Here is a 548,308-nt window from a genome sequence, read left to right on the forward strand (position 1 = left end):
CAGTGTCCCAAACTGTGGGGTTAACAGGGTGCGTTAAGATGGGTAAGGACTCCTTTGGAGGGGTGGGATTAGTAGGATCTTGGGCTTGAACTAGCGCTAGGAGGAAGGAAACGGGGGAAGAGGAAGAGGACGGGGCAAAGTAATGGAGACTTGAAGCCATGATCCTAGTCTTTTTTCTAATTCTGTAAGGTCAGCTAGGGAAAAGGGAACATGGACCCTAACTACTCCTTCAGCCCCAGCTACCTCATGTAGTGGGGCGATTGTTAAAGGGGCAGGGGGGTCCTCGGGAACGGGTGAAAGGGGGGCTTAGTGGGTCAGGAGTAGGGAAGGGTAAAGACGGAGGAGTGGATGGTGCAGGAGGTGCAGAAGGTGAGGCGGATGACGGGGGAGGAGGAGCGGGCACCAGAGGCACTGGGGGAGGTGGAGGTCAGTAGGGTGGGGGTTCATCAGCAGGGTCAAAATCGAGGGGTGACTGTGAAGATGGTTTACAGGCTAAAAGGACTTGAGAGGGAGCACAGGAGGAGCAGAGGGTGGGGTTCTGAGCCAAGAGGCGATAAGCCTTGATGTAGGGGATCTCCTTCCATTTTTTTAGGTGCTGACAGTAGTTAAAGAGGTCTCATAGAATGTTAGGATCTAGTGTGCCCTCCGGGGGCCATATGTTTTGATTATCTAAAAGATAATAAGGCTAATCTTGTGTGCAGAATTTGGTGAGGAGTTTGGGCTTAATATCCGGCCTGATGGAAAGGTTGGTGAGGTTTTTCAGAAGGCATTGAAGTGGAGAGTCCCCTAGGGAGGAGGAGGAAGCACCCATTCTGGTCTCTTAATGGGAATTTAGACAGAAATCGGACAGAGATTAATGATAAGACAGATCCTTCGGCCGGTTGGGAAAGGCGGGATCCTAGAGGGCGTCCCCAGTAGGTCACGTCAGTCCCGGCAGGTTCAGGTACGAACCAGGAGGAGAGAAGGGAGGTGTGGGTTGTCACTCAGACCTTCACTTCTCTAGGGCAAAAGCCCAGTGCCTGAAGGAAACTAGCGCTAGGAATTTCTGGTCGGGTCCCGGACCCGGGAAGTGGAGAGAAGAGAGTGGTGGACAGGAGGGTGAAAGAGAGAAGGAGAGAACAGAATGGGGCTTTTAACCTCCAAAAATGAAAGTAAAAAGTTTACTGGGGCTTTGGAACCTGTTATAGTTTGGGAATTTATGGTGGTCGTGAAGACCGTGGTGGGGTGGGGTATGGGCATTAGGGGCTACCGGACAATCACAGCTAGACTCCCTGTGGTAGCCCGAAAAAGGGCTGGTGCCCTTTAGGAAAGGGGGCTTACCTAATGATGAGCCGGTGGTAAGCAGAAGGAGCCAGCGCCGAAAAGAATGGACGAGGGTGGACCGTCAGTGGTGAGCGGTGGAAGGGAGGCCGGTCCTGGCGGGACGGAGTTCCCGAGGGGCGACTCGAAAAGTGTTGCCGCTGTGATCCGAAAAGTGTTGCCGCTCGAGGGAGCCCCGAGGGGCGACCCAGAAAGTGTTGCCGCTGTGATCCGAAAAGTGTCGCCACTTGAGGGGAACTCTGTCGCGCGTTTCAGCACCAATGAAAGGACGAGTCGACACGAGTTGACGATCCACCGGAGAGAGCTCGTTTATTAGGCAGCACACACACACATATATATAGGGCTTTAAGGGAAAGCTGATTGGTTTAAAATACAATCCCTATTGAATGGAAATCATCAAGTCGAAGGTATACCTGTTCCCCAGTGTTCATCGCAGCACTCTTTACAATAGCCAAGAGTTGGAACCAGCCCAAATGTCCATCATCAGATGAGTGGATACGGAAAATGTGGTACATCTACACAATGGAATACTACTCAGCTATAAAAACAAATGAAATACTGCCATTTGCAACAACATGGATGGACCTTGAGAGAATTATATTAAGTGAAACAAGTCAGGCACAGAAAGAGAAATACCACATGTTCTCACTTATTGGTGGGAGCTAAAAATTAATATATAAATTCACACACACACACACACACACACACACACACACAAAACCGGGGGGGGGGGGGGAAGAAGATATAACAACCACAACTACTTGAAGTTGATACGACAAGCAAACAGAAAGGACATTGTTGGGGGGGGGAGGGAGATGGGAGGGAGGTTTTGGTGATGGGGAGCAATAATCAGCCACAATGTATATCGACAAAATAAAATTTAAAAAAAAAAAATCATTGTATATTTGAAATTCTAAAAATAAAAAAAAGTTTTTAAAAATTAAAAAAAATTTAAAAAAAAATACAATCCCTATTTAGCATACCGCATGGGGCTTGAGGGGGAGCTGACTGGCGTGCGATTCACACCAGCAGGAAGGAGAATGCGGAAGAGAAGGGCAACCAGCGCCATGATGGGGTGCAGCCGAGAAGGGCTTATGTGATCAGGGTGTGATCCCTTGGGGCATTTGGGTTCTTACACAAAGAGGCTATTATTGTCAGAGACAAGTCCCTGATTCAGAAAAAAGAGAGATAAGAAAAGTTTAGATGCTTATTGCATAAAGATAATATTTGGTGCTCTCAGGATGGCCAGCTGGTAGTACCAAATAGTTTAAAATGAAATTTAGCAAAAATACTTCATGATATTACCCATTATAACAGAAATAAATTGGCAACAATATTAAATCATCATTGGTAAGGCAGTTTGGAGGTGTTTCTGAGGATGTCCCAAAATATGCCCTACCTGCCAACAACACAATCTTGGTAAAACTGGAAGGGTAGGATGTGGACAGAAATCAACACATCAAAGGCCCTTTAAACACCTTCAAATGGACTTATACAAATGTTTCCTGTAATGGGCTGAGTATGTTCTGGTTATTGTTTGTATATCCTCAGGGTAAATTAAAGCGTTTTTTTTTTTTTTTTACACTGAAGAGCTGCTATGACTTCCCTTCCCACCTCTACCTCCAGACTATTTGATTTCCTTTTTCCAACCTGGGGAACTCCTATTTAGCCCTGTAATGACAGAGATCCTCATTTTTCTGGTACTATTATTAAAGAACTCTGTAAATTTTTGCCTTTTACCCAGAAAATTTACTGACATTTTTATCCACAGTCCTTGGAAGAAATAAACAGAACTAATAGAATTCTAAAACTAAAATTAAAAATACTCAAAAACCCTTGAACTTTCATGTCCTAAAGTATTATCATTAATTAGCTTTAATATATAGAAGATCAACCACCTCTGGGATTCACAGGTTATGTCCTTATAAAATAACAATAGGCCACTTCATGTATTTGGTATTACAAGCAGATATGATTAATTACTGCAAAAGAGTCATATGATACCTCTAGCTTTATCATCAACAAGTACAAGCTGCATTTCCAAAACATTCACCTAAACAGCCTCTACATGATCTGCAACCTTGAGATTTAATCTTTTGGAAATGACACCAAAAACACAAAACAAAAACAAAACAAAACAAAATAAAAGCTGCCCTTGAGCCTTGATGAAAAGGATCTTATCAGGTACTGCTAACAACTGACAGCAATAAAATTCTAAGGTGTAGATCCTCAGATTCATGCTTCTCAGCTCAAAATATCTATATCCTTTCCTCCTGACTACTGAACATCCATTCCATCCAGAAATCATAAACTGAGGATTCTTAGGAATCCACTGACTTTAGAAATGAACAGCTTCTGCCCAAGAGAGTGGAACAAGATTAATTTTCTGATTCTTCAACACTCTTTCCTGTCCCTTCACTCTACTACTAATGTGGCCTATTATTCCACTTTGGTACCCTCTAAAACACTAATATGATCTCCCTTATCTTTATCCTATTATTTCTGACCCCTTTGGGGAGGTTAAGTAACTTATCCATGGTGGTCTCCAACCACTTAAGAGAAAACAAAACTTTCTTACATGTATTTTTCCAGACCACAGCTGCTGCTCTGAATCTAACACATTGCTTGACCTGTTCATCCCTCATCTGACTCTCCAAACAAAAATTTAATAGCTGTTCTTTTAAATTTTTCAAAAGCCAAATTCCCTTTAACAATCCCCTTCTGCCACTTAAGTTTCCCTCTCATCATTAATCCCAAACTTCAGTCTCATAGAAATTAAATCCTGACCTCACATTGAAAAAATGCTGAAGTCATTACAATTCTATCAGCAAGGCCTAGTCAATCAGAAATAAGCACACATATTGTCTATCCTGGCTGTGACCGTCAGTTTGCTCTCCTCAGAGACACTTAAGCTTGTTTTATAGAAACTGTTTGATTCCACTGAAGGAATCTGTGTATGTTGACGGACACAAAATTCATTTACTCCTATTATAATAAATGATACTTTTGCTCTCAATGCAAACAGTGCTTCACTAGGATATTATTTCTTACATGGACATCAGGCTTATACCTGTCTACTGCACACTAACTTATTCTATGTATTAGGAGTAATTGTTAGAGATTCCCATATTTCTAAAACTACCACCCCTCTAGTAAACGATGTTTCCTTAAAAATAGCCAGAAGTCTCCAAAATAAAACAATTACAGATTATTCTAGAAAACTTCCAAGGGGGATAACTTACTTCCTTCTCATGTGAACTATGATTTTCACAATGGGAATAATACAATTAGAAAAGGTAGTTCAAAACCTGTCTCTGACTCTAGCAGAAGCCATTAGATGATAGTATTTCTGCTCTGCAAGCCCAAAAAATGAATGTAAATTTATTGAGTAGAATTATCATGGACAACTGTACAGCCTTTGATTTTCTCTTAGCCAGGCAAGACAGAGTTTGCATTATGGCAAATACTTTTTGTTGCATCTATATAAATACATACAGGTATAAAATACATACAAGTAGAATAGTCTGTGACTAGGCTAAAAGACAAAGCCAACTAGCTCTCTAAAACAGACCCTGCTGAATTCTGGGATGTGTTTTCATTGCGTGGGCTTCATTATCTAGGCCTCTGGCTCCAAGACCTACACAAGGACTAACAGTCATTTTGTTTCTGACTGCTGTCTGTGTTATGGTTGTCTGATATGTCCTGTCCAAAGTCTTGAATGCTACTAATCGGCCATACTCATGTCTGATGGTTCAAAAACTCATCCTACAACAGAAGGAGAAGAAAGGATTGATGCTGGTTCAACTATAGATGACATTTAATGGACACTCTTCTGGTCTTAATCAACAAAATATTAACAATTGTGAAAATCTGGATATCATGGATTAATATCTTGTAGCCTGACTTCATGTGTCTTCAGTTATAAGGGGGGACTGAAAAAGAAGATAATCAGCTCCTAACATCCAGAACTGATCTGACATTCACAGCTAGACCTCATAATTATTAAAAACTGGTCTGACATCATAATCAGGCCATTTGTCCTCCTGCTGGGCATAAATAATGTTAAAGAATACAACCTCAGACAAGGTTACTCTGAGGCCAAAATAAACAAAACAAGGGCACTTCATAATTTTGTCTAAGCACAGACTAAAACAAAGTCATAAAATTGCCTCAATTTTCTGACTGCATCCAGTGTAGAACAAGCCCCCACTTCCTTCAGCCCTACCCCAAATTACCCAAGAATCCTATAATAGGTTCTTTCTAGCACTCTCTTACTGAGACACTCTCTGGCTGCCATTGGTGTGCATCCTCCCTAACTACAAGGAGTAATAAACACAACTTGTTTAACTACAGAAGTGTCTCTGGTGGCCTTTTGCTAAAGGTTATTAACATCACATAACAGGTTTTTAATGAATATTTTCTGAAAGAATAACTCATACAATCTGCTTTCTTTTCCCACTTGCTCTACTCAAGATGATCCTGGAATTGTCAAATCCAGTGACTTTTTTCAGACTAAATCCTCTTCAACCCATTGTAGCCTTTACCATTCATGATTCCACTCTCTTTTGATTCTTCTCTTATTTTCTGATTCCTTCATTGCCTTCTTTTCTCAGCCCATTCTTAAATGTTGGAGATCCATAAGATTCTACACACTCTCCTACGGGGATTTCATTCATTCCTAGGGCTTTAACTACTTTGATTCCAAAATTTCTGTTTCCTACCATGATATTTTTTCTGCCTGCCCATTAACTCCACCTGCAGCTACCAAATCAACAACTACCAAGCCATTACCTTTTCCTTGTTTCTTTAGAATCCTTGCTTGGAAATCTTTGCTTAGGAATCACATGCCTTCATGCTAGCACATCCCTGCCTTTTACAAACCACATCAGTGAGATATCATTAGCTAATAAAGGCCACCATCTAAAATATGGTATGCTACTGTTTGAAAATTATTTTGGCTCAAGATAATCTTTCCTATGATCTTAATTCTAAAAAAGTGGAATGCTGAAAAGCAAACATTACCTGTAGTGGTAACTGTCTAACTTCTAACTTTTTATGTAATGTAAGGACAATAGAACTTGATATTTAATAAAGAAATGCCCTCAAACCTTTATGAACTCCCAAATTATAAATACTAATAGAGAATATAAGATGCAAAATAATAAATATCCATTGATCACTTGCTATGTGTCTGGTGTAGTGTTAAACTCTTCTATATAAATCATCTCCTTTAATCTTCATAACAACCCTATGAGGCAATTTTCTAATTAAAAAATCTGAAGGTTAGGGAGGTTAAGTAACTTATCCATGGTTATATAGATAGAAAGTGGTGGAGTCAGTGTTCAAACCCAGGAAGTCTTGGAGGAGACAATGATTTTTTAAACAGGATACAAAAAGTGTTAACCATTTTTAAAAAAAGATAAATTGGAGCATATTAAGATTAAAGATTTCTGTTCATTAAAAGGGATCAACAAGAAAGTAAAAAAAAAACCCTCAAATGCATGTATTTGATAAAGGACTTGTATCCAGAATATATAAAGAATCCCTATAAGCTAATGACAAAAGATAGACATACAAGAGACATACAAAAGAAGATATACAAATGGCCAAAAAACATATTTAAAAGGTTCTCAACTTCATTAGTTATCAAATAAATGCAAAAGGAAACAATAATGAGATGCCACTATACAATCACTAGAATGGTTAAAATAAAAACCACAAAAATGCCAAGTGTTGGTGAGAATTTAGAGAGACTATAACTCTCGTACACTGCTGGTAGAAATGCAAAATGGTACAACCACTTTGTAAAAATGTTTGCAACATCTACTAAATCTGAATGTATGTACACACAATGACCCAGTAGCTCTATTCCTAGGTACATACCTGACAGAAATGCACACATGTTCACTACAAGGAATGTAAAGAAATGTCCACAGCAGCACTATTCATAATTGCCAATAATTGTAAACTATGTAATGTCCATCAATAGTAGAATGAATTGGATATATAAATTGTGGTTTATTCACACAGTAGGATACTATACAGCAATGAGAGTGAACCAGCTACAACTACTGGAACAATATGGATGAATATCACAAACAGACTTCCGATCAAGATGGCAGAATAGACTGTCCCCAGCATCACCTTCTCCCACAATCAACCAATTTACGACTATTAAAAAGCAATGACTGCGAAGCTGGAGACGCTAGAGCTCAGGGGAAGAATAGGAGAGACCTACAGAGTTCATGAATGCAGGAAAAGCCACAGTGAGAGAAAGAAAGGATTGCTCCAACTGTTTCGAGCCCCGACCACTTCAAGCCCCACCCCAGTGAGCACACAGAGCAAGAGCTAGCAAAAGCCACATCTGTGCCATTCATATGAAGTTGCTTGGAGGCTGCAGAGGAGAAAAGGGCCTTGGTGGTCTCCAGGCCAGCAACACCACTGACAGGGTTCCTATGGACCCCATAGGAACAAAAGGCCGCAGACAACTGAAAAAAGGAGCCACTCAGAGGCCGGTGAATCATCACAAGGGACTAGCACATGGTCTGTCCCAAGGGAAGTGTTTGGAGTGTGAAGGGTGGGGGACATGGGCCCAGTGGGGGAACACTGGGGCACAGCACGGACAGCTGACCTGCCCTCCAATCAGCACAGGCCCACTCAGTGGAGACTGTTCAGGAATATAGAACTGCAGGGTTGCAGTTTGCTGAAAAGATTCATGCCCATATCAGAATTTTCCACACAACTCAGGTGTACTGGATCTCACAAGACCCAGAAGTGCTTATAAAGTCAACAATTAAAGCCTGACCTACACAAAAAGCCTTCCCCAGGGAATCGACAGCCAAGCAGCAATCTAGCTCAACCACAAGGCTGAAGTGCTGGTTCCCACAGGAAGTTCCCCCAATTTAGAAGTAACCAGAGGATAACAGATTAGTTCTGGTGCAGAGTTTAAGTGGTGGGAATAGTGAATAATCCTACAGAACTGAAAGAAAAAACAAACCCCAAGATCAGAGACAAAGTTCTGATACTAACCAATAAAGGTCTAACACCACCAAAGAACACCTATAGAACCTAGAAGGACTGGAAGCCTCCTGGGCTCCCCTGCCAGAATGAGGGGGGTGCTATGGGCCTCAACGATACCCCAGTTCCTTCCACCTCCTCCCACCCTACCCCCTTCCATTTCCTCTCTCTCTCCCCCTGCAACTGCTCTGCAACATCTTAGAATGTAAAATAGTAATAATAAGTGAATAAATTTTAAAAATATATATCACAAACATAATATTGAGCAAAAGAAGCAGGAAACAAGTAGATATGGTGTGATTTCATTTGCATAAATTACAAAACAAGCAAAAGTAATCTATGATGTTAGAAGTGAGGATAATCGTTCCTACTGGAGGGGCTATAGTTACTGGAAGGGAGCATGGGGGTGGTCTTTCTGGGGTGCTGTTAATGTTCTGTCTCGTGAGCTGAGTATTGTTGCATGGGTGTGTTTATTCTGTGAAATTCAGTGAGCTGTTTACATGTGATTTGTACTTTTCTGCACGTATGTCATATTTCAATAAAAATAAAACAAAAACAACCCCCCACCCTCAACAAAACCCAGGCAGTCTGCCTCCAGATACCACACGCTTAACCACAATACCATCCTGCCAATGAGTAGAGAACTACAGCGCCAAACTGAGATGCAAATGCTGGGCCTACTCATTAGTAAGTAACTCATGCCAACACATCACATTTGATTTAATTCCTTTCTTGACAATCACAAATGACTGCATGTCATTGGTTTTTGGGGTGATATGCAAGTAGTTGAAGCTCTGATTATCCAGTTTTCAAAGTCCAAGAGTTCTGCCCCAGCCATCTGGTAACTGAGGCAGGGGAGCTGGCATTTCTGAAACCCAAAGTAATTGCAAATGTTCTGTTTCAATGGAGAATTGCTTGGCAGGGTCAGGAGGGGAGAGATAGTCTGAGCTATACATGGCTCTCTATATGAAGAGAAAGTAAAGATTGTGGAGATTCTGGAGATTCTGTAATAAGCAGATTGACTTAAAGGAGGGCCTAGAGAAACTTCCCTGAGGGTCATCTTTTTTGATAGGTGGAGCTCTCTTCACAGCACTTGGGGGAGATAGATGTTAAACAAATAATCACAAAAATAAAAGCATAATAATAGATGAAAAGTGCTATTAAGTAAAAGATGGGATGATAGGTAGATCATAAGGAGGAAATTGCCTATTTTCATTTGGGGCCTCAAGGCATGATTCTCTAAGGAATTAGCACTTAATCAGAGAGGTGAAAGATAAGAAGTGGTCCATGCAAACAAATGGATGGAAAATGTTCTTGTCATAAAGATGTGTGCTAAAGCCCTGAGAGAGGAGAATAGCATTTTTGAAAAAAAGGAGGAAGGCCAATGTAGCTGGAGGTGTGGGAGTGTGGGGGAAGGAATGCTATGAGATGAGGAGATAGTGCAGAGCTTTATATGCATATTAAGGACTGTGGATTTCAAGTGCAATGGGAAATGATTTAAAGATTTAAGCAAGAGTATGGCATGATCTGATTTACATTTTAAAAATATCACCCTGGTTGCCATGTGGTGAATTTATTATAGGATGAGATGAGAGGAAATGAGGAGGCCAGTTAGTACTTCAGGCGAGAGTAGGAGTGGCTTAAGTGACGGCCATGGAGAATAACAGAGTGCACTGATTTGGTATACATTTTGCATACAGAATTGACAGGCTTACTGATGCACAGGAGTGGTGAATGAGAGAGAGGGAGGCATCCACATGATGTCCAGGGCTCTTGGCATGAGTCACTAGGTGAATGGAGCTACCACTTACTGAGATAAGGAAGATAAAAGCAAAGCAGGTTTGGATTGAGAAAGAGAGGAATACATTAAGAGCTCAGTTTTGAATGTTAAGTTTGAGATGCCAGGGAGACGATGAGATGGAGATGTCAAGTGTGTAGTTGGATTAGTAAACCTGGAACTCAGAAGATACGTATGGGCTGGAGAGAGAAATTTGAGTTGTCGGCAATAAGATGCTGTTTACAGTCATGAGTATGTACAAAGCCCCTGGGAAGACTGTTTATAGAAGAGGTGGAAGGGGGCCAGGACTGACTTCTGGGGTTAGAAAGAAGAGAAGGAACTAACAGAGGAGACTAAGAAAAAGTAGTGAAGAGGCAAGAGATAACTAAGATATTGTCATGGGAAGAATTTCAAGTAGGAAGTAGTCGTCACTGGGGTCAAATGTAGCAGAGAGAAGAAACAGAATCAGCACTGAAGGTGTTGATTTAATATCATTGAGGTGCTTGGTGACCTTGGTCAGAGCAATTTTTGTCAAGTGGTGAGAGTAGAAGCCAGATTGTAGCGGGTCGAAGTGTGTGATGCAGGTGAGGAATTTAAGACATTGGGTATAACCAACTCTCTCAAAAGGTTTGTCTATGTACAAAAGGAGAACAATAAGATAGGAACTAGAGGGGGGCAGAGGTAGAGAAGAGCTAGAAGGAGATATTGGTGGAGGGAGAATTTATTAAGGATGAAATAGATGTGAAATAGACGTGAGCATGTTTACAGGCTTTCAGAGAAGTGGTCAGTTTAGAGGGAGTCACTGAAAATACAACAAAAGGACCTGCCTTGGATTGAGTGTCCCCCCAAAACTTGACCCCCACTGTGACAGTGTTAAGATGGTGGGAAATCCTAATTTGGTAATTCAAAGGTGGGGCCTTGAAGAGGTGATTAGATTGTAGGCTCATGCCATAGTGAATGGATTAAAAGTGGTGGTCATGGGCATGGTTTGGAGAGCTTTAAAAGGAGAATGAATGAGGAGGTTAGTTTTCTCTCTGCCATTTCGCAATGTGATACTCTGGGTCACTGTTGCCACCACCAAGACCCTCACCAGATGTGTTCACTGCACTTTGGACTTCCCAGCCTCAGAAACTATAAGCAATGAATTTTGTTTCTTTATAAATCACTCAGTTCCAGGTATTTGGTTATAAGCAACAGAAATGGGCCAAAGTCCCATTGCTTGATTTTTTTATTTTATTGCATCAGTACCTATTACCCTAGCCACATTGGGATTGCTTTAGTTCACATACTCATTATTTCTCACCTGTATTATCTATAATTATCTCTTAATCAGTCTTCCTGTCTCCAATCATCCTTCCCTTTAAAACATCTCTACACTAGCAGTTCTCAAAGAGCGGTCTGTGGTCTCCTGGGAATCCCTGAGATCCTTTCAGGGTGTCATAAGATCAAAACTATTTTCATAATAATACTAAGATGTATTTGCCTTTGTCACTGTTGATGTTTTCATTGATGGTACAAAAGCGATGACGAGTAAAACTGCTGGCACTTCAGCGCAAATCAAGGCAATGAAACCAAATTGCACTAGTAGTGCCTGGATTCTTCACCATCACTAACTCTCAAAAATATTTGCCAGTTTCACTGGCACTACATTTATTAATTTTGTTAAATATCAACTCTTGAGTACACACCTAATATTCTGTGTGACAAAATGGAAAGTACTCATAAAACACCTCTACTGCAGAACAAAGTATGATGCTTGTCTGAGGAAAAAATTGTGGGCTGAACTAGGTGCTATTTTCATGGAGCACCATTTTTAACTGACAGAGCAAATGGCAGATAAACTATGGTTATTCAAACTTGGATATTTGGCAGGCATTTTCTTGAAAATAAACAATGTGAGCCGGTCACTTCAAGGAAAACAACTGACAATATTTGTTGTCAATGATAAAACTTGAGTTTTCAAGTGAAAATGAGACTTTAAGAAAATCTGTATCTGCCACCATGAGCTTGACAGTTTCTCATAAGTTTTTTTGATGAGATCAATGGTGATATTAATATGCAATTTAAAAAATATTGCACAATGAAATTTACCTGTGAGATCTGCATTACTCAGTGGACAAATATTTTCCAAATGACCAATGCATGAGGCTACAAAATCACACATGCGTAAATTACACATGAATAAATGCATGAATTAGTTATGCAAGATTCATTTAAAGTGCAAGATAGACCAATGGATTTTAATGTAACAGAATATGCAAAGTTCATTGATACGGTTTCCTGTTCCACATTGCAACTAAACCTTTAAGAAACTACAGTTGCTGAGTTTTGGTATAGCCTCAAAGAAGAATATTCACATACTTACCTGTGTGAGGACAGATTTTCTTCATTTTCTTCAAACAATACCAGCTATCAAAACAGATTGAATGCAGAAGCAGCTGCAAGAATCCAGCTATCTTCTATTAAGCAAGACAATAAAGAATTTTGAAAAATTTAAAATGATACCATTCCTCTTAGTACCTGTTTTATTTTGGAAAATATATTTTCCATAAAATATGTTATTTATGTTAACATGTAATTGAATTATTATTAATATTTTTAAATGAAATAATCAATTTTTTATAATTCTGTTTTAATTTGTGATATGGTAAATACGAATAGATATAAACAAAAAAACAGCGGTTCTTTGAGGTCCTCAATAATTTTTAAGAGTGTAATATGGTCCTCAGACCAAACATTTGACAACAGTTCCTCAACATTAACCATGTCATCTCCCTGGTTTTCAAATTTCAAAAACCTGCAAGCACTCAAGACCCTTCTCAGACAGGCCTAAAGCTTCCTTTCAAGTCTCATCTCCTGCCATTCTCCTCTGTGCACTCTACATGTTAGCTGCATCTGCATCAGATGTGTGTGTGTCCGTGTATGTGCATGTGTATATAAAATCTCCTATTGGTTCTGTTTCTTTGGAGAACCCTGACTAATACAGAAGGGGAAAAGGACAACTTTTGGTATTATACACACTGGGGTAAAAGCCCAACATCACCAATTAATCTGTGTGACCTGAAGTAAGTTAGTTAACCTTGCAGAGCTCAGTTTCCTCATATCTAAAACTGGGATAACATTATCTCTCCCAGAGCTTGTGTGAGGATTAAATGAGAAATTCAGTGTAAAAGTGCCTTGCAGAGGGCCCTTTCCTCTTCCACTGCCTAATTCTTTCTCTCAACTACCAATCAGCTTCCAGGGATTTGAAAATGTAAGTTAATACATTTCTAATTTGAATTAGAAATTCAAAGCCCTTCTGTATTAGTCTGTTTCTATTACTTATAACAAAAATACCTGGAACTGGGTGATTTATAAAGAAAAACAAAATTTATTGTTTACAGTTTTAGTCTGAGAAGTCCAAAGTCCATCTGGTGGTGGTGACAGTGACCCAGGGGTCTCACACTGCAAGATGGTGGAAGCAGAGAGACAAGAGAGAGAGAGACAGACTCTCTCTTCTTTTAAAGCCCTCAGAACCATGCCCCTGACCACCATTTTTAATCTGTTCACTATGGCATGGTCCTACAATCCAATCACCTCTTCAAGGCTCCACCTTTCAATGTACCATAATAGGACTTTCCACCCTCTTAACAGTCACAGTGGGGGCCAAGTTTCTGATACATAAAACTTGCAGGACACAATTAAAGCTTCAGTGAGTTTTGGGGGGACATAATTCACTACACCCTCCTTCCCACTAAGCCTCCATAACTCCTTCTCCCTGACTCACACAGGCTTTGATTGTAGAATGACCTTCTAGGCCTTAGATGGATTTGAGGCAGACTCATTAATGCCTCAGTTAGTCCCATGATTTTACCTTCTTTGCACTTATGGGCATCTTTTCAGTACCAATAAGTACAGTCGTGATGGCCACATCTAGGGGTGCCTTGCACATTTTTATCAGAGATGTGTATATTTGTCACAATTTTCTAGAATATGGCCATAAAGTGTCTTGAGCAAGAGTGCCTTTTCCACACCACACAAAGCCTCTATATAGGCTACAGTTGGTCCTGTACCTTCCTCATCCTCAACTTGCTTCAGGCACTGGCCACACACTTATTTACCCACCTTGCTCCACGTTCAACAGCACAAAACACACAATGAAATGTTTCTTTCTCAAACAGCAGTTAACACTGGGTTTTGGGGTCTTTGCATATTAGAGAAGTTTTCAATAATGAAAATATGCCATTTTTGTATAGGCTCAGGAGTCCCACGGGTTTCCATTCCTGTCTTCGCTTTACCATTTACTCACTATGTTACTTTGGGTAAGTAATAGTCTTTCTGGATCTCAGTCTCTTTATTTGTAAAATAGGACTAAAACGAGGTGGTTGAGCTCAATGAGACAATGTATATAAAATGTATGTAATGTGTATTGCAGGTGGTAGTACTTTTTTCTCAATTACCACCCTAACTCATAGGCCAGATCCATCGGGAAGCTCAAGAATTCAGGCTTCCCACTTCGTGCTGGGCACACGATACCTTCTTTTGGTCCCAGAGGACCCCCAACTCCCTTGTGGGGCCTGTTTCAACCCCCAGAACCCTGAATTCTAAAAGCACAAATCATGCAGAGGCTCTGGATCTGATTCTCACACCCTATCCATTTGTAGTCAGGGCTGAGTCCACTTTCCCCCTTTGTCACAGTGCCCTACTGACTTGCATGCCTATGATTCTTTCCCAGTACTCTCTAAATCCATTTAAAGGACCTTTAGAACTATTTCCTAAGTGATGTCTTCTTCACTTCAGGAAAAATATGATTTCTTGCTGGATATAAATATACCCTGGACAGCAGCAAGTGCAGAGTTAATTTCTAATTAAGTGTGAAATCAGCCAGTAGCAGAATACTGCTTCTCTCCTCATTCCTCTCTAGGACCTATCAGCCCCTTGCTGAGTGCATTGGAAGGAACGCCACAGCACAATTGTAATGACAGCAGGAGTGCAAAATGTAGGAGGAAAGGAGGGTAAGGGAGTGTGGGAGAGACAGCTGCTTCCCAGAATAGCAGGAGTGGTGCTCAGGAGGGTGAAGGCACCCAAGCCATACCATCAGGATCTGAGCTATCATAAGAGGAAGGAGCCCTTGTCAGACTTCAAGGCACAGGAATCCTTCAGGCCTTACTATTGGCAAATGCACAGGGTAGAGGAGCTGGGCCTAGGTTATTGACATGAAACTCCTGCATGAAAAAACAAGGATAGAGGGAACTGACCCAGGTATAGGGATAGCTTAGAGTGGTAGGGGTCAGGGTGGCTAGGCATAGGGCCAAGGAACACAACATTTTTCAGTCAGGCAGGTCACACCTCATTGAGAAATTCAAGAATCAGGTGATGGATAACATTTGGGAAGATCATTTTGTGTGTAAGAGCTCAATCCACCAGCCCTGAGTGGATGTAGAGATTCCATTCCTGGATAGCAACTGTTATTACCATTACCACTGCTACTACTACTATACTTCTGGTTAATATTAATTGAGCACTTATGAAGAGCCAACCACGGCTATTTGTGTGAAGTAACTTACCCACAGTGATACAGCTCTCAAGTGGCAGAGTTGAAATAAATTTACACCATCTGTCTCTAGGTCCCTTGCTCTTAACCATGGAAATCCAGAGGAACATGAAAATGAGGGTGGAAGTTATGACCTATGGACTGAGGCACAAATGTACATAATAATGGTGTTCAAATTCTTTCCAGGGGGGTTAGAGGCCAGGGTCTGATTGGCATTGGCTAGAGAGGAAGACAGAAGGAGCAACACAGGAACTGACTCTACTAAGTCTCTCTAGATCTCACGTTTAGAAGGCAGACAGAATTATGAATCCCACAGGATGGTAGTAGAGGTGGGGAAGAGGTGAGGGGCAGTCAGGACTGAGGTTGTCCGTACCCTACCTGCTTCACATCCTGATGGCTCGGGGAACTACAGCAGGATGGTACCTACCAGCATCATGGGATCTAAATAGAAGTAGCTGAGGAAGCAGAAGCCAGAGGAACAAATCCAAGGCTGACAATACTAGTGAAAAGTTGCTTGCCACAGGCTTGCCAGGGACTGGGAAAAGGCAGGCATAGAGAAGGCACTATGCAGCTTTGCTCTCCAGGACCAGGAAAGCCATCTTTTGCAGTCTTGCTTCCAGATGCCTTTTTTGGGCATTCTAAGGGCCTGGGTATTCAGGCTTTATGGAGGTTCAGAGAAAGTGATAGAACTTGAATGAACACCAAAATAGGAAGATCCCGTATTTCACAGGAGGCCCCCATGTGGCAATACTGCTCTGGAGAGGGCATTCCTGGAGTCGCCCCATCTTGACCCCATCCACTTGGACTGACAGTCTCCTTTTCTTCCAGCCTCTAAGAAAAGGTCTGGCACCTTCACTTTGCACTCCATTGGCCCCATAAAACACAACAAGTCTCTAAATTTAACAGAATCCTTCATGAAGCTCAATTGTGCTGACTTGTGCTGTCAGAATGCCAGAACCACGAGGGCAAGCTTAGAGGGTCAAAGGCATGAGGGACTTTGAAAGCAACTTGGCCTCAATCTCTCCTCCAAGAGAATCTTCCCAAGTTGGTGGATTAGAATTTTCCCAGGGAATCAGGTAAGGTAATAATCTGGATTTGAATCCTGAATTCACCATTTCCTGGCTGTGGGAACTTGGAAAAATGATGTAACATTCTGTGTCTCAGTTTTCTCACCTGTGAAATGGGGCTAATATCAGTACTTACCTCATAGGAATGTCATTAGAACAAATTCCGTAAACCCATGAAAAGCACTTAAAAACACGTAGTAGACACCATAGAAGGGTTAGCTCCTATGGCCAAGTGATACAGCAATGGGAAGTACACTTTTCATCTTGCACCTTTGGGGAAACTGCTTCTGTCCCTCTCCCAGGACCTGGATAGAATGACTAGTTACAGAACTGGTCACCAGCATCAAGGTGCCATCTGGGAATACCATCAGCTGCAAAAGAGCCCCCTTGCACTCCTGTTACCACTTCCTTTGGTTGTGTTACCCAGTTGTCTATGTGTACTTGAGAGATGGGAGAGGTTGAAGAACCCTGAGGTTTCTAACTGCTCATGTAGGTGGCATGTGAATGGTCCTTTTATTCTTCCCCAAGATTAAGGTGTGGACAACCATGTTTCTTCATACTGAGAGGCAGGGCTTCTGTAGGCAGCTTCTTTATACCTGTCGTAGGCAGCCATTATGGCTCTCAAGAAGATTCCAAGTCTTTTACCGGACAGTGATTACATGGCAAAAAGGATGTGGAAGTTGTGATTACAATTACTATTCACTTTAGGATAGGCAGAGTACCCTGGATTATTTGGGTGAACCTTAACAGCAGAGACAGAAGAGGAAGTCAGAGAAATGTAGAAGGGGAAGCAAAGGATTTGATGTGTTGTTGGCTTGAAGATGGAGGAGGCCATATGTCTAAAAAATGGAGACCTCAGTCCCACAACAGTGAGGAACTGAATTCTGTCAACAACCAGTGAGCTTGGAAGAAAACCCCAAGTCCCAGATGACAAACACAAGTCTGGCTGATACCTTGGTTTTAGCTCAGTGAGACCCTAAGCAGAGAATCCAGCCATGCTATCCCAAACTTCTGACCTACAGAAACTGTTGAGATAGTAATACAGGGTGGCTGTTTCATGCGGCTAAGTTTATAATAATTTGTTACAGCAGCAAAACACAATGCCTCTGGGCTACAACTTGTATATCTGTGAAATGGGGGCAAAATATCTTGTCCTGCCTACCTTATGGGTCTGTTATGAAGACAAAATGATATAAGGGACATAAGAGTACTCTGCCAAGTTTTAAGACATAGAGCTGTTATATGCTCCAACAGGAGGAAAAAAAATCAATGTTTTGAAGCATCTGGATTGAATTAAGAATTTAGAGCTCATAACATTTTCCAGGAGAAAAACTGAGGGTTTGAAGGGCTACTTCTCCCCTAGAGAAGCAGGGCCACATAAGAGAGATCAGTCAACCTAGGGCCCAGTCTATTTCCTACCTGTGTGACCTTGGGCAAGTTAAGTCACCTCTCTGAGTCTCAATAAAAAGGGAATAATCATTCCTACTTTGACTAGATGATATGGCTGTGTAAGCTCAAATGAACCAATGTGTGAACAAGTGATGGAAACAAAGCACTCAGATGAAAAGTCTATCAGTCTTCCCCAGTGTGCGCCCTGCTGCTGGAAGCAGGCATCTTGATTTTAGTAAAATGATCAACCAAAGGAAGCAGGCTTGAAAGACCCTTGTGCTGGTACCTGTCTTCTGCCCTTGGCTCTTGTGTGTGGCTTTAGGCAAGTCCCTTCCCCTCTCTGAGTCTGTTTCTCCATGTGTAAGAGGTTAAGTTATAGCCAATGGTCTTCAACTAATGGACATCAGAATTATCTGGAGAAGTGAGTGGCTGATGGGGATATACTATCCCCCAAAAGCCCAAGTCAGAAGAGTTTATTTTATTAAATCATGCAGAGTAAGCCCTATTCAAGATAAATGACAAGTATGTGGTTTGAAGCAGCTGCTTCTCAAAGCAGTCTGGAAGCCTTGTTATACCTTAATTAAAATACTGGCCAATTTCAAGCTGGTTAACTAGTCATGCCCCTCCCAGTTTCTTGCAGTTTACATTTATGTTGCTTTGTTATGACTGTGAAATTTCCTCCCAGAATACCCCTTCCCATGTAAACTGAAGATGCTCAACTATGGCCAAAGGCCAGTGGAGTTGTCCATGTTTTCATTACAATGTAGGTTGTGGTACACAAACCCAAGAATAGAATGTCAAAGCTGAAAAGGCCCTTTGAGACTACCTGATTTAAAGTCTGTCAATTTGAGGTCTACAGAGGGACTTGCTCAGCCTTACAGAGGAGCAGTGACAGAGCTGAGTCTTAACCCCCGCTCCTAAAAGGAGCTCTTTTCCCCTGGCCCATGTTGCCTTTCTATTGCTCAGAGGTTTAAAAGCCAAGTAACTTTCAGTCTTCTTGTTCCCTAGGCTGGTTGTACTATTCTTTTAGGTGAAGAAACTTTATTCACTTGTCATCAAAGCACAAGGCCCTGTGCAAAGCATTGCAAGAAACAGGCAGCTATGAACTCAATCTTTGCAACCATTCCTAACACCAGATCGGCCTTATCCACCATTTTTGGTCTTTGTTTCTCCAAAAGGGCTCCTTCCACAACCTGCTTTGCTGTCTCAAATGCCTTATATTAGAGATTCTTAAACTTTTATATGTATGGGAATCTCTTGGGGGATCTGGTTAAAAAACAGATTCTGATTCCAGATGTCTTGGGTGGGTTCCAAGAACTTGCACTTCTAACAAGCTCCCAGGTAATGCTGTTGCTGGCCTGCAGATGTTTTCATCAGTCCTATTTCTAAGCATCTTCTCCATTTACCTTTGGGACTCCTTTTACTACTGTGGGCAGTGTGGTATATTAGAAATGGAAAGGCCTCATATCTCACAGTCCTGAATTTTAAAAGTCAAATCCTAGCTGTGTAATATTGAGCAAATCATTTCTCATCTCTCTGAGCCTCAAGTTTCCTTACCTGTAAGATGGGGCTGTCACCTATCACAGTGATGTTGTAAAAGCCTGAGGGAATGATAAGGCCATGGTGCTAAGACTGTAGACTGAGATTCCTAAGTCCTAAAGAATTCTGTGCCTAAGTTTCCTTAGATTTGTAGAGGACGACACGAGCAACAGGTAGTGGCTGCACCATCATGCCTGAGATGCTCAAAGATTTCCATGACAAAATTGCAGATGGAGGCCATTTATACTAGGCAGTTTGCATACTTTATTGAAAGTCACATGAATGGGTCCCAATATCTCATTTTTTGTCTGATGTCACATATGTATTTCACATAGGCAATCTTTCCAGCCCTTTATTAATGTCCTTTGTATCAAGTGCTTCATTTCCCCATGAAAGTGAAGGCTTGTCTTCATCAAAAACATCTCTTCAGGGTATCTTGCTTCTCTCTGTACTTTTTAAAATGGTTTCTGAAGTTTTTTCAGGGCTTGTAATGTGTCAAGGCCACTTGTCTGCAGCTACTTTAAAAGTATCATTCATCTACACTCTCAAAAGCAATTTTTTTTTAATCACAAAACTACTTCTTCCTCTACTTTATTTTTTGTCATTATTACAGAATCAAGGAACATCTTGAAAAAAGGAAAGGAAAACTTCCCCATGATAGGCAATTATTTTAGAAATACTCTACATGACACTATATTATTGAAATTGAATGCTGAGTTTTGCCCCTTAGTGGCTGGATACCACGCCCCTCCCCCCTACCTCTCTTTAAAACAAAAACTTCAAAAATAAAAATTCAATAATATTTCATTTTCTAAACCATTTCTTGACTTTTGCTATCACCACAGAAAAACTTTGTAAGAATTTGACCCCAAGGCATCAAGTACCTCAGAGGCACTGAGACCTTTACTGCTTCTCAAACTGCATGTGTGGATGTTGCCAATCTCTTGGACTGAAATGGCACATGCTACCACCTTGGCCAAGTACAGACACACACAAGGACCTTTTTTCTCTATAAAAAGTGGCTAAGCCGAGGACTTAACAACTACCCACTAAAAAACAAATCCTGGGGCTTTAGGGAGCGCTGTGCTTCCTGCAGCCAGTCCTGCTGTCTCGCTGTCTTCGCCAGCCTGCACAATTGAGCCCAGCGTTCGTACACGTGCACATTTGGGCAGCGTAGAGGTTGCTGCTGCTGCCATGAAGCCAGCGAGGTCTAAGACACCCAGGAAGCCTCTAGTGAAAAAAGGATCCCAAATGTATCTTAAAGACCCAGTTGGGGTATGTTGTAGGGTACGCCCACTGAGCTTTCCTGATCAAGAGTGTTGCATAGAAGTGATCAATAATACAACCATTCAGCTTCATATTCCTGAGGGTTATAGACTCAACTGAAATGGGGACTATAAGGAGATTCAGTATTCATTTAAACAAGTATTTGGCACTCACACTACCCAGAAGGACCTCTTTGATGTTATGACTAGTCCCTTGGAAGATGACCTCATTTATAGCAAAAATGGTCTTCTTTTTACATATGGAGTGACAGGAAGTGGAAAAACTCACACAATGACTGGTTCTCCAGGGGAAGGAGGGCTGCTTCCTCATTGTTTGGACATGATCTTTAACAGCATTGGGTCATTTCAAGCTAACGATATGTTTTTAAATCTAATGATAGGATAGTACAGACATACAGTGTGAGGTTAATGCTTTATTAGAATGTCAGAAAGGAGAAGCCATGCCCACTCTAAAGACCCCCTCTAGCAAGTGACAAGTAGGTCCAGAGTTTGCAGATAAGATAAATGTTCAAGAATTCTGCAAAGCAGAAGAGGTTGATGAAGATAGTGCCTATGCTGTATTCATTTTTTATATTGAAATATATAATAATTACATATATGATCTGCTGGAAGAGGTGCTATTTGATCCCATAAAACCCAAACCTCCACAATAAATTGCTTTGTGAAGACAAGAACCATAAAATGTATGTTATAGGATATACAGATGTAGAAGTGAAATCTACTGAGGAGGCTTTTGAAGTTTTCTGGAGAGGCCAGAAAAAGAGACGTATTGCTTACACCCATTTGAATCGTGAGTCCAGCCGTTAGTGTATTCAACATATAATTAGTTCAGGCTCCCTTGGATGCAGATGGAGACACTGTCTTACAGGAAAACGAACAAATAACTATAAGCCAGTTGTCCTTGGTAGAGCTTGCTGGAAGTGAAAGAACTAACCAGACCAGAGCAGAAGGGAACAGATTATGTGAAGCCTGTAATGTTAACAAGTAACTAATGACACTAAGAACATGTATGGACATCCTGAGAGAGAAGCAAATGTATGGAACTAACAAGATGGTTCCATATCGAGATTCAAAGTTAACCCATCTGTTCAAGAACTACTTCGACGGGGAAAGAAAAGTGTGTATGATTGTGTGTGTGAATCCAAAGGCTGAAGATTATGAAGAAAGCGTGCAAGTCATGAGATTTGCAGAAGTGACTCAAGAAGTTGAAGTAGCAATACCAGGAGACAAGTCAATATGTGGTTTAATGCCCAGGAGGTGATACAGAAACCAGGCCAGAGGAGGTCCAGCTGAAGATAAACCACTGGTTACCGAGGTGGTTTTATAGAGTTTTCCACCTTTGCCATTGTGTGAACATTTGGATATCAGTGATGAGCAGACACTTCCAAAACTGATTGAAGCTTTAGAAAAATGACATCACCTGTGACGAGTGATGATGGATGAGTTCAACAAACAATCTAATATCTTTAAAGCTTTGTTACAAGAATATGAATATGCTGTTCTAAATAAAGAAAAATACATTCAAGGAAAACTAAATGAAAAAGAAACGATGATCTCAGGACAGAAATTGGAAATAGAATGACTGGAAAAGAAAAACAAGACTTTAGAAAGCACACTTCTCAACTGAAACGTTACAGGACAAAAGAAAATGGGATGATATATTCAAAAGACTAAAAGAAAAAAATTGCCAGCTGAGAATCCTATACCCAGTATGCTTATCCTTCAGAAATGAGGGAGAAATGGTGCATTTCCCTGACAAACAAAAATTATGGGAGTTCACTACCACACGACCAGCCCTGCAAGAAATACTCAAAGGAGTCCTGCATCCAGAATCTGAAAAACAATTATCAATATCACAGATTCACAGGAAGAGCAAAACCCGCCATTAAAACCAAAATGCAAATGAGAAAGAGGAAGAAGCTAAATCATGTCGCGTCAAAAATCTGATGAACATTCAAGATAAAAATAATAAGGGGAAGAAAGGGACAAATGATGTTTAAAACATCTAAACAAAAAGAAATATAATGACAGGAGTAAAGCAAATTTGTCAATAACAACCCTTAAACTACCCATTCAAAAGACACAGACTGATGGATTGAATTAAAAAGCCAGACCAAACTATATGCTGTCTTCAAGAGATCCACTTCACCTATAAAGACAAACACAGACTAAAAGTGAAGGGATGGAAAAAGACATACCAGACAAATGGAGACCAAAAATGAGCAGGGATAGCTATTCTTACACTGGATAAAATAGACTTCAAACCAAAAACCATAAAAAGAGATAAAGATGGCCATTATATAATTATAAAGGGATCTATCCAGTTAGAGGGACATAATCATAAATACATATGCACCCGACAGTGGAGCACCTAGATATGTAAAGCAAACACTCTTAGACCTAAAAAAATAGATAGACCCAAATACAGTAATAGTGGGTGACCTCAACACCAACCTCTCAGTGTTAGACAGATCTTTCAGGCAACAAATAAACAAAGAGGCACATGATTTAAACTACACCTTAGACCAACTGGACCTGGCAGATATCTACAGAACATTTCATCCAACAACTAGAGAATATACATTCTTCTCATCAGCACATGGAACATTCTCCAGGATAGACCACATACTAGGTCATAAATCAAGTCTTAGCAAATTTTTAAAAAACTGAAATCATCCCAAGTATCTTTTCAGACCACAATGGATTAAAACTGGAAATCAGTAACAAGCAAGATTCTGGAAACTACTCAAGTGCACGGAAACTGAACAAGAGTCCTGAACGACCTATGGGTCCAAGAAGAAATTAAACAAGAAATCAGAAAATTACTTGAAACTAATGAAAATAAAGATACATCATACCAAAACCTATGGGATACTGCAAAAGCAGTACTAAGAGAGAAGTTTATTGAAATAAACACTTATATCAAAAGAATGGAAAGTTTTCAAATAAATGACCTAACACTATGCCTCAAAGAACTAGAAAAACAACAATAATCCAACCCCAAAAGTAGTAGATGGAAAGAAATAATCAAGATCGGGGCAGAACTAAATGAAATAGAAACCTCCTCAAACAGTATAAAAGATCAATGAAACAAAAAGTTGGATTTTTGAGAAGATAGACAAACCATTAGCTAGGTTAACAAAAAATAAAAGAAGAGAAAGGTCCAAATAACAGAAATCATAGGCTGGCAGATTAGCTCACTTGGAAGTCACAGGTTCAGATCCCCATACCAGCCAGCCACCAAAAAAACAAACAAATAACAAAAATCAGAAATGAAAAGGGAGACATTACAACTGATACCAGAGAAATATGAAGAAACGTTAGAGATTATTATAAACAACTGTACACCAACAAATATGAAAACCTGGATGAAATGGATAAATTTCTGGACACATACAAACTAACAAGACTGAACCAAGAAGAAATAGAGAACCTGAACAGACCAATAACAAGCAATGAGATTGAAGCAATAATCAGAAATCTACCAACAAAGAAAAGCCCAGGACCAGAAGGCTTTACAGCTGAATTCTATCAAATCTTTAAAGAAAAATTAATACCACTTCTCTTCAAACTTTCACAAAAAATTGAAACAGAAATCCTCCCAAACTCATTCTATAATGCCAGCATCACTCTGATACCAAAACCAGATAAAGATACAACAACAACAAAAAAAAAATTAAGGTACAGGACAATATTGTTGATGAACATAGGTGCAAAAATCCTCAACAAAATATTAGCAATGCAACACATCAAAAAAATTACACACCATGATCAAGTGGGATTCATCCCAGGGATGCAAGGATAGTTCAACATACACAAGTCAGTAAATGTGAAACAATACATCAATAAAATCAAGGACAAAAACCATATGATTATCTCAATATATGCAGAAAAAGCATTCGACAAAATTCAACATGACTTCTTGATAAAGACTCTCAACAAATTAGGTGTAGAAGGAAATCATCTCAACTCAATAAAATCCATTTATGACAAACCAATCTCCAATATCATCCTAAATGGGAATAAGAACAGGAACAAAACAAGGATGTCCACTCTTACCACTCTCATTTTACATAGCATTGGAACTACAAGCCAGAGAAATCAAGCAAGAGAAAGAAATAGAGGGCACCCAGATTGGAAAGGACAAAGTCAAACTGTCCATTTGCAGATGACATGATCTTATATACAGAAAAACCTAAAGACTATCAAAAAACTCTTAAAGATGATTAACAATTTCAGTAATGTTGCAGGATACAAAATCAACACCTCAAATCAGTGGCATATTTATACTACAGTAATGAACTAGCAGAAAAAGAAATCAAGAAAGCAAGCCTATTTACAATAGTCACCAAAAAAAATAATAAATAAATAAAATATGTAGGAATCAATTTAACTATGAAGGTGAAAGATCTCTACAATGAGAACTACAAAATATTACTGAAAGAAGTTAAAGAAGACACCAAAAGGTGGAAAGACATACCATGCTCTTGGATGGGAAGAATTAACATCATGAAACTGTCCATTCTACCCAAAGCAATCTACTGATTCAATGCAATCCCCATCAAAATACCAATGACATTCTTCACAGAAATAGAAAAAGCAATTCAAACTTTCATATGGAACGACAAAAGACTCCAAATAGCCAAAGCAAAAAAAAAAAAAAAAAAAACTGGAGGCATAACACCACCTAACTTAAATTATATTACAAAGCTACTGTAGCCAAAACAGCATGGTACTGGCATAAAAACAGACACTTGGATCAATGGAAGAGAATAGAAAACCTGGAAATCAACCCACATACTTATAGCCAACTGATCTTTGACAAAGGCAGTAAGAACATACATTGGGGAAAAGACAGCCTCTTCAATAAATGGTGCTGGGAAAATTGGACATCCATATGTAGAAAAATGAAACTGGACCTGTACCTCTCACCATATACCAAAATCAACTCAAAATGGATTAAAGACTTAAATATAAGACCTGAAACCATAAAATTACTAAAGGAAAATATAGGGGAAACACTTCAGGGTGTAGGACTGGTCAAAAACTTTATGAATAAGACCCCAAAAGCACAGGCAAGAAAGGAAAAAAAATAAACAAATGGGATTATATCAAACTAAAAAGCTTCTGCAAAGCAAAGGAAACAATCAACAGAGCAGAAAGACAACCTACAGAATGGGAGAAAATATTTGCAAACTATACATTCAACAAGGGATTAATATCCAAAATATACAAAGAGCTCAAACAACTATACAGTAAAAAAAACAAATAATCAAATTTAAAAATGGGCAAAAGAGATGAATAGACATTTTTCAAAGGAAGACATACAGGTACATGAAAAAAATGCTCAGCATCACTAGTCATTAGAGAAATGCAAATAAAAACCATACTGAGATATCATCTCACCCCAGTTAGACTGGTCATTATTAAAAAGACCAAGAATAACAAATGCTGGTGATGATGCGGGGAAACGGCAACTCTTCTACACTGTTGGTGGGACTGTAAATTAGCACAGCCATTATGGAAAACAGTATGGAGTTTTCTCAAACAACTACAGATAGAGCTACCTTATTATCCATCAATCCCACTACTGGGTATATATCCCAAGGACTGGAAATCATCATGTCAAAGGGATACCAGTACTCCCATGTTCATTGCAGCTCTAGTTACAATAGCCAAAGTATGGAACCAACCTAAGTGCCCATCAATGGACAACTGGATAAAGAAAATGTGGTATATATACACAATGGAATACTACTCAGACATAGAAAAGAATAAAATTTTCCATCTGCAGCAACATGGATGCTTCTAGAGAAAATTATGTTAAGTGAAATAAGCCAAAGAAACAGAAATACCACATGTTCTCATTCATAACTTGCTGTTAGGAAGGGAGGAAAGGAGGGAGGGAGTGGGGGGGGAGGGAAGGAGGGAAGAAAGAAGGAGTGAAGGAAAGAAAGAAGAGACCACAACAATACATTGAACTTTCAGAAGGAGAGAACAAACCTAAGGATGCTAGAGATGGGGGGAGGGACGGAGGGGGTTTGGGAAGCAACAGGTCGGGCAAAGGATATAAAGAAATATAGTGATTTGTAAGAATGAATATGTTAATAATAAATTAAAAAATAAAAGAAAAAAAATCCTTCACTTCACAAGGTAAAATCCGATGATCCCTTTAAAAACATTACCAAATGGGTAAACTGAAGGTGAAGAGAAAGCCCAACTCAGAAATATCTTTCAGCCCAGTTTTCATTCCCCTATAAACTGGAACTGCATACCCTCCCTCCTTCAAACGCTCACCTTTTAATATTTTGTTAGGCAGGCAAGAGTCAACAGTCATGCCAGCTCCAGTAATGTGGACTCTGTCCAAATACCTACCTCAGTGTAGCAAAGGGAAAACCGCATGGGGTACAGAGTCAAAGAGGCCTGGATTCAAATCAAACTTCTACTAACTTTACTTTCTGTGTGCCCTTGAGCTGATTGCTTTAGCCCCTTGTGCCATAATTCCTTTATCTGTAAAAATGAGAATACTTGCATGATTGTTATAAGGATGAAATGAGATAATGTATGTAAAGCACGTAATAGGTGCTTAATAAATTTTAGCTCCTTTATTATCACTGCCAGTTCGAGACTTAGTTCATCTGTTGCCAGTTCTTTAACCTGGTGACCAAGGTATGCTGATAATTTCCAATAGTTGCCACTCTTCAATTATTATCTCCCTCTTCCCATAGCTTCTTATGAATGCCTAGGCCGAGCCAGTCTCATTACATGACAGTGTGCCTCACCATAGCAGCTTTGGCTCTCTAAATCAGAGTGTCAAAGGGAGGCGCTGAGGTTCTTTCTTTGGCATTCTTTGGGAATAGCTCAGCACAAGGGCAGAGCTATCCAGCCACTGCTCCCTGGCATCCAGCCAGACTGGTTGTCCCAACTTTCCAGGCTAGGTTCTTGGTCTGTATTCTAGGCAACACAGCAATCTCATGGCCACATTTCTGAGACACTTCTTCTACTGGGATCACAGTGGCTTTTTCTGGCTCTCAATAATATTCCAACATTTGTAGTGATGATTGTGATATTTTCCCCCAAGAAAACCAGAGTCAAAACATCTTCAAATGTACTCATGCCCCACTGGCCACCACTTCTGTGGCCAAAATCTGCATACCTGCCTGTAGGCATATAATGGGACAGAGCAGGGAGGCCACAGTTCTGAGACCAGGGCTCAACAAACACTTCCTGGGAGAGGCCAGCAGGCCTCATAGAGACTCTCTTTGGGAGTGGGCAGCAGGTGGAATGATGGCCACTTGGCTCTCTTGCTCCTGGCTTCTTAGCAACTTGGCTTCTGAGACTGGGTAGAGTGGATAGAGTTTAATGTGGCCACCTGGGCATGTCTTGATTTAGAAAGGCATTAAGTTTCCACTCAATTAATTTCACAAAGGCTCTCAGTGTGTTTGGCCTTACATGTTCCTAATTCACCAATAAACCATGTTGGGAATTCAGTCTTGAAAGTGACTACCACCTTTCAGCAACATTGTTCCAATTGCATCTCAAAGTTGATTTGGGCATATGTATGTGTACACTCTCTCTTCTCACCATATCTATGTTTCTCTCGCAGTACTACAATCAGTGCACTAGCAGGGCCTTGCTAGAGGAGTGAATGTAGGAAAGTTCTTTCTCTCATGCTATGCCATATTATATTTACACAGACCCTAAAGACAGGCTACGGCCCAGGCATCTGCATGAGAGCACAAGCTCTGACTCTCTCCAGCAACTTCCCTTCAACAAACATGAATCAGAAATGTCTATGCCTCAGATTTATGGCCCACTATACTGATTTTGTTTTAGTTCCTTTCTAGTGATTGAGATGGTAAATGAAGGGGACCAGGGGCTTATACCTTGAAGTTTCCCACTTGGTGGCAAATATGTGGGGCTCAAGAGAGAAGGCAAAAGCCAAACCCAGAAAATGATAGCCACTAAAGCCACCAACCATAAGTCCCCTTGAAAGATAAGTATGGTGTGATGGAAAGAACTTTGCACCGGATCCCAGGAACCTGGGATCTTGACCTGGTGTGGCTGTTAACTTTCTCTGCCTCAGTTTCCCCAACTCTAAACTAGGCAGTTAGGCTAAATAATTTGGAAAGGCCCTTTACATCAAATACTTTATGGGTTGTAAAAAGAGTCTTTTATCTCAAGGGCTGTGGTTCTTAATCTTTATTGGCTCACAGGCCCATTTGAAATTCAGTAAAATGTTATAGACTATCTCCCCAGAAAAGGCATATTGTCATGGAATTCTGCATACCATCTCAGGGGCATCAGGGAGTTTCTGAATCCATGGACAGTGGGTTAAGAACTACCTCTTTCAGGAGATAAAAGAGCTTATCTGCAGAAGGCAAACATGAAGCAACAGTGATAGCTGCCTGGCTTCAATCCATCTTAACAATTTTTCCCAGCATTTGACCCAAAAATGGAACTCCTACAGGACAAATACAGTCCGTCTTTTTTAAAGAAATATTTTGAGCTTTTGTTTTTTTCTTGATTGCTTTTAAAGGAAGCTGTCGAGAGAAAACAGGAGGAAGAATAATCCAAATAGATCTAGGATTTGACATACAAAATGTGCTTTGTAGATTTGTCCTAAGTAGCTGTATGCAAAAACCATCTTCTAAAGTCCACATGGAGGGCTTATGGGGCATCACCATGCTGTCTGGCCCCCCGGGAGCAGACAGACTCTTGGCAATATATTGCAGCATCAGAGTGCCAGTCTGGCACCAGTGTCCATATCCTCAGTAAGAGACATGTTAAGATTCTCCAATGTTTGGCAAACATTCCTACTCCTCTTCAACCAGGCAAGCAATGGCCCCAACTCAAGTGGCATTTACTTCAGGGTAAACCCCTGAGATTGGTCTTCTGCCCCAAATCTTTCAGAGTTTGATGGCCTTTTAAGGAAGCAGGAAGTTCACAGAAGAGCTGAAAACTGGCTTTCCCTCTTCAACTCAGGTCAGTGAATATCTTGGTCTCAGCAGAGTCTCAATTGAGGGAGTCCAGCCATTCACAGTGTTACAGGAGCTCAAGATAGACCTTCTGAGGGGATGAAGACAGAATATAAAGGAGAAATAGACATGTGTCTAGAACACGTGCCTCTTATTTTATGGCCTCCCAGAGCCTGAAGGTGCAGGGCCAGAAAGGAGCTGCTCTTCAGCACAAAATGACTCTGCACACCCCTCTGGAAAGGGTCCCCCAAGGCCAAGGCTTTTAGAACCTGAAAGGGAAAGAAGACAGTAGGGAATTAGCTAGGACTGGCCAAGCACTTAACAGTCACTGAGTGGTGGGGCCTCTCTTGGTAGGTAGCTAAGCCTATAGTTGGTAACTAATCTTCTGAACATTAGAGGCTGGCTAAAATAAGGCCTTGACAACTCATGAAAAAGGCCTACGAAAGTGCTATAATCAGGGCTAGAGATTATGTGCCTTCAACCTTAACTCTAATTACCAAAAAGTCTACCTGGGAAAGCAGAAGTCTGATACTAGAACCTCTGAGATTACCTCCCTGCATCATGCCCATTGTCTTTTTGACCCTACAATAACTGCAAACTTCCTTTTACTGGGGCTTCACCTCCATGGAGGCTGATAAGAAGCTTATCTACCCAAGGACCTCTGAGGACTGGCAGTGATAGGAAGAAAAGAAAGGCTAGGGAGAACATGGAAGGCCAAGTTCCAGATACTTGGATCTCATTAATGTGTATACGGGTTCATGTCATGCCAGTAATCTAATGGTCAAGCAATCAGAACTCCTAGGAGAGAAAGGAATTTCCCTGACTTCTGAGTCTCCTGTCAGTGATAAGGAAGTCACTTATTTTCTCTGAACTTCAGTTACTTATTTGTTGTGTTAGAACACATATTATCCTCCCTACTTCTGGAATGTGATATGGATCTAATGAGATAATGGATGTGAAAGTGCTTTGCATTAGACAAATAGAAAGAACTAAGGATGAAGGTTCAGGTGGGTAAGACTGAAATAGTGATTCGATCTAAAGGAATGAAGTCTCTCTACAGATACTAAAGTGGCCTTTGGGTACCTGCTATAAGATCAAAAGGGAAGTTACTAGTTTCCTTTATAGACCCAAAAGATGTCAGAGTTAGAAGGTTCCAACCTTCTCATTTTACAGACTGAGAAACTGAGGCTCAGAGAAGGAAATGTATTTGCCCAAAGCGTCACAGCCTAGGATTCCTAATGAATTTGATTCAAATGCAATCTATAAAACTACACTGCAGTTTGGCTAGGGGAGAAAGAAAGGAAAGAGGAAGGTGAGTTATAATCAAACAAAGCCTCTGAATTCAAAGGCACTAAGTTTAAAGGTCATGCAATTATAGGGTAATGAACTGAGGCATGGAGGTGAGTCCTCACCTTCTGGACCTACATGACATTCCAGTTCTCAAAAACTGATATCCCATAAAGAAGTCTTACATGGAACAAGGTTCTGTAATTGGGGGTGGAGACTACATACCTGTGGCCTCAACTCTCATCTCCAGGAAGTCTGCCTTGAGAACTGTAGGTAAAAAGGAAGAAAGACATTTCACTAAGACTCTAGAAATCAGGACTGGAAAGGCAAAGCAAGAGGATGGGGGACCCTTCCAGGTCAGTGCCAAAGAGGCCATTTGAAAAATGGAGCAGTGATTCTATCCAGATGTTTTAAAGGATCTAGCTTCATGTGTATAGGTTGGGCTACTTCTTTGGCAGGTTTAGAGAGCCCAGTATCCCAGACACAAAGACACCTCTCAGGTGCCAGAATAATCCTTTGAATACCAGACTATGAGGGGCTAGGAAAGCCCAGAGAAGTTGGCCCAAGACCACAGACTACATTCTGTGACTATCTCTAATAGGGAGAAGGGCGAGAAGGTGAGGCAAGTACCAGGTGAAAGATGCATCTTTCTTTGCCTTGAAAACCATATCAGCCTTGCCCAGCCTCTTGATGTACTTAGATTAGTCCTAAATTAGCATTGTTTGAGAACAGCTGGGGGGAAGAAGCAATCCTAGAGAATAAACATGGCCCCTACAGTGAAGCCAGAGCATCCACATAACAGCTGGCTCTCAGGGCTACATCCTCAGCCTTCTGTTTTTCTCTCCTCTCATAAGTCTGTTTATACCTATTCCCATTTATGGTTTCAATAACCATCAAATACTGGAGACCTCTCCCCAAAGGGCTACTCTTCACACTGTAGTATATGTGAATGCCCTCCTCTGTAGTTATACAGTGGCTGTACTCGACAGTTCTACCCCTAAATCTAAGTTGCAGTTACCCACTGGACATCTCTACCTCCATGTCCCACAGTGTCTACTAAATCACTGTGTCCAAAATTTTGCATAACGACTTTCCCACAAAACCTGTTCCTCCACATTTAATTACTGTACCATCTACTTAACTGCCCAAGTTAGACTTTTCTCTCTCTCGGTCCTTCTCCAACATCCCACGTTTGAAAAGTCAGTAAAGTCTTATTGAGCCTATCTCAAATCTGTCCCTTCTATTCCATTCCCACTGGCAATACCATAGGCCAGGACTTGGTCAACTCTTACCAGGGCAGCGAGTCTCCTAACAGGTCTCCCTGCCTCCAGTCTTTACTCTCCCATCTACCTTCCCCACTACCACCAGAGTGATCTTTTTATAACTCAGTCAGCTCAGAATATGCAGTCATGCTTAAAAGTCTTCCATGACATCCCTTCCCCCAATGGACCACAGTATAAAGACCAAATATCTTAGTATGTCATATGAGGTCTTCACGATCTGGCTCCAATCTATCTTCCTGGTCTGACCTTCAAGTTAGGCTTCCCTCTTCTCACTCTCGTATTTTAGCCAACGTGGAACACTAATCATTTATTTTATTTGATTTGGATATTTACAGGATGTCCAAATTTTATTTGGGGGGGTTCTTCATTTTTTTTATTATGAATATTCATGAGACACAAAGCTAATTGTCACCCCTCGTGCCCATGATGTGAGGGCCAGATTCATACTGGCAGCATACCCATTACCAGAAATTGCATTTGTACCCCATGTCCCCCACCCAATTATCCCCAACCTCCCTCCTCCTCCCCCTTTCCCCCAGTCCACTTTGTAGCCCTAGGAATATTCCCTCCCTCTGCAAGACCAATGCACAACTCTGGTCTTTCTTTCCTTCCTTCCTTTCCCTCTTAGCTCCCACATATGAGTGAGCACATGTGATATTTATCCCTCTGTGCTTTGCTTACTTCACTCAATATGTTTCTCCAGGCTCATCCATGTTGTTGCAAATGGGAGTATTTCATTCTTTTTTATGGCAGAGTAGTATTACATGCTGTATATATACCACATTTTCCTTATGCAATCATCCATCGATGGACATTTAAGTTGGTTCCATGTCTTGGCTATTGTAAACAGAGCTGCGATGAAAATGGGAGTGCAGGTATCCCTTCGACATAATGATTGCCATTCCTCTGTGTATATACCCAGAAGTGGGATTGCTGGATCATATTAAAGGTCTATCTGTAACTGTTTGAGAAACCTAATCATCTCTGAATCTGTCTTACATAAGCTATTCTGCCTCCTTAAAATACCCTCCCCTCCCTTCTCTTCTGATGAACCACTACTCATTTTTTTCTGAGTTAATTTTTTAAAAAAATATTGTGGAAGGGAAGTGAATGAGAGAGTGATGTCATTCAAATGTCAGAATACAGTCAGGTATACAAATGGGAAGCAAAAAGGGGCAGGACAAAGGCTAAACAGATAGTCATTTTTATTCGAGATGAGAGATGAGCTTGGCAACAATGACCACAGATGAGACTGACTGACTAGTCTGAGGATCTTGATCAGTGAAAAGCATGTGGACACACTGATGCAAGTGGGGCTTACAAGGCGGAGGCCTAGATGAAAGGGATGCTTTCCCTATGTGGCTGCTCTGTGGGAGGAACCTGTGGATACCAGGATGGTGGCTCATGACATACAGGAGGGCAGGTGTACCCACTTTGGTCTTACCTACACTCCTGCTAAGACGAAATCTAGGATAAAGAAAAGGATTAAATCTAGGTTCTAGCAACCTGGACACAGGGTAGGTAGAATGGTACTCCAGTCTGGAGTGCCTGCTTTGGCCATAGCCTCCTTAGGTTGTGGTTGGTCTAAGGCTTCCCTGACCACTAGCTGACAAAGCCCAGCCCATTGGCAGTGGTGACCAATCTTTCCATGCTCTCAGTACCAGTTTGGCTATAGCTTCCCTACTGGAAGTCTACCTGCCTTAAAGATTCTACTGACCTTTGTTCAGCCTCTTACATATTCCCTTCCCAAAGCCTTGGTTCCCTGTCCAAGGCTATAGATCAATCCCCCATGTTTTTCTATGTATTTCCACTCATCTTTCAAGCCCCAGCTGAGATATCACCTCTTCTAAAAAGCTTTCCTTATTTAGACATGCCCAGTTGTTTCTGTTCATTCCATTTCACTTCCTTCCATTTCCTTGTTATTTATTTCTCAATTGGCTTATCCTAGGGAGGATAAAAGGAGCACCAGAAAGTAGCCATGCTCATAGGCAGGTACCTTATTAAGAATATTAGGATCTCTCTGTCTCTGTTTATTCCCCCACCCCCCATCCTTTTCACCCTCTTTTTTTTTTTTTCTTCTTTCTCAAGGTAGACATTTGGTTAAATCTACTTTAGAAACTTCCTAGGTGAAAACTTTTATCTTCATGCTATCGGTAAGAAAAATCTGGGACCTTGACCTCACTTTCACCTGCTGTGGTAAAATAAATGATAAATTATTGTCTAAGGAATATTTGGCCCAGTGTAGGGCTCCTTGTGGATCACCGCCAAGCAGAGCCAGGGTGACGTGCTGTGCAGAATCATGTCCTGGGGAGTTAGGTCCCACAGGTTTGACTAGAGGATATCAAACATACCTCAGCTCCACTGCTGTGCTTTTAACTGACCACCTAGAAGAGTTACACTCCTGTCACCTGTCAAGGAGCACAATTTCAAGCTGTCTCATAAAAAGCATGGAACAAACTCACAGAGAGTCCCTGAAGGGTAAGCAACCATTTCTCTAGGTGTTCTAGTCCAAAGGATTCCAAACGCCAGGCCTTGGGCAGTCTGTACCAGCACTTGAGGAGTTTCAAAATAAACTAGTAGGAAGAAAGGAAGGAAGGAAGGAAGGGAGGGAAGGAAGGGAGGGAAGGAGGGAGGGAGGGAAGGAAGGAGGGAAGGAGGGAAGGAAGGAAGGAAGGAAAGAAGGAAGGAAGGAAGGAAATAAACCAAAAAACAAGATTCCCAGGCCCTACTCCTGGAGATCTATTTTAATGGGTCAGAGCAGAAGCCAGGAATCTGTAGGGTTTTTTCCCTTCAAGTTTTCCAGGTGATTTAGATGTACAGCCAGTTTGAGAATCTTTGCCTAAGTCTAACGTTTATTTTTGAAATGGCAGCCATGCTATCTCTAAGCCTATTTATGTTAGAGTGTTGTATTCTACATTTCCTTGTCATGTCCTTGTAGAATATAATGGGATATATATAAGCAAACTAACAAAAAAATAAGACCTCTTTGGTGTAAAGTTTTTGTAGTACTACTTGGGTATGTGTGTGTGTGTCTGTGAGACAGAAAGAAGAGAGAGGAGCAGAGAGAGAAATGGAGAAATAGAGAGGCAAACAGACAAGACAACAGATACAGAGACAGACACAGGGAGAGAAAAACAGAGACATACAGAAAGAGTGACACAGAGAGACAGAAAGACAGAGACATAAACAGAGACACAGGCAGAGAAATACAAAGAGAGAAAGAAAGAATGAGAATGACAGAGATACAGAGTGATGGAGAGTGTCAGAAAGACAAAGAGATAAAGACAGAGACATAAGTGAGAGACAGAAAGAGATGGAGAGAAAGCAACAAACACTGAAAGACAAAAACAGAGCTGCAGAAAAACAAACAAAAAAAGAAAATATAAGAGGGAGAGCAAATGGGATACTCATGATGCATTTATTACAAAATGATTGGGTTTCTCTTCTGTAGCATCTATCTCTTACCTTCCTGTTTTCCGGGAAGCCGTTTCAAAAAACCTGGTCCTGGAAGCCACCCTGCAAACAGAAGCCAACCAGGTCCCATGAGTTGTTCTGGAATACACATGAGAACCAATGGCCAATGGAAAGGACAGGAAACTCTGAACCAGATGGGCCATCAATGCCAGGCCCTGCCTTTGCTAGCAAAGGGTCTGGGTCTCAGGAGAAACACAAATACCAGAATGTGAGATGGCCCAGAGTCCATACACACCCCCACAGCCAGACCTGACATCATTTGCTCCCTGTTGGTTCAGAAATGGTCTAAGCATGTTGACCATTCAGGCTTTTCTTGGGGGAAATAAGTGAAACTGGTCCTTAACTACAAAGTATAATTTGGGGCATTTTGTAAATGTACTTAGCTAATTAGTCAAACTTGTGAAGGCTTTGTTCTTCTTCTTTCCCCCATCTTACAATTATGGAAAACAAGAGACACAAGAAAAAGAAAGACCAGGAAGCAGCATACTGAGAGGGGCCCGAGTCACTTCTTGAAGAGAGGTCAGCCAGGCAGGCTGCAGTCAAGCAAAGGCTGCTCCCTCAGAGCAGCTGTACTTCCATCCTGACCACTCCTTCCCTGGTTCCTTGGCTTGCAGCCCACCCTCTGGAAGATCTGCTGGATGTCAGCTCTGCTCCTACCCTGCGAGAGTCTGTCTGGAGATCCTGAGTCATTCTGGGAGATTTTAAAAAATCATACCCCTTGTTTACAAAGAAAAAGCCTCAAGCATAAGTATAATGAACAAATCTGTTCATTAAATTACTTTCAAAACCAGTGTCATAACAAGAAAATAAGAAAAAAATTTCTAGAGTCAAGGGAGGCAAAAACAGAAGGTAATTTTATCACCCTACAGAGATCAGGGCAGCTAAGAATAATGGGTCTCCTAGCAGGTACTAAGGTTCATAGTCTTCATTTTTAGGGAAATCTCTCAGCCTTAGATGTTGAGAACACTCCGAACAGGGCTGGCCTATGATATTACCCTAGACTATGAAGTGAACGATGCCCCAGGGTGTGCACTGTACACTCTTCATAGCCCTATATAGTGATCTCAAAAGCACTCCTGGTGGCCTAAGACTGACCTTAGGTCAAGGCTGAGGAATAGCTCTACTTACATGGATGATGGGATTTCCCCTGCACTGCCAGCCACAATATCTGCCTTTGGTTCTGGCTTCTGGGGAGTAGCCGCCCGGCAGGGAGGGTCTGGGGGCCTCACTGGGGGACGGATGATGGTTGGCTTTTCTCCTGGAGGCCGCACTTTGCTGAAACTGTCAGCATCCCCTGTAAGAGAGAATGACACCAGGAATTTGGATGGTTAGCCAAACGGAACACTACTCATGAGCAGGCACCCAATATCAAAGTTATCCGAGCCACCTTCCTTGGCCCCCATTTCTTCTTGGTCACTATGACTCTGGCTTTTTCTTTTGTAATTATTTTGGCAGCTGTTCCTTCAGAAAGTCTATGTTTGAAACCCAGCTCTGGAACTCTGTGTACCTTAGGTGTGTCACATCAATTTCCTAAGTCACAGTTTCCTCAGCTATATAATCAAGATCAATAATATATTATCTCAGAGATACTTACGGGATTAAATTAGGTACTAATATGTTTAGTGCAGTGCCAGGTACATAGTAGGTGCTTAGTAAATGTTTGCTGCTGAATTTGAATTTGTTAAATTCATCGTCACCGAAATCCAGGTCCTTTTCACTTAAGCCTTGACTATCACAGCAGTCTCCTAACTTGCCTTCCTGCCTCCATGTCTCTAGTTTCTACGTCAGTCAATACAAAACAAATATAATTTTTTATAAGATGGTTCTGGCAGGACTATTATGAAACAGGTGCACTCATACATTGCTGTTGGCACTGTAAACTGGGCTTATCTATCTAGATAGCCATCAAGCATTCTGGAACAATGTGGATGAAATGCAAAATTGCACATGAGATAGTTTATACTTGTTCATCCAGTAATTCCACTTTGGGGAACAGGCATAAAGGAATTAATTCGAGAGAAAAAAAAATAAGAAAAAGCAACTGGCACAAAAACATTTATCTTAACAGCAAAAAGTCAGACCCAACCACAAAGGCTAAGCAACAATTCAATTCTTACAAGCATGTAACCAATAAATACTGTGCATGAACTGACAAGTATTTGAACCAGGTCAAAACAAAAATATGCATATGAAATAATATCAAGTAAAAAAAAAGCTCACAAAAAGTGCTCAGGGCCTGATAAAGACCATATTAAAATAGACATATATGTAATGATACAAGTGTGTTTGTAGATCTTAATATTCATTTAATTTTTATTAGTAGATCTTGATATTCATTCCATTTTTTTCTACAAAAATGTTTAAGGTAAATGTAAAACCATGTTAAATCGAACCCACAGAATACTGTTGTAAGGTTCACTTTAAGTATTTTTACACTTTTCCCTCTCCGTAAAGACCTATCCAGCAGCTCTAAAATGCACAGGATAAAATTTAAACTCCTTAACAGAAATTCAAGGTCCTCCATGAGCTGGCCCCAAATCATTGTTGCAGGCACAAACCTTGAACTTTAACCACCTGCTCTATTGTAGACAAACTGGTCTCCTCACTAACCCATTGAAACAAGTTCTTGACTCTTACTTCTAGGTGAGACAGTATGGTATAGTGGAAAGGACAGTCTGGAGTTGTGCAGTCCTGGCTTTGGGGCTTTGTTCTGCTACTTCCAAGCTGTGGGACCCTGGACAGTTACTTCGCCTCTTTGACCATCAATTTCCTCATCTGGGAAATGAGTATAACAACCCTTCCTCCTAAGGTGATTATAAGGGCTACATTAGATGGCCTGTTGACAATGCCTAGCACATGGCAGGCGTAAGGAAGTATCAGTTTCTGTCATGCTTCTTGCACTATATGTGCTCCTGTTTTCATGTCTCATCTGTGTTGTAACGAGTCCTCAAGACCCAGCTCAAATATCACTACTCTGAACACTCCAGCAGGCATATGTAATTTTCATCCATGTAAATGTTCTTCAAATGTTTATATATTGCTGTGTTTTTCTGAAATTCAACCATTTAGCCATTCTGGTGATGGAGACAGATATGAAAAGATATAGTAACACTACAGTGTGATTAGTGTTCTAATGAAGGAATGAGCAAAACACTGTTCATATGCACACATATAAATTCTGTCTCCCCCTTTAGTCTGTATCTTACATTACTGAACATGCCATTCCCCTTAGCACTAGGCTGTGTATACATAATTGCAGTAGAAACAATAACCAAAATGATAACAATAATCCATTTTTTTAAACACACTTTATACTGTTCAAAGCACTTTCCCAGATGATAATTATTTGATGTTCACAATAAGCTTGGGAAGACAGAATAGATAGGTCTTATCATTCCCATTTTACAGAGAAGAAAATGGGCTCAGAAAGGTGAATTGACTCACCCAAAACCATATGGTTAGATAAGTGGTAGAGTGTGGATTGAAACCTACATCTCCTGTTTCCATATCTGCTGCTTTCCCCAGTGTCTGCTGTTTTGTTGTTTACTAGTAATATAAAAATTATAAATAATAATGGTAATGGTAGGAAAATAATACTGGCAAAAAATCATAGCTACCTTTTTATTAACCATCTGCTCTGTTCACGTACTGTGATACTGTATTCAGTGCTGTATGTACATTTTCTCATTTAACATCGGCCATAATCCTGCAAGGTGGAAAGTACTATCCCTGTTCTACAGTTGAAGAAACAGACCTAGAGATGAAAAGTAACCTCATAGTTGATCAGTAATAAATCCGGGTCCATCTGATTTCTGAAATCCATGTAGTCCCAACTACCAGCGGTTTTCAACCCTGGTGACACATTAGAAATGTACAAAGATCTTTAAAATTGTACAGTACCTGGCCCTCATCTTCAGAGATCCTAATTTAATTGGTTGGGGTAGGACCTGGGCATGGGTGTTTTAAAAGCCCCCAGGTGATGCTATGTGCAGCCAGGATTGAGAACCACTAGGCCCATGACCCTGATTCCTCACTGTAGCTCATGGGTTACCAGACCTGACAGTGCTGTCTCATTTCTTCTGGTTACTGGAGGGGGAATCAGACAGGAAGGATATGCTGCACTGTCAGAGCCAGAAAACATTTCTACCTGAAGCTGTGTCCATCTTAGGGCTATCACTTCCTGTGATGAGTGAAGCAGATGACATCCCTGAAATACAAACCCCACTTGTTTCTAAGTTACAACCACATCCAAATGGACATCAACCTAGGGCCCTGAAAAACAAATGTCATTAACCTTGTGTCCTCTTAGGCCCTTTATTGGGAGCTCCAACTGGTTGATTCACTACAAGTCAAGCTTTGAAGTAGCAGCAAAGGGTTTTCTTGGCTGGAAGACCCCAGTGTTGTTCTCTCTTGCCTCTAATTTGTCTCAGTTACAGTTAAGCCACAATGTCAAACTGGCAAAGCAGAGTGGGAAGGGTAATACCTAGGGGTCAAGAAACCTGGATTCAAATCTTAATACTAAAACTAACTTGCTGTGTGACCTTTGGCAGATCTCTTCACTACTAGTACAATATGGAGACTGGACTGCTTTCCAGATGAATGAGTCTATAAGTCTGTAGACCTCTCTCTCCCTGCTGACTTTTACATGCTGCTTTTGGAGAACTCTAGAAGCCAATTCTGATCATGTACTTACCCAGCTTTAAAAAATCAATCTTTTTCTTTCTTTCTCCTCTCTCTCTCTCTTTCTCTCTGAAATCTAAATTGAAAGGTAGTCAATATACTGGGTGTTTTGTGAGGGCTTATGTGCCCTGCCTTATTCTCTCACAGGAATGTACACAAACGATCTGACACAGACCCTGCCCTGCACAGGCTTAAAATTGAGTTGGGAAGAGAAGTCATATTCACGGGAAGTAAGTGTGAATACTATAACTCAGCATCCACATTAGAGGCCCAAACTTGGGTGCCAAAAGAAGTGAGGGGAAGTTCCCTAGGGTAGGACTGTCAGAAGGCTTTGTGGACAGAATGAGACTTGAGCTGGACCTTGAGGGATGGCCCAGAATCCTTCCTTGCCCCTTCGCCTCAACAATGGCTTGCATTTTTGGGGGTGTTTGGCACAGTCAGAGACAGGTTGAGGGTGGAATGTAGCTCTGAGCTTTTTTATGCCATCTACATTTTAGGTTGGAAGCTTCTCATAAGCTCTAGAATACAGAAGGGTAGACATCCCTATCTTCCATGCCTGCCATTTCCTAAGAAGTTGTTAACTAGCAGCCCTATCACTTCTTAAACCTCAATTATATTACCAGTTGCTTTGTTTACCTACTATAACTCAATCCCCACAAAAATCTTGCCTGCAGTGGAGGTACTGTCCTCACTTACAGTTGAGATACTGGCCCAAAGAAGTAGAGCTGACCTAACTAAGATCATGTAGGTAGTAAAAACCTCCTATGAAACAAAACGACTGCTAGCATTTACTGAGTAGACACAGATATCTCACTTCATTGCTATGGCAATCTTATGAGCACAATTATTATCCTCATTATACAAATGAGAAAAATAAGGCTCAGAGAGGTTGTGACTTGCCCAAGATTCCACAGCTAGAAAGAAGTAGAACCAGGATTCAAACTCAAATCTGGGAAACTATGGAGCCTGGGCTTTTAACCTCTAAGCCTCTTGAGCCTATATAAAGTATTCCTACCAAACTGTGCTTCCTTTTAATTTCTTTTTAACTGTGGTCTACAACCTGGCTTTTACTATAAATTTGATCTCCCTCTCCAGTCCAACCTGTTCCCTTCCTCCCTATTCTCTGTCAATGAGCATAACTAAAACATTTGCAAATTTCTTGGGACCTGATGTCATCAGTCTTCAACCTTAAGCAACTTTCTTCTACGTTTCCTTTATATCCAACCTGAGCACGCAGAGTAGAGGAAGGTTGTTTCCTCTTGCAGGTTTCCCAAGTCTTCTAGAATTATCTTTCTTTCTATGATACTTCTCCATGCTCACCTTAAAGCCTTCCCCCTCCCTTAACCATTAATTATCCTTGTGGAACAATTTGGAGTTAGGCTCAAAGAAAGGAAGAAAATAAAAACCAAAAGGTAGATTATTAAAGCATAATGAGTTCCAAATAAGAAAATGTGGATAATGGCCAGCAGCACCCATTACTGCAAGAGCAAGTCTGTTCCTAATACTTCTAGAGCAGATGCAAATACCATTCACAGCATTAGTCACCCCAGTGGAGAACTGATGGCCCTGTGTCTGAGCAAGGCTTACAAGCATCCTTTCTCCAAGTTGAGGAGGATGCCACCAAGTACAGTATTTTATCTCTAGTCAAGACAGAGGAAAGGTACTAAGAAGGGCTCCTAAACCCGTATGTCACAGGGTTCCAGTCTGTGGTGTGGTCTCTACTTTAATCTCAATATCTCAGGCAGAATGAAGGGCTCCCTGCCCCATGCTCCTACTGAAATTTATTCTCACTCCTACTAGAATATGTATCACACTGAGCTGGCACTGGTTGCTTACATGCCAGCCTCACCATGACCCTTTGGAAGGCAGGAACCATGGCCTTTAATTTTTGTCTCTCCCATTGCATAGCACTATACCTGAATAAATGAACAAATACATGTAAACAGATAGGATATAGACTTACTCCCTCTTCAGTTCCCAAAGGAAAGTCCTAAGGCCCTCTGTAGAAGCTACACTCTTCTCCTCTGCAAAGCCAGGACTGATAGAGTCAGCAACACCAAATGAAGGCAGAAAAATGGGCTTGTATAATTTTGCACCCCCCAGACGTGAGTGATTCTTAGACAATGGAAAGGGGAAAGTGCCTAAAGCAGCTGAAGAAATAAGAATGTGGATCACTTTGGGTAGTATGGACATTTTCACAATGTTAATTCTTCCAATCCAAGAGCATGGGATATCTTTCCATCTTCTTGTGTCCTCTTTAATTTCTCTCAGCAGTGGTTGGTAGTTCTCATCGTAGAGATTTTTCACATCCTTGGTTAACTTTATTCCTAAGTATTTTATTTTTTTGGTGGCTATTGTAAATGGGCTAGCTTTCTTGATTTCTTTTTCTGCATGTTCACTGTTGGCGTATAGAAATGCTACTGATTTTTGTGTACTGACTTTGTATCCTGTAACTTTGCTGAAATCATTTATCATCTCTAAGAATTTTTTGTAGAGGCTTTAGGCTAGGATCATATCATCTGCAAAAAGGGACAATTTGACTTCATCTTTTCCAATCTGGATGCCCTTTATTTCCTTCTCTTCTATGATTGCTCTGGCTAGTACATCCAATACTATGTTGAATAGGAGTGGTGAGAATGGACATCCTTGTCTAGTTCCTGTTCTTAAGGAAAAAGCTAGACATTCAGGATGATATGGCAGTGGGCTTATCATTATATGGCTTTAATTATGTTGAGATACTTTCCACCTATACCTAACTTGTAGAGAGTCTTTATCACAAATGAATGATCATATGGTCTTTGTCTTTGAGTTTATTGACGTGGTGTATCACATTTAATTATTTGCATATGTTGAAACAACCTTGCATCCCTGGGATGAATCCCACTTCATCATGTTGTATAATTTTGTGTATGTGTTGCTATATTCTGTTAGCTACTATGTTATTGAGGATTTTTGCATCTATATTCATCATCAAAATTCCAATGACATTTTTCTCTGAAATGGAAAATACTATCCTAACATACATATGGAATAACAGAAGACCATGAACAGCCAAAGCAATCCTGAGCAAAAAAAAAAAATAAAGCTGGAGGCATAACACTACCTGACCTTAAACCATACTACAAAGCTATAATAACCAAAACAGCATGGTACTGGCATAAAAACAGACACATGGATCAAGGGACTAGAATAGAGGATCCAGAAATCAAGCCCTACACCTACAGCCATCTGATCTTTGACAAAGGCACCAAGTCTACACACTGAGGAAGAGACTGCCTTTTCAGCAAATGGTGCTGGGAAAACTGGATACTCATATGCAGGAGAATGAAACTAGACCTGTACCTCACCATATACCAAAATCAACTCAAAATGGATTAAAGAATTAAATATACACCCCAAAATAATAAAACTCCTTAAAGAAAACATAGGGGAAACACTCCAGGAAGTGGGATTGGGTACAGATTTCATGAATACAACCCCAAAAGCACAGGCAACCAAAGGAAAAGTAAACAAATGGGATTATATCAAACAAAAAGCTTCTGCACAGCAAAAGAAACAATTAACAGAGTTAAAAGACAACCAACAGAGTGGGAGAAAATATTTGCAAAATATACATCTGACAAAGGATTAATATCCAGAATACACAAGGAACTCAAGCAACTTTACAACAAAAAAACAACACAATTAAAAAATGGGCAAAGGAGCTGAATAGGCATTTCTCAAAGGAAGATATACGAATGGCCAACAGACACATGAAAAAATGCTCAGCATCACTCAGCATTCGGGAAATGCAAATCAAAACCACTTTGAGATACCATATCACTCCAGTTAGGATGGCTAATATCCAAAAGACTGAGAATGACAAATGCTGACGAGGTTGCAGAGAAAAAGGAACCTTCATACACTGTTGGTGGGACTGCAAAATGGTGCAGCCTTTATGGAAAATGGTATGGAGGTTCCTCAAACAATGACAGATAGTTCTACCATATGACCCAGCTATTCCACTGCTGGGAATATACCCAGAGGAATGGAAATCATCATGTCGAAAGGATACCTGTACTCCCATGTTTATTGCAACACTATTTACAATAGCCAAAGGTTGAAAACAGCCCAAATGTCCATCATCAGATGAGTGGATACAGAAAATGTGTTATATCTACACAATGGAATACTACTCTGCTATAAAAAAGAATGAAATACTACCATTTGCAGCAACATGGATAGATTTAGAAAAAATTTTATTATGTGAAATAAGTCAGGCACAGAAAGAGAAATACCACATGTTCTCACTTATTTGTGGAAGCAAAAAATAAACAAATAGATAAATTTACAAACAAATAGTGGGGGGGAGGGCGGGGAAGAAGATACAAGAATCACAACAATTTCTTGAACTTGTTAAGAGAAGTGAACAGATATGATGTAGATGGGGGGAGGGGGTAGAGGGAGGGGGAAAAAGGAATTGGTAAAGGGACATGAAAATCAACTATATTGTGTATTGATAAAATAAAATAAAAAAAGAGAAGAAATGAAATAAGAATGTGGTATAAAGTAGAGTCCTGATCTTGGACCCAACAAGCTTATGTTCAAGCCCTGTCTCTGCACCTTAAAACCTGGGTAACTTTGGGCAAGTTGTTTCATGTCTCCGAGCCTCAGTTTCTCCATCTTGAGATGGGGAGAGTATAATCTACCTCACAGGCCTATCACAGTGATTAGATGTAACAGAAGAAGAGAAATTATCCAGCGCCTTGACTAGAACAGAAAAAGGGCCCTTGACAAAATTCCATCAGCAAATAATATCAATTTTATTGTTAAGTTGACTGTCACAGAAGAAAGCAATTGAACATGCACCATGCTTTTGCTATTTTTTAATTGTTGAGAAAAATGTGGAAAATATCAAGTCTATTCAAATGTTGGGTCAATGCAAGAGGTTAAGATGGAAGGCAGGACTGTGACACAGCTGAATCACGAAAGCAATGAAGTCTGTGCACTGCCCCTCAGGATGGCAGGCTGAATGCCCCCCTGAATGACAGAGCTGAAAAGTAGGGTCAGTGCAAGGGGCAGAGTGGGTCAGCTGAGGTAATAGCTCTCTCCCTCTGATACTGCCATTCAGGCTGCTGGCCAGCACCAGGGGCTAACAGCTATCAGATATAGCTTAGAGTCAGAGATGTTTGCAGCTTTGCTTAATTTATAATTGTTTTGATAATAGGGAATTTACCACAGCGGAAGCCAAAATGGGGAGGGAGCAAGGAAGAGGTGAGAAGGTGGAGTAGGTAAGTCTCAAAGAGGCAACTACACCAGAAATCTGGCTAATTCTCCACCAAGGCCAAAACCACCTTAGTTCCGCTTTCAGCAGCCAAGACTGAAGCCATGGGGTTTTGAAAAAAAGCTGTGTTATTCCAGCATGTTGCTAACTGATTGAAGGCAGAAGGCAAAGCCAGGCAATGCTGCAGCCTAGATTTAGATACTCTGGCTGATACTACACAAGTCAGATCAGTACTAACATTAACTGAGATCATTAGATCAGAGCAGCTGCCTCCAGCAGCGCAGGGCAGGACTGTGGAAGAAGGGGAAGAGGAAAATGCCACTGGGATTTAACTTTGCAGTAGAAGAGAGTGAAGGCAGAATTGACAGGGAGGGCAAAGTTACTGTGTGTGCTAAGGTGATAGATCTGGCCAATCTCAAGTCTTGGCAAAAGGCAAGATAAATTTTACTGTGATGAGTGCAGTTGAGTTACCCAACTTTCCACCAGATTGATATGAAGGTCAATAACTTATAAACTGAAGCAGATGTCTACATAGAAGTCTGGTCTTTCTTGGCTACTTCCCAGAAGAGGCAAGTCTTAGGGAGGAGAGGGACAGGGGGAGGGAATTAATACCATATTTTGAGTGCTAATTATGTGACAGATATTTTATTTGTTATTCCTTCTAATCCTAGTAATAATTCTGCGAGGTGAGCTGTTTCTCCCATTTGACAGAAATGGAAACCAAGGTGCAAAGTGGTTAAACAACTTAACTGTGATCACACAGATGTATTAGTGGACAATGCCAGAGAATTCATAGAGTCAATCGCTCAGTGGAAACTGTACTGGACCCTTCACAGGATAGCTTTAACTAAATTGTGCTCTGAAATAATGCCATCAGCCAGTACTGAGGTTGTTAGATGCAACAAACCATGGGAGAAGTTGATCCCTGGACTTAAAAACAGAAGAGTTGTGCACACTGCTTGTTTTTACCTTAAGAACATGGAATTATATAACCACTGAGGTTTCTCTTTTTTTGCTTGCTCTAGAAAGTTTGGAGCCAACTCTGTGACACTACTCCAGCAAGTGTGCAAGACTTCATGGCAAACATTCTGTATACTAACTACATTCCTGCTATTTCCCTACTAGCCTACCTACCCCCACCCCGCCAAAACCCTAGGCCTTTCTTTTTCTTACTTGTACTCTAGAACCTAGGGCAAAGGTCAGCAAACTTTTTCTGTAAAGGGTCAAATAGTTAACATTTTAGGCTTCGCAGGCCATAAGGTCTCTGTTGCTACTACTCAATTTTGTTGTTGTAGCCTGAAAGCAGCCCTAGAAAATATATCAATGAGGGGGCATGTCTATGGACACAAATTTGAATTGCATATAATTTTCATGTATTATGAAATATATATATTTTTTAATTTTTTCAAACATTTAAAACATTCTTAGCTTGCAGGCCACAGAAAAAGGCAGTGGGCTTGATCTGGCCCACAGGCCATAGTTTGCCAAGCTCTGATCTAAGCCTCAAGAGGACAGGGACCTTGTGTATCTTATTCATTCCTATGTCCTCAACACTTAGAATGAGGCCAGGTACAGAGTCAGTACTCAATAAATACTTGTTGAATAAATTATTCTTACTACTTTTAAGTTTTCATATTTTGCTATATTGTGAAATGCCTTAAATCTTTTTTAGAACAGGACAAGATATAAACACAAAAGGCATACTTTTAGAAGGTCATTTAGGTACAAAGTAAAAAAGCCAGGATTTGGATCCAAGCCTTTCTGATACCAAAGTCCATATTGTTTCAATTATACCATACTGTCTTTACAGAATTATATCCTTCGAATCTCCCCTCTGGATTGGCCCCAACCTCTCAATATGAGTCTCCATGTGTAGCAGCCAATTAAATTTGGAGAAGTAAGCCACATCTTGAATTTGTAATAATTTCATAAGTCCAGACTTCTGCAGAAGTTGTACCCCTCTGTCCCTACTTCTCCCAAACTGGAAAGTGAGAATAAGAAAACAATGTTTCACAGATTCCAAGTTTCTTACAGGAAGATAAAGTGATGGTTTTACCTTAATGTAAAGAACCCAGACTTTGGCACCTGCTAGACATAGTAAGATTTAGACCCTAACTCTGACAACTGCTAGCTGTTAATCTTTGGCAAGTCACTTATCTTTAGGAGCCTCAGTTTCCTAATATAAAAAAATAAGAATAATACATTCTTCACAGTAACGTCATGAGGATAAGAATTAGTATATCAGTACTTAGTACAGCGCCAAGCACATAGCAGATACTTAACAAATGACAACAGCAGCACACAAAAAAAATTAATAAATATCATTATTATTCATTTATCCCACTAATTACAAGTACCTGCTATGTGCCAGCCAGGCATTGTTCTAGGCATCTGGGATACAAAGGTAAACAAAACAGGCAAAAAATCCCTGACCTCGCGGACCTTGCATTCTTAGTCATTATTTTAAATGGTTTTTATGGTCTTGAGCAACATTGCAATAGAAATGGTAGTAAACTGAAACATATTTCCCCTTAAATATATCTCCAACCTCGGAAGGATACCAAGGTGAAAAATATTTGGGTTCAATTCTAGTTTCCATGGGATTCCAAAACACTTACCCTCCTTGTGGGGAGCCAGGGGCCGTGGAGCTGGTCTCTTTATGTGGAAAGAGGTGGTTTTGGTAGGCCCAGAGCCTGGAACGGGTCCATTGGTGGCCTTTGGGGTGGCCTTGCTCCCTCCATCCTGTAGCCTAGACACAAACTTTCCCACATCCACCTCAGGGCAGGGCTCCAACTTGCCATCTGAAACAGGCCTGCTTGGGGACTTCCTCCCAGAATCAGCTTCTCCACTTCTCTGAATGGGTAGTTTGGGATGTTGTGATGGCTTGGGCGGTTCTACGGTGCTGGTAATAGTACCATTTGGTGTTTGATGTTGGATTTCATCTGGAAAAAGTTGGTGCAAAAAGAGAAAATTAATGATAACATTTAAAACCCTTTCATTTTTGATACATTCATATATACTAAATTTTGAAAAGTTGTATGCATTTTAAAAGGAGGTATCATTGTGGAACAAATCAACTGTATCCTACAAAATCAGTCTCCATTATTCCCAGTTCATATGAAGTCACAGGTCCCATCCAAATAAGGAATATAATTCAAGATCCAAGTATGATTTTCACAATTCAGTAAACCACAATAAATCAAGATGTTTTATTCAAAAGAATATGCAATTCAAAAAGGACTTAAGAGTCCTCAATCAATTGCATATGCTATTCTTTTTAAATAAAAACATTAGTTCTTAACTATTTCTTTCAAAAGTAATTTGTTAAGGTCTCTTAAATTTCAGGTTAATAAGCATAACTGAATTTAACTTCTTTTTCCACCCTATAAAGAAACCCCCAACTATCCACTTTATGTTCTTCCCCCAACTTTTGTGGTCTAAAATTTTCTTTGATATTGGTACATGCTTTTCAGTGGCTCTGAGCCATACATAAAGCTTTTGATACCCTGGTAAGAGCCAGGGAAGCTTTCCCTAGAGAAATTAACATACACGAAATACAGTCAAAATTTTGAAAACTAATTTTAAGTGATTCATGGAGCACCCTAAAACCATCAGTGAACCCCAGATTGAGAACTCCTGCTGTAAGAAAACCGTCACCTTCCTTTGTAATAGGAAACCTAGATCAGAGTGTAGTAGTTAAGAATAGAGGTTCCAGTTGGCAAAGTAAGATCTGAGAGAGTCTCAACCAATTTCATTGCACAGATCTTATTTGGATCCTGATTTTTTTTTTTTTTTTAATGAGATAATAGGAGAATTTGGACACTGACTAAATGGTTGCTCTTAAACAATTACTGTTTTTATATTTTTTATTTTTTTCTCTTTAAAAAGAGTCCTTATCTTTTAGAGATACATACTGAAACATTCACAGATGAAATGACATGATGTCTGGGTTGAGGGAGATGGTAGAGGTATAGATGAAACCAAATTGGGCATGTGCTGATAAATGTTGAAACATGGGATGTTCATTATACTTTTTCAACTTTTGTTTATGTTTAAAATTGTCCATAATAAAATGTTAAAGGAAATGCAGGCTCTGGAGCCAGGTGGCTAGGTATGAACCACAGTTATGTTTCTTACCAACTGTGGGACCTTGGACAAGTTCCCTATTCTCTCTGTACCTCATATTTTGTCCTCAGTATAATGGGAATAATAAGAGTACCTGTCTCATAAGGTTGTGGTGAAGATTACAGGAGATGATATAATTATTTCAGTGCCTGGTACATAAAACTCTCAATAATTGATAGTTATTATTTATACTATTATGCTCCAAGTGGGCAGTGAGGCAAGAGTTTCCATGTGAGAAGTCTTGCTGCAAAACTTTTCCCCCAGAGAGTTTTATTCTACTTGGGAATATGTCACTAATTACTGCTGCCCCTACCAAAGGGACCGAGGCCAAGGGGAGTTCCCCTACTCTTGTTCCAGAGTAGATTCATGGCCCTTCTTCTATTAACCCTAGTACAATTACAATCAGACTAGAGCAAACAAAAATTATCTTAGGCTCACAAATAATGGGAGGGACATAAGCACAAAAGTGCCATGTAACTAGGGCCGGCCCCATGGCTCACTCGGGAGAGTGCAGCGTGGATCCTATATAGAGATGGCCAATGCGCTCACTGGCTGCGTGTGGTGCAGACAACACCATGCCGAGGGTTGCGATCCCCTTACCGATCCAAAAAAAAAAAAAAAAGTGCCATGTAACTGATCATGTGGCTGCCAGGACATGCCTTGTGGCAGGGGCCATCTTTAAACATCCAGCACTCAGGAGTAACCTCAGGCACATCTACCCTCTCAAAACAATGAAGTATACAGTGACATGAAATCTTCCTCCCAAATACTTTAGGCCCAACATTTCAGTTGCATGTTCCTATCTGAATACTTTCTTCTTTTGGTGGAGAGAGCCTAGGAAATTCCATCCCTGTGCTTCTTTAGACAACAGGGGTTGCCTGTGCCCTAAGGCTAACGACAGTATCATTACCATCTCAATACAGTGTAAGAGATCCAATCTTCATAAAGATGATCCACATACACAGTCTCAGAGTGGCCACCACCTTCCACATGGAAAAGGATCTTCTCCTGGCTTGGGGAAATAGGAGATGGAATGATAGGAAAAATTGTGAACTAGGCCCTTCTGCCAGGGAAACCATTTCCAGGTTCTGGGGTGTGCTGAATAAAAATAATGATAATAGTGGTAATGATGATAATAATGACAATGGTATAATGATAATGATAACAGATACCATTATTTGAGCACTTACTCTGTGCCAGCACCTGTTCTAAGTGCTTTATTTGGATTATCTCATGTAATCCTTAAAACAACTCTATAAAGTAGTAAACTCCTATTAGCCTCATTTTACAGATAAGGAATCTAAGGCACAGAGAGACTCAATGTCACAAAACTCATAAGTGGCAGAGCCAGGTTTCAAGTCTTGAAGTCTGTTTCCACAGTCCATACTCTTTCTGAAGAGAGAGTTCGTTTTTCCTGGCAGGTAATAAGAGTTCAGTGTCATCCCCTTTCCCTAACCAGCCATCCACTTCCATAGGAAAACACACAAACCAGCCCCAGAAACTGTGGAGAACTAGGAATCAGGATCAGACAGGGAGGCCACACAAACAGGCACGTGGCCTCTCTTCTATGTGTGGGTAAATGGTAGGGAAAAGCTTTAAAAGATTATATACTAGTCCAGCAGGAGAACTAGATCAACTGTTATAATACAAGTAGAATCATGCTAATAAGTGCTAAGAGGAAGACAATACTAATTCTGTCTAGAAGGGTTGAAGAAGGTCTTATAAAAGAGGTAACTTTTGAGCTGGATTTTGAAGGATTGCAATAGGTGGAGAAAAAGTTGGGCATTTCAGACAAAGAATAACTTGGAAGATCATGACTTGTCTAAGAAAATGTAAATAAAATAAAATAAAATAAAATGTTTAGTTTGTCTTGAGCATAGGAACCAATTTGAGATGAAAGGTATGGGTAGCTACAGATGAGGTTATTAAGATAGGTTGGGGCTTTATCATGATGGCCCTGAATGCCATGCTTAGGAATATGAACATTGTTTGGGGGCCACAAAAAAACAACAACCTTTGGGGGGGGAGGCACAGAGAAGTGGCATTATCAAGTATGTGCTTTTACAATATCCCTTTGGGTTCATTATGAAAAGTAGATTGGACCAAAGAGACTGGAGGTAGGCAGACTAGCTAAGGGACTGCTGATGAGAAGGATCTACACTGGAGCAGCATCAGCAAAGAGAGGCAGATTCAAGAGATGTCAAAGAGGTGGCATGGACAGGGATTAGATATGGTAGTGTGAGGGAGGCCATGATGATGGTAGAAAAATTCACTGGAATACTATATACAAGTTTGGCGGTCAGATAGTGAGATGCTACTGCTAAAGAACAATGGTAAGTAGAAGGATTGGCTCCTTCTCAGAACAGTATTCAGACAGGTTATAGGAAGTACAGTATTATAGTAGACAAATGAGATTTGGGATAAGATAGATGGGTGCAAATCGCTGTTCTGTCATTTAGTAGCTGTGTTAATTGGGCAAATTACTCACCCTCTTTGAGCCTCCAATGCCTTCACTATAAAATGGAGCTCAACATACCTACTTGACACAGGAATGCTGAAGATTAAATGAGATTATGAATTCATACCCCTTAGGATGGCTAAAATAAAAAAGATGGACTGTAACAAATATTGTCAAGGATGTAGAGAAATTAGAACCCTTATCCATTGCCAGTAGAAAATTAAAATGGTACAGCTGCTTTGGAAAACAGTCTGGTTATTCTTCAAAAGTTTAAATATAGAGTGACTATATGACCCAGAAATTCCAGTTCAAAGTATAATATACCCAAGATAATGGAAAACAGACATCCACACAAAAACCTGTGCATGAATGTTCCTGGCAGTATTAGTCATACAGCCAAAAAGTAAACAGAACTCAAGCATTGATTAGCTAATAAATGGACATACAAAATGTTATATATCCATACAATAGAATATTATTCAGCAATAAAAAGGAATGAAGTACTGATACATGGTACAACATGGATGAACCTTGAAAACATTATGCTAAGTGAAAGAAACCAGACACAAAAGATCACATATTGTGTGATTTCATTTACATGAAATGTCCAGACTAGGCAAATCTATAGAGACAGAAGGTAAATTAGTAATCATCAGGGGTTGGTGGGAGGTGGGGAGAATTGGAAGATATGGGGTTTCTTTTTACGGTGATGAAAGTGTTCTGAAATAAGATGGTTGCACAAATATACTAAAACCAGTGAACTTTAAAAAGGTGAATTTTATGGCATGTGAATTATATCTCAGTTTATTGAAAATTAAAAATAAAAAATAAATTTCAAGACTGGGTGATCTTATTGTAGATCTACTGGCACAAAGCCCTCATCACACAGAGGGGCAAGAGGAAGTGACTAGCTTAAGTAACTCAGTAGGCTAGTGGCCAAGATGAAATTAGACCTTAGGTCTACTGATACCCAGTTCATTCATTTATTGCATTCATTTGTTAAGGACTTATTATGAGCCAGGTACTGTGTTGGTGCTGGGGATACAGTGTGGAAAAAAAAAAGTTCCTGCTGGCATAGAGTTTATATTTAGGGAGATCGTAAGTAAAAAAATAAATTAACAAATTTATTTCATAAAAATTAGATTATGGAACAACGGAGTAGGCATTCAATGTTCCCTTCCACTTTCTCCTGAATGCCAGCTCACCTCCTCTATAAAAGAGGTGATCCCTTAAACAAGAAGATCCCTTTCTCTTTGTTATTCCTTATACATCCATTTATTCACTCTATAAATATTTACTGACCACATTCAATACATACCATAAGTTGTTCTAGGGGCTGGTGATAAAATGATGTGATCTCATTTACACTGTTAAAAGGATGTACATTTTACAGGCTGCTGTAGAGAACAGATTATAGGCAGGCAAGAAAGAAAGCAAGGATACCAGGTAAGAGATGATGGTGGCTGAACCAGGATGGCAGCAGTGGGAAGTGGTAGGATTTAGCATATGGTGTGCACGTAGAGCTGACAAAAACTGCTGATGGCTTAGATGTGAGGGAAAGGGAAAAAAATAATGATTTCAAAGTTCTTGACCTTAGCAATTGGGTGACTGGTGCTGCCAATTACTTAGATGGGAGAGACCAGATTAGGAGATTAAGGAGTAGTAGGAGATCAAGAGTTGTGTTTTGTACATTTTAAATTTGAGATACCTTTGAGCCATCCACAGAGAACTGTTGAACAGGGAGTTTGAGACAGCAATAGAGGGGAGATATCAATTTTGGAGATATAAATTTGGAAATCATCCGCAGCATTTAAATGATACTTAAAACCATGAGACTTAATGAGATTACACAAGAAAAGAACATAGAGAAGAGGGCTGACAAAAAAAGCTCTGGGACCTTCCAACATGTAGAAGTTGGGAAGAGGAGGAAAACCAGCAGAGGACTGAGATGGAATGTCCAGTGAGGTAGAAGGAGAGTTTAGTGTCCTGAAAGCCAAGGTAATAAAGTGTTTCAAAAAGGAGGAGTTAGTTAACTATGTCAAATGCTGCTCACAAGCTGAATATCATGAGACCAGTAGAGTGGCTATTTGGCTTGGCCATGTGTAAACTGTTGGTAACCTTGACAGAAGTGGTCTCACTGGAGTAGTGGGGGCAGAGGCCCATTAAGAATGGGTGCAGTCTCTGTACTAGCATGTATTCCACTGAATGGCATTTATTTGTTCACATATCCATGTGTCCCTTTATCACGTAAGCTCCTTGAGGCCAGGGAATGTATCTTAATTTCACCTAGCACCTAGCAGAATACCTGGCACACAATAGCTGTTCAATCCATGTTAGCCAAATTTGAATTTAAAATCTCAGAAAATTCAGAAAGTACCTTGCTCACCCATTTCAGTGTAGTGGGGGCAGAGATCTGTGAACATCATGGATTCTCTACTGGCCTTGTAAGGAATCACGATAGCTTCCTTTACAAGTGAGTCCTTGTCCTGCACACTACCAAAGGACTAACTCCTTCTCTGGTCACAAACTATAAACCTTGATTCTCCTGGCTGCTTTTAAGCCCAGGAGCCAGGAAAGATCTACGTTTGCATGAAGAAAAATGGCCATGCCTCCACTCCTGCCCTTCAATATCCTCTTTGTGTCTAATCACCATTCAGAAGCTAAGGGTGAACCTCAGTACTGACCTTCACTTTCATCCATCGAAGGAGTATAGAAAACAGTCCTTTCCCGCAGCAAGCGCTTCGAAATCGTGATTGGTTTGTGCCTTCTTGCTGTCACCCGAGGCGGAGGCACTGGGGGTGCAGCACTTTCCTCAGGTGGACCTAAATAGATCTGTGGAGGGAGAAGAAAGATATCCGGGAAACAATTAGGTCAAGTTTCTGTCTCTCTAATGCTACACACCAGCTGATGCCTGCCAGTATTACATCTAGAGTCTGCTATGACTAAAGAAATTGTGAGGATTTTCTTAATCACTCTAGCTTCCAGCAAATGTTTAGACGTCTCCTACCATGCTCAAGGCACAGGACCTGGCACTTCTCAGTGTGGAGGAAAGAATGCAGACAAAAAGGCTGCAACATCTGTCCTGGATTTTCTACTTACTGGCTGGAAAATTTTACGTAAGTCACCTCCTTTCTCTGACTCTCAGCTTTCTCACCTGTCACATGAAGACAGCACCATCTACCTCATAGGATGTGGTAAGAATCAAGTGAATAGGGTTGTCAAGGAGGGAGTCGGGTATGGAGGGGCACTAAACACATCTACATGCACACATACACTCAATATTTCTGAAAGGATACCAATGAACCTGGTTACCTTACCTCAAGACAGTAATAATGATTGGCTAGGGAAAAGAGGGAGAGGAACTTATTTTTCCCTCCAAGATAATTTTGTTCTTTTAAAATTTCATACCATGGTGCATTATCTATTCAAAAAAATAAAAGTAAAATAAAATTAAAAAATAAAAACAAAGTGATTTGGATGCTATGAAGAGTGCTAAAGGTGTGCGGGAGGAGCTGTGATTAGAATTTTTACATAGTATCTCATGTATACTTAAGGATCTTCCTTTCTCTGGGAAGACTGATCTTTTGGCCAGAGTGCATACACTTGAGGATGATACATATATGTAATAAAGGAGGAAGGAGACCATTGTCCAGCCAGTGAAAGTAACAAAATCAACCCCAATGATTGGTGTCAATGAAGCTCTATTTACAATAGCTAGGTGATGGAACCAACCTAAATGTCCATTGATGGATGACTAGATAAGGAAATTGTGATATATATACACAATGCAATACTACTCAGCCATAAAAAAGAATGAAATTCTACCATTTGCAACAAAATGGATGAGCCTGGAGAAAATCATCCTAAGTGAAACAACCCCGGTACAGAAGGAGAAATACCACGTGTTCTCACTCATAACTGGGAGCTGAATCCATAAATAAACAAATGAACAACAAAGAGAGAGAGAGAGAGAGAGAGAGAGAGAGAGAGAGAGAGAGAGAGAGAGAGAGAGAGAGAGAGAGAGAGAGAGAGAAAGAAAGAAAGAAAGAAAGAAAGAAAGAAAGAAAGAAAGAAAGAAAGAAAGAAAGAAAGAAACAACAATCACAGTAATACACTGAACTTTTAGAAAAGGGGAGGGGTGGGGGAGGGAGGGGGGGCTAATGAATTGGTCGATGAACACAAAGAATGATTGTGTATTGTAATGATGAATAAGCTAACTATACTTATCTAACCACCACACATTCTACACAATTATTGAAAATCAACGTTGTACCCCACATGTACGCACAATAAAAAATAAATTAAGAAATAAAAAAAAGAGAGAGAGAAAGAGGATAGCCCAACATCCTATCAGGCAAGGGTCAACACAGGCTTCACAATCATGGAAATTACATGACTGGGAACACAAGGCAAGCCTGTGTAAAAGCTGGACAATGATAAGGAACAATGCATGAACAATCAGAAGCCAGTATGTTACATGGTTGTAAGGGAGAAAGAATATGAGCTTTGAGGCCGCACAATTGTAGGTCATATTCCTGGTTCCACCACCACTGGTAATAATATTCTATAGCTTGCTCTCTCAATTCTTCCAGGATTCTAATCAAATATACCCCTCTCAGTAAGGCCTTCCAGGATAATGTATCTAAAACATTAACACTACTCTCTCCACCCAACGCTTCCTATCTCTCTTCCCTGTTTAATTTTTATCTTTTCAGCATTTCTTATCACTTTCTAGCACAGAATATATTTTACTTATTTACTTTGTTGTCTGTCTCCCCACTATATTTAAGTTATATGGAAGCATGTCTGTCATGTTCACTGCTCTTTCTCTAGCACCTAGAGGATTGCCTAGAATTGCTAGGTCAGAAGACAAACACATTTAAAACTTTAACTAAAAAAAGGCCAAATTGTCCCCTGAAAAGACCGTAATGGCTACTTGTTCCTCAGGCCAAAAATGCATGCAACAATGGTTTGCAAGGCGCTGGAAATCCAGTAATGAAGGACAGTGATTCCTGAGAGACAGGAAAAACAAACGAGGCGAACCCTACAACTGTCCCAGTTGACAACCTGTAGAAAGATTTTCAGGCCATAGCACAGGGAGAGGAACCGAGGTGGAGCCCAGCAGTCTCCCTAAGTTGAGGAGATTGAGTTGTGAGTACGGGGAAGGCAAGGAAGCAAGAGTTTGCAAAGCAAGGCATCACAGAGGAGACGGCTGCACGTGTACATTAAAAATTTCAGAAGTGTCAAGATGGCGGCGGCTGCGGCGGCTGGCGCGGAGTAGCTGAGGTGGAAAAGGTGGCCACTGGGCCTCAGGCAGCCGGGAAACTTGTGGACCTTCCTCTGGCCATCTCTTAAGGGAGGACTGCTGCTGCTGGCCGGTCGTGGGGGCTCAACGCCACTTTGCCCCCGGCAGGAGAGGCTGCCTCATTTACCGGCAACAGCTTTGAAGTGTGGAGCAGGAAAAGAACTGATTCTTAGCTGCAAAAGCGAGTCTTGAAACAGGGAACACGGCGCCAGGGCTGCTGTGGATGCAGCCAGGATCCCGGAGGCTGGGGCCGCACTGAAGGCGGCCAGCTGCCCTATTCAGGATTTGAGGTTTCAGGCCGGCATTAAAGAAGATTCCTGGGAGCGCCCGAGCGGCGCCGGGACTGAACAGCCCGAGGCGGCAGCGCCGAGAACACGGAAGGCAACAAACCAGAGACAGAGCGAGCGCCCGACCTGGCACAGCACTGTGAGTGATCCCTGGCACAGCTCTGTTCGGGGGGTGGTTGCCCACCCGGCTCCCGCCTGCACCACCAGGCCACTCACTGCCCCAGTGCTGCCTCCATTTTCCCAGGTGCGGGCAGCTCCGCCCTGATCGGCCATCACTGAGCCCATTTGCTTGGCCTGGCGCGGGGCTTTCCGGACCCTGCGGGCCAGCCTCCTCTCCCACTCCCTCCACGGTTCTCTGGCGGGGCTGGGGGTGTGGGGCGTCCCAACCAGTGTTGGGAGGGCTAGGAAATACGGGCGGGCCGACTGTCACTCCACCACACCCTGGACTCCGGCCCGGTAAACTTCCTGTTACTGGGAGGCAGATACCATCTCTGCGACCACCAGTTTGGAAAAAAGCCTAACGAATTTCTGGTTGGGAATAGTGTGGTAGGAGAGTTCCCAGGTCCGCTAGAACCTGCCGGAGAGCAGGCTGCAGGCGGGCACTAGACTCGGTTTATACCGGGGGGATACAAAGGTGAACAAGACCCAAGAAAGATCTACACAGTGCTACAAAGGCACCCAGAGAGACCGGTCGTCTGTGCCTAGCAGAAACCTGGTAGACTTCCTGGGCGAGGCGGTGCTGAGCAGGGTCTTGAAGGCCCAGCTGATAGACGAGGGGTGCAGAAGACACACCCCAGCCCAGCACAGTGTGCACAGAGGGGGGAGACGTGCGGCCAGGGAGGCGGAGACTCGACAGAAACCACACACCCGGTGGGGTCGCCACTGCACGATCTAACAGCCTGGGCCAGAGCACACGGAACGGGGAGAAGTCCTGTACAGAAAGTGAAAGCTCAACAGAGATCACACACCCTGTGGTGCGTGATCCACCAGCCCAGCAGAGTACAAGCTGACCAGAAAGGTGGATCCCCGGAGAAGCCCAAGACCCGAGGAAACCACACACACAAGACACTAGAGGCCAACTGAGCAGTCACGGCGGGAGCCATACCAAATTGGCAACCACAGCAACATCCTAGTTAGTCATTAGTCTCAAACCGGTGGACTGTGAAACCCCCTGCCACAATGAATAAACACCAAAAAAAAGACACCAGAAATACAAAAAATCAAGAAAGTACACCACCAAAAGTTAATAAATCTCATACTCTAGATCCTATAGAACAAGAAGCCCTTGAAATAACTGACAAGGAATTTCGAGTGATAATTCTAAGGAAACTGAATGAGATACAAGAAAACTCAGCTAGACATCATGATGAAATGAGGAAAAGTATACAGGATCTGAAAGAGGAAATATACAAGGAAATCAATGTCCTGAAAAAAAATGTAGCAGAACTTGCTGAACTGAAGAAGTTATTCAGCGAAATAAAAAACACAACGGAGAGTTTAACCAGCAGGCTTGTCGAAGTTGAAGAGAGAACCTCTGAACTTGAAGATGGGCTGTTTGAAATAACACAAGCAGACAAAAAGAAAGAAAAAAGAATCAAGGACATGGAAGAAAATCTGAGAGAGATATCAGACAACCTCAAGCGCTCAAATATCCGAGTCATGGGTATTCCAGAAGGGGAGGAAAATGGAGATTCCATTGAAAACATATTCAAGAAAATAGTGGCAGAAAACTTCCCAGGTATAGGAAAAATCACAGATCTTCAGATCCAGGAAGCTCAACGATCTCCAAATGTATTCAACCCAAAAAGGCCTTCTCCAAGACATGTCATAGTCAAATTGGCAAAACTCAGAGACAAAGAGAGAATCTTAAAAGCTGCAAGAGAGAAGCGTCAAATCACCTATAAGGGAGCCCCAATCAGGTTAACATCAGACTTTTCATCACAAACCCTAAAAGCTAGAAAGGAATGGGATGATATTTTCAAAATACTAAAAGACAAAGATTGCCAGCCAAGAATACTCTACCCTGCAAGGCTATCCTTCCGAAATGAGGGGCAAATAGTATATTTCTCAGACAAACAAAAACTGCGGGAGTTCACTACCACAAGACCACCCTTACAAGAAATCCTCAAGGGAGTACTGGGTTTGGTTCCTGAAAAATAACTACCACTGCCATAAAAACCTAAGAAAAATCTAAACCCGCTAGTACAATAAAAATGGCATTCATGAAGAGAAAACAAGCTAACAAAAACACTATCTACAACCTAAGGAACCAACAAACAAAGAAACCAAACAGTAAATCAGAAAGCAAGGAACAAAAGACACCTAAGACAACCAAACAACCAATAAAATGCTAGGAATAAATCAACACCTTTCAATAACAACTCTTAATGTTAAAGGCTTAAATTCCCCAATTAAAAGACACAGACTGGCTGACTGGATCAAAAAGCAGGACCCAACTATATGCTGCCTACAAGAGACCCACCTCACCCATAAAGATTCACACAGACTAAGAGTGAAAGGATGGAAAAAGATTTACCATGCAAACAGAAAAGAAAAACGAGCTGGAGTGGCTATTCTTATATCTGACAAAATACACTTTAAACGAAAAACCATAAAAAGAGACAATGAGGGACACTACTTAATGATAAAAGGACTGATCCATCAAGAAGACATAACAATCATAAATATGTACGCACCCAATGTTGGAGCAGCCAGATTTATAAAACAAACTCTATTAGACCTAAAGAAGGAAATAGACACTAATACCATAATAGCAGGGGACCTGAACACTCCACTGTCAATATTAGACAGATCATCTAGGCAAAGAATCAGTAGAGAAACACAAGATCTAAACAAGACTCTAGACCAATTGGAATTGGCAGATATCTACAGAACATTCCACCCAACAACCTCAGAATATTCATTCTTCTCATCAGCACATGGATCATTCTCCAGGATAGATCACATATTAGGTCACAAATCAAGTCTCAATAAATTCAAAAAAATTGGAATTATCCCATGTATCTTCTCAGACCACAATGGATTAAAACTAGAAATTAATAACAAACAAAACTTTGGAAACTATACAAACACATGGAAATTAAACAGCATTCTACTTAATGACATATGGGTCCAAGAAGAAATCAAGCAGGAAATCAAAAAGTTTATTGAAACTAATGAAAACAATGATACATCATACCAAAACCTGTGGGATACTGCAAAAGCAGTATTGAGGGGAAAATTTATTGCATTAAATGCTCACTTCAGAAGAATGGAAAGATGGCAAGTGAACAACCTAACACTTCACCTTAAAGAACTAGAAAAACAAGAACAATCCAATCCTAAAGTTAGCAGACGGAAAGAAATCATTAAGATCAGAGCAGAACTGAATGAAATTGAAAACCAAAAAACAATTCAAAAGATCAACGAATCAAAAAGTTGGTTTTTTGAAAAGATAAATAAAATTGACAAACCATTAGCATGGCTAACAAAAAAAAGAAGAGAGAAGACTCAAATAACAAAAATTAGAAATGAAAAAGGCGATATTACAACTGATTCATCTGAAATACAAGGAATCATTCGAGACTACTATAAACAACTATACGCCAACAAATTTGAAAATCTGGAGGAAATGGATAAATTTCTGGACACACACAAGCTCCCAAAACTGAACCGTGAAGACGTAGAAAATTTGAACAGACCAATAACAATAAAGGAGATTGAAGCTGTTATCAGAAGGCTCCCGACAAAGAAAAGCCCAGGACCAGATGGATTCACAGCAGAATTTTACCAAACATTCAAAGAGGAATTGACACCGATTCTTAACAAACTATTCCAAAAGATTGAAACGGACGCAAATCTCCCAAACTCATTCTATGAAGCAAACATCATCCTGATACCAAAACCAGGTAAAGATATAACCAAAAAAGAAAACTACAGGCCGATATCCTTGATGAATATAGATGCAAAAATCCTCACTAAAATACTAGCAAACAGAATACAGCAACACATACGAAAAATTATTCATCACGATCAAGTGGGATTCATCCCAGGGATGCAAGGTTGGTTCAACATACACAAATCAATAAATGTGATACACCATATTAATAAACTCAAACACAAGGACCATATGATCATCTCTATAGATGCTGAAAAAGCATTTGATAAAGTTCAGCACTCATTCATGACAAAGACCCTCTATAAGTTAGGTATAGAGGGAAAGTATCTCAACATAATTAAAGCCATATATGACAAACCCACTGCCAATATCATCCTGAATGGGGAAAAGCTGAAAGCTTTTCCTTTAAGAACAGGCACTAGACAAGGATGCCCACTCTCACCACTTCTATTCAACATAGTGTTGGAAGTACTAGCCAGAGCAATCAGAGAAGAGAAGGAAATAAAGGGCATCCAGATTGGAAAAGATGAAGTCAAACTGTCCCTGTTTGCAGATGACATGATCCTATATATCGGACAGCCTAAAACCTCTACAAAAAAACTGTTGGAATTGATAAATGATTTCAGCACAGTAGCAGGATACAAAATCAACACACAAAAATCAGTAGCATTTCTTTTCTCCAATAGTGAACATGCAGAAGGAGAAATCAAGAAAGCCTGCCCATTTACAATAGCCACCAAAAAAATAAAATACTTAGGAATTGAGTTAACCAAGGAGGTGAAAAATCTCTATAATGAGAACTACAAACCACTGCTGAGAGAAATTAGAGAGGATACAAGAAGATGGAAAGATATTCCATGCTCTTGGATTGGAAGAATCAACATAGTGAAAATGTCCATACTACCCAAAGTGATATACAAATTCAATGCAATCCCCATCAAAATTCCAAAGACATTTTTCTCAGAAATGGAAAGAACTATCCAGACATTTATATGGAACAATAAAAGACCACGCATAGCCAAAGCAATGCTTAGCAAAAAGAATAAAGCTGGAGGCATAACACTACCTGACTTTAAGCTATACTACAAAGCTATAATAACCAAAACAGTATGGTACTGGCATAAAAACAGACACACTGACCAATGGAATAGAATAGAGAATCCAGAAATCAACCCACACACTTACTGCCATCTGATCTTTGACAAAGGCACCAAGCCTATTCAGTGGCGAAGGGACTGCCTCTTCAGCAAGTGGTGCTGGGATAACTGGATATCCATATGCAGGAGAATGAAACTAGATCCATACCTCTCACCGTATACTAAAATCAACTCAAAATGGATTAAGGATTTAAATATACACCCTGAAACAATAAAACTTCTTAAAGGAAACATAGGAGAAACACTTCAGGAAATAGGACTGGGCACAGACTTCATGAATACGACCCCAAAAGCACGGGCAACCAAAGGAAAAATAAACAAATGGGATTATATCAAACTAAAAAGCTTCTGCACAGCAAAAGAAACAATTAAAAGAGTTAAAAGACAACCAACAGAGTGGGAGAAAATATTTGCAAAATATACATCTGACAAAGGATTAATATCCAGAATATATAAGGAACTCAAACAACTTTACAAGAAGAAAACAAGCAACCCAATTAAAAAATGGGCAAAAGAGCTAAGTAGGCATTTCTCTAAGGAAGATATACAAATGGCCAACAGACATATGAAAAAATGCTCAACATCACTCAGCATCAGGGAAATGCAAATCAAAACCACATTGAGATACCATCTAACCCCAGTTAGGATGGCTAAAATCCAAAAGACTCTGAACGATAAATGCTGGTGAGGTTGTGGAGAAAAAGGAACTCTCATACATTGTTGGTGGGACTGCAAAATGGTGCAGCCTCTATGGAAAATGGTATGGAGGTTCCTTAAACAATTGCAAATAGATCTACCATACGACCCAGCCATCCCACTGTTGGGAATATACCCAGAGGAATGGAAATCATCAAGTCGAAGGTATACCTGTTCCCCAATGTTCATCGCAGCACTCTTTACAATAGCCAAGAGTTGGAACCAGCCCAAATGCCCATCATCAGATGAGTGGATACGGAAAATGTGGTACATCTACACAATGGAATACTACTCAGCTATAAAAACGAATGAAATACTGCCATTTGCAACAACATGGATGGACCTTGAGAGAATTATATTAAGTGAAACAAGTCAGGCACAGAAAGAGAAATACCACATGTTCTCACTTATTGGAGGGAGCTAAAAATTAATATATAAATTCACACACACACATACACACACACACACAAACGGGGGGGGGGGGAAGAAGATATAACAACCACAATTATTTGAAGTTGATACAACAAGCAAACAGAAAGGACATTCTTGGGGGGGAGGGGGGGAGGGAGAAGGGAGGGAGGTTTTGGTGATGGGGAGCATTAATCAGCTACAATGTATATCGACAAAATAAAATTAAAAAAATAAATAAATAAAAATTTAAAAAAAAAAAAAAAAAAAGAGTTACAGCAAAGATATGTCCCCAGAATAACAACATAAAATTAAACCAAATAAAAGCAAAAGAGCTTGTTTCCTCTTATAAAAAAAAAAAAAAAAAAAAAAAAAAATTTCAAAATATGGCTGAGAAAAATTAAGAAAACCTAAATAAACAGAGAGATATAGTTTGTTCACAAGTAGGGAGAATCACTGTTGTTGAGATGTAAATTCTCCCAAAATTGATCTGCAGATTGAACACAATCCAAATACCAGTAAGCTTTTATACAGAAATTGACAAGCTGATTCACAAATTTATAGCGAAATGCAAAGGACCAAGAATAGCCAAAACAATCTTGAAAAAGAAAAACAAAGTTAGAGGGCTGATACTACCTGATTTCAAGTCTTATTATAAAGGTACAATAATTAGGACAGAGTGGCATTAGTGTCAAGATAGGTGAATAGATCAATGGAACAGAAACACTAATAATCTCACAAATATGTAGATTAATTTTTTTTTTTTTAAAGGCAATTCAGTGGAGAAAGGACAGCAAATGGTACTGGAACAATGGAATACCCATATGCAAAAAAATGAACTTCAGTCCATATCTGACACCACTTATAAAACCTATCTCAAAATGGATCTATACCCAAATTTAAAAGCTGAAACTATAAAACTTCTAGGAGAAAACTTTTTGTGACTTTGAGTTATTTGGACAGACACTTTACCCAAGACACAATAACGGCAAACATAAAAAGATGTTCAACATCCAAAGGGCAGTTTTCAATCGTTATTTTGACTTTGCTCCAACATTTGACACAACCATTCCCTGTCTAAAAATGCCTTTCTTTTTACCTTTATGAATGATCACATTTCCTTCTCTGAACACTGCCCAATCTCTTTCACTGGTTCCCTCCAAATGTTGATCTTCTGCAGGATTGTGTTCTCAGGCCTGTAATGATCTCACTAATCTAGACTCATTCACTTTCTCAACAGTTTCACCCACTCTCACAGCTCGCACTACCAGATTTCTCTACTGGCTTCCATACCATATCCAACTGCCTGCTCAATACTGTCATCTGGATAACCCAGAAGTATCTCAGACTCAACATTTTTAGAATTAAACACATTTAATTCTTCCAATATAAATTTTTATTACCTATAACAATGCTAATGTTCAAGCCAAAAATCTGGACATTATTATCATAACATCCTCCCTCTCTCTCACATCCCACATTCATTAGTCAACAAGTTCTATCAATTATACTTCCTTAGTGCCTCTCTAATCTATTCCCTCTGCTTATTATTCCTGCTTTAGTTGTCTTATCTTGCCTATGATTACTGCAATAGTCTCCTAACTGTTCCTTCTGCCATCAGTCACTCCTTCCTTTAATCTGTCTACCCAATTGCAGATAGAGTGATCTTCCTAAACTCAAATCTAATTGTGTCACTCCCCTGTTTAAAATATTTCAGTGACTCCTCACTGTCTTCAGGACAAAGTCCAAACTCCTTAGTTAACATATGAGGTGCTCCCTAATGTGGCCACTGCCTGTAATCTCCAGTCCCATTTCCCAGTATTCTGCATTCACCTACACTACAGTCATACTGAATTATTATAGTTCTTCAGTTTCTTAAAGTAGTGCTTTAGTTCTTTGATCTCTAATTTCTGTATGTATCCAGAGTTCTCTATGCCTAAAACACTTTTACCTCTTATGGCAGAGGCTGCTAATTGCTTTCTAGTATCCATCCTCCTCCCCTTCTTTTAGTTTTACTTTTTAAAAAATTTATTATTATTATTACTTTTTTATATTCTAAGATATTGTTGTGGAGCAGTTGGCAGGAGGGGAAGGGGGTGGCAATAGGAGGAAGGGGTTGTGTGGCCAAAGCCCATGGCACCCCACTCATTCTGGCAGGTGAGACCAGGGGACTTCTGGCAGCAGCTCAATCATGGCTGGGCTGGATGTGGACTTTGGGGGGACATGGCTGAGGCACTCAGCAACCCGCACCCCAGGAACCTGGGGCACTTCCAGCAGTGGCTTGGTGGTCATTGCACGGCTGGACACAGACATCGGAAGGGCATTGCTGAGGCTCTCGGTCCCCCACCACCCCTGCTCAGGAGACCAGGGTACTCCCGGCAGCAGCTTAGTGGTCATTGCTGGGCTGAATGTGGATGTCGGGGGGCATGGCGGCTCGGTGGTCGTCACTGGGCTGGATGCAGACATCAGGGAGACATGACTGGGGATCTCGGCCTACCCCCCGACCTGGCTTGGGAGCCCGGTGGCTTCCAGTCTTTCTAGGTTTTATAGGTGTTCTTTGGTGGTATTAGACCTTCACTGGTTAATATCAGAACTTTGATCTGTGGGTGTTTTGTTTTTTCTCTCAGTTCTGTGTTGGATTATTTGCTGTTCCCACCACTCAAACTCTGTACTGGAACTAATTTCTTGTCCTTTGGTTACTTCTAAAATGGGGGAATTTCCTATGGGAACCTGTACTTGAGCCTTCTGGTTGAGCTAAAATGCTGCTTTGCTGCTGATTCCCTGCGGAAGGTTTTTGTGCAGCTCAGGTTTTAATTGTTAACCTTGTAAGCTCTTCCAGGTCTTGTGAGTTCTGATACACCTGGGTTTTGTGGAAACTCTGGTCTGGGCTTGAGTTTTTTCAGCAAACTGCACCCTCTGAAGTTCTATATTCCTGACCAGTCTCCACTGAGTGGCCCTGTGGTGATTGGAGGGCAGATCAGCTATCTATCCTGTGCCCCAATGTTACCCCAGTGGGTCTGTCTCTACCACCCCCTGCACTCCAAACACTTCCCATGGGATGGACTGTGTGCTAGTCCCTTGTGATGACTGACTGGCTTCTGAGTGGCTCCTTTTTTCTGTTGTCTGTGACCCCTCGCTCCTATGTGGGTCCACGGGAACCATGTTAGTGGTCTTGCTGGCCTGGGGGCCACCAAGGCCCTATTCTCCCCTGCTGCCTCCAAGCAACTTCATCCAAAGGGCACAGCAGTGGCTTTTGCCCGCCTTGCTCCATATGTTCACCAGGGCCAGTCTTGAAATGGCCAGGGCTCAAAATGGTCAGAGCAATCCTTTCTTTCTCTTATTGTGGCTTCTCCTCCCTTCATGAACTCTGTAGGTCTCTCCTCCTCTTCCCCTGAGCTCTAACAGCCCCAACTTGGCAGTAATTGCTTTTCAATAGTTGTAAATTGGTTGACTGTGGGAGAGGGTGACGCTGAGTACTGTCTATTCTGCCATCTTCCAATATCTACCCTCCCCTTCTTTTTACTGATAGAAGTCACTAAGTTCTAACTGGGCATCCATGCACTACCAGATTTCTCTACCAGTTTTAGCTGGGCATTTCCTAGCCTCCCTTGCAGCTAGCTAAGGCCATATAATTAAATTTTAGACAATAGAATACAAGAGGAAATGATGTATGCAAACTTCTGGATCATTTTTATAAAGAAGCTATATGTTTTCCATTCTGTCTCTTGTCCCTTTCTTTCTGCATGGTAAATGGAGACAAATGGAACAGCTATCTAGGACCCATAGATTAAAGGTAAGTTGTGAGGATGGCAGAGCTGTCCCACCAATCTTGGACTGTTCACCTCTATACTTTTATGTGAGAGAAAAATGAACTTCTCTCTTTCTTATTTAAGCCACTGAATTTGCAGTCCTGTGTTATAGAAGGGCCTTTGTTAGGGGTGGTAAGCCCGTACCTTAACTAATTCACTCTTCTGTCAGGACTCACCTCATACATTACCCATTGTATGAAACCTTCTCTGATTCCCAAGACAGGTACACATTCCTTTCCATGTGCTTCCATAGCATCCTATGCACATCTTCATCACAGTATTTCTCACACTGCATCCTGAGTGTTAGTTGGTCTAAATTCCCTGCCAGTCTCATGACTTTTGTGACAGTGGAGATTTTTGTCTCATTTATCTCTAGAAGCTAGAGAAGGCACCAGCCCAGAGATAGTAGCTCAATGATAGTTTTTAGAATGAATGGATGAATCTGGCGGCCAGGCCCTTTAAAGCATATTAAATAAAAGAGCTTTTTTCCCACTTATTCCTTCTACAACTATAATTGGGAAGAAAGAGTACAATATATAGGTTAAAGAATCAGGTTAGAGGCAGAGTCATTTGTGTTGAGGCTTTGCCATTACTAGCTATGTATTTAAGGACCTTGGGAAATTATATGCGTCTCAAACTTGAGGCTCAGATTACACTTTGGAAAACTTCAGTTGCAAAATGAGGATAATAATACCGTCTCCCTCACTGGGTTGTTGTGATGACTGAATGAGATAATATATGTAAACCAGCCTAGCCTGGAAAATATTAAGCATTCGATTAATGGTAATTAATATAATTATTACTAACCCTAAAAAGAACTTAAACCTATGTTTCCTTAGAAAGAGACAGACTGAAACATACACACACAGAGGGAGATATAAAGAAAGGAACAGAGGAAGGGAGAAAAAGGAGAGTAGGAGGGAAGAAAGAGAAAGATTGAAATTGAAGCAAGAGGGAGTGAAGTGGTGACATGCTATGCAAATCAGGGGATATGGACTCAATGGCCCCAGATTAAAGGTCTCTGCCTGATTAAATGATCTTATTTCCCTCTTCTAGTTACAAAAATTATTTACTTCTCACTGACAAAACCCCTTCCTCACAGCCTGCTCTTCTTCAAGGAGCTACACAGTCCTTACGGTAGATATGGGTTCACTGACTTCTAGGGTTTTTAATGAGAGCTGTTGATTCCACCTGGACAGGGTGCTGTCTACAGGCCCTATCTCTTCCAAGCACACTGAGACATTGGTCAGAAACCTTTGAGACCAGTTCTGCCAATGTGTCAGTAAGGAGAGCTGGGAAAGTGCTTGGTATGTTTAAAACCATACTCTTTTTAAGTGAGAGACGTCTAGAAAAGAGGAGGGAATGCTTCCTGTTGTGTGCCCTCTCTAAAATTAAAGTGTGGCCTGTATAACCCTACAGTCATTATGGATTGCAACATCATTCCTAAAGCTGGCCTACACATGTAAACCTTGGAGCCAAGCTTTAATGTGGAAATACTTGCAATGACTATGGTAGGAAGAAACCACTTACCTCTCTTTCTGTTCTGTGAGCTTTCCAAAGGCCTCACTGCACATCTCTCTTTTTTAATGATGAGCTTTAACCTATGTGTTACTGCTACTCCTTTTGGGAAGAGAAATGGAGCAAATGGTCCTCCTTGCTCATTCAACTTCAGCCACTCTTGTCCCTATGCTGTTCAACATGCCAAGCATGCTTCTGCCTCAGGGCCTTTGCACTTGGCTTTCACTGTTCATGGAACTGCTCTTCCCCAATATATCTACAAATGGCTTGTATCATTACTTTATTCAGTTCTTTGCCTAAATATCACATTAATAGAGGCCTTCTCCGACTACCTTTTATAAAACAACAACCTCTTACCTTCCTTTATTTTTCTTCAGAGCACTTATCACCACGTGATAAATATATTGAATTGTTTATCATCTGTCTCTCCCCAGTAGAATGTAAGATCCATGAAAGAAGGGCCTTTGTTTTGTTTAAAGGTATACCCCCAGTGCCTAGAACTTTGCCTGGTACATAAGAAGAACTTCGTAAGTATTTATTGAATGAATGTATATCATTAGTGCATTGAAAACAGGGCTATAAAGTACAGATATAACTAGTGGAATTAGGAAGAAAAACTTGGGAAAAGCTTCACAGTTTCTCTTAAGAGAGGAGGAAGGGAAGAGAGAATGGGCCCAAGATCTCTTGACTTACTGTTGGCAGCCCAATTTTAATAAGAAAACTTTTAGAGATGAAAGAGAGTTAGGAGAAGCCCAAGAAAAGAAACCCAGCTTGCTCTACTTAATTCCCCACTGACTTCTTGCGGATCCATGAAAGGATTTACAAGCAGGTTCTGAGAAAGGAAGAACAAACTACCATTTGAAAATAACAGAAACGAACCCTAAAGGAATGGGAAAGTCATAGTGTACAGGGCTTTTCCAGGTGGCATAGGATATAAAACTAGCTCCCCTGCATCTCATGTAACCACTGTAAAGGGGAGGTGATAACAATAGTAGGAAGAGGTGTAAATGGTGGTACTAACTGCTGACCCAGAAAACTGACTAAAATATCGCTTTGATGGAACAAATTTTTTCCAAATGCAAGCCATGGGTCAGAGTTGATTTTAATGGTCAACTCCTATTCAGTGTTAACACAGTTCTAAGTGCTTCACAGACATTAACTCATTTATTGATTATTCACAAGTTCCTTTCACTGTACACAAATGCTTTTCTCTCCAAAGAGAACTTGTACTTGAAGGACAGGGTTCATCAACTAGAACATAAGGGTCACCATAAAATAAATTCCTCTATCTACCCCTTTCCACAGGATTAAAGGAAGAGAGGATAACTGAAAACATAAATGGAAAGTTGAAGAAATTATTACTAGAACTTGACAGGGTATAAGCCCTCATTTTCCTCCTCTAGACACTGAAGTGGTTCTTCTATAGCTGAAAAATTAAGTAGGAATTCGTAACTCATAGACAGACTAGATTGACTCACTGAGGAGAAGACTAGAGAGCATTTGAAGCCAAAGGCTTGGTGGGAAAAAAGTATGCATTGTTCAAAGTCACCTAATAGTAAGTGGCAAGGCTATGCTATCAACTCAGATGTGTCTGACTTTAAGGCTAACACTCTTTCCAATAAAATAAAGAAAACAACATTTTAAGTTTAAAAAGTAACTCCTTGGATGGAAACAGGATCAGGCAGAACTTTTATTCCTACCCTTCAAAACTCCAGAAAGACTGATTTGGCTTTCTGAAGACTGGTTAACTTCAGGAAAAGGCCCAAAGAACGGCCAGAGAAGAGTCTGGGTCAAACCAGTGCTTATTTATTTTCTGTGCACATGGTTGGCACTGAATGAGTGTTTGCTGAGGTGAATTCTAAAGGCCTGGTCTAAGAGAACTCAGTATCCAGTGAATACTATTTCATTCTGATGGGCCTTGGCCATTGCCCGCGGTTGTAGTCAGGAGTCCAACTACTGGGAATCCCTCTTCCAAAGGCTTCTGAGGAGTAAATCTGGATGATAACATTTGTTGGGCTTTGAGGCACAGCCAGGAGAGGGATCACCTCCACTAGGAAGGGGTTCATAAACTGCTTGCCTGAGTTTGGTCACATTGCAACCCTCTTCCAGATTCTTCTCTGTCATGTTCTCAGGTGTGAAAGAGAGAAGACATTTGACATAAGATGGTCATTTCCAATTGCCAAAAGTCAAGAGATCCAGACTCATTCTAACTCTTGGAAATCTTAGCAGAACTGAGCAACTATCCAGATTCTTTCCAGATACCGCTTCAGGGCTGCAAATATCAGAATGTACAAAAAACATCTTGCCTTTCTATAAATCAAAGCTACAAGACTTGGCCCTGATGAATCCCAGCTTTCCACTGAGTCTCTATTTACACCCTGGCTGAGACTATGTTGAGCTTTCTGGGGTCTGGTTATATTAGCAAAAATCATACTCTGAACTACATTAGAAACAAAGGTGGCAATGGGGTCAAAAATAATGAGTTCTTAGCATTTGGCACAGGCCACTTTAAACATCAAGTGTGTCACCAAATTTGCTTAAAGTATGTACAGAACTTTGAAAATGTCACGTCTGTTGTTACCAAGAGCCAACTTTTTAAAAGAGGATGTCACTAAGGCTGTCTTTGGTCTCAGCAACACATAGTCTTTAAGGCCTTTTTAGCTATAACGTTCTAGAATCCTATCTAACCCTACCCAAACGTTATACTTATAGGAAAACTGATGCCTGAAGAGGGGAAGTGACTTGCCCAAGGCCCCAAAGGTAGTAGATAGTAGAACTGAGACTAGAACCAAGAGTTCTAATGCCTAATGTAATGTCCCTTTTCCTTAAAACACAGTACTTCCTGTATGAAACAGTTTGCTTTGACTTGAAGCAAACCAAGTTTCCTAGGTCTGGTGATAGTGCCAGTAGGAATTTCAGAGACCAGGAATCAGTGGAGGAACACTGAGAGATTGGGTGGACTTCTTGCTCTGACATTTTGGGTTTGATGGCTAGGTCTCTGCTACTTTCTTGGATTAAGTCTTCTTACAAAGAACCCTGAAACTGTCTAGGCCACCTCTATAGGCTTTCCAAATATCTCTAGAGGTAAGAATGTAGTGGAAAAAATGGAAAAATACCTTTGGAACTAGACAGCCCTGAGGTTTAATCCCAGCTCCATCCTTTACTAGCCGGGTGCGCTTGAACAAGCCAGTTTGCCTCCCTGAGCCTTGTTTTCCTCAGTTTTAAAATTAGAGTAATAATTAGACCTTCCCCCTGGACAGTTGGGAGAATTCAATGAGATAAATGTCCTAAGTACTTTGTGCATAGTATATTGCCCAACAAATTTTAGTACTTTCTCATGTCCTGTACCACCACCCCTTTACTGTATTGACAGGAGATGAACTCTATCCTAGTGATAGCATTCTCCCATAATCTTTTTACCTTGGTATCTATTAAGTCTTTGTAGTCAAAAGTAGCTTTTCTTAGAGGTCCTTACAGCATTGTTTGTTTATAGTTGTAAGTCTTTATTTTCCCAGCCTAAAAGCATCCTAAGTTGGTCTACAAGAGCAACTCTTCTGCCATCCCATTCTCAGTAGAAAACATACAATCCATGCTGAGTAGATAGAGGTATCCTCAACAGGATCTCAATTCGTTCTCTCTCTCCCTTGATATTCTCTTCCTAAGGCAATTAGCCAGGGGAATGGGCTCTATGATTTTGGAGATGTTTTCAAATTCTCAAAAATTTCTGATTCTGTATTTTCTCTGTCTCTGTCTCTCTCCCTCACATACACACACAAAGCAGAAGCCTCCAAAATGAAAATAAAAACAGATATTTGATTTTGATAATGCATAACAAAGTTAACCCCTCTAGGCCTCAAGTTTACCTGTATGTAAAATGGAGGAATACCTCATAAAGTTGTTGTGAGAATGGGATGAGATGCTGAATGTCAAATATTTAGCACAGTGCCTGACACATAGCTAGCCCTCAAAAAAATGCTAACTATTGTTTTTACTATTGTAATTATTATTAGAATGCTAGCTGGAGAGGGAAAAAAGGGAAGGAGAGGGTATTCTCCCCCTTCTGCTGAATCTTAAGCATAATTCTTAGGATGACCAGAACCAAAAGGGTTACTTGGGAACGTTCTAGTTCTCTGAATGTTGGGGGTAAACCCCAGCTCACAGCTGCATCCCACACTTAACCCCTATGTTATTAGGCTTGGACATGCTTATTTACCTTAAACAGGTCCTGAACGCTCTTCAAAGCTTGAGAGAACTGGGCTTTTGGAGAATGTGTGAAGGAATTCTTGACTTAGCAAATGTTGAAAACTTGAAGCTATATTTTCAAAGATTCACTATGATTAATGAACACATATGAAATTTCTCAATCTTAATAATTTTCCTCTCGAAGATATTTTCCTTCAGGTTACAAATTGATCTTAATATTAATATTTAAGGATATTTTTTTCTGAAGATTCATTTGAGAATGTTTGCCAAATTCCCAGCTAACTATATATTAGATTCTGAAAATGTCCTCACATGTACAAACTAATAAAAATGTTATTTTTAATAACTTTTAGCTTAACCTTATCATTTCAGAAATTAAAGGCAATAAAGTGGAGACCTGGCTTAATTAGATTCCCTCTATTTATACATACCCAGACACATACGCACACACATATACAGTGTGTACACACACACACACACACACACGCACACTAGGATATTTCCAAAAGTTCATGGAAAGATTTATATTATCATTTAATTCTATTTTTCCATGAACTTTTTGAAGTACCCTCATAGATATACAATATATATGAATATGTAGATGTAGATAAAGGATACATTTAAAATTTATATACACATATATAAAATATAAATCTATACAGTAAATCTATAGTGTAACTATACATTTACTCATATTTTACAGTATCTATGTATGTATATAAGCCTGTATGTACATATGAACGTATGTATGTATCTATTATTCTAGAAAGCAGAAGTAGAGGGACACGTTCATTTGTTCTCTTGCTGCCCTCTGGTGGTAGACAAAATTCACAGAAGCCACATTTCAGAGACAAAGGAGGAACAGACCAGACTGGAGCGCTCTGTTTGATCTAGGTTGCTAGATGGGGTGTCTGAAAGATACGTAAATCAGTGTTGTTTCTTAAAAGGGGCTCTTGTTTGCCTCCTCAAATCCGTTACATTGCTCTGACATTGCTTTTTTTTTCCTGGACAAGGTCCTATTTGGCCATTTGGGAAGATAGGCAGCATTCGAGTTCCCACTAACTTCTCACTGAGAACAACCCAGCTTTCTCTGGCCAGTTTACAGGAAGAACTGTGCTCAACCATCTACTTCTGCAGCAAAGACTGTACCATTCAGTTTTCCAGTTCCGTCAACCATGACTTCTAATGATACATCTTTGGAAATAAGAATAAAATCCATTTAGACATACACTGGTAATAGACTTTTTAATTATCTCAAAAATAATTTATATTCTCCAAGAAAACCATACTTAAGGCAGGGAAGCAAGAGCCTATATGATTATAAAGCAGCTACCCACCCAGTAAAAGAGAAAGATTGGCAATGAGGAGTGAACTCAAGGGAAGCTAGAACAGCCAAGTCAACATCAGTGATGTAAAGACAAGCGCAATTCACTGCTGTCTTTAACATCTCACATAAAACAGGTCCCCATTCTCTGAGAGCAGCCTTAACAGACAGACCTAGATTTAAGCCTTAGCTTTGCCCCTTACCACACTTAGTACCTGTGTTTCCTAATCTAAGAAATGGATATAATAATATCCATCATTCAGAGAGTTAGAATAAAGACTAAATGAGCTAAAAGTACATTGTCCCATGCTGGGCATATAGCCTGATTCCATGTTCACTGAATACAAATTTAATTCTAAGGAGGCAGACCTGCTGGTTTCTAGCTCCAATACCGTGGTCTCAGGAACAATAAAGGAGGAAAATGGCCGGTGCCAGGTTGTGTAGCTGAGAAGATGAGAATGCAAAGCACAAGTGAGACAACTGGTAAGAGTTGGGGCTGGTATCTGAGTTCTTTTATAAACTAATTGGGAAGAACTGTGGGGTGGGATGAGGTTCCAAAGCATAGACAAGTGGGCATGGAGTTGGAGAAATACAAGTCTGTTACCACTACTGTGGCATGCAAAAAGAGGCTTTGTGTAAAATGAAGAACCTGGACCAGAAGGTATTTAAGGTCTCTTTCAAGTTCTAATATTCAAATGAATCTACCCCATATTTTGTCTCCTTAAGTGAAATAACTATTTGACCTCAAAACTAAATTGCTAAGAACTGCCTTCAGAGCTGACCTCTCTCTTCTCCTGTAATTCCTGCAGCTCCTCAATACAAAATGTTCAGAAAACAGAAGCAGCCTCCCTCATTGGTCCACATTAACTCTGTGTCTCAAGCTAGCAACATCAGGTTCAGGCACCCTGATACACACTCCTCAGTGAGATGGGAAGACAGAGAACTTCAGAATAATTGACAACGTGGTTCTAGGGAATCAGTGTAGAAGTAGATCTTCTTCCCCTACAAATTACTTACTTTCCAATTAGAAAAGAAGCAATTTAGTAAAGATGATTCAAACTGTTAAAAAAAAAATTCTTTGAGCAAGACTTAGGAATAAACTCCTTTAAGTATCAATTCCTCCGATGCATTTAAATTTTATTTACAGACCCTGAAGGAAGGGAATTACAGAGAAATTTGAAACCAATGTGTTTAAGTCCTTCTCTATTAAAGAGCAAATGTAAATGGAAAAAAATGCATTACTGAAATTATAACATATCAACTGAAAAATCATATCCCATTAACTGAACAACTTGGCAGGAACATATAATCCCTGATACTTGTAGAGTGGCATCAGTTCCCACATATATTATCTCTTTTAATCCCCACAATTATCCTATAACATTACACCTACGCAAGGTCCAGAATTTCTGGAAGATTCTCACCCACGCATCATCATTTTTCTCTTTTTCAAAAAGGTAATTTGATAAATATGTAATAAATGGGGATTTCATATCTCCATGTAAGATGTTTCATATGAAATAAATTCATAAATCAGAAAAGATCTTTGGTTACCATGTCTTTGTTTGGAAAACATGATCAGGGTACCTCTCTGGTATCACACAAAGGTCAGAACTTCAATTACTTAACCCATACTTACAGGTTACAAGGGTGTGATAACTTCACTCAACAGCTAACCACTAGTTAGTAGAAACAGCCTCCTATTAGATCTTGAGAATAACAGATAACCAGTACTTTAGTTGCTCTTCAAGTCATGCCAGAAAATATGCTTTTGGCATCCTGGTCAAAAGCATTGAAAAAATCACACCTTCAGAAACTGGATACTGATTAAGGTCATTTGTCAAAGAACAGATTTTCTGGTAAAACTGAAGTTGGCATTTTCCCCTAGAAATTATACAGGATAAAAACAAAACAAAACCCTATTTTTTTAAACTAATGTGAGACTAAATATTCTGGTGTCACTCCTTTTACCCACTTGTAAATGAATTAGAACATTTAAAATGCAATGAATCATGATATACTGAAGAGCTTCTATGGCTCACTACTGCCTTCAGGATAAAGAACAAACTCCTAGCCAAGCATACAAGACCCATGATCTGACCACGAAATGTTAGGATTAAAAAAATCTTCTAATCAAAATCTTCACTATGTGGATGACCCTTTAGCAGCTCTTGCCTCAAAATTCTCTGGCCACCTTATCTCTAATGACCTTCACCTCCACTTACTTCAGGTACCCATTTTCAAAAACATCACAAATATCTTGAGGTGGTATAGTGTAGATTGGAACTTCCTGGTTTCAAATCTCAGCTCGAACGCTTACTCACTCTGGAACCCTAGAAAGTCACTCAACTTTTCTGTGCCTTGGTTTCTCCTTAAGTGAAATGAGGTGTAAATGTGCTAATACGTGTACAATGCTTCAAACAATGTTTGGCACATAGTAAGGGCTTTACGGATTAATTAAGTAAAATCCCTGTGGAGTTTGTGTGGACATAAGTTTTCATTTCTCTGGGATAAATGCCCAGGGGTGTAAATGATGGGTCCTATAGGAAGTGTATGCTTAGTTTTTTTAAAGAAACTGAAAAACCGTTTCCCAGAGAGGCTGCCCCATCTTATATTCACACCAGAAGTGTATGAGAGATTCGGTTTCTGTGCACCCTTGTCAGCATTTGGTAGTGTCACTTTTTTAAATTTTAGCTGTTCTAATAGGTACGTAGTAGTGATATTTCATCATTGTCTTAATTTCAATTTCCCTAATGGCTAGTGATCTTGAACATCCTTTCATGTGGTTATTTGCCATCAGTACATCCTGTTCATGTCTTTTGTTCACTTTCTAATTACATTGTTTGATTTTTTGCTGTTGGTTTTTTTTTTAAAGTGGTAAGGTGGCTGGGAGAAAGAGTCACATGTTTGGAGGAGTGGCAGTGAGAATGGGAAATACATACCTTGCCAAAGTGCTCAATTAGGATTTCCACTACAATGTTCTGGAACTTGATGTTCATCATGGCGGCCACAGTATCCTCCTGAGCTCTCATCAGGGTGGGCCCAAAGATCACCCCCATGTTGGAGGGGGTCATAAGATTCTCTTTGCTGTGCTCACACACACTGCCAGAAGAGAAAGAAAATGATATTACCAAGATTTGCTCCAATACCCCCTTGTTTACAAAGAAAACCACTAGCAAACAATACAAGAAAATTAGGAGCCAAAGTGAGACACGGACTTAGCTAGCAGCACTGAAGGAGTTAAGAGACAGGGTGTGGGGAACTGCCTTCAAGTATTTAGATAGGCAGGAGGGAAGTAAAAGGTCCTTTAAGGCAAGAGGAAAAGCATGTATAAAGAACAAAGCGGATGAAGAGAGTGCCTATCAGTCTCTCCCGTCAGGAACCTACCTCCTTCCCCACCCACAGCTAGAGAAGCAAAAACCTGAAAGAGCTGAAAGAGATCCTTAAGATCAGCCCTTTATCACCTTCCTCATTTTACAGATGAAAAAAGGAAATGAATTTGCCCGAAGTCTCAATCAGTTAGCTACAGAGAAGGGCCTGTAATCCCAGATTTTCTGATCTCTCGTCACTCTCCTTGCTTAAATTCCCTTTAGTGGCTTTCTGTCACTTACAGGACAGGGTCAACTCTCTCTAAAGTGGCAATTAAGGCCACCCATAACTTGACCCCTGTTTCTAATGCTTATTCACAGTTTAGGCCCTGAAGCTGACCAGGTTTGAATCCCAACACTGCCACTCACCAGTTGTACAACAGGGAGTGTTAACTCACTCTAACCTCTCTGGGCTTCAGTTTTTACACTTATGAAAACAGTACCCACTTCGAAGGGTTGAATAGAGGTAAATTGCTTTAGCATGGTACCTGGCACCCTGTAAAGTATCTGTTGTTATTATTATCTCTCCAGGAGCCTCCATTCTAGGCACTGCTGACCTTTGACACTGTTATTATACTAAACTGCTTAGGGTTTTCTGGATACACCATGTTGTTTTAGACCTCCATATCTTTGCTCATGCCATTCTCTTTCCCTAGAATGTCCTCCTTCACCTACATCTAAAAAATGTCTATTCATCCTCTGAATTGCACATTAGGTAACATCTCCTTTCAGGACAATAACAGTCCACTGTCTTCATCTTGGCAAGCAGAGTATGTTGCAATTTTCTGTTTACTTATTTGCCTCTACCACCAGGTGGTAAACAACTTCCAAGTGTGTGTGCCTGGCACACAGCAGGTACTATTTTATTATTGTTAAAGGAACTGAGCTCCTCTAGTACTCGTTCAAACAGTACTGGAGGCAGCCACGTGAAAGGGGTGCAGCCCTCTGGTCAGTTTGGCTGTGGGGTTGGGCAGGTGAAAAGATGAAACAGCCCAGCTGCCCACCTGAAACAATAATTTTCCAAACTTCCCCAGTACAAGGTTTCTAAGAGGCTGATCCATCAACAGACAGATTCTTGACACTAAGTAGGTAATTGAGGGGGACAGAATCCTTAGACAAATCTTAATGAAGTCTGTTAAGCCCTAGACAAAGGCTGAGTACCATTCAGATGGTAATGAACAGCAACCATTCAAGGCCTTTGATATTACTAAGCTGGTGATGGGTTCTTTTCAACAGTTTAAATACCTCTACAATTAACCTTTATTCTTTAGTGAAAGAATTTTTTCAGATATTAAAATGGAAAATTATCTCCATGCAGCCACTAAGTGATCTAAAATGGCCAAACTACTACGGACAAGGCAAGGACACATGCTTATTTCTTTTTGTGAGCTTTGAAGGGAACTGATGTTTGTTCAATTTCCCAGCAGCTCAGTAAATCATCACAACTCCACAAGGCAGAATATTTTAGTTTTGAAGCCTAGATTCACTGAGGGTAAAGCACTCATCAAGGTTACACAGTTTGTGAATACCTGGCAATGCAGGGATTCAAACCCCTATTTACTGGTCTCAATTGCATCCCACTGCCTGCTTGTCTAGTTCCTCTTAAAAAATCAAAATTCCTATGGGAGCCCCTTTTAACCTAAAGCCACCTTCTATTTCTCTGAGGGAGGTTCTTGGTATCCCATTTAGAATACTCTTCCTTCTTGGCCTTCTTATGAGATTTGGAGGGTCACCTACTCATTGGGGAAATTTCTTTGCATTTGGGATCTCTCCTTTTATTATACATGTTGAAAAGCATTAAGAGGCATAAGTCACACCCCAAATTGTAGATTGCAAGATGAATGAAACCAAAAACAAGAGCATCATGAATAGTGAATTAGGTAGGAGTTTGTGATATGGTCTAACAGCGAAGGAATCTCTTCAGCAAAGGAATCTTTAGACCACATAGACTAGAGAAAATGCATACAACTTTTTCAACATCAAAATTTAAAAGAAAGGAATGGGTATCTGAGGGAGTTTGTAGAAAGACCCATTGCAGGAGAAAATAATTCTGATTGGTTTAGATTAGATATCATAAATTAAAATGCCTAGAGGGGCAAGGTAGACACCTTAAATGAGGGAAACAGCCTGGTGAGAAGTAGCTGCCCCATTTAGACAAGCAGACATTCTCCAGATCTCTATTTTCTCACAACTGTAGAGACACACAATCAAGAGAGTTACTTCTAGTTTTAAGAAAGGGGAATTCCTGGGTCATCTATAATCTAACCCTAATATAATATTTGTTAAAACACTTGAGAGTGGTGGGGACTGTGGCAAATTAAAAGCTTGTGCCCATTCCAAAGGGAGCAACCACTAGTCAACTCCAGCTGATTATTGCCACGTGGGCATGAAGGTCCAGTGTGGCCAAATAATCTCATTTCCTGAAGTCTATACTTTGATGTGAACTACTTGAATTTTTTAAATGCTGAAGCCAAATCATTCTTTTTTTCAAAATAGTGCAGGACAAATAAAACACATTTGGATCTGGATCTGGTCCACAGGCTGCCAGTTTGGTTTAGAGGGCACCTGGCAGAATGATGGGAGGCTGTCTATATAAACTGTAAGGTCTCTTCCAGCTTTAGTGTTCAATGGCCCTGAGAACTCTATGCACTCTGACTCCTACATAAGGAGATGCCTCCAATCATATTCCTAGTTCTATTAACAACATAGTGTGTAGCTTTGGGCTTATCTTTTTCCATCCTTAGGTATCTGTTCCTTTGTCTGTAAAATGAGAAAGTTATTAGATAACCTAAAGGGCCTTCCAGCTCTTCCATTCAATGAATCTAAGAAAGTCCTGGTCTTGAAAATATGTGTCTCCTGTTAGTAGAACACAGAACCGTCTATTAAGTATGCTTGGCCTCCCCACTCACACATACACATACACACACATACCCCCCAAAACCCCCCAAAAACAACAACAACAAAAAACTGGAATCAGAGCAAGCCTGTAGACCCAACTGTGGGAAACTTTAAAGGACAAATGACCTGTTTTCTTAAATAAACTAAAAGAAACAAGAAAGAGGTGAAAGGGAAACCTACAGATCAGGGACATGGTAAAAATATAGAGGCCTTATCCTACACTTCATCAGACCTGGGCCTCTGTGATCTTTATTAGCCCTACAGATGATTGTGATATATATCAAAGTTTGAGAACTACTGTTACAGATCAGGGCTTACCAAACTATGGCCCTTGGACCAAATCCAGCCTACCATCTGCTTTTATAAATAAAGGTTTATTGGAACATAATAGCTTTGCAATTCAATTCCATATCATCCTTGGGTGCTTTCATGCTACACTGATAAAACTGAGTAATTGTGATAGAAGCCATAGAGCCCACAGAGCCTAAAAATATGTACTACCTGACTACAGAAATATTTGCCAACCTCTGCTAGAAATTAAAAGAGACTTAAAACAAAACAAAACAAAAAATATTTCAACAGATTGCTATGTATAGACATAATTTGGATCCTGATTCAAAGAAAAAAAACATATTTGAGACCACTGGAAATTTGAAAGCAGAATATTTGATAATATTAAGTAATTATTATTAATTCCTTTTTAGATGTGACAATTTTATTGTATTTATGTTTACAAAGACTTCTCATCTTTTCAAGATACAAACTGAAATATTTATGGATGAAATATTTTGATGTCTTGGATTTGCCACAAAATAATATGGGACAAGAGGAAAGGGGTGAAGATATAGATGAGACAAAATTGGTATTGTGCTGATAATTGCTGAAGCTGGATAATGGGCCCACAAGAATTCCTTATATTGTTTTCTCTATATTTGTATATATTTGGAAATCTTGTGTAATAAAAAATTCTTCAAAAGGAAAAGACAATAATGGAGAAAGTGAGTCAGTGCTACCAGTAAGCAGTCCCCCTCCCTGAGGATGGTGTCCTTTTTAAAGGGCAGACAGCTTTGGCTTCCTCCACTGGTGTTATATTATCTGTAATTTACTTTAAATACTTCAACATAGAGCAATGTCCTGAATTTCCTCACTGCCATCAATTGCAACCACAACATTACTTTACATACTACTAAGAAAAAAAAATAATTTCATTGTCAAATCATCATGTAATATTTTTGAAGACATTTTAAATAGAAAATAAACACAATGAACGTAATTTAACTGAAGTGACTATAATATGAGCAGCTATTACCAAGTTCATGCATGCAGAGGCTAGGATAATTACATCACAACGGCTGCCTGACAACAGTGATTTTAAAAAACTATTGATTTTAAGATGCATCTAGAACTCAGATTACAATTTGAAAAAGAAAAGTAACCCTCAGAACTGATGAAATTTGATATATGTGTTTGTTAGTATTCATGTATACTCTAGGACAGGTTAGTTATAAGTATTCTCATCATGAATATATACTTACATACTTGAGGGGTGATTAGCATTTAAAAGACTAATTAGAAGCCAGAGGGACTACAAGCCTCAGCTAACTTCATTTCCAATCAACACCAAAGGCCTTGTTAATTAGCATGATATATGGTAAAAATGATTTCGCATTGCCTAGATGTGTATAAGATATATGAATTGACTGGAAATGTTGTATAGATACCCTCAACCTTGCATGAAGAGGGTAGAAGAATATAGCAATGGTCAATCTTAACATCAGTAAGGTGCATCGACCAATCTTATACATCTTCAGATGTGAAACAGCATAAGGTACCCATGCTGCATCAAACAAATCACCTATGATGTCTTCTAACCAAAAACTAGTTCAGTTGAATCCATCTAGCCTTTAGATATAACGTCTACTTTACGAGAAAATACAGGAAATAGAGGAACAAACTGAAAAATATGACAAGAAAGGAAGCAGACAAAACTAGTAAGTAACATTCTGCAGGACGACTGGTCTTGTCAATAAGCCAGTGACATAAAAAAAGAAACTGTGCTAGATAAAAGAGATGAAAAGGACATAAGAAGCAGATATAATGTGTGGTCCTACATTGGGTATTATTTTGAACAAACACCTATAAAGGGCATTTTTTTGGGTAAACTGGGAAAATGTTAACATGATCTGAGAAGGCAGAAATTGTTCAACTGAAAAAAGTAGGTTGAAGAACACCATAATCTCACTTGGGTAAAAAATGCAAATGTCTGTGTGTATACATAAACACACACACACAGAGAAAGATCCAGAAGAATGTGCTACATTAACAGCAGTGATAATTGAATCAAAACCACACTGAGATACCATCTAACCCCAGTTAGGATGGCTAAAATCCAAAAGACTCTGAACGATAAATGCTGGCGAGGTTGCGGAGAAAAAGGAACTCTCATACATTGTTGGTGGGACTGCAAAATGGTGCAGCCTCTATGGAAAATGGTATGGAGGTTCCTCAAACAATTGCAGATGGATCTACCATACGACCCAGCTATCACACTGCTGGGACTATACCCAGAGGAATGGAAATCATCAAGTCGAAGGTATACCTGTTCCCCAATGTTCATCGCAGCACTCTTTACAATAGCCAAGAGTTGGAACCAGCCCAAATGTCCATCATCGGATGAGTGGATACGGAAAATGTGGTACATCTACACAATGGAATACTACTCAGCTATAAAAACGAATGAAATACTGCCATTTGCAACAACATGGATGGACCTTGAGAGAATTATATTAAGTGAAACAAGTCAGGCACAGAAAGAGAAATACCACATGTTCTCACTTATTGGTGGGAGCTAAAAATTAATATATAAATTCACACACATACACACACACACACACAAAAAACAGCAGTGATAATTGAATGCTGGGAATAGAAAGCTTTTACTTTCTTTTTTTTTTTTTTTGCTTTTCTGTATTTTCTAATTTGCACAGTATTGCTTCTGAAATAACAGAAGTATTATTACAAAAATAAGAAGAATCCAGCAAGCCTAATAGCCCACATCCTTTGGAATGGTAGCCCAGGCTTAGGCCTGATTATGAAGGGATCTTGCATTTGGACTACTAGATCACAGGATTTTATTGCCTGACTTCAATTATGTTGCTAATCTGTCTCAAAGAACCTTTCACACAAGATGCTGTCAGAGCATCTGAAAGGACAGAGAGCTGGGACTTCACAGTTTATGGAACACATTGTACAACTCTTTTTGTGTCTGCTTGCTGATAAATAACTGTATGAATGGCAGAATTAGACCTGAGGCTTGGTTCCGCTGTAATATTCCACTAGTAGTGAGATTGTTGGGGAGGTGACCCTTAGTGTTCTATCTCTGGCTAATGGAATCTACAGGTACCAACCGAAAAGAACTGGGTAATTGGGATCCCCAAATTGGCTGAGGTCAGTTTGACTCTGCCCGTTATTAGCCTAGAAAACAGACTGGCCGTGGGAACACATTACAAAGGCATAGATATAATCATCATACAGGTTGTGAAAGCAGCAGTTGTCAGGCCGAATAATTATGTGTATTTTAAAAGCACATGAATTTTCATCTCCTGTGTAAATTTTCCAGTCGAACTAAGCTTATTTTTTTTAAAAAAATTATTATTTATTATTGGCATACTTATTCTTATAAATCATGATATTTCTTTACGCCCTTTACTCAACCTATCACTTCCCAAACCCCCTCCCTCCCTCCCTTCCCATCTCTAGTACCCTTATGTTTGTTCTCTCCTTCTGAAAGTTCAATGTATTGTTGTGGTCTTTTCTTTCTTTCTTCCTTCATTCCTTCCTCCCTCCCTCCCTTTCTAGCAGCCAGTTATGAGTGAGAACATGCAGTATTTCTGTTTCTTTGTCTGGCTTATTTCACTTAACATAATTTTCTCCCAAATCAATGTCAGAATTTCATTCTTTTTTTATGGCTGAGTAGTATTCCATGGTGTATATATACCACATTTTCCTTATCCAGGCATCCATCGATGGACACTTAGGTTGGTTCCATATTTTGGCTATTGTAAATAGAGCTGCAATGAACATGGGAGTGCAGGTGTCCCTTCGCCTATTTTTAATTCACATTTTCCCTACAACCTCTGGTTATAAAGGCTTTCAAACATACAATAAAGTTGAGAAGGGTAAAACTCATACTGTCTTTTCCTAGATTTCCCATGACACTGACTTTTTGGAAAAGTCCAAGCCTTTTCAAAAGTCTTACAGAATGCATTCTGTCTTTTTCTATACCCACTATTTCCGGTAAACTGGAAAGGCTTAACCTGATTCAGGTTAAACATTTTTGGCAAAAATATTTCACAGTTTTTGTTTTGTACTGCTTACTATATTTAATTATGAGGCACATAAGGTCACTTTGTACCATTATTAGTGATGCTAACTTTGATCAATTACTTAAGGTGGTGTCTGCCAGATAGCTTCACTGTAAATATACATTTTTTTCCATTTGTAATTAGTAAGCAACCTGTGGGTAGTACACTGAAATCAGGTGAATATCCTGTTCTTTAACAATCTTTTGCCCAATTATTTTGATCTATGACTAAAACAGGGCACTGAGGTTGCAAACTAGTGATTTTTCTAATTCTATCATTCCTCCTACGTTTATGAGCTGGCATTCCATCTGTAATAAAGAGTTTTTTTCCTCTACCCATCCCCATGAGTTTTGGTTTATTCAATGTGTTATAATCAAATACATTATTTATTGTTTTTGATGTTCAGATTGCCCCAATTGTCATCAGTGTCAGCCCTTTCAAGCAGATTCCTATGTCCTTTGGACATAACCCTTTTAGTGTTTCAGGTCTTCCTCGCTTTGTGGAACAATTTATTCAAGGCTCACCTTGTATTTTCTTTGCCCCAGACCTGGAGTTAGCTATTTCTCTAAACAATCCTGGTTCCTTTGAAAAGGAAATGCTATTTAGAAACAAAGAACTGGGCACTAGTAGTATTCATTGCTTTTTGAGTAGAATCACTTCAAGACGGGTTTAGTGAATAGAGGTTTTTGTGCTTGTTGTTTTGTTTTGTTTTGAAATCATGAGTTCATATTGACATTTTCAATTTAACTTTAACATCACAGAATTTTTTTTCTTTACATCTTAAATTTTGTACCTGTATCTCCTTTTCTTACATCATAAATTTCAGACTCTGATAACATTAATGTATTTACTTTTTTGATTTATACTTGTGAGGTTTGTGCATTTGTGTTTCAAATTATAATTATATTACTACTACTAATATACCTACTGGGTGATGATTAAAACTTTGCTCTTTTTGTTTCCAGAGTATATCTCATAAAGGATGAGTCAGAAGACTCTGTTGACAAGCTAGCTGAAATAACTGCTTGCTCTGTGTGATTATGTTATCAAGTTAATAAACATTTAGACTCATTTGCTTTTCTGGTGCTCAATTTTAGGGTTTATAATGTTTCACTTTGGATTTGACTATATTTTTTGGATATGTAAAACATTAATATGGTTTAAAAGTCAAAACTATTACTAATCATCAAGGAAATGCAAATCAAAACCATAATGAGATATCATCTCACTCTAGTTAGAATGGCTACTATTAAAAAGACAAATAGCAAATGCTGGCGAGGATGCGGAGAAAAGGGAACGCTCACACACTATTGGTGGGACTGTAAATTAGTACAGCCATTATGAAAAACAGTACGGAGGTTTCTCAAAAAAGTACAAATAGAACTACCATATGATCCAGCAACCCCACTATGGGGTATATACCCAAAGGAAAGGAAATTGGTACACCGAAGGGATACTTCCACTCATGTTTATTGTAGCACCATTCACCATAGCCATGATACGCAATCAACCTAAGCTTCCATCAATAGATGACTGGATAAAGAAAATGTTATATATACACACAATGGAATAATACTCAGCCATAAAAAAGAATAAAATCTTGTCATTTGCAGCAACATGGATGAGCCTGGAAGACATTATGTTAAGCAAAATAAGCAAGATACAGAAAGATAAATGTCTCGTGTTCTCACTCATATGTGTAAGCTTAAAAAGTTGAGCTTATAAAAGTAGAGTAGAATTGTTGTTACCTAGGATGGGTGGGGGAGGGGATATAGGGAGACAAAATTACAGGTAGACAAAAGAAATAAGTTCTAGAGTTCTACAGCACTGTAGGGTGACTATAATTAACGACAATTGGCTGTATAATTTCCCATTGCTAGAAAAGAGGATATGGAATGTTCCCAACACAAAGAAATGATAAATGTTTGAGGTGATGAAGATCCTAATTACCCTGATTTGATCATTACACATGGTATACACATATTGAAATATTACCCTGTACCCCATAAACATGTGCAACTACTATGTGTCAATTAAAAATAACAATAAAATAAATAAAACAATTAAAATTAAAATTAAATTTAAAAATATTATGTAGGAACGTGGACTTAGAGGAATCTATGCTTATTCTTATCCCCTCCACCGTATTCGCCATCTATCCCATGTAGTAAACATTTTCATTAGTTTATTTTTCTAACAAATTTATTGAAATATATTTCACATACCATAAAACTCACCCTTTTATAGGGTACAATTCAATGGTTTTTAGTGTTATGCAGTGCTATGCAACTGTCACCACTAACGAATTCCAGAAATTTTCATAACTCTAAGAAGAAACAGCATATCCATTATCAGTCACTCTCACTCTTTCTCATACCCCCACAATCCTCTGATCTTTCTATCTCTACAGATTTGTTTATTCTGAACATCTCATATAAATGGAGTCATATAATATGTGGTCTCTTGTATCTGCCTTCTTTTACTTAGCATAATGTTTCCAAGGTTCTCCATGTTGTGGCATGTGTCAGTATTTCATTTCTTTTTATGGCTGAATAATATTTCACTGTACAGGTATACCACGGACATTTGTGTTGTTTCTACCTTTGGACAACTATGAAAAGGCTGCTATGACCATCTGTATACAAACTTTTGTGGGGGCATATGTTTTCATTTATCTTAGGAAATATCTAGGAGTGGAATCTCGGGGTCCTGTTGCAACTCTACATTTAACACTCGGAGTCATTCTTTTTTTTATCTTAGTCTGCTTCATTTAACAACAGTAATAAAATATGTGTGTATATTCTTATTTCTCTCTTTTTTCTTACAAAGAAAGCTTGTATATTATATACGCTGCTTTACATCTTGGGGTTTTTTTGTTTTTTATGTTGTTTGTTTTCATCCTATAAATTTGCAATGTATTTTGGGAAAAAACTATAAAAACAAAGTGTATAGAAATCTTCCTCATTCTTTTTTTTTTCTGACTGCATAATACTACATTGTTGAATATACCCTTATTTACTCAACTAGTTCCCTATTGTTGGATATCTGTGTTTTTTCCAATCTATTGTTATTAAAAATTATGCTGCAATGACAAACCTTGTGCATATGTTGCTTTGTATTTGTGAAGGTGTACCTTTTAGAGTAGATGCCTACAGGTGGAATTGCTGTGTTAAAGTGAAATCGAATATGCAGATTTCTTAGATATTGCTAAATCCCCCTCCTCTGAGACTGTACTGCACTAACACCAGCAATGTTTAAGAGTGCCTGTTTCCCAATAGTCTCATCAACAGAAAATGTGGTCAAGCATTAGAATTTGCCAATAAATGGTTGCTCAGTATTGGTTTAATTTTCATTTTATTTTACTATAAGTGAGCTGAGCATTTTTTTCATATATTTAAGGGTATTTGCCTTTCTATTTCTGTGATCTGTCTGTTCATGTTTCCTTTTGTGTGGTAACTGTGAAAATATATGGTCTTGTCCCTATCTCCTGGCATGACAATTCCTAAAATCCTTAGAATCTCCAAGTTGATATGTCTTTTTGTATGCTAATGATTGATGGCTGGCAGCCCTCGGGTAGCTTCAGGAATGGGGGCTAGTCACTGGAAAGACCAAGGCAGGATTAGAGAAGAGGGGAGGGGCTGCAGGTTAAATTGATCACCCATGGCCAATGATTTAATCAATCATGCCTATGTAATAAAGTCTCCTTAAAAACCCAGAGGGACAGGGTTTGGAGAGCTTCCAGACAGCTGAACACGTGGAGGTTCCTAGAGGGTGGTGCACCCAGGGAAGGCATGGAAGCTCTGTGCCCCTTCTCCCATAACTCCCCCCTATGCGTCTCTTCATCTGGCTATTTATTTGTATTCTTTAAAATATCCTTTGTAATAAACAGGTAAATGTAAGTGGTTCCCTGAGTTCTGTGAGCCACTCAGCAAATCAATTAAACAGGAGGAGGGGGTCCTGGGAACCCCAATTTATATCCAGCTGGTAAGAAGCCCAGGTAAAACAATCCAGGTAGCTTGCAATTGGCATCAGAAGTTTATGGGGACTGAGCTTTCAGCAAGGAGACAGTGTGGGAATTGAACTGGAGGGCACCCAGCTGGTGTCTGCTGTGGAATTGTTTACTCGCTTGCTGGTGGGGAGAAATCCCCACACATTGGTCACAGAAGTAAGTCTTCTGTGTTTTTGCTGAGTAAGAATAGAGGAAAACACTTTGATGTGTGTTTTTTCCCACACTCATTTTGTTTCAGGGATTTTGAGAACCAAAATTCTTGAAGTAAGCCAGGCAGTGGCCAGCCTTTGGGTGGATGGAGGCAAGCACCCTTTCACTCACTGCTAGCAGAGGCATTCTCAATTATGTCTTTGGCTCCTGTCATATACTGAAACTATTAGAAAGTCAGGGTTGAAAGAGCCCTTCAAAATTAGCTGGTCCAGTCCCCTCATGTCATAGATAAGCAAAATGAGCCTCAGAGAATGGGAGGGACTTTAGGTCACACAGCAGATTAGTGACAGACTTGGAATTTGAACCCAAAGTCTCTTTCCCCCAGGACAACTTTAAGTTAACATGCAAATGGCTTCTTTGCCGATTTTTGTACTCTTACTGAGATTATCACAAATTATTTTGTGGAGAGAAAATCCTCTTAACGTTCTCTATTAGTCCAAATTGCAAACACTGGCAATAAATATAAAAGCCATCCTCTTTTTAATTGTGCATGTTATCTGTATCAGTGTCTGTAATACTCACTTGCTATAGAAGTGTAAAAAAAAATCTTAGAAAGTCAGAGCCGGATCTGATCTTGGTGATATCTCATATCATAGGGAAATCTGAGGTCCATATAGGCAGAGCACTCAGGATCTATCACGGGGAGGCCGTGCGGGCTATTAGCCTGGAGACTTACCTCCTCTAAGGGATTCAATTTTAGGTATTTGAGATCCTCTCCAAATGAGGTTAAATATATTATTACAGCATTTTTTTGAGTGTGCTGATAGCTTTGTTTGCTAAATATATATACCTAAGATGCATTACAATTTTTCTAAGTGGATTTTTGCATTTTTTTTACCGTTTAATATACCAGGAGAGCCTTGAGAGTGACCTGCCCATGATAACCAAGTGAACTAGTAGTACGACTGAAACTAGAACCCAGGTTTGCTGACTCCTGGACAGAGTGCTTTCTGCCTTTTTTGAGCCAAGTCAACTCATCTTTATTTACAACATTGAATCCTCTGTCCAGGAAGCACCAACATGGGGCACATGTACCTCTTCACCCACCTATCTTGGAGCCCATAACCAGGCCTACTCTCTGGAATGCTGCTGTGTGTTAATGCATGCCCCAATAGGGCAAGAAGTTGACCAGAATCTTTACAAGTATCAATTTCTTGAAAGCCTCCTATGTGCCAAGCACTTTACCTGTCTTCATTGTAATACACACAACAACTCTGCATGGTAGGCATTACTGTTCTCATTGAACAGATGACCAAACAGAGGCTCAGGGAGGTTTACTTAAGATTATACAGCTAAATAAGTTGTAGGTCTTGGATTCAAAACCAGGGTTATTTGACAGCAAAGCCTGTATTCAGCCCACTCTATCTTGGTGTTACCCTTCAACTGAGACAACTCAAATGCATGATGACTTGGAGAAGATATATTCAAGGGTCAAGGCAAAATCACCTACCTTTCAGAGTACTCAGCCTGCCCAGAAAGCAGCTGGGACTCAGAGTTAATGAGCTAAGAGGCAGTTTCTGTGCAGTCCTCCCATGTGGACCAGTCCTCTAATAGGAATTTTTTTTTGAAAACCCAGCAGTTACTTACTTGACCAAGTGTCTTATCAGAAGTTCCAGCATCTCTCGGTTCTTTTCTGGTAGCTTATATACCAGGGAGTGAATAGCTCCCAGTCGGTAATCCAGGTTGTCAGATTCTGAGAAAGAACAGTCAGAGAGGTGGTTTGGCTTTCTGGGCAACTGGATTGAGCAAACTTTCATTCATAACACCTGCCCCATGCCCTTCCAGACTCAGAAAAAGACAACTAGAGACACAGAGCGTCAAAGAGATGAAAAGAGACAGAGAGATGGATAGGTACAGAGACACAATGACAGACACCAAGAAAAAGACTGAGAGAAAGAAAGAGAACAAAGGCAAAGAGAGGAACAAAGAGAAACACAGAACGAAATAGGCCAAAATGATGAATAAAATAGAAAATAGAAGAAAAGACAAGACTATCTCAAATGACATAGTCCCACATGTACACTTCCAGCTGAAAATCCTTTCCCACCCACGTTCCTATGGTATTGAGAGATATGCTGCTGCCTCAGCAGTCCTGTGAAAATCACTGAGAGAGCCCAGAAGTAAAGACCAAATCTCCCTTACCTCCACAAAGACCCATTATGAGGTCACGTCCCCTGAATCACTGTCCTACACACCACACAGGACATGATGCAGGATACAGTAGGAAGGGACATTCGTACAGTGGCCTCAGCCAAATCTTTTAATGCTTCTTCAGCTGCCAACTTTTGGGGTGATCCTATATGCCTTATTTCCCATATACCCTTCCGTCCTCACCCTCAGTTTTCTCATCTAGGAAATGTGATGCCAGTGTTAACAGATTAGGAGCAATGATTCACAACACAACTGAAAAGCATTTGAAAAGGCAAAGTGCTGAAGGAAGCTGAAACAGCAACTGTAATGTAACCATTTTGTTGTCCCCTGGTAATGTGAGCCAATGCTCTTGTTCTAGTGGAAGAGGCAATATATAAATAAATCAATAAAATCTTTACACCTGTCACATCCCTCAAGTTAGCAAATTTTCTCCAACCCACTCAACTAACATCGATTTATAAAAAATACAGCAAGCAAGACCTTACTAAGAAACCAGGATAACACAATTAACGAGTAACGTAAATACTTACTAGCAGCAGAGACCAGCTCTTTGTGGAGTCTATAGGTCATGACAGGTTCAGAGAGATTCCTGAAATTAATGGAGACTGTAAGTTTTGGGGGGAGGGAGTAGCCAGGCCTTCGATTCTCAGTTCCGCGGGCAGAGAGGCTGAAGCTTGTGGGCCCCACAGCTTAGTGAGATTATACACATTTTTCTTTTCATGTAAAGCTTTCTCAGAGGAATCCAAGTTGCTAGTAATTCAACAGAAGACCTGAAAAAGTATGGTCTGAGACCTTCGGCAAGGTCTCCAATTAGCTCCCAAAAGTAAAAGGAAGCACAAATCAACCCTGCAAAATTCCCGAGTGGACCCACACTTAATGCTACCAAGAATCTCTTACAATTTGGTAGATCCTTAGAATTCCCAAAGTGCTTTTGCATCTGTCCTCCCATTTGATCTTTCCAATGATCCTGTGAGGTGGATCAGTTATTCAAATCCCCATTTACTGGAAGAGAAAACTAAAGCTCAAATAGATATCTTCATTTAGTCAAAAAACATTGGCTGGGCACCTACTTGTGTCTAGCACTGTGCCAGGTATTGGGGATCCAGAGATGAATGAAACATAGTCCACACCTCCAGGAAGCTAATAGTCTAGTCGAGGAGAGTGCCATATACAAAATTTGCAATGCAGTGGGACAAATACAATAATAAAATAAAGGTATGTGGTGGGTGGCTCAGAGGAAGAAAGTAATCAACTACTACTACTACTACCATGCTCTTAATAACTATGTTATACTGCCTGTCACTGTTATTACTGACATAATCTAAGCAAAGGACAACAAAGACCTAAACAGAAATAGTAGCAATAAAGATAGAAAGAAAAGGTGATGAGAGTGTTTTCAAAGACATTAAAGAAAGAATTCCTCTAGTGATTAGGTATGATGGTGAGGGAGAGAGTAATCTAGTTTTGGTGACTGGATAGAATAGGAATTACCATTGACACTTGAACAATGCAGGAGTCAGGGGCACTGAACCCAACAGAGTCAAAAATCTATGGATAACTTTTGACTCCCCCAAAATTTAACTATCAATAGCCTACCATTGAGCAGAAGCCTTAACACAAACAGTAGATTATATGTTATTTTATATGATATATATACGTGTTATATCTTATATATGTTTTATATACTGTATTCTTACAATAAAGTAAGCTGGAAAAAAGAAAATGTTATTGAGAAATCATAAGAAAGAGAAAATATACTTACAGTTCTGTACAGTACATTTATTGGAAAAAAAAAGTGTATAAGTGGACCCACACAGTTTAAATCCATGTTGTTCAAGGGTCAGCTATAATTAAGAGGGAAGTGGAGATGCTAAGTAAGAGGACTGCTGGGTCAGCTAACAGGAGACCTCTATTAAGAAGCTAGATGCAGGGCCCTTCTAGGTCTGTGAAACAGATGTGGAAATCATTAAACTAGGAGGGGGATTAAACCCATGTCAACAGATGCCACTGCTCCAGGAGAGAGGGCAAACTGGTAGCCAAATGGCTACATGAGGCATTTTGGCATTTCTTGACTGTCTAGCACACTGTATAAAAATTAAATGTTCTTGAATCAATGATCAAAATATGAAAAATTTTGATATTTCATATAAAATGCATATATTCTGCCTCTGTTGAAAAAACTGAAAGATCTCGCTTCATTGGGCCCACTTGGTTATCTGTGGAAGTAAAGAATGCTGCTGCTTATATGTAAATAAAGGGATTGCCATGCAAATAAAGGTTCAATATGCAACGTGTTCAGTATTAGTCTACTTCACTCATTTTCAATTCCTAGCCCTTGTAGATATTCAAGTTTTCCATCCCTCTACTGTAGTAAAAAGAGAAGAGAGCCCTGGGAAATACCAGATAGAAAGCCCATAAAGGAGACTACCAAAAATGGCCAAAGAGGTAAGAGAAGAACCAAAAACAAGAGATACAGCAGAATCCAAAAGAGAAAGTTTCAAGTAGGGCTTGTTAATAGCTTCGACTACTACAAAGAGGTCAAGTAAGGTAAAGACTGACAATTGACCTTTGTGTGCAGCATTTGCGGGAGCCAGTGGTGACTTTGGCAGGAGCAGCTTCAGGGGAGCAGAGGGGGCCAGAGTCAGATTACAATGGATTGACAAGTAAACCAGCAGGTTAAGAAGTAGAGACAGGAAGTGTCTATTACTTGCTACAGAAGCTTGGCTGGGAAAGGGTAGAGTATCTCATTAGGCAATCTTGTCTAAGTTCCTGGCTCGGTCCCCAATTTTTAGCTCAAGCCCAGAACTCATTCCTGAGTTTCAGACTTATATATTCAATCGCCTGCTTAACGTTGTGCCCTAAAGGCACCCAAAATTTGACACATCCATACTCCAACTTATTATTTCCCTCAAATCCGGTCTTCGTATGTTTCCCAAATCAGTAAGTGCATGAGCATCAATTGGTTATATGGGCCAGAAACATGAAAGTCATCCTTTTATCTCCATCTCCCCAACCCTCATATCCAATTTGTCAATTTTACTTTCTAAATCTCTTGAATATGCTTATTTCTACCAACATCCACTGCTATTCTCTGGTCCAAGCAGGTGCATTATCTCTTGCTTGGACCACAGCAATAGCCTGTTATTTGATTTCCAACTCCACCCATTTTATCTCCTTCTGCTATGGGTTAAATGTATTCCCCGAAAGTTCACATAATGGAAACTTGACCCCCACTGTAAGAGTGTTAAGAGGGTGGAAAATCCGATTATGCTATTTGAAAGGTGGGGCTTTTAAGAGGTGATCGGACTGTGAGGACTCTGCCCTTGTGCATGGATTGATCCATTCATAGAGTAATGGGTGTGGTTCTAATGGCTTTAAAAGGAGAACAAGTAAGAAGGTTAAAACTCTTGCTTAGCCATTTCTCGCCATGTGATACCCTGTGTGGCTATGGAGAGCCACCACCAAGAAGAAGGCCCTCACCGGATATGTTCCCTGGACTATAGACTTCCAAGAATCCAAAACTGTAAGAAATAAATTCATTTTTTTATATGTCACCCAGGTTCAGGTATTCTATTATAAGCAACAGAAATGGACTAATACATCCTCTAATCTAATCTCCATAGTATTTTTCCAAACACATATCTCATTATGTAACTCCTGCTTAAAATCTTTCAATATATTCCCATTACTTGTAAGATAAATCTAGACCCTTATTCTTAAAATGTCCTATAAGGCCCTGAATGATCTAGCCCCTACATACCTCCACCTCTCTCTTTACATTAAATACTCCACCTATACTGGTTCATGTAGTTTCTTAAAGAGGCCTTCATCCCTCCTGCTTGAAGGCCTTTACATGTGCAGTTCCCTCTATCTAGAATCCCCCCACCCCACCCCAATTGATTCCAACTTATACTTCACATCTCAGCTTAAACAACAAGGTCAGGTCTTCCTACTACGTATCTTCATAGCATATTATACCTTTGCTTCAGAGCACTTATTACTGTTTGTTATATTTGTATGATGCCTTCTGCTTGTCCCTTTCACTGGACTATAAACTTTTTAAGGTCAGAGACCATATCTATTCACAACTGTACGCCTAGTGCCTAGCATCATGCTTGGCATAGAGTAAGCACTCATGAGATTTTTATTGAATGATTGAGTAATTTAGAGATGTGTATTGCTGGAGCATGTTATATGCTGAGAGAAAAGAGCCAGTTGAATGAAAGAGGTTAAAGATACAGGAGAGAGAAAGGATGACATCTAGAGTACTTTTCTAGAAATGGTGAAGATAAGAGGTAATTTAGGTACCTAGAACACAGTTGGAGATGCACTCTGAGAACAGATACCTTCAAAAAATCTAAAGGTATTGACTGGCTGATATATATTAAAGGCCTTCAGATGAGAGTCTCAAGAACAAACATCTCTTAGTGGGGGTGCCACCCACTCACACTTTCAGGTTCGATGTTCCCATCTTTCAAAAGTGACACACTGTTTATTACGGGATGAGATGTTAATGATGTAATGTGGGGAGAGCATTAACCTATATAAATCCTTGAAAATTCTGACTCTTTTCAAGGACGCTATAGACACAAAATTACTTATTCCTACTATTCTCATTATCACTAGTCTTCTGAAAGTATTCATGGCAGATTTGTCTTTATTAAATTACCCAAGAGATCCCAAGAAGGCCACAGCCCCTGGGAGTAGAGGGTAGGAAAGAAGATGCCCCAGTACCAGTGGCCTTATAAGTCAGAGACATTTAGGTTCAAATAATACTGGCTGTGACATTAATATTACTTAATGGAGGAAAGGGTGTACCTCAGTTTCCTCATCAGTAAAATGATTATAGTACCACCTACCTTACAGTTATTAGGAGAATAAAACAATTATACTCAATGTAAGCAACTAGCACACTGCCTAGCATAGAATGAAACCTCCAATGACAGGTCCTTTCTTCTCTGGCAGATGCAGAAGAAATACTCATGGAAAGAGCATTCCCATTTACGTAAAGCCCTAAGATCATCATCAGCAGAAGAACATTTAACAGCAATATCTGGAACGCCATCTACTTTGGATTAATGATATTTTCTGTAGATTGTCTATCTTAATGCCTAAAGAGCACAATAGTTGAAAAGAAGATGTTTTACAATGTAAACTATGGTGCTTACTATGGAACAGAAAAATGGTAAGAAATGAATGGGATTAAAAAAATATATGTCTCAAACACCTTTTGCATAATATAAATGTATGACAATATAAATGTATGACACTAAACTGAACAATATGTTCATCATCATTGTGCATCCCTAAGTTTTGCTGGTACCTTAACTTTTTTTTCACACTGCTGCCACTTCATTTAGCTCCAACATTTTTATGGTTGTATTTTCTTGGTTTTTATTTACATTACATGGATTAAAGCATAATATATAACACATCTCTCTCTCTCTCTCTCTTTCTCTCTCTCTCTCTCTCTCTCTCTCTCTCACACACACACACACACACACACACACACACACACACACACACACACAGTTTTTGCCAAAATGCAATTTGAAGTTTCAAAATGGTTGGTTGTTATCCACTAAAAAATGTTAACAACCCTGAATTGTCACAACTCATGATTTTACTAGTGAACCCATCATGACATAACTCTATTTGTGAACAATGCCAAAACTTCTTTACTTACTTCAAGGGCATAATTTTTATAAGTAACATTTTTTTTAAAAAGCCTTTTGGCGGGGGCTGGCCAGTTAGTTCAGTTGGTTACAGTGTGATGCTGATAATGCCAAGGTCTGGGGTTCACTCCTTGTACCAGCCAGTTGCCCTCACCAAACAAACAAAAAAAAGTCTTTTTTTAAAATAACAATTTTATTATTTATATGCTTCCCTTGTTTACATTTTCAGAAAAAAAAAAAGTCTTCTAATGCACATTCTTCTTTGACAGAAATCCTCTTCACTCTGTTTTTCATCCCCAATCCTATCCAACCTCTTGAAACTGAAACCACATTAACTCCAGACAAATTTCAAATATAAAAAGCAAAGCAACAATTCAAATAAGGCATACCTGAGGTAGAACTTCAAGGAGCTGGTGATTGTCTTAATGTCCCAGTCACTATTATGAAAATCAACATCTCCTGGGCATTTGGGATCTATTTGAGAAAAGTAAACAAGAAAAAAGAGTTAATTTTCCCAAAGATCATACTTTTTAACCTTTTTAATAGAAAAATGAAGTGCATTAATTAAAAGATAGTTACTCTAACCGGTTTCAATAGATCTAAACTTTACAAGAAAATAAGTTTTTCATATTTCAAAAATTCCCTTGCAGTCTGGCATATAAGGAGCTTGGAAGTCTTTTCTCCAATCCACTCAACAAGAAAAAAGCTGAACAAATTGAAAATAAACTCTTCTTAGATCCATCAGAGAACTGAAGTCATAGGGCAAACTGCTGTCCCAAAACCTGAAGGGACAGACAGGTGGATTACAGAGAATCAAAATGTACTGGAGCAAGTAGAAAACTCGTTGTGAACCAGAATGGGCATAGGAAAACAAAATCCATAATTGACAATTGCTGGTAAATGCTCCCGGGGGGGATCTTGTCACAGGCTAAACTCACTTGTTTGTGAGTTTTACCTTCAGGAGCCCTGTCAGGTTCTCACAATGAAGATCTGAGAAAAATTCCCTCATGCTTCCATGCTTCCAGCAGGGGGAGAAGAAAAGTAACCATTTTTAAATATGCTCAAAGCCCGCTGTTCTTCTTAATAAGGCCTGTCCTCAAAAGAAACTATTTTGCCAGAGCCTAACCTACTGCAGTTTTACCAGAACCTAACTGACCTGAGTGAAGGGAAATATCCAACTTAAGATCTAGCTTGCCTTCCTGTCTCTCCTAAGGGGGAAAAACCAGAGCAAAACTGAGAAGCACTTGAGAAGGTCACAGGCCAGGGGCACAGCTCACTAAAAGACAAAGACCTAATCACAGGACCACAGAATGCTTCCCCTCCCTGGACACCTTATCACCACATCAATACCCTAAGTAATACCAGGAAAACACAACTAAAAGAAATATGCTTCTCGGAGAAGATTTAAGAAGTCTCTAAGGAAAATGAAAGATAACAGGGAGGGGCCGAGCCCGTGGCGCACTTGGTAGAGTGCTGCGCTGGCAGCGCGGTGACGCTCCCGCCGCGGGTTCGGATCCTATATAGGACTGACCGGTGCACTCACTGGCTGAGTGCCGGTCACGAAAAAACGACAAAAAAAAAAAAAAAGAAAAAAAAAAAAAAAAAGATAACAGGGAGGAAAAAAACAAAAAACACAAGAGAAGTGATGTCACCAAGATGGTAGAATAGATGATCCTGGCATTGCTCCCCACCACAACAAATTAAATTACAACTATTAAAACACAAATATTCCACCCTGTAATCACTGGAAGTGGAGGAAGAGGAGAAGAGATCTGCTGAGTCTGTGAAGGCATGAAAGCCATGGCAAGCGGTAGGAGGGACTACCCTGACCAGACCCAGACCCAGCCATTCACAGGGCAGCTACCAGCACAAAAAGCAGCTACCTAAAGACGGCAAAGAGACAGAAGCGCCCTTTGCAGCAAGCTACTTGGAGTCTGCAGAGGAGAAGGGTGCCATGACCACTAGCAAAAAAAAAAAAAAAAAAAAAATCACTTTGGAGTGCACTATCCCATTTTCCAGGCCAGCAAAGCTCCTTGCAAGCTTCCCCTACACCCACACAGGAGGAAAGGGCCACAACTGATGAGAGGAAGAAATCCCCCAGAAGTGGGTTAGTCTTTGCAGGACTTATGCAGGGTCTGTCCCACAGGAAACATCTACAGTGCCAAACGATGGTGCCGATCCACCAGGGGTGCATTGGGTATCAGTGTAGGCAGCTGATTTGCCTTCTGATCTGCATGGGTGCCACACAGTGGAGATCTATCAGTGCAGTAGAACTTCAGGGAGCACAGTATGTGGGAAAGACTCAGTCCTGGGCCAGAATTTCCATACAGTCTGGTTGTGTTTGTGCTGACCCCACATGACCTAGAAGTGAAAAAAAGGCTGATATTTAAAATCTGGTTTGTATAAGAAAATCTTCCCAGACTGAGAAATGATAGTAAGGCAGCAATTTAGCTCAGGCACAGAGTTCAAGTTCTGGTCATAGCAGGAAGATTCTCCCCATCCAGGAATTAACTGTGAGACAGCAAATTAGTTCCAGAGCAGTTTTAAGTAGTGGTGGTTGCTATTAAACCACCACAGAACGGAAAAAACTACAGACCACAGACAACATTCTGACACTGAGCAAGAAAGGTCTACCACCAAAAAACACCTATAACACCAGGGAAAGGCAGCTGACTCCTCCAATGCCCAGGAAGCAATGTAAAGACAAAAACATTGAGGAAAAAACAGAGAAATATGACACTACCAAAGGAAACCAACAAAGCACCAGAAATGGAACCAGAAGAATACCAGATTCACAAAATGTCTCACACAAAATTCAGAATAATCCTGTTAAAGATGTTCAGGGAGTAACAAGAAAATACACAAAGAAAATTAAATAAAATTTAGAATACAATCCAGGAACATAACAACAAACTTGACAAAGAAATAGAACCAATTTAAAAAAAACCAAATAGAAACTGTAGAAATAAAAAATATATCATTTGAACTGAAAAACTCAATAGAAAGCTCCAATAGCAGACTTCATCAAACAGAAGAAGGAATTAGTAAACTTGAAGATAAAACACACGAAATTATCCAATCAGAGGAGCAAAAAGAAAAACAGAATAAGAAAAAGTGAAATGGAGTTGCAGCAATTATGGGACTCCTTCAAGCAAAACAACTTCAGCATAATTGGCATACCTGAAGGAGAAAGAAAAGGAAGAGATGTAGAAAATATATTCACGGAAATAATGACTGAAATTTTCCCAAGTATGGAGAAAGATGAGAACATCTGTGTACAGGAAGCTCAGAGGTCACCAATCAAATTCAATCCAAAGAGGAATATCCCAAGGCACATCATAATCAAATTATCAAAAAACAAAGACAAAGAAAGAATACCAAAAGCAACAAAAGAAAAAACATAAAATTCAACAGAGCCACAATACAGCTCCTGGTACATTTCTCAGTAGAAACCCTACAGGCCAGGAGAGAGTAGGATGACATATTTAAAGGCCTGAAGGAAAAAAAAACTCTCAACCAAGAATTCTGTATCCAGGAAAACTAACCTTCAAATATAAAGGAGAAATAAAGTCTTTCCCAGACAAACAAAAGCTAACGGAATTCATCAACTCTAGACTTGCCTTACAAGAAATGCCAAAGGAAATTCTTCGAGCTAAAAAATTACAACACTATAGTGGAACAAGAAAACATTTGAAGATACAAGGCTCACTAGTAAAGTTAGTACACAGACAATCTCAGAATATTCCAATGTAGTCAGGGTGGTGGATAAGCCATTTATATCCTTACTGTGAAGACTGAAGAACAAATCCAACAAGATAATGACAAACTCAAAAACTGTATAAGGGATAGCCAATATTAAAAAATGTAATGTGAAACAACAAAATGTCAAAAAGTGGAGGGAGAATGACATTAAAGCATAGTTGGCGTTGTTTTTTTCTTTTTTGTTAGTAATCAAAGTTAAGTTGTTATCAGTTTAAATAATTTGTTATAACTATAACATGTTTTTGTAAGCCTCATGGTAACCATAACACAAACGCCTATAATAGATATGCTAAAACTAAATGGTGAAAAATCAAAATATACTACTAGAGAAAGCCACTCAATCACAAAGGAAGACAGTAACACTGGAAAAAAGGAAAAAAGGATCTACAAATCAACCAGAAAAAAGTAACAAAATGGCAGAAACAAGACCCTTTATATCAATAATAACTCTACATGTTAATGGATTAAATTCTCCAATTGAAAGACAGAGTGGCTGAATGAATTATAAAACAAGAACCAACAATATGCTGCCTACAAAAACTCACGTCATCTATAAAGATACACACCATGTGAAAGTGAAGGGATGGAAAAAGACATTTCATGCAAATGGAAACCAAAAATGAGCAGGATTAGCTATAAATATAATTAAATCTGTTAAAATAGACTTCAAGGCAAGGAAAGCAAAGAAAGGTAAGGAAGGTCATTATATAATAATAAACAGATCATTTCAACAAGAAGATATAAAAATTCTAAATATATCTGCACCCAATACTGCAGTACCTAGATTTATAAAGCAATTACTTCTAGACCTAATGGGATAAATAGATTCCAAAACAATAATAGCTGGGGACTTTAACATCCCACTTTCAGCAAATGACAGATCATCCAGACAGAAATTAACCAGGAAACATCAGAATTAATCTCTAACCAACTGAACCTAGGCCAAGTAATCTCTAGGCCAACTGGTTCTAACAGACATATATAGAACATTCAACAGCTGCAGCATACACATTCTTCTCAGCAGCACATGGAACATTCTCTAGAACAGACCATAATTTAGGTCACAAACAAGTCTCAACAAATTTTTTAAAACTGAAATCATATCAACTACCTTGTCTGACCACAATGGAATGAAATTAAAAATCAACAACAAAATTAAACAAAATGCCACTAAACAATGAATGGGTCAAAGAAGAAATCAAAAAGGAAATTAAAAAATTCCTAGAGACAAATGAAAATGAAAACACAACGTACCAGAACTTACGGGAAATAGGAAAAGCAGTTCTAAGATGGAGATTTATAGCAACCTTACATCAAAAAAAGAAGAAAGACTTCAAATAAACAACTGAACATTAAACCTCAAGAAGATGGAAAAAGAGAAAAAAAACCAAACTCCAAATCAGTACGAGAGAAACAGCAAAAATCACAGCAGAAATAAATGAAAGAGATTAAATACACACACATACACACATACACACACACACACACACACACACACAAATACAAAAGATCAATGAAACAAAGAGTTGGTTTTTCAAAAAGATAAAACTGATAAACCTTTAGTTAGACTAACAAAAAAAAAAGAAGACTCAAACAAAATCAGAAATGAAAAAGGAGACATTACACCTGAATCCATAGAAATGCAAAGGATCATAAGAAACTACTATAAACAACTATATGCAAACAAACTTGAAAAGAACTTACCAAGGTTGAATCATGAAGAATCAGAAAACATAGACTAATAACAAGCAATGAGACTAAAGCAGTAATAAAGTCTCCCAATAAAGAAAACCGCAGGACCAGATGGTTTCACGGCCAAATTCTGCCAAACATTTAAACAAATAATACCAAGTCTTCTCAAACTCTCCCAAAATATTGAAAAGCAGGGAATACTTCCAAACTCATTCTATAGAGCCAAAATTAACCTCATACCCAAACTAGAAAAAGGCACAAGAAAAGAATACTACAGACTAATATCCCTAATGAACACAGATGTGAAGATCCTCAACAAAATACTAGCAAACAGAATCCAACAACATATTAAAAAGATCATTCAGCATGATCAGGTGGGATTTATACCTGGGATGCAAGAATGGTTCGACTTACACAAATCAATAAGCATGATAAGGGCCGAGCCCATGGCGCACTCGGGAGAGTGTGGCGCTGGGAGTGCAGCGACGCTCCCGCCGCAGGTTCGGATCCTATGTAGGAATGGCCGGTGCACTCATTGGCTGAGTGCCAGTCACGAAAAAGACGAAAAAAAAAAAAAAAAGAAAGAAAGAAAGAAAAAAAAAGCATGATAAAACACATCAACAGAACAAAGGGGGGGAAAGGTATGATCATTTCAACAGATGCAAAAAAGACAACTGATAAAATCCAACAGGCCTTTGTGATAAAAACACTCAACAAATCAGGTATAGAAGGAACATACCTCAACACAATAAAGGCCATATACAATAAACCCATAGCTAATATCATACTGAATGGACAAAATTTGGAGGCTTTTCCTCTAAAATCTGGAATAAGACAAGGATGCCTACTTTCCCAACTCTTATTCAGTATAGTACTAGAAGTTCTAGCCAGAGCAATAAGACAAGAGAGAGCAATGAAGGGCATCCAAATTGGAAAGGAAAAAGTCAAACTATCCCTATTTGCAGATGACATGAACCTATACATAGAAAACCCTAAAGACTCCACCAAAAAAATACTAAAACTAATAAATGAATTCAGCACCATGGCAGGATACTAAATCAACACATAAAAATCAATAGCCTTCCTATACACCAATAATGAAATACCTGAAGAAGAAATCAAGAAGTAATCCCATTCACAATAGATAACAAAAATTGAAATACCCAAGTGTAAATTTAGCCAAAGAGGTGAAAGACCTCTACAATGAAACCTATAAAACACAGGTGAAAATAACTGAAGAGGACACAAACAAATGAAAAGATATCCCATGTTCTTGGGTTGGAAGAATTAATATAAAAACATCCACATTACCCAAAGCAATCTAAACATTCAACACAATTCCTATCAAAAAACCAATGACATTCTTCACAAAAACAGAAGAATAACAATCTTAAAATTTGTATGGAATCACAAAAGACCCCATACAGCTAAAACAATCTTGCACAAAAAGAACAAAGTTGGAGGCATCACCCTTCAAAATATACTATAAAGCTATAGTAACCAAAACAGCATGATACTGGCATAAAATAGACAAATAGACCAATGGAACAAAATAGAGAGACCTGAAATAGACCCACACACTTACAGCCAATTGATTTTTGACAAAAGTGTCAGGAGTACACAGTGGGAATAGGACAGCCTCTTCAATAAATGGTGCTGGGAAAATTGGATATACACATGAGGAAGATTGAAACTAGACCCCTATCTCTCACCATATACAAAAATCAACTCAAAATGTTTTAAAGACCTAAATTTAAAACCTGAAACTATGAAACTACTGGAAGGAAGCATAGGGGAAATGCTACATGAAATTGGAGTGAGAAGTGCTTTTTTGAGTGAGACTACAATGGCACGAGCAACTAAAGCAAAATACACAAATGGGACTAAATAAAACTGAAAAGCTTCTGCACAGCAAGGGACATTATCAACAAAATAAAGAGACAACCTACAGAATGGTAGAAAGTGTTTTGAAACTAAACATCAGATAAGAGGCTAATATCCGGAATATATAAGGAACCCAAACAACTTAATAGCCAAAAACCAAATAACCTAATTTAAAGATGGGCAAAGGACCTAAATATATATTTCTCAAAAGAAGACACACAAATGACCAACAAGCCCATAAAACAATGGTAAAAATCACTAATCATCAGGGAAATGCAAATTAAAACCACAATGAGATATCATCTCACCCCAGTTAGAATGGCTATTATCAACAAGGCAAAAAATATCAAATGCTGCTGAGGATGCAGAGAAAAGGGAACCCTCCTACATCATTGGTAGGAATGTAAATTGGTACAGCCACAGTAGAAAACAGTATGGAGGTCCTTCAGAGAAATAAAACTAGATCTACCTTAGGACTCATTATCACACTACTAAATATATACACAAAGGAAATAAAATCAATAAATCAAAAAGACAACTGCACTCCCATGTTCATTGCAACAATATTCCCAATAGCCAAGAGATGGAATCAACCTAAGTGTTCATCAATGAATGAATAGATAAAAAAACAAAACAAAAACAAAAAACGGTGGCATACATACACAATGAAATATTATTCAGCTATAAAAAGAAATGATATCCTATCATTTGCAGCAATGTGGATGGAACTGGAAACCATCATATTAAGTGAAACAAGTCAGGCAGTCAGGCATAGAAAGACAAACACCACATGATCTCATCCATATGGGGAATATAAAAAAACAAACAAAGAAAAAAAGTGGTCCTCATAGAAGTAGAGAGTAGAATAATGATTACCAGATGCAGGGAGGGGAGAGGAAAGGGGGAAGGAGAAGTGGTGGACAAATGGGTATAAAACTATGCTGTCTACACTAAGTGAATTATTGTGCAGTATGTGCATGTACTGAAACAACACACTGTACCCCATAAATATGTACAACAAAATGTTAAAATAAAAAGGGGAAAAAACTGAACGAATAATATAGCCCCTACTTCCTCTACTGTTTCACCTCTTCCCCCTCCAGCTACTCTTCACTTCAATCTTTGTGCTGTAAAAATGCAGAAGTCATTGAAGCTCCTCCCAGCCATGCTTTGATACCTTAGACCAAGTAATTTACCCCTCCTCAAATGCCTTTCTCCACTTCCTTTTGCCTGGCTACCTCCTTATCAGTCAAGACTTACTTTAGGTGTCAGCTCTGCCAGGAAGCCTTTGTTAAGTTAAGAGGCCCTCTCTGGTGCACACCCTATTCAGGAACTGCGTCTCCTCAGAATCTAACATAGTGTTTGGCATGCATAAAAGGTACTCAAGAAATGCTTGTCCACTTTATACCCCGTTGATGGTAGTGAAAATTAGTACACATCCATATAGGTCATTTTGGCAATCTCTGACTAAACTAAAAATGTCTGTACTTTAAGCCAAGTAGTCTACTTCTAAGAAATTATTTTTATAGATACAATGGTTTGTGGCAAAATGACTTTTGTATAAGGTTATCCATTGCAGCAATGTTTATAAAAGCAAATGTTTGGAAACAACATTGGTATCCATAAAATAAGGAATGGAGAATTATATGATGACACATAAAAAGATTGATTAACCACTTTACATACTAATATGAGAGTGTTTAGTTATCTATCATGTGTAGCAAATTCCTTGAAAGGTTAGTGGCCTGAAACATTTATTATTGCAAGGTTTGTGTAGGTCAAGAATCTGGGTGTGGCTTAGCTGGTCAGGGTCTCTCAAAGGCTAAAAACTGGCTTGAGTTACAGTCATTTCATGGCTCAACTGGAGGAATATCCACCTCCTAGCTCAGTCATGTGATTGTTAGTAAGCTTCAGTTCTTTGTAAGTTCTTGAACTAAAGGGCCTCTGCTCTTCACAGCTGGTGACCAAAGGCCACCTTCAGTTCCTTGGGCCTCTCAAACATAGAAACTTGCTTCATCAAAGCTAGCAAGCTGAGAAGGCAAAAGAGAGAGTGCCAGCAAGATGGAATTCAGAGAGCATGCAGGGGTCCTAAGGCAGGAGCTAAGGACAGCCCCCTTTACCCAGAAACAGGCCAGAAACAGAGCATGCCAAGGGCCCTTGGTGGGAGCCAAGGGCAGTGCACTCCACCAGGAAGCAGGCAAGAGAGCATGCCTGGGATCCTAAGATGAGAGCTCAGGACAGCATCCTCCATGCAGAAGCAGGCGAGGAAGCATGTCGAAAACACCACTTATGCATGGGTAGCCCACCACAGCAACCACCACTGCCACGTCTGCTGCAAAAGCAGCTTGATACCACAGTAGAAGCCACAGCTCTGAGAACTGGAGGAGTGCACACAGGCCTGCCTACCCACCCACCTCAGGGAGGCACAGGTGAGTGCACAGGACATGCTCTGTACTCAGGGATCAATGCAGCCACAGGCCCACCCACACATGAGCACAAGACAGGAGCACACAGGCCAGTCCACCCACTGCATGAAGGCCGAGGTGAGTGTGCAGGACTTGTACACTAACCGACCAGGAGCCAAAGCAGTCCACCACAAACTCAAACTCAGATACAAGAAGAGGCAACAGCAGAACTGACAAATAGAGGAGGAAGTCTTCCCTCTCATAACTCACTCCAGTGTGATAGAAGAAATAAGTGTTCTAAGAGATGACCAAACATCAGCATAAAAATACTAGAAGTACAAATAAACAAGAAGAAGACCACCAAAGGAATATGGTAATTCTCAAGTACCAAACCCCATAGTGCAAGAAACCCTTGAGATGACTGAAGAATAATTCTGAGCACTGATTTTAAGAAAACTCCAAGAAATAAGAGAATAATCAACTAGAGAACAGAAAGAAACAAGAAAAAATATCCAGGATATGAAGGAGGAAATTTACAAAGAGATTAATAACTTAAAAAAGAATTTAACAAGAATTAGAAATAAAGGATTCTCTCAATGAAATAAAAAACAGAACAGAAAGCTTCAGGAGCAGGCTAGAGCAAGCAGAAGAAAGAATCTCAGAACTCAAAGACAGTCTTTTTGAAATAACCAAGGCAGACAAGAAAAAGGGAAAAAGAATTTTTAAAATGAAGAAAATTTAAGAGAGCTAGCAGAAAACCTCAAGTGCACAACCATCTGAATCATGGGTATTCCAGAAAGGGAGGAGAAAGGAAAAGGCATTGAAACCTTATTCAAGGAAGTAATAAGATAAAACTTCCCAGGCGTAAGAAGGGATGCAGACCTTCAGATCTAGGAAGCCCAAAGATCCCCAAACAGATTCGATCCAAAAAGATCCTCCCCAACACATGTGACAGTCAAACTGGCAAAACCCAAAGACAGAAAGAATTCTAAAAGCACCAAGAGAAAAGTGCCAAGTCACCTATAAGGGAGCAGCCATCAGACTAACAGCAGACTACTGAAGTGAAACTTTACAGACACAAAGAAAATGGCATGATATACTCAAAAGAAAAAAAGAAAAACATTACCACCCAAGAATCCTATACTAAGGACAGTTATTCTTCAGGAAAGAAGGAGAAATAGTGTATTTCGCTAACAAACAAAAATTATGGGAGTTCACTACTGCATGACCAGCCTTGCAAGAAATACTCAAAGAAGTCTTACATCCAGAATCCGAAAAAATAATAATCAAGACAACAGATTCACAAGAGAGAAAAAAACCCGCCATTAAAACCAAAATGCAAACAAAAAGGGACAGAAGCTAAATCATGTCACCTCAAAAACCCAATGAACTTTCAAGATAAAAAACAATAAGGGGAGCCCACGGGTCCCGACCAACCGAGGTGAGCCCAGCAGAACTGCAAGGCAGAGGCGACTCTTCCACCCTCCTTGGACCCAGAGGGGAGAACCAGCCCGCATGCCCCGACCCAAGGAGCTGACCGAGTCCAGGAGAACCACATAGCAGTGGTAAACCCTCACCTCCCCTTGGACAGGGAGGGGAGTGCAGGCCAGTGCCGTCTGACCCACAGAGGTAAGCCCAGCAGAACTGTATGGCACCAGGTGCCCATTCTACGACCACAGATTCTACAACAGGACGCAAGGTGGTTTAACATAACTACCACCACACCTAATGTCAAACAAAGACACTTCACCACCACAGTAGCAACCAGGGCCACTCCACAGCCAAACTAAGTGTAATAGAAGAAGCAAACCCTCTACCAAATTACCATGCATCAGTGAAAAACTACTAGAAGTACAAACAATCCATGATAAATGACAATACCAAAAGAATACAGTAATGGTCCAAAGTCAGACTCCATGGAACAGGGAATCCTTGAACTGTCTCAAAAAGAATTCCAAGCAAAGGTATTAAGGAAACTTGAAGAAATAAAGGAAGAATCAATTAGAGAACACAATGAAACAAGAAAAAATATACAGAATATGAAAGAGGAAATCTAAAAAGAGATTAATACCTTAAAAAAGTATAGCAGAACTTCTAGAAATGACAGATTCACTCAATGAAATAAAAAACACAACTGAGAGCTTGAGCAGCAGGGTGGAGCAAGCAGAAGAAAGAATTTCAGAGTTTGAAGACGGTCTTTTTGAAATAATTTAGGCAGACAAAAAATAGGAAAAAAGAATTTAAAATAATGAGGAAAATCTAACGCAGATAGCAGACAACCTCAAGCAGTCTAACATCTGTATTGTGAAAAATCTAACACAGATAGCAGACAACCTCAAGCGGTCTAACATCTGTACTGTGAGTATTCCACAAGGTGAGGAAAAGGAAAAGGTATTGAGAACCTATTCAAAGAAATAGTAACAAAAACTTCCCGGATGTAGGGTGAGATACAGACCTTCAGATCCAGGAAACTAAAAGGTCCCCAAACAGACTCAATCCAAAAAGATCCTCCCCGAGACACATACTTAAATTTGCAAAGCTCAAAGACAAGGAGAGAATTCTACAAGCAGCAAGAGAAAAGTGACAGATCACTTATATGGGAATCCCCATCAAACTAACAGCAGACTTCTCAACTGAAAACGTACAGGCCAGAAGAAAGGGCAATGAGATATTCAACATACTAAAAGAAAAAAATAGCCAGCCAAGAATTCTTTACTCAGCAAGGCTCTCCTTCAGAAATGTGGGAGATATAGTGTATTTCCCATACAAACAAAAGTCGTGGGAATTCACCAACACAATACCAGCCCTGGAAAAAACTCTCAAGGGAGTCATTTATCTGGAATCTGAATAATGGTGATCACTATCACAAATACACAAGAAAGGGCAAAACCCACCATTAAAACAAAAATGCCAGCAAGAAAGGCAAAGAAGCTAAATCATCCCACCTTAAATTTCCAACTAATATTGAGGAAGAGAAATAAAACAGGAAATAATGATCAAAAGATACTTAAACCACATAAACGAGATGCAATTAAATGACAGGAATTAAGTAACAAGTGTCAATAACTACCCTAAATGTAAATGGACTAAACTCTGCATTGAAAAGAAACAGACTAACTGATTGGATTAAAAAGCTACACCCAAGTATATGCTGTCTTCAAGAGACCCACCTCACTTGTAGAGACACACACAGACTAAAAGTGAAGGGATGGAAGAAGATATATCATGCAAACGGAAACCAAAAATGAGCAGGAGTAGCTATTCTCATATCAGACAAAATAGACTTTAAACCAAAAAACATAAAAAGATACAAAAAAGGCCACTAAATAATGATAAAGGGATCTACCCAACTAGAAGACATATCATAAACATGTATGCACCCAATACTGGAGCACCCAGATATATAAAGCAAACACTCTTAAACCTACAGAAAAAAATAGGCCCTAATATGTTAATAGTGGGTGACCTGAACACCCCTCTCTCAGTATTGGGCAGATCTTCCAGGCAACAAGTCAACAAAGAGACACAGGATATAATCTACACCTTAGACCAAATGGACTTGGCAGATATATACAGAACATTTCACCAACAGCTAAAGAATACACTTTCTTCTCATGAGATCACAGTACATTCTCCAGGATAGACCTCATATATGGTCACAAATCTAGTCTTAGCAAATTTTTAAAAACTGAAATCATTCCAAGTATTTTTCCAGAAAACAAAGGACTAAAATTAAAAATAAATAATAAGCAAAACTCTGGAAACTATACAAATACACAGAAACAAAATAATAGACTCCTGAATGATGTCTGGGTCTAAGAAGAAATTAAGCAGGAAATCAAAAAATTACTAAAAACTAATGAAAATAAAGATACATCATACCAAAACCTTTGTAATACTGCAAAAGTAGTACTAAGAAGCAAAATTTTTGCAATAAATGCTTACACCAAAAAAATGGAAGGACTTCAAATAAATGACCTAACACTATGCCATAAAAAACTTGAAAAACAACAACAATCCAAACCTAATGGTAGTAGATGGAAAAAAATAATTAAGATCAGAGCAGAACTAAATGAAATAGAGACCCAAAAAACAATAGAAAAGATCAACACAACAAAAAGTTGGTTTTTCGAGAACATAAACAAAACAGACAAACCATTAGGTAGGTTAACAAAAAAAAAAGCAAACAAAAAAAGAAGAGAGAAGACCCAAATAACAAAAATCAGAAATGAAAAGGGAGACACTATAACTGATAACACAGAAATATGAACAATCATTAGAGACTATTATAAACAAGTATATGACAGCAAATACGAAAATCTGGAAGATACAGATAACTTTCTAGACACATAAAAACTACCAAGACTGAACCAAGAAGAAATAGAAAACCTGAACAGACCAACAACAAGCAAGGATATTGAAGTGGTAATTACCAATCTCCCAACAAAAAAACCTCCAGGTCCGGATGGTTTTACAGCTGTATTCTGTCAAACATTTAAGAGGAGTTAATACCAATTCTCCTCAAACTATTCCAAATAATTGAAACAGAAACTACTCTCTGAAGCTCATTCTATGAGGTCAACATGACTCTGATACCAAAACCAGATACACAACAAAAATTGAAAATTACAGGCCAATATCCTTCATGAACCTAGATGCAAAAATTCACAACAAAATATTAGCAATCAGAATACAGCAACATATTTAAAAAATTATGCACTATGATTAAGTGGGATTCATCCAAATTATGAAGCAAGGATGTTTCAAGATATAAAAGTCAATAAATGTGATACATTACATCACATCAACAAACTCAAGGACAAAGACCATATGTTTATCTCAAAAGATGCTAAATAAGCATTTGACAAAATTGAACATCTCTTCATGATAAAGACTCTCAACAAATTAGGTATAGAAGGAAAATATCTCAGGACAATAAAAGCCATTTACGACAAGCCCACCACCAGTATCATTCTCAATGGGGAAAAACTGAGGGCCTTTACCTTAACAATAGGAAAAAGACAAGGATGCCACTCTCACCACTTCAATTTAACATTGTAGTGGAGGTACTACTCACAGCAACCAGGCAAGAGAAAGAAATAAAGGGAATCTGGATTGGAAGAGATGAAGTCAAACTTTCTCTATGTGCAGATGACATGATACTATATATACAAAAACCTAAAGACTATCAAAAAACTCCTAGAACTGGTTAATAACTTCAGTAACATTGCAGGATATAAAATAAATGTCCCCAAATCAGTCACATTTATATACTCAAATAATGAATTAACAGAAAGAGAAAAAAAGAAAGTAAGCCCATTTAGAATTGTCATGAAAAAAATAAGATACCTGGGGATCAATTTAACCAAGGAGGTGAAAGACATCTACAATGACAACTACAATCCACTTCTGAAAGAAATTAAAGAAGACACAAAAAGATGGGAAGATAGTCCATGCTCTTGGACATGAAGACTCAACACTGAAAATATCTATACTACTCAGAGCAATCTACAGATCCAATGCAATCCCCAGCAAAATAACAATAATATACTTGACAGAAATGGAAAAAACAACCTTAACTTTCAAATAGAACAATGAAAGATGCCGAATAGCCGAAGCAATCCTGAGGAAAAATAAATACAGCCAGAGGAATAACACTACCCAACTTCAAATTATACTACAAAGGTATTATAACCACGACAGCATGGTACTGGTATAAAAATAGACATACAGACCACTGGAGTAGAATTGACAACTCAGAAATCAACCCTCAAACTTACATCCATCGGATATTGGACAAAGGCAACAAAAATCTACATTGGGGAAAAGACTGCCTCTTTAACAAGTGTGCAGGGAAAACTGGATATCCATATGAAGAAGAATGAAACTAGATACGCACCTCTCACCATACACTAAAATCAACTCAAAATGGATTAAGGATTTAATTATATGTCTTTGAACTGTAAAATTACTAAGGACAAATATCGGTGATACACTTCAGCAACTAGGTCTGGGCACAGGCTTTATGAACATGAGCCTAAAAGCACAAACAACAAAAGAAAAGTAAACAAATGGGACTAGATCAAACTAAAAATCTTCTGCACAACAAAGGAAACAACAGAGTGAAATGACATCCTACAGAGTGGGAGAAAATTTTGCTAACTATGCATCCAACAGGAGATTAATATCCAGAATATACATAGAATTTGGGCAATTATGCAGTAAAAAGAAAACAAATAACCCAATTAAAAAATGGGCAAAGGAGCTGAATAGACATTTTTCAAAGGAAGACATACAAATGGCCGACAGGTACATGAAAAAATGCTCAACATCACTAGTCATCAGGGAAATGCAAATTAAAACTACATTGAGATACCACCTCACCCCAGCTAGACTGGCTATAATCAAAAAGACAGTGAACAACAAATGGTGGTGAGGGTGTGGAGAGAAGGGAACACTCCTACACTGTTGGTGGGGCTGTAAATTAGTATAACTACTACGGAAAATAGTATGGAGGCTTCTCAAACAATCTCAAATAAATCTTCCATACGATCCAGTAATCCCTCTTCTGGGTACATACCCAGAGGAATGGAAATCATCATGTCAAAGGAATACCTGCACTTCCATGTTCATTACAGCTCTGTTTACAATACCCAAGACATGGAACCAACCTAAATACCCATCAATGGATGATTGGATAAGGAAACTGTGGTATATATACACGGTGGAATACTACTCTGCCAAAAAAAAAGGATGAAATACTCCCAGTTGCAAGAAAATGAATGGGCCTGGAGAAACTTATGTTGAGTGAAATAAGCAAAGCACAAAGGGATAAATACCACATGTACTCACTCATATGTGGGAGCTGAGAGAGAAAGAGGGAAGGAAAGAAAGACCATAGTAGTGCATTGGACTAGCAGAGGGAGAGAATATTCCTTGGCCTACAAAGTGGAGTGGGGGGGGGGGAGGGGGAAGGAGAGAGGTTGGGGATAATATAGTGGGGGACATAGGGTACAAATGCAATATGTGGTAATGGGTATGCTGCCAGCATGAATGTGGACCTCACATCAGGGGCACAAGGGGTGAATATCAGCTTTTTATCTCATGAATATTCATAAGAAAAGAAAAAACTAATAAGGGGAAGAAAGGGACAAATGATGTTTTAAACACCTAAACAAAAAGCAAAATAATTAAAGGAGTAAAGCAACACTTATGAATGAGAGCCCTAAATGTAAATGCATTAAACTCCCCATTCAAAAGATGGAAATTGACTGATTGGATTAAAAAGCTAGACCCAACTATACGCTGCATTCAAGAGACCTGCCTCACCTATAAAGACAGAGTAAAAGTGAAAGGATTAAAAAAGATATACCATGCAAACAGAAATGAAAAACAAGCAAGGGTAGCTATTCTTATGTTGGATAAAACAGACTTCAAATCAAAAAACATAAAAATAGATAAAGAAGGCCACTATATTATGATAAAAGGATCTATCCAGTTAGAGGACATAATCATAAATACATACACACCCAACAGTGGAGCATCTAGTTATGTAAAGCAAAAAATCTTAAACATAAAAAGTAGAGAGACAAAAATACAATAATAGTGGGTGACCTGAACAACACTCTCAGCATTAGACATTCTTTCAGGCAAAAAAATCAACAAAGAAACACAGGATTTATTTCTTTATTTATTTGTCTATTTATTTTTCTTTTGGTGTTTGTGTCAGCATTTATTGTGTAATATAAGTTGTAGTAACAGTATTTCAGTGTATTAGAATATGGAAACACAGGATTTAAACTTTACCTTAGACCAACTGGACCTGGCAGACATCTACAGAACATTTCAGCCAACAACTAGAGAATATACATTCTTCTCATCAGCACATGGAACATTCTCCAGGATAGATCATATACTGGGTCATAAATCAAGTCGTAGCAAATTTGAAAAAACTGAAATCATCCCAAGTATCTTTTCAGAACACAATGGATTTAAATGGGAAATCAATAACAAGCATAATTCTGGATACTCCTCAACTGCATGGAAACTGAACAACAGACTACTGAATGACCTATGGGACCACAAAGAAATAAAACAGGAAATCAAAAAATTTCTTGAAACCAGTGAAAATAAAGATACATCATACCAAAACCAATGGGATACTGCAAAAGCAGTACTAACTAGGAAGTTTACTGCAATGAACACTTACATGAAGAGAATAGAAAGTTTTCAAATAAATGACCTAACACTATGCCTAAAAGAACTAGAAAAACAACAATCCAATCCCAAAAGTAGTAAATGGAAAGAAGTAATCAAGATCAGGGCAGAACTAAATGAAATAGAGACCCCAAAAACAGAGCAAAGTATCAAGGAAACAAAGAGTTGTTTTTTTGAAAAGATAAATAAAATAGATAAACCATTAGCTAGTTTCTCAAAAAAGAAGAGTATCCAAAAAACAAAAATTAGAATTGAAAAAGGAGACATTACAGCTATTAACACAGAAATATCAAGAATAAGTAGAGATTATGATAAACAATTGCTCACCAACAAATATGAAAACCTGGAGGAAATGGATAAATTTCTGAACACATACAAACTAACAAGAGTGAACAAAGAAGAAATAGAGAACCTGAACAGAACAATAACAAGCAAAGAGATTGAGGCAGTAATCAGAAATTTTCCAACAAAGAAAAGGCCAGGAGGACCAGATGGCTTTACAGCTGAGTTCTACCAAACCTTTAAAGAAGTACTATTACCACTTCCTCTAAAACTTTTCCACACATTTGAAACAGAAGCCAGTCTCCCAAAATCATTCTATGAGGCCTGTATTACCCTGATACCAAAACCAGATAAAGGTACAACAAAAAAAGAAAACTACAGGCCAATATCCTTTGTGAACATAGATGCAAAAATCCTCAACAAAATATTAGCAATCAGATTGCAGCAACACATCAAAAACATTATACACCATGATCAAGTGGGATTCATCCCAGGGATGCAAAGATAGTTCAACATACACAAGTCAGTACATGTGAAACAATACATTAATAAAATCAAGGACAAAAACCATATGATAATTTCAAGAGATGCAGGAAAATCATTTGACAAAATTCAACATCCCTTCATGACTAAGACTCTCAGCAAATTAGGTATAGAAGGAAATTCTCTCAATACAATAAAAGCCATTTAGGACAAACCAATCATCAATATCATCCTGAACGGGAACAGGAACAGGAACAGGAACAAGACAAGGATCCCCACTCTCACCAATCCTGTTTAACATAATATTAGAAGTACTAGCCAGAGAAATCAGGCAAGAGAAATAAATAAAAGGCATCCAGATTGGACAGGACAAAATCAAACTCTCCTTGTATGAAGACAACATGATCTTATATAGTGCAAAACTATAGACTCTACCAAAAAACTCTTACAACTGATTAGTAATCTCAGTAATGATGTTCGGTACAAACTCAACCCCCAAAACTCAATAGCATTTTCATTCTCCAATAACAAACTAGCAGAAAATGAAATCAAGAAAGCAAGCGCATTTACAACAGTCACCAAAAACATTAAATACCTAGGTATCAGTTTAACCAAGGAGGTGAACGATCTCTACAAAGAGAACTACAAAACATTACTGAAAGAAATTAAACAGGACACCAAAAGGTGGAAACACATACCAAGATCTTGGATGGGAAGAATTAACATTGTGAAAATGTCCATTCTACCCAAAGCAATCCACAGATTCAATGCAATTCCCATCAACATGCCAAAGACATTCTTCACAGAAATAGAAAAAGCAATCCAAACATGCATATGGAACAACAAAATACTCCAAACAGCCAAAGCAATCCCGAGTAACAATAAATAAATAAATAAAACCAAGGCATAGCACTACTTGACTTCAAATTATATTACAAAGCTATTGTACCCCAAACAGCATGGTACTGGCATAAAAAAATCAGATCAATGGAACAGAACAGAAAACCTGGGAATCAACCCCACTTACTTACAGCCAACTGATATTTGACAAAGGCAGCAAGAACATACACAGGGGAAAAGACTGCCTCTTCAATAAATGGTGCTGAGAAAAATGGACATCCACATGCAGAAACTTGAAACTGGACTTGTAGCTCTCACCACACCAAAATCAATGCAAAATATATTAAAGACTTAAATATAATGCCTGAACCCACGAAATTACTAAAAGAAAATATAGGAGAAACACTCCAGATAATAGGAGTGGGCAAAGACTTTATGAATAAGATCCCAAAAGCACAGGCAACAAAAGAAAAAATAAATAAATGGGATTATATTGAACTAAAAAGCTTCTGTACAGCAAAGAAAACAATCAACAGCACAGAAAGACAACCTACGGAATGTGAGAAAATATTGGCAAACTATACATCTGACAAGGGATTAATATCCAGAATATACAATTAATTAAACAAACTATAAAGTAAAAAAAAAAAAAAAAAAAAATCCAAACAAAAAATGGGCAAAGGAGATGAACAGACATTTTTCAAAGGAAGACATACAAATGGCCAAAAAGTACATTAAAAAATGTTCATTATCACTAGTCAACAGAGAAATGCAAATAAAAACCACACTGAGATATCATCTTAACCTAGTTAGACAAGTCATAATTAAAAAGACCAAGAATAACAAATCCTGGTGAAGATGCGTAGAAAGGGAAACTCTTCTACAGTGTTGGTGGCACTCTAAATTAGCACAGCCATAATGGAAAACAGTATGGAGGTTTCTCAAACAACTACAGATAGAGCTACTATGTGAAGTATGCATAAAACAAATGTACTTCATAGTGCCTAGTTTTCCATAGCCTTGCAGTTTCAAATACTGACCTTGCTGTGTTACAATTCTTTATCTTACAACAGAGACTGTATAGCCTGGGGAAAATTTCCTGTCCTTTTCAAGCTGCAAGGCTTTGTCAAACCAGGCCCTGTGAATTACATTTGTTTTATGCATACTTCACACCAAATGAAAGAACAAGATAAAGTTCTAGAAACCAACTCTCACAAAATGTAGATATGTGATTCACCTTACAGTTTATTCAAAGGGACAGTCATAAAGATGCTCACTGAGGTACGGAAAGAAATGCATGAACAAACTGAGAATTTCAACAAAGAGAAAATATTAAAAAGTACCACACAGAAATCATTGAGCTGAAGAATAATATAACTAAATTCAGAAAATCAGTAGTGGGTTCAAACAGCAGACTAGATCAGGCAGAAGAAAGAATTAGCAAACTTAAAGACAGGCCACTGGAAATCATCAAATCTAAGCATTAAAAAGAAAAAAAAAATTGAAAAGGAGTGAAGATAGCCTAGGGGATTTAAAAAACATCATCAAACAGAAAAAATTACCTATTATTAGAGTACCAAAAGGCAAGGAGAGAGAGAGAAAGTCACAGAAAACATATTCAAAGAAATAATGATAGAAAACCTTCCAAGTCTAGGGAAGAAAATAGAAATTCAGATCCAGGAAGCTCAGTGGATACTTAACTGGATAAATCCAAAGAGACCCAGAATAAGATACATTATAATCAAATTGTCTACAGTTAAAGACAAAGACAGAATACTGAAAGCTGGAAGGGAAAAAAACTCATTACAAACAAGGAGATCTCCATAAGACTATCAGGGGATTTTTTTTTTTTTTTTCAAGAGAAACCCTACAGGCCAAAATGGAATGGGATACTATATTGAAAAAGCTGAAAGGCAAACTTTCAACCAAGAATACACCTAGCAATTTTGCCCTTCAAAAATGGAGGGGAGTTGAGAAGTTTCACAGACAAACAAAATCTGAGGTAATTATCACCATTCGATCTTCCTTACAAGAAATACTAAAAGGAATCCTTCAAGCTGAAGGAAAAGTTTGCTAAGTAGCAACATGAAAATATAAAACTCACCTGTAAAAGTAATTATATAGTCAAACTCAGAACACTCTTATACTGTAATGGTGGTGTGAAAATCAATTATATCTCTAGCATAAAGGTTAGAAGACAAATCTATTAAAAGAACTATAGCTCCACCAATTTATTAAAGAACACAAACTATAAAAGTTACAAAACATATCAAGAACAAATTGTGGGGGGAGCGAGTAAAGGTGTAGTTTCTGCAAGTGATGAATGTTAAGTTGTTATCACCTTAAAATGGACTCTTATTAGTATAAAATTTTTTATGTAAGCATCACAATAACCACAAACTAAAAACCTTTAGTAGATACACAAAAGATAAAAAAGAAAGGACTCTAAGCACACCGCTACCGAAAATCATCAAACCACAAGACAGCAAGTGAGGAAGAATGGCACAAATGATCTACAAATTAACCAGAAAACAATTAACAAAATGGCAATAGTAAGTAACCCATCAATAATGACTTCAAATGTAAATGGATTTAATTTTCCAATCAAAAGACAGTGAGTGGCTGAATGGACTAAGAAAGCAAAACTCAACTATATGCTGCCTATAAGAGACTCACTTCACCTCTAAGGACATGAATAGTCTGAAAGTGAAAGAATGAAAAGAGATATTCCACACTAACGGAAAACAAAATAGAATTGAGGTAGCTGTACTTATATCAGACATGTAAAAAGAGACAAGTGTCATTTTATAATGATAAAGGGGTCAATTCATCAAGAAGATATAATAATTGTAAACATAAACGCACCCAACAGCAATGCACCTAGATATATAAAGCAAATAATAATAGATTTGAAGGCAGATATAGACTGCAAGGCAATAATAGTAGGAGACTTCAAAATCCACTTTCAACATTGGACAGATCATCTAGAGAGAAAATCAATAAGGAAACATTGGACATGAACTACACTTTAGACTCAATGGACCTAACAGGACAGTCCATCCAACAGCAACAGAATACACATTCTTCTCAAGTGCACCCAGAAATTTCTCCAGGATAGATCACATATTAGGTCATAAAACAAGTTCTAACAAATTTAAGAAGATTGAAATCATACTGGACATCTTTTCTGACCACATGAAACTGGAAATTAATAACAGGAGGAATCTTGGAAATTCATATGGAATCAGAAAAGACCTGAAATAGCCAAAGCAATCTTGAGCAAAGAAAACAAAGCTGGAGGCATCACATTCCCTGATTTCTAATTATGTTATAAAGCTACTATAATCAAAATAATATGATATTGGCATAAAAAGACACATTGACCAATGGAACAGGATAGAAATCCCAAGTATTTACAGTCAGTTGATTTTTTTCAAAAATGCCAAGAACACTCAATGGGGAAAGGACAGCCTTCAATAAAAGGTGCTGGGAAAAATAGATATCCATATGCAGAGGAATGAAATTGGACCCTTATCTCAAACCATATAGAAAAACTCACAATGAATAACAGACTTATAAATAAGACCTGAAATTGTAAAACTACTAGAAGAAAACATGGGAGAAAAGCTCTAAGACTATGATCTTACAATTACTTCTGGGATGATATCCCAAAAGTACAGGAAACAGAATAAAAAATAGCCAAATGGGATTGCATCATAATAAAACACTTGTGGCTTCTGGTCAAGATGGCGGAAGAGATGGTCCCCAGTGTCACTCTCTCCCACAAATCAACCAATTTACAACTATTAAAAAGTAATGACAGCCAAGCTGGGGCCACTAGAGCTCAAGGAAAAGGAAGAGAGACCTACGGAGTTCATGAAGGCAAAAGAAGCCACAATAAAGGAAAGAAAGGATCACTCCCACCATTTCAAATCCCAGCCACTTCAAGGCTGGCCCTGGTTTGCTCATAAAGCAAGAGCTGACAAAAGTCACAGCTGTGCCCCTTCTGTGAAGCTGCTTGGAGGCAGCAAGGGAGAAGAGGGCCTTGGTGGCTCTCAGGCCAGCAGGACCACTAACAGGGTTCCCGTGGACCCACACAGGAATGAGGAGCCACAACAACTGAAAACAGGAGCCATTTGGAGGCTGGTGAGTCATTGCAAGCAACCAGCACACAGCCCATCCCATGAGAACTGTTTGGAGTATGAGTGGTGGGGGAGATGGGCCCACTGGGGGAGCACTGAGACACAGCATGGACAGCTGATCTGCCCTCCAACCAGCACAAGACCACTCAGTGGAGATTGGTCAGTAATACATATCTGCAGGGGGTGCGGTTTGCTAAAAAGTCTCAGGCCCAGACCAGACTTTCCACACAACCCAGGTATACTAGAACTCACAAGACCCGGTAGTAACAACAAGGTGAACCATTAAAACCCGAGCTACACAAAAAGCCTTCCCCAGGGAATCAGCAGCAAAGCACCAATTTAGTTCAACTACAGGGTTCAAGTGCTGGTCCCTACAGGAAGTTCCTCCATTTTAGAAGTAAGCAAAGGACAACAAATTAGTCCCATTGCAGAGTTTAAGTGGTGGGAACAGCAAATAATCCAACACAGAACTGAAAGAAAAAACAAAATACCCACAGACCAGACACAAAGTTTGACATTAACTAGTAAAGGTCTAAAATCACCAAAGAATGCCTATAAAACCTAGAAGGGGGTAGGGCTGGATGCCTGAGCCATGACCCCAAGCATCTGCAACCGGCCCAGGGATGACCACCAACCCACTGCAGGAAGTGCACCGGGCTGCTGAACTAGGGCAGTGGGGGTCTTGGCCCTTGGCCATACCCCCCCAACACTACTCACAATGAAACCAGTGACAACCACTGAGCTGCCACAAGAAGTACCCCAGGCTGCTGAGAGCCAGGGCAGTAGGGGGCTGAGGGCCTTGTTGTAGCCTTGTGACAGCTGCAACCAGTCCAGTGATTACCACGGAGCTGCTGAGGAAGTGTCCCAGGCTCCTGAGCCGGGGTGGTGAGGGGCCGAGGGCCTTGGACATGCTCCCCTGCCACCTGCAATCAGCTCAGCAACAACCACCAAGCCACTGCTGGAAAAGCCCTGGGTTCCTGAGCCAGGGTGGCTGGGGGCTAAGGGCTTCAGCCACACCCCTGACATTTGCAACCAGCCCAGTGTCAACCACTGGGCTACTGCTGGAAGTGTCCTGGTCTCCTAAGCCAGAGCAGTAGAGGGCTGAAGTCTTCAGCCACATATCCCTGACATGTGCATCCAGCCCAGCAACAACTGAGCCACCACTGGAAGCCCCTAGTCTCCCCTGCAGGAATGAGGGGGGAGCCACGGGCCTCAACCACACCCCCGCTTCTTCCTCCTCGCACCTTATTTCCTTACCCCTTCCCTTCTCTCCCCCCCCAACTGCTTTGCAACAACATCTTGGAAGGTAAAAAAGTAATATTAATAAATAAACTTTAAAAATTAAAAAATAAATAATTTCTGCAAAGCAAAGGAAACTGTTAACAGAGTAATAAGTCAGCCCACGGCCTGGGAGAAAATATTTGCAAACCATACATATAATAAAGGGCCCATATCCAAAATATATAAGAAACTCAAACAATTCAATAGCAAGAAAACAATAAACCTGATTAAGAAATGGGCAAAGGACCTGAAAAATTATTTCTCAAAAGAAGAAATACAAATGACCAACAGATACATGAAAAAATGCTCAACATCTCTAATTGCCAGGGAAATACAAAATAAAAGCACAATGAGATATCACCTAACATCTGTTAGAATGGATATTATAAAAAAGATGAATGATAACAAGTGTTAGCAAGAATGTAACAAAAAGAGAACCCTGTACATTGCTTGTAGGAATGTAAATTAATACAGGCATTTTGGAAAATAGTATGGAGGTTCATCAAAAAACTAAAATAGAATTATCATATAATCCAGCAATTCCACTTCTGGATATATATTCAAAGAAATAAATTGGTTTGCAGAAGAGATATACGCATGCCCACATTCATTTTAGCATTACTTACCATAGCCAAGATATGGAAGTAACCTAAGTGTTCATCAACAGATGAATGGATGTTGAAAATGTGGTATTATACACACAACAGAATACTATACACTCGCAAAAAAGAAGGAAATTCTGCCATTCATGACAACGTGGATAAACTTGGAGGACATTATGCTAAGTAAAATAATCTCAGCATATAAAGACAAATATGGTAGGATTTCATTTATATGTGGAATCTAAAAAAGTTGATCTCATAGAAACAAAGAGTAGAAAGGTGATTACCAGAGGCTGGGGGGAAGGTGGAGAGATGGGAAAAAAGATGTTGATAAAAGGGTACAAAGTTAGTTGGGAGGAATAAGTTTTGGTGATCGATTGCACTGCACAGTGAACACAGTTTCAAAATTGCTAAAAGAATAGATTTTCATTGCTCTCACCACAAAAAATAAGTTGGTGAGGTGATATGTTTTAATTAGGTTGACTGCATCTTTCTACAATGTAAACATAGATTAAAACTTCACATTGTACCCCATAAATACACACAATTATTATTTGTCAATTATAAATGAATGAATAAATGAATGAAGGACAAAACGACCAACGTAGGATTCTGTACCCAGTGAAATTATCCTTCAAAAATGGAGGAGAAATAAAGACTTTCTCAGATAAATAAAAATTGAGGAAATCTGTCACCAGTAGACATGCCTTGCAAGAAACATTCAAAGAAGTTCTTCAGAGAGAAGGAAAACGATATAAGCCAATAACTTGGACCCACATAAAGAAAGAAAGAGCATCGGAAAAGGAATAAATTATTTTAAATAAAACCTTTTATTTAACTTATTCTTAATTGATCTAACAAGTAATAGTTCAAAATAATAATACCAACAGTGTATTCAGTGATTATAGCTATGGATACATAAAATGAATGGCAGCATAAATCATATAAGGGATGGCTGGGAATGACTGAAGGCCAAATAACAAAAGTTCTTATAGATCAGTGTTTCCCAGAGTGTAGCACATGGATGAACAATTTTTTATAATTTTAATAATTATGCATTTATTTTTAAATGCATTCATAAACAATAATTAGTATTTGAAATTGTTTCAAGAACATCATTGCTTAGGTGAAGTAAAGGGAAACAACACATTTATTTAACAAAAAATACTCAGTAAATAATAGTACAGGTGGTATACGGACACAACAAAATTTATTAATATGGTTCAAGAATGACTGAAGCTTTGGCAAAATTAGATTTGAAGGCAGAGAGAGCAGTTAGGAGATCGTTGCAATAGTCTGGGTGAGAGACAATGAAAGCCTGAACTAAGGTGGTAGCAATGAGAATGAAGCAGGGAGTAGATTTTTTGAATATTTAGGAGATGAAATTGATCAGACTTGGGAGCTGATTAAATGTGAGGGTCGTGGGTGAGAAAAGACAAGGATAACTTCCACATTTCTGTGTAAGAGATTGACAGTGGTATTACCACCCAAGATACAGGAAGAGAAGCAACTCTCTTTTTGTTGGCTGTTTCATTTTCGGGGTGTTATGGACTGGGTGGCCAGAAGATGAATGAGCTTAGTCTTAGATTTGTGACGTTTGAGAGGTCAACAAGGTTTCTAGATAGAGGTGACAAGTCTGGACTTATGTTAAGAGGACTGGGTTGGAGACAGAAATTTGGGAGCCATTGGCATAGTTAAAATTATAAGTATGAAGAGAATTCCAGACAGAATCCTGGGGAACATCATGGTTAAGGTATAAGTAGAAGAGAAACCTGAAAAGGAGGCTGAGAAGGAAGAGTGAGAGAAACAGAAGAAAGTGTGTTAGAGAAAGCCATTGAGAAGAGTGTCAGGGGCATATTCAGTATCAAATATAGTGGAGTTTATATTAAGTGAAACAAGTCATGCACAGAAAGAGAAATATCACATGTTCTTATTTGTGGAAGCTAAAAATAAATAAACAAACACACAAATAAACTGGGGGGGGGGCGGGAGAAGAAGACACAACAATTACAATTCCTTGAAGTTGATACGACAAGCGACAAGCGAACAGATATGAGGTTGTTGGAAGGGAGCGGGGAGAGGGAGGAGGGAGGGAGGTTTCGGTAATGGGCCACAATAATCAGCCACATTGTAAACTGACAAAATAAAATTAAATTAAATTAAAAAATAAAAAATAAAACATGAAAAAAATCCCAAATATAGCAGAGTTCAAGCAAGTGAAAGACTGAGAAATGCTTACAGAAGCAAAATAAATATCATACCCAATAAAAAGTGGGTGAGGTAGTAGGAAAAAAGGAAGACTGAAGTACATTGAGGAGTGAAAATGTGAAGGAAAGAGTCAGTGTAGATTAGTTCTTCTCATGTTTTACTGTGCATGTGAGTCACCTGGGGATCTTGTTAAAATGCAGATTCTAATTTAATACATATAGGGTGGGGCTGTAGAATCCATATTTCTACCAAACTCATTGGCGATGCTGATGCAGCTGGTTTCCAGACACACGTTGGATGACTAGGAGTGAATACTATATATACTTTGTATAGGTTTGCCTGGAATGGGAGGACAAAAAATAGAGCAGAATAGCTAAAGGGGCATGCAAGGCCAAAGACAAAATTTTTTTACACTCAGACTTGAGCACTCTCATAGGCTGTGCAAAGAGCCACCAGAGAGGAGGCAGTTAAAATACAGCTAACAGGATAACTGATGGCGTGAGATTCCTGAGAAACAGTGAAAGGATGGAAAGAAACAGCACAGTTGTAAGAATTAGCCCAGAGCAGGAGGAGGGATGCTTTCCATTTTGAGGCCGCAGGGAGGAAGAAAGGATGACTGTGTATACAGGTAAGGGATGTCAATCCCAATGACCGATATTATTTGGTCTGAGGTTGGAAAAGGGTTGGTGATATTAACACTTCCAAAGTACTTGCTAACAAAATGGGTGTGGTATGCCCCCCCAAAATAACAAAAAATTAATATCTGAGATACCATATTTGTAAGTGTGCATTCATTATTACACACAGAGGCCAACAGATGTTGGTTCTAAAGAACAGAACAGTGAGATTGCTAGAAACACATTATCTGTTGCACAGTGGGTATTTCATGAGACCTTTCTCTTCTACTACCCTTGATCCCAACCTATATTTCCCAAACAACTTCTAGATTACCAGGCACCCTGCCTTGTATCGCTGCTGTACATATGTGCTTGTCATTCACTGTACTAAACGTCTCCCAGCTTCATCCTTTTGAAATGGGAAACGGCAAAGAAATCAAGGCTACATGAACCAGCATTTTAACTGCTGGAATGAGAAAGATATCTTCCTATATGAATTGGTAATTGGTATATTCTGAAGCATACTGCAGTCTTAGTTGAGTACAATCTTGGCCCTGCCCAAGGTCTGTTCCATTCTCGGTGAAAGTAGAGTAACCATTAATTTAACCATGTGTCTTGCTTAGGATCCTTAATTTTCATAAAGGGATGTTAACTCCAATTTCAGCTCAGTTGATTATAAAGCACATGGGTCTCAATTTAACTAAGATTATGATTTCTGCACCCTAATTACTTTTCAGGGAATGACAATTCCAGCTTTATAATGTCGAATTCTTATACACATCTTCGTAACAAGATAGTAGTCATAAAGGATTGTCTGTAGATCATGCAGTCCATCTATTCCTCTAAGTTGGTGACTGTGAACCATACTTTTCCACCCAAGCACGATGCCACCTGAATCTGTGGTTCACCACAGCAGTGATTACTGGAGTAATTTTTTAAATCTATTTTACTCATTTGGACCTGGAAGTTTTGAGCAAGAACTCACATCAATATCTTACAAACTCAAATTTGACTCTCGCTTGTCTAAAATCCAATAGAAAGACCGAAAAATTATTAGGTCTAGGAAAAGCCAACGTAGTCCAATAGAAAGGAAACACACTGAAGAATCAGAATCTAGGCATGCCCCTGGAGAAAAAATTACTGTGAGAAATACAAGGTTTTAAAGCTTTGCTGATGATAGTTGCCAATGTGATTAAAAGATGGGTGCAATGAAATATAAATAGTAATGAAGGAGAAAAACTATTTTTTAAGGAAGGATACTTCCTTAACCTCATAAAGATCTACAGTGACATGCTAGAAAATGACTAAGGACCACGTCAGCAGGGGAAGGAGGGGAGCCTTGATTTGTAGCATTTCTCAATTTCTGTAGTGTGAATACTCCCACAATGGCCAATTTCAAGCTATCAACACAATGTCAATGAACATGAAGTTGGGAGAAGATGGGCACAATCAGGTCTTGTGAGCCAGTATGAGCTGAATTGTTAAAGTCAACAAGAGAGCTTGTTATAATCCCTGGCCAGAGAATAAAGATAAGCATCCTGACTTGTCTCCCAGATGGATGCTTACACACTAGGACTCTCTTCCATTATCACTCAAGGCAACTCTCTAAACATGACTCGATCAACAAATTGAGGGTCTGTCACACCAAATTCACAGAAGATCAATTGAAAATTCTCACAATGCCTTCAACCAAAAACGTTATTTGAGTTATGCTGCCAAACAAAAACCTGCTTTAGAAATCAACACTGACAAGTGAAAAATCCACATTTGGTTTCAGAATCAAAGAGCTAGTCACCAACTCAGAAAAGACCAGACCTTAGGGAGACTTTAGAATCAAGCCAAGACCATGAGCAAGATCACTTTGAAGAACAGACTCAAAGTAAAGAATCCAGACCATGTCATTCCAACTACAGTCCCTCTCAATTACAAATCCTCATCAAGGTATTTTTCAACAACAGTTACCCTGGGTTTGAATTCAGAGAACAACTTGCTTAAGAAATTGGAGTTCCAGAGTCAAGAATCCAAATTTGGTTTCAAAATCAAAGACCTAAATTATGTGCCCAGAGAAAAAGAAAAACTGAGTCCTAGGAACAAGATCAGAGGCAGGATATCTGAAATAGAGTTCAAAGTATAGAAGTTACACAAAATGGCACCAACGTTGTTAGCAACTCTTATTTCTCTAGAGCCAGAACATGGTGGACACAGAGTAAGTCAAATTCAGTGTATTTGATATCATCAACCTGGGCCCCAATTCTCTCTCACAATTCTCTTCCTGGGAATCTACCCTTCTGCTGAGATTGCAAGCTAAGTCTTGAGATGGCAAACAGGACTTCAGGAGGCAGAGACCACTACAAGAGGTACCACAAAGCCCCACTTTCGCAGCCTGGCTCCAGAGTTCAGTAGACCTTGAGACAATAAAAATAAACTTAGTAATAATAATTTTAGTCATCACAATAATGATTATTCAGGCAAAAATCATCAATTGGTATCAAAACCTTAAAGTAAAAGTCTGATGAAGAAGATATATATACATCATCTCAAAGAATCTCCTCACAAATACTTACTAATTATAAAAGGAAAACTGGTCACTTTGCAGTGTAGAAACCTGTACTGTACTTTAACAAAGTGGCTGAAATTCATTTCCCCAGTAATGGCACAAACCAACAGTGAGGTACTTCCTGATATGATACACTAAGAAGGATACAATGTCTCTTTTGTAGTATTACTGAAAAAAAGTAAGTAATCTGAAACTAATCATGAGAAAGCAAACCCAAATTGAGTGACAGTCAACAAAGTACCATCCCTGTACTCTTCAACAATGAATTGAATAATAACGATAGGAATGGAGAAAAGGTAGGCTGACTCAAAATACTCAGAAAAGTCTCCTGAAGAGTTCTTTTTTATATATAGCATGTGTTACTATTTATGTAGGAAAAAAAAAAAAGCAACACATTCAGAGACCTGTTTGTGCCTAAGACTGTATCTATTTTCCTTAGAGAAAATAGGAGTTTTTAATTGTGGTAAAATACACATAACATAAAATTTTTCATCATTTTAAGTGCACAGTTAAATACATTTACACTGTTGTGAAACCATCACCACCATCCATCTCCAGAACCCTTTCATTTTGCAAAAGTGAAACTCTGTACTTTTTAAACAATTAACTCCCCATTCCCCATTTCCCCCAACCACTGGCAATCACCATTCTACTTTCTGTCTTGGAAAATCTGACTGTTCTAGGTACTTCATATAAGTGGGCTCATACAATATTTGTCCTTTTGTGTCTGCCTTATTTCACTTAGCATAATATCAAGGTTTATCCATATTATATAGCATGTGACAGAATTTCCTTCCTTTTAAAGGCTAAATAGTATTCCATTGTATGGGCATACAATATATACAGTAAGTTTATATGTATTACACAACATATGGGTTATTTCCACCTTTTGGCTATTGTGAATAATGCTGCCATGAATACTGGTGCACAAATACTTGTTTGACTCCTTTTAATTCTTTTGGTTATATCCCAGAAGTGGTATTGCTGGACTGCACATTAAGAAATTTTTAAATAAATAGGTGTTATGAAGCAGTATGTGGCCAAATAGAGTTTCTCCAAGTAACATGTAATTTTAAATATTTAATAACTTATCAGGTGACCAAGGAAGAAAAACACCCTTGAAACAAAACAAAAAAAACACAAAAAAAACCAAAACCACAGTATCATCTTTAACCTAACTTTTTATACGATCTCTTGATTCCCTACAACTTTGCACACAAGCTTCTGTGTTCAGCTGAATTGTAACTGCTTTTTGTACATGGAGAGTTGAAAACTTTCATTCTGGGCATCTTGGTAGTTTCCCGTGGAATTAGGTGGATAAAAGGAAAGAACAGGGAGTGGGGAGTGGCTCCTTCCCTTCAGAATATGAAGTTTCTCCCACTGCCTCCTCTCAATGGTCTCCCAGGTGCCAGACTTTAAAACCTTTCCTACGGTGATCCTCTTTCATTATTTTTCACTTCTTCTTGACCCATATATTTTAACAGGATTTTAACAAGCTGCACTTACTAAGAAATGTGTTTTCCCTGTTTTGTTCTGTTTCGTTTTGTATTTTTCTTTCATTAAACGACATGGAACCTCTTAGCAGGAAGAAAGCAGGGTCAAAACCCTGAAAAAAAAATTAATAATTTAACATTTCCTACCCAGTTAAAAAAAGTGGTATATTTACACAGTGGAATACTATTCAGCTATAAAAAATGAAACCAACAGGTACAAAGTTACAGTTACATAGGAGGAATAAATTCTAGTGATCTATTGGACAGTAGGGTGACTACAGTTAACAATAATATAGTATATATGTTAAAATAGCAAGAAGTGAGGATTTTGAATGTTCTCACCATTAAGAAATAATAAATATCTGGGGTTGGCCCCATGGGTCACTCGGGAGAGTGTGGCACTGGTAGCACCGAGGCCACGGGTTCGGATCCTATCTGGGGATGGCCAGTGCGCTCACTGGCTGAGCGTGGTGCAAACCACACTGTGCCGAGGGTTGTGATCCCCTTACTAGTCAAAAACTAAAACAAAAACAACAAAAAAAAGAATAAATATCTGAAGTGATGAAAATGTCAATTACCCTAATTTGACACTGTATACATGTACTGAAACATCACACTGTACCTTATAAATATGTACAATTATTGTATAAATTAAAAATGAATTAAAAAGTTACATTCTATAAAGATTAAAATTTTTAAAATTTGTATTATAAAAAAATCACAGGTATCCTACAATGCATACTAGCAATAGACAATTCAAAACTGTACTAGGAAAAACAAAGGCACTGCATGTGTGTGTGTGAGAGAGATATTTATATAATCAAATTGGGAATAAATGTTCAGGACTTATCTAATGAAAAAGTATAAAACACAAAAAGAAGACTTGTGTAAATGGAAAAAAATTATGATCCTGGACAGAAATACTAAAATATTGCAAAGTTGCCAACTTGATTCCAATTAATTTATAGATTGAATACAATTCCAATCAAAATGCAAACAAGTTTTTTTTTCTAGAACATGATAAAATATTCTAAAGTTTGCATAGAACAATAAACTGCCAAAATGACTGAAACAATTTTTAGAAAGAAGAGTAACTATGGAGAATTTGTGCTACTTTATAGGAAAATGATTAATGATGCTGCAAAAGTAGCAAAGATACACTAATACAGGAATAGTCAGGCCAGTTGAAAAAAAATGGAAAGCTCAGGAAAAGATCATTGTGTCAATATAAGAACTTTATATATATTAAAAGCATCATTTTAAATTAGTGAAAAATAAACAATTGTTCAATAAATGGAGCTTAGAAAATTAACTATTTGGGGAAAAATAAGCTAGATCCCTGTTTCACAACCAAGCAAGATATTCAACTTCAAATGCATGGAAGAGTTCAAATGTAAAAAAAAAAATAACCATTAAACGATCCAAAGAAAACACAAGTGAATTTCTATAGGCTCTTGGGTTAGGGAATCACTTTCTAAGAATACCAGAAAATAAAGCTTTGAATGCATCCTGGAGCATGCCATAGATACATTGCAAGGGTGACAAGTTATAAAAACTGACACAGAGAAAACCATTTGAGAGCTTCACTGGGGCCATGACTTGATGCACAGCATATACTAAAACTCTGCATCTCAAAAATTAGTCTACAGTCAGGTACCAAATTACATCAGAGTCACGTAGTGAGCTTTGTAAAATGCAGATTCCTGGATCTCAAGATAAGAGATTAATTCATTGAGTCCAGATGAGGCCTGGTAGTTTGTATTTTTTTAAATAGTAACATCTCAAAGATGATTCTAGGGAGAGGCTGGGTTGGGGAACTACTGTCTGAAGATTGCTAAGCTAAAAACATAAATGATATTAGGTTATAAATGACAAACTAGAAGAAAATGTTTGCAACATACATAGGAGGATAAAGGGCTAACATCCCTAATATACGCATATGGATAACTCTCAAACACTGAGAGGCAGAAAAATCAAAAAACTGATGGATAAATGATCAAAAGACATGAACAGACAATTCACATACATCTGTGTGTGTGTGAATGCACACCATTCAGCATACAAAAAGATCAACTTCTCTCATAGGAAGATAAATGCAAATTAAAACTGCACTGAGATATCATTTCTTTCTTAGCAGATTGGTTAAAAAAAATCTTTTTAAAGTATAACAACATATTCTGTTGGCAAGGCTGTGGGGAAATGGGCACTCTCATATAATGCTGGTGGAAATGCGAAGTGGTACAACTCATCTGGAGAGGAATTTGTGAATATCTAGTTAAACTACATATGCCCTTACCTTTTTCCCTAGAAATACCATTTTTAAGAACTTATCTTGCAGATATACCTTCAACAATATGAAAATACATGTGCACAATATCATTCATTACTGCACTGTCTGTAAGTACAAAATATTAGGAACAACCTAAATGCTTATAAACTGTGGTATGTACTTTGTCAAATGATTATTCTGCATCTATTGAGATCATCATGGGGTTTTTATCTTTCCTTCTATTAATGTGGTGCATCACACAGAATTGTATGTTTTAAATCCACCTTGCATCCCAGGAAAAAATCCCACTTGGTCATGGTGTATAATCTTTTTGATGTGTTGTTAAGTTCAGTTTTGCTAGCATTTTATTGAGGATTTTTGCCTTTATGTTCATCAGAGATACTGGCCTACAGTTTTCTTTTCTTGTGGTGTCTTTGTCTGCTAGTCTCATAAAATGAGTTTGGAAGTATTTCCCTCTACTTCTATTTTTTTGAAGAGTTTAAGAAGGATTGGTGTTAATTCTTTTTATGTTTGGTAGAACTCAGCTGTGAAACCATCTATCTGGTCCTGGGGTTTTCTTTGTTGGGAGGTTTTTAATTACTTCTTTAATCTCCTTATTTGTTATTGGTCTGATCAGGCTTTCTATTTCTTCTTGATTCAGTCTTGGAACGTTGTATGTTTCTAGGAATTTATCCATTTCTTCCAGGTTATCTAATTTGTTGGCATATAATTGTTCATAATAGTCCCTCATGAACCTTTTTATTTCTGAGGCATTGGTTACAATGTCTCCTCTTTCATTTCTGATTTTATTTGTTTGAGTCTTTTTTTTTTTTTTTGTAATCTAGCTAAGGATTTATCAATTTTGTTTCTTTAAAAAGATTTTTTCAACAGTTTTTTGGAAAACTTAATATTATAAGATGGCAACACTCCCCCAATTGCTCTAAAGAGTCAATGTGGTCCCCTTTAAAATCTCCAGCAGGCTTTATTTATTTATTTATTTTTGGTATAAAATGACAAGGTGATCCTAAATTTCATATGGACTTGCAAGGGACTCCAAAGAGCCAAAACAACTATGAAAAACAAGAAGAAAATTGAAGAAATCACAGTTCCCAATTTCAAAAATTTCCAGTTATAATAATCATGACAATATGATACCAGCATGAGGATAGACAGAGAGATCAATGGAATAGAATTGAGAATTCAGAAATATATCTATACATTATGGTCAACAGATTTTCAATAGGGTGCTAAGAAAATTCAACGAGGAAAGAAAAGTCTCTTCAACAAATTGTGTAGGGTCAACTCGAGAGCTACCTACAACAGAATGAAGTTGTACTCCTATCTCACAATATATACAAAAAGTAACTGAAAATTCATCAAAGACTTAACTCTAAGAGCTAAAACTTTTAAAATTCGTTCAAGAAAACATAGAGGTTTTTTTCCATGACCTTGGATTAAGCAATGGTTTCTTAGATGACACAAAAACACAAAAGACAAAAGAAAAATAGATAAGCCAAATTTCATCAAAATGAAAAACTTGTGCTTCAAAGGATGCTATCAAGAAAATGCAAAGACAACAGACAAAATTTGAGAATATATTTGAAAATCATATCTGATGAGGGACGCAGCAAGAATACACAAAGAATTCTTACAACTCAACAATAAAAAGACAATGCAATTTTTAAAAAGACAAATAATTTGAATAGACATTTCTCCAAAGAAGATATATAAATGGGCAATAAAAATATGAAAGGATGTGCAACATTATTGGTTATTAGTGTACTGCAATTCAAAACCACAATGACACCGCCAGCCTCGGAGATGCAGCGGAGGAGCCCGGGCTCGCCTTCAGCGAGAATGTGCTGAGCATGTTCAGCGGGAATAGGAACCTGTGGGCGGCGCAGCTCAGGCGCCTGCTGAAGCAGCTGGGAGCCGCCATCCAAGAGGGTGCCTTCACTTCAACCAGTGCTTATCTGTTGTCTTTTCCTTGCGTGGTTTTTCAAATGCTACCCAAATAACCAGCTCCAACTTCTCTGTGATCTATCCAGCAGTCTTACATCAATCCTTGCAAGGATCAGCCCAAGGCCCAAACAAAACCAATTCTTTCATAAGTTTGGGGATATGGATTCCTGTCAGTGACATTTATTAATCTGGCATCTCTCTTTTGATTGATTTTGACTCCATCGATAAAGAAATCTTACTTCCCAAAGATGTTGACCTATTTTGTGGGACTGGCTATTGGGACTCTTTTTTTCAAATGCAATTTTCCAACTTATTCCAGGGGCATTTGGATTTAATCCCGAAGTTGACAACTATGTTGAGAAGGCAGTTGCTGTGTCTGGTGGATTTTACATATTTTTCTTTTTGAAAGAATGCTTAAGATGTTATTAAAGACATATGGTCAGAATGATCATACCCACTTTAGAAACAGTGACTTTGGTCCTCAAGAAAAAACTCATGAACCTAAAGCATTACCTGCCATCAATGGTGTCAATTACTATGCCAATCCTGCTGTCACAGAGTCTAACGGACACATCCATTTCAATAATGTTAATGTAGTATCTCTACAGGATGGAAAAAGGAAGTCAAGTTCCTGTAGCTGTCTGAAGGGGCCCAAACTGTCAGAAATAGGGACAACTGCCTGGATGATAACCCTCAGTGAAGCCCTCCATGATTTCATAGATGGCTTGCCAACTGGCACTTCCTCCACCTGGTCTCTTCTTCAGAGACTCAGGACTTCTATAGGAATCCTGTGTGAGGAGTTTCCTCATGAATTAGAATACTTTGTGATCCTACTTAACGCAGGGACGAGCACTTGACTAGCCTTGCTATTCAACTTCCTTTCTGAGTGTTCCCGCTATGTTGGGCTAGCTTTTAGCAGTTTGGTGGGCAACAATGTTGCTCCAAATACTATATTTGCACTTGCTGGAGGCATGTTTCTCTATATTTTTCTGGCAGGTATGTTTCCAGAGATGAATGATATGCTGGGAGAAAAGGTAACTGGAAGAAAAATTGATTTTATCTTCTTCCTGATTCAGAACGCTGGAATGTTAACTGGGTTCAAAGCCACTCTGCTCATAACCTTGTATTCAGGAGACATCAAATTAGAGTAACAGGAAACTGAAGATAGTGTTGTTAATGAGGGCATTTAATAAATAAAAACATCTCCAAAGGGATTTTAAAGCTGATCTTATTTAGTTAAAAGATAATTTTGTTTTCAACTGTTGGTCAAGAAAACTAATTATTGATTTCAGATCTGTGAAAGAGGCCATTATTTGTTGTGGAAAATGCTTCAAAAGGTTTTTGGTTTCAGTCTGAAATGCCTGGAATATGGAGTCTTTGGTAAATACCCATTTTTCAATGTTTCATGCATAATAGAAAATCATTGCAAAGCAAGAGATATGCATTCTATAATCATGTAGATACCTAGATCCAGACGAAATACAAGATAGGTTGTGTGAGCCTTTAAAACTATGGTAGGATCAAAGGTTCAAGTGGTTTCAGAATGGTTTTCTTTCGATTAGTTTGTTCTAGCACTTTCAAGAGCAAGTACATCAAAATGTAGAAGAGAATCAAAACGTATACAACACCAATATAAATGATTCCAAGGCCTTAATGAACCCAAGAAAGTTTGCTCACAACTTTTATTCTGTTTTATATTTCAATTAGGAACTTGTAGGATTGTTTTGAAAACTATTCCAAAATAATATGAATTAGGATATCAATAAAGTTTTGTTGGCCCTTTTAAGTTCAGGCTTAGAGGTTTATTTCTAAGTGTAAAGTCTACCAGATTTTATAAAAAGCCAGAATTGCTTTTTTATGACTTATGTTGTGGTTGCATCCCTTACAAATGATGGAACAGTATGTAAAGCTGGTGACAACTCAGTTTCAGTACACCATATGTTTGCTTTGTGAAGGTCAAGAATACATTGGTTTAGAGAAAGAAACTGAATGTAATTTTAAGCAATTTACTTTTAAAGAAAAACATAATTATTTAGCAGAGAATATTTTAATAAATGCAAAGCAACACCTGGACTGCAGTACTCACATGTCAAGGACTGATTAACCGGAAAACATACATTCCTGTGCGTGACTGAGAGTCATTCAGAAAAAACTTATCTTGTGTTCAGTCTACATTTTTCCATAGGTATACCTTGGGGAAAAAAAATTCAGCACACCATGGCTATTTTTCTACCTTTTTTGGAAGATAGAGCCTATTTACTCATTTAGCAGATATAGAAAATTGGTCTAAAATTGAACATCATAACCCCAACCTACATTCCAAAGTCACTTAAGGAAAGATGATTTGACACTGATGAAAATGATTGGTAAAAGTCAACAATAATCTCAGGAATTACACTTTCCCACAGACCATAAAATGTTTTCAGAAAGCAGTAATGCAGATTTGATTAACATTTAACGTGTATGTTAATGGATATATCCTTTGGATATATACCCAGTAGTGGGATTGATGGATAATATGGTAGCTCTATCTGTAGTTGTTTGAGAAAACTCCATACTGTTTTCCATAATGGCTGTGCTAATTTACAGTCCCACCAACAGTGTAGAAGAGTTCCCCTTTCCCCGCATCATCACCAGCATTTATTATTCTCGGTCTTTTTAATAATGACCAGTCTAACTGGGGTGAGATGATATCTCACTGGCTTTTATTTGCATTTCTCTGTTGACTAGTGATGCTGAGCATTTTTTCATGTACCTGTTTGCCATTTGTATGTCTTCCTTTGAAAAGTGTCTATTCATCTCCTTTGCCCATTTTTAATTGGATTATATGAGTAAGACCCCAAAAGCACAAGCAACAAAATAAAAGATTAATAAATGGGATTATATCAAATTAAAAAGCTTCTGCACAACAAAGGAAACAATCAACAGAGCAGAAAGACAACCTACAGAATGGGAGAAAATATTTGCAAACTATACAAAGTAGATTAGTGGTTGTCAGAGGCTGGAGGGAGGGGAGAATGGGGAGTGATTGCTATCAACTGTAGGGTTTCTTTTTTGGGTGATGAAAATGTTCTGGAATTAGATAGTGGTGATAGTTGTACAGCCTTGTGAATATACTAAAAACCATTAAATTGCATATTATAAAAGGGTGAATTTTATGGTGAGAATTACAGTCAATTCTCATCATTCATGGTAGTTAGGTTCTATAAATTTGCTGTGAACATTCAATTAGCAAATACTGAACACTTCTCCTAGCAGAAATACAGAGTTAGGTTCCTGCAAACCTCTGATCACATCATTTTTATCATCAGATGAATATATAATCTTGTTTTGTGTGTGTTTTTAGATGCCTTATTTTGTCTGTCTATCTTATTTACTTATTTTATTTTATCATGACACAATGTAAACCTTTTTGTGGCCCTTTACCAATTTCACTCTAACCCTGCCTCCCCCTCCCCCTTTCCCACTTCTGGTGGGCTCAGTTCCATTCTTTCCTTTTGAAAGTTCAAGCCCTCTACCCAGAAGCAGGCAAGAGAGCAGCACCTGGGGTCTTAGGCAAAAGCAAAGGGCAGCCAGCCTCCTCCACCTGGAAGCAGGCAAGCGAGCAATACTTGGGGTCCTAGGCAGAAGCGGAGGGCAGCTCCCTCTGCCCAGAAGCAGGCAAGAGAGAAATTCCCAGGGTCCTAGGCCAGAGTGAAGGGCAGGTGCCTCTGCTCAGAAGCAGGCAAGAGAGCAACACCAGGGGTTCTAGGCAGGAGCCAAGTACAGCACCCCCCACCCAGAAGCAGGCAAGAGATCAATGCACCGGTCCTAGGCAGGAGCCAAGAGCAGCCAGCCCCCTATACCTGGAAGCATGCAAGAGAGCAATGGCCTGGGGTCCTAGGCAGGAGCTCAGGGTAGCCAGCCCCATCTGCCCAAAGCAGGCAAGAGAGCGATGCCCAGGGTCCTAGGCGGGAGCCGAGGGAAGCACACCCCTCCCAGAAGCAGGGAAGAGAGCACACCAAAAACACCACTTCTGTGCAGGTGGCCCACCATAGCCACTGCCACAACCACAGCTGCCACAAAAGTGGCTTAATGCCACAGCGGTAGCCACAGCCACTGTGCAGGTGGCCTGCCAGAGACTCAACTGCACTGACATAAGGAGAGTCACCAGTGAAGACTGGAAAAGAAGACATCTCTCTCCTCAAAGACCACTCCAGAGTAACAGAAGAAGCAACTGCTCTACCAGGTGACCAGACATCAACATAGAGATACTAGAAATACAAAAAAAAAAAAAAAAAAACCCAAAACAATAAAAATATGATACCACCAAAAGAATACAGTAATTCTCAAATATCAGACACTATAGAGCAGGAAACCCTTGGAATGACGGAAAAGGAATTCCGAGCAACAATCTTAAGGAAACTAACTGAGAGACAAGAAGACTCAGACAACATAATGAAAGACGGAGACAGAAATAAAGAAGCAGTATGATATATGAGTGTGCTAACAAGAAATCCAGATGAAGGCTAGATACTGTTTATAAAATCTTGGTGCTACTGAAAAGCACAGCTGAATGATGTGAAGATGCACCCAGGGTTGCCACCCATGGCCACAAAGATTACGCACTATACACCACCAGGACAAGCATCATTCAAAAAGCCTATGATGTAAACAGTGACCCCTGGAGTTGGGCAATATGGCAGCCCTGGCTAGAACATACCAGATAGTACAGAAATAAAAATATAATAACATAATAACATAATAGTGCACTGAATACCTACTCTGTGACACACACTGTTCTAAATGCTTTACACATATTTAACTTCGTTATTCCTCACAGTAATACTATGAATTAGATGCTATTATTATCCATAACCTACAAATGAAGAGAAAGGCACCAAGAGGGAAACAACTTGCCCAAGATCATATAGCTACTAAGTTGTGGAGTTGGGATACAAACCTAGGCAGTCTGAGTACAGAGCCCATGTATTTAACCACTATGAGGTAAGCAAAATGAAACAAACAAAAAACAGGGAACTTACCTGATTTATCTATAAAATTAAAACTGGATGTATATACACAGTATCGCCTATAAAATATTTTTGCCAAAAAATAGATCAAGCCTCTAGATGAAAATACCAGTTTATAGGAAAGATAGTATACAGACTACATTTGGTGATAGAATGAGCAGAATATGGAAAATTCTACAGGACAAACAACCCAGTTATCTCCAAAAATAAATGGAAAGAAAAAAAATAGAAGGGGGAAGTTATAGATGAAAAGAAACTCAAGACTTTACCAAATGCAATGTGTGGACCTTGTTGGAATCCTGATTCAAACAATCAAACTGTAAAACAACAACAAAAAAAAAAAAACGAAAAAACACTGGAACTGGGAAATTTAAAAATGTGATAATATTAAGGAATTACTTCTGCTTTTTAGGTATGAAAATATCATGGCTGTTTCAAAAAGGAGTCCTTCATCTTTTAGATATGACATCTAAAATCTGCTTCAAAATAATCCAGTGGGTAGAGGAGAAAGTAGGTGGGGATATAGCTGAAACAAGAGCACAGTGATGGGTACAGGGAGATTCATTATACTGTTCTCTTTATTTCCATATACATTTTAAATTCTCCATAATAAAAAGTTGTTTTAAAAAAAACTGGAGTTAGAGAAACTGGTAATTGTTGATGCTTTCCGGGATGGAAACTGGGTAGCTGGGGATCGGGCGTGAAAAGTAGACCTTGTCACTGTTTACCTTTTTTACTTTTTAAATTTTATACCATGTAAATTTATAACCTATACAAAATTAAATTAAATTAAAAAAACAGAACAAAAAATAAACCTCAGTGTGGGCAATGCCCTACCAAGAGAGTGCATGTTGGCTTCTTCTGTTTCTAGGGGCGCTGGTTATAGATCCAAGCAGAGAACACTAAGAAAACAGGGAGGATGCTAAGAAATGTCTATCCCGACACCAGCCTCTTCAGAAAAACAACTATAAGGAATGAAATAACAGCTTCCCTGGAGGCTTGAGCAAGTGGCAGCTCGCACATTCTCAGTGGGATCTTCCCTAGACCTGTATCAAATAATCACTGAGCGTAAAGAGAAAAACTAAACCCTGAGGCAACTCTATGTGGATTTAGTATAGTTCTTTTGGAAGTTTGACAAAAACAGATACAATGTATTGGATTCACACATTAGGAAGTAAACCTCAGAGAGGTAAATGATGAGGCTATAAAGGAGGCAAAGCAGCTTCAAGCAGTCAACCCACACTTTCTACCATATCCTTACAGGATCATTGGACACAGTCGTAAAGGATCACCCATAATGGTTCTTTCCTTATGAAAGATTGAAATATCTAGACAGCATAGGAACAACTAAATGATCTGGCCTATGATTGGGCCAATCTATAATGCTAATGAATAACACAATCTTAAAAGAGTCTATGAAGATACTTTAAAAAGTTTGTGGAAAGATAGACTTGAAAGATAATATGAATCTTTCCATGAACTTTTAAAGTACTCTCGTATAAGGGAAAAAAGCAAAGACTGAGACTGGCCGGTTAGCTCAGTTGGTTAGAGTACAGCCTTATAACACCAGGGTCACGGGTACATATCCCTGTACCTGCCAGCTGCCAAAAACAAAAAACAGAAAAAAACAAAAAAAGCAGAAAACAACAAAAAAAAGAACATGTCTGGTTTTGCTCATCTTTCTATTCCTAGCACTTACCACCATGCTTGGTACATACAGGTAGCAGATATCCAACGAACATTTAACTGAAAGACTCAAGAGAGGCCAGGGTAATAGGAACCACTCACAGGCCAGCACTGAGGACCTTTGTCTTACTGATTTAACAGGCCAGGATGAGGAGAGGGAAGAAAAGAAGAACTACATGCAAACATAATTTCTGTATGTGAAAGCTACCTGCCTGACTTTGTAAACTTTCTTAAACCATTGCTACTTCAAATCTAAGATTCTTTTATTGTAAGTTCCACCATTATTTTTGTACTATTTAAAAAAAAACTGCCAATTATACTGTGACATACTATCAATTATAAGATGAATCCCAATTTAAGAGATGTTAAAATGCAGAAAAGTGTGAGTCCCAGAATCAATGAAATATGATGTTTATGTTTATATGGACAGGCTCTTTTTTTGCTAGGTCTAGAGTACCTTGGCTATAAAATGTAATAATTCCATTTTAAGTTGTTTTAAAAAGTTTCATAAATCACCAGACATTTATGATATAGTCCAAGTGTTTTTGAAGCAGACATCACCTGAAGTTTGATAAAGAACAAGAAAGTCATTTGAAGTCATTAAATACAATTTTCAGTATTGCAAGGTTGTTTGATTTTAATAAAGTGTAAGTTCAATTTAAACAGAGAGAGAGAGAGAGAGTCAGAGGATGAGATTTATATAGAAGAGGTGACCCAAAAGAACCCAGAAGTGCACTCTACCCAGGAAAGTAAGAGCCAAAAAAAGAAAAGAAGATAAAAACGGTGACAAATTAATAGCAAGAAAAAAACAGCATTGCTGAGAGTAAAGGAAATAGAGAGGCAATGGCCAAGGTGGGAAGAATCACAAACGACAGAGAATTAATTGTCCCTGGGTCTGGACAGTCCTGGAAATGATGCACACAACTGGGACCCCTGAAAAACAGCCCCCAAGTTTCACCATTATCCCATGCCCCTAATTCTCCTACACAATCTCTCAAATGTTGATTAAACATCTATCTATTCAGCTGACTGAAGCCTAAAATTGCCTAGTCCATGTTTTATATGGTACTGACACAGGACATGGGACACAAATAGCACCATTCCAGGTCACTAATACTCTGGAAAATTCTTGTAAGAGCATGCTTACATAGGTGTTATACAAATGTAAATGAGAAAGATTATTCAAAGTCTTAAAGAACATAAAGTGTAGTGTAGGAGACAGATATGAACATAATATATTATAATACAGTGGGATAGGAACAAGTATGCAATTAGTAGTTAAAAGGAATTAATTTTTTCCCAGATGGCTTTAATTTGAGAAAGGATTGGTATTTTACTGGTAAACAGCATCATTATTGTGGAAGTTTGAGAATAAAATCATGAAATAAATTATTCATTTTCTGATAATTTGTGACAAAAAAAGATAAAACTTATTGAGAACAGTTATGGAACAGTGAAATTATTAAAAAATCTGGATCTGGCAACCACTCTCAATAGGACTCATCAAATAAAATTTTTATACATTTCTCTAATCTCTGGTTTGTGTTTGACTTTAACCTTTGTGATGCTGACAAAGGTGAGCAGGAATTATCTGTAACAATACTGAGAATATATGTGTGTGACAGTTATACTTGGATAGGGTGTAGTGCTTAAATTGTGGCTATGCTTTAATTTCTTTAATAAAAATCTATGATCAAATCACTAAATAAAGAATAAGTGGTTAAACTGGAAATTACACAGCTTAAAAAATCCTGGATGAGTTAGGCACTGTTCTTGATATATATTCTCCTGTAAGGATCTCTTTATCATGTCTGATTTAAATTGCTTAGTTTCTCCAAATTTGTAGATGGACATGATATGTGGCCTCTTATCTTCTACCTTAAGACTACTACAGAACGAGCTTTCTGTGTGAGTTCCTGCATCCTGGATTCAGACTTAAAAAATCTCATTTGCTAAGGCAACCTGCTCTTTATTAGTATTCTGGAATCCCCAAGGGTACTTCAGATAACAAGAAGATATGTTAACACTCTTCAGAGTCATGCCCTATCTCTGACATATAACCCAACTGTAGGGAGAAACTGCCCAATGCTGCCCCTCAGTAGAAACCTTTTTAAAAACATGATATATATGTAAGAATTTACTAAATAGAAAACCAATAACCTCCATGGTGGGATAGGTAGGAAAAGGAATCTTCACATCAGTTAAAGAGAGAAGCTCGTTAGAGGAAGTTTGAAGCTATGCTTAGCGGTAAAGGTGTTAGAGCTGAAGATGTCCAGGAGATGGAAAAAAGATACGAAGTGATAACAAAATGAAATCAGATTTCTTCATCTTTGGGAAACTGGTTCCTTGGTGATGACAAAGGCCCATCCACAGCTGGGACAGTGAGGCTAAGTGAGGAGATAGTGACTACTAGAAAACTCAGCAGATAAACCATTGCTGGGATTATACTGAGAGCATCTAAAAGAGAAAATCAAGGTAGTCCAAATGAAAGTATCACCTATATCTTCAGCCACTGGAAACTAATCAGTAATCTCCAGATCTTTAATTTGACAACATGGAAAAAAGGCCCATGGATATATTCATAAGATAACAAAAGACTTAGTGTTGTAAATACTTATTTACCTTATGAAAAAAATAGTGTGGTTACAAGTTTCTATCTTCTACCTGTCACTGACAGACCCAAAAGCACTCAGACAGGCAATATGCCAACACAGCCTTATTCCACAAAGCTAATCACCTAGGGCAACACATGAAGAACTCTATTCATTTGGTGGGCAGAAAGAAGGTAACATAGCAGGCCTGAGAATGTTATTCTTAGAAAGAACTGCTTGCGAGGTGGGCTGCTGGTTGGTATCTGGGAACTTGGATTTTGGGAAAGTCCCCAACATTCCTAGAAATTATAAAGTGGCTCACTTTGCCTAGACTACCAGTATAAACAATGTGGTTTATGGTGAACACCTGCTTTCCTTCTTTGGGTCTGGAATTTTGGTATGTGGTAAACGGAAGTTGACTTCATGACCAGCCACCAATAAAAAACTTGGATACTAAGTCTCTAATGAACTCCCCTGGTAGACAATACTTCATACATGCTGTCACAATCAATACTGGAGAAATTAAGTGCATCCTGTATGACTTCGTTTGGAGAGGACTCCTGGAAGCATGTGCCTGGTTTCCTCTGGACTTCACCCCATGTGCCTTTTCCCTTTGTTAATTTTGCTTTGTATCCTTTGACTATAATAAATCATAGCCATGAGTACAACTATATACTGAGTCCAGTGAGTCCTGCTAGTGAATTATCAGACCGGGGGTGATCTTGGAGACCCTCGACACATATCAGAAACACAATTTCAGGACTTGTTCAGGAAGAGATACAATTTTCTTAGTTGTTTGGTAACTCAACTGACTAGGCACGTTGTACCATAAAGTACGGCAATGACAGTGAGTTATGTACTAAAATGACAACAGCACAGATAAAAGAATTAAGTATAAAGAAAGGTCATGTAGAATCACACAAACAAGTTTCAGTTAAGAAAAGAAACCACAAATTGGCATTTAAATGTTAAGGTTTATGAAAAAAGTAAAAAGTTAGGGAACCCAGGGTAAAACTCCAAGTTAATCAACCATAAACTCAGAATCACAAACTCAGAATTTTAAAAGTTTCCCTCTGCTACTGTGGTTTTACAGCTGCCTTTGGAATAACCCCACGTCCCACCAGAAATCATGGAAAACTATGTCGTCTGAAAGGAATAACATTGTTCATTTATTTATTCAATACATATTTGCTGAGTAGCTATTCTGTGCCAAGAACTGTTTCAAGGATATAGCAAAAAATAAAACAAAATCTCTGCCTTCAATGAGTATTATTATTATTCAATATATGAATCATTTTATGACTCTTAACTAAATGAGTTCAAGATCAACAGAGAAGTATGCCAGCCTTGATACTGAGACAGGAATAACAATGATTATGGAACATCTTATTATTAGAAAAGCACAATGCTTTCCAGGTTTTCTAGGATAGTGTTGGGATGGCCAGAGGCAAGTCTAAGAAAAGGCTTCCATGATGAGTACAAGTCGTCAATTGGATTATGAAATAATTAGACCTAATCAGAACAAGCTGACTCTGTATTAAGAGTTCATGAAGCCACAGAGGAAATAGAAAGCTATTATGAAGTATGCTAGATAACAAGGTGATGGAGTTTGGATGTGTTGTCCCTGCCAAAACTCATTTGGAAATTTGATCCCCAATGTGGCAGTGTTGGAAAATGATTGAGTCATGGGGGTGGATCCCTCATGAGTGGATTCATGCTCTCCCTGGGGGAGGGGGGATTACTGAGTGAGTTCTCGCTCTATTAGTTCCCATGAGAGCTTGTTTATAGGACCCTGGCACCTCCTCTCTCTCTCTCTCTTGCTTCCTCTCGCCATGTGATCTGCTCATACCCACTGGCTGCCTGCCACTTTCTGCCATGAGTAGAAGCAGCCTGAGGCCCGTGCCAGATGCAACCATCCCAGAATCGTAAGCCAAATAAACTTCTTTTCTTTATAAATTACCCAATCTCAGGTAATTCTGTTATAGCAACACAAAATGGACTAAAACACAAGATCAAAAAAAAGTAATGGTAATGTGTATATATTGTCAAGAACTTATGCAATGATTCTGTAAAGAGAAATAAAGAAATGCTATAGACTGATGAAAACCAGCTTACATCTTGGTTAACATCCAGATCACCTACCACCAACTGTTATTGCATTAAAAGCCTCCAGACATATATGGAGTAGATTCCAACCTGTTGACATAAAGACTCATCATTTTCTACCATGCTGATATTCTTAGAATGCTTGCATGAATAAACAGCAGAGGTGGCAGAGTGATGGCATCTGAGTATAATTCAGTCTGAAATGTTATAATTGGCTTGTGTGGTGATTTTTTTTTTTGTAAAATATTCCAAACATAAAAACAAAAAAAAGAGAAAAAAATAGCAACCCCCCCATGTACTAATCATATCTTAAGATTATGACATATTTCCATCAGATCATTTTTATAAAGAAATTAAACATTGCAATGAAATTGACCCTTGCTGGGTACCCATCTCTCCTTCTCCAGAGATAACCACTATCACGAATTCAGTGTTTATCATTCCCATGAATGCACACATGTGCGCGCACACACACGCACATACATCCATAAACATTATAAACATCCTCATACTCTAATAAGTCATTTATCTATCAGTAGGAAAATATCCATTTTTTAAATTTGCTTTACCAGTTCTTTAAATTTTATCCAAATGGTAATAAAATGTATGAATCTTTCTACAACTTACTTTGATTAGTCAAATTATGTTTCTGATATTTATACACGTTTTGATATATCCTACTTTATTCAGGGGTTGGCAAATTACCACTCTCGGGCCAAAATAGGCCTGTACCTGTTTTTGCAAGTTAAGTTTTATTGGAACATAACCACTCATTAGTTTAAGTATTGTCTATGGCTACTTTTACACTACAACAGCAGAACTGAGTAATTGAAACAGAAGACCATATGGCCCTCAAGGCCTAAACAATTTACTATCTGGCCATTTACAGAAAAAGTTTGTCAACTCCTGTAATAGTTCATTTTAATTGCTATGTAGTAGATCATTGAATGAATTTACAACATCTTTATACACATTTATATTTCTTCCATTTTTCACTATCTAAAATCTCCCTTCTATGAACATTCAAGTTACTATGTTACACGATATTTTTAAAATCAAAATTAACTGCCAATATTTAATAATTATATTTTTCACAAATATTTAGATTCCTAAAGTTTCTCGAAAAATCAGAAGTTCTTGCAGCACTGGGCCCACATTCTAGCAAGGCTACAGCCTATGGGGACTGAGGTGTGGCTGCCCTCTTTAGGCAGAGTATATGCTTTACACATCACCATAGTCCCACCCATTCTTTTTTTTTTTTTTATATTTACATTTTTTTCAGCATTGTTATTGTTACCATTGAGAATTCTTCTGTACATTTAAGTTCTTTTCCTTTGTAGACAATCTCTCTCTCTCTTTTTTTTTTCCTTGCTTTCTTTTTGGTAATTTTAAAAGTCATTTCATTTTAATGATATTCTGAAAATTTATTAAGATGTGTCTAGGAGGAGATTTCTATTTACTTCTCTTGCTGAATGTTTTTTTGTGTATCCCTTTTCTGATTATACAATTATAAATTCTCAAGATTTCTCATCTCTGATTCCTCTCTTTCATTCATTCTATTCTTTTCTGGAATTCCAATTGGATGTATGTTAGTTTTTTATTCTTTCTTCCATGTCTCTTTATCTTTCCTTCACATATTTCATCTCTCCGCTTTTCTTTATTGTATTCTGCATATTTTCTTTAGATGTATCTTTTATCTCAGTGTTTCTTCAGCTGTACCAAAGTTTTATTTAAGATGTGTATTAAGGTTTTAACTACAGTGTTGACATTTTTAAATTTCAGAAAAGGTAATTTAAAAAAAAATCTGTCTAGTAATATTTTTATAGACTCTTGTTTCTTATTCATACTTTCAATTTCATCTGTGATCTCTTTATTTATTTATTTATTTTATTATTTTTTTTTTTTAATTTTATTTTGTCGATATACATTGTGGCTGATTATTGCTCCCCATCACCAAAACCTCCCTCCCTTCTCCCTCCCCCCCTCCCCCCCAACAATGTCCTTTCTGTTTGCTTGTCGTATCAACTTCAAATAATTGTGGTTGTTATATCTTCTTCCCCCCCCCGTTTGTGTGTGTGTGTGAATTTATATATTAATTTTTAGCTCCCACCAATAAGTGAAAACATGTGGTATTTCTCTTTCTGTGCCAAGTCGAAGGTATACCTGTTTCCCAATGTTTATCGCAGCACTCTTTACAATAGCCAAGAGTTGGAACCAGCCCAAATGCCCATCATCAGATGAGTGGATACAGAAAATGTGGTACATCTACACAATGGAATACTACTCAGCTATAAAAACGAATGAAATACTGCCATTTGCAACAACATGGATGGACCTTGAGAGAATTATATTAAGTGAAACAAGTCCCACCCATTCTAAGTGATATTCACCTGCCTGCCCTGTGTAGGCATTTGATATCCATAATGGTTTTACTTTTGTTATGTTAATTATATAAATGTTGGTTTATCAATGAGATAACTAGATTCCAAAAACTGAATCTTTATCAGAGAATGGGATAAAAAGAAAGACTAAACAATATACTCACATTGTCTGAGAACCTGACTTTGTATTTTAATCTTATATAAACCTGGAGAAAGTTAAGAGTTAAGCCCCACTCCCAATCCATCAAACATACTCTGGAACATATTCTGGGATATAGATTGATAAATCTGACCCTTATCCCGAGCTTAAAAAAATACTGGCTCCACCTGACAGTGATAAAATAGATTACCCAGAACAAGATAATTAGGTCAGCAGAAAGGCCTAGAAAAGCATCTTAAAGCTCTGTATAAAAGGGCCTTGAAACTGAGGCTTCTTGGGATTAATTAATCTACTTGCCAGGCCATAAATGGAAATCACATTCCTCTTCACGAAGACCTCAGCTGCTTACCACAGAAAGATTATGATGACCACAAACTATCTGTTCAGGTGTGTGTGTGTACACAAAGGCACATATGTGTACACACAGGTATGCATGTGCACACACAAGTTTGTGTGGATATGTAACTGAAACACTGTAATTAATAAGCATGTTCAAAAACAGGAATACCATGTTCATTAGTAGTTCTCCTAAGATCTCCATAAGGCCTCATTTTTGTACAAACTGTATTTAACAAAATGACTGGAAAAGCATGAGTAACGTGTTAGAACTTCAAGAACCCTTCACTCTCCAAGCTCAGGTCTACCCAATTCAGGATAAGGAGACTAGAACTGTTTCAAGGGTATTGTGGGAGAGGTGTTTCTTGGTAAATGGCCACCTCACCAGAATCCACTCTAACAGTGAGAAATAGAAAGATATTGCTCGAGGAGATGCCCAAGATAAAAAGTTCCAGACCACACCATATCAATCCCAGAAATAGCCTCAGGAAGGAAATGGAATATGAAATCATATAATTCAATGTAATTAGGAGAGTTATATATATAAAAGCAACTCCCAGTATGTTTGCCCTGATCACATTTCATACAAAGAAGACAGTTCTTGATTTTTATGTCTCTATTGAATAATTATTTCTGATGGGTATTTCTGGTTAGGCTAATAATATGGAATAGCTTTCATAGAAGAAAACTTAGATGCCTTCACTTGTTGAAATATAAAATAGTTTACAAGGAGTACAGAAGAAGATGACAATCTGGGTTTAAATCCTGGCTTACTTGCTATGGGACCTTGGGCAAGTGACTTGACTTCAATAAAATAAGGGTAAAAACAGTACCTAGTTTATTAAAGTTATATGAATTAAATATTTTAATACATACAAAAAGCTCAGAATCTGGTACAAACTAAGCACTATGTAAGAATTGGCTACTAACGATGATGACAACAATGTTGCTACTACTACTATTATAAAATGTAAAGGGAGTTAAGTAACTCCCTTTGAAATAGAGTATAAGATTCAATTAGTGGATAGTCAATACTTTAAAAGAATCTTTCTGACATCAATTTGATTAAGCTTGATGGCTAGCTTCAAAATCAATGGTTAAACACAAGCTGTGCCCTAATTTCCTGTAACCAAAGATCTTTAAGGAAAATGCTATGTGGGCTCCTATGCTTTTGACTTGAGCATCATCTCTCAGTAAGGGAAATTAAGGTTTCCTGAGAGATTCATTATCTCTGGTCCTGGCAAAGGAAGAAAGCAGGCTTAGTGCTATGTACTGTAGCTTGAAAAGGGAAAGGGATTTTCAACAAGATCGCTAGAAGACACTATACCACAGGCCTGTGGAAAAGGAAAGAGGTGACTCATTAATCAAAAATGCCAGCAGTGGAAGGAAGATGGGGAAGGACAGGCAATGAGATTAGGAAAAGCAAACATGGAACAAGAAGAAACACAGCACACTGCCGAGGTGAGCCCAGCAGCAGCAGCAGCAGCAGTGGAAACACGTGGCCAGAGGCGGCCCCTCCCCCCTCCTTGGACCTTTGGGGAAGCACCAGCCTGCCGGGTCTGACTCACTGAGGGGGGCCCAGCAGAACCGCACGGCACTAAGGGCTCATTTTATGACCACAAAGTCTGGAACAGGAATCAAGGTGGTTTAACATAACCACCACCACACCGACTGTCAAACAAAGACAATTCACCTCCACAGTAGCAACAAGGGCCACTCCACAGCCAACCTCAGTGTAATAGAAGAAGCAACCCCAAACCAAATTACCAAGCGTCAGTGAAAAACTACTAGTAGTATAAACAATCAGGAAGAAATGACACCACCAAAAGAATACAGTAATGCTCCAAAGTCAGACACCATTGAACAGAAAATATTTGAAAAGTCTAAAAAACAATTTCGAGGAATGATCTTAAGGAAACTTGAGGAAGTAAAGGAAGACTTAATTAGAGAACACAATGAAACAAGAAAAAATTGCCATAATATGAAGGAGGAAATGTACAAAGAGATTTATACTTTAAAAAAGAGTGTAGCAGAACTTCTAGAAATGAAAGATACACTGAATGAAATAAAAAACACGACTAAGCTTCAGCAACAGGGAAGAGCAAGCAGAAGAAAGAACGTAAGCTTGAAGATGGTCTTTTTGAAATAACTCAGGCAGACAAAAAAAAGGAAAAAAGAATTTAAAATAAAGAGGAAAATCTAAGACAGAGAGCAGACAATCTCAAGCGCTCTAACATCCAAATTGTGGGTATTCCTGAAGGGCAGGAGAATGGAAAAGGTATTGAAAACCTACTCAAGGAAATAGTAACAGAAAACTTCCCAGGTGTAGGGTGGGATACAGACCTTCAGATCCAGGAAACTCAAAGGTCCCCAAACAGATTCAACCCAAAAATATCCTCCACAAGACACATTATAGTTAAATTTGCAAAGCTCAAAGACAGAGAGAATTCGACAAGCAGCAAGAGAAAAGTGTCAGGTGATGTATAGGGGAACCCACAACAAACTAACAGCAGACTTCTCAACCAAAACCTACAGTCTGGAAGGAAATGGAATGATATATTCAAAATACTAAAAGAAAAAAAAAATTGCCAGCCAAGAATTCTTTACCTAGCAAGGCTCTCCTTCAGAAATGAGGGAGAAATAGTGTATTTCCCAGACAACAAGAGTTGTGGGAGTTCTACACATGACCAGACCTACAAGAAATTCTCAAGGGACTCATTCATCTGGAATCTGAATAATAGTGACCACTATCACAAACACACAAGAAAGAGCAAAACCCACAGTTAAAACAAAAATGCCAGCAAGAGAGAGAAAGAAGCTAAATCATTCCACCTTAAATTCCCAACTAACATTGAAGAAGAGAAACAAAAGGGGAAATAATGATCAAAAGATATTTAAACTATCTACACAAGAAGCAATTAAATGGCAGGAATTAAGCAACACTTGTCAACTACTCTAAATGTAAATGACTAAACTCCCCATTTAAAAGACACATACTAACTGACTGGATTAAAAAGCTACACCCAAGTATATGCTCTTCAAGAGACCCACCTCACCTGTAGAGACACACATAGACTAAAAATGAAGGGATGGAAAACGACATACCATGCAAATGGAAACCAAAAAGGAGCAGGAGTAGCTATTCTTATATCAGACAAAATAGACTTTAAACCAAAAAACATAAAAAGAGACAAAGAAGGCCACTATATAATGATAAAGGGATCTATCCAGCTAAAAGACATAACAATCATAAACATGTATGCACCCAATACCGGAGCACCCAGATATATAAAGCAAATACTCTTAGACCTAAAGAAAGAAAAAGGCCTAATACATTAATAGTGGGTGATCTGAACATCCCTCTCTCAGTATGGGACAGGACTTCCAGGAAACAAGTCAAGAAAGAGACACAGGATTTAACCTACCCTAGACCAACTGGACTTGGCGGACATATACAGAACATTTGACCCAAAAGCTAAAGAATACAATTTCTTGTCATCAACTCATGGCACAATTTCTAGGAGAGACCACATATTAGGTCACAAATCTGCTCTCAGCAAATTTAAAATAAATGAAATCATTCCAACTATCTTTTCAGTCCACAATGGAATAAAATTGGAAATAAACAATAAGCAAAACACTGGAAGCTATACAAAAACATGAAAACTAAATAATAGGCTCTTGAATGACCTATGGGTCCAAGAAGAAATTAAACAGGAAATCAAAAAAAGTCTAGAAATTAATGAAAATAAAGATACATCATACCAAAACCTGTGGGATACTGCAAAAGCAGTACTAAGAGGAAAAGTTATTACAGTAAATGCTTATACCAAAAGAATGCAAAGATTTCAAATAAACGACCTAACACTATGCCGCAAAGAACTTGAAAAACAACAATCCAAACCTAAGGGTAGCAGACGGAAAGAAATTAAGATCAGAGCAGAACTAAATGAAATAGAGACCCAAAAAACAATAGAAAAGAGCAATAAAACAAAAAGTTGGTTTTTTGAGAAGATAAAAAAAATAGACAAACCATTAGCTAGGTTAACAAAAAAAAGGAAGAGAGGACATGCAAATAACAAAAATCAGAAATGAAAAGGGAGACATTACAACTGATACCACAGAAATACAAAGAACCATTAGAGACCATTATAAACAACTGTGTGACAACAAATATGAAAATCTGGAAGATATGGATTAGCTCCTAGACACATATAAACTACCAAGACAGAACCAAAAAGAGATAGAAAACCTGACCAGACCAATAACTAGCAAGGAGACTGAAGTGGTAATTACCAATCTTCCAACAAAAAAAAGTCTGGATCCGGATGGTTTTACAGCTGAATTATATCAAACATTTAAAGAGGAGTTAATACCAATTCTCCTCAATCTATTCCAAACAATTGAAACAGATGCTACTCTCCCAAACTCATTCTATTAGGCCAACATAACTCTGATACCAAAACCAGAAAAAGACATAAAAAAGAAAATTACAGGCCAATATCCTTGATGAACCAAGATGCTAAAATCCTCAACAAGATATTAGCAATCAGAATACAGCAACATATTAAAAAAATTATACACTATGATCAAATGGGATTCATCTCAGGGATGCAAGGATGGTTTAACATACAAAAGTCAATAAATGTGATGTGTCGCATCAACAAACTCAAAGACAAAGACCATATGATTATCTCAGTAGATGCTGAAAAAGCATTTGACAAATTACAACATCCCTTCATGATAAAGACGTTCAACAAATTAGGAATAGAAGGAAAATATCTCAACACAATAAAAGCCATTTATGACAGGCCCAACACTAGTATTGTTCTGAATGGGGAAAAATTGAAGGCCTTTCCCTTAAGGACAGGAACAAAACAAGGATGCCCACTCTCACCACTTCTATTTAACATAGTACTAGAGGTACTAGCCAGAGCAATCAGGCAAGAGAAAGAAATAAAGGGAATCTAGATTGGAAAAGATGAAGCCAAACTTTCTCAATTTGCAGATGACATGATATTATATATACAAAAACCTAAAGACTATCAAAAGACTCCTAGAGTTAGTTAATAATTTCAGTAATGTTGCAAGATACAAAATAAATGCCCCCAAATCAGTAGCATTTATATACTCAAATGATGAATTAACAGAAAGAGAAAAAAAGAAAGTAAGCCCATTTACAATTGTCATGAAAAAAATAAGATACCTAGGAATCAATTTGAGAAAGGAAGACACAAAAAGATGGAAAGATATTCCATGCTCTTGGATTGGAAGAATTAACATTGTGAAAATGTCTATACTACCCAAAGCAATCTACAGATTCAATGCAATCCCCATTAAAATACCAATAACATTCTTCAAAGAAATGGAAAAAACAATCTTAACTTTCATATGGAAAAACAAAAGACCCCAAATAGCCAAAGCAATGGTAAGGTAAAAAAATAAAGCTAGAGGCATAACGCTACCTGACTTCCAATTATACTACAAAGCTATTGTGATCAAAACAGCATGGTACTGGCATAAAAATAGATATTCAGACCAGTGGAGTAGAATTGAGAACCTAGAAATCACTCCTCAGGCTTACAGCTATCTGACACTGGACAAAGGCAACAAAAATCTACATTGGGGAAAAGACTGACTCTTCAACAAGTGGTGATGGGAAAACTGGATATCCAGAAGCAGAAGAATGAAACCTCTCACCATACACTAAAATCAGCTCATAATGGATTAGAGACTTAAGCATAAGACCCGAAACTGTAAAATTACTAAGGGAAAATATAGGTGAAACACTTCAGCAATTAGGTCTTAGCACAGGCTGTATGAACATGAGCCCGAAATCACAAGGAGCAAAAGAAAAAATAAGCAAATGAGACTATATTAAACCAAAAAGCTTCTGCACAGCAAAGGAAACAATCAAAAGAGTAAAAAGACAACCTACAGAGTGGGAGAAAATTTTTGCTAACTATGCATCTAACAAGGGATTAATACCCAGAATATACATCAAACTCAAGCATTTATACTGTAAAAAAGCAAATATTCCAATTAAAAAATGGGCAAAGGAGCTGAATACACATTTTTCAAAGGAAGACATACAAATGGCAAATAGGTACATGAAAAAATGCTCCAACATCACTAGTCATCAGGGAAATGCAAATTAAAACCACATTGAGATACCACCTTGTGGAGGATACTAACATTTATAAAACAAATGTATTTCACAGGGCCTATCTTCCAAAGCTGTGTAGTTTCAGGTATAACCTAACTTTTTAGAATTACATATAGAAATGTTAAGCTTGCAAAAGACAGGAAACTTTCCCCAGGGGGAAGTCTGTTGTAGATAAAGAATTGTATCACAGCAAAATTGCTGGCTCAAAGGGCAGATGTCCTTGGTACAGGTTAATCTACTGATTGATATGTTGAGAAAGTTGCTTGATTGTTATGCAAATATACTGAGCAAAGTGCTGTAGGAAAAGATAGTGTTTGCTAAGAAGAAGCTTTTGTTGGTAGATCAACTTAACCTTTTACAAATTGCATTATGGAATGTCACTTTGTTTATTTCACTGATGTTACTAGCTTCCATTTGTTAAAACTATACTTAGCCATAATTCTGCCCATATCCTTGTGTTCTTTGTAATGATTAAATCAACTGAATTTTCTTGTGAAACTTCCTTGTCTTTACAATAAAAGGGACAGGATAACTTTGAATTGGGGCTATCACATTCAGCTTTCTCCTCCTAATGGGGAAATTACTGAAGTGCAGTCCTTCCGGGCCTCTCAATGCATACATACTGCTTTGAGTAATTGAATAATTCTTTTTTTTTGTCTCCGTTACACAGAGGGAAGTGTAACACCACCTCACTACAGTTAGACTGGCCATAATCAAAAAGATGGTGAATGACAAATGGTGGCAAGCATATGGAATGAAGGGAACACTCCTGCACTGTTGGTGGGATTGTAAATTAGTACAACCACTACGGAAAACAGCATGGAGGTTTCTCAAACAACTACAGACAGATCTTCCATATGATCCAGCAATCTCTCTTCTTGATATATAACCAGAGGAATGGAAATCATCATGTCTAAGAGATACCTGAACTCCCATATTCACTGCAGCTCTGTTTACAATAGCCAAGATATGGAACCAACTTAAATGTCCATCAACGGATGATTGGATAAGGAAACTGTGGTATATATACACTATGGAATACTACTCTGCCATAAAAAAGAATGGAGTACTCCCATTTGCAACAACGTGGATGAACGTGGAGAACCTTATGTTGAGTGAAATAAGCAAAGCACAGAGGGATAAATACCACATGTGCTCAGTCATATGTGGGAGCTAAGAGAGAAAGGAAGGAAGAAAGATGACAGTAGTGCAGTGGTCTTACAGAGGGAAGGAATATTCCTAGGGCTTCAAAGTGGAGTGGGGAAAATGGGGAGGAGGACGGAGGTTGGGGGATAATTGGGTGGCGTGGTGCACGCCATGGCAGGATCCTAAAGGAGTCAGCTTGGGCTGCCCTCTCCCAGTTGGCAAGGCCGCTGCATGGAGAGCTGCTGGCAAGGCCGCAGCTACGAGCACTTGCTACAACCATAAGGGTTCCTGCCTCGGCTTTGTGGCTTTTGCTTTCTCTTTCGATATTTTGGTTAGCATGGCAGTTCTCTGAATTCCCAAAAGATTATAAAAATAACACAAATAATTATACGGTCATTGAACTAAACATTCTCACAGAGGATCCGAGTAAATTGGACAATTCAAAATTATCCCCTTATGATAAATTGACCACACCAACATATGTTCCAAAAGCACCACTCATGACTAAATATGAGCTGCAGCCTAATGTAAGTTGGCAAACATCATTTACTGGAGGTTATATTAATGGCAAGAGAATGGTTAGCATTAATGAGAAATTATATGATTGGGACAAATTAAGTATATGGGAACGAAACTGTAGAACCCCTTTTACTTGGTGGTATCCAGTTTTAAATAAATCATTAAGAATTAGGTATTGGGATAAAAATAGATGCTGTAAAATTATTAAACCTGCAAAATTAGACCTAAGAGGCAAATGTAACTGGTATTGTGAGGGATGGTGCTGTGCACAAGGACACTTTAACATTTAGATCAAGATTATAGGGCCACAGCGAATGCATAACCTCAAGATGTGCATGATAATGCTGCTCAAATATCCACTGTTCTTTTCCCATATCAACAGTAGGTTCATTCCATTAGAACATAAGATCATTACACCCCCATTAGAATTTAAATGTTAGCATTGTTCCTTTTAGCAAATTTGTACTTAACATTTAGCAACAGACATAGGTCATATGATAGTACTGTCTATCACTTTGTAACTGCAATAGTCCCACCCGTTAATAGGGTAGATATTAACCACAGCTTGCCAACTGGAAAAGGTCACAGGTTAACTTCAGGACAATGTGAACATGGTCCCAATCTGATAGATAACCTGATTCCAGGAAAAAGCACGAGTTGATCACCTAAGACGTGCTGACCTCTAAAAAAGTTTCCTCCCTGCTTTTTGGACTATTGATTTAAGCTTGCTGATACAATAAAAATAATACCCAAAAACCCCCTGCAGAGAAAAATCTAAATAAAAGGCATTGTCTCATGCTCTACTGTGCTCCAGCTGCAACATGCTGACAGCCCGCAGAGAGAGAACGTGCATACTGACGCATTGAGGTCTCTGTCTGTGGTTTTTATTTTCGCCGGCTTCCTCATCCCTCTTTCAAGGACCCGCAAACTCGACTGGAGCTGGTCTCTGGCAATTGGGTGGGGGACACGGGGTGCAAAAGTAATTTCTGATAATGGGTATGCTGCCAGTATGAATCTGGCCCTCACATTATGGGCAGGAAGGGTGATAATTAGCTTTGTATCTCATGAATACTCTTAATAAATAAATAAATAAGAAAAGAAATAAAATCACTATTTTACAGGAAAATGTTTTTTTTAAAAAAAAGAAACACAGAGAGGGTATAGAGATACAATACACCATAAAAAAAGAGTTAGCAATCAACTTGTACACCATCCCAAAGCTAGTCTGTCCTTGCTAGTATCAGAGTTGCTTATGCCAACACTGTACAGAACTCTCTTTATGCAACTGGTTACTTGAAACTGTTAGGTGCCTTCCTGTTTCAAAGAGGAAGGATACTGATCTTTTTTCCCCAGTCTACCTGTGTTGTCATGTCTCCTCAGCACCGCCAGTGGAGATCAAATGGACACTAAACTTAACCTTCTGAAACCCGTTTAGCCAAAAACTCCTATGCCAAGCTAAAGACCTGTTCTGAAAAGGGCTTTCCAGCAGCTTGAACTCAGATACTAAGCAGAGTATGAATAGGAAAATAAAAATGAAAGTGAACAAGCTGTGACAGTATAAGAATGTTGAGTCCATGGCGAAACTGAGGGAAAAGGGCAAGTTCATTATGAACTGTGTTATATAAAACAGACATTTCAAAGTAGTTGTAAAGAGCACATTATTATTAGGAAGTGAACACTAACGGTTAGGAATTCATATGTCAATGATAATAAAAATTACAAAGGGCTATACAATATCGTGATGGATAGGTCCAGATATCCATGACTGACAGCCACTACACACAGCAGGCACAAAGCCTAGGGACCATGATACTTTTAGAGCCTTATGCAATGTTTTAATTTCTCTCAAAATCAGAAGAACATATAAATATAATACATACTGTATAGTATTCATTTCTATACCGAGGCAGTCATAAAATAAAATTTTTTAATATCTTTCTGAAAGAAATTTTTAATATTTTTGGAAAATATTCTAATATTTTTATGGAGGAATATTTTTAAGGCCCATAAAAGCAAAAGTGCCTAGAGCCCATGAAAGCCATAATGTGGCCCTGCAGATACCCTGTCAAAATTTCTAAAATCAGGAATGTTATTATGAAGAATACCAAAGTCATAGCTGAGATTTGTATGCTTAAGACTCTGCCTGACTCACTCCTCTAAATGAGTCCCTGCCCCCATAACTTCAGCCTGGAAAGCCATACAACTGAAAGAATCGATTCAGCCAAATGAAAAATCATCACATACACTGACCTTTCCAAATCCCTTGCAAATAGTCCAAATAACTATTATTTCATCTATGAGTGCCAGGCTCTGATGAATATGGAGCAGACCAATTTATGTGAAATTATACCAAAGTTTTCGTCAATGTGCATTAAATTAACCTCCAGGCATATTGTTCATGGCAGATGTGAAGCTGCTACCCTGAAGGCTCAGGTTTTCTATGAGTATGATTTTTCTTAAAATCACTGTTATTTACATGTGGCCTTTCTCCTTCAGTTGTGATAGAAAAGTAGAAAGATGTACAAGAATGCATCCACAAAGAAGACATACAAAAAATGGCCAACTAGCACATGAAAAAATGCTCAACATCATTATCATTAGGTAAATGCAAACCAAAACCACAATGAGATACCATTTCACACACACGAGGATAACTACAATCAAAAAATCAGAAAATTACAAATGTTGGTGAGGATGGAGAAAAACTAGGAGCCTTGTACATTACTGGTGGGAATGTAAAATAGTTAGGCTGCTGTGAAAAATACAAGGGTACTTGAAAAAGATCGTGGAAAAATAGAACTAAAATATAACATGAATCTTCCCATGAACTTTTTTTTTTTTTTTTGGTCTTTTTCGTGACCGGCACTCAGCCAGTGAGTGCACCGGCCATTCCTATATAGGATCCGAACCCGCGGCGGGAGCGTCACTGCGCTCCCAGCGCTGCACTCTCCCAAGTGCGCCACGGGCTCAGCCCTTCCCAGGAACTTTTTAAAGTACCCTCATAGTTTGGCAGTTCCTCAAAAAGTTAAATATAGAATTACCATAAGACCCTTCAATTCTAATCCTAGTTATTCACTGAAAGAATTGAAAGCAAGGGCTCAAACAAGTACATGTGCACACATGGTCATAACAGCACTACTCACAAGAACTAAAAGGTGGAAACAACCCAAATGTTCATCAGTAGATAAACAAAACATGTTATATCCATACAATGGAATATTATTAGTCAAAAAACATGAAAAACTGAACATTCTACAACATGGATGAAACTTAAAAACATTATGCTAAGCAAAAGAAAAGTGACATAAAAAATCACATGTTGCACAATTCCATCTACACAAAATCATCTGGATATGGAATATCCAAAATAAGCAAATCCACAGAGACAAAACTAAGAATGGTGGTTACCAGGGCAGGAGAAAGGGGGTAACAGGGAGTGACTGCTTAATGGGTACAAAGTTTCCTTTTGGGGTAACGAAAAAGTTTTAGAACTAGACAGAAGGAGCAGTTACACAACATTTTAAGGGAACTAAATGCCACTAAACTCTTTAAAATGGTTACTATATGAATTTTACCTTAACAAAAAAAGAATGAATTAAGTCATTTTGAAATATACAAGACTCATTCTTTACAGTCATCTTGACTAGAGGGTGCATAATGAAGGGCTGAGTGGGCTAAAATGGACCATAACAGTAATAAATTATGAGCACAAATCTAACCTATCACTATTTTAACAGTAAAGTTCAATAGCAAAGGTTTAGTCAATAAAGAGGACATTAACAATTGAACCTATATCAGGGAGATTTAAAGGGAGTAATAAAAAACTTACAAGAGTATCAGAGAACTTGAATTGGCATTTGTTTACTTAAGATTAGAGTAGATGAAAAGGTAATAGACTAATGAGTTCACTTGGACTTGCCAGGTATTGACTGATGAAATGGATTAGCAAATATAACTAAACCAGTAGAGTTAGCTAAGTAAAAAGATTCTAGGATTTTGAAGGAATGGCTGTGAAACTAGAGATTTTGAAAGCCATTTCACCTAAATCACCCTCCAAAGATGAGACCAGAAGTTGACACACTAAAGAAATTAAAGTAATGAAATTACAGTAAAGAAATTAAAAGTCTATCCAGAAAAGTAGCTATATATTCATCTGTGAATAAAATTTTGTGATAAAAAATCAGTTTGAAATCAGAATTCTATGCCCATTACTATTCTAACACTTCCCATTTATGACTTCCTATTGGTAGAACTTATACTGAAATATGTCTTTGTGTGTATAGAGGGCACTTCAAAAAGTTCATGGAAAAGTGGAAATAAAAGATAATATGAATCTTTCCATGAACTTTTTGAAGACCCTTCATATATATATATATATATATATCATTAGCATGTCAACTTCTGGTCTCATCTTTCGGGGATGATATATTAAATATAAAATCATATTTAAATTGCACTTTAGACCAAATGGACTTGACAGACATTTACAGAACATTTCATCCAACAACTACTTAGTATACATTCTTCTCATCAACACACGGATCATTCTCCAGTACACACCACACGTTAGGACACAAATCAAGTCTCAACAAATTTATAAAGACTGAAATCATATCAAGTATTTTTTCAGAACACAATGGAATAAAACTAGAAATCAATAACAAATGAAACTTTGGAAACCATACAAATACATGGAAATTTAACAACATGCTCCTGAATGACTAATGGGTCAAAGAAGAAATAAAGCAGGAAATCAATACATTCCTTGAAGCAAATGAAAACACAAGAACAATATACCAAAATCTACAGGATACTGCAAAAGTAGTACTAAGGAAGATTATTGCAGTAAGTGCTTCCATCAAAAAAGATGAAAGATCCCAAATAAACAACCTAACTTTAAAACCTAAGGAACCAGAAAAGCAAGAAGAATGTAAACCCAAAATCAGTAGATGGGAAGAAATAACAAAGATCAGAGCAGAAATAAAGGAAATATAGACCAAAAAATAAAATGAAATATCAATGAAATAAACAGTTGTGGTTTTTTTTGAAAAACAAACAAAACTGACAAACTATTAGCTAACATCATCCTAAACTGGGAAAAGATGAAAGCTTTTCCTCTAAGAAAAAGAAAGAGACAAGGATGCCCTAGCTACAGCAATTAGGCAAGAGAAAGGAATAAAGGACATGCAAATTGGAAAAGAAGAAGTCAAATCGTCCCTGTTTGCAGATGACATGATCTTATATATAGAAAAACCTAAAGACTCCACCTAAAATCTCTTAGAGCTAATAAAAAATTCAGTAAAGTTGCAGTATATAAAATCAATATATAAAATGCAGTAGTGTTTCTATATAACAACAATGAACTGGCAGAAAAAGAAATCAAGAAAGCAATCCCATTTATAACAGCCACCTAAAAAATACAATACCTAGGAATAAATACAACCAAGGAGTTGAAAAATCTCTACAATGAAAACTACAAAACACTGTTGAAAGAAATTAAAGAGGACACAAAAAAACGGAAAGACATCCCATGCTCATGGATTGGTGGAATTAATATTGTGAAAATGTCCATACTACCCAAATGATCTACAGATTCAACATAATCCCCATCAAAATACCTACGACATTCTTCACAGAAATAGAAAAGCAATCCTAACATTCACATAGAACAACAAAAGACCTCAAATAGCCAAAGCAATCATGAGCAAAAGAGTAAAGCAGGAGGCATTACACTACCTGACTTCAAATTATACCACAAAGCAATAGTAACCAAAACAGCATGGTGCTGGCATAAAAGCAGACACTTGGACTAACGGAACAGAATAGAAAACACAGAAATAAACCCATGTACTTATAGCCAACTGATCTTTGACAAAGGTGCTAAAAACATACATTGGGGAAATGATTCCCTCTTCAATAAATGATACTGGCAAAACTGAATATCCACATGTAGAAGAATGAAAGTAGACCATATGTGAAAATCTACTCAAAATGGATTTAGCACTTAAATGTAAGACCTGAGGGCCGACCCCGTGGCGCACTCGGGAGAGTGCGGCGTTGGGAGCGCGGCAGTGCTCCCGCCATGGGTTCAGATCCCATATAGGGATGGCCGGTTCGCTTGCTGGCTGAGCGTGGTGTGGCCGGTCACAAAAAGACAAAAAAAAAAAAAAAAAAATGTAAGACCTGAAACTATAAAACTTCTAGAAGAAAACAGTGCTCCAGGATATGGGACTAGGCAAAGATGTTATGAGTAAGACCTCAAAAGCACAGGAAACAAAAGCAACATAAACAAATGGGATTTTATCAAACTAAAAAGCTTCTGAACAACAAAGGAAACAAACAACAGAGCAAAGAGACAACCTACAGAATGGGAGAAAATATTTGCAAACTATAAATCCAAAAAGGGGCTAATATATAGAATTTACAAGGAACTCAAACAACTCAATAATAATAATAACAAATAACCCAACTAAAATATGAGCAAATGAGGTAAATAGACATTCTCAAAAGAAGACATACGAATGGCCAACAGGTATTTAAAAAAATGCTCAATATAACTAATTATCAGGAAATGCAAATCAAAACCATATGAGATATCCCAGTTCAACTGGCTATTATCAAAAAGACACAAAATAACAATTGCTGGCGAGGATATAGAGAAAGGGGAACCCTTATACATTGTGCTTATACATTATACATTGTGCTTATACATTATACAACCTTGTACATTATACTATAGATAGAACTACCATATGACCCAGTAATCCCTCTACTAGGCATATACCCAAAGTAATGGAAATCATCATGTCAAAGGGATGCTTAAACCCCTATGTTTATTGCAGCTCTCTTCACAATAGCCAAAACATGGAACCAACCTAAAAGTCCATTGACAGATGATTGGGTAAAGAAAATGTGGCATATATATATATATATACAATGGAATACTACTCAGCCATAAAAAAAAACAGCATAATTCTGCCATTTGCAGCAACATGGATGAGCATGGAGAAAATTATGTTAAGTGAAATAAGCCAGGACAGAAAGAGAAATATTCTCACTCATGTTCTTACTCATATGTGGGAGCTAAAAAAGAGAACAAAAAATAAAGAAAGAAAGAAAGAATAATAAGTTGAACTGTTAAAAGGAGAGAGAAAAACTATGGTTACTAGTGGTGGGAAAGGGAGGAGGGGAGTGGCGATAGTGAGAGGCTGGTAATGGACACAAAATTACAACTAGATAGGAAAAATAAGCCTTATTGGAGTACAGTTGACCCAGGAATCTATAATTAACAATGTTTTACTGAATGTCACCAAACAAGAAGAGAGGAAAAGAAATGATTAAATTTTGCAATGATGAATATGCTAATTACCCTGAATAGATTAGCACACAATGTATACACATATTGAAATATAACTCTGTACCCCATAAACATGTATGATCAATGTTTTGATAAAAAATAAAAATAAAATTTATTTAACAGAGGAACAGAAAGTAAATGAATTACATCTAAGTAAGAAACTGAATAATAAACCAGAAATGCAGAACCAACATGGCCATACAGTTTTGTTTTGTTTTTTTTGTCTTTTTCATGACCGGCACTCAGCCAGTGAGTGCACCGGCCATTCCTCTATAGGATCCGAACCCGCGGCGGGAGCATCGCTGCGCTCCCAGCGCCGCACTCTCCTGAGTGCGCCATGGGCTCGGCCCGCCATACAGTTTTTATTGCAACTATTCAACTCTGCAATTTTAGGGCAAAGGCAGCCATAGACAATAAATAAAAGAATGGATGTGGCTTTGTTTCAATAAAACTCTATTTACAAAAACAGGCAGCAGACAATAATTTGTCAACACCTGCTCAAGAGAACAGCTGGCTAGAGAACATGCTTTTCTACTCTTTTAATAGGTATGAGTCAACTAAGGCTGAAAGACATATTGAAACCCATCCTCCATCAAATTTTCATAAAAATGAAATGATTCTGGGCAAGGAGAGACCCTAAACTCCTTAGGCAGTGACATTCACACCTTTTAATGATTTTATCAACAATTATTAGGACACCCCAAGGGAAAGCCTAATAGTAATGGCTTCTTGGATGAGATGAACCCATCAAACTGGTGTCACCATATGTTCACAATCACCAGTCTTCCCTGCGTGCTCAATACCTTCTAGCAAGTCTGTGTTCTCTGGTCAGCTCACTCTTCCACTCTCTGAACCAGCTATTTCCAATTTCCTCCACTCTCTTCAAACCTCAAATACCTGATCTGTTCCTTCCCTCTTAGCAGGAAATCTTACCTTACACTTCACAGAGAAGATAGAAGCTACCATACAAAAAAGTCCTTATATTTTTCCTCCCAAACTAATAAAGCTACTTGTGTCTACCATAAGCCTCTCCTATTTTTATTTATTTATCTATTTATTTGGACTCTCCTTCTAACCTCCCGTTACAATGAAAGAAGTGTCCATCCTCCTACCAAAGGCTCATTTCTCTCTGTATTCTCCACATCTCAGGCCCTTTGGTCTCCACAGGACCTGACCCTATTGACTGATCCTTCCTTCTAATATCTTCATCCACTTCCACTCTACTAACTTCTACCAGTCAGCATGTAAACATGCTCATGTTGAATTCTGATTAAACTTGGAGGAATGTACACTACTTCCTCCTGAAACCCCAGGAAAATGGCAGTATAGGAATGCCAAAATGTATAAATACAAAAAGTCAAAGAGAGCAGGGGAGGATATAACTGCAGACGATACAGATCAACAAAATGATGGAAATTAGAAAGCAAATGGAAAAATGATGAATGACTTAACCTCAGCAGAAAAAGCTCACACCAACTATAAGAAGAACACTAATAAATAAGTAAGCTGATTTGTGGCACCAAACCTCAAATTAGGATTACTTATATAAGTAGGGGTGTTTGGTAGAGCTGAAATTCTGTATAAGAAGCAGGTAGACCGCCAGATACCCTCTCAAACCCTCCAAACAATATGAGTTTAACACACACAAAATTTTCCAGAAATAAATCTACTGTGTAAATTGAGGGGATATACTGCATTTTTTAGTACTTTATCAAGATTTGTCACTTCTGAAAATTGCACCACCAAGGGCAACATCACTTTTGGTATTCGAGTTGTCCATATAGCACACCTATATCAGTCCACATTTGTATCAAACACAGTAGTATTATGTGTTGACACAAGAATCTGACTCTCACTGTGTCTTCTAGCGTAGTCATGGCAAGCATTTATATATATTTATATTTACCTATTTATATATTGAAATTCATAATTATCATAAATTACTTTGGAGCTGTCATGTTGCACAACTCTAAAGAGTGTCATTCACACTGCCTGTTTGTGTGATGCACCCTGGGTTTCTGCAGTGTGGCTGTGCAGAGTAAATGTAGCAGGCCTGTGGCTTTTATCCTCAGAAAGGCCTGCTTACAAAGGTTGATACTTGACTTGAGAACTTGGCTCCCTGAGTGTTTACAGTCAACAGTTAACTGATAAGGGTGGCTCACTGTCCTTGTGCAATGTGGTTTATGCTGAACACCCTTTTTTGGGGAATCTGTAATTTTTATCACTAGGCAAAAGGTGCCTACATGACCAGCCCCCAATAAAAACCCTGGGCATTGAATGTCTAATGGGCTTCCATAGGCAGAAACATTGTGTATGTGTGGCTGCATTTTTGGTGCTGGGGAAAGAATGTGCTTTGTGTGACCCCAATGGAAGAGAAAGAGAATAAGGATTCCTGCAAAGATTCCTCCAGACTCTAGCTGTGTCTTTTTCCCTTATAATTTGACTGTGTGTTCTTATTATGCTACTATAATAACTCTTAGCCATTAATACAAGAATTTGCTGAGTCCCATGAGTCTTTCTAGTGAATCTATGAGTACGAGGGTGGTCTTGAGGACCCCTGATATAGTGGCCATACATTCTAGCCCTGGACTATTTTGTTAATATGATCATTACAGAATTTTTTTTTTTTTCAAATTTATATGTGCATAGACTATAGATCTTTGATTTTCATTTTGTAATTTTAAAGGAGTTACCCAAATATTTGTTATAAAAGGAGGACTTTAGGTCTAAAAGGGTTGAGAAACACTGCTATAGACAAAGATAACATTGACAACAATTATAAAAATAATAATGAGAATAACAGCAGATAACATTTACTGAGTGCTTACTACATACCAGGGATTGGGTTAAGTGCTTTTTATGGATTATCTCATATATCCTTCACTATAACTCTGTGATATGGGCACTATTATCCCTTTTACCTATGGAGTAACAGAGGCTCAGACAGGTTAGGCAACTAACCTAGCAGCATGACTAGCAAATGGCAGAGACAAGATTTAAAGGCAGGCATTCTGATCCCCGAGCCTGACCTGTACTGCCCACTTTCATCAATTCATACATGGGGTTGATATAAAAACAACATGGCATCATAAAGGTAAATGTATCAACTAAAGGACAGTATATTATTTGTTAGAACCAATAAACAAATATTTCAGTTAACTCTACCAGTTAAAATCATATCAATTCTTTCTCATTTCTTTGGAATAATTCCCTCATACTTGACATTAAATATAGAATGCAAATAGTGTAATACAAAGTCTAGCTCTTTAGACTGCACATTTTTAATTGGTCTAGTAGCATTCTTATTTTGAAATCCTAGTTTATAATCATTCCTTTACGAATGCAAATGCAATATAAAGTCATGCAACTTTCAGATTGCTGGGAAAGGTCACAAGGCATAGCAATTTAAATATTTTCAGATCAGTATTTCTATAGTTTTCACATTTTCTATGAAAGGTCAGAGGCTAAAGAGGCTCAAAATTCTAATATTGTTATCCCTATAGTTTTATAGATGTCCAGGAAGTAGAACCCTAGCAGCAACAATAGTATATACACACACACACACAAAAAAATACAGACATTTTGTATATGGAACAAGATACATTCCATGCTGACCAAGTTCAATGGTGTAGAAATCAGGGGGGGAAACAACCAAAAGCACAGCTAGAGGGCACAAAAGTCCAGTCTATTGGAACAGCAAGATTAAGAAGACAAAGAAAAAACAATAGAGTTTCAAGTGAGAAGGCAAAATTTTATCCTTCCCAGGAAAAGGAAATATAATGAACAAGTTAAAGAAGAATTAGAAGGAATTTAAAAACTGTTCTGAAGTTGTATATTAGAAAATTCAAAGGCAAAGATCACTACATACATCACTGGTTTATGTCACCCAGATGCTCAGGCTTTACCTTCAGAGATCTTGATTCTCTGGTCTCAAGGATAATTAACAAACATTCCAGATGATTTGGACACAGGTTGCCCACCACCACACATAAACATGCACTGCTCTGCTTAGGGTGTGCTTCTGATATCTTACTAGAGAACTCAGCATGGTAAGCCTAACACAAAATATGATGACTGGGATAACTTTGAAGAAGAGTTTTTACCATTATTTTGAAACCTACTGCAGAGGTTACATACTGGGGCAAACATCAATTCTATTTTTTGTATTTACAAAGAATAAGACAAGATTTTAACTGAGGAGATAAAGTCATCTCGGTACCATACAGCAATTCAGTGTCATTTTCTGCCTAAAACGCCAGTGGCATGTCACATACAGGGAAAATGTGTCAGCATCAGCAAGATTGGAAAATCTTAGTTCAAAATATAACCACAGTATCAAGGAGGCCAGGATACTGGTATACAATTAGGGGGAAAATATGTATTCCGCCACTTAATCACAAATGTTTTAAAGAAAGTAAAATAAGGAATATGGCATCCTTGCTCAGGGCATTGTTTCTCAAAGAATCCTTTGGCCACCTACATCGGAATCATCTGGGTTGCTTGTTTAAAATGCAGACACCCATCTTAGTTCTACTGAATCAGAATTTTCTGAGGGAAGAGGTCAAGAAAAAATACACACAAATATATTTAACTATACAATTGAGAGTCTTTTAGCATATTCACAAAGTTGTACAACTATAACCACAATCAATTATAGAACATTTTCATCACTCCAAAATGAAACCATCGTGCCCTTTAGCAGTCACTCCCTGTTTCTCCTATCCCCCACCACCCTAAGCAACCACTAATTTATTTCTTTGTCTATAGATTGGCCTATTATGGAAATTTCATAAAAATGCACTCGAACATTTGATTTTCTATAACTGCCTTCTTCCAATTAGTATGTTCTCAAGGTTCATCCATGTTCCATGTATTACTACTTTCATCTCATTTTATTGCAGAAAAATATTGCAGTGAATGAATATACAAAATGTACATTTTAAACAGTACCTCATATGAAAGAAGCAGTGAAGAAACAACTAGATACCTGTTCCCCCAAATCAAACAGAATTCAGGATGTAATCTCATTTTTAGGCAATACCCCAGAATGCCACCCTTGCTTACTAACAGCAATTATAACTGAAGGGAATTTCTGTAAAGACCTAAAAAGCTTAGAGCACACACAGTATGTAGAAAAAATTATGACAATGTTAGGAATGCTGTAATGAACTCTATGAATATAAGTATAAGGTAAAAAAATAAGCTTTGAAAAGACCCCATGGCAAGGCAGATGACTCTCTAGAGCTGTGCTGTCAAGTAGCCATACCTACATTTGGGGTTTTTAAATCTAAATTTAAATTAACTAAAATTAAAAATGCAATTCCTCAGTTTGTACCAGCTACCTTTCAAGTCCTCAATGGTCACATGCAGCTAGCAGCTACCATATTGGACAGTGCAGATAGAGAACATTTCTATCATCATAGAAATTTCTATTGGACAGTGCTGCTCTAGAGATAGATAAAATATTCATATGATAATCCATTTACTCATTCCAAAAATATTTATTAAAAGACTACTATATGCAAGGCACTGTTCTAGGCACTAGGCATACTGCAATACACAAATCCCTACTCCTATGGAGCCTAAGTGCTAATGATGGGAAAGACAGGATAAATAAATAAGTAAAATATTTGATAGACTACATTTAGTGGTGATAACATGAAAAAATGTAAGGGATCAAGAAAGATGAGGAGGTGCTATTTTCTGTACAGTGGTCTGGGAACGTCTCTGTGATAAAGTGAAGTTTATGTAGATATCTGAAGAAAACAGGGAATGGGTCTTGTGGATATATGAGATAAAAGCACTGCAGAGAGAGAAAATAGCTAGTGCAAAGGCCCGAGGTGGGTATAGGCTGGACATGCTTCCAGAACATGCTACTGTGGCTGGAGGGTAGGGGCACATAAAAAGAGTAAAACCAAAATATAAACAATTGTGCAGGAAACACAGATTTGGGGGAAAAAAATCTTACTGTTGTTTAAAAAGTCTAGTTAGGTTGTTATTACTGCAGTACATTTTTCATATGCCAAATGATTCTCTAAGTGAGAAAAGCTACATCTGAAATGGCAGCATGAGCAGCTCCATGAATCCTCTCCCTCAGCAAAACAACCATACTAGAGAAAATTATTTTTTAAAAAACACAACCACATAGAGTCTCTAGAAACTGTCCTGATGAGATACAGCAAATGGATAAACATTTTCAGTAATATCTATGAAATCTGAATAAGAACAGCAAGAGTCTGTGGCATTTAAGCCTCAACCTGCTTCCTCCCACCCTCACACTGCCTGCTTAGCAGGATAGAAGTTCTACTTCTGCCAGATAGAGTCAAAAAAACACAGGGCTTGCCCTCTCTAGCAGACCTTTGAAATTTTTCATCCTATCCTCGGCTCTAGATTGCAAAAGCTCTATTCAGGCAAGCATGTCAAGAAGTCTGGAGCTCCCTTTTTTAACACCCCCCCCCCCCCCCCACACACACACACACTCATAATGCAGAAGCTCTACCCTGGGAAAAGCAACTTGAGAAAACTGAGCCCTAATCATCCCTGCTCCAGTTCATTCACAGGGCAGAGGTTCCATGTAGGAAGGGGGAAGCCAAGAAGACCAAGGGGCCCTGTTCTTAGAGCATGGGTGTCATTCTGAGGGAAACATGCCACAGTCTCCTCCCCTGCCCCCCAGCTCCCAGAGCATTGGTACAGAAGTTCTGCCCATGGGGAGAGGCAGGTCCTAAAAACACAGAGTTCCAATGCTCTCCACAAAGGAACTGATTTTATTTGAAACAAGTGGGAGGAAGTTTGAACCTAAGAGAGCTCTGGAAAAAAATGAATATTTTTATGGTAAGCAATTAAGAGGACATTGGTAGCCTCTCCAGCTCTCTAAATCATAGACCAGCCAGTTTACCAGAGAGTACGAAGAAAAGAGATATCAAGTTCTAAACAAAAAATTACAAGACATGCAAAGACACAGAAAAGTGTAACATTCACAAGGGGAAAAGGCAGGCAAGAAACTTCTTTTGGGAAGGCCCAGATGTTGGACTTTGCAGAAAAATATTTCAAATCAGCCACTTAAAATATGTTCAAAGGGCAAAAGGAAACCATACTTAAAGAAGTAAAGGATGGTGTGATGACAATGTCTCATCAAATAGAGAATATTAATAAAGCAATAATATTATAGAAAAATAAGCAGACATTCTGGAGGTAAAAAGAACAATAAATGAAATAGAAGTCCACTAGAGGGACTTGTGAGCATATGTGCAATAAGTTCTATAGCAGCATTATTTATAAAAGTCAAAAGACTCAAAATGTCAAAAACCTAAAAGCAACAATAAATGTCCATTAACAAGATAATGGATGAAGTAATTGCAGAATATTCACATAATAGAACACTATACAGCACTAAAAATGAATTAAATAGGGCTTTGCACAGTAATGAGGATAAATCTCTAGATGATAAAAGTTCGGTGAAAAGAGAAAATGGTAGGAGAATACTACACTATAACAATCATTTGCACAATGTTTAAAAACAGGCCAGTGTGCATGTGAGCATGCATATGTGTGTATTCAGTTGAACCCCATGAAACTGCCATAATTGTAGGTCAAAATGATTTAATAGTGGCCATTTCATTTAGTACAAACTAAAACATATAATAAACATATAAAAAGAAAAGAAAGCAAGCAATACAAAATTCCAGACACTGGCTATCAATTGAGGAGAAGAAAAGGAATATGATCCAGAAGGGATATGTAAGGGGCTTTCAAACTATTGGTAATCGCTTCTCGGCCTTTTGGCTAAGATCAAGTGTAGTATCAAACTATTGGTAATGTTCGATTTTTTAAGCTGAGTTCTTGTATTCTCATTATATTATTCACTATACCTTCTCCTTTAAGGTCCTTTATATAAACTAAATTTCATTATAAATTATTAGTAATAAAGTGATCAAATAAAATTAAGTGAAAAGACTATATTAAAAAAGAGTATGATTGAGCAATGTACATGATATCTTTAAAGGCAAACAGCCTAAGCCTCTGGATGGTATAAAAAATGTAGGTAGCACTTTTGAGACAGGAGAAAAAAACAGTACAATTTTAGAATGTAGACTCAACAGGATAGAAGAATTGTCTCTCTATGGAAATTATTTTATTTAAATTACCAAGAAATTTATAGATATAAAGTTATATAATTAAAATTATTCTTTCCAAAGTGTAAATTCAAGTGTCATTATACGGGAAATAGTGGCTTTCAATATTTCAAAGGGGGGGAACAGTTTTAAGAATATGATTTATGTTGTGAATGAGATAATTAAGCTACTTAATTAAGTGAAGAACTGGGCTCATCTGAGTTGTAAACCATTATTTTAGAATACGGAGGAGTTGATCACATAATTGAGTGTATTTATCAGGCATGTGGCTTGAAGAAACAACTTTTCTGGTTATTAAACAATAAAATATATTTTTTAACTAAAAGACTTTTATTTTTTTATTTAAAAACATCTAACTACAAAAGACAATAAGTTATGTATTCTTTAAAACCTGCTAGCACTTTAATCTAAATCTTTCTAAAAGATAGTTTGCAGTGAACTATGGATATTTCTGATAACAGGTAAATAAACCTGAGAGACACATACCTCTCTCATAAAAAGAATAAAAATTGTTATAAACTTTATTTTAACATCTAAAAATTCTGATTCCAAACTGAAGGAAAAAAAATGGTTTTTAAATACATAGAAATATGCTGCTAATTTAAAGTTCTATACCTGGGAACTTCTATCGTACTGATTTAATCAAAAAGCATTAATTTTTTCTTTTTCTTTTTTTTTTTTTTTTTTTTTTTTTAGATTCCACACATAAGTGAGATCATGCAGTATTTTTCTTTCTTTTTCTGGCTTAATTCACTTAGCATAATTTTCTCCAGGTTCATTCATGTTGTCACAAATGGCAGATGGCCTTCATTTTAAAGGCTGAATAATATTCCCGTGTGTGTGTGTGTGTGTGTGTGCGCGCGCGCGCGCGTGCATGGGTGTGTGTGTGTGTGTGTGTACCACAAGTTCTTTATCTACTCATCCATCAATGGAAACAGGTTATTTCCAAGTCTTGGCTACTGTGAATAATACTGCAATGAACATGAGTGTGCAGGTATCTTTATGATGTGGTGATTTCATTTTATTTGGGTATATACCCAGAAGAGGAAGTGCTGGGTCATATGGTAGTTCTATTTTAATTGCTTTAAGAACCTCCATACTGTTTTCTACACTGGCTACACAAGTCTACATTTCCAAACAATACAGTAGGTCTTCCTTCTCTCCACACCCTCACCAACACTTGCTATCTCTTATCTTTTTGATAATAGCCATCCAAACAGGTGTTGGTGATATCACATTGTTATTTTGATTTGCATTTCCCTGATGATGTTGAGCACCTTTCTATACACCTGTTAGCCATTTTAATGTTTTCTTTGGAGAAATGGCTATTCAAGTCATTTGCCCATTTTTTAATTGGGTTATTTGGTTTTGGCCTATTGAGCTGTGTGAGGTTTTTATATATTTTGGACATTGATCCCTCATCTGATATATAATTTGCAAATATTTTCTCCCACTCCGTTGCTTTCTTTGCATTCTGTTGATTGTTTCCTTTGTTGTGCAGAAGCTTTTTAGTTTGATATTGAAAAAAAAGAAAAAGTAAATACATAGAAACAAAGAGTAGAAAGGTGGACCAGTGTGGTGTAAGATGGGGAAAATGGGGAAAAACAGGTTAAAGAGTACAAACATGCAGTTATCTTGGATAATAAGTCTAAATGTCTACTTTAGTATTCAATACAATATTACTAACTAGTACTAACTTTAGTACTAAGTAAAATTTGCTAAGAGAGTAGATTTTAGGTACTCTTACTACAAAAATGAAACAAAAACAAAAAAGAAAAGTAACTACGTGAGATAATGAATATGTTAAATGACTTGACTGTAGTAATCACTTCACTATGTACACGTATATCAAAACACGTTGCACACCTTAAATATATACAATAAAAAATAATTTAAAAAAACATTGAATTTAGGTACCAGATCACAGAACTTCAGTTACAATTGTTAATCCATCAATTAAGCTTTGAACACTACATATAATTAGAGTTCACAATATTCCTATAATGAATGAAGTCTTGACTGGCTCATAGTACTGCTTCCTGAAAGCCTACTGGTAAAATAGAAGTTAATGGGTATAATTCAAAGTTTTTGACAACTTATTTGGAAGAAGCAACTTTTTTGATCACCTTGTATATCACAGAGGAACTCTAAGAGCATTAACCAATACTAAAAACAGAGAAAAACTGAAATGTAAACTAACTATGCTTTTGAATGTGACTATTACTGAGTACTTTAAGTTATAAATTCTCACTGAATTACCTAACTTAAATCAGGACCAGATGAAAATGATTAAAAATCAGTACAACCTTCATAGGATAATAGATAATAAATATAACATATTTAGAAACTTTTAATAAGCAATGGCATAGGCATTGAGAAAAAATGGGGCTAAATCCTATAAAGGGTGACCAAATCTGGCACTTATTTCTGTAGTTCTGAAATAAAAATCACAGTGTAAAATTGGAAAATGAAATGAAACATGCAATCATAAGGATGATAATGGTGGTGATATCAACAACTTTTAAAAAATAAAAAAAGGTTTCCATTTATTGCAGATGTTTTCCATGTAAAATGTCATTTAATCCTCATAACAGCTCTATGAGATGGGCACTACTGTGATTTCCATATTATGAATGGAGATAAGGCTTGGAGATATTAAATAGTGTGTCCAAGGTCAGACAGCTAGATAACCTAGCCAAAAGCACTCACGGTGTAACAGAATTCATTGAGAAATGTTATGTTAAACATTTGACAGACACTAAGATCTGGCATTACCTTTACTTGGAAGAAAATGGTAGACATACAATCTACCTTGTCAGTAATTAAATTAAATGTAAATGCATTAAATACAAAAGGTGGAGACTGGCAGAACAGGTTAAAAAAGCTAAGATCCAACTATGTGCTGTATACAGCAGACACATTTTAGATGCAAAGGAACAAATAGGTTTAAAGTCAAAGCATAGGTAAAGATATACCATGCAAACAGCAAACACAGAGAGCTGGGGTGGTTATGCTAATATCAAACAACACAGCCTTTAAGACAAAAATTGATACTGGAGACAAAATGGGACATTTCATAATGATAAAAGGGTCAATTCACCAGGAACAGATAACAATTATAAACATATATGCAGCTAACCACAAAGCCTCAGTATACAAGAAACTAAAACTGAGTTACAGTGAGAAATAGACAATCCAATTATAACAGCTGGTGAATTCAGTACTTCATTCTTGGCAATTGATGAAATAACTAGACAGAAAATCAACAAGGATATAAAAAACTGGAACAACACTATCAACCAACTTGACCTCACAGACATCCATAGAACAATACACCCAGTAATAGCAGACCACATATTCTTTTCAAGCACACACATGGAATATTTTCCAAGATAAGCCATAAAATCAGTATTAATAAATTTAATAAAATTTAAATCATACACAGTGTATTCTATGACTACAGTGGAATAAAATTCCAAGAAAGAACAGTAGGAAATTTGGGAAACCCACAAATACTTGGAAATTAAATAACATATTTCTAAGTAACTCATGGGTCAAAAAGAAATCATAAGGAAAATTAGAAAATATTTTGATCTGAAAGAAGATTAAAATACAACATATAAACATTTATGGGAAGCTGCTAAATTTGTGCTTAGAGGAATGTGCATAGCTTTAAATACTTCTTTAGAAAAGAAGAAAAATCTGAAATCAACAATCTAGAAATTCACCTTAAAAATCCAGAAAAAGAAGAGCAAATCAAACTGAATCAGGCTGAATGAAGAAAATAATAAATATTGGAACAGATATTAATAACATAGAAAAAAAGAAAAAAATAAGAGAAAATCCATGAAATCAAAAGTTAGTTCTCTGAGGCTGGCCAGTTAGCTCAGTTGGTTATAGCATGGCCTTGTAAACACCAGAGTCTAGGGTTGGGATCTCCTTACTGGCCAACTGGCAACTAGATAAATGAAGGGATAGGGCTGGCTGGTTAGCTCAGTTGATTAGAGTGTGGTGCTGATAACACCAAGGTCCAAAGTTCTATCCCTATACCAGCCAGCCACCAAAATAAATAAACAGATAGATTAAAAATAAATAAATAAATAAAAATAGTTCTTTGAAAAGATCAACAAAATCAACAGATCCTTACCTAGAATACATAAGAAAAAAGAGAGAAGATACAGAAGATACTTGTGGCAAGGGACTCAGGCTGCTCCCACTGAAGCAGAGCTGGCATGTACAAAGAGATCACATGGTGAGAGAAGAAGCAAGAGGCTGGGGAGGTGCCAGGTTGTTTGTAACAACCGACTCTCATGAGAACTAACAGAGTGAAAACTCACTCACACCAAAGGGAAGGCATTAATCTTCATACGGGATCTTCCCCCTGACCCAAACACCTCCCCCAGTAGTACCCACCTCCCAACACTGTCACCTTGGGGATCAAATTTCAACATGAGTTTTGGAGGGAACAGACATTTAAATGATAGCATTCCACCTCTGGCCCCACAAAACTCACGTCCTTTGCACATATAAATGCAATCACCATTTCCCAATAGTCCCAAAAGTCTTAGCTTGTTCCAGCACCAAATTAAAAGTCCAAAGCCTCATCAGAGACTCAAGGAAAGCTCCTTCCAGTTGGTGAGCCTGTAAAGTCAAAAACAAGTTATCTATCTCTAAGATAAAAAGGTGGAAGAGACATTGCGTAGACATTCCCATTCCAAAAGAAAGAAATGGACTAAAAGAAAGGAGTGACCAGCCCAAAGTAAGTCTGAAATGCAGCAGGGTACACATTAAACCTTAAAGCTCCAGAATAATTTTTCATTACAAGTACCACTTCCTGGACACACTGGTCAAGGATGGGCCCCTATGGCCCATGGCAGCCCTACCCCCATGGCTTTGCTGGGTGAAGCCCACATGGCTACTCTGATTCCTGAGGCTTTTCTAGGCAGGTATTTCATGGTGCCAATGACTCTGCATTGTGGAAACCCAGAGTTGGCCGAGCTCCCACAGGTCTATCAGGCATTGACTCAGTGGGGATGCTCTGTGGAGGTTCCACCTTTGTGGCAGGTTTTTGCCTGGGCTCCCAGCCTTTTTTATACATCTTCTGAAATCTACGTGGAAGCCCCTATGCCCCACCACTCTTGCATTATGCACACCTGCAGAATTATCCCCACGTGTATGTAGATGCTGCTAAAGCTCACAGCTTGCACCCTTCAGAGCAGTGACCCTAGCTGTACCTGGAGATACTTGAGCCATGGCTACTCCAATTGGAACAACCAGGATGTGGTGAGCAGCATTCAAGGAACACAAGGCAGTGGCACCCAGGCCTTTTCCCTGAAACAATTCTGTTCTCCTAAGCCTCTGGGCCTGCAATTGCAGGGGCAGCCATGTAAAAAGAGATCATATGGCAAGGGAAGAATCAAGAGAGTGGGAGGAGAGGTGCCAGGCTATTTGTAACAACCAGCTCTCATGGGAACTAATACAGTGAAAACTCACCCTGAAAGGAAGGCATTAATCTTTTCTTAAGGGATCTGCTCCCATGACCCAAACAACTCCCAACACTGCCACCTTGGAGATAGAATTTCAACATTAAGTTTTGGAGGGGACAAACATCCAAACCATAGCAAGGGGGGATTGCTGTAAACCACATTCACAGAATAAAGGGCAAAACCACAATGTCATCTCTGCATTTGACATAAGCGAACATCCATTTATGGTAAAAACTACTAACAAACTTAGATTAGAAGGAAACTTTCTCAACCTAATATAGGACATAATGGTAAAACAATAAATACTTTCCTCTTAAGAATGGAAACAAGGCAGGGACGTCCACTCTTTTCTCTCCTATAGTATGAGAGGTACTAGCCAGTGCAATCAGGCAAAAAAATAAATAAATAAAAGACATCAGATTGAAAAGGAAGAAGTAAAACCATTTTATTCTCAAATAACATGGTCCTGTACAAAGACAACTCTGTACATAGACAATCGTAAACAATCCTAAGAAATCAATTAGGTTTCTGTTAAAACTAATAAATGAGTTCAGCAAGGTCACAGGAAACAAGATCAACATATAAAAATTAATTGTATCTCTCTATATGAGTGATAAACAATACAGAAATGAAATTAATAATACAACTTCATAGTAGAATAAAAAATAATGAAATATTTAGTAGTAAATATAACAAAAAGAGTGCAAGACTTGTACACTGAAAATTACAAAACTCTGCAGAAGGAAATTAAAGCTGTTCTAAATAAATGGAGAAAGGTTCCATTTTAAAGAACTGGAAGACTCAATATTAAGATGGCAATTCTCCCTAAAATTAATTTACACATTCAGTGCAATCCTCATCAAAATTCTAACAAGCCTTTTTTTTTTTTTTTTTTGCAGTAATTGACAAGAAGAACCTTAAATTTAAATGGAAATGCAAAACACCTAGAATAGCCAAAACAATTTTGAAAAAGCAGAAAAAATATGGAGGACATTCACTTCTAGATTTCAAAACCTATTATAAAGTTACGGTTATGAAGATAGTGTAATACTGGCACACAGATAGACATATAAATCAGTAGAACAGAATTAGAGTCCAGAACTAAATCCTTATATTCAGAATTAATTAAGTTTTGGCAAAGTTGCCAAAGCAATTCAGTGGGAAAAGGAAATTTGTTCAATGAATGGTGCTGGGCCAATTGGATATCCAACTGCAAAAAGATGAACTTAGATCCTTAACTCATGACATGCACAAAAATTAACTCAAGATGGATCAAAGACCTAAATAAATGGGTTAAATGATGAAACTTTTTTTATATGAAACATAGGAAAAAATCTTTGAGACCTTAGGTTAAGCAAAGATTCCTTTGATATGACACCAAGAACATAGTTCATAAGAGAAAAAAATGATAAGTTAGACCTCATTAAAATTCCAAACTTTTGCACTTCAGAAGGGACCATTATTAAGAAAATGAAAATACCAGCAATAGAACATGAGAAAATATTTGGATAATACCTATCCAATAAAGGACTTCTAACCAGAATTTAGAAAGAAACTTTCAAACTCTATAACAAGAATATAAACATCCCAATCAAAAATGGGCAAAAGATATAAGCAGATATTTCAACAAAAAAGATATACAAATGGCTAATAAAAACAGTCATATGCCACATAAGTACACTTTGGTCAATGACAGACCACACATAAAACAGTGGTCTCATAAGATTATAATGGCTATACCATATAGCCTAGGTGTGTAGTAGGCTGTACCATCTAGGTGTCTGTAAGTACACTCTATGATGTTCCCACAATGAAAAAATCACTTAACAACACATTTCTCAGAGCATATCCCCATTGTTACATGATGCATAGCTATACTTGAAAAAATATTCAACACCATTAGTCTTTAGAGAAATGCAAATTTAAACCACAAGGAAATGCCATTTCAGATCTACTTTAATGGCTATAATAAATATAAGACAGACAATAAATGTTAATGAGGATGTAAAGAAACAAGAACTCTCGTGCATTAATGGTGGGAATGTTAAACAGTGCAGCCACTCTGAAACACAGTTTTGCAGTTTCTCAATAAGTTAAACATAAAATTACTAACAACCCAGCAATTTTACTCATAGGTACCTATTGAAAAGAAATGAAAATATATGTCCATACAAAGACTTAGACACAAATATTCATAACACCGTTATTCAAACTAATAATCCAAAAAACTAGAAACAATCCAAATATTCATCAATTCATAAAAGGAAAGACAAGATGTGGTATAACCGTCTTTGATACTATTGTTGAGAATACTATTCAGCAATTAAAAAAATGAACTACTGATGAAAACATCACACTAAGTGAAAGAACCCAGACACAAGAGACCACATATCATATGATTCCACTTTTATGAAATATCCAGAAAAGACAAATTTACAGAGATAGTAGATTACTGGTGGCCGGGTGCTGGAGGTAGGAACAGGAATTAACTGTAAATGCACTTGAGAGATCTTATTCGGGTTATGAAAATGTTCTACAAAAAATTTACAGCATGGGTACACCATTTGGTAAAGTTAGTAAGAATTATTGAATTGTACACTTGAGATCAGCAATTTTATGATATGTAAAAATATGTAAAAAATTGCAATAAAGTTTTTTTAAAAGCTGAATTTATGCATATCTTGTGACCCAGCAAATCCGCTCCTAAATATATCTACAATATGGTATGTTAATGCCTTAGAATATTATACAGCACTGAAAATGAGCTAACTGCAACCTGGATGACAAGGACGAATCTCACAAGCTTACTGTTGAATGAAAGAAGCCAAGCGCAAAAGAGTGCATGATTCTATTTACATAAAAAAATAAGGAAAACTAATCTATACTGTTTGAAGTCATAACAATGGTTAACCTTTGGTGGGGTTGTGACCGGAAGGGTCATAAGGAGACTTCTGGGATACAGATAATGTTCTGGATCTTAATCTAAGTGCTGGTTACACAGGTTTGTTTACCTTATGAAAATTCATTGAAATTTGTGCATGAATAGACAACTTTTTTTAAAGTTCCCACTAAAACGGACATTTAAGATCTGTGTATTTCTCTATATTAATTGCACCTCATGAAAAAAACGGGGGGAAAAGCCCAAAAGACACACGCTGTTGACTTTGCTGTGAAGAATGAGAGAAGAACTGACTGAGAGAAGCCCAAAAGTAATCCTAAAAATACAAGGCAAAATTCAAGAACAATTTAAATGAGACAGCTGTAAGAAAAGAGTATGATTCCATAGTGTTAGTAAGTATGTCTTTAATAAGAAAATACAGCAGCCCACTCCTGATAGTAAGACAGTTGTTTCAATGATTCTAGAGTAGAAAAAAATAGAACTTTAATATTGAGGATGAGAAGAATTTGAGGCCAGTCTTTTTAGGAATGGTTTGTTTAAAACCCCAAGAAACTGTTAAATATACAGAACTATGTGAAAGAATTATAAATTTTGTCCTGCAGAGAGTAGATATAAGCATCATTATGTGTGAAATTTTTTAATTATAAATATGGAGAGTTTTAGTAAAAATTTTATACTGCAAACCTACTGCTCCCTAAACACATTTAAAATACTGTCTCCTGAGTCTCAGACTATTATTTTGAAAGGCACAGAGTAATTTGAGTACACCATTAATTATATTTTTAATGCATTTGGTTGGAAAAAAAATGTAGAGATACTGAAAAAAAAAGTACTTAAACAAAAGCAGTTTTTTTTTTCTTAAACATCTAAATAGGAAAATAAAAAATCAATCATTTTCTGTTCAGGCAAAGAAAAGGAGTTTACTTAACCATAGTGACAATGTTGAACTTTACCTGAACCCTATGGTCCAACGAAAGAGTAATGACTAAGAGGTTCCCCCATCATTTTGTGTCCTGAGAAACAACAAATAACTTCCAAGAACCACACTGCCCTTGCATACAGGACACATCTCCATCCTTCCTCATGACTTATGTAAACCTCACGATGACTCCCTTGTTTACCTGCTTCTATAAAAGCTCAAATTTCCTTCTTCTTTGAAATGTTCCTCAGTAAAGAAGGCTCTCCCAATTGCAATAACCTAATAAAATTATCCCCTTAATTAACCAGTTCATTTTGTCTTAGACAAAGCTATAGTAATCAAAACAGTGTGGTACTGGCATAAAGACAGACATACACTCCAGAACCAGGCACACCGCCAGCACCACAGGGCCCACCTGGGGTCCTGAGGCATGCAGCTCGGGACCGGACCCTTCTCCTACAACCAGGCACACCACCAGAGCTACAGGGCCTGCCTGGGGTCCTAAGGCATGGATCTGGAGACCAGACCCTCTGCCCCACAACCAGGCACACCACCAGTGCCACGGGGTTTGCCTGAGGTCCTGATGTATGGAGCCAGGGGATTGGACCCCCTCCCACAACCAGGCACACTGACAACACCACCAGCAACTAGGTAAGGAGCATGCCAAAAACATCACCTCCATGTGGGTGGCCCACCACAGCCACCACAATAACCACGGCTGATGCAAAAGCAGCTAGATGCCACAACCACTACTCAGATGGTCTGCAAGCCACTGGAGTGCATTGACACAAGGAGAGTCACCAGTGGAGACCAAGGAAAAGAAGATGTCTCTCTCTACAAAGCCCATTCCAGAGTGACAGAAGAAGCATCTGCTCTACGATAACATTGGGGGGCCTGAACACACCTCTCAGCATTGAATAGATCACCTAGGCAACAAATCAATAGAATAACCATTACCCTTTCAGGGGAGAAGAAATCTGGGGTAATTAGGAGTGGGAAGGGGAGGGAGAGGGGGATGCGGAGAGATTAGACAAGGGGCATAAAGAATAATTACAGTTTGTAACAATATAGGTGCTAATAATATTGATTTGATCAACATATGACAACATTGACCCCAAAAAGTATGTATAATCAATTATGACTCAATAAAAACTTTTTTAAAAAAGCAGACATACAGACCGATAGAATAGAGAGCCCAGAAATAAACCCTCACATATATGGTGAAATGATTTTCAGCAATGGTACTAAGATCATTCTTTTTAACAAATGATGCTGGGAAATCTGGATATCCACATACAAAAGAATGATATTGGACCCTTACCTTACATCATATACAAAAATTAACTCAAAATGGATCAAAGAACTAAATGAAAGAGCTAAATCTATAAATCTATAAGTGAAACAAGTCAGGCACAGAAAGAGAAATACCACATGTTCTCACTTATTGGTGGGAGCTAAAAATAAATAAATAAATTTACACACACACACAAAAACTGGGGGGGGGGGGAGAAGATATAAGAACTACAATTCCTTGAAGTTGATACGACAAGCAAACAGAAAGGACATTGTTGGGTGGTAGGGAGGAGAGGGAGGAGGGAGGGAGGTTTCGGTAATGGGCCACAATAATCAACCACATTGTATATCGACAAAATAAAATTGTAAAAAAATTAATTAATTAAAAATTAAAAATTAAAAAAATAAAAATTAAAAAAAAATAATAAAAAAATAAATCTATAAAACCCTTAAAAAAAGAATTTGGAAAAAAATCTTTTTGACATCGTATTTGGCAATGATCTCTTGGATATGACACTAAAAGTACAGTAAAAAAAATTTTTTAAATTGGACTAAATCAAAATTAAAAATCTCTGTGTATAAAAGAACACAATCTCAGAGTGAAAAGGCATCCTATGAAATGAGAGAAAATATTTATAAATCGTGTATGTATGTATATATATATATATATATATATATATATATATATATATATATATATATATATATATATATATATATATATATATATATATATATATATATATATATATATATGATGTGGAGTTAATATCCAAAACATACAAAAAACACTTAAAACTCAATGGCAAAAAAACAGACGACCTGATTAAAAAACAGACTTGATCAGACATTTCTCAAAAGATGATATATAAATGGCCAATAAGCATATGAAAAGATGCTCAGCATCACTAATCACTAGGGAATGCATATCAAAATCACATTGAGATACCATTCAACACTCATTAGGGTGGCTACTTATCAAAATAACAAAACAAAAAACCGTAAATGGAAAACAACAAGTGTTGATGAGGATGTGGAGAAATTGGTATCCTGTATACTGTTGGTGGCAATGTATGGAAAAGACATTGCTATGGAAAATAGCATAATGGTTCCTCAATAAACTAAAAATAGAATGACCATATGATCCAGCAATTCCACTTCTGGATAAATACCTAAAAGAAGTGAAAGCAGCATCTCAAAGAGATATTTGTACATTCATTTTTACAGCAGCATTATTCACAATAGCCAAAAGGTGAAAGCAACCTAGTGTCCACTCACAGGTGAATGGATAAACACAATGTGGTAGATACATACAATGTAATATTATTCAACCAAAAAAAGGAAGGAAATTCTGACACATGCTACAACATGGATGAACCTTGAGGACATTATGCTAAGTAAAAAAAGACTGTCACAAGAGGCAAATACTAGATGATTCCATTTATATGAGGCACCTGCAGTAGTCAAGTTCACAGAGACAGAAAATAGAATGGCGGTTGCTATCTAGGGGGAAGATGGAAAATATAACCAAAAAAATGATTAGGAATAAATTTCAGGTTATGTATATTTTGGCATAATTAGAAATAAAAGATAAAATTTAAAAAGCTAAATACTTCCTAAATAGAGGCTTGATTAACCTTGTAAGAAATTTTAAGAATATATGGGCACAGCTAGATAATTTGGTCAGTTGCCATAGAATAGACATAAATTTTATTCAGGAAGGTCATGCTAATTGACTGGCAATCCATATATTATTTTGCATTATTTAAATTGGAAAAGACTGGAAATTTAATCATTAATATTTGTATTTGGGAGAATTTTATTGAAGTCTTATATACTCATGTCAAAACACTGCATAGGTAGGGTTTTTTTGTTGTTTTTTTTGTTTGTTTTTTCAATAACAGTATTTTTGTTCCTTTGCCTGGTCTTCCAGCACTATGTTGAATAAGAGTGAGAAGGTGGCCATCCTTGTCTTGTTCCACATCCTTGAAGAAAAGCCTCCAATTTTTGTCCATTCAGTATGTTATTAGCTGTGGGTTTGTTATAGACGGCCTTTACTGTGTTGAGGTACCTTCATTCTATACCGAATTTGCTGAGTATTTTTATCATGAAGGGGTGTTGGATTTTATCAAATGCTTTTTCTGTGTCTGCTAAAATGATTGTGTGGGGTTTTTTTCCAACATCATCCTGTTGCTATGACGTATAACGTTTATAGACTTGCGTATGTTGAACCATCCTTGCATCCTTGGGATGGATCCCACTTGATCATGGTGTGTGATCTTTTTGATGTGTTGCTGGATTCTGTTTGCTAGTGTTTTGTTGAGGATCCTCCCATCTGTGTTCATTAGGGATACTGGTCTGTAGTTTTCTTTTTTTTGGTTGTCTTTTTCTAATGTGAGCCTATACAATGAATTTGGGAGTATTGCCTCCTCCTCAATTTTTTGGAAGAATTTGAGAAGAACTGGTGTTAGTTCTTCTTTAAATGTTTGGTTGAATTAGGCAGTGAAGCCATCCAGTCTTGGGGTTTTCTTTGTTGGAAGACTTTTTATTACTGCTCCAATCTAATTACTCATTATCTGTGTTTAGGTTTTCTAGTTCTTCATGATTCAACTTTGGCACACTGTATGTGTCCAGGAATTTATCCGTTTCTTCTAGGTTTTCTAGTTTGTCTGTATATAGTTATGCGTAGTGGTCTCTTATGCATTTCCAGTGGTTCCAGGTTGGCAGTCTTAGCTTTTTAATAGTTTTAAATTGCTTATTTGTGGGTGAGACACTGGGAATCATCTATTCCACCCTCTTGATGACATCACTACCCATAATTCTCTTTAAAATATTAATGTTTCTAAAGCATATTCAGCAAAAAAAAGTTGTGGTATCCTTTAATGATAAAATAAAAATATTTTTAATAAAAATAATATGGATACTAACTTGTATGGGCATGCATACTTATTGAGTTGGTTGGACTTAATTACTTAATAAATGGAGATGCTAGGTACGTCTTATGGACCAGAGACACCATGGAAAATTACTGAGATTGAAACTAAGAATGCCATGAATAAAGAAAATTTGGGAAGCTCATCTGAGGCTGAAGAATCATCACCAGAAGGCAAGGAGAACTCAAACCAAAGGCAGCCACACAATTTACTGTCTAAATTAATATGACTTTACTATTTGATACTCCACACTAACTTGAATTAGTAATCCAAAAAATTCCTGCCAGTAAGAGGAAGTTGCAAATAGCTTTGTTTCAGAAATTTCCTGGAAATCCATTTATCTGAATAATGACTATCGAGTAGCCATCATCTGGATAAACAGTCACTTCTCGGAACTTGTTCAAATGGGCTTATCAAATAACTTTTTACCCTTCAAAGTTATACTTCAAAACCCTTGAAAAAATATATCATAAACTTTGATATAATTTTGATACAAAAATTACATCATGAACTTTATCCAATCATAATCTGCAGACCCCAGCAATGAAAGACCTGCCTCATCAACACCACACTCTCCCCTTGCTTTAAACTATATTCCAAAAACTTTACAAATACACACAGCCCCACTTTGATCTTCCCCTTCTGAGAGGTTACTGAGACAATGCTGTCATCGTAGTGGCTATCCTCAGTGCTATAAGTTACAAAACTGAATTTGCTTGATCAGCAGACTACTTTGGTGGCCCCTTGAAGATGAAAACCTGATTCATAAAACTCCTTATTTAAAACCTCTCTGTGGTTTCTCATTGCTATTATACTAAAAAATAAATCCTTAACATACCTGGTAAGATCCTTGGTGTGGACTGAATGTACCCTAAAAACTCAATGAAGTTTTACTCCCATTGTAACAGTGCTAAGAGGGTGGGAAATTCAATTATGCTATTTGAAAGGTGAGGCCTTTAAGAAATGATAGATTGTGAAGACTGTGGCCTTGTGAATGATGGGTGTGGTTCTGCTGGCTTCATAAGGAGAGTGAGTGAGAAAGTTAGTTCTCTCTTCCTCAGCACATTCTCACCATGTGACACCCTGCATTGCTGTAGAGTCATCACTAAGAAAAAGGCTCCCACCAGATGTGCTCCCTAGACCTTACACTTCCCAGCCTCCAAACTGTAAAAAAATAAATTTCATTTCTTTGTAAGTTACTCAGTTTCAGGTATTCTCTTATAATCAATAGAAACAGACTAATACAGTCCTACAGGACCTGCCACCAGATTAAGGTTGCCAGATAAAATACACGATGTCCAGATAAATATGAATTTCATAGAAATATAGGTTAACTTATTTTTAGTATAACTATGTCCCAAATCTGTTTACCTAAAATTGAAATTTAACTGGGCATCCTGTGTTTTTACCTGCTAAATTTGGCAACCCTCTTCTATCTTTCTCTTAGGGTCAGTTTCTACTTATATCTCAATTCTGAGTGTAAATCCATGGGATTCACAGATCTCATGTCTAGAACCCTGGCCAGAGGCTGGATGGGTAGAGCTATTAAAGTGGGTAATTTGTCTATGCAGGGGGTAATTCGTCTATGCAGGAGGCAATTCAACTATCAAAGTGCACAGTTGGGCTCCAGAGTGGGAGGATCTCCCAAATGATTGATGAGTACAAACAGACATAGGGTAGTGGCTGCATCTTGGGCACCAGAGTAAAGAACAGATTTGGAGTGTGCAAATAATTACAGTTTGATAAAATCTTAGGACTGACTTAGCTTTGTGGTTTATTTTCTTAGGATGGCAGTTTCTCCACTAGGAGAAGGCTCCACAGTTGAAACAACTAGTATACACTGAGTGGGCCCTATTCTGAGGACTTCCAGAAAAAGGAGGGTCATTAGACAATGGACTTTTGGGGAATGGAGACTTCTTAGGACAGAGGGACTCTGCATAGCAAAAGGATAAAAGAAGGTTGGGAAAAGGGACACAAGGAACAGAGACGAGAAACTGTAGGATCTTCCTTGGCCTTTTCAGAAATATAGGAGGTGTGAGTAGATGATGTCCAAAAGGTACCCAAAGATACAAGTACCCAGCTGGGACCTCACAAGAGATAATGGACTGGGTAGAGGGATCCTTGGAAGGACTAAAGTTAATGCTGAAAACAAAGGCCCTGCACAAAAAGCTTCACCACACCTTCTTATTTCTAAATAATATTCAGCTGCTTGGGTGGTAACAGTATCTGTCCCAAATTTCAGACATTCCCAGGAGTTTCAGAGGGAGGGGGACGTTATAAAGGCCCACAGTCATATCCCTGAAATTAAGATTGTGGAAATTCTGGATATGCATGTATACACAATTCTCAACTAAGATTAAGAAATAGTCCCTCTGCTCAAGGGAGGGGAGATAAGAAGAGAATGGCCAAAGGATACAAAATTGTAGCTATCAAGGAAGAACAAGATCTAGTGTTCTATAGCACTATAGGGAGACTACAGTTAACAACGAATTACTCCATAACTTAAAGTAGCTAGTAGTAGTAGGATTTTCAATAATCCGAACATGAAGATGTGACAAATGTTTGAGGTGATGAACATGCTAATTACCCTGTTATAATCATTGCACACTGTATAAATGCACCCAAATATCACACTGTACTCCATAAATACATACACTTATCATGGGTCAATTAAGAAAAAATAAAATTAAAAAAAAAAAAAAACATTTCAGATACAGAAGTAGATCAGAGGTTACCAGAAACTGGGGAAAAGAAAAAGAGGGAAGTTATTGCTTAATGACTACAGATTTTATGTTTAGGATGACGAAAATGTTTTCAACATAGACAGAGGCAATGGTCACACAGCACTGTGAATGTAATTAATTCCATGGAATTATATGTTTAACAATGGCTGAAATAGTAAATCTTCTATTATATATGTTTACAACAATCCTAAAAAAAAAAAAAAAAAGAAAAGAAATAGTCCCTCTACTCAAGAAGCTCAAGGTGAAGCATGACAGACAAGCCCAGAAGTAATTACATTACAACAGGAAATTCACAATAATGAAAATAGTGCAAAGTACAGAACTGGTGGAGAAGGGGAGGTGATTAGCTGCTTTGGGTAAGATGAGGTTTGGTTTCAGAAGATACAGCACTGTGGGAGACCAAAATAAGCCATCCCAAAATATAAAGGATTATTGAGTTGAAGGCAGACAATGATACCCACTCTCAGTACTCCTATTTAACACAGTACTGGAAGTTCTAGTCAGAACAATTAGGCAAGAGAAAGGAATAAAGGGCATCCAAATTTGAAAAAGAGGAAGTCAAATTGTCCCTGTTTGCGTACGATATGATCTTATATATGGAAAAATCTAAAGACTCCACCAAAAAAATCTTAGAGATGATAAACAAATACAGCAAAATTGCAAGACATAAAATCATTATACAAAAGTCAGTGGTGTTTCTATACTCCAACAAAAACTAGCACAAAAAGAAATCAAGAAACCACGTCCATTTACAATAGCTACCAAAAAAATAAAATACCTAGGAATAAATCTAACCAAAGAGGTCAAAGATCACTACAATGAAAACTACAAAACACTGATGAAAGAAATTAAAGAGGACACAAAAAAATGGAAAGACATCCCATCCTCACAAATCAGTAGAATTAATGTTCTGAAAATGTCCATACTACCCAAAGGGATCTACAGATTCAACACAATCCCCATCAAAATACCAACAACATTCTTCACACAAACAGAAAAATCATTCCTCCTAACATTCATATGGAGCAACTAAAAACCTCGAATAGTCAAAGCAATTCTGAGCAAACAAAATGAAGCGGGAGGCATTACACTACCTGACTTCAAATTACACTACAAAGCTATAGCAGCCAAAAAAGCATGGGACTGGCATAAATACAGACACTTGGACCAAAGGAACAGAATAGAAAAAACAGAAATAATCCCACACACTTACAGCCAAATGATCGTTACTAAAGGCACTAGAAACATACATGGTGAAAAGACTCTCTCTTCAATAAATGGAGCTGGGAAAACTGGATATCCATATGTAGATGAGTAAAACTAGACCTGTACCTCTCACCATATATCAAAATCAACTCAATATAAATTAAATATTTTAATATAAGACATAAACTATAAAACTCCTAGAAGAAAACGTACGGGAAACACTTCAGGAAGTAGGACTGGGCAAAGACGCTATGAATAAGACCCCAAAAGCACAAGCAACAAAAGAAAAAATATAAACAAATGGGATTATATCAAACTACAAAGCTTCTGCACAGCAAAGGAAACAATCAACAGAGTGAAAAGACAACCCACACAATGGGAGAAAATATCTGGAAACTATGCATCCTACAAGAGATTAATATCCAGAACATACAAGGAACTCAAACAACTCAATAGTAAAAAAAATAAGTAACCTGATTAAAAAAATAGGCAAACGAGCTGAATAGACATTTCTCAAAGGAAGACATACAAATAGCCATCAGATAAATGAAAAAATTCTCAACATCACTAAACAACAAATCAAAACCATGTTGAGATATCATCTCACCCCAGCTAGACTGGCTATTATCAAAAAGACTGAGAATAAAAAATGCTGGTGAAGATGGGAAGAAAGGGGAACCCTTACACATAGTTGGTGGGACTGTAAATTAGCACAGCCATTATGGAAAACACTATAGCAGTTTCTAAAACAACTACACATAGAACTACCATATGAACCAGCAATCCCGCTACTAGGTATATACCCAAAGGAATGAAAAGCATCATATTGAAGGGATATCTTCACTCCCATGGTTAATGCAACTCTGTTCTCAATAGCCAAGATATGGAACCAACCTAAATGTCCATGAACAGATGACTTGCTAAGGACAATGTAGCATATATATGCAATGGAATACTACTCAGCCATAAAGAAAAACGAAATTCCGCCATTTGCAGCAAAAAGAATGAACTTGGAAAAAATTATGTTTAGTGAAATAAGCCAGGCACAGACAGGCAAATACCACATGCTCTCACTCATAAGTGGGAGCTAAAAAAAAAGAGAACAAAACAAAATAAGCAATCAAATAAATAAAAACAAACAGATAATAATAATAATTGAACTGCTAAAAGGAGAAAAGAACTATGGTTACTGGAATCAGGAAAGGGGAAGGGGGACAAGGGATAGTGAAAAGTTAATTAATGGAGACAAAAAGTACAGCAATATAGGAAAAATAAGCCCGACTGGTGTACAGTTGACCCAGAAATCTTTAATCAACAATGTTTTACTTCATGTAACAAATGAGTAGAAAAGAAGAAATTAAATGTGCACATCACAAAGAAAGGATAAATTTTTACAGTGATTAATAGGTTTCTTATCCTGAATAGATCAGCACACTGTATGTGTGCTACTGAAATATAACTCTGTACTCCATGAATATGTACAATCAATATGTTTCAATAACAAAATTTTAAACAACAGAAGAAGCAGGTGCTGGAAAGCTCTCTGCCATCCCTCTATTTGCCTAAGAGCAGGACATAGATTTACAAAGATAGAAGATATCCTGCCTCCTATTTCTACCAGGTAGAACAAAGGTTAACCACTGAAGACAACTTTACACCTTTATAGGCCTGGAGATGGCACCAGAGGAATTTGCATTAACGAGCTTCACTAACTAGCCTTTATCTGCCATTTATTTGCCTTCCCACAAGTTGCCATCCCTAGAAACTCAAAGTCCTTTACTCTGTCTTGTCACTTCTCTAAAAATTTACTGTTCTTTGGTGAAGACACTATATAAACTAGAATTCAAAGCCATGTCTTTGAGAACTCTTTGGTGTTTCCTATGTATGTATGAAATATACACATTCATACTACCCAAAGTGATATACAGATTCCATGTAATCCCATCAAAATACCAATGACATTCTTCACAGAAATAGAAAAAAACAATCCTAAATTTCATATGGAACTACAAAAGACCCCAAATAGCTAAAGCAATGCTGAGCAAAAAACAAACAAAAAACCAAAAAAATACAGAAGCATTATGCTACCTGACTTCAAACTGTACTACAAAGCTGTAGTAATCAAAGCAGCACGGTACTGGCATCAAAACAGACACTCAGACCAATGGAACAGAATAGGGAACCCAGAAATCAACCCAGATACCTACAGACAATAGATTTTCAACAGAAGCACCAAGAACATACACTGGGGAAAGGACAGCCTCTTCAATAAATGGTGCTGGGGAAACTGAATATCCATATGTAGATGAATGAAATTAAACCTGTACCTCTCACTATATACCAAAACCAACTCAAAATGGATTAAAGACTTAAGTATAAGACCTGAAATTATAAAACTCCTTGAAGAAAACATAGGAGAAACACTTCAGGAAGTAGGACTGGGCAAAAACTTTATGAATAAGACCCAAAAACATAAGCAACAAAAGAAAAAAATAAACAAATGGGACTACATCAAACTAAAAAGCTTCTTCACAGCAAAGGAAACAATCAACAGAGTGAAATACAACCGACATAATGGGAGAAAATATTTGCAAACTATGCATCCTGCAGGGGATTAATATCCAGAATATACAAGGAACTCAGACAACTCAATAGTAAAAGAACAAATAATCCAATTAAAAAATGGGCAAAGGAGCTAAACAGACATTTTTCCTGAGAAGACAAATAAATGGCCAATAGAAACACTAAAAAATTCTCAACATCAGTAATCATCAGGGAAATGCAAATCAAAACCACATTGAGATATCATCTCACCCCAGCTAGACTGGCTATTATTAAAAAGACTGAGAAAAACAAATCCTGGCAAGGATGTGGAGAAAAGGGAACCCTTACACATTGCAGGTGGGATTGTAAGTTAGTACAGCCATTATGGAAAACAGTATGGTGGTTTCTCAAACAACTACAGTTTGAACTACTATACAACCCAGCAATCCCACTTCTGGGTATATACCCAAAGGAATGGAGATCATCATGCTGAAGGAATACCTACACTCCAATGTTCATCACAGCTTTATTTACAATAGCAAAGATATGGAACCAACCTAAATGTCCATCAGTGGATGACTGGATAAGGAAAATGTAATATATATACACACAATGGAATACTACTCTGCCACAAAAAAGAATGAAATTCTGCCTTTCACAGCAACATGGATGAACTTAGAGAAAATTATGTTAAGTGAAATAAGGCAGGAACAGAAAGAGAAATACCACATGTCCTCACTCACAAGTGGGAGGTTGAGAGGTAGGGAGGGAGGAAGGAAGGAAGGAAAGACCACAATAAAATGTTGGACTTTCAGAAGGAGAAAAGAAATCCACAGCTTCCAGAGGTGGGAAAGGGGGAGGGGGAAGGAGGTTAGAGAGTACTTAGGTAAGGGACACAAAGAATAATTACGATTTGAAAAGAAGAACATGCTAATAATACTGATTTGATCATCACATACTGTACACAAATACTGATAGTCTACTCTGTACCCCATAAATATGTATAAACAATTACGTTCCAATTCAAGAAATAAATTTTTTAAAAATAGGAAAAAAAGAAACATACATGTTAATAAATTTCTGTTTTTTTCTTGTTAATCTGTCTTTTGTTATATGGGTCCATTCCAACTAAGAATTTATGATTGTTGAAGAAAAAATTATTTTTCTTTCCCTATGCTATGGGTTGAATGTGTCCCCCAAAAGTTCATGTATTGGAAACTTGATCCCCATTATAACAGTGTTAAGAGGGTAGGAAATCAGACTATGACCGTGTTGAAAAGAGGAGCCTTCAACAGGTGACTGGATAATGATGACTATGACCACATGAATGGACTAATCCATTCGTGGAGTGATGGCTTAATGGTTTACTGGGTTATCAGGCAGTGGTTCTGATGGCTTCATAAGAAAGGCAAGAGAGCATGTTAACTCTCTTCCTCATGCCATTCTCACCATGTGATACCCTGCATTGCCACGGGACTCCGTACAGTCACCACCTAGAAGAAGGTCCACAGCAGATGTGTTCCCTGGACTTTGGTCTTCCCAGTTTCCAAAACTGTAAGAAATAAATTTGATTTCATTATAAATTACCCGGTTTCATGTAAATGGTGATAAACAACAGAAAATGGATTAATACACCCTGCAATACCTGTAGAGAAATTTGACTGATGAACAGGAATTCACAAGGTGGACAAATATGGAGGCATGACAGAGCATAACCTGACTTTAGACTGTGCACTGTTTTTTTCTCTTTCTGAGATGACAGTTTCTCCACTAGAGGGAAATCACAGCATATTCTAAAAGCGAATAAGTCCCAAAACTAAATGGGGTAGGAAGAAGCATCAACACTGAACTAACCAAGTAAGAACAGCTTACAGGAAAGCTGGATGCGATCATCTAGCAAGCAAAGGAATAGCACTGAGGGAAAGATGAAGGCAATGGAAAGAACAAATAAAAGATGCCCTCCAACAGAGAAAAGGAGCTGCAATTTCCCTTTACCCATTTTCATCTACATAGGTTAAATGAAGAATCACTGTGATGGAGATTTAGGCATCTTTGAGAACTCTGGCTTCTCATGTAAAAATAGTACTGATTTGCTGCTTGTTACCTGTTATTCATCTGCAAATATTAATTACATGTCAGTTCAAATAATTTGGTGGTATTAATGATGTTTGTAGAGATGCACAACAGCTATATTTTGTGAAGCTATATATGGCAGGAACTTTGTGCTGTAACATGCAGTATAGCCATGTACGAGATGGTTTCAGTTTTGAGAAAAAACATCCTCCTGGGAGAGACATGCATCAAAAAATAATTTCAATACAATGTGATAGGTACACAAGCAAAAACTGTGTTCAGGATTGAAAGTTAGCACAGACGTGTGAAACAATTATTGCTTTACTTTAATTCTGAGATATCGAAATCCTTACTGTTAAATTTGTTCATTATTTGGGGGGTTCATGCTTTCAGTCATGATTTATTTGCTCTCTTCTTGGTACTCTATAGCATTTTGTAGATATACCTACCATGGAATATGAAATTGTGAGTGCAGCTGTAGACTGACCGACCCATGAAATCAATTTAGAATGTGTACTCACACTACAGTAGGACTCACTGAGAATTCTTACTCTATAAATTTTGGTGGTTTATAATTTTTGCTTTGTTTTCATTTGAAAAAGTATGTGGAACTTTGCAGAAGGTTACTGCCTATTAACTATTTGTACCATTACTGGGGATAACTGGGAAATATATGAATACAGAATTAAGCTGAATTGTACCATGGTAGCACTATGTCATAAGATTTGTGACTTTCAGGACATCATTAATTAATTAAAGCATTCATTTATTTCACAAATACTTCCTATGTGTCAGCCAGTGTGCTGAATCTAGATTCCTAGAGGTCCAGGAATATAATGAAGAACATGGACAGAGAAATGCTGTAGCACGTACTAACTACCTGGGAATTCTGTAAATGCAGTTTTCCCAGATGACAGCTAGGTTTGATCGAGGGAAGAGTGGTCTTTTATTTCCGACCACCTTGACTGACTACTTGTATCTGGAAGGGTTCCAATCTATAAGTGAATTGCTAGTCACAGTACATGTATGTCAGAATAGGAGGCAAGGAGATGCATGAAGGATGAGAGAAAAGAAAAAGTAAAAGGAAGCAAGGTAAACTGTAGCCATCAACACTACTCTCTAGCATATAGTAGGCACTCAATAGACACTGTGTGAATCAGTGAGTGAGATGGAGAGAGTTGTAAGACAAGGCTAAGGAAAAGAGAAAAGGGGTTCATAAGTCAAAGCAGAAGATAAACAATACGACCTGGAAGAAAATGAGAACCAATGGAGTTCAGACAGAGGAAATAGGTATACACTTGTATTAGTCCATTTCTGTTGCTTATAAGAAAATACTTGGAATTGGGTACTTTGTAAGAAAATAAAATATATTGCTTACAGTTTCAGAGACTGGGAAGTCCAAAGTCCAAGAAACACACCTGATGAGAGCTTTCTTTGATGCAGGGTATCACATTGCGAAAATGGCAGACCAGAGAGAGAGAGACTCTCATGTGCTCTCCTTTTAAAGCCCTCAGAACCATGCTCATTACTACCATTATTAATCCATTCACTACAGCACGGTCCTACAATCCAATCACCTCTTCAAGGCCCCACCTTTCAACTACCATAATAGGATTTCCCACCCTCAACAGTTACAAGAGGACTAAGTTTTAATGACTTTGGTGGGCCATTTCAATCTACTGCAATACTACACATCAGGAAAAGGAAGACTTCTACATTATCCCAAAGTTAATAAATTCTTCTTCTGTGCTTCATATTAATACCATGAGAGACCTTGGTTCAAGAAACAGGCTGTTTTGTTTTCTCCAAGGTGAAGACTGTGGTTTCTTTTTGCCAGATGCCTATTTTGTTTTATGTCCTGATGCTGCCAGTGGAAATCAACAGGACCCTGGACCTGGGATATCCCAGAATTTATTCTGGGAGGAAAATACAAATATATGACAGTATCCATGAATTGTACCTGCTGCTAGACTCGAAGCTACTTGAGGACAGGGATTTTTGTCTGCCTTGCTCACTGCTATATCCCTACCACCTGATACAGTGCCTGGCACATAGGAGGCACTCAATAATACTTTGTTGAATAAATGAAAAAATGTATGCTAAAAAGCATAAGACATGCTCAGGCATAGTTCATCTGCCTCAGGTGGCTCAAAATGGGGATTAGGGGGACCCTAGGACTACCAACAGAAATCAAGGGGGTACATTAGTTGCTCCAAAATCAGACAGATTTCAGGCAGATTACCTGATTATATAAAAAACTGGTTCTGGCTAGAGCATTTTTCAATAACACTACAGTAAAAAATAATAAAGGCTAACGGTGGTAAGAGAGGCCATAGGAATGAAGTCAACAGACTGGTGGAAAGCAAGTTTCTCCAGAGAACAATGTAACTGATATTCTGGCTGCACAGAACTGAGACAACTTGGAAATGATGATGCCTTAATAAGTTCGGGCTACTATAACAAATTACCATTGACTGGGTGGCTTAGGAACAACAGAAATGTATTTCTTACATTTCTGGATTTCTCGTAGTTCTGAGATCAGGGTGGCAGTATGGTCTGATTCTAGTGAGGGGCCTCTTCCAAGGTGCAGATTGCTAACTCCTCCTTTTATCTTCAGATGGAAAGATCAAGCTAGCTCTCATGTCTCATCTTATAAGGGCTCTAATCCCATTTATGAGGGCTCCAAATTTATGACCTCATCTAATCCCAAATACTTACCAAAGGCCCCATTCCCTAACACCATCACATTGTGGGGCAGGTTTTAACATGAATTTGGGGCAGAAAAAATAGTCAGTCCATAACAGATGGTGGAAAAAAATTGTCATCTACCAATGAAAGGAAATTATTTCTACTCCTCTTGAGGAAATCAGTGAGAACATAACAACAATGAGCCATGTAAGATACACAAAGGTGGATATAGTGGGACTGAATTATGTTCCCCGAAAACTCTCTGAGGCTTGAAATGTGTCCCCCAAGTTTTATGTATTAGAAACCTAGCCCCCACTGACTGTTAAGAAGGTGGGAGATCGTATTATGGTAATTGAAAGGTAGAGCCTTAAAGACGTGACTGGATTGTAGGACTGTGCAGTAGTGAACGGATTAAAAATCGTGGTCAGGAGTGTGGTTCTGAGGAATTTAAAAGAAGAGGAAAGTCTGTCTTTCTCTGCTCTGCTGCTCTCTCTGCTTCCACCATCTTGCAATGTGAGACCCCTGGGTCACCGTCACCACCACCAGATGGACTTTGGACTTCCCAGCCTTAGAAACTGTGAGCAATAAATGTCATTTTTCTTTATAAAATACCCAGTTCCATGTATTTTGTTATAAGCAACACAAACGGACTAAAACAGTGGGTCAACAAGTAATTAAGATTAAGATATCTAGTGCCTAAAGATCTAACAATGGACCCCAAAAGGGTGGTACCAAGGATCACTTCAGGATCCATATAAGAGCATCAGAGGGAAAGTGTCCTAAAACTCTGAATGAAATAATGTATGTGGTTGGCAGATTTTTGGTCTCCCAAAGACATCTACATCCTAATCCCTAGAATCTGTGAATGTTTGGTCACACAGCAAAGGAGAATTACGGGTGCAGATGAAATTAAGGTTGCAGATCAGATAACCTTAAGATAGGAAGATTATTCAAGTGGGCTCAACATAATCACAAGGGTCCTTTAAAGTGGGAGTGGAAAGCAGAACAAGGAGAAACAGAGATGGCAGCATAAGTACTCAGCCTAATGTTGCTGTAAGGGGATCATGACCCAAGGAAAGTGGACAACCTCCAAAAGCTGCAAAAGGCAGGGGAACAGCTTCTCCTCTCCAGAAGTAATCCTGCTGACAACATGTTTTTAGTTCCATATAACCGATTTTAGACTTCTAACCTCCAGAACTGTAACATAATAAAATTGTGTTGTTTTAAGCCACTAAATTTGTGGTAATTTATTACAGCAGCAATAGGAGATGAATAGAAACAATTCCCTGGATCCTTATTCATGGTGAAAGACCTGACAGACTGTCCCCAGATCAGAAACCCCGTAGCAGGAAGCAGGTGAGGTAATGGCATTGCCAGATTCATATGTCAACAACTGAATTTATTCTTTTTAAGTGAAAATACCTCTTGAAAAAAATTCCTATCCTACCTTTTACATATTGACAAGAATGCTTGGAAAGGGCAATATCTCAATTAAGAACTAAAGATGAATTTAGTATCAGTTATTCTGATTCTGAGAAAACAATAGAAAAGGAATAAATGTTCATATCACAAACTTTATTTCTGAAAGTTTTTTAAGTCAGTTTCAAAATCACAGGCAAATAAGAAATAATGTTAAAAGGGTGTATTAGTCTGTTTTGTGTTGCTATAACAGAAATAACTGAGACTGGGTAATTTATAAAGAACAGAGGTTTATTTGGCTTACGATTCTGGGACAGCTGCATCTGGCACAGGCCTCAGGCTGCTTCTACTCATGGCAGAAAGCAGCTGGCAGGTACAAGCAGATCACATGGCAAGAGGAAGCAAGAGAGAGAGGGGGGAAGTGCCAGGGTCTTTTAAACAACCAGCTCTCCCAGGAACTAATAGAGCAGAAACTCACTCATTAATCCCCCCATCTGGCGAGAGCATTAATCCATTCATGAGGGATCCGCCCGCACGACTCAATCAGTTTCCAACACTGCCACATTGGAGATCAAATTTCCACATGAGTTCTGGGAGGACAATACATCCAAACTTCATCAAAGGGTAACATTAAATATCCATCGATAAATTACTTTGACTTCTAGTATACCAGTTCAAAGCAAGCATCATCTGAGAATAACCAATTTATCTAGGGTAGTAAGTATAGCTGTGATTAATGTATTGAACCTATATGAAATTTATTTATAAAATATATGTTTATATACATACATATACACACATAAGGATCTGGCTTTAGAAGTAAAAGTATTTTAGGGCCGAGCCCGTGGCGCACTGGGGAGAGTGCAGCGCTGGGAGCGCAGCGACGCTCCCGCCGCAGGTTCAGATCCTATATAGGAATGGCCGGTGCGCTCACTGGCTGAGTGCCGGTCGCGAAAAAGATAAAAAAAGACAAAGAAAAAAAAAAAAAGAAGTAAAAGTATTTTGATACATATTGAAAGTTAAAGATCTCACTTTAATAGAATATAATAAAGATTATTAACATATAGAGTCACTTTAATGAATAGAGTTAAAGTTCTGCAGCTCCTGAAGTGGAAAATGATAGATTTTTGTTTTATTTGTTAGGGGACTCTGTATTTCTCCTTCAAACAAAGAATTCATATAATTTGAAGATGTTTCTGTTTAATAGATTACCTATTTGTCCAGATATATGTGAGTTTAATGCTAAAGTTAAGTCTTCAGATGCTGAATAATTCATATTAAGTATGGAAATAAAAAATGTCTATCATCTCTACGTGCACATTCCTACTCCATTAGCTGTCTATATATGATCATATTCCACTTGTTTTCTGAAAAGTAAACGTATTTTCTGATAATAGTGAGATAGGAGGTACCCAGTTTCCACGAGTTCAGGTTTCAGGACACACCTCTGGGATTCAAACCACTCCCCAAGGTCTCAAGCCCCTCCTCTAAGCCCTGACCTTGTTGCTTATTGGACCTGTTTTTGGTAGCAGCATAGGGAGATTGACACCACAAGGGGCAGGCTTATCCAAATCCAGTAGCTGAGCATGCTCAGTGAAAGGAATTTATACAGGCTTATACAATGCCAGTGACTGAGCATGCTCAGTGGAAGGGAGTTTATCCTTTGAATGACCTTCCACTGGAGGTGCTAAAGAACACATAATATTCTTGAATATGTCTGGTGCATGTGATAGGATTTGACCAATGAACATACCCTGAACAGAGACCAACTGAGCATGTGTAAGACTGAGTTACATAACTAGGAACCAACCCTTTAGTGAATATTTATAAGACAGCATGAATATGCATTAGATAGCAAAACTATAAAAGTGGAATCCCAGCAGAGGGTAGGGTTGTTGCTCACTCTCCTGGGGCCAACTCCCACTTCACTGCCTGAGGTGTGTATGCTTTCTTTTTGTGTTAAACACTTTCAGCAAGCAGCTGCTCACTCCCTTAAGCCAGCCTGCACTCTTTACTAAATTTTAAGTGTGTTTAAATGTTTAATACTTTTGTATTAAACTTCGTGTGGGCCCTGCTCAGTCTCTGGAGCTAGGCCACACTTTCTCTGTGAAATCTGTATTTCTTATCTGTTACATTAAATCACTTTTCACTTTCCACTATGACTCTGCTCTTGAATTCCTTCCCATGGCAGAGTCAAGAACTGGTAAGAAAATGGAATGGGTTGAGGCTGGCTATTCAGCCTCCCCAGATCTTCTCCTCTGACATCAGTAGCATAATGGTTAAATGAGAAATTTAAATACCTAAATAGGAAATGAAAATAACACAAGTAACATCTTAGCAGTGATTTGTTATTTCACTTGCTATGAAAAGTCCTCTTCTACTGAAATCAGTAGACTCTGGCACGGAAAGGGCATTGGGGAACAACACTTTTCAGTGTATAGACTCCCAGCCAGGCTCAACTTCATCAAAAGCCCCTGCTGATACAACCAGTCTAATTGCTCTCCCTCACACTCTGTTCCAGCCATTGTAAAATACTTAGAGTTTCTGGAGCACAACTTGATTATGAAGATTATAAGGATAATGGTAGGCATTCTCATTAATAAGATGGTTATGTTTTCATAAAAGATGGAGAAGCAGAACTCTTAGTTGAGGTACCAAGCTGTCCCTGAGATATCAGATTAGCTTCTTTGTGACCAAGATGGCTTACAATGGATCCAGCATGAGTGAAGACTCTATCCCTCAAGGTCTGTAGAACCTATTAACACAGGGCATCATGCAAAAAGCTGGAATAGGCAAGAAATGACTAATCAACCAACAGACTGATTGAAAATAATTATTGATTGTTACTGTGTCCCCTTTGTAGTCAGTGTTATACAAGACAAATATTTTAGTTGCAAAAAAGATGAATTTTCAGGTAGGGGAATAAGAAAAGGCTTTAATAAACAACAGAAGAAAGCCCACAATTATACGTTATAGGAAATGTCATAGGGAAAAAAGTCTACAAGATGTAGCGTTAAAAAGAAAATAGCTGGAAGTGTCCTTTTGACTAGAATAAAACATGGGACATAAAGAAACAAGAGAGAAAAAGATGATGTGTAAGCAAAAGGAAATGAGTGCTCTTCCTCTTGGATAAATCATGGTGGGTCCACAAGCAGCCAAGGCAGCAAGCCCCTAGTAGTGTAAGAATAGACTGGGAAAAGGTAAAAAGAAGCAAGACAACTTTGAGGATCCCAATGAGAATCCCCAGAAAACATAAGAGAAACTTAGAGGGATGGTCTCCGCACGTATTAGACATTGTAAGCTAGCTGAAAGACAGTCTTACCGCAGAATATAAATCCCACAAAGGTGGGAAATTCAGGTGGTGTGTTCACTGTTTAATCCACAGCACTGGGTGTAAAGCCTGACCTTTGGTAGGAATGCAAATATTTGCTGAATGAATGAATAAATCAATGAGGATCATCACCAGATCTGGATTTCTAAGATTTGGGGCATGAATCAGGGGTTGCATTGCATACATAAATAAGTAGATAAACACTTTTATACTATATCTATAAATATTTATACCCAGAACTTCCTGTTTTTCCGATTCTCTTCCTTCTATATTTCAGATGCTCTTATGAGTGTTCATTTATGGAGAACGGTGTTGAATAGATGAGATATGCCAACCATGCCACTTTCCTTGATATCTGAATCAAACTGCAATGTGCAATTAGGGGGAACCATTTCAGTCCTATTGAAGCCCATAAAAGAATCAGTAGGATACCTGGCATGGCATTTTTTCAGCTTATTATAAATCAGGTAGAAGCACGTAGTGACACTAGAAACAGAATTCCAAACAGTTGATCTGTGTATTAGTCTGTTTTGTGTTGCTACAACAGAATACCTGAGACTGGGTAATTTATAAAGAACAGAGGTTTATTTGGCTTATGATTCTGGGACAGCTGCATCTGGTGGGGGCCTCAGGCTGCTTCTAATCACGGCAGAAAGCAGCAGGCAGCCAGTGGTACAAGAAGATCACATGGCGAGAGAAAGCAAAAGGGAGAGAGGGGAGGTGCCAGGGTCTTTTAAACAACCAGCACTCATGGGAACTAATAGAGCAAGAACTCACTCAGGCTTCTCTCCCCCAGGGAGAGCATTAATCCATTCAGGAGGGATCCACCACCATGACTCAAACAGCTCCCAACACTGCCACATTGGGGATCAGATTTCCATATGAGTTTTGCAGGGACAACACATCCAAACTCTATCAATCTGCATTTAATAATTTTCCACAGACTAAATATCCCAGGGCCAAACTTCAGCTGTTGTACATATGAAAAAGTGTCCTTTAGCTAATAAGATGGATTGGAAATTGGCCAGGAATAAGACAACTCGAATTTTTAAAAGTCAAAAATATAAACCGATCAATGGAACTAATTCAGAAACTAATGATGTAATCAGTAATGCAAAAACACCACACCTGCTATTATTGGGTGCTGTAGCATCCTCAAAAGGATTGGTTGTCAGGCCTGTGGGGTTGTGGGGAACAAGCTATGAATCACAGAAAAGACCAAAAAATACGTGCTTTATGTACACTGCAGCTTTTGACACTTAATTTGTTCTCTGATGCTTTGTGAAAACAGCTTACCGGATATATCACCACCACTCATAAAAGGAAGAAGAACAGGTTTGCAGGGAGAGAAAAACAATGAGTTTAGTTGTGGACATCTCAAATGTAAGTACCTGTGGAACATCTATGCAGAGAGCTTGTGCAGATATTTCAACACGTTCTTTTGGCCTTTAAGTTTTACTGCTTCAGTCATGTCCATTAACCCCAGTGTGTTATATAGATATGATCATTCTGACGTGTGCCATTACCAAAATATGGTTGAGAAGTGCAAGTGTGTCCAGTCAAGATGGCAGAATAGACAATCCCCAGAGTCACTCTCTCCCACAATCAACCAATTTACAACTATTAAAAAGCAATGACAGCCAAGATGGGGCCACTAGAGCTCAAGGGGAAGAGGAACAGGGAGCTATGGAGTTCATGAAGACAGGAGAAGCCACAATGAGAGAAAGAAAGGATTGCTCCCACTATTTCGAACCCTGGCTGCTTTAAGGCTGGAACTGGCAAGCACATGGAGCAAGAGCTGGCAAAAGCCACAGCTCTGCCCTTCATATGAAGTTATTTAGAGGCTGCAGGGGAGAAGAGAGCCTAGGTGGCCCCCAGGCCAGCAAGACCAGTAATAGGGTTCCCAGGGATCCACACAGGAGGGGCCACAGACAACTGAAAAAAGGAGCCAGTCAGAGGCTGGTGAGTCACTGCAAGGGACCGGCACATGGCCCATCCCAAGGACGTGTTTGGAGTGCAGGTGGCGGGGAGAGACAGGCCACCAGGAGAGTATTGGGGCACAGCATGGACAGGTGATCTGCCTCCCAGTCAGCACAGAACCACTCGGTGGGGACTGATCAGGAATATAGAACTGCATGGGGTATAGCTTGCTGAAGAAACTCAAGTCCAGACCAGAGTTTTCACACAACCCAGGTGTATCAGACCTCACCAGACCCAGAAGTGCTTACAAGGTCAACAATTAAAACCTGAGATGCACAAAAAGCCTTCCCCAGAGAACTGGCAGTAAAGCAGCAATTTAGCTCAACTACTGGGCTCAAGTGCTGGTTCAAGTTCCCCCAATTTTGAAGTAATCAAAGGACAACAAATTTGTTCCAGTGCTGAGTTTAAGTGGTGGGAACAGCAAATAAACCAACACAGAACTGAAAGAGAAAACAAAATACCCACAGATCAGAGACAAAGTTTGATATTAACCAGTAAAGGTCTAACACCACCAAAGAATATCTATAAAACCTAGAAGGACCAGAAGCCCCTTGAGCTCCCAAGCTGGGGAGGGGGGAGGGCTGTGGGCGTCAGCCATGCCCTCCCAATGACCACACCCAGCCCATTGATGACCACCAGGCTGCCGGCAGAAGCGCTCTGGGCTCCTGAGCTGGGCCAGTGGGGGGCCAACAGCCTCAGCCACACACACCCAACATCTGCAACCAACCCGGCAGTGACCACTGAGCCACCACTGGAAGCGCCCTGGGCTCCTGAGCCAGGGCAGTGGGAGGCCAAGGGCCTCAGCTGAGCTCCCCCAACATCTGCATCCAGCCCAGCAATGACCAAGCTGCAACTGGAAATCCCCTGGCCTCCCCCTCAGGAATTAGGGGGGTGCCATGAGCCTCAACCATGCCCTCCCTCCTTCCTCCTCCTCCCACCCTATTTTTCGCCCCCTTTCTTTCTCCCCCTCCCCCCAACTGCTCCACAACATCTTAGAATGTAAAAAATAATAATAATAAGTAAATTTTTTTTTAATAAGAGAGAGAGAAGTGCAGGTGCAGTGGGCAACTGGATACATGAGTTTCCAGTTCATGAGATGATGTCTGGGATAGAGACTTTTGGGGAGCTGTCAGCACACAGGTACTAGTAAAACCCATACAGAGGGACTTCCACTCTAGCCATGGTAGAGTAACTGGTATCAGACTTGAGACTTGTCCTCCTGCTGCAACAATTAGAAAACTGAATATATATGAAATAACTGTTTGTAGTTATTGAACAAAAGACAACACAGGACTATGACTGAAAAAGGGGAGAAAAAAACCAAAATAAGTCCTACCATCACCACAGCTTACTACCTGAAAGCACTTTCCAGATGGTAGCATATGGAGTGGGAGCTCAAGTTGATCACGGAAGTCTTGCTCAGTTGAAAAGACAAAGATCAAAGTCCAGGGAGGCTAAAGCAGCTAGAATTTACAGGGTAGAGTACCAGAGAAGAGGGAACTATATAGAGAAAGAACTCAAAAAAATCTAACTATCCCCTTAATCTGTCACTGATTACTAAGCTACAAGTGAATAATAAGTCTAGAGGAAAACTCCACAGGCTGGGCAAAAAAACACCAGGGAACGTTAAGCTGAACAATTCCCAGAACTCACATAGAGTTGGGAGTCGTCTGTGTTCCAATCAGTAAGAACAAAGAGACAAGAGAAGTCAGACCTTAGTAGTAGGGCTAACTAGCCAGTAAAGTATACTTTATATCTGGCCTAACAAAGCTTAAAAATAAGCCTCAAAAGCATCAAAGCTGATCCACAAGTAACTGCCTACAAAACAAAATTCAATGCTCTTTAAAAGAAGTCAATAAAATCAAGACATTCAGTAAGTCACAATGTCTAGCATCCAATAAAGATTACTAGACAGATTTAAAAAAAAAAAAGAAAAATGTGACCCTTAATCAGGGCAAAAATCAATCAGTAAACAAACAAACAGACAAAAAAACACGTACAGGAAGAAGTGAAGGGGAACAAAGGTAAAATTCTGAGAAATACCCAGACAAAATTTAAAGATAAAAAAATCTAGCAAGAGTCGCTGAAAAGAAATAGTACATGATGTGAGAAGAATCAAGAGAGTGTTTTGTCATGGAAGTGAAGTAAAGAGAAAGTTTCAAAAAGGAGAGAGTGAACAAACAACAAGAAGTAAGACAGAGACCGAAAAGTGTTCACTGGATTTGACAAGAAGTTACCTGTAATGCCTGGCCACAGCAGTTCCAGTGGAGAGGTGGCAGTTGAAGCCAGATTGCAAAGTGAATTGTGAAGTGCATGGGATGTGAGAAAGGACAACCATTTCTTCAAGGCAAGATTGTCTCTGACCAAGGGCAGGCAAATATGTGTATGTTTTACCTTTGAAAATATTTTTTAAAAATAGAAGGAATAAGTTCTAGTGTTCCATTGCACAGTAGGGTGACTATAGTTAACAATAACAGTGTATATTTCAAAATAGAAAGAAGAGAGGATCTGGAATGTTCTCACCACAAAAAAATGATATATGTCTGAGGTGATAGATATGCTAATTGGCCTAATTTGATTATCACACATTGTATACATGTATTGAAACATTACACTGTACCTCATAATATGTACAATAATTATGTATCAATTTAAGATAAATAAATTAAAAATATATATTCTACAACCTTTCTTAGCAATGTTTCCTTTCTTTCCCAGTCACATTTCTTTCTAACACATAAACTACTCCCAGTAAGAATTATGAAAGTAAAATTGCTACCAAAAAATGCATTCAGCAGCTTCTGAACCTGAATATTGCTGCCCACAGTGCGGTACAAGCCCTCCGTCTTGATCCCTAGGGAAAGAAAATCAGGTCAGTTTTGTTTATATAGCTAGAGCTTTCATCTTCTCCAGCATAGAAAAATTAGGTACTTGTGCACTGGAGTCATTTCAGACAGGAAGGGGTCTCCCTACTCTGTCCAAGTTTTCCAGCCCTCCCCTATAACAGAAACAGTCCTGAAGTATCTCTCCAAATTATCCATACTTTCATTTGAATTGTACCAGGACTTCATTAATCTGAATATAAGAGATCACACTCTATAGTAAATAGAAGCATATGCTTAGGCGGGTGGCAGCAAATAGCTGACAACTGTTTTGCCATGTTGGAAACAAGCTAGGGTTTAGTTAAAAAAGGAGGAAATATTAACCCTCAAGTTGCTCCTCAGCAGTGATATAAAGGAAAAGAGGACTGGAGTATGGCAGATGTAAAGCAAAAGGCCACATTTCCTGCACTGAGAAAGACTGAAGCAAAATTTCAAAGAAAAAAGAGGCTTGGCTCATACACCACACCTGCCATATTCTAAATATTCTGAGGGAAACCAGGGAGTATGATAAACCAGGAAGAATCCTGATTCCACTTTTGCCTAAGTTTAGCTTTGCCCCCATCAATTTGTAAACCAATATGTATTGTGGCAGAAATTGAACACTTATTTATTTAGGATGAAACCATCATAACACTGCTTGAAGAGCACCAGGTACTATTTCAGAATACATTACAAACCATTTGAAGTTCTTTTTCTTTAAAAGCAGGAAACCACAAATTCTCCAAATATGCTTGGATACCACTGGTTTGGAATTTGCTGAAATTTTACAAATTGTGTCTAGTGCACAAGGTTTATAAACAGTGTGCATTTCTAAAATGAGCCCTGACCTACAGATGATATCATTGTTACTTTAGAGAAACTGTCCCAGGATAAAATCAGAGTGACCAGACTCAAACAATGGCACAGCTATGGTTTGGAACTTACCTTTGGTCTCAATGATATTGATGCACTTCCTAACAAACTTGAACCCCACCTCATTCAGCTCCACTGTTTCAAGCAAAGGAAAGTAGTTAGATCCTGTTGTAATAAGCGTCACCTACCAAATATTTAATGATCATGCTAAGGGACTTCGGTGACAGAACTAGAGGTTTGGTTGCTCATCTCCAATCACCCTTAAATAGAATGATCCTTTTATTGAGGGAATGTTAGAACTTTAATTCTTATAACACAAAATGCTTTTATTTAGCCCTTTGCATTATGTCTGCTTTAGGCAAGAACAACAAAAAATGTGAAACGTTAGTCTGGAGATGCACACAACTTCTATCATGTGCCCACAACAGGAAGGCTATAATGTGTTTCTCTATATTACCATTACTATCCCTACTATCCCCACAATAAGCTAAGATGAAGTGACTTCGTTAGTTCAATCAACAGACACATTTTAAAAAATAGGGTTGAGTTCCTATTCACACAGAAGTGTCCATATAAAGACTTGCATCGATAGTACATATCATTAATGATAATGTTTACTATGATCAGGACAGTTGTTAGTTTATAATGTCAGTAAACTGAAAATTTGAGTGACTCACTTTCTTCCTGTTTCGTTATGGGGCTGTGGTAGATCTACAAAAGAAGAAAAACAGAAAGAGCCATTGCTATTGTGAATCACTACAGGTAAGCAGGGCAAATAATATTAAATCTCTTTCTCCAGATAGGCCATCAACATCATTAAAGACTCTAGGGGATTTAACAAGAAGGGAAAGAGGGCTAAAGAGAAATCATCTTCGCCTAGGTCCTAAAAAGCGATTTAACAACCCGTGAAAACTGTACTGGATTTCATACAGCTAACTGTAGTTGAAGTTATAGCCAATACATCTTAGACATTTACTTAGGCAAATCTTGGAGCATTTCTATGATAGAGCAAGAAAGCATGAGAGAAAGGAAGTGGTTTTCTCATGGACACCTGGGTAATGGGCATTGATGGTAAAATTTAAATGTTCCCAACTTCAATCCCCCACCCCAAAGACTATTAATGGATGTTCCTCTGTGGAAAGGCAAGTGTCCACCTGAAAAAATCCATGTATTTTACCAAGATGTCTCTGAGTCATCCTGAAGCATGCATTGTGATAGCCAGGCAAGAGACCAGCAAGGACATTCTTGACTAGACTTCCAGTCTAGTCCTGGCTCCCCCCTCGTTAGGAAATCTTAGGCATGCCCTTTCCATTTTCTAGATTTTAAAATTTCTTTCTTTTTTTTTTTTTTTTTTTTGTCTTTTTCGTGACCGGCACTCAGCCAGTGAGCGCACCGGCCATTCCTATATAGGATCCGAACCCGCGGCGGAGTGTCGCTGTGCTCCCAGTGCCGCACTCTCCCGAGTGCACCACGGGCTTGGCCCTAGATTTTAAAATTTCTACTGGTAAAGTGATCAGGTTTGAGTAGGTGTTCCTTCAAGCCCTGATGTTCTTTGATACTTTAAGCAAAGGCATGCATATGATATGTAAAATTAGTGGACTGGGGTATTTAGTAAAGCTGCAACATTAGTGATGATAGGTGGAAGGAAATGAGTTGCCATCTGTTAGAGTCTGCTTTAACAGCCTCTTCTTTTAAAAGAAAATTTTGTGCATATGCGTGCATGCCCATGAATACTTCAGTGAGAGAGATTTCTGTGTCGGCCAGCCTTTGCCACCACTTTTATAAGCAAGAGATTTGTAAAAAGTCTGCCATAATCAAATCGGTGAGGAATCACATTCAGTGGGCCCATGTTCTAACGTCATTCTCCACAAAAAGCCATCTGTATCCTTCTTTCTTTAAAAACCTAATGACAGAGCAAGTGCAGGAAAGGGAATCGAGAAATAAATGCCTTGCTAAAACCTCCTAGCATCTTCCTAGAGAAACATCACAACAAGCATGTAAAAGTTAAGCGCCAGTTTTCTGGGAGGTGACAGAAGGAAGACAAGTCCTGGCCTACTTTCTGCATGGCAGTCCTCACAACACCACGTCCCTCCTGCTACCTTCCTGGTTGCTATAAATGCAATCTGGGATCTGGTGACTCCTCTTTAATCTTCAGGACACTGAAGAAAGAAAAACTTGGAATGCTTTTCCCCTCTTAGCCAGTTTTTGACTTGAACAAAGCAAGGAGATAAGACTGTATACAAATACTCTTGAATCTCAGTAGTTTTGCACCCATTCTTCAGATCAGTTAGGGGCAACTAAAAATAATATACCACATTATGGTTTACAGAACAGCTTTCATTTGATTTTTCAAAGCAACCTTGTGAGGTAGGTAAAGCAGAAATTATTAAAGCAATTGTACTGAGAAGAAGAAAACTGAAACTCAGAGGTGAAGTGACTCACTCAAGGTCACACAACCACTTAATGGCAGAACCAGGATCCAAATTGAGGCTTCTGAAATTCCAACATCAGGAAGTTGATATTATTTCATATGCCACTAGAAGTAACCTACTAGGAAGATACTGAATGATTTCTGCCTGCTCAAATTGGTCTCTCTATGATAATCACTAACCCTTTTAAGGGATTGCTTGTCCTTCTGTGTAACAGTGATCTAAATGGAGTGGTACATCTTGGGATACAGGACAGCAATGCCATTTCCTCCACCAGTTGTACCTTAAAGAAAATTAGCTGAGTTGGGAGTATAAAGGGAAGGGAGGGGGGCAGACAAATCATTTTGAATAAAAGCTTAATAAATTCTTATTCACAGCCATGGCAATTATTTCCCATTCTTCTATATGAGCACATATTCATTTTATAATCTGAAAAAAGGCTTAATTCTCTTTTTCAAGAAGATTGTGGGCATAGCTACATAGTCTAATACTGGAGCGGGGAGCTGAGAGCCCTGCATCCTAAGCCCGGCTTTGTCACCTTCTCTGAAGATGCTCCTAGACAAGTCCCTCACCCTCTCTGAAACTGAAGTTGCCTTACCTGTTAAATAAGAAATGTGGAATCAAAAATGCCTTTCAGCTCTTAAACTGTACATCTGAAGAACCATTTACTGTCTTAGGCCAACTGATACCACTCATACACTGGCCTATGCTGCTGAGCTCTCCCCAGTGTCTGAGGTAACTTACAGGTTCTTTCCCATCCATGGCTTCCATCCACAGCCTTCTGTTAGCTTCTGAAAGGGCCTGCAGAGTGATGGTTCCTGGCCTGAGGAAAAAATGATAAGTTTTTAAGTAGAAAATTCACCTGAGTCTTGTGATCTAGTATCCCTCTCTGCCCCGGGAGGTGTCCCACTGAGCAGTCACAGGACTATAGAATTGTAATTTTTCAAAATCTCTTTTACTCAGAATAGTAATGGGCAATTAGAGAACAGCAACTTTGGGAACCCTGAGGGAGGTGATATCTCGGTGGCCGGTGGCCGCATGCCAGGGCCAGGCAAGGAAATAGGAAGGCGAATGTCAAAAAACCCCACCATAATGCACATCTAAATTGGTCCCATTGTGCTTCAGTCAAAATGAGGAAGGCTCTCCCTGGCTCTCTCTCTTGGAAGCCAGCCATTTGGCCCGGGCTCTAGGGGTGAGCATTTTACATGACAGGCACATTCATCTGTCAGGAAATGGCTGTGCTCCTTCTACCATCTAGGATATCCAGAAAGCAATTCTAGTTGGGAGGTATTCAACAACATGGAGACTGACTAAGCCACAGGAAGGAGGCCTTTTGGCTGACAAGCAATCTCATGACGAATAACAACTAATATTTACTGAATGCTTACTAGGTGACAGGTTTTGTTCTAAGTACTTTACATGTATTAACTCATTTAATCTACCCAACAAGCCTGCAAAGCAGTTACTATGGTAATCATCCCTATTTCACAGAGGAAGAAACTGAGGCAAAGGGAGGATACCCAAGGTCACATAGCAGGTAAGTGGTAGAGACAGGATTTAAATCCAGAAAGTCTGGCCCCGTAGCCACATTTTTAAACATTATACAAGGCCTCTTCTACATGGCAGATGGCTTTGCACCCAATTTTATTCTATTTACATGCAGACTATCTGCCATAGTCTGAATATCACCCAAAATTCATGCATTGAAACTTAATCACCAATGTGATAGTATTAAGAAGTGAGGCCTTTAGTAGGTGGTGAAGGCATGAGGGCAGAGCCCTCATGGATGGGATTAGGACCCTTATAAAAGGGCTTGAGGGAGTGGGGTCATTCCCTTTCATGCCTTCTGCCATGTGAGGACACAGCATTTGTCCTCTCAGGAGGATACAGCACCAAGGTGTCATCTTGGATGGAGAGATCAGACCCTGACCAGACAGAGAACCTATCACACCTTGGTCTTGGACTTCCAGTCTCCAGAACTGTGAGAAATAAATTTCCATTGTTTATATATTACCCAGTCTCAGAAATATTGTTATAGCAGCACAAACGGACTAAGATACTATCTACATCAAGAGATACCCCAAGTTGGTGCATTGCTTATGGTCCTGTTAGACCTTCACAACCGTAGTGGATTGAATTATGTTCCCCCAAAATTCCCTGAAGCTTGAATTATGTCCCCCAAGTATTACGTATTAGAAACTTGGCCCCCACTGTGATTGTGAAGAGGGTGGGAAATCCTATCATGGTAATTGAAAGGTGGGGCCTTGAAGAGGTGATTGGATTGTAGGACCATGCTGTAGTGAATGGATTAAAAATGCTGATCATGGGCATGGTTCTGAGGGCTTTCAAAGAAGAGGAGAGTCTGTCTCTCTTGCTCTCTCTGCTGCTCTCTCTGCTTCCACCATCTTGCAATGTGAGACCCCTGGGTCACTGTTGCCACCACCAGATGGACTTTGGACTTCCCAGCCTCAGAAACTGTAAGCAATAAATTTCATTTCTCTATATAAATCACCGAGTTTCAGGTATTCTGTTATAAGCAACAAAAATGGACTAATATAACAACCAAATAGGAAATCTGGAATTCACTATTCTACTGCAGGCATAAAGTCTCCTTGCATTCTCTGGCTAGCAGCACCATTATGAGAACCTTGTTTCTCTCATTCCTTCTATGATAAGATGAGAGCACTCTCAGAGTCACAGAATGATAATGGCAGTGACAAAAGAGTTCAGAGACCCTGGGTAACTCATCAGGCCTCTCTGGACCTCCGTTTACACACGACGTAGGAGGTTTATTCCAGTACTGATATTCTGAGATTCCTGTTCTACCTGCCCTTCCATCTCTTACTTCATCAAAGCACCCCTTAAATGGAAATCCCCCAAATGATCTTTAAGCCAGAATCAACTGAAAACCAGGAATTGTCTCTGGGCACAGGATTCTTTCAAGTTCACCTTTATCTAAGAAACACCCATCCTTTTGGATATATCTTATAGGGCAAGAAATTCTAGTAATATTTGCAAAGACAGCAACCCAGCTGAAACTGGCAGCCAGAAGGAAGGACAGCAAACAAAAGGACAACAGACATAAAAGCAAACAATGCAGACGAGATATGCTATTAAATCCCTTCTGGAACTCAGCTTCTCTATCTGGGAAGAGCTTGTATATGTCCTCTTGACCTTACAGAGATCTGAAATAATAAATAAATGACTACTCAGGAAACATTTGGGGATTCTTGGGTGCTACAGAAAGTCAAATTTAAAGAACAATATTGCTAAGAACAGGGTGAAAAAGTGAAAAAATAATAACTTCTAGTCCAGGCTCCTCCACTAATTACCTTTCTGACCTTAGACAAATCCTTTGCCCTCCCTGAGGTCTCAGTCACCCACCTGGAACAAAAAGGCATGTATATAATACTTGTATAGTATATCAGTAGATCGCACTGGTTAAAAGTGTGGGCTTTGAGATCAGAATGACTGGACTTGGACCCTGGCTCTACCATTTACTAGCTATGTAACCTAAGTTGCTTATCACTCCTCTGCATCCTTGTCTTCCTTTGTGAAATGGGAATAATAACAGCCTGTTCCTCATGTAACTGTAATATGAACTAAAGGCAATTATACACTTAAAGGATTGAGAACTGTGCCTCGTACACAGGAGGTACTCAGCAAATGTTACCAGTCATTGCCATTATTATTACTACTATAATTAAGACCCTTCAAGCTCTGATGTGCTATCATCCTGTGGTTTCAAATACTGGTAGAAATGAAAATTTTTTTAAAATGCTATCCTCCAATCATAAATATATATGCATTCAACATTGGGGCACCCAGATTTATAAAGCAAACACTATTAGACCTCAAGAGTAAGATAGACCCCAATACAATAATAACTGGGGGCCTTAACACTCCTCTCTCAACACTGGATAGGTCATCTAGGCAACAAATCAACAAACAAACACAGGACTTAAACTACACTCTAGACCAATTAGACATGGCAGACATTTACAGAACATTTCACCCAACAACCACAGAATATACATTCTTCTCATCAGCACATGGAACATTTACCAAGGTAGACCACATGTTAGGCCACAAATCAAGTCTCAACAAGTTTTAAAAAACCGAAATCATTTCAGATCACAATGGATTAATACTAGAAATCAATAACAAGCAAAACTTTGGAAACTATACAAATACATGGAAATTAAACAACATGCTCCTGAATGACCTATGGGTCAAAGAAGAAATTAAATAGAAAAACAAAAAATTTCTTGAAACTAATGAAAATAAAGAAACATCATACCCAAACCTATGGGATACTGCAAAAGCAGCACTAAGAGGGAAGTTTATTGCAATAAATGCTTACATCAAAAGAACAGAAAGACTCCAAATAAACAATCTAATGTTACATCTCAAAGAACTAGAGAAAGATGAACAATCCATTCCCAAAATTAATAGACAGAAAGAAATAATTAAGATCAGAGCAGAACTAAATGAAATAGAGGCAAAAAAAAAAAAAAAAAAGACAGAAAAGACCTATAAAACAAAAAGTTGGTTTTTTGGAAGATAATCAAAAGAGACAAACCGTTAGTCTAACTAAAAAAGAAGACCCAAATAACAAAAAACAGAAATGAAAAAGGAGACATTACAACTGATACCACAGAAATACAAAGAATTATTAGAGACTATTATGAACAACTATACACCAACAAATTTGAAAACCTGGAGGAAACGGGTAAATTTCTGGATGCATAGAAACTACCAAGACTAAAGCAAGAAGAAACAGAAAACCTCAATAGATCAATAATGAGCAAAGAGATGGAAGTAATATTCAGCTGTCTCCAAACAAAGAAAAGCCCAGGACTGGATGGCTTTACTGCTGAATTATACCAAACCTTCAAAGAAGAATTAATATCAATCCTTTGCAACCTATTCCAAATAACTGAAACAGAGGCCATTTTCCCAAACTAATTCTATGAGGCCAGGATCACCCTGATACCAAAACCAGACAAAGATGCAACAAAGAAAGAAAACTACAGGCCAATACTCTTGGTGAACATAGATGCAAAATTCCTCAGCAAAATATTAGCAAACAGAATACAACAGCACATCAAAAAGATGACACATCATGATCAAGTGGGATTCATCCCAGGGATGCAAGGATGGTTTTATGCCAATCAATAAATGTAAAATACCACATAAACAAAATCATGGACAAAAACCATATGATCACCTCAATAGATGCAAAAAAAAGCATTTGACAAAATTCAACACTCCTTCAGATTAGGTATAGAAGGAAAGTATCTCAAAACAATAAAATCCACATATGACAAATCAACTGCCAATCTCATCCTGAATGGGAACAAGACAACAGGAACAGGACAAGGATGCCCAGTCTCATCACTTCTATTTAACAAAGTATTGGAAGTACCAGCCAGAGCAATCAGGCAAGAGAAAGACATAAATGGCACCCAAAGTGGAAAAGACGAAGTCAAACTGTCCTTGTTTGCAGATGACGTGATCCTACATATAGAAAAACCTAAAGACTGTACAAAAAACTCCTAGAGCTAATAAATAAATTCAGTAAAGTTGCAGGATACAAAATCAATATATAAAAATCAGTTGGTTTTTATACTCCAACAAGGAAGTAGCAGAAAAAGAAATCAAGAAAGCAAGCCTATTTCCAATAGCTACTAAAAAAAAAAAAAAATCAAATTTAACCAAAGAGGTGAAAGATCTCTACAATAAGAACTACAAAACACTGATGAAAGAAATTAAAGAGGACACAAAAAGATTGAAAGACATGCTATGCTCTTGGATTGGATGAATTAACATTGTGGAAAGGTCCATACTACCCAAAGCAATCTACAGATTCAGTGCAATCCCCATCAAAATACCAATGACATTCTTCACAAAAATAGAAAAATTACTAACATTCATATGGAACAACAAAAGATCTCAAATAGCCAAGGCAATCCTGCACAAAAAATAATAAAGCCAGAGGCATAACACTTCCTGACTCCAAACTATACTACAAAGCTATAGTACCCAAAACAGCATGGTACTGGCACAGAAACAGACACTCAGACCAATGAAACAGAATAGGGAACCCAGAAATCAATCCACGTACTTAGAGCTAACTGACCTTGACAAAGGCAACAAGAACATACACTGGGGAAAGGACAGCCTCTTCAATAAATGGTGCTGGGAAAACTGTATATCTATATGCACATGAATGAAATTAGACCCATACCTCTCACTATATATCAAAATCAACTCAAAATTAATTAACAGCTTATATATTAAGACCTAAAACTATAAAACTCCTAGAAGAAAACATAGGGGAAACACTCCAGGAAGTAGGACTGGGCAAAGACTTTATGAATAAGACCCCAAAAGCACAGGCAACAAAAGAAAAAAAAAATAAACATATGGGAGTGCATCAAACTAAAAAGGTTCTGCACAGCAAAGGAAACAATTAACAGAGTGAAAAGACAACCTACAGAATGGTAGAAAATAGTTGGGAGAAAATATTTGCAAACTATGAATCCTACAAGGGATTAATATCCAGAACATACAAAGAACTCAAACATCTCAATAGTAAAAAGATAACAAGTAACCCAATTAAAAAATAGGCAAACGAGCTGAATAGACATTTTTCAAAGGAAGACATACAAATAGCCATCAGATACATGAAAAAATGTCCAACATCACTAATCATCAAGGAAATGCAAATCAGAACCACACTGAGATATCATCTTACACAAGTTAGACTGGCTATTATCAAAAAGACAAAGAATGACAAATGCTGGTGAGAGAGTAGAGAAAGGAGAACCCTTCTACACTGTTGGTGGGACTGTAGATTAGTACAACCTTTATGGGAAACAGTATAGAGGTTTCTCAAACAACTACAGATAGAACTACCATACAATCCAACAATTCCAAAGGAATGAAAATTATCACATTGAAGGGAAACCTGCACTATATGTACTATTTATTATCAAAGATCTATTTACAATAGCCAAGATATGGAACCAACCTAAATGTCCATTGACAGACATCTGGATAAAGAAAATGTGGCATATATAAACAATGGAATACTACTCAGCCATAAAAAAGAATGAAATTCTGCCATTCACAGTAACATGGATGAACTTGGAGAAAATTATGTTAAGTGAAATAAGCCAGGCACAGAAAGAGAAATACCACATGTCCTCACTCATAAGTGGGAGCTAAAAAAATAAACAAACAAACAACAAACACAATAACACATCGAACTTTCAGAAGAAGAGAACAGAATTGTTGTTATTAGAGTGGGGAAAAGGGGGAGGGAAGGGGTTTAGGGCAAAATTGGTTAATGGATACAAAGAATGAGTAAATTTTGTAATGACAGATATGCCAACTATCCTGATTTGATCATCACATAATATATACAAATACTGAGAGTCAACTCTGTACCCTACACATATGTATAATCAGCTATGTTTCAATTAAAAAAAAAAAAGGTTGTCCTTTCTTCATGAAATAGAAAAAGGGACTCAAAGAGCCCTTTGCTCTGTGCTCCAGGAAACATGAGTACAAGTGTTTGATGCTTGCTGGGTATCCTAACTCTATTCCTTATATCACACTGACTAACCAGAAAAGCAGATATCACATCCCTCAGAAAGCTGCAGTCACAGAGAGGTGCCTCAGCCCCTGTTCATTATTATATTTAATGCTCTATTTCACAGTATGTGTATTCTGCTTATAACAGACAATGGGAAAAAAAGAGCACAGGCTTTGGAGACCGAGAGACCCGAGTTTGAGCTCAGCCTTGCCACTTACTCTGTGACTCTTTTTGGGCAAGGCAGTTAAATGTATTTGGGTCCCAGTATGTACACCTGTAAAATGGAGTGGGGGGGGTGATTAAATGAGAGAATGTTTTTTTAAATTGCACAATACGTTAACTAAAAACATAGGCACATTGAAACATTAATTCCTGAATTCTAGTCTCAGAATTCTTCAGCATTCTGGGGCAAGAAAAAAAAAACACTTTTAAAAATAAACACCAAATTTAGTAACTATCATGCAACATGCATAGCACCAGATGCAAGAAGTTCAAATATAAATTGGTCCCAGGCCCAAAACTCGGGCAAAATTGTTTGCAACTGCTTTGAGCTGGGGATATTATTTGCAAGTAACTTGCAAATTTAAACTAAAAAAGGAATCAGAATGGAACTAGGCACAGAAAATTTTATTTTATTAAGCACCTTGATGCTGCAGAACCAGAAACACTACATGTTCATAAAAAGGAAAACACAGGCAACAGTCATTTTCCCCTGTTGGGCCCGATTCTCTCAGGGAAATGAGTGACAGTCTCATGGTTACTGGTGACAATGTTTACTATCACAGCTCATAAAGCTTGATTAAGACCATCCATTTTTAACAAAGAAATCATATAGATTCACAAACAGAAATTTTGAGGGTCAAATAATAATTTCCCAATTTCTAAAATGGGGAAGCAGACACTAGTAGCTACTTATTTCCAGATTCAAAACAATGCCTTAATCTTTTAGACTATTCTTTAAGATCCCAGTTACTAATTGCTTTGTTCATATAATATTATAATTTACCTTTAAGTTCCTTTCTAGCAACCTGGTCATTTTGCTAAATTCCGTTCTATTATTCATTGTCCAACATATAGAAATAATAGATTGAAATAAAATCTAAAAACACATTTATTCACTGAATTTTGGATCAACCTCCCAACTACAAAGCATGTCTTTCTCCCAAATACCACCAAATGCTCTCATTTTAAAATCTAAACATTAGATTCTCCTCTTACAAAACTGTTCATGTTTAGGAAAAAAAAAAAAAAAAGAGGGCACTGGAGAGAAACAAATGCAACTAAATTCGAAATTAGCAAGGCATAACTCTAATACCTCAATGTTAATAATCAAACTATTTCCAGTTCACATAAATATCCGCAAAGTAGGGAAAGTCTGCATCATTTTTTCACTGAGTAGGGAAAAAAGAATCCCCAGTAGCACCACCAACACTCCATCTTGTCTGCTTTCCCTCAAAAATATGTGCCAATTCACTTGCTCTTTTATGTTATACTAGGAGATTTTTTTTAAAAAATGATCTTTATATCCTGTCCTTTTTGCAGCATCACCAAATGCTGACCTTTTGCATATTTGATAGCAAATTAAATCCTAAGAGAGACTTTTTCTGCCCAAAGCAGGTGAGGCAAAGCCGACTGAGCTTGCTTAGAGAAAACCGGCTCTGGGCCAGGTCTAATAGGGATCCCTGTGAAGGGCAGCCAGAAGAGCCAAGACAACGATGTCTTAAATAGGCTTGCTCATTTTCATCAACAAGAGATGATATAGGAAACTACAAGACCTACCCAGGCTCAGCATCTGGCACGTGGGGACACTGCCAATTCATACCAGTACATCTTACCTTTCATTAGTTTCTATATCAAAACAGAACCTCTTGTCAATAGACTCCGTCTTCCTTCTCACGCAGTACTTCAGGGTTAAGTCCAAGGGCCCCTGATATGAGAGAAGGATTAAGAGGCAATTTGAAAAAAATGCACAGAAGCTTCTTCAGCCTCCTACAGTGTCCTCAGTGTCATTTGGAAGGCATCTGTCAAGGCAGCAGGATCAATGTGTAGACTCAGTGAGAACCTTGTCCTTCAAACGGTACTTGCAGCAAGATGGCAGATGGTTTCTCCCTGCTCTAAGAATCAATGGCTGAGACCAGGAGAAAATGCTCGGGGTAGTCCAGCGCTCTTTCTCAATCATGGTAGGTTAAATAGGAAGCTCGGTACATATCATCTAAGGGGAGTGTAGGATAAACGGACTGACCAAATGGCATTAAGTGTACAGAATAAAATTTTCATGAGGCCTCTAGGTAGGGAGGCTGCAACAGAGTAAGTGGCTTTATGAAACCTTCTTTAGAAAGTCAGAGGGAAGTTGAAAAAAGAAGCTTCCATTAATGTGGCAGGAGGAGGAAGGGAGACAAACATTTCTGTTCCTGGCCTCCAGACTCTTGATGACAAGAATCATAAAAGCAATCTCTCCAGAGGTAAGGCAACAGTAGTGGAAATGAGCAAATTTGTGTTGTCAGGTGGCATTTGATATTACATATGTGCAGGACAGTGTGGCTCACCTTACTCTTACGTACCCACTGTGTCCACAGACTAAAATTTTCCACTCCCACATTGTTCAGCTTCCCTCTACTACCTGAAAAGAGACTACGTGGTACAGGAAAGAGAAATAACATTTACTTATCACCTACAATGTGCCACATATTATGCTAGGTTTTTTTAAATCAACTTGCTTCACAACAACCCTTAGAGGGAAGTGAAGCTCAGTGAGGTAAAATGGCTTACTCAAAGTAACCCTAGTTGGTACAGTGGAAAGAGCAATAAACTAGGAAGCTTAAGACTTGGGGTTTTGTCTCAGTTATGCCATTTACTAACGATGTGACCCTGAGCAAATCATTTTCCCTCTCTGAGTCTTAACTTTACAATCTATTAAGTGGGAATAATATCAACCACCTTGCTTCCTTAAATTCAGAAATTGCCCAAGCATCAGGTCTGTGCCTAGGCACTATGCGATCCAAACCAACCCATATGGCTAATCACCCAATACTTCTCTCTCATCAGCACACTCAACTGCTTCCAGGGCCATCCTTTTGCTGCTCCTGCACTGTAAAAACTCAACCCTAAATTAACCCTTCAATATGTCTTTCCTTTCCCACCACTTGGGACATGACGTGTTAGTCTTTCAAGATGAGAGCAATAAACAGAGTCATGCACTCACCCTCTCTCTTTAAACTCTCGACTCCCTCAGCTTCAGTGGCATTGCAGCTGAGGCGCTTACGCCCTTCCAACCATTCCAGCCACCCTCTCCCACCTGTTTTGTGCCCCACTGATGCAAAACTACTCTTATTTCACACACATATGATGCTCTTTCATGACTCCATGACTTTACATAAACTGTTTCCTCCACCCCAAATAACTTTGCCTATGTTCTTTGCCTGGCTAAACTCTTATTTGTTCTACAACTGCAATTCAGCTTTCATTTCCTCCAAAATCCTTCCCCAAACCCATTCATTGCCCACTGTGTTCTTTGCAAATTACATTAAAATTTCCTGTTTTCGTGTCTGATTTCCCCACTTGACTGAGAACTCAAGGACATGGACAGTGTCTTATTCATCTTTATATTTCTAGTACCTAGCAAATAGTTAGTGCTCAATAAATGCTTATGAACTACATTACCATCCTTACCATTTTTCTGATGGGGAAACAGACTGGGCAACATTAAGTAATTTACTCAAGGTCAAAATGCTACTAGAACAAAGAGGTAGGATTTAAACCCAGTTCTTAAGACTCAAAATACTCTTGCTTCTTACCACAGCTTCCTAACAGGGAAGGGATAAGGATCTAATAAAATAGTTTTGGGGAAGGTGATCAATAAAGTGAGCAGTACAATACAAATTAGGGTTGATGGGATGAACTAGGAAGAAAGACTGGAGTGCCACAGTCAGAAAGAGGGCCAATTCCTCCATCTTCAAATTGTTCTCAGGACACTTACCCCACAGTGCTGCTGGGACAGTAAATAAGGCACATGACAGAATGTGTTTAGCTCAATGCCTGGCACACTGCAGGCATTCAAGTGGTGTGCTTTTTGGGGGGGGGGGGGGCGCTAGCCATCCGAACCCTTGACCTTGGTGTTATCAACACCTAGCTCTAACAAAGTGAGCTAACTGGCCAGCCCTCAAGTACTTTTATAGTGCTATTATTATTAGAATATCATTTATTTGTAGTATTTGCATTTCTAAAACACAAACTAACACAAGGAACTGAGTCAGAGAACTGACAAGAAGAAATCATTTCCAACTTCAGTTTGGGGAAATTCAAGTAACTACTTCCACCTCCCCCACCTTCTAAATAGAGAATTAAGTTCCTCTTTCCATTCCTTAAGGAATCCCACATTAAAACTGCTTAGGCTGACACCACTACAAGCAGCCATTCAACCAAAAGGGAAGACGGAAAGAAAAACTAAAAGGAGGACTTGCTCTCACATCTGCTAGAAGGATATGAAAGTGGTTTCTGCTGAGTTTGTCTTGGGCTTTGCAACAAGCACCTCTGAGCAGAAGAGAAGGGGCCTAAAAAGTATGACTGTCTATGAGAAGAGCTTTAACATCTGGGATTTGGAAAGTAATGTGTGTAGAAATATAAAAGGAAGAGACTGCAGGCCAGTGTTGCTTATAAGCATTTACCAGTCACATACATCCGCTAAATTCTGACAGACTTGGAACAAATTCTGTGCCACAGCACAAGACGAATTTATTGAAACCACTCTGAAAAGTGCCTGGCAGTTGGCAGACTGGAAACTGAGAAGGGTTTTGAAGTCATGAATGAATAACTAACTGGCCAATGATAGAAACATGGATGAGTATTCTGGAAACCCCATCAGGTATGTTATGCTAGAGGTCCATCCGGTCTCCAACCCACATTCAAGGAAGAATAACAAATTTTGTGGTTAAAGACAATTAAAAAAAAAACAGTTTTGAACAGTCCAAGACCAAATCTCAGTCCTCTTTAAATTCACATGAACAAGCCACACAAAAGAGATTTTCCATGGAAAGTACCAGCAATGAAGAGAAATTGTCCCAAGTTTTCTCCAAATTCTTGCCTACCTAACTTGGGTCTTCATGTTCTACAATACTTTGAGTGCTAACAAGTAAACTTTGAAGTGCTTCCAAACAATCTGTAAAGAGTGAAAATACTTAAAAATTATGTACCAAGACCTTGTCTTAGAGTCAGTTAAAGGAGAAAGAGACACATTGAACTACTTTTAGAACATGAACAATTTGTCTGACCATCAGCTTTTATCTTAAAAAAACACCCGTGTGTGTGTAGAAGATCAGGTTCTTTCAGATGAGTAAACTGTCTTCTCGGTGTGTTAAACTTGTCTTGCCATTTTGGGGAGTGGGGGAAGGTTTGGAGGACAGAAGAAGAGATATTAACTGCTTAAAGATATTTGAATATTGCATAGAATGGGGGTATAGGTTATTCCAACTTTAGGCAACCGATGTACTCCTTTAAAAAAGAAATTTTGGAAACTGATATTTTTAAAACTTGCTACTTAAAAGAATCCTATAGTAGAGCCTTCTTAAAACAATTCATCCATATTTTTGCATATTCTCTTTATACAATGTGACAGGCACCTGTAATAATAAATGGTCTGAAACAGAACAGGCAATTCGAGAAGGCCTGATGTAATAATTAACAGAAATTTTTCACTCAGCTGAATGGTATCTGACCCAATGCAAACTTAGGCCAAGGAGAACCTGTAAAGTCATGGTTTCACATGACACTAAGTCAACATATATTCTTTTCTGAGATGCAGTCACAGATGCATCTCAAAAAATGTGGCACAAACAAGAACTGACCTGCTTAGCACCCGGCTTCTGCTCCATAGGTGTCATGGTGAGTGTTTTGGTCTCTTTCTCATACCGGCAATAGTATTTCACCCAGGATATTCCCAAAGCCCCTGTAAAGACAAGCAAAAGTGAGCGACAGAATAAATGTTTTAGCTGTACAGTCAATCCACTCCTAAGACGGAAGTTGTTTACAGCATACCCTTCACAGTCAAACTACAGATCAAGCCCTGGCCTTCCCCTGAGCTCCAGCCTTACATAGTCACCTGCCTACTGCACACATGGAGATCCTAACCTTCTCCACCTGCTTTCCACATCTGCTCCTGACTTGCTCCAAACCTATTCTCCCTGCCCTGTTCCCCATGAATGGTACCACCATACATCCCAGAAGCTGGAAATTTATGTCATCTGCTCCTCCTTCCCATTTGATTGGTTGTTGGCTTCTGCCCCTTCTATACCCTACATGTCTCTCCTTCAGCTCTCTCCTCCTCTCCATTCCTTTTAGCACTAAATTAATCAAGGACCCTACCGCTGTCTTATTTTTTAATGTTTTATGAGATATTTCAACAAAACAAAAATTCACTACGAATATTTTTCCAGTTAATTATTTCAGTGGCCTCTCTGGTTCCACCATCTCTGATCACTCCTTTCCAGTCCGTCCTCTACTTTTTTGCTAGAGGAATCTTATATATTTGTTTGTTTGTTTGTTTGTCTGTTTGTTTATTTACTTACTTACTTATTTATCTTCAAACTCCTTAGCCTGCCCACAAAGCCCTTCATAATGTGATCGAAACTTACTATTCCAGCTTTGTCTTTTGGCATCCTCACCTATACATTCCTGTCTCATTGAATTATTTTCAGTTCCCACATAAATAGGTGGCTATATTTGTAGTTCAAATCCAAGACATATTTAAAAGTGAATGGGGCAGTATTAATAATTACTTTGGACAAGAGGAGTAAACCAGGACTGTTTTTGGCAAACCAGTACTCTACAAATAAACTACGTCCTCCCTCAACCCTACCTTTTACTCATACACCTGGAATTTTCCTCTCCCTTTTCTTTATCTGTCAAACTCCCACTCATCATTCAAGTTCTAGTTCAAACATCACTTCTTCGTGCTTGCTTCGGCAGCACATATACAAACATCACTTCTTCAGCGAAGCCCTTAGGTATATGCCCCAAATAGAGTGCTCAACACATTTAATTATAATGATTGATACACTTATCCGTCTCCCCCATCAGACTGTGAATGTCTTCAGGACAAAAACCAAGCATTGCATAGTGTCTAGCAGAAACAATGCTCAGTGAGCACACATTCTACCGAGTAACAATATCATACCCATTTGGCAAATTAGAAAAAAGGGATACAAAAGGATCACACAACATATAGCAGTGGTTCTCAACAAGAGGCAATTTTGCCTCCCAGGGGACATTTGGCAATGCCTGGAGATGTTTTAGGTCATCACAGCTAGGGAGTACTATTAGCATAAAGCTAATAAGAGAAGAGGCCAGGGATGCTACTAAATATACTCTAATGCACAGGATCACGTCGCAAGATAAAGAATTATCCAGACTGAAATGTCAATAGCACTGAGATTAAGACACTCTGCAATGCAGAGTTGAAGAGATAAACATGGCAGGTAATAGAGCATATCTTTAAAAACTACCAGAAGTTGATTGCTCTGGGGCGAGAAAAGCATAACATTACTGCTGGAGTACCATGTTTTGTGAAGTACCATGCAGTGGTTTCTACCACTGGTAACTTCTGAGTGTGTTCTTTCTGCCTACTCCCCAGGTAGAATAACTGGGCAGGGACTGAAATCACAGGCTTTGGGAACATTGGGTCACAGTTCAAAAGTAAAACCAAATAGCACATACATGTTTGCATAATGTTATTTAGGAGGTAGGAAAACTTGAATCCTATGCATCATTCAGTGACTGGATGAGTTATCCCACTTTCCTTGTTTAGCAATGAACAATAAATACTGTTGTGCCCACCGAAATCATGACAGCCATTACATGATTTAAGAGCAACCACTGGATCCTAAAGCAGTGGACAGTATAGGGTATAGTGGTAGGAGCATAGGTTTTGGCATCTGACAGACCTGAATTTAATGTTAGGCCTGCTACTTTTTAGTTGGGCAACTTTCAAAAGGTGACCTCTCTGAGCCTCAGTGGCCTCATGTGTAAAATGTGTATAAGACAGTTTCAAAGATTAACGCAGTATTTTTAAAGCACGTAGCACTGTGCCTGACACACAGCAGATATAATAAATATCATTTTTCTGCCTCCTTTCCCCTACTTCTCTTTTTGCCCCAAAGAGTCATCAGAGGAATTAAACAATTAACAATCCCCATTTTGAATCTAAGAGCAAACCTTAGGTCTTATCACCCCAGAGACTTTGTAAGAAAAATCCTTAACTTCCCCTCAATTTCTCTTTCCTTTTTAATTTCACTATTCCATGTCTACACTCCAAGGAGTTGTAGCTATCAGGGGTCTGTGAACAATATGAGTGCCCAGAGTTCAGAGCAGTCAAGTGGCGGTAGGTGTCAGCCTACAGAAACCCAGTGGATAGCTCTGTTTCAACATACATTTCTCTTGCGTATAGAGATAGCCTTCAATGGTCGGCTGTCCTGGAAGTTTGCACGTCTGTGGAGCTTCTTTCATCCTTTTCTTAAGTTCTTCCATCTCTTGCCGGGTACTGGAGAAATGATTTCTTGTCTGTCAAGACATCATCATCATAATCATTATCATCATCACCATTATCATGAATAAGTATTTATTGGTCAGAGACCCAGACTGGAGTTTTCTCTTTGTACATCATGTGCTACAACAAAGCAAAAACAAACGTTGAATGGCATAGTGACTAGAAAATAATTTCATAGAGTTTAATGGTACTAAAGACTAGATGTGAAACAGAAATATAAATAGGAATATATTCATAAAACCACAACTGGAAGATTTTTCTTTTCCAATGGGAATCATCTGAGGCTCCAATAAATAAGGACTCTTAGAATTCCGAGCACCAGACTGACTCCTGCTTTAGAACAAGGGACATTGTAGAGAAGGTAATAAATATTATCACAGCAACTTCTATGTTCTGCCTCAAATATAGCTACTGCCTACTTGACCCTGAATCAAATTCTGGTGATGAAGATAAAATATATGAAAGGGTACTCACTTTGAAGAAAAGCCAACAGAAGTTATGTTTTCATACTCGCGAATAACAAAGGCTAATGGTGAGAAGGAATCTATTTAAAACTACACAAGTAAAACATAATGGCAAGACACAGTTTAAAACATGGGTAGGAAAATCACTAGAAATAGGTACTTAGTACTCAATCTCAAGTACTCACATTATGTCAGTGAAAAGGGTGATCTGTGCTCCCTTATCTGGTAAGACCACTCTACCAATTATCCTGTAAACGAGTCAGCCATATGTATACGTGCAAAGGTTTATTGTTAAACTCATACTTGTCAAGTTATATACGTGGAAGATTCAAATGATTAACTTGGTTGTAGGAATATTTTGTAAATCAGCTGAGAATAGAGGCTCTCACATTGTGGTGAAGGAGATTACCCAGAAAGAAGGGGAGTACGCAGAAAAATAAAATAAAATAAAAACAACTGAAAGTCACTAGAAGTCAAAATCAAGTGAGGCTTATTTCGACTATAACTTAACAGCATTTTCCATCTAAAAATACATCTATAAGTTTCACACAATGTAAAGCCCCAGTCCAAAGTCACTACCTCATTGATGCCTTATCTGACTTCACCAGGCAGCCAATTGTTCCATTCTCTGTGCTTCTTTAAAAACTTTGGTCTTGACTCTAGTGTAGTACTTATCAAAAGAGATTATGATTGATCTGTGTTTATGTCTCTCTTCTCCTAGAAGCTGTATGTTCCTTCAAGAGAGAAAAACTTACATGCTTCATTATGGTATGTCCAGTGCTTTTCACAATGCCTTGCATAGAATATATGTTCGTTGTATCCATAAACATTTTAAATGGGCGTTAAATAAATGAATAAGTAAAAGAATATATGTGACAAAGATGGGAAGGCTATGCTTATGCCCATGTATAAGAACCAGCATGGGAAAGAAATTAGACAAAACCTTTAAAAGGAATTTATTTAACTCTAGTAATAAGTAAGAAAAAGAAGAGAGGGTAAAATGGTGTTTGGGTAATATAACCCACAGTGAGGGTGTCTTAATTGACAGGGAAGTAGCTAAAGACCTGTTCTTAAAAAAGCCTATAGCTGGGTTCTGATCTGGGAGAAATGTAGTAAATTAGCAACACTTAATATATATTGGATAGATGGATACGTTGAGGGGTAGAAAGGTGGACTTAAACAGCAGTCAGCCTCAAAGACAGGAAAGAGTTGAAACTGGAACAGCAAGAATGGTACAGTATAGTAAAATATTTGTGATCCACACCATGTGTCCTTACAAATTAGCTAGGATGCAATAACTTAGAATTCCAAGGTCAAAGTCACTGGAGCTGAAATTCAATCAGAACGGAGAGACAGGTGAAGAAATCCACATGAAAACTCACATTCTGCAAACTGAGCTGGAGCTGCTGTTTGTATGGGAGGAAATCCTGTGTGAGCTCCACAGTCAAGCTGTTAGAAATGAAGAGGCTATGAAGAAAGGCCAAGACCTAGGGAAAACATGCAAAAATAACTTTATCACCAGCACCTTCTAGTTAATCAAATGAAGGAAGCATGAACGCAGAAAAGAAACTGTACAGTGTTTACCCATTATAACGTTAAACAAAAACGGGTCTACATATAACTATTTCCATATTAGGTTAAACATTTACTCTGGACTTGGTTTCAGAAAATAAGAACTATTAAGAAATTTATTCATGCAGATCCTGTTCAGATAGCATACAAAGCCATTCATAATTTGGATAGTATGGGAATGGACTGTGTCCTTTCTCTATATATCCTTAGGACTGGCACAGAGTAGGTGCTCAATAAATATTTGTTGTATAAATGAATAAAGAGATAAATTAATAAAGTAATTCTGTACTTTAATGAAGACTGTCATAATGCTAAAATAACAAAGGAGTCTGAACTAATTTTCAAATTAGAAGTGTTTCAGGAGGTTGCAGAAGACATGCAAATGATCAGTAATATATATTTTAAATGTTCAAAATATTCAACCCCAGTAAAAATCATATATACATAAATAAAAACAAAAGAAAATATGATTTTCATCAATTAAATCATAAATATTTTTTACATAATGCTCAATGCTGGAGATGTGTAATCACAGCAAAAACTGCTCTAATCTTTTTAGTAAACAAATAGGTGAACACATATAAACATGCATACACTATATATGTGTATATATACAAACTATATATACACACATATAAAATTATATAATACACACACACATACATATATGAGATGCACATGTGGGTGTATAGGTGTGTATACTACATCCACATTCATACAATCTTTCCTGTTTCTCTCCCAAGCTTCCCCACCTCAGGAAATGACATCATTACCCATTCAGTCATTCAAGGAAGAAACTGCAGATCATCCCCAATTTCTCTTGCACTCACATTTCAGTTCAATCCATAAGCAATTCCTGTTAGCACTGCCTCTAAAATTTATCTCTAGTCAAGTCATTCCTTACGATTTCTGCTACCACCACCCTAACCCAAGCCAACATCTCCTCTTGCCTAGACCACTGTAGTAGCTTCCTAACTGGTTCCCTCACTTCCACTCTTGACCCCTTTCACACCATTCTCTACACAGCAAAATTGGCCCACATACCACCCTCCTTAATACCCTTCAATGGTTTTCTACTGCACTTAGACTAAAATCAAACCCCTTACCATGCTTATGGGCCCTATGCCTTTCTATCAGACATTACCTCCTGTAATTCTCCTTTTCTCTCACCAGCATGGAAAACAAAGACACTAATGTTTTCATTCCTTGAGTATACCAGTGTTTCCTAACTTAAGGGCTGAGCACATGTGTTTGTGTGTGCCTGGAATGCTCTTTCCCCACCATCTCCATGGCTGCAAATTCTCTTCCTTTAGATTTCATCTTAAATGGCACTTTCAGAGATCCTCCTTGACCATTTGATCTAAAGTAGCTGCCCGTTTTTGTTTTTTATTTTAGCCCTTTTGGGTTTCCTCCATAGCTCTCATTGCAACTTGCAATTATTTTAATTATATTCATCCTTCTTTCCCTTCTTTCTACCATATGAGAGTGTAGTCTTCATAAAGAAAAAAACTTCAGTCTTTCTTGTTTACTATAAGATAACCAGTGTCTAGCACAGTGCCTGGCACAAAACAGAAACTTAATAAATGTTTGTTGAATAAATAGTCGTTTGCATATACACATATACAGATATTTACAAATGCAAGAACAGGTACACAAATACATGTGCTCATGTGCAATATATATGCGTGTGCACACATATGTATACACACCAACACCTACAAATACACATGCATACATAGATAGAGAATGATACGTAATAGATTCATAGAGGATTTAGAAGCAAAAATGCCACAATATTATTGTTTTTCATTTGTTTTTCATAAGTTTTTCTAACTTTTCTGTGATGAGTATAATATTTTTATAATAAAAAAGAAAAGCTATTAAAATTCAACATTCTTGTCAAATCAAAGCACATCATCTTTTGTAATAAATTAAGGAGATTAAAGTGGAAAAAATTACACATGAAAGAAATAAAAATAATAGAATGGGAAGTCCCTGAATGCAAGGAACATGAGTTCCTAGCATAGTACCTGGTATATGATGGGTACTTTCAGAGGCTTTCTGAAAGCATGAGAGGAAGGAAGGAAGGTAAATGAGGTAATAGGAAGAATGGCAGAGAGATTAAGGGAGGGAGAAAAGAAGAGAGTGAGAAAAAGAAAGAGGAAGATAGTCATAGAGTGAAAATGTGGAAGGGAGGGGAGAGAGATAGAATGATTATTATTAAAAGAGCAAAAACAACCAGAAGCCATTATGACTATGTTCTTGACATTCATCATTAAGCATTGACTAGCCCTCACATCTTTGATATTTTAATTTTATGACCAAAGTTCTCCACATTTACGTGGCATTTGATAAATATTTTTAGACCATTCATCAATATAGAGAACTTACTGGCTCCACGATATTGAACTTCTTGGACTCTTGAACTTCCTGGATTTGATAAACATAATCAAGGGAGGACTCGAAGAAATTTTGCCTCTCTTTGTCCACCTGAAGGTCTGCCTGTAGAGGAAGGGCAATAAATAGACATACAAATGGGCATAGTCATTCCTGAAAGTCAGTGCTTATGAACTCAACAGAATGCTAGAGCTAGAGGAACATTTAGCCACCAACTAGTGATCCTACCCCTTTATTTTACAGATAAGGAACATAAATCCAAGAGATAAAAAGTGATTGACCAAGGCTTCCAGTTTCTGCTCTGATATGGAAGGAGTTTGGAAGTCATCTCACCTGTCCTTGCAACAGGAAAAAAGCTGAACAAGTGGGAAAATCAACAACTCTTCTTAGATCCAACAGAGAATTGAGGTCCAAGGGAAAACTGCTGCTTCAAAAACTGGATAGTTATAACTATAGAGAATCAGAGCTTACCAGTACAGAAGCCAAGCAGCAGAAAACTGCCACTATGACTACTACTGGGGAAATTAGAACTGAAAGAACTTCAAATCTCAGACCTAGTTTAAGAAGAAATCTGTAAGGAAATACAAAAACAAAATCAAGGATATCTGAGGAAATTTTACCCTCTGACGGCTACAGCTATAGCAAAATAAGCGCAGCCTAACTGCTAGCCAGATAAACACAAAACCTCACACTAAAGGCCTATTTACCTCAGTTCCTTTTACCCCAACATCATCTCCGACTTTCAGCAAGAAATTACAAAGCATACTAAAAGACTACAAATAAATAAAAATAAAAATAAAAAAGGAAAGAAAGAAAAAGCAAAAGAAAAAAAAAGTCTGAAGAGAAAGAACAAGTATCAAAACCAAAGAAAGATAAGGCAGAGATTGTGGAATTATAAGACTGTGAATTTAAAGTAACTATAATTAATATGACAAAGGCTCTAATGAAAAAAGAGGATATGCAAGAACAGATAAGTAATACAGCACACAGATAAAAATTCAAAGAAAAATTCAAAGAAAATGCTAGAAATCAAAAACACTATAGCAGAAATAAAGAATGCCTTTAATGGGCTCATCAGTAGACTGGCCAGGGCTGCGGAAAGAATCAGAGAACTTGAAGATATGTCAATAGAAACTTTAAAAATGGAAATGCAAAGAGAAAAAAGAATATAAAGCATGAAGCAGAATATCTAAGAACTGTTGGAGGACAATTACAAAAGGTGTAAATATGTACACTCAAAATACCAGGAAGAGAAGAAATAGAGAAAGGAACAGAAGAAATATTTGAAATAATAATGACTGCGAATTTTCTACAATAAAAGATAGATACCAAACCACAGATCCAGGAAGCTCAGAGAATACCAATCAACATAAATACCAAAAAAACCTACATGTAGGCATATCATGTTCAAACTGCAGAAAATCAAAGACAAAGAGAAAAACGTGAAAGAAGCTAAAGAAAAAAAAACATATATAGGAGCAAGGATAAGAATTACATCAGACTTCTCTGAAGAAATCATGCAAAAAGAAGAATGGAATAAAATATTTAGGGTGTTGAAAGAAAAAAAAATATCAATAGAGAATTCTGTACACAGTAAAGTTATCCTTCAAAAGATGTGAAAATAAAGGCTTTCTCAAACAAAAACTGAAGGAATTTGTCACCAGTAGACTTGTCTTGCAAGAAATGTTAGAGAAAATTCTCCAAACAGAAGGAAAATGTTAAAAGTCAGAAATGTGAATATACATAAAGAAAACAAAAACACTAGAGAAGCAATGAATGAAGATAAAATAAAATCTTTTATATCACTTATTCCTAAATTGATCTAACAGATAAGAGTTTGTCTGAAATAATAATTGCAACAATGTATTCAGTGATTATAGCTCACAAACAAGTGAAATGAATAACGGCAATATTATAAGGGACTTAAGGGAGAAACTGGAAATACTCTGTTATAAGGTTCTTGAACTACCCATAAAGCAGCATAGTGTTATTTGAAAGTGGACATGGATTAACTGTAAATGCATAGCTCTAGGGCAAACACACAAAAAAGTAGAAAAATAAGTATAATTGATATGTTAAGAGAGGACAGGAAATGAAATAATATAAAGTTTTCAATTAAAACAAGAGAAGGCAGAGAAAAACTGAAAGACAAAAAAAAAAAAAAGAAACAAATAAGGACAACAAATGGAAAATAGTAACAAACATGGTAGATACTACTCCAACAATATCAATGATCACTTTAAACATCAATTGTCTAAATAAACCAATTAAAATATACACACTGTCAGAGTGCACAAAATAAGAGCCAACTATATGTTATAGACAAGACATCATTTTTCAAATATAAACACAAAGATAGGTTAAAAATAAAGATGCAGAGAATAATAAACCACACTAACATTAATCAAAAGAAAACTGGAATAGCTATATAAATTTCAGAAGAAGAACACTCCAGAACATAGAAAACTATCAAGGAAAATGACGGGTATAACATAAGAATAAAGATGTCAATTCTCCAAGAAGACATAAGAATCCTTAACATGAATGCACCAAACAATATAGCATCAAAATACATAAGGTAAAAACCGGTAGAACTGCAAGGAGAAATATACACATTCACACTTAGAGTTGGAGACTTCAGCACTCTATTAGTAACTGACAGATCCAGAAGGCAGAAGGTCAGTAAGGACCTGGTTGAATGGAACAGTACCATCAATCAGCTGGATCTAAGTGACATATTTATAACACTTCGTCCAACAACATCAGAATACAGTCTTCTCAAGTTCATTCAGAACAATCACCAAGATAGATCATACTATGGGACCTAAAATATACCTGAACAAATTTAGAAGAATACAAATCATACAAAGTATTCTCCCAAACCACAATTAAATTACACTAGAAATTAACAACAACAATGACAAAATATCTGGAGACCCCCAAAATAATCAGAGATAAAACAGTCCATTTCTAAGTAACATATTGGTCAAAGACAAAGTCTTATAAAATATTTTGAATTAAATAAAAACAAAAACACAAATGAATATTTTTGGAATGCAGCAAAAGTAGTCCTTAGAGGAATATTTATAGTATTAAACACACATATTAGAACAGAAGAAAGATCTATTATCAATAATGTGAGCCATAGCCTTAGGGAACTAGAAAAAGAACAGCAAATTACACCCAAAGTAAGCAGAATAAAAGAAATAAGAAAAATTAGAAAATAAATCAATGAAATTAACTACAGGAAATCAATAGAGAAAATCATCAAAACGAAAAGCTGCTTCTTTAAAAAGATGAAGAAAATGGGTAAGACTCTAGCCAGGTTAACTAAGAAAGAGTGAAGACACAAATAAATAACATCAGAAATGGAAGAGGTACCATCACTACTGATTGCATGTACATTAAAAGGACAATAAAGGAATATTATAAATAACTTTATGTCTACAAATTTGATACCCTAGATGAAATGGAACAATTTCCTGAAAGACATAATCTGCTGAAACTCAAAGTGAAATAGACAATCTAAATAGACTAATATCTACGAAGGAATTGAATTAGTAACTAATAGCCCTCCAAAACAGCATGCACCAGGCCCAGATGGTTTCAATGGTAAATTGTGCCAGACATTTAAAGAAGAAATAACAAATCTTTACAATCTCATCCAGAACATAAAAGCAGAGGGAATATTTCCTAACTCATTTTCTGAGACCACAATTACCCTGATACTAAAAGCAGGCAATGACATTACAATAAAGGAAAAGTACAAACCAATATCTTTCATAAACATAGGTGCAAAATTTCTCAACAAAATATCAGCAAAACTAATTCAACAATGTATAAAAAAATTATATGTCATGACCAAATGGGATTTATTCCAGGTATGCAGGGCTGATTCAACATTCAAAAACCCATTACTGTAATTCATGACATCAACAGGCTTAAAAAAAAAAAAAACTCTCAGCAAATGAGGAATAGAGGAGAACGCCCTCAACTTGATAAAGAACACCTGCACAAAACCTACAGCTAACATCATACTTAATGGTGAAAAACTATATCCTTTTCTACTAAGATCAGGAACAAGGCAAGGGGTCAGTTCTCACCACTCCTATTCAAATCATACTGAAAGTCAAAGTTAATGCAATAAGACAATAAAGAAAATGAAACGTATATAGATTGGGAAGGAAGAAATAAAACTCTTTGTTCACAGATGACATGATCATCTGCAGAAAATCCCAAAGAATCAACAAATATCTCGGGAACTAATAAGCAAATATAGCACAATTGTAGGATACAAACTTAATATAAAGTCAATTATTGTCTTATATGCCAACAGTGAACAACCGCAATTTGAAATTAAATACTCTATACCATTTATTGTAGCAGCAAAGTTGAAATATTTAGGTATAAATCAAATAAAACATGCATAAGATCTTTATGAGGAAAACTATAAAACCATGATAAAAGAAATAAAAGATCTAAATAAACGGAGAGATATTCCATATACATGGATAGAAGACTCAATATTATCAATATATCAATATTATCTTTTTGATTATAGCCAGTCTACCTGGGGTGAGGTGGTATCTCAATGTAGGTTTAATTTGCATTTCCTGGATGACTAGTGACATTGAGCATTTTTTCATGTACCTGTTGGCCATTTGTATGTCTTCCTTTGAAAAATGTCTATTCAGCACCTTTGCCCATTTTTTAATTTGGTTATTTGTTTTTTTACAGTATAATTGCTTGTGTTCCTTGTATATTATGGATATTAATCCCTTGTTGGATGCACAGTTAGCAAAAATTTTCTCCCACTCTGTAGGCTGTCAATTCACTCTGTTGACTGTTTCTTTTGCTGTGCAGAAGCTTTTTAGTTTGATATAGTCCAATTTGTTTGTTTTTTCTTTTGCTGCTTGTGCTTTTGGGCTCATGTTCACAAAGTCTGTGCCAGACCTAGTTGCTGAAGTGTTTCTCCTATTTTTTCTCTTAGTAATGTTACAGTTTCAGGTCTTATACTTAAGTCTTTAATCCATTTTGAGTTGATATTAGTACATGGTGAGAGATGCATATCTAGTTTCATTCTTCTGCATTTGGACATCCAGTTTTCCTAGCACCACTTGTTGAAGAGGCAGTCTTTTCCCCAATGTAGATTTTTGTTGCCTTTGTCCAATATCAGATGGCTGTAAGCCTGAAGGGTGATTTCTCAATTCTATGCCACTCGTCTGAACATCTATTTTTATACCAGTACCATGCTGTTTTGTTTACAATAGCTTTGTAGTATAACCTGAAGTCAGGTAGTGTTATATCTCCGGCTTTATTTTATTTTATTTTTTTTTGCTCAGGATTGCTTTGGCTATTCGAGGTCTTTTGTTTTTCTGTATGAAAGGTAAGATGTTTTTTTCCATTTCTTTGCAGAATGTCATTGGTATTTTGATGGGGATTGCATTGAATCTGTAGATCGTTTGGGTAGTATAGACATTTTCACAATCTTAATTCTTCCAATCCAAGAGCATGGAATCTTTCCATCTTTTTGTGTCTTCTTTAATTTCTTTCAGAAGTGGTTTGTAGTTCTCATTGTAGAGGTTAGAAGACAGTTTGGCAATTTCTTTCAAAACTAAATATACTCTTACCATACAATCTAGCAGTTGTACTCTTTTCTATTTACCCAAATGACTTCAAAAGTTATATGCATAAAAACCTGCACACAAATATTTGTCACAGCTTTATTAATAATTGCCAAAATTCAGAAGTCAAAATGTCCTTCAATAGGCTAATAGATAAACAAACTGATATATCCAAGACAACAGAATATTATTTAGCCCTAAAATGAAATGAGACATGAAGTCATGAAAAGGCATGGAGAAAACTTAAATGCATATTGCTATGTGAAAGAAGCCAATATGAAAGGGCAACATACTGTATGATTCCAACTATATGACATTCTGGAAAAGGCAAAAATATGGAGTCCATAAAAAGATCAGTGGTTGCCAGGGGTTTGACGGGAGAGAGAGAAGAATGAATACATAAATCCCAAAGAATTTTAGGGCAATGAAACTATCCTGTATGATACTATAATGGTTGATACATGTCATCATACAAGGGTACTTCACAAAATTCATAGAAAGATTCATATTACCTTCCAGTTCTATTTTTCCACCAACTTTTTAAGTCTTTTCATACATTTACCAAAACTCATAGAAAGCACAATATAGTGGCTCATCAATTGTAACAGATGAACCACATGAATGCGAGATATTAATAATGGGAAATCGTGGAGAGTGATATTAGGGGTAGGTGGGTTATTTTCTGTACTTTCCATTCAATTTTTCTGTAAACCTAAAACTGTTCTAAAAGTAAAATAATTTTTTAGAAAAGTAACTGACCCAACATTTGATCAAACAAGTATAAAGAGTGCTCATCAGGGAAGTAAACAAGAATGTCTACATATAGCACCAAACTGCTAGAACACCGCAGAATTTTCTTAACAGAAGCCTCCAAAAGTTTGGACTATGTCTTGGGTTCCCAAGACCACATTTGGATTTGGTAATTCTCTAGGAGGACTTACAGGACTCAACATATAGTTGTACTCACAACTAATATTTATTTCAGTGAAAGCATACAAAGCAAAGTCAGCAAAGTGAAAAAGGTGCATGTGTGAAGTCCAGAGGAAACTAGCCTCCAAGAGATCTCTCTTACTGGTGTCACACAGGGCACATTTAATTCCTCCTTTAACAAGTTATAACACACAGGTAAAATGTTGTCTACCAGGGAAGCTCATTAGAAACTGAGTACCCTAGGTTTTATTGGAGGCTGGTTACACGAGCACTCCCTGTCCAGAATGTATTAAATTCTAGTCCCCCAAAAGAAAGGAAGACATTTAGCATAAGCCACATTATTCATACAGGCAGTGTAGGCAAAGTGGGCCGCTCTTACCATTTAGAGAAACTTTTTATATCAATGTAGGGAACTATTTATCAGTCAAGTTCCCAGATGCCAGCGAAGGGCTGATCATGTGAACCAAGGCCTTTCTAAGAATAGCACTCTCAGGCCTTTTATGTTAACTCTTTCTTCACAGGAACACGAGCACAGAATAAATGAAAAAGAAAAAAACACAAAAGTGGGCCAAAGGAAAATGGTAGAAGACCCCAGACTTAACTCTAGTTCATGGAAGGGAAGTAGTACTTCTCTTTTTCAATACTAACTCCATCGACCACTGAGGCTCTTGACCCATCACCTTGAAGCACCTCAGGTGATGTGATGGATACCTACTAAACCAGGTACCAGCTCTGCCACAATCTGTGTGACCTTGAACAAGATTTCTAAGAACCTTAACAGCTCATGTCTATGATCTTATTCCATCAGGTATCTCTTTTCATACTTGACTCTTGAATATCCTCATCTTTTACTGGATCTTTTATCAAAAACACAGATCCCTTATTCTATTTTTAAAAATTCATAATCAGTTAATTCCTTCCTTCCCTTTGCCAGTGCCACTCTTCTGGCTCAGACCCTCTCCTCTAGATCACTGCAATAGTTTCCTAAATTGATTTTCCTGCTTATAGTCTCTCCCTGATCTAATTCATCCTACAACCGCAGCCAGTTTAAGATTCATAAAACAAAATTGTACTCATGTTGCTTGCATGACCAAAAACCTTCAACAGTCCTCCAGGGCAAATAGAATTCAATACAAACTCCTGAGCCTAGTACACCAAAATATGGCCTCAACTGGCCTGATCCTATATTGACTTTTACTACCCTTTGAAGTAATGCAAATTCTGGCCAAACCGTATCCCAAACATTCTCCTTGCTTTCTACCCTTGGGGCCACTGACCTCCATTTGAAAGGTCCATTTCTCCATTTCTATCTGCCAAACACTTTGCCTATTTTTGAATGACTATCTCAAACTGGAAGGGCAACATTCTTCCATGAAGGCAATTCCCACACATAAACATTACAGTATGTAAAAAATTCTACTTGTATAAGAGTATTGTGTATTCTTATCTTAGCATCCCAATTGTAAGCTGCAAAAAGGCAGAAAGCATGTCTTATTGTCTCTGTAGTCCTGTTGCACACAGCATAGTGCCTGGCATATAGTAGGCACTCACCGAATAGTGGCTTATTTGAACTGAAGCCACTGCAAGTCCCATGTCAGCAGGAGTCCCAGTGAAGGACACCCCCCCCCCCCGCAAAAACATAAGGTAATGGAATATCTCAAGGGAAAAAAAGTAAATCTGATCCTGATCTACCAAAGTAACTCTGATCCTGATCTACCAAGTACAACAGTAGTTTAATGCTATCCTAGTGTGAAATCTGGAATCAGAAACTTGGAATTGAAAGGGACTCTGGCAATCACTCAGTAGTACTTCTACACACAGGGGAACTGAGGCCAAGAAAGATGTATCTTTTTCTTTTTTAGGAATATACATTTAGTCTGGCAGTACTACAAGGATACTCATTTGAATATGCCATGTTTTTTTCCCACAACTCTGCCTTTGCAATAATAAAGAATATTTATTACATGATCTCATTGAAGTATTCAAGGAAGAATACAGAACATTAGAAAAACACACTGTGACTTTTTCTTAAACAAAGAAAAAGATTAACAAATGTCTTGATACACAGTCAGAAATTATCCTCCTGGTAATTTCAAATTACATGACATAAACATGCAAAATAAACCATAAACCACATGGGAAAATAATCATATTATGATCATTTTGATTAAAATGTTTATATGTGCATGTAAGAATATAGTATCCAATTCTGGATTTGGGGGTTGATTTGATCTGGTTTCCTCTGTTTGGTAATCCATGTTTTCTATTTTTCTTTCAGTAATATTTGCTTATATTACAACTTCAGGAAAAGTGCTAAGATTATCCAAGAGTGAGCTACAGTTTTAGATGATGGTAAAACATTAACAAGTTGGCTTGTCTGCCTTTAATAAATGATGGATTAGAAATGTTTCATTAGGGGTAAAATAATTCATTAACAGTCTGTTTGAGAAATGAGAAGAAAAAATCTGAGTATAACCTATTTGGGTAGATAAAGAAAGAATAAAGATACATACCTTCTAATAATATTTTTTTTTCTCTTTTTTATAATTACTATATTTATCCTTATACAATGTAATCATTTTTTATGGCCCTTTACTAGTTTCTCACTACTCCCCCTCCCCCCACTTTTCTCTCCTCTGGTGGCCTCAGTTCTGTTCTCTCCTTTTGAAAGTTCAACGGATTACTGTGATTGTTGTATCTTTCTTTTTTCTTTTTATTTGTTTATTTTTTTGATCCCACCTATGAGTGAGGACATGCAGTATTTCTCTTTCTGTGCCTGGCTTATTTCACTTAACATAATTTTCTCTAAGTTCATCATCATTACTGCTAATGGCAAAATTTCAATCTTTTTATGGAAAAATAGGAATCCATTGTGTGTATATATTACATTTTCCTATCCAGTCATCCATCAGTGGGCATTTAGCTTGGTTCCAACTCTTGGCTACTGTAAATAGAGCTGCAATAAACATGGGAGTACAGCTATACCTTTGACATGATTATTTTCATTCCTTTGGGTATATACTCAGCAGTGGGATTGCTGGATAATATGGCAGTTCTATCTGTAGTTGTCTGAGGAACTTCCATATTGTTTTCCATAAATGGCTGCACTAATTTACAGTACCACCCACAGTGTAGGAAGTTTCCCCCTTCTCCACATCTTCTGTCTTTTTTATTATGGCCAGTCTAAATGGTGTGAGATGATATCTCAATGTGTTTTGATTTGCATTTCCCTAATCCTTAGTGATTTTGAGCATTTTTCAAGTGTCTGTTGGCCATTTGTATATCTTCCTTTGAGAAATACCTACTTAGCTCCTTTGCCCATTTTTTAATCGGGTTACTTGGTTTTTTACTGTTAAGTTGTTTGAGTTCCTTGTGTATTCTGGATATTAATCCCTTGTAGAATGCATAGCTTACAAATATTTTCTCCCATTCGGTAGGTTGTCTTTTTGCCAGTTAATTCTTTCCTTTGCTGTGCAGAAGCTTTTTAGTTTGATATACTCCCATTCGTTTATTTTTTCTCTTGCTGCCTGTGCTTTTGGGGTCTTATTCATAAAGTCTTTGCCCAGTTCTACTTCCTGGAATGTTTCCCTTATGTTTTCTATTAGCAGTTTTACAGTTTTGGGTCTTATATTTAAGTCTTTAATCCATTTTGAATTGATTTTGGTATATGGCGAGAGATATAGGTCTAGTTTCATTCTTCTACATATAGATATCCAGTTTTCCCAGCACCATTTATTGAAGAGGCAGTCTTCTATCCAATGTATGTTCTTGGTGTTTTTGTCAAAGATCAGTTGGCTATAAATATGTGGATTGATTTCTGGGTTCTCTATTCTGTTCCATTGGTCTGAGTATCTGTTCTGATACCAGTACCATGCTACTTTGATTACTATAGCTTTGTATTATAATTTGAAGTCAGGCAGTGTGACACCTCTGGCTTTATTCTTTTTGCTCAGGACTGCTTTAGCTATTTGGGATCTTTTGTTGTTCCATATGAATGTTAGGAGTGTTTTTTCTATTTCTGTAAAGAATGTCATTGGTATTTTGATGGTGACTGTACTTTACCTGCAGATAACTGTGGATAGTACAGACATTTTCACAATGTTTATTCTTTCAGTTCAAGAACATAGAATGTCTTTCTATCTTTTTGTGTCCTCTTTAATTTCTCACAGCAGTGATAACAAGCAACAAGATTGAAGCAGTAATCAGCAGTTTCTCAACAATGAAAAGCCCAGGACTGGGTGGCAGATGACCTTACTGCTGAATTCTTCCAAACTTTTTAAAGGAATTAATACCAAATCTCTTCAAACTATTCCAACAAATTCAAACAGGCGCCATTCTCCCAAACTCATTCTATCACCCTGATACCAAAACCAGATAAAGATACAACAAAAAAAAGAAGACTACAGGCTAATATCTCTGATGAACACAGATACAGAAATCCTCAACAAAATATTAGCAAACAGAATACAGCAACACATCAAAAAAATTATACACCATGATCAAGTGGGATTCATTCCAGGGATGCAAGGATGGTTCCATATACACAAGTTAATAAATGTGATACACCACATCAACAAAACCAAGGACAAAATCCATATGATTATCTCAATAGATACAGCAAAAGCATTTGACAAAATTCAACATTCCTTCTTGATAAAGACTTTCAGCAAATTAGGTATAGACGGAAAGTATCTCAAAACAATGAAAGCCATATTTGAAAAACCCTCTGCCAATATCATCCTGAATGGTTTATTCTTTCAATCCAAGCTTTCAGCCTTTTCCTTAAGAACAGGAACAAGACAAAGATGCCTACTACCAACACTCCTATTTAACACAGAATTGGAAGTACTAGCCAGAGTAATCAAGCAAGAGAAGGAAATAAAGGGCATTGTGGTTGGAAAAGACTAAGTCAAACTGTCCCTGCTTGCAGATGACATGATCCTATATATAGAAAAACCTAAAGACTCTACCAAAAAATTCATAGAACTGATAATTTTGGTAAAGTTGCAGGATACAAAATCAACACAAAAAATCAGTAGCATTTTAATACTCCAATAACAAACTAGGAGAAAAAGAAATCAAGAAAGCAAGTCTGTTTATAATAGTCACCACAAAAGTAAAATACCTAGGAATCAACTTAACCAAGGAGGTGAAAGAAAGAAGTGTATTATCCAAGGTCACACCATGAATTAGTGAAGGAGCTGGCTTGAGAACTCAGGGCTCCTGAATTCCAGCTCACAGTTTTAACTGCAAGTGCTACTATCACACCTGCTGAGACAAGGTATGGGGAAAGCCTTGCAATAGGAAACTGCCACAGTTTCCAAGGCATAGCTGGCAATGGGAAGCAAGGACAAGCTTTCTGAACATACCTCTTGTAACTGGGACTCTTTCTTTTTGGAAGACAGATGTAAGTGCCGGTCCAGCAAAGAATAAAACCTCTCACCATCCTTTTCAAATTTCTTTTTCCGCTCCTAGACATGGGAGAGAAGGCATAGATTAAATGTCCGTAGTTTTAGTTCTGTCTTTTTAGAGATAAGGATGAAAGGAGACAGTGTCAAGTTTCATATGGTCAATCCTGCTATGTCCTGGGAAGGGCAAAAAAAAAAGCAACAGAGAATTTGCTTTTGTATTGGTCTCAGCGGTTTCAAATTCCTCAAATATAAACTCAAACCATTCCGCCTAAAGAAAGAGCAGTTCCTACTGGTACAGCTGAAGGCTCTGGGAGCTGCTGCTCAGAGAATGACACTTAGGGCCTACAAAATAGTTACCTTTTCTTCGCTTCAATAATTTTCCCATGAATTGACTGCTCATTCAAATTTTTTTACAAAGGGAGAAGGAACACAAAAGTGAATTAAATATATGTCTTAAACAGGCTAATCTACAATGCATGTAGATAGTGTAATAATAAGTAAAACATTTCTAAGGCAATAGGAACCTGGGATTGCCTCTTTGAGTGAATTATTTGATATTATTTAAGCATTTCACTGCTGCATATTATACGCTGATGTAAACTATGAGAGGAAAATCCTGGAAGGTTTAGCCGGAAAGCAAGAGCTTTAAGGGGGATAGAAGAATCAGACTTCACTCTCTTTGAGTACAAAATTTAATTAACTTCTCTGATGCTCAGCACAACTGGAAATCACACAGCCTCCAAAGTAGTACTTAACAATGCTCGTTTGTCACAGACTAATGCTGACACTCTGCAATCCCCTCAGCACCATGCTGGGAAATCCATGTAACAACCGCTTGTATTGTCTCATAGGAAATCCAAACTCACTGAGCATCTACAATGTACCAGATACCAGGAGAGGCACAGCAAGGGACATATAGGTAACAAGAAAAAAGAAAATCTCACCCATGGTTTATTGGTAGAGGCAATCTGTTCCTGGGTAGAAGCTAGGACAGAGCTGAGCGATCTCTTTACCAGAATAATTTTGTTTTGCTTTGTTTTGTTTTTAATGGACAGAAGGAAGTATGGAAGAAGCTAACATTAGCTGAGACCTACAGCAGGCCAGGCACTGTGATAGGCTTAAAACCCATTGTCTCATTTAGTCTTCATAGCCCTGAGAAGCATTAATTGTAAAGGATATTAAGGTTCAAATGAGGTATACCAACTTGTCCAAGGTCAAATAATATACACGTCTATCTGACTCTTTCTACAAGGTCAAATATAACCCAGATGATCATGGGAGAAATAACAGCCAGGGGGCTTATAAATAATTGGGGAGTCTTGTGAATAAAGCTCAAATAGACATAGAGTCCTAGCCCTAACTCAGTTACCAAAATACAGAACTTGGAGATTTTCACACAAAACAGAGGCAGGACAAACTGTTCCTCCAGATGCTAAATCTATTTAAAGTGACAATTATTTGAGGAAAGAGTGGGAGCCAGAAAACCTTACTTAGTGCTTTCTCCAGGAACAGATAAAGTTCTGTGGGCCACTTTCCCCTCCACTTCCACTGTTTAAATAAAAACTGTGAGATACAATTCACATATCATAAAATTCACCCTTCTAAAGTGTATAATTCAGTGGTTTTTAGTATATTCTCAAAGCTGTGCAAGCATCACTGCTATCTAATTTCAAAATACTTCCATCACCCTATGAAGAAATCCCGTATATATCGGCAGTCACTCCTCACTCCTCCCTCCGCCCACCCTCAACAAGTCACAATCTAGGGCCAGCCAGTTAGCTCAGTTGGTTAGAGCACCACCTTGTAACACCAAAGTCAAGGGTTCAGATTCCTGTACCAGCCAGCTGCCAAAAACAAACAAAACAAAAAATCCAAAGCAGTCACAATCTACTTCCTGTCTCTATGGACTTTCCCATTCTAGACGATTCATATAACTGGAATCATGGAAAATCGCCTTTTGTGACTGGCTTCTTACACTTAGAATAATGTTTTCAAGTTTATGACTGAATAATATTTGATTGTATGGACATATTACATTTTCTTTATGAATTCATCAATTGATGAACATTTGGGTTACATCTATTTTTTTGGCTATTATGAATTATTGTTGCTAGAAACATTCATGTGCAGGATTTTCTGTAGTTAAGTTTTCATTTCTCTTGGGCATATATCTAGGAGTGGAAGTCCTGGATCATGTGTAACTCTATGTTTAACCTTTTGAGGAAGTGCCAAACTTTTCCAAAATGGATTCCCAATAGCAATATTCCCAATAGCAGTGAGTAAGAGTTCCAGTTTCTCCACATCCTTACCAATACTTATTATCTATTGTTTTTATTACAACCAACCTAGTGAAAGTGAATTGGTACCTCACTGATGTTTGATTTTCATTGTCCTAATGACTAATGATATTGAATGTCTTTTCCTGTGCTTAAGGACTTTTTGCATATATCCTTTGGGGAAATGTTTACTGAATTCTTTTTCCATTTTTAAACTGGGTTTACTTATCTTTTTATTACTGACTTATAAGAATTAATTATATATTCAGAATACCAAATTTACAAGTATTTTCTCCACTTTTTTGGGTTGTCTTGGCACTTTCTTCATAGTATCCTTTGAAGCGTAAAGGTTTTTAATTTTGTAAAGTCCAATTGTCTTAAGTTTTCTTTGGTTGCTTGTGCTTTTGGTGTCATATCTAGGAAACTTTGCCTAATCTAATGTCATAAAGATTTACACCTATATTTTCTTCTCAGAGTTTTATATTTTACAGCTTTAGCTTATACATTTATACTGAGTTAATTTTTGAACACGGTAATGAAGTACTGCTCCAATTTCATTCTTTTGCATGTGGATGTCCAGTAATCTCAGCACCATTTATTCAAAAGACTATTCTTCCCACTTGTTTTGACATCTTTGCAAAATATCAATAAATACATTTATTTCTGGACTCTCAGTTCTATTCTATTGATCTATATGTCTATCCTTTTATCAGCACCATACTGTTTTAATCACTATAGCATTCTAGTAAGTTTTGAAATTTAAAAATTTGTCTTTGTCAAGATTTTTTTTCTTTTTTGCTGTTCTGGTACACTCCATATCTATATGGATTTTAGGATCACCTTATTAATTTGTGCAAAATGGCCAGCTGGAATTTTGATAAGGATTATACTGAAACTGTAAATCAATTTGATGAGTACTACCATCTTCACAATATTAAGTCTTCCAATTCATGAACATGGGTTTTGTTTCTATTTATTTAGTCCTTTTAAAATTACTTTCAATAATATTTTGTAGTTATTAGTGTACAATACAAGTCTTGCACTTCTTTTGTTAAATTTATACCTAAGTATTTTAATCTTTTTGATGCTATTGTAAATGGAATTGTTTTAATTTAATTTTTAGATTGTTCATTGATGGTGGATAGAAATACCATTTATTTTTGTATATGATGAAGTTATCTGCAAATTAAGGATAATTTTACTTCTTCCTTTCCAATTGTGGCTAATTATCCTGACTAGAACCTCCAGTACAATAATGAATAGGAGTGAAGAGAGTAGATATCTTTGTCTTGTTCTTGGTCTTAGAGGGAATTATTTTAGTCTTTTACTATTAAGTATGATATTAGCTGTGGGTTTTCATAGCTGCCATTAATCAAGTTGAAGAAGTTCCCTTCTATTCCTAGTTTGTTCAGTGTTTTTAACATGAAATGGTGTTGGAGTCTGTCAAATGCTGTTTCTATGTCTATTGAGATGTGCATGTGTTTTTTGTCCCTTAATCTATTGATATAGTGTACTGACTGCATTGATTGATATTTCTGATGCTAAATCAACCATGAATTCCTAGGATAAATCTCACTTGGTTATGGTATGCAACTCTTTTTATATATTGTTGGATTTGGTTTGCTTGCATTTTGTTGAAGATTTCTGCATCTATATTCATAAGGGATATTGGTCTATAGTGTGGATCTCTTGTTATATCTTTGGTTTTGCTATCAGGATATTTGTGTCATAGAATGAGTTGGGAAGTGTTTCCTTTTTTATTTTTGGAACATTTTGTGAAGGGTTGTGTTAATTTACTAAACATTTGGTAGAATTCAACAGTGAAGTCATCTGGTCCTGGGCTTTTCTTTCTGGCAAGCTTTTTGATTAATAAGTCAATGGCTTACTTTTTATAGGTCTATTCAGATTTTCTATTTCTTCATGAGTCCACTTACATTTAATTCCATCACATTCAGCAAGCAGGGACCTCAGCCTACTACTTCTGAGCCATCCCAACATTGGTTAAAAAGAATTTTCGTTCCAGGGTCAATTTGACTGCAAGTGTCAAATGTAGCAGAGGTTCTAATCAAGAGTCACTTTGCTTCCTCAGCTCAAAATGCTACACCAAGACAGTTGTCAGACTGGTGAAGAAAAGGAAGGAACTTTCATTTCTTGAGAACACACATTTGCCAAGCAGAGTATGAGATTCTTTATTATACATTACTTAATTCAAATCTCCACATTAACTCTGAATGCTAGGTTTAACTTCAAAAATTTTTTTATGTCATAGAATTTTATACAGTTCTATAAAGAATCAGACACTGAAAAGAAGAAATAGAGCCTGGGAACTCGATTGCAGCATCACACTCATGATGCTCAAATGATCACTTAAGTAGCATTTCAAGTTTAAGAAACTTTATTATAAAGTTTTTCTTTAATCGAATAAGCATCTAGTTCTACGCAGTTGGTTAAGACAAGCAGCAATTCCCAGCCCTTTTTCTCCTATTTTGCCTTCCCCAGAAGCAACCACTTTCATTTCTTTAAGTCAATTCTTCTAGCATTTATGTCAATATCTCTAACATCTCAGAATAAAATTTTTAAATTGTTATTTCTTAATTTTTATGCATTATCTATTATTTTCCCAATATGGAAGATAAGGATTTAGATACTCTTTCCTCTTCCTGTACCATTATTACCATCAGCACCAGTACCACTTCTCCCCTACACACACTTCCCTTCTTTCCATACTCCTAATATACATTTATTGTAATTTTGGTTTGACCTGTATTCAGTATTTACATTATTACTATCTAAACACTATTAATAGCTGATCCATACAGTAGAATATAATTAATCTGACTTCCCTGTACAACTTTTCATATTCCCTAATGTTAATAATTGCCTTTTTGTTTTGCTTTGGTTGATTGTTTAGTTTTCAATGTGTGTAGCACTGATTTAATCTCTAACTCTCTTTCAGTTCTCTAAATTTCGTCTCGATATGTTCATTCATATCACTTCATCCTAAACTAATATCAACCAGAAACTTCTGGCAGTTCTAATCTGGATTTGTTGCATTCTATGCATATGTGCCCAGTTGTCATTTTGGGATCTCCTATCACCATCACCCTGGGGATTCTCTTTTATGTTGGTACTCTTTTTTGTTCTTTTTTTCAATATTCCTTGTTTTCATTTTTCTTGCTTTGTAATGATGAAGCCCATTCACCTGTAGCTTCCTGAAAAAGAGTATATATGAGTTTTTGAGACCTTGCACATTTAAAATTTCTTTATTTATGCTCATATTTAATTAATAGTTTGGCTAGATACAGAATGCTAGGTTTGTGGGCTCCTGTCTTAGTTCCAGAGATTCTGAAATTTCCTGATGCTGTCCTTAGGTAAAAAATCTACCTCCATCCAATGTGGTGGATCCCTAGGTAGACCCTTTCAGTGTTTTAAGCTCAAACCTTATAGTTCTGGGAAAATCCTTTCAATTGTTTCATGTATAAACTTCTTCACACTATTTTATCTTTATGAAATTCCTTTATTTGGAACTACTTTACTTTTCTATTTTCTCTCTAATTTTCTACTTCTTTCTCTTTTTGACCTACTTTCAAAAATTTTTTAAACTTTATCTTCCACACTTTCTACTGAGTTTTTCATTTCTATTATCATATTTTTAATTTCCAAAAGTTCATCTTTGTTCTCTTCTAAGAGCATTCTATTATTTCACAGATGCAGTCTCCTCTCACCTATCTGAAAATATAAAAGTTATATATTTTAAGTATTCATCTCTCTCTATTTCCTTCTACTTGTTTTTGATCTGTTTGTTTCAGTCTCTATCTTTCATGTTCAAGTACTTGCGTGACTGTGGGGAATTTCCTATGACTACTGAAGAGCAGGGGCTAAAAAGCTGACTCAAACCTCCAATTATATTTTGTAATTGTCAAATTTGTCACTTTGGGTTTCATTTGTTTTTCATTTGGCTTCATTTGGCTGATCCATTTTGGGGGAGAAATTGATACATTTAAATCTTTCTTTTTCTTAGTCCTACCTCTGCTCCCATTTCCAGAGGTTTCTGTTGCTGCCAATTTTTGAGTCTTGAGGATTCCCCACTATAATCAGGATTGTTCTTGGCTTTCCCCACTGCCATCTTAGGATCTGGCTTTCCTGGATCTGGTAACTAATATGTCACTCGTCCACATTTGTACTCCAGTTTGCAAAATTCTGTTGTTATTGCTTCTATTCATTCTGTTCTTGTGGGTCTTTACGTTTCATTTTTAAAGTCTATTTACAATAGTTTCAGTCAGGTTTCCTGATAAAGTATTGATCTATCATTTTCACCTGGATATTGGTTATTATCTTTTCTTACCTTTTATTTTTATTTTAAAAATTAAGAAAATAATACATTTTTGAAATAAAATAAGTTCAAACAATTCAGAACTGTACAAGGTATAAAAAGTGGAAGTCTTTCCATCCTCTCAAGCTCAATGCATAGAAGTAACCACTGTTAAACATTTTGGAGGATTTACTTTCTGGGTGTGAGATAGGTTTTTAACTCCACTTTGCAAATGAGACAACTGAGGTTCAAACAGGTTAACAAATTTCCTGTAAGTGACACCACAAGTGACCCTGAGCATTCAAATCATTTTAGACTAGGGTCTTGGGCCAAGGTAACCAGAGGCTAGAAAGAGAAATCTAGGCCTAAGACCCAAATCCGAACTCATGAAGAAAGAAGAATACCAGGTTTTTAAATGTCAGATTTTTAGCTATTCTCATGTGTCATGATATCACAAGCCAGTCTTTAAGTCTAAAAAAAATTGAATTTGTGGTTTTCCCACTATTCCTTTCCGCAACTGACAATTAATGGGAATTATGAATCTGAGAATGAAATATACTTTACCTGGGTCTGGAGACGCAGTGCTCATGTTTCCAACTTGGTTTCCTTGCCCTTAGCCTGTTCTCTCTTATTAAACAGTCTAATCCTTTGCAGCCTTGTAGTGTTGTGCTACTTGGCAATAAGTATTCTATGTGATCCAAACCAATGAGAATTCGGATATCATGGAAACTATCTTTTCCTCTTTAGAAATTAGTCAGAGAGGGGTCCCCACCTAACATTTACTATCTAATGCCAAAACATGTCCTGGAAATAAGGTCACTAGCTTTATGACAGATCACAGATCCACTTGGTAGACCAGCCACAGGCTACCCTTTCACAAAGAGCCTAAGGGAAAGATGAATGGATTCTCTCGTGTCTGGCAAATACAAACTACTATTCAAATTTTCTCTGGCAATAGCACCTTATTTCTGTTGCTCAATTTAAAAGTTTCCTAGAATTTGAACATCATGCAAAACTAGTCAATATGTCTTCTGGATGGTTAACACTCCATATCCCCCATGAAAAAATGATAATAATGACTAAATGATCCTTAGCACCAATTCTTAAATCCCACAGGACAGAAATGTTCAAGGAAAACAGAGTTACAATATATACTGCAGCACCCTCTTCCCCAATCAGGAAGCATTTCCCCCGAGGCTGAAAATGAAAAAATAAAGAGAGATTTCCATTTCTAGAAGTATCATTTGATAAGATACACTGACTCTGAACTAAAAATATAAAATACTGGATAAAATATTCTTTAATCTTTTAGAAGTCATTACTTAGTGGCATAAAAGCAAGACCTGTGCAGAGCCCCCAAAACAAAGTGAAACAAGACCAGGGAAGGGACTGTTTCTAAGGGTTTTTTCAGAACCCTGGAGACCTTGAACTTCCACTTAGATGATCACGTGGGGAGGAGATGACAGGACATAAAACAACCTTTGAGTTTTAACTTTCACTTTTAGGCCTTTAGTCTATCTGAAGTCCACCTCTGTTTGTGGTGATAGGTAGGAATCTGATTTCATATTTCTCTATACAGTGATTCAGTTTTCCCAAAATCACCTAACAACTTTTCCAGTTCCCAATAATTGGAGTGCTATTTTTATTTTACATTAAATTACTATACAGGTTTGTCTATGAGCTCTCTATTCTGTTCTACTAGTCTTGTGTTTGGGGGCCAATACCAGACTGTTTTTCACTCTGCTGACTTTGTAATATGTTATAGAACCTGGTAAGGAAAATCTCCCTTCTTTAATCTTCTTTGTTAAGGTTGACTCAGCTATTTGTGAACTTTAAGACTTCCAAATGAATATTAGGATAAAAACACAACTAAGTTTTAATTTATAGATTAGTTTGAGGAGAATTAACATCTGTACAATATTAAGACAACACATTTGAGAGCATAAAATGTCTCAAATTTATTTAGATTTTATTCACATTTCCTTTCATGCCCTTTACTAGACTTTAAATTTTTTTCCCATAGAGGTCTCATGTATACCTGTTAAAAATAACTTCTGCATATTTTATAGGTTTTATTGCTAATGTGAATGGTATTATTATTTATCACATTTACTGGTGAGTTATTGCAAGTGTTGAAAATAATATTAAGTTTTGTAGATGACTCTTATAATTGCCAATCTGGCTGAATTTTTTATTAAGCCTAATAAGTTTATTGAATCTGCTGATTTTCTAGTTAGATGATCATATCATCTGCAAATAATGGCAATTTTATATCTTTCCTTCCCATCTTTAAGCATTTAGTTAATTTTAATTCTTATAGCACTGGTCAGGCCCCTGGTATTGGGTTAAACAGTAGTAGACGAATGGGCATCCTTGCCTTTTTCCCTATCTTAAGATGAATGTTTTTAAAGTTTCTCCATATACCAGCTACCTGCAAAACAAACAAATAAAGCTCCTCCCTTAAGTATAATGTTTGCTATAGATTTTTGTCATATAACCATGATCAAGTTAAGAAATTTCCCTTCAAGTCTAGATTTTTTAAGATATGCACATGATTTTTCTCCTTTACACTAATAATAAAGTGAATTGCATTAACTGATTTCCACAGCTGATTCTTTTGGTGGGGGCGGGGGGATCTGAGATAAACTCTAATTGATCAAGTTACATTTTTTTATTACTGTTGGGTTCAGTTAGCTAATATTTTATTTAGGACTTTTTGCATATATGTTCATAAGTAAAATGGGCCTTCTGGTTTTTATTCCTACATTATCCTTATCCTATTTTGTTATCGACATTACAATAGCATTATAAAATGTCCCGGATAGCTTTCACTCTTTTCCTATTTCCTGGAACAATTTGTATACCAGTAAAAGTTAATTATTCCCTTAAAGGTCTGGTAGAATTCACCAGTAAAGCCAACTACTATCACTTTTTGTGGGGGAGTGAAGGGGAGGAGAAGCCTTTGACTTCCATTTCAATTTTTTAAATATGTATCAGTCTACTTAAAGTCTTATGCCAACATTTTTTTAATATTTTTGTAGGAATTAATTTTTTTTTTTTTGTCGTTTTTCCGTGACCGGCACTCAGCCCGTGAGTGCACTGGTCATCCCTATATAGGATCCGAACCCGCGGCGGGAGCGTCGCCGCGCTCCCAGCGCAGCACTCTACAGAGTGCGCCACAGGCTCGGCCCAGGAATTAATTTCAACTCCTTTTTAAAAATGTATTATTAGCATATAGCTGTTTATAATTCTTTTGTTTCTTTAAAAAATCTTTGTTGTGTCTGTAATATTTTACTTATTTTATTCTATATTCTCTGTTGTACTTATTTATTTGCATTTTCTATTTCCTTGATCAGTTCTGCCAGTGTATCAGGTAATGTTTTCAGTCATATGTTAATTTTTGGTTTTGCTAATAATCTCTACTTTTTTTATTGTTGTTATATTTATCATATGTGGTTATAGTCATCACTTAATTTCTTTAATTTCTGCCCTTAACTCTTACATGTCTGTCTGTCTTGTTACTTTGCGTAGGCTCTGTTGTTTCCAATTTCTTGACTTAAACGCTCATCACATTTGTTTTTAATCCTTCTTGTTTGTTGATCAACATATTTAAAGCAATAAACTTTCCCTGTACTTACTGCTGAAATGTGTTCATGTTTCACACATGTTGATATATAATGACTTCGTTATCTTCCATTCTGAATGTATTTCATTTTTAAACCAAAAAGTATTTAACATTATGTTAGTTCCCAAACATCGAATTTTAAAGTATTTTATTATTAATTTGTAATTTCACTGTCTTATGGTTTTAGAACATAGTTTGTATGATATTCATTCTTAGAAATTTTTGAGGCTTCCTTTACAGCCTAATGTAGACTCTATTTTTTGTAAATGTTCCCTATGTACCCCCCAAAAAACATATATTCTCTGTCTCATGGATACATAGCTCTGTATATTCTATGTATATTTACTAGCTCAAGCTTATTGTATTGTTAAGATTTTGATATTGCCATTTTTTTCTAAGCTATTTCTATCATTTTCTGAAAGGCATGTGATAAAAAGTTCCAATACAATTGCTCTTTTAACTATTTAATCCATTTCATGTGACATGAGGATATTTGTTATAGCATTATTAATAATAGCAAAATTGAATTAAAAAAACTGAAGACAGCCTAATTTATGATTCATTTCTGCAACGGAACATCATGAGTTTTTACAAATTGTAACAGAAAATTATATTTACTAACCTAGATGAATATCCATTAGATTGGTAAGTAGAAAAAAGTTACAAAGCAGCATGGTATATGTTCCTATTTATTGTATACAATTATGCACATATCTGATGACAGTCTAGCATCCAGAATATCAAAAGAACTCTTACAATTCAACAGCAATAAGGCAAAAAAAAAAAAAAAGGCAAAAGTTGAATAGAAATTTCTCCATATCTCCAGATATACAAATGGCCAATAAACACGTGAAAACATCCTCAACATCATTAGTCACTGGAAATGCAAATCAAAAGCACAATGAGATGCCACTTAATGTCTACTAGGATGGCTGTAATAAAAATATGGAAAATAACAAGCATAAAGAAAGTGGAGAAATTTGAACCCTTTTGCACTGCTGATGGGAATGTAAAACTCTGATATGCTACAACACCTTGGTAAACATTTTGTCATTTCCTCAAAATTTTAAGCATAGATTTACCACGTGACCCAGAAATTACCCTCCTAGGTATTCACCCAAAAGAACTGATAACAGGGACTCAGGTGGTCGCCAGTATTCATTGCAGCATTCATAGTACCCAAAAGGTGGAAAGAACCCAAATGTCCATCGATGGATGAATGGGCAAACAAAATGTGGTATAAACATAAAATGGGATATTCTTTCAGCCACAAAAAGGAAGGAAACTCTGATATGTGCTACAACACAGATAAACCCAGAAAACATTATGCCAAGAGAAATAAGTCAGACACAAAAGTTTAAATATTGTATGATTCTACTTGTATGAAATATCTAGAATAGAAAAATTCATAGAGACTGAAAGTAGATTAGTTTACCAGGGGCTGGGAGGAGTGAAGAATGGAGAGTTATTGCTTAATGGGTACAGAGTTTCTGCTTGGGGTGATAAGAGGGTTTTGAAAATATGTAGTGAAAATGGTTCTACATTATTTTGAATATAATCAATATTACTGAATTATAAAACTTAAAAAAATTAAAATGGCAAACTTTATATATATATTAGTACAATAAAATAATTGCAGGCTCAGCAATTCGATCAGATAGACTCAAACTTAATTCTGATTCTTACAATTACTAATTTTGTGAGATTTGAAATATTAACCTCACAAAGCTTTAGATTTCTTAATCTCTAAAACAGTCATAAAAATAACACAATATCTTCCTGTACTGCATATGGATTAAATGAGGTAAGTGAATGTAATATGCTTATCATTGTATGTATCTGTCCAATAAATGAAAACTATTATTATTATCAAAAAAATAAATAAATCACATCACTCCCCCATCTTAAAACCTTCCGGGGTTCCCTGCCACATTTAGGATCAAAATCACACTTCTTTTTTTTTTTAACTGATTTTTTTAAATTTTTTTTATTATTAGCATATTCATTCTTACAAATCGTGATATATCTTTATGTCTTTTACCCGACCTATCACTTCCCAAACACCTTCCCTTCCTCCCACCCATCTCTAGTATCCTTACGTTTGTTCTCTCCTTCTCAAAGTTCAACATATTATTAGGGTCTTTTTTTTCTTTCTTTCCTTCACTCCTTCCTTCTTCCTTCCTTCCCACCCCCCCTTCCTCTCTTTCTTCCTCCTTCACATCCTTCCTTCCTAGCAGCCAGTTATGAGTAAGAACATGTGGTATTTCTGTTTGTCTGGATTATTTCACTTACCTAATTTTCTCCAGACTCATCCATGTTGTTGCAAATGGCAGAATTTCATTCTTTTTTGTGGCTGACTATATTCTATTGTGTATATATACTACATTTTCCTTATCTAATCATCTGCTGATGGACATTTAGGTTGGTTCCATACCTTGGCTGTTGAGAGCAGAGCTGCAATAACCATAGGAGTGAAGGTACCCGTTCGACATGATGCTTTCCATTCCTCTTTATATATACCCAGAAGTAGGATTGTAGGATCATAAGGTAGTTCTATCGCAAGTTGTTTGAGAAACCTCCGTACTGTTTTCCATAATGGCTGTGCTAATTTACAGTCCCACCAACAGTGTAGAAAAGTTCCCCTTTCCCCACATCCTTGCCAACATCTGTTATTCTCAGTCTTTTTAATAATGGCCAGTCTAACTGGGGTGAGATGATATCTCAGTGTGGTTTTGATTTGCATTTCTCTGATGACTAGTGATGCTGAGCATTTTTCATGTACCTGTTGGCCATTTGTAAGTCTTCCTTTGAAAAGTGTTTATTCATCTCCTCTTCACATTTTTCAATTGGATTATTTGGTTTTTTTACTGTGTAGTAGTTTGAATTCTTCGTATATTCTGGATATTAATTCCTTGTCAGATATATAGTTTACAAAAATTTTCTCCCATTCTGTAGATTGTCTTTCCACTCTGTTAATTGTTTCCTTTGCTGAGCAGAAGCTTTTCACTTCTAGGCCAATATCCTTGATGAACATAGATGCAACAATCCTCAACAAAATACAAGCAAACAGATTAAAGCAACACATCAAAAAAATTATACACAAGGATCAAGTGGGATTCATCCCAGGGATGCAAGGTTGGTTCAACATATACAAGTCAATAAATGTGATACACCACATCAACAAAACCAAGGACAAAAACCAGATGATTATATCAATTGATACAGACAAGGCCTTCAACAAAATCCAACATCCCTTCATGATTAAGACTCTCAGCAAATTAGGTATAGAAAGACATTCTCTCAATACAATAAAAGACATTTATGGCAAACCAATTGCCGATATTATCTTATTTTTTTGTATTTGATTGCAATTAAGTAAATGCCCCATCTTTATTTTTTTTATATTTTATTGTATTGTATTTTATTTTGTCAAAATACAATGTGGTTGATTATTGTGGCCAATTACCGAAACCTCCCTCCCTCCTCCCTCTCCCCCTTACCTCCCAACAATGTCCTTTCTGTTTGCTTGTTGCATCAACTTCAAGGAATTGTAATTGTTATGTCTTCTTCCCTCCAGCCTGGATTTTTTTGTGGATTTATTTATTTATTTTTAGCTCCCACAAATAAGTGAACATGTGATACTTCTCTTTCTGTGTCTGACGTGTTTCGCTTAATATAATTCTCTCTAGGTCCATCCATGTTGTTGCAAATGGCAGTATTTCATTCTTTTCTATAGCAGAGTAGTATTCCATTGTGTAGATATACCACATTTTCTGTATCCACTTATCAGATGATGGGCATTTGGGCTAGTTCCAACTCTTAGCTATTGTAAAGAGTGCTGCGATGAACACTGGGGAACAGATATACCTTCGACTTGATAATTTCCATTCCTCTGGGTATATTCCCAGCAGTCGGATAGCTGGGTAATAAGGTAGATCTATCTCCAGTTGTTTGAGGAACCTCCATACCATTTTCCATAGAAGCTGCACCATTTTACAGTCCCACTAACAATGTATGAGAGTTCCTTTTTCTCCACAACCTTCCCAGCATTTATCATTCACAGTCTTTTGGATATTAGCAATCCTAACTGGGGTGAGATGGTATCTCAGTGTGGTTTTGATTTGCATTTCCTGAATGCTGAGTTATGTTGAGCATTTTTTCATATGTCTGTTGGCCATTCATATATCTTCTTTTGAGAAATGCCTATTTAGCTCTTTTGCCCACTTTTTAATTGGGTTGCTTGTTTTTTTCTTGTAAAGTTGTTTGAGTTCCTTATATTTTCTGGATATTAAACCTTTGTCAGATGTATGTTTTGAAAATATTTTCTCCCACTCTGTTGGTTGTCTTTTAACTCTGTTAATTGTTTCTTTTGCTGGGCAGGAGCTTTTCAGTTTGATATAATCCCATCTGTTTATTTTTCCTTTAGTTGCCCATGCTTTTGGGGTCATATTCATGAAGTCTGTGTCTAGTCCTACTTCCTGAAGTGTTTCTCCTATGTTTTCTTTAAGAAGTTTTATTGTTTCAGGGTGTATATTTAATTCTTTAATCCATTTTGACTTGACTTTAGTGTATGGTGAAAGGCATGGGTCTAGTTTCGTTCTCCTGCATATTGATATCCAGTTATCCCAGCACCATTTGCTGAAGAGGCAGTCTCTTCCCCAGTGTATAAGCTTGGTGCCTTTGTCAAAGATCAGATGGCTGTAGGTGTGTGGGTTGATTTCTAGATTCTCTATTCTATTCCATTGATCAATGTGTCCGTTTTTGTGCCAGTACTATACTGTTTTGGTTATTATAGCTTTGTAGTATAGTTTAAAGTCAGGTAGTTTTATGCCTCCAGCTTTACTTTTTTTGCTCAGCATTGCTTTGGCTATGCGTGATTTTTTGTTATTCCATATAAACGTCCGGATAGTTTTTTTCCATTTCTGATAAAAATGTCATTGGAATTTTGATGGGGATTGCATTGAACTTGTGTATCACTTTGGGTAGTATGGACATTTTCACAATGTTGATTCTTCCACTCCAAGAGCATGGAATATCTTTCCATCTTCTTGTATCCTCTCTAATTTCTCTCAGAGTGGTTTGCAGTTCTCATTAGAGAGATTTTTCACATCCTTGGTTAATTCAATTCCTAAGTATTTTATTTTTTTGGTGGCTATTGTAAATGGGCAGGCTTTCTTGATTTCTTTTTCTGCATGTTCACTAGTGGAGAATAGAAATGCTACTGATTTTTGTGTGTTGATTTTGTATCCTGCTACTTTGCTGAAATCCTTTATCAACTCCAAGAGTTTTTTTGTAGAGGCTTTAGGCTGTTCGATATATAGGATCATGTCATCTGCAAACAGGGACAGTTTGACTTCATCCTTTACAATCCGGATGCCCTTTATTTCCTTCTCTTCTCTGATTGCTCTGGCTAGTACTTCCAACACTATGTTGAATAGGAGTGGTGAGAGTGGGCATCCTTGTCTAGTTCCTGTTCTTAAAGGAAAAGCTTTCAGCTTTTCCCCATTCAGGATGATATTGGCAGTGGTTTTATAATATATGGCTTTAATTATGTTGAGATACTTTCCATATATACCTAACTTATAGAGGGTCTTTGTCATGAATGAATGTTGAATTTTATCAAATGCTTTGATATTATCTTGAATGGGGAAAAATTGAAATCTTTTCCCTTAAGAACAGGAACAAGACAAGGATATTCACTCTCACCACTCCTATTTAACATAGTATTGGAAGTACTATCCAGAGCAGTCAGGCAAGAGAAAGAAATAAAGGGCATCAAGATTGAAAAGGACAAGGTTAAACTGTTGTTGATTGCTGGTGACATGATCTTATGTATAGAAAAACCTACAGACTCTATCAAAAAACTCTTACAGCTGATTAACAATTTCAGTAATGTTGCAGGATACAAAATCAACACCCAAAAATCAATGGCATTTTTATATTCCAATAACTAGCAGAAAATGAAATGAAGAAAGCAAGCCAATTTACAATAGTTGCCAAAAAAGAAAAAAAAAAAAAAAAAAAAAAAACACCTAGGTATCAATTTAACCCAGAAGGTAAAAGATCTCTACAATGAGAACTACAAAACACTACTGAAATAAATTAAACAGGATACAAAAAGGCGGAAAGATATACCATGCTCTTGAATAGGAAGAATTAACATCATGAAAATAACCAGTCTACCCAAAGCAATCTACAGATTCAATGCAAACCCCACCAAAATACCAATGATTTTCTTCACAGAAATAGAAAGAGCCATCCAAACATTCATAAGGAACTACAAAAGACCCTGAATAGCCAAAGCAATCCTAAGCAAAAATAAATAAATAAATAAATAAATAAATAAATAAATAAATAAATAAATAAATAAATAAATAAAGCCAGAGGAATAATACTACCTTACTTCAAATTATATTACAAAGCTATTGTAACCAAAACAGCATGGTACTGGCATAAAAACAGACACTCAGATCAATGGAACAGAACAGAAAACCTGGGAATCAACCCACATACTTACAACCAACTGATCTTTGACAAAGGCAGATGAACATACACTGGGGTAAAGACAGCCTCTTCAATAAATGGTGCTGGGAAAATTGGACATCCATATGGAAAAAAATGAAACTGGACCTGTGCCTCTCACCTTATACCAAAATCAACTCAAAATGAATTAAAGACTTAAATATAAGACCTGACACCATAAAATTACTAAAGAAAACTATAGGGGAAACATTCCAGGTAATAGGACTAGGCAAACACTTTATAAGGAAGACCCCAAAAGTATAAGCAACAAAGAAAAAATAAATAAATGGGATTATATCAAATCCACACTTCTTACTCTGACCTACAAAACCTTCAATGATTTGGCCCCCACATACTTCATCTTATACCAGTCTTGCCACAGTGTTCACTGCAGATACAATGGTCTTCTTTTAGTACCTTCAACATACCACCAATCTTGTTCCCACCTCAGCACCTTTGCACATACTGTTCTCCATGACTAGAATACTCTCCAATTTTTCTCATGGCTGGCTTCCTTTCAACATTCAGGTCACAACTAAAATGTCACCTCTTCAGAAGCTTTCTAGTATGACACCTTCTAAAGTTTCCCAGCACCAACTACATCGCCATCAGTCAACTCTTATCAAGTTACCCATTTTATTATCTTCACAGCATTTACCACTATCCAAAGTTATTTATCTACTTATTTGCTTACCATCTGCCTCCCATCTCCTGGCACACCACTAGAATGTAAGCTCCACACAAGCAGAGAGTTTGTTTGTCTTTTTCACTGTATGGGGAATAGTCTCTGGTATATAGTGTAGCCGAATAAATATCTGTTGAATGAACTGATGAATGAATATATGAAGCACCTTGCAACCTCAGGTGCAGAACAAACATTAAATTCCTGTCCAAATATGACCACACCATTGAACTGCTGGATTTCAAATACTAACATGAACTACCTACCAATAAGTGTATTACACAACTCCTTTTATTCTACTATTCTGGGCAACTTTTGCAAGTAAAATCATATTTTTCACCTAGCTTACATGTAATACTACTAATAGTTACCACTTATTCAGTATATTTGCCAGTTATGTTAAGCATTTTACATGCATTACCTCTTTGAATACTCATACAAGCCTCTGAATGTTACTATTCTTGTCCCCATTTTACAGATGAGGAATGAGCATTTCCTTATTGATACTGCTAGGCCTTAGCAGGCTGGTTCCTTCTCCTCCCAAGAGTGGAGGCTACTTGATATGCCCATACAGGTCTAGCCTGGCTCCAGTGGCTGAGAACAAGCCTACCATGAGGCAGGGTGGATTGAGAACTCTGGCCCTATACACTGGACTCAGTGTAACGTCAATGCGGCTACTAGCCTAACTTTGACTTTGTGTCCCAGTTGAGACATCAGGATTTCTACCTGGTTCATAATACCCAGTCTCCATCTTGCATCTCAATTGATTCCCAGACAAATTTCCTGTTCCTCACTCCCTCTACTGGTAATCAGATCCTCTAGACTGAATCTCATTTGGTTCTGGACAATCTTGATCCTTCCAATCATCTCCTCCCTCCTACTACTGAACTGGGTACCCTGCTCCCTGCTAATAGACTATCCTGAGGCCACCTACTTCTATTTCTAAAAAATGTCAACTCCTGAGTTCCTGTTGCTACAATATTTTGACTACCATCGCTTGGGCCATCACTGTTATGCTATGGTCTCTCCAGGCCTTATGGGTAAAGATGGGGCTCTATTTTTAATACAGAAGAGATTAAGTATGTTCAAATATGGAGGGAGAAAGAATGAGAAAAAGACAAGTGGGGCTTGGGGGATGGGATACAAAGTCCAGGTGAAAATATCATCCATGGATAGGAGAAGGGCCAGGATGTTGTCTGAAACAGGAGGGAAGAAAGCAAAGATAGGTAGGGATAGAGAGGAGTTTTGCAGAAGGCTAGAAAATGAATGGGTCAATTATTGCCTAATGGTGTGGAGGAGACAAGAAGCCATGGTTCTGTGATTAGTGTAGTTGGTTACATACATCCGAGCTCCTTGAAGCCAAGGACAGCATCTTACTCAACTCTCTATCCGTAAGGCCTAGCACTGGAAGAGGCATATAATAGGTACTCAAGATACACTTGTTAAATTAAACTACCATGTAATGCAGGAAATCAAAGATGAGTACAAAGGAAAGAGAATCTAATATTTTCTGAGTAACTGTAATATAGTCTGGACATTTGAAACCCATGTATTCATCAGAGTTGCCTTACAATAAGCATGAGTACTATTACTTTACAAATAAAGAAACTAAACCTTAGAGAGGTTAAATGGCTTACCCAAGGCCACACAACTAGTTAACAGATAGAGCAAACTATCTAAAATCTACTCCAGTCCTCAGTATGAACTGCGGGACCAAGTTTACCCACCTTGAGAGGATATACACGATCCTTTGCAAGATGGTGATGTGTACTGTGACAGCCTTCTATCCTGCATAAGTTGTGTCCTCCACTGAACATACTTTTCCCTCACACTCCACTCCACTAAATCTAATTCATTCTTCAAGACTCTATTCATGTATCATGTTCTCAATGGAGTCTTTTCTAAAACTTCCTCAGTGTTCCTATATCCTAGGCTGGGTTGGGGTCCCTCCTGTGCTCCCTCAGCATTGTGTACATAATGATATCATAGCACTGACCCCACTGTACTATAATTGTGAATTTGTTTGTCTGCACTGTGAGTTCTCTGAGAGCAGGAACTGTGTCTCAATCATCTCTGTACCTGTAGATATAAATAAGTAACAGAGGGCATGCTATAGATCAAGTACTCAGTAAATGTTAAGAGGAGAGAGAGAAAAAGAGAAAGAGAGAGAGAGAGAGAGAGAAATTGAGAGTGAAAGAATGTAAGAATGTAAAGAAGAAAAGGAGATGGATGTATGAAAGGGAGGGAGGGAAGGAAGGAGGGAGGAAAGAAGGAGTACTTGTTGTAAACAGGATTATATGTATTATATTAATATTTTAGCCATACCAGAACATTCAATAACTAAAAACAAAGACACCGCATCATTTTTAATATAAGAAGGCTATAATACCATTTATGTGCACTAGAATTGTTACAGAAGAACATTATTAGAAGAACAAATTGTCATAGGCATTAAGGCCATAGGCAAACCACAGTTTTGTTTTTACTCCCTAGTTTTGCTTCTTAAGCATAAATTCAGCATTCAAGTCATACAGATTCTTTTAGTCTATGCTAGGTATAAATATAATAACCAAGCTTATGTCAGTCCTGGGCTCAGCTCTGAGGGGAATACAGAGATGGAAAGGCCACTGGAACTAGCCTTCAAGACCTTCATAGTCTAGCAAGGACAAGAGATGTACCCCAAAAGCTCAATATGTCTTTCAATTGTAAAAAGAAATGCTGAGGTTAACTAATATGATAATGTCCTTCACAGAGTTTGAGTAAATCAACAAATTGCCTATGGAGATTGCTGTTTCTTATATCTGCCTTTTGAGGATATTTTTTCATTATTTTTCTTTTCTTTTTTTTAAGTTTAATGTTTTGAAATAGATACTGAGGCAAGAGCAACTGTCCAATCAAAAGTTGGAGTGTAAGGAGCTTTGCACAATTCCCCTATGAGAACCTCCTATAGATGAGCACTTGAATTCAGCATTCAAGTCATACAGATTCTTTTAGTCTATGCTAGGTATAAATATAATAACCAAGCTTATGTCAGTCCTGGGCTCAGCTCTGAGGGGAATACAGAGATGGAAAGGCCACTGGAACTAGCCTTCAAGACCTTCATAGTCTAGCAAGGACAAGAGATGTACCCCAAAAGCTCAATATGTCTTTCAATTGTAAAAAGAAATGCTGAGGTTAACTAATATGATAATGTCCTTCACAGAGTTTGAGTAAATCAACAAATTGCCTATGGAGATTGCTGTTTCTTATATCTGCCTTTTGAGGATATTTTTTCATTATTTTTCTTTTCTTTTTTTTAAGTTTAATGTTTTGAAATAGATACTGAGGCAAGAGCAACTGTCCAATCAAAAGTTGGAGTGTAAGGAGCTTTGCACAATTCCCCTATGAGAACCTCCTATAGATGAGCACTTGGGGATAGTGACCACTTGAGGATCATACAAAATGCCTAGAAAACACCACATCCAGGCAGCCAGAGCCAACAAACTTTTGTCCTAGCTAGAGGAAGTTAACATCGATTGCCAAAGGTTTAAGACATTGGTTCTGGTTCAGCAAATCTCCCTTTTAGTACTGATGAGGCTCCTTCTCTGGCCAAATGAAGCTGGGATCACTTGGGCAGCTGTGGAGCTGACAGCTGTTGTCCCTCTACTCTTCCCACTTGGAAGGGGATGTGAACTTATATAACCTCCTCCACCCATTTGCACCAGTCCCTGGGTATTCCAGCATGTAGCGCAGGCAGGGCTGTGACCTCTGAGTGGATAGTGTGTCACTCTTTGCATATAGGAGGATGACGCTTTTGTCAGCAGGATATGGGACTTTGGCATATAACAACACAGTAAGGCCATTCTTCACGAGGGCACTCCAGCAAAGATTTACTAATTTCTTGCTGGGGGTGCCCAGAGAAAAAATAATGAACATAAAATATTAGAAAACTCAAAGCTATAATGTAAGATTCACCTTCAACACTATGTACAAAATTCAGATTCAATACTATTTTTAAGGTAAGGATAAATTTAGGAAAAAGGAGATGGCACAGCTCAGCAACTTCCCAGATAGCCAAGACACGTGGGGTCACTGGCTGTCAATCTCTGCCCAGAGGGAAACTGCCTCATTGTTCTTTCTCTTGGGTCAGGCAGTGATGGCAAAACCAAATGGTCTTACAGACTGCTAAAGAATATTCACACAGATATATAAATCAAACTAATGTTTATAAACCCTATAAAATTTCACTTCCAACCTACATATTAAAGGGAATACTTATAAAGATATATTTTTAAATTTATAGAATTTTTTTTTCTTTTTCGGCAGCTGGCTGGTGCAGGGATCTGAACCCTTGACATTGGCGTAAAAATGTATAGAAGTAATTCACAGAAACATAACTAATGTTTCAGTGCCAAGCATGTTTTATATACTATCTCTTTTTTTTTTTTTTTTTTTTTTTAAAAAAGATGACCAGTAAGGGGATCTCAGCCCTTGGCTTGGTGCTGTCAGCACCACGCTCAGCCAGTTAGCAAACCAGCCACCCCTATATAGGATCCGAACCCGTGGCCCTGGTGTTATCAGCACCGCACTCTACCGAGTGAGCCACGGGCCGGCCCTCTATACTATCTCATTTAATCCTCACAACCACCCTGTGAGGTAGATATAATTATTATCAACATTTTACAGTTAAAAATGAGGCTCAGAGAGGTGAAACAATTCACTCCATGTCACTGAACTAGTAAGTAGCAGAGTTGCTCTGCTCAGGTTTGTTACCTATGTGCCATGATACCTCCTGTGTGACTGCATAGTACAATGGTTAAGGGCATAGACTCTGGAAGCAGACTACCTGGGTTAAAGTACCAGTTCTGCTCCTTTCTAGTGCATGACTGTATGGAAGGTATTTAGCCTCCCTTGGCCTTAGGTTTTTGTTGTTGCTGTTCTCTATTCCTGCTTGGTTTTTTTTGTTTGTTTATTTTAATCTTCAAGGTTTTTTTTATTATCTCATAAGAGTGGTTGTATCTGGAGAATGAAATTGTTAAACTTGATGTCTTGGACAGAATGCTAACTGCTGACTGAGTGGCAGTGGGATGGGGGAGGAAGAAGTGTATGGAGAGAAGGGTTCTGTGCCCGTGAGTTAGATTCGTTCAGATTGTTTAACCATTGTTCTATATGTCTTAAAAGTAGTTAACATTGCTGTATAATAAAGGATAAACAAGTCCTAATGACCAAAGTATGTTAAAAGTAGAGGTAGCAAAATAATCCCTTTATAAATGTCCTTTTGTTGATTTTTAGGAAGGACTGTCTTCTGTAAGTGAGTGACCTTTGTTAATCCACCTCTTGGAGCTAGATGTGGTCCTGTACTAAGTCTCTGGAGTGGTGGAAGAGAGAGAAGAGGAAGGGTGAAGGAAGGGCTCTTTGCTAGTATCTCCATATCTAGAAGACAGTTTTAGGTTATAACCATAGGTCTATATGTGCATTTTTGGTAAGACAAAAATGCTTTTTGTGGACAAAGTTCATTCTTTATTTTGTCACATCTAAGCTTTATAGATATCCTGACATCACAATGTATAATAAAAAGTAGAGCTAGTGAATTGGCCAATTTGCAAATATCTTTTTGTTATAATTGATAGAAAAGATGCAATTTGGTCATGGAATTGTTAAACCACCTCTGAGCAATATCTATTAGGACTTATTCACTAGGTTGGCAGCAGAGGGGTGAAGGAAGTATAAAGGGAGGGATGTATGCAGATGTGTTCATATTTACATTTTGATGACAGCCATTGATGTATGTGCATCTCTTTTAGCTCTCACCTTCTGACTCCTCATCACCAGTATCAGCCAGGGCATGACAGATTGAATTATTGTTCCTAAATCTCCCCTCTCCCTGTATCCATGACTTTGCCATGTGACACTGCAGTTCCTCCCACTACAGGCAGAATTTACTTCACTTCCTTTCTGATGTTAGGCTTGGCCATACGACTTGTTTTGGCCAATTGAATTTGTGAAGAAGTGATGGTGTGCCAAGTTTGAGCCTACCTTTTAAAGACCTCACATGTCTCCTCTCACCCACCATGCACTTTTGTCAGCATCAGGAGAAAAATATGTCTCAGATAGCCCCTTGATCCCTGAAAAATGGAGACAACATGGAGGAGACCTAAATGGAACTTGTGGCCTGAGTCAAGCTCCATCAAACATTTTGAGAACAACAGAATCACCTCAGCAAATCCATACATGTGTGAGCTAGAAATAAATGCTTATTGCTGTATACCATTGAGTTTTGGGCTGCTTCATCATGTTATTCATCTTCTGATAGCTAACCAATATGCAAGGTTTTTTAGGGCTCCCAGAAAAGTATTTTGTGACCATGACAAATTTCTTAAAGGACTAAAAATTGCAGCCCAAATTAAATTGTCATATATATCAGCAACATCATCTATGAACAATTTCCCAATGTGAGAGTTTAGCCTTGAACTGAACACCAGCTTACTTAAAGTTCTCATTCCCCTGCCTCAGTTTCCTCACATGCAAAATGAAGATAACAGTAGTACCTGCATCATAAGGTTACTGCAAGGCTCAAAAGAGATGATGTATGGAAAATACTTGAAACATATTGAGTGTCTGATAAGGATAGCAATGATGATGATGATGGTGATGATGAACTGGTACCTTCCTTGACAAAGCCAATAAGAGAAAAGTAAACGCTTTGAAAATATTATACTGAAAAGTTTCCTTGGGGCTTAAGGCTTTTTTCCCCTTACTGCCTAATAAGGCCAACTCCTTCCTAGATATCAAAGGATGTAAGAAGCAGCTAAATACATTTTATCTCATACAAACAAAGGCTACACTGATAAGCAAAAAAAAAAAAAAAAAAATCTCTGAACATATTACCCCAGGGAGTGTATACTCTACTATGAGCAGGATCTAGTTTCCTGGGGAGTTTTTTTCCAGAGGAATAAACTCTGACTTTGGAAGATGCACCCCCTTGAGGACTGTTTTGCCTGGTGGGACTGACACCACAGTGCCAGTTAGAAGACAGAATTCTTAAATATCTGCTTTGGTTAAATCACAGGCAAGTAAATAAAAAGTTCTATTAACTGAGTTGTCTGAATAGATGTTGGCTTAGAAATATATTAACTTAGAAATATACCCCTTGACTTTCAGAATGGCAATCTAGAGACCTAGCTAGGCTCTAGACTTGGCTTGCATTATTCATAGAACTTTAGAAGTAAAATCAACTATGTAGCTCATCCCCCTCATTTCTTTGAGATGAAGAAACTGTGATGCAGAGAAGTGCATCTGATTCTGTCTGAAGGGAAATGGCTAAGGCAGGAAAGGATTAAACAAGGGTCCTGACTTTGGGTATACATGGTTATCTCAGCAGTATCCCCCTGCTTAAAGTGTTAAGACTACTCATAAGATTATAAGTGATTTGGGTATAAATAGAATTCATAATGTTCTGTCTAAAATATCATAGGGGGCTGGCTAGTTAACTCGCTTGGGAGAGCATGGTGCTAGTAACACCAAGGTCAAGCATTCTGATCTCCCTACTGGCCAGCCCTAAAAATTAAATTAAATTAAATTAAATATCATAAGTACAGAACATCTTTGAAAGAAAGTATGGTTATATCTCACTAGGAGTCAGGTGACCTGAGTTCTGGTCCTATTTCCCCCACTAACAAACTGTGCCCCTGGGTGAGTCATTTAACATTTTAAGCCTCAGTTTCCTCATCTGTAAAGTGAGGTTGGACTAATAACCTTGAAGGTCCCTTCTGCTACTAAATATAAACTACAATATAAATGAATAGTAATAAGTCAAATTCAGTTAAACTTTTTAAAAAATATTAAAAACCACAATAGGCCTATGTTATACAGGCAGGAATTAGTTCCATGTAAATTCTTAAAGTGCTTAAGACCTACTGGATCACCACATGTAATCCAAAGAACATGAAGGTCAGAATCAGAAGAATACAGGTACTATTTCTAGCTCTGTCACTAGCTTGCTGTGGGATCAAGGAGGGGTCACTTTCCCTCTCTGGGTCTTTGATATAGTCTCTCTTTGGAAGATAAGATATGGTAAAAGCTCCTCTGTGATTATTATGTTAAGGTACTATAGACAGATAACCAGAATTTTTCTCTTTCCTGCCCTTTTAGTATATTCCAGAGGTTCCTGGTTAAGGCCCAACATCTCTATTCTCAAAAGGCCATTATGACAGTCACTGCTGATTGACAACTAAACAGCCATCTTTCTTCTTCTTTACTATTTCTTCAGATACCAGGCAGGCAAGCAAATTTCTCAGGGAAAGTGAGCCTCTCTCCCAGGCCAAGGAGGAATTTAGTACTCCAATTTCTCTTTGTCATTTATTGACCTAAGAGTTGGCCCACAACTCAGCTGTTGCCAAGGGAAAGTCTGCTGACAACTTTGGGAACACTATTTTCTCTCTGGATAAAAGACAAAAAAATGTTATATGAGAAGTGCCCTTTCCTTTCATTCCTGCTAGGGACGCTGATATGTGAGGATATGATTTGTTGAGCTGGGACAACTACCTTATGACCTTGAGATAAAGTCTAAGAGAATCACTGAGAAAAGATCTAGAGATCACTGACTGAAACTGCCTACTCCAGAGTTTTTAAATCAACAACAAATATCCTCATAGTGTTTGATGGTTAATTTTATGTGTGACCTTGGCTAGGCCACAGTACCCAAATATTTGGTCAAACGCTAGTCCAGATGTTGCCGTGAAGGTCATTTTTAGATGAGATTAATTAACATTTAAATCAGAAGACTTTGGGGAAAGCAGATTATCCTTCAGAATGAGTGTGGGCCTCACCCAGTCAGTCAAAGGCCATAGGAAAAAAAAAGGCTGAGGTCATCCAAGGAAGAGGGAATGCCTTCGGACTTGAACTGCAATATCTTTTCCCCGGGTCTCTAGCCCACTGGCCTGCCCGATATATTTTGGACTCACCAGCCCCCACAATCATGTGAGCCAATTCCTTAAAATTAATCTCTCTCTCTCTCTCTCTCTCTCTCTCTACATATATATACATACATACACATCCTGTTGGTTCTGTTTCTTTGGAGAACGCTGACTAATACACGGTGTAATCCAATGTTAGGAATGATTTTTGGCTACAAGTTAAGAAAAAGCCCAACTGACTCACTCAGTGACTTTGTTCCTAGCCACGTATTCCTTCTGACTATCCTACTAGAGAAAATCATTAACAAAGCCTCTGCAATCTTAATATACTGGAGCTTCCACAAATCCAGTTTTAGTACAAATTAGCAGTTAAGAATTTGGAATTACCCGAGTTAAAAGGCATTCAATTTTGAGCTTTTGGGTTTATAGCTGGAGCCAAGTAACCAGAACAAAATTATACCACACCATTCAGAATAAAGAGAATGGACTGTGGAACTGAAGAGACCAGGCAGACCTGGATTTAAATCCTGGCTCTACCATTGTGTAGCCTGTGTGCCCCTAGACAAGTTCGTATCTTTTCTGAGCCTTGGTTACCCCATCTGTAAAATAGGCGATAATATCTTCTTTGTGGGCTACTGTGAGAATGAAATGCCAGTATAGGCCTTGAAGCATAATAGGTACTGAACTCTACCTTTCTCTACCTCCAAAATATTTTTAAATATTGAATAGACCTGCATGGTAACTATGAGCCACAGGTGACTATTTTAACTTGAATTAATTATAATTAAATAAAATTTAAAATTCAGTTCCTCAGTCACACTAGAAACTTTTGAATTTGTTGCAGTAGCCACATGTGGCTAGAAGCTAGTCTAGCGGACAACTCAGACATAGAACATTTGACGTTTCCTTAAGAAACAGAGAATCCCCAAATTATAATCCAACTCAAGGGGTTATATGCTTTTGATTTCCCCCATTTCCAATCAACTCCATAGGTGACTTTGAAGCTAGCTGATAATAGCAACAGAGTTATTAGCTCACATAGGCCCCCCTCATTTGAGCGAAGTCACTCTCGTAATTACAAAAATATACTCAAACAGTTCAAGTGGAAAGGGCCATTGGGTAAGGAGAAAGGGCAGATAATAGTCTCATTTTGGTTGTAGAAGGGAGGAAAAACTTTTGGCGTTTCTCTGTTCTATGATGCAATTTCCTTCTGCTCTAATGGAAGATGGCGAGGGAGATGTAAAACAGATGTGACCTCCTCCTGGGTCACAGTCCATTCTGTATCACTGAAAATTAGGATGATGTTCCCTTTTAACTCTCTACTCTTCGGGCTAAACATGGCCACTTTTCCAGTTTTCAGGGATAGATTACCTTATAAAATGAACTTATTAATAACATTACCACATCAGCCTGTGTGGGTACACTCCTAGATTGCTTGAGCAAAGGGGTCTACTGTGTGCCAGATACTTTACATATGTGATCTCACTTGGTATTAGGTAGAGTTGCTTTGTGTTTGCTAGAGAGCAGATTTGTCTTCCATGAGTGACTGCTTTCTTCTGTATACAGAGTAGAGTACAAAAAACATTTGCAGAACTAAATTCTCTTGCATTTTTCTGAATTAGCTTATGTTTTCTTGGATACGGAGCAAAGAAAACTCTTTTATGCTGCTGGTGATGAGTGATGACATAAATTGGTACTACCACTTTGGAGATCAATTTGGCAATATATCTAGTAAAGATGCATATATCCTACAATGTAGAAATTCAAATGTGCACAAGAAAACGTTCAAAACACTTTTATAGAAGTATAGTTTGCACTTGCATTAAAAAAATGGAAGCGACTGACTCATCAAGCAACAAGATAATGGTTAAAGAAATGATAGTAGAATCTCACAATGGAATGCTATCTCACAGTAAAAATGGAAGAACTTGAGTTAAATATATGAACACAGATGAATCTCACAATTATAATGTTGAATGAAAAAAGCAACATACAAAAGAATACATATAGAATCATTCCTTTTTTATAAATATTAAAAGAAATAGTAGCAAACACTTATATAATGCTCACTATGTGTCTGATACAATTCTAAGCATTTTACACATATTAACAATTTTTAATACACACAACAACTCTATGAGGTAGGTACTATGACTTATCCCACATTATAGGTAAGGAAACTACAGCCTAGAGAAGTTAACTGGACTTGCTTAAGCTCAACAACTAGTAAGTTCAAGAGCCAACATGCAAACTCAAGTAGTCTTGCTCCAGAGTCCACAGTCTTAACCATTATACTATGTGAAACAATACTATATACTGCTTAGAGAAATCCAAATCTGAGGTAAAAGGGAGGGATGGTCATAATAGAGAGGAAGGTCCATATATGAAGACAATCAGGTAGATAAAATCACAAAGCTTCTCTCAGCCACTACCTCTTTTTATGTATATACACATCAGATTTTGGGGGGAAGACATGATATAAGGAAATATTAATGTTTTTTAATGTTCTTTGAAATTTTTTGAAATTATAACATAGACTCTGAAAAATACCATGTACAGATGACAACAAATTTTCACAAATTGAACACATTCATATAATCAACACCCAGATCAAAAAATAAAAGATTATCAGTGCTCATGAAGGCCTCCTTGTGCCCCATTTTTTTCACTAACACCTTACTCTGGGGTAACCACTATCCTGGCCTCTAATACCATCACTTAGCTTTGCCTGTTTTTGAATTTTATAGACAATGGACTTGTGCAACAGGTAATCTTTTGTGACATGTTTTTGTTTTTCGTTTTTTACTCGACCTTATATTTGTCAGATTCATCCGTGTTATGGTGTGTGACAGCTCTAGTTTGTTTGTTCTCACTATTTAAAGTAATGAAAATTCACCATGATGTATTTACCCATTCAATTGCTGATAGGCATAATTAATCTTTTTCTAAAAACCCTTCCACGTCAGCCCCACAAAGCTAAGTTCAGAGCACAGTGTAGTAGGAAGAGCACAGTCTCTGTAATAACAAAAATATCTGGTTTAAGCTTGCTTCTGTTGATAACTACATATCCTTGAACAAGTTATTTGGCCACTAAAGTTCTTTACTTCCTAATCTGTAGGATGTGGCTAATAATACTTAACTGAGATAACATATAGCAAGTACGTAGTAGATGGTGATTATTATTATCCTTGTAAAATATTTGTTGTTGACATGAAAATTACTTATGGATTACTGTCACATAGCTAAGCTCTTGGGCACCCTGACTACTTGACTCTCCCTGCAGATGCACTCTGGTGGCTACCGAGACCCAAACTTATAGGAAAATCAAACGTGAAATTCAAATTCTTCAAAGCTGTTGATGGAGGATTTGCTGCTTCTTCCTTCCCCTCTCAAGACAGGCCTTTGCAATGCAGGCCAAGACTAACACCTTTAGCTCCATTTACCCTGGCTGTCAGGTTTATGCCTTGTTCCACCTTCTGCATTTTTCAGTCTCATCTACCTTCAGGACAGGCCCTTTCCTAAAGTTTTTTCTGTGATCTCTGCTCATGGAGAAGAAACAACAACAAGACAGGCAACTCCATGTCCCACTGTCAATGCCCTCTTGCCTGCCATCTATTGGTTGAGAACACACTACATTACAGCTTCTACACCAGCTCCAACTCTCTAAGAAGTGGGTTAAATGTAGACTCAGATGTCTTAGTTAGACAATTTGGCCCTGGTCCCACCAGAAACCACACAAAGGCTCAATTCAGTGGTTGTTCCTCTCTGGCAAGGGCATCCTTAAAAAAAAACTGAAAACATCACACTGTGGGCAACTCTGACAAGACTCAAAACATATGAATCAAAGGGTACAAATACTCTCCCTGTCACATGTCTACAGGGGATAACTGAGTCTTTATTCTGTCATCTCTCATGGACAGTCCAGCATTCTCCACTGCAGGATGAAAGATCCCTTACAAACAGAGTTTGATTAAGCCTTGTTTTGCCTTCCTTGATCTTGGGTCAGGGGGTGAAGAGAAGTTTCATGGTGGTAGAAAGGGGGATAGGGGCAAGAAGGGTTCTCCTAATCCAACGATAGCTAAAGTGTACACATGGGGAAGGACTCACAAACTTTGCATGTGTTGGGACTTTTGAGAGGTAGGAGGGATGGAAGGAGTTAACCAAATAGGAGTACAGAGTAAGCGCACAATGGAAAAGAAATTAGGAGAAAAGGGTAATGAAATAGCCACCAGAAATTAACATTCATATTAACCCAATATAAGATATGTCAAAGTTCTCATGGTCTCATAGCCAACAAACTTGGGTTCAAATCCAGAATTTGCCACTGGCTTTTGCCAGTGTAAAATAAGCCTAATAATAACCACCAAGAAGATTTCTTTAAGATTCCAGACCAGAACAGTAATATTACCAAACCTAACAGTGAAAAGTGAAGGTGTGGCTGACAGAAGTAGAGGGCTTAAAGAGGGTAAGGGAAGACAGACATGCTAATATCATCATCTTACAAAGCTACAGTCAAAACTTGATGGAGTAAGAGATAAGGGGTTAAATATATTATTTAATGTAACAGAGGTGACCAATAGAACTAAAATGGTGTTATAATTACCAAAATTTGGAAGAGGAGGGAAAGTAAGGGAAAAGTACAAGCAATAATACCCTATATTCGTAGTATGAAGAAATAATTTCTAAAGTTAAATTTTAAAATAGCCATATAAACATATTTTTTAAAAATATTGAAGAAGCCTCAGAATAAAATATAAATGGTTAAAAGCAGATGCCTCTAGGTAGTAGTGGGGAAACAGTGGAAGACTGCTGATTTTCTTTATAGACCCCGTAGTACTATGTACTTTTAACTATCTGTATATGTTTCAGTGTGTTATATAATTCAACTTTTAGAATGGAAAAACTAAATCTGAATTATTTTTTTCAAAAATGAAGGATTGTGAAATGAGATTAGTCTGATGAAACTGTAGATCACATGCTGAAATTTGAAAACAACAAATGTCCATCTCATTGCATAAATATCCCATCTGCCCCACAGAGGTTGACATTTCCTTTTTCATTAGAAAAGAAATATCTACCAGGTTGTAGAACAAATATCCACAAATACGTTTAGCCAACAGAGTTCTGTTTTAAAAGAAATATTGCCCTAAAAGTCCACTATATAAAACAGATCCAAGGGAAGGTGCTCTGACTAAAGTAGGGAGTTCGACGCCCCACCCAGTTTCTCCCTAAACAACAAACCTCTGATGGAGATGATAATACCTGCTAGAGGCTTGGGAAGCCAACCATCTGACAGCCATTTAGAAGTTACTGTATAACAGAACTGGTGCCCAAAGCATCATAAAATGGCAAATCAGATGGGAACTGCTGTCTTTGTGAAACGACCCAGTTACAAAAGAGCCTTCTGAGATTCTGCTTATTGAGAGAGTCCATCCACTGGGACTCAAGTCACTCAAGTTAAAATGACAACAGAGTCCACTCTCCTAGAAATAGACTCTGCAAACAGAGTGACTTGCATTAGCCAGCAAAGCCATCCCTAACCAACAGCTCAAATCTGTCCATACAGAACACACTGAAGAATATTCTTTTGAGTATCACAGGCCATCCCCTTCCATTTTTGTCCTATTACATTTTCACAGATTTCACATGACACATTTATTATTTTAAGTGGTAGTAGCATCAGTGCTACTTGACGAGGCTAATCCTGCTTAAACAACAGGATGACTTTCCTCAGAATGTGTTCCCTATTAGTTCCCAGAATTCACTGTATCATTTTGCGCCTGCCTGCCTTCCCCCCTTCTCTCCCTCCCCTCTTTCTCTCTCTCCCTCCCTCCCTCCCTCCCTTCCTGCCTTCCTTCCTATGAATAAGAGACATCTCCCACATCCTGCAGAGCCAGAGACACAGACCTGGCGACTTAATAACATAAAACCTCTTCATATACTAATAGTCACTTGGAAAACATTCAATGCCCTTACCCCTCTCTTCCTGCCTTATTCATTAACTACTTGATTCTTTTGTTTTTTAATCAGAATAAGTCCCTCATCAATTGTACAGTTTCCTGGAGAGTATTCTATCCTCCCTATTATACTGCTAATAATAATAACAATATAAGGGATCCCCTTAATGGCCAGCCACCAAAATAAAAGTTATAAAAAAACAATAATTAACAGTAATGATAATGATAATTATAATGATAATGACAGAAAACACTTATTTAGCACTTATTATTTGCCAGGTACTGTTCTAAAAATTTTATATAATTTAACTAATTTAATTAATTCAATAACTATATGTATATGAATTTTCTTTAGATACTTCCTCCTGTTGATTCTGCATACTCAGAGAGCCTACAGCAATGCAGGAGCTCTCTACCAAAGGTAATTACTTTGCCTAGTTTTGTGCTATCCAGTAGAAATATAATACAAGACACATGTAATTTTAAGCTTTTTAGTAGTCATGTTAAAAAAAGGGAAAAAAAATAGGTGAAATGAATTTCAAGAATATACTTTATTTAACATAATATATCTGAAATCTTATCATACCAACATGCGATAAATATAAAATGGTAATGAGATATTTTATATTTTTTCATACTGTCTTCAAAATCCAGGGTATATTTTACACTTATGACACACTGAATTCTTATTAGCCAGTTTCTAGTGCTCAGTAGACACACATTAGTTAATTACCCTTTTTTTTTTTTTTTTTTTGTCGTTTTTTCGTGACCAGCACTCAGCCAGTGAGTGCACCGGTCAGTCCTATATAGGATCCGAACCCGCGGCGGGAGCGTCGCCGCGCTGCCAGCGCAGCACTCTACCAAGTGCGCCACGGGCTCGGCCCTAATTACCCTTACAATCTCAAACTAACAGAAGATGAGATTAGGGATTATTTGTCCATTGTTCTTGTTGTACACATGAGAAAAATGAGGCCCAGAAAGCAGCGGTGTCTCTATAAAATGAAATAAGCCCTAGATTCACAACCAAGGGTACTGAATTCAAATCCAAGTTCTGCCACTCTCTAGCTGAGTGATCTTAGACACCACACCTCACTGAAACTTAGTGTCCTCATCTGCTAATGCAGGATAATAACGTCCACTTTGTACAGTTGTTCTGAGGTTCAAATAAGAACATGCATCTATACAGGTTGAGTATCCCTAATCCAAAAATCTGAAACATTTTTGGTACCAAGCATTTCGGATAAGGGATACTTAACCTGTATATGCAAGGGCCTGGCATAGCACCTACCATGACCAGTGAAGTCACAAAGCCAGCTAGCAGCAGTGCTGGATGTATCAGTCTGGGTCCAATCAGGAGATAGAAAGCACTATAAAAAATGTTACAATAACAAAGTAACTATCAGATATAAGGAAACTCTATATGGTACTCTAAAGTTGTACCATACAGAGTACAACTATAAAAAAAAGTGTTCAAGGAAGGACAAATTCCAGTGGGGTTCAGACCTCATTAAAAAAGGTGATTTAACTCACTGGATAGCAGAGAAGTTTGCTGGTTGGGCCTGGTGGTCTGCAGTCACTAGGTAAATAGGAGGCAACTCTCCAGAGTACAGGTAGGGGGCAGACAACCAGCAGCCAGTGGAGTAGGTCTACAGAGAGGGTGGGCTTCACAGGGCTAGCCCGGTTCAATGGGAATCCCCTAGGGCACAAGCAGACTATATGAAGGCCCTGCAGAGGAAGGAGCAGCTCCATTATAACCATCCAGCCAGGACGTGGGCTATGTGGGGTGCCTACAAAGAAAAGTTGTGGAACAGCATGGCATGGGGCCTTCGAGGAGCTTGTTTCCATGTTGAGAGGCCTGCAGGTTATTGCCATGTCAGGAGAAGGCTTCGAGGTCATTGAGGCACCATGTGTTCTGGGTTAGTGGCTGGGTTAGAGCTCTATCATCTGTCCTCATTCCAACTCCACTGGCCAACCATGCAGCAGCTAGAAATTTCAGGAGAGCCCCCTCCTCCTGCATTGCCTCGCCAGTGCCCTCTACTGAGAAAGCCTAACATGGTGCTCGCCGTAAAGGAGAGCTTATAGGAATTTTGTCTATTATCACAGAGCAGGTATTGAGATGGGAATTTGGAACTGAGAGGCAATAAATTGATAACACACTGGGGTAAGCTGGAAATTACATTTTCTGGTACTTAGTTCAGTGCTCTTTCTTCCCCGCTAAATGTTACTACTGGAATAATTCTAGATAGTTTATTGGAGACAAGATTTTCACACTGAGTTGGTCTTTTTTGTAGGTGTGTAGGTTAGCACCACTGGTAAAGAAGTAGGAAAAGAGACTGATGATAGGGATTTAACCTTTCTGAGTCTCAGTTTCTTCAACTGGGACAATGGATATTAAAAATCTTATGCACAGGTCTGCTGTGAGAATTAAGGAAGATAGCATATATATACACAGCAAGTATATAACAGAAATTTGTTTCTTTTCACTCAGATGACATGAGGTCAACCACTGCAATGTATCCATACTTTCTTTTTGCTACTCTCATCCAGGAATGAAAGTGAATCAGGTATGAGGGTTTTCACATCATATGCCCTTCTTCATCCTCTTTATTCAGTGTTATGTAACAATTGTCATGTTATTTAATAAGTGGTTAAGTATTTTCATACATTCTTGTAATTTTTAAAAGTTCTTCTGTTCTTCAATTATATCCTTTATCAATTAAGTATTAATATTAATGAGACTCCAAATGAAATGAGTGGAATCCAGTATCGCTGGGCTACCTAGAAAACTCACTTTGCTTGAATGCCAGTCATTCCAAATAATGCCCATGTCAACCTAATGACATTAGGCAGTGGCAGCACATCCACTAGTTTGCTCTTTCTTCTAAGAACTTGCCACTTTCATATTCTTGATGCAAACTGATTGTCATGATATTCTAAATAATACTCACTGGGTGGTGTGTTCTTAGTCCTAAAAGTACTAGATGCTTGCTCGGGATGCTAGATTTTAGTCCCGGTATAACAGACTAATTTGGCTACATGTTGGATGCACATTGGAGCTCACAAAATAGGTCTACACCTAGCTGAGAAGACAAAAATTGAAAATTGTTTGGGCTGGCCAGTTAGCTCATTCGGTTAGAGTGTGGTGCTGATAACACCAAGGTTGAGGGTTCGGATTCCCTAACTGGTCAGCGACCTTTAAAAAAAAAAAGAAAGAAAAGAACATTGCTCATATCCCTTTATGAGGCAATAAAAGAGATATATGGAATGGTAAAGCTGAAATGGATCTGAGATGAACTGGCACAGCACTGTCCAACAGAACTTTCTACAATGATGCAAATGTTCTCTGCTGTCCAATATAGTAACTACTAGCCACATGTGACTATTGAGCACTTGAAATGTGGCTAGCAAGACTGAGAGAAACTGAGTTGTTAATTTTACTTTACTTAAATAGCTAGTGGTTACCATAACAAACAGCACAGATCTAGACAACATACCTTAATGGAAATAACACTGTATTTGAAGCTAAAAAGACCCTCAGGTATAAATCCAGGCTACTGTCACTAACTATATACCTTTGATAATATTATTTACGTTGTCCAGGCCTCAGTTAGCTCATTTGTGAAATGGGGATAATACCAGAAGCTTACAGGGTTGTTGTGATTAGGGAATGAAAGTAAAGCACTTAACTAAGTGCTCAGCACATAGTAGGCAGTCAATAAATAACAGCTATTATTATGAAGCTCCTCATTTTCCAGATGGAACAACTGAAACTAAAAATGGAGAAGTGACTTATCTATCATTACAGAGCTAGTCACACAGCAAAGAGTCAATTCCAGATTATCTCACTTTGTTCGATGATTATTTTTCTTACAGAGTCCAGCCCCTTCACCCTTTGTCTTAGTCAGTTTGGGCTACTATAACAGAATACCATACACTGGGTGGTGTAAATAAAACACTTATTTCTCATAGTTTTGCAGGCTGGGTAGTTCAAGATCAAAGCACCAGAAGACTGGTGTCTGGCGAGGGCCATAATCCTGGTTTGTACATGGCCATCTTCTCATTGTGTCCTCACATGGCCTAGAGAGAAATCATCTCTTTCATGCTCCTAAGGGTACTAACACACCATTCATGACGGCTCCACCATCATGACTCCCAAAGGCCCCACCTCCCAATACCATCACATTAGGGGTTGAAATTTTAACATGAATTTTGGAGAGGACATGCACATTTAGTCCTTAAAATTCCCCCTCTGATCCTCCTCCCCCAATTCATTTCTTTCTCACATGCAAAATACATTCATCCATCCCAACAACCCCAAAAGTCTTAATTTATTCCAGTATCAATTCTAAAGTCCAAAGTCTCATCTAAATAGCATCTAAATCAATTATGGGTGAGACCTGAGGTACATTTATCCTGAGGCAAAATTCCTGTCCAGCTTTGAACCTGTGAAACCAAACAACTGATGTGCTTCCAAAAAAAAAAAAAATGGTGGGACAGGTATAGGACAGACATTCCCATTCCAAAAGAGAGAAAAAGGAAAGAAAGAAAGGGTGACAGGCCTTAAGTAAGTCCAAAATATAGCAAGCCAAACTTCATGAGATCTTATGGCTTAAGAATAATCCTCTTTGGCTAAGTGCTCTGGTTTCCAAGGTGGCAATGTCATCCCCAGGGCTGAGCAGGTTGGCCCTGCCCCTTTAGTTGCATGGGGTGCTGCCTATGCTGCTGAACTCTGAGGGTAGTGAAGGGGTTGGCCACACTGATTTTTCAGTGGCCCATCCTTTGAGGCACTGTGTGGAGCTATCCTAGCCCTCCACAATTGGAGAGGCAACCTAACCCATTGAAACTGAAGAAAAACTAACCCTGTGCCAAGGGCCTGTGATGGGAGTGGAAGCCCTGATGATCTCTGAATCACCTTTGGGTTCCTTCTTCCTTTTTTTTGAAGGAAAGCTTATGTTCACAGACTTCCTTCATCCATCCCATTTTCTTGTTCTCTTTAATCTCAGCTGTGGTGTTTCTGCTGGCCTCTACTGAGATGGATGACCCATACTAATTTATCAACTGGTTGCTCTGCCAAACCCTTAGTGCCCTCTTCAGAAACTGCTTTCTCATTCTTTGCAATATAGACAGGCTGAGGATTTTCTAAATCTGTAAGTTCTGGTTCATTTTTGCTTAAGATTTCCTTCTTCAATTTATTTTTTTTTTCTTTTTGCATTTTGCTATAAGCAGAGAAGAGGAACCAATCTGCTCCTTCTACACTTTGCTTAGAAATCCCCTCGGCTAAATATTTCATTTCATTGCACGCAAGTTCTACCTTCTATGAACACAAGAAAATAAATACAATTTAGCCAAGTTCTTTGCCACTTTATAACAAGAATTGCCTTTTCTTCATTGTCCAATAACATGTACCTCATTTCAATCTGAGATCTCATCAGAATTGCCTTTAATGTCCACATTTATATCAACATTCTCTACATGATAATTTATGTATTCTCTAAGAAGAAGAAAGCTTTCTCTACAGCGCTCCTCATTTCTTTTTGAGCCCTTACCAGAATTGCTTTCAATAGTTTCTTCACAACAGTGTCAGCTTTTTCTAGGATATACCTCAAAATCCTTTTAGCCCCCACCAATTACCCAGTTCCAAAGGTGCTTTCACATTTTTAGGTATTTGTACCAGCAGCACCCACTTCTTGGTACCAGTTTCTGTATTAGTCTGTGTTTACCAATAGGATATGGACACGGACACACACAAAAACAAACACATACACACACATAAGGGTACTTCAGAAAGTTAGTGGAAAAACATAATTAAGATAATACTAGTCATTCAATGAACTTTCTAAAGTATCCTTGTGTGTGTGTGTGTGTGTGTGTGTGTGTGTGTGTGTGTGTGTGTGTGTGTGTGTGTGTGTGTGTGTGTACACATATATATAATGTTTAAACAGCTATCTGGGCATCCTATAACACAGTCAAGTTGATATATAAAAATAACCATCATAGGGCTTCCTGTCAAGATGGTAGAATAGACAGTCCCCAGTGTCACTTTCCCACAAATCAACCAATTTACAGCTATTAAAAAGCAACGACAGTCAAGCTGGGGCTGCTAGAACTCAAGGGAAGAGGAGGAGAGACCTACGGAGTTCACAAAGGCAGGAGAAGTCACAATGAGAGAAAGAAAGGATCACTCCCACCACTGTGAGCCCGGGCCACTTCAAGGCTGAAGCTGGTGAGCACTCTGAGCAAGAGCTGGCAAAAGCCGCAGCTGTGCCCTTCGTATGAAGTTGCTTGGAGGTGGCAGGGGAGAAGAGGGCCTTGGTGGCCCCCAGGCCAGCAAGACCACTAACAGGGTTCCTATGGACCCACAAAGGAGCAAGGAGCCACAGACAACAGAAAAAAGGAGCCACTCAGAGGCTGGTGAGTCATTGCAAGGGACCAGCGCATCGCCCTTCCTATGGGAAGTGATTAGAGTGTGGGTGGTGGGGGAGACAGGCCTACCAGGGGAACACTGCGGCACAGCATAGACAGCTGATCTGCCCTCCACTCAGCATAGGCCCACTCAGTGGAGACTAGTCAGAAATAGAGAACTGTAGGGGGTGCAGTTTGCTGAAAAAACTCAGGCCCAGACCAGAGTTTCCACACAACCCAGGTGTACCAGACCTCACATGACCCAGAAGTATATACAAGGTCAACAATTAAAACCTGAGCTGCACAAAAAGCCTTCTCCAGGGAATCAGCAGCAATGAAGCAATTTAGCCTCAACTAAAGGGCTCAAGTGCTGCTCCCCACAGGAAGTTCCCCCATTTTAGAAGTAAGCAAAGGACAACAAATTAGTTCCAGTGCAGAATTTAAGTGGTGGGAATAGTGAATAATCCAACACAGAACTGAAAGAAAAAACAAAATACCCACAGATCACACACAAAGTTTGATACTAACTAGTAAATGTCTAACACCACCAAAGAACACCTATAAAACCTAGAAGGACCAGAAGCCACCTTGGCTCCCAAGCTAGTAAGTGGGGCAGGGCAAAGGGCCTCAGCCATACCGCACTGACATCCCCAACCAGCCTAGCAACCACCACTGAGCCACTGCAGGAAGCACCCTGGGCCCCTGAGTGGTGGGGGATGGAGGTCCTCAGCCACACGCCCCGGACATCCACAAATAGCCCAGTGACAAAGACCAAGCCACTGCAGGAAGAGCCCTGAGTTTCCAAGCCAGGGTGGTGGGGGGCCTACAGCCTCAGCCACGCCCCCCTGACATCCACAACCAGCCCAGCAATGACTACCAAGCTGCTGCAGGAAGCACCCCAAGCTTCCAAGCCAGGAAGGTGAGGAGCCAAGAACCTCAGCCACAACCCCCCTGACATCTGCTACCAAGCCCGATGACCACTGAGCCATAGAAGAAAGCACCCCAGGCCCCCAAGATGAGGCAGTGGGGAACTGGGGGCCTCAGCCACACCTCCCCAACATCTGTAACAAGCCCAGCAACAACCACTGAGCTGTGGCCAGAAGAGCCCTGGGCTCCCAAGCCAGGGCAGTGGAGGGCTGATGGGCTCAGACATGCCATTCCTGATATCAGCTACCAGCCCAGAGATGACCACTGAGCTGCCACAAAAAGTGCCCAAGGTCCCAAGCCAGGGTGGTGGGAGGAAAAGGGCTTCAGCCATGCCTCCCCAACATCCACAACTAGCCCAGTGACAACCACCATGCCACCACAGGAAGTGGTCCAGCTCCCAACCTGGGGCAGTGGGGGTCCAAGGGCTTCAGCCACACCCCTTGACATCTGCATCCAGACTAGCAATGACCCAGCCACCTCTGGAAGTCCCCTGTTCTCCCCTGCCAGAATAGGGGTGGGGGCCACAGGCCTTGATCATGCTCCCTCCCCTTCCCCCTCTTTCCACCCTAATTCCCCTCCCCCTTCCCTTCTCCTTCTCCCCTCCAGCTGCTCCATAACAACACCTTAGAATGAGGCATGGAGCCAGGGGAAGCTAAACCCAGCTGCAACTAAGCAAGCTGCTGCCACCATGCTGAGGCCCCACCAGGGCCCTGAGGCATGGAGTTGGGGGAAGTCAAACCCAGCCACAAGTAGGCAAGGTACCGCCACCACCTCAAGCCCCACCAGAGTCCCAAGGCATGGAGCCAGGGTAAGCCAAACCCAGCTGAAACCAGGTAAAGAGGACACCATAAACACCATTTTCACACAGACAGTCCTCCATAGCCACCCCAATTGCCACAGCTGCCGCAAAAGCAGCTAGTCTCCATAGCAGCAGTCACAGCCACTGTGCAGATAGCATGCCAGACTCTCAACCTCATTGACACAAGGAGAGGCACCAGAGGAGACCAAAATAAAAAAGAGGAAGGGGTCCTCTCTCTGCACAAACCTCATTCCAGAGTAATAGAAGAAGCATTTGATTTATGATAATAGGGGAGGACCTGATCACACCTGTCTCAATACTGGACAGATATCTAGGCAACAAACCAACAAAGGAACAGTTAATCTATCAGATGGAGAGAACAAATCTATGGTTATTAGACGGGGGAGGAGGAAAGGGAGAGGGGGAGGGGGAGAGATTGGATAAGGGGCATAAAGAATAAGTATGATTTGTAACAATGAATATGCTAATAAAATATTTATAAATAAATAAATAAAACACATCATACCCTTGCAGAGTGAAGGGTGATAGCCCAAACAACTACTCAATTGCTATTTTAAAAATTTCTTATGCACATAGAGAAACTGTACCTTGGTAAAGCCTATTTGGTCCTTCCGGAAATTTTCCAGGGGTTTTATCAGCAAATCACTAGCATTGTGCACCTAGAGAAAAATTAAAAAACACAAAAAACAACTTTTAAGTTAACAAGGTTCAGAAACAAAATTTCTTGTTACTATGGAATTTTCTTATAATACACCGTCCTGCAAAATAACTGGTTTGCTGGTTTATCGGTTTTTGTTACAGTTGTTTTGTTTTGTTTTGTTTTCCTACATTGTCCCTGAAAATTAAATGCTTTGAAAGGAAATAAGAGAAAAAAAAAAAAATAGGGGTATTTTTCTTAACTTTAATGGTAGTCTGACATGAATTTTTTTTTTCTTTTTTAAATTTTATTATGTCGATATACATTGTGGCTGATTATTGTTCCCCCTTACCAAAACCTCCCTCCCTCCTCCCTCCCCCTATCCCCCCCAACAATGTCCTTTCTGTTTGCTTGTCGTATCAACTTCAAGTAATTGTGGTTGTTATATCTTCTCCCCGCCCCGATTTTTTTTTTTTTCTGTGTGTGTGTGTGTGTGTGTGTGTGTGTGTGTGAATTATATATTAATTTTTAGCTCCCACCAATAAGTGAGAACACTGACATGAATTTTTAATCAATAAATATCTACAGACATATACAGCAGCAGACCCAGGGGGCCTGAAGTACATGTGGAAAAGTGAAGAGAATGGGAATGGCAAATACATGAAAAGGCCAAATGTACCAGTGCAAACCATTTCATGAGAGGCAAATGAGCTAGCATTAATAACATCAGGATGAATCATTTACAGTCCTGCTCTGTTGTGTCATAGAACCAGAACATTTCCTTCAGAACTTACACTGTATTCTAGCATCACACAGAACACTAGACCAGGCCTTCAAATCGTATCACTATAGATGCTCAGAAGCTGATAGGAACAGCCTGTCCAAGAACTACATATATTGGCACTGAAAGGTTCTGGAGATATGAAAATATCAGATCCAAAGTGGACTCCTTGTTCCATAGGCAGGTAAAAATATACAAAACTTTTTCTTCATATAAACCTTTTGTGAGATTGCATCTGTTCAAGGCAGCAGGTGGGGCTTGTTTCCCCAGTGGTGAGAGTTGCATTCCCTATAATGGAAGACCTCAGAGAAAATATCTAAAGGGCTAGCTTTTAGGACCCATTTTGTAGTAATTTTGATCTATTACAAAAAAGGGAAATAAGGGATTGGTTTCCTTGTCAGATGAGATACAATGTGTCAATACAACAAAATATATCTTCATAACAAAAATAGAAGACAGAATGGAAAGCCAGTTCAGAATTCTCCAGACTAAGAAGTAATTTTCAACCCACCACTAAAAAGCATGGAAAGTTGGGGCATTAGTATATATTTTACCCATGTCCTGCAGGTTCTTTGGGCCTCCTGTATTGTGTCCAGGTATAGCTCAGGGTTCAACTAAATGGGCAAACTCCTGACAAGGTGATGGAGTTTGGATGTGTCGTCCCCTCCAAAACTCATGTGGAAATTTGATCTCTAACATGTCAGTGTTGGAAACTGATTGAGTGATGGGGGTGGATCCTTCATGAATGGATTAATACTCTCCCTGGGGGAGGAGGGGTAGTTAGTGAGTTCTCACTCTATTAGTTCCCGCGAGAGCTTGTTGTTTATAGGACTCTGGCACCTCTCTCGCTTCCTCTCACCATGTGATCTGCTTGTACCCGCTGGCTCCCTGCCACTTTCCACCATGAGTAGAAGCAGCCTGAGGCCCGTGCCAGATGCAGCTGTCCCAGAATTCTAAGCCAAATAAACCTCCTGCCTTTATAAATTACCCACTCTCAGGTATTTCTGTTATAGCAACACAAAACAGACTAAAACACAAGGCACTGCCAACCTTTATATGAGAAAAGTCTGGTGATCCCTAACATTCTGATATACTGCAGCTCCTAATGCTACCATCCAGGACTGCCAACAACAAGCAGAGAATATAAAACTAGGCAAAAAGAAATAATGTTTGCCTTAGGGGCTGAGTCATTCTCTATATGTATCCTGATCACCAGTGTTTCTATGGCTGATTTTCTAAACCCTACTTGCTACAAGCCTAGACTTACAAAATCATGTAACCTTTCCCTATCCTTGCTGATTCCTGTAAAAACAGACCTCTTGCCTGCCAAGACTTCCAGACCCTGTCTGATTCTCATATCTCTTCTCATCTATTAGATATATGAAATCCTGTTCCATACTTCATTTAATCATGATTATACTATAACCTACCTACTGGTATGACACTTAATCCCTGAGTATGTTCATTAGCCAAAGACAGGAAAGCCCATGAATTCCTACCTGCCAGATCCCCTATTAGAGGCTTTTCTACAGAGGTTCTACAAAGATTCACTTTGATCTTTCATCCAATCAACACTCCACTAGCAACTCTGGTGTCAGAAATGAAGACACCAGTAACTCTGCCTGATTGGAAACAGGAATTTTTCTGTTAAAAGTCCTAGCCCACATCTCTTGTCCAACATGTTTTACACTTGTCTTAGACTGTGGATTATGTACAATCAACTTTGTGTACTCACCTGGAGATAAAGTCATTGGTGTCATAAATCCAGTACAGAAAGTCATTCTTCTTCTTTTGTATTGTAGAATTCTTAAAACATGGCCAAAAATTCTTCGACACACCTCACAGTAAGGGGTGAGATCTGTGTCCCCCTGCCCCTTGAATGTGAGTGGGCGTGTTATTGTTTTTAACCAATAGAGTAGCAGAAATGATATTCTGTGACTTCTGAGGCTAGGTCATAAAAGGCCAGCACCTTCCACCTAGTTCTCTTTGAACACTCTGTCTGAGAGCTCCAAAACAGTATGTAAGAAGTTGGACTACCCTAAGATTACCAAGCTGTAGAGGCCAAATGCAGACATTCTGGTCAATGTCTCACACTGATTGAACCCAGCCTTCCAGCCATCCCTGCTGAGGTGCCAAACGTGTGAGGAAAGTTATTTTGGACCATCCATATCAACTCATCTGCCAGATGAATACCACCATGTGGATCGGAAGAATCACCGAACGGGGTCCTGCCTGAAACCCTGAGCCACAAAACAATGAGATATAATTAAATAGTTTTAGTTTAAGCCACTTACTTTCGGAATATGTTGCTATGCACCAGTAGATACTTAGAAACATTATTTCTAGTTTCACAAAGTAGCATAACATTCTACCATAACATTGAGCTGGGGATATAGGAAAAGGTCACATTGAAGCCTGGCTTTTTTTTTTTTTCTTTTTCTTTTTCATTCTGTTTTCCTTAAACCCCTTGAGTATCTAGCAACTACTCAAATAAACCCTTAAAAGTTTACTTAAAAGTAAACTTGGCCTTTAATCCTTTTTCTGATCAGTGCCTCCATTTTGTGAGTTCTCTGGGAGAAAAAAACTCCTACCTTCTATTTCAGGGTAGAATCCCCACCATGAGAAGTGACATCCTAAACACATTAGTGAGTTTATTGAATCAGATTCCTATTGAATAAAGCCCAAATTAATACTGGATAAGTTATTTAGAAGAAAGGAGATGGTAATGAGTCTAGTACAGCAGGATTGCTCTGGAATCACTGATGGTGAACAAATTACCAAAAGAGGGCACTGAGGATACACCATTTGAAATTCTATGGGCCTCTTTAGTTCATTTTTGGCAGTCCTCAAAGAGAGACCTAGCACATTGTCAACAGAGCCCCCTTCAGAGTCAGAAAGGCATCTAATCAAGCTTCCTAATCATATAGGAAGTCTGCAATCCAGACTGTTAAAGGCCACCTTCTGAGATACTACAACCTCGCCCAGGGTACTTTTAAGAATATCACAGCTAGGATGCTTCCCCATCTCTTCCCTCCATAGTTCCTGCCACAATTTATATTTATTCATGGGGATGACCAGACACTGGCAATTGCCACATTCTAGGGCTATGAATTTCCTTCCTGTTAATGCAAAGCTTATTTTAGATTCTTCTTTTAGAAAGGATGAAAAGCTGTTTAACACTTCCCAGACTATCCAGATTAGGGTAGAGGAGTCCTTTTGCCACAACCCCAGGAAATGGGAGAGGTACAAACAAGAAATGAATTCCTGGTATGGTGTTAAAGGCTCTCATTAAGCCTAACATTTATAGCATTCCTGGAATTAAGTGGGAAATGGGGAGCAAGCACTCAATACAGGACTGAAAAGCTGTGGGGACAAAACAGCACAACATAATTAAAGACAGAAGAAGATGAGTCATTCACGTGGCATAGCCAGCAGGAAGAGTAAGAAAAAACATCTAAAAAAAATAAATCCTACTTCAATATTTCAAAGCTTTGTTACTGGAAAAATAAAAGAGATCAAGAAACAACTAGGGCTGAACAGAAGCACAGCTGAGCTTTCTAGTGGTATCTGAGTGAAAAGGGGGTGAATGCCTTTGAAAACAACGTGAGCAGCAGTCTGAACTCTTTGGACAGAGGAAAACATTTAGCAGTGTAGATTAGCTAGTGGGCCATCTAAGAGGTTCCAGGGAAGCCACCCATATTGGTCTCTCCTTATTATCTTTATTTATTTATTTTGCCATTTCTATCTGTTAGTTTTTTTTTTATTGAAACATAATTGATTGTACATATATGTGGGGTACTGCATTGAATGTCAATACCTGTGTGTAATAGGTGATGCAAAAATCAGGATAATTGGTATATTCATCATTACACAATGTAATCATTAAACTAAGACAATTCCCAAGTCACATTTCCACAGGCAGAATCCTGTGAGTAACCAAAGGTAACTAAAAACATTTATATAATCAATGTGTTTTATTCCCTTTATCAAACAGCTCCATAATCATTATATCATTTGGAGTACTTATAACAACTATAAGAGGTAGGGATTATTTTCTTCACTTCACAAATAAGAAAAGGAAGGCCCAGAAAAATAAAGTGATTAGTCTGAAGTCAACAAGTAAGCTGGTGGTAGAGACAGAATTACAGCCTCAGTCTTTAATTCCTCTACCTCCAAGGCCAGCCTTCAATCCTTCTAGATTATTGAAAAGGAAAAGACATTACAGATAAAAGAACTCTTGCTATTGAAATAAATGGATTTAACAAAAATGAGATGCCATTAGGAAGTCATCCTATGAGAAAAGGGAAAAGTAACCCACTTTGCTATACTCTAAAGAGTTGCAACTTTACCCTCATGTCCTAAATAAAAATGAATATTGATCAACATAGGTACTTCCACATTCAAGTTCCCAGTACATTTACGGTGGAGCCAAGGACCTGCATTTCTAACAATTTCCCAGTTGACTCCGGTGCTGTTGGTATAGGGACCACATAAAAAGTTTATTTTTTAAACTGTTAAAATAATTAGACTTTGCAATAAAATGAAATACTTGGGTACAAATCCAACAAAATGTGTAAAAGATCTGTATGAAGAAACTATAAAACTCTAATGAAAGAAATCAAAGAAGATCTAAATAAATGGGAATTTAATCTATGCTCATGAATAGGAAGAGTCAATATTTTTAAAATGTCTTCCCAACTTGATTTATGAATTCAATGCAATCCCATCAAAATCCCAGCCAGTTATTTTGTGGATACTGACAAAATGATTCTAAAGTTTAGTCCTGACTTCAAAACTTAACGACAAAGCTATAGTAACCAAGACAATGTGTATTGGTGAAAGAATAGACAAATATATCAATGGAACAGAGAACCCAAATATAAATTCACACAAATATAGTCAAGTGATTTTTGATAAAGGAGAAAAGGTAATTCAATGTAGAAAGGATAGTATTTTCAACAAATGGTGCTGGAATAACAGGATATCAATATGCAAAAAATGAATCTAGACACAGATCTTACACCCTTCACAAGATTTTTAGACCTAAATGTAAAACACAAAACTATAAAACTCTTAGAAGATAACATAGGAGAAAATCTAAGTGATCTTGCATTTGTCAATAACTTTTTAGATACAACACCAAAAGTATGATCCGTGAAAGAAAGAAATGATAAATTGAACCTCATTAAAATTAAAAACTTCTGCTCTGCCAAAGACACTATTAAGAAAATGAAAAGACAAGCCATAGACTAGGAGAAAATCTTTGCAAAATAAAAATCCGATAAACGACTGGCATCCAAAATATACAAAAAACTCTTAAAACTCAACAATAAGAAACAAACAACCAACTTTAAAATAGGCAAAAGACCTGAACTGACACGTCACCTGAGGATACACAGATGGCAAATAAGCATATGAAAATACACATGTGAAATATGTCATTAGGGAATTGCAAATTAAAACAAGGATATACCACTGCACACCTCTTAGAATGACCAAAATCTGACAACAGCAAATGTTGATGAGGATGCAGAGCAAATGAAACTCTCATTTCATTGCTGGTGGAAATGCAAAATGGTACAGTCACTTTGGAAGACAGTTTGGTAGTTTCTTTTTTTTTTTTTTTTTTTAAAAGATGACCGGTAAGGGGATCTTAACCCTTGGCTTGGTGTTGTCAGCACCACGCTCACCCAGTGAGCAAACCGGCCATCCCTATATGGGATCCGAACCCGTGGCCTTGGTGTTATCAGCACCACACTCTCCCGAGTGAGCCACAGGCCAGCCCCAAGTTTGGTAGTTTCTTACACAACTATACATACTCCTACCATATGATCCAGCAATCGTGTTCCTTAGTATCTACCCAAATCAGTTGTAAACTTATGTCCATACAAAAACCTACACACAAATGTTAATATCAGCTTTATTCATAGTTGCCAAAATTTGTAAGCACCCAAGATACCCTTCAGTAGGTGAATGTATAAATAAACTGTGGTACATCATACAATGAAATAATACTCAACAATAAAAAGAAATGAGCGATCAAGACATGAAAAGATATGGAGAAACCTTAAATGCATATTGCTAAGTCAAAGAAGCTAATCTGAAATGGCTATATACTGTATGATTCCTACTATACGACATTCTGGAAAAGTCAAAACAGTAAGAAGAAAGGTCAGTGGTTATCAGGATTTCAGGGATGGAGGAGGTAGGGAGGGTTTAGAACGGGATATTTAGGGCTATGAAACTACTCTGTACAGTGATACTGTGATGGTGAATACATGTCATTATACAATTGTCAAACCCATATAATGTGTAACACAGAGTGAACCCTAACGTAAACTATGGACTTTAGTTAATAATACTGTATCAATATTAGATCATGAATTATAACATATGCACCATATAAAAATGCACCATATTTGCAAGATGTAAATAATAGGGAAAAACTGTTGGGGGAGGGGAGGATAAGGTATATGAGATCTCTCTATACTTTCCACTCAGTATTTCTATAAAACTAAAACTGCTCTAAAAGTTAAAGTCTATTTAGTTTTAAGTCTATGTAAAGTTTTAAAAATTAGACTTTAAATGTAAGAAAAAAATTTTTGCATGAATTTCAATAAAATAATCATTTGTCAAATACATTTAAAGTCCATATTATTTCTGGTATTAGAGAAACAGATTTAAAAATGGATAACATGGTTAAAAACACTAAAGACCACAATTTTTGTCAGCATGTTGAAAGCCCGGTTCAATGTCCTCTGAAATCCTTTCCCACTGGAATGAATAGAGATGGAATTTCCACATTAATTTCCCGTGACCTAATGCCAAACTGCTCAGGGTGAGAGCTTGAGAAATAAGGAGATTTATTATCTAACTATTCTTACAGCACCAGGAAGCTATGGGACAGAAACTGAAACAGCAGAGGATCAATCCAATCAATAAGAACAGGAAAAATCCCCAATCTCAGCCATGATCTCAGCTCCAAGCCCAGTGTTAATGACCTACCATCATCATCCGCTCATTTTCTACTTCATTGAGCAATTCCGCAAATTCCTTGAAGGATTCAGCTGGAAGAAGAGAATAAAAGATAAAGCAAATTAATCACGGTGCTTGACAGACAAGTAGTTATCTGTGCAACAGAAAGTAGAGACCAGTGCCCTAAGCCCACATGACCACTAAAAGAAGCTATCACATCTAAGGCCAGCAGGGAAAAGTGTCCATTGCCTATTGAATGTTTCTTCTTTTCTTTCCTTTTGTTGTCAGTACCTCTACTCAAAAGTTTATTCATAGTTAATGTTTTATTTAATCCTCACAGTCACCCGAGGAGTAGCTAAGAATTCTCTCACTTCATAGACAAGCAAAAAGATTAGAGGAGGGGCAATGAGTTTGCTGTGCAATGAATGGCAGCTCTAGAATTTCAAAACTTGAGTTTGAGTCCTTGCTCTACACTTACCAACCTAGACAAATTTGTCTCAATTTAGCCTTTGCATGCCTAATTTCCTCATATGTAAAACTAGAATATTAATAATTGTTACTTCAGGGTGGTAATGGAGATAGAATAAAATAATGTGTTGTCAACAGGTTCTGTAAAATGTTAAGTATCATTCTTCTTGTTTTTAAAAGCACTGTGGTCAAGTGAAAACATATTTGGCTTACTAGCTGTGTGACCTTAGGCAAGTTACTCGATCTCTCTGAGACCCATTTTCCTTACCTCGATATAATTCCTATCTCACAGGGTTGCTATGATGGTTAAACAAGATAATACATGTACAGCTCCCAACACACATAGTAAGCATCCAGTAAACGTTGCTTCTGTTCCTTGTTGGGTCTAAGGCAGTGATCCTCAACACTAGCTGCATATTAGAGGAACTTAAAACAACACCAATGCCACACCCCTCCCCAGACTAATTAAACCCAGATTCAACTATAAAATGAAAACACTCAACTGTTTTTCTACACACACACAACACTTCTGACCCCAAATGTGTGGGGTTTTCCCTCAAATTAAGCAATTCTCTAACTCTCCAAAAACCAACTGGGTGTTCAACTTTGACACTACCCAGAGTCAGTGCAGACCCCACAAGTCAAGGGCTCAGTCCCACAAGACTGACTCCCACTTCAGACACCAGTTGCAAGTCCCAAGTTGAGACCTGTACTTCTGACCAATTGTCTGTATATTGGTGGTTTCCATGAACCCCTCCTCAGTTTGATAATTTCCTAGAATGGCTCACAAAACTCAGGAAAACACTTTACATACTATTACCAGTTTATTGTAATGTATACAATTGAGGAACAGCTTAATGGGAGAGATGCATTAGGGCAAGGTATGTGGGAAGAGGTGAGAGCTTCCATGCCCTCTCTAGACATGCCACCTCCCAGTACCTCCATGTGTTCACCAACCTGGAAGATCTCTAAAGCACATTGTTTAGCGTCTCTATGGAGGTCTTATTATGTAGGCATGACTGACTAAATCCCTGGACATTGGTGATTAAGTCAATTTCAAGCCCCTCTCTCCTCCCTGAATGTCAGAGGGTGGAGCTGAAAGTTCCTAATCTCTAGTCATGTGGTTGATTCCTCTGGCAACCAGACTCCATTCTCCAAGAGTCACCTCATTAACATAAATTCAGGCATGTCTGAAAGGAGCTTATTATGAATAACAAAAGACATTCCTCTAATCTCTATCACTCAGAAAATTCCAAGGCTCTGTGTCAGGAACCAGGGAAAAAGACCAAATACAGTCATATGTTGCTTAACAAGGGGTATACATTCTGAGAAATGCATTGTTAGGCAGTTTTGTTGTGTGAACATTATAGAGTATACTTAAACAGACCTAGATAATGTAGCCTACTACACACTTAGGCTATATGGTATAGCCAATTTTTGAAACCACCTTCATATATACAGTATGTCGTTGACTGAAACATTGCTATACAGCACATGACTGTATATATTTCATATTATATCACAACATAACAACCTGCTAGGTGTCAGAAAGCTTCATTGGCCAGATATGACAAAATTGCAGGGGGAACACCCAGGTGTTGAGTCAGGAAATAAAGCTTTACCACCTGAGAGTATGTTCTTACAGTGAAACAAAACAAAAATGAACAAATCAAAATGACAGTGACAACAAAACTATGTTTAAGTAGTACAGAGAGTAATAAGTCACTCTTTGCTTTATTCTTGTTATATTTACCTGCCATGTCTCTGGCCCATGATTTGGACATTAGGTCTAAAAACACAAACAATGAGGTAAACACCTTGTTCTACACTAACAGAGGTGACTCATATAGTCTTATTCAGTCTTTCACATAACACTTCAAACCCTGAGCAACCTTATCCATTAGCCATCCAGCCCTGCTCACACACCTCTAATGACAGTACTGGTAATCAACTTTTTATGATGTGCCCAGGACTATCCCAGTTTTAAAACTGAAAGCCCCACATTCCAGGAAACCCTGAAGTCTCAGTTTGTCCGGGACTGTTAGTTATGCTAAATGACAGAGCACATACTTTCTCTTGAGGCAGGCCATTCCCTGCTTTCAGGATGTCTCTACTAAAAACTCCTTCCTTAATATTAAGCTTAAATCAATCTCCATGCATTCGAGTTTTATTTCTCCTCAAAGAAGGAGATTACGCAGGATTGTAGGTAAGAAAAGCATGTGGTATGTTAGAAAGAATATTAGCTAGGGTATTAGATGACAAGGATTCTAGCTTATGAGACATCATAGAGAAATAGATGGAGCATGCATTTTAGAAAGATATAGACCTAGATTGGCAACTTCATTCTACCATCTTCTCGCTATGTGACTTTAGATAAATGACTTATCCCCTATGAGCTTCAGTTGCCTCACTTGTCAAAAACTACCTGACAGTGTTGCTGTAAAGACTAAATTAGAGTATGGTATGGTTTGAATGCTTGTCCCTTCTAAAACACATTGAGATTTAATTGATGCAGGGCCTTTAAGAGGTGATTAGGTCATGAGAGCTCCTGAATGAATTAATGCCTTTACTGCAGGAGTGGGTTAGTTATCACAAGACTGGGTTTGTTATAAAAGTGAGTTCAGCTGATTGATTTCTTCTCTCTATCCCACATGCTCACTTCAGCCTTCCATCCTTTCACCATGGGATGACCCTTGCCAGATGACAGCACCATGCTCTCAGACTTCCCAGCCTCTAGAATCAAGAGCCAAACAAATTTCCATTCTTCCTAAATTACCCAGTCTGTGGTATTCTGCTATAGCAGCTGAAAACAGACTGAGACAGATGATAAATGTAGAGTGCCAACACATGGCAGAAATAAACATTACCCCTTCTCCCCCCTCTCAAACTTCTCCCCTCCTAGGCGCCAATTATGTCACTTACTGGCAGGGAGACTGGGCATGTCACTTCTCCTCTCTAGGCTTCAATTTCTTCATATACAAAAAAAATAATAATAATAATACATAAATCAAGCTAGCCTTTAGTATCCCTCCAAATGCCCCAACTTCTCACCAGAAGCAAGTATATTCTCAAATGGTATCTGAATTAAAGAGAACATATTAAAAGCCTAGAAAAACAAATGTGTCCATATTAATATTTTTAAGTCAAAAATAAATGTATTTTCCTAAAAGAACTGAACAACTACTCCAGCATACCTAGTATCAAAGAAATTAAGCTCAGGGTCAATACAGGACAAAAGACAATGGCATTTCTTTCTTCTGAGGATTAAGCTGTTACACATACCCAGGAAGGTCACCTTTGCAAACACCGTAAATTCATTTGAAGCTCAACCTTAGCATAGAAAACATAAATACCCTTACTCAGAAAGAGTAAATAGGAAAAAATGGAAACGTTCATTGATCTCCTGTCCCCAAATACTTTATTCTACAAAAAGATTCAAAGATATTAGTTTGTTGTTATTCTGTCATTTTTCCAGGCAAGATCAATTTCCCTCTAAAGGAAATGCGACAAGTATCATATTATAACATTTAAAGGAAAAGATTAATTTCCTGAACTGTAAATGTGCCAAGTTTTCTGTCTGAAAGCTTAATCCTCACAAAAACTTTACTAGGTACATCAGTATCCTGAATTTAAAGGGGAGAAAACTAAAGCTCTCAGAGATTAAGCAACTTTTTCAAGATTACACAGGAAGTAAATGATAGAGCTAGGTTTCAAATACAGACCTGTCTTGCTGTCAGAGCTAAGGTCTTGCCACTGTCACACTGCCTACACCTCTCTACATAGGGCTAACTAATAATTAGATTACTTAACACTATCTGAATAGATTATTATATACCATCTGAATAGATTACCATCAATAATAGATAAGTAGAAGCCACTATTGCCAGCAGCTGGGCTTATAAAATAAATCTGGCATCACCATTCACAAGGAAAGAAATTCCAAATTCCATGATAGTAAGGATGTCTCAGAATGAGCTTTGGCTAAAAGGTCACACTGTTTTCTAAATTTGATTTGTTACGTACATACCATAAAACACACCACTTTAAAGTGTGCGACTCAATGGTTTTTAATATATTCACAAAGTTATGCACCCATCATGCTGTGATTTGAATGTCCTCTCCAAAACTCATGTTGACATTGAATTGCCATTGTGAAGGTACTGAGAGGTGAGACCCAGAAGAGGTAAATCAGTTATGAGGGCTTTGCCTTCATGAATGAATTGATGCATTTATTGAGAGGGTGGATTAGTTATCATGGGAATTCAGCCCCCTTTCTCTCTTCCTCACAGTATCTTGACCTCTCTCACCATGTGAATGCCCTTCTAACATGTTATGACACAGCAAGAAGGCCGTCACCAGATGTGACCCCTTGATCTTGAACTTCCCAGCCTTCAGAACCATGAGGAAAATAAACGTTTTTTCTTTATAAATTATCCAGTTTGTGGTATTCTGTTACAGCTACAGAAAACAAAGACACATCACCATAATTCCAGAACATATTCATCAACCCCAAAAGAAACCTTAAACCCAATAGCATCACTCCCCATTCCCACTTTCTCCCCAAACACAGACAACCTCTAATCTACTTCCTGTCTTTATGGATTTGCCTACTATAGATATAGCATATAAATTGAAACATATAATATGTTCATCTGGCTTCGTTCACTTAGAATGTTTTTAAGGTCCACCCATGTTGTACCAAGTACCAATCTCTCATGCCTTTGTATAGCCCAGGAACATTCCAATGCATAGATATATCACATTTCTTTAATGAAAATCAATTGACGGACACTTGTGATATTTCTATTTGTTGGCTACTAAGAACAGGCAACTGTAAACATTTGTGTACAAGTTCTTGTGTGAATATGTTTTCAGTTCTCTTAGGTATATACCTAGGTATGGAACTGCTGAATCATATGGTAAATCTATGTTTAGCTTGTTGAAGAAATGACAAAACTATTTTTCAAATCACCTGTACCATTTTATATTATGGTATGAAGGTTCCAATTTCTCTACATACTCACTAAGGTTCGTTACTGTTCATCTTTTTGACACGCACAATTCTAGTGAGTTTAAAGTGGTATCTCATTGTCACTTTGTTTAGCATTACCCTAATGACTAATGATATTGAGCATCTTTTCATTTTTTCATGTGCTTATTGGCCATTTGTATATCTTCTCTAGGTAAATGTCTATTCAATTAATTTGTCTATTTTAACTGGCTTATTTGTCTTTATTGTTGAGTTGTAAGAGCACTTTATATATTCTAGCCACAGGTCCCTTATCAGATAGATGATCTGTAAAAATTTTCTCCTATCCTGTGGGTTGCATTTTCACTTACATTATTCTTTATAGAATAAATATTTAAAGTTTTGTTGAAGGCCCATTTATATCTTTTTCTTTTGTTGCTTATGCTTTTGGTGTCATACGTAAGAAACCACTGTCTAGTCAAGGTCATGAGGACTTATATCTATATATTTCTTTTTTTTTTTTTTTTTGGCAGCTGGACAGGGATCAAACCCTGGACCTTGGTGTTATCAGCACCATGCTCTAACCAACTGAGCTAACTGGCCAGCACTCCTATACATTGTCTTCTAAGAGATTTATAGCTTTAACTCTTACTTTTAGCTCCTTGATCCACGTTGCTAATGTTTGTATATGGTGTGAGATAGAGGTCCAACTTTATTTTTTCACATGTGTATATTCAGTTGTTCCAGTACCATTTGCTGGTGATCCTTTCTCCAATTAAATTGTCTTTTCACCCTTGTCAAAAATCAGTTGACCAGGGCTGGCCAGTTAGCTCAGTTAGTTAGAGCATGGTGCTGGTAACACCAAGGTCCAGGGTTCAATCCCTGTACTGGCCATCTGCCAAAGGAAAAAAGAATCACTTGACCATAAATTAAGTTTAGGTCCGGACTTCTAATTCTATTCCATTAATCTCTATGTGTGTCCTTATACAGTCATGATAACAGTACCTTTGTAATCAGTTCTGAGGAAGGAAGTGTGAGTCCTCCAACTTTGTTCTTCTTATTCAAGATTGCTGGGCTATTCTGGGTCCCTTGAATTTCCATATGAACTTTAGCATCACCTTGACAATTTCTGAAAAGGGGGCAGCTGAGATTTCGATAGCTATTGTGTTGAATTTTTAGATCAATATGGGGATTATTGCCAATTTAATATTAAGTCTTCTGACCCATGAAATAGAGTGTCTTTGGTTTGGGTACCAGGGTAATATTGCCCTCAGAATGAGCTGGAAAATGTTCTGTCCTCTTCAGTTTTATGGAAGAGTTTATGAAGGAATAGCATTAAGTCTTTAACTATCTGATAGAATTCACTAGTGAAGTCATTCAGGCCAGGCATTTCTTTCTGGGATTCTTTTTCAATTACAAATTTAATCTCTCTGTCTGTTATAGGTTCATGTACATTTCCTATTTCTTCTTGAGTCAATTTCAGTAGTTTCTGCCTTTCTGGGAATTTGTCCATTTCATCTAGGTTATATAACGTGTTGGCATAAAACTGTATAGAGTATTTCCTCATAATCAGTTTTATTTCTGTAAAGTTAGTAGTAATGACTCTGATTTTAATAATTTGAATATTCTCATAGTCAGTCTAGCTAAGGGTTTGCCAATTTAGTTTAACACTATGAAGAACAAATGTTTGGTTGCGTTGATTATCTTATAATTTTTAAAAGGGTACCTTATTATTAATTGTTTTTCTATTCCCCATTTCCTTAATTTTCTCTCTAATCTTTATTATTTACTCCCCTCTTTGTATTAGGCTTCGTTTGCTCTTCTTTCTCCAGTGTCTTAAGGGGGAAGGTTTAGTTATTTATTTCAGATTTTTGTTCCTTTTTAATGTATCAATTTATAGCTACGAAATACTTTCCAATCACTGTTTGGCTGGCATCCCACAAGCTTCGGTATGTTGTGATTTTGTTTTCATTCATCTCAAAGTATTTTTTCATTGCTCTTGTGATTTTCCCTTTAATCCACTGATTATTTAGAAGTCACTTTTTAATTTCTACACATTTGTAAATTTCACAACTTTCTGATTTCTAATTTCATTCCATTGTGGTCAGAAAATATATTTTGTATGGTAGTATTGAAATACTACCATTTGCAACAACATGGATGGACTTAGAGAAAATTATATTAAGTGAAACAAGTCAGGCACAGAAAGAGAAACACCACATGTTCTCACTTACTTGTGGGAGCTAAAAATAAATAAATAAATACACAAATAAATGGTGGGGGGAGAAGACACAACAATCACAATTCCTTGAAGTTGTTAAGACAAACAGATATGAGGTTGTTGAGAGGGGGAGAAGGAGGGGGGTGGGAGGATTCGGTAATGGGCCACAAAAATCAACCACGTTGTATATTGATAAAATAAAATAAATTTTTTTTTTTAATTTTACAAATTTTTTAAAAAGACTCAGACTTTTACAGATCTTCCATCTTAGGGTAACTACCTCATTTTATTCATAAGGAAACTGAGGCTCAGAGGTTGAGACTGACTCATTCAAGGTCACACAGCTAGCTACATAATCAGAAGGGGACCCCATTTCAATGCTCTTTCTACAACTTTAAGATAACAAGGTGTTCCAGTCACAGCCAAAGCACCTCTCTCCATCCAACTGCCCCCCAAATGGTGTTCTCTTTCCCCAGAAGTTCTCACGCTCACTCTTCCATGCTCATGTGTACAGGGAGTTGAGAAATGTTTCAAGGACAAAAATGTTTCAAGGACAAAATCAGAAGGTTGATGATGGTTATTTCTGACTTAGAGTCATGAGGCCTTTTACTGATATATTTTTAACCAAATGTCATGGATAAATCACAGTACCTTCTAAGAGCTAATCCTATAAATGGCTCTCTAGAGTTAATGGAAATAAAATAAAAACTTTAGCAAGGAGATCAGACCATCCATTAGAATGCTGTGAGAAAGAATAGCCACTAAAGAGCAGGAAGAACAAGTTCAGCTATTGCCCTCTCTTCAGATAAGAAGAATGGTGACTAAGAAAATTGGCTAAAAAAAAGAAAACATGCCTGCATAACCACCACCATCAACAACAATATTCCCTGTCCCACCACCATCACAAAGCATGGGTTAGAAAAATGACTGCAATATTCTTTAATAATTTCTAGCAGTACCAGAACATTAAAAGGAGACCCCAGCAAGAGTTAACTATCCCCCCAAAATTTCCAAGGACAAAGAAAAAAAGTTATAATAATAATAGTAATAGAAAATATGTAATAAAAATATGTAATATATATGAGTGTATATAAATTATATGTAAAAATGTATAAAATAAAAAATAAAAATAGAAAATAGAGAAAGTGAGAAGGGAAAGGCACTATGGCAGATGCTTCTCAGGTCTTATACCATTCATTATTACAAACTTAGTGATGAGAAAACTTGAGGTTCCGCAAGGTCAAGTAAATTTCCTAACACTGTTTTACACCATCTTCCAAAAGCATTGTAAATTTCCAGTGAAAATTGACAGTATGGTTCAAAAGGCTTAAAATTGTTTAAACCCTTTTACCTATTAGATTCACTTGTGGGAAACGATGACTAAAAAATAATCTTGAATACAGGGGGATAAACCTTTTTGTCAAAAGGTAGGCATTCAACATTATTAATGCATAATTGAAAACAAATAAAATGACGAATAATTGGAAAACGATTAAGTACTTCCACTTACTGAACTATTACTATGGCTATAAAAAATTTCATTAAAACTTTTCATTAAAATTTTATGAACATGGCAAAATGCCTATGGTGTCACTATAAAAAAAGGAAAATAGAATAATTTGTACATAAAAATTGAACATATAATGTGATTAAAACTATGTATAGAAAATTATGCTTAAGCAAAAAAAGGACAGGAAGGAAATACATCAAAATAATTGTGGTTCTTTGTGGAAAGCATATTTGCATAAACCTTAGAGTTGAGATGAACTGATTTAAAATCCCACTTGAGTTACTTACTAGCTATGTGATCCTGGACAAGTTTCTCAACCTCACTTAGCCTCAATCTACCTCCTTAGAATTGCTCTGAGAATTAGATAATGTATGCAAAACATTTTGCACATAGTAGGTGCTCAGCAAATGACAGCTATTAATATTCTTTTTTCCCTATTTTCATATTATTAAAATAAAGTACATTTACATTATAATGCAAAGATACCAATAAACTCAATTTTTAATTTTTAAAAGAAAATTTCCTCAGATCATGTAGCTAATAAATGGACAAGCCGGAGTCTGAATCCAGGTCCAGACAAATACAGGACCATGCACCTAACTCTTGCCACATAAGATGGTGGCAAAGACAGGATAGAGAGGAGACCTCAGAGTGAAAGATTACTAGAGTCAGCGAGACCTTGATGATGGGGAAGGAGCGATGGGTAGACTGGCCTCAAGCTTGGGCCTGCTGAAGGATGCTCCTGGGAAACTGACACTCCACCCAATGTCACAGTCAGCACTTAGGAATGCCTTGGGATTGTTTTGTATTTGACTTGACCCTGCCTGGCACCTAACCAGCAGTCTCCAGATCAGTCAGATGGGAAGCATGACAGGAGGATATAAAAAGTCAATGAGAATAGGAGAGCGTGAGGCTCATGACTAGCAGTCTCCTCACTCTGCATAAACACCATCTTCTTCAGTCAAATACCTCTGTGGGATCTCAGAGGGCCTAGGAGCTACCATTTCCCTTTGAAAGTACTCTGGGTTATGCCGTGCTTTGTGAATCCTAGAACACTGTTGAACTGAGCCCTGGGCTCCAGGAAAGCAAAGACCATTAAGAAATCTCTCACTCTTGTGTTCTGAAAATTGGCTAAACTGCAAAGGACCACTCTTCCCTCATATGTAAGACCCATCTCCATCCTTTGTCATGACTTCCATGAGACTAGCAGATGACTCCCTTATTTATCTGACTCTATAACAACCCAAGTTTCCTTCTTTTTCTTTGAGATATATCTCATTAATGAAGGTTTTCCCTATAGCAATAGTCTGAATACAATCACTTCCTTAATTGTCCAGTGCATAGTTTTTGTGCTTTTGGTCTTATCATCTGAGTTGCATAGGAAGCATTGTCAAATCAGAAGAGATGTTTAGCCTGCCCTAGGATAAAAAACTTATGCTGTACAGGAAGTTCTTAGAGAATCATTAGTGCCCTTGCTGCCCATGATATGTTTCTATTTATCAGAGTCCTGGTGCTGCCTTGCCTGATATTAGACAGCAACAGTATAGTGTTTCTAGTCTTAATTTCAGTTATTTTTCAAATGTTAACTTGATGCAACTTTACTTCTTTAATTTGATAAGCATCTTCAAAACCAGTAGTTTCAATTGGGGATTCACATTACTTACGGATGGAATTTTATTAATATATAGATATTTGGGGCCTACTCCAGATTACTGAATCTCTTTACTTTATATTATCGATATATTCTTGGTATATTCTAACTACATGCTTGGTATATTCATGTATACTATGGCAGAATTATTATGTTATCATCTCAAGATTTCTTTCTTTAATAAAGATTATGTTCATCCATTTTTATAAATTAGATATAATATCCTCTCTTTGAAAACAAGGTTAATTATGATGTTTATAGATATTTTTATAGAAACTTATTGGGTTGACTTTTATCTTATTTTGCATGCATGCCAAAGAAACAACCACATGTCTTTTTGAGTTCCACTGTTATTCTTGTAATTAAATTCCATCAGATCTTCCACTTTTGAAAATGATCAGGAATAAGTTAGCCACAGCCATTATAAGTCTTTTCTTATCTATAGATAGTTTTTATGTTTTAATCTGATTTTGCAATCAGTTAAGGCTAAAGTACCTCAAAGAAGATTTTCTCAGAACCCCATTAAAAAGGACTATGACAGGTACTTTTGCGTACAGGCTTCTGAGGGCACCCTTAAAATAACTTTTAGACCATACCAGTATAATGAGTAAGGATTTTGAGAACTCTAATCAAGAATCAGCCGGTTTCATGAGCCTGCTAAAGCAAGATCAAGAAGAACAAAAATTAATTACATAAGACTGAACAAACTGACAAAGGATGACTGTGGGTTTTGTTTGGAATATTGCTAATGTTTTAATGTTCTATATTTTGGATATATAAAGAACCCATTTCTCTTATTTTGTAAGCTATCTAGAACTCAACACAATTTAATAGATCATGCTTTGTAAACTGAAATAGAACTTTCATAAATGATGTTTTATTCTCTCTTCCAAATTCCCTCTAGGATTTAGAAACTCTTATTAAATATTTGTACTTTCATGGCAACATAATTATTCGAATAGGCTTAATAAGAATCTGTCCTCTTTGTTACCAGGATATGGTTGGAATCACTGGACATACAACCAAGCCCTTGCCTGGAATGATATATCTTAAAATGCTGTTCATTGAATCAGATATGACCAGAGACTTTTAAGGAACTAAGGTTGACTTTATGGAGCCAATGCATATAAAGCCCTCTTGGGAAAACTGGCCTGGTACCTGGCTTACAGGTTTTCTGGTCTTATAATATAAGTAAGGAAAGTATCTTCCTGGCAGGTCCAGAAAACGTATGATAGTTTGGGGACCCTAAAAAGAGCAAAATTCAACCAAATTTACAGTTACTGCAGACGCAATGTGGTGGGAAATCTTTGACTTGTCCTCCCAGCCTCAAGAGGTTTGTAAAAAGTCCAGTGTGAGATTCCTTATGAAAACATCCAGCAAAGCAACCTTAAGAAGACCCATATGATAAATTACCGTCCTTACTACAACTATGTAAAAAATAAGGCCAAGTGTAATGAGACCAGCCTTATTTTAATTTTTGATCAAGAATAATTTTTCTTTGAGATTAACTTTAATCAAAAGAGAGAAATTTTGAGTTTCACTGGAAAACAATGCATTGTCTGTAGCACACCCGTTTGGGTAATCAGAGTTTTCCTCTATTCTTTGTCTTTCAGCAATTTTTCATCTCTTGTTGATTGTAAGTAACTGATGAGCATGCCAACTCTTTCTTGTCCGGTGGAGATTTAATTGACTTTCTCTGCTTCCCTGTCAAAAACTCAGTTTGGGTAACTACCTGTAAATCAGACTAGATCCTGTTACCTTGCCCAAATTGTAAACTTACAAATTTTCAATTCTCTCCATTTTCTTCAATACCTGCTGTAATCCTCCAAACTAATACCTCCAATTTTCCCCTTCCCATCTGACTTAAGAGTCATGGAGAACTAAAGCCTGATTGCCCAGATCCCTTATAGGGACTCTATATTTCCTTGTATAGACTCTTCCTCAAGATCTGAAAAAGCCTTGTAAATAGAATCTCAATGACTAGATATAAACCTCCAAGGGCTTGTCATCACAGTAGAACATGCCTTCAGCCAGAATTCTCCCCAGAAAAGTCATTGCCTGGACTAAGAAAGTCTAGCAAAATGCTTAGTTTATGTATGCCCTTATATGAGATATAGCAAAGACTGTGGACAATGTGCCCAACAGCACTGGCATCCCAGTGTAAGAGCTTCAAGAAACTCCTTAAGTGGTGCTGCATAACCTAAAAATTTTCCCCCACCGACCTCATGGAAACCACCAGACCTTCAGGATTCAACCCCTAGCTCTTTACTTTGATACAACTTTTTTATATTAATATTCCTCTTTTTCATTTTAGCCATCCCTCTTTTAAGATGCCTGATCTCTCCAGGACCCTAAAACAACTGAACTTTGCTACCACCTCTCAACAGATGGTTCAACTAGTTTTACAGGAACAATATCAACAAAAGTCCTCAAGAGACGATTTCTTAGACCCTGCCTCATCCCAATCAAGAGGTTTATGATCTGCTATGAGTTGTTCAGCAATTAATAATATTCACATTGAACAAAAGTCAGGATGCTGGGGACTGGCAATGTTGAACTTTTTCTGAGCCATCATCTCACAGAAGCAGTAATAGCTGGCTGATGGAACTTTCTATCTGCAAATCTGACATTAAATCAATCTGTTTGGTCCACCAAGGAGTTTCTTCAAATATATTAGGATGACTGGAGTGGAAATGTGATTTACTGTCTGAGATTTAAAAACAATGTTTTTTTCCCCCAGGCATAATAAACAAACAACCTGCTAAAATCCAATGGGTGCCACCTTCTGGGAAAGATGCAGCAAGCCAGATGAACAGAAGAGAAGGACTATGCCATCAGGGTTTACCTGATAGACACCCTGTTCTCATGATGACAAGACTGCAGCTCTGAGTTGCTAAAATATACCCCAACGGACAGACAAAATGGGCTCCCCTGTGACTAAAAAGAGACGTGCTTAAACTACCAAACAGAACCAAATGGCCATAGCAGAATGTGGGGTTAGCCATGTATTCCCACACTTATACTATATGTATGCTACTGTCATGAGGCTTTTCTTTCCTGTAATTAAGCAGAAACAAGTTTCTGGAAAATAATGTCAAAACAGCTAGAGCCTGAAATTTCTCAGCTGACCTTCAACAAGCTACCTGGCGCAATCCGACTGACCCCTTATTGTGTGGCTCCCCTACAGCTCCAGTTGGACAGAGAATAGGCTTCACAAACACTCTTTCTAATAAGCAGCCACAACCTCTAAACCAGCTTTGGCCAGTTTACAGAGACTTCACATAAAGTGTGTTTTGTGCCCTATTGTTACCTTTTGATGTCAGGAGCCAAATTCCACCTCATTTTAATATTAAATCTAAAATGAGCATGGGGCTTATGTTACATGTATGTTTACCCGCTGCACACGCACGACTTCCCTCATAAACATTCACAGAAGGCCCCCAAACCTGCTAACTATGTATGTAAAGATGACCCTGCAAGACATAAATATCATTTTCTCCCTCCTGAGGAGAGAGCACCTTTGGATTTCTCCAAAAGCTACATTCATAATCTGCACATTGTTTTTTCTCTGGAAATAAAGTTTCTCCATTTCATATCTCATGATCTTTTGTTAACAGGGTTAAAATATGAGGCTCTCCAATGAAACCCACCAAATAATTCCTAGGGTTTTTGAGGTTAAGGGAATCTGCCTGGGTTTTCCTTCCTGATCTCTTGCCATCTCTGTATTGCTCCCTTTTAGCGTCAGGACACAACACACTTTTTCATTAATTATTACAAGCCCTTCACTATCTAATCCAGCTGTCATAATCCACTGGCTATGTCACGCCAACATGTATGTTTTCTTTGGTCCGCACATTGTTTGAATTTGACTTAATTTCTAACACTTAAAAAGAGATATTATACATAAAATACCTGGATATTTCCTTCTGGTGAAAAATCAGATACTCTGGCAACATTGGCTCATATATTTTCAAATGACAACACTCAGTGGAGCCCATTACAAGATGCTGCTTTTAGATGGAGCATACCTTTTGCCATTTGCCATGAGCCCTACCCTCTCACTAAGTCATTGAGACAGACTATCAATTGCCATCCTATATCCAGCTTAGTTTGCTTATTTTCATCAGCTAGTAAGACTCTATGTAGCCCTAAAACATGTCTGCTCTTATCTCTGAATCCTCTCTAGTCTTTCCAGTCAGCTTCAATTAATTCCACTTTCAGGAAAGATAATCTTACTCCCCTCACCTGTGCCTTTGTATATGTGTTTTCTCTGTCTGCCTTTTCTGAAATTTCACCCATTCTTTAGAAATTCAACTCAGATCAGGACCAGGACAGGGCACCTAGGCTGCAGAATTTAAGGAGCTACATTCACTCTCAAATGCCAACTTGCACTTGCACAAAGCTAAGAGTAAGTGCCTCCTTAAATCTGAGCCCTAGCTGCCTGACTTGTCTCACCCTAGCCATGGAACTGACTCAGATACCACTTCTCTGAGAAGCCTTCCTTGTTTATTCTCCCCCTGCTCCCAACACACACCCAATCTAGATTAAGGGATACTGTGTGCTTATGTTGCAACTGTGTTACTCATCTACCTCCTTCAAGACTATGAGCTACCTGAGGGCAGGGAGACAGCAAATTTTTTCTTAAACACCCAGAAGGTAAATATTTTAGGTTTTGAGGGCCATTTAGTCTCTGTCACTACTACTCAATGCTGCTGTTGTAGCACAAAAACACCCATAGATAATAATTTAATGAATAAGTGCGGCTGTGTTCCAATAAAACTTTATTTACAAAAACAGGTGGTGTGCTGGATTTGGCCCAAGGACCATAGTATATTGACTTCTGCTTTAACTTCATAACAATACGAGGATAAAGTTCTTTTTACTTCCACCGTTCAATATCCTCTTTGTAACACCCCTGAGAGAGAGATATTGACCCCATTTTACAGAGGAGAAGACCAAGACTCAAAGAGGGGAAATATCTTGTCCAAGATCACACAGCTAATAGACCAAATTGTTAAATCCAGTTCCCAAGGGAGAGGCCAAACCTTCAATTTCCTGAAAAGGCTCACATATTGAAATGCTAGGGAAATTTGTTCCTTAGAAGAATCTTAATCCAAATCATTTTGGAAAATAAACAAATCTCTTTTTAATTTATCCTTTATGAAAATGTCTATTTTTGTGTATTAGATGCTATAAAGAAAAGTTCCCCTGAAGACTGAGTCAAAGGCCTCAGTGGAGGTTTAAGGAATATCTTACTATTGCTTTTGTGTGAAGGGAAAATGGGACTAGCAGGGAATATTTGCTTATCCTTCCTAAGCAGGCTCCCAGGGGCATGGCACTGAAACACAGGAATGAAGATGTCCAGGTGCTTTGGTTTGTATCCACAAACCAAGGAAGCCGCATGGTCTCGGGCCTTCCTCCAGAGGCACATGGTCACATGTAGATTAAGACTTACCGATGTTAATCTCATCATCAGTCAGAGTGTCTCCAATGAAATCAAACTGAAATGTCTGTAGTGTCTGAGAAAATTTCTGAACAGCAGAAGAGTAATCTGCAAAGGAAGAGGAACAGGAGAAATGGTCAACACTGTTATCCTTTAAACAATTTCCTCATCTCTCTTAGAGCAGACAGAAGAAAAGCAAAAGGAAGTGCTCCCAGCAGACTTCTAAAGCACAGGCAACAAAGTGAAAATAGACAAATGGGATTACATCAAACTAAAAATCATCTGCACAGCAAAGGAAACAACCAACAGAGTGAAGTGACAACCTGCAGAATGGGAGAAAATATTTGCAAACTATTCATCTGACAAGGCATAAATATCCAGAATATGGAAGGAACTCAAGCAACTCAAGAGCAAAAAAACCAAATAATCCAATTAAAAAATGGGCAAAGGACCTGAACAGACATTTCTCAAAAGAAGACATACAAAACCACACTGAGATATTATCTCACACAAGTTAGAATGGCTATAATCAAAAATACAGAAAATAACAAATGCTGGAGAGGATGCAGAGAAAAGGGAACCCTTCTACACTGTAGATGAGAATGTAAATTAGTACGGACATTATGGAAAACAGTATGGAGGTTTCTCAGAAAACTAAATGTAGAACTACCATATGATCCAGCAATCCCACTACCAGGTATTTATCCAAAGGAAAGGAAATCAGTATACAGAAGAGATACCTATGCCCCATGTTTATTGCAGCACTATTCGCAAAAGCCAAGATATGGACTCAGCCTAAGTATCCATCAACATATGAATGGATAAAGAAAATGTGGTATATATACACAATGCAATACTACTCAGTCATAAAGAAGAATGAAATCATGTCATCTGCGGCAACATGGATGAGTCTGAAGGACATTATGTTAAGTGAAGTAAGTCAGGCACAGAAAGATACATATTACATGTTCTCACTCATATGTGGGAGCTGAAAAAAAAGTAACCTCATATAAGTGGAGAGTAGAATTGTGGTTACCAGAAGGGAACGGTAGAGGGTGGGGGGATAGAGAGAAATTGGTTAACAGATATAGAATTACAGCTAGATAGGAAGAACGATTTCTAATATTCTATAGTAATGCTAAGCATCTATAATAATAATTTACTGAATATTTTCAAATGGCTAGAAGAGGTCAAATGTTTTCATCACAAAGAAATGATAAATGTTTGCAACAATAATATGCTAATTAGCCTGATTTGATCATCACACAGTATACATGTATCAAAATATTACTCTGTACCCCATAAATATATATGATTATTACAGGTCAATTAAAAACGAAATTTTTTAAAAAATGAAATTACACAAAAGATCAGAGCTTCAGTAAAAGAAAGTTTGAGCAACTTAAATCACAAGTTAAATAAGGTGGAGGACAGCTTAGTAAAAGTCCTTCTTAAAGTTATGGGACAGGTTTTTACCCTCAATCCTTCTTTTCTCCGAGTTGGTCTACCCAAAGCCTGGAAGACCTTAAACTCCTTAGTTGTACTCTCTTCAGAAGGTCACCTGAAGCATTTATTGAGCCCCCATTATGGGCAATGGACTAGATGCTTTCTCACCTCTCATGATACAAATTTCCACAATTATTCTACAAAAAAAAAAAAAAAAAAAAAAAATTAGCTAACTTGATAGATGTGAAGCTCAGGGTCCCAAAGCTAGTTGGCAGAACTGGAACTAGAAGCCAGGTGGTCTGTCTGCCTCTCCAGAGCCCTTTCCGTGACAACACAGGTACCACCTGGACATTTTACATGTTAACCGGATGGCAGCCTGGGTTAGGATACTGGCAGGAAAACAGATTTAACTTATTCAGAGAGTATTTACCAAGGGACCTAAGCTAAGGAATCAATGAATGAAAAAAATCAGGGTGACATGGCCAGAAAAATGCTTTTATTTTTGGTCAATGATATTGAATTTTAGTATATAAAAATTTAATAATGGCATAAAATTACATCACATTTAGCTATACTCTTCAGAGGTTATCTTTATAGATATTTTTAAAATATGACCTTCACCAAGAGGTCCACCCAAACTCTGAACCCTTGCTAATTCAAGAGTGGTTATCCGGCCAACAACAGCATAATCACCTGAGAGCTTGAAGTAAATGAACGACGCCAAGCCCACCCCTAGACCCATCATCAAGTCGTAAGGATACCTGTACTCCCATGTTTATTGCAGCACTATTTACAATGGCTAAGAGTTGGAATGAGCCCCAAAGTCCATCATCAGATGAGTGGATACGGAAAATGTGGTACATCTACACAATGGAATACTACTCTGCTATAAAAAAAAAAAAAAAAGAATGAAATACTGCCATTTGCAACAACATGGATGGACCTAGAGAGAATTATATTAAATGAAACGAGTCAGGCACAGAAAAAGAAATATCACATGTTCTCACTTATTTGTGGGAGCTAAAAATACCCTAGACCTACTAAATCAGAAATTGTATTTTTATACAAACCCTAGGGGTTTTATATGCTCTTTAAGGTTTTAGGAGCACTGTTCTCACCAACTAAGCTCATTCATTAGACCATATTCTAATAACTTTTAAGCTTGTTGGTTATTTTTGGTTCCCTTTTATTTCTTCTCCCTAGTTCCATCACCTTCCTCATCTTCCACCTTCACATGTATCAGATACATGGGTTTATGGAGCCTGGTTATTTGCTTTCGGGTTAAGATAAATGAAGACAAAGCAAGCAACAGCACCTATTCCTTTCAACAAAAAAACTATCACAGTTAAGGACAAACACAAAATGTGTTCAAGCATTTGACTGGAACAGATTACATGCTAAGAATTTTACTATTATTTTGTCTATGTCCCACTTCCAGAAATACTTATTTTCAGAATATAGAGTCTTGACTCTTTGAACATATCACTGAAAATAATAACAACAACAACAACAATAAAGGTTTTACAGAGCTTGGCGACTGCGTACCAGGTTACCATGGCTTCTCGCAATTTCTACACTCTAGATTCACATTTTCCACTTCAAATCTGGGGTACATAAATGTGAGAAAAGCATGCACCCCCTTCAAATCCTTCCATATTTCAATAGCAAAGAGAACACAAATCTGGCTCCATGTCTGGAAAACAATAGTTTTTCTCTGGCCTCTTTGACCAACAGCAAAAAAAGGCAGTCCCAGAATTCCTCATCTCCTCTCTGTTACACGCAGGTAAAGTAAATAAAAAATAATTATTACATTGCTCTTCCACACACACCAGTCATTACTAAATTTTACTTGAGCCAAACAAGGTAAAGTTATTAATCTCTTCTAGAATTGTCTGAACATTTCAGAAACCACAAATACTATGATTTTCAACACCGATATTATTTTGTAAGTAAAGGCATGGAGTAAGGAAAGAGTTGCATTCATTCCCCTTTTCATTATTTGTACCAACCTCTTCTCTTCCCCAGACTTCTGGCCTTCAAAACACTACCTTACATCCCCACAGGGCTTCAAAGTTTCTGAAGAACTTTCCACAAATATTTTCATTTTCTCCTCCCTACTACCCAAAAGTAGATATTACAACCTTCACTGTGTAAACCAACAACACAAAATGAAACAATGCAGATAAATCACATTCAAAAATATGAACAAGCAACAAGAACATACATTGGGGAAAATACTGCCTCTTCAGTAAATGGCGCTGGGAAATTTGGACATCTGTATGTAGAAGAACGAAACTGGACCTGTATCTCTTACCATGTTCCAAAATCGACTCAAAATGGATTAAAGACTTAATATAAGAACTGAAACCATAAAATTACTAAAAGAAAACATAGTGGGAACACTCCAAGAAGTAGGACTGGACAAAGAATTTCTGAATAAGACCATGAAAGAACAAGCAACAAAATTAAAAATAAAGAAATGGGACTATACAAAACTAAAAAGTTTCTGCACAGCAAAGGAAACAACAGAGCAGAAAGATAACCTACAGAGTGGGAGAAAATATTTGCAAACTTTACATCTGACAAGGGATTAATATCCAGAATATATAAGGAATTAAAAAAACTACACAAAACAAAAACAAATAATCCAGTTAAAAAATGGGCAAAGGAGCTGAACAGACATTTTTCAAAGGAAGATATACCAATGGCCAACAGGTACATGAAAAAATGCTCAACATGAATAAGCATCAGGGAAATGGAAATCAAAACCACATTGAGATATCTTCTTACCCCAGTTAGACTAGCCACTATTAAAAAGACTGAGAATAACAAATACTGGTGAGGATGCAGGGAAAAGGGAACTCTTCTACACCATTAGTGGGACTATAAATTAGTAGCCATTATGGAAAATAGTATGAATGTTCCTCAAACAACTACAGATAGATCTACCACATACTCCAGCAATCCCACTACTGAGCATATATCCAAAGAAAGGGAAATCATCATGTTGAAGGGATACCTGCATGGTCATCACAGCTCTATTACATTGAAGGGATACCTCCCATGTTCATCGCAGCTCTATTTACAATAGCTAAACTATGGAACCAACCTGAACGTCCACTGACAGATGACTAAATAAGGAAAATTAGTATATATACACAATGGAATACTACTCAGCCATAAAAAAGAATGAAATTCTGCGATTTACAGCAACATGTATGAGCTTGGAGAAAATTATATTAAGTGAAATAAGCCAGACACAGAAAAAAATACCACATGTCCTCACTCATAACTGGATGGAAGGAAAGAAAAGAAAAGACAAGACCACAATAATACACTGAACTTTCAGAAGGAGAGAACAAACCTAAGGATATTAGGGATGGGGGGAGAGTGTGAGAGGGGGGTTAGGGAGTGGTTGGTTGGGTAAGGGGCATAAAGAATAATTACAATCTGAAACAATGAATATGCTAATAAAAAAAGAAAAAATATGAACAAGCATAAATTAACAGATCTTCATTGAAAGGAGGTCCCATATACATTTGGCTTCTGTACTTAGGAAAGTGCCAGGAAGGACTCATACATTTTGGACAAATAAGTGAGATGGGTGATCTCTGGACTGCAAAGAATCCACAAATAACCTAGAAATGTTTGTCATGTATGACATATTTATTTCCTTATCATCCTAAAATTCACTACATCACTCCAAACCATGAGGACTCATCATTTTATCCTCTCCAGTACTTCTGCATTCCTGTCCCCCATGCCAAGATCTCATAATTTTCCAAGCTATTGCTGAGGGTTCTTTCTCCATCATCTTCTTATATCTGCATGTGTGTTCTATGTTTTCTTCCTCACCTTTCCTTTACTCATCCTAAAACATAGTTGCATAGCACTATTCAGGCACTTTGAAGCTTTCTGGGAATGAGATAGACTATAAACAGTTAATTAATTAATGTTGTGTAGAAAGCATTTCATCACTATACGTTTCTAGAGTTTAATAACAATGGAATCATAAAGAATAAACTCTGTTCTAACTCATTTAGGTCTGTACAATGTATTGAAATTCATCCATGTTGTCACACGTACCAGTAACTCATCCTTTTTCATTGCTAAGTAATATTATATTGTGTAAATATACGACAATGTGTTTCTTCACTCATCTATTCATGGACATTTGTGTTTTTCCTAGCTTTTCACTATTGTGAATAAACTGCTATAAACATACACAAATAATTACAGAATTAGTCCAGAAAGTTAAAAAACAAGCAAATAATACCGAACACAACAACCCTGGAGAGAGGGAAGAAATCTAATTTCCAGAGTTGCAACATTATATGATTTTTAAACGTTCACTTTGCAACATCAATTATAAGACACTGAAGACACACAAAACAACAGCCCATACCAAAAAGAAAAATGTAATCAATAAAAACTGTACCTGAGGAAGCCCAGACATTGGACTTACTAGACAAAGATTTTCAATTGCCTAATTTAAATGTGTTCAAAAAATTAAAAGAAACCATATCTAAAGAACTAAAACAAAGAATTAGGACAATGTCTCACCAAAGACAAAATATCAATACAAAGAAATAATTTTAAAAGACCCAACTAAAAATTCTGCACTCAAAAAGTAAAATACTTGAAAAATTCACTACAGGGGCTCAGGAGTAGACTTAAGCAGGCAGAAGAATGAATCAGTGACCGTAAAGACAGGTCAACTGAGATAACCCAGTCTATGAAATAGAAAAGAAAAAGAAAAAGGAAAAATGAAGAGCCCCAGAGGCAGTACCAAGCATAACACCATCCATATAATAGGAAGTCCAGAAGAAGGGGAGAGAAAGAAAGAGGTAGAAAGAATATTTGAAAAAATAATGGTTATAAACTTGCTGTATTTCATGGGAAACATTAATCTGAACTCACAACAAATTCGACAACTTGAAGGAAGATAAACTCAAAGATATACACACCAAGAAACACAGTCAAACTGGTAAAAGACAAAAACAGAGAGAGAATCTGGAAAAAGAAAAAAAAGAAAAACATGACTCACTATGGACAACTTATCTTTAATAAGATTAAAAGCTGACTCTCCATTAGAACTCATGAAGGCCCCAAAACACTTAAGTGACATGTTCAAAGAACAAGGGGAAAAAAACAACAAAAAATGCTATCACCCCCACTCCTTGGACTCAGAAAGGAGTGCCAGCCTGTGTGCCCCAGCCTGCCAGAGGTGAGCACAGCAGAACTGCATGGCAAAGGTGACCCGCACCCACTCCTTCGACCTGGAGGGGAGCACCAGCTGGCATGCCCCAGCCCACCAGAGGTGAGCCCAGCAAAACTGCATGGCAGAGGTGACCCGCCCCCCACTCCTTAGATCCAGAGGGGAGTGCCAGCCCATCCACCCCAGCCCAGCAGAGGTGAGTCCAGCAAGACTGTGCAGCAGAGGCAACCCCTCCCTCCTCCTTGGACTCAGAGGGGAGGGCCACGTGGGCCCGGCAGAATAATGTACTGCTGGGGCTCATTTGATGACCACAGATTCTGGAACAGGACTTAAGGTGGTTGAACATAACCACCACCAAACCTACTGTAAAGCAAAGACAATTGACCACAACAGTAGAACAAAGAGCCACTCCACAGCCAACGTCAGTGTAATTAAGAAGCAAACCCTCTATCAAATAATCAAACATCAATTAAAAAAAATACTAGAACTAAAACTAAACAAGAAAAAATGACACCACCAAAAGAATGTAGTAATGCTCCAAAGTCAGACTCCATGGAACAGGAATCTTGATATGGCTGAAAAAGAATTCTGTGCACTAATCTTAAGACAACTTGAAGAAATAAAGGAAGACTCAATTACAGAACACAATGAAACAAGAAAAAATATTAGGAATATGAAGGAGGAAATCTACAAAGAGATTAATACCTTAACAAAGACCATAGCAGAATTCTAGAAATGAAAGATTCACTCAATGAAATAAAAAACACAACTGAGAGGTTCAGCAGCAGGGTACAAGAAGCAGAAGAAAGAATTTCAGAGCTTGAAGATGGTCTTTTTGAAATAACTCAGGCAAAAAACAAAAAGAAAAAAAATTTTTAAATAATGAGGAAAATCTAAGAGAGATAGCAGACAACCTCAAGCGTTCTAACATCCGAATCATGGGTATTCCTGAAAGATAGGAGAAAGAAAAAGGTATTGAAAACCCATTCAAGGAAGTGTACATAGAGGTACCAACCTACAGATCCAGGAAGCTCAAAGGTCTCCAAACAGATTCATCCCAAAAATATCTTCCCCAAGACATGTTATAGTTAAATTTGCACAGCTCAAAGACAAAGAGAGAATTCTGAAAGCAGAAAGAGAAAATCATCAGGTCGCTTATAGGGGAACCCCATCAAATTAACAGCAGACTTCTCAACTGAAACCCTACAGGCCAGAAGAAAGTGGAATGATATATTCAAAATACTAAAAGAAAAATATTGTCACACAAGAATTCTTTATCCAAAAAGGCTCACCTTCAGAAATGAGGGAGGAAGAGCATATTTCCTAGACAAACAAAAGTTGTGGGAGTTCACCACATGACCAGATCTGCAAGAAATTATCAAGGGAGTCCTTCATCTGGAATCTGAATAATGGTCACCAATATCACAAATACACAAGAAAGAGCAAAACCCACAGTTAAAACAAGAATACCAGCAAGAAAGAGAAAGAAGCAAAGTGATCCCACTTTAAATTTCCAACTAACATTGAAGAAGAGACAAAAAGCATAAATCATGAACAAAAGATATTTAAACCATCTAAACAAGAAGCAATTAATTGACAGGAATTAAGCAACACTTGTCAATAACTATGCTAAATGTAAATGGTCTAAACTCCCCATTCACAAAACACAGACTGACTGATTAAATTAAAAAGCTGGACACAAGTATATGCTGTCTTCAAGAGACCCACCTCACCTGTACAGACACAAATAGACTAAAAGTGAAGGAATGGAAAAATATATACCATGCAAATGGAAACCAAAAACGAGCGGGAGTAGCTATTATTATATCAGACAAAATAGAATTTAAACCAAAAAACATAAAAAGAGACAAAGAAGGCCACTAAATAATGATAAAGGGATCTATCCAGCAACAAGACATAGCAAACATAAACATGTATGCACCCAATACTGGAGAACCCAGATACATAAAGCAAATGCTCTTAGACCTAAAGAAAGAAATGGGACCTAATACATTAAGAGAGCATGATCTGAACACGCCTCTCTCAGTATGGGACAGATCTTCCAGGCAACAAGTCAACAAAGAGACACAGGATTTCATCAGCACTTTAGACCAAATGGACTTCGCAGATATATACACAACATTTCACCCAACAACTAAAGAATATATTTTCTTCTAATCAGCTCATGGAACATTCTCCAAGATAGACCACATATTAGGTCACAAATCTAGCCCCAGCAAATTTAAGAAAACTGAAATCATTCCAAGTATCTTTTCAGACTGCAATGAACTAAAATTGGAAATAAATGTTAAGCAAAACTCTGGAAACCATACAAATACATGGAAAATAAATAATACGGTCCTGAATGACCTATGGGTCCAAGAAGAAATTAAACAAGAAATCAAAAAATTTCTAAAAAGTAATGAAAATAAAGATACATCATACCAAAACCTGTGGGACACTGCAACAGCAGTACTAAGAAGCAAATTTATTGTACTAAATGTTTACATCAAATGAATGGAAAGACTTCAAATAAACGACCTAATACTAAACATCAAAGAACCTGAAAAACACAAACGATCCAAACCTAAAGGTAGCAGACAGAAATAATTAAGATCAGAGCAGAACTAAATGAAATAGAGACCCAAAAAGCAATAGAAAAGATCAACAAAGCAAAAACTTGGGTTTTTGAGAGGATAAATAAAATAGACAAACCATTAGCTATGTTAACAAAGAAAAGAAGAGAGGAGATCCAAATAACAAAAATCAGAAATGCAAAGGGAGACATTATAACCGATACCACAGAAATATAAAGAATCATTAGAGACTATTACAAACAACTCTATCACAATGAATATGAAAATCTGGAAGACATGGATAAGTTTCTAGACACATACAAACTATGAAGACTGAACTAAGAAGAGACAGAAAACCTGAACAGACCAATAACAAGCAAGGAGATTGAAGCAGTAATTAGAAATCTTCCAACAAAGAAAAGTCTGGGTACGGATAGTTTTACAGCTGAATCATATCAAACTTTTAAAGAGGAGTTGATATCAATTCTCCTCAAACTATTCCAAACAATTGAAACAGATCTACCTCCCAAACTCATTCTATAAGGCCAACATAACTCTGATACCAAAACCAGATAAAGACAACAAAAAAAGAAAATTACAGGCCAATATCCTTGATGAACCTAAATGCTAAAATCCTTAACAAAATATTAGCAATAAGAATACAGCAACATACTTAAAAAATGATACACTATGATCAAGAGGGATTCATACCAGTGATGCAAGGATTGTTCAATATACGAAAGTCAATAAATGTGATACATCACATCAAAAATCTTAAAGACAAAGACCATATGATTATCTCAATAGATGCTGAAAAATCATTTGACAAAATTCAACATCCCGTCATGATAAAGATACTCAACAAATTACGTATAGAAGGAAAATATCTCAACACAATAAAAGAAATTTATGACAGGCACACCGCCAGTATCATCCTAAATGGGGAAAAACTGAGGGCCTTTCTTTTAAGAACAGGAAAAAGAGAAGGTTGCCCACTCTCACCACTTCTATTTAACTTAGTAATGGAGGTACTAGCCAGAGCATTCAGACAAGAGAAAGAAATAAAGGGAGTCCAGATTGGAAAAGATGAATTCAAACTGCCTCTATTTGCAGATGACATGATACTATATATAGAAAAACCTAAAGACTCTACAAAAAAATCTCCTAGAGCTGGTTAATTTCAGTTATGTTGCAGGATACAAAATAAATGGCCAAAAATCAGTTGCATTTATATACTCAAACAATGAACTAACAGAAAGAGAAATAAAGAAGGTAAGCCCATTCACAACTGTCAAAAAATAAAAAACCTAGGGATCAGTTTAATCAAGGTGGCAAAAGACCTCTACTATGACAACTACAAACCACTTCTAAAACAAATTAAAGAAGATGCAAAAAGAGGGAAAGATATTCCATGCTACTGGATTGGAAGAATTAACATTGTGAAAATACTGTACTACCCAAAGAGATCTACAGATTCAGTGTAACATCCATCAAAATACTGATGACATTCTTCACAGAAATGGGAAAAAACAATCTTAACATTCATATGTAACAACAAAAGTCCTCAAATAGCCAAAGAAATCCTGAGCAAAAAAAATAATAAAACCAGAGGCATAACACTACCTGACTTCAAATTATACTACAAAGCTATTGTAACCAAAACAGCATGGTAATGGTATAAAAATAGACATGCAGATGAGTGAAGTAGAATTGAGAACCCAGAAATCACCCCTCAGGCTTACAGCCATCTGATATTGTAAAAATGCAACAAAAACCTACATTGGGGAAAAGACCGCCTCTTCAACAAGTGGTGCTTGGAAAACTGGATATCCATACACAAAAGAATGAAACTAGATATGCACCTCTCACCTTACACTAAAATCAACTCAAAATGGATTAAAGACTTAAGTATAAGACCTGAAACTATAACATTACTAAGGGAAAACACGGGTGAAACACTTCAGCACCTAGGTCTGGGCAGAGGCTGTATAAATGTGAGCCTCAAGGCACAAGCAGCAAAAGAAAATATAGAGAAATGGGACTATATCAATCCAAAAAGCTTCTACACAGCAAAGGAAACAATGAATAGAGTGAAACAACAACCTACAGAGTGTGAGAAAATTTTTGCTAGCTATGCAACCAACAAGGGACTAATATCAAGAATATACATAGAACTTAAGCAATTATACAGTAAAAAAAAAAAAACAAATAACCCAATTAAAAAATGGGCAAAGAAGCTGAAAAGACATTTTTCAAAGGAAGACATACAAATGGCCAACAGGAACATGAAAAATTGCCCAACATCGCTAGTCATCAGGGAAATGCAAATTAAACCTACATTGAGATACCACCTCACCCCAGTTAAACTGTCTATAATCAAAAGGATGGTGAATAACAAATGCTGGTAAGGGTGTGGAGAAAAGGGAACACTCATATGCTGTTGGTGGGACTGTAAATTAGTATAACCACTATGGAAAACAGTATGGAGGTTTCTCAAACAACTAAAGATATATCTTCCATATGATCCAGCAATCCCATTTCTGCGTGTATACCCAGGGGAGTGGAAATCATCATGTTGAAGGGATACCTGCACTTCCATGTTCATCGCAGCTCTGTTTACAATAGCCAAGACATGGAACCAATCTAAATGTCCATCAATGGATGACTGGATAAGGAAACTGTGGTATATATACACCATGGAATACTACTCTCCCATAAAAAATAATGAAATACTCTCATTTGCAGCAACATGGATGAGCCTGGAAAAACTTATGTTGAGTGAAAACCACAACGTTTAGCTGGAAAAATTATTAGCTCATAGAATATGGAGACAAGCCTCCTGAAGTAATCTGCCTATTTTCATTCTGGAATTCAGGGATTAACTTGAATTTATTGCTCCTTTCACAAACCAATTTAACTCAAGGGGACACATACAGAGATTATGTTTAATGCTGGTTTTCTCACAAAAGCTTAATTTTTAATCTATTTTATCCATAAACTAAGATTATACATTGCACTGTTTATTATGTTTCACTCATCTTAATTAAAGTCATTTGAAACTGAAAAAAATGCTATCAACCAAATATTCTATATCTAACAAAATTAACCCTTGAAAATGAAGAAGAAATTAAGATATCCTCAGATAACTAAAAACAGGATTTGTTGCTAGCAAACATGCCCTAGAAGAAGTACTAAAGGAAATCTTCCACAGTCAAATCAAAGGACATTAAAGATTAACTTGATCCACAAAAGAAATAAACAGTACCAACAAAGGAAATACATAGGTATTATAAAAGACAGAATAAATGCACTTTGTTTGTAACTCTTCTCATATATGATTCAAAAGAAAACTGTATTCCTAGATATTTGCCCAGGAGAAAACTATAGAACAATAATTAGAAAACTGTGTTGTTGAAGTAATAACATATATAATTTTTATGATAATATTAATACAAAGGAAATGGGATGAACAGGCCTATATTTTAGCAAAGTTTTTAATATTCTACTGGAATTTAGTTGATATTAATCTGAAATAAACTATAATTCCCAGGGCAACTACTAAGAAAATTACTAAAAAACACACAGTTAAACAAGTGAACTACAATAGTATACAAGAAATTCTTGATTTCATACAAAAGAAAGCAATAGGGGAAAAAGAGAGGAACAAAAGAGATACAAGGCATACAGACAACAAAGCTAAATGACAGATGTGAGTCATATCTCTTTTTATGGAAATTTACTTAATTTTTAATTGAAATGTCTTGATAGTACATATTTATGAGGTACAGAGTTATATTTCAATACATGTATCCAATGCCTAATGATCAACTCAGGGTAGTTAGGGTTGGCCAGTTAGCACAGTTGGTAAGAGCATGGTGCTAAAGCTTTTCCTTTTTTTTTTTTTTTAAAGATGACCAGTAAGGGGATCTTAACCCTTGACTTGGTGTTGTCAGCACCACACTCACCCAGTGAGCTAACCGGCCATCCCTATATGGGATCCGAACCCGTGGCTCTGGTGCTATCAGCACTGCACTCTCCCAAGTGAGCCACGGGCTGGCCCTAAAGCTTTTCCTTTAAGAACAGGAACTAGACAAGGATGCCCACTCTCACCACTCCTATTCAAAATAGTGTTGGGAGTACTAGCCAGAGCAATCAGAGAAGAGAAGGAAATAAAGGGAATCCAGATTGGAAAAGATGAAGTCAAACTGTCCCTCTTTGCAGATGACATGATCCTATATATCGAACAGCCTAAAGACTCTAAAAAAAATTCTTGGAGTTGATAAATAATTTCAGCAAAGTTGCAGGATACAACGTCAACACACAAAAATCAGTAGCATTTCTATTCTCCAACAGTGAACATGCAGAGAGAGAAATCAAGAAAGCTAGCCCATTTACAATAGACACCAAAAAAATAAAATACTTAGGAATAGAGTTAACCAAGGATGTGAAAAATCTCTACAATGAGAACTACAAACCACTGTTGAGAGAAATTAAAGAGGACACAAGAAGATGGAAAGATATCCCATGCTCTGGATTGGAAGAATCAACATAGTGAAAATGTCCATACTACCCAAAGTGATATACACATTCAATGCAATCCCCATCAAAATTCCAGTGACATTTTTCTCAGAAATGGAAAAAACAATCCTAACATTCATATGGAATAACAAAACACCACGAACAACCAAAGCAATCCTGAGCAAAAAATATAAAGCTGGAGGCATAACACTACTTCATCTTAAACTATACTACAAAGCCACAGCAACCAAAACAGCATGGTACTGGCATAAAAATATACACACGGACAATGGAACACAATAGAGAATCCAGAAATCAACCCCTACACCTATAGTCATCTGATCTTCGACAAAGGCAACAAGTCTACATACTGGGAAGAGACTGACTCTTCAGCAAATGGTGCTGGGAAAACTGGATATTCATATGTAGAAGAATGAAAACTAGACACGTACCTCTCACCATATCTCAAAATCAACTCAAAATGGATTAAAGAATTAAACATACATCCAGAAGCAATGAAAGTCCTTAAGGAAAACATACAAGAACCCCTCCAGGAAGAAGGAATGGGTACAGACTTCAAGAATATGACCCCAAAAGCACAGGAAACCAAAGGAAAAATAAACAAATTATATTAAACTAAAAAGCTTCTGCATAGCAAAAGAAACAATTAACAGAGTGAAAAGACAACCAACAGAGTGTGAGAAAAAATTTGCAAAATATACATCTGACAAAGTATTAATATCCAGAATATACAAGGAACTCAAACTACTTAACAGTAAAAAAACAAGTAACCCAATTGAAAAATGGGCAAAGGAGCCGAATAGGCATTTCTCAAAGGAAGATATATGAATGGATAACAGATATATGAGAAGATGCTCAACATCACTCAGCATTCAGGAAATGCAAATCAAAACCTCTTTGAGATACCATCTCACTCCGGTTAGGATGGCTAATATCCAAAAGACAGAATGATAAATACTGGCAAGCTTGCGAGAAAAAGTAACCCTCCTTCACTGTTGGTGGGAATGCAAAATGGTGCAGCGTTTATGGAAAACGGTATGGAGGTTCTTCAAACAATTACAGATAGATCTAACTTATGACCCAGATATTCTACAGCTGGCTATATACCCAGAGGAATTGAAATCATCATGTCGTAGGGATACCTGTACTCCCATGTTTATTCCAGCACTATTTTCAATAGCCAAGAGGTGGAACCAGCCCAAATGTCCATCATCAGATGAGTAGATATGGAAAATGTGGTATATCTACACAATGGAATACTACTCTGCTATAAAAAAAAGTGAAATACGACGATTCGCAGCAACATGGATGGACTTAGAGAAAATCATATTAAGTGAAATAAGCCAGGCAACAGTAAGAAAAATACCACATGTTCTCACTTATTTGTGGTAGCTAAAAATAAGTAAATAAATAAATATACAAACAAATAAATGGAGGCGGGGGAGAAGACTCAGCAATCACAATTCCTTGAACTTGTTCAGACAAGTAAACACATATGACATTGATGGAGTGGGAGGGGGGAGAGGAAGAGAGGAAACAAGGAATTGGTAAAGGGACACAAAAATCAACTACAGTGTATACAGATAAAGTAAAATAAAAAATGACATTTAAAAATAAAAATAAAAACTGTCCTCATCTCTGTAGTGGTCTTTAGTTTCTTCCTATGAAAAACAGATTAGTAATAATACTTCCCCAGAGTGTTGTTGAAAGGATTAAATTATACAATAAGAAAATGCCTAGTCCTCTTTCCTCCCTTTCTTATTAAAAACTACAAATCTAACATGTTCAAGCATTGCCATTGCCCAACCTGAAGCTCAGAAGGGAATATTTGCTTCCTTCTTAACCTGTTGGAAACCAAACTGTTCCACCTGGGTATGACTATAAATCCCTGTGCCATCCAAGGTGTAGGTGGTCTAGGACAAGACTGATCTAAAGCCACTTCTAAGAAACTCAAGATGTCTGATATGTATTACCAGTTGCTATTTAAGAGGATTTCATTTTAAGTGACTAAACCTATTTAAGGAAAATGATAAGTAAATGGTCAGGGTCCCACAGGGGGTTCGGAATCTTGCCAAGCCTTTGATGTAAATGATTACTGTGCACATGCACCCAGGTGGTCCTTGGCTACTGTCTGGATGTGCATTGGTGCCCAGGTGTTCCTTCATTGTCTGACTCACACCCAGGTGTTCCTGAGTTATTGGACTTAAGTATAAAGGATGAATGGCTCTGGTCCACAGTACCCTCGGGATGCCCCATGAGGTCTTTAGGGTGGCTGCTGCTAGCTACCTGAGCTTGCATCTAAATAAAGCCTATTAATTTTTACCAACGGCTCCCAGGATCTTTTTCCTGTTACCTAGCTTGTGGACCTGCAGGTGAGGGGTTTGTGACCCAGTCTGTACAATGGGTTTGAAGGGTCTCTGAACCCTAGCCGTAGCAATACAATTGGCTACGTCAGCAGGATTCTGACAATAGCCCTGGAAAGACAGCTATTGTTGTAATCATCTAGACAAAACACTATTGGCGTTTGATGAAAGGAGAGCATCTGAGAGTGGGTGTTATTTTGTAAAGTAGCAGCTCTCAAATGTTTTGGTTTTGAGACCCCTACTACAATCATAATAATTATCAAAGCCTCCAAACAGCTATTGTTTATGTGTATCATATCTATCAATACTTACCACATTAGAAATTAAAACTGAGACTTGTTTTAAGTATTTTATCATTAGTTTTAAATAACAATAATAAACCAATTACATGTTGACATAAACAGCATTTTATTTTTTAAAAACTATAATTTCTAAAGCAAAAAACGTATTGAGAATTGGTATTATTTTACATTTTTGCAGATGTGTTTAATGCCTGGCTTAATAGAAAACAGCTGGATTGTCATAGCTACTTCATTCAATCTGTTGTGATATGTTGGTTTGCTTGAAGAATATAAGGACATTTTGTCCTCACACAGATATGTAGGTAGAAAAGAAAAAAGCACAGTCTTTCAGATAATTGTAGTAATCTTTGTAACCACACTAAAGCTCAGCAAGTGGTAGTTTCTTAAAGGGTAGCTTCAATGTAGAATCAGAAACCATATCAGTGACCTTTTCATACCTTTATCCATTAAAATCAACTGGTCTATCTTGTACTTTGAATGGATCTCTACCTATGCATGAATTTCTTACATAGGTGTGACTTTGTAACATCATGTTTTGGTCATTTGGAAAAGATTGGTTCATAAAATTATGCAGATCTTCTGACTGTTGATACATTTCATTATTCAATATAAAAATATCATAGTTAATGTCACCACTGATGTCAGCAAAAGAAGTCTATGTATTGGGAACTGTGAAGTACATGGTGGTGGATATATGTTTTCCACAATTCCAATGTTTGTTTGAAAACTTGAATTTTATCACTGACAATAAATACGGTTTTCTTTTAAATGAGAGACTCATTTCAGCTCAAATGGAATTGGTCTACCCCCATCAATCAACACCAACTTACTAAACATGTGAGTGAGCCACTTTGTCTTACTCTTGGAGACTATATTCTCCATGACAGACTAGACTATATTCTCAATGACAGCCAAGACTCTGTATCTCCAGCACCTAAAATAATGCCTTGCATAAAGTAGGCACTCATGAAATACTTGTTGAATGAATGAACAAATTCACTAAAGGCACACTCTGTGTCAGGTACTGTGTTGGATGCTAAGAAGGCAGAATAGATAAGATATAGTTAATGTTCTCGGAGATCTCAGGATATAGAAAAGAAGACATACGTGAACAAGTCCTTGCAATCCAGGGTGATATATAACAGAGGGAAGGTCCAAGTGACAGAAGAACACAGTAGAATGAATGATTAAATCTCAGAGTAGGGGATAAATTTCAGAAAAAGCCTAAATAGCAACATTTAAGCTGAGCTCCAAAGGACTGAATAGCAGCTCCCCAGTTTGGAGAGGAAGCAAGTTACACAGACCAGCACATACACACACTCACGCACACACACACACACACAAACAAGCACTGTGTATTTAGGAAACTGCAGTCTTCATATAGCAGAAACAAGGTGAGTATGATTGAGAAAGAGACTGAAAAGCTAAATTGGGGCCAGACTTTAAGACATATTGCAAAAAATACTAAGGAATTTGAACATAATCACATAGGTAATGAGCCATCAAAAGCTTGTTACATTAAGTATGGCCTAAAGGTTTCTTCAGACACAGTGAACTGTAACCTAACTTGATGCATAAATGGGCTACTACAACCTACTCTTGTAACAAGTAGCCAAGTCTCAGCCAATTATAAGCAGTCAACTATAACATTCAAATATGGCAAAATACCCAGCTGTAACCAATACAGCTGTTTCTGTATCTCACTTCCATTTTCTGTACATCACTCTCCTTTTTCTGTCTCTAAATCTTAGCTGACCACACAGCAGCCCTGGCACTCCACTTTGAACCAGCTCTGGCGGCTGCCTGATTGAATCATTCTTTGTTCAATTAAACTCTGTTAAATTTATCTGAAGTTTTTCTTTGTAACAAGCTTTTAAGCAAGACTGAGAAAATATGATATATGTAGAGGAAAAACACTCTGACAGCTCTCAGGAGACTATTGCAGTAACGATATGGTATATATTCAAACACATTTACAGCTTTGCTATTGCAATAGCAAGGAGAGATGGTTCGACAAAAGAAAGAGGACAGTGTGATATAGTTTGTATATGTTTGTCCTCTCAAAGCTCACACTGAAATCTGATCCCCAATGTGGCAGTGTTGGGAGGTGTTTGGCTCATGGGGGTGCATCCGTCATGAACAGATTAAAACCTTGGGGCAGGAGCGGGGGGGGGGGGGGGGAGGAATGAATGAGTTCTCATTCTATTAGTTCCCAAGAGAACTGGCTGTTGAAAGGACTCTGGCACCTCCCCTCTCTCTTGCTTCCTCTCTTGCCATGTGGTCTTGCACCCACCCATGCACCTGCAGGCTGCCTGCCACATTCTGCCATTAGTGGAAGCAGTCTGAGACCCATGCCAGATGCACCTGTCCCAGAATCATGGGCCAAATAAACCTCTTTTCTTCATAAATTACTCAGTCTCAGGTATTCTTTTATAGCAACACAAAAATGGACTAATACATATACACAATAATACATAGTGACTGATAGTGTGGGATGAGGAGGAGAAGAAAAAGTTAAAGATAACTTACAGCAACTAGATTAATGATCTAGCAATTAACCCAGAGAAAAAATACAGGAGGAGGAACAGGTTTGGAAATTGTTAAATTTGAGGTCCACTGGGGCATCAGGATAATGTCCAGTACAATGTTAGATTTAAGGGTCTGGAGATCAGGAAAGGGACCTGGGCTGGAGGAATCATAGATTCTGGAGTCTGTCAGTTAAAGCTGTGAAAGTGGAGCTCGTTGAGAAGACTCAGGAACAACACTTCAAGTTTACATAGAAGAGAAGCTTATGAAGGAGCCTGAGATAGGAGGCTGACAGAGATAGGTAGGTGGAAAACCAGGGAAGAGTGGTGTCACCGAACCAAGGTAAGTGAGTTCAGTCCTAAGCCTAAACATTAATTTGAAACATCAATAATCCTGTCTTCTGGCTTTGAGAGACAGAACAATTTGATGGGACATAAATATTAGAGTTATCCCAAAATTTGAATTAACTATATAATAAATTACTGAGAGCACTGGACTACTTTTCTTTCCAACCCTGAATTTATCTTGGCTCCTCTTCTTGCTTTTATTGAAGTGACAAGTTCTGAAAAGACTTTGACCAACCTAATAGATCAAATTTTACCTGAACCCACACCATATACTTCTCATTTCCTGCCCCATAGCTTCGCTGATGCTGTGCATGGGAACCCATTTGACACTCTCATTCATACAACTTGGAAGTACAGCGGACGTAACACCCCAGGGCCACATATAGGTGGTAAAGAAGCTGATGGTTGAATGCTTCCATCTCTCAGTCTCCAGATGCTTCCATCTTTCAGTCATATTTCATAAAGCTTCTCAGAGGTTATAGCATGATTAAACCAGTTGCCCAAATATTGGCCAACCTGATAATGCATCCTAATACTGGCTGTTCCTCCTTTCCTGTTTTACTCCTTTATCCCTCACTATTGCTCCCACATAAACTGCTTGCTCACAAGCCTCTGTCTCAAACTCTGCTTTTAGGGGGAACCCAAGCTAAAACAGTAAGATCCTCATTGCTGGAGCTGTCTACCTGGAAATGTTAGAAAAAAGATCCAGGCATTAGGTTAGTAAGAAACTTCATCAAAGAATTTGGCAGGAGCCAGTTACTAACTAGAAAATGAAGTTGGGAGATGTAAAGAATGGGAGCAAGAATGAGGGAGGAGTGAAAGATGTGAGCTGCTCCAGATCAAAAAGAATCCTTTCTTACCGTTAATCTCAAAGCCTAGTATAATGGCTGGTATAAAAAAGCCATGAATATATGTTAGTTGAATGCATGTATAACTTTAAAACACTAAATTTATTTTTTAATTTCTACATATCTCATTTATTTAATAGAATCAAGCTATCTGAAAAATCAAGTCTACTTTTACCCCTAAATACATTTTAAAATATAAGCAATTCCTTCCATTTCAGCAATCCCAATACTACTAAATATTGCAAAAATTCAGCAAAGTTTAAAGTTTCAGTGCTATAGCTGTATTCTACTAGGAATTTACAGAGAGTAGATACAGTAAACTCCATGTGAATTCTGTGAGAAATCTATTTTGTCCTAAAAGCTGCTTAAGGAAAAGCTATAGAAAATTGTTCTGAGATATTAGCACGGAAAGGACAAATGCAACCTGGGAGTGAAAAAATGGGTGTGTCGAGAAAAAGAAATAATGGAACCTAAGTCCTAATTAGTTTCCAATTATAAGATGACAACTAACAGGAAAACATAAATAGAATATTATCTTACAAGTATGGGTATATCTATTTACATGCACTATGTATGGTAACTCCACTTGCACCCAGTTTTTAATTGGGATGAAACTCAAGCAACTAAGTTTCAATATGACTCACAACTTGATGAATGTAATTCTACTTCTAAAGTAGATTACACAATGGAAATGTCCAAGGGATTGCTAGGCTTGGTGATTTTGGCTGCTTTCCGTTTAAAAAGAAGAAAAAAAATGTTCTCAACAAATGAATCACTTTATACTTAGGAATTTATTATTTTAAATGAATCATCATATTACGACCTGGTAGGTCTGTGTGCTTTTCCAAGGCAAAATGAGGTAGTGGAAACATCGCTAAGACTAGAGTTCTAGTCTTGGCTCTGGAACAAATCAGCTTCATGGGTTTGGGCAAGTTACCTTGTCTCGCCTCTCTGAGCTTCAATTAAATAGAAAAACAAACAACCCTACTACTTACCAGCTGCTGTGACTTACCTTCAGTTCCTACAACTGTAAAATGAGGAAAATATCTACCTCAGAGGGTTGTGAGGGGATTACAATAAGATGAGATGGTAAAGAGCTTTAAAAAACTAGAAATCACTTTATACATGTAAATAATTATTTTATCTTAAAATTGGGCTAAGGTTACTATTAACTTGACTGATAAGAACTATTGAACTAGACTAGAACAGTGGTTCTTGCATTTTCAAAGGATTATGAGTCTGTTAGAGAATATAATAGATTTTTTTTCCCAGAAAAATGTATATATACAAACTTCTGTACAATCTCAAGACTTCTCAGTTTGCCCTTAAGTCCAAGAACCTGTCAACAAGATAATCTTTAAGGTCTCTTCTACCTTTAACAGTCTTGGGTGTACGTTTTGCCTCTTTAAAATAAGAAAAGTACACACTCAATAAATTAGATTGATTTAACCAAAATATCCTCCTCCAAATCCAAACAAATAGAAATTCTGGATAAAATGTAACAAATGTGTATGCATGAGTCTTTTTAAGTACATAGCAGACTGGAAAGCAAGGGGAAAAAAAGCTTCCAAGTACTAGAAATGGAGAAGAAATTCAAAGAGCAGAGGCTGAGGCCAAATACCCAATAGAGAGTTATCAGAAGTACAAAGGATTAACTAGATACAGTCAATCCTCACTATTTGCAGATTCCATATTTGAACATTTGCCTACTCGCTAAAATTTATTTTTAACCCCCCAATCAGTACTCATGGCACTTCCCCACTCATTCATGGAGATGCAAAGAGTTGTGAAAAACTTGCATCACTGACGTACACATTCCCAAAGGTCAAAACAGGGACACTGCCTTATTGTTTCAGCTCTCATACTATAAACAAATGTCCTTTTCCTGGTCTAATTGAGATTTTATTGGTTGTGTTAAGGATCATTACATAGACATTTCAATTTGTACACAATTCTTAACATACATACTGAAATTCTAAAAAGCCACATATCGTGATTTTCTTTAACTTTTTGTCCTCCTTCTGTAACTTTGTACGCATTGACCAACCTCACCTTATTCCCCCTTCCTCCTAACTTCCCCAGCCTCTGGTAACCACTATTCTACTCTTCATGTCTATGAGATCAACTTTTTTAGAATCTAAATATAAGTGAGAAAATATGGTATTTGCCTTTCTGTTCCTGGCTTATTTAACTTAATAATGTCTACCAATTTCATCTATGTTTCAGCAAATGACAAAAAATCATCATTTTCCAATGTGTATAGTATTCCATTGAGCATATATACAAAATTTTGTATTTTTTTTTAATTTAATGTTTTTTATTGGTTATGAGTATTCATGAGGTACAAAGCTGACCGTCACCACCTGTGCCCAAGGTAAGATGGCCAGGTCAATACTAGCAGCATCCCACTACCACAAATTGCGATCATTCCCTGTGTCCCCCACCCAATTAATCCCCGACCTCCCTCCCCCTCCCTCTTTCCCCCACCCCACACCACAATCCTATGTATGCTCTCTCCCTCTGCAAGTCCAACACACCATTGTGGTCTTTCTTTCCTTCGTTCTTTCTCTCTTAGCTCCCACTTATGACTGGACGTGTGCTATTTTTCCCTCTGTGAAATTTCTCCAAGTTCATCCATATTGTTGCAAATGAGAGAATTTCATTCTTTTTTATGGAAGAGTAGTACTCCATGTTGTATATATGCCACTGTTTCCTTATCCAATCATCCATCAATGCACATTTACGTAGGTTCCATATCTTGGCTATTGTGAACAGAGCTGTGGTGAACACGGGACCGCATGTATCCCTTCAACATGATGATTTACATTCCTTTGGGTATATACCCAGAAGTGGGATTGCTGGATCATATGGAAGATCTATCTGTAGTTGTTTGAGAAACCTCCATACTGTTTTCCATAATGGTTGTACTAATTTACAGTCCCCCCAATAGTGTAAAAGTGTTCCCTTCTCTCCACACCCTCACCAGTTATTTGTTATTCACCGTCTTTTTGATTATAGCCAGTCTAACTGAGGTGAGGTGGTATCTCAGTGTAGTTTTAATCTGCATTTCCCTGATGACTAGTGATGTTGAGCATTTTTTCATGTACCTGTGGGCCATTTGTAGGTCTTCCTTAGAAAAATGTCTATTCAGGGCCGACCCCGTGGCGCACTCGGGAGACTGCGGCGCTGGGAGCGCAGCAGTGCTCCCGCCACGGGTTCGGATCCTATATAAGGATGGCCGGTGGGCTCACTGGCTGAGCGCGGTACAGCCGGTCACAAAAAGACAAAAAAAAAAAAAAAGAAAAAGAAAAAGAAAAAAAGAAAAATGTCTATTCAGCTCCTTTGCCCATTGTGATTTTTTAAAAGTTATTCCAGTGACCTTCCAGCTTCAAATTTGGAGGCAAACTTTCCTAAGGAGGATATCAAGTACCAGTATCTCCAGATGCTGGTAAGCTGTTCCATAAGTCCCACCAATTCACAATTTAACATCATATACACACTACATACTCAAATTTTCAATCATTTACAAAACATCAATAAAATTATTAAGAAAACTGGACTACCACGACCAGATAGCATGCACACAATTCTGACAGAAAGGGCAATGATTAAGGAGTGGTTTTCTTTAACAAACAATTCTATTAAAAAAACAACATGGGAATAGAAGTAATTTTAGATGTTCAAGACACATTACATGCATAACTGTGACTCCAAATTGCCATTTGATATGCTTTTTATTATAGGATATAAAAGCTAACCCCGCTCCTTCAATCTATGGAACGTTAAGCTGACAGCCAAGACAGTCAAAGCCTCCCATAATTCAATATTCTGCTATTTTCTGGTTGTACCAAAAAATAAATAACCAACAAATGATTTCACCTCTTAAATAAAAGCATTTACACTTTAAAAAAATGGTATGAGATGGGATTCCCTCCTTCTTAAAAATGTTTCTAGAACTAATAAAAAACTTGCATTTACAAAATACTTGATAAAAATATTCCTCTGGATTATACAAGTGTGACAGGGACCACTGATAATACATGGTATATAATATTAATCAGACTTGGCTTGTTCCTCTCCTGCTTCATCAGAGGCTGGACTCTACTCGTTTTTAATTTCTCCATTTTCTGCAGGTAAATTTTATTTAGTTTCTTGGTTAGTCACTTCGGCCTGTTTTTCCTTTGCTCCCCTTTTCCCTTCTGTTTGCACTTTTTTGTCTGAAGATTTATCTTTTGCTGCTGCCTTTTTTGGCTTCATTTCCACTTTTGCAGGAGCAGGTTTAGCTGACAGCCAGGCCAATGTCCTCTCGGGATCTTCCTTCACTGCCCCTTTGGCTGAGCTGACCTTCCTCTTGGGCAACTTGGCAAACGGGAGGACGCGTGCCAGGTGCCTGTGGGCCACAGCGCACCTAGAGCCTTCCTGAAGCTAGGCTGCCTGGCCACTGCCGCTCCTCCCGCCACTGGAGCTGCTGGGACCCACCTCTCGTGGTCTATCTAATGTCATGTTTTTCACGTGATTTAGACTTCTTGTTTGTGATTTAGGGGTTTAATGTGGCTGCTAAACATAGTGCTAAAGTGCTGTACAGTGGTCCTAGGCACAAGAATGTTGTGATGTCCTTACAGAGAAAATATGTGTGTTAGGTAAGCTTCATTCAGACAAGAGTTATAGTCTATATGAATTATAGTTCAATGTTAATGAATCAACAATATACACAAAATAAGGTGTCTTTAAACAGAAAGAAACACACATAAAACAAGGTTATTATATATTGATTGCTTGATGAAAATGTTGTGAAGAGAGGCTCCTGCTTTTCCTCTAGAAGCAATGTTCAGTGTTTGCTAATTCAATTTTTACACTGACTTTATAGAACATAACTACCACAAATAACACAAATTGACTATATGTGGTAATATGTGGAAGTTAAGATTTTATCAGCAGGCAGAGGGACATTCTTTAGGAGCTGGGAGTTTGGAATGAGGTCCCTGCATAAACCCACTGGCCCAGGATGCTGCAGGGAACACAGCAGATAGTCTTACCACAGTGGTAAAATAAAGTTACTCAGAACCACAATCTTTTGCTTATTGGAGTTCAAATTTATATTGCCCACATAGCTTTTAAGAAATTAACTTTAATCCTGAACCAACACCAATAAGCTCCAAGAAGAGATTTAAAAAAAAAAAAAAAACTGGCCCACAAGGACACCTCTGTAACTCAAGGCACATAAGGGAATCCTGAAGAAACACCTGCCATCCAGAAGAACTTCACAGTCAAAAATTACACACTATGAAATCAACATAAGAGCCAAGCAACAATCAAGCCAAATGAGTGGATTCTATTCAGTAAGAACTAGGATTACAGTGCAATTCAAAATGTATTTATGAAATAGGTATATTTAAAATATTCAAAGACATAAAGGAAAAAATGGAATTCATATGTCAATGACAGATATCTCAAAGGAAACAATAATCAGAACTACAGCCATTTTCACATCAACAATAACTAATGTTACCAAAAAATGGAGTATTAGTATTAACATGCTTGAGAAAGTAACTATCAACATACTAGTAGTGAATTGGAAAGCAGAGGAAATCACTCAGAGCACAGCATGGAGAGAAAAAAAGCTGGAAAATACAAAAGAAAAATAAAGAGACAAGGATATGACTAGAGGTCCTCATAAAAATACCTAAAAAAGAAATAAAAGGCACGGGGGCAGATGTCAGAAAGATGGAAGGTTAGGAAGCCTCAAGCTCTCATTCCCCACAGAAACAATAAGAAAACAACTAGAAGATATCTGAACCAACTTTGTAGGACTTGTGGAAAACAGTCAAATGTTTAGTGCAACCAAGCAAAGGTCCAGTCAAGGAAAATCCATCTTCGAAATGGCAGGAAAGTTTTGTGGTGTTTTTACTAACCCTTGTCTCCCCAGTGAGGTGGTGGTCTTGGTCGTAAGCAATTGGCAGCACAGTTCCCAATTCCTCCCCTTGAACCAGAGGAAGTAGAGCAGACCTTATTTGCAAATTATTGTGTATGTCTGTTCTAACCTGTCTGGAAAATACCTAAAGGACTGATCTAAGGCAGTCATCTCAGTTTCACATACCTGAGAAAGCAGACTGTAAATAAAGCAGGCACTTCTCATAAAAGATACAAGATGACTAAAAACCCACTATATTAGTTTGTTAAGAGCTACTATAACAAACTACCATAAACCAGATGGCTTAAACAACAGAAAATTATTCTCTCATGATTCTGGAGGCTATAAGTCCAAGATCAAGGTGTCAACCTTCTTCTAAGGCATCTCTCCTTGGCTTGTAGATGACTATCTTCCTCCAGTATCTTCTTGTCTTCCTTCTGTATGTGCCTGTGTCCTAATCTTCTCTTTACAGAAGGACACCAGTCATATTAAATTAGAGCATTATCCATATGACCTAATTTTACCTTAATTACTTCTTTAAAGACCCTATCTCCAAATACAGACATACATCCTTAGATACAGGGGAGTTGCCACATTACAACAGTCAAATGCCCAATTTTCAACAAAAAAAAGTCCCAAGGCATCAAAGAAACAGAAAACCAAGGCTCATTCAAAGAAACAAAATTAATTGACAGTAACTATCCAATAGACATCACACTTCATAGACAAAGATTTTAAATATGCTCAAAGAACTAGTGGAAAACATGATAAAAACCTAAGTAAAATCAAGAACAAAATGAAGATGTCAACAAAAAGATAGAGATTATAAAATGGAAACAAAGAACATTGCATATTAATAAAAGGGTCAATTCACTAAGAAGATATGTTATAAACATATACACAACAGACATGAGACCCCAAATACATGAAGAAACGTTAACAGGATTGAAGGGAAAAATAGATAGTTCTGCAATAATAGCTACAATAATAGATAAAACAACTAGACACAAGGTTAATAAGGAAACAGAGCACTTGAACAACACTATAAATCGATAGGACCTAAGAGATATATAAAAAATACTCCACCCAACAATAGACTACATATTTTTTAAAGTGCACATGGAACATTCTCCAGAACAGAAAACAAGTTAGGGCAAAAAAACAAATGTTAGTAAATTTTAAAAGATTAAAATCATATAAAATATGATTTCTGATCAAAGTTGAATGAAACTGGAGATTAATGATAGATGGAAAACTGGAAAATTCACAAACAAGCAGAAATTAGCACACTCATAAACAACCAATTGGTCAAAGAAGAAATCATAAAGTAAAATAGAAAGTATCTTGAGACAAATTTTGAAAAACCCAAACACACTTTGAAAAATATATAGCATGCAGGAAAGCAATACTAAGAGGGAAGTTTATAGCTGTGAAGGCTTACATTTAAAAAAAAGAAATTTTTTTTTTCGTGGCTGGCTGGTACTGGGATATGAACCAGTGACCTTGGTGTTATAAGGCTGTCCTCTAACCAACCAAGCTAACTGGCGAGCCCCCAAAAAAGAAATATCTTAAACCAATAACCTAACTTTATGCTTTAAGGAAATAGAAAAGGAAGAGGGAACTAAGCTAAAAGCTAGCAGAAGGAAGGAAATAAAGAATGGTTTAGGGATCAATAAAATAAAGAATAGAAAAATGATACAGAAAATTGAGGCCAATTCATATTCCAAAAAGATCAACAAAAAATTCAGAAATTTTTAGGTAGATTGAATAGCAAAAAAAAAAAAAAAACAATAGAGGTGACTCAAATTACTAAAATCAAAAAAGACGGGGGACATATTTTACATAAATAAATAGGATTACAAGAGAATACTATCAACAATTATACATGAACAAATTGGACCACTTAGATGAAAAGGTTAAACTCCTAGAAACACACCACGTACCAAAACTGAATAACGAAGAAACAGAAAGTCTGAATAGACCAATACTAGTAAGGAGATTGAGTCAAGGATCAAAAAACTCCCAACAAAGACAAGTCCTAGACCAGGTGATTTCACTGGTGAATTCTACCAAACATCAAAAGAAAAATTAACACCAATACTTCTCAAACTTTTCCAAAATATTTCAAAGGAAGAACAACCTCCTAACTCATTCTATTAGGCCAGCATTATCCAACTACCAAAGCTAGACAAAAACACTACAAGAAAACTATAGACATATATCCCTCATGAAAACTGATTAAAATATTTTCAACAAAACAATAACCAACCAAACTCAGCAACATATTAAAAGGGTTATATACCAGGACCAAGTGGGAATTTGTCCATAATGAAAGGATGGTTCAAAATTTGAAAATCAATCAATGTAACACATCATATTATTAGAAAGAAAAAGAAAAATCACGTGAACTCAATTGATGCAAAAAAAAAAACTTTTTGACACAATTCGACAGTTTCATCATAAAAACATTGAATAAACTACAAATAGAAGATAGTTTCCTCAACATGACAAAGGCCGTATATGAAAAACCCCACAACTAACAACATTATACTCAAAGATGAAAGTCCAAAAGCTTTTCCCATAAGATCAAGAATAAGAAAAGAATAACTGCTTTCACCACTTATATTCAACTTTGAATTGAAAGGACTTATTTTATTTTTAATTTTGTAAATATACAACGTGGCTGATTATTGTGGCCTGTTACTGAAACCTCCCTCCCTCCTCTCTCTCCCCCCTCCCTCCCAACAATCTCCTTGCTGTTTGCTTGTCACATCAACTTCAAGGAATTGTAATTGTTATGTCTCCTTCCCACCCACCCCCACACCACTCTGGTTTTATGTGTATTTATTTATTTATCTTTAGCTCCCACAAATAAGTAAGAACATGTGATATTTCTCTTTCTGTGTCTGACTTGTTTCACTTAATATAATTTCACTTAATATAACTCTCTAGGTCCAACTATGCCGTTGCAAATGGCATTATTTCATTCTTTTTAATAGCTGAGTAGTACTCCATTTTGTAGATATACCACATTTTCCGTATCCACTCATCTGAAGATGGACATTTGGGCTGGTTCCAACTCTTAGCTATTCTAAAGAGTGTTGCAATGAATATTGGGGAACAGGTATACCTTCGACTTGATGATTGTCATTCCTCTGGGTATAATCGAAGCAGTGGGATAGCTGGGTCATATCGTAGATCTATCTGCAAATGTTTGAGGAACCTCCATACCATTTTCCATAGAGGCTGCACCATTTTGCAGTCCCACCAACAAAGTATCATAGTTCCTTTTTCCCCGCAACCTCACCAGCATTTATCGTTCACAATCTTTTGGATATTAGCAATCCTAACTGGGGTGAGATGGTATCTCAGTGTCGTTTTGATTTGCATTTCCAGGATGCTGAGTGATGTTGAGCATTTTTTCATATGTCTGTTGGCCATTCGTATATCTTCCTTTCCGAAATGCCTATTTAGCTCTTTTGCCAATTTTTTAGTGGGTTACTTGTTTTTTTCCTGTAAAGTTGTTTGAGTTCCTTGTATATTCTGGATATTAATCCTTTGTCAGATAAATATTTTGCAAATATTTTCTCCCACTCTGTTGGTTGTCTTTTAACTCTGTTATTTCTTTTGCTGTGCAGAAGCTTTTTACTTTGATATAATCCCATTTGTTTATTTTTCCTTTGGGTGCTTATACTTTTGGGGTCATATTCATGAAGTCTGGGTCTAGTCCTACTTTCTGAAGTGTTTCTCCTATGTTTTCTTTAAGAAGTTTTATTGTTTCATGGTGTATATTTAATTCTTTAATCCATTTTGAGTTGATTTTAGTATATGGTGAGAGCTATGGGTCTAGTTTCATTCTCCTGCATATGGATATCCAGTTATCCCAGCACCATTTGCTGAAGAGGCAGTCTCTTCCCCAGTGTATAGGCTTGGTACCTTTTTCAAAGATCAGATGGCTGTAGGTGTGTGGGTTGATTTCTGGATTCTCTATTCTATTCCATTGATCAGTGTGTCTGTTTCTATGTCAGTACCATACTGTTTTGGTTATTATAGCTTTGTAGTATTGTTTAAAATCAGGTAGTGTTATGCCTCCAGCTTTATTTTTGTGTGTGTGTTTAGCATTGCTTTGGCTATGCATGGTCTTTTGTTATTCCATATAAATGTCTGGATAGTTTTTCTCCATTTCTGAGAAAAATGTCATTGGAATTTTGATAGGGATTGCACTGAATTTGTATATCACCTTGGGTAGTATGGACATTTTCACTATGTTGATTCTTCCAATCCAAGAGCATGGGGTATCTTTCCATCTTCTTGCATCCTCTCTAATTTCTCTCAGCAGTGGTTTGTAGTTCTCATTATAGAGATTTTTCACCTCCTTGGTTAATTCAATTCCTAAGTATTTTATTTTTTTGGTGGCTGTTGTAAATGGGCTAGCTTTCTTGATTTTTCTTTCTGCATGTTCACTATTAGAGAATAGAAATGCTACTGATTTTTGTGTGTTGATTTTGTATCCTGCTACTTTGCTGAAATCATTTACCAATTCCAAGAGTGTTTTTGTAGAGTCTTTAAGCTGTTCGATATATAGGATCATGTCATCTGCAAAGAGGGACAGTTTGACTTCATCTTTAACAATCTGGATTTCCTTTATTTCCTTCTCTCCTCTGATTGCTCTGGCTAGTACTTCCAACTCTATGTTGAGTAGGAGTGGTGAGAATGGGCATCCTTGTCTAGTTCCTATTCTTAAAGGAAAAGCTGAAAGCTTTTCCCCATTCAGGATAATATTGGCAGTGGGTTTATCATATATGGCTTTAATTATGTTGAGATACTTTCCATCTATACCTAACTTATAGAAGGTCTTTTTCATGAATGAATGTTGAATTTTATCAAATGCTTTCTCAGCATCTATAGAGATGATCATACGGTCCTTGTGTTTGATTTTGAGAAACACAAGATCTAAACAACACTCTAGACAAATTGGACTTTGCAGATATCTACAGAACATTCCATCCAACAACCTCAGAATATTCATTCTTCACATCAGCACATGGATCATTCTCCAGGACAGATCACATGTTAGGTCACAAATCAAGACTCAACAAACTCTAAAAAATTGGAATTATCCCATGTATTTTCTCAGACCATAATGGATTAAAACTAGAAATCAATAACAAACGAAATTCTGGGAACTATACAAACACATGGAAATTAAACAGCATTCTACTTTAATGACATATGGGTCCAAGAATAAATCAAACAGGAAATCAAAAAATTTATGGAAACTAATGAAAATAATAATACGTCATACCAAAACCTGTGGGATACTGCAAAAGCAGTATTAAGGGGGAAATTTACCGCATTAAATGCTTACTTCATAAGAATGGAAAGATGGCAAGTGAACAACCTAACACTTCACTTAAAGAACTAGAAAAACAAGAACAATCCAAACCCAAAGTTAGCAGACGGAAAGAAATCATTAAGATCAGAGCAGAACTGAATGAAATTGAAACCCAAAAAACAATACAAAAGATCAATGAATCAAAAAGTTGGTTTTTTGAAAAGATAAATGAAATTGACAAACGATTAGCACAATTAACTAAAGAAGAGAGTAGATCCAAATAACAAAAATTAGAAACGAAAAAGGTGATATTACAACTGATACATCTGAAATGCAAGGAATCATTTGAGACTACTATAAACAACTTCATGCCAACAAATTTGAAAATCTGGAGGAAATGGATAAATTTCTGGACACACACAAGCTACCAAAACTGAGCCAAGAAGATGTAGAAAATCTGAACAGACCAATAACAATAAAGGAGATTGAAGCTGTTATCAGAAGGCTCCCAACAAAGAAAAGCCCAGGACCAGATGGATTCACAGCAGAATTTTACCAAACATTCAAAGAGGAATTGACACTGATTCTTTACAAACTATTCCAAAAGACTGAAACAGAGGCAAATCTCCCAAACTCATTTTATGAAGCAAACATCACCTTGATACCAAAACCAGGTAAAGATACAACTAAAAAGGAAAACTACAGGCCAATATCCTTGACAAATATCCTCAGTAAAATACTAGCTAACAGAATACAACAACACATACGTAAAATTATACACCATGATCAAGTGGGATTCATCCCAGGGATGCAAGGTTGGTTCAACATACGGAAATCAATAAATGTGATACACCATATTAATAAAATTAGAATTGAAAGTTCTAAAAAGAATAGAAAAGAAAAAGTAAAATTGTCTATTTGCAGATGATATAAACTTATGTGTAGAAATTCCTATAAATTCCCAAAAAGACTCTTACAACTAATAATACAATTCAGCAAAATTATAGGTTACAAAATCAATACATGAAAAACAGCTGCACTTTATACACTAACAATGAAGAATTTGAAAAGGAAATTGAGAAACTAATTCTATTTAAAATAGTGAGAAAAAGAATAAAATATCAGAAATAAATTTAACCAAGAAGGCAAAAGACTTGCACACTGAAAACTACAGAACATTGATGACAGAAATTAAAGAAGACATAAATAAGTGCAAAGGCAACTGTGTTCATGGATCGAAAGCATTAACATTGTTAAGATGGTAATATTACCCAAAAGGATCTACAGATTCAATGCAAACCCTTCAATGCAAAAAGCAAATGGCACAAATAGATAAGATTAGGGAAAAAAAAGGAACATGATTACAGAAACATGAAAGAGTTTTAAAATCATTAGCAAATTCCATAAACAATTATGAGAATAATTTTGAAAAATTAATAAAATGAACAATCACTTAGAAATTGTTTAGATGACTATATATACAAGGATAAACAATTAATAAAAATAAACTAGGAATAAATCAGACAAAAGAGGTGTGAGTACTTTACGTTTGCAAATTCTAAAACAATTTTGAATGACAAAAAAAACCACCTCAATAAATGTTGAAGTAACTTATTTTTATGGCTGGGAAAATTCAATATCACAATTACCTAAGTTAACTAAATTTTTAAAAAACAGGAAACTGGAATAGACAAAAAAACACTAAAATAGTTAAATTTACAATATAAACTATAACACCACCACCACCACCTACACCATCTTCCCTGTAACAAAGGCAGAGTTCACGCACTTTTACGTGTGAATGTTAACAGAACTTCAAGAATAAATTAACTCAAATGTTTTATAAACTATTTCAGAGAATTAAGAAAGTAAAACAATTCTGCTTCTGAAAAGATAAAAATAACCATACTTTTCTTTGGTCCTCTCACTAAATATGTTAAAAATCATGGACGCTGCATATGAAACAAACATAAAAGGGGAGACTAAAAGTAGTATTAGTGGACAACTATTAAAAAGCAATGAGCTGCCAAGCTCAGGTGAAGAGGAACAGAGACCTACAGAGTTCAGGAAGGCAGAAGTCATGATGAGAGAAACAAAGGACCACTTCAAACATATCAAGCCCTGACCACTTCAAGGCTGGCCCTGCTGAGCACATGGAGCAAGAGCTGGCAAAAAGTGAAGATGTTCCCTTCAAATGAAGTTGCTTGGAGACTGCAGGGGAGAGGAGGGCCTTGGTGGCCCCCAGGCCGACACCACCACTAACAAGTCTCCCATGGGCCCTCATAGGAAGGAAAGGCTATAGACAATAGAAAAAAGGAGCCACTCAGAGGCCAATGAGTCACTGCAAGGGACCAGTGCATGGCCCATCCCATGGGAAGTGTTTGGAGTGCAGGTGATGGGAGACACTGGCCCACTGGAGGAACACTAGGGCACATCATGGACAGCAGATATGCCCTCCCGTCACCACAGGACCACTCAGTGGAGACTAGTCAGTAATACAGAACTGCAGGGGGTACAGTTTGGTGAAAAGACACAGGCCCAGATCAGAGTTTCCACACAACCCAGGTATATCAGAACACACAAGACCCAGAAATGCTTACAAAGTCAACAGTTAAAACCTGAGTTGCATAAAAAGCCTTCCCCAGAGAATCAGCAGAAAAGCAGCAATTTAGTTCAACCACAGGGCTCAAATGCTGGTTCCCACAAGAATTTCCCCCATTTTGGAAATAACCAAAGGACAACAAATTAGTTCTGGTGCAGAGTTTAAGTGGTGGGCATAGCAAATGATCCAACCCAGTAATATGGGTTAAACTAACATTGAGATAACTAACAGAATTGTGAATATTGAAAAGTATGACAGTATATTCTGTTGGGGGAGGCTGTATAAAAACATGAATTTTTATACACAGCTGGTGGAAATGCAAACTGGTACAACTGTAATGGAGGTACATTTGACAATACATAGCAAAACTACAAGTGCACTTAACTTTGACATAGCCATCATACTTCTAGGAATCTTTCCAAAGATACACTTCCAACTATACAAAAATACATTACAGGTGCCGCACTACTGAAAGTAATTTTTTAATTTTTCAGTAAGTTCAACAGTTACCATATGACTCAGCAATTCCACTCTTGTTGTATACACAAGAAAAATGAAAAGAGATGTTTAAATAAGAACTTGTATACAAATGTTCATAGCAGCACTAATCACAGTAGCCAAAAGATGGAAATGACCCAAACGTTTATCAGCTGATGAACGGATAAACAGAATAAGTTATAGCCATGCATTTGATTATTACTCAGCCAATAAAGGCAATGGAGTATTGATACATGCTCTAACATAGATGAACCTTGAAAACTTTATACTAAATGAAAAAAGACAGACATAACGGGCCACATATTATATGATTCCATTTATATGAAATACCTATAATAGGTGAATTCATAGAGACAGAAAGCAACTTAGTGCATTCTAAGGAGCTGGGGAAGCGGCAAATGATGAGTGACTTCTTAAAGGATATGGGGTTTTATGGGGAGTAATGAGAAAGTTCAGGAACTAGATAGTATTGATGGCTGCACAACATTGTGAATATAAGAAATGCCACTAAATTGTACACTGTAAAAGAGAAAATATGGTAAATGTTATGTATATTTTACCTAAAAAAAAAAAAATACATTGCAACATTATTTGTAATTGCAAACTACTGGAAATAATCTAAATTCCCATACATAGGCGAATGGTTGAATTAACTATGGTATATTCACACAATGGAGCTCTATGCAATGTAAAAAACCATGAGGAAAGATGTTTGCTTCCAGAAAGCTAGAATAGATGTTCTTTTCCTATTCCTCCACTGAGTACTGCTGAAAATCCTAGATGTTATACAGAAGAGAAACACAGAAGACTGAATTATGGAGAGAAGGCAGCAGAATAGCTAGGGATCTTGGGACCCGAGGAATGACATGGCCATGATTCATTTGGGTTTCGTTTTGCTTCATATATCTCGGACCGGTTATTATAGACTCAACAACAATCTGAAAACACCAGTGATTGCAGACAAAAATGTCCCCACAAAAGTCTGCTCTCTCTAGCCAAAGGGACCTGGAACAGAACAGCCTAACAACTCAGAAAACTTACTTTTAGATAATAACCTCTCTACTCCAGCCAAACACCACAGGAAAAATTATGGTCCCACCCCCATCCCTGTTGGCAAAGACCAAGTGGAGAGCCTAGACTTTCACCTCTGCCAGTGTGCAGGGAGACACTTAAAGTCCCCTGCTGGGGTGGTGTCAGAGCAGGCCAAGTGGGGAGCTGGACTTCTGTCCCCACCTGGCAGTAATGAGACACCCTCCCGTTTCCTGAGGTGTCAGTGGAGACCACATGAAGTTACTGGACTTTCACCTGGACTCAGTGGTAATACGGCTTTCACACTGCAGTATCAGTGGAAGCCATATGGGGAAGAGTAATTAGACACCCCTCCAGCCAAGATGGTTTCAGCAGAGGCCTAGTGAGGAGCCTGTACTCCACGCTTGTCTAGCAGTAACAAAGAGTCCTTCCCTCCTATCTGGATGTCAATGGAAAGGAAGAAATAGAACTTCCCTATTTGTTGATGACACAAATGTCTACACAGAAAATCCCAAGGAATCAATTAAGAAAAAACAAACTGCAGAACTAAAAAGTAAGATTTTCAAAGTTACAAAATGAAATATCATCATGCAAAAATCAATTGCATTTCTATATAATTGTAGTGAATATGTGGAAACTGAAATTGAAAATACAATGCCATTTACAATCACTCATAACAAATGAAATGCTGTGGTGTAAGTTTCATAAAACATTTGTAGGACTGACTTAAAAGCTGAAAACTACAGAATACTGATGAAAGAAATCAAAGAAAATCTAGGTATATTGAGAGACTATTGTGCTCATGGAGAAGACTCAACATAATAAAGATGTCAATTCTTTTCAAATAGATCTATAAGTTTAAGGCAATCAATATCAAAATCCCAGCAAGACTTTTTGTAGATAGAGACAAGATTATGCTAAAATATATATGGAAATACAAAGGAACTATTAGTGCTAACACAATTTTGAAAAAGAATAAACTGGGAGGTATTATTAATATTAATGCTTACTATTTTTGCTTCAGTAATCAAGACAATATGCAATTGACAGGATAGACACATAGACCAATGGAATGGAATAGAGAACCCATAAATAGCCCCATAAAGTATGGCAAAATTATTTTTCGCAAAGGTGCAAAAGAATTTCAATGGAGGGAGGATTGTCTTTTCAGCAAATGGTGCTGGAGCAATTGCTTGTCTGTAAATAATGAAAGTAAGTCTCAACCTAAGCCTCACATCTTATACAAAAATTAACTCAAAATGGATTATACATTTAAATGTAAAACATAAAACTATAAAACTTTTAGAAGATAATATAGGAGAAAGTCATTGGGACCTAGGACTTATTGAACACTTTTTAGACACAACACCAAAAGCACAATCCATTGAGGGAAAAAAAATCAGTAAATTGAACTTCATCAAAATAAAAAAAAAAACTTCTGCTCTGTGAATGATCCTATTAATAAGATAAAAAGACAAGCTACCAACCTTTGGAGAAAATATTTGCAAATCACATATCTGACAAGGGATTCCTATCTAGAGTATATAAAGAACTCTCAACACTCAACAGCAAAGATGGTGGAAGAGACAGTCCCCAGCATCACCCTCTCCCACGGTCAACCAATTTACAACTCTTAAAAAGCAATGACTGCCAAGCGGGGGCCACTAGGGCTCAAGAGAAGAGGAAGAGAGACCTATGGAATTCATGAAGGCAGAAGTCACAATGAGAAAAACAAAGGACCGTTTCAAGCCTCAGCTATTTCAAGTCTGGCCCTTGTGAGCACATGGAGCAGGAGCTGGCAAAAGCCACAACTGTGCCCTTCATATGAACTTGCTTGGAGGCAGCAGGGGAGAAGAGAGCCATGGTGGCCGCAAGCCAGCAAGACCACTAATGGGATTCCCATGGGACACATAGAAGCGAGAGGCCACAGACAACTGAAAAAAAGGAGCCACTCAGAGGCCAGTGAGTCATCTCAAGCGACTGGCACATGGCCCATATTATAGGAAGTGTTTGGAGGGCAGGTGGTGGGGGAGAGAGATCTACTCGGAGAACATGGGGGCACAGCATGGACAACTGATCTGCCCTCCAATCAGCACAAGCCCACTCAGTGGAGACTGGTCAGGAATACAGAAATGCAAGGGGTTCAGTTTGCTGAAAAAACTTAAGTTCAGACCAGAGTTTCCACACAACCCAGGTGTATCAGACCTCACCAGACCCAGAAGTACTTACAAGGTCAACAATTAAAACCTGAGCTGCACAAAAAGCCTTCCCCAGAGAATCAGCAGAAAAAGCAGCAATTTAGCTCAACCACAGGGCTCAAATGCTGGTTCCCACAGGAATTTCCCCCATTTTAGAAGTATCCAAAGGACAACAAATTAGTTCTGGTGCAGAGTTTAAGTGGTGGGAATAGCAAATGATCCAACACAGAACTGAAAGAAAAAACCAAAAACCCACAGATCAGAGACGAAGTTCTGATATTAACCAGTAAAGGTCTAACACCAGCAAAGAACATCTATAAAACCTAGAAGGACCAGAAGCCCCTCGGGCTCCCAAGCCAGGGTGTGGGGAGAGCTGAGGGCCTCAGCCACACACCCCTGACATCCGCATCCAGCCCAGCGATAATGACCAGGCCATCTCCAGAAGTACCCCAGGCTCCCAAGCTGGGGCAGTGGGGAACCAACAGCCTCAGCTACACTCTACTGATGTCCACATCCAGCCCAGTTGACAACCTCTAGGCCACTGCCAGAAGCATTCCAGGTTCCCAAGCTGTGGCAGTGGGGGGCCAACAGCCTGAGCTACACTCCCCCGATATCCACATCCAGCCCAGTAACGACCATGAGGCCTCTTCCAGAAGTACCCCAGGCTTGGGAGCCAGGGTGGTGGGGGGCCAAGGGCCTCAGCCATGATCCACCAACATCTGCATCCAGCCCAGTGACAACCACCAAGCCATTGCCAGAAGCACCCTGGGCCCCCAAGCTCAGGTTATGGGGGCCCGAGGGCCTCATCCATGCCCCTCCCAATGTCCACATCCAGCCCAGCAACCACAACCAGGCCACTGCTGGAAGCATCCCAGGCTCCTGGGTTGAGGGGATACCAAGAACTTCAGTCACACAACCACCCCCCACGTCCACATCCAGCAAAGCTATGACCAAGCCACCACCAGAAGCCCCCTGGGCTCCCCTGCCGGAATCAGGGGTGTGCCATGGACCTCGACCACGCCCCCTTTCCTCTTCCTCCCACCATATTCTCCTTCCCCTTCCCCTCTACCCCTCCCCCCAACTGCTCTGCAACATCTTAGAATGTAAATAATAGTAACAACAAATAAATAAACTTAAAATAAGTAAATTGTGAAGAAAAAAAGTTGTATTAGCAAAAACTGCTCAGAGAATAAAGCTTTCAACCTACTAGTAGCACACTGGAAAACAGATCTGAGGAAACCACCAAATGAATGGCACAGAGTTTGGAAAAACAGCTGGAAATACACACACACACACACACACACACACACACACACAAATGAAGAGTTTGGAAAAACAGCTGGAAATACACACACACACACACACACACACACACACAAATGAAGAGGCAAGGATAGAACAAGAGGCCCTGATAAAAACCCTATAAGCTAGGGAACCTGGAAACCAAGGAAGGACACTAAAGTAAATTCTCTGGGTTACATTTTAGCCTCATACATCCCAGGCTAGGCGCTAGAGAAGCTGACATTCTGGAACCAGCCAAAGACAGAAAACAAGGATCAAGAAAAGCCTAATCTCTCAAGGACAAGGACCAGAAAAGAAGTAGCCTAGCAAGACAGAAAACCTTTAGATAACAAACACTCTGTAATGAGAAACAAAATGTCCAGACTTACACTGAAAATTACTTGTGATATCAAAAACCAGAAAGATCTCAAGCTATGTAAGAAAAGATGATCAATTAACACCCACACAGAGATGATGCAGATAGTAGAATTATCTTACAAAGATTATAAATTAGCAATTATAAATATAAACAAATACAAACATACAGAAAACAAAAAATAGAAAGTCTCAGAAGAACCAGAAAGTCACAGTAACGAAATATAAAACATTTTTTAAAACAACCAAATGGAAAATTATGAATGAAAAAATACAATAACTAATTTTTTTTTAAAAACTGAATGGAAGGGCTCAACAGCAAAATAAAGAGGACAAATAAAAGAATCTGTGAACTTGAAAACAGAATAACAGACATTACCCAATCTGAAAAACAGAAAGAGACAGAGAAACAGACAGCCAGACAGACAGAGAGACAAAGTCTCAGGTACCTGTGGGACTATACCAAAAGACCTTATGTTCACGACATCAAGAGTCCTAAAAAGAGAGGAGAAAGAGGACAGGAATGAAAGAAATAATAGCTGATGATTTCTCAAATTTGTCGATGGATAAAAACCTACAGATTCAAGAAGCTGAGTGAACCCCAAACAAGATAAACCCCAAAATATATATTCAGAGCAAGACATACCATAGTCAGACTTTTAAAAACTAAGGACAAGAAAATGTCTTGAAAGCAGAGGGAAAGAAATGACAGCTTATGTATAAAGGGAAAAAATAATTCAAATAATAACAGATTTCTCATCAGAAACAATGGAGGCCAGAAGAAAGTAACACAACATTTTAGATGTGCTGAAAGAAAAGACTGTGAACCCAGAATTCTATATCCACTGAAAATATCCTTCAGAAACGAAGCCAAAATCAACACATTATCAGATTAACTGAAACCAAAGATTTTGTCACCAGAATTACACTAAAAGAATGGGTAAAGGGAGTTCTCTGAAGAGAAAAGAAATTCTGACATAAGAAGTCTTTGAGCATAAAGAGGAAAGAACAGCAGTAACAGGAAAGATACGAGTAAATACAATATATTTACTTCTCCTCTTGAGTTTTCTAAATTATCTTTGATTGTTGAAGCAAAAATTATAACACTGCCTGATATAGTTCTCAATGTATATAAATGAAATATTTAAAACAATTATAATCTAAATTGGGAAGGAGAAAGGGATGCAAAAAGAGGTATAATTTCTACACTTCACTAGAAATGGTAAAATGTTGACAACAGTAAACTGTGATAACGTAGGTGCATTATACATATATTTATATAAGTTGTGTATATACTATATCCACAAATACAATATATAAAAATATATGTACATATACAATGCCTAGAACAACCACTAAAAATTCTATACAAAGAGATAATACACAAACAGGATCTCAAGATATTTGTACACCCATGTTCACAGCATCATCATTCATGATAGTCAAAAGGTAAAATCAACCTGAGTGTTCATCAATAGATGAATGAATAAAGAAAATGCAGTAAACACATACAATGGAATATTATTTAGAATTAAAAAGGAAGGAAATTCTGAAACATGACATGAAGAACATTATGTGAAGTGAAACAAGCCAGTCGCAAAAGAACAAATAATATATGATTTCACTTACATGAGTTTCAGTTTTGCAAGATAAAAAAGTAGTCCAACAATGTGAATATACTTAACACTACCAAACTATATACTTAAAAATAGTTAAGATGTTAAATTTATATGTGCATTTCATCACAATTAAAATTTTAAAAAGAGATACACTGAAAAACATTAAAGATAACTCAAAAAGTAATTCTAAAATATGTTCAAGAAATCCACAGAATTGGAGGCAAAAGAAAACAGAAATAGAAACAGACAGAACAAACAGAAAACAAACAATGAAATGACAGGCTTAAGCCCCAACATCATTAATTATATTAAATGTAAATAGTCTAAATACACTAATGAAAAGAAAGAGGTGGGAAGAGTGGAATAAAAAATACAATGCAACTACATGATATCTATAAGAAGCTCACATTAAATATAACAATATAGAGAGCTTGAAAGTAAAAGTATAAAAAAAGATATACTATGCAAGCAATTTTTTTAAAAAAAACTGGAATGGTTATATTAATATCAGATAAAGTGGATATCAAAGAAAATAAAATACTAGGGACAGAGAGAGTCATTATATAATGATAAAAGTCAATCCACCAAAAAAATAACAGCATTCCTAAATGTGTATAAAGAAAACAACGGATATTCAAAATACATGAAGCAAAACTGATAGTACCATAAGAAAGAAACAAATCCACAATTATAGTTGGAGAATTCAACATCTCTGTGTCAACAATTGACAGAACTGGACATAAAAACAGCAAGGCTATAGAAAAACTCAGCAATATCATCAACCTATAAGATCTAACCAACATTTACAGAACACCTCATCTAACATCCACAGAATACACATTTTTTTCAAGCATCCATGCTGTATTATACATGCACAATGGAATACTACTCAGCCATAAAAAGAATGAAATTCTGCCATTTGCAGCAACATGCATAAGATTAGAGAAAATTATTTTAAGTGAACTACGCCAGCATAAAAAGAGAAATACTACATGTTCTCACTCATATGGAAGCTAAAAAAGTTGATCTCATAGAAAGAGAGTAGAATAGTGGTTGCTGGTGACTGGTACTGAGAGGGAGATGGGAGCAGAGAGGGGGTGGTCAATGGATACATAATTGTAGAGAGATAGGAAGAATATGATCTAGTGTTCTATAGCAATATGGGGAGACCACTGCCAACAACAAATTACTGTATAAGTTAACGTAGCTACTCGAGAGGATTTTGAATGTTCCTAACACAAAGAAGTGACAAATGTTTGAGGTGATGGATGTACTAAACACCCTGATATGATCATTGCACACAGTATAAATGTACCCAACTACCATAATGTACTCCATAAATATATACAATTATCATGGGTCAATTAATAAAAAATAAATTAAAAAGAAAAAAATTTTTAAGACAGAAGTAGATTATTGGTTACCAGAAATGAGGGGAAGGAATAATGAGAAGTTCTGCATAATGGGTACAGAGTTTATGTTGAAGATGACAAAAAAGTTGTACAAATAGATAGAGATAGTGGTTACACTACATTGTGAATGTAATTAATTCCATGCAATCGTATGTTTAAAAATGCTTAAAATGGAAATTCTTATGTTATATATGTTTTACCACAATAAAAAAAGGAAGAAAAAATAAATATAAAAAAATAAATAAAACCCTAACAAGATTTTTTTGGGACAGATAGTCAAAATAATTCTAAAATTTATATGGAAAGACAAATGGACTAAAAGAGCTGAAACAATTTTGAAAAAGAATTAAGTGGGAGGAATCATTCTGCCTGATTGCAAGACTTACTATTCAGCAACAGTAATCAAGAATGTGTGGTATTGTTAGAGGGATAGACAAAGATTAATGGCAAATAATAGAGAACCCAGAAATAGACCCACATGAATAGGACCAACTAATTTTTTAAATAAACTTTTTTAGAACAATTTTAGATTTTTGAAAAATTACAAAGATAGTACAGAGAATTCCCATATACCCCACACCCAATTCCTCTATTATTAACAGTGTATATTAGTATGGTACTAACAGTGTGTTAAAACTAATGAACCAATATCAATAGATGATTATTAATTAAAGTCAGATTTCCTTAGTTTTTACCTAATGTCATTTATCTGTTCCAGGATCCATCCAGGATACCACATTACATTTAGTCGTGATGTCTCCTTAGCCTTTAGCTGTGGCAGTTTCCGACACTTTTCTTGGTTTTGATGACCCTGACAGTTTTGAAGAGTACTACTAGTCAGATATTTTGTATAAGTCCCTCAGTTGGGATTTGACTGATGTTTTTCCTCATGATTAGAGTGGAATTATATGCTTTGGGGAGAAAGACTACTGAAAAAGTGCCATTCTCATCATATCGTAGCACAGGTACATAAGATAAACATAACTTAACCACTGTTGATGTTGACCCCGATCACTGGGATGACGCAGTGTCTGTCAGTTTTCTCTGCCTTAAAATTACATTCTTTCTTTCCTCCTTTCCATACTGTACCTTTAGAATGAAATCACTATGCGCAGCCTACATTTAAGGAAAGGTGAATTATGCTTCACCTCCCTGAAGGTGGCATGAGGTATCCACAAAACTTATCCCTCAACTTTGATTTTTATGAAAGGTGCAAAAGCAATCGAATGGATAGTTTTTCAGTAAATGGTGCTGAAGCCATTGAACACGAGGCATAAAAATGAACTTCAACATAAACCTCATACCTTATACAAAAATTAGCTCAAAATGGATCACAGATTTAAGCCTAAAACAATGAAATTATTAAGAAAAAAATTGGAGAAAATCTTCGGATACTAGACCTTGCTGAAGAGTTCTTAGACATGATACCAAAACCATGATCTAGAAAAGAAAAAAATCTGTAAACTGAACTCCATCAAAATTTTAAAATTTTGCTCTACAAAAGACCCTATTGATAAGTTTCATACTGGGAGAAAATATTTTCAAACCACATCTCACAAAGGAGCCATATCTTGAATGTATAAAGAATAATAAAGTGGAAAATTGAAAACAAACAATCTAATTAGGAAATGAAAAACAGATATGAAGAGATATTTCATGGAACAAGATATATGAATATCAAATAAACACAAGAAAAGATACTGAACATCATTAGCTATTTGGGATATGTAAATTATGAATTTGCAATCAAAATGCTAAAATGAAAAATAGTGACAATACCAAATGCTGGTGAGGATGCAGAAAAACTGATGTATTAGTCCGTTTCTGTTGCTTATAACAAAATACCTGGAACTAGGTGATTTATAAAGAAAATGAAATTTACTGCTTACAGTTTCAGAGGCTGGGAAGTCCAAAGTCCAGGGAACACATTTGGTGAAGGCTTTGGTGGTGGCAACAGTGACCCCAGGGTCTCACATGGCAGAAAATGGCAGAGTAGAGAGAGAGACAACTTCTCATGTGCTCTTCTTTTAAAGCCCTCAGAACCATGCTCCAACCATGTTCTTAATCCATTCACTTCGGCATGGTCCTGCAATCTAACTGCCTCTTCAAGGCCCCACCTTTTGCTTACAATAATAGGATTTCCCACCCTCTTAACAATGACAGTAGGGATCAAGCTACTAATACATAAAACTTGGGCGACACAATCCATATCAACTGAATTTCTCATAAGTTGTTGCAAATGTAAATTTGTAAAACCACTCTAGAAAATAGTTTCTTAAAAAACACCATATATTCCAGCAATTGTATCCCTAGAAATTTATTCCAGAGAAATGAAAGCCCATGACTGCACAAAATCCTCTATAGGAATGTTCATAGAAGCTTCATTTGTAATAGCCAACCACTGGAAATGACTAAAATGTACATCAATGGGTGAATAGTTAAATAAACTATGCTACACCCATACCGTGAAATACAGTGCAATAGTAGCACTACTCAATACCAATAAAAAGGAATCAACTATTGATATATGCAATAACTTACAAGAATCACCAGAAAATTGTACTAAGTGAAGAAAAAAAAAAACAAGCCAATCTCAAAAGGTCTCATAGGTTGGTACTTCAAAAAGTTTGCAGAAAAACAGAATTAAAAGATAATACAAATATTTGCACGAACTTTCCAAAGTGCCCTCATACTGTATGATTCCATTTTTATAATATTCCCAAAATGATAAAAATATAAAGATGTAGATCATATTCTTGGTTGCCAGGGGATACAGATCATTGCAGGGAGGTACATGGGTGTGAATATAAATGAGTAGCATAAAAGAGATATTTGTGGTGATGGGATAGTTATGTATTTTGACTTAGGTTATATTCATACAAATCTACAGGTTGATAAAATGCATAGAACTACACATATATATTCTGCCAGTGTCCGTTTCCTGGTTTAATACTGTACTATAATTATGTAAGATGTGATAAATTGTGATAAAAGGTACAAGGGACATCTCTGAACTATCTTTCTAACTTCCTATGAATCTATATTTATTTCAAAATAGTAAGTTTTTTAAAAAAAGAAAAAGCTATACAATTCATTTACTGGTATGATAACAAAAACAGTTCTAGCCACAATGGCTTCATTTCTGTTCCTTGAAACCTCCAGAAACATATCCCCTACAAATACACACACACACACACACACACACACACACACAAAATCACCATTTCTGCTTATTTCTTATCATTAGCATTTGTCAACACACTATATACTTAATTAATTATTTTCTTTATGGTTTGCCTTCCTCCTAGTAGAATATAACTTCCATGAGAACAAGGATTTTTACCTATTTTATCCACTACTATACCCACACTACTAGAACAGTACATGAAACACAGTTGGTACTAAATAAATACTTATTAAATGAGTAAATGATAAAATGCACAGAAAAAGAAAATTATACACCACTTTCATTCACAAAGATAAATGCAAAAATCCTAACATAATATTGGTGAACAAGCAATGTATATGAAAGTCACTGTATGTTAAGATGGAGTAGAGCTTTATATTAAGACCTCAAGGGTAATTCAACATTAGAAATTTATTATTGTAATTTACCATATATATAGACTTGACAACACACACACAAAAAGCATTTGATAAACAAACAACACTCATTCATGACCATTACCAAAAGAAGACAAAAAAAAAAGGCAACCCCGGACTAGAAAGGAACATAGGAGGACATTAAACTGATATCTGCTATCTACCAAAAGCTTATATCAAATATCAAACTTAACAGTGAAATTTTAGAAGCATTCCTATTAAAGTATGGATGACATCCAGGATGCCCTAATAGATCTTACTAATAGACATTATATGGTGACTCTACCCACTGCAGTTAGATAAGAAAAAAATATATGAAGTATACAGGGTGGAAAGAAAGCCATAAAATTATAAATATTTATAGGTGACACAATTCACTAGCTAGAAAATCCAAGCAAATCTAAAAGCAAACCATTAGATATAATAAGAGTTCATCAAGGTTAGTGGATATAAGAACAACATAAAAATCAATAGAACGCCAACATGTCAAAAATAAAAAGGCCAACATCCCAGAAGAAAAATGAGCAAATAATACAAGAATAGGCAATTTATAACAGAGGAAATATGAATGGCTAATAAACATATTGTAACATGCTCAATTAATAGGAAAACAAAAATTATGTAATAATAAGACACCATTTTATACCCATCAGATTGGCAAAACTTTTAAGGCCTGAGAATTTCAATTTTTTTTTCAGTGCAACTTTATTTTTATTTTTTTTTATTTTTTAATTTTATTTATTCATTAATATTACTATATTTTTACATTCTAAGATGTTGTTGCAGAGCAGTTAGAGTTTAGGGGGAGAAGGAAAGGGGGAGGGAAATACGGTGGGGTGAGGAGAAAGAAAGGGGAGCATGGTCGAAGCGCATGGCACCCCCCTCACTCCAGCAGGGGAGACCAGGGCCTTCCAGCAGTGGCTCGGTAGTTACTGGGCTACATGCAGATGTCAGGGGGCAGTGACTGAAGCCCTCAGCTCCCCGCTGCCTCAGCTCAGGAGCCCAGGGCGCTTGCTGCAGTGGCTCAGTGTTGGAAGCTGGGCTGGATGCAGACCTAGCAGGGGTGTGGCTGAGGCCCTTGGCCCTCCCCCAACCCTGGCTTGGGAGCCAGTGGGGGGCTTTTGGTCCTTCTAGGTTTTATAGCTGTTCTTCAAAGGTGTTAGACCTTTACTGGTTAATATCAGAACTTTGTCTCTGATATGTGGGTTTTTTGTTTTTCCTTTTAGTTCTGTGTTGGGTTATTCACTATTCTCACCATTTAAACTCTGCACTGGAACTAATTTGTGTCCTTTGGTTACTTCTAAAATGGGGGAGCTTCCTGTGGGGACCAGTACTTGAGCCCTGTGGTTAAGCTAAATTGCTACGTTTCTGCTGATTCTCTGGGGAAGGCTTTTTGTGCAGCTCAGGTTTTAACTGTTGACCTTGTTAGCACTTCCAGGTCTTGTGAGGTCTGATAACCTGGGTTGTGTGGAAACTCTGGTCTGGGCCTGAGTCTTTTCAGGAAACTGAATGTTCTGCAGTTCTGTATTCCTGACCAGTCTCCACTGTGTGGGCCTGTGCCAAATGGAGGGCAGATCGGCTGTCCCTGCTGTGTCCCAATGGTCCCTTGGTAGGCCCATCTACCCCACTGCCTGCACTCCAAACACTTCCCATGGGATGGGCCATGTGCAGGTCACTTGCGATGACTCAATGGCCTCTGAGTGGTTCCTTTTTTTAGTTGTTCTGGCTCCTCACTCCTATGTGGGTCCACAGGAATCCTATCAGTGGTCTTGCTGGCCTGGGGGCCACCAACACCCTCTTCTCCCCTGCTGCCTCCAGGCTACTTCTTATAAAGGGCAGAGCTGCAGTTTTGCCAGCTCTTTCTCTGTATGCTCATCAGCTCCAGCCTTAAAGCAGCCAGGGCTTGAAATGGTTGGAGTGGTCCTTTCTCTCATCATGTCTTCTCCTGCCTTCATGTACTCCATAGGTCTCTCCTCCTCTTCCCCTGAGTACTAGCGACCCCAGCTTGGCTGTCATTGCTTTTTAATAGTTGTACGTTGGCTACTTTGTTTAAGAGAGTGACACTGGTGACCGTCTGCCATCTTGACTGGAACTTTAAATGATAATAATGATATGGACAACTGGATAATGGATAATCTTATATTGGTGGAATTATAAATGAGCATAACCACTTAGGAATACAATTTGTAAATATCTGGTAATGTTAAAAATGCTTACTATCTGAGAATCCCTTGCACATTTCTCAGGAAGGCACATAGGAGGACATTTATAGGCATATCATTGACAATAGCAAAAAAATTAGAAATAGATATGAAATTAGAAATAAATATATTAGAAAAAATATAATAAATAAATATGTAGTAAATTGTAGGATTAAATATTTTTGGTTTCCAAAAGGGAAAGAGCTTTTTCCTTCTCCCTTTTCTTACAGCATTTCCTTGAGAAAACTTGTAATTATAAAGCCACTTTCTGTCTCTGGGATAAGCATACAAATCTTTTTAAAAGTTAAATAAGCCTCTTGCCAGCATGACAACCTAGAAATATTTTTCTTAACGGTCTGGGAGCAACCTCTTTGAAACTTTTAACAACAGGGTAGGTAGTCCTCTATTTCCTTTTTACCTTAGGAGTTTGGCCTAGGAGCCTTGATTCAAGTCTTAATTGCCTGCTCGTCACAGATATAAGAGCAGTTTTCTTTTTCCTTTGGATAAAGGCAATTAACTAACACGTGGCCACCCCAATTACAAGGTGAATTATGGATGAACTATATATATGGCAAATAGTGCTGTCAAGTCCTCTAACTTAAGGACAAGTTATATTTTATCTAGAAAACATGTATGTAATGGATTGCATATGCTTGGCTATATAAAAGGGTGAGATTTCTTTCTGTTTTTGCAGTCTCATTAGTAGATTACTTCTATCTTGCATCCCAGTCTGGAATAATGCTTATTCAATAATAGAATGGTTTTCTTTCTTTTCTACATTTGTGAAAAGGATTTTCTGAGTTTATTTTTAATCTTCCCTAGCAACATTCATTACAGACGTGTACTTCTGAGGATTTTATTTTTAAGTTTCCCCAGCAATATTCAGAACAAGTGTGTACTTCTGAGTATTAAAAGTGAATGAAGGCTGGCTGGTTAGCTCAGTTGGTTATAACATAGTGCTGATAACACTAAAGTCCAGGATTTGATCCCTGTGGCCAACCATATTTAAAAAAAAAAAAAAAAAAAAAGAATGAATGAATGATCTACATCTACATATATCCAAAAGGAAATATTTCAGCATCTAAAAGGAATAATGCTGAGTGAAGAAAAGCAAGTTTGAGAGTACTAGAATAAATATATATATATAGGTACTCCTTGACTTACGATAGAGTCATGTCCTGATAAACCTACTGAAAGTCACAAAAATTGTAAGTTGAAAATGCATTTAATATTCCAATAAACCCACCATAAAGTCAAAAAATCATAAGTAGAAGCATCATAAGTTGGAGATCATCTATATATATTTGTCATGCATCCTTCTCAGAAATGTTTTCTATTATATATATGAGGGGACTTCAAAAAGTTCATAGAAAAATAGAATTAAAAGATAATACGAATCTTTCCATGACCTTGTTGAAGACCACTCATATACATAATATATATTATATATCTTTTATATATACATATATATGTGTGTGTGTATATACACATATATCACAGAAATCACGGCCAAGAGAATACATACCAAATTCAGGATCATGTTGCCTCCAGTGAGAGAGAAGAAAAGGACTGGGGAGAGGGGTAAAAGCAGACCTCACTATCTCTGTAATGTTTTACTTAGAGAAAGGAGCAATTTGAAGCAAACATGAAAAAATGTTTACCTTGGGGAAATGGGCACAAGGATGCTTATTATACAACTCCCTGTACTTTTAAATTTGTATTACTAATGATGCTGCTAATGAAAATGAGTAACTGCCTTTTCCCTGCCTTTTCTCCTGTACTCTTTTCAAGGCAGAGAACTTTTATTTCAGGTTTCCTACGTCATAGTTGTGGCAGCAACTGGCAATTAAGCATTCACTAGCAACTGGAGTTAGTGACATGGAAACAAACCCAAAGAAAATGTAAAAACCTGGCAACCAAATAGGTGCCCCGTAATGCGAATGTTCCTTGCTTGCTGTGACTTTGGGAGATTGTACTGAATTTCAAGTTCAGAGCAATGACCTCTTGGAGAATTCCAACTTTGTGATACTTTCTTAAATTTATCACTAATAGTAAGAACCTGGCTACAGCCCAAAGAAAGGTTAGACTGCTTGGGTATTTAATCTGCCCCCCAGACTACAGAGCTTCCTGGTTCCTGCTTAGACGTATTAACATGTGAAAAGCTTGTCTTGTTCAGATTTACTGAGTATGCAGCTCCTCTCTGATTCCCAAGAGAAAACCCCAGTTCTCCTTGGCAGGGCCTCTGCACAAGACTCGGACTTTGAGAACAAAGCAGGAGATTTCTGGGCCAAAAAGAACAGAGGGAAAATCTTTATCCCCTCCCCAACATTTATCTTACTTCTAAAGAGTCAACTGTGGAAATTTGGGAGGGAAAAAAGGCAGAGAGCATAAAGCCTTCAAACTAGGAAAATAAACTGCTGCTATGCTTGTACTCAGATCTTCTGTAAACAAAAACAATAGATTCTGCTGCATGGATACAAGAACAATAGCAAACCACCCTTTAGAGCAAATGCGTTTCTTTAGACACAGAAAAACAAAACTCTTCAGAGACTGACTACTCCATCACAGCCTAGCCTCTAGTCCGATTCAAATTTACACAGAAAGGAATCAAAACACTGCAACTTCAACTTCACATTCTAGACCCCAACTCACAAACACAGTACACATAATGGTGACCAGGAAATGCATGCAAGTGTCATATACTGCAACAATATACAGTCAATAATGAGACTGGTGTTTTAAAGTATACACACAGCTACACGCATGCACGCGCACGCGTGCGCGCGCACACACACACACACACACACCACATAGGAAGTGGCTGTTATAAAACACATCAATATGTTCAAATTCACAGACAGTACTTCTCTACCAGCAAAAAAATAAGTGTTATTAATTTCAGAATAAACCTCTCCTGACTTCTGAGAGCCTTTAATCACACTCCTAATGACCAATATTGACAGGGTAGTTTTCTCTAATTCAAATGGAAATTTTTACCCTGGTCGAATACAATCCAAAAGTCTGATATTCACACATATAGTTTATCCAAAAGTATAGCTGCTGCTGCAAATTTTTAAAGTCCACTAGGAAAGCAATTCCTATAGCTTTTACTAATCACTGAATTTCAAACCTAACAGCATATCTTGAACTAAAAAATTAAACTGGGAAAAATACTTTAGTTTTTTTTTCAGTAAAACTGCTCTTTGAAAAATGGAAAGATTACACCTTGCATTGCTGCAGAGTCACAAAACCAGATGTGGACCCTGGACTGTGGACTTCCCAGACACCAAAATTAAATAGTAAATTCCCAGGGCCACAGCAGCCACCGAGGAGACCGAGACCTGCGGGGCACTGGGGGCTCAGTCTATGGCCATGGATTCCAGAACAGGAGCCGAGGTGGTGTAATATAGCCACTGCCACACCTACTGTCACAGCAAGGATAGTTCACCACCACAGTAGCAGCCAGGGCCACTCTATAGGCAACCTGTTGCTCAATCGACAACGCAGACATAAGAAGAGTCACAATTATAGCCCTCAAAAAGAGGAAGAAATCTTCATCCTCATAGCAAACCCCAGAGTAACAGAAGAAGCTAGTCCTCTACCAGATGACCACACATCAATGAAAAAATACTAAAACTACAAACAAATAGGAAGATATGACACCACCAAAGGAATACAGTAATGTTCAAATACCAGACCCCACAGAACAAGGAATCCTTGAAATGTCTGAAAATGAATTCCAAAAAATGATCTTAAGAAAACTTGAAAAGATAAAAGTAGACTAAATTACAGAATACAAGGAAACAAGAAAAAATATCCAGAATATGAAGGAGGAAATTTACAAAGAGATTAATACCTTATAAAAGAGTGTAGCAGAACTCCTAGAAATGAAGTATTCATTCAATGAAATAAAAAACACAACAGACAGCTTGAGCAGCAGGCTAAAGCAAGCAGAAGAAATAATTTCAGGTCTCAAAAAAGGCCTTTTCAAAATAACCCAGACAGACAAAAAAAAGAAAAAAGAATTTTAAAAAATGAGGAAAATCTAAGAGAGATAACAGACAACCTCAAGTACTCTAACATCCAAATTGTGAGTATACCAGAAGGGGGGGAGAAAAGAAAATGTATTGAAAACCTAATCAAGGAAGTAATAACAGAAAACTTCCCAGGTGTAGGGAGAGATGCAGACCTCCAGATCCAGGAAGCTCAAAGGTCTCCTAAAAGGTTCAATCCACAAAGACCCTCTCCAAGACACATTATATTCAAATTTGCAAAGCACAAAGACAAAGAGAATTCTAAAAGCAGCAAGAAAAAAGCACCAAGTCACCTATAATGGAACCCCCATCAGACTAACAGCAGATGTCACAACTGAAACCCTATAGGCCAGAAGAAAGTGGAATGATATATTCAAAATACTAAAGGAAATAAATAGCCAGCCAAGAAATCTTTACCCAGCAAGGCTCTCCTTCAGAAACAAGAGAGAAAAAATGTATTTCCCAGACAAACAAAAATTGCAGGAATTCACAAACATATGACCAGCCCTGCAAGAAATTCTCAAGGGAGTCCTTCATCTGGAATCTGAATAATGATGATCACTATCACAAATATATAAGAGAGAACAAAACCTGCCATTAAAACAAAAATGTGAGTGAGAAAGAAAAAGAAGAAAATCGTGCCACCTCAAACTTCCAGCTAATATTGAGAAATAAAAGGGGAAATAATGATCAAAAGATATTTAAATCATCTAAACAAGTAGCAATCAAATGACAGGAATTAAGCAACACCTGTCAATAACTACTCTAAATGTGAATGGACTAAACTCCCCATTCAAAAGACACAGAGTGACTTGATTAAAAAGCTAGACCCAAGTACATGCTGTCTTCAAGAGACCCATCTCACCTGTACAGACACACATAGACTATAAGTGAAAGGATGGAAAAACATATACCATGCAAATGGAAACCAAAAATGAGTAGGAGTAGCTATTCTTATATCAGACAAAATAGCATTTAAACCAAAAAACATTTAAAAAGACAAAGGCCACTATATAATGATAAGGGGAACTATCCAGCTAGAAGACATAACAATCATAAACACATATGTACCCAATACCAGAGCACCCAGATATATTAAGCAAACACTCCTAAATGTAAAGAAAGAGATAGGACCGACTACATTAATAGTGGGTGATCTGGACACCACTCTGTCAGTATGGGACAGGTCTTCCAGGCAACAAGTCAACAAAGAGACACAGGATTTAATATACACCCTAGACCAACTGGACTTGGCAGATATATACAGAACATTTCACCCAACAGCTAAAGAATATACTTTCTTTTCATCAGCTCATGGTACATTCTCCAGGATAGACCACATATTAGGTCACAAATCTAGTCTCAGCAAATTAAAAAAAACTGAAATCAATCCAAAATCTTTTCAGACCACAATGGACTAAAACTGGAAATAAACAAAAAACACAAAAAACGAAAACAAAAATTAAAAATTCAACATAAAAAAACTGGAAATAAACAATAAGCAAAACACTGGAAGCTATACAAGTACATGGAAACTAAATAATAGGCTCCTGAATGGCCTATGGGTCCAAAAAGAAATTAAACAGGAAATAAAAAAATTCCTAGAAACTAATAAAAATGAAGATACATCATACCAAAACCTGTGGAATACTGCAAAAGCAGTACAAAGAGGCAAATTTATTGCAGTAAATGCTTATATCAAAAAAAGGAAAAACTTCAAATAAACGACCTAACACTACACCTCAAAGAACTTGAAAAACAACAATCCAAACCTAAAGGCAGTAGATAGAAATAATTAAGATCAGAGTGGAACTAAATGAAAAAGAGACCCCAAAAACAACAGAAAAGCTCAACAAAACTAAAAGTGGATTTTTTGAGAAGATAAATTGTGAGGAGCTGCCCAAAATCGCCATTACAAGATGGCGCTGATTTCCGGTGGAGGGCAGGGCTGCTCGGTAACACGCCTGGGCCGATTAGGCAGCCACCAATAAGGTAGGAGCACGTCCTAGGCGAGGAGCAGTCTCTATATAAAGGGCGCGGGTTCCCTCGCTCGGGGTCTCCATTTTTGGCAAGCTTATGCTCTCCCTCTCAAGATGCATTAAAGCTGATCTGCAGAAGGATCCTTTGTGTGCCGCGTCGTTCTTGCTGGCGAGACGGTAGCGCGGGACAATAAATAAAATAGACAAACCATTAGCTAGATTAACAAAAACAAGGAGAGAGAAGACCCAAAAAACAAAAATTAGAAATTAAAAGGGAGATATTACAACTGATACCACAGAAATATAAAGGATCATTACAGACTATTATAAACAACTGTATGACAACAACTTTGAAAATCTGGAAGATATGGATAATTTTCTAGACACATATAAACTACTAAGACTGAACCAAGAAGAGATAGAAAACCTGAACAGACCAATAACAAGCAAGGAGATTGAAGTGGTAATTAGCAATCTTCCAAAAAAAAAAGTCCAGATCCAAACCGCTTTACAGCTGAATTCTATCAAACTTTTAAAGGGGAGTTAATAGCACTTCTCTTCAAATTATTCCAAACAATTGAAACAGATGCTACCTCCCAAACCTATTCTATGAGGACAACATAACTCTGATACCAAAACCAGATAAAGATGCAACAAAAAAAGAAAATTACAAGCCAATATCCTCGATGAACCTAGATGCTAAAATCCTCAACAAAATATTACCAATAAGAATACAGCAACATATTAAAAAAATTATACACTATGATAAAGTGGGATTCATCCCAGGGATGCAAGGATGGTTTAACATAAAAAAGTGAATAAATGTGATACATCACATTAACAAACTCAAGGACAAAGACTATATGATTATCTCAATAGATGCTGAAAAAGCATTTGAGAAAATTCAACATCCCTTCATGATAAAGACTTTCAACAAATTAGGTGTAGAAGGAAATATCTTAACACAATAAAAGCTGTTTATGACAAGCCCACCGCCACTATCATTCTGAATGTGGAAAAACTGAAGGCCTTTGCCTTAAGGACAGGAAAAGAAAAGGACGCCCACTCTCACCACTTCTATTCAACATAGTACTGGAGATACTAGCTAGAGCAATCAGGCAAGAGAAAGAAATAAAGGGAATCCAGATTGGAAAAGATGAAGTCAAACTTTCTCTATTTGCAGATGACATGATACTATATATAGAAAAACCTAAAGACTCTATCAAAAAACTCCTAGAGCTGGTTAATAACTTCAGTAACGTTGCAGGATACAAAATAAATGCCCCCAAATCAGTAGCATTTATATACTCAAATAATGAATTAACAGAAAGAGAAATAAAGAAAGTAAGCCCATTTAAAACTGCCATGTAAAAAATAAAATACCTAGGGATTGATTGAACCAAGGAGGTGTGAAAGATCTCTACAATGAGAACTACAAACCACTCCTGAAAGAAATTAAAGAAGACACAAAGAGATGGAAAGATATTCCATGCTCTTGGATTGGAAGAATTAACACTGTGAAAATTTCTATACTGCCCAAAGCGATCTGCAGATTCAATGCAGTCCCCATCAAAATATCAATGACATTCTTCACAGAAATGCAAGAAACAATCTTACCTTTCATATGGAAAAACAAAAGACCCCAAATAGCCAAAGCAATCCTGAGCAAAACAAAGCTGGAGGCATAACTCTGCCTGACTTCAAATTATACTACAAAGCTCTTATAACCAAAACAGCATGGTACTGGTATAAAAATAGACATTCAGAACATTGGAGTAGAAGAGAAATCCCAAAAATCACTCCTCAGGCTTACAGCAATCTGATATTAGACAAAGGCAACAAAAATCCACATTGGGGAAAAGACTGCCTCTTTTCAACTGGTGCTGAGAAAATTGGATATCCATATGCAGAAGAATGAAACTAGATATACACCTCTCACCATATACTAAAATCAACTCAAAATGGATTAAAGACCTAGATATAAGACCCAAAACTATAAAATTATTAAGGGAAAATATAGGTGAAACACTTCAGCAGTTAGGTCAGGGCACAGGCATTATGAGCATGACCCCGAAAGCACAAGCAGCAAAAGAAAAAATATAAACAAATGGGACTATATCAAACTAAAAAGTTTCTGCACAGCAAAGGAAACAATCAACAGAGTGAAAAGACAATGTACAGAGTGGGAGAAAATTTTTGCTAACTATGCATCCAACAAGGGATTAATATCCAGAATATACATAGAACTCAAGCAATTATACAGTAAAAAAAAAAAAAAAAAAAAATGACCCAATTAAAAAATGGGCAAAGTAGCTGAATAGACATTTTTCAAAGGAAGACATACAAATGGCCAACAGATACATAAAAAAATGCTTAACATCACTAGTCATCAGGGAAATGCAAATTAAAACCACAACCACCTCACTCCAGTTAGACTGGCTATAATCAAAAAGAGGATGAATAATAAATGTCGGCAAGGGTTCAGAGAGAAGGGAACACTCCTGCACTGTTGGTGGGACTATAAATTAGTACAACCACTATGGAAAACAATATAGAGGTTTCTCAAACAACTACAGATTGATCTTCCATACAACCCAGCAATCCCTCTTCTGGGTATATACCCAGAGGAATGGAAATCATCATGTCGAAGAGATACCTGAACTCCCATGTTTACTGCAGTTCTGTTTACAATAGACAAGATATGGAACCAACTTAAATGTCCATCCATGGATTACTGAATAAGGAAACTGTGGTATATATACACTATGGAATATTACCCTGCCATAAAAAAGAATGAAATACTCCCATTTGCAACATGGATGAACCTGGAGAAACTTATATTGAGTGAAACAAGCAAAGCACAGAGGGATAAATAGCACATGTGCTCACTCACATGTGTGAGCTAAGAGAGAAAGAAGGAAGGAAAGAAAGACCACAGTTGTGCCATGGTCTAACAGAGGGAGGGAACATTCCTAGGGCTACAAATTGGAGTTAGGGGGAGAGGGAGCAGAGGAGGGAGATGGGGGGATAATTGGGTAGGGACAAGGGGTACAACAGTAAGCTCTGGTAATGGGTATGCCCCCAGTATGAATCTGGCCCTCACATCATAGGCAGGAGGGGTGACAATTAGCTTTGTATTTCATGAATATTCTTAAATAAATAAATGAATGAATGAATGAATAAATAAATAAATAAATAATAAAAAATTTAAAATCTGCAAATAAATGGACCCATGCATTTCAGACTCATGTTGTTCAAGGGCCAACTGTATTGTAAATAGAAGACACACTGTTAAGAGCCTTGAATGCTAGAAAAAGAAGTTTAAATTTCAATCTGTGGAAGCTTTTATGAACTAATGAGTAATAAAAACATATTTTATTTTCATGGTAGAAAGAGCCTTTAACACGCCAAGTATAGCAGGGTATAGGACTGCCTCTGTCATATTTTCATATCCCTTAGACAACATACCATCTTTGAGTGACTTCTTTATTTTTTAGAGATTCTTCTGGCGTTCCCTTAACCCGATTTCACCCATACAAAAATGCCAGGGGAGGAAGAATGATGTAAAGAGGTCAGTAGTATCGTTTCCTCTCACCTCACCACTGATTGTATGCTCAGGGGTGCTCTTGAAAGAGAATTACAAAATTTCAAATTGTCTGTATACAGCATTATATGTCTCAGAAAACAAGAAACAGCCCCAATTTAAAATATTCCATCTCACACTCTGGTTTCTCTTCAGATCATACAAATCTTTTGCCTTTTAAAATATTCCATCTCGCTGTTACCATAAGCACATAAGCATATTGTTATGCATAAAGAGCATATATTCCAAATTTGGTTCACTAAACATGGTCATCACTAGTTATAAATATGTGCTATCTGTAGACTTGTACTGTGGCCAGTTCATCTCTCTATCCCCTGGGTCTAGCACAAAACCTCATGGTAGCCACCAAAGGAATGTTTGTTAAATCCAGGTAACTACCCAGATGGTAAAACCCTCTTAAGAGGCATAAACTTTGAAAAATTTCCCTAAGAATATTAATTTCATTCCTAAAAATAATTTTCTCTGTTAAGAAGATTCAGTAGCTAATCCTTGGAGAACTACCTTTAAAGGTCTTTATTACATATTAATTAACAAAAGAAATGAAAAAAAAAAAAAAAAAAAGCCCTCACCAAAACACATCACTATTTGATGGATACTGGATTATCCACTTGACAGTGTTTGGTCCCTGAGCCCATTGACTGGCTATGCTTGCATTTCTTGCTTTAACCTCTATGTGAAGAAATAACACCAGGGCTACGATTATAATGTGAGTATTTATTGACAGAAAGACAAGGACGATGCCTAGACACTTCCCCCAGCTATGGGAAAACATTCAATTATTGATATAAAATAAAATTTAAAAATAAAAAATAAATATATATATAAAGAAAGAAAGAACATCTGTTTTAAAGGAAAAAACAAATAGAAAACATTCACTTATTGAAATAATTATCAGACCTAGAGCAGAAAGCAACTTAGGTTTCACTGGGAGACTTTGGTGAAACTAAAGCACAAAACCCTTCATAAAGTCCTTCCAATGCAAGAATTAGACAGGGTTTTAAAACAAATTTAGAGAAAGTATGCTTTAAAACTAGTTTATAGGAAAAAGCAACACCAAAGGATAGAAGGAGCTTCTCAATGCTAGAGGGAAAATTTTCTGCATTGGAAAGGTACATAAAGAAAAATCAGGATAACAAGGAAATTAAGTACAGGCTTTTTAAAATAACTTTAACTTTTTACATACCATAAAATTCACCCATTTAAAATATAAAAAGTAAATTTATGTTGTTTTTGTTTCCTACCTAAAAACAAATTACGCACTTTTTAAAAACATTAAAGCATGATAACATCAAATAATGTAGAAAATGTTAATACCTTGTAATTCTTCTCATGCTAAATTATTTGTAAGATTCTATTCTGCTCTAAAAATTTTCATCATATAACTTCTTCATTGCAACATCCAAATTGTTTTATAATATACTCAATTGAGCCATACCACAAGGTGTACAGCAAGTCTTTTCTCCTAAAATATAAAGTTGTTAAAAAGTAATACTAAAGAGGGTTGGCAGGTTAGCTCAGTTGTTTATAGACTGCAGCCCTATAACTGCAAGGTCGTGGGTTCAGATCCCCATGCCAGCCCACAAAAAAAAAAAAAATAGTACTAAAGAAAAATAGGCAGCCAGACCTTTCATTCAATATTATTATTTTTTTAATTTTTAATTGACACATACTAATTGTACACATTTATGGGGTACTGTGTGATATTTCAATACATGTTTACAATATGTAATAATCAAATCAGATCAATCAACCTATCCATCACCTCAAATATTTATCATTTCTGTGTGTGAACATTCAAAATCCTCTCTTCTAGGTAATTTTTTTTTCTTTTTTCTTCTTCTTCTAGCTAATTGAAAGTATACAATAAATTGTTGTTAACTATAGTTACCCGACAGTGCTATAATAGAACACTAGATCTTATTTCTCCCATCTTGCTGTAATTTTGAATCCATTAACCAACCCTTCCTGTCCCCCTTCCTACCCTTCCCAGCTTCTGATAAGCACTATTCTACTCTTTACTTCTATGCAATCAACTTTCTTAGCTTCCACATGTAAGTGAGAACATGTGGTGTTTATCTTTCTGTGCCTGACTTATTCCATTTAACATAATGTCCTCCAAACCCATCCAGGTTGTTGCAAATGACAGGATTTTGTTCTTTTTCATGGCTGAATAGTACTCTATTGTGTGTGTGTGTGTGTGTGTGTGTATAAAATATGGTATATATATGTATATACACACACCACATTTTCTTTATATTCATCTGTTAATGGACATTCAGAGAGCTGATTTCATATCTTGGCTATTGTTAATAGTGCCGTAATAAACATGGGAGTGCAGATATCTCTTTGACATACTGATTTCCTTTCCTTTGGATATATACCCAATAGTGGGAACTGCTGGATCATTTGGTAGTTCTATTTTTAGCTTTTTAAGGGACCTCAATACTATTTTCCATAATGGCTGTACTAATTTACATTCCCACCAACAGTATACAAGAGTTACCCTTTCAATATTATTGATGTAACATCCTAGACCATAGGAATAAAGACTCAGCAAAATAGATGTTGAAATCCAAAAAGTTACAGAAGGTACATTATTTCAAAGAATGAGGTTCCTGATTCACAGATACACATTTTGAATCCACAATTATTTCTAAAAGCTCAGTATATCTATTTAGACGAAATAGCATTACAGTGATCTCAGCCACTAATGTCTCCGGACAGGGCATTATTCAAAGTTATGTGAAAAGCCAAGATGAGGCAGAAAGAACACCGGGTTTGTAGTACAAATTCTGGCAATACTTCTTACTGCCTGTGAGACCTTAAGGCTGTTCTCATTTCTAATACTTCATACCTCCAACCAAGTACTCTCTTAAACGTTACAGGCACATGTCTTACAAACATATTCTGAAAGCTGGCTTGGACAGCCAGACCCTGTCTCCACACATACAACTGTTGGGCCCAGGAGTACATTCATAAGTAGTAGCATCAGACTGTAGAATGTACGTGAGTAGGCTAAGTTTCCACACATATTATTCAGCCTATATTTATTCAAACTCTGCCAAACTTCAATTATAAACTCTGAAGGGTTTTACATTTTACATGACTGTGACTTCAGAAGTTTCCTCTTGAAATGTAGAGACAAATGAAAATCTTTCTAGCTATATCAGAAATCCTGGTAACTGCATCTAGAATCTGCAAGAAAATGGATTCATTTTAAGAAACCAACAAAGGAAACTGTATAGGACAGAGGCAGGGATAAAATACAGAAGGACAGAAAACATTACATCTGTTCAATGTGGAAGATTAATGTCTGTTGTGGAATGCAAACCAATAAAACCTGAACATGGTCCTGACATTTGATAATTTGAGTTTCTGGCTGATAAATGTGGCTTAATCTCTTCCTCTCCAGTTCATATTTGGATGCAGGCTATTCAGGGCAGGAAGAAAGGCCCAGATGCTCTCTAGATGAAATATTTTCCTATTTCAACAAGACGGAAAAGAAGTTCTTAGCTTAGTTTTGAGGCCATCATGCAAGATCAATATTCTTCTTTCTGAGTCATTTCAAAAGTCATGTTTTATCTCAGAGAAGTTGATTACACAATATTTATAAATAATCAAAATATAACAATTGCTAGTGCTAATTTTAAAATGTATATGCTTCAAATGAAGACAACCCTGAGTGTTAGGTTTGTTTACCTATCTACCAAATAAAAACAGCCAAGTGTGAGAGCTAATTTTTTGTGTCGCCTTGGCTAGGCCATGTGCCCAGATATTTGGTCAAACATTATTCTGGATGTTTGTCTGAGGGTGTTTTTGGATTTGGAGTAAAGCCGATTGCCCTCCTATTGGGAAAACAGAATAGTTTAATCAGGCCTCCACACCTGCCTGTCCAGTTGGGGATGGTGCAGCACATTCTTTGTAAGCAAACTGTGTTGTGTGAGTGGAGTTAGTGCACCTGCATGGTGCCGTGACTTGGCTGGTGCCTGCCTCAGGCATCTGCATGCACACAGACATGCTTTCCAACCTATGGCTTCCAAGGACATTTTTGCTGGTTACCTAGCTCATAGACCTGTGTGTGAGGGGTCTGGTGACCCAATCTGTGAACAGGCTTGAGGGGTCTGTGAGCTCCAGACCAAGCCTTAGCTCGACAATTGGCCCAGTCGGCAGGATTATGGGCAGTAAAAGAGCTCTACACCTCCATTAACATAAGTGGTCCTCAACCAGTCAGTTGAAGGCTTGAATAGAAGAACAAAAGGCTGACTTCCCCAGAGCAAGAGGGATTTCTTCAGCAGACAGTCTCTGGCTCTTCCCAGTTCTCTAGCAGACTGCCTCTGGACTCAAACTGCAACTCTTACCTGAGCCTTCAGTCTGCCATCCTCCCCCACAAGATTTTGAATTTTCCAAGGCTCTACAACTGCATAAATCAATTCCTTAAATCTCTTTCTATACATATATACATCCTATTGGTTTGGTCTCACCTCCAAATACAGAGTTTTAAGAATAGTCAACATTGATGAATCTGAAAAACATTATGCTAAGTGAAAGAAGCTTGTCACAAAAGACCACATATTGTATGATTACATTTCCATTAAATGTCCAGTATGGGCAGATCCACTGACACAGATAACAGATTAGTGGTCGCCTAGTAGTAGCGGGGATGAAGCAAATAGGAAGTGACTGCTAATTGGTACAGGTCTTCTTTTTGAGGTGATGAAATGTTCTGAAATTGATTGTGGTGATAGTCACACAACTCTGTTAATGTACCAAAAGCCACTGAGTTGTACAATTAAAAAGAGGAATTATATCTAAATAAGTTGAGTTATGCATAGTCTCACAGCTACTTCTATGTTTTTTACAGCTCTTTTTCTAGTTCTAAGCAAAGTGGATTTTATTTACTTTTCTGTTTTTGTTAAGATGCCTATTGTTTTTGTTTGATTGTTTTTATTGAAATGGATATATCTAGAGGCCAAAAGAGTTGGTTATTCTATTAATAATACTATTCAGGGACACAAGCAATAAGAAGTAAGCATTAATTACATTAACAAATAGTTTGGCTTAGAAGTCACTGTATACAGAAACTATCGACCATGAAAGATTATACACTACTTTCCCTAGATATCTTTAAAAACTGAGTTTATAAAAATGGGGAATAGTGAATTTTGAACTTTGCCTGACTAGAGGCAGAGTACTTAACCAAGTAACCTCTTGAAGGTCCATTTAATCCTTTCAAATTATATGACGAGGTCCAAACATGTTAAGCAATCAGACAGAAGGACAGGATAATTACCAAGTCACTATTACCTACAATACCAACACTAAGCTCTATGACTACTGCCCTTGTGGGATTCTCACTTTATCAAATATCTACTTTTGTGTTAGGCACTTATACATCCATAATCTTATTTGCAATTTCACACCATCAAAATCTGAGTTCTCAGCCACCTTATTTGCTGCCTTATCTATTTTATGGTTTACTCTATAGGTTAAGAGTTACATTTTTCAGATAAGGAAGCTGAAGCTCAGAGAGATTGGGTAATTTGTAGAAATGTGATTCAAATACAAAAATACCAACACCAAAAGCCCCCAGTGCTTGTGCTCTGATTACCAATTCCCATCTGTCTTCTTTTTCTAATCTTTCAAAATGTCAGCCCCGGTCTACAGTTTGAAAGAAGTTTTCCTATCTGGAAGAGCCCATGTGGCCACGGTTTCCCTTTTTAACCTAAAGTTTTGGTTTTTACTTATCTCTGTTTTTTCAAAAATTTCATTCACACTCATCCTTTCTCTTCATCAATGACTACCCACTTTAATATGACAAACTATTTTCAAAGCACCCCAAATTTTCAGACCCTCTTATATGATTGTAGTTGTAATTTTTAATATTTACCAAGTAAGAAAATGCAAGTGCATTGTTATTTTATTATTTATATACATTTGAAAAATAGTGCTCAAACTATTATCCTATAGAGGAAGTCTGGGGTACATATGGAATTGTAGATTCTTCACAGTAACTGCAAGCCTCAAGAGGTCTCACGCCTGTAAGTCCTACTGCTTTTCTGAAGCAGGGTGGCTAGAAGAGGAAATGCATAGCTTTCTATTTTTTATGAGGAAGTACTAGAGATCATAGAAGGAAAATATAAGACATGACTAAAAAGACAATTTCCCTGAGGCATGAGCTTTCTAGAACAGTTTATAGACAGGACCAAGAAATGGTATATTCACCGTGTCTCACATGCAATCGTAACATCTCATCACCGGCTAAGAATCATCTAAAAAAGCATAAGAGCCAGGCTGCCCAAGTTCAGATCTCCACTCTGAAACATAACAGCTGTGTGGCCTTAGACAAGTTACATAACCCCTCTGTTCCTCAGCTTCCTCCTCTGTAAAATGGACATCCTAACAGCACCAACCTTGTAGGTTTTCTTATTAGGATTAAATGAGTTAAAATGTGTAAAGTGCTTAGAACAGTGCTTGTAATTACATATATAGGCAAATACAGTAAGTGTTTGTAATTTACAAATTGGTTGGGTAACGCTACATATGTCAGCTCAACTCTCTTAAAACAACTGGCTCAAGGACTTTCAGTTTCAAGGTCAGGCATGTAAGGAACTTGGAAGTTGTCACTATCATTCTCACAACAAGAAAAAAGCTGAACAAACAAAATCAACAGCACTTCTTAGATACACCAAAAAGTTGAAAATAAAGGGCAAACTGCTGCCCCAAAGTCAGAGAGAGAGACAGGCAGATATAGAAAATCACATCTTACTCGAGCAGAACCTCAGAAGCATAAATCAGCACTGGAGCCAATACCAGAGTAAGAAAACTTAAAACTGCAATTAATGAATTTCTGGAGGCTCAGTATAGATAAATTTGAGATTTAAAAGCTCTGACAGGGGAGCTAGCGTTAGGGGATCCCCTATACTTCTGTGAGTTTTAAGATCAGGAGTGCTACAATATTCTCAGAGTGAACGTCAGAGAAAAATCCCCTCATGTTTTTGGCAGCTGGAGGGGGAAAATAGCCATTTTGAAATATGCCCGAAGCATTTTGTTCTTATTGACAAGACCTGCACTTAAAGGGAATTATTTTACCAGAGCCTAACCAACCTGCATACCCAACTCCAGCCCCCATTAGCCTTCCATGTGGGGAAATCAAACCTCCCAACTCCAGTCCCCTCTAGTTTAAAATTCAAAAACACTGACAACATCAAATGCTACCGAGGATGCTGAGCAACAGAAATTCTCGTTCAGTGCTAGTGAATGCAAAATGGTACAGCTACTTTGGAAGACAGTTTGGCATTTCTTACTAATTTCTTACTAAATTAAACACAGTCTTACCATATGATCCAGCAATCCTACTCCTTGGAATTTATCCAAATGAGTTGAAAACTTATGTTCATATTAAAACTAACACATAAACGTTTATAGCAGCTTTATACATAATTGCCAAAACCTGGAAGTAACCAGGATGTCCCTCAACAGGTGAATGGATAGACTGAGGTCCATCCAGACAATGGGATATTATTCAGTGACAGACAAATGAGCTACCAAGCCATGAAAAGAAATGGAAGAACCTTAAATGCATATTGCTAAGTGAAAGAAGCCAGTCTGTATGATTCCAACTTTGTGGCATTGGAGAAAAGGCAAAAACTAGGGAGAGAGTAAAAGTTTCAGTGGTTGCCAGGGACTCCAGGAGAGGGAGAAAGGGATAAATAGGTAGTGCACAGGGTATTTTTACAGCACTAAAACTATTTTGTATTATACTGTTATGGTGGATACATGTCATTATGCATTTGTCAAAACTCTGAGCATGTACGGGAAATGCAAATCAAAACCACATTGAGATACCATCTAACCCCAGTTAGGATGGCTAAAATCCAAAAGACTATGAACGATAAATGCTGGCGAGGCTGCGGAGAAAAAGGAACTCTCATACATTGTTGGTGGGACTGCAAAATGGTGCAGCCTCTATGGAAAATGGTATGGAGGTTCCTTAAACAATTGCAGATAGATCTACCATACGATCCAGCCATCCCACTGTTGGGAATATACCCAGAGGAATGGAAATCATCAAGTCGAAGGTATACCTGTTCCCCAATGTTCATCGCAGCACTCTTTACAATAGCCAAGAGTTGGAACCAGCCCAAATGCCCATCATCAGATGAGTGGATACGGAAAATGTGGTACATCTACACAATGGAATACTACTCAGCTATAAAAACGAATGAAATACTGCCATTTGCAACAGCATGGATGGACCTCGAGAGAATTATATTAAGTGAAACAAGTCAGGCACAGAAAGAGAAATACCACATGTTCTCACTTATTGGTGGGAGCTAAAAATTAATATATAAATTCACACACACACATACACACATACACACACAAACCGGGGGGGGGGAAGAAGATATAACAACCACAATTATTTGAAGTTGATACAACAAACAAACAGAAAGGACATTGTTGGGGGGTGGGGGGGAGGGAGAAGGGAGTGAGGTTTTGGTGATGGGGAGCATTAATCAGCTACAATGTATATCGACAAAATAAAATTTATAAATTTAAAAAAAAAAAAAAAAAAAAAAAAAAAAAAAACTCTGAGCATGTACAATACAAAAAATGAACTCTAATGTAAACTACGGACTTTAGTTAGTGTATGTGTGCATTTATGTGTTTAGTTTAGTGTATCGATATTGGCTTATCAACTATAACAAATGTATCATACTAATGTAAAATGTTAGTGCAAGGGGAAAAGTGGGAGAGGGTACTAAGGGTGTTACATGGGTACTCTGTACTTCCTCCTCAATTTTTCTGTAAAAGTAAAACTGTTCTAAAAAATAGAATCGATTTTTTTTTTTTAAGTATGAGACAATCGGAAGAATGTAAATATAGAATGGGTAGATATAACTGGCATTTTTTTTTTTTTTTTTTTTTGACCGTAAGGGAGCGCAACCCTTGGCACAGTGTGGTCTGCACCACGCTCAGCCAGTGAGCGCACCGGCCATCCCTATATAGGATCTGAACCCGGGCCTCGGTGCTACCAGTGCCAAACTCTCCTGAGTGAGCCATGGGGCCAGCCCGACAATTTGTATTGAATATGTATCTTAGTCCATTTTGTGTTGCTGTAACAGAATATCTGAGACTGGGTAATTTATAAATAATAGAAGTCTATTTGGCTCATGGTTCTGGAGGCTGGGAAGTCCACAGCACTGGCATCTGACAAGGGCCTTCATGCTGTGTCATCCTATGGCAAAAGGCAGAATGGCAAGAGAACACGACACAAGACAGCAAGAGGGGGCTCAGCTCACTTTTACAACAAGCCCACTCTCACAATAACAAATCCACTCCTGCGATAACAATCTATTCATGAGCCAATCATCTCTTATTAGGCCCCACCTCCCAACACTGTTACATTGAGGATTAAATTTCCAGCACATAAACTTTGGGGGACACATTCAAACCAAAGCAGTATAATGATGTTGTAGTAGTTATATATACTAAGAAAACTCTTATCAGAGACAAATACTAAAATATTTATGGGTATAGTGACATACCTTAAATCTGCTTTAAAATACTCCAGAAAAAGTGCTGTTTATGTTGTTGGGTGGGGGCTTGGGGCTACCTGATAAAAGACCAGTAAAAAATGTTTGATGATAGATACATAGGATTCATTATACTAGACTCTCTGTTTTTGTGTGTGTTTGAAAATTTCCATAATAAAAGTTTTTAAAATATGTACGGATTGAAATAGAAAAGCACAAGGGTTCCTTCTAGTCCTAAAGTTCTTTGATTCTAAAGCCTAGAACATGCCCAACTTTTTCAATGTATATGTTGGGTGGGAGGCTAGGTTTTCTCAATAATTAATAAAAAGGCATTCTTCATCAATCTCCAATATTCAACCATAAGAACAGCTTATCACGGATTCTTTTCTGGGATCTCTTGACATGTCAGCAGTGACTTTAGCCACTAGGTGCTTCTCATAATCTCCTGTTCCTTCTGCCCAACAGCAACTGTGATGAGATGCTTCCAGACTGTAGTATCCCTGTGATTTCCAACTTCCTTTGGAATAATTATTTTTATATTTTTGTCTTAGCCACAGCAATAACATTTTCCCCTAGCAATCTACTGCAATCTGTTTCATCTTTGTGCTTTATAGTTATTTAGTGGAAAATCAGGGTGTTTTTTTTTTTTTTTTTTTTTTTGTCGTTTTTTCGTGACCGGCACTCAGCCAGTGAGTGCACCGGTCAGTCCTATATAGGATCCGAACCCACGGCAGGAGCGTCGCCGCGCTCCCAGCGCAGCACTCTACCAAGTGCGCCACGGGCTCGGCCCGGAAAATCAGGTTTTAAAGTGATGACAAAGAACATTTATTCCCAACAATTTTATCAATTTCTACAGCCTTAACACCAAGTCTAAATAATAATGATAGACTGCTAATATATATATATAACTGCTTTTTAGAAAAGGTGATCTTTCTGTTTCTATCAGAATGGAATTCAAATACTTTAATAGAGTAATTGTCCAAATATTGGTTAAAGCACAGTGTTATAATAATAATCTCAAGGGTTTGTAACCACCATACTGGCCAGCTGCCAAAAAAGAAAGGAGCGGGGGAGGGAGAGAGGACACAACTACTAGTTGTGAGAGACAACATGGCACCCAGACTAAGAATCAAGACATATTCCAGATTTGGTTATGACATAACTTCCTACATATCCATGAGCAAGTCACTTACCTTCTCTGGGCCCAGGTGCCCCACCTGCAAAATGTGAATCCTAAATCAGATAATAACTGGTGATCACAATGATGACGATGATACCATACTTTTTCAGTTGTACCACATATTTTTACAGTTTAACATTTCTGAAATCAGGATACATCTTACTATTAATGGTATGTCACATTTTAATAGACAACATTTTATTCTTTCTTAGTGGTACATACAATTATGGTGTAATTTACAAACATGGATAACATTTATTGATAACTTAACATGTATCACACTCTATTCTAAGGGCTTTATATGGATTATGTTATTTAATTCTTAACAACCACCCTCTGAGGTAGGTACTGTTATTATACCTAACTTTGCACTAGAGAAAATAGACAGGCTAGTTAACTAGCCCAAGGTTACAGAGTTAGTAAGTGGTGAAGCCAGAATTCAAAATTAGGCAGTCTGGATTAAAAAATATAGTCAGAATAACATCAGCAAAATGGTGGAACAGGCAGCTCCAAGCTCCTGTCCCCACAAAGAAACATCAAAAAATAGATAAATAAATAAGCAGAAACTGTCAGAACCAACTTCATCAGAACTTGAGAAAAGGTCAAAAGTTTACAGCAACCAAGCAAACATTAAATCAAGGAAAAGGTAACCTCAAAACAGCAGAAAAGTTTTGTGGCATTTTTACTTGCCTTTCACCCACCCCTTATCCAGTGCATTGGCATTTTTGGTTTTAAAGTGAGGCAGCTTGTGTAAGACCTGGGTTCTGGTTCCAGAGGGAGCAGAGCAGACCTTATTCACAAATTATTGTGTATTTCTGTTCTAACCTGTCTGGGGGTACCTGAAGGACTGAGGCCAGGCACTAGTGTTTGTTTTGCCTAACAGACAACTCAGTTTGGAAACACAGTGAGTATTGAAACAAACAAACACACTGCCTAAAACATGAAAGTAAAAGCTGGCGGGGTGGGTATCCTTTTTGGACATTCAAAAACAACCATGCATATGGGGAATTTAGAAAGCTACATCCATGCCCAGAACAACATGAATATTCAGAAAAAGACCTGAGAAGACCCTAAGCCTTTACCTTGGGCCACTTTCTAGGCACAGTGCAAGCCTGACTAAGTGTAGATGACGTGCTCTTGCACAAAGCCAAGATGCAGAGAGTGGTAGACGTGATTTTTCACTGTGTGTATGTTTGTTTTTAGCTCCTGATATTCAAGAAAATCTGTATCAAAATTTTCACTGACCACAAGCTAAGGAACAGACTTCAGTGACCACACAGGACAAAGGATATAGTTTTTGCAAAAATAGTTTGGGAAAGTCACTAAACCAAATGCTACTATGAACATCAAGACAGCTAATTCTGGTGAAGGGAGAGAATCTGATTTCCAGAGTTATCACATTATAATATTCCAACATTCAGTTTTTAACAAAAAAGTTATAAGGCATACAAAGGAACCAGAAAGTATGGCCCATTCAAAGAAACAAAATAAATTGACAGAAACTGTTCCTGAGACAGTCAAGACATCAGACTTACTAGACAAAGACTTCAAACCAACTATCTTAAATATTCTAGAAAAGCTAAAGGAAAACACACAGAACAAAAGAAAATAAGGAAAATGATATATGAACAAAATGAGAATACCATTAAAAATATAAAAATTGAGCTGGCCAGTTAGATCAGTTGGTTAGAGTGTGGTGTTGTAACACCAAGGTCCTGGGTTCAGATCCCCTCACTGTCCAGCTGCCAAAAAAAAAAAAAAAAAAAGAAAGAAAAATATAGAAATTAAAGAGTGTACAGCCTAAGGAACCTTGAGACACCATCAAGCAGACCAGAATACATATTACAGGACTTCCAGAAAGTGAAGAGAAAAAAAGGGACAGGAAGAATATTTTTAAAAATAATGGTCAAAAATGTCCCAAATTTGATGAAAGACATGAATCTATGAATCCAAGAACTTCAACAAACTCCAAGTAGAATAAATTTAAAGAGATTCACACTAATACATACTATAAACAAACTGTCAAAAGACCAAGACAAAGAGAAGCAACTTGTCACATACAAGAGATCCTCATTAATAATAACAGCCAATTTCCCACCACAAACAATGGAGGCCAGAAGACAGTGAGATGACAAAAAATGCCGAAAATAAAAGTAACAATTTTAAAAATCAACCAAGAATTCTACCTCTTGAAAAATGGTCCTTCAAAAATGAGGAAGAAATCAAGACATTCCCAGATAACCAAAAGCTGATGGAGTTCATTACAGTAGATCTGCCCTACTACAAGAAATGCTAAAGGGAGTCCTCTAAGTTGAAATGAACAAATGCTAGACAGTTACTCAAAACCACATAGATATAAACATCTCTGGTAAAGGCAACTACATATGCAAATATAAGCCAGTATTATCATATTTTTTGATTGTAACCCTACATTTTTATTTCCTACATGATTTAAAACACAAATGCTTAAAAATAATTATAAATCTATGTTACTGAACACATTATGTGTAGAAAGACATAATTTGTGACAACAACACACAGGGGAGGGGACAGAGTTGTAAAGGAGCAGAGATTTATATGCTACAGGAGTGAACTTGGTATCACAGTTCTGGGCTCTCCACAGCAGTCCCTTTCCCATGGTTCCACTAGGCACGGCTATGGTATGGTTTTTCTGCTGCAACTCTTACCCCACATTTCTTCTTGGCTTTGCTCTAGCGAAGATTCTATGCAGTGAATCCACCCCTACAACAGATCTCTTCCTGGGCCCCCAGCCTTTTCCACACATTCTTTGAAATCAGGGTGGAGGCTCCCAAGCCTCCACAGCTCTGGCATTCTGTGAGCGTAAAGATCTAACACCACATGGACACTGTCAAGGCTTCCAGCTTGTATTTTCCAAAACCGTGGATCCAGCTACACCTGGGGCCAACTGAACCATGGCTAGAGCAGCCAAAGCAGATGGGGTGCTGGTGTGGAGAGAAGCATCCCCAGGTGGCCCTGGGCAGCGAGCCCATGGAGGGTACCTTGGGCCTGTTCCTGATACCATTCTGTCTCCGTAGGCCTCTGGGCTTGTAAGGGAAAATGCAACATCCAAGATCTCTGAAATGCCTTCAAGGTCTTTTTTTCCCTCGTCATGATAATACCTTTCTTCTGTACTAATCTCTTTAGCAAACAGTATCTGGGCTACACCATTGAACTGTTCTCCTGAAAATGTTCTCTGCTTTTCGACCACATGGCCAGGTGGCAAATGTTCCAAATCTTTACACTCTGCTTTCCTTTAAAATTCTGGATTTACAACATGCCTTTGCTGCCATAACTCAGCATAGGCTGTTACAAGTAGCCACACAGCTTCCTTAATGTTTTGCTGCTTGGAAATTTCTTCTGCCAAATACCCCAGGTCAGCACCTTGAAGTTCCACATTCCATAAAACTTTGGGGCATGAACAGAATATGGCCAGGTTCCTTGCCAGTTCACAACAAAGGTGATCTTTGCTCCAGTTTCCAATAAACTCCTTCTTATTTCTATCTGAGACCTCCATAGAATGGTCTTTACAGCCCATATTTCCATAAGCATTCTGGTCACCACCATTTAACCAGTCCCTAAAACATTCCAAACTTTCCCTGGTTTGCTTGTCTTCTAAATTTTCACCAGCATCAAAGGCTTTTTCTAGCCTGTTCCTCCAAATTCCACCAGCCTCTCCTCAACACCCAGTTCCAAAGCCACTTCCACATTTTCAAGTATTTGTTATAAGCAACACCCCACTTCTCTGATACCAATTTTCTGTACCAAATTTCTGTCACTCATAACAAAATACTTGGAACTAGGTACTCTGTAAGAAAATGAAATTTATTGCTTACAGTTTCAAGGCTGGGAAGTGTGTACACACACACACACACACACACACACACACACACACAGCATACACAATTGAATATTCATTATTTGGTAATAAAAAGAAATGACATACTTATATGTGCTACAAAATGGATGAACCTTGAAAACATTATGCTAAGTGAAATGAGCCATAAAAGGACAAATATATGAATCCACTTACATAAAATAACTAGAACAGGCAAATTTGTATAGACAGTAAGTAGATTAGAGATTACTAAGGTCTCAGGGGAAGTACTAGGGTCTGAGGGGAAGGGGGACAGAGAGTAATTGTTTAAGGGTTACAACAGAGTTTCTGTTTGGGATGATGAAAAAGTTTTAGAAACAGCAGTGATGGTTGTACAACACTATGAATGCAATTAATGCCACTGAATTGTATATTTACAAATAGTCAGGATCACAAATTTTATGTTACATATATTTTATCAAATAAACTATTCAAAAAAGGTATGCAGTCTGCCTTGAAGTATTCTTGACCACTGTATACGATGTCCCAGCCCCCTCCAGCTCTACCTTCCTGACAGCTTCCACATCTGTAAAATATAAATAATAATCCTTTCCCTACCTCTCTCATCTTTGTTGTAAGAATCAAATTAAATAGGAAACATGACAGGACATTCTAAACTGCAAAGGGCTAAAGTCAGGTGCCATTACTATCTTGTAGATTTAGACATAAAACACCACATTAAATTGGTTTTCAGTGCTGTGCAATAACATATTTGTTTTGCCATATCTAGCAGCTCAAAGAGAATTTCAATTGCAGTGTCAGTTTCCAGTGACACTACTCTCAGCAGGTAAAACATTACACTTGACCAGACTGATAAGGATCTCTGGTGAGACTAGTTGTGACTACAACTTTTCCACTTAACAGCATACTTCCTTTCTGCTTATCTTGTACATGCTTGTCACAAAACATTTATTCCCCTAGGATCTCAGAACACCATCAAAGCGGAACTTAAAAACAAAAACAAAAACACTGTGTCTGCCAGCTCTTTCTCAGAGAGACTAAGGAGAGTTCCCAGGGAGCCTACATGACATGGAGTGCCAGGAGCACAGAGAGCATCGACAATGTAGTTGTGGTAGCCAGTTTTTGAAATGGCTCCCAGACCAAGACCTACCGCAGGCACTATCAGCTTCCAGAGAAGGTTGTTCCAGCTTTTCAGTTTTGCTGGGCAGTATGTTTTAGAAATTCTCCCCAAAGGGGACCTGGCACATCACCAGGCTACTGGCACCAAAGCAGCAGTGCTCAGAACAAAACAGTCTGCGACGGGATTCATTTGGAGAACAGAGGGTGAGAGGCTCTTCATACAGCTCCTGAAGGGCATCTTTAAATAAAAAACCAAGGCCAACACCTTTAAACAAGGCTAAGGGGCCAGCACTCAGTAAGAGGGAGCCTCAACACCCCACTTTATTCACAGTCAGGGTCTGGAATCCTTTTGCCTTTACCTATGTGACCCATAACATCTGACTTGATTTTTCATTTTGTGTTTCTGGCTATACATTCTTTCCTTTTATTGAACTGGCCCTGGTCTCAGTTCCCCTCCCAACTAGAAATTGCTATCACTCATAACTACAAGTGGTTTCAGTCATAGAATTCATCTGCCAGAACTCTACCTCGGCACTGTCCCACGTGCCCCAACATCCTTGGAAGGAATGAAAATAGACAATGTGTTATTATACATTAACAAATTTTGTAAATCATAAAGTAAAAACTCAACATTTAAAACTCTATAAAATAAATAATAATAAATAATAGCTAGTATTATTTGCTGTGTTAGGCACTTACATATACACACACACGCACACATACACCTGTGTGTTTGTGTCTCTGTATGTCTGTGTGTAGTCTGGAATCCTCACTTCAACCTTATGAAGTAGATCCTATTGTTATCTCCATCTTAGAGGAAAGAGAAGTAAGGCCATGAGAGGTTGCATGATGTCTACGATGTCACAGTTAAGAAGTGGCAGAGGCTTTTCAACAAACGGTGCTGGAGCAATTGGGGGAGAAAAAAAAAAAACTTCCACATAAACCAAATACCTTATACAAAAATTAACTCAACATAGATCATAAATCTGAATGTAAAGCCTAAAACTGTAAAACTTCTAGAAAAAAAATAAGATACAATCTTCATGACCTACAGTTAGGTGAAGTTTTCAGATATGACTCCATAAGCACTATCCGTTTAAAAAAGTACATATATTGGACTTCATCAAAATTAAACTTTTTTTGCTCTGTTAAAGACCTGATAAGAGGATTTTCAAAAACACAAGCCACAGACTAAAAGAAAATATTTGCAAATCATATATCTAACAAAGGACCCATATCCAGAATATATAAAGGACTCACCAAACTCAAAAGTAAGAAAACAAATTACCCAATTAGATAGTGGCCAAAATATCTTAACAGATACTTGACCAAAGAGGATATACAGATGGCAAATAAGCACATGAAAATATGCTCAACATCGTTAGTCATTATGGAAAAGCAAACTAAGGCTCAGATGAGATATACACCAATTACCATGTCTGAAATAACCAGTAGTGGCAATACCAAGTGACAGCAAGGATACAGAGAAACTGGAGTCCTTATACATTGCTAGGGGAATATAAATTGGTACAGCAACTCTGGAAAATGGTTTGGCGGTTTCTTATAAAGTTAAACATGTACATATATGAGCCCACAATCCCAGTCCTAGGCATTTACCCGCTAGAAATAAAAACGTATATTCACACAAAAACCTGTATGACAATGTTTACAGCAGCTGTATTTATAATCACCAAAAACTGGAAACAATGAAAATGTCTCTCAACTGGGAAATGGGTAAACAAACTAGCACATCCATACACAGGAGTACCACTCAGCAAAAAAAAAAAAGAATGAACTATTGATACACTTGGGGGGATCACAAGGACGTTACTCTGAGTGAAGAAAAAAAAAAAGCCCATCTCAAAAGCTCATTTACTGTATGATTCCATTTATACAACATTCTCAAAATGACAAAATTATTAGAGATCAGTGGTTGCCAGGGGTGAAAAAAGCTTAAAATTCAGACCTCTCTGAGGAAAAGTCTGCAGAAGTCTCGGAGAAAAATGCCAGTAGCTGTATGTACAGAGATAACAGGTATTCTTTATTGAGTAATTACATCATGAACTCCTGAGACGTTTATAAGAAACTCTTAGCAGAGATGCTAATATGATGTGTGACTAAAATCTGAAAATGTCAAGCACTGTCACCAGGAAAATCTTTTAAAACAAAAAGGAAAGGTCCTTGAAGGCAGCAGACACAAAGTTTTATCCAACTCTCAGTACCTAGTTCTCAGCAATGGGGTAATTAAAAAGATCACTAGACTTATCCCAAATTGCCTCCTCAATGAATCTGCCTGGGTACTCTATTTGACTTAGATAAGAAGAACTAACATTTATAGAGTGCTTGTTATGTACCAGGAACTGTCTTAAGCATTTTATATGTATTAATTAATGTAATTCTCAAAACAACCCTATGAAGTAGGGACTATTATGATCTTCATCTTCCAGATGAGAAAACTGAGGAACAGAGATATTAAATGACTTGCTTCCAGGTCTCACAGCTAGGAAGCAGAGCTACAATGTAGTCCAGCTCCAGAATTATGTTCTCACCACTTTGCTATACAGCCTTATTACTATATTCTACAACCTGTTTCTGATACACTCTTCAGTCACTGGGCCTTTGGTTTATCTTTAAGTTTATTAAAGATGTATAAATACAGAAGTCTTGAAGGATTTCCTAGATAAGACTTAGGTATCTGTATAAGTCTTCCCCTTTTACAATTCCTTCAAGACAGCAAGTATTTCCTTAATGCCAATCCCAGAACTAAGAACCAGGAACCCAGAGACAAACAAAACACAATCTCTGCTGTCAAGCAGCTCATTCTGGTGATGGACACTCAAGAACAACGTCAATTCAGTGCAATAAATAATTTCTAGAAAAAGAGAGACGTGAGTGGAGGATGTGGAGTTGGAGTCTGCCAGGAAAATATGGCAACGAAGAGCATTTCAGGTGGAAGAAACTATAGGTGCAAAGGAATGAATGAGGGAGAGACAGAGCGAGGCAGAGAGAGACAGAGAGATGTAAATGAGACAGAAAGAGATAGAGAGACAGAGAGAAATATCAGGGAACTACATGTGGTTCAGTGTGGTAGGATGACTGGTTGCAATAAAGGATAAGAGGTGAGGCTGCAGCAGTGTGGCCAGCACTGTTTGTAGGACCTACTCCAATAGTCATGCTTCCCTTCTTTCATGCTGTTTTATCACATAATCTCATCATATAACTGACTTATTTATTTTTCTTTTTTTAAATTAATTAATTTTTTTTTTACATTCTAAGATGTTGCTGTGGAGCAGTTGAGGGGGACAGGAAGAGGAGGAGGGGGAGAGTGGAAGGGGAGGAGGATAGGGTGGGAGATGAATGAAGTGGGGGGAACGTGGTTGAAGCCCATGGCACCCCCCTCATTCCAGCAAGGGAGTCCACGGGGCTTCCAGTGGCCGCTTGGTCATGGGTGGGCTGCAGGCGGACATTGGAGGGGCATGGTTAAGAGCCTTGGTCCCCCACTGCCCCAGCTCAGGAGCCCAGGACACTTTTAGCAGTGGCTTGGTGGTCATCACTGGGCTAGATGCAGACATTGAGGGGATGTGACTGAGGCCCTTGGCCCACCCTCCACCCCAACTTAGGAGCCCAGGGGGCTTCTGATCCTTCCACGTTTTATAGGTGTTCTCTGGTGGTGTTAGACCTTTACTGGTTAATATCATATCATTGTCTCTGATCTGTGGGTTTTTCATCTTCTCTTTCAGTTCTGTGTTGGATTATTCACTTGTCTCACCACTTAAACCCTGCACTGGAACTAATTTGTTAACCTTTGGTTACTTCTAAAATGGGGGAACTTCCTGTAGGAACCTGCACTTGAGCCCTGTGGTTGAGCTAAAAGGCATGCCTAGGGAAGGCTTTTTATGCAGTTCAGGTTTTAATTGTTGACTCTGTAGGTACTTCTGGGTCTCATGAGATACGGTACACCTGGACTGTGTGGAAACTCTGGTCTGAGCCTCAGTCTTTTCCACAAACTGCACCCCCTGCAGTTCCATATTCCTTACCAGTCTCCACTGAGTGGAGGGCAGATCAGCTGTCCATGCTGTGCCTCCATGTTACCAAGGTGGGGCCATCTCCCCTACCACCTGCCCTCCAAACACTTCCCATGGGACAGGCCATGCACAGGTCCCTTTAGATGACTCGCTGGCCTCTGAGTGACTCTTTTTTTCAGTTGTCTGTGGCCCCTCACTCCTATGTGGGCCACAGGGACCCCGTTAGTGGTCTTGCTGGCCTGGAGGCCACCAAGGCCCTCTTCTCCCCTGCAGCTGCCAAGCAACTTCATTCGAAGGGCACAGCTGCAGCTTTTGCCAGCTCTTGCTCCATGTGCTCACCAGGGCCAGCCTTGAAGTGGCCAGGGCTCGAAACAGTCAGAGTGGTCCTTTCTTTCTCTCATCATGGCTTCTCTCCTGCCTTCATGAAGTCTGTAGGTCTCTCCTCCTCATCCCATGAGCTCTAGTGGCCCCAGCTTAGCAGTCTTTGTCTTTTAATAGTTGTTAATTGGTTGACTGTGGCAGAGGGTAATGCTGGGTACCATCTATTCCACCATCTTGATCGGAAGTCCCTGACTTATTTATCATTTATGAGTACTTCCCCAAATAGAATTCAAGTTCTTTTTAGGACAGAGTTTTTGTCTTTTGCACACTGCTCTACTCCCAGTGTCTATAAGAGTGCTTGGCACACAGTAAGTGTTCAGTAAACATCTGTTGAATAAATGAATGAATGAACTTCTTTGCACCTGACATGCAAGACCCTCCACAGCCTGACTTGCTAAAAGGCCTCCCTCCCATCTCCAACCTATCTCATGGTCTTCCCAACATGCTTCCTGGCATTCCACCTCTGTGTATTTGATCTTATTCCCGCCTGTGTTCACCTTGGTTCAGCTAGAGCCCACTTCTTTCAGGAAGCCTTCTCTTATGACCCTAGCCCACATTAATATCTTTTTTGGTGATGGGTGACCATCCTGGCTCCACTTAGATATAAGAGCTATTTTATGTTTCGCTTTAGATATATGAGCCATTTTATGTATCGGCAGCATAACTCATTTGACTGGACTTCTGTACACTATTTGTTTTTTTTAATGAAATAGACAACCCTGAGCATTTTTCTGATTGTTAAACCTGCCCCCTTCTGTTTGAGGAATTGTTTTAGAAATTTTATGCTTGACAGTGTCAATTGCAAACTCTGGCTTCTGTAACCTAGCTTGCTTGTTACACCCGTGTGCTAATGAAAGATAACAGTGGCTTTGCATCACCCTAAGGGCCAGATACAAATTTGGCTACAGAACTGACCAATGAGCTATGTCACATAGCCAACCAATCCGAATTAACAAACTTGCATCCCTCATTTGCATAAGAGGACCTGAGTGAGAACTTGGTTGGTTTGGGGCGGGAAGTTTTGGCTATATAAGGCTGCTCCTTTTCTTCATCGGGGAGATACTAGCCTAATGCTGGTGCTCTCCTTCCTTGCAGACAATAAAGAGCTGTAACACCAAAAAGAGCTGTCAACTATTAAAAGAGCTACAATACCAACGTTGGTCTTGGATTCCTCTGTGCAAGCACCCCACTACACTTCCACTGTGCTTAACAGTATCAACCACCTGTGGCACGTGTATGGCATCTCACGAGTGTGTCCAACATTGTCAACCAGCTACCAACTTGACTGCAAGTTTCATGAGGATAAAAACAATCTATTTCTCTCTCTCCTCTGTATCCCATATTGCTTCCATCCCAATGGTGTCTGGTAAATAGCAAGTGATCAATAAATACTCATCCACTGACGTGTTTGTGATAGAAAATCTCTAATTATAGTTCAGATAAATAAAAAGGAAGGAAAACTTCTTGGTCCTACCACATGATCAAAATGTGATAGTGCTATGCTTTGTTAAAAGCTATGGAGTCAGATGGCCTATGTCAGAAGCCAGGATTCACCACTTATAACCTGTTTGACTATGAACAAGTTTTAAGCTTCTCTACACCTTGGTGTTATAAGGCCACATTCTAACCAGCTGAGATAATCATCCAGCCCTGCTATTATTATTGACATTGACATTGGTTTAAGTTTAGACCTTCATAATGGGCACAGGGCTTCCTTTTGGGGTGATGAAAATATTCTAAAATTAATTGTGGTGATAGTTGCACAACTCTCTGAATATACTAAAAAACATTGAATGGGTAAATTTTATGAGATGTGAATTACATCTCAATAAAGTTATTTTTTTAAAATCCCCCCAAAAAAGAATAGGTCTTGGATCTATAGATGAGTTGGAACAGAGGGTCGAACGGAAAAGGGCCTCTCCCCAAAGGCAGGTTATTGACACTATTTGCCCAACACCTATAGAATCCATGAGGTTCACTTTCATTTTTGGTGATAGGCAAGATCTTTGCAGTGTTTGGCCCACCCTGAAAGAGGGGTGAAGATCATCATACTAAGTGCATGGAGCTTACATTGAAAATGCTACTGAGTGCGATCAGAGATGAAGAGTGATGAAAACAGATCACCTCTCATCTCAGACAAAATGCAGACTGCCTAAGTCTAATCAGAAAGCATTTTGGCATGATCAAAAGGAATTAATAGGCAGTGCTAGAGGAAAATCCTCCAAAGAGAAGATCAACATGCATGGAAAACAAAAAAATAAATGAAAAACAAAGGCCATCCAAAAGAGGACAAGCCTCCAGGGATCTCCAGAGAGCTCCAGCTTGTTCTTTTAATTCTTTCTGTCATCCATGAGAGATTTAATCGGATTTGGTAATCTCAGGCAGAAATCATCTCACGGCATGGAAGACTGTTCCATGTTTACATCTTTGCCTCAGGATTACTGATGACAAAGCCAAGATCTAGAAGCCACTTGGCCTGGGAGTGAGTTCAGAACCATTTCCCCAAGAAGAAATCTTTGCCAAGCACCTGATCAGTTCACACTCTGACCAGGGCTAAATAACTGGAAAGTGAGGAGAAATTTATATTCCATCTATAACTTATGGGGGAGGGGTGAGTGAAGAAAAAATGAAGAAGCTGATGATTATACTTGATTCCTAGTGAATACTGGGAAGGAGATATAGAGAGGAATGAGTTATGAAGAAATGGATTACAAGCATTTCGCTGCATTTCAACTTTAAAAAATGATCACCCTCTGGACCCTTAAATAATTTCCCTCATATCACCATCCCCTCCCATCTATATTATTTCAAAAGTAGAGGCCTATGAGAGGTATCATTTTCCCAGGCTGTCACACAGCAGACGTGCAATACATTTCTTGAATGAATAAAAATTTGAGTATATTATTCTTTAATTAAATTCCACATTCTACCACCTTTTGAACATACTGATGCCTAAGAAGGCCCTCCCACCAGTCAAAAAGCCCTAAATGCACAAAAACATCAGTATAAAAGTATTTAAATGAGCCCCTTTTAATGTATTTAAATGAGTATTTAAAAGTATTTAAATTGCAAGAAAGTCTAGTCTAGAACTCAGGAGAGCTGGGTTTCAGTCCAGTTTTGTCAATAGTTGTATAACCTTGAGCAGGTCCTTCTGGTCCTCAGTCTCCCCTTCTGAAATAGAAGGGGTTTAAAATAGATCAGTAGTTCTCAACCTCAAGGCAGTACTACTCCCAGGAAACATTTGGCAATATGTGGAGATGATTTTACTTAGCATGATGACTGGAGGAATACCATTGCTATTTATTGCAGGGTGGTTAGAGACAGCGAGGAATACTAGATATCTAACAATGCCCAGGACAGACAAAACACAATAAAGAATTATCCTGTCCAATATCAAGAGCATATTACTTGCCCTCCTCCCAGAAATAACCGGACAAAATAATTAAGATCTCGTCAACTTCTAAAATTTTTTGCCATAGGCCAGCGTAACAAAGCATATGGCTACACTGTGATTGTCCTATTAAGTCTGAACAGTGGTGAAACAGTCAGTCATGTTTTGCTTGGTAAATGAGGAAAAAAGAAAAAGGAAAAGAAAAAAATTACTCTATATTTAATTTTCTAAAATGTGTAATTAACAAAACCTCTTCTAAAACCCAGCATGATAAGAGTAAGATCTGAATTTGGCAATGAACCTTACAACTTAAGACATATCTCTCACACACCCATTCACGCACAGGCATGCGCACAAGAGGAACTTCATTAACTTCAACCAGATGTTCCTTAACAACCATTTGTTTAAAAAACCACAAACAGTAAATTCCATTAGACTCTGTTCAAATTTGAAATACAAATAAGTCTGAGTTAGGGGCAAGTAAGAAAAGGTTGGAAAAGTGTGCATAGAACAGCTAGATGTTCACTGTGCTAGTTTCATGTGTTTCAAGCCAGTAAAAGAACACGGGTGGTTGTTTATCAGCTTCATCCCAAGAGTCAAGAGAGTGGAGTTGGAGAGGCTTTGCTAACTAACATAATTTACTGTTTTTAATGCCTGCTCTGAAATTCTTCCCACAAATCTGCATTGTGTAGTCTGCCTTGTGGATCAGAAACAATGAATTCTTTGTTTCTGCTACTTGTCAATCAGAAGGTAAATCTATTGGAAAACGAATTCTAATTCTAAGGTCTTAACCACAAATTGTTGTGAGCCAGAAATTAACTTAGTGATATAGTACCAGCAGCCAGAGAAAAGAACATCAAAGCCTCCAGCACCCTAAAAGAAAAGCAGCCATTTAAAAAGAATCTTTTGAGAAAATGGCTTTGATAAAAAATAGCTTTCTTGATTTTTCTGGACACAAATTGTGATAACTCCATCCAAACCCACTGCAATCCAAAGCCACATTTAACCCTTTCCTGAAACTAGACAAGAGACTATAGTGAATAAGCCATTTCCTTTTAAGGATTTATTTCAAAAAAGCAGTTATTTTCCATGGCAGAAAAGGCAGACCTCTGTGGCCAGCCCCACCTTGGCAGAAGTCTCCTAGAATATAGCCTAGAGTTCCAGAAATTTAAAAATCCTGAATCTGCACTAGTAGTTTTTTGCCAGTGGCCTCACTGGGGTGGTATCCAAACTCTAGGGTCTGATGTTTCAAAATAAGGCCAAACCCAACACTGAACAATTATGATTACTGTTTAGCAGTGTCTTTCTTACTTCTAAGAATCTTTGCTACCAGCAAATTCTCATACATAGTGAGGGAACTAATATCTATATTTGGCTCTGACGAATCCGTTATTTGCCATGCCACCAACCAGGGTTTTGACTTCTCCTAGCCAATCTATCTGCAACTGTTACTAACCTTCACAAACCTACACAGCCCTTGCTAAGGGTCAGTTGTGTGGGCCAGGTTATTTTGTAAACTGAATAAGGAAGGTGAGAGGCGAAAAACATCTTGTCTCCATCTAACATTTCTAAACTGTGGAGTATAAGAAAAACCTGTGTAAATTCTAGCAACTTCAAAGTAACAGTGAACTGATTTATAAAACTGTCAGAATGCTTCTGTCTCTCATCTCTGTTCCCAAATATCAGAGAACAATAAGCAAAGGAGAATGAGCCACACCACCAAAAGCTACACTTGTTTTATTCATTGCAAGCGGGCATCTAATATTTATGTCCAAACAAAACTCTCTTCACTCTCTCCCTTTTTCTCATCCATTGGCAAGTAACGATGGCTCTACTTTCTAAGTATATCCTAAATCCCTACGTATTTCTTACCACCTCTACCACCACTTTAATGCAAGCCACCATTATCTCTTGCTCAAATTATTCCAATCGCTTCCTAACTGATTTTCTTGCTTCCACTCTTACTCCTATAATCCATTCAACTCACAGAAGCCAGGACAATCTTTTAAGAATATAAACAATGATACTCTCTATTCTATTATCCTGTTGTTTCTCACAGCATTTATCCCTACCACAAAATACCATATTTATTTGTTTACTAATGTATTTTATGTCTCTCCCTATTAAAAGTCAAGTCCCAAAAGACAAGAAACTTGGTCTGGCTCTTTCGCACTGTATCTGCAACACCTAGAAGAGTGCCTGGCATACAGGAGATGTTCAATAAATATTTGCATAATGAATAAATGAATGATTAGTCGACAAACTTTTAATGAACATTTATCCAACAAATCTGTGCTAGGTACTATAGGTGACAAAGATAAATAAGACATGGTTCCTTCCCTGGAGGAGCTCATAGGAGGGACACAGACATTAAATAATTACAATAAAATGTGGTAAAATAAAATGCAATAATAAAAGTATACATCAAAAGCACTGCAAATATAGAAGAGAGGTCATCTGACTGTGTTTGGGTGTGATGCAGAAAGCTTCACAGAAGAAATTCAAGCATGGCTGGCAAAGAGAACAGCACAGGCAAAAGATGGAGTCAACTGCATTTTCAAGTCATAATCCATTTGTTTTTTAAGAAGATAACTCAGACAAGAGGAGCAATTTCATAGTATAAAAATTGTGTTTAATGCTAAAGTACTTACAGATGAAATGATACAATGTCTGAGAATTTGCTTTGAGGTAGTCCAGGCCTGGGGAAAGGTACTGGATGAGGGGTGTAGATAAAACACATTGGCCATACTTAATAATTGTTGAATCTGGGCATGGGTTCATAGGAGGTCCTTATACTATTCTCTCTACTTTTGTGTATATTTGAAATATTCCATATTAAAAGTAGAAACAAAGTTAATTAAGTTTACAATGGAAATAATCTAAAATATTTAGTTGTAAGACCTATTTGGTAGTAAGATCTTATTTAGTAATAAATTGTGGTAGATAAATACAATGGAATATTAAGCAACATTTTTAAATGACAGCAAAATTTGTAATGACATGAGGAAATGTTCAATATATGTGATTTAGTAAAAAAGGAAACCATCAAAATCAGCATATACAGTATGTTCCAATTTTTGAGCAGGCTATAGAGTGTAGTGGTTAAAGTGTTGGATCGTTGGATCTGGAGCCTGACAAATCTGGGTTTCTACCACTCACTATGTGACCTTGGGCAAGGGAGATAATAATAGCACTTATTTATCATGAGGTTCTTGTAAGGATTAAATTGAGATAATGTATGTAAAGAACTTGAAAGCTTATTATTATTATTATTACCAGCTACATATGGGAGAAGGCACTGAAAAATAAGCAAAACATTGGAAACAATTTTAATGTCCAAAATAATGATTACATAAGCTATGGTACATTCATTGATTCATTAGATAAATAGTTATTACAGGCCCACTGTGGGCAAGACATCAGTAATATAATAGTCATCGAGACATAAATGACCCCTGCCCTTGTGCAACTTGCAGTCTGGAAAAGAAGGCAAATAAATAAACAAACAATAACATTAAAGAGCCATCACAGTGTTCACAAAAAATATCTGGTCAAGATGGCGTAATAGGTGGTTCCCAGCATCACGCTCTCCCACAACTCAACCAATTTACAACTATAAAAATGTACCATTAGCCAAGCTGGGGCTGCTGGAGCTCAGGGGAAGAGGAGTAGAGACCTAAAGAGTTCATGAAGGTGGGAGAAACCATGATGAGAGAAAGAAAAAACTGCTCTCAGCGTTTTGGGCCGCAGCTGTTTTAAGTCTCGAGCTGCTGAGCGCATGGAGCAGGAGCCAGCAGAAGCCGCAGCTGTGCCCTTCAGATGGAGTTACTTGGAGGCGGCAAGGGAGAAGAGGGTCGTGGTGGCCCCCAGGACAGCAAGACCACTAATAAGGTTCCCGTGGACCCACGCAGGAGCAAGGAGCCAGAACAACTGAAAAAGGGAGCCATTCAGAGGCCGGTGAGTCATCGCAAGGCACCAGCGCAGGGCCCGTCCCATGGGAAGTGTTTGGAGCACAGGCAGTGGGGCAGACGGGCCTGCTGGGAGAACACTGGGACACAGCAAGGACAGCCAACCTGCCCCCCAATCAGCGCAGGACCACTCAGAGGAGACTGGTTGGGAATGCAGAATTGCATGGGGAGCAGTTTGATGAAAAAACTCAGGCCCAGATCAGAGTTTCTACACAGTGCAGGTGCACCAGGTCTCTGGAGAGCCAGAAGTACCTATAAGGTCAACCATTAAACCCTGAGCGGCACAAAAAGCCTTCCGTAGGGAAACAGCAGCAAAGCAGCAATTTAGCTCAACCACACAGCTCAAGTACTGGTTCCCACAGGAAGGTCCCCCATGTTAGAAGTAAGCAAAGGACAAAAAATTAGTTCCAGCCCAGGCACACCAACAGCGCCTTGGGGCCTGCCTGGGAACGGGAGGTTTGGATCCGGGGACCAGACACCACTCCTATTTCCAGGCAAACTGCACCAACACCTTGGGGCCTGCCCAGGGACCGAAGGCATGGAGAAGGGGTCCAGACCTCTCTCCCACAATCAGGCACCCCACACCAGCCCCTTCAGGCCCGCCCAGAGGACCTGAGGCATGGAGAAGGGGACCAGACCCCCCTCCCACAACCAGGCACACCAAGCCAGCACCTCGGGTCCTGCCCAGTGACCCGAGGCATGGAGAAGGGGAGCTGACTTCTCTCCCACAACCAGACACACCATGCCAGCACCTTGGTTCCAGCCTGGGGACCCAGGGCATGGAGAAGGGGACCGGACCGCCTCCCACAACCAGGCACACTGAGCCAGTGTCTTGGGTCCCGCCCAGTGACCCGAGGCATGGAACTAGGGACTGGACCCTCCTCCCACAACCAGGCACACCACTCCAGCACCACGGGGCCTGCCTGGGGACCTGAGGCATGGAGAAGGACCAGACCCCCCTCTCCCACAACCAGGCACACTGCGCCAGCACCTCAGGTCCAGCCCAGGGACACAGGGCATGGAGAAGGGGACCAGACCACGCTCCCACAACCAGGCACACTGCGCCAGCACCTTGGGGACTGCCAAGTGACCCAAGGCATGGAGAAGGGGACCGAACCCTCCTCCCACAACCAGGCACACAGCACCAGCACCTCAGGGCCCACCCAGGGACCAGAGGCATGGAGAAGGGGACCAGACACACCCCACAACCAAGCACACTGCCAGCGCCAAGGAGCATGCCAAAAACATCACCTCCATATGGGTGGCCCACCACAGCCACCACAATAACCATGGCTGCTGCAAAAGTGGCTAGATGCCACAACCACGATGCAGCTGGTCCGCCAACCACTGCAGTGCATTCACACAAGGAGAGTCACCAGCAGAGACAAAGAAGAGAATGTCTCTCTCCATAAAGCCCATTTCAGAGTGACAGAAGAAGCATCTGCTCTACGATAATATTGGGGGACCTGATCACACCTCTCAGCATTGGACATATCATCTAGGCAACAAATTAACAGAGTAACTATGATTCTTTCAGAAGGAGAGAAGAAATCTAGGGTAATTAGATGGGGGAGGGGGGAGGGAATGGGGGAAAGGGAGGGATTGGACAAAAGGCATAAAGAATAATTATGATTTGTAACAATATATATGCTAGTAATATTGATTTGATCAACATATCTCAATGTTCAACCCCAAAAATACGTATAATCGATTTTGATTCAATAAATAAATAAAATAAAATAAAAATATTTAAGCATGTGGGGAAATGCTTATGACTTAAAGATATTGCATTAGTTTCCTAATGTGCTGAAACAACTTACCACAAACTTAGTGGCTTAAAATGACACAAATGAATTCTCTTACAGTTCCAGAGGTCAGAAGTCCAGAAAGGGTTGGTAGGGCTGCATTCCTTCCAGAGGCTCTAAGGGAGAATTAAGTTCTTGACTTTTCCAGCTACTAGAGGCTACCCACATTCCTTGTCTCCTGGTCACACTGCTAGACCACTGTTTCCATTGCCACATCATCTTTTCTCTATCTGACTCTCCTGCCTCCACCTTATAAGAGTCCACCCCAAATAATCCAGGATAATCTTCCCATCATGATCCTTAATCACATCTGCAAAATCCCTTTTGGTATGCAAGGTACCATATTCACAGGCTCTGGGAATTGGGACTTGGACATCTTTGGGAAGCCATTATTCTGTCTACCACAGACATAACTGTGAATAGAAAAAAACAATATGTAGAAATATACCAAAAATATTAGCAGTGGTTGAGTCTGGGTAATTAAATTATAATGAATATTTTTACATCTTTTTCTTCTTTTGCAATTTCTGAAATCTCGACTTTGAGCATATATAATTGTTTTTTAGATGAATACAAACACATAAACTCAAAAAGTACAAAGGGCATAGAGTAAAGTATAAGCCCCTTGTCCCTCAGCACCTTCCTGACCCCCCAACTATCTCCAGAGGCAACTACCATCAGCAGTCTCTTTTTCTTCCAGAGATACAGTATGCAATAATATGTCTGTCTTTCGTAGTCTGAATAATTGTCCCACAAAGATATCCACACCCTAATCCCCATAATCTGTGAATATGTTACCTTACATGCCAAAAGGGACTTTAAAGTTAAAGATCTTGAGATGGGGAAATCGATTATCCTGGATTGTCCAGGTGGGCCCAATGCAATCACAAGGATCCTAGTAGGAAGGAGGCAGCAATGTGACAATGGAAGCAGAGACTGGAGCTGCTCTTTAGAGATGGAGGAAGGACCCACAAGCCAAAGAATACAGGCGGCCACTAGAAGCTAAAAAAGGCAAGGAAACAGATTCTCCCCTTAAAGCCTCCGGAAGGAATCAGACATGCTGACACCTTGACTTTGGCCCAGTGAGAATGATCTCAGACTTCCGAACTACAAAACTGTAAGAGAATAAATTTATGTATTTTTAAGCCATAAAATTTGTGGTAATTGGTTACAGTAGCTAGGAAAAACAATATAAGGTATACATATTATCAAAAAATACACACACACACACACACACACACAAATGATATCATACAGTACTCTTTTACACTTTCCTTTTCTTCACTTATCTTGCAGATTACTCCATATAAATATATACTCATCTGCTTCATTCTTTTTAATAGCTTCATAGTGCTATAGTTTGAATGATTTGTTCCCATTGTGGAAAAAACAAAACAAACTGATTTTCCTCTGCACTCACACCACACTCAACACAGAATACTTCTGTGATCAAATGTGGGGGGATTTCTCCCCCATACCAAACAAGCAATCAGTCCTGGAGCAGACACCACCTAGATGTCCTCCACCCAGACTGGGTAATTTATAAAGAAAAGAGGTTTATTTGGCTCACAACTGTGGTACAGCTGCACCTGGCACCAGCCTCGGGCTGCTTCTACTTGTGGCAGAAAGCAGCAGGGCAGCCAGCTTGTGTAGAAAGAGGAAGCAAGAGAGAGAGGGAGGAGGTGCCAGGCTTTTTTCAACAACATCAAAAAAAAATGGATTAGCAGGAACAAATCCATTCCCCCACCCCCAGGGAGGGCATCAATCTATTCATAAGGGATACGGCCCCATGACCCAAACATTTCCCCACTAGGCCCCACCTCCCAACACTGTCACATTGGTTATCAAATTTCAACATGAACTTTAGGGAGACAGACATACCCAACCTATGTCAATTACAAAGGATATTTAAAGGGTACAAATAAATAGCCAGGTAAAGAGATGTCTAGGGTGAGGTCTGGAAGGGCCCAAGTACAGGAGCTTCTGTCCCCATGGAGTCAGGGTTTGCCGCCCTCCTGGCAAGTGAATGTATAAGCTCCTATGTGTTCCCTTATCCAGAAGCTTTCTGAACCCTGTCTTCTTGGGTTTTTATGGAGTCCTCATTATGTAGGTATGATTGTTTAAATCATTGGCCATTGGTGATCAATGTAACCTTCAGCCCCACTCTCTTCTTGCCAGAGGTTTGGGGTGGGGCTGAAAGTCCCACCCCTCAAATCCTGCCTTGGTCTTTCCAGTGACCAGTCCCCGTCCTGAAGCAACCTAGGGGCTGCCAGCCACCAGTCAACTCATTAGCATACAAAAAGACATCATTTTGGAGATTCTAAGGATTTTAGGAGTTGTATGCTAGAAAACAGAGACAAAGACCAAATATATATTTCACAATATCACACTCACACTCAGTTTTTCATATTGAAATTTGATCCCCAATGTGGCAGTGTTGGGGGGGGTGGGGCCGACTGGGAGGTATATGGGTCTTGGGGGTGGATACCTCATGAACAGATAAATGCCCTCCCTTGGGGGTGAATGAGTTCTTACTGTATTAGTTCCTATGAGAGCCGGTTGTTACAAAGAGCCTGGCAGCTCCACCCCCTCCCTTGCTTCCCCTCTCGCTATGTGGTCTTGCACCCACCAGCTGCCTGTGGCTTTCCATCATGAGTGGAAGCAGCCTGAGGTTGCACCAGAATAGCAAGCCAAATAAACCTCTTTTCTCTTTATAAATTACCAAGTCTCAGGCATTCTGTTACAACAACAAAAAACAGACTAATACACATAGTAGTTCATTTTATGGATGATAACATAAATTATTTAACCAGTGTAGGGACCAAGGGAAAACTCCCTCTTCACCCCTGAAGATTCATTAATAAAGATCACTGACAAGATCAGATCAATATGAAGAAAAGGCATGACAAATTTTATTATTTAACATGCTCGGAGAAGGCAAAGCACAGGAGAATCACTAGAAAGTAACGTCCCAATTTTCCACTGGGGTACAGAGCTTATATACCCATCTCCATAGGGAAAGGGAAGATGGGGATGCAGGAGTAAACGATTCTTAGGGGGACACAATGGGCCTGGAGAACACAATGGCCTGGGACAAAGTCTATTTGGCTCACAGAGCAGACAATAACTGTTAATAATTCTCTTTAAATTACTAACTGGGACTAAAATATATTTTATTTTTCACATTTTTACTCTCTTTTGGGACCGAAATATAAGACAATGTGGTCTGTGACAGAAGTTTGCCCAGATGTGTTGACAGACGAGTCTTTCTTCCTGTGATATGAGTTAAGTTAATGAAAACTCAGGGAAAGGACCAGAGATAAATGTCTTCTTCTTTGGGGAGTCTGGATATTAGGCAGAAAAGGGAATAGCTTCATCCTGTGCTCTGGAGAGAGACAGAAGCTTCAGAGATGGGAGGGCGGGGGAAGGTCAGGGAGACCTTGAGGCTGCTTTTTTATTCCAGCATGTCAAAGTACCATATTTGGGGGTAACAGCTTTCTGCACCCCAACACCAGTCTACAGTGATGGAAATTTAGGTTGTTTCCAGTCATTCATTCTTAGAAATGATACCACCTAGATCATCCTAGTACATACATGTTTTTGCACATGTATGGATATATTGGGTATATCTATAGAATAAACTCACAGAATTAGAAATCCTGGGCCAAAAGTACATGCATTTTTAATTTTGACACAAACTGCCAAACCCTCTCAATAGAGACTGTGCCAATTTCTACTGCAGCAATGCATCAGTGCCACTCATTTCTCTTTTGACTTTATTCATGATGCTCTTTTCTCATACAGAAACTTGAGTTTCACGTTGTCAAAGTTATCATCTTTTTCTTTTATTGCTTTTTAATTATGTACCATATTTTCGAAAGCCTTCTCCACTCTAAAATTAATTTTTAAATATTCCCACTTTTCCTAGAAGTTTTATGGCCCTATATTTCACATTTAAATCTTTGCTCTATCTTTAATTTACTTGGGTATTAAGCATGAGATATGAATGTATTAAATAAAAATTATAGGAAGCCACTGTTTTGGATTAAGTACCTACACAAGGCTCCCAAAGACCAGACTAAAAATCAAAATGGAGGCACCCCAGCTAAATTCCTTGTCACTTAGGTTGTGATCTGACCTTCCCACAAATCAGGAAAAAGAGATAACTGCCAATTTCCTGAACAAGCCAGTTTAAATCTTCAATAGGTATGATAATAAAGTTCCCTCTGCTTTAACCCTTACACAATAGAGATAGCCTGAAGTAACCTCATATTAATTAATCAGTTATTTTCCTACATTCTGTCTCCCTGTCTTCATCTTACAAGGAAACTCTGAAATGACCAAATTGCTTTTTGTTCTTTGCTTTTGCTTTCTTCAGCCTTTTCTGTCTCTAAATCCTTTGTTATTTGTAATAAACTTCAGAACACTTCTCAAACTGTATCTTTGGTATTTTCCGAGTTAATCCTCACATTTGGTTCTCAATAAACTTTACAAAACTTTTTCTGCCTCAACAGCCTTAATTTAGGTCAATAGATGCAAGTTTTTCACCCACTTAATGGCTACCAAGGTGTCCCATCAACCTCTGTTAAATAATTCATCTTTTCACCACTGATCTGAAATGCCATCTTTATCAGATAAGTTTGAGTTCGATCTATTCCTAGACTTTCTGGTCTGTTCCATTGATTTGACACTATTTTCACTATCGTAGCTTAATAACATGTTATCTTTTAGTCTGTGATAAAACTAGTCTTGCCTAATTACTCTCATTTCCTAATTTCTCTGTGTTTTCAAGCTTGCTTGTTTTTACATATAAATTTTAGAATCAGCTTGTCTAGTTAACAACAACAAAAAAACACTTGTATCTTTATTTCCACTGAGTTTAATTTATCCTAATAAATTTACTTAGATGAACTGATATTTTTATGTTATCTTTCTATTCAAGAATACGGTATGCCTTTCTATTAGTCTAAGTCTTTTATGTTCCTCAGTAATATCTTTTTCTTCATGTAGCTTTTTAGATATTGTTTAAGTTTATTCTTAGATATTTTCTCTTTCCTGTTGCACTTAAAATGAGGCCTTTCTTGCCATTATATATTCTGATTGTTACTAGTTTATATAAAGGCAATTGATTTCAGAATGCCTGAGGAATCTAGGATCCTTCTTTGAAGGTATATCCAGGATTCAGACCAATAGATTACTGAGGGTGGAGGCTGAGTGGTGGGACTTTGATGGGTCAGTATGGATCCAGGCTGTGGTGACTAGGTGAATCCACATGCCTGCTCCCTGTGTCCAGGGCAAGGGGACTTATGTGAGGGACATTGTAAAGCTAGGCTAATATCAGCATCGTGCTGACGCTGCCAATTGTGGAGCTCTTTTACCTGCCCGTAATCCTGCCCACTGGGCCAACTGTCGAGCTAGGGCTGGGCCTGGAGCTCACAGACCCCTCAAGCCCGTTGTCCAGACTGGATCACAAACCCTTCACATGCCAGTCTGGGACACCAGACCCCTTACAAACAGGTCATGAGCTAGGTAACTGGCAAACAGGTCCTCGGAAGCCGAAGTTTTGAAAGCATGGCTGCGTGGAGCAGCATTCACCCAAGGCAGTCACCAGCCAAAACCTCAGCGCCAGGCATGCACACAAACTCCACCCACACACAACTTGTTTACAAACAATGCTGCACCACCCCCAACCGGCCTGAGGTGAGAGGGACTGATTAAATTGTTCTATTTTCCCAACAGATATACAGGGAGTCCCTAACTCTGAATACTAGTGAGTACCCTGATCTTGCCCTGGGTAAGTAGTAACTGGCTGGAAGGTTATGCATTACTCCTCCCCCATTCCAGGAGAGCTTGCCCCACAGGCATGTGTCTCTGTCTTGACTGAGGGGCTCATGGAAACTGCAAATAACTGGATCCTGTCATTAATCTTCTCTAGGTAGCTAGTGAAAACTACCTCCTGGTTGTAAGCAGCTCTGGTCTTAGGAAAAACACCAGGACTGCTTAGCAAGAGCTGCGTTGGAACACCCTCCAGCACAGTTCACCCAAATTTCTTTAATCTTCTCTTAGCCTGTAATGCAAACTCTATTTAGATAAAATCAAAGCAACTATTAATGACCTTTTTCTTTTAATGTTTTTTTGCTTCTAACTTCTAATTGGTTATCAACTAGGGACATCAGGGGCTTGCTAAAGGATTCCCAGATTTTACAAAACAGGCCTCCCAAGTGTCCCAGGCCTCTTATAACTGAAGCCAATTACATTTCTCATGTGCAAGTCTACAGTTTCCCAGGTAGCTGAATCCATTTCCACACATTCTGAGAGTCTGTTTCTTTCTTTCTTTTTTTTTTTTTTTTTTGTCTGTAAGGTTAACTAGTTAACCCTTAACTCTCTTAATTCCCTGGGCTTCTTCTCTTTATTGCCACCATCTTCCTTTTATCACTGGCAGATCTAACACTGCTCTTCCTTGCTACTTTTTCTTCTTGATGGATCTTGGACATGACCAGTGCCATTTCACACACACTCAGCACAAAATGGCCATGAACCATTACTTTACAAGAGATCTCACAGTTTCTAAGAAATAGAAACTCCTCCACACCAACACCAAACCCCTCCCTAATTACGTCAGCCTTCTTTACAACCTATATAAGCCTTCCCACCCTGATGCCGATTGCTGCCCTCCATTTTGAGTGCAGCCCAGCAGATTTTTTTCCTTTAATAAAACTTGATCGGTACCCAGCGTTTCAGCTCACCTTCTTTCACTTTGGTGCCGAAACCCAGGAAGGGTCCTGGCCAGGACCTTCGGACGACCCCCTCTCTTGGGTTGATTGGGCCCCCGGTTGCCCTTCCCGGACCTGCCAAACTGGGTAGCTCCGGGACTCTCTCCTTTTGCCATTTCAGACCAACACGTCCACCATCGGTTTCAATTCAGGGTGAGTCAGTGGGTCTGTCCTACTTCTATGGGGTTCTCCCAATTACTCTCTCTGACTACTGCCTACATCCCAAAGACCAGACGCTCCTCTAGCCAGTCAGCAGCTCCTCTCTCGAAAAGAAAGTGCCCACCAACAAGGATGCTCCTTGGTGTTACTCTTCTTCTACTGGGACTGATCACCTCCTTTCTTACCCTCTAAATGGGATCCTCACAATCCAAACATCCATGCTCTATGCCTCTGGGGTATCTCCTTGCCAATTTCCTCAACGCTCTGTGCATCTGGGCTGTCTACAATCTCTCAGCCTCCAGGGAGACGGTAAAACCTGAATGCCTCATTTTCTACTGCAATCAGGTTTGGCCTAAATACAAACTAGACAATGGATCCCAGTGACCAGAAAATGGCACTTTCCACCTGGATACTCTGAGAGACCTAGGCAACTTTTGTCACCAAAATGGCAAAGCTGGACAGATTCCTTATGTTCAAGCCTTCTTCTATCTCAGATCGAGTCCTCTCTGTCAAAACTGTCCTATGTCTCAAATTCTCCTAGCTCATACCTGACCTCCCCTTCCAGACTCAGATCAATCTTTTGATCCATCAGACTGCTCTGCTCCCCGACCACCTCTTTATGCTCCAGATCCTCCACCAGCTCCTTCACCTTTTCCCTCTCTTTGTCCTCAGCCACCCAACCCCTCTCTTTCTTCCTTTTCATCAGGCAACAACCCCACCTCAGCTCCAGCTCCTTTATACTTCTTCTGTGAAGTGGCAGGGATGAAGGGAATTGTCCAGGTCCATATCCCATTTTCTCTTTCAATCTCTCCCAAAGCAAAAAATGACTGGGATCTTTCCAGTCTGACCCAGACATATATCTTAAGGAATTCAGATATCTCGCCGAGTCTTTTGATCTTCCCTGACATGATATTTTTATGATTCTCATGACTACTTTGTCCCCTGAGGACAGGGAGCAGGCCTGTATAACGGCCCAACAACAGGCAGATGAGGAACATGCCCAAAATAATAGGTGTCCTGTGTGAGCCATTGTCGTCCTTCACATGGACCCAAATCACATAATCCCAATCGTTTCTAACCCCTATACATTCTATGCACAATCCCAACAACAACCCATTTCTTCTCTGCACTTGGCCTCAAAGATACCTTTTTTTCTATCCCCTTTCACCCTTCCTGTCAAAACCTGTTCACCTTCACTTGGACTGATCCTGATATGTGCCGTTCCCAACAACTCACCTGCACAGTACTACCTCAGGGGTTTTGGGATAGCCCCCACTTCTTCAGCCAGGTTTTAGCTCGATACTTATCTGAACTTCCTCCATCCTCCAGCACTTTAATACAACATGTGGATGACCTCCTCCTTTGTAGCCCCTCCTATGAGGATTCACAGGCCCACACTTTTGCTCTCCTTAATTTCCTGGCCTCCAGGCAATATCGAGTATGCCCCAGCAAGGCCCAAATTTCTCCTCCTTCAGTCACCTATTTGGGAGTCCACCTCACCCCTAACACCAGAGAAATAATGGTGGATCACAAGAGTTTAATTTCTGAACTCCCTATTCCTACCACAAAGGGCGAAATCCTTTCTTTCTTGGGGCTTGCAGGGTATCTTCACCTACAGATTCCAAACTTTAGCATGCTATCAAAACCACTTTATGAGGCAAAGGGGATCCTGCCATTCCCTTAAATCCCACAAAGCCCATTCATTCTCCTTTCCAGCGATTAAAAGCTCCTCTCCTCACAGCCCCAGCTCTATCCCTCCCAAACCTATCTCATCCTTTTATCCTATACATCACCAAAATCCAAGGATTGGCGGTCGGGGTTTTGGGACAACAGGCAAGAGATATCTTCTCCCCCGTTGCATATCTTTCTAAACAACTAGACACCATAGCCCAGGGATGGGTCCCTTGTTTACGGGCCTTGGCAGCAGCTGCCCTTCTACCACAAGAAAGCTCTAAACTAACTTTTGGACAATAAACAGTCATTTGTTCCCCCATCATCTTCAAGACCTTCTCAGCCATAGATTCATGTCAATTTTCTCCCCTCCCCACCTACAAATTATCCACTTTACCTTCATTGAAAATTACCACTTCTCCTTTAAACCTTGCGCTCCCTTAAATCCAGCCACTCTCATCCCAAAACACTCATGATCCTTAGAACATAACTGCATGGAGGCTTTAGACCTCTTCCTCATTCCCTTTCCACACATCTCCCCACATCACAACATACATGGTTCATAGATGGGAATGCCACCTCCACACCCACCCCTGGGCAGGTTATGCCATAGTAACTCTAACACAAACTATTGAAGCTGCCCCCCTCGCCCTAACACCACTTCCCAACAGGCAGAACTCATTGCCCTCACCTGCACTCTCACTCTGACAAGTAAAAAATGAGTCAATATATACACTGACTCTAAGTATGCTTACCACATCCTACATACCTGTGTGGCCATATTGAACGAGAGAGGATACATGACCACTCAAGGAGGGCCCATAAAAAAAGGACATCTTATCAAGATACTTCTTGAGGCTGCACAACTCCCGAAGGAGGTTGGGGTTGTACACTACAGAGGACACCAAAACTCCAATGACTGCATAGCCCAGGGAAAGAAACGGGTGGATCTAACTGCAAAATAGGCTGCCCAATCACCAGGCCCCCACTCTTCCTCTCACACTTAGGTCCTTCTCATGGCTTCAACACCCTTACCCCAATACACACCCCAAGAAATACAACACTTCCAACAGTTGGGAGCACAGAGGAAGGACATCTGATATACTCTCTCAAGTCACTATGTCCTCCCAAACACACAAACTGAACAAATCCTTTTAGATTTCCATAATTCAGTTCATATAGGCTATGAACCCCTACTATGCCTTTTTCAGCCCTTATATCACTCTCCCCACATGGCCAAGTTACTTAAATCACTCAAAATTGTTCTTTGTGTACTTGTTGCTCCAATCAAGGTGGTCTCCAAGTTTGGTCCTTTCCCACCCACCAGGCCAGAGGATACACTCCTGGTCAGGATTGGCAAATAGACTTTACTCACATGCCTCCCCACAAAAGGACATGCTATCTTCTAACCTTAGTAGATACCTTCTCAGGTTGGGTTGAGGCTTTTCCCTGCACTTCAGAGAATGCTACAGCAGTAACGCATGCTCTCACCTCAGAAATCATCCCTCATTTTGGCTTGCCCACCAGCCTCCAGTGTGATTATGGCCCAGCATTCATTTCCCAGATTATACAACTCACAGCATAGGCATTACTTATCAAATGGGACTTACATATACCATATCAGCCTCAGTCATCAGGCTAATAGAAAAAGCCAATCACCTCATAAAAACACACCTCACCAAGCTATCCATGGAACTTCACCTCCCTTGGATCCAACTTCTCTCTCTAGCACTCACTCACTTGCGAGCTGCCCCCTGCAAACCCACAGGCCTCAGCCCCTTCGAACTTATGTATGGTAGACCCTTCACTCTCACACCTCTCCCTTCCTGTTCATCGTCTTTAGGCCAGTATCTCCCTACTCTTTTGCTCATTTGGGCTCTTCTTCGAGAACAGGCCAACCTTCTATTACCTCATCCTTTCCCCACGACCTCCTCATATTTTAAACTGAGCCCAGGACAGCAACTGTATATTAAAACCCAAATCCCAAAGCCCCTCTCACTATGTTGGGAAGGGCCTTATACAGTACTTCTCACCACCCCCATGGCAGTAAAGGTACTAGGAAAGGCCCCTTGGTATCACTTATCATTGGTAAAACTAGCACCTGAGATTTTACCCAAAGAATCTGTTAACACCAAGCCAGAGGTATCCCTCTGCTCAACCCCCAACCCAACATCTCCTTACACTTCATCTATTTTAGGACCCACAGAATTGAAAATCTACAGGACCTCCACTCTTCCCCCAATCCTAGAAGAAGGATGATCTTTCCCCCAGCGATTATCCTCTCACTCTTGAGGCCCACTTTGCATCCTTCACACAGGAGCTGCTCCAAGACTGGTCCTGACCTGCCACCTCATGTTGAAGACATCCTTGAGTGGGTAACTGAATTAGCCTGGCAGGGCACCCTCTGTGGTTACACCCCGACGAGGTTACCCTCTTCTTTTTCCGACTATGCACACTCTCAACCTCTCAGCCCCTGAATGCTTGCTTTTCTCGTCCCCTTGCTTCTTTTCCTAACAGAGACATATGCCACACCCTGTTCACAATGTATAACCAAGGTCTTGGTGGATGGAAGGACACTTTCCAACCTCCTGAGTCTGCCACCCAGAATCTTTGGGAAACCCTACAGGACACATTCACATCCCTGACATCCGTTCCCACAACATGCTATGGCCAGACAACTGCCACATCATGTTCTTATGGGGGCAAAAACTACTGGATAGCTCTTTCCAAAGGGGATTCTGCTGGAGTCCTGTGCCCCCACCGAAAAAACATTTCTGCTTCACCCAAACCACTCACCTAGGCTATAGTGATGGGGGAGGACTTCAGGACAAAACATGTCAGACTCCTAACCATGATGGGACTTGTCCTTCTTGGTCCCTGCCTCTTTCAGTGTTTCTCTAATTTCATACAGGAATGTATGCAGGCTTTCACCAACCAAAAGGTCACCAAATTGTTCCTGGGAGGAGGATATCATCCCCTGAGAACCGTCGACCCTTCCCCAGAAGAATACTGCCTACCCACACAAAACCAATACACCGCCACCTAAATGTTTTATTTTTTTCATATTTTTGCCCATCTCCAGCAGGAAGTAGCTTCAGAAGAAAGAGACCCTTGCCCCTTTTCCCTTCTCCCTATACTTAAAAGGCGGGAATGATGGACCTTGGATGTGAACAGCACCATCTTGGATGTGACCAGTACCATATTACACACACTCAGCACAAAATGGCCACCAGCCTTTCCCTTACAAGAAACTTCCTGGTTTCTGAGAAATAGGAACTCCTCCACACCAGCACCAAGCCCCTCCCTGATTACATCAGCATTTCTTACAACCTATATAAGCCCTCCCACCTTGATACCAGTTGCTGCTCTCCATTTTTAGTACAGCCCGGCAGATTCTTTTCCTTTCAGTACCTGGCGTTTAGGCTCATTTTCTTTCACTTCTCAGATAAGGTTCCTTCCATCCTCCAACATTAACAAAAAGGTGATTTAATAATCTTGCTTCATGATATACAAATTCAAGGCAATCCCCATCAAAATTCCACTGACATTTTTCTCAGAAATGGAAAGAAATATCCAGACATTTATATGGAATAACAAAAGACCATGCATATCCAAAGCAATGCTGAGCAAAAAACATAAAGCTGGAGGCATAACACTACCTGAATTTAAACTACAAAGCTATAATAACCAAAACAGTATGGTACTGGCATAAAAACAGACACACTGAATAGAATAGAGAATCCAGAAATCAACCCATACACCTACAGCCATCTGATCTTTGACAAAGGCACCAAGCCTATACACTGGGGAAGAGACTGCATCTTTAGCAAATGGTGCTGGGAGAACTGGATATTCATATGCAGGAGAATGAAACTAGACCCATACCTTTCACCATACACTAAAGTCAACTCAAAATGGATTAAAGAATTAAATATACACCATGAAACAATAAAACTTCTTAAAGAAAACACAGGAGAAACACTTCAGGAAATAGGACTGGATACAGACTTCATGAATACGACCCCAAAAGCACGGGCAACCAAAGGAAAAATAAACAAATGGGATTATATCAAACTAAAGAGGTTCTGCCCAGCAAAAGAAACAATTAACAGAGTTAAAAGACAACCAACAGAGTGGGAGAAAATATTTGCAAAATATACATCTAACAAAGGATTAACATCCAGAATATACAAGGAACTCAAACAACTTTACAAGAAAAAAACAAGCAACCCAATTAAAAAATGGGCAAAACAGCTAAGTAGGCATTTCTCTAAGGAAGATATACAAATGGCCAACAGACAAATGAAAAAATGCTCAACGTCAATCAGCATCCAGGAAATGCAAATCAAAACCACACTGAGATACCATCTCACCCCAGTTAGGATGGCTAAAATCCAAAAGACTCTGAACGATAAATGCTGGTGAGGTTGCGGAGAAAAAGGAACTCTCATACATTGTTGGTGGGACTGCAAAATGGTGCAGCCTCTATGGAAAATGGTACGGAGGTTCCTCAAACAATTGCAGATAGATCTACCATATGACCCAGCAATTCCGCTGCTGGGAATATACCGAGAGGAATGGAAATCATCAAGTTGAAGGTATACCTTTTCCCCAATGTTCATCGCAGCACTCTTTACAATAGCCAAGAGTTGGAACCAGTCCAAATGTCCATCATCGGATGAGTGGATATGGAAAACGTGGTATATCTACACAATGGAATACTACTCAGCTATAAAAAAGAATGAAATACTGCCATTTGCAACAACATGGATGGATCTCGAGAAAATTATATTAAATGAAACAAGTCAGGCACAGAAAGAGAAATAACACATGTTCTCACTTATTGGTGGGAGCTAAAAATAAATAAATAAATTCACACACACACAAAAAAAACGAGGGGGGAAGAAGACATAACAACTACAATTCCTTGAAGTTGATACGACAAGCAAACAGAAAGGACATTGCTGGGTGGGAGGGGGGAGAGGGAGGAGGGAGGGAGGTTTCGGTAATGGGCCACAATAATCAAACACATTGTATATCAACAAAATAAAATTTAAAAAATTAAAAATAAATAAATAAATAAATAATCTTGCTTCAGGTAGGGGGGCTGTCAAGAGAGACTGGGAGCCAGTCCTGGAGCCAGCTATTTCCTGATCAGACCATCTATAGGAAAACAATTGGAGCACAAAGTGCTGCAAAGAAACTGAAGCTGTCTTTGATTTTATGTTGTGTCCTGCCTTTTCTCTCCTTTTCCTTTTACTAGCTATTTATATGGTAATATCTGTAGAAGACACTTTTATACTTGCTCATGACTGCATGTATGACCACTGTCCTCAACTTATATTCTATTCAATGATAGAAACATTACTGACAGACCAGGCTCGGCATGCCCTCTCATGCTGAACAAATGACCTGAAAGTCCAAAAGTTGGTTCAGGGATTGGAAGGTTTATCCAGATTACCGGTACTCAACTAAATGTCTAACCAAGCAAACAAACAAAGAGAAAAGAGACAGTGGGGTCCAGTTTATCTTTGTCCCAATCAGCAAGGCCAACCTATTCCACGGACACAGTAATTGATAAAAGCTGTCAGCACAAAGAAGAAAAGTACCGCCTAGATTTAATTCAGATAAACAAAGCATAGCTGCGAGCCCTTCAAGGAGCACCACCTATACAGAACAGCAGAAGAGGGCTCAGAAAATCAGAAACAAAGCATAGCCAGGAGCTCTCCAAGGCATACCTACATAGTAGTGGACACAATCCAACCAAACAGCAGAGAGTGCTCAGAAAATCAGAGAAAGGTAAAGAGAATTTTAGTGGCTTCCGGACTTCCAGTCACTGCACAGCATGGGAATGAATCCCACCAGTCTCATGAATACCCTGTCAGGGGGAACCTGCTCAAGCAAGGTCTCCATGGTCTAGGACTGGCCTTCCCATCTCTGCAAGTTACCCATCAGGGCAAGCTGCTGCTGGCCAGAGGGAGCATGCTTCTCACAGGCTGAGAGGAGTGTAAGCTGTAGTTGTCTGACAGTCACTTTAAAGAGGAAGAAAAGGGGAAAAGGAGAGTAAAAGAGAATAAAGCATTGCCTTGTCAGAACTTAGGCTGTAGACTCCAGGAGAGATTTACCAGCAGCAGAGACATGGGAGCAAAAAAGCCCCAGTGGCCACTTGCCTCTTGCAGCTAGAATCTTCTCTGGTGCCCAAAGCTTTCCAATTTTCACCAGTGACTAAATTAGGCTCTTAGATTCCAAAGTCATAGAAATGAACAATGTACCCAGCAGTAAAGCAAGCAATGCTTTATTAAAATAGGAGATAGATTTATGCATAAGGTGGGTAGTGACAGCAAAGCTAGCCCCCCAAGGGAATCTGTTCAAGGTCATTTATAGGGAAAGGAGTTAAGGGGTACAAGCCAGTGTCACTAGAGGTGGTCCATTCTGTTCTTCCTGGTTGCATCATGGGTGCATGCTCACTAGGTCCAAGATGGCAGTGATATTCATCATTGTCACCCCAGGAGGGTCATGTAGCAGTCACCTTGAAGCTTTGTGCACAGGTGGGAATTCCTAAAGGGGTCTTAAGGTTAATCTGTAACTTTTACAATTACGGTAAAGAAGCCTTGGGGATGGGTTTTGCAACTCAGTAAATATCTGCTTCCTCTCTTATCATAGTCTACTTTACTAGGGAGGCTCATGGGATAATCATTTGCCCTGGAAGCCTCATGACTGAGGAGTGGAAAAGTAATAAAGTGTCCTCTGCAGAGAAAATGGAGTCAGTCTGGTTCACAGGCCTAGCCCTACTCTGTTTCAGAAAGACCCACATAATGATCACCCTCTTCCACAGTGCCCCAATGCTTGAATATTTTAGTTATTCATCTGCTACTCCATTAATTGATTTCAGGTGCAACTATAATAACCCTGTGGAATGGTTTACAAAGATTTCAAGCCAACATATCTTTTGCTGAAAATTTTCAAACCCACAAAATGTTCTCCAACCCCTTCTATGTGTTCCACTGCTGTGGTGATGATTCATTTAATGGTGGGAAAGAAACCATATAAGACCATAGGGCTATCGTGCTTATAAAGAAGTCACTGGCTCTGATTTGTCTGCCTTGAATGAGGATCACATTTACACAGCATCAGAGAGCTAAGGCCCTAACCTAGTGACAATGTGCTGCCTCAGACTATGAATCAGGAAGGCTCCTCGATGTATATAAAATCTAATCTAATCTAATGCCCAATCTTTTCCACAAAACTAGTCCTCTCCAAGATCCCCCATTGCAGAGAAAAATGCCCCATCATCCATCTAGAGTCATCCTTGAGACCTCCCTCATCTTCCATATCCAATCCATTAACAAGTCACATTTATGTAAACTTCTAAATATCTCTTTTAAACAGTTCTCTCCATCTCCATCCTCATTCAAGCCATCATTATCTCTCAAACGCACTACTGCAACTACTACCTAACTAGTCTCCCCTCATCCATTCTTGCCCATCTTGAATTCATTCTCCACTGTGCTGCCAGACTTAGCTTGAAATCTAAATCACATCATTTGAATCTTCCTGTTTTAAACTCTCTGATGGGTTCACACTGTATCTCCCTAGCATGGCCTACAGGCCCTGAGTGATCAAGCAACTACTTCCAACCACACTGGTCTTCTTTCAGTTCTTTGAAGGAGAAAAAATGCAAGCTCTTTGCAACCTCACAGTCTTTGCACACACTGTTCTCTGCCTGGAATATTCTTCCCAATCCCTACCCATATCTATGTGTGGTTGGTACTTTCTTAAGCATTCAGTCCTCAAACTAAATGTCACCTCTTCTGAGAGGTCTTCTGTGACAACTTTACCAGTAGAAAGTTCCCTTCTGTTACTCTCTAAGCCTTTGTTTATTCCTATCACAGTTTTTATTACAACTTACCATTATTTTGTCTACTTACTTGTTTTTTGTCTGACTCTGCAATATAAATTTCCTGAAGGCAGAGACCATGTTAGTCTTGTTTATCATACATCCCAGTGCCTAGTATATAAAAGGTGCCAAACATGCACCTCTTAAGAACTAACATACTGACTGAGCCCAACACTTCCTCATCCCTTTCCTTTGCCCTTTTCCAGCAGCCTGGATTAGGTTTTTGCTATATTCTTTTCATAAAGTCTTTACCATGAGTGGTAGATAGTAGTACTGTTCACCAAATATTGATGATTCTTCCTTTAAGGCACCTTGCATAATTGCATTTCCCTGCCTTCTCCAAAGGCAGCTATGGCCATGTGACTTGCTTTGGCCAATGTAATATAAGCAAAAGTAATGCATATTATTTCCAGTAGAAGCTTTAACAGCCATAGAGCAAACCATCGTGTTCTTTTTTTCCCCGTGCCCCAGTGATCATAAAAGCATGTATGAAAATGGAGCTTCCACCATCCTCAGCCCCTGAATATCTATGATAAGCAGAGACCTCAGCCAAACCTCCATGGATATGTATGATGATCAAGAAATAAACCTTTGTTGTTATAAGCCACTGATATTTTGGTGGTTAGTTGATACTGCAGCATAATGTAGACTATCCTCACTAAGTTTTCACTGATTGTTAATACTAGATTCACAAGCAGGTTTTTTTTTTTTTTTGCAGTAGTCCACCCTTTTCCGTGGTTTCACTTTCTGTGATTCCAGTTACCTGTCACCAACCATGGTCCGAAAATGTTAAAAGAAAAATTCCCGAAATAAACAATTCGTAAGTTTTAAACTGAGCACTGTCCTGCTCTGTCCCACCCAGGACATGAATCATCCCTTTGTCCAGTATATCCACACTGTATACACCAGTTAGTCATTGACATCATCTGCTCATGACGTCCAACCATTGACAATGTCAGGGCTTAATGATCCAGGTTCTCCCAAAGCAGATGATCCTTCTTCTGACGTATTATCAGAAGGTCAATAGTAGCCTACATCATTCACCTCACTTCATCTCATCATGTAGGCATTTTTTCATTCTCACACATCACCACAAGAAGGGTGAGTATAATACAATAAGATATTTTGAGAGAAAGGCCATATTCACATAACTTCTACTGTTATAATTGTTCTATTTTATTATTAGTTGTAGTTTCTTACTATGTTTAACTCATAGATTAAACTTTATCAAAGGTATGTATGTATAGGAAAAAACTTAGCATATGTAGGGTTTGGTACTATCTGCAACTTGAGGCATCCACTGGGGGTCTTAGAACGAATTCCCTATGGATAATGGGGGACTACTGTAATGCCCTCATCTTCTGCACTTGCATTCAACCTCCATCCCAGATACGTTTATACAGCCCCTACTTCCCAGTGGATATTAGAACTTCACCATTCATGACTATGACAAAGACAGAATTCTTAGACAGGGTCTCAAATAATTTGGAGAAAGGTTTTTTTTATACACTAATCACAGTATGAATGTAGCTGATTAGTCATAAGAATATCTTATCTTAAAAAGCTAAAAAAAAGTAGAAAATTTAGGACCATTATATGGAAAGAGTTACACAATACAACTAAAAGTCACTGAATGTTTATTATGAACCAGGCACTATGCTAAATGGCATCAGATATACAATGATAAATCAGAACCAATCTCTCACCAGGGAAGGAAGAGAGATATTCACAAATACAGCTGACTTAATAACAAGACAGATGGCTATAAGTGCACTATAAACAACGCATAAGTGACCATCAGGGGACAAAGTACTAATTCTAACTGAGAAGACGTCCCAAAGGTGGTAGCATTTGCGCCTGGCCTAAAAAGATTCCAGATAGACTACCGGAACAATAAAAAAAGCTAAATAAAACACTACTCAATTCCACACATACTTTCTGAAAGCCTGATATATGCAAAGCTCTAGAATTAAATTGCTCAGTAACACTGCTGCAGGGAACCCTAAGCATTTTCTAATTGTTAAGCTTTCCCTTTTCCACTTGAGAAACTCTATGCTCCACTGTAAACTCTGGCCCCTGCCATTTACCCTGCTTGCTTCTTGGGCCTGCCCTCTATGAGATAACAGCGCGCGCACACACACACACACACACACACACACACACACACACACACACACACGGCCAGAGGCAAATTAGGCTCCTAAAGTGACCAATGGACTGTGTCCCATAATCAGACACACACACACACACACACACACACACATACACACACGGGGCCAGAGGCAAATTAGGCTCCTAAAGTGACCAATGGACTGTGTCCCATAATCAGACACACACACACACACACACACACACACACACACACACACACACACACACACACACACACACACACACACACACACACACACACACACACACACACACACACACACACACACGGGGCCAGAGGCAAATTAGGCTCCTAAAGTGACCAATGGACTGTGTCCCATAATCAGCCAATCCAAATTAGCAGGACAGCATCCCTCATTTACATAAGAAGACCTGAATGAGAACCTAGGAGGGAGAAGGGTGGGAATTTAGGATAGATAAGGGGGTCTTTTCCTTTGTTCTGGGAGACACTGGCTAGGAGTTCTTGCTCCCCAGTGCCCTCCTTGCTTGCAATCAAAAAGAGGCGCCGTAAGACTGAACAAAGAGCTGCAAGAAAAGAGCTATAAAACTACAACACTGACGCAGGTCTTGGATTCCTCTGTACATTCACCCCACAACAACACAAAGACTACTAAAAGACAGCTTTTGCCAGAGCATACAATGTACTAATAAAGATGAGTGCATAAATATCTGTAATATCAAGCATCATAAAAACATCATGAAATGTAGATTGTCCTGAGAGTTCAAATGAAAAACTCACATTCAATTGGGGAGATCTGAGAGGAATGCAAGGAAAAGGCAGGATGTGAGATGGGCCTTGCAGGATGGGAGGATTTCAACAGAGATGGCTGGAGGCAAGAGTTTCCAGAAAAAAAGAATGCTCTGAACAAAAAGTAGTGAGGAGGAACAGAGCTGAGCATAGGTTTGGAAAACAATAAGGAGTCCAATTTAGCTTGACAGCGTAAGATATAAAGGGATGTAGCAGGAGATGAGATTAGAGAAGACAGTTGGGCCCATAATCCAGAAAAACTTCAAGGTGAGGCTGAACACCCTTTTCTTGAAGAAGGTGGCAGTATGGGAAGCCACTGCATATTTCTGAACAGGAAGTGCATGATAGGTGCTTTGGTTTGGAACAGTTAATCTGGAATAGGTATATGATGAACTGAAGGAGAAAGAAATAGACAGTTGGGGATTAGTGTTTGCACAGGCAAAAAGTAACAAAGGTTTGAAATGCAGCAGGGAGAGGGGCAAGAGAAAGGTGGAGATAAATGCAAAAGATACTGCTGGAGGCAAAACTACCAGACTTGACCATTTGTTAGATGGGACGGAAGTAAGAAAGGAAAGAAAGAAGGAAGGAAGGAAGAAAGAAAGAAAAAGAGAAAGGAAGTAAGGCTGTCTTGAAGGTTTCAAGTCTGGCTGACCGGCAAGGCTAGGGATACCAGGAACCAAAATATGGAAGTCAGTAGGATGTGGGGAAAATGCTTTAGCTGGGTTTTGACTCAAAGCAAAGACAAAGTAAATAATGACTAAATGTCAGGTTTGCAAATGATTCCGTATATTTTCATAATAAAAAGGGCCAAGATAAGTTCCACATATGGCCAAGTAGTTTTTAAGCTCTGGAAATCAAATGAGCACTATGGACTCTCTGACTCTCTCTCTCTCTCTCTCAGAAAGACAAACATAAGCACCTTCTCATACATTACAATATAAAATTGGGTGGGGGGAGGTTTTCACAGAACTCCTAATAGAGAGTTGCAATTGTACAGGAGTATCTAAAATAAAGATTCAACATTTTGATAGCCTGCCTAGAAAGAATGATAGTGTCCTACAAGACTGGAATTTGAACAAGCCATCATTAAATTACAAGTGGGTGAGATGGGAAGACAAAAAAAAACAAAGCCAATTAAGAATTAAGATAACAGTCCCAGCTGCCAAATGTCCCTGTGTGGAAAAAGAGCACAGCCACCAAACGTTTCAAGTCTACAGACTCTAGCAGTAGTCTTTACTCAGGAATCTATGGTTCTGGGAGTTTATCTTGGAAGCTTTCATGCCACTAGCCTCAGAGTCCAGATACAGAACTAGTGTCAAATGCCTTTAACTTTAGTGGAACAGAATAATGACACAATCCTTAGAGAAAGAAAAAAGGCACCAAATAAATTGAAAAACCAAGTCCAAAAAAACTCGGTTCAGGGAGACACAACTCTTGGTAGAAAGTATTTCTAGAGAAAAGTGCTATATTTATTACAACAGAAACATAAAAATCATATGCCTTTTTTGGAATTGCTACTTTTTCCCTACAGATCAGCAGTTTTTTGCATGTGTGAAGACGCATTTTCTTTTCAAAGGTGATGTTGAAGTTTCTGCTTTCCATCTACAGAAATCTAAAGGGGACTCAGTGCTCAGCAACTAAATCAAAGAGCAATTGTGCCTTTCAACTTGACAAAATAAACTTCCCTATCACAGACCTACTGCCTCAGAGACTCACAGAGCTGTGCCAATTGGTGGTTTCTTCATATATGCCTGTGTGCAATCCTAGGCACAAGAGCAATGTTGCTCAACATTCAGCATTCTGAACTCTAAGAAATCAGGTACTGAATGAGACACACAGGGTAGGGCATTTACTCAGCAAAGAGACAGCTATACCACATAGGCTCAAGGTAAATTCTAAAAATGCCACAATCATGTCTGAGGATCTCTGGAGGGATGGCACAGAGTAGTAAGAGGGGAGGAAATGAGATACTGAATGCAGAGTCACAAAACCTGGATTCAAGTGTCAACTTTACCGCTGGGTAACTTTGTATATGTAAGTCATTTAGCTTCTTTATTTGTACAACAAGTGTAATGATAACAACCCTACCTATTTCAAGGAAATGGTATGAGAGGCTAAACTGGTACAGACATTATGGAAAACAGTATGGTGGTTCCTCAAAAAATTAAAAATAGAATTACCACATGATCCAACAATTTCACTCCTGGGTATATATCCCAAGGAATTCAAAGCAGGATCTCAATGAGGTATTTGCACACCCATGTTTATCACAGCATTATTCACAATAGCCAAGAGGTGGAAACAACCCAAATTTGCATTGACATATGAATGGATAAACAAAATGAGATATATGCATACCATGGAATAATTATTCAGTCTTAAATGGAATAATTATGCAGCCTTAAAAAGGAATGAAATTCTGAAACATGCTACAACATGGATGAACCTTGATGACTTTGTAATAAGTGAAATAAGCCAGTCGCAAAAGGACAAATAACTGTGTGATTCTACTCATATGAAGTACCTAAAGTAGTCAAAATCATAGAAATAGAAAGTAGAAAGGTGGCTGTCAAGGCCTGGGAGGAGGGGAATTAGTGTTTAGTGGTTGTAGAGTTTCAGTGTTGTAAGATGAAAAAGTCCTGGAGATCTGTTGCACAACAATGTAAACATACTTAACACCACTGAACTGTAAACTCAAAAATAGTTAAGATGGTAAACTTAATGTTATGTGTTTTTTACCACAATTTTTAAAAAAAGAATTGGTATAAGATGCAAGTATGATCATAAAAGTGATGCACATTATTTACTCTGAAATAATAACATCCTATATAAATCTACAGCATTTGTTTGTCCATCATCTATCCCCCTATTCCACTCATTAGTCTTCAAGATGATTTTCTTCCTTCTCTATCTTGGCACAGCTACATTCCTGCATTACAGCTGAGATCAAACCTATACACACCTGGGATTTCCTAGATGTCAGCAGAAGAGCTAGAAGGGGCCCAAATCCCTATCCTGTTGGAAGCAGAAGCTGCTGCAAAATAAGTGATTTTTATCTTCATCATTCTAGGTGGTAGATGAGATTTCACAGAAGATGCAATCAACCTGAGGTGGGTGAAAAGGAAAGAGTGTCCACATTCCCATTTTTTTAACCTTTAACTCATTTTATGTACATCTTTCAATCAAGAGATGAAACCTTTGGGACAAGATGTGTTGAGGGAAGCAATAAGATATTACTGCAATGGTCCAGTGATAACTAAATGCAATTCATAATCCCAGACTGTTTCCCAGACCAGAAAATGAAACAACTATAAAGGAGAATTATAGCTATTGAGACAAGTAGTGAAATTTGAACATAGACTTTAGATTATAGTATTATATCAGTCTTAAATTTCCTTACTTTAATAGTTGTACTGTGGGTATGTAATAAATAGCATTGTTCATGGGGAATACATGCTGAAAGATTTAAGGGAAAGGGTCATGATATATGCAACTTACTCTCAAATGGTTCAGAAAAATAACAATATAGAAATATTCAGAGCAGAATAAGGGAGATGAAGAAAAATGTTAACAATCAGTGAATGTGAATGAATGATACACTGAAGTTCTTTGTACTATTTTTGTAACTTCCCAGTAAGTCTGAAATTATTTCAATATAAAATGTTTTTTAAAATAGTTAATGGTCCAGAAATCAATAGATCTGGGTTCTTAGCTATCATGTGTCCCTTGGGCAAGTTGCTTGGCACCTTTCAGTTCAATATACTCACATGGTAATATGAGCGTAATAAAGCCTGTATGCCCTATCTCCTTTCCAGAACTGTTCCAAAATACAAAGCACAATAATGCCCTCTTGGAAGACTTGGAAAAAAACGTAAGCTTTAGACTCAAAAGACCTAGATTTAAATTGGTCTACCACTTATATGAATGGATTGGTCACTGATCCAATCTTAACCCTCAGTACTCCCATCTGTAAAATAGTAACAACAATTTGTACCTCAATGGATCATTATGCAGGAGGGGAGAGAGGTGGTGGGAGGAGAAGTACTGGACTAACAGGTACAAAACTATGCTATCTACCCTAAGTGAATCATTCAGCAGTATATGCACGTATTGAAATAACACACTGTACTCCACAAATATATACAATATTAAAATAAAAATGTTTTTAAAATAAAAACAATAAAATGTGTCATTATGGAGATGAAATGAGACAATGCCTATAGGACAGCCCTATACAACTTATAGTGCTTAGTAACATACCAGAAGAGATAAGAACCATGTATTCCTCTTCAAATGATGCCACAAATTTGGGATAACAGTACCCTGTCAGTGTCTTCTACCTATAAATTAGGTATAACAATACAAAGCCATCCAACTGGGAAAAATTAAAAACATATATTTTTGGTAATATAATGGTCAATAAAATATTAATACAGTAATGTTCTGCTTATTCAGCATTGCCAGATAATCACCATTAAGGAAAATTAATTTTCTTTTTTTTTTTTTTTTCCTTTTTTGTGACCAGTAAGGGGATCGCAACCCTTGGCTTGGTGTTGGCCGCACCGCGCTCAGCCAGTGAGCTAACCAGCCATCCCTATATAGGATCTGAACCCGCAGTGGGAGCGCCACTGCGCTCCCAGCACCGCACTCTCCCGAGTGAGCCATGGGGTCGGCCCAGGAAAATTAATTTTCAATTTAAATAAAGCTTATCCCTTTAAATACTGAGAATTCTTATAATTTAACCATATTAATGAAAAGCTACCATTTAATAATTTTTGCCTTCTTAAATGATTATGGATGACTCAATTTCATTGCTGTTATACCATCAATCAATCTGAGTATATCATATACTCAAGGAATGTTCAGGTATATAGAACTATTGGCCCCAACATAAAATGGACCCAAATCACAATGCTTTACAGATCTTATATGTTTTTTCAGATATTTTCAAACTCTTCTTCCACTTCAATTCAATTCAATTGTCACTTCTTTTTCATATCAAAGTTCTCTTTCTGGAATCCTCCCCACATCACCTCCATACCCCTTGTTTCTACTTCTAAATATCTGAGGGGTAGAAACCACATCAGCATTTAAATGAAGAGCCAATAGACTCAGGACAATGTCCTTTCCCATAGAGTAGAGTATCCAGCAAAAACCATTTTATTTATTTAGGGACCTTTCTTTAGGTCAACCTCTAGACTCCCAGCTTTACTCTGGATTTTGAGATTCTTAGAAAATTGATCTTTAAATGTGGAGTGGTATAACCATAATGAGGCAATGATAGCAGTGACAACATTCTAATTGTTATGCATATTAAATTAGTTATTGTAAGTAGACACTAACCCATGAGCTTAGAAATAAGAAGAAATTAGGCCAAGGAAGCAAAATTATTTGATACATCCTATGGCCTTCAAGTCTCAATTAATCAACATTTTCTACAGGTATATAATACTTAATATGATCTTTTACTTCCATGATGTCGCTTGATTCTCAGAATAATCCTGTGGGGTAAACAGGGCAGGTGTTCTTGATCCCATTTCACATATAGGGAAATTGAGGCCCTAGAAGATGAACTTCACCTAAGAGCACATGGTTAGCAAAGATTTGGGACTATAATCCTAGTTCTATGATTCCTACGCAAGTGCTCATTCCGCTAGGCCACACTGACTCTCATGAACACAGTGGAGCATCCCTGTAGGAGCAGCATCTCTGAAGAACATTTTATTGGCTACAATCCTGGAGAGGAGAAGGTGTGGACCATTTCCAAAAAATACAGGTCCAACAGAATGGTGATCATCACTAAACATAGGATTATAACTCTCTCCAAAATCTCTTTTATAGGCTGCAGCAATGTTGTGGAATGCTGAGAATATTGTTCAGAACATCATAACACAGCTGGAAATGATCCAGAAAGAGAACAAAATATAGACCAAGCAATAGATGTGTTTTAAAATGAGAGCTTGCCCATGTCCTGATGAGGGGTCACCAACCTCAGCAAAGAAATAATAATAAGTGCCCGAGGGACTACGTCACAGAGGCACTCTCACACAACTCCAACACTGAATCCGGCCAAAATACTTTCACAGAGACTACACTATGGTGTCTACCTGGAACCAATACAAAAACCATCATCATTACTAAAACTCAACCATCATTATAAAATACACCTGCAAGAGGAACTACCCTCTGATAACCCCACTCCAGGGTATTAGAAAAAGTAACTCATCTCCCAGATGACTAAACACCAATGCACAGATCCTAGAAATATGAAAAAATAAGAAAATATGAATCCACCAAATGAATATAATAATTCTCAAATACCAGATCCTATAGAACAGGAAGTCCCTGAAATGACCGAAAAGGAATTTAGAGCAACAAATCTAAGGAAACTCAAAGAGATACAAGAAGCCTCAGACAACAGAATAAAATGAGAAAAAGTATACAGCACCTGAAGGAGGAAATGTACAAGGAAATTAATGCCCTGAGAAAGAATGTAGCAGAGCTTGTGGAGCTGAAGGATTCATTCAATGAAACAAAAAACACAACAGAGAGCTTAAACAGCAAGCTAGAACAAGTAAAAGAAAAAATTTCTGATCTTGAAGATGGCCTTTTTGAAATAACTCAGGCAGAACAAAAAAAAAAAGAATTTTAAAAAATGAAGAAAATCTAAGAGAGACAGAAGACAATCTTAAGTGCTCAAATATCCTAATCACAGGTGTTCCAAAAGGGGAGGAAAAAGGAAAGGGCATTGAAAACATATTCAATGAAATAATAGAAAACTTCCTATGTATAAGGAAAGATACAGATCTTCAGATCCCAGAGGATCTAAATCCCCAAACAAATTCAGCCCAAAAAGGTCCTCTCCAATACATATTACAGTCAAATTGGCAGAGCTCAAAGACAAAGACAGAATCCTAAAAGATGCAAGAGAAAAGCATCAAGTCACCTATAAGGGAGCACCTATCAGACTAACAGCAGATTTTTCATCAGAAACCCTAAAAGCCAGAAGAAAATGGGATATATCCAAAACATTAAAAGTCAAAAATTGCCAGCCAAGAATACTTTACCCAGCAAGGCTATCCTTCTGAAATGAAGGACAAATAGTATATTTCCCAGACAAACAAAAACTGCGGGAGTTCAACACCACACGACCAGCCTTACAAGAAATTCTCAAAGCAGTACTGTGCCTGGTACCTGAAAAACATCCATCACTACCATGAATACTCAAGAAAGAACAAAACCCATGAGTGAAACAAAAATGCAAACAATAAAGAGAAAAGAAGTTTATCTACCAGCTCAAGAAACCAACAAACACAGAAGACAAACAGTAAATCAGAAAGAAATGAACAAAAAATATTTAAAACATACAAACAAAAATCAATAAAATGCCAGGGGTAAATCAACACCTTTCAATAATAACTCTTAATGTAAAAGGATTAAGTTCCCCACTCAAAAGACACAGACTGACTGTATTAAAAAGCTGGACTCAACAATCTGCTGCCTTAAAGAGACTCACCTCACATGTAAAAACACACAGACTAAGAGTGAAAGGATGGAAAAAGATATACCATGCAAATAGAAATGAAAAATGAGCTGGAGTAGCTATTCTTTTATCAGATAAAATAGACTTTAAACCAAAAACCATAAAAAGAGTTAAAGAAGGCCACTATATAATGATAAAGGGATCTATGCAGCAAGAAGACATAACAAACATAAATATATACCCACCCAACATTGGAGCAGCCAGATATATAAAGCAAACACTATTACACCTAAAGAAAGATATAGCCAATTATACCATAATAGTACTGGACTCGAACACCCCACTCTCAACATCGGACAGATCTCTGTGAAAAATCAACAGAGAAACACAAGATCTAAACAACACTTTAGACCAATTGGACTTGGCAGACATCTAAACAACATTTCATCCAACAACCTAAGAATACACATTCTTCTCATTAGTACATGGAACATTCTCCAGGATAGACCACATTTTAGGTCACAAGTCAAGTCTCAACAAATTCAAAGGAATTGGAATTATTTCATGTATTTTTTTAGAACACAATGGATTAAAACTAGACATCAATAACAAACAAAACTCTGGAAACTATACAAATATGTGGAAATTAAACTACAGTCTACTTCATGACATATGGGTCCAAGAAGAAATTAAACAGGAAATTAAAATATTTATTTAAACTAATGAAAATAATGACACATCATGCCAAAACCTGTAGGATACTGTAAAAGCAGTACTAAGAGGGAAGTTTATTGCAATGAATGCTTACTTTACAAGAAAGGAAAGCTGGCAAGTAAACAACCTGATAATTTACCTCAAGGAACTAGAAAAACAAGAACAATACAACCCAAAAGTTAGTAGACAGAAAGAAATAATTAAGATCAGAGAAGAATTAGATGAAATAGAACCCCCCCCCCAAAAAAATACAAAAGATCAATGAAACAAAAAATTGGTTTTTCGCGAAGATAAATAAAATAGACAAGCCATTAGCAGGGCTAAATAAAAAAATAAGCGAGAAGACACAAATAACAAAAATTAGAAACAAAAAAGGAGATATTACTACCAATACTTCAGAAATAGAAAGTATCATTAGAGACTATTATAAACAACTATACACCAATAAATTTGAAAACCTAGAGGAAATGGATAAATTTCTGGACACACACAAACTACCAAGACTGAAACAAGAAGACACTGAAAACCTGAACAGACCAATAAAAATCAAAGAGAGTGAAGCTATAATCAGTAGTCTCCCAACAAAGAAAAGCCCAGGACCAGATGGCTTCACTGCAGAATTCTACCAAACCTTTAAAGAATTAATACCAATTCCCTAAAAACAATTCCAAAAATTGAAACACAGGCCATTCCCCCAAACTCATTCTGAGGCAAGCATCACCCTGATACAAAAACCAGACAAAGATAAGACAAAAAAAGAAAACTACAGGCCAATATCTTTGACGAATATAGATGCAAAAGTCCTCAATAAAATATTAGCTAATAGAATACAGCAACACATATATAAAAGAATACACCATGATCAAGTGGGATTCAACTGAGCAATGCGAGGACAGTTCAACATGCACAAGTCAATAAATGTGGTACATCACATCCACAAATTCAAAGACAAAAACCATATGATCATCTCAATAGATGGTGAAAGGCATTCGACAGACTTTAACATCCCTTCATGATAAAGACTCTCAACAAATTAGATATAGAAGGAAAGTATCACAACACAATTAAAGTCATATATTACAAACCCACTGCCAATATCATCCTGAGTAGGGAAAAGTTGAAAGCTTTTCCCTTAAGAACAGGAACAAGGCAAGGATGCCCACTCTCACCACTCCTATTCAGCACAGTATTAGAAGTACTAACCAGAGCAATCAGGGAAGAGAAAGAAATTAAAGGCATTTGGATTGGAACACATGAAGTCAAATTGTCCCTGTTTGCAGGTGACATGATCCTATATATAGAATAGCCTAAAGACTCTACCCCAAAACTCTTAGAGTTGATAAATGATCTCAGCAAAATTGAAGGATACAAAATCAACATGGAAATATCAGTACCATTTCTATACTCCAACAACAAACTAGTAGAAAAAAAAAATCAAGAAAGCTAGCCCATTTACAATAGACACAAAAAAAATAAAATAAAATACCTAGGGATAAAGTTAACCAAGGATGTGAAAAATCTCTATGACAAGAACTACAAATCACTGTTGGGAGAAATTAAAGAGGACATAAGAAGATAGAAAGATATCCCATGCTCTTGGACTGGAAGAATTAACACTGTGAAAATGTCCATACTACCCAAAGTGATCTACAGATTCAATGCAATCTCCATCAAAATTCCAATGGCATTCTTCACAGAAATGGACAAAACAATTCTAACATTCATATGGAACAACAAAAGACCATGAACAGCCAAGTAATACTGAGCAAAAAAATAAAATAAAATAAAGTATGAGGCATAACACTACCTGACTTTAAACCATACCACAAAGCTGTAGTAACCAAAACAGCATGTCACTGGCATAAAAACAGACACACAGACCAATGGAACAGCACAGAGAAACCAGAAATCAGTCCATACCCCTAGAGCCATCTGATCTTTGACAGAGGCACCAAGAACACACACTGAGGAAGAGACTGCCTCTTCAATAAATGGTGCTGGGAAAATTGTGCATCCATATGTAGAAGAATAAAACTAGACCCATACTTCTCGTCATATACCAAAATCAACTCAAAATGGATTAAAGAATTAAATATACATCCTGAAACAATAAAACTCCTAAAAGAAAAGATAGGGGAAACACTTCAAGAAGTACGACTGGGCATAGACTTTATGAATGCAACCCCAAAAGCACAGGCAACCAAACAAAAAATAAACAAATAGGATTATATCAAACTAAAAAGCTTCTGTACAGCAAATGAAACAGCAGAATGAAAAGACAACCAAAAGAGTGGAAGAAAATATGTGCAAAATATGTATCTGACAAAGGATTAATAGCCAGAATATACGAGGAACTCAAACAACTTAACAGCAAAAAAACAAGTAGCCTGATTTAAAAATGGGCAAAGGAGCTGAAAAGGCATTTCTCAAAGGAAGATATACGAATAGCCAACAGACACATGAGAAAATGCTCAACATCACTCAGCATTCAGGGAATGCAAATCAAAACTACACTGAGATATCATCTCACTCCAGTTAGGCTGGCTAACATCCAAAAGACTGAGAATAACAAATGCTGACAAGGATGCAGAGAAAAGGGAACCCTCCTACACTGTTGGTGAGACTGTAAAATAGTGCAGCCATTATGGAAAATGGTATGGAGTTTCCTCAAACAACAACAGACAGAACTGTCATATAACCCAGCTATCCCACTGCTGGGTATATACCCAATGGAATGGAAATCATCATTATTGCAGTGCTATTTACAATAGCCAAGAGTTGGAACCAACCTAAATGCCCATCATCAGAGTGGATAAGGAAAATGTGGTATATCTTCACAATGGAATACTACTCTGCTATGAAAAAGAATGAAATACTACCATTTGCAGCAACATGGATGAACTCAGAGAAAACTATGTTAGGTGAGATAAGCCAGGCACAGAAAGAGAAATATTGCATTTTCACTTATTTGTGTGAGCTAATAAAAATCAATAAATAAGTAAACATATAGGAAAAATAAGGAAAATCAATCACAATAATTCCTTGAACTTAAGAAAAGAGAACAGGTATGATGTTGATGGGGGTAGGAAAGGGGGAGAGGGAGGGTGTAAAGAGCTGCAAAAATCAACTACATTGTATAATGATAAATAAACAAAAAATTTTTAAAGCTCATATTTTCAAAAAAAAATTGTAAAAGAAAAAAAATAAACAAAATAAGGCTAATAGGAAATAGAAATCTTCAAATCATACAAGGTAAAAAGATGTGAATATACTTTTTTAAGCAATTCTAAAAAACCAGAATTTGAGGGGGTATCCTCTTGATGCTTCAAAGAATCACTTTTAAAACAAATTAAAGAATGTCATATTTTCATGAGGTAGACCTAAGGAAGTCCTTCATTTGGGTTAGAATTATAAATAGGTTTAAGAAGGATTTAGAAAAATTAATATGAGATCAAAACATAGAGAAATTAGGACTTTTTTAGTATCTAATCACTGTGTAAGGTTATTAGTCTTATAAACCATCTCTTAATGCTACTGTTCAAAACAAAACCCCTGGTTGAATGAATCATAGGTCTGAATCAAAGTAACACATTGAATGCTTTTATAAGTCAGTTTATACAGATATTATGGATCCTGAAGAAAACTTTAAAATTACCAGGTTTCTCAAAAAATTAAAAATAGAATTACCATATGATACAGCAATTACACTTCGGGGTATGTCATAGTCCGTTTGTGTTGCTATAACAAAATAACACAGATTGGATAATTCATGAAGAACAGAAATTTATTTCTCACAGTTCTGAAGGCTGGGAAGTCTAAGATCAAGGCACCAGCAGGTTAGGTGTCTGGGGAAAGTCTGGGCTCTGCTTCCAAGGTGGCACCTTGAACACTGCATCCTCCAGCAGGAAGGAATGCTATGTCCTCACATAGCATAAGGCAGATGGGCAAAAAAAAGGGATGAACTCCCTCCATCAAGCCCTTTTAAAACAGCAGAGCCCTCATGACCTAAACACCTTCCTAAAGGCCACACCACCCAATACAGTCGCATCGGGGATTCAGTTTCTAACACATGAATTCTGGCAGACACATTCAGACCATAGCAGGGTATATAACCAAAATAATTGAAAGCAAGGTCTCCAAGAGATATTTGTATATCCATGTTCACAGCAGCATTGTTCACAATAGCCAAAAGGTGGAAGAAACCCAAGTGCCTATCAACAGATGAATGGATAAACAAAATGTAGTGTGTGCACAATGGAATTTTATTCAGCCTTAAAAAGGAATGAAATTCTGACACATGTTCCAACATGGATAAACCTTGAGAACATTATGCTAAGTGAAATAAAAGGGTCACAGGGCCCAGCCCGTGGCGCACTCGGGAGAGTGCGGCGCTGGGAGCACGGCGACGCTCCCGCCGCGGGTTCCGATCCTATATGGGAATGGCCGGTGCACTCACTGGCTGAGTGCCGGTCACAAAAAAGACAAAAAAAAAAGAAAAGAAAAAGAAATAAAAGGGTCACAAAAGGACAAGTACTGTATACTTCCACTTATATGAGGTACCTAGGTAGTTACATTCATAGAGACAGAAAGTAGAATGGCAGTTGCCAGGGCCTGAGGGCAGAGGGGAATGAGGAGTTATTGTTTAATGGGTAGTTTTATTTTTGCAAGAAGAAAAGAGTTCTGGCAATGGATGGTGGTGATGGTTGTACAACAATGTGAATGCACTTACTGCCACTGAACTATACACTTAAAAATGGTTCCAATGGTAACTTTAATGTTATATTTTACAATTAAAAATTATTTATCAGACTTTATTAATCATACCCTCCTTCCTGCCCCGATTAAGGAGTGTTGAGAATAAAAAGGCTATTTTATAAACAGAGAAGAACCAGTCTAAAATGGTACCTAAAAAGATACTAGGCCCATCTTGGCTATGCACATGAGACCTGAAAAGGAAAGAAAGCAAACTAAGTATGGCTCTTCATGTGGCAGTGTTTATTTTATCATCCAATATTAATCGTTTAGAGCATTTTTTCATTTATACCATCATTTCATCAGAAGCATTATGAATGTAGTTCAGATGTCAGATCAGGAATCAGAATTCCTGGATGCCATTCCCACATTGGCCAAGGCTCCCTATAATCACAAAAAACTGCTGCAGTGACTCAAAGCCAGGCAGGAAGCAAAGGAAGAGGAAAGACAAACACGCCAGAAAGTCTGCCATCAAATGTGAAATTATTCCTCTCCAACTTGTTTAGATCCAGTGTGTAACAGACCCTGTTCATGCATTTCTTCTGGGGTTTCTAAATTACATCTGCAACAACTGGGGCACAGTGAGAAGTTCAAAAAGAGGCCAGCTTTCTAGAGACAGAGGATGTCCATATATTCTGTGAGAGGATTTCTACACATACCTCCATTAAAGTACATTAGCCCTGTCTTGTTGCTTTTTCAATCAAAATAACCAGTGTTAAGGTAATCAATGCTAAATGCCTGAGGAATGTAGGCAGATTGGAGGATTCAGTGCTGTAGAAGGAGACACATGCTCTCCATTCATACCCACACATTAGTGTTACTATGCTTTTCTTCCAAGCCAACACCATCTACCTAAAAAATCCATGCCTTGACCACCGATCCTTTTCCACACACCCACCCAGGCTCCTTTGTTCAGCCTCAGCTCTGATGAAACAGGCAAAAAAGGAGTTCTCCCTATTTGTTGCAATTTCAACAACTAAGAAATCCTAGATAAAACACTGTATTTTGAATTGCCATATGGCACTCATATTGCATTTTTAACCCACTCTCCTAACTTAGATAGAAGCAAATTTACCAGCTGGTAAGATGGAAGGAAGTCTCTTTACAGTACACTGCACAATGTTTGTGGGGCAATAGGAAAGACAGCCCGGAAAGGGAAGGATTTGTGTGAAGAACCAAGGCAGGAAACCAGGTCCCATTATTGACAAGGCTACTGTCTCTGTTATTCCTCAGATGAGACACTTAACTGTTCTGTGTCCCAATTTATCTCCTGTAAAATAGGGTCTTATTGTTGATTCAAATAAAATACTTAAAGAATACTGAGGGCCAGGCACTATGTTTGGCACTTTGACTAGACCTAAAGATTATTTCTTTATTCGGTGTCAGCAGAACCATGATGAAGATATAATATCACACTTCAGGGCACTACAAATAACAATGCTAATCTTTCTCAATGGTCATTACAGAAAAAGAGGACAGGACCAGGTACACCAAAACCTTCTTTGTGAATGAGGCTGCTTTTATACGCTATCCCAGAAGGCCTTCTGATCAATCCCTACTTTACTGTCATTAGAATACCTTCAGGGCTGTGTAACAGGAAGAAATATGCACTCACATCCTTTTGCTCTTCTCTCTATAAAACGTATTCTTTAATTCTCAACAAATGATCCATATCCAAACTCCAACTAAGTTATCAATTACTACGATTTATTATTTATAGCACAAGCATTGCCATAAATATGCTTTTAAAATATACTTAAACAGTAGGGACTAACATTTATTAAGAGCATACTACTTTCAGATGTTATTTCACTCATACATTCAAAGACCAAAGTTGGTATTGCTATCTTCATTTATAGTTGAAGAAACTGAGACTTTAAGAAGCTCATAGCTTGCCAAATAACACCCAGCTAGTCAACAGCAGACAGGAAATTCGAACCCAGTTCTGTGTGCCTCCAAAGCCAATGCTCACTCTTCCAACATATTGCCATTGTGCTGATCCTTGCCATACCATTCCTTGCTAATGAGTTCAATTTCTTAGACAGAAAATATGCTGAAACCTAAGCTCAGTAACCTAACTTCAACCAAGACTATACTTTTAACCACTTTAGTGCCAAGTGTCCTGTAGGTGCATAAGATTTAAAAAAAAATAAAATAAAAAGACTTAATTAAAGCCCTGGGTTCCAAATATTATCATCTCCCCTACCTAACTAGATTCTAGTACTCCAAAAAGGACAAAAGTTAATTATGGAAAACATACAAGGCAACAAACTAATTCTATTCCTTCCCTTACTCTCAACTGTCTTGGCTGATTTAAGTGACTAGAAAACAGAAGGGTTGACTTCATGACCTCCCAGAGCCCCTTTTAACACTATAATTCTTACTCTTTTTGCCCTACTTACATAGGGGAACCTGTGATTATTCTCTAAAGCTAGGTTTTAGCTAGAATTGCTCCATTTTAGTAAAGGTACCATAAATAGCATCAGATTGAACCTTGGAACTGCCACGCTTTTAAAATCCCTATTAAATCATACTGAAATAACAAAATCATACCAATCAATCACAAGGAAAAAATAAGACCCAAGGAAGCTGAGAGGGACTCCTGTTTATAACATTTCTTTTCTTTAGACCTCAGTGAAATATTATCTGAACAATTGGGAAAAGCCTGACTGGGCAATATGCCCTGTGGTAACTTCTGTGGTTCCCGTCCTGTAGCCTTCACTACTTGGTGTATTACATCATTGTAAACTATAGAGGAAACTGTTGTCTGGCCCCTTTAATGAACCAGAAGTTCCCAAGTCTGTCAAAGAGCGAAAAAGGCCCTTGTTATCTTATGACAAATAACATATCATGGGTTTCTTGCTAGCAGAGCTGTAGATTGTTTATATGATAGCTAATTGTACAGTACACCGTAGGGCTTAATACGTCAGTTCAAATTTCAAAAACAACAAAAGCATACAAACTATTCAGGGGCTTTGTAAAAGATCCCAACAACTACCTATAATGGGAAAGAGCAAAGAGGAGTTCATGACCAAATACCCAATGACAGACAATTAAAAAGGATAAACTGTTTCTGTACTGGAGAACCAATGTGCTTCTGATTGGTCTTTGGGGAAGGCAAAACCCCAATAAAATGTTATTTAGAAAAACAGACATTATTTACAAAAAACAGGTGTAGTACACAGGATTTGACTATGGGCCATAGCATACTGACCCCTGCTTTAATGCAACTAGAGCAAAGGGACCTCTTTGAGAAATCAAGTTACTACTGTTTATCCCCTCTCCTTTCTGCTCAGGTCTTCTGAGAAGGAGCAAAAAGCAAAGGTACAAGGATAAAAAGTTTCTCTCCATCAGTTATTTTTCAAAGGCAGAAACTACAAACACTTCAAAGTAAAAGATGCCTGGGTATCCATTCTACTTACTTTTACTTGTCACCGTTAGAAAATATTTGTGGGAGCTAAAAATAAATAAATAAATACACAAACAACCTGGGGGAGGGGGGAAGGAAGAAGACACAACAATAACAATTCCTTGAAGTTGATACGACAAGCAAACAGAAAGGACATTGTTGGGAGGGAGGGAGGAGAGGGAGGAGGGAGGGAGGCTTCGGTAATGGGCCACAATAATCAACCACATTGTATATTGACAAAATAAAATAAAATTTGGAAGAAAAAAATAAATAAACAAATTTAATGTGAATTTTTTAAAAAGAATTTTGTTTATGTGGGTTCTATCTACCAATATTTAAAGCTTAATAAATATTAAAGAAAAAAGAACAAAAAAAGAAAAGAAAAATCTTCATTGGTTCAATGGAGAAACCAAAGCTACCTTCTCTGGTGTACTAATATAATGACATGTTTTTTATTAAACATCTTGTTACTAACTCCTGCCTGGTTCAGAAACTCAGACAGTATCCAATTAGAAACATCAAAGCCACAGTTGGCCAGCAGCCTTCAGAACCACTGAAAGCTACTGGAGGGCCATACATTGGAAAAGCCAATCCTGAAGGAGGCTGCTAACTCCTTAAAGGTGAGACCACTACTAAAAAAAAATTCTCCCTGCAGAGAAGACCTGCCAAACAAGTGTCTCCTTGCCCAGTGGCTAATTCAATGCTTCAATCAACCAGATATGGCTGGACTTGTTAGACTTGACAAAACAACAGCAACAGGTTATAATAATAATGCCAGACATGGGCTAGCACAAAATTCCCTGCTGCCATGGAAATCTCTATAATGGGCTCTGCTCAAAAACATGCCAATTATCCCCACATTGCTAGGAGAGCAGAAGCTGATTAAAGGCACACAGGTAAGAAGGAAGCAAAAGGATTGGTCCTAAATATCACTATGGCATATCTACATTTATGATCCCCTTTGAATAGGGGCTGCCTACCATGTGGCATAAGAGGGTCCAAAACATCTGACATCACTATTTGAAGTGTGGCAGGTTAATTATCAGAGCAGGGACAGTTGGCTAGGAGGGCAATTGTACAAACAAGGCACAGTAAGGCAAGGTCTCTGAGAGGGCTTCCTCAGGTCATGGAGGGAGAAGGAGCTGGCAGCAGGCAACAGGCAACTTTGAGGAGGATGCATGATAATGTTTTACAGAGTGAGTAGCATAAGGAGATGGTATTATGAGGACAGGCTCAAGGAGCAGGAAAGGGCTGAAGGCAAAGCCAGGCAAGAGCTGGGGCAGACATCAGGGAAGATCAGTTTACTACAATGGCACAGGGCCATACAAGAAAGCCCAGAGCCACAGACTTCGCAGACCCACCATATAAGGCATAACCACTGACCCCCTTCTACAATACATCACAATTTAGCAAAAAATTTGCAGCCCTTAGGAGCCAGATGATCTAGGTTTTGATCCCAACCTACCACACACTAGCTGAGCAACTTTCGGCAAGTGACTTAACCTCTCTGATCTTCAAATTCCTCATCTGTAAAATGGGGGAATCATCAACTGCCCTTGGTTACTTCACCTGTGTAAGAAGAACACTAATAATTCCCTGCCTGATTAGCTGATAGGGTTGTTGTAAAGATCAAACCAAGATAACAGGTGAAACTGGACAACTGAAAAATACTAAGAAGGATATCATATTGTCATTATTTTTATGAAGTATTATTATGTCTGGTATCAATACAAACACACAACTCCATCTAAGGATGAAACTGGTTTCAAGCAAGATGTGTATCAGCCCCCAAACTCAATGTTCACAGATAACTTGGACTAAATGATGTCTGCACCAGCAATGAAACATCTAGAATAGAAAAGAAAGTGGCCTATAAAAATATAACCCTATTTTTCTTCCTTATTAACTAGTTTACAATTTTCAGGTTTATTTTCCATTCTAAAAGTGTCATGAAGAAGGGCCAGTGTGACTCCCTCCCCCATCACCAGTACAAAGCTTCCTCAATTATTTAAACCACCTCCCTTCGCTTCAGGGAATTCTCCTTCAGAGACCTCTACCTTGGTGTAGACTGTCCCCTCATTAGCAGCCCCCACAGAATTGCACACAGTTGGCTGATGACACCAGAGGCTCTACCACAAACTCAGGTCTCTCAGTCCTGTCAGCTACCCCCTTCTCTACTGCTGTTCTCCAGCTTTCAAACCTTTTCTAATAGCCACTTCCTACTGACAGGTACACTTCTGGCTGCTCTTATTTCTCTGTAGAAGGTCCCGTATCTCTTCTTCATACCGACACTTTCTGAACTACCTATTCTTCTGAACGACACTTATATTCTCTTTCATCATTAAAGGGAATAAAAGCAATGAGCAACAGTAGAAAGAATATTCAGAAAATCTAAGCTTTAGCTCTACTACTGACTAGTGGTGCAATCTTAGGGAAGTACTTAAGTTCTCTAAACCTCAGTTTCCTGATCTATAAATTGAAGGTAATAACACTTTCCTGAGGTCCCAGAGGGAAGCACCCACTGCCACAGCAGGTGCTGAGGTGAGCCAAGACCCATACGGTGCCAGGGGCCAACTCCTAGGCCCCAGAGGGAAGTGCCCACAGCCATAGCAGGCGCTGAGGTAAGCCAAGACCTGGGCAGTGCCGGGAGCTCATTCTATGGCCACAGACTCTGGAACAGGAGCCAAGATGGTGTAATATACCCACTACCACACCTACTGTCATTGCAAGGACAATTCACCACCACAGTAGCAGCCAGGAACTCTCTACAGGAAACATGCTGCTCACTCAACTACACTGATACAAGAAGAGTCACCAGTAAAGCGTGCAAATAGAGGAAGAAATCTCCACCCTCATAGCCAATCTCAGAGTAATAAATGAAGCAAATCCTCCACCAGATGACCAAACATCAATAAGAAAATACTAGAACTACAAACAAACAAGAAGATATGACACCACCGAAGGAATACAGTAATGCTCGAATGCCAGACCCCACAGAACAAAGAATCCTTGAAATGTCTCAAAAGGAATTCCAAGCAATGATCTTAAGAAAATTCAAAGAGATAAAAGAAGACTTAATTAGATAACACAATGAAACAAGAAAAAATATCCAGAATATGAAGGAGGAAATTTACAAAGAGATTAATACCTTAAAAAAGAGTGTAGCAGAACTCCTAGAAATGAAAGATTCACTTGACAAAATAAAAAAACACAATAGAGAGCTTAAGCAGCAGGCTAGAGCAAGCAGAAGAAAGAATTTCAGATCTTGAAGACAGTCTTTTCAAAATAACCCAAGCAGAGAAAAAAAAAAGAATTAAAAATAATGAAGAAAATCTAAGAGAGATAGCAGACAACCTCAAGTGTTCTAACATCCAAACTGTGAGTATTCCAGAAGGGGAGGAGACAAGAAAAGGTATTGAAAACCTATTCAAGGAAATAGTAACAGAAAACTTCCCAGGTGTATGGACAGATGCAGACCTTCAGATCCGGGAAGATCAAATGTCCCCAGACAGATTCAATCCAAAAAGATCCTCCCCAAGAAACATTATGGTTAAACTTGCAAAGCTCAAAAACAAAGAGAGAATTCTAAAAGCAGCAAGAGAAAAGCATCAAGTCACCTATAAGGGAACCCCCATCAGACTAACTGCAGACTTCTCAACTGAAACCCTACAGGCCAGAAGAAAGTGGAATGATATATTCAAAATACTAAAAGAAAAAAATGGCACCCAAGAAGTCTTTACCCAGAAAGGCTCTCCTTCAAAAATGAGGGAGAAAGAGTATATTTCCCAGACAAAAAAATTGTGGGAGTTCACCACCACACAACCAGCCCTGCAAGAAATTCTCAAGGAACTCATTCATCTGGAATCTGAATAATGATGATCACTATCCCAAATATATAAGAAAGAGCAAAACTCCCCATTAAAACAAAAATACCAGTGAGAAAGAGAAAGAACCTAAATCATGCCACCTTAAATTTCCAACTAACACTGAAGAAGAGAAATAAAAGGGGAAGTAATAATCAAAAGGTATCTGAATCATCTATCATCTAAATGAAAAGCAACTAAATGATAGGAATTAAACAATACTTGTCCATAACTACCCTAAATGTGAATGGATTAAACTCCCCATTCAAAAGACACAAACTAACTGATTGGATTAAACAGCTAGACACAAGAATACACTGTCTTCAAGAGACCCACCTCACTTGTAGAGACATACACAGACTAAAAGTGAAAGGATGGAAAAAGATATACCATGCAAATGGAAACCAAAAATGAGCAGGAGTGGTTATTCTAATTTTGGACAAAATAGACATTAAACCAAAAAACATAAAAAGCAACAAAGGTCAGTATAGAATGATAAAAGGATCTATCCAGCTAGAAGACATAACAATCATAAATATATATGCACCCAATACTGGAGCACCCAGATATATAAAGCAAACACTCTTAGACCTAAACAAAGAAAAAGGCCCTAATACATTAATAGTGGGTGACCTGAACACCCCTCTCTCAGTATGCGACAGATCTTCCAGACAACAAATCAACAAAGAGAGACAGGATTTAAACTACACCTTAGACCAACTGGACCAGCATATACAGAACATTTCACCCAACAACTAAAGAATATACTTTCTCATCAGCAGCACATGGAACATTCTCCAGGATAGACCACATATTAGGTCACAAATCTAGTCTAAGCAAATTTTTAAAAATTGAAATCATTCCAAGTATCTTTTCAGATCACAATAGACTAAAACTGGAAATTAATAACAAGCAAAACTCTGGAAATTATACAAATACATGGAAACTAAACAATAGGCTCCAGAATGACCTATGGGTCCAAGAAGAAATTAAACAGGAAATCAAAAAATTTCCTGAAACTAATAAAAAAAAGACACATCATACCAAAACGTCTGGAATACTGCAAAAGCTGTACTAAGAGGGAAATTTATGGCAATAAATGCTTACATCAAAAGAATGGAAAGACTTAGGGCTGGCCCATGGCACACTTGGGAGAGTGTAGTGCTGCTAACACCAAGGCCATGGGTTCAGATCCCTATATAGGGATAGCCGGTTTACTCACTTGGGAGAGTGTGGTGCTGACAACATGAAGTCAAGGGTTAAGATCCCCTTCTCAGTCATCTTAAAAAAAAATAAATGGAAAGACTTCAAATAAACGACCTAATGCTAAACCTCAAAGAACTAGAAAAACAACAAAAAACCAATCCAAAAGGTAGTAGATGGAAAGAGATAATTAAGATCAGAGCTGAACTAAATGAAGTAGAGACCCAAAAAACAATAGACAAGATCGATTTAGATTTTTATTTTTTTATTTCTTTTAAATGTTTTGTTTTGTTTTTATTGGTTATGAATATTCATGGGGTACAAAGCAAATTGTTGCCACTTGTGCCTAAGATGTGATGGCCAGATCCATACTGGCAGCATGTGCATTACCACAAATTGTGATTGTACCCCAGGTCCCCTACCCAATTACCCCCTCAATTATCCCTGACCTCCCTCCCCATCTCCCTTTCCCCACTCCACTTTGGATCCCTAGATATATTCTCTCACTCTGCAAGATCAATGAAAAAAAGATGGTTTTTCGAGAAGATAAATAAAATAGACAAACCATTAGCTAGATTAACAAAAAAAAAAAAGAGAGAAGGCACAAAAACAAAATCAAAAATGAGAAGGGAGACATTACAACCGATGCTACAGAAATACAAAGAACTATTAGAGACTATTATAAACAACTGTATGATAACAAATATGAAAACATAGAGATATGGATAAGTTTCCGGACACATACAAACTACCCAGACTGAACCAAGAAGAGACAGTAAACCTGAACAGACCAATAACAAAAAAAGATATTGAAGCAGTAATCAGCAATCATCCAACAAAGAAAAGCCCAGGTGCTGAAGGCTTTAGAGCTGAATTCTATCAAACCTTAAAAGAGGAATTAGTACCAATTCTCCTCAAAGTATTCCAAGAAATTGAAACAGAAGCTACTCTCCCAAACTCATTCTATGAGGCCAACATAACTCTGATACCAAAACCAAATAAAGACAGAACAACAAAAAAAAAAATTACAGGCCAATAGCCTTGATGAACATAGATGCAAAAAATCTTCAGCAAAGTATTAGCAATCAGAATACAGCAACACATTAAAAAAATTATGGGCCGACCCCGTGGCTCACTCGGGAGAGTGCGGTGCTGGGAGCGCAGTGGCGCTCCCGCCACGGGTTTGGATCCTATATAGGGATGGCCGGTGTGCTCACTGGCTGAGCGCGGTGCGGGCGACACCAAGTCACCAAGCCAAGGGTTGCGATCCCCTTACCGGTCACAAAAAAAGGACAAAAAAAAAAAATTATACACCATGATCAAATGGGATCCACCCCAGGGATGCAAGGATGGTTCAACATATGAAAGTGAATAAATGTGATAAATCACATGAACAAACCCAAGGCCAAAAACCATATGATTATCTCAATAGATGCTGAAAAAGCATTTGTCAAAATTCAACATCCCTTCATGATAAAGACTCTCAACAAATTAGGTATAGAAAGAAAATATCTCAGCACAATAAAAGCCATTTATGACTAGCCATCTATAACAAAGCCATCTATGACAAGTATCATTCTGATGAGGAAAAACTGAGTGCTTTTCCCAGAAGAACAAGAACAAGACAAGGATGCCCACTCTCACCACTTCTATTTAACAGAGTACTGGAGGTACTAGCCAGAGCAATCAGGCAAGAGAAAGAAATAAAGGGCATCCAGATTGGAAAAGATAAAGTCAAACTGTCCCTATTTGCAGATGACAAGATACTATATATAGAAAAACCTAAAGACTCTTTTATCAAAAAACTCCTAGAGCTGGTTAATAATTTCAGTAACGTTGCAGGATACAAAATAAATGCCCCAAAATAGTTGCACTTATATTCTCCAATAATGAGCTAACAAAAAGAGAAATCAAGAAATTAAGCCCACTTACAAAAGTCACACAAAAAATAAAATACCTAGGGATCAATTTAGCCAAGGAGGTGAAAGATATCTACAATGAGAACAACAAACCACTAGTAAAAGAAATTAAAGAAGACACAAAACAATGGAAATTGATGCTCTTGGACTGCAAGAATTAACATAATCTGTAATCTGCGATCTACAGATTCAATGCAATCCCCATCAAAATACCAATGACATTCTTCACAGAAATGGAAAAAACAATCTTAACATTCATATGGAACAACAAAAGACCCCAAATAGCCAAAGCAATCCTGAGCAAAAAAAAATAAAGCTGGAGGCATAACACTACCTGACTTCAAATCATACTACAAAGCAATAGTAACCAAAACAGCATGGTACTGGCATAAAAATAGACACTCACACCAGTGGAACAGAATCGAGAACCCAGAAATCACCCCTCAGGCTTACAGCCATCTGATATTGGACAAAGGCAACAAAAACCTACATTGGGGAAAAGACTGCCTCTTCAATAAGTGGTGCTGGGAAAATTGGATATCCATATGCAGAAGAATAAAACTAGATATGTACCTCTCACCATATACTAAAATCAACTAAAAATGAATTAAAGACTTAAGTATAAGACCTGAAACTGTAAAATTACTAAGGGAAAATATAGGTGAAACACTTCAGGAACTAGGTCTGAGCACAGACTTTATGAACATGTGCCCGAAAGCACAAGCAGCAAAAGAAAAAATAAACAATTGGGACTATATCAAACGAAAAAGCTTCTACACAGCAAAGGAAACAATCAACAGAGTGAAACGACAACCTAAAGAATGGGAGAAAAATTTTGCTAACTATGTGTCTGACAAGGGATTAATATCGATAATATACAAGGAACTCAAGCAATTACACAGTTAAAAAAACAAATAACCCAATTTAAAAATGGGCAAAGGAGATGAGTAGACATCTTTCAAAGGAAGACATACAAATGGCCAACAGGTACATGAAAAAATGCTCAACATCACTAGTTATCAGGGAAATGCAAATTAAAACCACACTGAGATATCAGCTCACCCCAGTTAGACGGGCTATAATCAAAAGACGGAGAATAACAAATGCTGACAAGGGTGTGGAATGAAGGGAACACTCCTATACTGTTGGTGGGACTGTAAATTAGTACAACCACTATGGAAAACAGTATGGGGGTTTCTCAAACAACTATGGATAGATCTTCAATACAATCCAGCAATCTCACTTCTGGGTATATATCCAGAGGAATGGAAATCATCATGTCGAAGGGATACCTGCATTCTCATGTTCATCATAGCTCTGTTTACAATACCCAAGATATGGAACCAACCTAAATGTCCATCAATGGACAATGGGTAAGGAAACTGTAGTATATATACACCATGGAATACTACTCTGACATAAAAAAGAATGAAATTCTCCTATTTGCAACAACATGGATGAGCTTGAAGAAACTTACGTTGATTGAAATAAGCAAAGCACAAAGGGATAAATACTACATGTTCTCACTCATAAGTGGGAGCTAAGAGAGAAAGAAGGAAGGAAAGAAAGACCACAGTGGTGTGTTGGACTTGCAGAGGGAGAGAACATACCTAAGAATACAAAGTGGAGTGGGGGAAAGGGGGTGGGGATGGAGGTTGGGGATAATTGGGTGGGGGACACAGGGTACAATCGCAATTTGTGGTAATGAGCATGCTGCCAGTATGGATATGGCCTTCATATCTTGGGCACGAGTGGTGACAATCAGCTTTGTAGCTCATGAATATTCATAACCAATAAAAATAAAATACTTTCCTCCCCAGATTAAGTCATAGAATGTATGTTCAAGTGTCTTATATACTATAAAGCGCTTTGCAAATGGTAGTTTATACCCGTATCTACATGTATATCCATATCTAGGAAATCAGCCAGCCTGAGTGAGATCAAATACACCATCTCAGCTTTGTTGTTGCCCCATGTACACATTACCATGCCTAAGATCCAACTCAATCTGTATTAAGAGTTGCTTTTTCCTCATCATAACTGAATTCTCTAAATTCCACCTATTTGGAGAGGGAGGTCTATAGTAGAAAGTCTGTCTCTTGATCTTCTATTTCATCAAGCTCCTACTAGGCAAAAGCCAAGCGAAAAACCACAGCACTAACTTTAGACTCTCTGAACCTTCCCCTACTCCATTCCCGCAGAACTGCAAAACGTTTGGCTGCTTGAGGGTCAACACAAGGGATGCATTCTCAGCAAGAGGCTCTGAAGAGAAAACACTCTTTTCTTTCACAAGCTGAAAGTGATTCTGAAAAACAAAAATCAACGGCTCAGCAAAGAGAGGTTCACGAAGGGCAGAAACTGTTTTCATGAGGCACAGTGAAATCGCACAGAGCCAGGGAGTGGGACTGATTATTGCATTCAGCACCAATTCTGTGATTAACTGTCTCTGTGACCTTGGGCAAGGAACATTCCCTCTTAGGCCTCAGTTTGAGGAAACTAAAATATAAAAGATGAAATATGAAACAGTTAAATATGAAAGAGTAAGTATGAAACTGAAATATGGAAGAGTTAAATGAAATGTTCTCTTAAGAATCCTTTGAACTCTATGAGTCCACTTCCAGCAAGATACTGTCCATTAGTTAAAAACAAAAGGAAGTGGTTAAACAGCATCTGCTCTTCGCAAAGGAAAAGCAAACAAGATATCAAGAAGCTCCAGCTTTCCCTCTCCTTCCACTCTGCTAGCGTAGCCATATAATCCCCGACTGAGTTCTTAGCCAATGAGCACACTGGCAGCCCCTGCTCTCCCATTTAGTACCACTGAAGAACAATCGTCCCCATAATCCCTGAAATGCTTGGCATGGATTTTAGAAGACAAACCTCTCCAGACCAACCAAACAGGAAGAGATATCAATATTTCCCATATTTAAGAGCAAGAAATTCAGCAAGGTAATGATGGTGGCAGGGACATTCGCTTTACAATTCTCCAGGTTTTGTTTTTCTGCTCTAAACAAAAGTTGTAAAGGGCAGCAATAAAACACCTCGATGGCTTGTTACCCACCTCCTCCCCACAGCTAATGAATTCAGGATGGATGAATTCAGGATTAGCTCCAGCTGTCAACTGCCACATGCATAATACATATTTTTCCAATCACAGAGAAAGGCTTTTCTACGACAGCCTGGTTCTGGAAAGAGAGCTGGAAGCTGAAGTATGGCCCTCCTGCTTCTGGGAAGTCCTTAATAAAAACCTTTTGCAAAGAACTGCCTTGAAGCTCCTAATATTGTACTACAGTGCTGGGCCTACTGCTTGCCACTTGTGAGAAATTCCATGCTGCCTTAGGATAAAAATAATATGGGGGAAAGACTTTGCCACCCTTTAGTAATGCCACACGTTTCCCAATATATACTACCCACTACATGAAAAGCAGCTGTGTTTGCCACAAGAGGTAAAAAGATAAGCAGAGAAGAGAAGAGGCCTCTGGAACTGCCTAACCAACTCTTGGGGCAGGAAACAAAAGAGGACAGGTGTTGCACCACCAAGATGTATTGCCATTCTTCTATGACAAAGGAAAGAAAACATAACTAGACCATGATTGAACTGGGGCTAGATTGCTCAAGAGGGAAACCACATGATCCCAGCCATGAAAGGAGAAAGGATAAAAGGAAATCTTCCACTAATGCATTTTGCTGCCGACTGGGTCATTTCAAACAAAATCACAACCAGCTCCAATAAAGAACATGCAGACAGTTTGAATATAAGGAACCCACTTCACAGTACAGAGTACATACAAGCCTTGGAATGGGAAACCAGGGAATCTGATTCTGGCCCCAATTAGGATTCTAGCTTTAGGTCCCTGGAGGAGTAATTCTCTCTCTTGACTTCCTTTTCCCTTGATATAAACACAATGGAGTAAATGTGAAGATTTTTAAACAATCTTTCAGGTCTGATATTCTACAAGGAAGAGTCAAAGGAAGATGCAGGTATATAATACCAGCACCTCTGTTGCTCCAAGCACAATGTTTTCTTTTTTTTAAAGGTATACCTGTTCCCCAATGTTCATCGCAGCACTCTTTACAATAGCTAAGAGTTGGAACCAGCCCAAATGCCCATCATCAGATGAGTGGATACGGAAAATGTGGTATATCTACACAATGGAATACTACTCAGCTATAAAAAAGAATGAAATACTGCCATTTGCAATGACATGGATGGACCTAGAGAGAATTATATTAAGTGAAACAAGTCAGGCACAGAAAGAGAAATATCACATGATATTTGTGGGAGCTAAAAATAAGTAAATAAACAAAAAAAACGGGGGGGGGGAGGAAGACATAACAATTACAATTCCTTGAAGTTGATACGACAAGCAAACAGAAAAGACATTGTTGGGAAGGAGGGGAGAGAGGGAGGGGGGAGGGAGGTTTCAGTAATTGGCCACAATAATCAACCACATTCTATATTGACAAAATAAAGTATTTTAAATAAATAAATAAATAAAATAAAAAAACAACTCTGAGATATAACTCACCTACCATAAAATTCACTCATTAAAGTATATATTAAGTGGGTTTTAATATACTCACAGAATTGTGCAACCGTCATCACAATCTACTCTTAGAAAATTCTCATGATGAAAAAAAGAAAACCATTAGCAGTCACAACACATTCCAACCCTCCAGCCCTAGCAAGCCGCTACCTGATACTCTCTCTAATAAATCCATCTATCTGGACATTTCATATGAAAGAAATCATGAACAATATGTAGTCTTTTATGACTGGCTTTTTTCACTTAGCATAAGGTTTTTAAAGTTCATCCATTTTGTACCATATATCAGTACTTTATTACTTTTTATTGCCAAATGCTATTTCATTGTATGAATATACCACATTTTACTTATTAAGTTTTCAGTTGACAGACATTTAGGTTGTTTCCACTTTTTGGCCAATATAAATAATTCTGCTATGAACATCCATGTACAAGTTTTTGTGTAGACATATGTTATTATTTCCCTTGGGGATATAGCTAGGAGTAGAATTGCTGGGTTATGGGATAACTCTATGTTTAACCATTTTGAAAAACTGATAAACTTCTTTCCAAAGTGGCTGCACCATATTACATTCCCACCAGCTATATATGAGGGATCCAAATTCCTCACATACTCATCAACAATTGTTATTGTTTTTTTTATATAGCCATCCTAATGGGTGAGATGTGATATCTTACTGAGGTTTTGATTTGCAGTTCCCTAAAGACCAATGATGTTGAGAACTTTTTCATATCATTATTGGTCATCTGTATATCTTCTTTGGAAAAATGGCTATTCAAAAACTTTTGCCATTTTTAATTGAATTATTTGTTTTTCTTTTATTAAGTTGTAAGCATTCTATGTATATTCTGGATATATCTCATACCAATTAGGTGTCTCTTGAAATTTTTTCCCTTTCTGTGGGAATGTAGTAGAGGTTCTAGATAGGGCAATTAGGCCCAGTCTTTTCACTTTTTTGATGGTATCATTTTCATCACAAATGGCTTTCATTTTTATGAACTCCAATTTACCTACTTTGCCTGTTGTCATTTGTGCATTTGTATCATATATAAGAACAATTGCCTAATCCAAGGTCAACAAGTTTTACACCACTGTTTTCTTCCAAGGGTTCTATAACGAACTAGTTCTCACAGTTAGGTATAGATCTATTTTCAGTTAATTTTATATATGGTTTAAGGTAAGGGTCCAACTTTGTATTAGTCTGTTTCTGTTGCTTATAACATAAATACCTGAAACTGAGTAATCTGTAAGAAAATGAAATTTATTGCTTACAGTTTGGGAGGCTGGGAAGTCCAAAGTCCAGGGAAAACATCTGGTAATGGTCTTCCTTGACAGTAATGCAGGGGTCTCACATGGCAGAATGGCAGAGCAGAGAGAGAGAGAGAGTTCCTCATGTGCTCTCCTTTTAAAGCCCTCAGAACCATGCCCATGACCACCATTAAACCATTCACTATGGCAAGGTCCTCACAATCCAATCACCTCTTCAATGCCCCACCGTTCAATTCCCATAATAGGATTTCCCATCCTCTTAACACTGTCACAGTGGGGACCAAGCCTCCAACACATTAAACTTTGGGGAGACACAATTCAATCCACTGCAAACCTCATTCTTTTGCATGTGGATATCCAGTTTACTCAGCACCAAAAAACTATTCCTTACCCCAGTGAATTATTTTGGCAGCCTTGTTGAAAATCAATTGACCATAAATGTAAGGGTTTACTTCTCCTTTCTGAATTTTATTCCACTGATCTCTATGTCTATCTTTATGCCAATACCACACTATTTTCATTACTGTGCCTTTGTAATATGTTTTGAAATTGAGAAGGGTGAGTCCTCCAACTCCATTTTTTTCAAGATGTTTTGGCTGATCTAGGTCCCTTCATTTCCACAAAAATGTTAAAATTTGTTTGTTTGTTTGTTTGTTTGTTTTAAAAAAAGATGACCGGTAAGGGGATCTTAACCCTTGACTTGGTGGTGTCAGCACCACGCTCTCCCAAGTGAGCTAACCAGCCATCCCTATATGGGATCTGAACCTGTGGCCTTGGTGTTATGAGCACCATACTCTCCCAAGTGAGCCACAGGCCAGCCCCCAAAAATGTTAAAATTTGATTATCAATTTCTACAACAAAGCAATCTGGGACTTTGATGGGGAGTGATAAGTCTATACATCAATTTGTGGAGTACTGCCATTTTAACAATATTAAGTCTTCTAATCTATGACCATGGGATGTCTTTCTCTTTATTAGATTTTCTTTAATTTCTTTCAACAATGTTTTGTAGTTTACAGAATCTTGCACTTCTTTTAAGTTTATTTCTAAATCTTTTATTCTTTTTGATGCTATTGTGATATTTTTTTCTTAATTTCAATTTAGATTATTTTTGTCAATATATAGACATACAACTAGTTTTTCTATATTCTTTCTCATATCCTGCAATCTTGCTGAACTCATTTATTACCTTGAGTAGTCTTTTTGTGAATTCTATGCGATTTTCGATATACAAGATCATGTTATGTGCAAACAGAGATAGTTTCACTTTCTTTCCAAACTGAATGTCTTCTACATATATATATATATATTTTTGCCTAATTGCCCTGTCTAGAACCTCTAGTAAAATGAATAGAAAGAGCAAGAGAAGACATACCTGCTTGTTTCTGATCTTAGAGGAAAAGCTTTCAGTCTATCCTCATTAAGTATATAGTTAGCTGTAGGTTTATCGTAGATGCACTTTATCAATTTTAAAAAGTTTCCTTCTATACCTAGCTTGTTGAGTGTTTTAAAATAGTAACATAACGTACTTTGAAAAATACTTTATCGGCCGTCACTCTCTCCAACGCCAGCGCCGCCTCTCGCTCACCGAGCTCCAGCCGGAGGAGAAGGGGGAGTAAGTAAGGAGGTCTCTATACCATGGCTCGTACAAAGCAGACTGCCCACAAATCGACCGGTGGTAAAGCACCCAGGAAACAACTGACTACAAAAGCCGCTCACAAGAGTGCGCTCTCTACTGGAGGGGTGAAGAAACCTCATCGTTACAGGCCTGGTACTGTGGCACTCCGTGAAATTAGACATTATCAGAAGTCCACTGAACTTCTGATTCGCAAACTCCCCTTCCAGCGTCTGGTGCGAGAAATTGCTCAGAACTTCAAAACAGATCTGCGCTTCCAGAGCGCAGCTATTGGTGCTTTTCAGGAGGCAAGTGAGGCCTATCTGGTTGGCCTTTTTGAAGACACCAACCTGTGTGCTATCCATGCCAAACGTGTAACAAATTATGCCAAAAGACATCCAGCTAGCACGCCGCTTACGTGGAGAACGTGCTTAAGAATCCACTATGATGGGAAAAATTTCATTCTCAAAAAAAAAAAAAAAAAAATTCTCTTCTTCCTGTTATTGGTAGTTCTGAACGTTAGATATTTTTTTTCCATGGGGTCAAAAGGTACCTAAGTATATGGTTGCAAGTGGAAAAATAGGGGACAGAAGTCAGGTATTGGCAGTTTTTCTGTTTTCATTTGTGTGTGAATTTTTAATATAAATGCGGGGACGTAAAGTATTAATGCAAGTCAAAATGTTTTGGTGAACAAGTTTCAGCAGTTCAACTTTATAACAATTATAAATAAACCTGTTAAATTTTTCTGGACAATGCCAGCATTTGGATTTTTTTTAAAATAAATAAATTTTTTATTGATGGCAACTAAATGGCGTTTGTAGCATTTTTATCATACAGTAGGTTCCATCCATTCACTATACTTTTCTAACTGAGCTGTCCTACATGCAAGTACATGTTTTTAATGTTGTCTGTCTTCTGTGCTGTTCCTGTAAGTTTGCTATTAAAATACATTAAACTATAAAAAAAAAAAAAAAAAAAGAAAAAAGAAAAATACTTTATCAACATTTATTGAGATGATCATATGGGTTTTTCCCTTATTCTAATTATATGGTATATTATACTGATTTATGTCCAGATGTTAAACTAACTTTGCAATCCTGGAATAAATTCTACATGGTGATAGCATATAATCCTTTTTATATGTTGTTGTTTATATGATTTACTAGTATAATCTTGAGAATTTTTGCATCTATATTCTTAAAGGAATTTGGTCTATAGTTTTCTTTTCTTGTGATGTCTTTCCTTAGTGTTGGTATCAGGATAATTCTGGCCTCAGAAAATCTGATGAAAACTGTTCTCTCCTCATTTAATTTTTGGAAGAGTTTGTGAAGGACTGGTATTACTTTTTCTTTGAATATTTGGAAGATTTCACTAGCAAGGTTAAACAGGCATGGACTTTTCTTTGGGGGTAATATTTTGATTACTAATTCAATGCCTTTACTTGTTATAAGTCTCAATCTGGAGTCAATTTCAGGAGTTTCTATCTTTCTACAAATTTATTCATTCCATCTAGGTTATACAATTTATTGAAAAACAGTTATTCCCAGATTCCCTTATACTCCTTTTCTCATTTTTTTAAATTTGGAAGTAGTGTCCCTTCATTTCTGATTTTAAAAATTTGATTTTTCCTCTTTTGTCCTTGTCAGTCTTGCTAAAGGTTTCTCAATGTTCTTGATCTTTTCAAAAACCAACTTTAAATATTTAATATTTCCTCTTCTTTTTCTATTCTTTATTTCACTTAATTCTACAAAAATATTTATCATGTCTTTCCTCCTACATGCTTTGGGATCTGTTTGCTCTTCTTCTAGTTTCTTAATATAGAAATTTAGGTTATTTATTGAATTGTGATCTTTCTTATATCCTAATATAGGTGTTTAAAGCTTTAAATTTCCCACTAAGCACTGCTTTTTGTTGCATCCCATAACTTTTGGCATGTTATGTTTCATTACTATTCGTTTCAAATTATTTTCTAATTTATCTTGTGATTTCCTCTTCTTTGGCCCTTGGTTATTCAGAAGTATGATATTTAATTTCCACATATTTGTACATTTCCTAAATATCCTTCTGTTATTGATTTGTAATTTCATTCCATAGTGGTTAGAGAACATACTTTCAATATATTTATTCAGGCATGTTTTGTGGCCTAGTAAAATATCCCTAAACAACTTAGGTCAATTGACATTATTCAGTCTGAGTGGAAAAAATGAAAAACAAATGAAGAAAATTGTTCCATGTACACTTAAGAAAATTCATTCCACTGTTGCTGAATTAAGTGTTTTATGTCCATTAGGTTTAGTTGGTTTATAGTGTTGTTCAAGTCATCTGTTTCCTTTTTCATCTTTGTCTGCTTCTTCAATCCATTACTGAAAGTGGGGTATTGAAGTCTCCAACTGTTATTGTTAGGTTGTATATTCTTTCCTTCAATTTTGTCCATTTTGCTTCATGTATTTCTGTGACTTTTTTGTTAGGTGCATAAATATTTATAATGTTATATCTTCCGGACAGATTGACTGTTTCACCATTATAAAATGTTTTCCTTTCTATGTCATAAAATTCGGTCTTAAAATCTATTTGAATGATACTTTTAGAGTCATTCCAACTCTCTTTGGTAACTGTTTGCTTGACATATTTTTTCCACCCTTTTACTATCCACCTATTTGTGTCTTTGAATCAAAAGTGTGTCTCTTAACTACAACATATATATCAATCATTTTATTTGCTTTTGCCAGTATTTGGCTGTCTGTTGTAATGTGCAATCCATTCCCATTTAATAAAAATACTGATAACGGGATTTATTCCTGCCATTTGCTTTATAATTTCTATATGTCTTATGTCTTTTTTCCTCTATTCCTCCATTACTACCTTTTGTATTAAATGTACCATTTTAAGTTCCCTTGTTATTTCCTCTACTATATATTTCTGAATTATTTTCTTGGATTTGAAGAATAATGTTGTTCAACAAATTTGGCAAGATTTTGACCTTTATTTCTTCAAATATTCTTTCTTCCCCATTTCTCTCATTCTTATATGTCTGTGACTCCAAATATGCATATGTTGGTACACTTGATGGTGTCCCACAATCTCTGGGGCTCTGCTCATTTTCCTTCATTTCTCTTGTTTTGTTTTCTGTTTTGTGTGTGGCAGGTAAGGGGATTTGGGCTGCTTTTTTCTTTCTTTTCCTCAGACCAAATACTCTCAATTGACATATCTTAAAGCTTTATGATTCCTTCTTCTGCTAGCTCACATCTGATGTTAAGCCCTTGCTGTGGATTGATGTCCCCCCAAAACTTACTCCCCACTGTGACAGTGTAAAGGGGGTGGGAAATCCTATAATGGTAACTGAAAGGTGGGGCCTTGAAGAGGTGATTAGACTGTAGGACACTGTCATAATGAATGGATTAATAACGGTGGTCAGAGGCATGGTTCTGAGGGCTTTAACAGGAGAGCACGTGAGAATCTCTCTCTTTGCTCTGCCATTTTCTGCCATGTGAGACCTCTGCATTGTTGAAAAGTCACCACCAGGACAAGTTCCTCACCTCAGATATGTTCCCTGGACTTTGAAGTTCCCAGTGTCCACAACTGTATGCAATAAATTTCATTTTCTTACAAATCACCCAGTTCCAGGTATTTATTATTATAAGAAAAAGAAATGAACTAATACAGAAAATTAGTACCAGAGAAGTGCAGTGCTGCTTGTAACAAACACTTGAAAATGTGGAAGTGACTTTGGAACTGGGTGTTGAGGAGAGGTTGGAAAAATTTGGAGGAACAGGCTGGAAAAAGCCTAGATGCTGGTGAAAATTTAGAAGACAAGAAAACCAGGGAAAGTTTGGAATGTTTTAAAGACTGGTTAAATGGTGGTGCCCAGAATGCTTATGGAAATATGGACTGTAAAGATCATTCCAAGGAGGTCTCAGATAGAAATAAAAAGGAGTTTGTTGGAAACTGGGGCAAAGATCACCCTTGTTATGAAGTAGCAAGGAACCTGGTTGCATTCTGTTCATAAACAAAAGTTTTATGGCATGTGGAACTCCAAGCTGCTAACCCAGGCTATTTGACAGAAGAAATTTCTAAGCAGCAAAGCATTAAGGAAGCTGCATGGCTACTTGTAACAGCCTATGCTGAGTTATGGCAGCCAAGGCATGACATAAAGCCAGAATCTTAAAGGGAAACAGAGCATAAATATTTGGAAAATTTGCCACCTGGCCATGTGGAAGAGAAACGGAACATTTTCAGGAGAACAATTCAATGGTGTAGCCCAGCGACTGTTTGCTAAGGAGATTAGTACAAAAGAAAGGGATTATCAAAAGAAGGGAAAAAGACCTTAAAGGCATTTCAGAGATCTTAGAGACTAAGTCTTCCACTATAGGCTGAGAGGCCTAGGGAACAAAATGGTCTTGGGGAGCAGGACCAAGGTGCCCTCCGTGGGCTCACTGCCCAGAGCCACCTGGGGATGCTACTCCCCCCACAAGCACCCCAGCTGCTTTAGTATGGCTCCAGCCATACCTCAATTGGTTCCAGGTGTAGCTGGACCCACAGCTTTGGAAAATACAAGCCAGAAGGCTTGGCAGCATCCTCATGGTGTTTAGTCTGCAGGCTCACATAATGCAGAGCTGTGAAGGCTTGGGAGCCTCCAGTTTGATTTGAAAGGATATACAGGAAAGCCCTGGAACCCAAGAAGAGATCTGTCACTGGGGATGATTCACTACATAGAGCTTTCACTAGAGCAATGCTGAGCAGAAACATGGGGTCATAGTTCCTAGTGGAGCCATGAGAACAGGACCTCCACGGAGACTTCAGAATGGTAGAGCTACCAGCATGCAATGCCAGCCTTTGAGAACTGAAGCATGACTTCAGACCAGGAAAGCTGTAGAAATGGAGCTGACCAAGGACTTGGGGACCCAGCTCCTATATTGGTGTGCAGAACATCAAACATGGAATCAAGGTACATGATTTGCCAGCTTTAAGATTTAATACCTGCCCTGCTGGAATTTGGACTTGCTTATGACCTATCACCCCTTTCTTTTGGTCTATTTCTCCCTTTTTGAAGGGGAATATGTAATCTATGCTTGTCCCACCATTGTATCTTGGAAGCAGATAATTTGCTTTGATTTCAGATGGGACTTTCAACTTTCAATGTTTTGCGCTGAAACAAGTCAATATTGCGGGATGAAATGAATGTATCTGTATGTTAAAAGGACATGAGTTTTGGGGGGACAAGGGCAGAATGCTGTGGATTGATGTCCCTCCAAAACTTAGTCCCCACTGTCACAGTGTAAAAAGGGTAGGAAACCACATTATGATAATTGAAAGATGGTGCCTAAAAGAGATGATTGAACATAAGGACCATGCCATGGTGAATGGATTAATAATAGCGGCCAGGGCTGTGGTTTTCAAGGTTTTAAAAGTAGAGCATGTAAGAGTCTCTCTCTCTCTCTCTCTCTGCTCCACCATTTTCTGTCATTTGAGACCCCTCCATTTTGCAAAGCCACCACCAAAGAAGACACTCACCAGATGTGTTCCCCAGACTTGACTTTCCAGCCTCTGAAATAGTAAGGAATAAATATGGCTTCCTTATAAATTACCAAATTCCAGGAAATTTTGTTATAAGCAACAGAAACAGACTGTTACAGTCTTCCTTGGCAATTTTTCATTTCAGTTATTTTATTTTTCAGCTCCACAATTTCTATTTGGTTCTCTTCTATAATTTATATCTCCTTATTTATTTTATCAATTTGGTAAGACATTGTTCCCATGATTTTCTTTAAATCTTTAGACGTGGTTTCCTCTAGTTCTTTGAACATATTTATATTAGCTGATCTTTAATTTTTATCTACATTCCAACATTTAGTGTACCTCTCTTCAGGCCAGACCCGCTGCCTTACCCACCACCAGAGAAGCTGCTACCTGGGACCCCTCTCTGTATGCCCACCTTGTGGCCTCTTTCACTACCCAAGAAGCAGCGCAATAGCCCTGCCCTTAGAATATGTGCTTCAAATCACCAAAGGCAGCATGACCTTGTATCTGACCCCAAGAAGTGGCACATTGGACCAACCCCCAGCACATGCATTCCCAGGTGATCAAGCCCAAGTGTGCCTAGGCCCCTAGCTCAAAGAAAAGCTCAGCTATCAGGCCTTGGTGGACCACCCGAGTTTTTGAGTCCCTGTGTGCATACATCTGAGTGAGAAACAGCCTTACTGCCAGTCTGCTGGGAGTCCTGCCCCCAGTCAGAGAATCAGCTTGGTGACTCTGCCACTAACAAACCAGTCTTGGAGACCCTGATAAACTGCACACCCACATCCCCAGCATGACAATCTATTCAGCACCCACATCCCCAGTGAGTCATCTCCGGAGATGACTCACACATATTGTGTATGTACACAACCCTGGCCTGAGAACCAATGCAATGAGCCCACCCCCAGCAAAGCTGTGCCACCACCAACACAAACCTCCCAACAATAAGCCACGGAGGCACTCGCAGACATAGCAAAAGAGGATTACAACTGAAGAAACTACACAGAGCTTCAAGCAGAAGAAAAAATTTCTGATCTTGAAGACAGCTGTTTTGAAATAACCAAAGACATCTGACAAAGGATTAATATCCAGAACATACAAGGAACTCAAACAACTTAGCACAAAAACAAGTAACCTAATTAAAAAATAAGCAAAAGAGATGAATAGGCATTTCTCAAAGGAAGATATATAAATGACCAACAGGTACATGAGAAAATGCTCGATATCACTCAGCATTCAGGAAATGCAAATCAAAACCTCTTTGAGATACCATCTCTCACCAGTTAGGATGGCTAATATTCAAAAGACTGAGAATGATAAATGCTGGTGAGGATGAGGAGAAAAAGGAACCCTCCTACACGGCAGCTAGGACTGCAAAATGGTGCAGCCTTTATGGAAAATGGTATGGAGATTCCTCAAACAATTACAGATAGATCTACCATGTGACCCAACTATTCCACTGCTGGGTATATACCCAGAAGAATGGAAATCATCATGTCAAAGGGATACCTGTGTTCCCATGTTTATTGCAGCACTATTTACAATAGCCAAGAGTTGGAACCAGCCTACATGCCCATCATCAGATGAGTGGATAAGGAAAATGCAGTATATCTACACAATGGAATACTACTCTGCTATTAAAATAAAATGAAATATTACCATTCACAGCAACATGGATGGACTTAGAGAAAATTATATTAAGTGAAATAAGTCAGGCACAGAAAGAGAAATACCACAGGTTCTCACTTATTTGTGGAAGTTAATAAAAATAAATAAATAAATAAATATACAAACAAATAAATGGGGGGAGGGGAAAAAGACAGAACAATCACAATTCTTTGAACTTGTTAAGACAAGTGAACATGGGCCGGCCCATGGCTCACTTGGGAGATTGTGGTGCTGATAACACCAAGGCCACAGGTTCGGATCCCTATATAGGGATGGCCGGTTAGCTCACTTGGGAGAGCATGGTGCTGACCAAACCAAGTCAAGGGTTAAGATCCACTTACTGGTCATCTTTAAAAAAAACTACAAGTGAACAGATATGATATTGATAGAGGGAGAGGGGAGAGGGACAGGGAAAAGGAGGAATTCGTAAAACGACACAAAAATCAACTACATTGTATATTGATAAGTTAAATTTTTTTTAAAAAAACACAAAACTTTGCCTTTAATGAAATGTTGAAGGATTTCAGCTTATTGATAATGTGTGCAAGTAAAAAAAAGAAAAGAAAAAGCCGAAAGAACAAAAAAGAATGAAAAAAGCCTACAAGCTTTATCAAATACTAATAAGCAAACAAATACTTGTGTTATGGGCATTCCAGAAGAAGAATAAACAAAAAAGGTATTGAAAACCTACTTAATAAAATAATATCTGGAAACATCCCTGGTCTTGGGAAAGAGATGAGCAACCAAATCCAGGAGTTCAAAGGTCCCCAAATAGATTCAAACCAACAAGGTCCTCTCCAAGACACACTATAATCAATGCATAAAAATTTACAGACAAAAAGAGAATTCTAAAAAGAGCAAGACAAAAGCATGAAGTTACTTATAATGGAATCCATATTAGACAAACAGCAAAATTATGAGCAGAAACCCTATGCAACAGCAAAGAATGGGATGATATATTCAAAGTGCTAAAAGATAAAAAATGTCAGCAAAGAATATCATACCGAGAAAAGCTATCCCTCAGAAATGAAGGAGAAACAAAGTCTTTCTCAGACAAGCAAAAATTAAGGGAATTTATCACCACCAGACCAGCCTTACAAGAAATGCTTAAGGAAGTCCTACGTCTAGTAGAGAAAGAATGATAACAACCATCACAAAAACATCCAAAAATATAAAATGTAGTGGTAGAATACATACACAAATTAGAAAGAGAAAGGTATTAAACTTCATCAATACAGAAAACAACCAAACCTCAAGTATAAACAATAAAAGAGAAAGAAACAAAGGATACACAAAATGATTGGAAAACAACCAACAACATGACAGGAATAAAACCTCACATATCAATAATAATTTTGAGAGTAAACAAATTAAATGTCCTAATTAAAATACATAGACTGGCTGAATGGATTTAAAAAATAAATTACCCATCCAAATGTTGCCTACAAGAAATACACCTTCCCTACAAAGATACACATAGACTAAAAGTGAAGGGATGGGAAAAGATACTCCATGCAAATGGGAAACAAAAGGGACCAGAAGTAGCTACACTTTTATCAGATAAAATAGACTTTAAATGAAAATCTGTATGAAGAGATGAGGAAGGGCATTATATAATGATAAATGGGTCAATATAGAAAGAGAGTATAACAATTACAAATATATATGCATCCAACACCAAAGCACAAAGATATATAAAACAAATAATATCAGACCTAAAGGGAAAAATAGATAACACCACAATAATAGTTGGGGACTTTAACACCCCACTCTTAACAAAGGACAGATCATCGAGACAGAAAATCAACAGAGAAACATCAAATTTAAACAGCACATAGACCAAACAGACCTAACAGACATTTACAGAACATTTAATACCAGAGCTGAAGAACACATTCTTTTCATCAGCAAATGAAACGTTCTCCAGGACTGACAATATGTTAGGCCACAAAACAAGTCTCAACAAGTTCACAAAAGCTGAAACCATACCAAGTAGTTTTTCTGACCATAATGTAATAAAACTAGAAATCAATAACAAGAGGAACTTGTGAAACTACACAAATACATGCAAATTAAACAACATGCTCCTGAACCAACAATAGGACAAAGAGATTAATAAAAAAAATTGAAAAATTTCTTAAAACAAATGAGGACAGAAATACAACATACCAAAATCTATGGGATACAGCCAAGGCATTATTAAGAGGAAAGTTTATAGCAATAAAGGCCTATATCAAAAAGAAAAATAGAAAGATTTCAAATAAACCCAACAATGCACCTCAAGGAACTATAAAGCAAGAACAACACAAACCCAAAATAAGTAGAAAAGAAATAACAAAAATCAGAGTAAAAATAAAATTGATATGATACAATACAAAGATCAATCAAACGAAGTTGTTTTTTTTTTGAAAAGATAAACAAAATCAACAAACCATTAGCTAGACTAACCAAGAAAAAAGGAAAAAAGACCCAAATAAAAAAAATAAGAAACACAAAAGAGACATTAAAACTGATACCACTGAAATACAAAGGATCATTAGAGACTATCATCAACAACTATCTGCCAAAAAATTGAAAACCTAGAGGAAATGGATAAATTCCTGGATAGATATGACCTACCAAGACTGAAACAAGAACTGAACAACAAGAAATAAAAAACCTGAATAGACCAATAACAAGTAACTAGATAAAATAAGTAATAAAAAGTCTCCCAACAAAGAAAAGCCCAGGTCCACAGAGCTTTCCTGCTGAATTCTACCAAACATTTAAAGAAGAAACAATACCAACACTTCTTAAACTATTTCAAAACACTGAAGTGGACAGAATTCTTCCAAACTCATACTACAAGACCAGCATTACTCTGATACCAAAACCAGACAAAGACACAATAAAAAAAGATAACTACAGGCCAATATCCCTAGTGAATATAGATGCAAAAATTTTTCAATATAATACTAGCAAACCAAATCCAACAGCACATCAAAACAACTATACACCATGATCAAGCAGGATTTTCCCCAGGGATGCAATGAAGATTGAATGTATACAAACCAATAAACATGATACATCACATCAATGGAATAAAGAAATGAACTATAAGATCTTCTTGACAGACATGGAAAGAGCATTTGATAAGTTCTATACCACTTCATGATAAAAAAAAACTCTCAACAAATTATGTGTAGAAAGAAAGTATCTTAATACAATAAAGTCTATATATGACAAACTCACAACTAACATCATACTGGACCTGGAACAAGACAAGGATGCCCACTCTTACCACCTTTATTCAATATAGTACTGGAAGTCCTACCCAGAGCAATCAAGCAACAGAAAGAAATAAAGGGTACCCAAATTGGAAAAGAGGAAGTCAAATTGTCCCTGTTTACAGATGACATGATTTTATATAGAGAAACCTAAAGACTCTACCAAAAAACTTCTGATAAACAAATTCAGTACAGTTGCAGGATACAAAATTACCATGCAAAAATCAGTAGCATTTCCACACACCAACAATGAACTAGCAGAAAAAGAACACAAGAAAGCTATCCCATTTACAATAGCAACAAAAATAAAATAAAATACCTAGTACTAAATTTAACCAAGGAAGTGAAAGATCCCTACATGGAAAACTACAAAACCCTGATCAAAGAAATTAAAGCACACACCCACAAAGAAAAAAAAAATAGAAAGACATACCATGCTCATGGTTTGGAAGAATCAATATCATCAAAATGACCCTACTACCCAAAATGATCTACTCATTCAATGCAAATTCCATCAAACTACCAATGACATACTCTATAGAGAAAAAAAAAATTCAAAAATTTATATGGAACAACATGAGACCCCAATAGCCAAAGCAATCCTGAGCAAAAATAACAAAGAATAAGGCATCACACTCCCTGATTTCAAATATACTACAAAGCTACAGTAAGCAAAACAGCATGGTACTGGCACAAAACCAGACACATAAACCAATGGAACAGAATAGAGAATCCAGAAATAAATCCACAAACCTACTGCCAACTGATTTTTTACAAAGAAGCCAAGAATATACACTGGGGCAAGGACAGTGTCTTCAATAAATGGTGCTGGGAAATGTGGAGATCCATATGCAGAAAAGTGAAACTAGACCGCTCTTACCATATACCAAAATCAACTCAAAAAGAATTAATGGTTTAAATGTAAGACTTGAAATTATAAAACTTCTACAAGCAAACACAGGGGAAAGACTTCAGGACATAAGACTAGGCAAAGATTTAAGTAAGGACTCAACAAAAGAAACATAAGAAACAGTCAACAAAAGAAAACATAAACAAATGGGATTATATCAAACTAAAAAGCTTTTGCACAGCAAAAGAAACAGCCAACAGAGCAAAGACACAACCTGCAGAATGTGAGAAAATATTTGCAAACTACGCATCTGGCAAAGGATTAATCACCAGAACATATGAAGAACTCCAACAGCTCAATAGTAAAAAACAAATAATCTGCTTTAAAAATGGGCAAATGAGCTGAATAGACATTTCTCAAAAGAGGACATACAAATGGCCAACAGGTATATGAAAAAATGCTCAACATCACTAAACATCAGAGAAATGCACATCAAAACCACAATGAGATATCATCTCACCCCAGTTAGAATGGCTATTATCAAAAAGACAGAAAATAACAAATGCTGGCAAGAATGCAGAGAAAGGGGAACTCTTATACATTGTTGATAGCAATGTTAATTCGCACAACCATTATAGAAAACAGTACAGAGGTTTCCCAAAAAATTACAGATAGAACTACCCTACGATCTAGCAATCCCACTACTGGGTATAAATCCAAAGGAAAGGAAATCAACATTTCAAAATGATACTTGCACTCCTATGTTTATTGTGGTTCCATTCACAATAGCCAAGGGTAGGAACCAAACTAAATGTCCATCAACAGATAACTGGATAAAGAAAATGTGGTATGTGTACACAATGGAATACTACTCAGACACAAAATAATGAAATTCTATCACTTGCAGCAACATGAATGACCTTGGAGAAAATTATGTAAAGTAAAATAAGCCAGGCACAGTAAGATAGCACATGTTCTCACTCATATGTGGAACCTAAAAAGTTGGTCTCATATAAGTACAGAATAGAATGGTGGTTACTAGAGACTGGTGGGGGGAACAGGGGAGTGAGGGATGGGGAGAGGGTAGAGAATGGATACAAAATTATAAAGAGATAGGAAGAATAAGATCCAGTGTTCTATAGCAATATAGGGAGACTACAGTCAACAGCAAATTACTGTGTAACTTTAAAAAGCTACTTGAGAGGATGTTGAATGTTCCCAAGACAAGAGGTGACAAATGTTTGAGGTGATAGATATGCTAAATACCCTGAAATGATCATTGCACACTGTACAGATATACCCAAATATCCCATTGTACTTCACAAATATATATAATTATCATGGGTGAATTAAGAAAAAAGAAAAAGAAAAAAATTCAGAGACAAGATTAGAGGTTACCAGAAACTGGGGGGAAGGAATAATTAAAAGCTTTGCTTAATGGGCAAATTTATAATTAGGATGACAAAAAAGTTTGGGAAATGGATAGAGGTGGTAGCCACACAGCATTGTGAATGTAACTAATTTCATGCAATTGTATGTTTAAAAAGTCCTTAAAAGGGCAATCCTTATGTTATATACGTTTTATTGCAATAAAATAAATAAGAATAATTAATAATTCTCACCAAAAATAAATAAAGATAAATTCTAACATTCAGGCCCCATTAGAGACAGTTTCTACTGACTGTTTTTTGTCTGTGTATGGACTATACTTTTCTCTTTCTTTACCTGTCTGACAATTTTTTGTTGAAAATTGGACATTTTAGACAGTATATTGTGGCACATCTGGAAATTAAAGCCACATAACTGGCTTAAACTGGTCTTACTTCTTAGTTCGAGCATGTTGTTTTGCAGGAAAATCACTGAACCTGTGCTGGAAAGGAAAGTTGTAACCCTGAGCACTACAGGAACAAAATTCCCTGACAGTGGAACCAAAAGGCTGGAAACTGCTAGAGCCAATTCCAAAGCAAACGGTCCTACAATAAGGAAGATCCAGCGCACAGACCAAATATTGACTTACAGACCTGTATAAAACTACCCAGTCAGGCTCTGCCAACTCTAGACTTCCTCACCCTTTCCTTTGCTGCTTGACCCCTGTTGAGCTCTTTTACCTGCCCATAATCCTGCCGACTGGGCCAATTGTCAAGCTAGCACTGGGACTCAAGTTCACAGACCCCTCAAGCCCATTGTCAAGACTAGGTCACAAACCCTTCACATGCCAGGCTTGGTCCCCAGACCCCTCACACGCCAGGTTGGGTCACCACACCCCTCACACACAGGTCTATGAGCCAGGTAACCAGCAAACAGGTCCTTGGAAGCCATAGATGGGAGAGCATGGCTGTGCACAGCGGACACCCGAGGCAGACACCAGCCAAATCGCCACACAGGTGCACTAACTCCATGTACGCATGCACAATTTGCTTACAAAGAATGCACCATACCACCCCCAACTAGGCCTAAGGCAAGGGGACCTGATTAAGTTATTCTGTTTTTCCAACAATCCACCCCTTCAGGGTCCCTCACAGTAGGCAGTACAATCTACGTGTTCAGAGTGTTCAGAATCTTCTGTAATGTTCCCTTAGTGAGGATAAATGACCCTTACATTACATAACCTGTTGTCCATTCAATACGCCTTAAGGCTTGTAGTTCTAGCCTTTTAACTATTAGCCACATATGTCTAGTTAGTAGTCACCACTGGTGTAATCCTCCATGCAAATCCTGCAGTCATACTGATGGGAAGTTCAACACACAGTCAGTAGGTAATCACGCCAACGTATGTATGTACCCAGGCAACTCTGGTGCAGTGCCTGCAGCCAGAACACTTGGGGCAATACTTGAAAGGTCCACTGTCTTCCTTCCCAGCTGAAGGCGAACTGATCTTGGCTATCAGCCAAGGTCGGAATAGAGAAAAAAGCACTTGCAAGGTCCAGTACATAATGATAAGTCCTGAGCTGAGTCGTCAGCTGATCCATCAAGTCGTGAACTGAAGGCACAGCTGCATGCAAAGGAGGCACTACTTTGTTTACAGTCCTCGATCATCTACAGTCATTCTCCAGGTACCACCAGGCTTTTTCACTGGCCATTCCAGAGCATTAAATGGGCTATGAACCGGACGAAAGATGCCAACTTTCTCTAATTCTAATATAGTGGCATTTATCTCTGCATGTCCTCCTGGTAGGTGATACTGCTTCATATTAACTACACGTCTTGGCTTGGGTAACACCTGTGGGTCATGTTTAGCATATCCTCGTAACACAGGCTTTACTGTCTGTATTCGCAGCTGAAACTCTCCAACTGTTGTTTGCAGGTGCAAACCATGAAGTACATCCATACCCAAGATGTATTCAGCTACAGGAGATATATATATAGCATATAAACGAGGAGGTAATCTTCCTATGCCCAGTGGCAATGACACAGCTTTGACCTAAGTAGTATGTCCTCCATATCCATCTATACGAACTGTGGCCCATGGAAACTTATCTGGATTGCCACATATCAGGCTACATTCTGCACCTGTATCCACCAATGCCAAAACATGCTGCACATTTGTCCTCAACCAATAAATTGCCAATTCAACATGAGGCCTCCAGTCCTTTCCTGCCCCCAAAAGACGAGTACCTTTGCCTGCTCCCTAATCAAAATGGAACAGTTCGTCCACCTCCTCGGGAGCAACCAAAAAGTCTTTTAAATCCACCGAGCGGACCTTGCTACCTGTTTCTGCGCGTTTGGTAAAACGCTGTTCAGGGCGCAATGGCTGCCACATGGCAAACAGGACTGCATTTGGCTGCCAGTCAATTTTCTTTTTATCAACCCCTGCTGCAAGCAAGTCAAGCCACACCTGCTTATGGCTAGTCTTGCTTGGTCCCTTCAGGATAAAATCCCGAGCATTTCTTGGGGTTTTGGTCTTAGCCACCTTTCGGACCCCTTTTGCTTGTCTCCTATCCTCTACTTCACCCAAGCCAGCTATCATGGTCATTACCCCATGTACAGGATGACCAATGTATGGGGCTAGTATGGCCATCAGTGACCCAAAGGACGTTGACAGGGCATTCTGCAGCACTATGTCTCTCATGCTGCCTGTAAAGTTCTCATCGTCCAGGCCACAAGTGTTCACATTAAACATGGACTGCCGCATCCCCAGCTCCCAAATGATTTGGACCAGCTCACCATACGTTTGCCATTTACTAACAATCTTGGACAGTTTTCCAGCATTTGCCCACATGGTTCAGGCAGCTGCATTCATCCAGTCCATCAAGGAGTGACTACCTCACCCTTGTGCATACCTGCGGCTATTCTGCAGCTGCTGCCTCAGGGACAAGTGTATGGTAATGGAGGCCAATTTCTCCATCTCCTCACCAGAGCACACCACACTATCCACCCCTAGGTCCCATAACCACAACAGCCAAGCAGCCAGGGGCTCCCCCTGTTTCGGCCTGAACTGTCTTCCCAAGTCAACCAGTTCAGCCTGGGTATACGGGACAGAGGTGTTGAACTGGGTCACCTGTGGATCACCCACCGGTTGTCCATCTGGTCCCATAGGCTGCTCCTGTTTCAATTTCTCATGCACAACAGGTCGTGTCTGGAGATGCATGGTTTCCCCCAACTCACCACTGGGTTGGTTGTCTTCCCTGGTGTGAGAGGCAGGAGTGGCCAGTTACTGCACGTCATCCTCCAGGACATTTATCCATGCTCCCAACAACTCTGCTTTCTGACACAAACCTCAATCAGTTTGCAGCATAGTTAACAGCAGCCAGGCTCTGGTCAGCAGAAAAGTGGCCACCAGGCACCATATGCTCAAGGATAGCCACATTTCCTTCCCCCTCCCAAGGGGTTTTATGTTGTAGTACCTGGTCTATGCTGCCTTGCAGTACAGTGTGCAACAACCAGATCCCGGTCCACAAGAAGGTGGCCATAGGGCAGAGCATATTCACAAGTAGCCACATTTCCTCCTTCTCCCAAGGGCTTTTGGCTCCTGTACCTGCTCAGAATCCTGTCACAGACTACGCCAATTGTCAAGCTCTTTTACCTGCCCATACTCCTGCCAATTGTGCCAATTTTCGAGCTATTTTACCTGCCTGTAATCGAGCTCCCCCGTAAAACATTCCCAGACCCTAGACTGGAGAGACGGATTGAACCCTGTCTCCTGTCTCCTTGCTGGTAGACCTTGCAAAAAAGAGTTTTCTTTTCTCAAAAACCAGTGCCATAGTATTGGCTTCTATTTGCTTTGGGCAGCCAACCTTTGCTCAGTAACATAATCAGATTTTGCCCTCCAGATTTTGTTACTGTTGTTGCTGTTGTTGTTGTTGCTGATGCTGTTTGTTTATAGTATCCTCCTCTGACTAATTCTGTCATGTCTGTATTCCTTGTAGTGAGCAGCCATTGAAGTCTCTGCTTGGTTAGTCTAGTGGTCAGCTGGTGATTGTTCAGTGATCTCCTTAAATGTCTGGAACCATTAAGTCTTCCACCTTTTGCTGAGGGGCTCTGTGTGCATGTTGGGGCATGCCTTAACACTCAGCCAGGCAGTTTACAACTTACCTCAAGTTCAGCCACACGTGAAAAATTGGAGCCCTCTAAGGTCTTTTCTGGGCCCATGCACAGCCCTAGGCATGTGTTTGGTCTTCTAGATCCCCAGGAATATGTCAGAGCTTTTCAAAGACCCTTATGAATACCTAATTCACCAGTTCTTCCTTTTATGATTTTGGCCAGGATCCTGCTTGCTCTGACTGCTATGGAAGCCTCAGGCAGCTGTGATGTTAAACACCCTGGGAACAGGGCTTTTCCCACTGAGCTAGCTCTAAGTCAGGTGAAGTACTGAGAAGCCCTGTGAATGGCACTTCTCTAGCTGTGAGATGGGGTAAATAGTGACGAGACTCTGAGTATGGGACTTTTTGAGGAGCTACAAACCCAATCTTCCCCCTCAAATGCTGTAAGGCTGCTAGTTTTCACAGCTACCATGGTTATAAAGCTGCTGGTTTTCAAGGCTACCCCAAAGCTAAAGAGAAGGGAATAGGAGGGAGGAGTAAGTTAAAATGCCACAACCCTGCTGCTACAGAGATTCAGCAGTTTTTCTTCAATAAACACTCCTCAAATTGTTGAAAGTTCTGAAAAAGTTAATTTTCACAATTTTTGCCAGTATCCTTTTGTTCTTATGGAGTGGATTTTCAGAGGTCTTCATTCCACATGCCCTCCAGGTACAATCTTCAAGAAAGCTTTCCCCAGAGTGGCTGAGAATCTGCCTACAGTAGAACCCACACCTGAGGAAGCAAAAGTTGAAAGAAACACTGGGGTTGTCTTTTTAAAGGATAGACAAACTGCTGACAGTTGCCTCCAGATGGAGAACTGGGACACAGGAGGAAAAACGTTTACCATTTTGTACCTTTTGAATTTTGTACCATGTTCATGTGTTACCTGTCCAAATTTTAATTTATACTTATAAAAGAATAAAGCAGTAGGTGCTTTAGATTTTCCCTGAAGACCCCATGAGACATACTACATCCTATCTGCTTTTAATATAGTAAGCATATAGTAAGTGCTTAATAAATCCTATTGAATTTAATTTCTTAATTTGTTTTTTTGTTGGTTCTTTGGTTTTTTGGGTATTTTTGCGGCTGGCAGGTAAGGGGATCCGAACTGTTGAATTAAATTGAATTGCCTTTATAATGCCCAAGGTTTAGCACTCAACGCAAGCCCAGTAAAGCATCATGAGGGCCCTCCATTCCACCAGAAAAAAAGTCACCTCAAGATTTCCAAGGTACTCCCCTAGAAAAGTATATATCTTTCCAGATCCTCATGGGCTTTTAGGACATTTCTGTAGTAAATGATTAGAGAAACAGATGCCAGATTAAGTAAAAGGTTTTGGCAAAAAAAAAAAAGTTTTTTTCTCAAGGTTTTGGGTAAGCTTTTAAAAAATAAGGCTATAAAAATGAAACTAAAAAGTAATTTTCCTTCATCATTCTTAAGTCTGGAAAACTTTTCTTAATGGGCAGGTAATCTAAAATCTTCCCTACCCCACCCCTAAATAAAAGCAGTTTCTTATAAATAAGCACACTAAAAGGCTGGCTTGGTTCACTTTTCCACCCTAGTTCTCGCAGCGCCCTCGGTCCACCTACTTTGGAATGCAGTCATCAGACAACCCTCCAATGAACATGGCAATATCACCACCATCAAATTCCATTTGACACTGCTTCACATCTGCTAACAGCAGTACCAAATGACATACCCATTACATTGATCTGAGTTACCCTGGAAAAGGTCTAAAATAATTCTATGTGCTCAAAGGCACTGATTAAATATCACTGGGATAAGGACAGGATACGTGCTGAGTGAGAACATATATTATGTCACCAACTCCTCCCTGCACACCATGGCACTACACCCACCCCAAAGGGATTAAAAGCTTTGGTCTCCCTCACTATACAGCAATTCAGGACAGAACTGAACAGCGTCAGGTTGACACCTCCCAAGAAGCATTCAGCAAGAGGAGAGTCAGGTAGGCCAGCATGATTCAAGTCATCTACTCATGGTAGACATATCAGTTGGACTTTCCCTTTGCCTGCTCTCCCAGAGTAAAGATGAATTGGCTCTGAAATTTATGACAGAATCAATTCAGGTTGTTTAACTATTTGAGTAAAACGGTGGTAACCAGAAAACAGAAAATGATAAAACCAGAAGAAAGCCAAAGATCACTGACCAAACCTCTAATTTCATAAATGGGAAAACTTGGGCTCATAAAACTAAAGACTTAGTCAAGGTCATACAGCTAGCTAGTATCAGAGTTGGAACCAACCCATCCGTTCAGAAAAGCAATCACTCACCAGAGAGATGACCCAGTTACCAAAGCCAGAGCTGAAAAGACACACCAAAAGCTGACCTTAATGTTACTATCTAGAACTACTGTATTTAAAAGTATAGAATGTACAAAAATGACTTTTTAAAAAATATTTAAGACTAGATTATTAAAGTTATACAAATTATATTATTTCCACTTCATCAACTTATGTATATCTTTCGTACAGAATACATGTTTTAGATTCTTTTAAAACATAAGTTTTCATTAGTCTAACACTAATGTATGTGTGGCTGTGCGTGTGTATGTGTGGGTTTAGCAATATTTTTTTTCTGATATCTGTTTTATATATACAAATATACATATAAAGTATGTTTAGTTTTGAAAGGCTATTTAGGGCCGGCCCGTGGCTCACTCGGGAGAGTGCAGTGTTGAGAACACCAAGGCCCCGGGTTCGGATCCCATATAGGGATGGCCGGTTAGCTCGCTGGCTGAGCGTGGTGCTGACATTGAAAGGCTATTTAAAAATTTTGTTTGAATTTTTTGTTTAAATACTGTCATGTACATTAAAATAATATAAAAACTTATGTAAGCAGAAAACAAGATCGTATAATTGGGTTAGTCATTTCTTTCTCAAATCATGAAACTACAATATGCAATGCAAAAAATACTAAGTCATGGAATGTTGGAGCTGACAGTGAGCTTATAGACCCTTACCTTAGCCCCATCTTTGTAAAGCTGCAGATCCTGGAGCCCCAGTGAAATGACTTACCAAGGTCACAGATCCCATTAGTAGCAGACCAGCACCATATCTAGGTATCTAGATGCCATGTCCAAGGTTTTTTCCCATTATACCATCATTCTCCCTCTGCTCATTTGTAAAGTTTCCAATGGTGCTTCCCCAGAAAAATCCCTCTCTGAAGACTGTCACCCTCCATTTTTCCAACCTATTAGAGTCCAAGACTCATAGACTGGTAGAGAGAGATCATCTAGCTCAGTGTTTGCAACCTGATTGAATCTAGCCTATGAAAATGTGTTTAGCTAGCAAGATTTTTAAAAAAATAAGAATGTAAAAGCCTTTTTAACAGGGTAAAGCTGCTATATTTTACCCCAATAACTCCAGCCTATTAACCCACTTCCAGCACCTTCATACTTTCCTGTTTTCTCTTGGTTTCTAACAGCATTTGAGCCTGGGATCCCTGAATACAGAGCAGGCATAATTAATAGCAAAGTAAAACTAGTTGAGTGAAAATGAGAGATATGGCATTATGTTCTACCAAAATCTATATTCACCACCTTATCAATAAAAATCCAGTTAGATCTTTTAGATTAACTAGCTATACCGGAGATCTGCAAACTACAGGTGGTGAGATAAATCCAGCCTGCCACCTATTTTTGTATGTTCCCCTCCCCCAGCTGAGCTGAGAATAGTTTTTATATTTACAGTTTTTAAAAATTCAAAGGTAAAATAATATTTCATGATATGAAAATTATGTGAAATTCACATTTACATGTCAATAAAGTGCTATTGGAACACAGCCACTCTCATTTTATTTACCTATTCTCTGTGGCTGCTTTCTCACAATGGCAGAGTTGAATAGTTGCCACAGAAACTGCATGGCCCTCAAAGTCTAAACTATTTACTACATGGCCCTTTACAGAAACGGTTTGCTGACCCCTAAGCTATATTAAAGAAAATTTAAAGCTGCAAATTAATTGCTGAAAAGACACAAACATTTGTGTGGGATTGCTAACACCTTACACATCACTCTCAGATGAATCTTCCTAAAACACAGCTCAGCTGGCCAGTTGGCTCAGTTGGTTAGACTGCAGTGTTGATAACACCAAGGTCAGGGGTTCAGATCCCCTTACCAGCCAGCGGCCAAAAAAGTAAAATAAAAATAAAACACAGCTCACACCATGCTCCTCTCCTACCAAAAACCTTCTCTTAGTATTCTCTGCCTATAAAGGACAGTCTGAAATCATTAACAGGTCCTACATGGTCAGTCCTCAACCTTCCATTCCAACTTTATTTCCCAAATCTCCCTTCCTACAGCCTATATCCTAGATGACGTGAATTATTTGCTCTTCTTTTACACTCTGTGTCATTCCTACTACATGAAATGCTCAGTCCTGAATACAGTATCATACAGTAAAATAAGCCAGGCCTTCAGAGTCAAGTCTAGGTCCTAATTCAGACTTTTACCATTAGTAGTTGAGGAAGTTACCTAACTCCTCCAAACATCTATAGAATGGGAATAATAACCTTTATCTCATAAAACTGTTATAAGACATAATGCCTTGTACATGAGAACAGCTAAACAAGTGATAAGTGTTATTAATTCCGCCCAACTCCAGTGCTACCTCCTCCTTTGCTTTTTTCCCTTGTCCTCTCACTGGGAAATGAGCTCGCCCTCTATTGTCACATAACATTAGGTCCACCTATCCCATTCTTATTACTCTGATCTGTATCTACTCCTTTATATGACAGTGATTTCTACCCATGTCTTGTCTCCCTACTAGCCTAGGAACTTATTGAGGGCAGTGTCTATCTGTGACTCATTTTGCATGCCTCACAGCCCTGAGAACAATGGCTTGAACATAGTATGTGCATAAGTATGTATTGAATGAATGGTATGTGTTTGCCAAACTATAAATAACACTTATTAGGAGTCTCACATTGCCTTGGAACATAAGCAGGGGTCACATTACTTGTTCTGAATAATACCTAGCCTCACCGCTTAGCAAATATTCAAATAACATCAGGGACTAAAACTGCCAACATAAAAACCAAGAACAAACAGAAAAGCAGGCAATATAGTCACCTATCAGACCAATGGTGTTTTTATTTTCCATTAAAGTTATAATTATCTTGAGCTCCAACAACTATAAATAGATCCCATTTGGGGAGTGGGGATCAACTATTTCGCCAAGGAAGGCATGTTGAATATCATTCATAACATCAATAACCTCTGAGCACAGAGCTAAGTAAATCTAAATATTCAAACAGGACCTACATTTAATAAATGAATCATCACACACATTTGTGACTAAAGCCGTATCTAGAACTCTGTACAAAATCAGATACAAGCAGGATAAATTGTAGAAATCAAGTTCCACCTGGATTAACAATTTTAAGAAAAACTGCAGCTGATTTTTGAAATAGTGTGTCAAGTCTCACTGGTTCCTAGAAACACTAGCTATTTGATTTAATGGTCAATTTAATTAAATAAAAAGGTGTTAACCAGTCTTCCTGCCTTTTAATGCTAAACTCCAAATGTCAAAATGGATCCACACGCGTGAATACAAAACTCATTGCCGAGACCAATGTAGGGAGTGATATTTTCCAACAAGATCAAAGCAAAAAAAAAACCAAAAAACAGTCTCTGCTTCCAACTACTTCTGCTTATGCATTTTCCTTCAGAAACCTACTGAAAATTACACATTCACCAACAGTTGTATTATCAACAACTTACATTGTTTAGCCACTCCCATTTACAAAGCACTTTCATAATCCATGAATTCTTCTGAGCCTCACAACAACCCTGTGAGGTGGGTATAATTACTAATTACCCATTTTACAGTTGAAGTAAGTGATTGTGCCATATCCCAAGATGGTAAAGCCAAGACTGTAACCCAGGCCTTCTAACTCCAATAACTCTGTTTTCCTTTTTCCTCACACAAAACAAGAGCACACCTTTGTTTTGCTTCCACCCTACCTACTCTCAGAAAGTCGCCCAGCTGGCACAGTGTGACGAAGCAAAGTGGGAGTATAAACATTACTGTGGTCAAGACAGTGAGAAACATCCCGCCTTTGCTTCTAGCTTATTAGGCTTTTAGAATCCACAAAATTTAAAGGAAAAAAATACAGCATGGGTTAGCTGCTGGGTTTTACTTCCTACGTGTCCTATTTTTGGCTTTCTCTGTATACACAGAAACAGAAAATCACCACAAATATCAAGAAGCCCCCTGGCCCAGAACATCTTTTGGATCTTTTGCTCATATGCAAAGGTTTGGGTCTGCATAACTGTTGACTCTTACCACTTTTAGTCTTAGAAAAGAAGGAAAGAACAAAAACTACTACTTGCCCTGAGCTTACAAAACTTTTGTCCTTCCCCAAATGTTTTATTGAACTGCTTTTTTTTTTTCTTACAAATCTCACTCTCTCTGATATGCCTTAGCTGGTCATTTTCTTAGCGCAAACATTTTTAGCTCACCATCCACTTCACAAAGCCACTCCCTTCTTAGGGCTTACCATGAGCTTCACTTGACTGTGGATACTGCACCAAGTAGTTCACTGTAATAAATAAACCAAAAAAGGCCCAAACATTTCCCCTTTTCTTTTCAGTGAATCTTCACCTTTCTATTTTGTGGCACAACTTGCATATCTTTAACCTCTCAATGAACTCTCTTAAGTGGACACACAGCCCAAAGCCTGATCTATAAGTCTCTAAGAATCAGCATTTCAAATACTTTATCTTTAAGATGCTACCAGGAGTTTACTCTTGGTCAGGCCACAATAGGACAAACCATTAAATGATCTAATTCAATCAAACAGCTTGTAGGAACTTGAACAGTTTATATATTCTGACCAAAAGTAGACAGACAACATGTGCAGGGAAAGCACAGAAAATGGCTAATCAGAAGAGCTGCACAAAAAATACCAGCTGGCAGCAGTTACTGGTCACACTGCCATTTCTAGGCCTTTCTCCCTGCTCTTGGTTGGCTGTATCAGCCTTAAGAAGGTCCCCACACTGGACCTAGACATTTTTTGAGGATAAATCCACTCAGAACAAAGTTATAAGTATACAGGACATATGTGCCAATGACTTTAACGTTATTTTTCACAATCATCTTCCAGCCAAGATGAGAAAAAATTAATTATCACTCCACCCTCCATTCTTCTGGGTATATACTTTGGCACAAAGGGTTGGCTTGCCTGCACTCTCAACGGGGATGTTTATTATTCTTTCTTTTACTCCAAGCCTCCTGCCAACCAGTGGAAATAAAACCTCTACACACAGTGGGGGAGGGAGGGAGGGTCCTACAGCTGAGTCAGCTGGGACCACTGGAAAAGTCAAGCTAGGTGAAGCTCCCTCATCCCAGCATGCCCCAACCCTAGCCCTATTTTTTACTCCCTGGTGGCTGTGCTCCCTGTCCAAGGCAGTAGGCAGGTCTTTATTCCACCCTCAAGCAGAATTCAGTGGCATATGAAGCCATCCAGTAATCCTGAGCTTAGACTGACCTTGACCTAAATCATAGATCAGTATCCAGGAAAAAGAGTCACTGGGACAAAGGTGCTTTCCTTAGAAAATAGCATGCCAGGGGGTATTTTTACACTTTCTGTAGCAACCAGAGACCAGGACAAAATCATTATTCAAGCTGCTGGCCTTAATTCCCAATTCTTTAGGAGGTGCTGGGACAGTTTGGATGTAACCTTGGTCAGCTTGGATGTCACCTTGCCCCAGACAGGGGTGCTCAACATGTCTGACTACTAGTACAGGCATATTGTCCCTTCGGAACAACTATCTTCTGAATAAGGGTAATTGCAAAGCAAGAGGGTCCCTGGCACAGCTACAGATCATGTCGTATAAGGTTAAGGCCAATAAAGGGAAAGGGCCAAAGTTCTGATTGTATCCACCACTTTCCACTTCTACTGACTGCACTTCTGAAGAGTCAGAAACCCATTCGCCTTAGAGACCTGAGCTGAAAGTCAACCTGAATCTTCCCTTCCACCTGCGGTGTGGAAAGTCTTAAAGGCCAGAGCCACCGGCTCAGGAAAACAGCTCGTGGAAGCCTTCCACTTACTTCTCATAGCGCTGATAAGCGCGTTGCCGTCTTTGATCACGTCTTTGATGAATTTATTGGTCCTCTCCAGCTCCTGTTCATAACACTTGAGCCTCTCTCGGAAATCGGGGCTGTCCAGGTAGCAATCGCTGAACTCCAGTGGGGGATGCCCCATGGTTCTGATGGAGGGCGAGGGGGACGTTGAGGGGACAGAGGAAAGACACAAAGACCAAGAACATCAGTGGCACAGTAGGAGGAGTAGATGGGGTGGACTGAGGGCGGGACCCGCTTAAGGAAGCTCGTAGCCTCCCTCCCTTTGGAGGACAAGTACCTGTTCCAATGAGACTCCTGGGGAGCGCTGGCTGGTCCGAACCGGGAACCGGCGACCTGGTGGTTGCTTCGGGTGACAGAGATAGCTAACTAACGCAGTCGGATCCCGGAGGGGTGCTGCCTAGCAAGCAGCATGCTCCCTCGGCATCGCCTCCGATAAGCAGCAGCTACCGCAGCCCCGCTGGCCCCCGGAGACGGGCCGGATGCTTCCTGAGCGATTGCAAACGTGATACTTCGGCCCGCCCAGGGAGTAGGCGGGGGTGAGCGCGGGGATTGGGAGCCGCTTCTCCTGCTCGCTCCTCGCTCCCGAGCTAGCAGAAGATTTCCTTTGCCGAACTCCGCGGGTAACCCGGATTGCACTGTCCCCTCCCCCTTCTTAAAGCCAGCACCTCCGCTCCGCCCTAGCGAAGCCTGAGTTCCAAGCCGTAGCACTCGGGCTCCTTGTTCCCCTTTCTTCCTTAAACCTAGGGTTTCTTTACCAGGGCCCTCCCGCTGCTAAGAGTTCTTCCTGGGCTCAGGGAGCCGGCCTGCTGTCGTGTGAGGCGCGGAAACGGTTAAACCAGGGCGGCAATGAAATGTAGCCTTCCTCCAGACAGCGGAGCGGGAAGAGGAGGGCGATGGTGCGGCGCACAATAGCTGCGGTAGCCGGCGCTTTCCTACGGAAACTGGGGAGCAGTCAGCTCCCTAGGACTCCAGCTGGAAAGCATGGCGGTCTGGGAGATGTAGTCTTTCCGTTTTCACGCCTTATGACTCCTCCCTGCGGTCTCTCCACCACCCCGCCAGGGCGGCCGCTCTCCCAGAACGGCATTCCAAGCCTGCTCTAGGCTCGCGAGATGGGCCCAGCAACCTAGGGGCAGGTGCGCGGCGCTGTAGCCAGCGTGGAAAGTTTCTGAAACTGGAGCAAGAACTCAGGAGTTATCGATTGTGGGAGGCAATCTCTCACTTCCCATTATCTGGCTGGATTGTGTAGTCCTTTTTCTTCCTCTTTCCAGCTTTCCTCTGACCTACCAACTTCTTTTCCTCTTTCCTTTCCCATTTCTCCTGCTCCAAACGCTCTAATTCCCATGGGCCTTCAACCTGAAGGATTGACTTCTACTCTAAGATCTCTTTGTTAGGCTCAGAACCTCCTGCCAAAGAAAAGGAGGCCATAATTAAGGGTTAACTTTTTCCTAAAAGGGACCTCAGAGCATGGTTTTTGTGACCCAAATCATTGCATAGGCCGATAATTAAAGCGCTTGATTTTCCCTATGTAAGTGGAAAACCGAAGAAGAGAATGTTATAAATTGGCTGCCTAGAGATTAAGAGTAGTTAAAGGCTCAAAAAACTGAACAATAGTGTGTACCTGGGCAAAAAGATCCATTTTGCTTTTGCAGAATTGTTTAGATTGCCCTGTGAAGAAAGCCAAAGAATAGCCAGAACTGAAGGGGGTTGTAAATTTGTGTTATGTCCTGTTGCTGCTGTAACAAATTAGCACAAACTTGGTGGCTTTAAAACAACATAAATTTTTCTTACAATTCTGGAAGTCAGAAATCAGAAATGGGCCTTACTGAGCTAAAATTGACATGTCAGGAGGGCTGTGTTCCTTTTTGGACACTCTAAGGGACAATCCATTTCCTTACCTTTTCCATCTCTAGAAGCTGCCCACATCCTCTGGCTCATAGCTCCCTTCCTCCATCTTCAAAGCCAGCAATGGCCAATCAAACCTTTCTCATGCTGCATTACTCTGACTCTGACTCTCCTGCCTACCCCTTTCACTTATAAGGATCTTTATGATTATGTTGGGTCCACAGGATATTCAAGATAATCTATCTCAAGATCCTTAACTTAATCACATCTGCAAAATCCCTTTTGACACGTATGATAACATATCCACAATTTCCAGGGATTAGGACATGGACATACTTTTTTTTTGGGGGGGGACCATTCTTCTACCTACCACACAACCTATAATCCTATAACCCTCCTCACTAATCCTCAAAACAACCCTACGAGGTTGGTATTATTATACCCATTTAAACATGGGGAAGCTGAGTCAAAGAAAGGTCAAGTGACTTGCCCAAGGACACATAGCTAGTTAAGTGGCAGCACTTGAACTTGCACCTAGCCTGGCTGGTTCTAGAGGCACTGCTCTTAATCACTGCACTATATCACAGACTGGTAAAGTATCCAATGAGGAAATACTCTCTGAAAATTAATAAGTAGCCCACATCTCAGGGAAGGATTTTGTCTCCTCTTTTTATCTTTAAGATTAATTCATAGGAAAATGTCCAAAGTGAGCTTTAAACACACCATGGGTTGAGAAATGCAGATACTAAGGCAAAGTACCCAATGGATGGGTATACAAATATGGTCTTTTACTCTAGCAAGTTTCCTTGTAGCATTCATTCACTCATTCAACAAGTATTTTTTTGAACACCCGCTATATGCTTCAATTTATAGAGCCTATACATATATTTTCATCACTTTGAAAATTACCATTGACATTATTGATGTTAGGTGCAGTTATGCTCATCAAACTTCCCATACTCAAAGTGTTTTATAGTCGTCTGTGTTATCCTTTATCTAGACAGTGAAACTAAAGCATAAAGAAAAACAAATGTTCTAGACCAAATACCAAAGAAGAAAGAGGGTTAAAATTAGAATTCAGTCCCTCAGATAATAGTTTCCTTAATTGAGTACTATTTTAGATGCTTTGCACACTTTATCCCTGATCTTCACAACAACCCTATTTGACAAGGGTCTTCAAATTTTTATTCACATAACCCCTAAAATAACTTTGAGAAGCTATGTACTCCCCCAAGCATTTTTAGTTTGATATCTAAATTTTTAAATTATGCTTGAATAGTTGCAAAAGGTTTAATTTCTAGCATACTATAAAAATTGACATTTTAAAATAAAACTATTATATCACTCTTTTAAAGATACTCGACTTGACACCCACCATCAAATTCTCAAAGTAAAACAAACTATAAACTCTTCTTAAACCCTCAAAAAATGTACGTTGTTCCGTTTTTCTCCTTGAAATTAAATATCCATAACATTATAGCCACAGAATTTTATCCCATCATAATATATATTTATGCTTGAAAGTCTTCTATTGATCACCATATTGAATTTCTCTGCAACAAAAACGTGCATAAATAGAAACTGAATTCTCTTTATTTCCTAGTGATCATAGGGCTCCAAGTATAAAAAGTCTTCTGGATTGAGTTACAATTGTAATTATTATGTATATACAATAGATAAAAATAACATGAAGATATACATTGTGGTTATTGTTATTAAACATAAAATTTTATTGGAAATGTATCTCTTAGTGAGATGGACAGGGAAGGGGTGGGTTACAAGGCCTTGAGTTAAAGAAGACTCCTGGACACCGATATTTGAAATTGTCACTTTCTTTGCCCCAAGGGTTTTTACACCCTGGGCCAAAGCACCATAGTAAGATTCCTGATCTTTGAAAGGTATTCTTTCCTTTGAGAGATTAGAAATGGGAGGTGGAAAAGGAAAACTGGAGATGAGTTCTCAGGCAAATCATTTTCAGGAAATAGTACTGAAAGAAGTTGAGGATTTGGAAATTGATTCCTTTTCAGCTACCTGGTGACCTTATAACCCTTGTAAAGTCTTCATGTATCTCGCTATGGACTGAATATTTGCATTCCCCCAAAATTCGTATGTTGAAATCCTAACCCCCAAGGTGATGGTATTAGAAGCTAGGGCCTTTGGGAGGTGACTAGGTCATGAGGGTGGAAGCTTCATGAATGGTATTAGTGCCCTTATAAAAGAAGCCCAAGAGAACTCCCTTGTGCCTTCTACCATGTGAGGACACAGAGAAAAGATGTCAGTGTGTGAACCTGGAAGTGGGCCTCCACCAGACACTGAATCTGCTGGTGCCTTGATCTTCAACTTCCCAACCTCCAGAACTGTGAGAAATAAATTTCTGTTGTTTATAAGCTTCCCAGTCTACAATGTTTTTGTTACAGCAGCCCAAATAGACTAAGACAAACCTCCAGGGCTTAGGCATACCCCGGTGAAAAGACAGCTGCTATAATATCTGTTGGGAAAATGGAACAATTTGGTCAGGCTCCCCTCACCTTAGGGCCGGATAGGAGTGGTCACCCTGCACAGCCATGTTTTTCCAAACCTGCAGCTTCCAAGGACCATGTGGCCAGTTGCCTAGCATATAGACCTGCGTGAAGGGGTCTGGTGACCCAGCCTGGTGTGTGAAGGGTTTGTGACCCAGTCCGTGAATGGGCTTGAGGGGTCAGGGAGCTCCAGACCTAGCCCTAGTTCAACCATCGGCCCAGTCAGTGCAGGATTACTGGCAGGTAAAAGAGCCGTGACAACTAGTGTGGTCACCTGGCTTTACAATTGGCGTCACAAACAGGATTACTGGCTCCACAATTGGTGCTGTGAGTAGGATACGCGACATCAGCCTTAGCCTTAGCCTCACAGTAGCCCTTGCCATAGCCAGACAAATTGGCGACGTCGACAGAATTACACGACAGTATCCATTATCCTCACTTTATATGTGAGAAACAACAGGCTCAGAGAGTTTCAATTATTGCCCAGTCTCATGCAGCCAGTAAGAGTTTAACAAGCTCCACTACTTAAATGCAATTCAAGTCTATAACAGTAAGAAGAATACTCATGCACCTGGAAGCAGGATTTACCACTGTTTCAGAAGGAAGCAAAAGAAATCCCATTATGAATATTCTGGGGTGATGGTGATGTTCTACATCTTGATAGGTGCTTGGGTCACACAAGTACATGCATTTGTCAAAACTTAGGGAATACATAGGTAAGATGTTTGCATTTCATTCTATGTAAATTATACAGCAAAAGAAAAAACTGTAAACACATATGAACCCTTTTAATGATATGCATGCTGAAGTATTTAAAGGAAAGAGTACTAATGTCTGAAATTTACTTTAAAATGCTTAAAAATAAGATGGATTGATAGATGAATTGAAGGACGGGTAGAAGGAAAGATGTGAAGTAAATTCTTTCAATTTTGCTCTATGTTTGAAATTGTTCATAATAAAATGTTGGAGGAAAAAATCCCATTTCCTCTGTGTATATCGTATGTCAAGGTAACACTACCCCCACAGTCCTAATACAAGACAGTATCTCTTTCCTAAGCCATCACTCTATTTCAGCTGTGATGTGTGCACAGAATGCTGTTTGGAGCAATACAGATAACACAGAACTGAAGTCAAGTCTAGCTCCACTCCTTAGAATCTCTGTGACCTTGAGCTAGTCACTAAATTCTCCTCACTTGGAACAATACCTTCTTCACAAATCTTTCTAAGGATTAACTGTAGGTAATTTATGTAGAAGTATCTGGCACATAGTAACTCCTAAATAAATGTTGGTTAAATCCAGTGCTTTTTCATTGTTCTTGTTCTGATGGATAGCACCAGAGGCAGAAAGGAGTTGGATTATTCATAGTGATATTTCTGGAAAAACATTCCTATTTCTATAAATACACAAGTCGACCTCTGTACATTTTCATCACAAGAAAATTAAAAGCCATGCTTCTGCTGAAAGGAATTTACATTCTAACTCAAATAGAAACTCTAGCCTGGTTAGTGGTCTGGTTCATAAGCTCTCTCAACTTTCAGGCCATTTACAGGGCCTGTAGCATAGCATGTGGTCAGTACCCACTTTTGGAATTTAAGAACCAAAACCTGAAATCCTAGAGTCAATCATCTTAGCAGACTAAGGTGGAGTTGCAGGACAGCTACAAGTCTTGACACTGTTCAGCTTGGGTTACCCAGCTCAGGTCTTGATGCTTATCTGTCTGTTTCTCATGCTAGAATCAGAACCATAACCCTTTGACCTAATAAAGCAGAGTCAGTAGGGTCAGGATCAACCTCCTATAAATTGCAAATCACTTTCACAGCATGAAAGAAATAGAGAGGGGAAAAAAACAGATGTTATAGATTTTTAGGAAAAGCAATATACCTGCTAAGAAAGCCAAATAAATATTCAATATTAATTTACTATGCCAGCTTCTGCTTCATTTCTCCCATCTGGGACCACAGCTAGCTTCATTAAAATATTTCTTTACAGTGCTTGCTAATCATTTGCTCTTCTCCACATATAAAAAATATATATAAATAGCTCTTTAAAAACTGGTCTGATAGGCTGGAAAGAAAAGGTAATTTTCCAAATGACATCTTTAGGCTTCAGTAATTTGTTAAATGTGTTTTAAAAGAGTTTTATCCTAAAGATATAAAGTAATATTTTATAACCCCTATGCTTCTCATAAAGAATCCTAAAGGTCTTTGTCCTGAAATGTTACCATCCTTCCTTCACAAAAAGGTAGAAAAGATATAGAAGTTAATTGGCCCAGTAATAAGAAGAGAAACTGGAGGAAGTGGAGAGAGAAGGGTCAGCACAGGTTGACTTCTTTTGTGCCCAGCACTTTATGTAAATGATCTCATTTACTTTGGATGACAACTCAATGAACTGTTCTATTGTCACCTTCATTTTACAGATGAGGCAACTGAAACTCAGATAAGTTAAGCTCCTTGGCCAAGGTCACCTAGAATATAAATGAATAAATAAAATAACCAGAGATTTAAATCTAGGTGTGAATCTGAAGCCATTTTTTGCCTTGCATTACAATGCCTTACAGTCTAGCACATCAATATCCAATCTCCATTCCCTCCTGCTTATGTGACTGGACGTACTTGGAACTATAATACGGAAAAAAATGTTCAGGATCACTTGCTGGCAATCGCTGCAAATGATTTGAAATTATCCCAGGCTGACTATTAACAAAGGCTTTATGTTGAACCTCTCTGAAGAGCTAGCTGACAGAACTGGCTCCTGTGCTACATATGCTCGACCCTCTAGAACTTCCAGACTTACACTGCGTGGGACATAAGACAAAGTGTTGGAGTGAGCAGGACTGAAGCCATGTTGGGACCTAAAACTACATGGGCTGTAAAAGATTTTAGAAGGACACAGTTTTTTTTCTTGGCATACATTTCTCTGAGTTCCCTCTTTTCCCATGGTTATTTGATAGTTTGAACCTTTGTTACAGGGCAAGATGACTTTATTTACATGAACATAAAGTTGTTTTTCAGTCAGCCTGGAGCTGCAAACTTGCACATACTATCCAAGGGAAACCAAGGAAGACATCAATAAAGCTATGCTAATTCCGCCCCTCCAGGGGGACCATGAGATAACATCAAGGACATAAGCAGAAACCAGACGGAGTCTTGGCAAGACTTTGCACCTGAGATCTTGCATGAAGCCCTCACTGCTCACGTACCCCTCCCTCCTGCTTTTCATTTCCCATGTCCCATTTCCTCATCCTCCTCTTTAAAACCCCTCAGTAACCACCAAAGCCAAGTCAAGATGGCAGAATAGATGGTCCCCAGCGTTACTCTCTCCCACAAATCAACCAATTTACAACTATAAAAAAGCAACAACAGCCAAACTGGGGCCACTGGAGCTCAGGGGAAGAGGAGGAGAGACCTACGGAGTGCATGAAGGTGGGAGAAGCCACAATGAGAGAAAGAAAAAACTGCTCTGAATGTTTGGAATCCCAGTTGCTTCCAGGCTGGAGCTTCTGAATGCATGGAGCAGGAGGTGGCAAAAGCCATAGCTGTGCCCTTCGGATGAAGTTTCTTGGAGGCGGCAGGGGAGTAGAGAGGGCCTTGGTGGCCCCCAAGACAGCGAGACCACTAATAGGGTTCCCTTGGACCCACACAGGAGTGAGGAGCCAGAACAACTGAAAAAAAGGAGCCACTCAGAGGCCAGTGAGTCATCACAAGGGACCTGCACATGGCCTGTCCCATGGGTAGCGTTTGGAGCACAGGTGGTGGGGAAGACAGGCCCGCAGGGGGAACACTGGGGCACAGCAAAGACAGCTGATTTACCCCCCAATCAGTGCAGGACCACTCAGAGGAGACTGGTCAGGAATATAAAATTGCATGGGGTGCAGTTTGATGAAAAGACTCAGGCCCAGACCAGAGTTTCCACACAACCCAGGTGTACTGGATCTCACAAGAGCTGGCAGTACCTATAAAGTCACCCATTAAAACTTGAGCTGCACAAAACCCTTCCCTAGGGAACCAACAGCAAAGCAGCAATTTAGCTCAACCACAGAGCTCAAGTGCTGGTCCCCACAGGAAGTTCCCCCATTGTAAAAGTAAGCAAAGGACAACAAATTAGTTCCAGTGCAGAGTTTAAGTGGCGGGAACAGCAAATAATCCAACATGGAACTGAAAGAAAAAACAAAGTACCCACAACCAGAGACAAAGTTTGATATTAACTAGTAAAGGTCTCATTTCACCAAAGAACACATATAGCACCTAGAAGGACCATAAGTCCCCTGGGCTACCAAGCCAGAAAGGGGAGAGGGCTGGGGACCTCAGCCATGCCCCTGACACCCACAACTAGTCCAGAAAGTGGGGACCGAGGGCCTACACCACACCCCTCCAACACGCACAACCAGCCCAGCGATGACCACCAAGCCACCACAGGAAGTACCCTGAGCCCAGGTTCTCCTGAGCCAGGGTGGTAGGGGGCCAGAGATATCAGCCATGCCCCCCAACACCTGCAACCAGCCCAGAGATGACCACCAAGCCGCAACAAGAAGGTCCCCAGGTTCCTGAGCTGGGGTGGTGGGGGATGATGGCTTTTGCCACACCCCCAGGACATCTGCACCCAGCCTGGCAATGACCAAGCCACTGCTGGAAGCCTCCTGGTCTCCCCTGTGGGAATGAGGGGGTGCCACAGGCCTCAATCCAGCCCCTCCTCCTTCCTTCTTCTTCCATCCCATTTCCTTCCCCTTTCCCCAATCCCCTTCCATCCCAACTGCTCCACAGCAACATCACAGAATGTAAAAAAAATAAAATTAATAAAAAATTAAAAAAATAAACACCCCGCCAAAAAAAAACCCTCAGTAAACCTGAGTCTTTGAAATGGCTTTAGTCTGGCCATTCTCTTTCAGGTTTACCAGAGAGATGGGTTGCCTAACATCTCTCCTCGGGTCACCAGTATTCCTGAATAAAAGCTGACTTCCATTTTTGCCAACATTTCACTTTTGTTTGTATGATTTTTGTCTGGGGGCAGGCAGCTGGACCTGAGTTTGGCATCAAATTTCAAGGCGTCTCAGCCAGAAGCTGTGTGGCCCCTGTAACTAAAGTGCAGAACAGCCTCCTCAGTCTTCCCCCACTGTAAGCCTTGCCCCTGGTTCTAGCCTGGCCTAAATCCTTTACTACTGTTGGCACCCTTCCCAACTCCAGTCTTGGCTCTGGTTCATCCTCTGCTTTGACTGGATTTGGCCTAGTTTCTTTCCTTAGCCTAAGCTAAGATTTTAAAACTTTTAGAAGCTAGGAGTGGCAAATGGTTGAAGGAAGGAAAAATCCTCTTCTATAATTCTCTGAATATCTGATTCTCAACTTACTCTCCCCCTCCAAGTATCCCCTTATGATGTTTCTTGGGAGAAAAAAGCCATCTATTTATAGCTTTAGAAAAGTAATCTATTTTAATCTGCGTAATTAAATATCCACCAAAATTCTTTATTCATAGGATTCGCCGTTTTCATCACAGTTTCACATCAGCAGAGCCATATCAAAATTATCTTTTGGTAAAGACCTGAGAATTTTTTTCCTTGTGACCATTATCTGTGTCCATTTTGATTTCCAATTACCCACAGTTCAAAAATAATCCAAACAGGGTCTATGTCCATTCTAAGAGACTTTGTAAGGGTAATGCAGGCACAGCTGTAGTCCTTTTTAACTCCCAGGAAGATATCATTACCCACCCTCCCAGCACAGGCTGCTGGGCTACTCTGTTTTACAGCATCTTCAAAGGTAGTATGATCTGCTGAGGGGCAAGAAACTTTCCAACAGTTTCTAGAGGCTCTTGCTCAATAGTGGAACCTAAATTATAATGTTCTACTAAAGTTTCTTGAACTTCGGTTTGCATAAGAATCACCTAGGGTGCTTATTGTAAAATGTAGTTTTCCTTGGATGCCTTTCCCAGAGATTCTGATGGTACTGAAAACGTAGATTTCCTTGGATGCCTTTCCCAGAGATTCTGATGGTACTGAAAACGTAGATTTCCTTGGATGCCTTTCCCAGAGATTTTGATGGTATTGAAGATATAGATTTCCTTGGATGCCTCTCCCAGAAATTCTGATGGTCTGATGTGGATAGAGGTGTGGGCTGAGGCCAGACAATACAAACTGAGGCCTGAAAATAACAAGGAGTCAGAAAATGGGGGTGGGGGCTGGGAGTGGGAGGGGTCTAGGTGAGGCCTTGGAAAATCTGAATTTTTAACAAATACCACAGGTGATTCTGGTGGAGGGGACCTGCAATTCAAGTATGGATAGTCTTATGCATTGATACGGGGTTTTATCTACTGAAATCTGGTTGAGACATGACAGTCCTCATACAACAATGGTTTTGATTAACAACATGAATGAAAGTTTCCATTCTTCATTTTGGCAACAGTTATGCTTTCTTCTTCCTTACTAGTTTATCTTACATCTGACTCTAAGCTAATATTTAAATAAACATGACTAAATAGTGTAGCATTTGTGTAACATTTGATATGTGGTCCTTTTCACTCATCACACAACACATTACTAACATTTTAACAGAATTACTAGAATAATAATTTGAGAAAAATAAAACAACTGAAATATTTCCCAACAGGTTTTTGGCCCTGGGAGTGAGAAGGCATGAAGAAGCCTTCAGACAATTGAGCCTAGCAAAGTTCTTTTAGTTTCTCTTAAAGTAAAACCACACAAGGTAACACATATAATTCTTTCCAATTTCTAATTCTCTTCCCTATTTAGCAACAAAACAAGCAATAAACAAATGCTCAAAATAACATGTCACTGACTGCAAGTGGACTGCATTTATACTTAGAGTAAAATACTAAGATACAAAATAAAGCATTTTAACAAAAGATTTTAGGGCAAAATTAACTGGTCTTTTTTCCACAGATTTATAATAATTTTCATGCCAGTAATTTTATAAATGGACACAGCCTATAAGGCAATGGACACTGAGATTGTTGTCTAATGAAGGCAATAGTATGGTAGCAAGGACCCAATACATGCCAATCATGCTTTCTCTCTCACATTGTTAAACCAACATTACCACAGGAAGGAAACTGGTTTTAGAACCTTACCAAGAATGAATTGTAGGTGAATTCACAACTCAATCTTCAAAAAGCTTAATTAGACCCCTAACTAACTCTACTTATCTTTCTTAAGAAGAACAATTTTAAGTTAATAATGTTAAATACTGAAAAGTAAACAAAACAATATCACCAACATTTACTATGTCTGAGGCACCTACTTAATCTTTACAACAACTGACATTTGAAGTAGGTACTATTAGGTCATTCTCTTTCTATAGATGAGAGAACTGAGACTTAGAAAGGTGAAGTAACTTGTCCAAAGTCATATATCTTGGAAGTAGTTGAGCTGAGAATCAAACTTAGCTGCAGAGGCCCAAGAACCTCACACTGAACTATTATGCTACCCTGTCTCTAACCATTTTCCTCACCTTGGAAAAGCATAAAAGTTTGCTAAAAATGGATCTTGACAAGGAGAAACAGGAGCTCTCAGACTTTGAGAAAGTAAAATGGTATGAACAGTTCGGAAGGCAATTTGGTAATATACACCAAAACTTTATCTTTTTTTTTTTTTTTTTTCTTTTTTTGGCAGCTAGCTGGTATGGAGATCTGAACCCTTGAACCACCAAAATTTTAAGTGCACGTACACTTTAACCCATCAGTTCTACTTTTAGGAATTTGTGCTACAGATTTTACCACAGAATCATGCAAAGAGGTGGACAAATATATTAGTCCATTTCTGTTGCTTATAACAAAATACGCAGAACTGGGTAATTCATAAAGAAAAACAAAATTTATTGCTTACAGTTTTCGAGGTTGGGAACTCCAAAGTCCTGGGAACACATCTGGTGAGGGTCTTGTCCTGATGGTGGATTTACAACAATGCAGGGGTCTCACATGGCAGACAATGGTGGAGCAGAGAAAGAGAGAGACTCTTGCATGCTCTCCTTTTAAAGCCTTCAGAACCACAACCATGACCACCATTATCAATCCACTCACTAGGGCATGATCCTACAATGTAATCACCCCTTCAAGGTCCCACCTTTCAACTATCCTAGTAGTATCTCCCACCCTCAACAGTTACAGTGGGGATTAAGATCCAGTGATTTGGAGGGGGACATTCAATACACTGTAATTGGCTACAATATTTTCTCATAGTAATGAAAACTGAAAATCCCTGAAATGACCATTATTATAGGACTGGTTATATAAATGATGTGCATCCATGCAATGGGAAATTATGCATACTTGAAGGAGAATGATTTACTATGAAAATATATACAAGGTATGTAAATGAACAAAACTAGTTTAAAAAGAGCTGCACATTAGTTTCTAGATTATGATCATTTTTTGTGTGTTTTTAAGGGAGATACAGGTAAGTAGATAGATAGATAGATATCTAATACCTCAGTAAGATGTGATATGTATTTGTGTGTATATATACAAGGGTACTTCAAAATATTCATGGAGAGGAGACCCGGACAGCCCGTGGCCCAGCCTCCCGAGCAGCCTGCGCACTAGCAAGACCACATGCCATGCTGCTGCTGACAGAGGAGGCCCAGTCAGGCAAGCAGGAGACTTGAGACAGCCCAACACCCAGCCTCAGAAGCAGCCCACATGCCAGGAAAGACCCCAGGATGTGTTGCCACCAATGGATGAGACCCCAGCCAGGCAGGCAGCAGGAGACCCAGACAGCCCATTACCCAGCCCTCTGAGCAGCCTACAGGCCAGGCAAGACCCCACACCATGCTGCCACCAAAGGGGGAGGACCCAGCCAGGCATGTAGGAGACCCAGCCAGCTCACCACCCAGCCCCCAGAGCAGCCCACACACCAGGCAAGACTCCATGCCACCACCACAAAGCCTCACACAGCTTTCACAGAGGTGGTCCACAATATCCACCACCACAGTTACTTCTGTTGCAAGGATGGCTCACTGCTTTAAAGACATCTGCAACCACCATGCAGTTGGCCTACCACATATTTGACTTCATTGACACAAGAAGAGTCACTGGAGGAACCTGGAAAAAGATGAAGAAGTCTTTCTCCTCAAAGTCCATTCCAGAGGACTAGAAGAAGCAACTGATTTGCAAGATGTCCAGAAATCAACATAGAGATATTAGAAATATGAAAAAATCAGAAAATATGACACCACCAAAGGAATTCAGTAAATCTCAAGTACCAGACCATACAGGACTGGAAACACTTGAAATGACTGGAAAGGAATTCTGAGTAATTATCTTAAGGAAACTGGATGAGATAGAGAGGACTCCATAAGACAACACAATGAAAAGAGAAAAAATATCCAGGCTATGAAGGAGGAAATTTACAAAGAGATTAATACCTTAAAAAAGAATGAAGCAGAACTCCTGAAACTGAAAGAAGCATTCAATGAAATAGAAAACACAATTGAGACCATAAGCAGCAGATTAGAATGAGCAGAAAAAAGAATTTCTGAACTTGAAGATGGTCTTTATGAAATAACCCAGGCAGACAAAAAAAAGGAAAAAAAGAATTTTAAAAAATGAAGAATGTCTAAGAGAGCTAGCAGACGACATTAAACATACAAACATCCAAATCATGGGTGTTCCTGAAGGGTAGAAGAAAGGTAAAGGCATTGAAAATATATTCAATGAAATAAAAAAGGAAAATGTCCCAGGTACAGGGATAAACATAGACCTTCAGATCCAGAAAGCTCAAAGATCCCCAAACAGATTCAATCCAAAAAGATCCTCTCCAAGACACATTATAATCAAACTTGCAAAGCTCAAAGACAGAGAATACCAAAAGCAGCAAGCAAAAAGCATCAAGTCACTTATAAGGGAGCCTCCAACAGACTAAAAGCAGACTTCTCAACTTAAACTCTACAGGCAAGAAGAAAATTGGATGCTGTATTCAAAATACTAAAAGGAAAAACCTGCCAGCCAAGAATACTGTACCCAGCAAGGCTATCCTTCAGAAATGAGGGAGAAATAATGTATTTTCTAGACAAACAAAAATTGTGAGAGTTCATTGCCACATGACCAGCCCTGGGAAATCCTGAGGGGAGTTGTGCCTTGGAATCCAAAAAACAATAATCACTACTATGAATGCACAAGTAAGAACACAACTCACTAGTAAAACACGAGGGCAGATGAGAAAGATAAAGTAAATCTTACCACCTCAAAAAACCCCATAAACATTGATGACCAATAATCAAAGGAGAAGAAAGGAACAAATGATACTTAAAGCATCTAAATAAAAAGCCATAAAATGCCAGGAATTAGACAATATCTCTCAATAACAATCTAAATGTAAATGGATTAAACTCCTCACTCAAAAGACACAGACTGACAGATTGGATCAAAAAGCAAGACCCAACTATATGCTGTCTTCAAGAGGCTCATCTCACTGGTAAAGATACACACAGACTAATAGTGAAGGGATGGAAAAAATTATACCATGTAAATGGAAACCAGAAATGAGCAGGAGTAGCTATTCTTGTATCACATAAGATAGACTTTAAACCAAAAATCATGAAAAGAGACAAAAAAAGACCACTATATAATGATAAAGGGATCAATCCAGCAAAAAGACATAAGAATCATAAATATTTATTCCCTCAGAACTGGAGCACCCAGATATATAAAACAAATGTTATTAGACCTAAAAGAAAGAGGTAGACCCCAATATGATAATAGTAGGGGGCATGAACCACCACCTCTCATCATTGGACTGATCATCCAGGCAACAAATCAACAGACAAACCCAGGATTTAAATGAAACTTTAGACCAATTGGACCTGGCAGATATCTACAGAATATTTCATCCAACAACAGAATATACATTCTTCTCATCAGTATATGGAACATTCTCTTGATAGACCACAAGTTAAGCCACAAATTAAGTCTCACTAACTTAAAAAAAATCAAAATCATCTCAACTATCTTTTCAGACTACAATGGATTAAAATTAGAAATTAATAACAAGCAGAACTCAGGACTATATTCAAGTAAATGGAAATTAAACAGCAGGCTCCTGAATGACTTATGGTTCTGTAGTGGACTGAATTATGTCCATCAAAACTCACTGAAGCTAGAATTGTGTCCCTCAAGTTTTATGTATTAGAAACTCGGCCCCCACTATGCCTGCTAGAAGGGTGGAAAATCCTGTTGTGGTAATTGAAGTGTGAAGCCTTGAAGAGGTGATTGGATTGTAGTACCATGTCATAGTGAATGGATTAAAAATAGTGGCCAGGGTTGTGGTTCTGAGGACTTTAAAAGAAGAAAGAAGAGAGTCTATCACTCTCTCTCTGTTCCTCCTGCTTCCCCATCCTGCAATGTGAGACTCCTGGGTCACTGTCACCACCACCAGATGGATTTTGGACTTCAAAGCCTCAGAAACTGAAAGCAATAAATTTCATTTTCTTTATAAATCACCCAGTTTCAAGTATTATGTTATAAGTTAAAAAAAAAAAAAAAAAAAAAAAACCAAAAAACAGACTAATACTGGTTCCAAGAAGAATTTAAACAGGAAATCAAAAAAATTCTAGAAAACAATGAAAATAAAGACACATCAGATCAAAACCTGTGAGATATGGCTAAAGCAGTACTAAGAAGGAAGTTTATAGTAATAAATGCTTACATCAAAAAATAGAAAGACTTCAAGTAAACAACTTAACATTACACCTCAAAGAACAACTATACACCAACAAATATGAAAACCTGGAGGAAATGAAAAATTTCTGGACACATAAAAACTACCAAGACTGGGGCCGCCCCGTGGCACACTCGGGAGAGTGCAGCGCTTGGGAGCGCAGCAGCGCTCCCGCCGCAGGTTCGGATCCTATGTGGGAATGGCCGGTGCGCTCGCTGGCTGAGTGTGTTGCGGGCGACACCACTCCAAGGGTTGCCATCCCCTTACCGGTCACAAAAAGACAAAAAAAAAAAAAAAAAAAAACTACCAAGACTGAACTCAGAAGACACAGAAAATAACTGGCAATGAGATTGAAGCGGTAATCAACAGTCTCCCAACAAAGAAAAGCCCAGGACTGGATGGCTTTTCTGCTGAGTTCTACCAAGCCTTTAAAGAGGAATTAATACCAATTCACTACAGACTATTTCAAAAAATTGAAACAGAGGCCACTTCCCAAAGTCATTTTATGAGGCCAGTATCTCCTTGATGTCAAAACCAGACAAAGATACAATGAAAAAAGAAAACTATGCACCAATATCTCTTATGAACATAGACACAAAAATCTTCAATAAAATACTAGCAATTAGAATACAGCAACACATCAAAAAATTATACACCATGATCAAATAGGGTTCATCCCAGAGACGCAAGGATGGTTCAACATACACAAGTCAATAAATGTGATACACCACATCAACAAAACCAAGGACAAAAAACACATGATTGTCGAAATAGATGCAGAAAAAGCATTCAACAAAATTCAACGTTGCTTCATGGTAAAGGCTCTCAGCAAACCAGGTGTAGAAGGAAAATATCTCAACACAATAAAAGCCATCTGCAACAAGCTCACTGCCAATGTCATCCTAAATGAGGAAAAACTGAAGGCTTTTCCCTTAAGAACAGGAGCAAGACAAGGATGCCCACTCCGACTACTCCCGTTTAATGTAGTATTGAAGGTACTAGCCAGAGAAATCAGGCAAGAGAAAGAAGTAAAGAGCACCCAGACAGGACAACATGAAGTCAAACTTTCCCTATTTGCAGATGACATGATCATATATATAGAAAAACCTAAAGACTCTGTCAAAGAACTCTTAGAGCTGCTTAATACTTTCAGTAAGGTTGCAGGATACAAATTCAATGCCACAAAATCAATTGCGTTCATATACTCCAATAATGAACTAACAGAAAGAGAAATCAGGAAAGTAAGCCCATTTACAGTAGCCTCCAAAAAAAAATTAAATACCTAGGAATCAATTTAAACAAGGAGGTGAAAGATCTCTACAATGAGAACTATAAATCACTGCTGAAAGAAATTAAAGATAACATAAAAAGATGGAAAGATATCCCATGCTCTTTGATTGGAAGAATTAACACTGTGAAAATGTCCATACTACCCAAATTGATCCAGAGATTCAATGCAATCCCTATCAAAATTCCAACAACATTCTTTACAGAAATAGAAAAGACAATCCTAACATTTGTACGGAACAGCAAAAGACCCTGAATAGCCGAAGCAATACTGAGCTAAATAATTAATAAATAAATAAATAGTAGGAAGCATAACACTACCTGACTTCAAATTATACTTCAGGAGTTCCAGTCAAGATGGCAGAATGGATGGTCCCCAGCGTCACTCTCTCCCACAAGTCAACCAATTTACAACTATAAAAATGTAACAACACCCAAGGTGGGGCCACTAGAGCTCCAGGGAAGAGGATGAGAGACCTACACAGTTCATGAAGGGGGAGAAGCCATGATAAGAGAAAGAAAAAACTGTTCAGAGCATTTCAGGCCGTGGCCACTTTAGGGCTTGAACTGCTGAGTGCATGGAGCAGAAGCTGGCAGAAGCTGCAACTGTGCCCTTCGGATGGAGTTGCTTGGAAGCGGCAAGGGAGAAGAGGGCCTTGGTGGTCCCCAGGACAGCAAGACCACTAATAAGGTTCCCGTGGACCCACGCAGGAGTGAGGAGCCAGAACAGCTGAAAAAGGGGAGCCATTCAGAGGCCAGGGAGTCATCGCAAGAGACTAGCACAGGGCCTAACCCATGTGAAGTGTTTGGAGCACAGACGGTGGGGGAGACAGGCCCACTGGGAGAACACTGGGACACAGCAAGAACAGCCGATCCACTCCCCAATCAGCACAGGACCACTTGGAGAAGACTGGTTGGGAATGCAGAATTGCATCTGGTGCAGCCCCAGATCAGTTTCTACACAACACAGGTGCACCTGGTCTCTGGAGAGCCAGAAGTACCTATATAAGGTCAACCATTAAACCCTGAGCTATGCAAAAATTCTTCCCTAGGGAAAAAGCAGCAAAGCAGAAACTTAGCTCAACAACACAGCTCAAGTACTGGTTCCCACAGGAAGTTCCTCCGTTTTAGAAGTAAGCAGAGGACAAAAAATTAGTTCTCGCCCAGGCACAGCACCAGCGACTCAGGGCCTGCCAGGGGACCTGAGGTATGGAGCCAGGGACCGAACACCCTGCCCATAACCTGGCACACTGCCAGCACCTCAGGGCCCCACCCAGGGGTCCGGGGCATGGAGTGGGGACCACATCCAAGGCCCACAAACTCACACACCGCCAGCACCTTGGGGCCTACCCAGGGACCCAGGGCATCAAGCCAGGGACTGGACGCCCCAACACAACCAGGCACACCACCAGCACCAAGGAGCATGCCAAAAACATCACCTCCATGTTGGTGGCCTATCACAGCCACCACAACAACCATGGCTGCCACGAAAGTGGTTAGATGACACAACCACCATGCAGATGGTCTGCCAGCCACGGGAATGCATTGACACAAGGAAAGTCACCAGCAGAGACCAAAGAAAAGAATAAGATGTCTCTCTCCACAAGGCCCATTCCAGAGTGATGGAAGAAGCATCTGCTCTGTGATAATATTGGGGGAACTGAACACATCTTTCAGCATTGGACAGATCGTCTAGGCAACAAATCAACAGAGTAACCATTATTCTTTCAGAAGGAGAGAAGAAATCTAGGGCAATTAGAGGGGGGGAGGGAGAGGGGGATGGGGGAGATTGGACAAGGGGCATAAAGAATAAGTACAATTCATAACAATATACATACTAGTAACATTGATATGGTCAACATATGTCAATATTGAATCCCCAAAATATGTATAATCAATTATGATTCAAAAGAAAAATCCCCTAAAAAGCCCAAGTCAAAACAAAACAAACAAACAAACAAAAAAAACAAATTATACTTAAATGCTATAGCAACCAAAACATATTTTGGTTTTCATATTTGTTGGTACATAGTTGTTCTTTGAGGTATAATGTTAAGTTGTTTACTTGAAGTCTTTTTTTTTTGATGTAAGCATTTATTGCTATAAACTGCCATCTTAGTACTGCTTTAGCCATATCCCACAGGTTTTGATATGATGTGTCTTTATTTGCATTGTTTTCTAGAAATTTTTTGATTTTCTGGGATGAACCCCATTTGATCATTTTGTACTGGCATAAAAATAGACACTCAGACCAGTGGAACAGAATAGAAAACCCAGAAATCAACCCACAGACTTACATCCAACTGATATTTGACAAAAGTGACAAAAACATACATTGGAGAAAAGACTGCCTCTTGAATAAATTGTGCTGGGAAAATTGGATATCTGTATGCAGAAGAATGAAACTAGACGTGCACCTCTCACCATGTACCAAAATCAACTCAAAATGGGTTAAACATTTAAGTATACAATCCGAAACTGTAAAACTACTAAGGGAAAATATAGGGGAAACACTTCAGGAAGTAGTACTGGGCAAAGAGTTTTTGAACAAGAGCCTAAAAGTACAAGCAACAAACGAAAAAATAAATAAGTGGGATTATATCAAACTAAAAAGCTTTCGCATAGCAAAGGAAAGAATCAACTGAGTGAAGTGACAGCCTACAGAATGGGAGAAAATATTTGCAAACTATACATCTAAGAAGGGATTTATATCCAGAATATACAAGGAACTCGAGAAACTATACAGTAAAAAAACAAATAATCCAATTAAAAAATGGACAAAGGAACTGAATAGACATTTTTCCAAGGAAGACATACAAATGGGAAATAGGCACTTAAAAAAATGCTCAACATCACTAACCTTCAGGGAAATGCAAATTAAAATCACATTGAGATATCAGCTGACGCCAGTTAGACTGGCTATAATCAAAAAGATGGAGAATAACAAATGCTGGCGAGGATGTGGAGAGAAGAGAATGCTCCTACACTGTTGGTGGGACTGTAAATTAGTACAATCACTACGGAAAACAGTTTGGAGGTTTCTCAACCAACTACAGGTAGATCTTCCATACAATCCAGCAATCCCACTTCCAGGTGTATACCCAAAGGAATGGAAACCATCTTGTTGAAGTGATACTTGCACTCCCATGTTCATTGTAGCTCTATTTATAATAGCCAAGATATGGAAGCAACCTAAATGTCCATTGATGGTCATCTGGATGAGGAAAATGTGGTATATATACACCATGGAGTACTACTCTGCCATGAAAAAGAATGAAATTCTGCCATTTGCAGCAACATGGATGAGCTTGGAGAGAATTATGTTAAGTGAAATAAGCCAGGCACAGAGGGAAAAACACCACATATCCTCACTCATAAGAGGGAACGAATAGAGTAAGAAAGACCACAGTGATGCGTTGGACTCACAGATGGGAGACAGCATACATCAGGTTGCAGGGGCAGGAGGAGGAGGGAGGTCAGGGATTAACTGGGTAAAGGACATGGGGAATAACTGCAATTGTGGTAATGGGCATCCTGTTACTGTTGACCTGACCATCACCTCCTGTGTGCAGGTGGTGAAGGTCAGCTTTGTACCCCATGAATATGCATAATCAATAAAATAAAACTTTTTAAAAAGTTCATAGAAAAATAGAATTAAAAGATAATACAGTGCTGGCTGGTTAGCTCATTTGGTTAGAGCACAGCCTTACAACAGATTCAGATTCCTGTACTGGCCAGCTACCCCCCAAAATAAAAATGGTAATACAAATCTTTCCATGAACTTTTAAAAGTACTCTTGTATTTATTTACAAATGATTTTAGTGGCTCTGACTTGGGGGAGTGGAGATGGGATAAAGAGAGGGAGACTCTCACTTTACACCCTTCCACCGTTTGAATTTTTACTATGAGCATGTCTTACTTTTATATTAAGAACACAATTAAGTCAAAAAAAAAAATTAAGTCAAAAAACAGGAAGCATCACCTAATTTTTTGGTAACTCTTGAACTTTTTGACCATGAACATAGTAAGACATACATTTTACACCACAGACCAGAACATAATACATACATATATACGGCTAAAACAAGTTTTACAAAACAATACTTACTACATGCAATGTGCTCTAATGTTTCCTATCCTATCCTCTCCTATTTCATTTGTTTAACCACTGGTCACTACCCACTAAAATGATTTCATCTCCCAAGGTAAACTTCAACTTGGCCTGCTGATGTGGGTGCAGTCCCAACTAGATAAACACAAGCAGAGGGGACTCTAATGTACACAGCAAGCCATCTCTAGCCAGCCCATTGTTTACCTAACCTATAAACCCAGATATTTCCAGACAATCAACACTACTCAGATTTTGCTTTCTTAGAATAGGACAGAGTTTGAGAACATTTGACTTTAAAGACCTACCCCATTCCCCCTTTTCCCAACCTCACTCCATAACCTGCCTAGACTCTGTATTGTATTGGATTTCCTTCTTGGCAGTAAAATATTCTCATTCAATATTTAATCATGAGTCTTTATTTTTTAATTTAACAACTCATCAATGATTTGTGACCTGTAGTTTAACAAATACTGATCTAATTCACTAGGGAACTACAAGAAGTTTGCTCTGTTTTTCCTTTGTTTTTAACACAGCTTTTCTATTTTCTTCCCAATGTACTATTAGTTTGTATAACCAAATTATAATTTCTTGATACCAAGCAATAACACATTTAAAAAAAAAAACCCACTGTCTTAGTCCATTTCTACTGCTTATAACAGAATACCTGAAACTAGGTAATTTATAAGGAAATTAAATTTATTTCTTACAGTTTTGGAGGCTGCGAAGTCCAAGGTCCAGGGAATGCATCTGGTGAGGTCCTTCTTCTTGGTGGTGACTCTATACAGCAACACAGGGTGCCACATGGTGAGAATGGCCTGAGCAAGAGTGAGCTAACCTTCTCACTTGCACTCCTTATAAAACCATCAGAACCACACCTATTACTCCATGAATGGACCAAGCCACACATGAGGCCATGGTCCTCGCAATCTAATCACCTTTTAAAAGCCCCAGCTTTCAAACACTGTAACTGGGTTTCCCACTCTCTTAACACTACTACAATGGAGGTCAAGTATTCTTTTTTTTTTTTTTTTTTTTTAAAGATGACCAGTAAGGGGATCTTAACCTTTGACTTGGTGTTGTCAGCACCACGCCCACCCAGTGAGCTAACTGGCCATCCCTATATGGGATCCGAACCCGTGGCCTTGGCGTTATCAGAACCACACTCACCCGAGTGAGCCACGGGCTGGCCCTGGAGGTCAAGTATTCTATACATGTACTTTTGGGGGACATTTTTGACTGATGGCACTCACTGTACCCAAAGATGTGGGGAGAGTTTGGTTGACCAGGAGATTTAAGATGAGGCATTAGACTATTTAATGAGGAACCGAATTTAAATTTCTACCTCACATAGTTAAGAAAACTCTTACTTATTCTTCATTGTTGATGAGAGCTTGTGTAAAACTGACTTATTAAACTATATTAGTAAAGCAAAGCTAAATCAAGAGAACATTGAGGAGAAAATACAAAATGTTTTATGTTTTTATCCTGCTTTTCTTAATAAACAGTAAACTAAAACTATAAAACTTCACATGAATATGAAAGACTACATTCTTCAGCTCTTTAAATACCAGTAACCATTTTGGGAGAACTGTCTGTCACTCTCATGTCTAGCCAATACTTTACTGCAACAACCCTAGACATTTTTTATTTAACTACTTTATTGAGGTATACTTCACATAGCATACAATTCACCCATTTAAAATGTACAATTCAACGGTTGTGAGTATATTCACAAAGTTGGATGACCATCACCACAATAAATTTTACAGCATTTTTATCACCTCAGAAAACACCCTATAACCATTAGCAGTAACATCTCATTTTCCTCAAACCATACCTCCGCCCCCACCCCACCTCTGACAACCACTAATCTATTTTCTGTCTCTAGAGATATGCTTATACTGGACACTTCATATAAATGGAATCATACAACATGTGACCTTTTTGTGTCTCGCTTCTTTCACTTAGCATAATGTTTTCAAGTTTCATTCATATTACAGTATCAGTATTTCATTCCTTTTTATTGCTGAATAATAATCTGTTGCATAAATATTCCACATTTTGTTTATTCTTTCATCATTTGATGGACATTTTAGTTGTTTCAACTTTTGGGCTATTATGAATAATGCTGCTATAAACATTCCTGAAATAAAATTAGAAATTAATAACAAAAGAATAGCTAACAGAGTCACATATATTTGGGAATATAATTATATACTCATAAATAATCCCTTAGTTAAAAAGAAAGCATAAAGGAAATTAAGAAATTCTAGAATAGAATGATAATAAAACTATACATTTCAAAATTTGTGGGCCATACGTTAAAAAGTTATATAGGTATATAGGACAAAATTTATGTCATTAAATAAGTTGATCAGGAAACAAGAAACATTAAAAACAAAAAAGTTAAAAAGTCAAGTCATAAATTGGAAACACGTGCTTAGAGCAAATATTTTTCAAGAAGGAATAATAAAGATCACAGAAAATAATAAAATAGAGAAGAGAAATCAACAGAGAAGATTTACAAAATTAAAACTGCATTCTTTAAAAAGATTAGTAAGATAGAACTTTGGCAAAAGTAATTAATTTTAAAGAGAATTAAGATGCAGGTAAATAAAATGCAGAATACAGGTAGAAATTAAAAATAATAAAAATGCATTATGAACAATTATATGATACTAAATTTGAAAACACAAATGAAATAGATAAGCTCATGGAAATATATAAAATGTTAAAACAATTGCAAAAAGAAAAAGAGCTTAGAAAAACTGAAGTGACAGTCAAAGACTTTCTTTCTCAAGAATCTCTAGGAGCATGTTGTTTTACAAGAGAATTCTACCAAGCTTTGTAGATCTCTAAATACCTATCTTATACAAGTTGTTCCGCTAATAAAATAAAAAAGGAAAACCTGCCCAGCTAATTTTACAAGGCACCAGTAGTCTTTTTGCCAAAACTATACAACAATAACACAAGAAAAGAAAAGTGTAGGCTCAATTCACTGAGTATAGATACAAAAATCTTAAATAAATTATGGGTTTTCCCCAAAATAAAAGTATGGTTTGACATCATGAAACCTATCTACATAACTTAGCATATTAAGTCTAAATAAGAAAAATCATATGATGCAAATAATACATTTGATAAAGTTCTATAGTAGTTTATGATTTAAATAACTCTTAGCAATCAAGGAAGAGAGACAAACAATACCAAAGTTTCTTTTTTTTTTTTTACAAACTTCTAACAAAATAAAAGAAAAAAGAAGATTTGAAGAAATATTAATATGAATGAGAAAGGGAGTTAATAATGGATAAGCTTGGAAACACATGAAATGAAACACTTTTAAGAAATTACCAAGACTCACTGAAGGCTGGCCAGTTTGCTCAGTGGGTTAGAGTGTGGTGCTATAACACTGAGGTGAAGGGTTCAGATCTCCATACTGGCCAGCTGCCAAAAAAGAAAGAAAGAAAGAAAGAAAGAAAGAAAGAAAAAACTCACTGAAGACAAAATAAAAATCTTGACTAAATCTCTAACTCTTAAAAACATTGAAGCACAAGTTTAAAATCACCTCACCAAAAAAACACAAAAATCAGATACTTTTACAAGACAGTTCTTCCACACTTCAAAGGAAAAGATCATCAACCCAATTGTACATGAAAATCTTCCAGTTTCTCAATTTATGAGGCTAAAACAATTTTAAGAGTATTTGTTAAAAATTCAACACCTTTTCCTGATTAAAAACTCCTAGTTAACCAGGAATAAAAGGGAACTTTCTTTATCTGAAAAGGGGGAATTAGAAAAATCCTATAACAAACAGCATCTTAAATAGGAAAATGTTGGAAGTATTTTCTTGAGAATTAGGAAAAAGGCAAAAAGGCCCACAATTATCACTTCCTTTCAAGATCTATTGGTGGTACAAAAGAGCAAAATAAGACCAAAAAACCTAAATACTGTCATAAGGATTGGAATGGAAAAAACAAAATCATCATTATTTGCAGATGATTTTATTATCTATATGGAAAACCCTGAAGAGTCTTCAGACTAATTATTAGACATAAATAAGAGAGCTTTTCCAGAACAAGATGGTGCCATCCATGCCATTCTTAATCTGAGGATCAGAAGGACTGCACATGGTAGATGGAACACCACATTTTGCAGAAAGCACAGTGTTTCCAAGAGAGTCTGGGAAAAATTGCAAAGTCCATACTTTTAGTAAGGATGGAACCTTGTTTGCCTGGGACAACAGAGAAAAAGTGAATATTGTCAATGCCACTAACAAAGGACTAGTACACTCCTTCTGCCGCCCAAGGGCAGTTTGCCTTGAATTCTTGCCAAAAAAAACACTGTCCTAGCAACGTTGCAGCCTTACACTACTTCTAAAGATGGCACAGCTGGGATACCCAATCTACAACTTTATGATGTGAAATCTGGGACATGTTTAAAATCTTTTATCCAGGAAAAAACGCAAAATTGATGCTCCCTCCTGATCAGAAGATGAAACGAATTGTGCCCAAAATGTTAACAATGAAGTTCACTTCTTTGAAAACAGCAACTTTAACACAATTGCACATAAATTGTCACCTGGATCCCAACCACACAAGCTGGCTGTCTATGTTCCAGGAAGTAAAGGTGCACCTTCATTTATTAGATTGTATCAGTATCCCAACTTTGGTGGACCTCATGCAGCTTTAGCCAGTAAGAGTTTCTTTAAGGCTGGTAAGGTTACAATGCTCTGGAATAAAAAATCTACTGCTGTGTTGGCAATAGCTAGTACAGATGTTGACAAGACAGGAGTTTCCTACTATAAGGAACAAACACTGCATTACGTTGCAACAAATAGAGAAAGTACAGTAGTACAATTACAAAAAAATGTTCCCTTTTATGATGTAGTTTGGAATTCTAGTTCTACTGAGTTTTGTGCTGTTTATGGTTTTATGCCTGACAAAGCGACAATTTTCAACTTGAAATGTGATCCTGTGTTTGACTTTGGAACTGGACCTCATAATGCAACTTGCTATAGCCCTCATGGACATATATTATTATTAGCTGAATTTGGAAATCTGAGGGGACAAATAGAAATGTGGATGTTAAAAACTACAAACTTATTTCTAATCCAGTGGCTTCTGATCCTACATATTTTGCTTGTGCCCGGATGGTGAGCATATTTTAACTGACACATGTGCTCCCAGGTTACATGTTAATAATGGGTACAAGATTTGGCATCACACTGGTTCTATCTTTCACAAGTATGATGTGCCATCAAATGCAGAATTATAGTAGATTTCTTGGCAGCCATTTTTGGATGGAGTATTTCCAGGAAAAACAATAACTTACCAAGCAGCTCCAAGTGAAGCACCCAGTGAGGAACCTAAAGTTGCAACAGCTTATAAACCTCCAGCTTAAGAAATAAACCAATCACCAATGCCAAACTGCATGAAGAGAAACCACCTCAGAATATGAAACCACAAACAGGAAATGATAAACCATAATTAAAAATAGCCCTTAAAAATCAAAGGAGGCATGAAGCTAAGAAAACTGCAAAGCAGGAAGCAAAAAGTAACAAGAGTCCAAATTTGGTACCTACTCCTGCCCGACAGAGCACACCACAAAACCCTATCTCTCAGTCAACTTCTGGAGACCCTGAAGCAGACAAAAAAATTAAGAACCTAAAGAAGAAACGGGAAGCAATCAAACAACTGAAAGAACAAGCATCAACTGGAAAACAGAAAGAAAAAAAAAATCAGTTGGAGAAAATTCAGAAAGAGACAGCCCTTCTCCAGGAGCTAAAAGATTTGGAATTGTGTGTTTAAAGATTCACAGAAAGCAAGTTTGGTTACAAGAAATCAGTGGAAACACACCTTTTGCTAAACCCATTTGTGTACACAGAATATTCATGTGCCCACATTTAATGTTGATCTATAATTTTAACCATTTTTCAAGATTCTACATATGGGTGAAGTTATTTAAGTATGTCTGTTAAATTGACATTTACATTCTGCATCCTGTATCATGTCAATAAATGATTTAGAAAAGAGATATATGAATTTTTAAGCTAAGCTTGACAGACTGAAAGATAAATGTCATTGTTAGTAGGGGACAGTATTTACTATATAAATGAATAAAGACATTTAAAATTTTAAAAAATTAGGAGAAATTTTCAAGGAATCTGAATATGAACTCAAATCAAATGACAAATTTTCACAAACTGGCAAAAATAATTAAAAAACATAACTTTAAAAAAGCTCTATTGGTAACAGGAAAAAAAGATAAAGTGCATGATCTAAACTTTATTGAAGAACAAAGAAGGATACATAAATAAATGGAGACATATATTATACTCAAGGATAAGAAGACTATATTGCAAAGACCTCACTTCTCTCCAAATTGATCAGAGGATTTAATGCAACTGCAGTAATAATTCCAAAAAAAGTTTTGTGGAACTTGCCAAGTTGATTCTAAAATTATATGAAAGAACACAGGATCACATATCAAAGGATAGCAGGATACTTCTGGAGAAGAGTGAGGAGAGAAGACTTGCCCTAACAGATATAAAGGGATAAATAAGTTGATCAGTGAAGCAGCTCATAGAGCCCAGAAACAGACCAGTTGTTATCGTGAGCTTTAATAATTGACAGAAATCATGCAGATCACTGGTGAACAGTAGATTAGAGGGACTGTTCAACAAAGAGGGCTGGAAAAAAAAATCAGTTATCCAAATTGAAGAAAATGAAAATGGATTTCTACTTTATATTGTACATAAAAACCAACTCCACATGGATTAAAAATTCAAATACCAAAAGCAGAACTTTAAATATTTTAGAAATAATTACAAGTTAATATCTTTCTGACTCTGAGGTAGGGAAGGATTTCTTAAACAAGACTCCAAAAGGATAATAATTAAGAATAAGTAGATAAATTAATCTACATTTAAAAAAAAACACCTTAAAGAAAGTGCTATAATAATACTCCAAACTGGGAGATGACTATATGTAGATGAGTATATAATTTTTTTATATATAGCTTTCTAAATATGAGGGTAGTTCAAAAAGTTCATGAAAAAATAGAATTAAGAGATAACACAAATCTTTTCATAAACTTTGTTTGTTTTTTGGCCGCTGGCTGGTACAAGGATTCGAACCCTTGACCTTGGTGTTAGCACCACACTCTAACAAAGTGAGCTAACTAGCCAACCCATTTTCATAAATTTTTGAAGTACTCTCATACACTTCCTTATATATACTTTCATAAAAAGAGTTAGTATGAAGAATATATAATGAATTCTTATACATCAATAAGAGAAAGATAACCCATTAGAAAAACTTACAAAAGCACAAGCAGGCATTTCATAGAAGAAATACACATGTCTAACGAACATATGAATAAATGCCCAACGTAACCAGTAATCAGGAAAATACAAATCAAGACCACACTGAGATACCATTTCACACCTATTCAATTGCCAAAAGTTGGAAATTCTGACAATATCAAATTTGGGAGAGGTGTGGACCAATGTCACCTCTTAAATAAGGCTGCTGGGAGTGTCAATTGATGCATTGATTTTGTAAAACAGTTTAACTTTATTGTGTAAAGCTGAGCTCTGCATACCATTCCTAGTTAGATGTTAATGAAAACATTAGGACGTGTATATAAGGACATATATAAAAGAATGTTTACAGTAGAACCGTTTGTAATAGCAAAAAATTACCAACCAAACAAAAATTGACAGGAGAATTAACAAATTTCAATCTATATACACAAATATTATATATCAGTCAAAATAAATGTATTGTAGTTGTACACATCAACAAGGATGAATCTTAATAACGCAAGTTGAATCAAAACAGCAAGCCCTAGAAGATATCACAAAATCAAATACAACTAAAAAAAATGTTGTTTAGGCATAAATATGTACAAAATCAAGCTTTCTTTAAGAAAGAGAAAGACAAACATCAAAATCAGGTAGCCTCTGGGAGGGAACAGTGGAGTGGTTTAGGGAAGGAGTCCTTAGGTAGACACAAATTATTATTAATGTTATCTTCCTCAGTTTGAGGGGAAGGCATAAATTTACAGGTGTTCATTACTCTATTAAAGCATAATTGATTGATCAATATAAATAAAATAAAACAATGTTATGCATAACCATTTATAAATATGTATCACAAGCCAATGATTATGATTAATTTCATTCCATGCACCTGAAGTCCCCAAAGATAAACATTTTTAAATAAAATATGATAAAAAATAAGATACCATTTACTATAGCACCAAAATGTAAAGTATATAGGAATAACTTTGCCAAAAATATATACAACCTCTATAAAGATTTTAAAACATTAATAAATGTCATAGAATAGGTTCTGTACAAATGGAGAGGCATTCAATGTTCTTAGAGTACATGATCTAAAATTATAAAGATATCAATACTCCCCAAATTAATCTATGAAATCAATGCAATCTAAATAATTTCAAGTTTTGTTTGTCGTTTTTTTTTTTTTTTTTTCGTGACCGGCACTCAGCCAGTGAGTGCACCGGTCAGTCCTATATAGGATCCGAACCCGCGGCGGGAGCGTCGCCGCACTCCCAGCGCAGCACTCTACCAAGTGCGCCACGGGCTCGGCCCGTTTTAAAGCACCTGATAAACTTGTTGTAAACTTTATGTAGAAGTATAAATGTTCACTATTAAAGTTCACCTTGAAGCAGAAGAATGAAGAGAAAAAATTCGCCTTACCACATACTAAGATACACTACAAAAAGAGAGATAACTGCCCATGTAGTAGTGACATGCAAAAAAAAGGTGCTAAATAGACTAATGGAACAAAATAAATAGTTTAGAGATAAAACCTTGTACATGAGAGCTTAATATATAATACAGGTTGGCACCAGTAAATAACAAAAAAGAATGGATTCTATAGTACAGTAGCAAGTTTGGAGAAAATTGACTCACTATAAAAATAGAAGTAGGGCCGGCCTGTGGCTCACTGGGGAGAGTGTGGTGCTGATAACACCAAGGCCACGGGTTCGGATCTCACATAGGGATGGCTGGTTGCTCACTGGCTGAGCGTGGTGCTGACAACACCAAGTCAAGGGTTAAGATCCCCTTACCAGTCATCTTTAAAAAAAAAAAAAAAAATAGAAGTAAATACAGTTATGTGCTCCAAGTGTATTAAAGACATAAATGTGAAAGGTAAAACTATGCTTCTGTAAGAAAATATGCGAATATTTTATGATGCAGAGATGGTAAAGGACTTATTTTTAAAAAATAATTTAAAGTATAAGTCCTATGGCAAAAAAAAATGAATTTCATTACATGAAAGTCAAGGGTTTTTTTTACATAGTAAACCACGGATGAAGTTAATAGGCCAATGAGAAATTGGTAGAGATATTTCTAATGTCCAAAACCAAAAGGGAGTAATTTTAGAATACAGCAGAAATTGCAAACTAACGAGAAAGAAACAGAAACGCCAATAGAAAAGTGGACAACAAATATAATCAGGCAATTTATGCAGGAGGAACTCCAAAAGGCTGAAAAACATTTTCAGAGATGCTTGAATTCATTAATAATCAGAGAACTGCAAACTGAAATAACAATGAGAGGACTTCTACTTCCAGTAAAGCAAACTAGATAATTCAAACAAACCCTCTTTCTGAGGACAACTAAAAAGGCTGAGCAGAATAAGAAAAAAACATCCATTTCCTTAAAAGCATAAAGATTTTATAAGATAGCAAGAAATTATCCAGTCAAAGTCTAGGGAAAAAAACACAAAATACCTCAAAGTTAATGTCAGCACTCAAAGCCTCTTTTACCCTGAAGGCATTCGCTAATTTCAAGTAAACAACTGCAGACCTGAGCTTTGTGTTTGGTAGCCTTGTGTTAACATTAAAAAAGAATAAACAAACAAACAAACAAACAAAAAACAAGGTCTGGCCACTTCGCTCAGCTGGTTAAGAGTGCAGCCTTTTAACACCAAGGTCAAGGGTTGAATCCCTTTACCAAGTCACAACAAAAACAAGCAAACATTAAAAAGAAGAAAAATCAACAGGTCAGAGACAATGGACTTACATTAATAGCAAATTTATTTAGATTTCATTGGTTAGTTAAAAAATATATATATATATATTTTTTTGGTGGCTGTCCGGTATGGGGATCCACACCATGACCTTCATGTTACAAGTCTGTGTTCTAACCAACCAAGCTAACTGGCCAGCCCAAAAAGAAGGTTTTCAATCATTAGTAAAATGGGATATTTGTGTCAGTGTGCAAGGAAAAGCAATATACAGAGTATCCTATAGATTAGGTCAGTTTTCTAGTATTCCACATTGTAGGGGGTGCAGATGTCTGTAAATGAACTTGGTTCTTATAGTTCCTTTGGGGGTTTCAAAGTTCTTCAACAGCTCAATATGGAGTCAGTAGTCCAAAATGGAGTCACTGAGGTCAAGCCTGGAATATTGCTAACCTCACACTTGTTTGCCTAAAAAGACAAAAGTCAAAGCCTAGGGCCTCCCAAAGAGGAATTTTAACAAGCTTTAACTTCCTTTAAGATGGCAACCTTAAAGCATTCCACATTCAAGGGTGTTAAAGAGTTTATTTGAAGAAATGGTTCAGGGGCTCCCCTATGTGAAAGGACAAGTCGACACCAGCTGACGATCCACCGGAGAGAGCTCGTTTATTAGGCGGCACACACACATATATATAGGGCTTCTAGGGAAGGCTGATTGGCTTAAAATACAATCCCTACTTAGCATACCACATGGGGCTTGGGGTGAGCTGATTGGTGTGCAATTCGCACCAGCAGGAAGGAGAGTATGGAAGAGAAGGGCAACCAGTGCCATGATGGGGTGTGGCCGAGAAGGACTTATGTGATCAGGGTGTGATCCCTTGGGGCATTTGGGTTCTTACATTCCTCCGTGTGATCCCTTGGGGCATTTGGGTTCTTACACTATGGAGCTTTCCCTATGGAGCAGGAGAGAAAGACTTTTTATTAAAGTGAAGGAAAAAGCAAGGCAAAGAAAATATTTGACTGGTTAAAGTGGAGAAATAGCCTTATTTGGATCTTTGGAAAGTGGTGGAGTAGCCTTGTTTGGATCACCGGAAAGTCCCTAATTAGAGGATAGTTGGCAGTTTCTGATTGGTTAAGATTAAGTTTCATTTTTTCTAGAATATGATTATCTACAGAGTTGGGTTTCGATTTGCTTATGCAGGAACACAGTGCACTGGAGACACATCAGTCTAATGGCCTCTCAATTAACTATTTTAACAAAGGAAACATGATGCAGAAGTAAGCCAGCACTTCCATTGGGTTTGCAGCCTGATTCATGCCATCTGGTTGGCCCAGTAAACACCAAGTCTTGAAATTCAATTTAGGTAATCCCAAACTGGTACTGTCCCCAGGCATGAAACAGAAGCAAATAAAGTACCTCTCTGGAAAATAGATTACATTTTCCTAAGTCTCAACTTATTCCTACAAATATATTATACCACATAATCACAGATAACCACACACACAACAAAATAAGATAAGTATCTTTAGAAACAATAGCAAAGAGAAAAGATCCACACACAAAAAACCATTAGATGTTATAATTATCAAACACAGACCATAAAACAACTATGCTTTCAATGTGCAAAGACAAAAAAAAAAGCTTAAAATTTTTATCAGAGAACTGTTGATTAAAAGTTGACATAGCAACTAAAAGAAAACATGGATGAATTCCTCTATAACCTGGGATTAGAAAAACTTTTCTAGCTATACCTCAAACTTTGGAAGCAATTAGGGAAATACTGATAATTTACACTAATTATTTTGCTTGGCAAAAAAAAAAAAAAAAACAAAGCAAAGTCAAAAAACCCCCAAATGGAATGAAAGACAAACTGGGAAAATTATAAAAGACATTCTAAATTATTAAGGGGAAGTGTACTAATAACAGCAATTTGCTTTGCAATGCATCAAAAAAGCCAACAACAAAAACAAAAAAATCTAAGATAAATTAATGGATGGGGAGAGAGATGAGTAAGTGGATTGATATGTGATAAAGTGCATATGTACAGTAAAATATTAATTGTACAATCTAAGTGGTAGGTGAATAAATAAATACTAACTGTAAACTTTCATCTTTATTATATGTTTGAAAATATTTTCGTAATAAATGCTGTGAAAAAGAGCTTCTAAAACACAGAAGAAAAAGATAAACATTATAGAAAATGGGCAAGAAATATACAGAATTCGGATAAAAAGAAACGCAAAGCAACCCAACATCTTTATTGGTGGCACAAGGTCCCACCCACAGCCTCAGTGACCTGGCTTAATGTCACCCACTTCAGCTGAGGAGATACAGAGTGCCTCAGCATCTCTCTTGGAAGTCTGAGATCCTGGCAGCAACCCTAGTGGCCCCACCTAGGGTCACTGACTTCAGCTGAGGAGCTGCAGAGTACCCCAGAACCTCTTTTGGGGGTGCAGGGCCCAGTCTGAAGCCTAGTGACCCCATCCAGAAATGTCCACTTCAGTGGAGGAGCTTCAGAAAGCTTTGTCTCGGGCCGAGCCCGTGGCGCACTTGGTAGAGTGCTGCGCTGGCAGCGCGGCGACGCTCCCGCCGCGGGTTCGGATCCTATATAGGACTGACCGGTGTACTCACTGGCTGAGTGCCGGTCACGAAAAAACAACAAAAAAAAAAAAAAAAAAAAAGAAAGCTTTGTCTCCCTCAAAGTCTTGGCTGTGGTTATAGCAATCCTGCCCAGGGTTGCCCAGTTAAGCTAAGGAGCTGCAGAGCAACTCAGTACAGATACACAAATGAGAAAGAGAAAGAGAAAGAAACTATATCTTACCACTACAAAAAAATCACCAAATAGCAAAGACAAGCTATAAAAGAAAAAGAGAGGAACAAAAGGTATATAAAAAAACAAACAAAAAAAAATCAACAAAATGTCAGGAGTAGGCTCTGCAGCCTACAAGAAACTCACTTCACCTGTAAAGACTCACAATAGACTGATCGAAAAGGGATGGAAAAAGATCTTCAACACAAATGAAAACCAAAAATGAGCAGAAGTAACTATACTTAATTAGATAAAATAGACTTTAAACCAGTAACTATAAAAAGAGACAAAAAAGTACATTATATAAAGGGATCAATTCAGCAAGAGGATATAACAATTGTAAATATATATGCACCCAACATCAGAGCACCAGGATATATAAAGCAAATATTATGAGATCTAAAGGGAGAGATAGGCCCCAATACACTAAGAGTTGTTAACTTCAACACCACTCTCTCAGCATTGGACAAAAAATATTTGCAGAGAAATCTTGGATTTAAACTGCACTACTGGCCAAATGGACTTGACAGACATTTACAGAACATTTCATCCAAAACCTACAGAATATACATTCTTCTAATCAGTACATGGATCATTCTCCAAGACAGACCACATGTTAGACCACAAATCCAAGTCTCAAAAAATTTTTTAAAACTGAAATCATATCAAGTATCTCTTCAGGCCACAATGGAATAAAAATAGAAATTGATAGTAAGCAAAACTTTGGAAATGTACAAACACATGGAAATTAAACAACTTGCTCCTGAATGACCAAAAGGTTAAAGAAGAAATTAGGCAGGAAAGCAAAAAATAAATCCACATATCTACAGACAACTGATTTTTGACAAAGGTGCCAAGAACATATACTGGGGAAAGGACAGCCTATTCAATAAATGGTGCTGGGAAACTTGGAGATCCATAGATAGAAGAAACTAGACTCCTATCTCTCACCATATTCCAAAATCAACTCAAAATGAATTAAAGACTTAAATGTAAGGTCTGAATCTACAATACTAGAAGAAAACTAATAATGCTAGAAGAAAACTATAATAATACTGGAAGAAAACACTCCAACACATTGGTTTGAGCATACGTTTTTTGAAGATGTCTAAAGCACAGACTACAAAAGCAAAAATAGAAAATGGATTACATCAAACTAAAAAGCTTCTGCATAGTGAAAGAAACAATCAACAGAACAAAGAGGCAACCAAGAGAGTGGGAGAAAATATTGACAAAGTATTCATCTGATGAGGGATTAATAGCTAGAATATACAAGCAACTTAAACAACTCAACAGAAAAAAAACACACCCAAATAATACAATTAGAAAATGGGAAAATGTCATGAATAAACATTTCTTGAAAGAAGACATACAGATGGTTACAAGTATATGAAAAAATGCTCACTATCACTAATCATCAGGGAAATGAAAATCAAAACCATAATGTGATAGTGTTTCACTGCAGTTAGAATGGCTATTATCAAAAAGACATAAAATAACAAATGCTGGCTAGGATGCAGAGAAAGAGGAACTCTTATACACTGTTGGTGGGAATGTAAATTAGTACAATTATGGAAAACTGTATAGAGGTTCCTCAAAAAACTAAAAATAGAGATACCACATGATCCAGCAGTCCCACTGCTGGCCATTTATCCAAAGGAAAGGAAATAAGCATACCAGAGAGATACCTGCACTTCCAAGTTTGTTGCAGCACTATTCACAATAGCCAAGCTATGTAACCAACCTAGGTGTCTATCAACAGATAAATGGATAGGGCCGGCCCGTGGCTCACTCGGGAGAGTACGGTGCTGATAACACCAAGGCCCCGGGTTCGGATCCCATATACGGATGACCGGTTCGCTCACTGGCTGAGCGTGGTGCTCACAACACCAAGTCAAGGGTTAAGATCCCCTTACCAGTCATCTTTAAAAAAAAACAAAAAAAAAAACAGATGAATGGATAAAGAAATTGTGGTATATACACAAAATGGAATACTATTCAGCCACAAAAAAAGAATGAAATCCTGTCATTTTTGGCAACATGGATGAGCCTGGAAGATACTATTAAGTGCAATAAGTCAGGCACAGAAAGATAAATACCACATGTTCCCACTTACATGTGGGAATGAAAAAGAAGAGTTAACTTCCAGAAGTAGAGAGTAGGATTGTGGTTACTAGAGGATGGGAAAGGGAAGAGGGAGGGAGGACAGTGAGTGAGTGGTTGGTTAATAGACACAAAATTACAACTATATAGGAAAAATAAGTTCCAGTGGTGTACAGTAGTGCTAGGCATCTATAATTAACAAAAAGGGCTAAAAGTGAGGCACTCAAATGTTCTCATTTGATAAAGAAATGATAAATTTTTGTGATGATGAATTTGCTAACTACCCTGATCTGATCATTACACATTGTAGATATGTATGAAGTATAACTCTGTACCCAATAAATATGTACAATCAGTGCATTTCAATTAAAAAAATACATTTCTGTAAATAAATAAAAAGAGGTTCCCACTGGTCAAAAATGGGACAATTTAAGCGTCACTAAAAATAATAACTGAAGTGGACTGAAGAACATTAAATATAAATCAATGAGTTGATAATTATATTAAAACCTCACTGATCACCTTTAGAGGATGTTGGGGAACAACCTTGCTATTTTGAAATCAATTAATTTAAGGGAAAAAAATTTATTCTGCCTTTCCTATGTGAACTCAGGGTGACCAAATGTTGATGACTGGGGGTTTCTTTTTATAGAAGTATTCCACCTAACAAATTAAAAAGAATGACAGAATTAGAACATCACAATTTTGCATCTCCTCAGTAAAATAATGGCTCTAGGCAATGATCATTACTGGCTCCTAACATCACAGAAAGAAAAGCAACAGGACATTATGTATCTTCTGATGGAAGTACCAAGACCACCTAGGAAGTATTCAAATCTGAATGTGTTAAGACTCTAGAATTAATCGCCAATTTTCAGGAAATGAAGGAAGCAAAGGAACATGTTAAACAACACCATAGGAGCACAATTAGCAAAATCCAAACTGTGGAAAACTCTAAAGGACAAATAGTTTCTTCAATAACAGAAAATGGAGAGCAGGGGGGAAAAAAGAGAATGAGAAACTCATAGATTAAAAAAAGAATGAAGAATTTATAGATTAAAAAGAACTTAAAAGACATCAATCAAACATACTATATGAATTGTTTTTGGATTTTATTTTTAACTACATATAAAAACAAAATTGTGACAATTAGAGAAATTTAAGTACTGATTGGATATTTGATGATATTAAGGATTTTTTCTTTAACATGTTAAGGTAATGAAGATATTATGGCTATGTGTTTTTTTAACAAAGACTTTTAGGAGACCAGAATATACCATCTCAAAATATGACTGTAGGCACATCCAGGCCAGCAATGAAGCCAGCCTGATGCCCAGGGGTCTTGAGAGATAGGGGCCATGGGCCTTAGCCTCACCCTGCTGCCACACATCCAGGCCGGCACTGGAGCCAGCCCAATGCCTAAGGGTCCTGAGATGGGGGCCATGGTCCTTAGACCCACCCCTGCCAGGCCAGCAATGGAACCAGCCAACAACTGGGATCCTGAGATGGGGCCTGGGCCAGCCCCACACCCACCTGCAACCAGATCCTAGAATGTACTTATTAAACACATGTGTTTCTTTGGGGTGTGTGGCTTATCTGCTCATCCTTCACCAAATTTCTGCTTAGATTTTTCTAATTTGTTTTTAGGAGTTCTTTTTGCAATAAGGACGTTAATCTTAGTGTGTTTTTTAAAAAGTAGAGAGATTGGGGTGAACTAGTGGGGACAAAACTATGCTATCTACCCTAAGTGAATCATTGTGCAGGATATACATGTATTGAAACAACACATTGTAACCCACAAAAATAAATATAAATAAAATTGAATTTTTAAAAAAAGCTTTGCTAGATTGGAACTGAAATGTCAATTAATTGGCAATTCTTCACATTGAAGAATTGATTAATTGGCACAGCAGTAATCTCTAAATCAGTGATAATAAATTATTTGGTTTTTAATCTTGAAAAAAAGTGACTGTAGGAGATGAGACTGTACCACTCTAGAATATGCCTCTTTGGTATAAGGATTATTTTGAGCTGATTAGTTTTAGAAACTGCAGACACAAGAGAAGCTCTGAAAACAGTAGAAATTATCCTTTTGTATGGGAAACTTACATCTGTAAAGGAAATTTCCATTTATAAGGGTATCTCCATCTCTGTGTCAAGAAGAGAAGAAAGACTAAAACACTAGGGACTCATCAGTGGAGAAGGCACTGACATAAATCAGTATAACTAACTTTATCATTGTTTATTGTGCTTTTTGTAGCCATTTTCTTACAACCAGCCTTCACCACAACCTTGTTTGTTTGCTTCAATGAATGATGGTATTTTAGCCAAAATTCAAAGCCACCTTTTTGAGATTTACCCATATCTCTGGGTATCTCCCATGTATACATGAGGTACACATGTTAATAAATCTGTTTTTCTCTTGTTAATCAGTCTCTGTTACAAGGGGTTATCTCAATTAAGAATTATGAGGGCTAGAGAGAAAATTATTATTTTTTTCCTACAAGAGTCCTTGTATTTTAGAAATACATACAGAAATAGGTATGGATAAAAAGATATGACATCACCTATCACAGTCAAGAGGAACCTAAGGAGACATGATGACTAAATGTAAAGTGGTATCCTGAATGGGATCTTGGAGCATAAAAGGATATTAGGCAAAAGATGAGAAAATCAGAAAAAATAGTATGGACTTTAGTTAATAATAATATATCAATATTGGTTCATTAAGTGTAAAAAAAGTACCATACTAATGCAGGACAATAATAAAAGGCTAAACTGGGTGTGGAGTATGTGGGACTCTCTGTACTGTCATCTCAATTTTTTCTGTAAACCTAAAACTGTTCTAAAATAAAAGTCTATTTTTAAAAAAGATGTGATGTCTGGGATTGGTTCAAAATATTCCAGGTAAGATAAATTTGGGAAAATAAATTAAAGTGGCAATGAATTGATAACTGTTGAAGCTGAGTGATGGGTACAAGGAGTTCTTTACCTCTGTATGCTAGATATTTTCCATAATAAACATTTTCTAAAGGAACATACCAGATTAAAAAAAAAAAAAAAAAAGACCAAGTAGAAATTTTAGAACTAAAAACTATAATAAATGAAATCGAGAATTCAGTGGAGGTCGTCCTCTTCCACTTCCTTTTATTCTTCCATTCTTTCCTTTTCTTCTCTTCCTTCCCTTTTCTTTTTGCTTTTCCCTTCTCTGCATTCCCTTCTCCTTTTCTTTCCTATCCTATTTTTCCTTGAATAATTCAGTCCAAAAAAACATTGGAAGTGGCAAAGAACAGTAGGTTTCTAGGCTGGGGTTAAGGGGAGCTATGGTAGCTCAAAGCATAGTGTCTGAGCCTGACCAGAGTGAGGAGGGTGTCCATGTGGAAGCAATTAATGACCCATTACATGGTGTCAGAGCCCATGTGAGACGGCATCCATGTGTATTCCCTAGCTCTGTCCACTGAGACAGCTGAGAGGAGCATAGTAATATGCACATGTAGCAACCAGATTTTGGTTTTAAATGTCATTCTCTACTAAATAGATGCAGGGATCTGGAAAAACGAGTGATTCCTGGGCTGGGGCAGGAAAAATACAGATGAATCTGGAAGATCTTCTTGTGCCAGAAAGCAAGGGAGTGCTTAAAGAATGAAGAAATATTGTCAAAAGGACACAGAAGCTAGCTTAAAGGGACTCCCAGTGGCCAAGTCTAGAACAACCTGAGTATCAAAACAAATAATTCTACTCAGGAAGTATAAATTCATTGAATAAAATGGGAAAATATAAAGCTAAACTTATACTGAATGAGTAAACTGAAAGTTTGATAAGTAATGGGATATTTACTTAGGTTCAAAGTACCTCCTAACAAAATACTAATTACAAAGGAAAAAGAACAATTTTACAGTGGAAAACCCTACCACACACCACCTTAATCAACAGATCCAAGCAAGCATCATTCATAACATAGAGAATCAAATCAAGTGGCATTTGATAGGATGCAATAAGAATACAGCATCATCTCTGTAATAACATTGCCAAAGATGTACAATGTACATCTAATTATGAAGAAAATTTGAAGAATCCAAACTGAGGAACATTCCACACAGTAACTATTCTATAATCTTCAAAAGCATCAAGAACATGAAAGCCAAGGAAAGACTGAGAAACTGAACCAATCTGGAAGAAACTAAAGAGACAAATAATGCAGCATATGATCCTGAAGTGGATAATTTTGGTCTGATGAATGATATTGGGAAACTGGAGAAGCTTACATTGGGTCTGGGGATTAAATGGTAGTAATGTATCAATGATAATTTCCTGATATTAATGGCTGTGCTGTGGTTGTGTAGGAGAATGTTCTTATTTTTAAGAAATACACACTATAATATTTAGGGCTGACAGGGCATCTTATTGGCAACTTAATCTCAAATAGTTCAGGAAAAAAACAGGTTTGTGCAGCACTTTCAACAGTTATATAAGATTGAGATTGTTTCAAAATAGAAACAAAAAAAGAAAGGAAAATAAAGACAAAAGAACTCAGTGGACAGGTTTAACAACTGATTAAAGAGTTAAGAAAAGAATCAGTAATCTGGAAGATGGGTTAGAAGAAACCATCCAGAAAGCAGCAGAGAAAGATCAAAGACAGAAGGGAAGGTAAGAGACATAGAGAACTGAATAAGAAGGTCAAGTCTATGTTTAACTTGAGACCAAGTGGAAAAAAAATAGAGGGAGACTTGGAAAGGGAATAAGGAAATAATAGTTGAAATCCTCCAGAACTGATGAATACATCAAGCAATAGACCTAAGAGGCCTAACAAATCCAAAATGGAAAAAAATAAATTCTTGACAGCATTATTATAGTGAAAATGCAAAAGTATCATCAAAAAATATTATTACAAAAATGAAAAGATAAGCCACAGACTTAGAGAAAATATATACAAAGCATCTATTTTACCAAGGACTGGTACCTGGAATATACGAGGAAGTACTAAACTCAATAATAAAAGGACAAACAACATAAATAAAAATGTACTAAATACTTGAAGTCACTTCACAAATGCAGATACATGAATGTGAACATTAAATAGTGCACAACATCATTATTATCAAAAAATGCAAATTAAAATTTCAACAAGATATTGATACACACCCACAAAAGTGGCTAAAATGAAAAAGTCTGGCAAAAAAAAAGCTATGAGGATAATAACTCACAGTAAATGAATTTAGCAAGGTCATAAGATAGAAGGTTAATATTTTAAACAATGTATTTTTATATTTTAGCAAATGGAAAGTGAAAAATTTTTAACAAATCCCAAATACAATAAATATGAACTGTCTAGGAATAAATATAAAAAATACATCTAAGATCTCTACAGTAGAAACTTCAAAATATTACTAAGATAAATTAAAGAAGATCTAAATAATCAGAAAACTATACTATGTTCATGGATTGGAAGACTCAATCTTCTTAAGATGGTAATTTTCCCCAAATTAATCAATATAGATTTAATACAATTTGAATCAAAAAAATTGCAGACATTTTTTCTAAATTAAAAGGCTATTTCTAAAATCCATATGGAAATGCTAAGCACCTAGAATAACCAAAGAAACGTTTTAAATGAAGAACAAATTTGGAAGACTTACTCAACCTGATTTCAAGATTGAATATAAAGCTACAGTGATAAAGACAGTTTGGTACTGATAAAACAATAGACACGTAGATAAATAGGACAAAATAGAGAGCACAGAAACAGACCTACACATCTTCAGTCAATTGAATTTTTACAAAGGTGCAAGGTGATTCAATGGGAAAAGGCAAGATTTAACAAATGGTTTTGGATAAACTGGATGGAAATGTGAAAAAATGAATATCTACATCATGTACAAAAACTGATTCAAAATAGATAGTGTAAAACCTAAAACTTAAAAAAATGTGTAAAATAAAGCACAGGAATCCTTGTGACATTGGGATAGTCATAATTTTCTTAGATAAAATGCAAAAATATGGATCATAATAAAAATGATAAATTGGACTTTATCAAACTTAAAAACTTTGATCTTCAAAAGATACCATTAAGAAAACCAAAAGTAAATCCACAGACTGTGAAAGATATTTGCAACACATACTCATATATCACATAAAGCACTTGTTTCCAGAATATACAAAAAATGCTTACAACTCAGTAATATCAGACAATCTAGTATGAATATGGGCCAAAGCTTTGAAATATACTTCATAAAGTGTTGATGAGAATGGGGAGTAACTGGAACTGTCTTACAGTGCTGTTGGGAATGTAGAATTTTGAAACCATTTTGGAAAAGAATTCTCAAATTTCTTTAAAATGTTAAGAATACAACTACCATAGACCAGACGTTCGACTCTTAGGTACTTACCCAAAAGAAAGGAAAATATAAGTCCAGAGAAAAACATATATGGATATTCATAACAGCTTTATTTATAATAAACCAATTGGAGTACGTCCATACAATGGGATACTAATCACAATACAAGGGAATGAAATGTCACAAGAGAAACATGGATCCTGCTTCCATATGAGATAGAGTAAGAGGGAATAGATTTACCCCTCCACCTGAAACAACTATAAAAGCAGACAAAATATATGAAAGAATGCATCTCAAGCTATTATGCATAAGGCAAAAAAAGACAGTAACTCCTGAGAGACAGCAAGCAAAAGAAACAGAAGAGATGAGCCCTATAATTGCCCCAGCCTACTGACTGGAGAAAGTTTCCAGAATGCAGCACAGAACAGAGTTACTTAGGCATAGTCTGGTTGTCAACATGAATTGCAGAGATGAAGCCAGAAGGTGAGGAAAGCCAAGACAGCTAGAGTTCATATGGCAGATGACCAGAGAGATGAGAGCGTTGTAAAGAGAGAACTCAAGAAATTTGTAAATCGTTTACCTTAAGTTTTGAGTTGAATGTGTGTATGTGCATGTGTGTGTGTGTGTGTGTGTGTGTGTGTGTGTGTGTGTCTCTGTGTGTGTATCTGTGTGTGTGTAAACTGCCTGAAGTAAGGGAAAGAAATTTCACCTGAAAGGATTACAGGGAGCAGCAACTTTAATTCACAAAGGGCTGGAAATAGTACCTGTTCTTAAATCAAGTTAGAGTAGTAAGAAGGGTTTTGATACAATAATAATCAAAATTAATCTCAGAATAAATGTTTCTCTGCTCCTGCCTAAGAAAATTTAGAACAGAAAACCTGGAAAGTTCAAACTGCTTCCAAGTAACTTATCAGCATCCCAGAATAAATCTCAAGAATATCATTTCAGGAAAAAAATTTAGCACCCAACAAGGTAAAACTTACAATGTCCGACATCCAATATAATATTGCCAGGCATGCAAAGAAGCAGGAAAATAAAACCCGTAATGGGGAGAAACATCAATCAAAACTTACCCAGAAATGATATAAGCAATAGATCAATAGACAAATACATTAAAACAGTTTTCATAACTCTACTTCAAATATTCAAGAATCTAGAGGAAAGATTTAAAACGTTGAGTAGAGACAGAAAAGATATAAAAAAGACTCAAACTAAACTTTTAGACATAAAAGCTACAATGTCTGGGATGAAAGATAAACTGGATGATACCAACAGCAGATTAGACATTGAGGAGTAAAAGAGTAGTAAACTTGAAGACATAGGAATAAAAAATATGCAAAATGAAACACAAAGAAAGAGGAACTGAAAAACATAAACATCTTCAAGTGGCCAGATGTATTATATATAATTGGAGTCCTGGACGGAGGAGAGGATGGAGGGCAGAAAAAAATATTTTAAAAAATTAGTGGCCTAATATTTTCAAATTTGATGAAAACTATAAATCCACACACCCAAAAGTCTTAAGGAGCTCCAAGCATGAGAAATTTAAATAAAAATACACCAAGGCATATCATCATTAAAATTCCTAAAACCAGTGATAAAAAGAAAATCTTAAAAATAATCACAGACACATTATATACAGAGAAATAAAGGTAAGGATGAAAACAGATGTCTCATCAGAAACATGCAAGCCAAACAACAGTAGAGTAACATCTTAATTTTATTGAAAGAAAAAAATGACTACTGAGAATTTTCTACCCAGTGAAAATATTACAAAATGAAGATCAACATAAATGAAAGGAGAAATAAACAATGTGACAGTAGTTGGATACCTCAACACACCCCTTTAAATAATGGATAGAAAAACTAGGCACAAGATCAAAAAGGGAATAGAAGATTTCCACAGAAATAGAAGATTATAGTGTGGTTCCAGCGAACCACACTACAAACCAATTATATTTAACAAACATGTGCAGAACACTCAATCCAACAACCATGCATCTCAAATGCACATGGAACATTCTCCAGAATAAACCATATGCTAGGCTATAAAACAAGCCTCAATAAATTTAAAGGATTGAGATCAAATAAACTACATTCTCCAAAAATTGAATGAAATTAGAACTCAGTAACAGAAAGAAATTTGGGAAATTCAAAAATACATGGAAATTAAACAACACATTCCTAAATAATCAATGGTTCAAAAAACTCACAAGAGAAATTTGACAAATGATTTAACATGAAGAAAACATACCAAAACTTAAGGGATACAGCTAAAGAAGTACTAAGAGGGAAATTTATAGCTATAAATGCCCATATTAAAAAAAAAATCTAAAATCAATGACCTAATTTTCAACATTAAGACACTGGGAAAAGAAGAACAAACTAAATCTTAAGCAAGCAGATGGAAGGAAATAATAAAGATTAATGTGAAAATTAGTAAAATAGAATACATAGAAATATTAGAAAAAATAGAGAAAAACAATAAAAGTACAAGTAAAAGTTGGTTCTTTAACAATCAACAAAATTAACAAAATTTTAGCTAAATTGACAGAGAGAGAAAGAGAAAACTCAAATTACTAAAATCAGGAATGAAAACAGGTACATTATTTCTGACCTTATAGAAATAAAAAGGACTATAAGAGAAAACTATAAACAATTATATGACAAGAAACCAGATAAATTAGATGAAAAGGACAAATTCCTACAGAAACTACTGAAACTGACATAAGACAATTAATAAAATCCAAATAGACCTCTAACAGTTAAGAGGATTGGAGTAGCAATTTTTAAATGTCCCACAAAGAAAACCACAGGCCAAGATGGCTTCACTGGTGAATTTATTTTCGTATTTTTAAAGAAGAATTTTAAAAGAAGAATTAATACCACTCTTTCACATAAATTTTAAAAATTAGAATAGGAAGAATCACTTCAGAACTCATTCTATGAGGACAGTATCACCCTGACATCAAAACCAGACAAAAAAGTCAAGGGAAAAGAAAATTACAGATCAATATCACTGATGAATATAGACACAATAATCTTAAGCAAAATACTAGCAAAACAAATTCAGCAACATATAAAAATGATTATATACCATGACTAAGTGTGACTTATCTAAGGAATGCAAGGTTGGCTTACTAAACATAAAATCAATGTAATACGTGAAATTTATAGAATAATGAACAACAACAAAAAAGATCATCTCAGCAGATGAAGAAAGCACACTTGACAAAATCCAATATGCTTTTATGATACATGCACTCAACAAACTAGGAACAGAAGGGAACTCAGTCAATATGCTAAAAAGTATCTATGAAAATCCCACAAATAACATACTACTTAAGAGTAGAAGACTGAATGCTTTCCCCTAAGATCAAGAATGAGACAAGAACACCATTTTTATTCAATATTGTACTGAAGGTTCTAGCAAAGACAACTGGGCAAAAAACAGAAATAAAAGGCATCCAGAAATAAAAGGAAGAAGTAGAATTATCTCTATTTGCCAAAAACATGATCTTGCATATAAAAAAATCTTAAGGATGGCCAGCCAACAACAACAACAAAAAATGAGTTCAGCAAGCTTGTAGGATACAAATTCAATATACAAAAATCAATTGTATTTGTATGTACATATAATGTGCAATGCAAAAATGAAATTAAAAAATAATCCTATTTAAATAGCTTCAAAAATAATAAGATATTCAGGAATTATTCAAATAAATTAAGGAAGACCTATAAAGTTGAAAGATATCCCATGCTCATGTGTCAGAAGACTTAGTATTGTTAAGATAGCAATACTTCTTAAATTCATCTACAGATTTAATGCAATCCCTGTCAAAATCCTAGCAGAAATGTATTTTCTGATCCTAAAATTCATATGAAAACTCAAGGGACCCAGAATAGCTAAATAACCTTGAAAAGCAGAACAGAGTTGAAGAATTCACACTTACTGATTTTAAAACTTACTACAAAAGTACAATAATCAAGACTGTGTTGTATTGGCATAAGGATAGACATATAGATCAATGGAACAGAACCTTTACTTTAGTGCTCAGTGGATTTCATCAAGGATGCCAAAACAATTCATGGGGAAAACGAGTAGTGTTTTCAACAAATCGTATAGGGATAACCGCATATTCAGCTGGAAAAGCTGAACTTGGATCTGTATATCATATCATACACAAAAATTAACTTAAAATGGATCACAGACCTGAAAGTAAGTGCTAAAACCATAAAATTCTTAAAGTAAAATACAGGAGCATATCTTCATGACCTTGGGTTAGCTATGACACCAAAAATACGAGCAACAAAAGATAAAAGTGAATTGGGCTTCATCAAAATTTATAACTTTTGTTTGTCAATAGATACTATCGAGAAAGTGAGAAGACAGCCCACAGAATGAGACAAAATATTTGCAAAGCATATATCTGATATGGAATATGTATGTATAATATATAAAGAACTCAAAAGTAAAAAGACAAATAATGCAATTAAAAATGGTAAAGGCTTTGAATAAACATTTCTCCAAAGAAGATATATAAATGGCCAATAAGGAAATGAAAAGATGCTCAACATCATCTAACTGTGATATCTAATTGTAAATTTGACTTGCATTAAGGAAATGCAAGTTAAATCCACAATTAGATGTCACTTCACACCTACTAGAATGGCTATAATTAAATATATATATAAAATAACAAGTGTTGGTAAGGGTGTGGAAAAATTGGAGCCCTCACACATTGCTGGTGGAAATGTAACATGTAGCCATTTTGGTAAACAGCAGGCAGTTCCTCAAAAAGTTAAACATAGAGTTATCATATGACCCAGCAATTCCACTTCTAGGTATATACTCAAGAGAAATGAAAACATGTCCACACACAGACTTCCATGCAAAAGTTCATAGCAGCATTACTCATAACAGCCCCCAAATGGAAACAACTGCAATGTCTATGAACTTGTTGAATGGATAAACAAAATCTGGCAAGTCTGTGAAATAGAATATTATTCAACCATAGAAAGGAATAAAATACTACATTTATGCTACAGCATGGATGAAACTTGAGAACATTGTGGTAAGTGAAAGCAGCCCTCATATTGTATGATCTCATTTATATGAAATAACCAGAATAATAAATGTATAGAGACAGTGGTTGCATAGGTGTGGGAGTGGGCAATGTGGAGTTTGGGGGTAAGGGATAAGAGGTGCAAGGTTTCTGATTGAGCTGATAAATATAAAATTGATTGTGGTGGCAGATGCATATATCTGTGAACACATCAAATGTCATTGAATTGTATACTTCAAATGAGTGAATTGTATGGCGTGCAAATTATATTGCAAAAAAGCTGTTAAAAAAACCCTGAAGTTTTAATATATTTTCAAACATCAAACAACTGAAAGAATTTATCACCAGTAGACCCAGGGAGTGGTTGGTTAACAGATACAAATTTACAGGTAGATAGAAAGAACAAGTCCTAGTATTCTATAGTAGTGCTAGGTGTCTATAATTAATAATAATTTATTGTATATTTTCAAGTGGCCACAATAGAAGAGTTCAAGTGTTCTGAACACAAAGAAATGATAAATGTTTGAGGTGATAGGTATGCTAATTATCCTGATTTGATTATCACACATTGTATACATGTATCAAAACATCACTTTGTACTCCATAAATATGTACAATTTAGGTGTCAATTAAAAATAAAAATATTAAAGAAATTCTTCCAAGTGGTAGACAAATGACACCAGTTGGAAATCTGTGTCTATACAAAGGAATGAAGACCACCAGAAAGGGTACCTATGTGTGTGAATATAAAGACTTCTTTCTTGTTATTTAAATCTCTTGAAAAGATAATCAACCATCTTAAGAAAGACAACAATGTATGACAGGGTTTATAACATATGCAAAAGCAAAATATATGACAATAAGGGCACAGAGGCCTAAAGGGATAAATGGGAGCAATGCTGTTACAAGGTTCTCATACTGTAAATGCAGCAATATGTAATAAATCACTTTAAGTAGGAGTGATAAATTACTTGAAGGTAGACTGTGATACATTAAAGATATTTAATATAAACCCTAAAGCAACCACTAAACTAACACAAAAGAGTTATAGCTAATAAGTCAGCAAAAGATAAAAAATAGAATGATAAAAATAATTAGAAAGAAGTCAGAAAGACAAAAAGGGGAGCAAAAATCAGATGGAACAAATATTAAACAAATTGCAAGATGGTATATATAAACCTGATGAAAATAAAACACATCAAAATTTGTAGGATGAGGCTATAACAGTGCTTAGAAGGAAAATTATAGCATTAGATTAAATTCTTATATTAGAAAAGAAGATCTTAAATTGGTAACTTGAGCCTCCAAATTAAGAAAGCAGAGAAGGGCCGACTGCGTGGCGCACTTGGGAGAGTGCGGCGCTGGGAGCGCAGAGCCGTGCAGGTTCGGATCCTACATAGGGATGGCCGGTGTGCTCACTGGCTGAGCGCGGTGCGGGCGACACCAGCCAAGGGTTGCGATCCCCTTACCGGTCACAAAAAGGACAAAAAAAAAAAAAAAAAAAGCGGAGGAAAAAAAAAAATAAAAGAAGCAGAAGAGAATTAAACCAAAAGCCAGAAGGAAGAAAATAATATAGATGACGGGAGAAATGAATGAAATTTTAAACATTAAAAGTATAGAGAAAAATCAATGAAGCTAATGGACTTAGGATGTGCCGTCCCCACCCAAACTCATGCAAAAATCTGATCCCCAATGTGGCAGTGCTGGAAGCTGTTTGAGTCATGGGGGTGGATCCCTCATGAATGGATTAATGCTCTTCCTAGATGGGGAGATTAATGAGTGAGTTCTTGCTCTATTAGTTCACGCAAGAGCTGGTTGTTTAAAAGACCCTGGCACCTCCTGTCTCTCTCTCTCTCTCTCCCTCCCTCCCTCCCTCCCTCCCTCTTTCTCTCTCTGTCTGTTTCTCTCTCTGTCTCTCTCTCACTTCCTCTTGCCTTGTGATCTGCTTGTACCTGCTGGCTGCCTGCTGCTTTCCACCATGAGCAGAAGCAGCCTGAGGCCCGTGCCAGATGCAGCTGTTCCAGAATTGTAAGCCAAATAAACCTCTTTCCTTTATAAATTACCCAGTCTCATGTATTTCTGTTATAGCAACACAAATGGACTAAGACAGAAGCCAAAAGGTGGTTCCTTGAAAAGATCAATACAATTGATAAATTTCAAGCGAGTCTGACCAAGAAAAAAAAAATGATAGAAGACAAATTACCAACATCAGAAATGAAAGAGATCTCTACTTGTTGCACAGACATTAAAAGGATAATAAGGGATTACTGCAAACAATTCTATACTTATAATTAAACAAATTAGATGAAATGGACCAATTCTTTAAAAGACATCATCTATCAAAAATCAATCAAGAATAGATAACCTAAATAGTCCTATGTCTATTAAAGAAATTGAATTTGCAGTTTAAAAAGCTTCTGAAAAAGAAACATCCAGGCCTAGATAGTTTCACTGGTGAATTCTATCAAATAGTTAAGAAAAATTAGTATCAATTCTGCACACTATCTTCCAGAAAGTAGAATGGAACTACACACTTCCTTCTAGAAAATAGAAGACTACACACTTCCCGTCTCATTCAATGAGGCCAGCATTCCCTAACACTAAAACCAAAGACATTACAAAAAAATAAAACTACAGACCAAGATTTTTTCTGAATATACACATAAAAATTCTGAATAAAATACTATCAAATCAAATTCAGTAATATATACCAAGGATAACACATAGCAACCAAGTGGGGGTCATCCTAGGATAGCAAGACTGGTTCAACATTCGAAAACAAATCAGTGTAATTTACCATTTTATCATACTAAATAAGAAAAACCATGTTATCACCTCAATTGATGTTGAAAAAAATTTCAAAATTCAACATCCATTCCTGATAAAAACTCTCAGCAAACTAAAAATAGGTGAACCTTCTTAACCTAATAAAAAACATCTGTGAAAATCTACAACTAATATTATACTTAATTAGAGTAAGAACAAAGCAAGAATGTCCTCTCTCACCACTCCTATTCAAGGTCATACTGAAAGTCCTATCGTGCAAAAAAGACAAGAAAAAGAAATAAGAGGCATCTAGATTGAAAAAGAAAACAATTAAGTTATCCCTGTTCACAGATAATATGATTGTTCATGCAGAGAATCCCAACAAATCCACAAATACTCCTAGAACTCATAAATGAGTTTACCAAAATTGTAGGATAAAAGATCAACATACAAAGCCAATGTGCCAGCAATGAACAGCTAGAATTTAAAATTTTTAAAAATATTATTTACAATAGCACTGAAAATAAAATGAAATGCGTAGGCAGAAATTAACAAAATATGTATATATTTTGCTGAAAACTACAAAATATTGATGAAAGAAATCAAAGATCTAGATAAATAGAGGGGCTGGCCAGTTAGCTCGCTTGATTACAGCACAGTGCTGATAATACCAAGGCCAAGGGTTGGGATCCCCATACCAGCCAGCTGCCAAGTAAACAAACAAACAAACAAACAAATGCATAAATAGAAAGATATACAGTACTCTATACATGGTTTGGAAGCCTCAACACTGTTAAGATGTCAATCCTCCCCAAGGTGATTTATAAGTTGATTGTTATTCCCCTCAAAATCCCAGCAGGATTCTTTCATAGGTATAGACAAGCCATCGTAATACCAAAAAACAAACAAAACAAAATGAAAAATCCATCAATTCCTTGGTATCATCAACTATTTCATCAGCATTCAAATTATCCAGATTGTCTCAAAATTATTTTTAACTGCTGCTTTTTTGAATCAGTATCTAAATAAAATCCATACATTACAATTGATTTATATATGTCTTAAATCCATTTTAGCAATAGGCTTTCTCTCTCTGTCTCTCTCTCTCTCCTCATTGAACATGGTCTATTATCTGTATTACCTGTAAACTGGTAGCTAGACCTAAAGCAGGGATTGGCAGACTACAGCCTACAGGCAAAATCCTAATTTCAGACAGTTTTTGTACTGCTCCTGAGTTAAGAATGGTTTCTGCATTTTTAAAGGCTGTAAAAAATCAAAACAAGGGCCGAGCCCGTGGCGCACTCGGTAGCGTGCTGCGCTAGCAGCGCGGTGACGCTCCCGCCACGGGTTCGGATCCTATATAGGAATGGCCGGTGCACTCACTGGCTGAGTGCCGGTCACGAAAAAGACAAAAAAAAAAAAAAAAATCAAAACAAAAACATAAAAGAAAGATGAATATGCAACAGAGACAGTGGGTGATTTGCTTAACTGAAAATATTTACTATCTGGCCTTTTACAGAAACATTTGTCAACCTCTGATTTAGAGGATTGATTCTCTGATAGTTTTAAACACGTTTTTACATAGTCATTGTTCTGATGAGGTTTTCTAAATCCTCTTCGGTCAATTTTGATCATTTATTTTTTCTCAGAACCAGTCCATCTCCTTGACATTTTCAAACTTGTTTGCATAGATTTGTACATAGTACTCTCATGTAAATTAAAAATAAAAATCACTTCTCCATTGTTACTCTTGGCCTAAATTTTAATCCCACCTTTACAACCAACAAAATTTCTTACCTCTTTTGAGTCTCTTTTTCTTATGAAATAGGAATAATAATAAAACCTACCTCTTACATTTTTTGTGAGGATCAGATGCAATAATGTATGTAAAATTAGTTTGTAAAACAGTAGAGCCCATGCAAATGTTAGTTATTATTTTTAATCTGCTAGATGACTTTAATAAAGTCATTTCATTTATGTGAACTTTTCATTTTCACCTTAAAATGTTATCCTTGGGTGGGAAGATACAGGATGGGACCTTGTACATAAGTGAAAGGGTTAGCCTTAGACAGTACAGTTGTGAGGAGCAAAGGCAGAGAATGTAGTTACAGATGCTAACGAATGGGTAGATGTGGTGGTAGCAGTCTGTAGAGGGTATCTTTTGATTGCTTTTATTTTCTTAGTGAAGTAGAAGGCAAAGTTGTCATCTGAAATTCAGGACTGGAGAAGAAATGTTGAAGTTTTGAGAAGAAAGAAAGTGTGGAGGGTTAGAAATCTTGATTCTCATTTAATTTTAGAATGGGTTTTTAGGTAACTGCATGTGTAGGGCAAAAGCCCTTGGGTAGGAGACCACAGTCTACAGATAGTGTGGCAAATGCCCATTTAGTCAATTCTAATTAAATAATGTTGATTCTCATTTGATTTTTAGAATAAGGTTTTTAGGTAAATACACACATGGGGGAAAAGCCCTCGGGTAGGAGGTCACAGCCTATAGCCAGGGGGCGACAGCCCATCTAATCAACTCTAATCACTGCTTAGGTATGGGATTGTATACTTTAATGATTTTAGAGCTAGCAGTGGTTGTCATACCCACCCTGTTAAGAGATCTTAAGAATTGCTGAAGGGAAAGATGTGAAAAAAATGTTTGAAAGAGGCAAGCTGACTGTTGGTGGAAACTTTAGAAATAATTATACTTAGATTTTATCATAAGAATGTAACTTTTGCTTAAAGAGAGGCTATGCTTTAGATAATGAGCCATCTTGACCAACTTAGCTTTTCACTAATTGCACTTTGGAATGTCACATTGTTAGTTTTACTGATGTTACTAGTTTGCACTGTTTAAGTTATACTTAGCCATAGATAACTTTTGTAACACTGCCCATGTCCTTGTATCCTTTTGTAATGACTGAATCAACTGAATTTTCTTGTGAAACTTCCTTGTTTTTTCAGTAAAAAACAGAAGCTAACTTTGAATCAAGGCTGCACCCAGTTTTCTCCTCCTAACAGAGGAGTTGCTGAGGTGCAGTCCCTTTGGGCCTCTCATGGCATTCATGGTGCTTTGAGTAATCCTCTTTTCATCTCCGTTACACAGTGGAAAGTGTAACAGAAAGTATGATATAATCTTTTAGGTGAATGGGCAAGTGAGTGGACTTAGGAAATATGTGTAATCACCGGGCAACATTAAGGGACTATGAAGCTTTGTGGCCAGTTAAATGAGACCAGTCAGGGCCGAGCCCATGGCGCACTCGGGAGAGTGCGGCGCTGGGAGCACGGCGACTCTCCCGCCGCGGGTTCGGATCCTATATGGGAATGGTCGGTGCACTCATTGGCTGAGTGCCGGTCACGAAAAAGACAAAAAAATAAATAAAAAATAAATAAATGAGACCAGTCAGTGAAGTTGTATGTCTTACTCTGATCACATTTAGCTGACTACATGGGCACCAAGTATATAGACTGCTAGGTTTAACCAGGGTTGGATTTTTGCCAAATGAGTACAATACAGCAAAAGAGAGCTAAGAGAGTTGAAAGTGTTACAAAGCAGTGCTTGCAGTGACTGCCAATGGAGTTCAAGCTGAATAAAGAGGGGAAAAGAGGACATAAAGTTGATGAGGGACAGTAAAACTTTGGTAGATCAATGGGTTGCAGATCCCAACAGGATCAAAGTATGTATAGAAGAAGTGAGGTAGTCTTGTTTCTTTCCCTGAGCTTTAATCACTTGACTTTTCTTAGACCTCATCTCACATACATTCAAGTGATGTGCTTTTCTGAGAATTCTCACAGAAACAGGGGTAGAAAATAAAGTGGAGGGCTGGAATGAAGAATTAACTCTATTTTATGTTCGCATTCAAGTAGCTCAGATATTAGTGAATCATATGTTGACCTAAGAAACTGAGGCCAAATGCATATAGCAAGGATTTATGGAGCCAATATGATGATTACAACTGGAGAGACACATAAGTCAGGGTGTCCTGGAAAATGCATTCTGAAAAAGACTAGCAAAGCTCAGCATTTTATAATCACAAGAAGGGGGAAGGATCAAAGGAGAGAGAGAGAGGACAGCCCCAGGCTTTCTATTGGTTGTACATGATGTATAGATTTGGGATTGTTGCTAGGTTACAAGAAGCATTTAAAATTATTTTATGGCTTTCTGGAGCCATCCTGTCTGCTTGAAAGAAAAAAATGGTTCTATGATAATGTTTCCCAAGACAGGTGGATATAATTACTGACTTATCCCATATCTTCCAAGGCACTATAATTTAGCTGACTTCATCAGAGAAGTTTTTTGGTTATCAATATACTCATCCTAAGAAACTGCAAGGTCTAAGAAAATCAGTGGCCTCTGCCTCACTTTGTAATGCTCACTCACACCATTCTTTTTTCCCAACCTTATTATAGAGGAAAACTTCTTTAAAATGATTCCTGTATTGCATTTTCATATTAAAGTTTACTTAAAACAAAGTATGGAAAGAGATGCTATTCCATATTCCTCAGAGTATCCTTCCTTTTCTATCCTTTCTCCTTTCCTTATTCACATTTTCCTTCTTGAGAAAGAGATATGAGGAGGGGTGGGAAGTAGGAGTGCGTAGTACAACAGACACATTGCTCTTTGCTCTGTGTGTAATTTTAATGGCAATCTAATTGCATAGGTTTTGTATGCTTTTCAAAATTGCACTTTTCAGATGAATTTATTCAGAACAAACATTTACCATTCTATTTTTTTTTTTTTAGTTCTTTTTGTCAATTGAGCCAAGAAATTCTTCCACTGTAGCCCTATGTCCCTTTATTTCCTAGTTACAAAAGGGGAGGGCATTGCTGCTAAGAAGCAAGTGCAGGGTAAATGCTGGACTATTCACCCTTCGTCATGCAAACCAGAGTTCCTCCTCCCCCCTAGGAGACTACCCCTGGCTAAGGTAGTTACCCAAGGAAAGGCACATCCCCTTTAAGAACAAACAGAAGGCTGGAGGGAGCAAAGACCCTAAGTAAATGAACTAGCACTCTGGCACCAAAAGAGGAGTAAGTAGATTGATTTATCTACTCAGCCAGATCTCCCACATGCTCTGAGTTATGTGGGCTAGGTGAGGGTCTGCACATAAGCCTGAAAATGATTTACACCCCTACTCTGATCTCTTCACTATATAACTGTTTTATGTACTCTGTGGTGTCATGGTTATCTGACTGATCTGCTGCCGTCAGTGTCTCTTGAAAGTCTAATAAGCCAATGTCTCTACCTGTTGCACCACTGGGTGAGTTCTTTGAAATAGGCAAACACTACGTGAGTGCCCTTGCAGATCTGGGGCTTCCACATTACAATTGGTGTAGTGGGCAGTATATTCCAGAGCAACTCCCCTCCCCATTGAAGCAGCCATGAGAGAGATGGAGGGGACAGGAGGAATGTTGCAGAGCGAAACACCTGGGTAAGTCACTGGTTCTATGTGGTCTGATATTGCCAGCTTGGTAGATAGCTGGGACTGCTGCATGAGTATGGGGATGCCCCCAAAACACTGGCAGGACTGCTGGAGGTGCTGAAGACAGTTGAGGAAAGAAGAGGTATTCAGAAGGAAAAAGAATACAAGGCTATGGCTGCTGCAGCTGCATGGTCACTCTTCTGTGGGCTCAGGTGAGTGACTGAGAAGAAAATTAAGTCATGGAGCCAAGGACAAAGGTTAAAGGAAGAAATAAGGTTAGATAGAGAGGCTTGTTTAACTCAGGTTGACAGCAAGGATATGATAGCATGTCAGATGGATTGAGCCACTGATTGGCTGCATGATTTGGCAGGTCATTTTGTGAAAATAAAAGGAAAACAGCTGCTATGGGCTGAAGCAGCACTGAAAGGCAAAAGAGGAGGAAAGACATCAGAAAGAACCAGAAAACATCTAGAAAACAGCTGTGGATGGACCTAACTAAGGCAGGGGTCGATTACAAAAAATAGATAAGCAGCCAGATGCGACACTGCTTAAATTGTGGCATCAATTGCCCAAAGTGAAATGAGTCCAGTGTTTGCTGGAAAAGTGGCTTGAGGCACAGCTGATAAGGGAATACACTCCATTAGGAGAAGTGCAGGCAGAGCCAAAGCTGAAGGAATTCATGAAGTCACCCACTATGGGGGGGGGGTGCTCTTTAACTAACCCCAAGTGGAGCCAAGTGCTACTCCAGAGGAAGAAGAAACAGACTTCATGTTCCCTTGGTCTCAAGCCTAGGGGTGAGGCCAAAGGATGGAAGAAATGTGAGCTGTCTCTGTCACCTGGAGGTCCCATGTTGAGCTCACTATACACTGGTTTTCACAGAACATACAGAAGGTGATTATCTTGGTAAATATGGGATCTGAATGTACATTGATATATAGAAATCCACCAAAATTTGAGGGGATGGTTACTGCTATAAATGGGTATGGTGGGCATCCATTGAAGTAAGAAAGGTGAAGTTAACTTTAAGGATTGGCTGGCTCCTCCCCAAGGAACATGCTGTGTATATCTCCCCAATCAGGGAATATATACTCGGGATTGATATACTGCAAAGTTTGTGTTTGCATATTAGTGTGGGGGTGTTTTGCCTATGAAGTAGGGTTGTGAAAGAGGTACAGAGAGGTAAAGCACAGCACGCCCCAGTGAAACTGCTGCCACCCCAGAGAATAGTGGTAACTAAGCAATATCGGTTGCCAGGGGGTCACAAGGAAATTGGTGAAACTATACTGGAATTAGCCAAGGTGAAAATAAGGCACCCAGCCCATAGTTCATATAACTTCCCCGTGTGGCCCATCCATAAACCAAATGGCAGCTGGAGAATGACTGTGGCCTATAGGGAACTAAATAAGGTAATTCCTCCTTTACATGTGGCTGTACCTAATACTACTGATATTGTGGTTTTGCCGATGGGCTACCATGATTACGATTGTGGAGATATACACATCATGTTCCTTGCATAGCCCTACCATCTGCCATGGAATGGTAGCGGAAGACTTGGAAAGATGGACGGTGCCTCCATCATGAGACTACTCCATTATATTGAAGACATTATGTTAACCTCTGATTCTCTTACAGATTTGGAGGAGGCTACACCATCCCTTATTGCCCACCTACAGAGGAGGGGATAGGCTACAAAGCAAAACAAAGTCCAGGGACATGGATTATCTGTCAAATTCTTAGGTGTTATTTGGTCAGTTAAGACAAAAGTAATGCCCTCCATGGTGATAGACAAGATTCAGGCATATCCTAGGCCAACTACTGTTAGACAATTACAGGAATTTCTGGGATTGTTAGGATACTGGAGGGTGTCCATCCCCCATTTAGCTCAAATAGTGAGGCCCCTATATAAGTGAGTAACAAAGGCAGCACAATGAGATTGGACTTCTGAGTGCCAAGCTGCTGTCAGTTCTGCAAAAGCAGCAGCAAGGGGCATGCAAGCATTGAGCATTCTAAATCCAGTACTATCCTGTGAATTGTACATAAATATTTCCCAGGAGGGCTATGCTTGGGGGTTATGGACTTGGAAAGGATCAGAGGCCCAATATAGCCCTATAAAACAACAAGTAAATGCTGTTTATCGAGCATTGCTAGCCACAGAACTGGTCACTTGACAGGCAGCTGTGACAGTGAGGACTGCATTACCAATTGCTGGATGGATTCGTGACATCTTCATGTGACCTCACAGTTCCAGTGCTCAGATGACTATGATAACCAAGTGGTGAGCCCTCTTAAAACAATGCAGCAAGTTATCCACAGCGCACTTGAACCATGAACTACAGCAGTTATTGGGGCCCATCACATTTGTGGACCCAGATGATGTGGCCACTGAACTCATAGTACTAACTCCCTTGCCTATTAAGGAAGGTGTGCCGCCAGTGCCAGAGGAGGCTTGGTATACTGATGGCTCCTGTCAAGAGCACTCCCCTTGATGGAAAGCCATCGCATACCAACCATCAACTGATACCATCTAGATGGATGGTCGCACCAAGCAAAACAGCCAATGGGCTGAACTGTGAGCAGTATAGATGGTGATAGCCAAAGAGAAAGTTCTGTAATGACAATTGGGCAGTTTTTAAGGGTCTCATGTTGTGGCTGCCCCAATGAACAAAACAGGACTTGTTAATCATGAATAAGCTCCTGTGGGGTCAGGACATGTGGCAAGATATATATGCTATTAACCAACATAAATCAGTGACTGTGTACCATGTGCCTGTGCACAACCCATTGGGAAGCCCAGGCAATGAAAAGGCCAATGCCCTCATCTGTGTGAGATGGCTGGAAGAAGCCCCCATGGAAGGTACGGCTGCCTGGTTACACAAGAAAGTGAAGCATGCTGGACAAAAGACACTATGGGAAGTGGCCAAAGCCTGGGGGCTACTGATACGGTATACTGACATTGTCAGAACTGTCTTGTCTGTGCAGAATGACATCCATGTAAGCTTCCCCAAGAGATGGGATAGGTGCATAGGGGAGATGGACCCCTGAATTATTGGCAAATAAATTATATAGGGCCACTCCCCTTATCAGAAAGGCCTTGTTATGCATTAACCTGTGTAGACACCTGTACAGGTATTATGCAAGCTTACCCCAGCAAACAGGCCACCCAGAGAACAACAATCAGAGGACTGGCACAGCTCATGGCCGCCAATGGGACCCCTGAAGTCACTGAGAGTGATCAAGGCACCCATTTCACCAGACGACAGGTACAACAATGGGCCGATGCCCATGACATCACTTGGAAGTTTCATTTTCCCAGTAATCCAACTGGAGCAGGCCTCATCAAAACATGCAATGGGATGCTTAAGGAGGCTTGAAGACAGAACAGCACACCCTACAGGGGTGGACAACGAGGTTTGCAGAAGTCCTAGGACATTGAATGAGAGGCCCAGATCTGGATGCCCCTCCCCTTTGACACATTGATGCAGCCTTAGGCAGCAGCTATTCCACTGCAAATTAAAGCTCTAGAGGCTTCACTAAGACCTCAGTGAGGAAGCAAAAATAACTTGTTGCAGCCCCTCAAGATAAAGTAACTGGAGTGAGTCCACTCCATTGGCCCTGGGAAATTTAAACCTGAACCACGTTGGTGCTCCCTGCTGTCTCCCTGGGATGACGGAATAGAAAGGGGGTTAGAGATCTTTCCATCAGTGATAGGAAGATGGTCAAATGTCGTGAGATGTCACACCCCACAGACCAAATTATACTGAAAGGGACTATTATTATTTCCCTATGGAGTTTTTGGGTCCTTCCCCATCTTTCTGTAATAGATAAAGCAGTCCTGGATCTGATAGAGCTTGGTGTGCTAAGCTGGGGAAGCCCCCCTACCTTTGTGTAACTATATTTTCTCAAGATAAAACTATCATTAGTGTGTTACCTGATAAACAAGACTTACTGCTTTTAGTACCTGTTAAACATCTTTCTTATCATCCCTAGTATGACCACAGAGAACACCTATCTTCAATGGGCTACAACCCTGGCCGAATACATAATAGATCAGCCTGCTAGGTCTGCTCAGAGTTCCTGCTATCTGCCACACTACCACATTGGTTCTGCCATGGACAATGCAATTGGTAAATCATACTAAATGGATGTGGCTGTCAGTATGGAAAAAACAGAAAATGACTAATCTCACCCAGCACATGATAGGTTATGACGAAACTAAGAAAGAGTTATTTTCATTAATTAGAGAATAGCTTAACCAAACCTGTCCTATCCTGAGGTATTCAGTGTGGGATGGGGTGAGCTGGCTGACTGCAGTGCAGATACAATTCAAAGCCCCAGCCCCATTCTGCATAGAAACGTTGGATGGGACAGATAATGAAACCATGTGAGAAGTGGAATGGAACCCCAAAGAGTTATGTGTGAATACTACCACCCTCACAGATGCTGAGCAGTGGGGATGGCAAAATCACTCCGTATAAGCAGGAGCACATCCCTTGCCTTGGGGTACCCTCTGGGCTTGTGGAACATAAGAATGGCCGTACCTCCCATACAACTGGGCAGGAAGATGTACATGAGGGTGGTTCTATATTCCTGGGAAAGTGCTCATGACCCTTCCCCATTTGCCTAGCAACTGGGAAGCCTCTTCTGCAAGGCATCAAGTTAGACACACTCTAGGCATCAAGTTACTCCACCCTAGGGGACATGCGGAAGATTAATGTGACGTGAAGACTGTGAAGACTGTGAGGGTGGAATAGTTGTATGTAGGAGTGGAATGTAGGGTAAATGCTGGAAATAGACCTATTCCCCCCTCCCTGTGCATATCAGAGTTCCCCCTACCACCCAGGAGACTACCCCTGGCCAAGGAAGTTATGTAAGGAAAGGTACATCCCCAAACAGAAGGCTGAAGGGAGCAGGGAAACTAAGTAGATGAAATAGCACTCTGGTGCCAAAGAGTAGCGAGTGGATTAACTTATCTGTTCAGCCAGATCCTGCATGTTGAGTTATGTGAACTGGGTGAGGATCTGTATGTAAGCCTGAAAATTATTTATTCACTGATCTATTCACTATATAACTGTCGTATGTACTCCATGGTGGCAAGGATATCTGACTGACCATCAGTGTCTCTCGTAAGTCTAATAAACCAGTGTCTCTACCTGTTGGGCCTGTGGGTGAGTTCTTCAGAATAGGCAAACACTATGCAAGTGCCCCCACAGATTTGGGGCTCCCACATTACAGCAAGATAGCGAAGGAGCAGAAAAAGAAGCAGAAGGAACAACCAAAGGAATTAGGGGAAGGGACACCTGCCCTTGGCGAGCTAGATGCTAACACTCACCATTCAGTTTATCTGAGTTCCATTCCACTCCTCAGCTTCCCTCAGCCTCTTGTCCTGACTTTGCTGACAGAATAGCTTTATGTCACCTTCCAACTGTCTGAGCCCAAGGCTTCCCATCTCAATACCCCATTCATGGGCCTTGCTCTCTCTGTCCCATCACTGGAAACGTGGGTTTGTTTTCTCTTACTTAAAAAGAAAAACATTCTAACAGATATGGAACTCTTAACTTTGTATTTTATATACTTATATGTTCTTAATTTTTACAACAAACATGTATTTCTATTGTAAATATTGATAGCTAACATTTAACTCATTTAGTGATCATAATTCTATAAAGTAGGCATTATTATTATCATCATTTTACAATGATGAAACTGAGGCACAGAGAGGTTTAGTAACTTGACACCGCATAATTTACTAATGATGGAGTTGAGTTTCTAAGTAGAAAAATCACAAACTGTTTTTTCACTCTCTCACATCAAAATCAACACAGACCAAGCAAGTAATCAGTTCTGCGGGGGACACCAGCAGGTTGTCTTCCAATTGAATTCAATTCTGACACTACCTGTAGATAGCATCAGATCACACAAGTTGAGGACCCTGCCCAACAAAACTGCCCACAACTTCCAATGCCAATTGCAAGACCCATGTTATTTTGCTTGTGCTTCTAACTGACCAGCTATAAATTGGAGTTCCCACAACCCCTCCTTAGGTTTGATTAATCTGTTACAGTGGCTCACAGAACTCAGGGAAACACTTATGTTTACCATTTTGTTATCAAGGATATTACAAAGGATACAAATGAAGAGATACCTGATAGATCTCGGACATGGCCAGCGCCATCTTTGACGCGGTCACATCACCTTGGATATGACTGATGTCATCATGGATGCGACTGGTGCCATATTGAGTACAAAATGGCCGCTAGTCTTTTACCCTACCTCCTGGTTTCTTCAAAATAAAGAAAAACCTCTACCTCCTGGTTTCCCAGACAAAGGACCCTTCTCCTCCCACCTAGAGATACCTCCCATCTTGATTACATCACCCCTACCCACCACACCTGCACCAATAGTCGACCTGATCCCACACACTAGCACTCCCTCCCCTTCCCCGCCTGAGTTTTTCACACCCACAAACCCATATAAGTGTATGTACTCCTCCCAGCCGCCTGCCCCACCATTTTGAGCGCAACCCGGTAGGTTTTTCCTCCTTTAATAAAGCCTGAACATTACCTGGTGTTTTGGCTCGTTTTCTTTCAATGCCTAGGGTGAGGTATTGGGTAAGGAGTGCAGAGCTTCAGTGCCCTCCCTGGGTGCACCACCCTCCAAGAACCTCCATATGTTCAGCTATCCAGAAGCTCTCCTAACACAGTCCTTTTGGGTTTTTACGGAGGCTTCTTTATGTAGGCATGCTTGATTAAATCATTGGTCATTGGTGATCAATTTAACTTCAGTCTCTGCCCTCCCTGGAAGTTGGGGGTGGGGCTGAAAGTCCCAACCCTCTAATCCTGACTTGGTCTTTCCTGTAACCAACCCCCATCTTGGAGCTACTTAGAAGCTGCCAGGCTTGAGTCAATTCATTAGCATACAAAAAGACACAACATTTTGAAGAGTCCAAGGATTTGAGGAGTTGTATGACTGGAAACTGAAATGAAGACCAAGTATATTTCACAGTACCACAGTTTCAAACCCAGATATTTTGTCTTTGTGTGCTTATCCACTACACTAAGCTTCTTCTCTTTTTGTAAACATAAATATAAAAAGTAAAGAAAAAGTGAAAGCAAAATTGCTTCCTTGACCCTCCTCCTGCCACAACTATTTTTCTGATGACTATCACCTCGAGTTTAGACTAGGCATCAGACACCTTTTATGCCCTGCCTCACATTTTCTCAGCCCACCATTCCGTAAGCAGGTTGAACCTGACCGTACTGGCTTCCTTTGTGCTGTATCTCACTTTCTGCTGTAGGGCTTCTCGCCTGTGGGAATCTGTTCAGCTGCTCTGAAGTTTGCACAAAGTGAGGATGTGCAAGGGAGTTAACACTTCAGGTAGGGACCCCTGACCAATGGGATATGGGAGCTGTAGAGAAACATCCCCGTCTTCTGTTTCTCCAGTGGACAATTCTGAATTGCATGCTACATGACTCCTCAGTGGGATTGAACCCCAGTTGCTCAGGTAGAGAAGCATACCCTTCTAATGACTCTCCCTCCTTTTCTGCTTCACTCTTCCCAGCTCCCCACTCCTGTTGCGTGGGATCACTTCCCAACATCAGCATGTACATGAAAGTCTTTTTCTCTAGCTCTGCTTTCTGGAGGAAATTCAGAAATAGACAAACTATTACTGCAGTAAGACATATTCAGCTTTTTCTTTTAGCACTTTACTACATTCTCATACATTTTCTCATTAAAACCTCCAAAAATTCCTTTGAATTAAGTTGGGATTGATACTATATCCTTATTTTTAATAAATATATTCTTATTTTTTGACAGTAATATATGATGATTGTTTTTTAAAAAATTACACAGAACGTGAAAGGGCGTCCTTAGCACATGGGCTTTTGTCCTTATCTTTGTCTTCTCTTGGTTGTAAGATAGTTGTATTGTTGCGCCTCCAGACATTATGTCTGAATTCAAGAAAAGACTGAGAGAAGGAGTAAGCCATGCAAGCTGAATCTGTCTCCTCTATGCAATATAGTAAAGCTTTCCAAGATACCTCCCTGCATAACTTCTGTTTTGTTCTCATTAGCCAGAACTGGATCACATGGTCATCCCTGTTGGCAAAAGAAGCTGGGAAATTGAACAGAGGCATTGCCATGATTGACTTGAATTAATCATGATTCATTGCTTGGGCCTGTACATGTTGCCACACTGAATAAAAGTGGAGTTCTGTTAAGAAGAATAAGGAGGACAGGATATTGATTGGAAAATTAAATTCGCATGTGTACATTAATCCTTATATTTACATAAATAGTATTTTTTTCATTTAATATATCATAGACATCTTTAAATGTCAATATACCAAGACCTATCTTATCCTTTTGAAACAATGCATTCTGAAGTGTACTAATGTATACAACTGCATCACGGGAGCCCCAAATCTGACAGGGCATTCGTGTAGTGTTTGCCTATTCCAAAGAGCTCACCCAGGTCAACAGGTAGAGACAACAGTTTATTAGACTTATGGGAGGTGCTGACAGCGGCCAGTCAGCTAGAAATCCACACTGCCATGGGGTACATACAACAGTTACATAGTGAACAGATCAAAGTAGAGGTGTAAGTCATTTGCATGTTTATGCGCCCCTCACTCAGCTCACACAACCCAAAGTGCACAGGAGATCAGGCTGAGTAGATGTCTCCCATCCAAGTACTAACCAGGCCCGACCCTGCTTAGCTTCCGAGATCAGACGAGATCGGGCGCGTTCAGGGTGGTATGGCCGTAGACAGGCTGAGTAGATGTCAATCCACGTGCTGCTCTCCTGGCATCAGAACACTTTCACACCAGTGTGCCAGTTTACTTAGGGTCCTTGCTTCCTCCAGTCTTCTGTTTGTATTAAAGGAGACATTTATATTAAAGGAGATGTGCCTTTCCTTGGGTAACTACCTTGGCCAGGGGTAGTTTCCTGGGGGGGCAGAACTCTGTAATGTATGGGGAGGGGGGATAAGTCTATGTCCAGCATTTACCTTACGCCAACCCTTCACTTTGAAATATAGAGAAAAACAAGCTAGGTAATGGTGATGGATCAATGGATTGATGGATGGATAGATGAATACAGATGTGATAAAGTAGAAACTGCCAAATGTGAATTGTGGAATCAAGGTGGTGTGTATATGGATGTTCACTGTACTATTCTTTCGTATTTTACTCTACTATTCTTTCATCTCTTCTATATATTTGAATATTTTCATAGTAAAATGTTGTAGAAAGTGTTAATGAAATTGAATAACTATGCATATAAATGTATACATATAAAAAATAAATTGGAAAATGATCCCCTTTGCTATAAAATTAGAATTGACACGTTAAGTTTGTAAATGTAATTTTACGGATTAAAAAAGCAAATGTCAACTGTTCTACTGAAAGTGTCCATGGTTTGAAAGAGAATAATTAATATGGGTATACACAATTATAAATGTTGCTGGATATACTTGTAATTGAAAAATTATCATAGCAATTCCTACTCTGTTCATGTCCTTTACATCCTTTTACCTGTAGCCGTACTTTGGAGTTTTGTGGATTGCCTATCCCAAAATACAGAGCACTCTACTTTATCCCATACCTATCTCCTACATTGTTTGTTAAACAGGGAACAGGTATTTATAGCCGGAAAGGGGCCCCCAAGTAATCTGAATACTGACTGCATCCACAGCTGCTTTACAAATTAACCTTCTCCTAGCCCAGTGACAAAGCAATCTTGAGTCAGAAGCACTGAGAAAGCCCAGGGATGAGGTACACAGTAGAGGGATTAGAGAAATAACTTAGTTTGGAGATTGGTGTGGAAATAAGTTATAAAAAGCTTAGGGAAGTGGGAATGAACTAGGGAATATGGTAAAGGGAGGGCTGGGCCAGGGCAGGAATGCAGAAGGGAAAGAGGTGTAGCCAAATAGAGAGGTTAGGGAGGAGTTTGTCACTAGTTCTTTGAGACTGAAAAGAAGAGAAACTATGATTACATGGGAAAGGTGGAGTGTTCATACAGAGAAGTGCTGTACTTTGGGAAAGGCAAGTGCTAGGAAAAGGAAATATTGAAAGTGGCAAACAAATGTGTGGAGATTATAGAGCTGGAGGGTTGCTTGTGTATTAGAGACAGAGAGTCAAGCTACTGTTAATGCATGAGAGAATTCAGTGAGACCAATGGCCTCAAGGAGAATGGACAGGCTGGCCCTGGCCCCAAGAGAAGGAAGAATCTAACTGCATTGTATAGAACTTCCAGAACAGTGTTAAGTAATAACATTGATAACAGGTATTCTTGCCTTGTTCTTGGCTTTAATGGGAATGCCAGGTACACCATGATGTATGTTTTAATTTGAGACAAATATTCTTTGTCACATTAAGTAAGTAGCCTTCTAGTCCTACTGTATTAATGTATTTATTTTCAGTAAAGAAATGGTATTTTCTGCATCAAGATGATGGATTTTTTTCTTTGACCAAAGAAAATTATCAATTATCATCACTTCATTTGCTATCTTTAATTTTTTTTTTTTTTTTTTTGGGTGGCTGGCCAGTAAGACATTTCCTGCTTCTGAACCAACTTTATATTTCTTAGAAATACTCTGCTTGATCATGGGGTATTATTATTTTCTTATTCTGCCATATTTTATTTGCTAACTGTTTAAGATGTTTGTACATATGTTAATAAGTGAGACTGATATATAGTTTTATTTTTAGTATCATTTTTGTCAGATTTGATATCATGTTTACACTAGGTCCCTAGAATAAATTTGCAAATTTTCCTTTTTCTTCTCTCTGGAAAAATTTATATAGGGTAAGAATTATCTGCTCCTCAAAGGCTTGAGTGAAAAGCCTGTGAAACTATCTTGGTCCAGCACTTTGTGGGTAGGAGGGGAGGGTGGATCTTTGGCAACTTTTTAAAAAGTAACACATGTATATGGTAAAAATTTCAAACCATGTGAAAGGTCATACCATGAATAGTCCTCCGTGAAATTCAGTCCACCTCTTATTGCCAGTCCCTCAGTTTCTTTCCCCAGAGGCAACCAGTTACCAGTTTCTTGTGTTGCCTTCCGGACATAGTCTGTGAATATTCAAGTACGTGTATATATACCCATTTCCCTTATGTTTTTACCCAGATGGTAGCATTCTAAACTGTTCTGTATCTTGCTTTTTATATATTTTTAAATTTGTCTTCCAAAATTTTGTTCTAATGAAATTCCCTACATCCTTTTTGAGTCAGTTTTGACCGTTTCTCTAGGAAACTATTTCCTCAATATTTCCCAGTTATTTTCATATAGTTGTACCTTAAATTGTCCTGAAATATAAAACAAAGTTTTTCATACCTATTTGTTCAAATATTAATCCCACTCCTACCACTTACAATGTTTCTAGACATCTTTGGGCAAGTCACACAAGTCCTGCTGTACTGTATACGTCCGTGGTCTGACAGAGAGTAATGAGAGTAATGACTGTAAGTGTATTACAGAATGCTAAGTTTGGCAATTTTGCAAGATACATTTGCAAGTAAAAACATAAAATAATTTGTATTTTAGGAGCTTGTCCCTATGCCACCCCCTTCCTTCACAACCTTCCTTCCTAAGTTTCTTTCTTCAAAGCATGTTAGCTTACACCCAACCAGTACCCTGCTAGTTAAATGAGGAAAATGGACATTGATAGTCTGAAATATTAGGTAACCTAAACATTGACTGCCTTAACAATTGTTTTATGGCTTGTCCTCCTCTTAACTCAGCAACAAGGCCATCTTGAAATGAGTGTCAAAGAGGCCAAGAGATGAGATTAGGGGTAGTGTTGCAGGGAACTCTAAGCATTTTTAATTGTTGAGCTTTTCCCTTTTCCACTTGAGAAACTGTATTAGAAACCCTATGCTCTGCTGCAAACTCGGGCCTGCCCCTTGTGAGATAACAGCAGTCTCACACCCCTCCCCCAGGGGCCAGAGGCAAATTAGGCTCCTAAAGTGACCAACGGACTGTATCCCATAACCAGCCAGTCCAAATTAGCTGGACAGCATCCCTCATTTACATAAGAGGACCTGAATGAGAACCTAGGAGGGAGAAGGGCAGGAATTTAGGCTAGATAAGGGGGTCATTCCCTTTGTTCTGGGAGACACTGGCTTGGGAGCTTCTGCCCTCCAGTGCTCTCCTTGCTTGCACAAAGACCTGCAACACTAAAATAAAGAGCTAAAAAACTACAACACTGATGGCCAGTCTTGGATTCCTCTCTGTGTTTGCCCTACAACATTTGGGGGCTCGTCTGGGATCTGTTCACTCAGGAGAACCAAGACCCACAGCTCCAGATGGCAGGCAGCATGGCGAGGTCCCCTCTGACCAGGAAGTTGTACCTTGGCTTTGGGCCTGATCTCCCCATCTCACTGCAGACTCTGGGAAAATAACCGGGAAGTTGTACATCGGTACCAGGGTCCTTTGGCCCCCTGCCTGGGAGCTTCAATTGGCCTCAATTAGCATCAGAATCTTTGTTCAGTAGTTCGTTTCAGTAAACCTCGGGAGGAGGTAAGTTTTGATTTGAGATCTCAATAACTTGTTTTGCATTTGGGTATCAGAGCTCTGGTTTAGGGACTTGTGGAAGGCGGGACACAGCACTACTTCCCAAGTTCAGAACTCCCACGAAACATCGTCAAGTCCTTTGGTTTGGAATTATTTGGAAATTTGTCATGGCCACTCATCCTTGTCTCTTGTGTTGTGTATAATTTGTTGACTCATCTTTGTCTTTTGTGTCTTATGTCATAAATTATAGTTCTACTGTGAAAGGAACATGATAAGTATATGCCATCCTCTGTTGATAACTTTTATTGTACTGCTTGTCCTAGTACTGGCTATAAGACTGGTGTCTGCCACCCCAAGAGATTGCACTAAAATAGAAAAGTTTCTCCTGGCACTCCTTTACCTAGTATCAGTAGGGTGCTTTCTAGCAATCTCATCAAGTCTGTGTGCTTTTTAGATTGGTTGTGGCCCTGACAGGCCCTAAGCATAAGGATATTTTGTGCATAAAATTTGTATAAAAATATGGGGAAAAAGATCTCCCGGCCTGTTTGTAGGGCCACACCTCTACAGGCAATAATAACTCACTTTAGTTATTTCTGAAAAAAGGCAAAAGCTATCGGTTTTGAGGCTTCAGCAGACCCCTATGACCTTAGAAAACTTTGTGAATTAGAGTGGCCTGCCTTTGGGGTTGGCTGGCCCTCATATGGAACTATACATATTGCTACCGCCTACTGAGTCCGAGACATTTGCCTCGGTAGCCCTGGGCACCCCAACCAAGTCTTATATATTACTGTCTGGACTGAAATTATGGAGGAACTACCTCCCTGGTTAAAACAATACCTGCAGCCCAGGCAAGGGAAACCCCCCCCCCCATGTACTTAGACCAATGGAACAGATATCCCTGGAGAAAGGGCAGGTTGGAGGATTAAAACAAAAGGGGAGATTCTTGTAACTAAACCACTTCCCTCAGCAGGTTCCTCCCAAGAAGCCAGTCAAGAACCTCCACCCACGGTCTTACAGGACATCTCTGAGGACTTCGTTGATCTTTCTTCCCCTGTCCCTGTCTCCCCCAGTGCCCCTCCTCCTTACCCTACTTCTGACTCTACTGTGCCTTCAGCCCCCCACACACGAGGAGTGGTGCCACCTACCGGACCAGGGGAGAACCTGAGTCTGTGCTTCCTCCTTCTAGTGCTTCCCCCGCACCCTTGCTCCCACTCCGACAGACCCCCCCCTTTCCCCCGGAACTCAAGACCAAACCCCTTTCATGGTCTATGTTCCTTTCTCTACCAGTGATTTGTATAATTGGAAGAACCAAAGTCCTTCTTTTTCTGAGAAACCTCCGGGTCTCGTCTCTCTTTTGGAGACTGTGTCCTGTACTCATCAGCCCACCTGGGATGACCGTCAGCAATTCCTGCAAACCCTTTTCACTTTTGAGGAGCGCGAACGCATTCGTCGTAAGGAATTAAAGACTATTCTCGGCAGAGATGGACAGCCTTCTGATGATCCTAGCCACCTTGAGCACATATTTCCCCTTAGCTGGCCTAGTTGGGACCCCAACACCAATCAAGGTAAGGAGGTCTTCAATCAGTATTGCCAGACTCTCCTTAGGGGACTCTGTGTAGCTGCTCAGAGGCCCACAAATCTTTCAAAAGTAAGTGAAACAATACAGGGACCAAGCGAGTTCCCAAGCTGCTTTTCTGGAGCACCTCATGGAACCCTGAGGCCCCAGAAAACAGGCATGCAATAAACATTGCCTTTGTTACCCAGTCGGCCCCAGATATTAGGAAGAAACTTCAGAGACAAGAAGGGTTTGAAGCTGTTTTCTGAGCTGGTCAAAATAGCCCAGAAGGTCTGTAAAGCCAAGGATAGCCCAGAGGAGAAACAAAAGAAAAGAATGGCTAAGATAATGGTGACCACACTCACTGAGTCTCAAAGAGTTACAGCAAAGGGACCCAAGGGTATGAGACCTCAGCCAGGACAGAAGGGAAACTTCATCAGAAAGCCCAGGCCCCCCCTAGAGAGGGACCAATGTGCCTTCTGTAAGGAAAAAGGTTATTGGAAGGACAAATGTCCCCTAATAAAGAAAAGAGCCCATGTCCTGCAGCTAGACAACTCTGAGGATTGACGGGGCCAGGGCTCCATGCTTATGAGCCCCCAGGAGCTCAAGGTAACTTTACAAGTAGGCGGCAAACCAGTGGACTTCCTCATGGACACAGGCCACTTATTCTGTTTTAAGTAAAACGGATGGATATTTATCTACTGGAAAGACCTTAGTACAAGGGGCCACAGGAAAGCTTCAATCCTACCCTTGGACCAAGGCAAGAATTATGAACCTGGGACAAGGGACTATAACTCACTCCTTCGTTGTCATGCCAGATTATCCATATCCATTGCTGGGGAGAGACTTATTGCACAAGCTTCAGGCCACAATATCCTTTAAGGGGGATGTGACAGAACTGACATTTAATTCTGCACCTCCTGCCCAGATAATGATAACATGCCCAATCAGTGAAGAATGTCCACATCCGAAGGCTGAGAGAAGCTAATATTCTAATTCCATGTAAGTTGGCATGGAATACGCCTCTTCTTCCGGTACAAAAACGAGGTACTTTAGACTTCCGACCCATCCAAGATCTATGAGAAGTGAACAAATGTGTGCAGACCCTCCATCAAACCATCCCCAATCCCTACACCCTCCTCAGCCTGCTGTCGCCATCCCACCCGATCTACACTGTGCTAGATCTTAAAGATGCCTTCTTCAGCCTCCCGCTGGCCAAGGTATGCCAACCTTTATTTGCTTTTGAATGGACAGACCCGGGAAGGGGGATATTGAGGACAACTGTCATGGACCTGGTTGCCTCAAGGGTTTAAAAATTCCCTGACTTTGTTTGACGAAGCATTGAGCCAAGACCTCATGCTATACCGAAAACAATATCCTGAGGTCACTCTACTACAGTATGTAGATGACATTTTGCTAGCCACTAAAGACTATGAGACTTGCAAGAAGGTCACAAGAGACTTATTATGGGAATTACAAACCCTGGGATATTGAGTCTCAGCTAAAAAGGCCCAATTACTCAAAACCACACTGAGATACCATCTAACCCCAGTTAGGATGGCTAAAATCCAAAAGACTCTGAACGATAAATGCTGGCGAGGTTGCAGAGAAAAAGGAACTCTCATACATTGTTGGTGGGACTGCAAAATGGTGCAGCCTCTATGGAAAATGGTATGGAGGTTCCTCAAACAATTGCAGATAGATCTACCATATGACCCAGCTATCCCACTGCTGGGAATATACCCAGAGGAATGGAAATCATCCAGTTGAAGGTATACCTGTTCCCCAATGTTCATCGCAGCACTCTTTACAATAGCCAAGAGTTGGAACCAGCCCAAATGTCCATCATCAGATGAGTGGATATGGAAACTGTGGTATATCTACACAATGGAATACTACGCAGCTATAAAAACGAATGAAATACTGCCATTTGCAACAACATGGATGGACCTTGAGAGAATTATAATAAGTGAAACAAGTCAGTCACAGAAAGAGAATACCACATGTTCTCACTGATTGGTGGGAGATAAAAATTAATATATAAATTCACACACACACACACACACACACACACACAAAAACCGGGTTGGGGAGGAAGAAGATATAACAACCACAATTACTTGAAGTTGATACGACAAGCAAACAGAGGGGACATTGGTGGCGGGGAGGGGGGGAGGGAGGAGGGAGGGAGGTTTTGGTGAGGGGCAACAATAATCAGCCACAATGTAGATCGACAAAATAAAATTAAAAAAAAATAAAATTAAATTTTAAAAAATAAATAAATAAATAAATAAATAAAATAAATAGGACCTGAAAAAAAATTTTTTTAAAAGATAAAAATATAAAATAAAAAGGCCCAATTATGTACCGCAAAAGTCACTTACTTGGGGTACAAACTGCAAGGAGGAAAGAGAACCTTGTCCTCCAGAAGAATAGAAACAATTCTAAAAATCCCAACCCCAAAGACTAAAAAGGAGGGCTGTGAATTCTTGGGTGCAGTAGGCTATTGCCGCCTCTGGATACCTGGGTTTGCCGAAATAGCTAAACCTTTATACTCTAGCACTGGGGGAAAACAAGCCTCCCTGTTGTGGACAGAGATTGAACAAAAGGCCTTCAGTGATTTGAAAAAGGCGCTTACCACGGCCCCTGCCTTGGCACTACCAGATGTAAATAAGCCCTTCACCCTGTTTGTCACTGAGAAACTAGGCATAGCCAAGGGAGTACTCACCCAGACACTGGGTCCATGGAAAAGGCCTGTGACCTACCTCTCTAGGAAACTGAATAATGTGGCCACCGGATGGCCAACTTGTCTCTGGGCTATAGCCGCTACTGCTTTATTGGTAAAGGAAGCAGACAAACCAACACTAGGGCAGAATATGAGCCTGGTAGCACCTCACTCTGTGCAAGTTCTCCTGAGAAGTGCACCCGAGCGTTGGCTCACATATGCCCGCATCACTCAATACCAGGCTTTACTTTTAGACCAGCCCCGAATAAAGTTTCTTAAGACCACAGCTCTGAATCCAGCAACTCTCCTTCTGGATGATGACCCAGAAGAGCCTCTTCATGACTGCCTTGAGACTATAGAGACCCTCCAAGGACTCCGACCTGATCTGACTGACGAGCCTTGGCCAGACCCTGATGAGGTGATGTTCACAGATGGGAGCAGCTTCATCTCCAACGGAATCAGGTATGCCGGAGCAGCTGTAGTCACACTAGAACAAGTCATCTGAGCACAGACTTTGAGCCAAGGGACGTCTGCTCAAAAGGCTGAACTCATAGCCTTAACACAAGCTTTAATGCATGGAAAAGGCAAGACTGTCAACATCTATACTGACAGTAGGTATGCATTTGCTACAGCCCAGGTCCACGGGGCCCTCTACAGGCAAAGAGGGTTAATAACCTCTGGAGGAAAAGACATAAAGAACAAAAAGGAGATTCTAGCTCTCCTAGATGCCATTTGGTATCCTAAAACAGTGGCCATTATACATTGCCAGGGACACCAAAAGGGGACACAATTGAGGCTCAGGGAAATTCTGCGGCAGACCAAGCAGTGAAGGAGGCTTCGCTAAAACCAGTGGGGCCTTCGAAGTCCTTAATAGTCATGCCAGCACCCCAACTGCCACCAGTCCCACATTACACTGAAGAAGAAATTATACATGCCAGAGCATTGGACACAAAGGACAATGATGCAGGTTGGAAAATCTTACAAAACCAGAAAATATATTTACCTAAGGCATTAGGAAGATTATTAATAAAACAACTACACCAAGGGACATGCCTTGGGGCTACTAAATTGACTGAACTGTTATGGAAAGACTATTATATCCACAATCTACACAAAGTAAGCTAAGACTTTATACAACGCTGTGAAATTTGCTCACAAGTAAATCCAGGACCAAAGTCTGGGGTGCCTATGGGAACCAGAGCACGAGGGTCAAATCCCGGAGAACATTGGGAAGTCAGCTTTACAGAGATAAAAACCGGGACAATATGGGTAGAAATATCTTTTGGTATTTATAGACACCTTTTCTTGGTGGGTGGAGGCTTTTCCTACAAAGACTGAGATGCTCAGACAACACTTAAGAAATTATTACAGGAGATTATTCCGCGATTCAGCTTGCCTACAGCTTTGGGGTCTGACAATGGCCTGGCTTTCATAGCCCAGATCTCTCAATTATTAGCAAAAGCCTTACAAATAAAATGGAACTTACATTGTGCTTATAGACCACAAAGTTTAGATCAGGTAGAAAGAATGAACCGGACTCTAAAGGAAACCTTAACCAAATTAAAATTAGAGACTGGTGAAAACTGGGTAATCCTCCTTCCCTTTGCCCTCCTCAGAACAAGGTGTACTCCCTATGTCAAGGGAATTACCCCTTTTGAAATAATGTTTGGAAGGCCACCTCCATTGTTACCCCACCTTCCAGATGATAAATTTGCTGAATTCACTAACCAAAACCTCCTTCAGTCTCTCCAAGCTCTCCAACAGGCGTCGCATCGGATCCACCCACTGATCAGAGGGTCCCACCAACAGCCAAGGACCTGACCCCACATTCATACCAGCCGGGTGACCTTGTCTAGGTTAAACAACGTCACAACAGCACCCTCGAGCCAAGGTGGAACGGGCCTTACACTGTCGTCCTCACCACTCCAGTGAAGGTTGCTGGAAAACGCCAGTCGATCCACCATACCCAGCTCAAACGGACACCTCAGTCCAGGAACTCCTGCTCAGACCACTCCACGGAAAAATGGATAGTCCAGCGCTCCCAAGGAGACCCGATGAAGATGAGACTCACTGATTATTTTGATTATTTTATGTTACATAACATCTGTATCAGGGAACCCCCACGAACCCAAAAACTATACATGGGAGTGAAGGAATGCAATTACAGGGGATCCCATTAGGGCCCCCACTTTCCTAGTAGATTTATGTTAGCTAATGGGAAAAACAAACTTAAAGGTTAGGGAGAAATGATGAACTCTAGGGGCATTTGGGACCCGATATGGCTACTATCCCTAGTGGGGGTGTGGCGGAATTAATGAAAAAGGCCTCCAAAAAACCCAATTTTCCATCTGCCCCGCAACAAACAGCCCTTCCTGTCAGGGACAAGGGAGCTACCACTGTGCTGCCTGGGGCTGTGAAACCGAGTCCTCCTGGGCTCACACAGATACCTACATATCTCTTTAATAGACAGCCCCCACCTGCAGACTGTAGTCAGCCGGGAACATGCAGCCCTATGAACCTTACTATTAAAATGTGGAATCCCTTCATGGTTGATAGCTGGAAAGCTGGAAGAACATGGGGAATAAGACTATATATACTGGAGTGAACCCTGGGGGAGAATTCATTATTTAGTTAAAAGGAGAAGATAAATTAAACATCCCCATAGGTCCTAACCAAGACCTCCTACCCCCTCCTCCATGGTCCCTGTACCCTAACCCGTCCCCCCGAGCTCCTACACCCCGGTCTGATTATGCTTTCACCAATCCTCTCCTGGGGACTTTAGATTCAGTTTTTATGTTTGTCAGCCAATCGAACCCAAATGTAACAACTGACTGTTGGTTATGCTTAAATCCAGAGTCACCATTATTATGTTGGTCTAGGGATAAACAACTCTTTAGGCCCCACTTAACCAGACTGTTAGGTCTCTGAATCTGTTTCAAATCACAAAGGACAGACTCTGTCCATGGGGAGAAAGCCCAAACTTACACTTGGTGGCATACAAAACCAAGGACTTTGTATAAAAACTAATGATTAAGACCCTAAAAATTTCCCCTGTAAAACTGCATGTACATATGCGGTGACCATTAGTAATATGACCCATGGGTCACAGGCTTCTACCTTGTCACCCCTTCTCCTGCTTGGTTTGCTTGTTTGACAGGGTTGACTCCATGTATAAGCTATTCAATATTTCCTTACAACTAATAGGACTGAATTTTGTGTACTTGTTTATACTGTCCCCCAAATTTATTACTATGAAGGAGTAGTGGGAAGGCAGCACCTCCTCGAGAAACGAGCAGTTCCTGTCTTAATCCCTCTGTTTATAGGTCTTGGCATTGCGGGCTCTGCAGCTATTAGCACCACAGCTCTTACAATGAACAACGAAAATTTTAAAGCCCTGAGTCAACAAATTGATCTAAGACCTAGGGGAATTAGAAAAATCTGTTAGCCAATTAGAAACTTCCTTAGATTCACTAGCAGAGGTAGTGCTACAAAATAGGAGGGGCCTTGATCTTTTATTCCTAAAACAAGGTGGACTATATATAGCTTTAGGAGAAAACTGTTGCTTTTATGCAAATCATTCAGGAATAATAAAAGATAGCCTCCCCCTCATTAGAAAAAGTTAAAAGAAAGGGAGGAAATAAGAAACAAAAACCAAAATTGGTGTGAAGATTTATTCTCTTGATCTCCCTGGTTAACAACGCTCCTCACTGCTTTAACAGGTCCCCTACTCGTAATCCTATTACTCTTTACTATAGGCCCCTGTATACTCACTGGCCTCACAAGACACATTAAGGAAAGAGTACAATTGATAAAGCTTATGGTATTAAGAACCCATTATGCCAGATTAAATATTGATGATGAATCTAGGATTTGACTCATGTACATAAAACCAGTGGGCAATGTTGCAGGGAACTCTAAGCATATTTAATTGTTGAGCCTTTCCCTTTTCCACTTGAGAAACTGTTTTAGAAACCCTATGCTCTGCTACAAACTCGGGCCCGCCCCCTATGAGATAACAGCAGTCTCACACCCCTCCCCCAGGGGCCAGAGGCAAATTAGGCTCCTAAAGTGACCAACAGACTGTGTCCCATAACCAGCCAGTCCAAATTAGCTGGACAGCATCCCTCATTTACATAAGAGGACCTGAATGAGAACCTAGGAGGGAGAAGGGCAGGAATTTAGGCTAGATAAGGGGGTCATTCCCTTTGTTCTGGGAGACACTGGCTTGGGAGCTTCTTCCCTCTAGTCCTTTCCTTGCTTGCAAGCAAAAAGGCACTGTAATACTGAACAAAGAGCTGCAACACTAAAATAAAGAGCTGAAAAACTACAACACTGACACAGGTCTTGGATTCCTCTCTGTGTTCACCCTACAACAGTAGAAGTTGAGGATTTTTGGTTAGGGAGTGATGACTAATTTTGGAGGTTGGCAAGGAAATCGAAGAGGTTATCAATGGCCTTAGGAAAGTGGGAAGGGACTTGGTGGTTGGATAAGAAGTGTCGGAAATCACGGGAGTGGTGAGATGGGCTTGGGGCATGGTGTAGGAGGCTGAGTCTAGGGTTGGGGCAGCTGTACATACTGTAATTTAAAATAAGGTTTCATATCTACTGGCCTAAATTTTAATATTACTTCCACCAGTATTTATGCAACTACTGGAAATGTGCTCAGTCTGAAGAACTGTAAGAATATTTAAACTAAACAAAACAAAAAGACGACCACCACCAAAAAAGACTCCATTCATTTTGGAATTTCGTCCCTTCACATTCCACATTATTCTTCCTTATGTTTACTATTTGGGTGCTTTCCTGGATTACTTATCCAAAAATATAAAGCACTTTATTTCACACCCATCCCCTACGCTGTTTGTTAAATGCGGAAAACTGGTGTGGGGACACTCCCATATCCTGAATCTTGAATACTGACTGCGTCACCAATGGTTGTATCGCTTGGCCTCTTAGCCCGTGGCCTAGGTAAACTGGGGTCAGTAACACCAAGAAATCCTGTGGATGAGGTTGGGATGTGCAGGCTGGGTTTTGTTTGTCGTTATTCTTACAGTTACTCTTTTATGCTGTGAACATTACTTGCCCCAAATTGCTTAGCAACTTGGGAAGTTGTAATGGTGTTACCGGACTCAGGTCCAGCTGCCCACCTCCTTGAAAAGGAAAGAAAAAAACTCAGAAGTCAAACGGTTGGTGTTAGAAAAGCAGATGTATTCAGCTGAAGGAGATGGTAGGTTATCCCATCTCCAAGATTACATTTACTAAGGGTTTTTTTTTTTTTTTTTTTTTTTTTAAAGATGACCGGTAAGGGGATCTTAACCCTTGACTTGGTGTTGTCAGCACCACACTCTCTGAAGTGAGAGAACCGGCCATCCCTATATGGGATCCGAACCCATGGCCTTGGTGTTATCAGCACCACACTCTCCCGAGTGAGCCACAAGCCGGCCCTACTAAGGGGTTTTTAAAGGCAGGCTTGAGGGAATGGAATGTGGGAGGTGAAATACAGGAGAGCAGGAGATGTGTTATGAGGGGTCCGTTTCTAGGGTCATGTACAAGGTCTTTCCAAGGCCTCATCTGGTTTCTGTTCTTGTCTTTGCTGTTATCTCAGGACCCTGCAAGATTGTGAGTTGCGCTGGTGCCCAAGGTCAGCTTCAGTCATTTGGCCTTGATCATTTCTCAAAACTCTGCAAGTCTCAAAGAAAGACTTGTTAGCTTTGCAAAGAAGTAATTAGCTTCTCAGCCTTATTTTCCTACTTAGCCAGCGAGATAAGAAAGTCAGGGGATGGGAAGCAAGAGTGGAGAGAAAAAAATTGTCTCTTTTAACCCCCCCCACCCCCCGTTGCTCAGGCAGCTTTAGGTTCCAGCATGGCTTCAGTCCTGCTCACTCCAACAGTGGGATTAAAAAGTTTGGCCAATAAAGCTTCCCTAAAGTGGGCGAATAAGAAAAATAGTCCTGGAGGGTCGTGTGGACACAGCAGAGAGGTTTATAAAAATCAAGGAAGTGAGAAGCAGCTTGCTAGCGGGTTGAGAGCGCAGGGAATAAGCGCGGCAGGGGCGACGGCGGAGC

General features: G+C 38.4%; 1 protein-coding gene, 1 non-coding gene and 7 pseudogenes across 2 annotated transcripts; 6 read left to right on the forward strand and 3 right to left on the reverse strand.

The window, feature by feature from the left end:
• The first annotated feature begins 20,836 nt into the window (after positions 1 to 20,836).
• On the forward strand, positions 20,837 to 22,555 carry LOC134368057 (kinesin-like protein KIF23; annotated as a pseudogene).
• Positions 22,556 to 28,905: 6,350 nt separating this feature from the next.
• OPHN1 (oligophrenin 1) lies at positions 28,906 to 469,896 on the reverse strand. Its single transcript, XM_063083139.1, has 25 exons — positions 469,830 to 469,896; positions 469,520 to 469,677; positions 307,344 to 307,439; positions 291,100 to 291,161; positions 283,264 to 283,335; positions 242,218 to 242,319; positions 230,289 to 230,399; positions 227,708 to 227,812; positions 225,746 to 225,875; positions 223,166 to 223,266; positions 219,161 to 219,252; positions 210,467 to 210,545; positions 207,971 to 208,004; positions 207,366 to 207,428; positions 206,339 to 206,413; positions 98,146 to 98,230; positions 92,612 to 92,670; positions 91,518 to 91,623; positions 78,024 to 78,183; positions 55,161 to 55,308; positions 48,512 to 48,835; positions 37,079 to 37,244; positions 35,942 to 35,992; positions 31,419 to 31,460; positions 28,906 to 30,175 (listed from the first exon to the last, which is right to left on the reverse strand). The coding sequence occupies exons 2-24, from the start codon at positions 469,671 to 469,673 to the stop codon at positions 31,427 to 31,429; spliced, it is 2,409 nt and encodes an 802-aa protein (XP_062939209.1). The 5' UTR covers positions 469,674 to 469,677; positions 469,830 to 469,896; the 3' UTR covers positions 28,906 to 30,175; positions 31,419 to 31,426.
• LOC134367066 (double homeobox protein A-like) lies at positions 126,130 to 134,508 on the forward strand (annotated as a pseudogene).
• Positions 171,675 to 171,785, forward strand: LOC134368720 (U2 spliceosomal RNA; annotated as a pseudogene).
• TRNAT-GGU (transfer RNA threonine (anticodon GGU)) lies at positions 297,327 to 297,400 on the forward strand. The gene has a single exon. It is a non-coding gene; the product is annotated as a tRNA-Thr (tRNA).
• On the reverse strand, positions 331,550 to 401,327 carry LOC134367067 (non-histone chromosomal protein HMG-14-like; annotated as a pseudogene).
• Positions 444,640 to 445,160, forward strand: LOC134366698 (histone H3.3A-like; annotated as a pseudogene).
• Positions 469,897 to 495,050: 25,154 nt separating the features above from the next.
• On the forward strand, positions 495,051 to 496,778 carry LOC134367651 (eukaryotic translation initiation factor 2A-like; annotated as a pseudogene).
• A 37,305-nt stretch (positions 496,779 to 534,083) lies between these two features.
• LOC134368734 (5S ribosomal RNA) lies at positions 534,084 to 534,218 on the reverse strand (annotated as a pseudogene).
• Positions 534,219 to 548,308: the final 14,090 nt, after the last annotated feature.

The sequence above is a fragment of the Cynocephalus volans genome, chromosome X (genome assembly GCF_027409185.1).
Source record: "Cynocephalus volans isolate mCynVol1 chromosome X, mCynVol1.pri, whole genome shotgun sequence".
Classification (NCBI taxonomy): domain Eukaryota; kingdom Metazoa; phylum Chordata; class Mammalia; order Dermoptera; family Cynocephalidae; genus Cynocephalus; species Cynocephalus volans.

What these genes read in the sequence shown, in the direction of transcription:
- OPHN1 (XM_063083139.1), bottom strand. Translation starts at nt 469,673, where the DNA reads ATGGGGCATCCCCCACTGGAGTTCAGCGATTGCTACCTGGACAGCCCC. An exon ending in CATAACGAAACAGGAAGAAA is followed by an intron (nt 207,429 to 207,970) that starts GTGAGTCACTCA and finishes TGCTTGAAACAG; the next exon opens with TGGAGCTGAATGAGGTGGGG. An exon ending in CTGATAAGACACTTGGTCAA is followed by an intron (nt 78,184 to 91,517) that starts GTAAGTAACTGC and finishes CTCTTCTGGCAG; the next exon opens with TGTGTGTGAGCACAGCAAAG.